This window comes from Leopardus geoffroyi, chromosome D2, assembly GCF_018350155.1.
Source record: "Leopardus geoffroyi isolate Oge1 chromosome D2, O.geoffroyi_Oge1_pat1.0, whole genome shotgun sequence".
Taxonomy (NCBI): Eukaryota; Metazoa; Chordata; class Mammalia; order Carnivora; family Felidae; genus Leopardus; species Leopardus geoffroyi.
In genome coordinates, this window is record NC_059334.1 from 35,679,221 (window position 1) to 36,255,936 (window position 576,716).

A 576,716-nucleotide genomic window follows, 5' to 3' on the forward strand; every position below is an offset into this window, starting at 1 on the left:
CCCCACTCCCACCCAAGGATGCTGCCGCCGTGCCCTGTCCGCGGTCGCTGAATGTCACTGCTCCCTCTTCCTCCTGATCAGGGTAGACACAGCTCCCGAGGCATCTCCCACCCCAAAACTGCCGCGATCACCCGAGGGTGTAAGGCCCGGGCGGAGGACGAAGTTTGGGGCCCACAGCAGCGGGAGGGGGGACGCGTTGGCGAGGACCGCACCTCTCAGTCCCAGCCCTGGCGGGCACACTCCCCGCCCCAAACGGCCCAGGCTTCCCCATCCTCCCGCGGACACCGGCATCCCCGCCCTCCCCCGAGGGCGGCGAGCGGAGCCCCCCAGGGCGGAGGCAGGTACCCCCGGGGCGGGGACTGGGGCGGGCGGGGTCCAGGCTGCGCCCCCGGCCGGGCCGGGCGGGCTAGCTGGCGGCGCGGGGGGAGCGGGGCTGGGCGGCGCTGCCTCGGGCTCTGTGCGCTGCAGCCCGGAGCCGAGGAGGAGGAGGCGGAGGAGGAGAAGGAGGCGGCGGCGGTGGGTCCCGGGCGGGGGGAGCGCGGCGCTGCGGACCCGGGCGGCTGGCAAAGGACGAGGCGGAGGCTGAGGAAGGCAGCGGGGAGACCCGGGCTGCAGCAACAAAGGGCAGCAAGCGATTGGCCGGGCTGCAGGCGAGGTTAGCCGGGGACCGGGGTGGCTGGAGGCAGCGGCGAACGGTGCACGTGCTTGCAGACACGGGCTAGTGTGGAGCCGGGGGGTGCACGCCCGGCGGGTAGGGGCTTGCTCCCCCTCGGCATGGGATGGCGAGTAGGCTGCAGCGACATCGCTCTGCCTGCACCCGGCCTTGGGCTTGCAGGGTAGGGGTGTGTGGGGGGTAAGGATGCGAGCCAGGGGGCGGGCGAGTAGTCGCCCGGGACGGGACGGGAGAGGGTGGAGGAGGGGGCGGGATGGAACGCTCCGGGCGGCGCGCCCGTCCGCGCGCTCCACCGCGGGAGCTGGTGACTGAGAACCTCGAATTTTAACTTCGCGTGCCCGCCCGCGCGCGCCCGCCCGCTCCCACCCCTAAATCCTGCGGCCGCCGCCAGCGATCAGCTCTCACACAAACTTTAGCTGCGGGCTAGGGGATTTGGGGTTGAGTGGGGGAGGGGAGAGGGAAAAGGCCCTCTGATTGGCGTTGTATGCAGCCAATAAGGCCAAGCGCCTCTTCTGCCAGTAGACCCAATCCATTTCTAGAGGTTGAGGGGGTGGGTAGGTGGAAGTAGAGGTGGCGCGGTGTCTGGGAGAGAGAAAAAGGGCTAGACCAATAGGTGCCCAGAAGAGGCGGGCCCAGCAGTCTGTTGATTGGTACTGGCAGTGGACCCACCCCCGGGGTGGTTCCGGAGGGGGGGATGATGGGTCGAGGGGTGTGTCTATGCGGAGGCGAGATGACCGGCAGGAACCTGCCCCAATGGGCTGCAGGGTGGTTAGTGTGTGGGTGACGGACAGACCCGCAGGCCAACGGGTGGCCATAAGTGTCTCTGGTCTCCTCCAATGGAGCAGCGCCGGGGCGGGGCCGCGGCTCGGGTTTAATGAGACTCCATTGGGCTGTAATCAGTGTCATGTCGGATTCATGTCAACGACAACAACAGGGGGACACAAAATGGCGGCGGCTTAGCTCCTACCCCTGGCGGCGGAGGCAACGGTGGCGGAGGCGACGGCACCTCCTCCAGGCGGCAGCCGCGGCTTCTTTCTCAGGCAGCGGCAGCGCCCCCGGCAGGCGCGGTGGCGGTGGCGCGCGGCCAGGTCTGTCACCCACCCCGCGCATTCCCAGGGGGAGGAGACTGGGCGGGAGGGGGGGCGGAAGGTGGGGGAGATCGGGAGCTTGTGACGCCCCTCCCACAGGCCTCTGCGCGAGGGTCACCGCGGGGCCGCTCGGGGTCAGGCTGCCCCTGAGCGTGACGGTAGGGGGCGGGGGGAAAAGGGAGGAGGGACAGGCCCCGCCCCTCAGCGGGGCCTCCAGGGCAGTGGGCGGGGCTCGAGGGTGGAGGGGGCGGGGTCATATCTGGGTGGGGGCGGGGCTCGGGTGGTCGGAAGCGAGGGTTTGGAGGGGTTTTCTGAGTGGGAGTGACCTGGTAGGAATGGTGGGGGGGTGGGGCAGTGAGTGTCTGGGCAAGACTGGTGAGGGGGTGGCGGGTGGGAGGAGAAACTGGAGGTGTGCAAGCAGGTGTAAAGTGAGAGTAGGGAGTGGTGCAACATTGGAGATGTGGAAGGGGGACCGAGGGCTATGTGAGGGCAGGTGAAATGATGCAAAAGGATGGGATTGCAGTTATCTGAGGACAGTAAGAATAGGTTTGGGTGTGGTGGATGTGGAGTGGAGTTGAGAGAGCAGTAAAGAGTAGATATCGGATTGGGGAAGTATTGGGGAAAAGTGAGGAGCAAGTACAGTCGCTGTAGTGAAGCAGGTATCTGGGTATATTGGCATATTGGTATTGTAAAGGAGGTTTGGGGTCTATGAAGCATTAAAAAACATGGAAGAATGGTATGGATATGCTTGTGAGAGTCTTGAACGATAAGACAGCAGAGCAGAACTTGCATAATATATCTGTAGTAGATCTTAGGAAGATGGGGGGATTCAGGGGGTTGAGAAAAGGCGGCAGGTGTGAAAAAAAAATGGGTGGGGCTGGGCAGTGGATCTAGGTGAATGTGATTTGGTGGACTAAACCAGGATTGGGGATAGGGCAAAGAAAGGTGTTAGTTTGGGAGACCAGGTTGTTGACAGGCTGAATTTCTTGGGTGAAACTTGAGCTGGAGTCTTGAGGTAGGGCAGGGTGTCTATTTCAGGGGGACACCTTAGTACTACCTTGGGAAAGACATTGTGTCTTTTGAATGTACAAGTACTAAAGTACTTGGTATGGCAAGAGTATGGGCAGAGTGCAGGAAATTAGTTGTGGGAGACGAGGGGCAAAGGCAGAGGGACTAGATTGCAAGTGGTTTCCTGTGCTCCATGAAGGTGTTTAAGCTCTGCAATTGGGAGAAGGTGTTAGGATGTGATAGAGTATTGCACAGAAGTTGTGAGAGAATAGTGATAAAGAATGAAAGATGTGGAAAATAGGTAATGAGAACCAGTGAACCAAGTATCAAGTATGTTTGGGGTGGAGGTACTAAGAAATTCAAAGTAAAGAGTATAGAAAGACTCTTCGGAATATGGACAGGAGGTGAAAGTAGCAAATGGGAATTAATTATGCTAGGATAATGTTAGTTTTGTGTTGCTCCAAAAAAGTTATCATTATTATTTTGGTATAAATGTGAGTAAAGTACATTCTTCCTGTCTTGTGTACCCTAGATTTTCTGGGATAGCCCTGAAATAACACACTCCCATTTTTACATAAATTCTTCACACATGTATCAAAATGAATTGGGGCAATCTTTTTATGTTTTTAAGAAGGATAGGAAAATATTGCATATTTCAGTAAGTGATAAGATTTTTACCTGACAACTTCTACTTAGGGTTGAAGGTTGGGGAGCTGAAATGATGATTTAAAAAAAAAAAAAAAGGGAAGATAAAGGAAGGTTGTAACGTTAAAGGAGGAACTTAGGGGAATGACTGGTCGGTGCTGATGACATGGTCAGTTGAAGTTTTGCCTACGAGCTACACTCAGGCCTCTGAGTAAAGTGGGTGTTATGTCATTGCCGTTATGCCAGATGTTTATCTCATGTACTTTTTGTGAAGATAAGATGGCAACTGTCAGATGTAAGGCATAATGTGAATGAAAAGTAAAATAGGGTGAGTGTTGGAAGGTAGCTGAGGAATTTTAATAAGTAATTTTAATGGACTTCAAAAAACTTCATGGGTTTTTACATACCAGTTAGAAGAATCCTTAACCAACTGGTCTGGCTTTATTAAATGCCAGGATTCTTAACAGGTGACTTTTCAGTCTCTTAGATCGTTTTCCTCAAAATACCTTCAGTTTTCCACATGCGTATACTTGCTTGTATTTGTATAAAGTGAGCAGGAAGGAAATTGTTTAATGAAAGTGGGGATGTGTGAGCTATAGTGATCAGTCTTTGGTTGCAGAATGGTAATGATGCATGGATGGGAGAAGTGTGATGAAGGGATGTTTTTCTTCTCTTATAATGCTTGAATCTGCATTTCCAAAGCACCTTACAGCACCTTTTTGTAGGACTCACAATCTTGCACAATTTGTTTTTTTTTTTTTTTTTTTAAATCATCCATTCTACTGTTGCTGGATATTTGAGTTTTTTTTTAAAAATGTAGTTTATTGTCAAATTGGTTTCCATATGACACCCAGTGCTCATTCCAACAAGTGCCCTTCTCAAAGCCCATCACCCACTTTCCCCTCTCCCCCGCCTCCCATCAACCCTCAGTTTGTTCTCAGTATTTAAGAGTCTCTTATGGTTTGCCTCCCTCCCTCTCTGTAACTTTTTCCCCCTTCACTTCCCCCATGGTCTTATGTTAAGTTTCTCAAGATCCACGTATGAGTGAAAACAATATGGTATCTGTCTTTCTCTGACTGACTTATTTCACTTAGCATAATACCCTCCAGTTCCATCCACATTGTTGCAAGTGGCAAGATTTCATTCTTTCTCATTGTCAAGTAGTATTCCATTGTATATATAAACCACATTTTCTTTATCTGTTCATCAGTTGATGGACTTTAGGCTCTTTCCATAATTTGGCTATTGTTGAAAGTGCTGCTATAAACATTGGGGTACATGGGCCCCTATGCATTAGCACTCCTGTATCTCTTGGGTAAATTCCTAGCAATGCTATTGCTGGGTCATAGGGTAGTTCTATTTTTAATTTTTTGAGGAACCTCCATACTGTTTTCCAGAGCGGCTGCACCAGTTTGCATTCCCACCAACAGTGCAAGAGGGTTCCCGTTTCTCCACATCCTTGCCAGCATCTATAGTCTCCTGACTTGTTCATTTTAGCCACTCTGACTGGCGTGAGGTGGACTGGCGTCAGAGTGGACTCACAATCTTGCACAATTTTTTTTTAAATCATCTATTCTGTTGCTGGGTATTTGAGTTTTTTCCACTTTGGGGAAATTGTGTACAAAGCTGCTATGAGTGTTCTTGTACTGTCATGTGGGTACACGTGTGCATATGTTTCTCTAAGGTGTACACCTGGGAATGGAATTGCTGGTACATAGACAGGGTGACCATTTATCCTAGCTTATGCCTGTTGTCACAGTGTATAACCCCTTTAATTCACAAAAGTATCTGGATGATGAGTTGTATGATCACTCTAGTCATGAGGTATGCTTGTCTTCAACTTGACTAGGTACCAGACTGTTTTACAAAGTGGTGTACCAGACCACAATCCTTCCTATGGTATGTGAGAATTCCCATTGCTTCTTGTCCTCTCCAGAACTCCGATTCATAGCTTTTCAAATTAGCCAATCTGAATTGCATTTGACTGGTTAGTAATCAGGTTGAGTGGCTTTTCATATGTTTATTGGCCACTTGGATTTCCTTGTTTGTAAAATTCCTGTTCAGTTCTGCCCCGTATTTATTTATTTTTTAAACTGGACCTTGTGTCTTTTACTGGTATTTCAAAGTTCTTTATTTACTCTAGATACCGATCCTTTGCATATGTATGTTGCAAACGTCTACTTCCATATTGTGGTTTGCCTTTTCACTCTCTTTATGGTGTCTTTTAATGAACAGAAGTTCTTCATTTTAATGGAGTCAAATTTATTGGTGTTTTCTTTATGGTTAGTGCTTTTTGTGTCCTGTTTTAAGACTCTTTTCCCACCCTTAGGTCAAGAAGATATTCTTGTATTATTTTCTAAAATTTTGATTGACCTTAAAAGATCTATGATTATGAGTAAAATACACTGTTCTTGACCCCATCCTTGCCATTACAAATCTATTTTTGGTTTGGCCACTTTCTTCTGCTCTGTCTTGAATTTTTACTTGTGCTGACTTCCCCTGTCTCTTTGGAGAAAATGGTCATATAGACAGAAATTCAGCTAGATTAGATTTCACAGGTCTCCAGCTGACTTGTATTGCAAGCTTGCATTTTATTGTGTTCCTGCTATATGTCTGCCACCATCCTTGGTTCTTTCATATTTGTTATCTCAACTATTCCTCTTAACAGTTCTGCAAAACAGAGATGTATAATCTTTTTCATGGAGGAGAAAACGGAGACTTAGATTGATTGACGTGTCCGATATCCCACAGTTTAGGTAGCTGGCAAAGTGGGGACTTGATCCCTGAACTCTCTAGGTATGTCCCATCCCAGCATACCTCCTTGTTGAATAAGATTTCAGATGCCTATTTGATAATATCCAAAATCAAGGAGAGTAACTTTCTTACCTATAATGTAACATGTCCCAATTAAAGCACATGTAGTTACTGTGAAACTCAATAAAATTATTGGCCTCTCTGTGTATATTAAAGTAAGTAAAGTTAGGGGCACCTGGGTGGCTCAGTTGGTTGAATGTCCGACTTCAGCTCAGGTCATGATCTCCTGGTTTGTGGGTTTGAGCCCCATGTTGGGCTTTGCACTAACAGCGCAGAGCCTGTTTTCAATTCTCTCTCTCCCTCTCTCTCTGCCCCTCCCCTGCCCATGCTCGTGCACGCACGCACTCTCTCTCAAAAATAAATAAATGTTAAAACAAATTTTTAGAAAGTAAGTAAAGCTAGAGTAGTCAGTGGACCTTAAGGGGTCCTGGGATAGGTGATAGAGGTCCTGTAAACCCTTGAAATTGTATGCAAATGTCTGTATGTATATGGGTTCATTTTTAAAAATAGATCTTTAATTTTCTTGAGGTTCTCAAGGGGGAACCCTAATTTGTTTTCAGGCTGTACAGGATATCCTGTTTGAAGACATTTGTAATAAAGTTAATGCAGTATTCTCCAATGATGTGTATTTTCAAAATAATCTTTTAAAAATTCGGAGTTTTTTTCCCCAATACATTATTCTCAGTCTTTGTCATTAAAACCTAGTTAAAGCTAATTTACAATTAGGAAGAAATCCAGGATTGAATAGGAATTTTTAAATGCCAAAAAAAGACCTTCTAAATTTAGTTGATTATTTCTTAAATGAGAGTGCTTAGTTATAATATCATCATTACTAATCAGTGTACCCTGGCTCCAAAGGCCTGATGACTTCAAATGACTTTTCATCTTGTCTCTAAAATCCTCTGTTTTACAAGGGATCAAATTTCCTGTGAGGTTCCTAACAGTGTGATTAAAGTTTAGAGACTGAAACTATTGAGCGCTTAAATGTAGGAATAACTATGCAAGCCTAATTCTCGGGCTTCACCAGGAGATTTGGGGCATGTCTCTACTAATTTGTGATGATGATGCTGAAACTAATCTTTGCTAGGGATTATGGAAGCCATAATAGTTTATTGATGGTTCAGTTATTGTTTGTTGAAGCAGATATACACAATTATAGTTTAATGACATAACAAGGATATTGTCAACTAGGAGAGCATGACATGAAAAATTAAACTTCCAATTAATATAATATGTATTAGTTGAAATGATAATTTTCATGGTGATTTAGCCTCTTAGAAATCCTTGGAAAACATTATTAGCTTGTGAATTGGAAACTCTCTCTGTTAATGAGTAGTGAGAAAGAATTTAGTATTATTCCAAAAAAAAGGGGGGAATTTAATATTCATTTCAATTAACAGTTATTGAGTGCCTACTCTGGGCTTGCTGCTGAGTTAGACTCTTAAGTTGAACAAGATTGTTGTTGGGAGAGATGAAATACTGGTTGCTTTTGTTTGTTCAGTCATCCTTCACTCCAGTCTATACTGGATGGATATTATTGCCAGAGTGATTCAAACATTCAACAAATTTGTGCATGTGTGGGTGCACTTCACTATGCCGTACTGTGTCACTACTCCTGCGTTAGCTTCCTATTACTTCATATGTCATGTTCACACACCTCAGCCTGGCTTTTGTTACATCCAGCTTTATTTCTTACTTCTCTTCAACACATACTGGCTCTAGGCATGCATATGGGCTCAGCGTCCCTTTTATTAGGCAGTTCATTCTTAGCTCCTGTGCCTTCTGCTAGATTCCCTTTATTCATTCACTGATGCATTCCTTTAACAAATAGGCACTGAACCCCTCTTATGTTCAAGTTGTGGTCCTGGGAAATCTAGGGGCATACAAAGGTGAAATCAAACATGAATCCTATTTTTTTTTTTTTTTAATGTTTATTTATTTGGGGGAGAGACAGAGACAGAGAGACAGAGACAGAGAGACAGGGAGAGAGAGAGAGGCAGAGAGGGGAGGACAGAGAATCTGATGCGGAACTTGAACTCACAAACCTTGAGATCATTACCTGAGCCAAAGTCAGATGCTTAACTGACTGAGCCACCCAGACGCCCCAAACACGAATCCTGTTCTTAAGAATTTCCCAATTCTGGTAAGGGAGAGGAGGTAAGCACATAAATGAGCACAGTACAAAGTAGAAAATGAATGCTAAAATACTAAGATAGCTAAAAGCTTCCTGTTAGACAAAGACATGTAGGGCTTCTGAGAAGGTGTTCATTTTTACTGGACCATGAAGGATTTGAATTTTTACTTCATTTGAGTGAAGAAACTGGGCGGTTATCCAAGTTCCGCCTGGTCTTTCAAGGTCCAGTTTATGTCCCATCCGTCCAAGGGGTGTTTTACTCACTCAGCAAGGTAAAGTTACAGTTGTTTCCAGACTTTTTCCCTTTTGTAATCAGAGGAACCCTTTCAGTGAAGCAAATCTTATGGAGAGACCCATTATAAATGGGACAGTTAAAGTAGAGCTGCTTAGTTGGGTGCAAGGAGTTATGTGGCCTTAGTGTTTAAGCCACAGGGGTACCTGCAGGTGATATCCAAGACACTTACTCACAAGAGATCCAAGGAGTCTAGTTTGAAAGCCAGTGGAGAGACAGGAAAGAGTTTACGTTTTAACATTTGAATTAAAATCCTTCATGACTTAGTGGTCTGAAGTCTTGACCAAGTCATGTCTCAGTTTTCCTTTTGCAAAATGGGGCAACAATGCTACCTTACAGGGTTGTCTTAATGTTTACTGATAATCTGTGTAAAGTGCCTGTTCCACAGTAGGTGTTAGAAAATGCTTAGCATTATAGTTTAGTGCTTTCTTTTTTTTAAGTGATATATTGAGGTGAAATTTACATAATATAAATGTAACCGTTTAAAGCGAACAATTCATTGGCACCTGGGTGGCTTAGTTGGTTAAGCCTCCTACTCTTGATTTTGACTCAAGTCATGAGATCCAGTCCCATATCCAACTTGGGATTCTCTTTCTCCCGCGCTTTCTCTCTCTTTTAAAAGAAAGAAATTGAACAATTCAGTGACAGTACATTCACAGTGTTGTGTGACCACCACCTTTGTCTCGTTCCAAAATATTTTTATCAATCTAAAATAAAATCCCTTACCCGTTAAGCAATTTCTCCTCATTCCTTCACTCCCCGGGCCCTACCAATCTATGTTCTATGTATGGGTTTACCTATTCTGGATGTTCCATATAAATGGAATTATACTATATGACTTTTTGTGTCTGGCTTCTTTTCTAACAAATATCACCATATGGATGCTGTTCGATGTTGTCAGACAGCAGATATTTGTTAACTGAGGACACTATTTTGAGCAACTGTGCCAATAGTCTGTGCTGGATGGTTATAGAAGAAAAAAATTAAGGTCTCTTCAAGCAGTGTATGTTCTGTTTCAGAAGATACTGTTAAGATTTGTGGGTCCTCACTCAGTTACATAACAGGCTATGAAAAAATCCAGGAGCATATAAAAGTGAGAGAGCTAAAAATAACTTAGCAAGTAAGACCCAGGATGACAAAAGAGTAAACTCTATTGTTAATCTTTACTTTAAGCACTGTTTTTGGCTCATCTGTAATCTCATGACTCAAGTATTATGACATTGATTTTGAAACAACACACAGCTTTATTGAAAGCTGTGAGGAGGTTTCACATAATATTTATGATCCAGGGTATTTTGACTCTTCTTACGCTGACATGAATATTTCTGAATAGTGTTGATATTTATATGATACTAATGAAGCCAAAAGCTCGTGTTGGACTAAGCATTTCTCTATATCTGTTTAGAATAGTTTGTAATGAATGATGTAAATACATCCATACAACCATATAATTTACTGATATTATTTTCTAGTTAAAAATAAAGTGATTGAAGCCCTTAGAAAATAGAATAATTTAATTTGATGTAGCGTGAGTCCTCAGAATTAATTTGGAATAATTCACTCCCTTTTTGGTAGCCTTTTAGTCCAACTTTCATTTTATAGAAAGAAATGAAAAGAGAATAATGATTTTTTAGGGTTGTTCTTGTGATAGAATGTCCTATCTACATGTGAAACAAATCTTGGTCTCTGAAAAAGAGAAGTGGTGTGGATAATTGCAAATTGGGGAAAAAAGCATTTCTGTTTGACTTTTGAATGAATTATGCTTTTTTTTTTTTCTTTTGCTATAGATTTGTCTTTCTAGTTAGATACTGCTTAGACTAAAATTAGTTTTCAATCTATTCTCTTAGTGTATACCAATTTACAGTGTGGCCATTGGGATGTCAGAAACAAACTTGCCTAAGATTAAAAAATTTGCTGTGGATAATATACAAAGTGGATGTGTTTAGTTGACAATTGGCTACAGATAAGAGACTACTGATTCTGTTCCTCTCCTAGCTGTGTGTGTGTGTGTGTATGCTTTAACACAGATTCCGCTTGTAGCATAGAGCTGCTGAGTTACATCTGCTTCTGCCTAATTAACTCTGTTGGTTGGTGTCAGATGAGAGCTAATTTTAAGATTAAATTGAAGAGTGTGGTGTGTGTCTAGTTGGGGGAGGGGAGAAGGAGGATGTAAGGTTGCTTGGTTGTTTTGTGTAAGATAAAAATGAAATTATTCACGGTATTGCTTTAAATTTATTTTTTGCCTTTGAAGTGAACATGATCACTGTTGTCCACTGTTGTCCTAAAGTGTGATCTGTGTTAATACATATTTAGTATTGTGAAAGCTGGTACATCCTTCTCTTAGGTACAATTATTGGCCATATCTTGATTATCCAGTCAGTACATTGATGCCAGGTGATCTCTGGGTGAAATAGTGAAAGTTTCCTGGGAAAGTTAATACTGAGCTTCAAACAATAATTGACTTTTTTTCCCAGACAAAATGTTATACCTGTCTGGCTATTTGAGTAATACCAATTTTTTTTTCCTCATGATGAGATTCTTGCTTAGACTCTATCACAGTCCGGAGGACAGATCTGGTTATCTTAAAGAAAAACAAAATTTCTTTCTTTTTTTTTGAGAGAGAGGGAGAGAGAGAGAGTGTGTGCGCGCATGTAAATGAGCAGGGGAGGGGCAGAGAGAGGAGAGAGAATTTAAGCAGGCTCTGCTGAGCACAGAGCCCTATGCACAACTCTGAGATCATGACCTAAGCAAAAATCAGAGTTGGACGCTTAACTGACTGAGCCACCCAGGCACCCCCCAATTTTTTTTTTTTAAGTTTGTTTATTTTGAGAGAGAGAGAATGTGCACATGCAAGCAGAGGAGAGCAGAGACAGAGAATCCCAAGCAGGCTCTGTGCTGTCAGTGCAGAGCACCGCACAGGGCTTGATCTCACTAACCTGGAGATCACGACCTGAGCCAAAATCAAGAGTTGGACGTTTAACCAACTGAGCCACCCAGGCACCCCCAAAATTTCTTTTTTTTTTTTTTAACGTTTATTTATTATTGAGAGACAGACATAGAGCGTGAGCAGGGGAGGGGTAGAGAGAGGGGGAGACACAGAATCTGAAGTAGCTCCAGGCTCTGAGCTGTCAGCACAGAGCCTGACGTGGGGCTTGAACTCACAAACTGCAAGATCATGACCTGAGTCGAGGTCGGTTGCCTGACCAACTGAGCCACCTAGGCACCCCCAAAATTTATTTCTTTAAGCACTGCTTTGGGGCTTCCATTTCCTGTTCTGAATTCCATGTTCTTAAAAACCCTTTAGTGGTAGGAAAGAGTTAATACAACACCAAAAGTAAAGTGCTAATAAACTCATAGTAGTTGTTTGTATTGGATAGTTGTGAAGATCCATAGATGGTTCCTGAATTTGAGGGATGTCCTTATGCCCAAATTAACATTTACTTTTTTTTCCTTTGGCAGATTTGCTTGAAGATCTGGACAATCTTCTTTTTTGTCATGGACTGTTAAAACATTTGGAGTTCCAATTCTGGTATTTTCCCTTATTTTATTATATTTTTAAGATATAAAATGTCAGTCTTATTGAAATGTGTTGATAATGGATATGAACAATTCTTTTGATTGTATGTAAAGATTGTGGTATTAGCTTGTCATGAAGGTATATTATGCATGTTTATTAGTTTTTGTTTAATGTGTGTTCATTTACCTGTGTAACCAGAGTGCCTGAGAGCACTGTTGGATACTTTTCTGTGACCTCTTCTTCTGCTTCCTGCAGTTGTATTTTGTGCAATCAAATTAAATTAGTTGATTTATCCTAAATAATTACTTGGACATAGTGAAATGTCTTCTAATGAAATTTTGCCCCAAATCATTTTACTTTGGAAAGACGTGTCCTGTTCTAAACTTACTAACACAGAATGATTCCATGTTCCATCTTGAAAGTAGTTGCACAATGAAAGCCAGTGATTTCATTCCTAAACACACCATATTCCAAGTCTAACATTTTTTCAATGATTTATATAATGACACAAGGGGAGTGTTTATTAGATTTGCAGATGACATAGATGACAGAACCAGGATCCAAAATGATCTAACAAGTTGGAAGATAGACCCAAACCAACAAAATGAACTTGAACTGTAATAAATTTTAAATCCAGGCATTTATATTTGCACAAGGAAGGGAATGGAAGGAGTCAGCTTGACAGCATTTTTGAAAGAAGATCTGGGATTTTTTGTTGGACTGCATGCTTAGCATGAGTCAATTGTGTGGCAAGGCTGTTAAGAAAGTTCATGTAACCTTGAGTTCCATTTATACTTGGATAATGCCCGGACTGCCAGATTTTAGGATGGACGTTAGCCAAACTAGTGAGCCAACCAAAAGAAGGAGGTGCTTGGAAACCATGTGGTAGGAAGTGTTCAGGGTGGATATGAGTGGTCTAAATAAAGTAGGTAGAAGAGTTGACTTTTAGTGATTTTTTTTAAACAGTTCTTATTTTCAAATATTTGAAGGCTTGTCATATTTAGAATTAATAAGAGTTTCTTGAGATTGTTCTATGGAAGCCAGGACTAGAGGGTAGAAGTTAGGGGAGGACAGATTTTGGCTTTTGTGAACAAGAAATATATTATTACAGTTAGAGCTCTCCAACAGTGGAGAGAACTCCCTCAAAAAGCGACAAATTCTCCATCACTGGAAGTATTTTGAGACTTGATGGCCCATCTGTTGAGGTTGTTGAACAAGGGATCTTTTACTGGATAACTAGGGATTAGATGGGATGACCTGTACAGTCCCTTTAGCCACACTTTTCTGAATCTGAAAAAATGGAGTGAACCTACAGTTTACTGATTGCAAAGAGGACAATCCTTTTTAAACTGCCTCTTTCAAGCTGACTGAGCAAGTACGGTTCAGTGGCCCAGTTTTTCAGCAGCAGGGGAAATGTTATGTTTTTCATTATATCTGGCTAAAGTTTTGTGTTTTTTTTTTAATTTTTTTAAAGTTTATTTTTGAGAGTGAGAGAGACATTGCAAGCGGGGGACGGGCAGAGAGAGAGAAACATAGAATCTGAAGCCAGCTCCAGGCTCTGAGCTGTCAGCACAGAGCCCGACGTGGGCTCAAACCCACAAGCCATGAGAATCATGACCTGAGCTGAAGTTGGACGCTTAACTGACTGAGCCACCCAGGCACCCTGTATCTGGCTAAAGTTTTGAGGAAAGACACTTATTTTCCCTTTTAGATACATTAAATAAATAACCAGAGATAAATTTAATTTTGTATTTTATGAGACATGTTTCAAAGCATGTAGATATTCTATTAATGGAAGTGATGATAGCTACTGTATATTGTATATTAGATATCATATTCACTTAATTCTCTTAATACTCCTATGAAGGACATATTATTACCCTACAGGTAAGGTGACTGACACTCATCCAGGGTTTCTCCACTAGATGTTGGTAGAGCTGGTATTCATACCATTAGTTCGATTGCAGAGGCAGATCTAGCTGGAACAGACAGTTGTGGCTCAGGTGAAGATAGCACTGGACTTCGATTTTAGAATAATGGCATTTGAGCCTTAAGTTTTACTATTGACTGTAACCTTGAGTTCTGTCTTTTCCTGAACCTTAGCTTACCCACAGAATTGACTTGCAGATTAAATGACAAGTTAGGTGTGTGCATACTCTGTAAACTTTAAACTCTAAAAAGAGTTAAGATGTGTATATTACTAGTGGAAGGCAAGATTAGAACCCAGATCTAATCTATCTCCCAGGCGAGGGCACTTTCTTCTGGTGTTCTTTGCAAGTGTACCCAATATATAGATTGGCGATATAAGGTGGTTTTGTTGTATGCCAGAGGCTCTCAGAGAGCAATACCACTGTTTACCTGGAATCAGATTTGCATGAACCTTCCTTGTATTGAGCCAGGTATTAAGATACCTAGAATGGTATATTATTTAAAAGGTGAAGGGTTAAAGGGGTGCCTGCGTGGCTCAGTCGGTTGAGCGTCTGACTTCGGCTCAGGTCATGATCTCGCAGTTGACAAGCTCGAGCCCTGCGTCGGGCTCTGTGCTGACAGCCCAGAGCCTGGAGCCTGCTTCAGATTCTGTGTCTCCTTCTCTCTCTGCCCCTTCCCTGCTCATGGTCTGTCTCTCTCTGTCTCAAAAATAAATAAACATTAAAAACAAAAAATTTAAAAAAAAAAGGTGAAGGGTTATGTTACCATATTAGTTTCAGTTTTCCAACCTGTGGGTTAGAGAGTGTCACAGACCCTTTGCAAAGGGATGGGAGGATATGATTCCATAGAAGTGGCTAGATGAGAAATTTTCTTATGTGTGACTTGGGAAATATCTAGCTGAAATAGAAGAATCAGGATTATTGGATTATTGCCTTTTTTAAGTTGAAGATTTTTTTTTTTTTAAGTATTTATTTTGAACAAGCATGCATGCCAACAGGGGAGGAGCAGAGAGAGAGGGAATCCCAAGTAGGTTCAATGCTGTCAGCACAGAGCCTGACATGGGGCTCAATCCCACAAACTGTGAGATCATGACCTGAGCTGAAATCAAGAGTCAGACACTTAACTGACTGAGCCACCCAAGCACCCCTCTCATCCTTACGATTTTCTTAATAACATTTTCTTTTCTCTAGCTAACTTTATTTTAAAAATACAGTATGTAATAAATATAACTTACAAAATGTGTTAATCAACCGTTTATGTTATTGGAAAGGCTTCCAGTTAACAGTAGGCTATTAGTAGTTAAGTTTTTGGGGAGTCAAAAGTCATAGGTAGATTTTTGACTATGTGGGGGTTGATGCCCCAATCCCTCATATTGTTCGAGTCAGCTATGCTTTCATCAGATTTTTTGTGTCGTAGACTTACTCTTTGAGGTTGGTTTTATGTTTAGAATAGACATATATCTTGAGCTACTCATGTAATGTTATTAATTTCAATAAAGGTTAATCCATTAAATAAGTACGTAGGTGTTATCTTTTCAGTGCCCCATAATGACTTCATAATAAATAACAAGTGAGAGTCCTAAAAAAAATTTCCTTCTCAGACCATGACCCAATTTCTGGTTAGGAAATATAGTCACTGTGGCTTTGTTACATAACACTTGCCTGTCATTACTTCTGTGGGCCTTTTGCATCTGAAAAGTAATACTAAAGAGTCTTTTATTTTTCAAAGTTCCATTATTAAGGACCTTCTCCCCCTTTTTATCCTTTAAGGTCTTGATTTCCTTGTTAAAGATGTTCTTCACCCGAATGCAGTCTTTCCCGTTGGTCAAATAAGACAACTATCAACATTGCCTGTGTGTCCTGTTTTTAATCTCTTAAGGATGGATGTTTGTGAGGTTTTGTTTAATACGGTCTGGAATATTTTGCCCATTTGTTGAATTGTAAATGACTTTTAAATGTTCAAGTTCTGTTAAATACAAGGAGAACCTCTATGGGTAACTTTGGTATTGAAGAAGTCATTTGTCAACCATGGTAAAACTTGCAAACCCACTTTATACAGAGTGGATTCTTGAAGCTATACAGAAAATAAAAAAGCAAAAGCAAAGGCCCTCTGAAGAGAGAATCTGCCATGCAGTCAGCACTTCCCATGGGTTGGATAAGAAGACAGTCTCTGAACAGCTGGAACTCAGTGTTCAGGATGGCTCAGTTCTTAAAGTCACCAACAAAGGCCTTGCCTCCTATAAGGACCCAGACAACCCTGGGCGCTTTTCATCAGTTAAACCAGGCACTTTTCCTAAGTCAACCAAGGGGTCTAGGGGATCGTGTAATGATCTCCGCAATGTGGATTGGAATAAACTTTTAAGGAGAGCAATTGAAGGACTCGAGGAGCCAAATGGCTCCTCCCTGAAGAACATCGAGAAGTATCTCAGAAGTCAAAGTGATCTCATAAGCACCACCAACAACCCAGCCTTTCAGCAGCGGCTGCGACTAGGGGCCAAACGTGCAGTGAACAATGGGAGGTTACTGAAAGATGGACCGCAGTACAGGGTCAATTATGGAAGCTTAGACTGCAAAGGGGCTCCCAAGTATCCCAGTGCTTTCCCGTCCTCGCTACCACCTGTCAGCCTTCTACCCCATGAGAAAGATCAGGTAAGTAAAGACAATATATTCTAAGTATTGCCCATCTGTCTTGTACAGTTTCAGTTAAATTCTATATGTACAAAAGTTCTGAGTGAAGTTGAATAAAATCATATCTTTTGCTTTAGAGCAGGCTTTTATATTTTAAAATGTATATATTGTTTTTTAATATAAATTGTTCTATACTGTTTTACTATGTATTAGGGGTTTCCTTATTAGGAAGAATTTAATGTGATGATTATGCAATTTGTTTTTTAAACACTAGTTGCTAATTGGTGAGTGCTTGAAGGGACCTGGATAGTAACTTTAATCCTCCTTCATCAAGGCAGGACCATATATATTTCAAAAGTCTAAGAAAGGCCATTGTATATTTTTCTCTTTAAAAAATATTATTTGTAATTGATCTTTTCAGCTTTATTGAGGTATAATTGATACATTTTTCTCTTTATTATTTTCAGAGAAGACAGCTCTATAGACTAGTTAATTATATTAATACCGATAACCTGTGCATTCCTGGAATTGTTTTAATGTGTGACCTAAATCCTGCGTATTTCAATTTGAAGTAATTTATTATTATCTGATTCTCAGTGGGTGAAAGTGAATGTTTATTTTGTGTCATGCCATATCTTTTACTGTTTAGTTTCTCTGGGTCTTATGTTATTTCTGGAGTATTTATACATATATGACAGTTTTCTCACTTACACATATAAATGACTTCTGTAATTTAAATCTTTGATCGAGTAGGATTTTTGTTTTGTTTCAAAGCTACTGAAGGTGTCTCCCAAACTAAAACCTAAGTAGAGCAATAGCAAATTGTTTATAATAATTTAGGCCTTTCATTGTTGGCAGAAAGAGTAGTTGTAGGCATTGACTACATTTCTAGGAGTGATGGAAACACAAGTGTTAAGGAAAGTTGTGCACCTGATAGCTTGTTTTTCTTCTTTGGGTACTGCCAGCTCTTGAGATGGACTCTACTTCCCTCAGTGGTTTAAGCTGATAGAGACCCAGCTCTAGAAACTGGGTAGGACCAGGTGATTTGCCTTTCTAGCATTCCTTCCTTCCTTCCTTCCTTCCTTCCTTCCTTCCTTCCTTCCCTCCCTCCCTCCCTCCCTCCCTCCCTCCGTCTTTCTTTTTCTCTTTTCTTTCTTCCTTTTTCTTCTTTCTTTCTTTCTTGAATTTATTTATTTATTTATTTATTTAGAGAAAGCATGAGTTGGGAAGGGGGCAAGAGGGTGAGAGAGAGAATCTTAAGCAGGCTCCATGCTCAGAGCCGAGCCCAATGCAGGGCTTGATCCCACAACTCTGGGATCGTGACCTGTACTGAAATCAAGAGTGCTCACCGACTGAACCAACAAAGAGCCTAAATCATGATGATCAACAGACTGAACCACCTAGGTTTAATTTTTTTTAAGTACTCTCCATACCCAAAGTGGGGCTTGAACCTACAAACTCTAGGTTGAGGGTCGCATGCTGTACTGACTGAGCCAGCCAGGTACCCCCTAGTATTTCTTTCTTTCTTTTTTTTTAACATTTGTTTATTTTAGAGAGGGAGAGAGAGAGAGAGGGAAAGCACACATGAGTGCAAACAGAGGAGAAGCAGAGAGAGAGAGAGGGGACAAAGTATCTGAAGTGGGCTCTGTGCTGACAGCATTGAGCCCCACCCAGGGCTCGAACGCATGAACTGTGAGATCATGACCTGAGCTGAAGTCGGATGTTCAGCCAACTGAGCCACCCAGGCACCCCTGCATTTATTTCTTAATTTTATTTTTATTAGTTTTCCTCACATTTATTTTATCTTTCGGTGGTATTTATGTTAACAACCCTCAATTCTTTGTGAGAAAATGTGTTCTTAAAGGAGTAAGTTACCTATAAAAAATTTTATTTTAATAATATTTGTTTCAAAAAAGTGTACTGAGTGACTCAAATCCTAATTCTTATGTCTGAGAAAGCCACGTTAAGCACTTAGGTTTCTCATTAAATATTTTTTTATAAAAGCTTATATATACCATGAGGAAATTCCTTAAAGGAATTTAGATCCATTTCTTGGTGGATTTGGATATCTTTGTTTTCAAAACCTGTACATTACCCTAAGGTATATTAAGATTTTATGGGGCGCCTGGGTGGCGCAGTCGGTTAAGCGTCCGACTTCAGCCAGGTCACGATCTCGCGGTCCGTGAGTTCGAGCCCCGCGTCGGGCTCTGGGCTGATGGCTCAGAGCCTGGAGCCTGTTTCCGATTCTGTGTCTCCCTCTCTCTCTGCCCCTCCCCCGTTCATGCTCTGTCTCTCTCTGTCCCAAAAATAAATAAATGTTGAAAAAAAAAAAAAAAAAATTTAAAAAAAAAAAAAAAAAAAAAAAAAAAAAGATTTTATAATTACCAGGTACCTGGACTAATTCAGGCAGCTTTAGGTAATTTAATAGTATTTTTCAATAAATTTGTCATCCAGGTAGAAGTCACTACAAATTCTCCAGTCCCTTTTTTATCCTTTCTTTAACCTTGCCCATCATTTCTTGCTAACCTTACCATTTTTTTTTTCATGCGGCATCTCTTTAGAAGTATTTTTAGTCTAAAGGAAAATTCATGTCTGGAAGTGTCTAGGATTGAGAACAGAGTAATTTATTGCTTAGCATGCAATTGTTACTGCTCCTTCTATGATGCTGATCTTTTCATATTGTCCAATTAGCATCATCATAGAACAAGGAAAACAGAGGAAATGAGTCCTAGAATTTTTACTTTATGATTTTACTTGATCTAATTCTTAAAAAAGAACAAATAAAAATAAAAATCTTATCAAGTCAGTTTGGCCACAAGGTATTGGATTGTTTGTGTGGTATATTTGCAATAGTATTTTACCTTGGTGAAAATATAATATTGCCCTTTGAGATTACAAGTGGTAAATAGTTTAAAACCATGTAAAATTGGCAAGTGATTGTAATAGAAATTCTTAACCTGGGTCTATGAATGAACTTGGGAAAGATAGGTCACAAATCCCCAGAAATCTAATATAAAGTTATCAGTATCCATGCGTTTTTCTAGGGTTAGGGCCTATTGCTTTTTGTTGTTGTTTTTGTTTTAATCAGATTCTCAAAGGGATCCAAAATGTCAAATAGCCAATGTAAGTATGTTAGTACTGTAGAAAATATTTGTTGTTTCTTATACTAAAACCATAATGTATTGCTGGTTTTTGATTTTTCTTACTTTAGCTTCTGTACTTGGATCTGAATGTAGACTGGTTGTACTATGGTTTCGTGTATATAGGACTTTCTCTAATATATTCGAAGGGCAGATTATCGTTGTTCTTGATGTGCTAGAAATTTATAGATTTTGCATTGTGGGAAGACATTTATGATATAAAAGACAACTGTACAGAGATGGAGTTATCTCACAATTTAGTCAACTAATGTCTCAGAGAAGTGTTTTTGCTGTGCAGTTCCATTTAATTGTGAAAATGAAACAAAAATAGTAAAAATAATAACTAACATTTCTTAAGTGTTAAATGCTGGCAGTATTCCAAGTGCTTTTACATTTATTATCTTCTTGACTTGTCACAATAACTGTGAGGGCCATAAGATTATTATCCTTGTTTTGCACATGAAAAAGTGGGACTCAAAGCCTAAGTAATTTGTCATATCACTTATAGAGCTAGTGAGTGGTAAAGCCAACATTCTAAGAAGATAGTGTGACTCCAGACCTCTTTACTGCTGGGCTGTATACTGGTTAACATTGCTGGCTTTTCATTAACAGTAAAAGTATTTCTTACATTTCCTCAACTGTTTAGAAGCTGTTTTCCCCCAACAAATAGATTTCTGGTATTTTAAATTTGATAGTTGCAGTGAGCTTATTACAGTTTTTAAAGCAGGTGCTATTTATAATATTAGCAATATGGAAAAATAGTAGGGAAAGTAGTAAATCTGTGTCTAATTAGATTTAACATCATCATCATTCCTATGCATGGCTGCTAGGAAGAATACAATGCAAGTTAAAATAGAAGGGCTTCTTCCTTTCTGAAATGTAATTGCACATCTTCTGATAGTCTAGAATTCAAATTGGATATTACCACACTGGCTCCTTAGCATAACTTCTTTGTATTTATTTAAGAAAGCTCTCTTTGGTGAGGTGATATGGAAATGAATTAAACCACTGAAGATAAAACTTTATCTTTGACTTGGTGAGGGAACTCCTAAAGGATAGTATTAGTGTTTCTCATTAAAAGTGGTAAAGCTCAATTAGGTCAGATTATGAGGACTTTGGAAAGTCAAATATTCTAAGAGAGACTTCAGTTATCACCACACACTTTGTAGCATTAAGATTCCATTTGAATATTTGAGCTTTAGCATTTTTATGAAATCAGTTCAATTTTAAACAGAGTCCTTGGTATTTCACTTTATTGGGAGTATTTTGCTATAATTTATTAAGTATCAAATATTGGTATGTTTCCAGTACAGTACAAAATATGGGAATTCTCATTTTAGGCTGCTATAGTTGGAAAGGGAGATGCTTCTAATATCAGGTAGGTCTTTTGATGTTTTTTGTTGGAGAAATGAAATCTTACAGAAGCCTTCAAACAGAATTACAAAAACAATGATACTGTCCCTAAGAAAAAAAGATGAGTTTATGGTCCAAAATGGGGCTGAGAGACAAAATTGTGTTAAAAATCACTTGTGGTCTTGGCTCATTCAGTTTGTTATTCTGTTTGTCCCCCACTCCCTTCTAGGGAGATATTTTATTAGGGCTTTGGCAATGTTATTAGTATGAAATATTTCCATAAATATAATATTAACATACATCCTACATCACTTTTGTGTAAATGTCATAAATAAAAGAACTTTATTTTTAGATTCCTTTCTTTGGTTTTCACCACTTTGTCTTCGCCTCTCCAGTCCCATTATCCCTGCCCTAGAGAGACCCTCCTTGTCTTTTTCTGGGACTTTTCCAATTGCCTGTACTTTGTGAAGGACCATTCACTAGTCCATATTGTTCTTTGATGTGGCAGGCTTCCAGAAGTCTCTCGGCCCTAGGGGAATCGTTCATAGTCTCAGACTCTGGATCTTTTTGGCAGAAATGTGTGTATTTTTTTTATCTGCTAATTATAGAGAGTCCAAGTGTCCTCCTGTCTGTTGACCTTCTTAGTTTTCCTTTGAATTGGTGTCCTTTGTATTGCAGATGTCACATTTCTCAAAGAGTGCTTAGCTATGTGTATTCAGCTGAAAGTTGGATAAAGCCCTAAACATTGCAAAATATACTCTTTGTATAACCTGAATTTTGGAATTGGTATGGATGAAAGTCAGTTTTAGAATGACTAAAGTCAGACAGAAACCTATTACAATGTGGAAGACTAGATAGATCAAATACCTGCTGTTTCAGGGTCAGGAAAGAAAAAAATATTGTAGTTTATGTTGTTCCTATAATTAAGCTTCAGTAGTTCTTCCAAATAGCAGACTATCTAAGCACTGCTTTTGTGAGCAGATAATACCAGTTGTTGAGACATTATTGAGAGAGCACTTGGATTGTCTCAAACTAGTTAGTTGGGTCAAGGGAAAGATAAAATGAAGAGTGAATGAGTCTTTCTGTTGTACTCAGAGGCATGACAGCTTGTTCCACTTTTGAGCTTTTATCAAGATAGGACTTGTCTAGACTTCTAATGAAATAGGCTTCAGGTAAAGTAGCAACATTAGGTCAGGATTTTTGACTGTGAAAATGAGTCTTAAACATTCTTTTTAACTCTTTGGATCTTAGACAGTTTTGATACTTGCAGCTGCCTTTTCGGCAACACATCATCTTGTCCTGAATCTCACACACACACACACACACACAGATACATACACACAGACACACACATACATACACACATACATACGTATACATACACACATATGTATACACACACACACACACACACATATGTAGTCTATTTTCTTATTTCCTAATGGTATTTTCCAAGCATTAGGGATGCTAAGGGTGTGGTGTTTTGACTAATTCTGGATACTTTCAGCAGCTTTCAGGGACTTACTCTTGTATTCCATATACCTGTTTGGCTTACATAACAGCTACATTTGTTATACTCACAGTGCCAAGAAAATCAATGTTTTATCGCTTTGAAGTTACTTAACAGGTGATGTTTGCTAATTTATTATGATGGTATCTGGGATGGCAAAGGTTTTTATTCATTCTTTCTCTTCAAACCTTATGTAGTAAGTAGTACATTCTAATGTTTCTCAGAATGAAGGTCTATATTTTATGTATTTTCTTTGTACCTTAATGTACAAAGGGTACATGAGAAAATGCCATTGTTTTATCTTTGCAATGGCAAATTTTGATTGTCAATCCATGACTTCTTGTTTTGTTTACAAACAGTTTTCTTGGCTGGTACATTAAACCACAGTAGATTTGATGAAACTGTTCATCTCTAGTTATGCCAACATTCAAATGTGAATCTGCATCTTCTCAGGTACTTTGATCTTTCTGATCTATTAATATTTCTTAGTACATAAACATCAATTAGCTTACTAAATTAAAGTTAGCAAATGAGTCAGCCATGTAATTTGTTTGTGACATTTTGAGTTAGCAGGGCCATGAGAAAAAAATATTTTTATTTGTGTGGAGGTGCTCTTGTCTCCCTGTCTTCAGGTGGTGATGGGAGTTTATACATGTAAGAAATGGAGGGGCGCCTGGGTGGCGCAGTCGGTTAGGCGTCCGACTTCAGCCAGGTCACGATCTCGCGGTCCGTGAGTTCGAGCCCCGCGTCAGGCTCTGGGCTGATGGCTCAGAGCCTGGAGCCTGTTTCCAATTCTGTGTCTCCCTCTCTCTCTGCCCCTCCCCCGTTCATGCTCTGTCTCTCTCTGTCCCAAAAATAAATAAACGTTGGAAAAAAAAAAAAAAAATTAAAAAAAAAAAAAAAAGAAAAGAAATGGAGGTATGGTGGTGCACGTTGTGAAATGCTAATCCCTATTATTGGGCTTCTGCTTGGGGCTGGACTGCTTTCCCTGAGATGTCTTCAGGAGTTGCAAACTGCATACTGTTGTTTTCCTTTTATAAATGAGCCTTTTAATTACCAGAATATTAATGTGGAGTCTAACTTTTTTGTTTTATGAAAGGTAGTATTTTGAAAAATCTGCAAAATGAACTATATGGGCAAAAGTTCTAGAGTGAATGGTATTAGATTTAAACTGTGAATCTGGCCTTTACAAAGCTACAAAATAAATACTAATCAGTGGTGTAAGTAAAATCCAGGAAGGATTTGTGTTAATTTGACAAGTAGGTTTAGAGTTCTTTAGCCATTATTTTTTAGAAACCAGCTTTGTTCATACATCCTTTCTCTAATTTGCTTCACTTTTGATCTTTGATAAAACCAGCTGCAATTTTGTTTCATTAACAAACTTAACTGTTTAACAGATGTTTGTTTTGGCTTGATTGTGTCCTTTCTATTAGAAACAGCATAACATACATAGAAACCATGCTGAGCCTTTTCCTGTCTGTAGCTAGACAGGCGTTTCAGAAGAACAACTTAATTTTATTTACAAGTTCAATTTTTGTTCTTCTGTACTATTATTGTAGGTATACAAACATTTTAGCTCTTGTTCCCCCTGTCAGGGAGGTCTTTTGTTCTTAATCCTCCATCTGTTAGTCCGGTACCCTCCCCCTCCCCCTTTTTTTAGCTTTACAAAATCTTAGCATGCAGGGAAAAAGGTATTGCAGAAGAGGTAATTGAGATATCAATGACTCTTCTACAGTTCAAGGGAGGGAATGGGACTAGCCTGGTGAATTTAGATAATTTCTTCCATCTTCTTTGATGTCAGTAAGCTGCCATATGGACAGCAATGAGGCCTACAGGAAGGAGGTGAGCTTTGGTCTGGGCTGCCTGTGATACTCAAAGAGATGTGGGCTGGGAGCCAGAGGCAGGCAGTCCTTGAATGTTTCTGTAGTTGTTTCTGATGCGGCCAGTCCCGATTTTTGTACGTGGTTTATTGCCATGCTTGTGACTCTCTTAGATCATACATGGGAATGATAAAATTCAAGAGAGGTAAAGTTTATATGCAGTAAGAGAAATAATAATAAGAGAAGCAAGGAATACTCAAACTAAAATAAAGTATTAAAGGACATCAAATGATGATTCCTATTTGATATTTGATCTTGTTTCCAAAACTGGTATTTTAATAATCATATAGGAGCTTCTACCTTATATCAAAACCCAACCTTAGGAGCACCTGGGTGACTGGCTTAGTCAGTTGAGTGTCCCACTCTTGATTTCTGCTCAGGTCATGATCTCGGGGTTGTGAGATTGAGCCCCCCCCCACCCCCCACCGCATCCCCCTTGGGCTCTGCACTGGGTGGGGGGGCCTTCTTGAGATTCTCTTTCTCTCTCTCTCTCTCTCTCTCCCTCTCCCTCCCTCCCTCTTGCTCTCCCTCTCCTCCTCTCTTCCTCCCTCTGCCCCTCCCCAGTTTATGTGCACACAAGCTTGCCAGCCTCTCTCACAAACAACCCAACCCAGAGCCTTGAGATGTGAGTAATGCTGCAGAAAACAGGATCTGCTAGTGGAAGAATGTGGGATCTTTGAAGAACATTAGCTATTCCAGTTAGATTGCTGGCAGGTTGTAAGGAAACTAGAAAAGAGAGGCAGTGGAGGGAACCAGAAAGGTATTTCCCCCTTAACTTTGTAATTTGTGAAATTGCAATATTTCAGAAAAGTTGAAAGAGTAATACAGTAAGTGCTGTATTTCTTTTACTTGGATTTACCGATTGTTAAGCATTTTGTTACATTTGTTCTTTGTCCCTCTTTTAAGTGTATGTATACACAAATATGTACACTTACTCATAATTTTTGGTTGAACTGTTCGAAAATAAGTGGTAGACACTATGATACTAAGATGTTATGACATTAAGTCATAATAATTATATACTGAGGAACATTTTCCTATTACTATTTTATGTAAGAAATTTAGTAGTGAAACAAGAGTGTTATCCAATAGACAGTCCATATTTTCCCAAATGGCTTCTTTTGTTTTTAATGTTTATTTATTTTTGAGAGAGAGAGTGAGCGAGCTTGAGAGGAGGAGGTGCAGAGAGAGATGGAGACACAGAATCCAAAGCAGGCTCCAGGTTCTGAGCTGTCATCACAGAGCCTCATGTGGGGCTCAAACTCATGGACCATGAGATTGTGACCTGAGCTGAAGTTGGGCACTTAACCACTGAGCCACCCAGGTGCCTCATAACTTTTGTTTTTAATCTGGGATCCAGTTAAGGATTGTGCATTGCATTTGGTTGTTAAATCTTTTTTTTGTTTTATTTTAACTTTATTTATTTATTTTGAGAGCGATAAACTGTGCAGAGAGGGAGAAAAGAATTCTAAGCAGGCTCCACAGTGTCAGCACAGAGCCTGATGCGGGCTTGAACTCACGATCTGCGAGATCGTGACCTGAGCAGAAACCAAGAGTCAGATGCTTAACCAACTGAACTACCCAGGCGCCCTTCTTTTTTTTTTTTTTTTTTTAAAAAGACAGTGAGAGAGTAAGCACGAGTGGGGAAGAGAAGGGGGGGTGGAGAGAGAGAGAACGAGAGAGAACGAGAGAGAGAACATGAATCCCAAGCAGGCTCCATGCTTAGCATGGAGCTTGACATGACACTTGGGCTTGATCTCATATGACTCTGAGATCATGACCTAGGCTGAAATCAAGAGTCAGCTAAGCCACCCAGGCACCCTGATTATTGTATCTTTAGTAGAGAACAGTTTTCCCTCTTTTTTTGCTTTTCACATCAGTGACTTTTTTTGTTGTTTATTTTTAAATTATTTTTTAAAATTATTTAAAAAAATATATTTTTGAGTATAGTTGACAATAATACATCAGTGACATTTTTGACAAGTCTAGGCCATTGTCTTATAGGATGTCCCACAGTTAGTGTTTATCTGATTGTGTTCTCATGATCAAAATCAAGTAAACATTTTTGGCAAGAATATTGTGGGAGTGATGTGTATTTCCTCTTGTCCTGTCAGGAGGTAATATCCTTTTAGATTGTGTCATTACTGGTGGTGCTTATTTGGCCATTTGGTTAAGGTGCTTATCTGTTAGATCTATCTTTATAATGGCATGTTTTCTTTTTTGTAGTTAGTAAGTAAGTAATTTGTAGAGTGATACTTAGACCATGTGAATAACTTTTCATTTGTGTCTATTATTTCCTATTAGTGCTACAACAAATTACCACGGACTTAGTGTCTTAAAACAATGCAGATTTATTGTCTTACGGTTCTATAGGTCAGAAATCCAACATGGGTCCCATTGGGTTAAAATCAAAGTGTGGGCAGAGGAGTCTCTAGGGGAAGAACGTGTTTTATCACCTTTTCCAGCTTCTGTGTGCTGCCTAAATTCCTTGGCTCTGGCTCCCTCCCTCATCTTTAAAACCAGCGGTACTGCATCTCTCAGACCATTTTTCCGTAATCACATCTGACTCTGACCACAGCCTAAACAGCTTTTAAAGGATTCATGTGATTAGGTTGGAGCCACTTAGATAATCCTGGATAATCTCCCCATCTCAAAGTCCTTAACTTAATCACACCTATAGGGTCACTTTGCCATATAAGGTGACAGATTCACAGGTTCTTAGCATTAGGAAGTGGACACTGGTGGTGTTGGTGGGGATGCATTATTCTGCCTGTCACACAGTGGTTTCAGTATCCTCACCTAAATTAGTTTTTACAGTGGAGGTTGCAAATCTTGGAAGGTTTGGGGACTATGATATAACACGGTCTAAGTCTGCTTAGCAAAGAATGAATCACAGTTTATGGGGGTAATGCTAGCTGAAGGCTGGGAGTCAAGAGGCCTGAGCTCTAGGTCTGACAGTACATCCTAAATCATTTCCATGAGAGCAGGAACAGGGACTTGCCTCCTGCTTCCACTTAGCGTTTCTTTACTCACAAGTTGAATTGAAGGATGGATTTGGCACTAATAGCTTGAGAGTTTTTAACAATAGGAGTTTGGATATCCAAATGTTCCCTGAGAAGTGCATTTAAAGTTGTAGAGAGAAAGGTCTGTCTTTAAATGCCCACAGAATGCATAGGACAACTTAGTAAGATAGGCTCTTTTGTGACATTTTAAATACTAAGTAACAACTGAAGAATTTTATGTCTATTATTTAAATTTGAATCCTCAATTAGAAAAATCTAAATAGGCTGAAAAAGAAACTGACTTATTTTAAAATGAATGATTATCATGCTTACAATGTTATGTCAATTATATCTCAATAAAGGTGGAAAAAAAGAAAAATATGCAGGTAGATGGATGTTGTATTTTCAGTTCTTAGTAAAAACTCAGAAAAGATAAATATCAAATCAAGATTCACAAAGGCAGTTAACCCCAAGGATTCTTTTCCTTTCATTTCATAGTGTTTTAGTAGAATCTTCTGCAGTAGCTGTACTTAGTTGGAATGTTTTGGAAATACTGACTGTTCCAACTGTTAAAGAATAACAGTTTAGTTATCAGCCTATAAATGTGCTTTCTAGAGCTGAAAAAAAAGATGATCTTCTCATCTAATGAGCTCTGACCCTCTGTAAACCTTCCAACTTATCTCATTTTCCACCAGCTATTGAAATATAACAAGATGCCAACAATTACATCCTCACAAAGCATTTATACCAACTTATAAAATTACCTCTTTATTGGAAAATTGTGTAATATCTTGATTTCAATTTAGCATGGCATGTTGGTTAGCAATAAATCTTACTGGGGTATGAACACAATCCTGCAGGCAGTTTGCAGAGCATTGATCAGGTACAAATTGTGTGTATTTTTCTAGCTTCTGAAAATTTCAGAGCAAAATGAAATAAATAGGTATCACTGAGACCAATGCTTTTTAGGTCGTATTTTAATCTGACATAGAAGAACATCGCCATGTATCTTGCAAGAAATGCCTTGACTCTCCTGAAATTCATTATTTGTGTTTTTGACTCTTGCATTTCCCCATTTTGTCTGTGATGTACAACAGAAACAAAAGAATATGGTTAAAACATGTACCTTGTAAAGTGTGCATAATAAACAGTTCATACTAGATTTGAAGGCTCTATATAGAGTACATAAGAAGATGTTAATATTAAACTCTTACTGCTTACTATGGACCAGGCAAAGTTCTAAATATTTATTATATACAAAATACTATTCTATGGACTCTGAGAAATAAGTACTGTTATTAACGGAATTTTACAGATGAAGAAACAGACCAGAGAAATCAGTGATGAGGGTGGGAGCTAGACATTAGAAGTTCTTGAAAAGCTGGGTAACGTCAGTGTGCAGCAGAAGTTTGGGAATCACTGCCTGAGGCTAACTTTCTTTTATAGATGTGCAATAGAGTCTACTCAGGTGGTTGAGGAAATAGTCTAGATGTGTTAATTGGACAAGGCCCTTGTTCCTCCTGAAAGGGATCTTAGAGATGATTCTAAAGAAGGAGGCTCTGGAGCCAGAATGCTTAGTTCAAATCCTGACTTTTTCCATTGCCCAAGTCGAGTCTGTCTCAGTTTCCTCAGCTGACAAATGGAGATAATAATAGCCCAGACTGAATAGGGATAGTTTGCTCCAACTGCCTAGCCCTCAGATAGCGAGGTAGTGAGCTTTTCCTGGGCCGTGCTAGAAAGGGCACCTGAGCAGGGTCCAGGGTGTGGAAGGGGCAGTGGCCCTTCTGCTCTTGAGGGAAAAGTGTAAATTGATGTCCTTATCATCTTCTAAAGAAGATCTCCTTTCCTACTGGACACTTGCTCTAGTCACACAGGCCATGAGTGGCTAAAATCCACATTTCTGTGTTGTTGTTTCCCTACTTCTTGTTATTTAAAAATCAGAAAAAGCATATGTTTTTAGAGGAATACATGCTCATTGTACAAAACTTTGAAAAATACAGAAAGGTTCAAGGGATGATGCACCATGACTGCAAATTTATTCCAAAGGTAATTACTGATAAAAACTTTTTTCTTCCACTCTTTTTTTCCCTACATGTATATATTTGTTATATTTAAATAAAAAGAGGAATATATTAACTATATATATTTATATGTTCCTTTCTACATTTAAAATCTATTGTGAGCCTTTCCCCATATTCCTTATTCTTTGCAGTGTGACTTTTTTTTTTTAAGTTTATTTATTTATTTTGAGAGAAGAGAGTGCGAGCAGGGGACAGAGAAAGAGAGAATCCCAAGGAGGCCCCCCATAGCACAGAGCCCCATAGTAACAGTGGAACCCAGAGCCTGCTGAATCTCACAAAGTATACCTGAGCTGAAATCAAGAGTTGGTTGCTTAACTGACTGAGCCAAGCAAGTGCCTCACAGTGTGACTTTAGATGGCTGGTAGTGTTTCCTATGTCTTTGTGTTTTAACATTTTTTAAAATGTTTTTTATTTTATTTTTGACAGAGAGAGAGATACAGAGCGCGAGCAGGGAGGGGCAGAGAGAGAGGGGGAGACACAGGATCCGAAGCAGGCTCCAGGCTCTGAGCTGTCAACACAGAGCCTGACGAGGGGCTCGAACTCATGAACTCTGAGATTATGACCTGGGCCAAAGTCAGCGCTGAACTGACTGAGCCACCCAGGTGCCCCTGTGTTTCAACATTTAGGATGTTCCTAACTGTTTTGCTATTACAGATAATACTGCTACTAAAAATTTGCATATACATAGGTAATTATTTCCCATAGGATAGATTATTGAAGGACATATACTGGGGCATAAACATGAATTCTTTTTCTAAGGCTTTTGGAACATATTGTGAAAAAGTAAGCTGAGCATGAGAGGCCTTAGGCATCTACTTGCTTCCTAGCCCTTTTTATCTTGCTAATGTGGTAGAGGGAAGAGTGGATTCCTGTTACTTTCCTTTGCAGTTCTTTGATTATGAATAACTTGAACATGTTTTATGTTTAATGGTCATTGTTCAATAACTGTAGTGTGATTTCTCTCCTCATCCTTCATCCTGTACCCCAGAGGCAACTGTCTTCAACACTTCCCCCCCCCCCCCCCCATCTTCAACTCTTTATGCCACATTTAGTCATTTCTTCTGGAAGTTAGAGTTCTGTGTTTTTAAATAACATTCTTATAATGCTATTTGTTGAATTTCAACGTTAGCCATTTTCTATTGACCTCTTGCCGAGGGAAAATAAGGATAAAGTTCTCTTAATGCATATTCCCTTCCCATTGCCTTTCATCTCAGTGTTAAGCCTTCATTTTTGCCTAGGTCATTATTTGTATTCCGTGTTTATATTTTTATGAGATTTTTATGAGTATGCAAATAGTATTCTATTGGAGCCGTGGAATATACTATATACTATTATCAATTTTTGTGATTTTTATTGGTTATTTTTAGAATACTCTTCCCCATCCTGAATTCAGAGAAGTCATTTACTAATATTTCCTTCTAGTTTTTTGTTGTTTTTAGTGGTGTCATACTTAAGTCATTAAAATCATCTATAATTTTTATTTTGGTAAATGGTGTAAGGATCTGCTTTTTGTTTGCTTGCTTTAATAGCAAACTGATTGTTTCAGTAGAATCTATTACAATTCTTACTTTCCCCACTAATTTATGATGCCTTTAGGAAATTATATAGCAACTTTATATCAATCAGAAATCTAGATCTCTCTTAAACAGTTTCACTTTTTGCCTTTGAAAATTTTAATTAAATTAACTTTCCAACTTTTATTTCACTTAACCTCATTTAACCTGTGGTGCTGTCTGTCTCCAGTTTTACTTTGGAATGTAGGGGAGGAGGTGGGGGGAGCAAAATGCAACTGGCCTCCTTGGTGCAGTATTCCCATTTCCAAGGATTGCTGGAATACATAGATTCCTTGAAATCACTTGCCCCTTAAATTGTGCAGGACTCCAGAGGGTCTTAGCTGTGTCAGCCAGCCTGTGTTTCACTAACTTCCTGTCATCATTTTGTGAAACTGAGTGTTCCAATTTATTTTAGCTGATTAGCTGTTGGCTTTAATGATGTAAATGCGTTTGTCAGAGATCCTTGCTGTATTAAATCTGACACAGTTGGAAGAGAGTGGGTTTCTTTTTGGGCACGCCTTGAGCTGTTGCTTATCAGACTCTGGCCCCTACCCTGCCGCCTGACTTTTCCAGCCACCTCATCCTCATTTACCATTGTTCAAAGGTTTACACTGGGCTGTAAATTTCCTAAACTTACCTTTTTTTTTTTTTTTTTTTTTTTTTAAACTGGTTTCTAATTCCATTCCATTGTGGTCAGAGAACGTAGTTTGTGTGATTTCAACCCTTTTTCATTTATTGAGGCTTGCTTTATGGCTTAACCTATGTTGTATCCTGAAAAATGTTCCATGTGCACTTAAGAAGGTGTACTCTGCTGTTGCTGGTTGGAGACATCTATAGATGTCTATTAGATCTAGTTGATTTGTAGTGCTGTTCAAGACTTCTGTTTCTTTGTTGATCTTATGTTTGATTATTCTGTTATTTAAAGTATAATATTCAAGAGTCAATAATTGTTAGATTGTGTTTTCAATACTGTCATTTTTTCTTAACCTATTTTGAGGCCTGTTGTCAGGTGCATATATATTTGTTATTGCTATATTTTTGATTTATTGACCCTTTCATCATTATACAATGTCCTTTTTTTCTTCTAGTAAGGACTTTTATCTTCTCCTTTTTCTGTTATTAATGTAGCCAATTCACTTTTCTTTGGTTACTGTTTGCATGGTATGACTTTTTCCATGATGTTACTGAATACTAGTGATAGTGAATATGTTTTGGGGGTAATACTTCAGTATGTCCCCTGAAACTTGATTCTGGTTTATGTACTTATTATGTTAATGAGGTTTTATCAGGTGTGGATTTTAAATTTTATTAAATGTCTTTTCAGGATTTGTGGAGATGATTTTTCTCCTTTAATCTTTTTTTAAAATTATTATTATTTTTTGATGTTTATTTATTATTGAGAGACAGAGAGACACAGAGTGTGAGTAGGGGAGAGGCAGAGACGGGGGAGACACAGAATCTGAAGCAGGCTTCAGGCTCTGAGCTGTCAGCACAGGGCCCGGCACAGGGCTTGAACCCAGAAACTGCAAGATCATGACCTGAGCTGAAGTCGGATGCTTAACCAACTGAGCCACCCAGGCCCCCCTTCTCTTTTAATCTTTAATATCATTAATTATACTAACCAGTTTCTTAATATTTAACATCCCACATGTTCACGGTATATTCTTAGTTTAATGAGTGACAGGTGCTTTGAATAGTACATTTTCCTGGCATATTTTAAAATTTCAGTCTTGGGATGCCTGGGTGGCTCAGTCGGTTGAGTGTCCAACTTTGGCTTAGGTCATGATCTCACAGTTTGTAAGTTTGAGCCCCACATCGTGCTCTGTGCTGACAGCTTCGGATTCTGTGTCTCCCTCTCTCTCTGCCCTTCCCCTGCTTACACTCTTTCTCTCTCTCAAAAATAAATAAACATTAAAAACATTTTTTAAATTTCAGTCTTAGTGAATATACCCCCAACATTTTATAAACATGTCTGTTTAGTAAAGAAATGTTCTTATTAGTAAGCTTATTCCCTATTGCCAATCCTTTTGTTATGCTTATATTAGGGGACCAGATTGTGTGTGTGTGTGTGTGTGTGTGTGTGTGTGTGTGTGTGTGCGTGCGCGCGCGCGCGCGCGCGCGCGCGCACACGAGAGGGGCAGAGAAGGACGGGGAGAGAGCCCTGCATGTTCTTCCCCTAAAACAGCTTTCCAAAGACAGCCACAATTAGTGATTTGTATGTATTCTTCCAAGCCTCCTTTTGTGAATTAAAAAAAATTTTTTTAATTGCTTTGGAGATAGTTCTCTTAAAAAAATTTTTTTAGTGGTCATTTATTTTTGAGTTAGAGAGAGAGAGAGAGAGAGAGAGAGAGAGAGACAGAGCATGAGTGGGGGAGGGGGCAGAGAGCAACAGAGGCAGAATTCAAAGTAGGCTCCAGACTCTGAGGTGTCAGCACAGAGCCTGATGCTGGGCTTGAACTCATGTACTGCAAGATCATGACCTGAGCCAAAGCCAGACACTTAACCTACTGAGCCACCCAGGTGCACCCCCACTTTTTAAAAATTTTTTCCGAAGCCCTTTTAAAGCAGTTGTAAATAAATATTTTGTGTGTGTGTATAACAAAAAATAGATCCATACTTTGGTGTTTTTTTGTTATTTTGAAATTTTTTTTTAAGATACATAAGAAATGTATGAGGGGCACCTGGCTGGCAATAGAGCATGTGACTCTTGATCTTGGGGTTGTGAGTTGGGTGTAGAGATTACTTATAAATAAAATCTTAAAAAGGTTTTTTTTTTTTTTTTTAAATTAAAATAGTATGAGTGCATTCTTCTTGGGAAAGTTCTAATGCTAGAAAGAAAACAGTGGCCCATACAAACTCCCTGAATTTCAGTCATCTTATCTGTAACATAGGAATAAAAAAATATTCTTCATGGGACCTTCAATTAGGATTTGATGAGATAATGTGTTTAAGCACGTAGCACAGTGTTCAATAGAAGAGACGAGTTATTTTGAACACGTATCAGCTCTGGAGTTTCTAATGAAACGCATTTTGGCACGTAACTGTATGACCTGACAGTGATCTTTTGACTTTTGTCTTTGTTCAAGATCCTCTAAAAAAGAGAAGGTCTTAAATATTTTCCTTTATAGCTTTGTGTGCTATAAATATAAGTTTAGTTTAATAGCAGAGGTCTTTTTTTTCTTCTGTATTAATTATTTACATTATTTTCCCCCTCATTCCCCTCCAGCCATTACTCAATTCATTGTTTTTGAAGTAAAATGTGCCTCCTTCACAATTTTTGCCAGTTTTATATATTGTCTGTATTAATGATTTTCTTAGTGTTTTCTTTTAGATTACCCCACTAAGAGAGCTATAACAAACCAAATGCCATAAGTAACTTTGGTTTCTGGACCAGATATTGGGGGATAATTAGATAATTTGAATTTGAATCAGATATTAGAGGAAATTAAAGCATTAATGGGGCTCCTGGCTGGCTCAGTCAGTAGGGCATGTGACTCTTGATCTCGAGTTTGTAAGTTTGAGCCCCACATTAGGTGTAGAGATTACTTAAAAATAAAATCCTAAAAAAAAAAAGACATTAATGCTAATGGCATTTGGTTCTCTATGATCATGTCCTTGTAAGTTAGGATGCGCTTTCTGAAATATTAATGGTGAAGTGTTATGCTGCTGCAACTTGCTTTTAAATGGTTCAACAACAATTATAACAAAAGTGTGTGTGTGTAAATACGTGTGTATAAGTATAGATACAGGTGTAGATAAAAATATGAGGCAAAAATGTTAATTGGTGACTCTTGGTGAAGGGAATATAAGCGTTGAGTGTACTACTTTAGTTTTTCTGTAGGCTTGAAATTTTTTAAAAATGTAAACTTGGAAAAAGAAATGTAATTAGAATACTAATTAAAAATTAAATCACCTCACTTTCTTTAATAGATCTGCTGAAAAAGGAAATTTTATTAATACCATAAGTGGAAAACAAGCATCCGTTGTCATAAATAGAAGGTAACCATAAAAGTTACTTTCAAAGTTTTATTAAAATGTGGCTGGATCTTTTTATCTTCCAGGACTCTGAGCCTGAGGCTTGCTCTCTCAAAGGAACACTAGCAAACATTACAGAGGTGTTAAAGACATATTAGCACCAAACTGAAACTTTCTCCTTGACTTAATGAGAGAATATGAAAGAAAATTAAAAAAGGAATAGCTTTATGATTTTGTGTGATTCAGGTCACCTCAAAGCGTCACCATACTTGGGAAACACTGACTCCATTGATGTAAGTGTTAGAAAGAAAATAAACTTCTGTACTGAATTCTGCTTATAATGCTCTTCTATGTTGAATTGCCATCTTTATTATTTGGTAGTTTTGATCACTACAGATGCATGTAGAGCTGAATGGTATCCTGGCCTAAGGCAGATGTCAGATTTCGCAGTCTAAATTGTCGCTGGTTTTTTGCTCTGGTGTTGCTCTTGTGGTTGAGGTTTTGCTGAGGTTTTGGGTTTTTTTTTCTTTCTTTTCTTTCCTGCTATATTGTTCCTGCTGTTATTTGGAAGCCACTAGGTTGCTTTGCCTCTTGAACAATGAAAGGATCCAGATCGAGTCTGCCTCACATTTTGTTATCCCAGTACAAGACTCAATTGAATAAAACATATTACCCATCTGGCCTGGAAATCTCAGTGGCACTCAAAATAACTTACTAACAAGTTGTTGGATCATGATATCTTGATTTTCTGAAAGTTCAGCTTCTTTTTAGCTGTTGCTAAGAGAGAAATTTCATTGACATGAGGGACACGAGGACATGTCTGCACGCTGCCAGTTGTTTTATAGGCATTTGGCTCTGCCGCCTTGCAGATGGTTAGACTCTGGGTGGTGGGTAAATGAAATGTGTGCTGATTATCTTATTGAATTAAGGTAACCTTTTGTCGTTCATTGAATTCTGTAGACCAGTTGGTCAGTGAGCAGCTGCTCTGTGTGGCTTGGTTTGAGTTTTGAAGCACACAAAGACTATCTTAAAGGGTGGTCAGTCTAATCCAGGTATTCAACAAAGCAATAGTGAAAGCCTTCTTCTCTTTTGACACTGTTTTCTGTTCTGATGGAAATGATTGAACAAAAACGTTTTTGCTTTTTGCTCAATTAACTAAGTGATTAAAGCAATGGTTTTTTGAGTGGCTGAATGCTTCAGAATTTTTTTGACCTAATGTTTTAAGTGGAAGAAAATATCTTATCCCAACATTTGATGTTAGAAGCATTCTAATTTAATGGCAGAGTCTATGTTTGAAGATGCGTGATAGACTAATGGAATTGTTTTTTAAGATTATCTTCACAAATATTCTGGAAATTAAAGCATGCTTCAGTGGTGCCGTTTCTTGGCAAATTCTAGCTGTGAAAATCTACCATATTTAAAAATTTTTTCTAAATGTTTATTTATTTTTGACAGAGAGAGAGACAGAGCATGAGTGGGGGAGGGGCAGAGAGAGAGGGAGACACAGAATCCAAAGCAGGCTCCAGGCTCTGAGCTGTCAGCACAGAGCCCGACGCGGGGCTCGAACTCACAGACTGTGAGATCATGACCTGAGGCAAAGTTGGACGCTCAACCGACTGAGCCACACAGGCGCCCCTAAAATCTACCATATTTTTATATGGATTCTATCTCAATGTCTGCAAACTGTTTCAGGTGGCTTCTTCTTCTTCTTCTTTTTTTTTTTTTTTTTTTTTTTTTTTTTTGAGTAAACTCTACCTCCGTTGGGGGGCTTGAGCTCACAACCCCAAGATCAAGAGTCACCTGCTCTACCAGTTGATCTAGCTGGGCGCCCCAGGAGTGCGAGTGGGGGCAGAGGGGGAGAGGGGGAGAGAGAGAGAGAGAGAGAGAGAGAGAGAAAGAGAAAGAGAAAGAATCTTAAGCAGACTGTACACTTAGCCCATGACCCTGGGATCATGATCCAAACTGAAATCAAGAGTTGGATACTCAACCAGTTGAGCCACCCAGGTGCCCCAAATATTTTCCATTCTAAAAGTAATTCTTTAAAAAGGCTTTTCCAGAACTCTTTGAACTTCCCATCTAAATGAAGTCCATTTAGTAATTCCAATGAAATGCTCTATACTTTTTCTTATTAGCCCTTCTTATAGTCTATATATTTATTGGTCTGGTTACTTTTTAACTTCAGTTGTCCCCTCCAGTTGGGAAAGCTTCACAAACACAGAGACCTTACTTCTTTGCTCACCTCTGTTGAATGAGTGAATGTGAATCATGTTTTCTGATCCTGTGTTAAAGGTAACATAAAGACATTTTATTTTATTTTATTTTATTTTGTTTTGTTTTGTTTTGTTTTTTAAATGTTTTATTTATTTTTGAGAGAGAGAGAGAGAGCAGAAGTGGGGGAGGGACAGAGAGAGAGGGGAACAGAAGATCTGAAGCAGGCTTTGTGCTGACAGTAGGGAGCCTGATGCTGGGCTCCAACTCACAAACCTTGAGATCATGACCTGAGCTGAAGTCGGACGCTTAACCAACTGAGCCACCCAGGCACCCCAACATATAGACATTTTAAATGTGAGATTGAAATGGAAAGTCCTAAGGGCAGGTTAGTTAATTGGAATTTCAGACTTTGGTTTGCATTTTACACTTGAAAGCTGCTCACTTGGGCTACTCTGTATCTTGATCTAGGATGAGGGAAGTCAAGAATCTATTTAATGATGACCAGTGAGTCTTCCAATCAGATACCTGCTAATTTCAAATAGATCCATTTTATCTCTTCATTTTCATTTTACTTGTTTGAACTTTAAATTGTCTATTGAAAGAGATTATTTTAGTTGCTTCTTTTATCCTGTGAAACACTTTTATGAGCTAATGAAGCAAATTAAACAATATGAATGTTTGTAGTATAAAAGACATTAGGATTTATAACTATTTGAGACTTGAATTTGGTTGAAAGAAGAGATTGTATTATACCTAACCCTGTGGGATATACAGTGATTATTAGGAAGGTCTAAAATAAATCAGATACTTCAGGTGTGTAAGAAAGCCAACTGCCTGATACTATAACAATCTTACTAGGATAATCTGTAGATATCTGCAGATGGAAGAAAAAAATAGAGTCAAATAGAAACAAAAGTCTTTTTTTTTTTTTTTAAGTTTATTTATTTTGAGATGGAGATAGCATGAGTGGGGGAGGGACAGAGAGAGGGAGAATCCGAAGGAGGCTTCACGCTGTCAGCGCAGAGCCCAAACCCATGAAATGTTAGATCATGACCTGAGCCGATACCAGAAGTCAGAGGCTTAACTGACTGAGCCACCCAGGCGCCCCCAAAAGTCATTTTTAATGTCTGACATTCTAAAAACTGGTTTTGAACTTAGGGGTGAAGATCAGCCTTTGAGTCATTGGAAAGCAAATGGAAACAAGAGTTCATCTCAAACACCCTTCTCTTTAATTCTTCAGGCTTTGTCCATGTATCCTCTGCTGCCAGAGCCTGCTTGTTTCTTCTGTAAGCTCATCCTTCTCATGTTCCTGTGGATTCTTCCACAGCCCTTCCTCTCTCCTTTGTACTGTCCTATGTCATGATCCATGTAGCAGACTGTTTGCTAAGTAACCACATACTCCAGAACATGTGCTGCACATTCAACTAGAAGTTAGATGTGCCTCCTGTACTGGCAGTGTCGGTGCATGGACGTGCACGTCAGGCCGAGACTAGAACCAGCAGCACTAGAAGAAAACTACCACTAGTATTAATTAGCAGAGATACACCCCTCATGTGGCCACATGTTACACGGCCATAACATTCTAGCAGCCTTTTTGCTTCTTCTGCTGCTTTTTTTCTTTTAACAGAGGTGTAATTGACATACAACATGATATTAGTTTCAAGAGTACAACATAATGGTGCGATATTTGTGTATATTGTGAAATGGTCACCCCAGCAAGTCTGGTTAACATTTGTTACCGTATGTAGTTACGGAATTTTTTTTTCCTGTTGTGAGAACTTCTTCTTTGACAGCCTCCTCACCTCTAGTAATTTCTCCTCTGAACTATTGTAGCGTTACTGTTTGTCTGTCTCATTGGTACTACCTATAACTCCTCAGTTCTGTGGGCCTTGACATTATGGGCAATAGAGATGGAGACTATGTTGTTTTTAAAATTTAAATTAAAATTTTTTTAAGTTTTATTTTAATTACCTGGTGCTCATCGTGACAAGTGGCACTCCTTAATCCCTATCACTTATTTCACCACCCCCTCCTCTGGTAACCAGCAATTGTTTTCTGTAGTTAAGAGTCTGTTTCTTGGTTTCTTCATCTCTCTCTTTTTTCCTCCTTTGCTCATTTGTTTTGTTTCTGAAATTCCACATATGAGTGAAATTATGTGGTATGTGTCCTGCTCTGACTTATTTCACTTAGAATTATATTCTCCAGCTCCATCCATGTTGTTGCAAATGGCAAGATATCATTCTTTTTACAGATAAATAATATTCTATTTGTGTGTGTGTGTGTGTGTGTGTGTGTTGTGTGTGTGTGTGTGTGTATACACACCACTTCTTTATTTATCAGTCCCTGGACACTTGGGCTGCTTCCATATCTTGCCTATTGTAATAATGCTGCTGTGAACATAAGGGTGCATACATTCCTTTGAAATAGTGTTTTTGTATTCTTCGGATAAATACCCAGTAGTGTGATTGCTGGGTGATAGGGTAGTTCTATTTTTAACTTTTTGAGGAACCTCCATACTGTTTTCCATAGTGGCTATACCAATTTGCATTCCTACCAACAGTGCAAGAAGGTTCCTTTTTCTCCACATCCTTGCCAACACTTTTTGTTTCTTGAGTTTTTTATTTTAGCTGTTCTGACAGGTGTGAGGTGATAATCTCACTGTAGCTTTGATTTGCATTCCTTGATAAGTGATGATGAGCATCTTTTCATGTGTCTGCTGGCCATTCATGTGTCTTTTTTGGAGAAATGTCTGTTCATGTCTTCTGCCCATTTTTTTTTTTTTTAATTGGATTATTTGGTTTTTGGGTGTTGAGGTGTATCAGTTCTTCATATGTTTTGGATACTCTTTATCAAATATGTCATTTGTAAATATCTTCTCCCATTTAGCAAGCTGCCTTTTAGTTTTGTTGATTGTTTCCTTCAATGTGCAGAACCTTTTTATTTTGATGTAGTTCCAGTGTAATTTTGTGTTTATTTCCCTTGTCTCAGGGGACCTATCTAGAAAAAAGTTGCTATGGCCAGTGTCAGAGCAGGTACTGCCTATACTCTCTTCTAGGATTTTTATGGTTTTAGGTCTCACATTTAGATCTTTAATCATTTGGCTTTGGCTATTTGGGGTCGTTTGTAGTTCCATACAAATTTTAGGATTTTTTTTTGTTCTAGTTTTGTGAAAAAATACTGTTGGTATTTTGATAGGGATTGCAATAAATTTACATTTTGCTTTGGTTAGTATGGAAATTTTAACCATATTTGTTCTTCCAGTCCATGAGCATGGGATGTGTTTCCATTTGTGTTGTCTTCAATTTCTTTCATTAGTGTTTTATAGTTTTCAGAGTATAAGTCTTATACCCATTTGGTTAGATTTATTCCTAGGTATCTTATTATTTTTGTGCAGTTGTAAATGGGATTGTTTTGTTAATTTTTCTTTCCATTGCTTCATTATTGGTAGAGAGAAATGCAGCAGATTTCTGTAGATTGATTTTGTGTCCTGTGACTTTACTGAATTTGTTTATCAGCTCTAGCAGTTTTTTGGTGGAGTCTTTTGGGTTTTCTGTATCATGGTATCTGTAAATAGAGGAAGTTTTACTTCTTCCTTACTGGTTTGGGTGCCTTGTATTTCTTTTCATCGTCTGATTGCTGGGGCTAGAATTTCCAGTGCTCTGTTGAATAAATGTGTTGAGAGTAGACATTCTTGTCTTATTCTTGACCTTAAAGGAAAAGGTCTCAGTTTTTCCCCAGTAAGGATGATGTTAGCTGTGAGTTTTTCATATATGGCCTTTATTATGTTGAAGTATGTTCCTTCTAAACCTACTTTGTTGAGGGTTTTTATCATGAATGGATGTTTTACTTGTCAAATGGTTTTTCTGAGGATAGAGAATATGTCTTAACCTTATTTTTATCATCCGCTCTGTGGTCTCTCTCTGCCTCTCCCCCCTTTTCTCCTCCCCCCCCCCCCCCATAAACAAACAAATTTTAATAAAGGATAATTTACTGTTGCCCAGTTGTGTGCCATAATTTACATCCTCCTCATTTCTGTTCAGGAGCCTATTTTCCTTTTAGGTTTAAATTTTTTTTTTTTCTTTTTTCAACGTTTATTTATTTTTGGGACAGAGAGAGACACAGCATGAACGGGGGAGGGGCAGAGAGAGAGGGAGACACAGAATCGGAAACAGGCTCCAGGCTCTGAGCCATCAGCCCAGAGCCCGACGCGGGGCTCGAACTCACGGACCGCGAGATCGTGACCTGGCTGAAGTCGGACGCTTAACCAACTGCGCCACCCAGGCGCCCCTAGGTTTAAAGGGCCTGCACTCACTCTCTTGCTTCCCTGTTTTCTCAGATGGGCTAAGGAATAGACATTATCCTCACTAAACATAATGAAATTGAGGCCCAGAGAGGTAGGGTCACACATACAGGAGTCAGACCCCATCTTCTGACTCCAAAACCAGTCCTTTTTTTTTTTTTTTTTTAATTATTATTATAATTTTTTTATACCACTGCAGGCTTCCCTTTCAGGCTGAGGATGTGTATCTTTCCAGCACTATAAACCACCTGGTTCTGGTGTGTGTTGTTGGGCTTTTTTTTTTTTTTTTTAATGTTTGTTTATTTTTGAGACAGAGGATGTGCGAGTGTGAGCGGGTCAGAGAGAGACGGGGACAGAGGATCCAAAGTGGGCTCTGTGCTGTGACAGCAGCAAGCCTGATGCAGGCAGGGCTCGAACTCATGAACCGTGGGGTCATGTCCTGAGCCGAAGTCAGATGCTTAACCAACTGAGCCACCCAGGTGCCCCTAATCCATCTTGGTCTTATTCACCTTGGTAACCTTCACAGTGCTCACCTTAGGGCGACTGTTAATGTTGAATCCCTCCCAGTTGTGACTATATACTATCTACTGTCCTTCCTGTGGAAGAGAAGGGGTCTTATTGACTTGTATCTATCAGTGTGCAGTCTTACCCAGGGATGTCATTGAAATGACCACTTTGGTTTTTTAGCAGTTTATTTATTAATTCTTTCATTTAGTCATTCAAAAATATTTATTGAGTGCATACTCTGAGCCAAGCATTGTTCTCAGAGTTCTCACCCTGCTTTCATGGAATTTAGATTTTCCTTGGACAGTTGATGATAAACAAATAAACCAACAAGGTAATTATAGACTGTAAGTGACATGAAAGAAATCAAGAGCAAAGTGAGAGAGAAATACCAAGGAGTGAGGCTGTAGACATCATGCTCTGGAAAGTTCCTGAGGAGAGATGAAAGGATGAGAAGGGGTCACCTGTGGGGAGAGCTTAAGGAGGGAAGGCTTCAGTGCTTTTGTTTGAGGAAGAAAAAGGCATCTCATGTGGCTATAGCAGAGAGACCCAGAGAAGGGCAGCAGAGTTTAAAGCTGGGGAACAATATAGTCTGATTTGTGTTTTTAACATCACTGAGAGACATGATAATTAAATGAAATGTGTGTCCCTGGACTGGATTTTTTTTTTTTTTTTTGGCTTCCAAGGATGTTATTAAGACAAATGGCAGAATTTGACTATACATCAAATATTAGATAACAGTATTATATCAATGTTAAGTGTCCTGAATTTGATAATCCAATGTCTTTATGAGGAGAATGTCCTTGTTCTTAAGAGGGGTGAAGGGTTGTGATCTTTACAGCTTATTCTCAAATTGTTCAATAAAAAAAGAGGGATCAGAGATGGCAAATTGTTAAGAGGATATGTGTGTTTATTGTAATATTCTTGTAACTTTACTGTAGAGTTGAAAAATTTTCAAAATAAAACTTTAAAGGTCACTGAGGCTGAGGTATGGAAGAAGTTATGGAGGGGAAGGAGGCAGGCGGGCTCGCAGGAGGCTGTTGGGATGATGGCTGCACACGCTGGGGTGTAACTGGAGAGGGAGAGAGGGGGACAGATCAGGAAATATGTTTTGGAGATGGGACAGACAGCTTGTTAATGGATTGGATGTGGTGGCCAAGGGGACAAGCAGGAGGTAGAAGTTGTTCCCTGGGGCTCCTTGATAGTTATGGACTGAATTCCAGTAGAATCTTACCCTTCCTAAAGTGTGTTGACTCCCAGTCTGCCTTACTCAAGTCAGCCCCTCTATGGGTAGTTACCACAGGAATTGATTTCACAGGTGAGGGGAGGCCCAGGGAGGTGAAGTGACTAATTCAAAGTTAGCACATATAGGCAGAAAATTTATTTTCTTTCTCCCTTTCTTCCTCCCTTCTTCCCTCCCTCCCTCCCTCTTCTTGCTTTCTCTTTCTTTTCTTTCTTTCCTTTTCTTTTCTTTTCTTTTCTTTTCTTTTCTTTTCTTTTCTTTTCTTTTCTTTCTTTCAGAAAATTTATTTTCTTTACCCAGAAAACCAAAATGCAGGCATGGGATTAGTGCTCTTCAAACTGAATTCTCTCCCATTAGATTGTTGTGTAATCAATGAAATAAAGGGCTACTATCATCAAACAAACAAACAAACTGAATAAATAGCATGTACTTACCCATGTAGAAAGGGTAAATAATGTCTCATGGAACTTCTGTTTCAGTTAAATAGGTATATACTAGGTCATGATATAAAACATATTTTTTACTTTGAATTACAATCAAAAGTTGGAAAGCCATGCAGAGGATTGTTGTAAACAGAAATCTTGCAGTTCCCATGGGAGTAAGAAAGCAAAAGACAAACTCACTTGGGTGGCTACTGTTGGCTGTCTTGTGTTGTTTATTTCTTTAATGATTGATGGGCTATAAGTCAGTGTTTTCTTAGTTGACTTCATAGTCATCCCCTACTTTCAGTCTTAAAGTGCTTGCTTTGTGCCAGGCATTGTTCTAGGCAGTAGGAGTGAGGAGGACAGACATGACTCTCAAGCAGCTTACATTAAATGTGTTACCAAGTACAAACATAAGATTCCTTCAGTATTAAGTGATAGGTGCTCCAAAGACCCAGTAGGACTGGTCTGGGAAGGTGATGTTTGAGTTCAGACCTGGGTGAAACTGAAGATGCAGCTTTGCCTCAGGGAAGAGTGTCGCAAGCAGAAGCAGTAGCTGTGGCAAAAGGCATGAGTTGAAGACAAGCTAAGGGTGTCAGAGGGACAGAAAGATGGCCCTTGAAACTGTAGTGTGGGGATCCAGGCAGAGTGGAAGGAGAGGAGATCAGATTTAATATACTTTTTGAAGATAAAACCAACAGGACTTAATAATGAATTGGATGTAGGATGTAGAGGGAGGATGCATCTGGGTGGATAATGATGCTGTTTACTGGTAGGGAAGGCTGGAAGCTGATGCAGAAATGTGACTTGGGAGCCAAAGAAATCTATAGTTCTGTATCTGGCCGTGAAGTTGAGAGGCCTGTTGGACATCCAGATAGAGACCCACGGTGGTCAGTTTGATAGTCAGGATCTTGGGTAGGAGGTCTGAACTAGAGATACAAGTTTGAGACCCATGAGTGTATAGCTGGAATGGGGCTGATAAGCTTATCTGGGCAAGGATGTAGATCGGAAGAGCAGAGGTCTAAGGCCAGATTCCCAGGACAGGTAAGAGAAAGGAGCATCAGTGACAAAGGAGGAAAGCCATGTAGGAGCTTAGAGGAGAGGGGAGGACTTACTACCAATTTATGTAGCATTGACTCCTCACTTTTGAGCCCTGGACTTATTAGCAGTAAGGGAAGTTACTTATCTTGAGAACTTAATCCTCTGTGTGAGATATATATGCTTTAAACTTCTAAAATGTTTTATTTAATACATTGGTGATAATAGTACTCATTTCACAGAGCTGTTTGGTAAATTAAATTAGTTAATACACACAGAGTGCTTCAAACAGTCTCTGGCACATAGTAAGAACTTAATAACTGTGAGTTGTTTGTGGCAGTGGTGCTTATTATAAGAAATCAATTTGGGCTTAAGGTCTAGATTCCAGATTAGTAAAGAAGAAAGAGAATAGTAGTGTTGGCTTTTCATCTGAATGTGTTATGTGATAATCAATTTTGTTTAGCTGGTTCCCTGAGTTGCACATTAAAGCAGTTTTGAACAATGAGGAGCCTTGTTACTAGAGTGCCATTAAATGGTGATATCAAGTGACCCTAAAAATCAAAGTAATGGAAAATTGTCTTTTTTTTTCTAAAATATTTAATTTGCTTTTTTTCATAACATCTCAACCTTCCTTTCAAGGTCAGGAGGAGATACTAATTTTTACTATACTGCTACATCTTCACACAAATTATCATCTGAAGGAGCTTCTTAGAATTGACAAATGAACTTTGTTTTCCTTCCCAGGAGGAACTTGTTAAACCAATAAAGTTCAAAATTCTAATTCCCATTCCTTACTAGTGTGTACCATTTTATTCATCTCGAATAAACATACAACCTCAAGCACCCTACTAGGCAAATAGATTCCTTTTTAATTAGTGGTTCTATATACAGAATTTTATCATAGTGAAATTTATAAACCAAAAGGGAACAAATATTTACACTTGCAACTTCATGTCAACATTGCCCTGAAAATGTAAATGTATCTCCCATGTTTCTACTACAGCAGTAGAAAAATAAGCTTCAACCTCTTAGGAGCATGTCTCCTCTGTTATGTAGGGAATGTGGAAGATACATAGAAGTGTTCTTTCTTCGTGACTGGCATTAGTTTTTTTCACACAAAGACTTGTTTTATTAAAAGCTAATCTTTATTTATTTATTTGTTTATTTATTTATTTTTGTCGTACTATTTCTTAGGCATCTTTAAGTACCAAGGCAGAGTTTTATTTTGAGGAGTTATTGCATTTGTAGTTACCATAAAGAATTATTTCTCAATTTAAGTAGACCTTTTTTATTCCAAGGCAAAATTAAGCCAACCACAAGGGTTTCTGGGAACAGAATAATGCTGAGGTTTCGTGTGTCAATATGAGCAGCCTAATACTTTACAAAGGAAGATTTTATTTATTTACTTAGTTATTTATGTTTTTTATTTTGAGAGAGAGAGCGCGCATGCATGAACTGGGGAGGGGTGGAGAGAGAGAATCCCAAGCAGGCTCCGCACTGTCAGCACGGGGCTTCATCTCATGAACCACAAGATTATGACCTGAGCTAAAATCAGGAGTTGGATGCTTTACCGACTGAATTACCCAGGCACCCCTACAAAGGAACATTTTAAGTGATGCTTAAATAATAATGGTTTAAAGATCTCAACTGAAATGAAAAAGCTTATTAAAATGTATTGAAATAATTTAGAAAAGGGGGGATGATTTTGCCAAGATTTCGGAGAGGACTAATTTTTTTCCAAGGTTTTACTACAGTTTTGATTGAGCTGCATTAAATGATTCAGTCTAATTTCATCTATTACATGTAGTTATACTATTCCTGCATCCCAAAATGATTTTAGGTCACTTAGGTCATTAAAATATTTTTTATATAATAATCTGTTTTTCAGAGCATCAAAAATAATTAAGATGAAAGAACAAGATCAACCCTGTGTCTAGAATGAATAATTTAGTTCTAAATATCCTAGAAGCTAAGGAGAAAGTTGGGGTTTTGAAGATTTTCATTGTCAGATAGGGAAGCATAGAAGTTTGAGAAGAAAGAATTTTTTCCCTGCTTTTTCTGAATTTAAGGACAATTTATTTTGGATTCTAATCCTATATAGTCAACAATGAGTAATACCGTTGACAGTCTTTCTTCCCACTCCTCTCTCCTCTTCCCCCAAAGGGAAACACCTGATTGTAAAAATAATGCATGCATACTGTTTATATTAAAAGAAAAATTTCAGACAAGTCAGAAATACATGTATTGAAATTTTCTTGAATTATACTATTTCTCAATTCACAGAAAGGGGTGGCATTACATCATAACTAAATGCAGATGCTTTTTGTGTGTGTGTGTGTGTGTGTGTGTGTGTTTTTAAGACTTTTTAATATTTATTTTTTGAGAGAGAGAGCATGAAGCGAGCATGAGCGGGGGAGGGTCAGAGAGAAAGCGAGAGAGAGGGAGATATAGGATCTGAAGCAGGCTCCAGGCTCTGAGCTGTCAGTAGAGAGCCTGACAGCTCATAGAGGCCACGTAGAGGCCACGAGATCATAACCTGAGCCAAAGTTGGACACTAAACTAAGTGAACCACTCAGGTGCCCGTGTTTTTTGTTTTTAATTTTAACTAGGCCCCACACCCAACATGGAGCTCAACTCATACCCTTAAATGAAGAGTCCCATGCTCTACTGACTAAGCCAGCCAGGTGCCCTGGTGGAAACATTTTTGTGAGGCACTTTGATGATAATAAGTTTAGCATTTATTGGGCATCTCAGATTTGCCTGTACTAGGAATATAGAAATGAGTAAGACACCACTCTTTACCTTAAGAAACTCCAGGATTAGTGGGGTTCACTTAACTCATCAGATAAGTGACTCATCAGATATTTCATATTCGCTGAGTACCTAATATGGATATAGTACATAGTGGTCAACAGGGTCTAGTAAGGTGTATCAGTAACTAACCATACAACTCATGCTAATGTTGTGTCTTGAGTCCCTGGGCTTGTAGGGAACAAATTACCTTGAGAGCAGAAAAAGAATTTTGTTTTGTTGGGGAAGACTTTTCCCAGAGGGAGGAACTTTTAGGTTGCAAGTTAGTATCACAGTGTACCAGATAGCCCAGAAATGGGGAGGGCGTTCTAGGCAGAGGGAATAGCAAGCCGAGTTTTGGAGTTTTGGAGGTGTGATCAGACCCGTATCTATGACCAATGCTAAGTAGCAGATGGCCAAACACAGTGTATGGCTCAGGGAAGTGTGTTGGAAAATGAAGCTGTGAAAAGATGGTAGAGTTGTGTCCAGCAAAAAGAAAAAAAAAAATTGGACCTTAATTTGTAAATAGACTTAAAAAAAATTTTTTTTGTTTATTTATTTTTGAGAGAGAGACACACACAGAGTATGAGCAGGGGAAGGGCAGAGAGAGAGAGGGAGACACAGTGTCTAAAGCGGGCTCCAGGCTCTGTCAGCACCGGATTCCTATGTGGGTCTGGAATTCACTAACCATGAGATCATGACCTGAACCCAAGTTGGACGGAGACTTAACCGACTGAGCCACCCAGGCACCCCTGTAAATAGGCTTTTAAGGCAGAGGAGGAAGGATTTATATTTTAGGTACAACACAGGTGGAAGAGCGGAACATTGATTGTGGGGTGGAAAGATTAGAGGCATGAATTGAGATGCTAAGTGAGGTAAGAACAGCATCTGTGTGGGTTGAGAGGATGAATCAAAATGCAGAGACATTTCTAATCTAAGTTGTGTGCTCTGAGAGCCAGGAGTCTGTGAAGGATGATGGTTGCAGAGGAGAGAACAGGGAATACAGACCTTCAAGGATTAGCCTAGGAAGTGGGCCTGTTCATTATTACTGTATATTCTGAGCAGTTTTACTTTTCATTTTGTTTCCTTTAAGTAATAATTGTATGAGTAAATATCTTTTTTTTTTTTTTAATACAAAAACTGCTCCCTCTTGGCTTATTCTGGGGATCGAGCCCACGATGTTGGTGTTCCTGCCACATCCTACCTAACTGAGCTAACTAGCCACCAAGCAGCTAGCCCTCTATATTAGTATCTTTTTTTTTTTAATTTTTAAATGTTTATTTATTTTTGAGAGAGAGAGTGGAGAGAGAGGAAGACACAGAATCTGAAGCAGGCTCCAGGCTCTGATCTGTCTCCACAGACCCCGACATGGGGCTCAAACCCACAAACTGAGATTATGACCTGAGCCAAAGTTGGACACCCAACCGACTGAGCCACCCAGGCGCCCCTATATTAGTAAATATATTAACAGAAAGGTTACCTTTTGGGGGCACGTAGGTGGCTCTGTCGGTTAAGTGTCTGTCTCTTGGTTTCAGCTCAGGTCATGATCTCACAACTCGAGTTTGAGTCCTGCGTGGGGCTGTGTGCTATCAGCATAGAGCCTGCCTGGGATTCTCTGTCTCCCTTTCTCTCTGCCCCTCCCCTGTTCACATTCTCTCTCTAAATAAAATAAATAAATAAATATTTTAAAAATAAAATAATTAACATTAAGAAATTTCACTTTTATCCACAGGATACCTGATTATCTAATACATATAAATTTTTAAGTCTTTAAGAGTAAAGCCTCTTTGTAATAAAATCAAACTTGTTTGAAAAATATTTTTTTAAAAGAAACCATGATAAAGATGCATGTGCCACTGTGTAGCCTCGAATTACCCTCTCCTCATTTAGGCAGATGTTGCACGTTTTAGGACATCCTAGTCCATTCCCCATAGCCCTGGGGCAGAGGCAGGGGCAGTCTTCCGGCTGATACTGGATTTGGATACTGGCTCCTCCACCTTCAAACTACGTGACTTTGGGTCTTTCACTTTATCTTGGAGCCATAGTCTTATCTGCCAAGTGGAAAGATTAGTATCTTTTGAAGCTTTAAAAGAAAAAGCATTTGTTGGTTCAAATTGGAACATATCTAAGAAAACTGGCTGACACTTTGAAGAGGCCAGTTTGAGGTTGTAGACTTGACATTCACACCTATTTCATGACCATGGAAAACAAACTATTCACATTTCAGCTTTTTAAAAATGACCCAGCTGTATACCCAGCAAACACCCCTAACCCATGTCTGGCCCAAGCCCTATTCATCCCTGAGCTCTTTTTTTTTTAAACCTCCTTGGTAAAATATACATAACTGCTATAAAAAAAATAAAAAAAAAAAAGAGAGAGAGAGAGAACAGTTTGCTCTTTTAAGTTCTTTTCCATGACTATCTTTAGGTCTGGAATAGCCAGACCTCTTAAGAGGTAGCTGCCTCTTAAGAAGTCTCACAGATAATGTAAGTTAGGGATATGCCCACCTCAAATAATGGAGAGCTTCAGTGGAGATTGAACATGTGGGAGTTCTTTGTCTCTTGCAGCAGTCGTGGGGAGTAACTCCGAGGCTGGCACAGCCAGCTGCCTGTACTGCCACAGTGTCATCCAGACCCAGGGCCCGTGCATGTCTCCCCTTCACCATCTTTAGCATAGAGGTTTTCCTCATGTTCTTAGAAGTAATTTCGTGTCTAGGCATCACTTCTCTATTCTAGCAGGAAACAGAGGGAATGGGCCAAGGGTAACAGCAAAAGATTTCTCTTGGTGAGGCTTTTCCTTCTTATCAGGAAATGAGGGAACCCCTTTCCCACCAGGGGCTTCTGCTTATATTCCATTAACCTGAGCTGAGTCACATGGCTATCCGTAGTGCAGGTAGTCACGGAGGTCAAGAAGTTAGCTTTCCAGTCTTCTTGGTTAGAAATGCAAAGGAGAAGGTGGTGGGAATGGGTTTGTTTGTATCAGTCTACACAGTAGCTGCTCTTCTTAGGGCAACATTATCTTACAGTTACCCATGTCTGGGTCTTATCTAGGATGACCAGTGTCCTGGTTTGCCTGGGACTGAGATTTCCTGGAATGCAGGACTTTGTGTGCTATAACCTGGACAGTCCTAGGAAAACCAGGATGATTGTTACCCTAGTCCTTTCATATTCTCTTTGGCAAATGTATCATCTCTTGAGGATGGAGCCACCTTGACTAGGCTTACAAAGACTGAAAAGCAGCTTAATAATTTAATTAAAAAAATTTAATAACATAAGATAGTAACTTAATTATAAATTATACAAAATAATGACTAAACTATTAAATAATAATTCACAATGAGAAATAAGTGATATTGAATCAGTGGAGCATATTGGAAGAAGAACTTCGTGGAGCTGCCTAATGCATGTGAGATTTTGACCAGGTATCTTAGAGCTGCAATGTTGCCCAACTCTAGCGGGGCTCTGATCACAGCAGCCTGGGATTAATTCTGTAATATTTTTTAGTAATTGACAGATTATACCAAAAAGAATTGTATGTTATCTCAGGCAGGGTGTATGTGTGAAACTCTGTTACAGGCATGCACTAGCTAGCACACATGTAGGGGTGGAGTATTAGACATCAGAGGGTCTCCTGACACTGAGTTTTCTGCTGAGGTTGACCTTGAAAGCAGTCTTAATGGGGCACATGGGTGGCTCACTCAGTTAAGCATCTGACTTCGGCTCAGGTCATGATCTCATGGTTCGTGGGTTCGAGTCCCACATCAGGCTCTATCCTGACAGCTCAGAGCCTGGAGCCTGCTTCGGATTCTGTTCTCCCTCTCTCTCTGCCCCTCTCCTGCTTGCACTCTGCCTCTCGCTCTCAAAAATAAATATTAAAAAAAAAAAAGAAAGAAAAAAGCAGTCTTAATGTAGACGCTTGGTGGGTGACATGGTTGGGAGAATAGGATCAGAAAGAACCTTTTTTCCCCCTCCTCTACCCCTCTGCCTGAAGCTGAGATCTGGTCTGGATGGATGTATCTGCCGGCTGCAGGAATCCGGATCCTCCTCCTCTTCACTTCATTTAGAACTGGAGCCCTGCCCCTTCTTCAAGATTTCCTGGGGCGCCTGGGTGGCGCAGTCGGTTAAGCATCCGACTTCAGCCAGGTCACGATCTCGCGGTCCGTGAGTTCGATCCCCGCGTCGGGCTCTGGGCTGATGGCTCAGAGCCTGGAGCCTGTTTCCGATTCTGTGTCTCCCTCTCTCTCTGCCCCTCCCCCGTTCATGCTCTGTCTCTCTCTGTCCCCCCAAAAATAAATAAACGTTGAAGATTTCCTCTGCTCTCCTCCCTTCCCTGTTTGAACAGATTCCTCTTATTTCTCCTCTTACTAGGAGAAATAGGAATCTGGCTCACTGCCTCTTTTCCTTCACTTCATTATAAAACTGTGTGATGCATATTTTATATTTTCTTGCATGTTTGACTTTCAGTTAATATTTAATGATAATTTCATTCTGTAGACATCCTCTTATCTGATATCTTGGAACTCGTTCCTGTACCTCTTAATTCTAGCCTCTGATGATAAAGTTTTGTGGGGGTTCAGGGGGGGGAAGTGTGCTATTTAGACATATTCTCTTATTAGTGAGGTATTACTTAGTATGTGACTAATGCTATGCATCTGTAACCAGTTGTTGTTCCACCCCGTGAGTCCTGACGTAATTTAGAAAGAATTCTTTCTTTGTTAAAGACCTTTTCTACGTGGGCCACATGTTTACAGACCTATTTCATAGTAATTTGTGGTTTTTTAGGTATGTCAATAGAGATGCTGTAGCAGTATGCCTGGATTCTGTTAGATAAACATTTTGTAAGATTGCTTACTTTAAAAACCTGTCTTTGTTTAAAAAGTTAATTTCTTCTCTAATGTCTTAGTAAAGAAATTTTTTAGTAAATCTGATAAATTCTAGTTAAAACATTTTGTTTTTAGTATTTTAAGCCTTTTAACATTTTGTTTTTTAATATTGTAAACCTTGAAACCTCTTGAAGGTTGATATATTAGTACTTTTTTTTGTCTGCATACTTTCTTTTGAATTTTAAGAAATCTGTACTAGAATCTGTAACATGCTTAAAATATACTTTTGATGATCATATGGGTTTTTATTACAAACAGCTAAATAAAATTTTCAATGAATGATAGTGTGCATATGGTAATATATTTCTCATAATTTATGTGCTATTGGGAGAGTGACTCACGAACTGTTTTCTCTTGAGTTCCTGAGAGTTTATAAAAAGATTACAAACAATTGGCGACAGAATTGAAATAGTGAATGTGTAAAGTGGAAGGGAAAAATATTTCTCATTTGTTCCTCTCTTACCTTGGTGAAATTTTTACCACTTACAATTTTCCAGTAAATTCAAGGTCAGTACATGAGTCTAATATGGTTGTACCCATCATGGTCTAAGGATTTCCTGTCTTGTCACATGACATGTGTGTTCCCAGAGGAGAAAATACAGTTTGATTCCATGATGATAAATAGCAGTTCAAGGACACTGGAGTCAGGTAGAAAAGGATGATCACTGTTTGAGGACTATGAGGTAGTATGAAGGGGAAAGGAAGGGATGAAAGGGATGACATCACTAAGCTCCCAATTGTTGGTCACCGCTAATAACTCTAGCTGCCCTTCTGGCAGTATTTGAGGCATATATTTCCTTTGACCTTTACATTAGTAGGATGTCATAGGCCTTAGGATCCAGCATAAACCTGAGCTGAAAACAAATTGGAGTTGTTTGTGACTTGCTAGAGTTGTCCTTAAGGTAGAGCACATCTCTGTGAGAACTAGCGAATGACCCTGGCCAATTAAAGCTCAGTTTATTAGACAGTGTCATGGACAACCCAATGAGAACACACAAATACTTAGAAACATGTGTAAAATTCAGACTCCTAATGCACTGTTTTATACGTTGACACTCCTGGATAAGTTATCTTGGTTTTTACCCCCAGGCTTCCCCTTCTGTACATCGTTATCCACCTGGGTTTTGATTTATTTTTCATTGTGCACTTATTATCCCTCTCATTGCCTCACTCTGGGGGAGAAACTTTTTCATTGCAGTGTGGTGTAACTTTGCTGCCTGGGACTTTTTAACTTGAAAGTCTTAATGTCCTAGAAGTCTACAAAAGAAATAGATCCTTTTTCTTTTACTCCCTATATGTGTGTTTTATCTTTTAAGGAATGTTGGCATTTACTGAGGAGTGGGATGGGGGATGCCCCAGGTAGAGGCTTTGTTTTCATTCACAGTTTCTTAACATACTCATGGCAACCTTGCTCCTAGCTTCAGATTTTGAGTTCTTAGAGGACTTGGATGTTTTGGGTTTGTATGCATACATTTTGAAATCCCTGGGCTGAAAATTTCCTAGATGTTTGCACCCTCTACTCAACCTAGGACATTAAGGGTTATATACAAATTAGCCCCCTAAATGACCATTAACTAGAAATGTTATCTGTCCAAAGAAAGGATTCATGTGACTCCAAGTATGCGTTACCCTCTACATAGCATATTAATTTTGGCAACAGAGATAGATGAGAATTTTGCTGCGTTTAAATTTTTCATTGTGATGAGACAAATCTATTATTATAAAAGCTCTACTCATCAGTGAGAGTGTTTCCTTCTGTTGTTTTAATTAAAGGAGCAGTGTATTTTTAAATTTAATTATGTCACTTTGATGATCTGATACTGGCTTCAAGCTAAGAGTTCTTTAGGTTTCCAAGATTTATGACGCATCTAGAGCAGAGCTGATCAAAAGAATGACGGAAATCTTCAATGTCTACACTGTTCAACAAGATAGCCACATGTGGCTGTTGGGCACTTAAAATGTGGCTAGTGAGACTGAGGAATTAAATTTCAAATTTTCTTTAAAATTAGAATTTAAGGGGTGCCTGGGTGGCTCAGTCAGTTAAGTTTCTGGCTCTTGATTTCCACTCAGGTCATGATCTCACAGTTGTGAGATCGAGCCCTGTGTTGGGCTCTGTGCTGACAGGGCAGAGCCTGCTTCAGAGTCTTTCTCTGCCCCTTTTCCTGCTATCTCTCTCTCTCTCTCTCAAAATAAATAAACACTAAAAAATAAAATTAGAATTTAGTCACACATGGTTAGTGGTTACCATATTAGATAGCACAGATCTAGAGCATGTAGAAAATGTCCATTTAGTATAATGGCATCCTGGGCTTTCAAGTTTCCTTATTTTTGGTTGGGAAGTTGAGGCAGGTTAAATTTGAAATTGATAATGGATAGTATTGCTCTTAGCCATAGGGAAAGACTTCTTTAATGAAGATGTGAGTTTATCAGACTTAAATATATTAGAAGTGAACTTTTTTAAGAAGGTAAATACTCATTCCAAAAATAATTCCAGTATAATTAATTGAACAAATATTTAGAAAATATTTCCTGTGTATAAAGAATCATACTAACTGTGGAGGTCAGAGGTGAGTGGAACTTAGGTGGTCCCCTCAAGGAGCTTTCTATTTGAGTTTCCGAGAGGCTTTGATAGGCCAAAGGGTGAGCTCTATCCTTGAGCACAGAATGCCTCGTGGGGCATTATCATCAGGATTTGTCCTCAGTGCTTTGCAGGAGGACTGGATCCATAACAGTACAAAGAGGAACTGTTTATATCTGGGAAAATAGAGTTTGATATCAACTCTGACATACAAGATTAATTTTGGTTGAGAGAGGGTTGAGGTAGGATTGGGATTTCTTCAGGTGTGCAAGAAGTCCTGCTGAGTTCCAGATGTGTTTGAGCAGGCCCTTCGGGTCTTCCCCACTTCTGGGAGATGGACTTTCCCAGGACTCTGGAATGCTGGAGGAAGGGACATTGGACATGGACCCTTCCCCACCCATGCGCCCCCTTACCTAGGTGAGGAGGAATTCTTGATAATGCTGAGTTTGGCTCAACAACCAAGAGTGTCTAATGGAGGTAAATATTCCCTTAAACAGAAATACAGAGATTGTTAGACAAGCCAGATTTTTAAAAGTCACAGTAAGAATCCAGTTTTTTTCCCCCTCCCAACTGGCAAGACCCTACCTGAGTTCACTTTGCTGTGCTCTTAGTTGGAAACCCAAGGGCGAAGGAAAAGCCACAGAAAAATAGGTTGCATCTACTGCTACTGAATAGCCACCTTACATGCTCTGTGTTTTTAGCTAAATAAATCATGAACTTATAGCAGAGAAGTGTATGTTCCCACCAGTCTATGACCCATCTACAACCCTGTGCTTCCTACTGAGCCACTAACCAGAGCTCACTGAACACTGCTTGGAGTCAGGGAACTCGGAACCCAACTGTCCTGGGCCCTCTTTCTGGCAGTTGGGTGAGTTGTGAGGGCCTGAAGGGTGAAGCTCAGACAGGCTGGAGCAGTAGGTTATAGATTAAGAAAGGGAGACTGTGTAAACAGTGGTGAGCTGGACACAGAGGAATTATTGATCTGATCTTATTGTGCAGATGTAGAAGGAGAAGAGCCCTCCTTTTCCCCTCTGCTCCCTGGGACAGGGGATTTGTGTCACGTGGACTGTGTCTTGGCGGCTGGGCCTGTCAGGATCGAGTCAGCAGAGTTACCCAATGCTCTGGGGTTTGTTTTTGCCAGGTCAGGGATACAGTAGTTCTGCAGGCAGTCTCTTATATCTGAGACTGAGAGAAAATGGGGAGATGGGTTAACAGTCTTCACACGAGTGACCAGACACTATTGGCTCAGGATCTCAGCCATGAATAGTGGGATGCTTGCCTCTCTGTGCTTGGTCCTTGGTGTCTGGCCTTGGGCCATGATGTCAGCCTGGCTAGGCTGACACATGTAGCCTGGAATGGGTTGGCGCACATTGCCTGGAATGGGTTAGGCTTCTGCTTCAGACAGTAAGGAAGGGAACTGGCTAGTCCTTCCTGAAATAGTACCCACAGGCTGGCAGAGCACTGACTGGCACCTGCCCCTTTCAGAGGCGGGCTGGGGATAACTGTAGAAATTTTCCAGTGTATGGGTTGTGAGAGTACCCCAAGCACTGTCAGGCCAGAACATCAGTGGAGTTTGCAAAGAATGGGTTAACTATTAGAAGAAAATATTTCCAAAAGTAAGGTAATCCCGAGTACAGATGAGAAAAGATGGGTAAATTTGACTTTTTAAAGATTTGGAATGTCTGTATCACTAAAGACAAAAGTGCAAATATAATTAAAAGATAAATGGGAGACTGGGAGAAAATAGGCCATGTGTAATAGACAAAAGATAAATACAGAGAATATAAGGAGCCTTCTGCAAAACAATGCGATATTATTTTCTCCCATTAGATTGGCAGAAATTAAAAAGATTAATAATCTGTTTTGATAACTGAGGAAAATGGGTATCATTTATATATGGTGAATGTATTTGTTCAGACCTTTTTGGGAGGGCAGCTTGGCACTATTTATGTAAATAAGGCCAGGTATCTTTGATTCAGTAATTCTGTGTCTAGCAATATACACATGTGTACACTCTCATCCCATCATTGTTAGTAATAGTTAAAATATGGAATAATTAAATACATGGTGGTATAGCCAGCATATGGAATATTATGCAACACCTAAAAAAATGTAGATTGGTAGGCAGCTGATGTGGGAAACTCCCCCTGATATATTTTTACTGAGAAAAATAAATTATAGAAATACCACATTCATGTAAAAAAAAAAACCTGCAAAACTAGATATATTTCTATATGTATTGTATTTTATAGATTCTGTATGTGTTGTGCGTGTGAAATCTCTGTATAAAATCATTTCAATTCAATCCATGCTTTTCATGGATTCTAAAGCATGTTTTTCACATGTCAACATTTCTAAAATCAGTATATCTAACAAATGTGGCATGGTTTAATAGTTAAACTTTTTTTCTTTCTTGGTGAAGCATAATGTATATTCTAAGTGATAAGATTAAATGGCCAATGATACATAAATGCATTGATAAAGGACTCTTGGGAAGGACTGAGATGGGATTGAGGAGATGTCAATAGACACTTGACTTCACCTGTATTATATGTATTATTTGAAAAAAAATTTTTAACAGTGAAAATGAATTCCCTTCTCTGAACCATATCTCTCTACCTCTGACCTTATACTTGATACTGAGCTTCATCTGAGAACTTTAAGGCCCAGACAGCTAAGAGATTGTTCAGCTCCATTAAAAAGCTAAGTAGCTTTAAGATTCAATGAGAGAGAATTGTGTGCTGAGGTCCAAGGGGGAACAAGACTCTAGAGCCCAGGGCCAGTGCTCCATCTTAACCTCCACTGTCTATGTGAAGAGGCTGAAGGTTTCAATCTATAAGGTGGTGCCTGGTTAGCCAGGGGTAATTACTGCAGGGTTCCCCATCTACCTATTGGGGCTTCCCTCTGGCAAACCCAGTCGGTGGTATCCCATCCACTGTTTGGATGAGGAAATTGTATGGTGAGGCAGAAGATAGGCCAAACGAAGGAACGTTACCAACGACATCGAAAGGAGAATGGATTGTCTTGGTAGAGAACTGAACCTTAGTGGGGAAGAGCCAAAGTAGTTAAATGGGTTTTTATATCTGCGAGGTGTAACAAAGCAGGCAGAAGATGACCTGCCATAGGTGAGGGATTTGATGTGTTGTGCCCTGAAGGCTGGACCCTGGGACCCTTCTATGTAAACAGGGTATTGTATGGGTGTCTCCCCGTAAGTGAGAGCTGTGTTGTGAAGATACACACTGAAAGTTTAGTAGTGATGTTATAAACAAAGATGCCTATTAAAAAGGTACAGAGTGTAGTCTATTATAAGAGAACAGCCAGAGCTGTGGGAGCCAGAGGAAGGAAAGAGCAGTCGCTGGAAAATCCAGGAAGACTTCTTGGCCAAGGTGTCATTTGGGGTAGTAGAATTTGGATTTTTAAGGAGGGATGCAAAGGAAAGGAAGGAGGGCTCACCACTGTGAACGGAGGCACAAAGGAGAATATGAGCAACTGTGTGAGCAGTACAGTTTCCTTGGTACAGGCACACAAACGGGCATATAGAACAGGTATATAAAAGGGAAGCAGTAGGAAGTAAGATTTAAACAGGTAGCTTATGACCAGATCACAGAGAGCTGAGAATGTCAGGTTTAGGAGTTTGACCTTGACTCAGTAGGCTCATGTTTTACATTTAATCTTTGGGTTACCAGGTATTTTTGTAACATCACTGGTTTAGCTTTTATTTAATTCAGTCACTTCAAGTTCATTTTCTAAGGGTTTATGATATAGGTTTAAATTTTATGTTAAAAGTATGTGGAACATAGGAGTTTCTTGCACGTACTACAAACTTTGTTTTTTCTCTCTGCCTGCCTGCATTTGCAAATAACCACTTCACTTTCAAAGGAGATGCTAGTATTTACCCCTGCCTAATGAAAGTAAAGAACGGACTCCTGCATGAAGAGGAGAAATTGATCATGAAAGATGTACAGAGTAAAGTTAGTGAGAGATAAAAATGGGTGAACATTGTTTAAGCAAAGCTGTGATCCATATTCCCTTTGCTCTACCATGATCTGGAAAATCTTTTGTCCTGGCAATTCCTTACAGCCTTCTTTTAAACCTGGCTACCTTTCCATTGCCAGCTCAACCTCCATGTTAGCTGATGCTACTACTTCAAGCGCTGCTTTGGGTAGGGAGCCTCCTTTCTGGATTCTGGCTTGGGCTCCCCAGGTGCCTTGCTGAGCTGAGCTGACCTTAGGAATCTGAAATGTAGAGGGTCAGTTTGCAGTAGGGAAATGTGGTAGCAACTTGCTTTTTTTTGCCATGATGTAACTTAATCAGATCCTCTTGTCTTTCCCTGAATGGTATGAGCAGTTGCACTGAAATGCTTACTCATCTGTGCCTGTGATGCTTTAAAAAATAGTAATTTTACTAATATGTTACAACATGCATTATTTATTATTTTAACAAATGGATTTTAAACAAGCAACAATTTACAAATTTAAACATGACAATTAACATGATATGACATAAAAAATTAAATAATCTCCTGGCGTCTTTGTTATCAGGATTGCATTAATGATCTTAGCCCTTCTGGGAGCTTTCATTTTTTGTTAACTCTGACTGATGATGGCAGACTGTGGTGGTAATATGCTTTTTATAAATTATTTTTTAGACAAAATGATACTGGCATGTAATGTGGACTGCCAGAAATAACATTGTTTATCATTGCCAGTGTTGTTTTGTTTTGACTTATATTCTGAGTTCTTTAAAGATGTCCACTATAGGTTGCATACTGGTGGGCTGTGGTAGGGTTTACCTTCTGCTTGGAAGTCGGTGTAGGTCAAATTGATGGGGCTTTGGGGGTGATGGTGGGGTTCGGATCTGACAGCCAAGAAAGAATTCTTGAAGACATCTTTGGTGCAAAAGTGATTTTATTAAAGCATGGGGACAGGACCCACGGGCAGAAAGACCTGCACTGGGGTTGTGAAGAGGGGCTGCTTATATACCTTAAGGTTACGGGGGCGGGGGGGGGGGTTGGTTAAGGGCAGCATAAGTCTCTGAGGAATTTTGGAAGCAAGGTTTCCAGGACCTTGAGGGACTAGCTGTTGTTAGAAAAACACCATTTATTACTGTTTAGTAAAACCTCAGTCATGAGACCCTTCAGATGTATTACCAGGCCATATGCTTGGAGTATAATTACCAACATATAATTGGGGGTTAAAGATAAAGGAGGCTTGCAAAGGAATTTTTATATGTTTAAGGAGACTCACAGGATCCTGGGGGGTCAGGATAATGTTAAGCGAAGATCCCCTTTTGCCCCTAGCAAAGTGTCATCATTGAGGCAGCTGAGCTCCTAGAGGAAGGTCACTGCCTGTTTCAAGGACTTGTCGATGAGCTGTAGGCAGTAAGGGAATTTAATTTTTCATTTGCCTGTGTTTCCCACATAAGCACTTAAACCCCCTTACATCTTGATGAGGGTGATATTAGGGCTCCAGGAAACAGAGTCTATAGGTTTCTGGAGATTAGGCTATGGATAAGATTGCCTTTTTCTTGCCGTTTACTAAGTTATGTTTACTAAGTTATCAGTAAACTGAAGGAGACTCCTGTCTTGCATGACTGTGATTTCTATCAGTCAACCATCTGCTTTCTTCCCTTTCCCCTACTCTTGGGCAGCCAGCCAGGAGTGTCCGAGGAATATCACACATATCCCACCTGGGCAGGGGGAGGTGCTGTTACCCTGTACTTCGCCCTCAGCTTGTCCCGCACTACCTCATTAAAATGAGGGTTTCCTGTTCTCGCCTCCTAGGAGTTATGGCATGGGTTCACTACTTAGGCCCAGCCCTCTGACTGCTCTTACCCTGGAGTTTGAATCGGGAGAGAAAGTTCTAAAATGCAGAGACAGTTAGTGGCAGAGTTATTAGTAAAATTACCAGGATTTCCTTCCTGCATAGTCTTACTTGAACATGGGCCTAGCCTTTACTTTTGTATATTTTGCACTGATACCTCTAACCACCTTTGTGCACATAATCAGAACTTTTCAGCATTGGGTGGCAGACAGTCCAAGCTTTTGCATGGTGACACAGCCTGCCAATCAACGGTTTGTGTTTAGTGTTGATATCTTCTTCTGTGCTTGTTTGTGCTGTTATTTGACTTTAGTAGAGTTGAATTTCACATTGTCCTCTGAGGAATTTTAGGCCTCATGGAGGTACCTTGGGCACCTGATAACAAAGTACCTCAGTTTGATGGAGTCCTTATGGTTTTTCTCTCCTATTATTATACAGATATATTACAGCAGGTTAAATCGGAGTTTTCCTGTTGTCTAAAATTTTGATCCAGGTCCCAAAGCTGTTGCCAGTAGGTGTTAAGTACACACATTGTCTGAAGAGAGACTCTAGAATCATCCATTGCAGGGTTTGTCAAGCGATGGCCAAATGGGTTTAACAACTATTATGCCCTCCACCCTATAACCCAGGCTGTGTCAGGGAGACTAGAAATGGATTCCATGCAAGGAACTCCTAGGAGTAGAGAGTGTTCTTCCCTGGGGGAAGTGAGAGTCCCCTCTCTCTATCCTCCTCCCAGTCATTTGAGAGAGGTCTGAGCTGGTATGTATGGGATTAAAATGGAATCCTATGGAAGAGTTGTTGAGACTGTAGTGTGTCTCTCCTGGAGTTTGGAGATGTTTGTGAGCACAGATACTGAAAGCAACGTTGTGGCTGGAGCTACCCTGGGGGGTGGGAGGTTAGTGTGTGGAGAGGGGACAGCAAATGCTTGACGTTTCCTGCTGGCCAGGAGGTCTGCCTGGAGGGCAGCTGTGAATCATCTTGAAAGACTTTCCCTGGTACAAAGACAGCCTGCCGGGCCAGCTGTGTAGGACCCCAGCAGAAAGAAGTTGTGGGTGAACTACAGGGGCAGGAGCTGAGAGGAGGTGGTGAGAGATGAGCCAAGGGCCCCCATTGCCTGCATTTGAACTCCTGCAACTGGCAGCTGTTTTACAGGCCAGGGGACCACAGACGATTGGATAGACTTCTCTGTTTCCTTTTCTTCACGCTTGCCTCCTGCCACTCTCTGACCCCTGCCCTGTCCTTACACTGGTATCAGGGGAAAAGCTTCACATTGGATGAAATTGGTTTTGATTTAGACTAGATTGGACCTGAAAGTTTGGCTATATTCATTTAAGGTCATGATTTCTTTTCTAAACTCTAGCTAACCCTCAGTAGTTCTAGGTTACTGAACCCTGAAAACTCCATCCATGATGGAACAATCAACAGTCTCAGCACCAGTAGACTAGAGCTGTATTTTATAATTCTGTGCAGTTTCATTTATTTTGTGCCCTGCAGATTTCAGGCATTCAGCTTACCAGTAATTACTGTGTCATCAGAAAAAGTTGAAACTTCACTCTAAACAGAACACTGTAAATTTGATAACTCACTGTACAGCTAATACGTGTTGTTTTCCCATATTGACATTAGGAACTCTTTATGAATTAGCCTGGAACTTTGCAACCTTTAATTGTAATTTTTTGTTTTTGTTATTGGTTTGTTTGTTTTATTGTGAAAAAGATAACATAAAATTTACCATTCTAACCATTTTTAAAGTGTAAAACATAGTACAGTATGTTAAAAAAAGTATAGGATAGTAGTGTTATGTGTGTATTATTGTGTAACAGTTCTCTACAACTTTTTTATCTTGTAAAACTGAAACTCATTACCCATTAAACACTAATCCCTTCTCCCCCAACCCTCCTCCACACCCTTAACTACCATTCTACTTTAAAAAAAAATTTTTTTTAGTTTATTTTTTTATTTTGGGAGAGAGCACAAGTGGGGGAGGGGCAGAGAGAGAGAGAGAGAGAGAGAGAGAGAGAGAGAGAGATTGGCCAAGAAAGAGAGAGTCCCAAGCAGGCTCTGCACTGACAGTGGGGGCTGGAACTCATGAGCTGTGAGATCATGACTTGAGCTGAAGTCAGATGCTTAATCAACTGAGCCACCTGGGCACCTCTAAATATTTTTAATATTTTATTTAAGTAAAGGGATTTAAGTGTAAAGACACCGAATGTGGAGCTTGAATTTATAATCCTGAGATTAAGATTATGCTCTGCCAACTGAGCCAGCCAGGCGCCCCTAACTATTCTACTTTTATGGGTTTGATTACCATAGATACAGTAAAGCCTTGGTTTGTGAGCATAATTCATTCCAGAAATATGCTTGTAATCCAAAGCACTTGTATATCAAAGCAAATTTCCCCATAAGAAATAATGGAAACTCAGATGATTCGTTCCACAACCCAAAAATATTCATATAAAAATGATTACAATACTGTAATGTAATACAAAATAATAAAGAAAATACAATAGATAAAAAAATAAATTAACCAACCCTTACCTTTGAAAGCCTTCGTGGCTGGTGTGAGGGAGAAAAGAGAGAGGAGGGTTATTCTGTAGGACGACTTTCACTATCACTAACCAAATCACTGCTATCTCTTGGCTCAATGGAATCTTCTTCTGCATGGGGGCCATTGTATACTCTCACATGGATGTTGACTACAGTACAGTATTAAACTCTTGTCAGATATTGTATTTAATGTAACTGGCAATAAGGCAGCAGTGGAAAGGGTCTATATCTGTAGGCACCCTGGTCTAGAATGAAGCAAAGCATTTCTCAGCTTACTCTTGTAGGGAAAAGCAAAGGACTGTCCATAGGTGCTTTGAAGTGACAAAACATACACTAATCCAGTTGTGGGCACCTCCCAACATTCTGAAAAATCACTGATTTCTGCCAAACACCACCACCTGAGACTGAGCATCTGTGCATGGGAGACGATCACCCACAGTTCACAGCAAGTGAGCGAGCGAGTGAGAGGGAGAAGAACCTTTGGCTCAGTTGTGATCATGTGACATTTGGCGTCATATACTACTCATATTGCAATTCATTGCTCGTTTGTCAAGTTAAAATTTATTAGAAATGTATGCTCATCTTGGGCAATAGTCACAGAACAAGTTACCTACAATCCAAGGTTTTACTGTATTTCACATAAGTGGAATCATGCAATATTTGTTTTTTTGTGACTGGCTTATTTAAGTTAGCATAATATCCCCAAAGTTTATCCATATTGTAGCATATGACAGGATTTCCTTCTTCTTTTAAGGCTGAGTAATATTCCAGTGTGTGTATATATGACAGTTTCTTTACTCATTCATCTGTTGATGGACATTTGGGTTGCTTCCACCTCTTGGCTATTGTGAATAATGCTGCAATGAACATGTTGCAAATACCTCTTTAGGATACTGTTTTCATTTCTTTTGGATATATTCCCAGAAGTAGGATTGCTAGATCATATGGTGATTCTATTTTTAATTGTTTGAGAAGCCTCTATATTGTTTTCCATAATGGCCACAGGAAATTACATTCCCACCAATAGCGCGCAAGGGTTCAAACTTCTCCACATCCTCACTAACACTTGTAATTTTCTGTTCTTTTGATAGAGGCCATCCTGATGAATGTGAGGGCTTCTCTCATTGTGGTTTTGGTTTGCATTATTATTATGATTAGTGATGTCAAATTACTTTTCATGTACATGCTGGCCATTTTCAAGTCTTTTGCCCATTTTAAAAATCGTATTTTTGGTTGTTGAGTTGTAGCAGTTCTTTTTATATTCTGGATATTAACTCTTATCAGATACATGGTTTGAAAATATTTTCTTCCATTTCTTAAGTTGCCTTTTCATTTTGTCTTTTAATCATATGTGTGTGTGTGTGTGTGTGTGTGTGTGTATTGCAGTTAAAACAGTATAATTGTTAAATACTTTGGAATACTGAAAAGTTTAGGAGATAATAGGACAGATTTGATCAGGTCTTAAGTATCTTCCCAGCAAGCTCCGTTGAGTAAGGCATAAAGCTTGAACTAATTCCATAGTTTGACTGAAAGAAATACTCTTCCATAATCCTGTTCCCATCAATTTCTCCAGCTTTGTGCATCCCATCTTCATGCCTCCTTATTATCCCCCACTCCTCCTCTGCCCAAAGATTCCCTAAAATACTCTGTTTCATCCTTGGTACCCTTTCCTGTACTGTTGTTTCTTTTACTTGGACTATGGAATGCCTTCCTTCCCCTCTTGTTTCTTCCTTCCCCTCTTGTTTTACCTTGTTTTTCAGACTCCTTCTCCTGTAAGACATGGCTCAAAGGCATCCTGGGTAGCTCAGTTGGTTGAGCATCTGACTCTTGGTTTTGGCTCAGGATGAGATCATCATCTCACAGTTTGTGAATTCAAGCTCCCCATCGGGCTCTGCAGCTGGCAGCATGGAACCTGCTTGGGATTCTCTCTCTCTCTCTCTCTCTCTCTCTCTCTGTTCCTCCCCCACTCGAGCTATCTCTATCTCTCTCAAAATAAATGAGTGTAAACAAAACAAAACAAAACATGGCTCAAATGTGGAGATTCTCCACTCAACCAGTCAGTCACAGCTTCCTTCTCTCCATAACTTCTTAGATGTTGCTTGTGTTAGAACACTTGTCTGGAGGTAATATGAAGATCTTTATAACCCTCTTCCCTTCTACCCCAGCACTATAAGCTTCTGGAGCATCCAGCTTGGTGTTCTCTTATTTTTCCTTCATTCCTGAGGATCTACCATAATATCTGGCACATGATGTATCTCTACTTTTAATGATTATGGGTGGAAAGAAAGGGCAAGTGCTTTTTTTTAAAGAAACAACAGAACTTTTACCAATTGTGCTTCTAAATATCCTTTCTCTTTTAATTTTATCTGGTAAGATTTTGGCAGCTAATTGTGGATTTTATGAACTTACACTGGGTTGCTTTTGTCTTCTGTTATAAAAGCAATAATTAGAGGAAATGATCCTTTTGAGAGGTTGCTTAATGAATTCTGCTTCATTTAAATGTGCTGCTTTAAATCTTATTTCAAATAAACTGTACTAATGCCCAAATTATTTCACTGTAGCTCAGTATTGAACTAAAGTATTATGATGATTAATTTCCTTCTGTTAAATTCCTCGTAGTCTTCTCTGGTGGTTGTGGTGGGGCTGAACAATCAAAAAAGAATTTATTGACTTTACATTTAGTATGGTTTACTCTGCTTGATTATATCGTTCCAAGTATGAATTTGTGTGTGGTATAAGATTTTGCTGTATTGGAGTTCTGTTAAACAAATTACTTTGTATTTTATTAACTTGGTGTTTAATGGTTTAAGATTTCAAAAAGCCTTTTCCTAAGTATTTGAATGCTTTTGTTACGATACCATGGCCTAAACCTGGTCTCACTGCATCCTTCTCCACCCTTGAAACAAACCCAGGCACAGACAACACACTCAGGCACACATCCTAGGGAGCCCTTCCTGCTCCCCTCCTCCTCACCTTAGCATGACATGAAATGTCTGTCCCAGAAATAATCTGATTGTATACCTAGAGCAGTGCACATAGAGTGGTGGCCCATGTCTAGTAGCCATTGTTTTGCAGCTCCTCTCCCCGGTGTGGCAGCCCGCGGGCATGTGTAGCTTCCCGTTGGTCCATTAGGTTGATTAGTTCCTTTAACTTCCATTAAGCCTTGTGGGCAGGGGACGTCCAGTAAGGCACAACTACCTGGAGACTTTCTTTTTTTCTGTTACCTCATAACAAGGCATGCTGCTTGCATCCTGCAGAATATAAAAGATGTACTGAGCATCTATTTTATGTGGTAGCAGTGAGCTTCATCTGAGATGGACTTGATTTTTAAATGATTTCAACTTGCGTCATGATTTAAATCACTAGTCAGGAAATGTCAGCTTTTCTATAAAAAATACATCTTATTAAAAATTTAAATGTATTCATCACAGTTCACTTTCAGTAAATGAACACTATGAACCTAAAAGTAGGAATCTATGTTGCTTTTTTGACTCCAAAAATTGAAAATTTATGAACTATTCTGTTTCTTAGTACTTGAAAATTTCATAGGAAGTTAGCTAGAATTCAGTTGCAGATATTTTTGCTGTGTTAAATTAGCTTTTTAACCATACCAAGCCTAGCATAGACATTTAAAATTTTTTTATTCTACAAAACACAATAGGCCCTTATATATATTTGCTGGACATTTTCGTTGTCAATAATAAACTGTATGTTTAATAAAAACAGACAATAATAATACCTACTATACAACTTTTTTCAGTACATGTGAAATGTATTTGTAAACCAGGCAGAGTGACCTAGAATTTGGAGCCTCATGAGTTGAGGTGTGTAGCTTTCTTGTTTTGTATTCACTGGAGGCAGGGCTTTGATGGGGAACTCTGTAGGCCATAAAAGGACCTGTCTCTTGTACCGGCCCTGTGACTTTGTACAAGTTGGGATTAATCTCTTTGAGCTTCGTTTTCTCATAAAATTGGAAGAGGATTAGGATCATAGCACATGATATTAACTACTTTATTTTTTCTAGATTCTAGATTTTTCTACTTCTATTTGTATATTGTTTTTATTTTTGAAACGATGTTTTATTTATTTTGAGAGAGAGAGAGCAAGAGCACGTGTACAAGTTGGGGAGGGACAGAGAAAGAGGGAGAGAGAATCCCAAGCAGGCTCTGTGCTGTCAGCACAGAGTCTGACGTGGGGCTTGATCTCACTTGAAATGTGAGATCACGACCTGAGCAGAAATCAAGTTTGGGATGCTTAACCAACTGAGCCACCCAGGCATCCCTGTGTGTTGCTTTTAGATGTTGAAATGTCAGTGGATTTCATCTCAATGAGCCTTCTGCCCACTTATATAGTGGGTAAGGTGGGTATTACTCTTGTGAAGCTAAGAAAACAGGGTCAAGAGAAATTTTGTGTATTGTCTGTTTTATCTTCACATGGTCAGTCAGTGGCAGAGCAAGAACTCCTGCTTGGGTCTCCTGGCTTCATATCCCGTGGTCTTTCCATTGAAATGCTATTTAATATGCTGTGGCAGAAAAAAAGAAGCAATTCTCTACTAATAGTCACCTTCATTTTCCAATGTAATTATACCTTCGGGGAGAAAAATGAACCTTTGATTTTTCATCTCCCAAATTATTCCTTAAATTAGACAATATATCACCATTCTAAGTGGATTTTAAAAATTCCACAATCCAACAAATGGCTCTTGAATAATTTTTCCTTAGCTTCAAGTTGGATTGTAGAGGTTTTTAATGCTAGGAATCTGTACACTATAACCACTTCTTTGGGGATGAAGTTGATCTCTACTCCTGAAGAGTGATCGTCTGTTTTCTTGTAAAGAAACCTGAACACATGATGTTTGGCAATATTGTAGTGAAACAGAGTCCACAAGTAACACATCAATACCAGTTTCTTTATTTTTGGTCAGTTCTTACATAGCTGGAATGTATAATCCTTGTTCTAGTCTATATTGAACTAACTACATTATTTAAAATACCTTAGGTTTAGGAAGCCTTCATGTTTCTTATTTTCTTTCTTTCTTTTTTTTTTTTTTTTTTTTTGATGTTTATTTATTTTTGAAAGATAGAGACAGAGTACAAGTGGGGGAAGGGCAGAGAGAGAGGGAGACATAGAATCTGAAGCAGGCTCCAGGCTTGGAACTGTCAGCACAGAGCCTGACAAGGAGCTCGAACCCACAAATCGTGAGATCATGACCTGAGCAAAAGCTGGATGCTTAACTGACTGAGCCACCTAAGGCACCGCCTTTATATTCTTTTTAATATACAGCAATAAGAAATTTAAAACTTTAAATCAATTACACATATGAAACAGTAAGAAAGCAGTGCAAAATAAAAATCTCTGGGTAATGTAGAAGCTGAAGTTCTATAGAACTTAAGAGAGAGATCAGTAGGATTTCGTACAGCAAGCATGTGATTTAACTGTGCCTTGGGTCAGAATAGCAATGTTAATAGTTACCTAGAGACATCTAATATTCAAAACAGAAAGTGGAGGTGGACTAGGCTCAATTGGCCCCTGTTGTCCAGAGGATGTGGTCAGGGCTGTTTCTCTGCATCTTGACGTCTGCTCCCTCCCTACACACATTTTGCATTTGGGCTCTCTTCTTGGGATGGGAAAATGGCTGCCCATGTGTCCTGCCAGGTGAGCAATTCCAGCCCCCAAAGACTTTTCTATCCTGGCATGCATATAGAAACACCCTGCCTGAGGCATGTGCCCAACCATTAGACCAGCCACCGTCCCCAGAAGCCTGAGGACTATGGTTTGAGGGTGTGTCTATCCAAGGGAGTGGGGGGGGGGGGCACCGTGAGTGACACCTCTCCAGGACCAGTAATGGAAGTGGCGCTCCCCAGAAGAAAGGGGGTTGTGTATCAATAGAAGGGAAGATAGGAAATGTGCATAGCAGCCACAAATTATAGCAGTTACAGTCTATGGCATATGCAGTTTTTAAATTGTTCACTGGGTTCAGTTATAGGGGACACATACCTGTCACCTGTCAGGTATGGGAGACACCAAAAATACTCTTAAGTAATTCTAGACTGTTTGTCTGGTGTCATTCCCTGTTATAGGAGTGTTTAAAGTAGCAAGTCTTCAACTACTATTTTAACTAATGCACCATGAAAGTTTATACTCTTAGTGTCCCAAATGTTTGTGCTTTAAAATATTTATATGTGCCTTTTATATTCATGCTTTTGTAAGTTAAAAAAATGTAGTCACCATGGTCATCTATTTGGATGTGGCAACCCTCCATTTTATAAAATAATTACTGTTGAATCAAAATTTTTGCTCAACGTGTGCTATCAAGTTACCTATCAAAGCCTACTGAATGAATGATTAAAAGGTTCAGATCAAAAGCAACTGGCTTAACTTCGTGGAGGTTTTCATCCTTTAATTTAAAATGTGTCTGTGTCTAACTGATTATCTCTCACATTTTGTAAAGAAATATTGACGTCCTGTAAAGTGTGCGGTGACCTCACTTCTGGCTGTGTGGGCAGGTTTCACTGCAGGCCTCCGAAGCATTGATATTCCTGTAACCTTTGAGGCAAGATGTGTGTATAGTGTATTAATGAGCTGGTTGAAGTGATGTACAGTAATTTCATCCTTGGGTAAAAACAGATGTGAAAGATTCTGTTTTAATATTTAATCAGGCTCCAAGCCTCTGTTGGCTTGTTTAAGTTGACCTGACAGCATTATACCTGGAAACACTTTGAATTAAACTCTGAGTGCTTGACCTTGTTCAAACAGTTGTAATTTAATAAGGCTGCTGTCTTGGTGGAGATAGCGTGGCTAATAGGCAAATCCTTTTCGGCTGGGATTGCTCTGTTTGTGAGTGCTGGGGGTGGGGAGATTCAGAGATTCCCATGTTCCCATCAGCTTTTGGGAGGAACTAGACAAGAAGTAAAAAAAAGAAAAAAAAAAGAAGGAAGAAAGAGAATAAAAGCAAAATTAAGAAATTGTCTTTTAGAACACCATTAAAAACTTGTCTTTTATTTTAATTTTTAGCCTTATAGAAATAATATTTTTAATGTCATTTTACTTGGACTCATTTTGGTCAAAAGGAATGAAAAATCGTTTATTAGAAAGTGGGGGCTGGAAAATTCTCAGAAATCAAAGGAAGAGCCTTAAGATGCTAACTCTGGCCGAAGGTCCACCTGTCCATCCATCCCTCTGTCTGCCCATCTGTCTGCCATCCACCCATCCATTCTCCTCTAGTCCCGTCTGCTTTCTGTCTTTGCCTTCCTTTGCACAGGGCTTGCTCTGTTCCCTGCTCTCCTGTGTTGCTTCCTCCTTCACTCTGTAGCTTTTCTTCTACCTCATAGCATCTGTTTATTCATCATTTCTGTTCCCCATGCTGTCAGTTTGTTGTGGCCCTTATTAGTTTCATCTCTCTTATATCCTTTCAGCTCTAGTTTCTGCTATTAACAAGTTTTTCTTGTTCAGATTTCAGATAATGGGGTCTCTACTAATGTGTTGTGTTATATAAAAACTGCCTGTGTTTTCTAGATCAGGGGGCTGTGGCTATGCACAGGACAGGTTTTGGCTTAAAGGAAACGTTGGTTGGACTAAATGCCATGACTTCCCCAATATAAATGTGTGTGTGTGTGTGTGTGTGTGTGTATACTATATGTCTATATGTATTTTTTTTCCCCTGGTTATAAAAGTGCTACATGCTTATTGAAAAAAATGAGAACATTTAAAAAATTAATAAAAATGTAATTTTATTAAAACCTGCTATAATCCCACTATTGAGCTAGCTAACAACTTTGGTATATTTCCTCTTGTATTTTTTCTTGTTTACACATGAAAATTTGTGTATGCATTAAATACTCCCCAAATTAAGATCATATTGGTAATTTTTTCATATTGGTAATATTTTAAAGGTCTACATATATATTAGTCACCAGTGACATTTGTAGGAATACTTCTGGCTATGAGCATTGTGTTAAAAGCCCTGTAGTTTGGTGTGAATATTAATTCTTGTACTTCTGACTAATAAGTGTGGCATCGTTAGTCATTTTATATTATTTTCTCTTCAAGTTGCATTACTTATCAGTCCCTTTGAGAGGGCTTAACTTGTGTATATTTTCATTTTGTATGTATTTCCATGCTTAACGTAGCGCCTCATAGTAAGTGGTCGTTCAGTGTTTGGTCTGTGCTTTTTGCTTAGTTCTTTTTAAATGTAATTTCTGTGTGTGCTCAAAGTATGTTGATAAAGGAAATACCCTAACTGCTTTAAGATGAATTCGATTTTTGACAGTCCATGTGGTATATGAGATATCTTCTGTAGGGAGCTGACTGGTTCTTCTCTTTCAGGAATGCTCCCAGGGCTAAGCTTCATCATCTCACTAGATTTGCCGTGGTCTGGGGTCCCTGGGTGTCTCTGTTGGTTGAGCATCTGACTCTTGATTTCGGCTCAGGTCATGATCCTAGGGTCGTGGGATTGAGCCCTGCGTTGCGTTACACACTGAGTGGGGAGCCTGCTTAAGATTCCCACCCTCTTCTCCCCCTTTCTCCCTCAGCACCTCTCCACATCTCCCAATCTCTCTCTCTCTCTCTCTCTCTCTCTCTCTCTCTGTCTCTAAAAAGATTTTCCATGGTCTGGTGTGGTAGGCGGAATTCTAAGAATGACCTCTTTAATGACCCTTGCCTTTTGTGTAACCCTTTGAGTTTGAGTGGAACCTGTGAATGTGTTGAGGTAGCACTCCCATGATTACATCACTTCATATGGCAAAAGTATCCAGGTTGGCTAAACTAATCACACAAAGCCCATTGAAAACAGTTTGTTCTGGTTACCGGGAAGAAAGAGGTTAGAAGCATGAGTAGGATTCAATTAAGTGTGTTGTTGCTGGCTTTGAACATGGCGGGGACATGTACCAAAGAATGTGGTTAGCTTCTAGAAGCTGAATGTGACTCCCCCAGCTGACAACCAGGAAAGAAACAGGGACCTCAGTTCTATAATCACTGGAAACTGAATTCTGTCAAAAACCTAAATTATCTTGGAAGTGGATTCTTCCCAAGAGGCTCCAGATAAGAGCCCATCCTAGCCAGAACCTTTATTTTGGCCCTTTGAGACCTTAAGCAGAGAACCTAGTCAAGGCTGCCTGGACTTGTTTTAAGCCACTGTGCCAATAGAAAACAAATATATTTCTGGGTCTGACTGATTCTAAGCTTTGTGAGATTATTCCTGACTTTCTCAGGATATCAAGGGTAGAGCTTTCTTGTAGGGACAGATTTGCATTAGCCTAGCCAAAGAAATAGATATATGAAGTCAGGGGACCAGTAAATTTATTTGTTTGCCTGAGGAGTAATTGTTCCAAGGACCAAGATAGTCAGTTTGTATGGTCAATATATTATCTCCCTGAGGGGAGACCTGTGTAGGAAGCCAAGCTTCTATTAGTGAGCATGGCATTTAACCAGAACAGTTAGATGATTGGAGTTTTTCTGTCTCACGACAGGGATGCCTTCCCTCTGTCCTGGACAATTTTTAGATGGTCACTGCCAACTTATCTGGAGACTTGCTGTATTAGTTTTCAGTTGCTGTGTTAACAAGTCACCACAGTTGGCAGCTAAAACCAACATATTTAACATCTGACTCCTCATAGGTCAGGAGTCCAGGCATGGATTAGTTGGGTCCTCTGCTCTGGGTCTCACCAAGCTGAGATCAAAATGTCAGCTCAGGGCCATGATCTCATCTGAGGGTTAGGGTCTTTTTCCAAGCTCACTGACTGTGGGCAGAGATCAGTTCCTTGTGGTTGTAGGACTGAGGCCCTGTGCTCCTAGAGGGTGTCTTGCTACATGGCCCACTCTACTGCATAGCTTTTTGTTTCTTCAAGGTCATTTTGACAATCTCTTATATGCTTCCCATCTTTCTATTCTGTGGTCCTCTAAAAAACCTCAGTTGGATTAAGGCAAGCCCATCCTGGATGATCTCCCTCCTGATGGGCTCAAAATAAGTGGATGTGGGATCTTAATTACATCAGCACCTCCCCCCCACCCCTCGCCTTGGTCATATAACATAACCTAATCATGGGAGTGAAATCCATCATACTCCTGGTCCTGCTCACACTCACAGGAAGTTGTATATTCTAGAAGGCCATCTTAGATTCCTGCCTACCACTCCATTAGTCTCTGCATCCACTGCTGACTGACCACCTTGCTGTCTGACACTTTCTTTCTACAGCTGCGTTAATATATCCAGCGCTTAGCGGTCCAGGCTTGGAAACTATTTCGTGTCCCCAAAGTTACTACATAGTTCTACTCTTCTTCAGAATGTGTTGATCTTAAAGTTTATATTTGTGAAGGCAATTTTATTTCTCTTCTCCCTTACTAATTGAGGGATGGGATGACGCATAATGTCTACTGTAATTTCCAAGGTCTTGACAGCAGTGGCCTCTCTTTGTAATTTTATGGTCTAAGGATTTTAGATTATTAAACAGATTCTGCCCTCACTGAACTTCTGAGGATTATAACTTAACTTTCTACTTACTAGATAGAGAAATTGAGAAGAAATGAGTTGCTTGCACAGTTAAATTTTTAACCGTTGAAGAAATGCAAATACATTTTTACTTATTTATTTTCTGCATTCTCTCAATGTGATGACTTCCAGTAAAAGGCATAGTCTAAAATTGAAGCAATTAAGAAAAAAATTTTCTATTATGGGGATTTTGACAGTACATAAACATAGATGTCTTTGCTCATTAAAATGAATGCTAAGGAGTCTAGAATGTTTTCATGAGGTAGATTTTTGCCCATCTGTTGTGAGAGATCATTGCCTCAGGCCACAGTGGCCAGGAACATGGCAGAATTAAACCTGCCTCACTCTCTAGGGAAACTGTCAAGAAATGGGCAATGAATTAATAAGTAAAAAGTGTTCTGTGAGCTATAGGCAGTTAGTTGTTGATTGATAGAAAAGGTAGGAGGAAGGCTAATGGAAGATGACATTCAAACTCAGCTGTTGACTCTCAAGTTGAGTAGAACTTGGGGTATCTGCTGTCTTTTGCTCATTTTTCCTGAATGGTAGTAGCTTGTAGGTTAAACCTGCAGACCTGGAAATCGGGCTGCACAGAGTAAATCCTCATTCTCCCATTTACCCCAGTCTCCTGAGCCTCTCTTTCCCTATCTGTGAAATGAAGGTTAAAAGAGACATGCTGTAAGACACTTTTACTGGATGCTGAGTGCTGGTACTAATGGTGGACCAAGGAGAGGTGGCTATGTGGGAGCCATCAGCCCCAGCAGGGAGAAGTTAGAATTGTTTAGCATTGCCAGTGCAAAGTGACAATAAAAAGCAGACTGACTTTTAGTCAGTTTATTACTGTTTTTAAATTTTCTACAGACAAGGTACCCCCTTATTCCCTGCACCATGGGTAGACTACTCCTTCTGTCTACCTTTTGAAATGCCATTCACTGCCTTGCATGTAAGTGTCCAAAATGTATGCTGTTACTGCTCTTCTCGCATTTGAACTCAGCTCAAATGTTTTCATTAATATCTTTTCATTATGTTTTCATTAGAGAGGAAATGCTTGGTAAACGTGGTCTAATAGAAGTATGTACAAAAATTGATGGAATAAAAATAATGAGGCATTTTTAGTACAGTTTGTAAACGATTAAGGTTAAAATTCAGCAAATCTGACCTGAAAAATAGAAAAATCAAATAACTGATTAATCAAAACATATTTTTGCTTTTTCTCTGTCTGAATCCTAAATTTTGTGATATTTATATTTCAGACATGTACACGAATACATGAAATGTATCTTTTGGTCTTCCATTTTTGTCTATAAACCATGCTTAAAAGACTTTAGTGAACAAACTTACAGTGTAAACCTGTGCTTGGCAATCAAGATGATTTCCAGTCTTGGCCTCAGCCCACTTTCCCTGACTCATTACCCCAGACTCTCTGTTCAGCTAAATTTATTGTCTCTCTGCCCTGCCACTTCTGGAGCTTCAGCCCCTGGAACACTTGCTCTCCACTCCACCTGTCCCAAACTACCCATCCACACCCAGCTACACAAACCTGCCCAGTCCCAGTTCTGCATTTTTTTTTTTAAGTTTATTTATTTTTGAGAGAGAGAAAGAGAGAGAGAGCATGCAGGAAGAGCAGAGAGACAGGGAGAATCTCAAGCAGGTTCCCCACAGTCAGCATGGAGCCAAATGCAGGGCTTGAACTCATGAACCATGAGATTTCATGACCTAAGCCGAAATCAAAAGTTGGACACTTAGTCAAATGAATCACCCAGGCGCCCCCAAAGTTCTGCAATTTTAAGTCCCTTTAGCTCAGGGAAACCTCTCATTCCAGACCCCTTTACTGCACTTTAGTGGTGCTAAATCCTTACTGTACTTACAGGGCTCATTCTTCCTGCCTACAGATGCTATTTGAATTTTCTCATGACATTCAAGACTGGGTGGTCTTTAGGTACTGCAGAGGGTGGGCTAAAGCTGGTGGAAATGGTCACTCCTTTACTTGCCTTCCTCAATTTCTCTTGTCCCATTCTCTTTTCAGGACACATTCTTCTCACATCTACCTCTCCTCTCCACTCTCACTACAGACAGCCAAACCCACCAGAATTTGCTTAGACTAAGTAGGCGAGAACCTTCAGAATAATTCAGAAGGGATCTTAGAGATCACTCACTGCAGAAGTCTCTTGAGAAGGGTTATCCTGTTCTGTTTGCACACCTCCAGTTTCCAGTTTGGCTGCCCTGTTTGTCAGGTACAACCTTCATATGGAGCCTAAAACTTCTCTTCCCTCTGGTGCTCTCCAGTGCAGTTGTATCAGATAAGCCCTTCACAGTGTGAAATATGTTAAAATATTAAGTTATTCATTTGAATCTTGTGAAATTGGTGATTTGGACTGTTTTTGACCTATAAAAATGGAAACTTTATATGGGTCAACCTAATATATTCTTCTTGATTTTCTGCTTTTCCAGTTTTATATTCTTCTAGTTAAATAACGTTCTATCAAGTCTTTAATATAAGTTCTTGGTTCCTTTTTACTTTCTATATATATTTTTTTATTATTTTGTATTTATCCTTACCCCTGTAGACCCCAAGGATTTGGCCCACTGCAGCTCAGATTCCACCTTGGCTCCTCTTCCCCAGATGAACTAGAGGAACTGTGAATTGTTCCCCAGATTCTCAGAATTTTAGACTCTGAACCAAGGTTTCGTTTCTTTTCTTTTCTTTTCTTTTCTTTTCTTTTCTTTTCTTTTCTTTTCTTTTCTTTTCTTTTCTTTTCTTTTCCTTTCCTTTCCTTTCCTTTCCTTTCCTTTCCTTTCCTTTCCTTTCCTTCTTTCTTTTCTTTTCTTTTCTTTTCTTTTCTTTTCTTTTCTTTTCTTTTCTTTTCTTTTCTTTTCTTTTCTTTTCTTTTTAAATTAGGCTCCACACTCAGCATGGAGCCCAACACAGAGCTTGAACTCACCACCCTGAGATCAAGACCTGAGCTGAGATCAAGAGTCAGACACTTGGGGCGCCTGGGTGGCTCAGTCAGTTAAGTGTCTGACTCTTGATCTCAGCTCAGGTCATGATCTCAGGGTCGTGAGTTCAAGCCCCACGTTAGGCTCTTCGCTGGCAGCTTGGTGCCTGCTTGGGATTCTGTCTCTCCCTTTTGCCCCTCCCCCACTGGTGCTCCCTCTCTTTTTGTCTCTTCCCTGCTCGCTGTCTCTCGCTTTCTCTCTCAAAATAAATAAATAAACTTAAAAAAAAAAAAAAAAGAGTTGGACACTTAACTGACTGAGCCACCCAGGTGTCCCTGAACCCAGGTTTCTTAATCATAATATCCACAAATATAAAAAATATGATGAGGTTAAGGGTGGTGGGAAGTAAATAATGAGGACATGAAAAACCCGAAAAGTAATGGTAAAACATGGTTATCTCAGCCTTACTGAAGTGTAAATGGGGCCGGGCCTGTTCCCTAAAATCAATTGCAAAATTTATCCTCTTGATTGTGTAGAAGGATGGTTTCTTGTCCAGTTCTTTATTGGCTAGATATTAGTTCTTTACGTTTTCTCTTTTCAGATGAACTTTTGTGGAGCAGTTGTAGTATTTATGTGATGAGCAGAATGCCTAGCTTCCAAGCCGCACCCCCAACAACTTAGATCCCAAACCATTTTCAGGGAGGAAGTTAATATACTTTTGTATTCAGCTGTCTCTTTCCCCTAATGTTCTCACTGGTTTACTCTCCTGCTTTATTGAAGTCGTGGACCTACTGAGTAGGATGGGACATAGGAAAGACCTTCCATTGCCCTTGCTCTATTAATCAGTCTTTGGTTTTCCAATAAATTTGTGAATTCGCCTGTCTTTAAGCTCATTTTTGTCTTTAAACCATTTTTCTCATTTCTCTATAATTATAGCATGAAAAGAACGTATTATTTGGTTTTCTGGGTGGCATTTTCTGTCACTAAGTTCCAACAACCTTAATCAAAGTTGCAGTTTAGTGCTTAGTGACTCTCATGTTGGCTTCATTCATTCACTCATTCATTCATTCATTTACAGTTTTTGCAGAGAGTAAGTGCAGTGTTTTCCTGTCATTTTCTGAATTTTTGTCTTATGTGTGCGCGTGTGCGTGCAGGCATACATGTGCCATTTGCTCACGTTCAGATTTCTGGCATCTCAGCCACTCCCCTCGACTTTTCAGACTTACTGGACTACAAGTCTGCAACCTCCTTGTATATAAGAGGAAGTTTGTCTAGGCCTGGAAACTTGAACTTCTATGAGCAGATAGCATCACTCATCTTTTATGGACGAAGGCAAGGAGTATAAATGTATATATATACATATATATATGTTTATATATACATACATACATACATACATACACATACATGCACAGAAGCCATGTCCTCTCTTACCATTTCTTCTCCCATCTTGGGCTTGAGTTGTTTATCTTGTCTAGCCTACTCCTTGCCATTTTCAAGATCCTTTCCTTTGACTCTTGAGAGAGGATTTTGTGTATTTTTCTTCATTCTTGAAAGAACATATTTTTAAATATATTTTGAGATTGGGTACTTTATTTTGTAAAAGATCTTTCTTCTGAAATCTTCAAAGTAATATTTTTCTTTGATTTCTGTGAGTAGCCTAGCAAAATGTGGTATGTGTGAGAATATTTGGTAAACACTATTTGGATTCCTCTGAGATTCATGCTCTTATATATATGTGGCTCTATGTGGGAACATTTTTTTTTTAATCAGTTGAACATAATTTTTAACTGTCTTCACTCACTTTAGGTCTTGGTCTACCTGCTATTCATGCCATGCTTATAGAGCAATGTCATTGGTTTCTCTTGATGCCTTTTCTTCTCATTATGATTTATTATTATTCTTTTGTACTATTTGAGATTCTTGCATCCATTTCAAATTATCTTTCTTTTAAAATTTTTTGATACATTTTCTAGAATGACTGTGTTATGTCCATAATCTGGAGGAAGAACATAGTGTTTGTGATTACTTTATATATATATTTTTATTTTTAAGTAATCTCTACACCCAACGTGGGGCTCAAACTCAGCCTTGAGATCAAGAGTTGCATGCTCCACCAACTGAGCCAGCCAGGTGCCACTGTGATTACTTTTTAAAAAGCAAATTGTTTTCCAGAATTATATTTCCTTTTATATTACAAAGGATTTCTAGACTGGTTTCCTTCTAAGCCTATCTTTAGTAACTATTGAGTTCAGCATACAAATAATCCTAATTTCTAGGCTGCCTGGGCATGTTCCTCGAATGTCTTGTATATATATGTGTGATAGTTAAAGGTTGAAGGGGAGAGGGTTGGAAGAAGAATTCCAACTTTTAATAGATTTTCTCAGCTATATAACTTCCTATATTGTGAATCTGTTTATGCAGAAGTTCAGGCATGTGTCTTGGATTTAGCTCTCTGTATGTATTGTAGAAAGGTTATTTATTTATTTATTTATTTATTTATTTATTTATTTATTTTCAACGTTTATTTATTTTTGTGCGATTTTTAGTTTAGAGTGCGAGCAGGGGAGGGGCAGAGAGAGAAGGAGACAGAATCTGATGCAGGCTTCAGGCCCTGAGCTGTCAGCACAGAGCCAGATGCAGGGCTCAAACTCATAAGCTGTGAGATCATAAGCTGTGACCTGAGCCAAAGTTGGATGCTTAACTGACTGAGCCACCCAGGAGCCCCTATGTGTTTTTTATTTAGTTATTTTTCTTTAAAACATTTTTTAAAAATGTTTATTTATTTATTTTATTTTATTTTTTTTTTCAACGTTTATTTATTTTTGGGACACAGAGAGACAGAGCATGAACGGGGGAGGGGCAGAGAGAGAGGGAGACACAGAATCGGAAACAGGCTCCAGGCTCTGAGCCATCAGCCCAGAGCCTGACGCGGGGCTCGAACTCACGGACCGCGAGATCGTGACCTGGCTGAAGTCGGACGCCCAACCGACTGCGCCACCCAGGCGCCCCGAAAGGTTATTTATTTTGTGGGCACTTTGCTTTCCCCTTTTTCTCCATTTCTCCCTTTTTTTTTTTTTTAATTTTTTTTAACGTTTTATTTATTTTTGAGACAGAGAGAGACAGAGCATGAACGGGGGAGGGGCAGAGAGAGAAGGAGACACAGAATCAGAAGCAGGCTCCAGGCTCTGAGCCATCAGCCCAGAGCCCGACGCGGGGCTCGAACTCATGGACCGCGAGATCGTGACCTGAGCCGAAGTCGGACGCCCAACTGACTGAGCCACCCAGGCGCCCTGATTTCTCCCTTTTTAACATCAGTTATAACACTTGTGAATGCAGTTTGCAATATGGGCAGCCATATTCAATTTTTAGGCTTTCAAAATTGCAAGTGCAAAGGAAGCTATGATGTACTATCCTGTATTTTTTAAAAATTATTTTTAGAGAGAGAGTGTACTAGCGGGGGAGAGAGGTAGAGAGAGAGAAAGAATCTTAAGCAGGCCCCACACTTAGCAGGGAGCTTGACACGTGGCTCGATACTGTGACCCTGGGATCATGATCTGAGCTGAAATCAGGAGTTGGACACTCAATCAATCAAGCCACTCAGGTGTCCCTGTCCTGTATTTTTACACATTTTGGGGGACTTTCCCTCATTTCTTGCTATGTGGTATTGCCTAGTTATGGCCAAGTTCATTATTGACTCATGTAATTTAGTGCTCTCCCTGATGTCCACGTCTCTGTGATGGAATAAGCAGAGTGATCGTGTCGCAGTGTGCCTGCTTGGCAGGGGCTCTTTAACATGGCTCCCCAACATCGACCCCAGGGGAGTCTGCACCTGGAGCAGCTGTCTGCCCCTGACAGTAGAGTGTCCTTGTTGCTATTGATTGGGTTGTTCAGTCAAGTACAAAAAAGGATCTAACCATAAATGGTAGTTATATGGTGATCCTGAAGATAAATAAGTGTCATGTGAAGTATTACTTGAATTTGGGATATAAAGAGAGGGAAAAGAGTGGGTAGAGTAGTTAGAGGGTTGGTGTAACAAGCTATTCAGTGTAGTTATTTTGTATGTTGGGAAAGTCTGCAGATATCTTTTATTAGGGAAATCTGTAGTTAAGCACCCGCCTGGTAAAACTTTCAAATAGATTTGTAAATACTGTCATAATGTTAATTGCTTCTAGAATTCACAAAGATTGAATTAGACTTGGGTCATTGTAAAGAAGTGCATTCCCTGACATTGGTGGAGCAAAAACTTGTATTTTAGTAATTTGCCCTTTTGAGAGAGTGCACAATGGTGAAAGAAAACTTGTATGCCCAAGGCCCGCTAATAGATCTGCTTCTGGAGACATGAAAAACCTGACCTGTGGGCATCACCTAGGGCTTCCCTAGCAGACAGCTGTGCCTAGCACCTGTGCCTCCTGCTTCTCCAGCTCTCGCAGGCCTGTACAACAGACCCGGCCTCTAGCCTAGCATGAGCTCTGTTATTTATTTAGCAAGACTGGTAGCATTTTCTTCTGACAGTGTATCACTGTGCTTTCTCAAAGTATAATTAGTTAATCCAGAAATTAAAAATCCTAGGACAGAAAACAGATGCTGTTCTCACACACACATACAAAAAAATGAGAAATAAAATTCAATCAAATTTATTATTTAAATGAATTCTTTTTAAATTGAATTGTTATGTGGGTAGCTTTCAGCATAATTTTCCTGATATTAGATGCTTAAAACTAATTTGGATTTAGTTAATTCAGTATTTATCATGTTTAATTCTTATTTACTGCAAAGATTAAAGCAATTTATTTCTTCTGGAAAATTTTAGGATCTTATGAGTAAGGGACTTCAGCCAAAATTGGTAACTTTTTCAAGCAGCTGGCTCAAGAAATTAGGAATTTCTTTAATTATAAGCCATCTTTTTTAGAATTCAGCAATTTAAAAGTCCTTCATAGCTATGTTATGATTCCAATGTGCACTCATTACAAATTGATTTGTTTTTCTGTTGACACATTCTACTTTGTATTCAAAGCCCAATTTTATACAGTTTCTTTAGCAAAGAAAACATCTTTGAAAATACAGCTTTTCATTAAAACATTCTCACTTTGGCAAAAGTAGTGGTAAACATAATGATAAATTATTGCTATGTGTAGCTTAAGAGATCCAGCTGTTTAAAGCATCAGTGCAAGTCTGTATGTATTTTTGAGAGTCATGCTACAGGCTGATAAATACATACCTCATCCATACATTCCATTGTAAGCATTCTGATTTTTCCTCGCTTCCTGGAATAGACTATGCTCCATGTACTTCCACTTCTCTTCATATAAGGTGCCTCATCTGCCAAGAACCCTACCTCACACCTCTACTCCCTTTGTCTAGCTAACTTGTGCTCACCCGTTAGATCCCCAGTGTAAATATGCCTGAATTCTGGGAGGCCTTCCCTGCCTAGATCCTGAGCTTCCATTGCCTCCTGTTTTTCACTAACATGACACAATCACATTTATTAGTATTGTCTCATTGTAAACCCCAGTAAAGCCAGGGCTTTATCTTTCTGTATCCTCCACTCTACCACAATGCCTGACGCATAATAAATTTCAGGGAATATCTGTAGAATGAAAGAGTGTTTCCTTTCTTCATCCTAGGTCTTTCAGACAAAGAATTATCTAGTTACCTTTGTCTGAAATTGAAACGGTTTCAAAAGATTACATGTGCTGGTGGATCAGTTCAAATCCACCACTCCAACATTGCCCATTGCCACTGTTACCGGTGTTCCAAAGATGATTTAAAATTCCGTTATATTCCTTGTGATTGGAGCACTTATAATTTTTTTTATACCTATGTTGCCATTGTCGTGACTCTGTGAGACATCATAATGCCTTAATGGTATTGTAGATCACTTTTGCATGTTCACTTCATCTATAGTTCTAAATGTTTTATTGAATTGGTGCTTTCCTTGATAATTGATATTTTTCCATAAGTTAAACTGACCTCACATTTATATTTTTACAATCTAAACAATTTTATCAGTGACATAGTTTTCTATTCTATTTTGTAGCATAGTGCAGTGCTTTTTCTATAGATCTTAGTTTTATGTCAAGTGATGTGTCAGAATGAAATACCTACCCAGTAGTGCTTCATTTCATGTATTATGATCTACATATTCTTCTGTGTATTACCGAATTTCATATTATCCACAGAGTGCTTATGGTGATGGCTCAGAGTCATGTATCTTTATTGACTATATTGGCGGTAGGCATATTTGCAGCTGTATTAAATTTGCTTTGTACTTCTTACATAATTTATTTGCTTGGCCTTGTTTTTTAATTATACTTAATGCATGTGTTCATGAATTTATTCTTGGTGAAAATTCAGATTGTATACATATGGCAGTGGTTTCTTTGACCTGACCCATTATTTATTTACATTGTGCATCTGATTACTTTGTATGAAACTGAACATTTCTTTGTGACATTTCTATAATTTTGATGAAATAATCCAATTCTTCAAGCATTTTTAAAAAAATTATTTTGAAAATAATACAGAAAAGTTACAAAAATAGTAGATTGGTATATACCCTTTTCCCAGCTTCCCCCAAAGTTAACTACTTACATAACCATAATACTGTTATTAACCAGAAATTCACCCATATAATGCTATTACAACTATTTTTTAAAGTTTATTTATTTATTTATTTTGAGAGAGAGCACATATGAGCACATGATGTGAATGAGGGAGGGGCAGAGAGAGGGAGAGAGAGAATCCCAAGCAGGTTCATCATTGGTATAATGCTATTAAGTAAACTACAGTCCTTAGTTGAATTTCACCAGTTTTTCACCCACTCTATTTTTTCTGTCCCAGGATCCAGTTCAGGATCCCACATTGCCTTTAGTTGTTGTTTCTTCTTTATCTCTTCCAGCCTGCCATGCTTCCTTGTTCTTTTCATTTTCTTTCATCCCCTTAGCCAATAGTGTGGAATGCTTACTATGGCCTCATCACTAAGATTGGTCTTGGAAGCAGGGAGATAAAAGAATGGAAAAGACATGACCCTCACCTTCTAGCTCCAATGACATAGACAGCATATATACAATGGCAACACAATAACTTAGTACCTTCTATAGAAGGCATTTGTACCATATGAATAGAGAGAAGAGAGTTATAGAGGTAGGTTTTCCAGGAGAAATGACATCTGGTAGAGGTCTTACAGAATGAGAGAACTTTTGTTTTTGGAGAACTGGCATGAAAGAGGAAGACATTGTGAGCAGGCAACAATATTTGGCATGGGTGCATGAATGACTGTGGTGACTTTGCAAACTGGCAAATACTGAAAAGGAATGGAGCATAGGATATATGGCAAGCATAGTGAGAGATGAAACTAGAAATATAGTTAGGAACCACACATTTCATTGTTTTTAAATGATAGATAAATATATTTATTCTCATACTTCTGAGTCAAGTTTTGGCTTTCTTTTTCTTTTTCTTTTTCTTTTTTTAAGAGAGAAAGAGAAAGGGTGGGGTGGGGCAGAGAGGAAGACTGGGGATCTCTCTCATGTGAGGAGACGATGACATTAGCCGAAGTCTCAGCGATGACCTGATGCCCAATCACTCAATCTGTTGAGCTGCTCGGGTGCCCTTTGGCTTTTTTTCTTTTCTTTTCTTTTTTTTTTTTTTAATTTCAAGTTAGCCATACTTGAACTTTTAATTTGTGATTCGTGTTTCTAATTCTAGAAGGCACATAAAGATTTTATTGTCTTTTTGGAGAAACAGAAAACAATTATTTTTAAGTCTTTCAGTAGCACCTAATATTTTAAAAGTTCTCATAATAATGATAATATGAATTCATTGTATAATATCTATCGAGCAGCTATTATGTGATAGACACTGTCTTAGGTGAGGGACATAGCAGCAAAGAAAACTGAAAAATTCCTGCACATTCCAGTGGTTCTGGTTGTAATATAATTTTACCTTTATTTCACATTCTTGGATTATTTTTGCCAGATATAGATTCTGGGTGGTCAATTTCTTTGGACATATTGAAGATGTTCCATTGTCTTATGACTTTGTCAGTCTAAGGCAGGTGCCTTTTCTCTGGTTTTTAAGCTATTTTCTTTGGTTTTTATCTTTAAGGTTTAGCTATGATATGCCTAGATACGTATAAATTTCACTTTGCTGTGGCTCTGAAGATTGGTGTCTTTCATTAGTTCAGGAAAATACTCAGCCATTATTTATTTACATATTGTTTCTGCTTCATCCTCTTTCTTCTCTTTCTGGGTTTTCAATTAAACATGTTATAATTTCTCACTATATGCCTTGTGCCTTTTACCCCCTCTTCTGTATTTTTCATTTTTTATCTCTCTGAGCTATCGTCAGAATAATTTCTTCTCAATTGCAATTTACTAATTCTCCCTACAGTCTAATCTGCCATTAAACTCATTCATTGATTTCCTAACTTCAATTATTACATATTTGTATATTTTAGTAACATTTTTAATTTTTTTAAAATGTTTATTTATTTTTGAAGGAGAGAGAGAGAGAGAGAGTGCGAGCAGGGGAGGGGCAGAGAGAGAAGGAGACAGAATCTGATGCAGGCTTCAGGCCCTGAGCTGTCAGCACAGAGCCAGATGCAGGGCTCAAACTCATAAGCTGTGAGATCATAAGCTGTGACCTGAGCCAAAGTTGGATGCTTAACTGACTGAGCCACCCAGGAGCCCCTATGTGTTTTTTATTTAGTTATTTTTCTTTAAAACATTTTTTAAAAATGTTTATTTATTTATTTTATTTTTTTTTTTTTTTCAACGTTTATTTATTTTTGGGACAGAGAGAGACAGAGCATGAACGGGGGAGGGGCAGAGAGAGAGGGAGACACAGAATTAGAAACAGGCTCCAGGCTCTGAGCCATCAGCCCAGAGCCTGACGCGGGGCTCGAACTCACGGACCGCGAGATCGTGACCTGGCTGAAGTCGGACGTTTAACCGACTGCGCCACCCAGGCGCCCCATATTTATTTTTTGAGAGAGACAGAGGACAAGCTGGGGAGGGGCAGGGAGAGAAGGGGACAGGATCCTAAGCAGGCTCTGCGCTGACAGCAGAGAGCCCCATGTGGGGCTCAAACCCATGAACCGTGAAATCATGACCTGAGCCAAAGACAGGTGCTTAACCAGCTGAGCCACCTGGGCACCCCAGTTATTTTTCAAACTTGTCACATTTTATAGTTGACAGTTGCCGAATTTTTGAGCTTGGTTTTTACCTCTTTGAATATAGTAAGGGTAATTGTATTTTAATCTTTGCTTGTATTTTCAATATCTGATATTTCTGTGGGTCTGATGCTGTTTATTGTTTCTGCTAGTTCTGACTCATGGCATCTTTTCTTTTCATATACTTGATTAGATGTTGGATTTTTTTTTTTTGAAAAAAATACTTATAATTTGAGGTCTAGAATTTCCATGTGCTTCTGCCTTATGCCTATGTTGAGCAATTCAAGGCCTCAGTCCAGGTTCACAATTCAGGTATTGTGATTTAGGCTGCAAATCCATGTGTAGGCTCATTATGTATAGTTCATGCCCCTGCTCCCCGCCCCCCCCCCCAATCTTATGTGTGGCTCAGTTCACATTAGGGGTTAGCCTGCTGGAGACCCCCAACATTTTAGCCATAGAGGCCGCCACAATTTCATCTCAGGTTCTCTTCTAGATTGGTAGATAACCTCAGGACCAAAGTGTCTCCGAGGGTTGGGATTATTGCCCCAGCTTCCTTTCCTCACCAATCTTGGACAGATAATTTAACCCTATCTCAGCTCTTTTGGTGCTTATGTGAAGTTATATTTATTTTCTTCAGCTTTTTACATGTGTTTTTAGCAGGAGGATTGGTGTGAATTGCCTATTCTGCCATCACCAGAACAATGTCTCCAGCATTTACTGCCTAAACTCTATCAATGTTTTAGTTGGATTTTTTTTTTTAACATTTGTTAATCTTAGCTTTTCAACCAGATCATAAGCTTTGTGGGTGAGGGCTTTGTTTTATATTTCTTATCTGTATCACATAGCATTTATTATAATGGTAACTGGAAATTGGTTTTTTATAACTATCTCTTGGTTGATTGATTAGATTAAAGCAGCAATTTTCCAACCTCCGGTGTTTTCCCCTCTTTGTTCTTAAAGCTGCTTTTGTCCCTCAAAAAGAGATTTGTTATAACTTAAAAATAGCATGTCTGGGGCGCCTGGGTGGCGCAGTCGGTTAAGCGTCCGACTTCAGCCAGGTCACGATCTCGCGGTCCGTGAGTTCGAGCCCCGCGTCAGGCTCTGGGCTGATGGCTCAGAGCCTGGAGCCTGTTTCCGATTCCGTGTCTCCCTCTCTCTCTGCCCCTCCCCCATTCATGCTCTGTCTCTCTCTGTCCCAAAAATAAATGTTGAAAAAAAAATAAAAAATAAAAATAGCATGTCCATTTTTTTCCTTTCCTTTAACTGTTTCACCCCAAGGTGAGAAAACCCAAATTAAACTAACCACTAAAAGCCTTACATAAAGTGGTGTGGTACCCAGGGAGCTTTTCTGAATGTTAGTGTGTGTTCTAAAAGGAAAGATTATTTAGATGTTTGGGAATCTAAGATTTTGGTAATGAAAAATTTATATAATGATTTCTTTTGAGCTTGATTTGCTGTTGATTTATTTTTGTTTCTTCCATTTCGCCTTAAATGGTTTCCTAATGTAAATGGATTATTATAATCTAAGTATTTTTAAAGTTTTACTGAGTACAAAGTTTCTTCTTTTTTGTGTGTCTACCCAAGTATGTTCTAACCATAGAGTAAGAAGCTGTAGATGTGCTTCTCTTATTATCTTACATTAACATGCACCGAATACTTGGTATATTAAAATTGAACTTGCCTATTATATTCTTGATCCCCTTCCAAATTTATCCTTGCTTTGGTGGGCAGCGGGGAGATCCCAAAACCAGGACTGCAAGACCCTTATAATTCTTCCTCACCATTGGTTCTTCAGTACTTTTGGCAATTCTCTAATGGCTGCTTGAACTATTGGTTGTCAGACTAACCTGATTTGTTTCACTTGTAGACGAAATGGCTTAAGCCACTGTTGATTTTTGTGGCAGCTCAGTTGCTTGGAGCAAGGTGCTAATGAGACATGGGTCATAGGTCCAGGCTCTGAGTGGGTTGGTAAGCTTTGCTCTGGCCCATGGCCACAGACCCTGACTCCCCCTTGCCAGCTGTCTTGCACATGTATGCCATGGCTCATTATGGGGACAGAGCAGGGGGTGTAGATAAGACAAGGCAAATCTATCATCTCTGCCAGAAAAGACAACTCCTACTGATAGGTCAGTAACCTTTTCGTTGGAAGAACAGCACATTAGTGTTAGCTTCCATAGACATGTCCATCTGAGGCTTTTTCTTAAAATAACTTTTGTGATTGTATGGGCTGTCTGAAGCAAATCTAGAATACTGCTCAATTAAAAAAAAACAAACCTGAGTATAAGGATGCCACTTTAGTTTGTAAAAGATCTTTGTTCTCAAATTAGAGATTTTTTTTTTTAGTGTCTCACCCATTATATTATATACCACAGGGAGAGCTTTTAATTTTTTTTTTTTTACGTTTATTTATTTTTGATAGAGACAGAGCACAAGTGGGGGAGGGGCAGAGAGAGAAGGAGACACAGAATCCAGAGCAGGCTGCAGGCTCCAGGCTCCAGGCTCCGAGCTGTCAGCACAGAGCCCGATGTGGGGCTCGAACCCACAAACCGCGAGATCATGACCTGAGCCAAGGTCGGACGTCCAACCAACTGAGCCATCCAGGCGCCCTGCAAATCAGAGATTCTTAAGTCAAATTTGATAACGCACTAGAAATGAACTACAAAATTGCTATTATGAAGAAACCTATCAAATTTAGGAACCATCTTCCAGGCAACTTTACCTCCACCCTAAACCAAAAAAAGGCCCTTTTGATCCTCCAAAGAGAAATAAAGGAAGTAGGGAGGAAGGAAAGAAGATAGATAAATATATAGATAGATGGAATGGTGCTCAAAGATGGAACTTTTCTAGAAAAGCATCAGAGTTTGGTCTTTTAGAGCATTTTAGCAGGTAATGTCTTGAAGGACCCAACAGATAGTTGAACAGATTTTCCCTTTGGGGACTTAGTTTTTGTGGTCTAAATTAATCTATCTAGGGGCACCTGGGTGGCTCAGTTGGTTAAGTGGCCGACTTCGGCTCAGGTCATGATCTCGCGGTCCGTGAGTTTGAGCCCCACGTCGGGCTCTGTGCTGACAGCTCAGAGCCTAGAGCCTGTTTCAGATTCTGTGTCTCCCTCTCTCTGACCCTCCCCTGTTCATGCTCTGTCTCTCTCTGTCTCAAAAATAAATAAAGTTAAAAAAAATTTTTTTTAAATAAATTAATTAATCTGTCTAGGGATTTAGACATTTCTCCATGATATGTTTCAAGTTCATAGATGATCTGATTCTGTTGTGACTTGAATTCTTACTTGGTATAAAACAAAGGAAGAGGGGAGAGTGTGTGCACACGTGTTTGTGTGTATGACTTCCTAAAGGTATTGCAGGCTCCATGGTAAACTTTTTGCCTTACGTTAGTGATTCCTAGAGTTATGGTGTTTTACCACTGGTGGTGAAACACCTCCTTTCTATAGTCCTACATTTTTTTTTTTTAATGTTTATTTATTTTTGAGACAGAGAGAGACAGAGCGTGAATAGGGGAGGAGCAGAGAGAGAGGGAGACACAGAATCTGAAACAGGCTCCAGGCTCCGAGCTGTCAGCACAGAGCCCGATGCAGGGCTCGAACTCACGGACCGCAAGATCATGACCTGAGCCGACGTCGGACGCTTAACCGACTGAGCCACCCAGGCGCCCCTATAGTCCTACTTTTAATACATATTAGAGGTGGGGTGGGGGAATGCTTGCTTCAAACCTGTCATTTCATGGATATTATTGCTTAAGATGAGTTTCTTTTTATATACATTTTTTAAAAGAGCAAAAGTGAGTCAAGTTAAAAAGTTAGAAAATAGTAGCACAGGTGATGATATGTGGATGAAGCAAAATCACTGAGGGTAGTCTAGGAATGACAGAATTGGGAAACATTGAATTGTACCTTGTGGCAGAAGAAACCACAGGCCTTCAGAAGCAGGCAGAGGTTATTGGAAAGATTCAAGTCCTGGTATTAACTAGCAGGTAACTAAGTTGGTTTCTTAAGTTCCTGTTTACTGCATGCAGGCTCAAGATCTTAAGAGTTATATTTAATACAGATCTTTGAGAAACAAACTCAAGACAATTTTGCTGAAGAATTATGGGCAAACAATCCTATTGTTAGAAGTAATGTGGAGTGCGAGAAGTCTCACATTCATTCATTCACTTATTCATTAATTCAACCAATATTTCCTGAGCACTTACTGTATGTCAGGCACTCTTGTAGGCACTGAGTATATAGTAAGGAACAAAACATGCCTCTGACCTCATGGAATTCATTTACATTCTAATGGGAGAGACAGATAATAAACCAGTAAATGTATAGTATGTCACCTGGTGATAATTACTATGGAGATAAGTAAAGAAGGGTTAGTGAGTGACAGGGTTGGGGAGACAAGATTGCTATTTTAATTAGTTTGATTAGAAAGGCCTCCCTGAGAAAATGATATTTGATTCTGAAAGAAGTGAAGGAGCATGCCATGCTTGGGGAAGGAGTATTCTAGAAGGAGGGAAAAGCCACCCCAAAGTACCATGATAATGAAAGTGTGTTCTGACATGTTTGAGAAATAGGAAGGAGGCCAGTGTAGCTGGATTAAGTGAGAAGGGCCAGTAGTAAGGGATGAGGGTAGAGACAGGAAGGAAGGGCCCCAGCCAAGCCTTGGGATCCAGCATAAGGCCTCTGGCTTGGTTTGGGAGTAAGTTGGGAAGCCTTTGCAAGGTTTTGAGCAGATGAGGAAGATAATCTGACTGACTTGTTTTAACAAGGCTGCTGTGTTGAGAATGAATTAACTGTAGGGTAGCACCGAGGAGGCCAGCTTAGGAGGGTATTGCTGTAAATCAAGCAAGAGATATGATGGCTTAGACTAGTGTTGATGGTGGAGATGGAGGTCAGATTCTGTATATATTTTGAAGTAGAGCCAACAGAATTTATAGATAGACTTCAGTGTACAGTATTATAAAAAGAGAAGACTTCAAGGTTATTGGCCTGAGTAGTTGGAAGGATGAAATTATCATTTACTGAGATGAACAGAGGTAGTAGTGAGAGTAAAGGGGAAAGACTGCATGTGGTAGATGGTGGGCTGTACCTTTAAATTTTTTTAAACTTATCTTTATTTAAAATAGTCCCACTGCTTGCTCCACACAAAGGACCTGTACTTGCTTTTATTCTGAATTTGTTACTGTAGATTTCCTGGAATACGTCTTTAAAAACTATAAATAACATTGTCATAATCTAGTTCATTTTGCTCAGAATTTTTTTTACTTCCTTCATAAGCTCTTGGCTTCCAAATAGCAATGTATTCTGCCAATTTGGTGACTAATTGGGTTAGAGGTTAAGAGCAAGACATTCTTATAAACATCAATGGGAGTGGTGTATCCAAATGAAAGCTTTTATTAGGCAAAGATTCAAAGAATGGGAATGACTAAAAAATATGTTCCAAGTGAAGTGAATATTAAGAGTTTTAACTTTGAAAGGAAGGGACATTACCCTTGGAAATACCTTAGGTTGGATGTTTCTGACTTAATTCTTCTGGTCAGGTTTCAAAAATGAAGAGGTATTCATTACCAATGAACATCACTTTTTAATCATGAAATTGACATTTAAAACTTGGAAATTCTACTACTTGCTTCTCACTGTGCTGATTGGACATTCCACTCCTTTTGCCAAAAAAATAGAATGTTGGGTTGCGTGTCTTGCAGCCAAGAGAGCCACTCTTCTGTCTCTCCATAGGCCAGTTAAATGTTTCCTACTGCTCTGTGATGAAATCAGATGATGGAATCTGTCAGTTTATTCTATCGAATTATTTTTTTTCAACTTTGTTTTAATTGAGCCTTTGGGACATAAACTATTTCTTAACATCTGAAAGCTGAAGGTCTAATACTGGAATTTATGGGATGTTAGAAGAGATCTTTTAGCCTCTATATCCAAACCAAAATGTAAAATCTCTGTTTTTCATTGTGGGATAATCATTCTATACTTCCCTCCCCCTAGGCCTCACCCCTACTCCCCCCCCCCCCAACCCACAAAATTTTCAATGAAGAGGATTTCCTAAGTAGGTCTAGGGTTAGTCTGTTCCAGTCTTTCTTTATAATAGCATTTCTTTTTGATAATCCTCACAAAGGCACTGGTAATCACAGTGGTTGGCAGAGAATAAAGCATTCTGTGAAACCTATACCTGGAAATTGAGTCACTTTTATTGCTAAATTCTTTCACAGAATAACATAGGTTCTGCTGGACAAGTATTTGTTATAAAAGCAAATTATTAAGGGGCAGAAACTGTCTGTATAGGGTTATGTGTAGGAGGATAGCTGAACTGGATTATTTGTTCCTTTATCTGTGTTTTCAAAGCTCTTTAACAGTAACTTTTATAACACTCATTACATAGTGTTATCATTAGTTTTTAGGTGTCATTCTATTTTGTAGAGTGGGAATTCTTTTATAACACAGTGCCTGATAGACCTTTATTCATTCACTGAAAGAATGTATTGAGTGCTCGTTATGTGCTAGACATGGATATGCCATGTGTGCAGGAGATAGAGCAGTAAGCAGAACAGATGCAGTTTGTACCACAATGGAGCTTACAACCCACGGCGGGGCGGAGGGCAGGGCAGCCAGGACACAAATCATCACACAGATAGATAGCCATGCAGTTGCGATGGCAGTAGGTGCAAGGCACAGTGGCTGTGTAACTGGGTATCCAATATGGATACTAATAGGTACATTGTGAACGCAATAAATAATTGTTGAATTTGATCTTGGAATTGGATGGACACTTGAAGTTTTAGACTACTCAGAAATGAAATGTGTTTTTAAAAACAAGACCCCACTGTATGTATATTGCTTAGGAGAGAAGATATGAATGATTTATTTTATGTAGTTTTAAAAATAACCTGACCCAGGTCCTTTCTTGGGCTCATCCTCTGAACATGTTGTACATGCTCTGGTCTTCTTCACCTACCCATGTACACAGCCTACACCTTTCAAGACCCAGCCTACACGTCACCTTCTTCCTTCCATGTCATCTCACAACCACTTTAGGACAAGGACGACTTTATATTTACCTGGGAAATCCTAGAGGTTGGTCCTCTACTTCACATGGAGGCAGACAGAAGTTCAATGAATCAGTGAATCTGTTTCCATACCTTCCTTGGTATATATTGGAGACCTCTGCTTGGCTCTCCCAGGAAGGAGTGACCTCTAGTCAAGTCCCCTGTGTGTCTCATTTGGGGATATCCATCCTTCCTCTTCTTATACAGGGTTGTGAGGATTAAATGTAATAGTGAAGTGAGAGTTTAGCGTATTCAGTAAATGTAACAAGGCGGTGGAGTCATCATCATCAACATTAATTATTACTACACTACTGGTCTTCAGAATGCACATTCCAGAAATATAATTGAAAATCTTACTGAGGGCACCAGTGTTCTAGGTTTGACCTGGATGTAGACGTAATGAACAGTTCTCTACCAATTAGTGTGTTGGCCCAGCATAGGTGCTTGACAAGGCCCCTTTCAGACTTCTGTACATCACTTCAACCCTCCACCCCGATAGTACAGACTGCTAATGAATTAGGAGTCCTATCTGTCAACTGGCAAGGGACTGCCTAGAGCAGATTCCTGTGGAGTGAGACCTCACTGTTTCTGTGAATATAAAGAAACCTCTCAGGAAAGCCTGAATGATTCAGGAAATCTGAACTGAGGAGCCAGCGGCTCGGCAGGGGGCACCTCTCTTTGGCTGACTAGAGCCTGCTGTAAGAAACATTTTTTTTGACCCTGACAGACTTGTTGAGGAAATTGAAAATCTCCTTTTAAAAAAAAAAGTTCATTTAAAATCCTTTCTGGCTTGGAATATCAGGAAGTCATGATGGGCTAGATTGTTCCCTGGGCGGCCAGGGGATAAGGAAGCCTCAGGGAGCCCTGGGTTCTCTCAGGCACCCATTTCCGCAGCCCCTCACCCCTCACCCTTCCTCAGGTGTCTTTCTCAGGCAGGCTTGCAGCGGAGAACGCTGTTTTTCCTATCCACTTGCCTTTGTGGATACCCCCTGGCCATTTGCAAGCATCCAGTACCACTGCAGTGCATCTGGAGACTGGCAGCTTTACAGTGATCTTTGCCCTTGGACCCCGTGCTCTCAGCCTAGGGACTATGCAGATCACAGTGGTCATAGTGCTGCTTTCCAGTGCTTGTAGTTAGAGAAGAGGAGGCTTATGCCAGCTGACCCAGGTCATGAGTCAGATGTCTGAACTCATCAGCAAAGAGTGCTCCAGGGGAAAGAAATGGTATACCAGGCATTTGATTATTTAGAAATTTCTTTTAACTGGAACTCCTGTATTTCATCAAGGGTAATAATGGATGGGTGTACAATGCAAAACTCGAGGAGAATAAATTGTGTTTTGTATACCTGGTAATATCCTATTCTTTACTCTGCTCAAAACGGGTGAGATTGTTAATCCTACCCTATAAACCAGGATATTTGAATCAAGCAAGTATCCCTTGCCTGTGCCAGATGCAAGAGTTGGTTTTCTCTTTGCCTGGTTAAATTATCACTTAATAGGTAAGCAATATTTTGAAAGTCTGTTATATCCTGATGGTGCATTAGGCCCTGAAGAGGATGTAAAACGTTTAAGACCCTCTTCCAAGAAACTAGTGGTGTGATTGAGGGAATAAGACTACGCATGTGAAACAGAGAATGCTAGATGGTTTCAGTAGGAATCATTGTGTAATAGTGTATGATTTCAGTTTTAAGTACTATGCATGCGGGAAGGAAAAAAAGATGAAAAGTAAATATTATTTAGTAAAATCTTCCAGTACAGGAGAAATAAATGTTTGCAATATTTTCTATTCTCTCAGTAAGAAAAACTTGAATTACTGATTTAATCACCATGGAGATCCTGGATTTTATTCTGTACCTTAAAATCCTTAGCTTAACCTTTTTGGAGAAAGACATCTTTAATTTTCTTACATAATTCTTCAAAAGATTTCATAGTCCTTTTCTTGAAAAATTAAGACATCAAGTCGGCAAGTATTTACTGAGCACTGACCTTGGGCCAATGCATGTACATTTTTTAGTTGTTAGACCACAGTAGAGTAACCCTAGAATAATGCCTTGTAAGATGACTTTGATAAGTGCAAGATGGTGAGTTGAGCTTTAAGCCAAGAACCTTGGTTTTCTCTTACTGAATGTTTTTCTCTTTTGTTGTATGGTAGGACTTAGAAAATGTTTGGACTGTTTTTGTCGAAGGTGTGTTCTCACCCTTGTCAGGGTTTGTTTAGTGATTTATAATTAGATAAAAATTTGCAAAGTTTTTGAGCTCTATGATGGGAAATGCTATGTAATATGAGGTAGTGGTGATTTGGGCCTCGTCACAGATCTGCTATGATTCTATGCCTATCTCTACCAGAGATTCTTTCCTCTTAATGGAATTTGAAAGTAATCATTTATCTTGAATGAAATTGGTTTCTTCTACCTAATGCTGGGGAATTTAGTTTTCTAACTGGAATGTCTGATCTATTTTATGTGCCTGCCAAAAAAAATCCCCAAATACTGGCCGCCTGAGCTCTGGCTAATGTTTCCAGGCTCTCTGTTTTGAAAACATTCCGTTTCCACCCTGTGTTACAGATGCTCTTGCATACAGTGAAATCCTGTGATAAATATTTTTCAGTGAACATAAAGTATTTGAAAAATAAACGAATGGCAGTGTTATCATTAGTCATACATTGACTGAGTGCCACCAGTGTATTCATCGTCATGTGTCGGACATAGTCCAAGACACAGTCCTTGCATTTAGTGGTTTTAGAGTCTAATTATCTGTGAAATGGTCATGTTGAAAAAAACCAAGGAACCATCGGTTGAACAATTTGTTTGCAATTATGATTAATAACCTGCTCTGGGTAATTAATGGGAAAATATATGTGGCTCTTAATGGGCTGCTAGTTTCAGATATATAAGCAGTAAGTGTGTACTCAGAGTAATTCATAGTAAATAAAATAACTTTTTTATACATCCTAGATCTCTTTCTTAACTGTGTTTTAACCCACTCAAGAAAAAAGTGAGCGCAAACAGGTGGTTCTGCCATTCTTTATGGTAATGTTGTTTAGGTCTCAAAAATCCATCAATAACAAATTATATTATTTGAAAAATGATTGCTTTTCACAGACTCATTATCCTTACAATATTTCTCCTTTCGAGATTATTTCATGATACTGTGAAAATACTTAATATCTATTTAGGCTTCTTTTGTCCTGCATATACATTTTGCATTAGATAAAATGAAAACATATGAAGGATAGGTCTACAGAATGTAAATATCTATTTGCTTTCAGTATTCAGATGGGAGTTTTGTGGGCAAAGTATTTAACAATGTTTGTGTAAATTTACCTGTAAATTTGACTCACATAGACTTAGCTGAAATGAGATGGTGAGTATAGGTATAAAAAATTATGGGGGCACCTAGGTGGCTCAGTTGGTTAAGCATCAGACTCTTGATTTGAGCTCAGGTCGTGATCTCATGGTTCATGAGATCAAGCCCCATATTGGGCTTGATCTATGAGATCAAGCCCCATATTGGGCTTGATCTCATGGTTCATGAGATCAAGCCCCATATTGGGCTCTGTGGTGACAGTGCAGAGCCTGCTTGGGAGTCTCTCTCCCCCTCTCTCTCTGCCCCTCCTGTGTGCGCGCGCACACACACACACACACACACACACACACACACACACAGTCTCTCTCTCTCTTTCTTTCTCTAAGTATATAAATAAACATTAAAAAATTTGTATGTATTTGAGTAGGATTTCCCCCCACTTGTATATAGGTGAAGTTTTTGGTAATTTTTTCCCAAGAATGATTATATATGGTCCACTTGATTCCATTATAGAAACTTTTTTTATTGGATGTGATAAGAATTGGTTGGTTAATTTAAAAAATTGGTTAAAAGTAAGGAATAGAAAGGAGCGCCTGGGTGGCTCAGTTGGTTTGGCGTCCAACTTCAGTTCAGGTCATGATCTCACGGTTCATGAGTTCAAGCCCCACCTCGGGCTCTGTGCTAACAGCTCAGAGCCTGGAGCCTACTTCAGATTCTGTGTCTCCCTCTCTCTCTGTTCCTCTCCTGCTTGCACTCTGTTTCTCTTTCTCAAAAATAAATAAAGATTTAAAAAATTTTTTTTTAAAGTAAGGAATAGAAAATGATATATAAAAACATTTAGTTAATATTTTAACTTAATAAGATACATATATTTGCCAGTTATATAATGGAGGCTCCAGGCTTTTCTTTGAGCATGGGTTGGATTTCCCCATCTTTTTTGTCAAGAATTTTCAATCTCAGTTTCCTTAGAGGTACTTGTGAAGCAGTCTGAATACAGAGTTCTTCTAGATTATGATTTTCTCCAAATCTTATAATTTTTTTCACTGTTATTCACACTGATCTAAAAACATTCAAGTAAATGTCTGTAGAGACTATAACTCTTTTTGTATGCATAGGTTATTGGATGTTGGAGAACAGTGTTTGATGAAGGTATTTAATTACAGTAACAGGCATAGCTCACATAAACAGATTTGAAAACACACAATTAAGGACAGAACTCAACAGGTGGAAGCAGAAGTGCACAGGTGTCCTGGACAATAGTTTATTAGCCACTAGTGTTGAGCATTTTGTGGGGAAATAAAGAACTCTGTATTGCTGAGGCTGTCACATGGTGGACAGAGAGCTTTGGGCTTTTTGTTTGTTTTTTTATTTTGAGAGAGTGAGAGCAAGCAGGGGAGGGGCAGAGAGAGAAGGAAGGAGAGAATCTCAAGCAGGCTCCTTGCTGAGCATGGAGCCGGAAGCGGGACTTGATCTCATGACTATGAGATCCTGACTTGGGCCAAAATCAAGAGTAAGACGTTTAACCGACTGAACCACCCAGGCTCCCCTGCTTGTTTGTTTTTTAATATGAGGCTTTTGCCAGTTTGGTTCTCCATCTGAAGGATCTCCCTTTTTTCCCTGTTCCTGCCTGGATCCTTGCTCAAGTCCAAGTCCATATATTTTAATTGCAATAGCCACCACCCCTCCCTTTGTATCCATGTCCTTAACCTCTGCTGTTTGTTTCCAACTAAAATCTTTCCCACCTTCCATTTAAAAATTTGCATCGAAATTCACCTCTTTATAGAAGCCCTATGTATCGACTCAACTCAACTTTATACTTCTATTGATAATTTATGTTCTATCTGTACAACTTTAATGAGACAAAACTTCAAAAACCTGAATTTTAGTATCAAGTAAGTCCTGTATATAAAAAGTGTGCAAATATTTCTTTGGCCATATGAACTTCTAAAAGAAAATAGGACAAGTTTTCTTCCCTAGTTTTATTGAGATACAATAGAATGTAACAATTTTTGGGATGTTTAATTGTCAAAACTGCTCCCACTACCTTCATTAAAAGAAATTTTTTTTAATGTGTATTTATTTTTTGAGAGAGAGAGAGAGAGAGAGAGCGAGCAGAGGAGAGGCAGAGAGAGAGGTAGACACAGAATCCGAAGCAGGCTCCAGGCTCTCAGCTCTCAGCACAGAGCCTGACATGGGGCTTGAACTCATGAACGGGGCTCAAACTCATGAACGGCGATATCATGACCTGAGCTGAAGTTGGATGCTCACCCCACCCTGCCTTCATTTTAAAAGGGATAGAGGTAGGGAAAAAATTGTGGCCAAGGAACTGGCCTTTGAGAATGTGACTTGCTAACTTTCCACAGTATATACTATTGAAGAATGCAAGAAACATGTGTTTGTGGGATTTTGTTTTCTGACAGCATGTCCTTGAATTGCATATGTATATTCATTCCCCATGTAATTTGTAAGCTCTTAAAGGCACGGGTCATATGTTCTCAGTCTTTGAGTTTTCTATGGCATAATGGGTAGAGAGTCGGTGCTCTTGTAGCATGTGAAATAAGTAGCAGGTACTGAAAAAAATGTTGGCCAAAAAAAAAAAAAATCTACATTAAATACAAAACAGCTCATAGCTGCTAACATTTTTTAAATTTAATTAACACATGCTATACACTGTCTAAAGTACTTTATATATGTGATCTCGTGTAATTTACACAACTGTTGTTACTCCCATTTTACAGATACAGAAACTAAAGGAAGAGTCAAATACTTGGCTGAGGTCATACTAGAAAATAGTAAAGCTAGGAATCAAACCTTAATAAGTCTGATTTCAGATTCTGTGCCCTTAATTCCTTTCCTACACAACCTTTCAGAAACTTTCTTTAAGAAGTTCTGAAAACTTAGATGAAATATAAATTTTCTCTTAACCAGACTAAATGAAAAGCTAAAAAGTAATCCTTAGTAGAAGTAGATTTATGCTAAATAGGAAGCCTTGGAAAGACCTCATTAGCAAATGAGAGACTGGGAGACCAATCATGGTATTGTCTGCTACCCAATGAGAACAATATCTGCTTATGCTGTGAACCCTTTCATTTATACATACAACACCTGAATGAGGGATGTATATTTATCAGCTCTCACATCTCATTGCTGGGCGACATCAGGGAGCTCTTTTTTTAGGATAGCTGTCCATCTGTTCTCCTCTAGGAACTCCTGGATCTGTGCCACTGCCACTTGGCTGCTGGCTTCAAGAGAGCCTAAATCAGTGAGTTGCTCACACCAGGGAGAACAAACAGGCTCTTCTCCTTAAAGTGTCTGTAATTATATGACCATAATTAGAAATAAAACCTTCTTTATATAATTTGCAGCTCATGAGGAAAGACTTTCTGCTTACACACCATTTTCCCCTCTATTGTCTCACATGCAGATCAGGAAATAGGTTACTTGGCCTAACAATAGACCATTGAATCTAGTGGAGAGATCCAGATTCCCTACACCCCCTCATTTTGCCTTGTGGCCTTGGGGTTATCCCTGGCCCTTCCTCAGCCTTTGGTGTGTAGTGTTACAGGATTTGCTAATATAGCAATATAGGAGGTAATGCATGTGGCAACCTTAATTTCTTGCTCTTAGTTCTTTGGGAAAAAAGAGATAACCCAAAAATAAATAATTCATGAGTAAAGATACTAGTTTTGTTGCTTGTTTTTGCGGGTTGAGTTTGTTGTCATTATTGTAAACATTAACATTGTTGGGGTGATTCTACAGTGTTCAAAGAGATTTAGGTCACTGTTGATTTTTGCCTGATGCTTTGGGATTGAGTAGATGCTGATTAATTCATGAGCCCCAACTGCAAGGTAGATGTTCAGTATCGATTAGATATGCCCCTGGTTGTATGCTGTTAAAAAGGAGGACTCAGTTGTGAAATACTCCTAAAGCTAAATCAATAAGCTACTAAAGTTGTTTCTCCCCATAAATGTTTATATTTTATCCCTTCAATGAAATGAGAAAGACTGGTAGGAATTCTGTGATCTGGACTGTTAAGAAAACTGATCATATCTTAGGAACAGTATGCTTGTATGTTAACCATTCCAGATGAGTATAAATTATTCATATGCACATCTTAGCTGAGGATAACTGACTTAATGGAGGAGACAACATAACAGTTTTCTTTGGAAAATTATCATCTTTATTCTGGTGACATGGGTAGAGAACTTTGCTCAGAGCATGCCCAAATACCACTAAAAATTTCAAGGGATTTGAGATATAGTTCCTCATAGTGTAAGAGTTTTAAAATGTCTATGACTTCTGTTATGATCATGGCCAGTAACTGCTAAGCAATTAGCTGTACCAGCAAAGGCATTAGCAAATTTTCTGCCTTGGCAATATTTTCTGAAGACTATTGAATTTAGAGCAATTTCTTGCTTTTGCCCCTCAACATACAGACTTGTCCAGAATAACAGCAGTCTTTAGAAATCATCATGAAATCCACTAAATTCAGTAGTTTCTAGGCCTGTCCATCTCCTCTCCTTGCCTACTCTTCCGAGTTCCTAGAGTGGGAGATTACTCCTGCTGTGAGGACTTCCTGACCATGCCTACCCCTTCCTTGAATCTTTACAGTGGTTTCTCATTTCCTTTTGGATCTACTATAGCTGTTCACCCCATGCATCAAAGCCAGTCACCAGCAGGCTCTGGATTATCTCATTACTCTCATCTGCTGCTTAGGTCCCCAGCTTTCTCTCTCCCTCTCCTGTCTCTCTCTCTCCCTCCCTCCGTGTCTGTCTGTCTCTCTCTCTCTCTCTCTCTCTCTCTCTCTCTCTCTCTCTCTCTCTCCCTCCCTCCCCCTCCGTCTCTCTATCTCTCTCTCTCTCCCTCTGTGTGTCTCTCTCTCTTTCCCTCCATCTCCCCCCCCCTCCCCCTACACACACTCATTTCAAGTTGCTCTAGAGAGCACCATGCTTGTGGAACTCATTACCTTAGTCTTTTGAGCCATCTCCCAAGCATTGTCATTTTCTTAGACTCTTGTTCTTTTTTCTTCTGGTCTAAATAACTCCTGAAATCCCATCTTCTGTAAAAGTCAGTTTGAATTAAGTGGAGAATTGCTGATGGTCTCCTCTTCATCTCCTTTCACAATAATAGACATCCCATAGCTTCTTCCTCTAATATTTACTCCCATTATAAACTCCCCTCCTCTTCCCACTTCCCAAATGACCCTTGCCCTTGACTTATGTGTAATAACAGTGTATCCCATTCCTGTTCCGGTTACTGTTCTTCATTTAGAGACTTACACGGGGGTGAACTAAGCAGGTTCTAAGGTCAACTGCCTGACTTGGAATCTGAGCTCTACCACTTGCAGCTGTGCTCTTTTGGGCCCATTATGTGAGCTGTCTGTGCCACAGTTTCCTCCTTAATAAGAGTGGGACAATAATAACACCCACCTGAGATTTTGAAATAATTGAAGCACTTCACACAGTACCTGGTGCAAAATAAGTATGCAATAAATATTAGCCGTTATTATTATTATTATTAACAGGGTGGAGATAATGAAGGGCACACCGCCATATTTCATATACACACACACATCTACACATACACATTCATAGTTACATAGTTTGGAAAAACATTCAGAATTGCGATATAACTTTGTTTTTTAAAGAAATGAAAAAATACATATTTGTAAACACAAAACACACAAAGTAAAGTTGGACAAAATCCTGGCTGAGGCAAGGGTTCAGGAAGCACTGTACCATTGTTTCTGCACATATACTAAAGATCTGACATTAGTGCTTTGTTCTTTGCTTAAAAGCACCAGAGCCCCGCGTCCAACTTTTGATTTTGGCTCAGGTCATGATCTCACGGTTCGTGGATTTGAGCCCTGTGTCAGGCTCTGCACTGTGCAGAGCCTGCTTGGAATTCTCTCTCTCTCTCTCTCTCTCTCTCTCTCTCTTTCTCTCTCTTTCTCTCTCTTTCTCTCCCTCCCTCTCTCTCTCTTTCTCTGCCCCTCCCGCATGCACTCTCTCTCAAAATAAATAAATAAATAAATAAATAAATATTAAAAAAAATAAATAAAAACTAAAAGCACCAGAGCCCCCATATGTATGTATGGGCACTTGCGTGCTGTTGTGTGTAATGATTAGGGTGACAGGGTTTCTTTAAGAAAATATCAAAAGCAGACACTAGTCTACCTAATTCAAGTAAACAAAAGAGGAATTACTTAAAATTTAAAAAGGGGATAGTGTAAGGGACAATACCTTCTTTAAAAATGACTTGGGGCAGGAACTGTTCACATAAATCTGGATCTTTTTATGCATACCCCTTTAAAGTCAGATATATCTTCAGTGCAGCTTGTATTTGGCATGAGAATAATGAATTGCTTTTGTTTTCCTGATTTTGTTGCTTGTAAATATTCTGTTAAGGAATTTTATAAACATGGTGAAGGTAATTCCGGGCTGATGTGTATATTTTCTTTCTTTCTTTCTTTCTTTCTTTCTTTCCTTCTTTCTTTCTTTCTTTCTTTCTTTCTTTCTTTCTTTCTTTTTTCTTTCTTTCTTTGGTGTATTTTCTAAGTAGAAAACTTACAAGCTTATATTGATTACTTACATTTTAAAATATTGACTAGATATTAGTGGATTGCTTTTAAATTAATGTGTTATTCCTGATTTACCAGGAGTGTATCAGTGAAACATTTATTTAGAAAACAGAAATAATTTTAAGTAGGAAAATGGAATCTTCTAAAAATAACAATAAATGATTTAATGTACTGATGTTGTTTGTGTGATATTGGTGGACCCAGAAGTATGAAGTGTGCATATGACTAATAAAGCCATAATAAATATATATGTTTTTATTGACATTACTCATATCTGAGAGGTTGCTACTCTTGTTGGTATAAAAATTTCTTGGATTTCCTTATTTTTATTTATTTAGGTCATTTCACAACTTCTATCATTTTAGGTTTTATTAATGCCTGTTTTGTAAAATAAAATTATTAGAGAAATTATGAGGGAGTGTAACATGAAAGAGGTGACCAGAGCTACCCTATTTCATGTTTATAATTTTCGTTTCTTTTCAAATGTAGATTTATTCCTAGTGATACAAATTGCTGTTTTCTTTGGCAGGCACTAGAAGCAAGTCTATGTGAAATTATGTAATGTCTGAAAAGTTATATTCATGATTAATTGGCCTATCCGAGAATGGTATTTGTGTGGAATAAGGCGATCATGCTTTTTATTTGGCATTGAGTTAAAGCGCCCCTGTTCAGATCAGGTTACTCTACAGGGCTTTTTGACTGAGAACTGTATGTTTAGCTTGATCTCTAAAAAGCATAAAATGTAGCTTCGAAGCCAAATATGCTGGAATTCATATTGTAACCAAAGTTAGTCTTCGGATAACTTCAAAAGCAACCTCTTTGACTCTGTCACACTTTAGTTAACAAATAAAGCCAAGAGATTTAAAAGCAACATTATCAACTCTGTGGCCTTTGAACACATAGCCAGTCTTGATTATCCTGGGATGGATTAGTCGTAGTGTCAAATAATAGTTTAAAATTCCTCCTGACCTTGATCCAAACTGATCAGTTGAAACGAACTATTTATTTATCTGAACTGGGCTTTACAGGAACTAGAAAGTAAGGCCTGGAAATAATTGTCTTCTCCTGTGTGTCAACTTGAGAAATGATGACATCCATTACTACAGAGTGATGTTCAACTTGATAACCGGAGACAGGGCTCTGCAGTGGCCTGGAGCCTAATTGTCTTGGGAAAATCAACTTCATTTTTCTCATCTATAATGTGGAAATAATAGTATTTACCTTCTGATACTTTAATGATTAATTAAGTGCTTACACAAATATCTGTTCAGAGTGAGTACTCTTCAAATGTTTGCCGCTACCAATCCCTGTCACTACCACTGCTGCTGCCACTGCTGCTACTAACTACAAGTGCTCCCCTATCAGCTACTACTGTGACTATTATAATAGCTCCTCCTTCAAGGCCTTAATGCCAGGGTTTTGCTCTTTGGTGAACCCTCATCCTGAAATGGGAAATCCTATCCCAAAGTTGAATATTAGTAATTTGGAGGTTACTGTTTAAAAGCATCTTTATTCTTACTACTTAAAGGTATGGACCACAGGGGCGCCTGGGTGGCGCAGTCGGTTAAGCGTCCGACTTCAGCCAGGTCACGATCTCGCGGTCCGTGAGTTCGAGCCCCGCGTCAGGCTCTGGGCTGATGGCTCAGAGCCTGGAGCCTGTTTCCGATTCTGTGTCTCCCTCTCTCTCTGCCCCTCCCCCGTTCATGCTCTGTCTCTCTCTGTCCCAAAAATAAATAAACGTTGAAAAAAAAAAAAAAAAAAGGTATGGACCACAGATCAGCAGCATCAGGATCACCAGGGAGCTTGTTAGAAATGTAGAATCCTTGGCCCCATCCCAGAACTGCTGGATCAGAATCTGCATTTTACCAAGATCTCTAGGTGTTTTGTTTGCATTTTAAGGTTTGAAAAGCACTAATCTACGTAATTTCCTGTCAGCCCCCTCCTCCCAAACTATCCTCAAAATCGTCTGAATAATTGAGAGATCACTACCAGCAGTGGACTACCAACAGTATCACGTGAGCCAGGCCTTCACAGTAGACATATGGCAGGTAATTGGAAAGAGAAGGAGGTAGGGAGAGAGGAATAAAAACCATGCCTGACAATACTAATGTTATAATTCTCTAGATGGGTCTGTGCTTGCTGATTTCAGATTGTTCTTTGTTGGGACACTGATTATGGAGAAGAATACTGAAATTTTATGAGTTGATGTCTGTCAAATTTACTTTGGAGAGTTTCCTTTTAACTCACAGTCTCAGCAATTATTACACACACCCCTTTTTTTTCTCTTATACACGCGCGCGCGCACACACACACACACACACACACACAGCAGTTCTCTTATGATCATACTTTAATTAACTCTTTGGTTTAAACATGATATCCTTTATGTGCTGATCCTGCAAGATCATTGAATAAGAGAGTAGCAGTTCATTTACTGTTCTTCTCTCTGTTGTTTGGCTAGTGTTTTTACCGCTGTGTGGCTTGTTTCCTTCAATGTAAATGTTGTGAGGATATACAAAAACACTGATGAACTGCGAATTATGAATGGTTGTGGAAGCAGAGCTTTATTTGTATTATCATATAATAGGGGAGAAGGAAACGTACTCATTTTTGTTTTAAAATATGAACTTTGAATCCATTGTTTGTAAATTGATTGAAAAATTTAAGTTAAATTGACTAGAAAAAATTGATAAAATGTTAGGAATATACAATAGCACAACTTCATGCAGTTACAAATGTCTGTGTTGTGTGACTTGGCAATCTCACATCTAGGAATTTATCCTACAGGTATATTTGCACATTCAAATGCACACATGTACATTTTTGTAGAAGCAAGAGAGGTAATAACCCCAATATCTATTAGAATGAGAGTGGTTTAGTTGTACCTCACTTTTGTTTTTTCCTTTTTAAAGATGTTACATGTTTGTATATGCTAGGCCTGTCAACAAAACTTTGGAAAGGGGATTTGAGTGCCCAGGGATTAGACATAACAGGGAGACTTCTTTTCTACTCTGTATATCTTTGTACTTTTTTTTGTAACCAGGTATATATGTAATTTTTAAAACAACAAAATAACCCTAGCATTGAAGATATTTAAGCCATGTCTTTTTAAGTAAACTCTCAATGTGGGTCTCAAACTTGTGACCCCAAGATCCAGAGTAGTATGTTCCACTGACTGAGACAGCCAGGTGCCCCTTAAGCCATATCTTTTAACACTTAAGTATTTTTTTGTTGTTGTTACTTTTAAAGCGTGTTCACGTATATAAACTCATGTCTCTGGGGCTCTTAGAACTACAGTTACTAAGAGTAGGCAATGAATCTCAGTAGTCTCATTGCTTTGTACTTAGTGTCCCACTCTTTAGACTCTTCTGAGCATAAACTGCTAGATATCCTAATCACTGGGAGCAGTGATTCTTAACCTGGGGTACCACTGGAATCTTCTTGAAGCTTTTAAAAAATTAAGATGCCTAATCCAACCCTAGATATATAAATATAAATTATAAATATAAATATTAATATGTGTGTGTATGTATATGTATATATGTTAGGGGAGGGACAGGAAGAGAATCTCAAGTAGACCCCACACTCAGTGCAGAACCACACAGAGCCCGACCTGGGGCTCGATCTCAGGACTGCAAGATCATGACCTGAGCCAAAATGAAGAGTCAGATGCTTAACTAACTGAGCCACCCAGGTGCCCCTAGGCACGCATATTTTTAAAAAGCTACATAGGTGATTCTGCTGTTCACACCTGGTTAAGAACCACTGTCTAGAGAACAATTCCTGGTAGGATTACTCTTATACTAAAACACTAGCTGATATCCCCTCCCTCCCAAAGCCTCCAAGGAGTGAATGAGTGAATACTCTACATCCAAGGGAAAGGGAGTCTCACTCTGAATAGCCACATGGCTCTCTCTGTTGTATTAGGATAATTATGCAAATGACAGTGATGATAACAAACCAGGTTTCTGCATTGGAATCAACATTTTCTGCGAATTAAGAACATTGACGGTAAGTACGGTAGATCAAAAGCTGGTTCTTTGAAAATCTCCAGATAGATCCAAAAAAGGAGGAAAACACAAATTAACAGTATCAGAATAGAAGAGGGGACATCACTAAAGATGTAAAAAAGAATAATAAAGCAATATTATGAGCAATTTTATGCCAGTAAATAAACTTGGATGAAATGGGAAAATTCCTTGAATGCTCAAATCACCACAACAAACCCACAAATGTGCCAGTGCACGCACGCGCGCGTGTACACACACACACATGCACACACACAAATCTGAATAGCTCTATATTTATTAAAGAAATTGAGTTCATAATTTAAAACTGGGCTACAAAGAAAACTCCAGGTGCAGACAACAGAAATTGTGAAGTCTATCATACATTCAATAAGGCAAATATTAGAGAATTCTTTCAGAAAGTAGGGGGAAACACATTCCAATTCATTTTATGAGACCAGCATTACTTGGATACCAAAACTAACAAAAGACATTGCAAAAAAGAGAAAATACGGAACAGTATTCCTCATGACATAAACACAAATCTTTCAAAAAAATATATTGGCAAGTTAACCAGAAACATATAAAAACGATAATATATTGAGGTTTATCCAGAAATGCAAGGATGGTTTAATACTTTAAAATGAAGACAACATTTGATTATCTCAATAGACATAGGAAAAGCAATTGACAAAACTAAAAATCTATTTATGATTAAAAAAAAAAAGAAAAACCGGGGCGCCTGGGTGGCACAGTCGGTTAAGCGTCCGACTTCAGCCAGGTCACGATCTCGCGGTCCGTGGGTTCGAGCCCCGCGTCAGGCTCTGGGCTGATGGCTCAGAGCCTGGAGCCTGTTTCCGATTCTGTGTCTCCCTCTCTCTCTGCCCCTCCCCCGTTCATGCTCTGTCTCTCTGTGTCCCAAAAATAAATAAACGTTGAAAAAAAAAATTAAAAAAAAAAAAACAAAACAAAAACAAAAAAAACCCTCTCAGCCAACTAGGAATAGAAGGAACTTCATCAGCCTGATACAAAGCATCTTAAAACAAAGCACATAGCTAACATCATTACTAATGGTAAAAGACCAACCACTTTCTTCCTAAAGTGAGGAATAAGACAAGTATGCCCCCTTTCATCATTCCTATTTTGCAGTGTACTGGGGTTCCTAGCCAATGTAATAAGACACGATAAAGAAATGAGAAGCATACAGATTGGGAGAAAGAACTAAACCTGTCTCTAGATTTAGATCATAATTGTCTATACAGAAGATTTTTTTTTTTTTTAATGTTTACTTTTGAGAGAGAGAAAGAGACAGAGTATGAGCAAGGGAGGGGCAGAAGGAGAGGGAGACACAGAATCCAAAGCAGGCTCCAGGCTCTGAGCTGTCAGCACAACTGACAGTCGGACACTCAACCAAGTGAGCCTCCCAGGTGCCCTATGTCTACATAGAAGATCTTAAGGAATCTTCTATAGTGGAAAGCTACTAAAACCAGGGTGAACTTAAGTAAAGATATAAGATTAATATACGAAACCTGGTTGTATTTCTATATAGTAGCAACAAACATTCAAAAATTGAAATATAATTTACAATAGCATCAAATAATATGAAAGGATATAGGGATAAATTTAGCAAAATATAAACAAAAGGTATACCCTAAAAACTGTAAAGCATTTTTTAAAGAAATTAAAGAAGATGTAAGTAAATGGAGAAATAACCGTGTTCATCAATTGGAAAACTCAGTAAAGTTTCAAAGTCAATACTCCCCAAACTTATCTACATAGTCAACACAATCCCAGTAAAGATCCCAGCAGACTTTTTTCTAGACAAGCCAACTTTAAAAGTTGTGATGCAAAGAACCTAGAATAGCTAAAACAAATTTGTAAACAGAAGAGGAAAGTTGAAGAAGTAATACAGTGGAAAGAAGAAAATTTTCTCAATAAGTAATTCTGGAATAACTGGATATATATATATATATATATATATATATATATATATATACACAGAAAAAAGTGAATTTTGATTCTTATCTGACTCCATATGCAAAAATAAATTAACCAAAAATGGGTCATAGACAATATAAGGACTAAAACCACACAATCAGAAGAAAATACAGGACAAAGCCCTTGTACTTGGGAATAGGCAAAGATTTCTTAGGTGGACATAAAGATTAGAATTGATAAATGGGATCAAAATTAAAAACTGATAGTTTTCAAAAGAAATTGTTAGGGAAATGAAGAGGCAAGCCATAGTATGAGAGAAAATATTCACAATACATGTATTTTATTATATGTATACATATGTGCAAAGGACTTGTATTCAGTAGACATATCTGAGAGACTCTTACAACTCAGTAAGACAACCCAATTTAAAAAATCGGGGGCGCCTGGGTGGCGCAGTCTGTTAAGCGTCCGACTTCAGCCAGGTCACGATCTTGCGGTCCGTGAGTTCGAGCCCCGCGTCGGGCTCTGGGCTGATGGCTCAGAGCCTGGAGCCTGTTTCCGATTCTGTGTCTCCCTCTCTCTCTGCCCCTCCCCCGTTCATGCTCTGTCTCTCTCTGTCCCAAAAATAAATAAAACGTTGAAAAAAAAATTTATAAAAAAAATCGGTGTTGTTGGGGCACCTGGGTGGCTCAATCCAACTCTTGGTTGTTCAACTCTTGGTTTGGGCTCAGCTCATGGTCCTAGGATCGTGGGATTGAGCTCTGTGTCCAGCTCCACCCTGAGCCCACACTCAAGCCTGCTTGAGATATTCATTCTCTCTCTCACTCTCTCTCTCTCTCTCTCTCTCTCTCTGCCCCTCTCCCCCACTTGTGCTCTCTCTCAAATTAAAAATTAAACATTTTTTTTTTTTTAAGAAAAAGTGTTACAGGTTGTGTTCTTCAGCAAGCAGTTTCTGAGAGAAAAGTTTTGTGTGTAGGATATTTATTAAGGGATGCCCTTAGTATTATCACCTGCAGTGAGAGGAAGGGCAACAAAGCTGCATCAGGTAGAGAGAGGAGTTGAGCAGTGATACAGCTTCGTAATAACCTTGGCTGACTTCATATGTAGTTCCGGAGCTAGATTGGTTCTTCAGAGTTGGGACAGAATCTAGACAAGAGTTGGGTCATGTTGAGCATGCCTTTATATTACTTTATCAGTTGGTAATGAGGACTTGTAATACTTGGATGTGGGCCACCCCAGAAAGGGGCACGTCCATGACCTTGGGTGACATGACTCTACAGCTGAAGCAATCCCTGAAGAGAGTGACAACTGAAAATTACCGGTAGCATTCTCACTAGCTGGGGCAACAGATTTTTCACCATAAAAGGGTCTGGCAGTATGTTGCAGTAGACCTTGAAGACAAGCTGAAGAGTCTAACAGAAAATGAACAAAAGAAGGTATATGAATGGCCATTAAGCACATGAAAACATATCCAACATCATTAGCTATCAAGGATATACCAGTTGATAAGCACAATGAGACAGGCCTATGCACTGTCTAGAATGGTTAAATTAAAAAGACTGGCAATGCCAAGTGCAAGTACTGGGAGTATAGAATGGTACTATCACTATGGAGAAAGTGACACTTTCTATAAAATCCAACATGTACTTACCATTATGACCCAGGAATTCCACTCCTGAGTATTTACCAAAGAGAAATGAAAACATACATACAGAAAGGCTTTGACACAAATGTTCATATAAGCTTTATTTCTACAGCACAAAACTATAGGGTGCAGGGTGCTTGGGTGGCTCATTCTGTGGAGCAGCCAGCTCTTGTTTTCAGCTCAGGTCATGATTCCAGGGTTGTGGGATCAAGCCCCACATTGGGCTCCATGTTGAGCATGGAGCCTGTTTAAGATTCTCTCTCTTCCTCTGCCCCTCTTCCATGATCGCTCTCTATCTAAAATAAATTTTGAAAAACACAACACTACAGTGTGCAAATGTCCATCAATAGGTGAATGGATAAACTAATTTAGATATATGGATACATTGAAGAATAAACTATTCACATACAACAATATGGATCGATATAAAAAAACATGCTGTGTATAAGGATATAACAAAATTGAGTACATACTGTATGATTTCATATATAAAATTCTAGAACAGCCAAAGTAACGTAGTGTTAGAAAGCAGATCAATAGTTGCCTGCGTCTACAGAGGAATGGGACTGCAGAAAGGTTTAAGGGAACTTTTTTAATTTTTAATTCCAGTATAGTTAACATACAGTGTTATATTAGTGTCAGGTGTACAATAAAGTGATTCAACAATTCTGTGCATTATCCAGTGCTCATCATAAGTGTACTTTTAATCCCCTTCACCTATTTCACTCCTGAGGCAACTTTCTGAGGTGATAAAAGGGTTTTATTTCTTAATTGTTGTGATAATTATATGACTATATGTATTTGTCCAAACTTTAAAAGGGTGCATTTTGTTATATTTTTTTATACCTTAGTAAAGTTGATTGTTTTTTTTAAGTAAAATTTAAGAAGAAGAACAAATGAGGGTTTATGTTAATGAGGGACATTAGTTGTTCTTTTAACTTTATTTTCTGGTAATGTTTTCATCTGATTTTGTATCAGAATTATGCTGGCCTAGTAAAATTAGTTGAGAAATATTTCCTCTTTCTCTGTTTTTTGAAATAGATCGTGTAAGATTGGTATTGTATTCTTTTTTAAGTTTATTTATTTATTTTGTGAGAGAGAGAGAGAGAGTGTGTGTGTGTGTGTGTGAGAGAGAGAGAGAGAGAGAGAGAACAGGAGGAGGAGGGGCAGAGAGAGAGGGACAGAGAGAATCCCAAGCAGGCTTCACACTGTCAGCATAGAACCTGACGTGGAGCTTGATCCCACAAACCTTGAGATCATGACCTGAGCCAAGATCAAGAGCTTAACCAACTGAGCCATTCAGGTGCACCTGGTATCTCATTCTTAAATCTTTGAAAGATTTAGCCAGCAAAGCTGTCTGGACCTGGAGTTCTTCATAGGGGTTTTTAAGTTATGAATCCTTTTTTTTTAAATGGATTTAGAGTTATTCAGAGGTTCTATTTCCTCTTGTGTTGGTTTTGTTAATTCAGTCTGTCAATAAAGTTATCATTTTATCTCAGTTGTCTAATTTATTGGCATAAAGTTGTTCATAATATTTCCATCATTTTAATATCTTCAAGATCTGTAGTGATATCTCCTTCTTATTTTGGTAATTAACTTTTTTCCTTTTCTTGATTAATCTAGTTACAGGATTTTAATAAAGTTAAGCATCTTCTTACCTTATGACACAGCAGTTCCATTCCTAGGTATTTACTCAAGAGATGAAAACACAGGTCCACAAAAGTACTTATGTAAGAATGTCCATAATAGTTTTATTCATTTTAACTCTAAGCTGAAAACAAATGCTGGGCAACCAAAGAGAGAATACACAAGTTTTTGTGTATTTTATAATAAAATACTAGTCAGTAGTAAATAGAAATGTATTATTGATATGCAGCAGTATGAATGAATATGATAATACAGTGAGTTGAAAGAAATCCCACTAAAAGAATTTGGTCTTTGGCTCCATTTACATGCAGTTCTAGAGCAGACCAAATCACACTGTGGTGGGAGAAATCAGAGCAGTAGCTGCTTGGGAAGGAGAGTAGAAAGGAATTGACTGGGAGGAGTCAGGAGAGAACTTCTGGGGTTATGGAGTGTTCTCTATCTTGACAGAGATGTATGGGTTACGAGTGTATGCGTTTATTCAAAACTCCGATCTGTCCATTTCATTATATGTGAAATACACATTAACTTGGTTGTACAATAATGTGAATGTACTTAGTGCCACTGAACTTTACAGTTAAAAATAGGTAAAGTGGTACATATTATGTATCTTTTACAATTAAAAAAATGTAAGAGGGTCATTGTGAAGGTTGTAAATGGGCAAACAATTAAAAATTCTTTATTGTCCCCCATAACCTTGTGCTGTTATATTCTTATTTCTTTATTTACCATTTATATACTAAAATAAAAATGTAATTTAGAAGATGATGAGAAAGTACCAAGTATGAGATTCAACACATTTCTCAAATATCTACAGTGTATATAATTCTTCATTACGTGTGGTAATTTAGATAAACAAACCAGGATCTCCTTCAAAGAGCTCACTGTGTACTAAATTTTGACTTAAAATATTTTAAAAACAGATTTCACAGAAATAAAGAGCTTTCCTCTACCTAATGAATACCCTTTAGTAGGTTTCTGTAAGACTCGAAATATTCTAGGAAATTGAGCTTAAAAATCTTTGCCCCAAGGGTAAAGCCTATGACATCTGGTGTTTCTCTTCCTGGCCTTGCTGTAACTTGCATTGGTAGGGGCGAGGCTTATGTTTTGTGCAATGATGTGCAGCCTGCTGTGATGCTGGAGCACCAAAGAGCAGAGTGTCACCAATAATGTTCATATAAGTGCTTGGGTGGTGCCTGACCTAAAGCATTAGTAGATCTAGAATCCCCACCACAAAGAGGTTTAGGGCAGACTCCAAAAAAACAAGGTCAGAGCTCTTGACATTCAGATAGTGATTATCCAAACAATCCTCATTTCCTACCGCTTATGACTCCTGTAATTGAAAGGGTCAAAGATAGTCTGAAAGTGAGGAAAAAACAAAAGCAGGAAAGTCAAGGGCATGGAAATTCTGTACACCAGATGGTTTATGTGCCCACAGGGCAATTGAGAATTAAGTATGTTAAAGGAACTACACTACTTCTGTTGGTTCTGTGACAACAAGCACTTGGAGTACCAATTATATTCTGTTTGGCATAGTTGGATGCCGAGTAAACATCAGTAACTTATTGAATAGTACATAGCATCTCAACTGACATATAAAATTCTGTGAATGCAGAACATTGCCAGGGGCGGCGGTGGTGGTGGTGATGGTGATAATATTGACAAAGTGACTAACGTGATTTTTCTAGCTTGTTAATATCCACCTACCTGTGTCTCCTCTCCTCACTCTACTTCCCTATTTGGATCTAATTACAATATATTCAGTAGCCTGTGTGTCCCCTGAGCAGTTAATGTAGCAATTCTTGGTGGAATTGGTAATGAGAATGGCTGTGATTCACATTGTGCCTAGGTGGACTAGTAGGCACTACATCTAGATTAAAATGGATGCCTTGGGGCAACTGAGGAAGCCAGCTATAGGATTCAAACTATAAGACATTCTGGAAAAAGTAAAACAATGGATACAGTAAAGAAAGATAAGAAAGGGAGACAAAGGATCCAAAGTAGCCTCCATTCTTATAGCAGAGAGCCCGATGTGGGGCTCAAACTCACAAGGTCATGACCTGATCTAAAATCCAGAGTTGGATGCTTGGGGTGTCTGGGTGGCTCAGTTGGTTAAGTGTCCGACTCTTGGTTTTGGCTCAGGTCATGATCTCACGGTTCATGAGTTCTAGTCCCACATCAGGCTCTGTGCTGGCAGTGCAGAGCCTGCTTGGGATTCTCAATCTCTCTCTCTCTCTCTCCCTCTCTCTCTCAATAAATAAACTTAAAAAAAAAAAAATGAGTTGGATGCTTAATGTACTAAGCCACCCAGGTGTCCTGAATAGGCAAATTTTTTAGGGCAGTGAAAATACTCTGTATGGTACCATGATGGTAGATACATGTCATCATAAATTTGTCTAAACCCATAGAATGTACAACACCAAGAGAGAACCCTGATGTAGTCTGTGGGCGATAATGATGTGTCAGTGTAGGTTCTTCACTTATAACAAAGGTACCACTCTGTTGGAAAATGTTAATAATAGCAGGGGGGGGGGGGTGGGGCGGCGGGGGGGTCTATGCATGTGTGGGGCAGGGGAATATGGGAAATTTCTGTACCTTCAATTTTGCTGTGAACCTAAAACTGCTCTAAAAAATAATGAAGTTTGAAAAAATACATTACAGATTTGTGACACTTGAATATGAATTGATTTTAAAATTCCATTTCTCAAAACCTAGAATAGAGTTTATATTATATTGCTAATATTGTGACATGCTTGCCAAACAGAATAGTTTGTAAATCCTAAGCAGACTTCCTGTGACCATGTGTTGAATTTCCAGCTGTGTTGAATCAGACTTTGATCCCTCTTAAGAAGATAAATGCAGTATCTGCAGTTTCTAATGGTAAGGGTGGAGGAGAGATGTTCAGATGAAATCTTAAAAGCCAAGTAAGTCCCTGTCCAGATAAGAAATTAAAGATGCTGGGTAAGCCAATATTATTTCATTGGCTTCCCCACCCCCATTCAGATTTGTAGGCTTTATCTCCAAAAGCAAAAACAAACAACAACAACAACAAAATATGAGATGTTATTGTTAAATGCAGTGTACCAGATTAGATTTGATTCCTTCCAATAGAATCACTTTCCTTAATCAGCACTCTTATAAATGGCATACCTGCCTAATTAGAACAAGTTCTAGACTACAGATACAGTGTGAGCATTTCAATTAGCTCCACACAATTGATAACTGTTGGGGCTGAGGTTCTTAGAAAGTCTTCCCCTCCTTCCTTTTCTTATTTCTTTTTGGCCATGCTTTTAATGTTTTATACTTTTGAATTAGCCTTTTGATTGTGCGCATTTCCCAGTATTGGTCATTGATACTGTTTTTGTTTCTAAGTGATTGTTTAAATGAAAAAGGAAGTGACATATTTATGGATATGTATAGTGATGCTTTTAAATATTTTTATTTTATTAGATTTAATTTACTTGTCACTCTTAAAATACAGAGAACCCTCTTCATGGTGACAAGAAGGTAAAATACAGCAGTCACATTTAAGATCTCCATACGTTAGCAATAATAAATCCTTTTGCCCAGAGTAATGCAGAAACTCAATCCAGAGCCAGTGGGGATAATGTAGTGCTCCTTCACAGAACCATTTACCCACAGAGAAGTATAATAAGCAGGGGAGGCGATATAATAAAAATCTATATGGTAAGTGTAAAATTATGGTAAAATTGTTGCCTGTGAAAAGTCTTACACTAAGTATATCTCCAATTATCTTCTGGAAAAAATTATTTAGACATATATTGAGGTCAAAATTCATAATAGAACTGCAAGAACAGCCTTAGAGTAAAACAAAAGGGTCCGTTTGTGTAGAGAAAATGGCAATAGACATGTTACAAACAAGGTTCTGTTGTGACGCTGAAGGATCTGAAGTAGTCCTGATACTGCCATGAAAGTGAGCTGGTCACCAAACCTTCCTGCAGAGGCATGGCTGTACTGACCACAGTGTAGCACATGCCGATGGGAACAAGATAATCCTCTTAAAATTCAAGACATTTTAGATCATCACAGGAAGTCACTACTTTTAGAGTTTTTCCATAGACTACATCTTACAGCAGATTGCCCTAGAGGGAAATCCTGAGTGTGCATGATCTATATCCTAATTAGAAGTGGGCTTGATCAGTTGAATAAGTGGGTTAAGTGGCAGGAAATGAAATCTAGTTCTTTATTTGGTAGGTATCAAGCAGAGTACCTAAGAGTTACCCTAAAAACAATGTAAACATTTTTCAACCTCTCTTGTCCCACTGCTATCAGTTGTGAAGTTTGTGGGAAATTATTCACTACCAATAATAAAGCACCAGAGTTTGTAAAATACTAGGGTGGCTCAGTTGGTTAAGTGGCCACCCATTGATTTTGGCTCAGGTCATGATCTCACAGCTGTGGGATCCAGCCCTGCGTCAGCCTCCATGCTTAGCATGGAGCCTGCTTGGGATTCTCTCTCCCCCGCCTCTCTCTGCCCCTCCCCCAGTTGCTCTCTCTCTTTCTCTCTCTCAAAATAGATAAACGTTAAAAAAATCTAAAAAAAAATTGTAAAATGTTTTTAATAAATTGAACGAATTTAATGCTCTTGTTATAATTTTGTTATTCTCACTGCAATGTATTCATCTTCCTTGACTATTACTACTTTTTTTTGTATTCTTTCTTTTCTTTTTTTTTTAATGTTTATTTTTGAGAGAGAGACAGAGACAGAGCACAAGTTGGGGAGGGGCAGAGAGGCAGGGAGACACAGAATCCAAAGCAGGCTCCAGGTTCCCAGCTGTCAGCGGAGAGCCTGACGCGGGGCTCCAACCCACAAACTGTGAGATCATGACCTAAGCGGAAGAGGGTCGCTTAACCGACTGAGCCAACCAGGCGCCCCTTTTGTATTCTTTCTTAAGAGGGAAGAAAGGCAAGGAGGCTCACAATTAGATACTGGCACGGCCTCAGATCTATTTTATATATAACCTATAGTGAGTGACTTATCGCTGAGCAAGCCCCAACCCATTGTGGTGAGATAATTTCCTTCCAGCTGATATTTAAATTTTGGTTCTGTCTTGTCAGGTTATACCCAGAAAAGTACAATTGTGCCCAAATGGTCATTCATTATAAATGATGAGAGTAGAAAAAAAGCCTTCAGATTAGACAGTGATGGAAGCCATCTTGCCACTGATGACTGCTTTACATGTCATATTATAGTTATTAAGGATATATGTTAAAGGACAATACTCTTTGGAACCTGTTGAACCAGAGGATCCACTTCCTAACCTAAAAGCAGTTTGTTCATCTATTCAACAAATGTACTTTGAAGCTGGAGCTACAGCGGTGAACAAAGTCTCTGCCCGCAGAATGGAGCTTTGATAGTTCAGTAAGTGAAACAAAATAGGCAAATGATAGAATTTGTCAATATGTCTAGCAGTAAGGAATGCTATACAGAAAAATAAAGCAAGGCCTGGGGGACCCAGAGTGGTGCTGGTGGAAAGCAGTTTCAGAGAGAGAATGGGCAGGGATCAGCCTTTCCAATAAGGTGATATCTGAATCAAGCTCCAAAGGAAATGAGGGACCAGCCGCGGGAAAGTGGAAGAGCAAAGGGCTTGCAGTCAGCCGAATGGGTCTTTCTGTCTTGATAGTTATGTGACCTTAGGGAGGCCTTGAATTTACCACAGCCCTGTCTCACAGGCTGTGTTTGTCACTAGTGAGACACTTGAGGAAAGCATTTTGGTAAACAGCAAAGCATTACCTAAACATCAGGTTTCAGTACAAGATGATAAAAGGGTGCAATTTAAAGACATGCATACAGAAGAGCCTTTTTATACAACTCATTCTGAGGTACTGAATTAAGTTGTCTGAGCTAAAGTGTTGAGAATACTCTCCAAAGATGAACTGCTTGACACTTAGGTATAAAGGATTTATGTTCGTCTTTGTTTACTTTTGTGGTAGTATTCATTTACAATTTTGTATTTGTGCCTTACTTCCTTTGGCATCTTTTTCTTTTCTCTTTCTTTGAGCTTTCCTTTTATTAGATCAGGCCTCTTGGCTCTCCGTTGAGACATTTTCTATCCTGTTCTTTTATTCCCTGATTAATTCATTAAAAAAAAACCACACATAACAACCCTCTAAAATTAATATTTATCATGGAGACTCACAGAGTCAAAGTCTATTATATAATAATTCTAAACTCCACAACAATTCATTTGTGCTGATATTTATTAAGGACTTGAAGTTGTTTGTTCTTTTTATTTTTATAAACAAAGTGAATTTTGCAATAATCATAATATTTGTATAGAGCTTTATAGTTTACAAAGTACTTTCACACATTCACATTTGGACTTTAGTGACCCCAGAGCCAGACAATGCAGACACTATTGTGCTGCCCTATTTTACCGATGAGGAAACCTGAGGTTCAAAGATCAATATTTAAATCCAGGTTTTATAATGATGTAAGTATGAATAGATGAATGAAAAATGCTGAGTTGTTTTTAACATTTGGAACTACTTAAACGGTGTGTATTATAAGTAGATTTAAGAAGGTTCTAGAAGACTCGAGATGAATCATTCCATAGGGGATGATGGAAAGAGAGAGCTGTGTCCCTGATCATTGTGATCGGACATCATGGAGACAGAGCCTCTTTTTGTGTCATTGTCAAAGAGGATGTGCACCTGGCTCCAATCTAGCATGAACTTTTATTTTTCTTTACTTACTTAGACTGATGTGATTTACAAACGTGTTGTTTCCTTTAGGGCAGAAACAAAAGTAGCCATAAGCAAATATAAAGCTAAAAATTATCTGAATTAATTAATCCAATTATTTAATTGGAATTAAAGCCTGTTTTCTCAGAAAAGGTTCTTTTATTTTGTGGTCAAGGGTGCTGAGGACTTTTAAAATATCTTTTTAAGTAAAATAGAATCAATAAAAAAAATTAGAGCAGAGCTGGGAAGAGCCTTAGATATTATCCATCCATGGAACCATTAAAATATCTGATCTCGAAGGGACCTTTAAAGAGTCCCAGATCTCCAATTTATGTGAGGTTGCTTTGTCTACTGTGGTACCCTCACTGTCCTGATGGAGCCCATCCAGCCTCTCCATGGTCTCTACCGATTACAGGGGCCATCCCAAAATAATCCATTCCATGAAGACTGTATGATACCACTTGTATGAGGTACCTAGAATAGTCAAACCCATGGAGACAGAAAGTAGAAGGGGGAAATAGGGAGTTAGAATCTAATGGGGACAGTTTTATTTAGTTTGGGAAGATGAAAAACTTCTGGTGATGGGTGTGGTATTGGTTGCATGAATATACTTAATGCCACTGAACAGTATACTTAAAAATGGTTAATGTGCTGGGGCGCCTGGGTGGCTCAGTCGGTTAAGCGGCCAGCTTCAGCTCAGGTCACGATCTCGCCATCTGTGGGTTCGAGCCCCACGTCGGGCTCTGGGCTGACGGCTCAGAGCCTGGAGCCTGCTTCGGATTCTGTGTCTCCCTCTGTCTCTGCCCCTCCCCCGTTCATGCTCTGTCTCTCTCTGTCTCAAAAATAAATAAACGTTAAAAAAAAATTTTTTTTTTAAATGGTTAATGTGCTAAATTTTGTATTGTGTATAATTTACCAAAAATTTTAAAAATAAAATAAAGAAAGCAATTAAAAAAAAATCCATTCGATTTCTGGACATTTCTGTTGGAAAGTTTAACTCCTTCTACCAGAAGCCCTGTTCAAGTTTATATTCTGGAGCCATGGCAAGTTTCCCTGGATGAAGACTTCTACCTTGTCCCTTCTGAGCAATCTGTTCGAGGCTGACTAGCCCCAGTTCCTTCAAAAGGTCATCCTATTTTGTTTTATTTTATAATTTACCTGAATCATTATCAGGATAATCTATTGGTTCTTATTCCATATGTATTGCTCTCTTTTCCTTGCTTGTTCAGTGTGTCTCCCTTTTAATTTATTTGTTGAAGGAAACTGGGTCATTTGTCCTCGAGAGTGCTGGTACTTGCACCAACACTATAATGAGTTGACAGTTCTTCTGTCCTCTATATTGCCTGTGAATCATTAATTGGATTGAGATTCTTTATTTTATAAATGCTTGTAATCCAATTACATAATAATCCATTGTTGATCTTTTTTTAATAGTGGAAGGGGTACTGTTTTAGCCCCACCCCCGTCCCCAGTAATTTGTTTGGAAAATTGTACACATGCAGAAAAATTGAAAGAACAATATGTTGAACACCCATGTACCCTTTACATACACTCACCAACCTTTATCACCTTTAATACATGTACAAATACACAATCCACCCCCCCCTGCATCTTTTGAGCCAAAGTTATCAGGACACTTTACTCCAAAATATTTTAGCACATGATTGCTAAGAATAAGGACATTCTCCCATAGAAACACAATTGTGTTGATGTAGGAAATTTATGTTCTACCTAATTTATATATTGTCTATGCTTTATGTATTTCCCACATTATCCAAATAATGTCCTTAATAGCTGTGGGTATTATTATTATTTTTAATCCAGAATCTATACAAGGATCACAAACTGTATTTAGTTTTCAGGCCACCTTAGTCGCCTAAATTGGTTCTGTGCTTTATTGGGTCTTATGTGACATTGACATTTCCCAAAGATTCCAGGCCAGTTGTTTTACAGAATGTCTCTAAATTTGGATTTGCCTGATAGGTTCCTTATGATTAGATTCAGGGTAAATAATTCCAGCAAAAATACTACGTAGGCTGTGCTGAATCCTTTAGTGCAACACTTGGGAGGCACATGATGTCAGTTTGTCATGTACGGTGATAGTGTTGATCACTTGGTTAAGCAGGTATCTCCATTGTAAAGCTACCTTTTTGCTTTGGTGAACACAGAGTTGTGTTTCAATTCCAATTGAACTCATGCAATTTTAGAAAAGCTACCTAACTTCTCAGATCCTCAATTGCCTCCCTAAAATGGGTGTTGTATAAATATTTCTGGCAGAATTGTTAAGATAATTAAATGAGATAGTGTATAAAGTGACCTCTAACCTATCAGCTACACCAGGACCTTTGCACGGGAGATGAGGAGGAATTGCTTCCTGAGCAGATTGCGGAGTCAGAACCTATCCATGGATGTTAATTCTCCAGATTAGTTTGAAATTTTCAGTAATGTTGATAAGAAAATGTGATCAACACATTAGGTACCTTTAGGAAATTTCAAAGAAAGTGATTAAGAGTTAGGAGATGTTTGGTTTCATTTTCAGACCTCTTAAATATGATTTGTCTGCAGTGGTCTTATGTAGAATCGAATTGCCATTTATTCAGACCTCTTTCTGACTGCAATCCATTTTAATCTATTACCAGGGATTATTTTTTGAAACAGTTTATATGAAGTCTGATTGAGAATAGTGAATCATAATAATTTTGTGACCCATTTACATGCATTACTGTAAAAGTTTCATTTCTTACAAGTGACAATTTTTTAAAGTTAATTAGACTCGGCTACACTGAGGTTAGCAAAAAGTGCTTTGAATTATCAATAATTCAGCAGGGCAGACATTTCTGTATAATGCAGTGGTTTTATAGAGTATTGTGAGATAGTTATCCCTAAAATAAATGGTTGTGAGCATACATCAGCGTGGTGGGGTTCACTTGAATGTAGCGTAAAGTGATAGCATCTATGCTTTCTATTATTGGGCAGAGTGTGGGACATCAGTCTTTCTGGCCATGAACTACTAGCAACCTTTGTCCTTTGTGTTACCTTTAGTTAAAAACGAAAAATGAGCACGAGTGCTGGCTGATGGCCATGTCTTTCTCACAGCTAAAAATTCATCAGGGAAAGAAAAATGGGATTGCAGATTTGGATTTGTTTCATTGCATGAATGATATGTGACATTTTGTAAATTATTTATTACCGCAAGGATGGCAGCAATGGCTTGAGCATTGTTATATCAAATGAAAGCAGGAATCCCATTAGTACAAGGACTGGGTTTTAGCTAGAATCTATCAGGGGAATGTTGTCACTTTAAAACCAGATTGTTCTTTTAATTGCTATTTAAAGGAACAAAAGTGTTCCCAAGGTACTACAGTTGAGCAGTTGCAAGTAATAACTATGGATCCATAATTATGCAGTGCTGATTATCTGGCATTTAAAAAATTGTGGCTGGAGTCAGTGACCAATTTGTTGTTGCTTGTCTTTTTTGGTTTTTCTGGTACAAAGTGTTTTATACTCTGCTTTTTAAATGTGGCTACAAAAATACATTTGCATAGCTACTTCAGAAATTAAAGCCTGTGCATATTAAGAGAACAAATTAAACTGAAAATAAGGGCAAGATAATGAATACTCATATTGTATGATGAAATTAATAATCATATTGAACAATTTTGCACATCCTCAGTCATAAGATGAATTGTGTTTTTTGATGACATGTTTTCACAGTGAACCAAGACATTTGTTGGAATCATTATAACCATTTGAAATTGTATCTTAAAGATGAGGGTTTCTTCTTTTAACTAGCATATGTTCCTTCCGTTTATTCAGCTAACATATATTTTGAGTGCCTACTATGTATCAGGCAATGTATTAATTAGGCATTTGGGATAGAGTAGCTGAACAAATAAGGGTTTATTTTGTGCTGATACATATTTAAAAAGTTAGACCTTGCAAAATCTTATTCTTAATTTACATTAAAAAGATTTATGATTATGCTAACTTTTCTTGCCCTGAATTTTTGATTCTTGAGATTCAAATATAAATACATATAGCTACATTCAGATGGCTAGAGACAACATGTGTGAAGCCTTGGAATATGCAATAAAATTTTAATTTTCATACAGTTTTGGCTGTTCAAAATAAATGTGACCAGATCTGTAGACACAGTCAACTTATTCATATGAATGGGAATATTAGCATCACTGGTAGTCATAAATAACAATGCAGACACTGAGATGTATATGCAGACTTACACATTGTTGAAAGCAGTTTCCTCAGAGGCAAGGGGTACTAGGGGATTAGACAAATGTTTTGTTTTTTATTTTATTAATGTGGGGATGTCAGAGATTGAGACTTTATCTCCTTTGTGTGGCATGGTGTGGTTTACTTTGGAAGACCTTGGTGCCAGAAAGACCTTGTTAGTGATCCTTTGAGCTTCCCAAGTGATCTGACAGCATTTTAAAGTTCTTGTTTATTATGTCACCTAACAACATGCCAATATTGTATATCAAAAATTTAAGAGATGAATAATAGTGGCCTGCACTAGAACATTTGACAAAGTTTAGTTAAACAATCTGAACTAATTAGATGGTATTCATAAATTATAATGCTGAATAGATGAATCAATTTATTATAGGCATATGGATTATGGGAACAATTGATATTTCAAGTGAATCTGTTTGTTTAAAGTAATCTCTGTACCCAATGTGGGACTTGAACTCATGACCCCAAAATCAAGAGTCACATCCTCTACCGACTGAGCCAGCCAGGCACCCCTGAAAAGAGTCTTTAATAATATTCATTTCAGGAAGGTTATATAATATATAAAGGTCTTAGATTTCATTGGCTTACTATAAATTACTTCTGAATCTTACTATTATACTTCAATGCATTATTCAGGTAATACTTTAGCATCAAATGACTGAAGAGATTTTTTTAAATTAGAAAATGTTGTTTTGTATCCCTTACTCAGCAGTTTCTCTTTGTTAAGGAAATACATAAGAAGCTTTGAGTTTAATATTTTGTCATTAATTTTGAAATGGAAAACTGAGTATTTTTTCATTTTAATTTTGTCACAGCCCCGTGCCGATCCCATTCCGATATGTAGCTTCTGTTTGGGGACTAAAGAATCAAATCGTGAAAAGAAACCAGAAGAACTCCTCTCTTGTGCAGATTGTGGCAGTAGTGGTAAGTTGGTATTTTTTTTGTATAGTTGCTCCTCTATAACTTGTATGCTATTTATATCTCTATCAAAACTGCATTTGTTTTTTAAAGCAATTATTTGGTAATAGCATAGGTTTTAAATTTAATAAGTAAGTGCAACTAGAGAGGAAAAATGTGTTTATATTAGCACTGACATAAAGGTACCATGTATGTTTATATAGTAGTAGTAGTATTAATATTTATAATTAAGCTTTGATTTCATACCAGCATTGGTAACTCAATGTGGAGTATTTTGCAGGAAAATTCAGTGTAGAGAATTCTACGTTTTCAGGCTGAATACAACTAGAATCGCTTGTTTTATATAATCTGCAGTCTCAACTTAAGAGATCCTGGAGTTGGAATATATAGTGTTTCAGGTCATGACACCTACTGGTGAAATATAATATTACAACCCAGCTCTGTGTGACTCTGAATGAAAGGGACAGTGTTCTGGAAACTGCAGGACAGAGTCAAGAAATCATCAGGCATGAAAAAATTCAGATTGCCTAGAATCAGATAGGAAAAGAGTGGTCTATAAAGAAGGCGATGTTGAAATCAAGGAATTGCTGGGTAAGGACACTGGACCAATCGTTGGCAAATTGTAGTATTCAGGATGCTGTCAAGTAGCTGTCACCTGTGCTTTTTTCCTCAATCTGAGTTTTTAAGACCACATCTCCAGTTCTAAAATGGAAAATAAAAGTCAAATTGTGCTTACCAAGCTGGTCTTCCTTCTTGCTAATTAGATGATAGTTGCCTACATTCTCTCTTTCTGTCTCTCTCTCTCTCTAGTTGTATGTATGCATATACACACACAGACCCTCCAGCCGACTGAGTGGCAGTTAATTGGATTAAAAAAATAATCTCTTTGTTAATCTTTAAATTTCCTTCTCTCTGTTCTTCTCTCTTCTATCACTTTTCCCCCACAGTGTTATTTTAACATTCATAAGCAAGTATTTCTGTAGTTATAATTATCTTTAAGAACAACAGCAAGCCTGCAAAAAGCCACAGAATACCGTCATTTAGGAAATCAGTATAGTGTAGTGGTTAAGAACAAACTCAAGAGCCAGCCTTGCCCTAGTTCCTGTACCTTGAGTTAGTTACTTAACTATTTTGTGCCTTGATTTCATCACTAGAAAATTAGATAATGGTAGCACCTACCTCTTGGATTTTGTGGGAGTTCAATGAAAGAACACAGGTAAATAGGCTAGCACAGGGTCTACAGTAACTATGGTAAGTGTGCTGTAAATGTCAGCCATTGTCATTATTTGCCATGTTTGCTATTGTCCTTGATTGCTCCAAGTAATTTCAAATCTTATCACCATTTTTGACAGCTGTTTGATGGTTGGATAGAGGAAATGTTTCATGCTGAGGAATGACAGTGTTGTGTAATGATTCTCCCTCCTCCTATAAAGGTTTAACTTGGTAGGCTGTATGTGGTTCTGCAGTTTTCACGACCCTTCTAGGAAGGGAGAGCCTTGGAAATAAGACATTTCAAACTCTGCCTGAGAAATGCATTCTGACAGTCTTTTTGATGGGCTTTACAGATTCATTAAAATTCTTTACCTGCCCATGGTATCATGGATAGTGACAAAAGGGCATGGAAACATTATCTGTATGTTCAGTTTAATAAATTTCAACCCTACAATCTCCCTGTTTTATCCTGGTAAAGTAGTCCCTCACTCATCACTTCTGACTCTGGAGTTATCTTTTGGGTTTTCTCACGAGGCTCATTCTGAATGAATTATTCTTTTGTTTAACTGCCTGATCAGTTTAGTGGTGTTCACTTGTCTAGGGTTTACCCTTTGTTATTTTTAAGGTGGTACTTTAAAAACTACCTTCACTGGTTTTTTTTGTTTTTTTTTTAGTGTATCTATTTGTCTGGATGCCGAGACAGATTAAAAGTGCACTTAAATGTGGGAAGAAAAGTTCCCTTCATATATTTCCTTACCTCTGCTGATACACTTACTTGAGTTGATAAGGAATTTGAGATCATTATCTACCAGATCATAACTTCAAGGCCTCCTTCACAAGGTATAAAGGTGTAATTCTAAACAGGTAGATCTTAGATTTTCTGATGTAATCAATCTCCTTTGTCTTTCCCAGATTGAAGACCTGCCAAAGGAGAGGTTTGATCTCCTTTATACTTTGAGGTCACCGAAATTTTTCCCCCTAAAGTTTCTTATTTTACCAGGGTATGTAGGTGTAATGTTAGGTTTTCTCTTCAAAAACACTTTTGTTTTCTCTTTTAACAAATGGAGAATGGACTAAGGATACTGTCTGGAAGGCTTATATAACTAGGGTCATTTTGTGAGCCGGCCTTTCCTCCTCCTTTCAGGTAGAAAAAGCCAGAGGCTTTGGAGTCAAGGTGTGGGTCATGGCAGAAATTCAAACCCTTGGGGGCATCGTGTCCCTTTGTTTAGGATAGAGGATCTCCAAGAGCTGCTCTGGACTCCACCATGGGGACTGGCTCAGTGTTGAGGTTCACCTAATATTCCCTTCAATGTGCTTTGCCAGTCTGGATTTAGCTACTTTAGTCAAAACAACAACAACAACAACAACAACAACAACAACAACAACAACACTGTTCCTAGCTCAGGACGATGCATTGTAGACATTTACTTCATCTGGTACATCAGAGGAGTAGACTTTGTTATTTGCTACTCTTTAAATAGAAGAATCAAAATAAAATATGGGTCATCTTTGGAGAGCTTGGGGGGATTCTTGTAGTTATAATGTTCTGTTGTGACACTTGATAATTATAGAGGAAAAAACAATAACATAGGCTGGCATGGCTCAACAGTACCCTCTAATAATGGTAGAAACCCCATTGTCACAGTCCAGTCCAGTTTCTCCAATGGGAATTACAGAGAGGTTGGTACCCCTAGTTAGCCTTATGGAAATGGCCACTATCTCACACTCAGAAGAGTCCACTGGTTCTAGGATTGAATTGAAACTGTTTGTAATGATCAAAGGACTCCCTAATGTAAAATGTTCATGTGAAAAAAATACCCAAAGCAGTATAAAACCAGAAAAAGGAAATATAGATGGCAGCCTATAAGGAGGATCATTCTTAAATGTGTTTCCCATATGTGCCTTTTGGTTTGTAGTTGCCTCTGTCTGAAGTACCATTTGTATGATGTCACACTTAAGCTCTGCTTAGATTTCATAGATGAGAGTAATAAATGTTTCCTTCTCCTTACATCATAAAGTAAGCCAATTAGAAATGTCTCTATTTTTAAAGTGGTTTAGTGCTGCAAATGGGCAGTACTTTATTTAACTATGTTTTTCCTGCTGAAAGTTCCTTTGAGAAAATAATTCAGGTTTACAGACAGTAAAAATAAGAGGTGAGGTACCGAGTGCACGGAGCCCCAAATGTGGTTTTCCAGTTTTCTGCTTGCTGGCTGTGTAAGTGCAGTTCTCATATCTGTAAAATGTGGAGGGTGATGTCTGCAACCCTGCACCCATAGCGCTGTTGTGAGCATCCAGTGAGATAATGATATGAAGATTATCGGTAACTATAAAACATTACACAAGCATGAAGGATTATTCTATCCACTAATATGAATGAGGGAATCATCAGATAGTCTTCAGGTCTTTGGAAATGTTGGGACTAGGAAGTGATTTTACTTGACTTTCATGGATCAGCCTACTTTGAAATTAACACTGTTATATTCTCTTTGCCTCATTAAGACCAAATTATCTTTAATTAGCTTCACATAAGTATTAGATATTATACCAAATGAAATTTTGTGTCTGCTGCTCAGATTGCTGGGTGGTTAAATCTTACTTACAGATGAGTTGTGTGCATGTGTGTTTTCAAATTAGCAAATCTAAGATAAGTGTACAGTTCCAAATTACAGCTTTATTCTAAGTGGAAGCTCATGGAAACTGGAGACAGAGGCCGCTGTGATGCAGCTGGGAAGGCAAGAACCATACCTTTGTACAGTAAAGGGAGCACAAGCTGTGGCATCAGATGTCATTCTGCCCTCAGACCTGAAGTCTCTGCTGGGTTTCTTTAATTGTGTGTTAACCCTGAACAAAACTTGCCTGCCTTCTTCTCCCAGACTGAACTGGTAGGTGCAGTATGCAGATAAGTAGGTATATAAAGAAAGATCACTCGTTTCTTTGGGTCACTGTGAGAAAATTCCCAGGGATTGGTTGGTTAGTTATCCAGTTTCACACCAACTCGATCCTGATTGAATGATTAGGTTGGGAAGGAGACCCTTGACTACAGAGAAACCTAAAGATGGACTCCAAAGAGGAATACATAGATTGGAGGAGGAAGGACTGATGAACCCCACCTTCTCCAAGCCCGCAGCTGGATTGATTATCCAAGTGCAGAAACTTTGCTCATGGCCTTTTATTTCACTGAAATTGTGCTTGTTAGGATTAACAGTGACTTCCATGTAGCAAAATCTGAAGGTCACGTTTCAATCTGTATCAGATTCTAGTGCACATCTCTCAGCTCACACCAGGTAGTCCTCAGCCCCGTGTGGCCTGTTGAGAATCTTTTTCCTTAAGTGTTCTTTTCTTGTGGCTTCTGTGATCTCATATTCTCTGTGTTTTCTGTCACCACTTCCTTGTATATATTTTTTGTTGGCTTCTTTGTCTCTATCCATCCCCTAAATGTTTCTTCAGGCTTCTGTCCTTAGCCCTGTGCTTCTTTGCTTCATAGCTTCAGATACTTAGATATAAATGCCTTCAGAATTTCTCCGCTTGGATGCCCTGTAGGCTTTGCAGAGTTAAGTATCCCAAACAGGCTATCGACCTTGCAGTGCCCCTGCCACCCCAAAACAATAAACACTACAATAACAACAGAAATCTCAGCAAACTGACTTCTTTCTTCCCCTCAGGGATTTCCCATTTCAGCGAATGGCTATTCAGTCAGTTCCACAAGCCATCCTGTGTTCTATTCTCACACCAAGGAATCGCTGAAAATACATGGATTCTGTGTCCTAATCTATATTACACATCCTCAGTAAATCCACACACTCCCACCAAACCCGCTCAGATCTGCTATTATAATAACCTAAATATAATCTTGACTCTCTTTCCCCTCCTCATCTATTTTCCATGCTGCAAGGCTAAGTGAAAGTTTTAAACTTTAAATCTATTCACAGATTTAGTGGCTACCAATTACCCTTAGGAAAAATCCAAATTCTTTAATATAGTCCCCAAATCTTCTTCAGATTGGGCTCCTGTTCGACCTATTTTGCATCACTACCCCCACCCCGTATATTGTGCACACTAGTTCTGTTGAACCTTTCTTTTGTGAGTGTGCCGTGTTCCCCTGTCCCTCAGCACATTCTAGCTTCTCCCACCTTGCCCCTCAACTGGTCCCATCTAATCCCATTCATCCTATGGGTCTCTTCTGTAGGAAGGTGTTCTTCTAACCTGCTAGATTCGCCCATATCTCTGAGCTGCCCATTGTCACATATTAGTTCTAATTCTTATTTAATGTGTCTCTTTCCTGCTAGACTATGCCTGTCTTGTCCTTATCCTGTCTCAGATGGACAGATGGTTGATCAGATAGCCAGTCCGAGGGTCCCAGTGTCAGAGTGTTTATTAGTTTTCCATTGGTGCTGTAACAAATTACCACAAAGTTGTTGACGGAATTCATTTCCTTGGGTTTGTTTCTAGGACCAAGACCCCCATTTTCTTTTTCTTCCTTCCTTTCTTTCTTTCTTTTTAAATTTTTTTTAACGTTTATTTATTTTTGAGAGAAAGAGACAGAGTGTGAGGGGGAGAGGGACAGAGAAAGAGGAAGACACACAATTAGAAGCAGGCTCCAGGCTCTGAGCTGTCAGCACAGAGCCCGATGCGGGGCTCAAACCCCTGAACCATGAGATCATGACCTGAAGCTGAAGTCGGATGCTCAACCAACTGAGCCACCCAGGCGCCCCATCTGTCTGTCTGTCTGTTCTTTCTTTCTTTCTTTCTTTCTTTCTTTCTTTCTTTCTTTCTTTCTTTCTTTCTTTCTTCCTTCCTTCCTTCCTTCCTTCCTTCCTTCCTTCCTTCCTTCCTTCCTTCCTTCCTTCCTTCCTTCCTTTCTTCCTCTCTCTCCCTCCCTCCCTTTCTTTTCTTTTCTTTTCTTTTCTTTTCTTTCCTTTCCCTTTCTTTCTTTCTTTCAACAAATACTTGTCTATATGTGTGTATATGTGTGTGTGTGCATATATATAATATATTATTTTAATTCCAGTTTAGTTAATGTACAGTGTTACATTAGTTTCAGGTGTACAATATAGTGATTCAACAACTTTAAATATTACTCAGTGCTCTATCAAGGTAAGTGTACTCTTAATCCCCTTCACCCATCCCCCCACTCACCTCCCTTCTGATAACCTTCTGTTTGTTCTCTAGATAGTTAAGAGTCTGATTCTTGGTTTGTTTTTTCCCTCTTTGTTTTGTTTCTTAAATTCCACATATGAATGAAATCATATAGTATTTGTCTTTCTCCGACTGACTTATTTCACTTAACATTATAATCTCTAGATTCATTCATGTCATTGCAAATGCCAAGATTTAATTCTTTTTTATGGCTGAATAATATTCTCTCATACACACACACACACACACACACACACAAACACACACACACACACACACCACATCTTTATCCATTCATCTATCAATGGTCGCTTGGGCTGCCTCCATAATTTGGCTATTGTAAATAATGCTGCTATAAACATTGGGGTGCATATATCCTTTCAAATTAGTGTTTTTGATTCTTTGAGTAAATACCCAGTATTGCGATGACTGGATCATATGATAATTCTATTTTTAACTTTTTTGGGAACCTCCATAATGTTTTCCACAGTGGCTGCACCAGTTTGCATTCCCACCAACAGTGCACAAGAATTCCTTTTTGTCCACATCTTTGCCAACACTTGTTGTTTCTTGTGTTTTTTATTTTAGCCATTCTGACAGGTGTGAAGTGATAACTCATCATAGTTTAGATTTGCATTTCTCTGATAAGTGATGATGAGCATTTTTTCATGTGTCTGCTGACCATCTCTATGTCTTCTTTAGAGAATTGTCTATCGGTGTCTTCTGCCCATTTTTTATTGGATTATCTGTTGAGTGTTCAGTTGTTATCAGCTCTTTATATATTTTGGACACTAACCCTTAATCGGTTATGTCATTTGCAAATATGTTTTTCCATTCAGTAAGTTGCCTTTTAGTTTTATTGATTATTTCCTTCACTATGCAGAATCTTTTTATTTTGATGTAGTTCCACTAGTTTAATTTTGCAATTATTTTCCTTGCCTCAGGACACATATCTAGAAAAATATTGCTACAGACAGTGTCAGAGAAAGTACTGTCTGTGCTTTATTCTAGGATTTTTATGATTTCAGGTCTCACATTTAGGTCCTTAGTCCATTTTGAGTTTATTTTTGTCAATGATGTAATAGAAAGTGGTTCAGCTACATTCTTTTGCATGTAGCTGTCTAGTTTTCCCAGCACTATTTGTTGAAGAGACTATCTTTTTTCCTATTGCATGTTCTTGCCTTCTTTGTCAAAGATTAATTGACCATATAATCATGAGTTTGTTTCAGGCTTTTTATTCTGTTCCATTGATCTATGTCCATTTTTGTGCCAGTACCATATTGTTTTGATTACTACAGCTTTGTAGTATAATGTGAAATCTGAAATTTTCATACCTCCTGCTTTGTTTTTCTTTTTCAAGATTGCTTTCACTATTCAGAGTCTTTTTTGTTTCCATACAAATTTTAGGGTTGTTTATTCTAGTTCTGTGAAAAATACTACTGGTATTTTGTTAGGGATTAGGATTAGGTTAAATCTGTAGATTACTTTGGGGAGTATGGACATTTTAACAATATTTGTTCATCCAACCTGTGGGCATGAACGTCTTTCCATTTCTCTGCATCATCTTAAATTTCTTTCATCAGTGTTTTATAGTTTGCAGTGTAAAGTCTTTTACTTTTCTTGGTTAAGTTTATTCCTAGGTATTTTATTATTTTTGATGCAATTGTAAATGAGATTGTTTTCTCAGTTTCTCTTTATTCTGCTTCATTATTAGTGGATAGAAATGCAGCAGATTTCGGGGGCACCTGGGTGGCTCAGTTGGTGAAGTGTTCGACTCTTGATTTCCGTTCAGGTCATGATTTCATGGTTTGTGGGCTCAAGCCCCACATCTGTCTCTGCACTGACCGTGTGGAGCCAGCTTGGGATTCTCTCTGTCTGTCTCTCTCAAACTAAGTAAATAAACATTAACAAAAAAAGAAATGCAACGGATTTCTGTACACTGATTTTGTATCCTTCGACCTTACTGAATTCATTTATCAGGACTAGTTGTTTTTTCATAGAATCTTTTGAGGCTTCTATATATAGTACCATGTATGTCATCTACAAATAGTGAAAGTTTTACTGTTTCCTTACCAATTTGGATGCCTTTTATTCCTTTTTCTTATCTGATTGCTATGGCTAGGACTTCCAGGACTCTGTTGAATAAAAGGGGTGAGAGTGGACATTCTTGGCTTCTTCCTGACCTTCGGGGGGAAAGCTCTCAGGGTTTTCTTGTTGTTTTGTTTTGTTTTTTTTAAAGATTTTATTATTTTTTTAAGTAAACTTTCTGTCCAACATGGGGCTTGAACTCACAACCCCATGACCTAGAGTCATATACTCTACCAACTGAGCTAGCCAGGCACACTCAAAACTCTCAGTTTTTCACCATTGTGTACGTTAGCTGTGCCAAGATCCCCATTTTGTTGTTGGCTGTTAGGTGAATGACATTCCCTGCTTCAAAAGGCCACCCATATTTCTTGGCTTCTGGTCTCCCCTTTCTTCCATCTTCAAAGCTAGCAAAACTGGGTGGAGTCTTTCACATCTTCCTTTTATCATCTCATTTTACTAACCTGTCTAGAAAAGATGCTTCTGTTTTTAAGTACTTGTTATTAGATTGGGCCTACACATATAACCCAGAATAATTTTCTCATCTCCAGACCTGTACCCTTAGTCATATCTGCAAAGTCCTGTTTACTGTGTCAGGTAATATAGTTACAGGTTATATAGGGATTACAGCATAGACATCTTTGGGGGGCATTATTCTGTCTACTACAAAGCCCATAGTTTTTTTCTCCCACAGAGAAAAAGTTTTTACTTCCTCCAAAAATTATTTTTACTGGTTTGTGGTTTAATTGGTATTTTTTTTTTTATTTTAAACAGTATTCCTTTGGTTTTGCTAGATAAAACTGTTGTAAGCGACTATGCTTCATATGTATTCATAATAAGAAAGAATGAGTGAATAAATACACATTATTCTTTCAAATCTGGTTGACTGCACATCACAAAACAAACTCCAAAAAGACAAACCACTATGAATTGTGAGCAGAGGGAACTTACATTTTAGAGGGAATTGTTGAGTTTTTGGAATGGGTAAATAGGAGGTAAGGAATTTCATTATCAATAGCATTTTTTGTCCTTTATCTAATTACTATAATTGTGTAGTGGTGTTTCAAGCTCAGTTACAGTCTTTTGTATTAATTTAAAGTGGCCGTGAGAAAATAAAATGGAAATGTTTCTTCATCCCTCAGCATCCTTTACAGAATCATAGAAATTTAGAGCTGGAAGGGATCTATGGCCAATTCTCTTGAGCTAAATAAAGGTAAGATTGCTGCCTAAAGGGAAGATAGGCTGAAGATTTTAGAATTTGACAGGGTAGCTTAAATGGTAGTTTTGAGATATAATAGTGCTTAAAGTGAGAGAAAGCAATAAGAGGAGGAATATTCCTTGCTCTTGATTGACAGTGGCTGAAATCCTTTAATTTTTAAAATGTGTAATTATTAAAAAGTATTTTCCATAGGATCTCGGTGAGAATAAGTAGTAAACTAAAATAAGATGTGAATTACCTTAGTTACTGAATATTAAGCTAAGGTACAAAAGCAGATTTAAATGTAGAGAAAAATTCAGTGCATGAAATTGAGGTCATATGTGCTGGTGATGTATGACTTACAGGAAGTAATAAAAAGGGGGGGGGAAGAAGTAAATGGTATACTTTTAAGCTGATGGGACCCATTTTAAGCGTGGAATTTAAATTGCTGTTCTTTAAAACTTGAGTTCTTACCCCCCATAACTATGGGGGGGGGGAGGGAGAACCCTGATCAAAGTAGATCTCTCCCCTCTCCTTTCAGAGTACACTTCTTAAAGTAGGCAAGCAAGCTGTCTTTGTTTGCTATTCCTGAGCAGAAAGAGGTGATTGATACCATTTTTATATATTTAAACTTCCTCCCCCTGTACTCATTTGAATGAGAGGAACCCTTCTAAAAGAATGGTGTCATAGGTTAAATGCATCTGCCTGGGTGTCTCTGAAGCCTGAGTTTGTAATCCTATGACAACATTTTATTTGCTCAACATCTTAAATACAGATGTTTAGATTTTTTTTTTTTTTTTTTTAGCTCAGGAATAGTGTGCTTTTATTAACGGTATTGATGATTGATTTTGAATGTTTTTACTTCAAAAAGCCAAATCTCCTAGTGGGTGGAATTTTATGAAGCACCTGTTAAGCTTTAGGGAGGAGGACCTTTTTGGCAGCAACCCAAAAAACATATTTAAACAATGAGCCTGCCAAAGTCAGGAAATTATAAAACAGTTTTGAAATTGCAGAATCTGCTTTTTTTATTACCCTCAGGTTTCTTTTGCAGCTTGGTTATAAGTTCTTTCACATGGGATTTACTAATGTTCTTACTATTTTAAGACCAGATTTAGAAAAAATAAAATCAAGTTTAGGGATCTCAGGTTTATGTGATAAAAGACCATCACATTTTAAACTGAACTGCCTTCCAAAGAGACTAGGCTCACACTCCCAAGCCTTTTGGAGGAATCTATTACTCAGTGTAGGTTGGGTGGCTTCCTTGAATGGTGTTGCTGCTTAGGGTCTCGAGTTTTGCTCTGTGAAGTGAGTGCTGCTAGATAAAGTGTGCCCAAAACTGTGTGGAAAAGGTGAGCACTCAGAAAAATGGGGGAAACCTGCTGAGGGTGTTCTTCTTGGCATATTCCATTTGACGTGGATCTTCCAACTTCTTAACTCTCAGATTCACAATTTCTGCTTCTACTTTCAGAATTTAAGTTCAAGGACCAGGGGCAAGATGGCAATAGTATCTTCTTTCCATATCCCAGCAATGGGGTATTCTCTGTATACTGTTGGTTTGTTTGTTTGTTTGTTTATTTATTTATTTATTTATTTATTTATTTATTTATTTATTTATTTTTGGCATTTATAGTTGTATTATTAAGCAGCCCATTTTACTTAGCTGTCATTTTAAGTTTTATGATTCCAGTATACAGAGCAGGAATTATATGAACTTCGGTAACTCCTCTCACCATCCAGCACACCAGCAAACTGTGGGTCATTGGTGGCTGATGAGGAGGGCCAGGGCAAGAGGTTAACAGAAGGCACGGGAATGAGAACATGATTTGAGCATGTTATCTTCAAGTTCTCCAAGACTTTTGATTGGAACCTGGTACAAATTTTCCAAATTTCTCTTAAGGAATCATTTGTATAATCACTCAGTTACATACAGGGGAAAAAAGGCAGAGAGGGAAGTATCATTTGGATTCTCTGATCTTTTTGTATTTTCCAGTTCTTTAGGTCTTTAACTGGCATTATCACTATCTATGAACAATGAGGGAATGGGAGTTTAAAAAAATCTAAAGCACCATTCCCATAAAGCAATTTGCTTTTTATTCTTGTAGGACACCCATCCTGTTTGAAATTTTGTCCTGAATTAACAACAAATGTAAAGGCCTTAAGGTGGCAGTGCATCGAGTGCAAGACATGCAGTGCATGTAGAATCCAAGGCAAAAATGCAGTAAGTATGGCTTTCAGTAGTCCATCTCCAGGTAAATTGCTAGTTCTCAGTGTTAAGGTTTGTCATTCTTGTAGACAGTTGCTATTTTCTATTTGAAGATTTAAATACACGTGATTTCAGGTTTCAGCAGGGATCATGGTACCCCTTCGTTATATTTAATTACTATTAAGCAGATAATAAGAGAATTTGTGGCCTTTTACAGTTAGTTGGTTTCAGTCTCAACGACTCTCTAATATGTTATCTTACAGGATAATATGCTTTTTTGTGACTCCTGTGATAGAGGATTCCATATGGAGTGCTGTGACCCCCCACTTTCCAGAATGCCAAAAGGTGAACTTTTAAAACATAGTAAAAATGTGTTTTATTACATACTCATTAGCCTTGTCCAGCTCAGAGGGATACAGGTTCCTTAAGCACTTTTTCATCCCTTCCACCTCCTTATACTTGTGGGTTTGGCACATGTTGTGAGCAGAGAAGTGTAAAAGCATTTAGTTTATGGGTAATGTAATAAAGACTCTAATTCAAGCACAAGGGTAAGAAAGAGACCATTCCTTTCCCAAAACCATTCCCTTATTAGGATCAATTTAGATTAGGTAGGTCAGAAGTTTTGAACACTCTTCATGTTATTCAGTACCATGCTCAGAGGTGAGAAATCACCTATTTTCCATAATGGTTGTAATGATGTCTCCAAATTCCTACGAAATGAGCTACCCCCATTTTCTTGGCCATTAGTTGATAATTTGAACATGAGCATCGGAACTATTTTATATGAATATATCCATATGGAATATGGACTTTTGTCTCTGTCTCAGTCTCCTTTCATCATTTTATAATATATTAAACATTAAAAATAACTGCCATATTACAAAATTTATTCATTTTTATTGTGAAAGATTTAGTAAATACAGAGTGGCAGAACAGAATAAAAAGAACAGTCCATTAGGAATTCCCTCTCAGCTCGCTACACACCTTTAAAAAGAAACAGAACATTTTATACATGTTTTTGTAATCTTTTGTTTTTTTCATCTTTATAAGATTCTAACATCCTCACATCATTAAATGTTCTCCTAAACACAGTTTTTAATGAGTGCATAGAACTCCATAGTATAGAGCTGGGGTAGCAAACCTGTTGACTATGGGCCACAGTTATACTTTGTTGGTACATATACATATACATATACATATACATATACATATACATATACATATACATATACATATATTTTGAAGACTTCTTTAAAGGCATTACAGGTGAGCTGATACAATATTTTTAAAATTTTGAATTTGCTTCCTTTAGGTGGAGTATGCATGTTGCCCCAATCTCACTACTCCCTCTTGTCTTGAATTCCAGCTTGCTTCAGTTGGGTGGCTCCTGAACATATTTGATTTTGCAACCCCACGTATAAACAAATCATAAGTTACTTAACCCCCAATGGTGGATATTACAAATGTTTTCAATTTTTTCTATCACAATTATTTCCTTAAGATAAATTCCTAGGGGAGGAATTGCTGGATCAAAAGCTGTGTACATGAAAGGTTCTATCAGTTTTCAGACAGACCACCAGTGTGTGAGAATATCTGTTTCCCTGTATTGTAACCAACACTTACCATTACTCTATTTCATTGAATCTGAGACACATTTTATAAAAAATCAGGTGCATTTTATAGTCCATAGTGTCTCATTCTCGATGAAATACAGTGGTATTATTTACAATTTGTACCAATTTGATATAATAGAAAAAAGGTCTGATTCTTTTTTTAAGTAATGACATTGAACATATGTTTGATTATTAGCTATTTGTATATCATTGTAAAATGCTTGTTTTTACCCATTAATCATTTTTCTGTTGGGGTTTTAACCTTTTCTTACTGATTTGTAGAAGTTCTTTATATTTTTATATAGTCCAGTCCATGAATCTTTTTCTTTATGGCTTCAGTCTTAAACGCCAGTCATGCTTAAATTAAATAAATAACCACATATTTTTCCTGGTACTTGGTAACATTTAATTTTGTCATAATATTCATCTGCCTAGAATTTATTTTTATAAAGGATAAGAAATAATTCTTTTCCTTCCATATAGATGGTTATTTGTTCTGTCACCACTTCACTGAGTCATTTCATCCTTTCCCCACTGACTTGAAATATGACCTTTTTGATAGGCTAAACTTCTATAGGTTTCAGTTGTTTTGGTATAAAAATTCTTGTCCAGTGACCTATTTCTCTATACCAGATGTATAGTTTTAATTCTTGTAGCTTCAGAGTCCTTAAAAATTTTGTTTTAATTAAAAGTTATATTTTATACTGATTTTTTTTTTTTTTTTTTTAGCATGGAAGATTTCCAGAAAGAAATAAAATAAATTCCTTTTTCCCAGAGATTCTAAAAACCAATTAACTTAAAAACATCTCCCTCTAATCAAAAGATATCTAATATCCGGCAGGATCGGGTTTTCATGTGTGTTTATGTGGTGGAGGGAGGTTTGGTGACATCTTGCAGAAAGCCTCATAGAAGGGTTCTGAGATAGGGACAGCCCTCTGTTCTCACCACCTTGACCCTGGTTGGGGCAGGGGCGGGGGTGGGGGGAGTGGGGTGGGGGGAGTGACCTTTAATGAAGGCTTCCTGAGGAGAATGACAAAAGGGAATATCTACGTTCTAGAGTAGAGTTCTGCATACAGGCATATATCTTTGGACAGCTTATTTCCACTGCAGTTTATATTTAATATCTCTCCTAAAATGAAACATTAAAATACTTTTCTCATATATATATTAATTCAGGGATGTGGATTTGCCAAGTCTGCAGACCAAAGAAAAAGGGAAGAAAACTACTTCATGAGAAAGCTGCACAAATAAAACGACGATATGCAAAACCCATTGGACGACCGAAAAATAAATTAAAGCAACGATTGTTGTAGGTTGAGATCTTATCAAAAGAAATCTTTTATCTTATGCTTTAAAATATAGGCGATTGTAACCCCCTTAGATTGTATTATCTTTTTCAACGTTTATTTATTTTTGGGACAGAGAGAGACAGAGCATGAACGGGGGAGGGGCAGAGAGAGAGGGAGACACAGAATCGGAAACAGGCTCCAGGCTCCGAGCCATCAGCCCAGAGCCCGACGCGGGGCTCGAACTCACGGACCGCGAGATCGTGACCTGGCTGAAGTCGGACGCTTAACCGACTGCGCCACCCAGGCGCCCCTGTATTATCTTTTTAGCATCGTTTTAGAAACTCAAGGGACAAGGAATAGTGCTCCTTTTGCATAGCTGTGGAAATTTTTTGAAAATAACATTTTTAATTACAATTGGCATTTGGGGATCTTCTGTTGGCAGTATCTGTGATGATAAGTGACATTTTTCAAGCAGCAAGATGGAAACAGAATGTAAGAATTGGAAAGAATCATTCTGCCTACTTTATTACTGGCTGAGCATTAGAAGAGCTTAATTACATAAATATTTTTGTGGGGATTTTAAAACAAGAGAGGGATTTGTTCACATCTATAGTGAATCTCTTGTCACTCCAGATAGCATTTTAGAAACACGACTTCTCTTTTCTGGTGCTAATTTAGTATTACAACATTTAAGATCCCTTGTATGAAATAGGAGTTTCCAAGAAACCTATAAATGACTCTCCTCGTGTTTGCACACAAAGAGTTAGAACCATTCAGTATGTGCACATGTGTTCAGATATACAGATGAAATAATATGTTCGCAGTGGCTTGCACATCTACTATGATAATCTACTAACCTGTTGCCATATAGTTGCCATTAAAGCCCAGTGGAACATTCAACCGGAGTTACTTAGAGAAGTAGAGAAAAGATAAGGGGAGAAGTGGATGTGTTTTTTTAACCTTCGAATATAGAATTGGCTTTCAACATCAAATAAGGTGTTAATAAATGAAATCAGCAGAGTTGCATATCTGAAGTAGTTCTATCAATAAGACCTTCTCCAGTCTCTTTAGGCTTTAGTGAAAGGGTCATTGTGATGTAGAAATGAATAGATGCTCTGCACACCCTGTGAGCAAACACCAGTTATCTTACTTGTTACTCTTCCCCCTCATTTGATCTGAAGCAATTCACTACCTTACCTGCTCTCAGAAAAACAATATTCTCCTGCACCTCTGTCTCCCAGAGGAGAAATAGAACAATGAATAGAGTTTTCTGTGAAAGCCCTTTTAACTGGTGGACATATTTAAATGGAATTTTTGTTAATTTCTAGAGGCACACATGAAACATTTATGAATAAAATCTTTCATATTAGCATCATTTGAAGTAGAATTTATATGTTTTTGCATTCATCCTGTGTAAGCATTGTTCTCAAAATGGGACTGTATCCTTAGGGCCCAATTAAAAAAACCAAATTAGGATATAAACTTTCTAAACAAAGGACACAGCTGAAAATTGCATCTGGCACCAGTCCTAACTTTTTGTTTGTCCAAAATTGTCCTTTGAGCTTAGGAATTTTTAAGACAGTCTAGGGAGTTTTCCTTTTTACATGCTTTATAAGCATATTATCCTTTCTGGGCAATCGATTCCAGATACAGTCCAAATGCGGTATTGTAATGTGAAACATTTTAGCTTGGATGACTGTTTATTGGTAACCCTTCCTGTGACACAAGATCTCCAGTGAGATCTCCAGCGTTAACCCGATTTGGCTCTATCAGTGGTGTCGGGCAAAGCTCCTGGCCGCAGAGCTGCCTCAGATGAGCCCGGTGGCTCACCCTGTCGTTCTGCACCAGAATCCACTTGAGTCGACTGCTGAAATTCATCATTAATGTGCAAGATGACCACTAAAATGTGCTCTTCTGTTTGTAATTAAGATATTTTTATAATTTGATATCATATCATTTTCAGGCTTCCATTTCTTCATTATGAGCCTTCAGCTAAATTGATAATTTTGAAAGTGCATTCTTGGGCCCCAGCACTACCATAATTCACATGCAAATGTTTCTATTGTATAAAATTCTGCTGCAAAATGGGTAGCTTTCCAAGCCCTAGCCTGAGGTGAAGGCAGGCAGCTGCTGTTCCTCTAAGCAGCTGTGGTAGTGGTGTGACCTCTGGTCCATGTTGACCACACAGCTGTATGGCAGAACCAGCATCAAATGAACTGAAATAGCGTACAGAGATTCTGATGCCAAGTATCTGATAATGACCATGGTAAATGTGCTGCTTCTTCACCAGACTTTCCATGCCATGTCTGACCCGCTGTAGCTTTTCTTTAATCATTTCTTCAGTTTTTGCTATTGTTGTCCTTTTCTCAGCAATATTTTATGCTGTAATTAATCGTCTCCTCTACTTAGAGAGTATTATTGGTTATGTTATCATCCTAAGCATAAACTGCCCAGAGGAAGAAGCTTTCTTTAACATTTTCTTAAAAAAAAGAAAAAAAAAGTTACTAATTTATAGACCTACCCAAATTCTATTTGTATATAAATTTTCCAATTGAGTTAAAATTGCTTCTAACTAGAGATTAGATAAGCTTATTCTTTCACTTCTAGATAATACGACTTATTAAAAGACGTAGGAAACCATAATTATTTGTGACTACACAAGGGGTAACTTTTTTATTTAAGTATAATGAAGGCACTTGTGTTATTTTAGTCTCTTCAAAACTTTTCTTACTCCTATTGCCCTTGGGTCCACATGGCTTCTTCCAGTGCCTCTTGGATGGGTCCTGGGAGAATCATGACATGCAAATGTGGCGGCTGCTAATTGTTTCTACAAACATCTCGGTGGAGGCACACACACAAAAATAGTTCTTAGGGTTGCAGTCCAGCTTCTTAAGTTTAAGCACATTGAATGCATCTAGTTGCTATAAATTTGTTTTCGATACCTTTATAATTCTATTATTAAATGCTGATACTATTCTCTAAATTTTTGCCTAGGTCTGTAACCAGTGATGAAGGATCCATGAATGCATTCACAGGAAGGGGGTCACCTGGTAGGGGTCAAAAGACTAAAGTCTGTACCACACCTTCATCTGGTCATGCTGCATCTGGGAAGGACTCAAGCAGCAGATTGGCTGTTACAGACCTCACTCGGCCTGGTGCCACCACCAAAATCACCACCACCTCCACCTACATTTCTGCCTCTACACTTAAAGTTAACAAGAAAACCAAAGGGCTCATTGATGGCCTTACTAAGTTTTTTACACCATCACCTGATGGTCGCAGATCACGAGGTGAAATAATAGACTTTTCAAAGCACTACCGTCCAAGGAAAAAGGTCTCTCAGAAACAGTCATGCACTTCTCATGTGTTGGCTACAGGTACCACACAAAAGCTAAAACCTCCACCTTCTTCACTTCCACCCCCAACCCCCATCTCCGGTCAGAGCCCCAGTTCACAAAAGTCCAGCACTTCCGCCTCTTCTACCTCTCCCCAGAGTTCTTCCAGCCAGTCCAGTGTGCCCTCCTTTAGCAGTCTTACTAATAACAGCCAGCTGAAGGCACTCTTTGATGGACTTTCTCATATCTATACCACTCAGGGACAGTCTCGAAAAAAGGGACACCCAAGTTATGCACCACCCAAACGTATGCGTCGTAAATCTGAATTATCTTCCACGGCAAAATCTAAAGCCCATTTCTTTGGAAAACGAGATATTAGAAGTAGGTTTCTTGCTCACTCCTCCTCCTCTAGCTGGGGGATGGCTAGAGGACGTATTTTTAAAGCAATTGCTCACTTCAAGCGAACAACTTTCCTTAAAAAGCACAGGATGCTAGGCAGATTAAAATATAAAGTGACCCCTCAGATGGGGACCCCCTCACCAGGGAAGGGGAGCTTGACAGACGGAAGGATTAAACCTGATCAGGATGATGGTAAGCAAAAGGTCAAAGCTCCAACCAAACCTGCGTCCCGTCCCTTTCTCCCCAACCCCGAAAACAATAAATCAATCAATTCCTATTTGTCACATAGGTCTTAGCTATTTCTCTTGTTCTCACTTCACTTTCATACAGAAGCAGTGAAACTTTGACCTTTTTCTAATGCTGACTAAACCTCCAAAATCTTGTTTTTTTTCCAACTAATACTCTCCCACCTTTTATTATTTATTTCCATCTGTAGTGACACTAGGACCCCCAGATGCCTTCATAGTGTTGCTTATGGCTTTGTAGTCCCGCATGAGTAGCCACTGTCATGCTTCTGCCACGCACTTTGCTATGCCCGCCTCCTCAGCCCCAACGCTGCCTGCACACGCTGTCAGCGCTTCCCACAGCAGGGGGTGGGGGGGTGGGGTGGGTTCAGCTGCTCATTTCAGCTCCCTCTGCTCCATTGCTTTCTCATGACAAAGTTCATCCTGCTTCCTTCTCAACAACGCCTGATCTGTGATCCTGTGAAGTGTGCTTTTGGGTGAGAGTGTGTCTGTGTGTGTAGTCACAGTAGGGAGAAAACTGATTTCATGATTTCCTTGAACAAATTGGCCCGTTACATTTGCTACCCTTTATAAAACAAAAAACAAAAATGTGTCATTTCGACAACGTGGTTGATTTTTTTTTTTTTTTTTAATCTCAAAAGGGGTAATGGGAATTCTATAATGAGACATTGATGTAATTTCTGATCTCAGTTGAAAAATATGATTTTGCTTTGTGTTACTCTTACTTTCCCTCATTTATTTATTGAAACTATAACAGATGACAGTGGTAATTCAGATAAAAATTTGGGTCCAGCAGGGAAAGGGCACTGCTGGATCTTTGAGCAGTGCTTGGATATGAAAGCTTCTAAAGCTTAAAAACAATCCCTATTTGCCCGCTATGCTAATTTGGTGCCATTTTGGTAATATATGGTGGTTATTCATGATTCAAGTCAGTGAATACGCTTTCTGCTGGTTTTAAATGACAGATACTGAAATCAAAATAAGCATCAAACAAGAAAGTACAGATATAAATGTGCTTGGAAACAAGGATACCGTTACTGAAGAGGACTTGGATGTTTTTAAGCAGGCCCAGGAACTTTCTTGGGAGGTAAGGCCAGGATACCACATTATAGCAACAAGGATAATATGTGAGTTTTACATAGATGACCATTATGAAATTACTGCTTTGATTTGACAGAAAATCCCCCTCAAAATCCTTTGTGGTCCTTTAACTGTTATCATGATGGTTTTTGTGGAAGAAGATATAGGTTCAAAAGCAGTGGCTCTGTAGAGTTTTCTGTACTCTCAAAAGTTGATAAGGGCTCAGCTGGTCTCACAAAAGGTAACAGCAGCTGAAGCAGATTTGGGAAGGTGCTTCTAGGTGTGAAGGACTAGATTTCTGATTATTTTTGCTGAAATTTAGAAAATAGTTTTAAATGGTTAAAAAGAAGACCATCACGTTTAAATTTACCAGTCCATCTTCCAACACAGATGGTCAGCCATATGAAAAATGTCTTGTAATTTTAACACTTTGGCATTGATTAAGGCAATATTTTGTTGCATGATTAGCTATAATCACTTTTAGTTTCATTGTCCAGTAATTTATTTAAATGATCCCACTTAAAAGAGTAACTCTAGTTAGTTTATTGTCACCAAAACATTGAAAGGTAAGGCTTTGGGACTTCCCAAAAACAGATTTATAATGAAGTATGAATTTTTTATGTCAGTAGACCACATTTAGTTTCTTTGGCAAACTATTCACAGACTCCCTATCCTACCTAACCCTTTTTTTCTTTTTTCTGGGGGGAGGGGGATAGCAGTAGTCTCTTAAGCTTTATTTTTCGTAGCAGCCACTTGGGCTAAATACTTCTGAAGGTTTCTTATTTAAGGGGCTATTGGATACTTCCATTCCCCATTCTGCTCCTTCAGTATGCTTTGTAATTGTTTTCATTTGGCTAGGATAAATGTCAAAAATTCTCCGTCTTTGAGATTTGAAGTCCTTAAATATTATAAAATTTCCAGCCTACTTCTGGCATTCATAGGTAGACATGATGAACAACAACAGGCCATTATCTGAAACATGTAAACATTTAAGCCCTTCCTTTCTTTCCAACACAGTAACACTGGCATTTCATTCAAGAACATTTCTTGTCTGTATCAGGCACTGTGCTAGACACTGGGAATAACACAGTGAATCAGGAAGGCAAAATTCTTAACCTCGTGCTTGGAGTGAGGGGAGCAAAGGAGATGGATATTAAAATGCAGACTTTCACAATCTTAGGGTTGTGATTTCACAATTTTGGGATCACTGGTAGTTCATGGAGGAACAGTGCTCATGGAGGAACTGTAAGAGTATGTAACAGCCATGTCATCTTATAATTTATTCAGTTATAATACATTGTACCAGATCATTAAATTCAGTTCAATAGACATTTTTATGTATTTACCTTTGTACTCATTTCCTGTCTTGGTAATACTGTTTCTTAGTGGTATTAGTTTGTTTGTATATGAATCTTACACTGAATTTATTATTTTACAAGGCCCTATGATGTGTTTTCAACAACCTGAAAATTCACAATTAAGATTAGTGTTCTGTTCTTGATAGGTTTTCATATCCACTAGTGAAAGAACCAAAATGTAAGTGAATAAATTCTCTTCTAATACATGTATTTTATTTCCTTCCTTTTCTTTTTCTCTGACAGAAAATAGAGTGTGAAAGTGGGGTGGAAGACTGTGGCCGGTACCCTTCTGTAATAGAATTTGGGAAATATGAAATCCAAACCTGGTACTCCTCGCCTTACCCACAGGAATATGCAAGGTAATGGAATATCCTGGAAGGTCTATAACTTTAATGTCATGTATGTGAGGAATGGAAATACTCAGTTCTACAGCAAGAATTAGATGATTTTTTTAGGACATAAATTTTGATCGTCGAATCCAAGTACTTCCAAGTCCAAGACTATTACTTTGTGCCAGCATCGTTTTATACTAGTATTCGCTGTTCTATGTAAACTCCTTCCACTCCTTTGTTACACAGGCATTGTAAATTTTTCCTTTTAGCTTTTAAGACCATGCTTTCTCTCTGGTTAATTGGACAACTGTTCTTTGTGTTTGAAACCAAATAAGGAGGAAAAAACCTAGCCATTGTAAAATACTTGGTAGTTTCTTCTCAGTTGCCCTTTTCATTTTCCTAATTAGGCTTGTTAGTTTTCTCTCTGATTTCTGACATTTTGTTTTCAAGTTTTTTACAGAAATGTAGCAGAAGAATGAAAAATCAAAGAAAGTAGGTGGTCGTGGGTAGCCTTAAGAGACCTTTCCCCAGATCTTTTAGAACTATTTGTGACTAACTTGTTAAAAATGAAGAGAAAATAGTGATATTAGAGTTTTCTTTTGTCTTGATCTAAGATTAGCTGTGAAATTGTCTTGAACTAATATATCTAAAAGTGGGTATCTTGTGAACAGGTTTCTTCCTTCTGATACATCAGGATACACTTTAATAGTATCAAATGTTTTAGCCTGCAAAGTTTCTGGTAATCTGAAACTTGCTTTTCTTCTAGAGTAGATCTTGTCCTTTTCTCTACCTGATGGGTGGCTAACCTGTCATCTACTAGAGAAAATGAGGAGGGTGTTTTAGAAGTTCAGTGGCAGAGTAAGATTCAGGAGTCTTGGTTTCTCTTTCCAGCTTATATCACTTGCCTGTGTGTTCTTGAACAATTTTTTTAAAAAATACTTAGGAGCTTTAATTTCTATGGGTAATCATAATTCATGTGTTCTGAGAGCTTTGAGTAAAATTTGTATATAACTCCAAGATTTGAAGTTACTATTATCTGAGTCTGTAGCTAATTTTCGCCCAAATCATTCTATCCTTTCTTATGCCCCAAAGACCTGGAAAGTGCTTCTAAACATTTTCTTACAATACTAGCAATGTGTTTAAATGTGATCAGGCACACATTAAGAATGTTACAATTTTAAAGGTGGAGAAAAAGTCATCATGGGTGAGAAATCTGTGTAATGTTATTCAGAGTCAGTGGAATTGGTAGAAACTAAAATCTTTTTGATTTTTCTACATTTATTGTCATATATATTTATGAAAATAACTATATCCATAAATGGAAATTTTAACAATTAAATTCCAGGACTTCTCTGCCTTATAAATCATTTTTTAAAATAATGAATTCACTTTCCTCTGAGTAAAAGACTATTGCAGTTACACCACTGACCATATATACTGTTGAAACTATGACATGAAATCTGAAATTTGAAAAATGTGCATGGTTACCTGACAAGAGGCCATCTTTATTGTCGATTTTCCGAGTAGTGGTTCCAAGTCTAAAAACCTGTCTGTTTGTATGACATTTCTAAGGAAACAAATTATTTGTTCACAAAATAATGGCAGCAAATATTATTTTACTGAAAAATAATGTAAAGTTTGTACATTCTCTTTACTACTGGCTTTCTTTTTTTTTTCTTCTTTTGAAACGATTTCTTTCAAATACTGTTGTAGAGTCTTATTATGATTTGGAGAAAATTGAACGATGTTTAATATTTTTTTCCCTGAACAGTATAATCAATCTGATAGATTCTTTGATTTTAAAATTTTAACAGATTACCAAAGCTTTACCTGTGTGAATTCTGTCTTAAATATATGAAAAGTAAAAATATTTTGTTAAGACACTCAAAGAAATGTGGATGGTTTCATCCTCCAGCAAATGAAATTTACCGAAGGAAAGACCTTTCAGTATTTGAGGTAAGCATGTGTAAATAAAAAACTCAGCTTGTGAAACCTAGTACTTACAGTTGTTGATTATGTACTGATTTGTTTCTAGAAGGTACACAGTATATTCGATTTCAGCATTCAAATTCAGACTGCTCTGTAAAATATCTCCATGTTTTGGAATGTTTAACCATATTGAGCAACCATTTAGATTGATGATGAATTCCTACTTCATCACATTAACTTTTTTGTCTTCTCCCAAATCCCTGTCTGCACCAGATATATTCACCAGTGAATTTATGATCTTCTCAGCTCTTTGTAAATTCTACTTTCTTTGGCAGGAGAAATTAGCTTTGTTCAGCAGCTCCAGCCAATGTCTGGCAGGTGCTCACTCTTCCAGGGAATTGAGCAGCTGTACATATCTCCTCAGTACACAACCACCTGTGTTTCCATCCATTTCTTGGCAGAGTGGATAATCCTTTTGGTGAGACCCCAGCAGATGTTGGGACTGCCCCCCTCATCTGGAGAGATGGCCACCCCTGGAGAAATCTGCTGTTCTCAGGAACCCCTTGTGGCCACGTGTCTGTCATTGTGGGTTCTTAAAGACATTTTGTGTTTTCAGAATTGATTTAGTAGCAAAGGTCTTTGCCTGTATACCGTTTCATTGTTTAATCATGTTCTGTTGTCAGTTTCAAGGATCCAGTTGAGCTGTGTCACTTGTGCCTTGAGGAGACCATGCCTCTCTTTTGTGTTATTACCTATTCTCGGGGATCCTTAATTCTCTCCTTTATTCTCGTTACTCCAGTTGAGCACTTCCATTGCCCTGTCTTATTTTTTTCTGTTACCCATCTTGGTGCATTGTTTCCATGCATGGGTGCTCAGAACAAGCCTTCCTTACATAGACGTGATGTCTTTTTTTTCTCTGAAATACACTTTTTCCTTAGGTTTCTCTACTTTTGAGTTGTTCAGACTGAAATTTATTATCCTGCCCCACATTTCACTTTAGTTCTGGTCTGTAATGTCTTGCATATATTTAATATTGGGAAGAGTCATACATAGGTTTCTCTTATTGTCTAAACTACCTCTCGGCAGACAAGACAGCGCCCACTACTTTTTCAAAGGCTGATCAGAGAACACAGTAACTCCAGCTGCACCTTAGCATTTTTTAAAGACCCTCTTCCTTGTTATATCAGGCTCTTTTGATAAGCCTAAAGGAAGGAAGGGTATTGTTGCTGGGAAGATTTAATAATATAGTAGTTCTTAACAAAGGGTAGGCAGAGGGTTTCTCAGCCTGGGCACAATACACTTTTCAGCCTAAATAATTCTTTGATGTAGGGGCACCCTGTGCATTGTTGGGTGTTTAGTAGCATCCCTGGCCTCTATACTAAATGCCAGTAGCAGCACATTGCTTCCAATTGTAACAAGCAGAATTTCCTCCAGACATAGTCACTGTCCCTTGGGAGTCAAAATCACTCCCATTGAGGACCCCTGGGCTAGAGGGAGATCTGAATGCAAGTTGCGTAGTCTTGGGATGCTACTTAGTCAGCCCCACCTAATTGAGTCAACAGAGCTATGCTCATTTTAAGTAACTGTTAAGTAAATTAGTATGAATCTGCTTGTGGGGTTGAAGCTCTCATAAATCCTAGGAGAGTCTTCCAGTCTTGTTAGGCTGTTAAGAATGGTCTGCTATTTCAGGGCAGGTGCTTTTGAACCATAACCAAGATGAGAGGGGAAAAATGAAAAGCCAATTAGTAAAATTTATACATAAAAATATTTGAAGGAATTGGATTATCTGTGCCAAGATCCCTAGTCTAGAATCCGAGTTAATACTTAGAGAACAGCATGTAGGAAACTTTTCTCTTAGCAGTTTCCTAAGTAACTTATAAAATAAATGAAGAGTAATCATAAATTCCTATTTTCTTGTCTTTATCCCTCTTTAAAGCACGGATATTAGACCTTACACAGCTGATAAGAATTTGCTTCAGCATCATCCTCTCTCTGTTTTTCTGCTTCATGGACACATACATCTCTGTCTTTCCTTTTTGTAATGTCCTATCATTTCCAAAAGGACCATACTCTCAAATACATAAAAACTTCCTTTAATTAAAGAGAGAATTGTATCCTCTGTATCTGTTGCCCATATTTGATTATGTTGCTATGTGTGGGACCTAGGTTTCATCCAAGGGAAATAGTTATATGAAGTCTAAAAATAATTTGTGCAATATGAGAACCTGTATGGTCCACAGGAGACTGGAGAATGGTCAAGTTCATTGTTACAGAGCTCTGGTTAGCAAATATCCATTTCCCCTAAGAATAGTGCTAGGGAAATTCTTGAATCTGCTGTGCTTTTGGTTTTCAACATGTAACTACATTTGATCAAAGAAATTGGCATCTGTGCCTAGCCTCCTGTCTATAACTATCAGTATCACAGCTTGATTCTTTTATTTTGAAGACAAGTAGACTGTAATCATGGTACTTATTGTAGGTTGAAATTCATCTCACTTTCTCAGTAAGTATTCCCAACATAGAAATTTGATCTCTTCCAATTATATTTAAAATGATGCTTGGGATAAAACCAAAATGGAATCCTCTTTTGCTAATCTACACTTCTGAGGAATCAGAATAATACTGTTCATTTATTTCATTTTTACATGAAGTCCTTTTGAAAACAATGTAAAGTTTAACTTCCTTGAGCAGTATTTTGATGTGTTGACATTTCTTTAATTCAGATTTACTTCTTTCAAACAGAGAAGACATGCCTGATCATTTTTTACTTGCAATACATTACAATTAAAAATGAGTCTTCCACTGGTGCTTTTGGCTCTCTTCAGGTAGCTTAAAGAGAAATTTAAGCTAACTTAAATTAAATTAAAGCTAACTTAAATTCACCCTAATTTAAGAGAAAAAATGGAATTTTTATTTGCCAAGTGACAGCTGTTTTCTGGTTGACTTTATATGTGCTTAATGGAGTATTTTAATCTCTCAGTTTGGGATTTGGAAATAAAATTATATACTTTCCCAAATATCATATAAAAATGATTTTATATTGAGCAATATTTTTATGTTAAATAATGTTGTCTGTTTCTTTTTGCTAGGTTGATGGGAATATGAGCAAAATTTATTGCCAAAACCTTTGCTTGTTAGCCAAGCTCTTCCTGGACCACAAAACGTTGTATTATGATGTCGAGCCATTCCTTTTTTATGTCCTTACAAAAAATGATGAAAAGGGCTGTCATCTGGTTGGATACTTCTCTAAGGTAAAACAAGAGCCAGTATGACCTTCATTTTCGTATTCAAAATGTTTTTGGGAGAGCCCAGTTCTTTGAACAGGGCCCTTTTTTATGACTATAATTTGAATAAGTGACACATTCTGCAAAGCTCGGGTTCTTGTTCAGAGCTTATTAAGACAAACAAACAGTAAAAGTTGTGCCTAGAAAGTGTGTAGAGGACCTCAGCACAGTTTGCTGCTGTCTTGACTGTCAGCAACCATGTAATGTTATAATTGCTGCCTTGCAGACCACCTAGCATCTTTGATTTTTTTTTTTTTTTTAATGTTAAGCTTATTTTCCTTTCCCTCCCTAAGTGGTGTCAACCTGAAGGTTTCAGAGTAGTGTAGCATTTAAGAGATGGTTCTCATTTCTCCTCACTGTATTCCCTCTGTGGTCATCAGTATCGCAGTGAGTTGGAACGTTGGCATTTGGACAGTCAAGGTGATATAATGACTGGGTTTACTCATTTGTCTTTTACACTCTATGCTATTGTTTTAAGATCTAAAGCGGCCTCGCCTTTAGAAAGCCTGAGTATCTCCAGCTGTTAATACAGGGAAGCCCTTGACATATTGAGTGGTTACAGTTTGTCTTTTTTACTCACATTCCTCTGTTCAAAGGCTTCTGAAAATAACTCATAGGCAATAAGGAAAAACTGAGTCAGGTTATAAGCTTAACTTTTCTTAGGCACCTACAAGATAGTTTAATGTGCCAGGGTGGTAAATTATAAGATTTCTATGCACACGGTAAATGATCTGAACCCTGTATTTTATTTATTTTATGATACATTTTTGCATGTTGAGTGATAAATGAATTTTAATGAATCTTACATAATGTAAATGGAATGCTTTACGGAAGTGTCATTTTCATGGAATATCAAAAGATAGAATATATATGAAGGTCCTTTACAAACTGCAATTCTTCTAAATTTGAGAATCAATCCAGAAGTCGTAAATGAAACTATGAATGAGTGACAGCATTCATGAGAAATAGCCTCAGTATTTTAATCCACACGTTTGGTAAAGCTCCAAAACAACAAACAAGACAAAGTTAATTCGCACATAACAGATTCAAAAGATGACAGAGCATTAACACAAGATAAAACACTAAATAGGAAATCTGCTTATATAATGTGTAAAATATCTTACCTTTGTATAGGTTTATAAAAATCGTTTTCTCCAATGACTCGAAAAGAATAGTGGTCATGGGGTGCCTGGCTGCCTCAGTCAGTGGAACATGTGACTCTTGGTCTTGGGGTTTACATTCAAGCCCCACATGGGGTGTAGAGATTACTTAAAAATAAAATCTTAAAAAAAAGGAGACAAGAATAGTGGTCATGATTTTCCTTCCTCTTAGAAAATGGCATTTCTTTAAATGTGTCTGTATTTTAATGTAGATGCTTAATGGTGCCTGCTGTTTTTGGTCCTGCCTTGTCTCAAGTTGGCCTCTGGGTCTCGAGTTGATGGTGTCTGTTAAGGTTTTAGTCTCTGCCTCTCTTCTCCCAGGGGACCCACCATCATACTTAGAACAAGCTAAACTTTTCTCATTTTGTCACAGCTTCTTTTACAGCATGGCAGCAACTACTGTTATCTCTTACTGTACATGGAAAACTCATTCTTTGGCAGTGCTGTAAAACAAAAATCTAAAAAATAAGCATTTAAAAAGTCTAGGTGCATGCAAATTAAACCATATTGTAATGTGCCATTTGGAGTGTGAAGGACTATGGCCCTTTGGGGTTTTACTTAAACCAAATTCTAGAGGTTATAGCCAGAGGAATGTCCAAGATGTCCTAGAAGAGTTCAGTGTAAATCATTCCATGCTTTTGACTTCCCAAACAGATAGTAGTAGATGATTTTAAACAGGAGAGAAAGAAGAAACAGTTATTTTATCCATAGATTAGAATTTAGCTGTAGTAACACTTAGTTAAAGGGTGGGGTGGGGTGGGGTGGAGGGGAGGGTTGGACTGTATTACAATGTCTAAAGGAAGGAATGGTTTGGGACCAAAAAAAATGACATAAAGGAGGAATCCTTTCAATCCACAATACTTGTCTTTTTAGATAGAGTGACTCATTTGTCTGACTTTGCAAAGAATACTAATTACTTGAACCCTTGGCACAATGTGCACATCCAGTGATGGACAGTCCAGTTTCTTAGGGAAACTGACACATGATTTCTTCCTCCTCATTTCTTAGAGACTCCCAAGGACAGCTACAAAGGTGCAAGTGTTGGGAGCACATCTTTTTCACAAAGAAGTCTCTAATTCTGCCCTGTAGGGTTTTTTCCACAACAATTTCCTGTGATCTTTCAAATAGGTTCATTAAAGATCTGGGTGTTCTGAAGTTATTCTTTCATGTGGTTAGTGCCATTTGTGGTCAGCCTTATTTGTGGTTTATATTTGGCCAGAGCATTCACAACCTCAAAAGCCTTTTCCAGATCTTCTCGGTGCAGGCTCTGGCTGCTTCTGTGTACTCTCAGTTAAATATTGCTGCTCTGATGCCACATCCTATGAAGATTGCAGATTTTTCCTTAACTATAAGAACTGCTTCCCTCCATATTCTTCTCATTCTTCCTCCTAGTTTTATACTGTTGGTAACATTTTGGCCTCGTTTTTGTGTGGAGGCTTTGGGGTTTCTTGTTGCTCTTGTCTTTTTTGTTTTGATTTGTTCTCCTGGTTTGAAACGCAGATTGATTATTTCTCGAGCTTTTTACTTTGAATGTTTATCCATGAGACAGATGTATTTGTGCTGCTCTACCTGCACATACACTATTTTAGTTTTCACTGGTCAAGGCAGAAGACAGATGTTACAAATTTGTAAGTTATTTAGCAAGGTAGCCAGCTAAATCCTACCTTAACCCCCTGGGTGACTCTCTGGATGGTTTTGTTGTTGTTGTTGTTGTTGTTGTTGTTGTTGTTGTTGTCATTGTTTCCCCACCTCCCAAGTTGTCTGAGCAAAGAAGTCATTTCTTGCATAATGTCTGTGTTCGGTTTCATTTGGCTCATATTTACTTGGATTCTTTATTCATATTTTATGGTACCAACTTTCAGGGATAAAAATGCAAATTGAGAGGCCTGCCTGGAGTTGATGGTTTGTTGTTAGCTGATAGTTTGATTGATCAACACAGTAGGATTATTCTGCTTGATCCTGACCTAACACATTGGCTCACCTTAGTGGTCTATTGTACAAGGACACTGGCAGGTGCAGGGAATTGCCCACTTCAGCAGAGCTCTGACATACTTGATCTGTTTCTCCTTCCCTCAGGAAAAGCTTTGCCAGCAGAAGTATAATGTCTCCTGCATAATGATCATGCCCCAGCACCAAAGGCAAGGATTTGGACGGTTTCTCATTGATTTCAGTAAGTGAAGTGCTTTACTCACTTTCATGATCCAGGGAACTGATGGCTGTTAAAGGAAAGAGTAACACATAAAACTTTATTTAACATACTTTGTTGTTTTTATCAACAGATAACAGGTTTTCTTTTTATATTTGCATAGGCTAGAAAATCTTCCTCAAGTGAAAAATGTACTGCTGCTCACTTATTGTGCTCTAGGAAATTGAGACTAGATTTCTCAGCAGTGTCACTAGCTCACAAAGCCATTACCCTGAATGAACCGGCAGAATTACATTCCATTCCATGGTGCTCATGCTCATTAGCACCAGAAGAGGCAATTATTTGTGATTAAAGCTAAAGGAAGTATTATTTAAAAGGATTTTCAGCTTTCTAAAATTTTACCTATAATCTTATCAGTACAGAGCAAGAAAGGGATATCTGTATTTAGAAAAACAATTCTTTAGGTGGCTTATCCGATGAGCCTTTGTACTAGAAATAGCTATCTTGTTTTGTTAATTTCCCTTTTTTATTATAGAAATTATTACAATGTTTTATCTAGAGGTTGCCCAAGAAATTATTTTTTATACACAATTGTATCTTCAGAGTCTCTTCGATTAAAATTGGAATCCTCTATAAAAATATGCACAGGATAATGTAAAAAATATTGGTAGTTTTTCCTCCTTGTTTATATTATGTAGGGTATGTAAATGTAGTGCTAAGGCGACGTATGAAGAATTGATTCAAAATATCCAAGTAACACAAAGGCCAGGTATCTCATGATAATAGTAATTTCTGACCATGTAAAAATCTGTCACTAGGAACGGTGCGCTCCTTCATTAGCAGATTGTAGTCTATCTGATTTTAAATGGAAAGAAGGAAAATGTAGGAAATGACTTCATCTTCATAAGGTGCCTATCACATGCAAAAACCACAGTGTAAATATGCTCGAGGAAAATCATCAAGAAGTAATGTTGAGTTCAAATCTGTATTATAAGATACTGAAATATTAAAGCTGGGGTATGAAATGACCATATAGTAGTTTTGGACTGATTTGCACTCTTTATTGACATTGAAAGATATTGTTCTTTTTTTTTAAGTATTTTTTATTGACTATTTTTATATATTCAGATAACATTTCTAGTTATTAATTAATTATCTTAGTCTTATTTTTTGTTTCCTGATCTAGTTATCCTACGGAGGGCCATCTTACTAGGAGTTTACCATTTTTATCTTACAGAGTTCTAGGTGCAATCACTTCTATGGGCAAGTCCCTTTTTTTGTGTGGCCGCAATTTAGAAGCTGTTCATCAACATTATAGTTTCTAATGTGCATAGCAACCATCTGAGCCTTAACCTTTTGATACTTTGAGTATCTGCATGCCCACAGAATAAGGCAAGCTCCTTGGCTCATTGTTCAAGGTCTCCCAATACCTAGTTCCAGCCAGTTTTTTGAAGTGTTTTCATGGGCTAATCTCTTTTTCTGTAGATTTTCTGAGCATGTTTCCATATTTCCGTTCTCTGTGCAATCCCTTCCCTGAAATGACCACTTTTTCCTTCTACAGCCTCAGTCTGTTCAAAATCCTACCCACTATTAAGAGCCACCTCAAGAGCCTCTTCTGCTTGATCCCACCTCTTGGAGATTCATCTCATTCCCTTCTTGGCTCCATATCTCTCTGGCATAGCACTTAGACTCAATTCCTGCTTTTGTGGTGATAACTGATGTTGAATGTCATATTTCCAACTCACTGTAAACTCCTTGGGTAACTTCTTCTTTGTTTTCAGTAGGACAGTACAGTCAATAATCTGCATTGGATGTATTTTTTTCTTGTTTTGAATTGAATCTCCAACGTGATACATGGTCACTGCCCACAGTAACTTTCCACCTAAAATTTAAAAGGGACTAGTACTGACTGGATAAAAGTGCAAGTCTCTAAATATGGTAGCATCTTATTTGTACAACACAATCTGGTAATGAGGCGTTTTATTTTACATAAGAGAATAACCCAAGAACAAAGACATTCCCTTCAAGTACTAAATCTTTATGTTAGCCACTTTAGTGAAAACTGTATTTGAATCTGCCCTGTATTTTTAAACAGGAACTATGGAGCCCATTGGAACTTTTCTGGATTGCTCAGGGCCATCATGACAAATGCCATCCATTAGGGTGTGCCCGGGTAGTACAGTGTGGAGGGTATATTTTTAGATTTTCTCTTTCCTGTACCCTTGACATTGCCCCTAACATGAGATTGGGTTAAGGAGTGTGGGTGAATGATTTGAATGAAGTTGGAAAGGAGTTGGTGTTATTCCTTCAGAGGAATGGAAACAAGGGGACGGATTTTATAATACTCAAAAAATGGGAACTGGTGTAAGCCCATAGAAATTAAATTTAAAGCCAAAAAAATTCCTTGGTCACAAAGGTTTTAAAGAAGATAGAGTAGGCTGCTGAAAAAATTGATAGCATCTCCTTCTTTGGAGTTACTTAAAATAATGGTAGATAAATATCTTCCCAGAATGATTTAGATCCAATCTTACAGAGTGAGGAGATAAACCCCATGACCTCTCATAATCCTTGTCAACCTCATAATTAATTCAGAACTCAGGGCAAAACAGATAACCAAGGTTACTGCTTTTCTAAAATGTGCTATGTTTTTAAGGTCCTTTTAATGGTTAGATTTATTTTATTTCTATTTTGTACGTGAGCCTGAGGGACTTTTGGTCAGGGGATATATTTTCAGTAATTCAAATAAAGTTGTAAGGCAGGAAAATGTTTTGTCTATAGTAACTGCTAGTTTTGGAAACCAAAACGAGATAGCAGTAGGAAGAAAGCTGTCGCTGCCCACTTACACAAAGGATTAGAGATACAGGTGCAATGCATTGTGTAGTGTGTATGTAAAGAACTGCAAATCCAGAGCTTTGAACACTATTCTCCGGGATAGTCCAAATAGGAGGAATAGTCATGTATGGGATCAGATGCTGCCCTTGGAATAAGTTGTCTTCTCACTCTTCCCGGGACAGCCTGTCTCCAGTTTGTCAGAGCATGGCTCCCCAGTACGTCATTTGCAGAACTTGGCCAGAGTGATTTAAGGGTACCAGCTCCCAGCCTGCTTATAAACCACCTCATGGGTTTTGTGACTCTTTGCTCAGAACTTAAGTGGGAAGTGAAAGGAGTGACAAGGTTGAAGCTGGTAGCACATCTCTTTCTCCTGGAATCTGAGATTCCTTCTCTTAGTCAGGAAATTTTTAAGTCCTCCCCATCTCTGTCCACACACACATACACACACACCTCAATCATGAGTTCATACTGTAACCTTGCATTCCAGATCAACGCCACCACACGGTTTTATTCTATCTTTCCACATTTCTATATTTGTAAGTCTCTTCTCTGACAGTGAGAAACTGGACTTGCAATTATCCACAACATATTTCCTTATGTGCTCAGCCCTAGACTACACATTAAATAGTTGCAGAATTGCTTACTCATACCATCTAGAAATCCAAACCTCCTAACTAGAGGTCAATATTTGTATATGGGTTTTTCTTTTTTTTTTTTCAACTTTATGTTGAGTGTATTTAGTCAAAATACTGTGTTCAAATGTTACTTGACTTCATTCTTTTTTATTTTTCCACCTTCAGTGTAGTTATTCATTTGAAATATAGTTAGGCTTATTTGTTTGTTATCCACATTTCAGTTTTTTCTCTGTCTTTGTTGCCTTTTGTTTTGAAAACATAAAACATGATTTTCAAAGTTAAAACTGTATTAAAGTGTCCACTCAGAGAAGTGTCACTTCCCTTCTTCATTCCCTCTACCCACCCCCAGCCCTCGGTTCTTTCCTGCAAAACACCAGCCTCATTGGTTTCTCTTTTATCCTTCCCATGTTTCTTTTTGTACAAATGAGAAGATGTGTGTTTTCTAATTTCTCCTCCTTTCTTACACAAAAGTGATCATACTATAGCTAGTCTTTTACAGTTTGCTTTTTTCCAATTAACTGAAAACCCTGGCTCACTCCATTACTACTTCCTAGGGATTTTCTTACTGTCTTCTGTAGCTGCATGGTACTCCAATCTTGTGGATGTCCATAGTTTATGCACCTGCTCCCCTGAGCATGGGCATAGAGGGTGTTTCCAGTATTTCACAGTTTTAAAAGGGTGCAATGAGTAGCCTTGGGCACATTTGGACTGATACATACTAATGTAGCAGTTTTAGTTTGTTATGTGTACTGTTGTTTAGGACTCTGCTTGGCTGGGCAGTAGATAAGCTGATAATGAGTTGTCTTTTACTCAGGCCTGCAGAGCCAGAACCCTGCCTGGGGAACAGGATGCAAAACCCATCCTCCTCAACTGACCCAGTGAAAGCAAACTGATTCAGCAGTAGGTTGCAGAATGTTGTGCCAGGTAGTGGTGAAAGAAGTTGGCATCATTAACTTACTGGTGTGTTTGTTGTAAATGCACTTATCTGATTCTAAACTGGATAATGGAGGAGAACGAAAAGAGTGACTTCATTCATTTTTTACCTCTCCGTGAAACGTTTGGTGACTAGGGGCACCCTCGTCTACACTCTACTAAACACCAGTGACAAAGATGAAGAAGACATAGTTCTTTCTGGGTGGTCAAGTTCACTAACAAGTCAACAGTTGCTGGATAGTATGTTCGTATAGTATATATTGGGAGCTCATAAGAAGTTGAATGAAAACATTCCTGACTAAGGGGATCTAAATCATGACCGTGTGAGGAAACACATCAGATGTTTGGGCAACTACAAAAGAAACTCCAGGTAGATGAAAGACTTAGATAATTAACAAAAAATGAAAACACAAAAACTTTTAAAAAGTGAAAAAAGGATATAAAATTATATGGTCTTTGGATGGTCAAGGACATCCTAAGCAATAAGCATTAAACCAATGAAAGAAATCACAAAAGAACATACACATGGGATTGACTATATAAAATGGTAAAATGTGGGGCGCCTGGGTGGCTCAGTCGGTTAAGCGTCCGACTTCGGCTCAGGTCATGACCTCACGGTCTGTGAGTTCGAGCCCCGCGTCGGGCTCTGTGCTGACAGCTCAGAGCCTGGAGCCTGCTTCAGATTCTGTGTCTCCCTCTCTCTCTGACCCTCCCCTGTTCATGCTCTGTCTCTCTGTCTCAAAAATAAATAAACATTAAAAAAACTAAAAAAAAAAAATGGTAAAATGTATTAATATTTAAAAGCAACCATAATGGGAAAGACGTTGGCAACGCACATGCCAAACAACTCTTTGATGGCTATAGTATTTAAACAAATATTTAAAAGGAAAGGTTTGATAGTGTTAAAGCATAAACCTTAATAGAAAAACGAGCAGACGATATAGAGGACATGAATGCAGAACGCACAGAAAAAGAGCATCCTTGGTGGCAGCCACACTGCTGACATGTACTGAGAGTCTCCTATGTGCCAGCCACTTTCCTAAGATTCCTGACCCATCCAACCCTCACAACGCCAATTGAGACATTTTATTCTTGGTATATGTGTAAGGAAACCAAGGCACAGTTAACACAAACAGTAAATAGTTCACCTGCAATTTAAGTCCGAGCACTTGGACTCTTAGCCTCTTTGCTCCAAAGTCTGTCAAGTACAAATGGCTAATTAAAATGTGGGGGGAAATGGTTGGTGATTTAAAAATATAAATTCAAATAACTGAAAGATTATAATTTTTTGCCTACCAAATTAGCAAAGCCTTTAAAATATACCCATATTTAAGTTGACATAGATGGACACTGTTACATTTACACTGGAAAAAGTATAAATTGTTAGACATTTTCCAGAAGACAGTATATATCAAAAACATCTGAAAGGAATTTATTCTAAGAAAATCAACATACTTTAATCAGTATGCATTAATTTCATATTTAATGTAACAACATGTTTTGTGTTATTTTTTTAAATACTGGACATCCCTCCTCACTTCACCCTCTTCCCCAAATATAGCAATATAAACTCATAGTAGAAAGTTAGAAAAACATAGATAAATTACCAAGAGAAAATTAAACACCTCAGACTTGTGGTACTCAAAGAGTTAATGTTTTAGTATATTGTCTGTCACAGTGTCATTATTTATTAATAGAAACAAAAACTGAAATAGCCTTGATAATTCAAAGATAAGAGAGAACCATTCCCCTGAGAAAATTGTGGTACATCCATATTAATGGAGTATTATTAGCTACTTAGAATTAAGAATTATGTTCTAAAGAATTGTTAATAAAATAACAAGATGCTTATAATAAGCAAATTTCAAAATTGTGTGTGTGCGCACACACACATACACATATATATATGTTCTCAATTGTGTAAAAAGTATACGCAAAGAAAGTAAAGAAACACAGTTCTAGATCATCTCTAGAATTAGAATTACAGGCAATTTTTCTTTTCTTACTCATACTTTTTACTGTAACTAAAAAGAAAACTAAGAAAAATCTGTGAAGGCCTGACCTAGAGGAGTGTGGCAATGAGGCTACATGGAAACAAGGCAGGTATTTTCCTGTTTATTCTGCAGCAGGTAGAACTCTACCTGGCACCTCGTGGTGCTGAGTCAATGCTAGATGAGTGGATGAATGAACTGAACTTGGAAAGGTAGTGAGCGCAGCTTTGATCATGTTGCCTTCACTTTGACTTTGAAGATCCACATGCAGCTTTCCTTGGAGTTTGGAGCTCAGCAGGGGTATGCGTTAAAAAGAGCTACTGGCATACTGGCATAGTGGGCATACTGTGGTAGTTGAAACCATAGTTGTGGGTGAGGACAACCTGGGGAGAGTGTAGGGAAACAGCGCTGAGGGTGGAGTGCTTGAAGTTCCAACATTTTAGGGACTAGGAAGGGTTTTGAGGATGAGGAGGTTATCAAGGAAATTGAGAAGGGTCCAGAAGTAGGAAGAGGATTGAAGAGAATGGTTTCAGGGAAGCCAAGAGGTCAGCCTTGCAACAACAGTAGTCAAAATCATAGCTGATCTTTGTGGACCACTTAAGTGTGTCAGGCACTTGTCACCTATCTGAATTACACAGGTTAATTTGCTCAATCCTTGCAGAGACCTAAGGAGGTTGGTTACTGTTATCATCTCTCTTTTGGAGGCACAGGGACACTAAGAAACTGGTCCAAGATCACTCCCCAGCCAGTGTTTAGTGCCCCAAAGAAGATTAATACACAGTGTAAGAAATATACTTTCGAGGACTATGGTTTGAGTGGAATTTAAAAAGTGAATTCAGAAAGCTTGACCATCAAGGGCTGGGGGCACAGGAGCCTGGCTTTTGTTTTTAAACTCCAGAGATTGGAGCACTGGTGGAAGGAAGACCGGGGAGTAGTGATGGAAAAAAACAAAAAGTGATATCTAGATGGGTTGTTTAATACAGATTCAGAAGATGGGGCGCCTGGGTGGCTCAGTCGGTTAAGTGTCCAACTTTGGCTCAGGTCATGATATCACGGGCCATGAGTTCGAGCCCTGCATCGGGCTCTGTGCTGACAGCTCAGAGCCTGCAGCCTGCTTCGGCTTCTGTGTCTCCCTCTCTCTCTGACCCTCCCCCGTTCATGCTCTGTCTCTCTCTGCCTCAAAAATAAATGAACATTAAAAAAAATTTTTTTTAAATACAGATTCAGAAGAGGCACTTGACGAAATTCAATCTTCTTTCCTAATTTTAGATAATCATACATACTAACTAGAATTATAAGAATTCTACATCTTATTATTAACTCTTTTTCTTGTTTGTTTTAGCCTTGGCATAATCTTGGAGAAGCTATAAAGGGTAGATGATAGTGGGTCCAAAAGTCTACAAACTTACACCTTTGGTTTTTTTGAGACTAGTATATAGGCAACATGTTTATCAGTTACATAAATTATCTGCTAACTGTACATTTAGGCTTTTTTTTTTAATTAGTGTCTGTTTATTTGTAGACTAATCATGTAAGTTTATAAGCAGATTCAATTCTTGGCTTTCTTTATCCAATATTAAAATATCCTGTAATGTCTCAGGGTTTGTCCATCATGGAATAGGACTCAAGAGGAAGTAGGAGTGATTGAATTAGGTACTCATTTCAGAAGTCTCCTTTACTGACCTTTTCTGTGATTTAAATAGAGGGGTTTCACTGTGGGTTTCATGAGGAGTATCTACTATTTAAAAACTAAGTCTGTATTTAGTGAGTGCTGCTGGAAGGTGGGTGCAGATGACCCAGTTTTGTGCCTACAAATTATGACTTCGGTCACATTTTAAGTATAGTTAGCAATGTTCTATGTACTTCTCTTTTCTTAAAAATGGCGCACGCACACATGCGCATAAGAAAAAAATGTAAGAAAAATAAAAAATATAAGAAACCTTGAGTACAGCTTAATATCTAGTTTTTTTTTTCTCACTGAGAATTAGCAGGTTAATCTTCTACACCTTATTCTTTAGCCCTTTTGGTTCTAATGACAGACATCTATCTCTTAGTTAGGTACCTAGAAAGTCCCAGGCTTATCTTTTCTTAGTTTCCTTTTTAAAACTCTTGGCTGGTTTCCTAAGGAAGTGCTCCTTAGAACAAGAAAGCATTTTCTACCTGGTTTCCCGCTTCCTACTTCTCTGCCCTTCTAGGTCCATCAAGGAGAATTAGAAAGAAAGCTACATACCTCATCTCTACCTAGTGATCTTGAGAGGGTAACCATATCCTCTCTCAAAGAGAAAACTTCTTCCTCCACATCTTAGATCCTACTGGCTTAAATGTTGTAATGTACGATACCTAAATTCAGGAATACATGTCATAGTAGTTGAGATTGTCAGCTAGCAACTTCCAGTTTTAACAGTCTGCCTTCTAAATACAATTTGAGTTAAACTTAAGAATACTTTTATTTTTTAAAAAATAGAACTACCCTATGACCCAGCAATTGCACTACTAGGTATTTATCAAAGGGATACAGGTATGCCGTTTCAAAGGGACACATGCACCCCAGTGTTTAGAGCAGCACTATTAACAATAGCCAAAATATGGAAAGAGCCCAAATGACCATTGATGGATGAATGAATAAAGAAGATGTGATACACACACACACACACACACGATGGAGTATTACTTGGCAATCAAAAAGAATGAAATCTTGCCATTTGCAACTACGTGGATGGAACTAGAGGGTATTATGCCAAAGGAAATTAGTCAGAGAAAGACAAATATCATATGACTTCACTCATAAGAGGACTTTAAGACACAGAAGAGATGAACAGGGAAGGGAAGCAAAAATAACTTAAAAACAGGGAGGGGGACAAAATAGAAGAGACTCTTAAATATGGAGAACAAACAGAGGGTTACTAGAGGGATTCTTTGAGGGGGGATACTAAATGGGTAAGGGGCATCAAGGAATCTACCCCTGAAATCATTGTTGCACTATATGCTAACTAACTTGGATGTAAGTGTAAAAAAAAAAAAAAAAAAAAAAGAATACTTTTATTCTTTTATTTTTTATTTTTTAAGAAATTAAGTTGAATACAAACCAAGCTATGACAAACTTTGATTTTGTTTGTTTGTTTTATTTTGAGAGAGAGAGAGCATGAGCATGAGCCAGTAGGAGCAGAGAAGGAGAGAAAGAGAATCCCAAGCAGGCTGTGCACTGTCAGTGCAGAGCCCGGTGCAGGGCTCAAACTCACAAACCATGAGATCATGAACTTAGATCAAGAGATGGATGCTCAACTGACTGAGCCACCTAGGCACCCCTAAGTAGGAGTGTTAATTTAGGAATCCAGTTGGTTGGATTCTAGTAAGCCATGTTTTACCTGACTGTTGGTAAACTCTAAGGAGCTGAGACTGTATATACAGGGGTCACTAACTTCTCTCTGAAGACAAGTCAAGTATAATTTCAGGATAAGTAGATTCTTCCCAGCAACTGGGTCCTAGCCTGACAAGCCCTGGTGACATATCCCATTTCTCTAGCAAGAGTTTTTGGGCGTTGCTGCACTTTCCTTTAGGTGATCCGAGAATGGTTATAGGTAAGCTCAGATCGTAATACCTTCAGCCCCATGGTGGCCAGAACTCAGATGCCTCCCACCTCATCCTTAGCAGCCTTTTCCTTTTACCCCAGCGAGACATGTGAATTTTGTCTCATCCATGATGGGGTAGAGGTCATGAAGCACACAATTGGGGCATCGTTTCTCCCTTTAGGTTGCAATATAAATATTTCACTCTCCCCCATTTCTGAGCCCCATAAGCCAAGCATCAAAGGTGTGTTTGAGGGACTGTAACAATGGCTCTTGGGGACATGTTATATGACTTAAACCCTCTTATTCCCTGTAAACAAATTGAATAAAGGAGCTATAAATTTGACATGTGGTATTTCTTTGCTTATGCAACTTTTGCTTAATCGTTTTCTCTTTTTTCAGTGGCACTGACCATAAAAAGTGCTAAAGGCTGAGCAAGTGCAAAGTCATTTAGAAAGTTGCATGGGTCTTTCATATATTTGTTGTTTATTGCCCATTTCCTTCACCAAAAGTAAGATTCCCAGGGGTAGAGACTGTTCTCTAGTCCCACCTCCTAGAAGAGCCTGACACGTAGTAGGTCCTTACTATTTGTTTAACTAAATGTTAAATGAATTACCATGAGGGGAGCTTTCTTGATGTGCTTTCTCTCCCCATATGTGATTCTTATGAAGAAGAATTTTGTTTTATTAGAACATCATCAGTCAGCTGTTGGCTCACTTCCTTCCAAATGCTGTCCGGTGTGCCCTGCTCCTTTCGAGGTCTGGTGCTTTTGTTTCAGTGCAGCCTCTTCAAAAGAAAGAAGATTGCCATTATCCACTATAAACCTCAAGCAGAGATGAGGGCTGTGACAGAATTCACAGTTACACACGATTGGAGAAAAACTTCTCTTTTCCTGACTTTTATCAGATAATTCATTTCTTTATGCATTTATTTTGGAAGGAAAACTCCAACTTTACTGTTCACGAACTGTCAGGAAAGCTTTTTGCTTTGCGTAACTTTCCCTGGCAGCTCACCTCCCCGGGTGAGCGCAGTCAAAGCAATCACTAATGAATAGTAAGTTAGGCTTTTGAAATGGGGCTCAAGTCTTTTCCAGCCTTTTCTGAGAAAGTAACCCGTCTCCACACCTCCACCACGACACTTGATCAGACCAGCAGCTGTGTCTTCAGAGTTTTGCTGGCTTTTGTTAGACATGTTTTGACTTCTAGAATCAAGTATAATTTTATATTATAATATTTTAATAGGATTCTAGTTTATAATATGATAAGGAAAATGACTACTTTTCCTTATTTTCTCATTATGTTGCGCTAAAAGCCTTTGCCATGACTGTTTATTACACTGGGCTGAAATGCAATATATTTTAATATGTTAAAGATAACATCAAGGTTGAAAATTGAGCTCTCCGTGATTTATTCAGAGGTTGACTGTTACCGAATGCATTGAAATGAGTTGCATGAGGCAGTGTAGCTAACGATTTATTTATGTATCTTTTTTTTTAACAAAGCTTGTCATAAATAAGAGCAAATAAATATAGCTCTTATGCAATAGTTTGTATTCATTGTTTCAATGAAAACATTGTAAATATGAAGCATACAGTCTGTAGCTACCATTTTGCCTTACATAGTTCCGAATATTTTCAAGATTTGGCACGCAGGTGGATTTTTACTAATCTTTTGTCTGTTTGGATTTCTAACATTGACCGGCATTTGTAGTGAGTCATTTCAAAATGCTGCTACCAGGGAAATTCTGTTCACGTAATTAATATCGACAAACCTGTGTTCAACAGTAAATGGAACCTTAACAGCACCATCACGAGAGCCAGGCTGATTCACTGCTGAACTCCAAGCCATGAGCACAGTGGGATGCACATAGTAGGCGTGCCAAAGAAAAATTTGTTGTGGGAGTGAGTGAATAAAGGCATGCCCAGATCCTATCTGTGCTCTTCTCTGTGTCCCCGACAACACCTGCCTCATTCACCTGGCTGCCTTATGGCAATTGGTGCTTAACCTGAGATCTCTACCCAGTCTCTGTGTTTTCCACTTCTTTATACCCTCCTCACTTCCTTCAGGAAATATGCTTTACGTGGGCTGTACCAGGGTTGGTCTAGGTGATAAGGATAAAGGATAAAGGTGAGGATGAAGGATGCCAGCCTTGCCCACAGAGCCATGGGTGGTCAGTGGTCAGACACACAGGATTCATCCCAGGTGTGTGATGCTCCGTGTTTGGGTGGCACACGGGGTTGTGCCAGTACTGAAGGGGAAATGCCTCCAACTCCCTTTTCATTTTCCCAGTTAAGCAAATGCATCATCAAAACAAGATCAAGAAAGATTTTGTTCTGATTGGTTGAGATTAGTACTATACCTGGTTTTAGTTTCGAGGGAACCATTCCCCTTAAACGTATTTTCCAGCTTGTAGAATTATGTTTGAAACACAATATTCTAAGGTAATAGTTGGATGATGTCCTCTCATAATGGTATTTCTGTCCAGCAAATCTATAATTTCAGCTGTCTGTAGGGTAGTATTTTTTTTTTCCACATCAATTTGTTTTGGGTGAAGCAAAAGATTTTCTCTCATTTGTTTAGAATTCTGGTAGGAAAATACGAGTTAGGAATCTGAGTTTTTTCCTCCACCATCAATTTGTGGTTAGTTTGTTTTTACTGTAGTATTAGTCGTACATTTTTACATGTACTAATACAAAAACCTCTGTTTTGTAATTTTTTCTATGGAGTCCTGCTTTGGGTTAACATCGTAGAGGAGCTCCTTTTTTCAACAAAATTGTTTTAAATTAAAATTTTAAATGCTTTCAAATAGCTGAGTGGATTAAGAGCAATTCAGTTATGCATGTAACTATTTGTCCACATTGAAAAATATATATAATGTGATTATATAGCAGGAGGAATTGAGAAAGTGTTGGTGACATCTTGAGAAAATATAGGCAGACCTTACTGTATACGGTATATTTGCATATATCCTTTTTGAGGGGCAAACGGAATCATTTAAAGTGAAGTAGAGTTCTTAATGTAAAAAGGAGAATTTCTTCATTCATACTAGACAACAAGGAAGAAAAAATTACTAGGGTCTTGTCAAAAGGATTCAGGATTTAACTTGAAGAGGTTCCCACTGGACAACGAATATAACAGTAAGGACAACAATTGAGATTAAAACTCATTAAATGTTTAAACTCACACATTTGTAATGACATTTAAAAACAAATTAAGGGGCTCCTTGGGTGGCTTAGTTGGTTAAGTGTCCAACTTCGGCTCAGGTCATGATCTCACGGTTCGTGAGTTCGAGCCCCACATGGGGCTCTCTCCTGTCGATGCAGAGCCCGCTTTGGGCCTCTGTCCCCCTTCTCTCTGACCCTCTCCCATTTGCTGTCTCTCTCTCTTCCTCTCTCTCAGAAATAAATAAACATTAAAAAAAATTTAGAGGATGATAAGAATCAGTTCATTATCTTAACTGGCAAAAAAGCATTGAACTTGCCTTTCCTATATGATACCACTAAGTAACCAAATAGTAAATGAGGGAAGACATCTTTTTTTTTTAATAAAAAAAAAAATGATTACTATTTTTTTTGAGAGAGAAAGAGACAGAGTACAAGTGGGGGAAGGGCAGAGACAAGGAGACACAGAATCCAAAGCAGGCTCCAGGCTCTGAGCTGTCAGCACACAGTGCACAGTCCAATGCAGGGCTCAAACTCACAAACCACGAGATCGTGACCTGAGCCAAAGTCGGACGCTTAACAGATTGAGCCACCCGGGCACCCAAAGGGAAAACATCTTTTTATAAACATATTCCAACTAACAAGTGAAATGACAGAATTAAGATATGACCATTTTACAATTCTGCCAATGAATTAACTGATCTACCTAGACATCGAACTTCAACAGCAGCACACATTGTGAAAAGGGGGACAACCAGAAATTACGTGTCTCCTGATCAAGGGACATACCGTCACCTATAGTTTTGCCAGAGGATCAAGCCTAAAGTCTGATCAAGCCTCTGGCATTTTTCAGAACACAGAGGAAAGAGAAATAAATTGAACCGCATCACGTGAATGCAATCAGCAAAAACCAGACTGTGGAAACTCTGTAGGTCAAATGGCCCTAGTTCATCAATAGATTAATTATAAGGAAAAGAAAGGGGGTGGTGAGGGGAACCCATAGACTAAAAGAGACTTGAAAGATATATTTTTTTTAATGGACAATACTATATTGTAGTACCTGGGGACATTTGAGTGATAAAAGTATAAGGAAACACAAAGGATTGTTATGAAAGTTGGGATAGTGGTTACTTGTGAGGGGAAAAGGAGGGATGATTGGGATGGGACAAATGAAACGTTTTTCAGGACGGCTGGCAAACTTCTATTTCATGGTCCTGGGTGATGATTACAAAGGTAATCAGTAAATGTTATTTGTTTAATGGCATTTTCTAGATCTGTGTTTTATTTTTGCCTTTTTTGTTTTTTAACAAAAGTGAAGGTCTTAAAATGGGCGTCCACACCCAATGGTATCTATTTTGGAGCTTAGATTTTTGTAACTCTTAAAATGAAAACTTTGGTTTATTGGTGGCATTATGTTAATGATGTTTTTAAAAGAGATACAGTTTTTCATCTTTACTGCTTTAAAATCAAAATGCAAGTACATGGGTATTTGGGTATTGGGATCTTCTCCACTTCAGACTTTGCAGAGCCAGGTTTTTTTTTTGAAGGAAATGTACTGAAATTTACCAGAATCATATCCTCTGAAGTGCTGAGTTGAGTCCATTAGAAAACTGCATTCCTGTAAATTGTGCTTCCACTCTTAAACCTGGAGAAGCATAATTCAAGGGTGGTGTGTTAACAGATGGTGATAAAATGGTGTATTTAGACAAAGAATGGCCAGGCAGGTGTGGATGGGGGAGAAAATAGGGAACAGAGAGGCCAGAGAGATGGAGAACAGACACTGTAGCATTGGAACATCTCTTGTTGCCTTTCTCTCCATCCCTCCATCTGTCTCTCCCCTTTTGCCCTCTCCTCTCTCACCCTGTCTCACTTCCTTTCTCTCTTTTTTTTTCTTTTTTGATATAAAATGAGGGAAAGCAACACTGGCAGACACCATAACTATATAAAATTCCTTCCTCCTAGAATGCTGGGTGTTCAGCAGTTCCGATGTTTGGGACAGATCTTTAAGCACCAGGAACCATGCTTTACAAAAGAGAAAAGATGTTAAAATTTAGGTTTTAAGAAAGGGAAGGTAAAAGCCTGGAATGTCTTAAAATATGCTGAGATGAAGTTTTGCTGATTATTTATTGCAAAACAGGCTTCCATCTTCTTAAGATGATGGTTCTCTGTTCATAGATTAGAAGCCCTGCCCTGTGGTTTGCCCAGTGTTGGAGCTATTCCCCATGAATTTCAGGAAGTTAATGAGATTTTTTTCCTACCAAAGCAGAAGATATGTCTGAGGACTCTGACAGCCTTCTACCCCTGCAGCTTTTCCCTTGCATCCTGTTAAAAACTTGGAAACCATAATGTATGTTTTTAGAAAGAAAATAAAATGAATGACGCCTGTGAATTTGTTTTAAATGTTGTTTATTTTAACAAATAATTTAGATAAATCTTTCCTGAAAAGGAAGAGAAATCATCAAGTTTCATCAATAATCTGGAGCTTTTCAGAGGATTACTTTGAAATACCTCCCTGCCAACTTTTCATAAATTGAGTATAACCTTTCTTTGACCTTATCACACATAATTAAATAGCTGTTGAAGGGTTAAAACCAACTAAAAAGCAATTCTGTATCTTGATCTCTATTCTCCTGCAAAATTATACAGGAAGTTTCTTTTGGTTCTCAAGCGGGGTAATTACAAGAGACAGTTACATAATTTACAGTTTCAATCTGCTCGTCCATAATCACACACTTCCACCTAGTTGTATATACCCCCATGAGTATCTGCCTTGTACTTTGATTTGTAAATGATGATTGCAGTGTGATTGATTGCTTGCCTGTAGCATATTGAATTGATTCTTAAAAATGAACTTTAGCTGTTAACATGTCTATTTGAGTTCCTGTTATTTATGTAGTTTGTGGTTCTTGCGTTCAAGCAGATGCATAGTAGTTAAGAAATTAAACTCCCAGAGCTTTTTTCCTTATTAAATTTAGAAAAGGGAGTGTCTGTATACAACCTAACTAGAAGAGTGCCCGGAACACAGTAGGCACTCAACTGTGGAACACACTACGAAACCATTCCAGTCCTTTGAAAGTTGAATGGAGATTCTTTGATTAACAGTGACCCCACAGTAAAGGCTTACAGGGATAATATTGGTGTATCGTGGCCAAAGCTGGGCTAATATTAATACATTGTTACTGAAATCTCAACTCTTAAGTGCTGCTGACATTAGGGAGGCAATCTGGCATTAGGGAGGCAATCTCAACAGTGGACTTGGAGAAAGCTATCGCCTACTAACTGAAGGGGTAGTAACTGACGTCTTTAAATACTGCTGGTGATGATACTTCATATGGTTTTGTGTTTCCCAACAGCTAACGTCTAATTTAGCCAATTTGGACTTTAAGATTCCTGTAGGATCAACGGCTAGATGCCTACATGACACCAAATCTGCTGGAAAACCAGCCAGTCTCTTGGTTGAACACCTCATGCCACACCAGCTTCCACCCTAGCCTGTATGTGCCGCATGTGTGTCAGAATGGGCTCGGTGGTAACCCTGTGGGGACACCACCATTTATTGCCAGAGGCTTTTTACCTCAAATCCTGTTTGAAAGAGAATGGGAGATAAATAAAAAATCAGCTTAAAAGAGAAGTTTTCGATTTCTGTAGACCAGTGGGATAGGACTGTTTGTCTGGATGACCTGAGGAGAACCGAAGATAGTTTCTCTACCTTTACATTTTCAGCATTAATTGATCGATCAGATTGGGTGATGGTCTGTGCTTTGATTTTAGAATGTTATCTCAAAAACTGACAGATTCCCTTTGAAATGTAATTCAAAAACAAAACTTATAGAGAGATTTGTATTCTCCACTTTTCCCTTTCTTCAATCTTGCTGTATATCTGTGTTTGCTGTGTGAAAGCTTATCACTTAGAATTACAACATTCTTCTGTTTTAGAAAATTATAGCTGGTACACACACACACACACACACACACACACACACACACACGATTTGGGGCGGGTTGTGGGAGAACAAATGGAAAGGAGAGTCGCTTAGGGCTTGGTTCTGAAATCACTGGCAGTGTCCACGCTTCCCCCTTAGTCTACGGGTAGGATTAGACCCTACAACGAGATGTGAACTATCACAGCTACACCCACAGAACCTCAGACCTATAATAGTGAGCAAAAGAAACTCTAGTTTTTGCTTTTATTAGCTTACTTAAGGAACATTTCCATTGTAATGTTTTAGCAACAGGAGAATGGTCTTACAGGTGAGGCATTACAAGTTACATGCAATTATTCTCTTGGAGCAGTTGCGTTTTTTGAAGTATGCGTGTTTTTAATGCAGTATTTAAAAACTTACAGTTTCTCAGTGGTAAATTTTTGTTAGCAGGATTTTGTTTCTTAGAAATTGTGAAAATTTTAACAGAGTTTTAACTTGGAAAAATTAAATTAATTTCTGAAACAGTTTTTCAGATTGAATCTCTCACATGGACTTTTACCTATTTATAAGAAAGGAAATAATTTTAAAATGCCAAATAGTTTCATCTTAAGAATTTTGTGTGTGTGTGTAAATTTGTTTTTCCTAAAACGTGCCAGGATTTAAAAGTGATTTGAGCTGTGGAAAATCAAAAGAGGTCAAAGAGGAGGGCATTATTCTGACATGTCTTTCAAATTTGTATTCAAAGGCCATGATAGTGCTTTATCATTACCTAACTAGATGTGCCTCTGGGGGTGAATCAGAGCTTTAGTTAGATTTGTAATAGGCAGTGGGCTTCATGAAGAATGTGGTTATTTCCCAGTTATATTTAAAGAAAGTTATTTTTAAAAATTCCTCCCCAAACAGTTTAGTTTGGGAATAAGTGATATTGACGAGACCTCTTGTTCTATTATCATTTAAACCTTTGTCAGCGGTGCAAGGAAATTGAGAGACTGAATCTATTTCATATATGGTCATTTTCTTGGAACAGAATATTATATTCTCCTAATCCACCAGGCCAGAACCTTGCTGGTGTGGTGACTCAATGCCATATATAAACAAATATTCCTTAAACGTCTAAATAAATAAAACTCCTGTGAAGTCTGTCACAGAGCTTTCTTTCCCCAGTGACCATCTCCTCCCTAGCCTCAACTCTTAGATGTGTCCATTTCCCCCAGGATTCACCATCTTCTTGGATTTGTCGTTAGTCACCACTGCTACTAGCATAGCCCTTTGGGGTGGCAGAGGTGGAGAAGGGGGATTGGTGTTTACCATTCTGGCCATGGTGTCATCCTCGGGACCCTTTGCTTAATATAACCCGTAATGCATCTGTGACCAGACTAGCCTGAAAGAAGCAAGAGTTGAGATTGGGGTAAGGCACAGAACATCTGTAGTTTGTAAAAGCCCCTACGTGATCCTAATGTACAGTCAGGGTTGAGAACCACTGGGCTAGCCTAGAGGATAAAGAAAGGAGAAATAGAGACATTCTTGGTGATTTAGATTATCAGTTACACAATTACCATTAATTCATTTTTGGCCTCTGACTGTGTCATAGAGGTCTGTCTCTGGCCCTGGTCATCCTCAATTCAGAAGCTTGTTCACAGGTGTTTCACCCTCCTCAAAGGGCACCACAGAGGGAGGAGCATCCTCTTTCCTGCTGCCTGATGCCCTATTTGTGAGTTTATATAATAGGTGAGTTCCTATATTCCCTGGGTGACTGACATACAGAATGACCACCTCCTTCAAGGGAATCCACACCCAGTCACAGAATCATGGAACTCATCTGTTAAGTTCCAGCATGATCTGTAGGTTGTGCACAAACACACAGCGGCAGGGGAGTCATGCCCCTACCATACACACCTTCCACTGGGTAGGGTTGAAGAAGCATCATTCCTCTTGCAGTGGACTTGGCCAGGAAGCCGGGGGGGTGGGGGTGGTACTCAATTCAATAAGAAAGTCTAGAGGTACCTCCACATAACTGAGCCAGAGCCCAGTATCCTAAGCAGTCTATGAGGAGCTTGTGAGAAGAGAGATCTTAAAAGGGCACTTAGAGAGACAGTCTAGTTTGTGACCCAGAGTAACCAGCCTTTCTTCCCCAGAGACCCGCTGTCTCCTTCCTCTGGGTTTCACAGGCTCAGACCATTTTCCCAGGGACACACTTGGGTCTTCGAGAACATTTGGGTCTTTGTTTCATCTGTCCTGGGACTGTCTCAGGGTTCTTCTGACGCCCTCAAGCAGTCATTGTTATTGTGGTTTGAAGGGCTTGCTGTTTCCTAAGGATAGTCCTTGAAGTTAAGGACTTAAGGGCCAAAGGGAATTTGGGGGGCACAGAACTATTCTTGCTGTGAACTGCAGTCGCCACTTTCTTAAGATCATTACTGAGGCAGAATATGTGGGTTTTTTTTCATGGCTTCTTTCTTTAATTAAATTTATATTTGGGTGGTTAGCTGGGGGGTAGGGGGAGGAGAACTTTTGTCTGAGGCACTGGAGTAAATGGAATGATTTTCAGATGCCTAAGGGAAAAGTAAGAAAAGCTCTTCTTAATCTGACCCTATAGAGCAGTCAGTCTTCTTCCTTTTGTCCACGTTTCCTTTCCCCTACACGAAGTATATCTGGTCACCCAAACGATCACCTTGAATTTTCATTCATTTACTATGTTGAACAATGATAATAGCTAACACCTATGTTGTGTTTCAGTAACATGCCAAGCATGGTTCTGCATCCTTTGTGCTTATTCGTTTAATTCTTACTACAACCCTAAGAGATAGGTATGATTATTCTCCAAATTTTATTGGTGAGGGACCTGAAACACAGAGAGATTAAATAACTTGCCCAGCCAACGTCACGTAGTTGGTACATAGTAGACCCTGGATTCCATTCCAGGCAGTCTGGCTCTAGCACCCTTGCTCTTAACCAACCTGTAGTGCCTCTTATGACCTGCCATACTTTATTTAGTAAATGCCGTATTGTTTTAAAATACCTGTGGCCTTGGCGCCCAACTTTTAAAAATTCTTGTCAGTTTTTATGTAAAGCGGATAGTCTCAAAGTATGATCCAGGGACTCCTGGGGATCCCTAAGGCCCTTTTAGGGACTCTACAAGGTCATAACTATTTTCAAAGTAATACTAAAGTACTACTTGTCCATTTCACTCTTATGAATGTACATTGGCATTTTCAAGAACTTTCATGACCTGTGATAATCACAACAGATTGGGTACCAAAGCAGATATGAGAATGTAGCTTCTCTCTTAAGCCAGACATTGAAGAGATTTGGAAAAATATGAAACAGTGCCAGTCTCCTCACTATTTTTTTTAATTTTAGACAATATTTTTTCGTAAAAAATATGTTAACCCTTAATGGGTTTATTGGTTCTTAATTAATAAGTATTTGTCAAATTTCTCTAAAAAAGTAATAGATAACGGCTCTTCTAAACAGAAGCTCTTAAATAATTTTTTTTTTTTTTTTTTAATGTCAAGAGGTCTAGAAACCAAAAACTTTGAGAACCACTGATTTAACATATAAACCCTTGGAATGCAAGTGTGGCCCATAGTATAGGAACTTGTTAGAAATGTAGGGTCTCCGGCCTACTGAATCAGAATCGAGTTGTAATGAGAGGTGACTGTATAATGAAGGTTGAGAAGCACAGGCATAGAATTTATGAAAAAAGCCACTCAGCAACTCAGTGATCTCTTGCTAAATATCAGTCTGGTGGGGCTTTGGAGATTCCTGGACCCACTTCTCTACCACCAAGTTGCTGGGTGAGGGAGGTCTCCTCGCCAAGCTGAGATTGTTTAGTCCTCCCATCCAGTGGCTCTCCTATTGCATACGATGGTTTTAACATCCTCATCAAAACCAGCAGCTCCATAGCAGAATTTATAGCAGTGGTCCTCAAATTTGTGTGCATCATAACCACCTGGAGGGCTTATTGAAACTGAAGTGCTGGGGCCTTCCCACAGTGTTTCTGGTTCATAGGTCTAAGAATTTGTGATTTTAACAAGTTACCAGGTGATGCTGATACTGCCAGTCTGGGGGACTTCTATAAGAAGTAGACTGAGAAGTCTGTGGAAAAGTCAAGCAATATTTACTCGAAGTTGTTACGTAATTAATTACTTCAAGCCCATAGAATTGTGAGAGAAATGTCTTAAACATTCACATTTTCAAAACCAACCTCTTAAAGTATAAAATATCTCAAAAATTCAAAATTTCCATTTTTGCTAGGGAGGCATCTATATCTTTTAATAAATGGATGGGGTGCCTGGGTGGCTCAGTCGGTTAAGCAGCCGACTTCGGCTCAGGTCATGATCTCACGGTCCGTGAGTTCAAGCCCCGCGTCGGGCTCTGTGCTGACAGCTTAGAGCCTGGAGCCTGTTTCAGATTCTGTGTCTCCCTCTCTCTGACCCTCCCCCGTTCATGCTCTGTCTCTCTCTGTCTCAAAAATAAATAAATGTTCAAAAAAAATTTTTTTAATAAAAAATTAAAAAATAAATGGAAAGTAGTAAGAAATCAGGCAGGTCACAGGTCATCTGGAGCACTCTAGTTCTCTGAAAACAGTAGGAAGAGTAAGGTTCAGTTTCCTTTTTTACTAATTGCAAAATCATCACAAAATTTCAGCAGGTTCTTTATCACTATTTAAACTGATAACACGCCATTCATCCACTTGGTCACAGGGCTGCTTAACCCTAGAAACCAGTAACAGATGACACAGACCAGTGAATTTCCATCCTTAATCATGAGATACATGGTTAGAGCCATCTGATATCCTCTGCTCAAGACCTGCCATAAATCCCTGGCCTGGTGTCAGTTCCCAGGCTTGCAAACCCAGTGCTGTCTACTGATAATGAACCTTTCAGCAAGGTTTGCTGAGCTAACCAGGTGTCTGATGAAAGGTGTGTAATCCTTGAAGATTATCTTCTCCTAAAAGCAGCCAGTAACCCCAGACTCACACAATCCAGACAGATGGGAATTGGGAGTAGCTTGCCAGAGTTCACACTTTGTATTTGAGGAGGTTCGTATGGTTTGGTTCCAGATGGTAGAAGATGAAGGTGTGCAGGAGTGAAGAGTGGCTGCCTTTGTGGGGGGAAATCCTTATCCATGAAAATTATTCCACTTCTGGTCCAGCCTACAATCTTGAAATATTACTAGTTTAAAAGGAAGGAATGTTTCACATTAAACAAGGGTTAGCCTTGCAGTTAATACGCTGGGAGCTCAATTAATTTGGGAATTTAGGTCTGCAAAAACAAATCTTGACCTTGTCCAGATAGTTCCTTCCTTATCCTAAAAGATCTGTTTACACAAAGGCAACTTTCTACCACTTTAACCATTTCAAACACAAGCAATCATGATTCTCTTCCTACAAGTAGGTCAGCCTTAACAGAGGTGAGGTAAATTTGGGTCCTACGTAATCAGTACAGCTTAGACATGCTTACCTTTTGCAGACACAACATTGGTCTTAACTTTCCCTTTAAGCAAACACCTTGATAATCTTTTGAATTAGTGTGTGGTCCATACACCAAAACTGAGACCTCACCTTCCATTGGGTAAGTAGTTCCAGTGAAGCAAAAGAGAAAGCCACCTTTCTGTAGTATCAAGATAGTTGATGTGGGTGAAGAGTTGATGGGCCATTTTCCAATTACAAGTCTCCTGATCACAGAATAAGTGCTGTTCACCTGCACCTCTAGCTCACAGACAATTTAAAGGTAATAATTTCACCAGCAATTAATTATACTGCAGCTACTGGGATTTGTCCTCCAAACACCACTTTGTTTTTAGTCTGAACAGCCAGGTTTCCCCAGAGGTAGTTCAGGTCTTCTGATTCAGAGTGTCCTCCGTTAAGGAAAGGTGTGAGAGGGGCACCTGGCTGGCTCAGTCATTTGAGCGTCTGACTTCGGCTCAGGTTATGATCTCACGGCTCGTGAGTTCGAGCTGCGTATCGGCCCCAAGAGCCTGGGGCCTGCCTTGGATTCTGTGTCTCCCTCTCTCTGCCCCTCCCCTGCTCGTGCTCTGTCTCTCTCTCAAAATAAATAGACGTTAAAAAGAAAAGGAAAGGTGTGAGAGCACCATGGGAATCTGTTCACCAGGGGTGTAGTATACTTGTTTCAGATCTTCAGGATAATACACCGGCTTCCAAGATAAGTGCTTTTTATTTCCCTTCATCTTACATCAATTATTTGGAATCTTTTTGGTAAGTTAAATTTAAGAGCTGTAACATTAAATCACCACATCACTATAATTACTCAACAACTAAATGAACTAAATGTTCTTACCAAAAATTGTTCTGTCAATTGGCTATATAGTAATTCTGATTTGAGGAGCCTAAAAAAAGTAGAAGGAAACAAAAGATGGCTAGAAATTCATTATTTAAATCATTCCGTGTTAAAAGGTCAGAATAGTGAAGTGCTACCAGCTACAGCTTTTTTTTTTTTTTTTAATGTTTATTTATTTATTTTTGAGGGAGAGGGAGAGAGAAAGAGACAGCATGAGCAAGCAAGGGGCAGAGAGACAGGGAGAGAGAGAATCCCAAGCAGGCTCCACACTATGATTGCAGAGCCTGATGCAGGGCTCAGAGTCACACACTGTGAGAACATGACCTGAGCCAAAATCAAGAGTCGGATGCTTAAACGACTGAGCAACCCAGACGCCTTCCCAGTTACAACTTTTTTGAGAGAAAGTGCTGCAGGTAAAATTTAAATTCTGTATTACAGCAACCTAGTCCACCTATGGAGTAGATGTGGACATTTTTTCTTCTAAGCTATCCATTTTAACACATTACAAGTGATTTCACTTAACTAGTAAGGAATCAGAAATTTACCTTTGGTCATTCTTATTTTGGACATGAATTGCATTTAATCTAAACATTTCTCCTTTCGGAGGAGACTTCGTGGACTCATAAATGGCTCTCAGCTTAATGCAAGTTCTTTCCATTGCTATAAGACCCTCGAGGGTCTCATGAGTCAGAGAAGGAAAAACTAACATCAGACAATGCAGTGATGCCTTTGGACCATGGCATTGTGTGGTCTGAAATGCTGGTGCACATCATCCCTGAAGACCTGCTTGATGTTTTCTAGTTGGAGTTTTGGCTTGCAGTTTTTCTTCCCCAGCACCCAGGAAATTACCACTTGCTGGCAGGTGTTGGTAACCTTCCTGCTTTGTAGCCTTCACTAGTGCCATATGGAGGTGTTTGCTGTGAAAATCCAGTGGGCTTCCCGGGCTCAGTGTACACCTGCTCCCTGCCACCACCTCCCCAACCCCCTTCGAGTCCCAGGACTCTCCCGTGGCAGTGTCAGCCACAGACTGCGGATTGTGTCCGAGAGTGTCCCAAGAGACAGCCACTTAGTGAGGTGGGAATTGCAGGTGCTGAAAAGTTTATGCCTAAAGGCTCTCCACAGACCCCAGGTTGCCTGAGAGTTCCAGTGGCCTGACCAATTTAGGCTGAGGCCATGATAAGCTATATTTGTACTGCCTCGGAGTGTGAAAACATGAGCAGCTGTATAAAATATGTTTTGGGGGGATTTTGGCTGAGCCCAGGGTAGAGACTGAGGGAAGAGAAGACAGAACAAAGAAATCCATGTGCTTCCTGGGTAAGACTGCTCATAGTAGAACCTAAGGTAGGAAGGAAGGGCACATACCGCCTTCTGACCACTTTAGTTGTATAGAAAGCTTTCTGCTGAGCTGAGAGACTGAGGCTTTCTGTCCCTAACTGGGAGGTTCAGATAAGAACCAGTGAGGGACTGCGGATCAAGGGGATAGTTCCACAGCCATGGTACTATGGTCCTCTCCCCTCGCAGTAGTACAGAGCCGGGTCCTCCAGCCAACTGAGTAGATTTCTCAGCATGTGCCAAGCACTTAGGAGGCAGGTGATGGATGTGCCAATTATCTGTGCTCTGGGGTTTGGGCACCCTTTGTACTTGAGCGACAGAGAGCTCTTCTCCATATTGACAGGGCATGATCTGGGCTGGATTCAGCACCGTGGTCATCACTGTTAGCATTCCGGACACACTGCTCTTGAAAGCCTCTGGATGCAGCTGAATGACGTGTTGACAGTGGTTTGACTGTAAAATTTGGTGGTGCTTGTTTACCATTCAATCAAATACATTACTCTTAAGCATGAGTTAAAGAGACAAATAAGTCAAAAGACTGCAGGAAAGCCTAAAGTTAAATGTATGCTTATTCTTTATCATGGCATTCAGATTAAAACCATCAAAATGCAAAATGCTGTGGTTACACCCCTATAGGGTGTAGGTCAGTTTAGGTTTCTTGTTCTATATTTCTGCATTATTTACAGTGATTTTGAGAGGCAGGAAAATGCATCAGAGGCTTGATTTTGTCCTTCTAAGAAAAAATCCAAAATTGAGAAAATTCTTGAGAATGCAGCCATTTTGGAAATGTAGATAAAGAAGAAAAATGCTGAAGATTTGGGTGGTTTACAGAGCAGCATGATTTTGTAATTGCTGCCACCTACTGTATGTGGTTGATGTTTGTTTAAATTTAGGAAGTTCATGAAGGTGAGGCTATTGAAATTGATAATTAGAGCAAGGTAGACATCATTAGTTTACAGCATTCCTTCTCTACTCCATAAGTGGCTCTTAATTACCAAGACAGCCGCCAGCTTTCATTCATTACCTTCAAGTGGATTTAAAGTTTTAAATCATTTAAAAAATCCCTTTGCCAAGAACCTTCACAGTAATGCTGCAGAACGCATATTCAGAAGCTTACCATGCTCGGGGATTTCCTGAGTATACATAAAACAGTTTGTTTTAAGGAGGTTGTTTTGTTTTAATTTGTGGGAGCAACATTCTGGGGTTGGATTATAAATTAATTTACATGAAAGAGGTGAAAATAGAGCTAGTAGAGCTGATGTGAGTTGCAGCAGTCGACTTAAAAGACATTCTTTTATTAGTCCTAAAACAAAGCTTCAGATCAGCCGGCTAGTTAAATGTAACAAGCAATATAGAATCTGAGTCAACAGAGACCCTTCTCTTTTATTAAGATCCAGCTGTCAAAGGGTCATTAGGTCCTTCCTGTGGAAAACAACTTGCCCATTAATGTTTAGGGTGGTCCCTTGACAGGATTTCTAAGTGCCTGACATTTCGATTTTGAGAAAATCTAAAGCTGGTGGGAAACTTGGATGTTGAAATTTATCAGAAGTAACGTCCTCAACCTTAGCTTTGTTAAATATGCCATGACGTATATTTGAAATGCAGCCTCTAGCAATGTGAACTGACTTACAGTGCTACTGTAAAGGATTCATAAGCATAAACTTCATGGAGATCAAATCACTATAACTGGGAAGAGACTGCATACATAAAGTTTGATGTGATGTTTTTACCTTATTGCTACTTATATTATTTTGAGGGGCCCCTATCCCAATGTCTAAAAACACCACAGTGAAGTCATCTTTGGCTTTTTCTGCCCTAGGCTATTTGCTTTCTAGAAGAGAAGGCCAAGCAGGGTCTCCTGAAAAGCCACTCTCCGATCTGGGCCGTCTCTCCTACCTGGCCTATTGGAAGAGTGTCATCTTAGAATATCTCTACCACCACCAGGAGAGGCACATCAGCATCAAGGCGATCAGCAGAGCTACAGGCATGTGCCCACATGACATCGCCACCACTCTGCAGCACCTCCATATGATTGACAAGAGGGATGGCAGGTGAGTACCGATGCCGGAGCATCACTGGCTGCCTCTCAAGCATCTTACACCAGAAAGTGTCCCAGGAGTTAGGTGGCCTCATTCCAGTTTAAGATAAGAGGTTCCCCCAAAGATATTATCAAAACCTTTCTCCTAAACAGAAAACAGGAAATGATACTGTTTTACTGGTCAGATTTCAATTTGCTATATTTTTTCATTGATGAGCTCTCTGATTTTTCCTAACCTAGTAGCATTTGTCAACGTGTGTAGGTGAAACGAAATTTCAGCTTTTGATTGCACTTTGTTCTGCCTCATCACATTACAGATTTGTCATCATTAGAAGGGAAAAGTTGATACTGGGCCACATGGAAAAGCTGAAAACCTGTTCCCGGACCAATGAACTTGATCCAGAGAGTCTAAGATGGACCCCAATTTTAATTTCTAATGCTGCAGTTTCTGAAGAAGAGCGAGAAGCTGAGAAAGAGGTAATGATTGACTTCGTCTGCCTAAGTTGTGTGACTTCACTCCTGCAGCATTCTTAGGCTGAGAAAGTCATTAACATCGTTGTCAAAGGCTTGGTTATGTAGAAAGAGCTTGTGAAATGATATGGCACTAATTTATCCTAACTGAGGTTGCATGGTAAGACATGATAATTTTATTGAATTGAGTATGAAAAATGAAACATTTATCATTGATCACAAAGCAGCATTTTTCACTACTGACAGCATGTAATCAGATCACATTTGGTGCTGAGCTCCAAGGCTGCAATGTCAATCGATTCTTTGTGTTTATGAACTTGCTTAAAGTGCTCCATGCCAGTGAGCATGTAATGTAGTGATAAAGGACTCAAATCAATTCGCTGCATCATTAATACTGCTAAATATCCCATGAAACCCAATCTTCTTTGATTTGTTATCCTAACTGATGCAAAAGAGTCCTGAGATGATGCAGCTGGAATGTTGCTTGGCTGGCTGACTGTTCTGTTCAGAAACAACTTAAGAGATCCTTTGCCTTTGATCCTTAGAGGCTGTGTCTTAACTGCCCTTTCACTGGCCCACCATTTTTACCCTCCCCCCCCTTAGGCCGAGCGGCTAATGGAACAAGCTAGCTGCTGGGAAAAGGAGGAGCAAGAAATCCTGTCCTCTAGAGCGAACAGTAGGCAATCACCTGCAAAAGTACAATCGAAAAATAAATATTTGCATTCCCCGGAGAGCCGGCCAGTGGCAGGGGAGCGAGGGCAGCTTATGGAGCTGTCTAAAGAGAGCAGTGAAGAGGAGGAGGAGGAGGAAGAGGAGGAGGAGGAGGAGGAGGAGGAGGAGGAGGAAGAGGAGGAAGAGGAGGAGGAGGAAGAGGAAGAGGAGGAGGAGGAGGAAGAAGAGGAGGAAGAAGAGGAAGAGGAGGAAGAGGAGGAGGAAGAAGAAAATATTCAGAGTTCTCCTCCAAGATTGACTAAACCACAATCAGTTGCTATAAAGAGAAAGGTATGTGTGTTTAGATTTTCAGTGAGTCAGTTTCAATCAAATCTTATTTGTCATTGCAAACATTCTATTAGTATTTGTTTCACTCTCTATTCTTTAGAAGTAGTCTGTTTGTATTCAGTCCTGCTGATCATATATCATCATCCTTTATCTTACAGTCATGATTGTGTTTACTTTTTGAGGTTAGTGCTGTTTTGTTAAAGTAGGGACAGGCGGGCTTCCTAGTCTAGTAGTTACTGCCACCTGCTGGTTTGTGGGACTAGAGAAGTCAGGCTATGCGAACAGAAAAGGACCCTGGAGAGCACTTCAACCACTCTTCAGTGTGTTTTGATGAAAACACCAAAGCCTAGGAAGGCTAGGAGACTTGTCCAAGGTCATACAGCTCCACAGAGATGGAGCTAGAACCAGATGAGTGCTCAGACTCCAACCCCAGCACTCCTGATAATATTATTTCTTATCATAATATTCTATATTATATAGATTATATTATTTTATATTATATAGATATAAATAAATTTATTCTATATTATGTAGATAGATAACATTATATTATAATATTCTAACAATTCTATGCGAAGAACAAGAAAAATATTATCAGAAAAATATTAATATTTTTCTTGTTCTTCGCATAGAATTGTTAGAAGGTACTTCAGGCTCTCCATACTGATGCTGATGTTTTGCATTGGTGGCCAAGTACACAATTTCTCATAGCCTGGTGGTCACTGTAGATATACCTTGTGCACAAGGTAAAAAATTGATCTTGTGTTTAGGTGATTGTTTAACCCAGATCTGATATTTTTGTCTTCAGTATCTATCTGTGACATAGTAAGGAACCAGATATTATTAGTATAGCTAAGACTTACAGAAATAACACAAGTTGCAGCTCCGCCCCAAGGCCATCCTATGTACTGTGCGTCAAAGAACCTGCTGTTGTAAATCCCAGCTTGGTGCGCTTTCTTCTAAGCCTGATAGTCTTTTAATGGAAGGGCAGCTGTGGGGAAGGGGTAGAAAAGAGCTCTCCATAAAGTAAACTTCAGACTTGTGAGTAATCTTGGATTTCTTACCAGACAAATGTATTCAGGTATTATGTATACTACAAAAGAAATCTGTTTTAAAAACAACAAAACCAGGATTATCCAAGGTACAATATGGACTCCCATCATATAAATTGATTCAATTTAAAGAAAACTAGTTCTTTGGGGTGCCTGGGTGGCTCAGTCAGTTAAGCGTCTGACTTTTCGGCTTGGGTCATGATCTTGCAGTTCATGTGTTCAAGCCCCGCATCAGGCTCTGTGCTGACAGCTCAGAGCCTGGAGCCAGCTTCAGATTCTGTGTCTCCCCGTCTCTCTCTGCCCCTCCCCTGCTCATGCTCTGTGTCTGTCTCAAAAATAAACATTAAAAAAATAAAGAAAACTAGTTCTTTACATTGGTTGTACTCACGTTTGGGAAAATTAGTGAGTTAGGGAGGGCAGGCCAACTGGGAGTGTTAATAACCATAAATGTTAATTACAGAATATGAGTATCAGGTTTATACGTGAACATTCAGAGAGTTAATGTGAGCAACAGTAATTCTTGGATACAGTTTACTTAGACTTTGAGTTGTTGTTGTTGTTGTTGTTGTTGTTGTTGTTCTTTAGAGATAAAGAGAGAGAAAGAATATGTGAGCAAGGGAGGGGCATAGAGAGAAGGAAAGAAACTCAAGTAGGCTCCATGCCCAGTGCATGGGGCTCAATCTCATGAACCGTGCGTGAGATCATGACCTGAGCCAAAATCAAGAGTCGGGACACTTAACTGACTGAGCCACCCAGGCACCGTTAGAGTTTGAGTTTTAACCAAGCATATTGAACCTTCTTTGCAATATATTTTAAATCATTTTTCGGGCCCACTATTGACACATTCCATTTAAGCAGCAAACCTGTTATTCCTATATTTTAATTTTGTTTCATTAAGTGCTTTTTTGCATGGGCAAAAGTATTTCATAATTGCTACCAACCTGTAGTACAATCAGAAAAAAATTTTTCGTATCTTCTATAAATAGGACAGATTTCACATGTCTTTTAATTTTTTAGATGCCTTGTATAATAAAATACTTTATAAAGTTGTCAGTTGCTGACATCCCTGTAGTCACCAATACATGACTGTCTTAACATTTTAAACATTAAATAATCCTTTCTTCTAGTACCCTATCTTCTTCCCTTTTCATTGTTCCTGAAGTCTTATGAAATAGGGAACAATTAGGTTAACCTTGTATGCCATCAAACTTCCTGTAGCATTTTGCATAGAGAAGGTGCTCCTTGAACAGTTATCAAGTATTAAATGAGTGACCCAGTGGCTAGTTGGTTATTGCAACATTTATGGAAACATCTGTGTCCATGAGGACTTAATAGCTATAATGTAGAATATTGAAGTCTGCAAGTACCATAGGAAAATATATTCTAGAAAAGCAAACCTTAGCTTTTTAAAGTCTACAGTTCAGCTGCGGTGATGTTCCCTCTCAAAGCATCTTCTTGAGTAAACAACTGTTTTATTTGGAAAACACTTGCCTGTGTAGTTGGAGCCCGAGAGGGATGTTAAACATCAAATGGAAGGTTAAGTACAAAGGCATTACAGAAGTCTTTACGTGTAAGATTCTGAGACATGCCTTCAGTACATGTTTGCTGCATATCAACTCAACCATTTAATTTCTCATGAGCTCTTATGTATTGTTTGGAATTAATTTCAGCGGCCTTTTGTACTAAAGAAGAAAAGGGGTCGTAAACGCAGGAGGATCAACAGCAGTGTAACAACTGAGACCATTTCTGAGACAACAGAAGTACTGAATGAGCCCTTTGACAACTCAGATGAAGAGAGGCCAATGCCACACCTGGAGCCTACCTGTGAGATTGAAGTGGAGGAAGATGGAGGGAAGCCAGTCCTGAGAAAAGCATTCCAACATCAGCCTGGGAAGAAAAGAAAAACAGAGGAAGAGGAAGAAAAAGACAATCATTGTTTTAAGAATGCTGACCCTTGTAGAAGTAAGTGGAAGAATTATAAAAATCTTATCCTTGTGAATATCTTGTGTGTTACTGCCAAAAGGCAGGCACCTGAAGTTATACCCAAAGGCATCTCTGAGGTTGTGTCGACCCACCAGGAATAAGTGCTCATCTGTCTATTCTCATTCATAAAAGGTTCTATCCCTTCTTCCTGGAATTGAATTTTATTTTAAACAACTTCTAAGGCCAGAACATTCCTCTAGGTGGGTTCATCTTAGAAATTGGCTTGTCCTCAAAAACTTTGAAGTCTCTCAGTAAGAAATACACTGCGTCTCCTTGATTCTACTAAGTGCTTTTTTTCACATTAAATATTTCCAGAATCAGGGTTTATATTACTGTGAGCATTGAATCCAATAATTTCTTTTTTCCTATAAAAAATCGATGGCACATCTTATAATTAGTGGTGTCTTAGGATATATTATTATCAAGAATCATTTCAACTCACCCACACCATCAGTATTAGCTTTGATAATATAGGATAATGTAGAAATCAGGAAATTGTCCTTCCTTTTAAATTACTAATTCAAAATTTGCTGTTGGCAGAGACACCCCACCCCATCCTCTAAAAACAAATACTAACACCAGTGAATCAACTTTGATATCCAGTTTAAAAGCAACCATTTCTTGCCTTTTGGTCTGGGAACTTAAGCTCCCAGCTGAATCATGAGGATTTGTGGGGCAATCTATCCACTCTACAGCTGAAATGACTGTATTTAAAAACTTATTCCAACATCTCTTCCATCTAGGAAGAGGCCATCTCATTTCTTTGGGAACTGCAGGTATCTCTCTTGCTTTTGAAAAGTCACAACTTTAAGGGCATGAGCAAGCATCTTCCTGACTTTTATAATTAATAGGTATACTATTACTACATACAGTAGTGTCCTGAGGGAATAACATCTTGCCCGGGGTATAAAGAATCTCAAGCCTTCCCCCCCCCCCCCACCCCATTTCTTTAAACAAACAAACAACAACAACAACAAACTATAGCAAGACACCATTTTTTGTGTGGACATTGAGCCTTATTTCCAGTTCTTAACTCCCTTCTCAGGAGCCTGTAAATGAATCATCACTACCTTTTATTCTCCACTTTGTGCCATTTGTCTTTAAAATCCTAAGTGACCATATTACTTCTGATTCCTTTCAAGATCTTCTTTCTTAAAAAAATTAATCATCAGAAAACTCATCTTCTGATTGAGAGAGGTGTTCCTACAAAAGCTGTAGGTCCAGTAACATGTGGTCTCCAGGGGCACTGGCATGGTTATTACTGTGAATAGAAATAAAATCATTTGAGCATCTTGCAGTGACTGTTAATTGGGTGTTGTACTTTGAACTTCTGAAGGAATCCCTCTACATCACTTATGTGTTCTCAGCTAGCCAATCTGAATGTAGTACTTGCAGGTAAGTTCATGGGTAATCCTTTTATTACATAAATGAGCTAAGGCTTACCCTGCTCTGCACTGACTGGATTAGAAATCCCTCCATTCTGGCAAAAAAAGATCTCTGTTCCACATTGAATGTAAAAGCTTCCGTTTGTTCTCCACAGTAATGTTTGTAATAAGGCTATTTTTCTTTGTAAAGCTTTTCCTTTACATTGACTCCTCCAGGAGATGAGTTTGAGCTTTAACTTTCTAAAGGTCTCATGAAGACTTAGGTATTTTATATTTGCATTTATTCATATATTTGTTTGCTTGCTTATATTTCTACAAATATACTTACAAATTGGTTTATATTCATATGTGTGTAAAGGTACAGTAAAAATAATATTAGCTGAGTTAAAATGAACATGACAGTTTTGGTTTGTTTCTTACTTACTTTAATATTCAAACCTTACATTTGAGCAACAAATTGATCAAAATACAATGTGGACAGAATTAGTGATAAAAAGAATGCCAGTTGTTTAAATATTCAATTGTTTCATGGTAACTACATCATAGTTTGTATCATGCAAAAATGATGATCCTCTAGTATAGATAACAGATGCATTTGTATTTTGGAGTTATGTCTTCATTTGTTTCGGAGGTACACAGTTTATTCTTATGTCAGAGAGAACTTTCAAATCAAAGTAAATAATGTCATCCGAGATCATTTAAATCTAGTAAATGTCCACAAACAGAAATTTACTTTCTCAGGACAGATATGTGAGTTAGGCTTCTATTCATTTTACATTGTGGAATGAATTCCAGGCTTTTACATCAGAGAATGTCTTATTTGCTAAACTCAAATAAGAGTATTATAGTTGTCTGTATCCGTGTGCTTTCTATAAAAAGCACAACTTTCTGTCGGAGGTCGGGAGGGAAGGGGAGAGAGGGAATATACAAGACATATATTACTTTCCCAGACCTGGACTGTTTACTCGGTTTATAGCACAATATGATTCTGTATTCGTTTTGATTATGTCTTTATCATCGACTCTTGAAATCAAAAGCAGTGTTTACTGATTAATTGAAAAGAATGAATTCAAGTTGTTCAAGGTTATGCTTTCTAAGACTTTGTTTTTCTTCCTCTCGTTTCTCTCTGTCTCCTCGCTAAGACAATATGGATGATGATACAGATAACTTGAAAGAAGGCAGTAGAGACAATCTTGAACCTCTAAAGTGCAAACAAGTGTGGCCAAAAGGAACAAAACGTAGTCTATCTAAGTGGAGGCCAAACAAAGAGAGGAAGACCGGATTTAAACTGAACTTGTACACCCCGCCAGAAACACCCATGGAACCTGATGACCAGATAACAGTAGAAGAACAGAAGGAGACTCCAGAAGGCAAAACCAGCCCCACTCCCACCAGAATTGAGGAGGAAGTCAAGGAAGCCGTGGAACCCCTGCTGCCTCGGGATGAAAACACAAGGGATGAAACATGTGCACCGATAAGTCCAAATAAATCACCAGGTGAAAAACCAGAAGGTGATCTAATCAAACCCGAGGAGGAAGAAGAGGAGGAAGAAGAAGAGGAAGAGGAGGAAGAAGAAGAAAATGTAGAAAAAGACCCAGGTGGTGCTAAAAATCAGGAAAAAGAGGAACCAGAAGTCTTCACGGACAAGGAAGATCCTGTTCCTCTGGATGATCATGAAGAGGAGGAGGAAGAGGATGAAGAGCCATCTCACAATGAGGGTCATGATGCAGATGATGAAGATGACAGTCACATGGAGTGTGGAGAAGCAGAGAAGGAAGAACGCCCAAGAGAATCCTTTAAAGAAGTACTAGAAAACCAGGAGGCTTTTTTAGACCTTAGTGTCCAGCCTAGTCATTCGAACTCAGAGGTCCTAATGGAGTGTGGCGTTGACCTTGCAGCTGCGTGTAACAGTGAACCTAAGGAGCTTTCTGGAGACACTGAAGCTGCACCTGAATCTGATGAGGAATCCCCAGAAGAACAGGCACAGAAGCAGGACCAAAAGAGTGGCGAAGAAGTGGATTCTGAGTTCAAAGAGAGAAACACGACGGCCATGGAAATTGACTCTGAGACCGTTCAGGCAGTTCAATCTTTGACCCAGGAGAATAGTGAACAGGACGACACTTTTCAGGATTGTGCTGAGACTCAAGAGGCCTGCAGAAGCCTACAAAACTACACCCATGCAGACCAAAGCCCACAGATAGCCGCCACTCTAGATGATTGCCAGCAGTCAGACCACAGTAGCCCAGTTTCATCCGTCCATTCCCATCCTGGCCAGTCAGTACGTTCTGTCAACAGCCCAAGTGTCCCTGCCCTGGAAAACAGCTATGCCCAAATCAGCCCGGATCAAAGTGCCATCTCCGTGCCGTCTTTGCAAAACATGGAAACCAGTCCAATGATGGATGTCCCGTCAGTTTCAGATCATTCCCAGCAAGTCGTGGACAGTGGATTTAGTGACCTGGGCAGTATCGAGAGCACAACCGAGAACTACGAGAACCCTAGTAGCTATGATTCTACTATAGGCGGCAGCATTTGCGGAAACGGCTCTTCACAGAACAGCTGCTCCTATAGCAACCTCACCTCTAGCAATCTGACACAGAGCAGCTGTGCTGTCACCCAGCAGATGTCCAACATCAGCGGGAGCTGCAGCATGCTGCAGCAAACCAGCATCAGTTCTCCCCCAACCTGCAGCGTCAAGTCTCCTCAAGGCTGTGTGGTGGAGAGGCCTCCGAGCAGCAGCCAGCAGCTGGCTCAGTGTAGCATGGCCGCTAACTTCACCCCACCGATGCAGCTGGCCGACATCCCTGAGACTGGCAACGCCAACATTGGCTTATATGAACGAATGGGTCAGAGTGATTTTGGGGCTGGGCATTACCCACAGCCATCAGCCACCTTCAGCCTTGCCAAACTACAGCAGTTAACTAATACACTTATTGATCATTCATTGCCTTACAGCCATTCCGCTGCTGTAACTTCCTATGCAAACAGTGCCTCTTTGTCCACACCATTAAGTAACACAGGGCTTGTCCAGCTTTCTCAGTCTCCGCACTCTGTCCCTGGGGGACCCCAAGCACAAGCTACAATGACCCCACCCCCCAACCTGACTCCTCCTCCGATGAATCTGCCACCGCCTCTTTTGCAACGGAACATGGCTGCATCAAACATTGGCATCTCTCACAGCCAAAGACTGCAAACCCAGATTGCCAGCAAGGGCCACGTCTCCATGAGAACCAAATCGGCATCTCTGTCACCAGCCGCTGCCACCCATCAGTCTCAGATCTATGGGCGCTCCCAGACTGTAGCCATGCAGGGTCCTGCACGGACTTTAACGATGCAGAGAGGTATGAACATGAGTGTGAACCTGATGCCAGCCCCAGCCTACAATGTCAACTCTGTGAACATGAACATGAATACTCTCAATGCCATGAATGGGTACAGCATGTCCCAGCCGATGATGAACAGCGGCTACCACAGCAATCATGGCTACATGAATCAAACACCCCAATACCCTATGCAGATGCAGATGGGCATGATGGGAACCCAGCCATATGCCCAGCAGCCAATGCAGACCCCGCCCCATGGTAACATGATGTACACGGCCCCCGGACATCACGGCTACATGAACACGGGCATGTCCAAACAGTCTCTCAATGGGTCCTACATGAGAAGGTAGGCAACATGGGCAGTCACAAGATCCCCCTGGGCATCACTATTGGATTGAATCTGCACAAATACCTTCGAAGAGTACGATTTCAAAACCAGCAATTGGTGTGAATGCAAAAACATTTGTTGGCACCATTTATTTAAAAAAAAAAAAAAAAAAAAAAGCTGTATGCAGCAGAAAGCCTTATACAAGTTGTTTTTCTTTTTTTCCTTTTTCTTTTTTTGGTATCTTTGTTTCTGTTACTTTTATATGAAATTCTCTGCAAAGGAAGGCCTCTCTGGACTACAATTTGAAGGCAGCCACTTGTTGTGCCTGCTTCCATGAAATGATGTGGATATCAAGCCCCGCCCCACCAAATTATCTGTTTTAATACTGAACCTAGAACTTTTTTTTTCTTCCCTGTCCACTCCATGTAAATGCCTTTAGCATTTCAGTTATTGTATATTTTGTTTAAGGTGACACTTCAGCATGCCGCTAATGTCTTTGTTAGTGACAGTGCATTTTGTAGTACTGTACAAGTGTTGTGCTAACAGTAAGCCATTTCTTAAGTTTTTTGCCTTGATTAGGGTGCCCTAATTTGAGGGTTTAAAAAAAATTATATTTTTGTTAATTATAAAACTGTAAAGAGCTATAAAAGCTATTCCCATTTGGTTAGTCAAAAGGGGTTTTATTGCTAAATGTTTGGTGTAAAGTTGAGACCCTTTTCCATTTTGGTGACAGATTTCTTTGGGGAAAAAAGGCAGCTTTCTGTTTTATAAATGCAGACTTCTGTTTATTGAATGAAGCATATCTCAGTGTTTATCTGTCAGGTTTTGAAACATTTCATATATGTCCAAATACTTGGCAGGATTTAAAAAAAAATAGTGAATTTGGTGTAAAGTTGCTATTTTATGGAAATGCCTCTAACTTTACATTTTCATTCCATCTGTAGATTTTTCTATCTTTATAAAATATTGGAGTTATTTTTTAAGGAAAAATAGAGAAGTAGCTTGTGAATAGCTCAAACTAAGCTTACAAATCGCATGTAAAAAAGCAAAAAAAAGTTATTTGTGTCTGTTTATATTGCTTCCTTTTTTGTAGCCTTTGTACCTGTACAGGGTGACTGTAAGGGCCAAGCAGGAGAGGCGTAATCCTTGTATAAAATAGGAGCCAGCGACACTCTTGTATTTATCTGTTCTCTTTTTAGTCAGTCACTTCAAAAAAAAGAAGAAAAAAAACAAACAAAAAAAAAGCTGTACATTTTAACATAAAATAAATTATGATGAGCCATTTTTAGCCTCTTGTGTCCTGTCATATTATGATTGATAGAGAATGACCAATGGAACTGTATCATGTGTCACATCTCAGAACACATACACATTTTGGGAAAATAAATTATTTAGTGTAAATTGGAGTTATGAGATTTTCTGATTTGTTTTGACTTTGGGGGAGGGGGTTGGCAATAAATAAGAGTAATATCTAATAAAACCATCACATATACCAAATACCTATTTAATAAATTAATTTATAATGGATTTTAATGCTTTTCATGAAAGTTTATTTTATGCTGGTGCATACCTTCTGTATGCCAATCATTGTCTTTAAAATAAAGTGAATTTGTTTTTTTCTTTTTGACTTTGATCTTCATTTGCAAAGGGATCCTATACAAATATTCAGTTGCCTCATCTGTACCGTCTGTGTAAACACCCCTCAGGGCCTTAGCACAGTGGTAGCAAACTTCATTTTTATAAAAGTTAATACCAAAACACCCAATTTGGGATTGTACGTTTGAAAAATCATCTCAAAAAAAAAAAAAAAAAGGTGTGAAAGTTTTGCTCTTGTGAATGAATGATTGGATGTTTTCTTTAGAGTCTAAAGTTTAGACCAAAAACAAAAAGTCATTGTTTACAAACACTATTCTATGGCATTCAGAGAAACTTCTGTCTGACTGTTAAAACAGTTTATTATTTGAGCTTCTAGCCTAGAAATAAATGCCTCACTTGGCATCCATGGGAACTGGCCCATTAAGCTCCCAATGTGTCTAAATGTAGGTGCTCACGACTCTCCCGTCACTTCTTTTATATCGCGCAGAGGGAGAACGTTTTTCCATCAGTGGTTCAACACAAATCAAGTGTTGTATAGACATAGACACAAACTTTCAAGTAGACTCAGAATAAAACTGAAAAGGCAGGCTAGTGCACATGCCCCAGGATCACAGGACACTGTAGAGGGAGGAGGCCCAATGGGGTTTTGCTTTGCGCTCTCACCCTTACTAGGTTTCCTTCACAGTTACAAAGCGTTCTGGGTTTAGCGTCTGGCAAGACGTTGTCTTTAGGTCCTTTCTTTCCACAAATGCCCAGTCCGTGAGGGAATTCTCTGTAGTGGCTGAGGGAGAGCTCATGAAACGACACTTCTGCAAGGGCTTTAGTCACAAAGGGAAGAAGAGAAACTAATAGGAAGGAAAACCTAATCCAGCTTCAGAGAGGGAGGTGATGGTGTGCCGCTAGTTCGGGAGTAGCCATGAATCTTAGCAGCCCAGCGGGTGCACCTGTCAGGCAAGAGGCTGCCTGAGCCTAAGAGCTGGGGTGGAGGCCTGCTAACAAGCTGATATGGAAGCTTCCACAGGCCCCATCTTGAAACCTTCACATATGTAGTCTCTTTCCTCTTCTGTTGAGGTCCTTTGGGACTGAGATTCCCTTGTGTTTTCCTTTTGCCATGGCCTGCTAATCACACCCTGTGGTTTGTGTGAAACTGGGGTTCCATCACCCCCACACCCTGCCTTCCTCACAGTCCTCCAGGGAGCTTGTGGGCAAGTTCTGGTCACTGCCCCAGACCTACCAGATCAAATCCAAGAACACTACTGGGGACTCCTTGTGTCATAGGCTCCCAAGGGACTGCAGCATATCCAGGTACAGGACCCTGCTGTACCCTATCTGGCCCCTATCTCCAGCATTCATGGGCAGAACAGAAAGGCTTGGGGGAGAGAAACTGCTGATCTGAGGTGGCCTCAGAACACTGCACACTCTTCCTTACTCACCCACTCTCACTAGAGAAAGCAATTCAGACCAAAATGTGACACCAAGGATCCTGGAAAACAGGAACTTGGATTCATCAGAACTGAAATGGAGTCACCATCAGGTTGAGATTCATTAACAAGCCATGTTTTTTAAGCCCAGTAATCTGTTCTTTCATTTACCTTATAAGAGTCTTGAGTGGTCATCAGCTGTCGACCTTTTCTTTTGAATCGCTGAAGCGGTGCCTACCCAGGTGTGAAGGCATCGGCCTTCCTTGCCGACACTCTGTTTCAGAAATGATGACTCACAATACTGTTACCAAGCTTTCATAAACAGCCTTCCCACGTGATGCACACGCCTACCCTGTGCAGGAAATGGGGCCATTGTCTCCGGTGTCAGATGAGGAGATCGGGCTCAAAGAACCTATCTTAATTGCCCAAACTCACTCAGCTAACATTTGGAAGCTGAAACAAACCCAATTCTCCAAATGGCAGCTCTTCTTCCTACACGTAACTCTGAAAAGACCGTAAGTTGTCATCTCTCTGATTTCAAGGCTCAGCTAACAAATTCACGATGCTACAGGAACTATTAAGTGCCATACAAATAAACTTTACTTTGTTATAAGCAAACATTGTCTCCAGTGTACAGTCAACAGACTACCAGTACTGTTAAATTATGAAACTGTGCCCAGGTGTCCATAATTCCACACTCCTGGTTTTTCTTCTTCCTTCTCTGTCCTCTTTCCTGGTTCTCCCTCTGCCACCCAGGCCCAGCTCTAAACACTGATGTTGAAGCACTCAGGCCTGGGACTTCCTCCCTTTTCTCATTATCTCACCCAGGATGATGAGTTCCAACACCACCTACGCACAGATAACACCCAGAATTACACCTCCAGTTGTGAACATTCCTCTGAGCTCCTAGATTCAAGGTCCAATGACACGGGATACTTTATGTATGTCTTACAGATGTAACTGGTGATCTCCAGCCCTCTCCCCCCATTTCTGCCCTGGTCAACCTCATCTCCATACTCAGGCAAGAAACCGAATCAATAGCTTTCATTTTTCTTTGCCCTCTCATCAGGTTCTGTCGACTCTCCAGGATAATTCCAAAATAATCTTGAGTAGTAGTCCCCTGGGGCTGTCTCAGTCCAGGCCACCATCCTCTCCTGTCTAGGGTTCCAACAGCTTCCTGTCTGGTCTTCTTGCCTCCCTTCTTAATTCCCAACAATCCATTCTCCATACTTCAGCCAGAGTGATCTCCTTAAAACATAGGTCATACCATTCCCCTGCTTAAAACCATTCGGTGGCTTTTCTCTGCACTTGAAATAGAATCTAGCATCTATAACCCACGTCTTCCAATTTCCCCCTACCTATGGGCTCCAGCTTCACTGAGGGGCGTTTCCTCAAAAATATACCTCTTTATCACCCTGGGGCTTCCACCAGGGCTGTTCTGTTCCTCAGCCTAGAATGACTCCCCCTTTGGAGGGTGTGCTCCTTCAAGTCTCAGCTCACCCCATCTCCTCAGGTCTTCACCCCATCCCCAATTGTCCTTCACCTCAGTACCTGTTTGCCTCATTGCACTTTATCACAACATGCCTTTTTGTTTTTACTTTTGGCTTTCTAACCCAATTTTTGGCATGCGGTAGGTTCTCAATGAATACTTATTGGCCAAATAAATAATTTACTTCTGAAGACTTGAAATGCTTTTGCAAAAATTTCTGTTCCTCCTTTCTCCCACCTCTGGCCCCCAGGAGCCATCTTGCAGAGACCAGAACTCCAACTTTAAAGTTCTCTGCTCCTGCTGTCCTCAGTAAGACTCACAGCCCCACAAAGAGATGGGCCCATGTAGGAAAGTATAGAGAAGCTCAAGAGAACACCAGCATTTCATCCTACCATACATCCCACAATGGATTCATTTAAATGTAAGTATGTCATTATGATGTATTAAATGTAATATTTCATTAAAATGGAAATACTAATTTCTTTCTAGACAAGGAATATATTAGACCTAGGAGATAAATGAGTTTTGAGTGGGTTATTGGAATCCTGTGATGGGAAAGTCCAGGTAGGTGCCTCTGGGACCCTAGAGCTCCTTTTGGTCTATATCTCTTTCCCATAAGCCTGTGTATGGCTCCCCTCACACTCAGATCCAAGTCCTTATGAGGACCTGACTACTCTTGGACCACGATGACTCTCTCAGAGCAGTCTCAGGAAGCCAGGCCCAGCCACCAAGGGCCCAGGCCACAAGTCCTCTCCTGTGGCACAAAATCAGGGCAGCCCACCTAAACTCACAGGGAAGTTTTACAAGTCTGCTGGGCCCCCCGACACTATCCTTCCTCCATCAAGAACTTACTCTTTCATTCTGCTGAAAACCATAACCAAATCGAAGGACCAAGCCCCTTTTCATATTTTCTTCCACAGGCATTTATCGCACTCTTTTTGCTTTCTCCGGGCAGTTTTCGTTTCTGGTCCTTGACCTCTGGCATCTCCATCAGCATTTCTCTTTGGGTTCTGTCTAGTTTAGGGTTCCTGGTTCCAGAAGCCATCTCTATCTGCTTGATGTCTCCTGCTGTTTTCTCCTCGAGAATGAAAATCACACAAGCAGGGCACCTGGCTTAGCTCTCAGGGGCAGGGAAATTCCACACCTGAGCTCACCTGGCTGCCTTGTTCTCCCATTCCACAGCAAACACATTTGCAAATGCTTTCTGGTATGACTGAAAACAAGCCTGTGTTGCTTTGACTAGAATCAAAATGAAAGGAGTTTCTCCAAGTGCCAGTTCCCTAAAGAATATCCCCCTTCTTTTTCCCAAAATTGTAAAGTTAAACTTGTCCACAATTCGTTGAATTTTTCTGGGTGGTGGCAGCTCTGGCTAGGATTCTGCGAGCTCTGGCTCCCGAGGAAGGTAGAAGAGCACAAGGCAGGGGCCAGTGTACGGGACTCAGGACAGCACCCACCCCTCCCCCCCCACCCCCACCCCCGCCCTATCCCTAATAAATGAGTTGCTCTCTGCAGGTTGCAGACAGCGGCATCTATGAGTGGTGATCCAAGCCTGGGGATTCCGTGGAAAAGAAGATGCAGGAGATGGTAAGGAAATGCAGATGCCCCAGAGAAGGGGCCTGCTAATAAGCTATGCAGACTCTTGTGTAACACAGCTCTCCCGGGCACTTTTCTGCAGCTAAAAAATAAATTTATATTTTACAATTATTTTTTAAGAATGTGACTTTCGGGGGCACCTGAATGACTCAGTTGGTTAAGCGTCTGACTCTTGATTTTGGCTCAGGTCATGGTCTCACGGTTCATGGGATTGAGCCCTGTGTCAGGTTCTGTGCTGAAAGCCTGAAGGCTGCTTGGGATTCTCTCTCTCCCTCTCTCTCTGCCACTCCCCTGCATGTGTGAACTCTCTCTCTCTCTCTCTCTCTCTCTCAAAATAAATAAACATAAAAAAAAAAGAATGTGACTTTCAGACAAAGCCAAACATTTAATCACAGCACAATGCCTACATATTTTCCAATCCTTTTCTGCTTCCATCTTACCAGAAAATAATAATAATGATGACAATAATAATAATAATAAAATACAGGCACCTTTGTGCAGAACTGTGTGCTCATCTGTAACCAGTTCTGCTGAGAAGGCAGTCTGCCCCATTCTGCTATGAAGCCAAGTCCTCATCCAGGAGGCAGATTTGAATCCCCCCCCCCCCATTCATCAGCATACACCTGAGAAGTTTAAGATTGAAGGAAGTCAAGCTTTGGTTCACTGTCCCAGGTCACAGGGCAGGGCTATTTCAGCCTCCCTCTCTATTCCCGAGTATCTCTGTGGGCCCTGCTAGGGGTGCTATGGCTCCTTCTCACCAGCCTTCTCACTGTTGTCACTGTGCTTGGCCTGTCGCCTCTGCTGCACCAGCTGCTTGTCCAGTTCCCGGAGCTGCTTCAGAAAGCCCCGGTTGGGTAGGACACAGCGGTTCTTGGCCACTTGTTGAATGGCGTCCACCAGGGTCATGTTCTTGTGAATCATCAGGTAGGCCAGGACCAGGGTTGCTGAACGGCTGCGGCCCATGACACAGTGAACCAGGATCTTACCTGAAATGCAGTGGGAAGAAGAGGTACCACACTATACTGGTAATCATTGCATTCTTCACCACCATGCGCTCTCGGGGGGAGGGGGGGAACACCGATTTCCCTTAAGAATATCCTTGATGAAGCAATACAAATTAATTTTTATCAAGTTTCAGCCTTTGGTTACACTTCTGCTTAATATTTTGCGTGATGAAATGGTATGTACACTTAAAGCACTTTGGCTGAGTGCCAAAGTAAGATGGTTATCTCAAGAACAAGCACATAGGAGGTAGAGTTGCAAGCTGAATTAGCCACTGTTTCATAAAACACTGTTTTTACTTAAAAGAGCAAATGACAGAAAAACCATGATAATTCACACTTGGATATTTGGCAGACTTCGTCTCAGAAGTAAACGAAGTAGGGAGCCTGGCTGGCTCAGTTGGAAGAGCATGCAACTCTTGATCTCAGGGTTGTGAGTTTGAGCCCCACGTTGAGTGTACTGATTGCTCAAAAATAAAATCTCAAAAAAAAAAAAAAAGTGAACAAAATAGGCCTTTCGTGTCAAAGGAAATAACCAACGGTGTTTGTTGCCAGTGATAAAATTCAGGCTTTTGAGGAAAATAGAATTTTGGAAAACTTGTATCTATTACTGTGGGGTTGACAGTTTCCCAATACTTTTAGATTTTTCTGTTAAGATTGGTGGTGATATTAACAAATGTGTTCTTTTGATAACATACAATGAAAAGTGTCAACATTTGGAAGATCTACATAACTTAGTGAACCAATATTTTCCAAATGACCAATGTGGGATATTACAAAGTCATGCGTGAGTAAAAAAAAAAATCCATTCAAAGTGCAAGACAGACCAATGGATTTTCATATAACAGAGTACGTATGAAGTTTATGTATATGGTTTCAGATTGCAAGTCATCATAGCTAGCCTTTAAGAAACTGTTACTTGTCAAGTTTTGGTGTAGTATTAAAGAAAAATATCCATAATTACCAGAAAAGGCTATTAAAATATCCTTCCCTTCTCCATCTACATGTCTGAATGAAGCTGGATTTTCTTTATATACTTCAACCAAAACAACACTACCATGGCATCAGCTAGGCCCGGCTTCACAGTGTGAAGCAGCCTCTGCACCCTTCAGGTCTGCATTTGGTAGTGCTCTCGAGCTCACACAGTAGTACATCAATGTGCGTTATCTCATTTTATCCTTAACAGAAACTTCAAGGTTTCATTATCATCATTCCTGCCTCACAGATGGGAAACAGGCTCAGAGTGGTGAAATGACATGCCAGAGGTCACCCAAAAAGCAGGGGCCATGGCTAGAAATAGTTAAAAGCAACTTGTTACTGAGGCCCTTCTGTGTGCTAGCCACTGGCCACTGTGCTCAGGGGACAGAGAAAGTAATGAGATTAGGCTCTCCGGCTGTCCCCACCAATGCCATCCCAGTGGCTGCCCTCTCGTGTGTTTGTGGGATAGGGGCAGCTTGAGCTATGTGACTTGTGACCCCAGTGATGTCTCTTCCTGAGTCTCAGGCCTGTGGCTCAGAAGGATGACCAAAAAGACACTTATGAACATCACTGAGCTTATGGAACATCAGGATATGAGAACAGCTTGTTGAAGAATACTTCTGAACAGACATGGCTCCCCCGTGTCCTTCTCACCGCCACCCCCTCACCTGTGCCAGGGGACCATGCCCAGGACCATGCCCAGGCAGAGTGAGAAACCCAAGAGGGCCTGACCATCAGGCACAGGATTCTCTCTCCCCTCCTCCCAGCTGGCAAGGCCTGCACATCTTGCCCATCAGGAAGAACTCCATGATGGCCTCTCCACACACACAGGGCTGGCGCAGAAAGGTGCTTCATAAGGAACTGTTCATTTTGTCACAATTCATTTTCACGAATCTCCACAAGCTTACCAGGCGGCCCTGCAATCCCACCTGCCATGATGCTGAGCTACAAGAGTGTGACCGCACCACATTTCCCTTGGGCACATTTGCTAAAAGGAAGGCAAGAAGCAGGGCCTGCTTCTTTTTTGCTGGGTCGGGTTTGGGGGAGGCTGGCCCTGGCTCTTGCATGGCATGGTTGTGCTCCTGGACTGGAATGTCTACCTCTGGCATTCTAATCCCCACAGACTGTTCCAGAGGCTGGCTGGCTTCTTGCCAGCTGTGCTGATAACTAAAGTGTTTCTTCCTCTCCTGGCAAAAAGGGTAATTCTTTCTGTCACGACTAAATGCTTGAAACAGACGAAAGCTGTAGTTCATTAAGTCTTTTGGGAGCCTGAAGTCTGTTAAGTGGGAGGAGGGGAGGGGAGAAAAATGGCAAAGGGAGATGGAGGGGGTTGGAAGAGAAAGGGGGAAGGGAGAGAAGGGCGTGCTCAGCTCCAACAGAAGCTCCTGGAGCTGAATTTTGGTTTCACAAAAGCGGCGTGAATGCCCTCAGCCATGTGAGCTTGGTAGGTAGGTCTTCCTCCCTTGGTAAAGGGCCTGTCTCAGCACCCTCCAGGCACTGCTCTCTCTTTGCTCTGTGGCTCTGCTAAGCACCACCCTTTGGGGCCCAGCATTGGGTGGTGAGAAAGCTCTCAGAGGGTTCAGGAGACAAGGGCAAGGAGACCTGCATGGAGCCTGCTCCCAGAATGGCCCATACCGGAGAAACTAGGAGGCTCTCTGTTAGACACCAGCCAGAGTCAGGGCCCTAAGTGAAGGCAGCTTTGTCAGGGCACACATTTCCTAGATCAGTGGCTTTCACTTCTTTGTGTGCCCCCTGAAAACATAACACACTGTTCACAGTTTACATGTGCATAGCCCTACCTCGCCCCCAGATCGTCCAAGTACATTTTTACATAGCTTACCATACTCGATCAGCACGACAGACTGATGATGAAATTATCATCTCCATTTTACAGAAGAGATAATGTGCAAAGAAGTGAGCGGCCCTGTTTGCACAGCTGGGAAGTGACAGAACCATGCATGATTTGAGCCCAGGCTCCCTGACACCAGATTCAGAGCTCTATGTGATATCACAAGTGTGTGTGTATCAGACAAAAGTTCCACAAGGTAATATGAACTTTTACTACGCGCAATGCATGCTGCTATATTCAATTATTTTCTAATCAATTCATTCTTTTTAAGGAAATGCTGGCTGCACTCACTAATCTCATTTTATGACACACCAATAGGTCACAATCTATGTTTGAGAAATGGTGATTTCAATTTAATAATTCCCCTTAGCCTTTACCAAAAGGTGAATTCCCACAGTCTTATAAAGAAAACCCATATCCAGAATCTCTGCTGCTCCCCAATTGCGTATTTTCAACTGGTGACCAAAAGATAGGCCTCTGTCACTCAAATCATATATTCAGGCCAAGCCTGTTACCCACCAACCCCACCAACCCCCACCCTCAACTCAACCCCACCCCTGCCAGCTGTGCCCTCTCATAAACAGCCTCCTTCCTTGGTTTTGGGGGATGCCCTTTGCCTGTCTCTTGCTCACTCACCTCCCTCAGCAGCCTGCAAAGGCAGCATTCATACTTCTCCCAAAACACTTCTGGGGGTGTGGAAGCCATCAGAAGAAGGGTCCACGTTGTGTTTTGAACTGCTGGGGGGCAGGCCTGTGTGTGCTGCAGTAGGGCAGGGGATCCTTAAAATACCGTGAATATCTGGTCTGGTTAAAGCTTGGAGGCACCAGAGGACCACGCTCCTGCTCAAAAGCAGACTCGCTTTGTTTATTCATACCTGCCTTAGCCATAATAGATTTTAAAATGCCTTCAGAAGCAGGCTGTGGACTGTTTAAGAAAAAGAAAGAAAGAACAAACAGAGAGTGGTGATACTAAAATCTGATCTTTAGAGCCTTACAGTATCTGCCCCGGGATTTCTTAGAAGATTTCATTAAATTAAGCCCACACTACTTCACCTCTGAGGATGCCATGGCAGGAGGAGTGTAGGCAGTCCAAATGGGGTTCCCATGGCAGTATTTTGTCAGTACTTCTTTGTCTGCTGAAGAATGACAAGTTCAGTTGTTTCAGATGTCATAACCAGCAGGAGTGCCTCACCTTTCATGATTTTTGGTGACCTCTTATACAGTTAGGTCACCGAATGCACAAAATAAGAGCAAAGGACTCTCCTGAGAGGTCCAAATGACAGAAGGAATTCCCGCTGGCCTCTGATCAGCTCTGTGACCCTGGGCACATCACTTGGCTTCTCCAGGCCTCTGTTTCCCCAGCTCTTGGGGCAAAACACTGGACTAGATTATTTCTGAGATTTTCCAAGAGTGACTGCGGTTGCCTGGGGAGTTCTTTCGGAAGAGATGCGTCAGGGTAGGATAGGGGTGGGAGTGGGCCCCATGGGGCTCACTACAAGCCCTGGGCACAGCTCTATAGCACCATGAGAAAGGTTTTTTCAACAAGAATAAACAAGACTGGATGTGAGGGGCAGCAGTGAGAAACAGTGTACGCTTGGCTGAAACTAGCCAAGGAAGAACAGGAAAGACAAGAGAGGGGAGAGAGAGAGATGCCTTGCCTTTGGGCCAGACTGTCCATCAACACCTCTTACATCAAGAGTATAATAAGAAACATACGAGTGATCCTGGCTCTAAAATGCTACAGTAGTGTCCCCTAGACCTCCAATGAACGACTAGACACACCACATGGCATGAAGGCTGAGCACATGCCATCCCCACTGGATGGAGTCTATGACAATGTCATTGCTGGGCTAATGAGTATTTTTGTTTTGTTACTCTGACTACTTAGCACAGGTTACAAACTGACAGTCACTGGATATCTTTTGTTTGGCCTTTGCAGTATTGTAAGAAGTTTTCAATTTGTTGCCAACACTTAAAAATTGGGCAATTTCACATTAAAATCCAGATTGGAAACTTTTCCTGAAAAATCAGATCCACCACATTTGCACTGATTCTCACAAGATGCTGGCTGAGACTGAATAGCAGCTGCCCCCTTTGGAAAATGTATGGGGCTCTCCACTTAGCTACAAGCACCCTCTACCCACACTCCTCTGCTTTCCACACAGCTAGCTTCATTTTTTTTTTTTTTTTTTTTTTTTTTTTTTACATTCCCTGCCAGGTTCTGCAGAGTTCACATTTGATTTGAGCCCCAGACTTGAGGATATTCAATTGTGAAGGGCACTGAGAAGGGACCCCAGCCTCCCTCCTGGCAATGAGGTCATGTCCTGCTCGCTTCACCAGCCAACTATTCTAGTCCCACACTCCTGCCCACTGATTCTAATCCCTGCATGTTCTCTGATCTGGGCATATACTTTTCTCTCTTGACCCTTTCTTTGCTAGGTGCTTTTGACCATATGGTCCATTAGGACCCACACGGGCCTGACATCGCCACATCAATGCTCTGTGATCTGCCCGGGCCTAAGTATGACTTGAGAGCCCCATTCTTTCCTAATTTAGCAGGGGTGGGGGGTGGGGGGTGAAAGACTCTAAAATGTTGTGCCAGGAACTGAAAACAAGCTGTCATACGAGTCTATTGTACTAGTTCAAAGTTGGAATGTCTTTTTTCCTTTTGGGATTGGAAACTTTATTATTATGATGCACACATGCTAGTGTGGTTATGTGCTTCATGGTGCACAACCTCTCTTTATCAAACACATCTGAGAACCTGCTGTGCACCAGGTTCTCTGCTAAGTGCTCTATGTGGGTTACTCCTGATCCTCATTATAACCTTTCAGGGTAAATATTTTCATCACCAGATTGAGAAACCAAGGCTTAGAGAAATCACATTGTTAGTAAGTTGTGAATTTGATCCCCGCCCTGTCTTCTCTAAAGGCTGCCAGACCCCTTCCATTAAGAGAAAGTTTGAAGATACAGTAATGGCAAAAGAGTACATTAAACAGAAACTGAAGGATTGGGTTGTTGTAGCTTTTTGTTTTTTCTTGTCAAATATGTTTTCAGTTAACTTCAAATAATCTGAGGCAAATTTTACCTCATGTTGATGAGTCAGAGTCCAGTTGCTTTTTGATACTGCTTGGAAACCCAGAATGTGCATAATACAAAAGATGGTCCATAAATAGACTCATAAAAGCACGACTTTGAAATGAAGCATCCCTTAATATAAGCACTTAGGCTCTGTAGGTTTTTCTTCTTTTCATTGTGACATTGCTTTCTGAACCAAAATAATGGCAAATCCTTGGTGCCTATGGCTACCTGTGGGGCCAGGACCACTTTGGGATGGCCATCAAGGTCTGGGACTTGGCCTGCACCCAACCTGCAGATTGCAAATTCCTGAAGCAGGCCAGCTGGTCAGGCAGTGAGCCTCATAATCCCAGACTCTTGTGGCAAGAAAGGGTTTCAGTAGCTGGATATCCTGAATTATGTGATGGTCCTATAAAGGAGTATGACGCGTGTGTCTGAAATCAGAGCACAGAGGAGGGAGTTGAAGTCCCTCTGGCCTCTATAAAATGCCCTGAGTTACACCCTGCAGCAATCACTGCATATTGTTTTACCCCCAATGCATACCTAAGCCATGCCTTTCTCTCTAAAATAGCCTTGTAGACTTAACCTGGATTAGACCAGCTAAAACTGTATTTTGAGTGCAAGGACTAGCACTGTGATTTTAAAAAATGGATAATTGGGGCACCTGAGTGGCTCAGTCAGTTGAGCAACCGAGTTTTGGTTTCGGCTCAGGTCATGATCTCCCAGTTCATGGAATCTGAGCTGAAATCAAGAGTCGGACACCTAACGGACTGAGCCACCCAGGCACCTCCACATGGTTTGTGGGATTGAGCCCCTGCACTGGAGTCTATGCTGACAGCTTAGAGACTCCTCGGGATTCTCTCTCCCCCTCACTCTTTGTCCTTTCCCTGCTCTCTCTCTCTCTCTCTCTCTCAAAATAAATAAATAAACTTAAAAATTTTTTTTAAAAAGAATGGATAATTAACCTTGGGAAACTTGGACACCATGAGTGCAAAACTCAGATTCTCAAATATATTTTGCCATATATAAAGGCTAGATTGTCAGCTTTCTATAGGAGGCCTAACTAGACGGAGTATGTGGGAAGGAGGGGATTGGGGGAGGCTGCCAGCTTGGTTGGTTGGCAGGAAAATCTGAAGTCTCTCCATAGATTCCCAGTCAAGGCAGCTTCCTGAAGGTTTTCTGGCATTGAAGCCCCTAGCTATTAGTCAGGTTTGGGTGCAGGCACAATTAGTGTCTGGGCTGTAGTCCCAGGTTTGAGGGCATCCAGACGTCCCTGCTGCTCCAAGGATTGCTGATGAGCCTTAGGGGGTTGGGATTCAGGCCAAAGGCCTTTCCTCTGAACCCTCCCGATCCCGATTCCCCACAGAGGCGATCAAGGCCCGAACCCCACCAGCCGCATGCTTAGTGTGGTTCTTGTGTTCCTGGGCCTCGGACACTCCCAGCTTAATCACACACAACCCCCGCAGAACAGGCTTCAACAGTGCGCAGATCCCACCTCCAGCCAAGGTGAGGGGCGGGGCTTCGGTTTGGGGCGGGGCTTCGTGGGGCGGGGCTTCGTGGGGGCGGGGCGGGGCCTCGGGCGGGTTTGTTGGGGTTGGACCACCAAGGGTCACAGGTCTCTTACTGTGGTCGTGGCTGAGCGCTGCGTCGATGAAAGCGGCCGCCGGGTAGAAGAAGACGCTGAGGTCGAAGGTGGGCAGGTCGTCCGCCTCAACACCGTGGTATTCGATGGCCATGTCGCTGTAGTAGTCGGGCCCAGTGTCCACGTTCCAGCGGCCGTGGGCTGCATTAAGCACGTGCGTGAAGCCCGCCTTCTGCAGCCCGTAGCGGTCCAGTGCCGTAGCTCTGGGCACGAGGGGAGAGGCTGGTTGGCTAAGTGGTGTCGTAGCCTGGATCTAGGGTGAAACTCGGGGCCCGCCAATGGGTTTATGCCATCAGTTCCAAAATAAAACCTAGTCACTGCAGTGAAGGACTTCCCTGGTCCAAAACCCTGATTACTGACCCCTTCACCGCTTGTTTCTGGATAGGCTGGTTCGAGAAGGGAGAGAGTGGAGGGTGGGGTAGGTGAGCTAATCGATCGTCCATTCATTCTTTCATCATTCACCATAAACAGAAGAGCTTAGTGCTAGACACTATGGTGGTTGCAGGAGTGCACTTGTTACCTGCCAACTCCCCTAGAAGACCGCCAGAATAATCTGTTCATCCAGCAAAGCTGGATGTAAGGGAGGGGGTCACCTTCACAGAGCCTCAGGAAACCCTTTAAAGCAGGTCGCTCCTCTGAACCTTCCAGACGTTTATAGGGTTTGGTGGGCTGGGGCTGGAATGACTGATTTAAGATGGTGTTACAGTGCAAAGATTTTATTGAGATTGGGCAAAATTCTTGACATTGATGTTCACAGGGTTGGTGAACACGGTGCAGAACCCTTGCTTTGATAAGTGAATCATTGCCTAGTTTGGCAAAGCGTTTTTCTAAGGAGAGGTATTTGAGCTGTCTATTGTTTGAGTTGATTTCAGGAGCCAACAGTGAAGTTATTTTCTGATTTATAACCTTATCTTTCTAGACAGGAATTTCCAGGAAGAAAGAATAAAGTCATGTTGAAGTAGGTGGCCTTGGAATATGCGGCAGAGGTAGGTTGTCAGAGGAACCAGGAGTTATTTCTGTCTAGAAGGGCCAAGGGAGGCTTTATGGGAGAGGGCTGTTTGAGTTTGTCTTACTACAAATGTTAACACGGTGATGGAGGGGAAGAGGGAAGCAAGGGCAGGGAATTAGCACTACTTACAGTGTGGAGGCTGGAGATAATGAAGCCCTTTTAGGAAATGCTTATTATTTCCTGCAGTCAGTCATTTATCACAAATAATGATTTAAAATCTATTGTGTGCCTGTCACTGTCCTGGGTGCCGATGGTGCAACAGTGAACAGGTTAGTCAAGGTCTCTCAGGACCTCACTCTCAGACACTGCACTCCCTTCTACCTCAAACCCACTATGACCGAAGGATGAAATAGCAAAAAAGTGGGGCAACTGGGTGGCTCAGTCTGTTGAGCGTCCGATTTCGGCTCAGGTCATGATCTCACGATTTGTGGGTTCAAGCCCTGCATCAGGCTCTGTGCTGCCAGCTCAGAGTCTGGAGCCTGCTTCAGATTCTGTGTCTCCCTCTCTGCCCCTCCCCTGCTCATGCCCTGTCTCTCTCTGTCTCTCAAAAATAAATAAATGTTTAAAAAAATTTTTTTTAAGTTCAGATGGCAGTAAAAGCTGTGCTGATGCCTGTGGTCCTGCTTTATGTAAGGTGGTCAGGCAAGGCCTTGCCAGGAGGTAGTATTTGAGCTAAGACTGAGGGATGAGAAGGAGTTAGGCAAGGGTAGCGTTGGAGGAAGTGTTTCATCCAGGCCTAGGGAACAGCAAGTGCCAAGAACAGAATGGAAACAAGCATGGCTGTAGTAGCAAGGGGGATAGTGGTACAAGAGGAAGTTGGAGAGATAGGCAGGGGCTGGGTCATGGTAGACCCTGTAGACCAAGGAAAGAGTTTGCATTTTACTCTTAAGTGTGGTGGAACATCACATGCTACAGAGGGTTTAAGGAAGAGGTGAACATTGTTTACTTTTTTAAAGACCAGTCTGGGGATGTGTGGAGATGGATTGGAGAGGGGGGAAAATAGAAGCAGGGAGCTCTGTTGGAGACTGTTGCAGTTGTACAGCCAGGAGAGGAAGGTGGTTGGACCAGGGTGGGATCACAGCAGGGCTTGCTGAGGGACTGGGAGAGGGGCAGGGAGGAGGAGGCTGGTATGGCCAGAGCATAGGATGTGAGAGGAGAGGAGAGGAAAGTCTGGAGGAGTGTGAGGTTGGAACACGGAAGTGCTTGGATCTGTATTTGGGGCGGGGGGGCGGGTAGGGGCGGGGGTCAAGGAGAGTGGTTGAGGAGGGGTGATCCCAACTAGATTTTAACAGCACAAAGAGCAGTCTACAGCTCAGGAAAGATGACAAGGGCCTGGAACCATAATAATAAGAGGCCAGAAGTGACATTTTGCTCCAGCTGAGGACTCATCTCAAGGTCACTGGTAAAAGGTAGACAGAAGGGACCATATTGGGTACCAACAGTGATCAATACCCTGGGCCAAGAGGAGCCTTGCAGCAGGAAACATGCCATGGCCCCTTGGCCAAGGGCCCCCCATCTGTTGCTGGTTTCCTGGAGCTTTTTCTTGGTCGTGAGAGAAACCATGATGGAGTCCAGTGTTTGGGAAAGAGAGATCCAAACACAGGCATTGAGCTTTTAGAAACATTTGCAAACAGCCCGTTGGAATTGAGCTGTGGAATGGTGGAGAGTTCCACCAACTCCCTCAGCTAGACTTTGGTGCTGCCATCCTGACTATGGACTACATTCTGCTTTCAGTTTTTCCTCAGAAAGACCTGTTTTTCATTTTTCTTCTTGTCCCAAAGTATGTATACAACAAACGTTATGCTTTTGGGACATAGATCTGTACTCAATTAATGCCTCCACTAATGCAGTCCACCTTGCTGAGTAGCAATCCACCTCACTTTGAGGTTGAGCTCAGTGGAAAAATTAAAATGAACTGTCCTTGACAGGAAGTTCCTACCCACCATAAAGACTGTTATCTCTGGGTTCAGCAGCTGGGTTTCAACATAATCATATAGTAGTTTGAATAAATAGCAATTTGCACTTTGTTGCTTTTGGGGTCAAGGATCGGGGTAAATATGTGACAAGACTCGTTGCATGACACCTCCACAGTCAGACCACAGAGCTGGTTTTAGCTGTCTGAGGGAGAGAAAAGGGCTCCTGGAGAGGATCAGACCTGGTGGGTGTCTGAGGCCCACTGCAGGTTTTGGGGCGTCCTATGGCTACCTGAGCCAGGAAGGGAGGCAGTGTCCTTACGCACCACTCTGGGATTTCCCCCAGTTTCCTCATTCAGAGTCCTCCTCTCCTTTCCTCCTTATTTACTCAGAGTCCAGTTGAGAGCTCAGAAGAGTATCCATGGCAAAATGAGGATCTGCAAAGAGCAAGTCTTAGTAGTCTTGGTATATAGTGGCTGTGATGGAGGCAGATCCCCAATTGGTCCAAATGCCTGGCTCAGCAATTATTGGGAGTAGGATAGGTCAGAGGGTTCTCCCTAGCACTGTATTGTTGTTTTCTTAAATTTTAGGGCCATCTGCTTACGTATGTTATGTGGGGAAGAGACTAAGAAATATGCTTCTGCTTTGGAGAAAAGCTCAGGAGAAAAACTGACTTGCCAACTTACCTCTAGAATCTAGATGATGCAGGAGCCTTAGTTTCTGGTTTAGTTAAAAATCCTTATGTAAGCAATTTGTTTATTTAAGAAATTATGTCATAAAAATGTGTCATCTGATTACAAAAATAACACTTGCCCAGTGCAGATTATGAAAAACAGGGGAGCCCGGGTGGCTCAGTCAGTTAAGCATCCAACTTTGGCTCAGGTCATGATCTCACAGTTTGTGGGTTCGAGCCCTGTGTCGGGCTCTGCTCTGACAGCGTGGAGCCTGGAGCCTGCTTCCTATTCTGTGTCTCCCTCTTTCTCTCTCTCTCTGCCCCTCCCTGCTCATGGTCTCTCTCTCTCTCTCTCAAAAATAAGTAAACGTTAGAAAATTTTTTTAAAAATATGAAAAACATATTCCTTCCCACATGCAAAAAAATCACCTGTATTTCTACCACCTAGAGATAAAGTCTCTTTGCTTTTTGATATAAGATTCCTCAGTTGCTTTTCTATGCATAGATTTAGATATTTTATATAGAGATTTGTTTTGGGGGTACAATACTACATGTAAGTTTCAAAACCTTTGACATGGTGATAAATTGTAAACATCTGCCTCTGTCGACATACAGCCTTCAATAGCTGCCTGCTGTTCCATTCTGTAGGGAAATCTCAATTTTACCTCACCAAGCCCCTACTTCTGGATATTTGTCTCCTCTCTGCCCGCCTTGTTCTTGCTCTCTATCTTTATCTCTTTCATGAAGAGGGAGTGGCAGGTATTATAAGAAACACTATAAATGAACAGCTTTGCTTTATTTCTTTGGGCACATCTCTGATTACGTCCTTAGAAGAAATTTTAAGTAGAATTTTGGGGTCAATGGGTATGAGCATTTTTAACACATGTGCTGTGTTGCTAAATTATCCTCCTTAAAGCTTGCTCATTTTGCATTCTTTGCTAATTTCACTGGCAAAAAAAAAAAAAGGAAGGAGAAGAGGAAAAGATATCTCATTTTCATTCATTGTAGCAATAAGGCTGGACATTTTATCACACATTTGTTGGACTCATGCAGTTTACTTTTGAAGAACATTGCCATATCTCTGTTTCTGACCCAATTCCCTTTATCTCCTCTCACTGTGAACCTCTGGCCTGGCCCTGGATTCTTACTGCAGATTGGAGGGCCAGAGAAGTGACTCCCCTCTTGCATGGCCCAGTTTCCTCATTCGGAGTCCTCCCCTCCTTCCTCCTTATCTGGCCTGACCCAGCCTCCTTTCAGCTCCTCTGAAGTTCCTTCAGGAAGCTTGTTTCAACCCACCACCCTTGAGGAATGGCGAATAAGAGCACTCTTGGTGAAGCAGTCTCCTTGGGCAGCACTCCTGACATTCCACTTTTCCAGGCCTCTTGCTGCCCTGCTGATCCCCAGCCGAAATACCTCAGCATCCACCCCAAAGCCCATTCCGCCCCACTCCCCAGGTGTATGCTCTGGCACAGAGGGGAGGAGGGACATGCATGTATACATCTATTCAAGCCCTCCCTCAGCTCCCTTGTGGTGGGAAACCAGCTGCTCCCACATTGTCAGGATTCTACATTGGGCACTGAAGAAAGTCCACTAGTGACTGGGCGTTCTCCATACCCTTGTGTCTGTGAAGACCCACCTATTTCCTGCACCTGACTGTAGACTCTTGTTTGCCAATAGCCTGTATCCTGTACTCTGGCACTCTGTTCATTCTGGTGCATATGACACTTTGGTGTTCGCGTGTTATTTCATGGGCATGACCCTGATGGAGACCTTCTCCTTTGGAGTCTCGACCACACCTACTGCTTACAGGTGGATTTTAAAAGCAGGCATATTTCTAGCTTTTGATCTCCATCAATTCTCCATCAATTTCATCAATGAAAGTGAAATTCCCTGGCTTTCTAGTTTCTTGGGTGTTCTTGTTACTTGCTGACGATGAAACTGTTTGGTTTTGAGGCCCTTCAGAACACACAGGGCTGGCAGGTGCAGTTTATACACTTACACTGCTGCACGAGCTAAAACAACTGAACCTCTGGGACCTTCAGCTTTCTTTCTTTGTCAAACTGAACCAATTACACTGGCAGTACTTTTCCTTACAGGATTCTTGTAAATTGAATGATGCCATACTCGAGTTTCTTTGAAAGGTTAAAAGATAAATTTAAGAGAAGAAAGCAGTAGAAAGATGTACAGCAAAATGTTATCAGTGGCTATCTCTGGGTAAAGGGATTATAGAGAATTTTAATTTTCTTCTTTTTGTCTGTGTTTTGTAAATATCCGTGATGAGTAGGTCATATATTCACTTAACATGCAAGTGTTTACCATGACTTTTTTTTTTTTTTTTTTTTTCAACGTTTATTCATTTTTGGGACAGAGAGAGACAGAGCATGAACGGGGGAGGGGCAGAGAGAGAGGGAGACACAGAATCGGAAACAGGCTCCAGGCTCTGAGCCATCAGCCCAGAGCGTGACGCGGGGCTCGAACTCACGGACCGCGAGATCGTGACCTGGCTGAAGTCGGACGCTTAACCGACTGCGCCACCCAGGCGCCCCTACCATGACTTTTATTGATGTTTTCTTAGTTCTTGGGAGACACTGGCCATTCAGAGATATAAGGTGACCCCAGCATTTTTAATTCTTGTTAGATATCCCTTCATCATCTGCCCCAAGAAGGGAGGCTAAGAGGGGAAAGAGAATACTCGGAGGCTTGGATTTGAGAAGTGATATTGTATTAATGATTACACTAGGCATTTTGCTAACCATGAAAGGAAGTGGCTGATGTTGCTTGAGGCCCTCACTGAGAAGCCCACTGGAAAAGCCTAGCCAGGTCTCCCCATTCACTCTGCCCATGACTGGTGCCCAGTTGTATCTAAGTCACCTTTGGTACTTGGAGGTTCAGAATCCAGGCTTTCCAACTCTTTCCACTAACATTCAGCACGTTAAATTGGCAACCGTGGCTGTGTTTTCACTGCATCCTAAACCACGGTCCACCCTGGAGAAGCAGGTCAAGTTTGAGCTCTGCTTGGTGCCTGAAGGCTGAGTTAATTCCTTCTTTTTGTGGGGAAAGGTTGCAGCTGTCCAGGTGTCCGGGAAGCCCTCTCATAGGCTGAGGGCCAGCTAAGCTGACTGACTTGCTTTCTCCTCACTTTCCAGCCTCCTCAACTACAGACCAGGCCTGGAGATGCCTCTGCTTTCAAGGCTGTTGGTCTGGTTGGGAGGAGAAAAGCAGAAAGGGCAAGATAGCAAGACCACTTGAAAGTGAGCTCAGGCTGAGTAGGGCTGACCACAGGGAGGAATCAGGCTTTAAGGGGAAGGGCAGCTGTCTGTTGATGACCTCGAAAGCCAGACCTTGGAGGCAACTATAGTTTTAATGAAAATGGAGAGCTGCTCAGCACCCCCGCCATTCATGCGGCAGAGCAAGTTAGCGCCGTGGCGTTGTCTCACGGGATGCTGACATCAGGAGGGAGAAGAGAGATTTCTTAATTTTCGTGTTCCAGCCAAGCCTATGGGAGGCTGTCCTGCCTGGGAATTTGCAATCACTTTGACAGTAACCAGGATATTTCCCCTCCTGCTGACTACAAGGGAAAAAAAGAAAAATGAAAAAAGATTTCTCTAAGCAAATGAAAAATGTGAATGAGATTAAAGAGAGAATATTTAAATTACAGAAACTCAGTGCTTTCAAGCATACTCAAGCACTTTTGAAGCACCCATTTAGGGACTGCTGATTGATAAGAGGCGATGAATTATTCTTATCTCATCATTGACGCAAGTCCCTGGCTCTCTGGAGGGCAACACTTGGTTAACCTAATTTGAATCTAATTTGAATGACTTAAAAGTAATAAAACAAGTATGTGCTTGAACCTAATGAAGCCTAATTTATTTAATAGCACATTTCTTAAGGAATTTTATTTTAGAGCTGGAAGAGACCTTTGAAATCATCCTTGTATTTTACAAATAAAGAAACTGAGTCCCAGAACAGTAAAATGTTTTGCTAAAGGCCGCACATAATGACCACCAGCACGGGGGCTTGAACTCTGTGCCCTGAATCCCATTTGAGGCCTTTTGCCCTACTCCATCCATGCTGACCCTACAATTCCCACTTGTAGCAGATTCAGACCCCCTACCAAGCTGTGGGAAATGGGTGGGAAGAGGGTGGCTGTGCCTGGAGCCAGGATGACATTCTGGTGAAAATCTCTGATCGTCGGCCCGTTTTCTTGTCCCAGTGCCTCCACTGATCCAGCACACTCAACACCACCCAGATCCTCACAGGGCTGCAGTGGTGGTGTCAACTCTGCCCTCCCCGGGCTGGTAAGCAATAGGGACTTGGAGTCATCAGGCACTCCACATGGTGAATCCTCTCGGGATAATCTTGGATTGAGAAAATGCTGTAGAAGTTCTGAAATCCACAGGCCCATTGGGTTTTGGTGTGGCACTGCCTCCTTAGGCCTCAGGCCACCTGGGTTCCTGGAAGGCCAGGACAGTATCTGTGGGGGCAATTGATGCACGAGCCTGAAAAAGCCCATTAGGAGGTAACTTCCTTGCAGACTGAACTTGAGTTCATGATAGCATCTCATGGGAGAAATTTGACCAGGAGTGTTTCCCGTCTCAAGGCTGCCCTTAACACAGAAGGACCTTAATGGCAAAGCACAATGACAGTTCTTTATCTTTTACACTGTGAGCTGAGTTTCCAGAAACTGCCTGATCTGTAATAGTTCACACTTATTGGGTGTGCCACACACGGTGCTAAGTGGCATATGTATTAACTCATTGAATCCACATCTTATAGGTAAAGAAATTGAATCTCAGAAAGCATGAGGGACTTGCCCAAGGCCACATGGGGACCAGTGTTTGACTAGGCACTGTGGCTTCCAAGCAGATGCTCAGCCCTTCTGCCTCTCTCCATGAAGAAGCCCTTGAGGGGAGAGGAGGGAGAAAAAGTGACCTGCTTCTTTGGGCTAAGTCTGGTCCCCAGAGGGTCCCAGGCATCACCAGCTACCCCAGAACATCCATCCTCACTCCTGGATCCTAACCACCCTCACTTCCAGAGCCTTGATACTTACCTTTCAAAAATTGTAGGTGCTTTTAAGGAAAGGAAGAAAAAATCAAGCTAAATGCAACTTTCAAATTAAAACTGAGACTTTATGCATGAGGAGCCAGCCGTGAGCTTTTTGCTGCTTTGGGCAACACCTACAGAGAGACCAAGAAACAAAGGCAACCTTGCCTGCTCTCAGCAGGGTTTTAACCTCCATGTGGCCGCATTGGCAGTGGAATTAATTGCTCTCTCAATAAGCATTTGTGAGTCTCATTAGCCTTGTAAGCTGGTGTCTAGGAGGGACCCTGAGCAGAGATGAGGACAAGCACCATGAAGCATCATGCCATGCTGACTTGTGCCCCCCGCCCCCACTGTGCGCGCAGGTCACACACACTGACCGTGGAGCCTGCCTAGACTGTATATGTGTGTGTTTGTTTTGGGGCTCTACCAGGCAGAGCTGGAATGAATCGAAAGGGCGGTAACATTTTCTTGGTTGAAGGAACAAGGTTGCGGTCAGATGTCAAGGAGGCAAGCATATCTTACTGTATCACACCCTGTTGTCTGGCACTCTGTTAACTAGAACTTGACTGTTCTGCTCAGACACTCAGTGGCTTCCTGAAGAGAGTCGCTCAGTGGGCATTCAGTCTTCCACAAGCTGGCCCTGACCTACCTTCCCGTGTTTCTTTCTCACTAGGTAACAATAACAATAACATTTGTATTTATCTTACAAAACGTTCTCATATTCCATATTTCTTTGAATCTTCGTACTGATCATTTTTGGAGATGAGGGCATAGGCCCAGAAAGGTAAAAGGACCTGCCCAAAGCCACTACACCTGCAGTAGATTGTGGCTGTGGTCGATTATGCATTACCACTTGGAATATTTGACAGGTTACACTTTCCTGTCCTATTAACATGAGGGTTTGGCTTGAACTTGCTTTAGCCACTAAAACGTGGGCAGAAGTGGCATGTGTCACTTCTGAGTCAGCTCGTGACTTTCCATGGCCCTTCTCTCCAAGAAACTGGCAATATCCCAGATAGGGGCTGCTCTGTCAGCCTGGGTCCTGAGGCCTAGAGTGACGTGGATGTGGAGCAGTAAGAATTGGCTCCCCATGGACGTGGCATGTGCATGAGAAATAACCCTCTGCTGTGGTAAGCCACCAAGACGTTGGGGTCATCTGTTACTGCAGCACAGCTAAGTCTGAGCTGACCACAGGGCGGTCAAACATAGCTCAGTTCTAGACACCCTGAAAGTGTACATCTACCACATCTATCCCTGGTATTCTAGACACACCATCCTGCTTATTCTCACCTCCGTGCATTTCTTCATCTTGCTCCCTCTGCCCAGAACTCTGTTGAAATCCTACCCATCTTCCAGAGTCATGCTTGGAATTCACCTCTTCTGTGACACTTTCTCAGAATCATAATAGTACCAAGCACTTAGTGGCATTTACTTACTACGTGCCAATCACTTTGTTTTAATTCATTTCATATTCACCCCACGGAATGAGCCCTATCTCTGTTGCCACATAAAGTGAAGAGAGGTAAAATAAGTTGTCCAAGATCACATAAGTGGTGGCTGGCAGAGCCAAGACTCGAACCCCACACTCCTTCTATTCCACTACCCCTTCTCCTTCTGTTCCCTGTTACATTTCTACACATCTCTTCTCCGTAGCTATAAAACAGCTTCTTTATCTGATTGACCACATTTCTTTTCTTTTTTTTTTAATGTTTTATTTATATTTGAGAGAGAGAGAGAGAGAGAGAGAGAGACAGAGTTCGAGCAGGGGAGAGGCAGAGAGGGAGGGAGACAGAATCCGAAGCAGGCTCCAGGCTCCCGAGCTGTCAGCACAGAGCCTGACGTGGGGCTTGAACCCGTGAACTGTGAGATCATGACCTGAGCCAGTCAGACGCTTAACTGACTGAGCCACCCAGGCACCCCTTTTCTTTTCTTTTTTTTAAAGGTTTTAAGTAATCTATCACTTCTCGGCCTTTTGGCAAAGATCAAGTGACGATTTTAAATAATCTCTACACCCACATGTAGGGCTTGAACTCAGAACCCCGAGATCAAGAGTCACATGCCCCACCGTCTGAGCAAGCCAGGTGCCCCTTGACCACATTTTCTTGATCTGAGTTTAGGTATAAGTTATACCACTTACTGGTGGTATGACCTTGGGCTGGTCACTTAATTTCTCTGAGCCTCAGTTTCCTCTTTGTATTCCCCACAGCTCCTAGCAAGGTTCCCAGTAAATACTAACTGAGCAAATGGATAAACTTTCTGAGCCCTGGTTTGCCCATTTGTAAAATAAGAGTAATAATGGTACTTCCTTGGTTGTTGAGTTTAAATGATGCCTAGCAACAGGGCACAACACACAGTAAGATATATACAATACAACAAGCTATTGTTATTAATTATTATAAGCTGTAGGAAATGTAAATATAGTGTATAAAATACAGAGAAAAAACTTACTTCTCACTATGCAGATTGAGGAAAGCTAGCTTTATGGCAGAAGTGACTTGAGTGGTTTTTGCAGAATGTATAGAATCTGGACACAGAAAGGAGGTGGGGGGCAGGGCATTTTAGGCAAAGAGAACGGCATAGATAAAGAGCCAGAGACAGTGTAGATCTTAAAATCTTAATCTCTCTTCCCTCACGTATACCACTATTAGGGTCATATCTAAGGAAATAATCCTAAATATGAAAAGATTTTATGCATAAAGATGTCCATTGCAGCATTATTTATAAAAGTGAGAACATAGAAATAGTGATATGTCCAACAATAGGGAAGTGGTTAAATAAATGACCTTACATCCACCTGATATATTATTATCTGATAGATAATATTATATTATAATTAAAAGTATGAGAAATATGTCATAAGGGAAAAGTTTATGAATGATGCTATGTGGGGAAAAAAGATAAAATGAATAATCAATACGATTACAACTACATAAAAATAAGTTTTAAAACCAAAATAATACACAGAAATTCCAGGTGGAAATCCTGTCCCTTGATTTCTTATCCTTAAGAGTAAGGAGTAGCTTCAGAGTAATGGGGTTTGGTGATTGCTCTGAGAGATTTAAGTTTTCTTCCTTACGTTAATCACTACTTTATTATTAGAGCTAACTTTTATTGAGTGCTCACTACGTACTAGGCACTGCACGGATACTTTACATAATTATCTCACTTAATCCATACAACCCAATGAGGAAGATTCTCTTGTTAACCTACTACAAATAGAGAAATTAAGACATATATTTATACAATAAACATATATTACTTTTATAATAGGAAAACCATATATTTACTGAATTTAATATTTTATAATTAAAAGATAAGAGATTCAGATCCTTCCCCCCCCCCATTTTGCTACTTCAATGATAAAATACACATTGTTGTGCATATTTCCTTACGTATTGATACTATTATTTCTATAAATCACATTTCTTAAAGTGATATTTGGTGTCAAAATGTATGTGTACCTTTTTAAATTTTGAACTAATTTTGGAGTTAATCTTAGGGAAGTTGCAAAACCAGTACAGAGATTGTTTGGTGATAAAAAAGAATAAAATACTCGTGCATGCTACAACTTGGATGAACCTTGAAAACATTATGCTAAGTGAAAGAAGCCAGACACAAAAGTCGTATATTATGATTCCATTTATATAGGAAATGCCCAGAATAGGTAAATCTATAGAAATAGAAAGCAGATGGGTGGTTGCCTAAGACTGTGAAAAGATGGAGAATGGACAGTTTTCAGGTGGTTTCCTTTGGAGGAGATGAAAATGCTTTGAAATGAGTGGTGCTGGTTGTACAACTTTTTAACTATAATTAAAAAAAATCACTGAACTCTGCACTTTAAAAGGGTGATTTTATGAAATGTGAGCTATATCTGAATTAAGCTGTTATTTAAAAAAAAGAACAGGGGTGCCTGGCTGGCTCAGTTGATTAAGCGTCCAACTTTGGCTCAGGTCATTATCTCATGGCTTTGTTAGTTCGAGCCCCGCATCAGGCTCTATGCTGACAGTGTGGAGTCTGCTTAGGATTCTCTGTCTCCTTCTGTCTGTGACCCTCCCCTACTCCCCCTCTCTCTCTATCTCTCTCAAAAATAAACTTTTAAAAAATTAAAAAAAAAAAAAAAACAGTACAGAGAGTCCCATAAACCCCTCACTGATGTTCCCCTAATGTTCACAACTGGGAAACGATTAGATAAATCAGAGTACAGCTCTCCTACGAGATAGTAAAAGTACCCATAGCATGATTCCTTTTTTTCTCCTAAAAATTATTTACAAGAAGCAAAAACCCTTTATATGTGTGTGTGTGTTACCTTACATTTGCAGCAGCACACATAAAGTAGTGGGAGTATGAAAGTGAGCTTAATACTGGTTACTTGGTGGCAGAATTAAGGTGGACAGAGGGAGATTAGCAGTTTGTTTTTATAACCCTCTATTTAGTTTAATTTAGTATAAAAATACATGTAATTTTTCTAACTTTTTCAATTTAGAAATATTAAGGAGGGGCACCTGAGTGGCTCAGTGGGTTAAGCATCTGACTTCAGCTCAGGTCATGACCTCGTGGTTCCTGAGCTCAAGGCCCACCTGGGCTCTCTGCTGTCAGCATGGAGCCAGCTTTGGATCCTCTGTCTCCCTCTCACTGCCCCTCCCCCGCTCTCTTAAAAATAAACAATCCCTCTCTCTGCATGCAATCCCTCTCTCTTAAAAATAAACAAACATTGAAAACACTTTTAAATATTAAGGGGGAAAAAAGGCAAGGGATGCTGCCCCTGGATTTCCCATGACTAGGCAGTCATCTCCAGGTTTTATGCAGCATGGTGTTTATTAACATCACACACGCAGGGGTCCTACACCATTAGCTCCTGGGAGAGATGGAACCTGAGCAGGAACCCTGGGGAATAGATGGAGGAGTAGGAGTACTGGTTAAGATAAAAGCTTCTGGGTTAGGCAGAACTGCGTTTGAATCCCAGATTCTGCCACCTACTGAGCTGTGGACCTTGGACCAGTTGCTTAACTGCCCTGTCCCTTGATTTCTTATCCTTAAAATGGGAGTAATTGGATGACTTTCATTGGGCTATAATGAAAACAAAATGAGCTCATTCATGCAAGATGCTTAACACTGTGACTAGAACATGGTATTCAGTAAGTGAAAGGAATTATTATTATTAATATTATTTATAGTAGACATTTTCCAGTTGTTGGAGGAATGGGAAATGGTGGCTATAAAAATCTAGAGGAGGGGACGGTGACCTCAACTTTGCTAGACCTACCATGTTCCCAACACATAAGTTGATGTGCTCCTGTGTCATCAATCTGAGAACTGACTTTGTTCTTGCCACTCTTATACCCAGCTAAAACAAAAGGCTCCGGTTCCCAGCCTCCCTTGCAGCTAGAGGCAGGGGAGGTCTTGGGAGACACTTTCTTCTGGAAAGATGCACTTACTTTCTCTTTATGTTTCTGTGGCCTGGATCCCACAGATGGTGGCTGGAGCTCTATCAGCACTATTGGCTCATGCAACAACTTTGAGGAGGGAAACCATACCCTTGGGATGGTGGAGCAGAGCACAGGAGCCTGAGATGCTGATGACCCTGGAGTCACCATGCCAGCCCCAGCTTACCTTCCTCTGCACCTCTTTTATATAAAAGAGAAATAAACCTCTATGTTGCATAAGCCCTTTCTCTGGGTTTTCTATAATGTGAAGATAAACCCAGCCCTAATTGAGTTCTCACAATACAACTAACCCAAAAAGCAAAAGCTCATGTCTAGGAGGGAGTGAGGGGTGTGAGCTGGGGAGGGGCTGGCTGCCTTCTCCTGGGTGAGGCCAGAGGTGAGGCTTGGCCTGGACACTTACTCATCGCCAATGTAGAGCTGGGGCCAGACCTCGTTGACATGGGTGTACTGGGGACTGCCCTTCCAGAAGAGACGCTCCAGCTCAAAGGCTCCGGGGGTACAGTAGTCCTCTGCTTCTACCTCCCCCTCCACCTTCGGCAGCAGCCTCTTGGCAGATGGGTAGGCATTTTTGAGACTTGTCTTTGGTTCTCTGGATGTCATTTTGAAGCCAAGAGATTTTCTTTCGTTTCTGCAATTGGTCATGAGAGAGGGTCAGGATTTGAGTTAGCAGGAGGCAGAGGTAGGGAAAGGCCTTTACAAAAAGAGGTGGGAATAAGCTGATCTTAAGATTCAACAGGCATTTTCCCTGCCTGCTGTGCTTCTGCTTCCTTTTCTCAGGCCACAGAGGTAACCAAGGAGGGCCATGATGGCAGTTAAACACTTCACCAACATTCCATTCTCCTTCAGCGCAGTAGTGCTGGGGGCCCTCTGACATGGGCCGAGGAGGATTTGCAGCAGAGTCAAGACAGGCTTCAAGCCTCAGAAATCCCTGTGGGCAGCCAGTCCCTTGCCTCCTTTCTTTTAGCTTTTACCCCTTCTTTGGTCCTAGTTTTTCCTTTATCTGACTAAAATCTGCTGGTTCTGACCATTTTGAATCCTAATAGGAAGGGCCAGAAGATTCCTACCATTCCAGGCCTGGGATACTCAACACCTGCAGGGAGCCATTAGCCACGGGATAGGGCACACCTGTAAATCCAGAGCCCATTTGAGCCAAGCAGCCATGCACATTCTGGAATCTCCAGGAACCCTTGGGTAGAAGGAGGCTTGGCTGCATGAGGGTTCCTCAATGCATTAGGACAGTTGAAGGCAATGTTGTTGGCTGCTCTCACGCTAGGGGCGGGCAGTTGTGCTAACTTACCAGGGGTCAGAAGAGATGTTCCAAGCTGTAAAGCTGTGTTTGCAGATTGAAATGCATATTTGGAGACCTTGTCAGGCTCTGCAAATGGAATGTGGGAGAAGAGTTTCCACTGTCCCCAAAGAAAGGAATTTGCTGTGGAATTGGGCAGTGTTTGTTCCCTGAGCTGAGGGACTGATGCATCTACACTCAGACAGCCTGAGGGGAGGTTATGCTCTGAGACTAGAGGCAAGGAGAAAAAAGGCAGAGTGACTGAGAAACGTGCAGGTGAGTGATGGGGAGGGAGTGTTATTCATTTAACAAATACTTAGCTGGCACTTACTTTGCACCAGGCACTGTTCCAGTGCTTTACAATTACTAACTCATTTAATCTTCTTAACAACCCTATGAGGTAGGCATTATTGTTATCTCTATTTTACAGATGAGGAACATTGTAAATTGAGGCTGTTTATAACACATGGTCTTAGTCTTCTGAGAAGCAAATAACTGCTGAGAGGGTGGGGTAAGGGTAGGGATGCATTGTGAGGGGGGCAGACTAGGGATTTGAAGAATGTAAAAAAAAGTTTGCTAGCTTCAAAGACCACTAGGATCATGCCAGGGACTGAGAACACAACACAGAGAGGCTCCCGCTTGTCAAAAATGGGACAATTTGAGCATGATTAATAAAAATAACTGCAATGGGTTAAAACAAATCAGACATTTAAATCGTAATGACACTTAAAACAATTACTCACTGTTGGAAGATGTAAGGGACTAGCTCATTATTTTGAAGACAGACAAGTAAAGGGAAAGAATCTAGCATTTACTGTTCCTTTCTGATACAAACTGTACTACTGGGTAGATGAGGAAGATTTGCTCTTTTATATAAGTATCCCAGATAATAAAGATGGAAGAAAGCCCCTTTTTATAACACTTGATGAACTAATGGATATAGGCATTCAACTCTGACCGCTACAGAAGAGACAATCAGACATTATGGGTCTTCTGTTGGGAGGACATGCCTCACCCAGAAGAGTCTTCTCTTCTGGAAAGAAAAACCTGTCTTAGCAGAGTCCTTAGAGTCTGAACCTAACAATTAATTTGCAGGAGATTCAAAGAACAGCTAAATTATACCATAGGTTTTTACCTTTTATTTTTTATTTTTTTTAATTAATTTATTTTTTTGTTTTGTTAAGGTAACTTTTTTCATTTCTAAATTTTTTAAATTATTTTTTAATTGTGTACACACTGTGTACAGTGTGCTAGGTTTTTACCTTTTAGAAATACGTATTGAAATATTCACAGATGAAATGATATGATATCTGGGATCTGCTTCAAAAATAATATACTTGGGGGGTGCCTGGGTGACTCAGTCGGTTAAGCATCCAACTTAGGCTCAAGTCGTGATCTTGCGGTTCATGAGTTTGAGCCCTGCATTGGGCTCAGTGCTGCCAGCTCAGAGCCTGGAGCCTACTTCCGATTCTGTGTCTCCCTCTCTCTCTGCCCCTCTCCCATTCGTGGTCTGTCTCTCTCAAAAATAAGTAAAAAACATTAAAAAATGATAATATACCTGGAAAATTCTAACAATATATTGTGTATGGGGTGGGGGGTAAAATGGAGGTATGTATGATAGGCAGGTTTGGCCATGGATGGTGGTGGTTGGGGTTGGATGATGGTTGCAAGGTAGAGTTACTGTTTTTCTCTTTGTGTGTCTTTGAAATTTTTCATTAAAAAATGTTAAGAAGAGGGGCACCTGGGTGCCTCAGTCAGTTGAGTGTCTGACTTTGGCTCAGGTCTTGATCTCGTGGTTTGTGAGTTGGAGCCCTACATCGGGCTCTGTGCTGACAGCTCAGAGCCTGGAGCCTGCTTTGGATTCTGTGTCTCCCTCTGTCTCTTTATCCCTCCCCTGCTCACACTCTGTCTCTCTCTCTCTCAAAAATAAATAAACATTAAAAGAATGGTTTTTTAAATGTTAGGAAGAAAAGGAGAGGGCTGAAACTGCTCTGGGGAACTGGATTCTCCCAAGTTTACAGCGGATGAATTAAAGGATCACTAGCCAGCAGTGTGTCTTTGGGGATCCTGGGAAGCCAGGATCCATGACTTTCTCCTGCAGTGTCCTGAGTTGGGGGTTGGGGCAACAGAGGTGGTCCTTCTGTGGATTCTCTCAAAGTGTGATCTAAAGACCACCTCTGTCTGAATAATCTGGCACTTGCTAGAAATACAGATTCCTGGGTGGCACCCTCGACCAGAGCCAAGGACCTAGGAGTCTGTAGTTTTTTTTTTTTCAAAAATTTTTTACATTCATTTATTTTTGAGAGGCAGAGAGACAGAGCACAAGTGGGAAGGGGCAGAGAGAGAAGGAGACAGAATCCAAAGCAGCCTCCAGGCCCTGAGCTGTCAGCATAGAACCTGATGCAGGGTTCGAACTCACAACCCATGAGATCATGACCTGAGCCAAAGTCGGACGCTTAACCAACTGAGCCGCCCAGGTGCCCCTAGGAGTCTGTATTTTAACAAGCTCCCAAGTAAGTCTGATGCTCATTGAGGACTGATAATGATTGCCCAAGCATGTGGCTAGAGAGTCAAGGAGTTGGTGAGTCAAGAGAAGGATAGCAAGGGTGTTCAAAATATGTTCTATCTTCTCATTGAAGTAGAGGCCATATCTTTAGCCCAGAATAAGGTGCAGGGCTGGGAGGAGGGAAGAGCTGGATGACCTTACCTGGAGATTCCCTGCCCTGGGTTGATTTCTCTAGGCCCAGTGTCTGACATGTAGTGAATGAATGGGGGGAGTGAATGAATGACTGAAGGGTGGATGAATGAGGGATTGCGAGGCCTGTGCTAGGGACTCAGCCAGAGCTGATGAGGCAGGACTGAGCCTTTTAGCCAATGGAGGAGGGACAAAGGTGAGCAAAGTGCACAATGCAGGATGGATAGTCTCCTGTGGTTGCTTAGGCCCAAACTCTGCTCTAGGGCCTGACTGCTGGTGTTTCCAGTCACAAAGGGAGGAGTTGTTTTCAGGGATGGCCGGAAACTTCTGCTGCAGGAAACAGCCCACAAAACCCTGTCTGCCGCTAAGGAGGCCTCAGAAGAGGTGATTTTAGGGTGATGCTGGAGTAAACTGCATTCTGAAACCTCTGCCTGCCTCCTTTGATCACTGAAGCTGACCTCACTCTTGCTGAAGCTGTTGCTCCTTCATTACACTGTGGAAGGAGCCATCCCCAACCCCATCTCCGTGCTGAAAGCCTCGGCTGGATTTCCAGACAGAAGAGGAAGTGGTGCGGTCTACCCAGAGCGGCTTGGCACGCAGAGGGAGCTCTGGGATCCATTATCCTCCAGTGTGCAGATTTGATGGGGGAAGAGAACAAAGCGCAGAACAGTCCAGAAACCACAGACCTGTAATCTTTCCAAATCCTGAAGGCGGCTTGTGTGCATCCCTCTCTGCATGGCTCCCAAATTTCTGAATCTCAGAGAAGCCGAGAGCGTCTGTTTCCCAGACCACAGCCAAAATGGAAGGGGAAGACAAATCTGTTCTGTTTGGTTTCCATAGATTCGACCCAGAGATTAACTGCCAAGGTCTTGATGACACACACAATATCAATCACGGGCTAAATGTCATAATGAGAACTGGGCAGGTTGTCAAGAGAGGCCTCCAGGTTTCTGTTACAGCTTCATATTTAAAGGTTCGGTCCCAGGAAACCAAATGCCAACTTGAAGGCTACTCGGCATATGTATGGCATCAGCCTGTCTCCTCCTCAAAGGATAGCAGACTCAGGCTCCTTCCTGGAGGGGCCAGGAAGGTAACATAGAGGGGAGGTAGGGTGCATGTTAAAGAATAAAACAAACAAAAAAACCCTAACAGTTGGCCTCAGGTAGGAGACAACAGGGAGTGGTAGGGACTGTGGTAGTATAGAAAACAAATGCTCCCCTGAAGGGTGCGGCTGCTTGCCCTTCCCTGTGGGAATGTAAGCCAGATTGTCTGATATTTTTATAAGAAGTCAGAAAGCCAGAATTTTGTGAGAAATCCACTGGTTTTTAAATGTAGGCAGCTGAAGGAGATGCTGTCCTTGCCCTGTTCCATTCCTCAGCTCAGATTGCTGGGGTAGAAGTGGGCAGTTCCCTCCTACACAAAAGGCATCCTCCCTCAAGCCCCTGTATTTCCCTGCTCGAGGGTATTTTCTGGTCTTTGTGCTGGTCGGGCCTAAAATAAGGGGAGTTACCCTCAGAAAGTTATTTGCAAATGAGGGGCAGGAGTTGGTGGAGGAGTACCCCAGCTTCACCACCCCCCCCCCGCCCCCCTTGCTCAGTGGGATCTCAGTGGGAAGTCAGTTCTCCACGGTCTCCTGGAGGCTCCGCTCTGTGCTCCAGCCCCAGTTGCCCTGATTGGTGACCTCACGCAAGTCCCGTGCTGGCTCTCTTCCCTCAGACTTGCTTCACTCTGCGCCACACTCCTGGAGCACCTTGCAAATAAACAACTTGAACCCAAACCCTCGTCTCAGGGTCAGCTGTTGAGGGAAACTAACCTAAGATACTTACTGCTAATTTTAAAACATTTGAAGATACTTTGATGACAGAGAATTCAGGGGCCAAGTGACACTTGACCACTAAGGCCTAGAGTGGCATTTCTCTCTGTGAAATGGTGGCCCTGACTTTCAGGTACTATTTCCAGGAATAATTAACACAGGGACCCCTTTTTAATTCTGACTCCGTTTCAGAATTTTCAATGGTACAGCTTAATGTTTGATTAAAGATTTCCCCTGCCCAATGAGGGAAGGCTTTGAATGAATTCAAAACTATAATTGCAACACCATGATTTGACTTTACGTAAAAACAAAACAAAACACCTTATATAGTTTTGTTTTGTTTTTTAAACTAGAAGAAAAACATCAAAATGTCAATGCTGTGAGCAAGTGGCAGGACTCAGGGAGATTTTTTTTTCTGTTTTCTATTTTGGGAGTCTTTGAATAAATAATCATATTTTATAATAAATAACCATGTCTATATTTTTAAACTGTGCTGACCAAACAGAACAGCTGGGCAGGAAGCTGCCTGTGACTTCTAATTTGTGATTTCCACTCTATCTTATTTGCTCCCAGGACCTGGCTCTTTCCTGGGGCCCCTCTCCCTCCCTGTCCCTCTCTCCCTGTATTCACTGGCTTGAGGCCCTTCTCTGTTCTCACAGCTCCAACAATTACTCAAGACTCTCAGATCTACATAATTCATGTTCCCTAAGCTTCACTTTCTTCTTTGATAACATGGAGTTATAGGGGCGCCTGAGTGGCTCAGTCCATTAAGTGACTGACTCTTGGTTTCAGCTGAGCTCATGATCTCATGGTTTGTGAGATTGAGCCCCGTGTCAGGCTCTGTGCTGACAGCATGTAGCCTGCTTGGGATTCTCTCCCACCCTGTCTCTCTCTGCCGCTCTCCCTGCTCCTCAGAGCATGCTCTCGCTCTCAAAATTAAATACACATTTTGGGGCGCTCTCAAAATTAAATACACATTTTGGGTGGCTCAGTCGGTTAAACGTCCGACTTCAGCTCAGGTCACGATCTCGCGGTCGTGAGTTCGAGACCCGCGTCGGGCTCTGGGCTGATGGCTCAGAGCCTGGAGCCTGCTTCCCATTCCGTGTCTCCCTCTCTCTCTGCCCCTCCCCCATTCATGCTCTGTCTCTCTCTGTCTCAAAAATAAATAAACTTAAAAAAAATAATAATAAATAAATAAATACACATTTTAAAAAACGGAGCTGTAACAAGAAGGGAAAGATGGTTTTAAAAACAAACAAAAGGGGCACCTGGGTGGCTCAGTCTGTTGAGCATCTGACTTCGGCTCAGGTCATGATCTCACGGTTCATGAGTTCGAGCCCCACATTGGGCTCTGTGCTGACAGCTCAGAGCCTGGAACCTGCTTCATATTCTGGGTATCCCTCTCTCTCTCTCTCTGCCCCTCCCCTGCTCATGCTGTTTCTGTCTCTCAAAAATAAATAAACATTTAAAAAAACAAGCAAACAAACAAAAAACCTAACCTAAACTCTTTCTAAGGTGGAGGATGGGAGAAGCCAGGTAGAGAGATTCATTACTTATTTCAGTGGGAAAATGAAATCTCTATGTAGACCCCTATGCCTACAAAGACTGGCCAGGTAACCATGGAATGTGAGTCACAGAACAGGCCTCCTGCTCAACAAAAATTACCATTTGAGGACCCTTTGGATGAGAAAAAGTTAAGTCCCGAAGCATGATTGGGAAGATGGTGATGCTCTCAAAGAGAGCTAAATTGTTCTATACAGGGGGGGAGGGGGGGTTCTGAGCCTCCTAGAACATTCCAGAAGAGGTGAGGGGCCCTGCTGGTGGGAAGGGTGGGAGGGTCGCAGACAGCCATGTGTGTAGTGTCCAGGGCGTACGGTTCTGGGGAGAGCAAGGATTTCCAGGGCTTCACTGGGCAGTGCCCTAAAGCCATGTCAGCCCTCTTTTTTGTCACCCTAAACCTTGAAACTGTTAGATGCAACAGGCAGCTGTGTTGGTGGTGGTTTTGAGAAATCAAAGGGAAAGAGGCTTGAGCAGGTAGAGAGAAGAGACCAGAAGTATGTTCAGTGTTCACCAAAATAATTAACACTGGTTATATACTTATTTTAGGATGATGAAATTATATGTGATTTTTCTTCTTCTTCTTTTTTCTTTTAAGAAACAATCTATCCTAAAATTTCTGTGTTGAACATGTATTACTTGAGTATATGAAGGGATGGGGGAAGTCTGTGCAAGTTCTATTTTAGGATTGTTCTGGACAAAGGAGATGCTCACCCTAACCTGTGGATTAGGCACAGGAAGGTGACCTTCAGGACAAGGCCTAGCCAGGTGTTCCTTACATCTTGCATGGCACCGAGTGCCCTCCCCAGGAGTCAGTGTGAGCTCCCCAAAGGCAGAGCCGTGTCCTGCTTGAGGCCTCTGGTAGCAGAGTTGGTCATGTCAGAAAATCATTCTAATCCCTCAGTGCTTCCTGAGAAACCAGGGGAGAATTAAGTTTTGTGTGTCCTGAAGCTTATACAATTTGTATAAGAAAAGGAAAACCGGGGTGCCTGGGTGGCTCAGTTGGTTGAGTGTCCAACTTCAGCTCAGGTCATGATCTTGCAGTTTGTGAGTTCAAGCCTGCGTCGGGCTCTGTGCTGACAGCTCAGAGCCTGGAGCCTGCTTCAGATTTTGTTGCCCTGTCTCTCTGTCCCTCCCTGACTTGCTCTCTGTCTTTTGCTCTCTAAAAACAAATAAACATTTAAAAAAGAAAAGAAAAGAGAAAAGAAAAAGGAAAACCAAAGGGCATGTGGGTGGCTCAGTGGGTTAAGCATCTGACTTCAGCTCAGGTCATGATTTCACAGTTCATGAGTTCAGACCCCGCATCAGGTGGGCACAAAGCCACACTTCTGGTAAAACACAAGTCCCGCTTCAGGTGAGCCCCACTTCTCTCTCTCTTTCCCTCTCTGCTCACTTATGCCCTCTCCCCCCACCAAAAAATAGAAAAGGAAAACCAAATAGGTGCAGGGCTTGGAAGAGGGCTATGTAAGTGTGGGGTTCTGAAGCTTTGGGGTAAATCTACCTCTGAAACTTCCTTCCCCTCTGACTGCGGACAGACCTCAGGTGAAGAGGGCAGCACCCTTTCCTTGTCCCATGGCGTCAGAGCCAGCATCCTTGACTTGCCTTACCTAGTCTCGGTTTAGTCTGAATCAGCCAACATTAGCTCTGGTGGGTCAAAAATGAGCATGAGTGGCTTTGTTTTCTTTTTGACTTCACCTCATCCGTTAGACCTGGCCCTGCCCTCCACCTCCAGGCTTTCCTCACACATCCCTCTGTTATGCACCAGGTATGGGCTGGCCCAGAGAGGTCTCTGCCTTCTAGAGGCTTTGGGCCTAATGGAGCAATTTATAAACTAATCTTGAGACAGTCTCCTCTCCCTTTGAAGTCATTCTGTATCTGTGCCTGTGTGTACATTGCGTATTTACTTTCCTGATGCACTGGGATCATGGGGGAAAGTTAGTCTGTATTTAAATACATGCACACCACACTTCTTCCATGACACCACCCAAGTGGGGCTTGGAATGTGCCTTGAAAGAAGAGGGAGAGTAAAAATGTTACTGTGGTTGGATAAATTTCTCTATTAGGAGAGTGATACCTTCTGCTGAGGTATGTGAAGGGATGGAATTTGGCAGCGGTGTATGTATATAAATAAACATTTTTAATTTACTGCAAGTCAGTGCTTGTCTTTATGCATCTTAAATCTATAAAAATGATCCCAACTAGAAAATAAAAGTTGTGGATTCTAAAAAAATTAAAACCTGGACGTGAAAACCCAGGAATTTTTTGTTGCCTATAATTTAATTCTTAACATATCTGACACAATCCAAGTTTAACAGATTTTTTTTTTCTTTTGGATTCTGGCAAGTATGTTAACAGGAGGCAATTATGTGAATTAATATAAAGTCCTTTTATTAAAAAAACAGAAATGCTTTCATTTAAAGAGGTAATTTAATATTCCTTCTGTGATGGTGTTGATGTCATAACTTGTTTGATTAACTCTTCAAATGGTTTCAAAGCGCTTCAGGGTGGTAATTTATGAACTCCTAATTGATTTCCCCAATCTTGGTTTGGCAGAGTTGAGCCTCCCGGAAACCATGAGGAGGCTGGACGCCCATAGTCTACTTCCTTTTCAGACATGGGAGCAGGCTGGGATGGACTACCTCTGCAGCCGGGCCCCGGGTGAGGAAGACGAGGCTCTAGTACAGGCACAAGAGACCATGGCATTGTTGTTCCTGACTCCTAAGCGGCTCAGCTTTTTGCCTCCTCTGAAGATGTGTGGAAATACTGTAGGCAGTTTCACGGCTCGTGAATTCAGGAATAGATGGCCTTTTAGACCACAACTTACAAAAACTATCTCCCACTGTGCATCACCTCAGAACATGAGGCTTCCTTGAGGCCAGAAAAGACGAGGTGGGGCGGACTACGGAAGTGTGGCCCTCACCATGGGCCCACCACCTTTTCATTTCCCCATCTAGGCCACTATTACTCGCTAGGCCTGTCTCTGAGTACTGTACGAGGAGGCTCTGGGCCTTGGGAAGGTTTTTGGCCAAGTACTCACATTTGAAGCTGCCATGAAAGTTCACTGAGAAATCAAGGCCTGGCAGGACCCAGGGAAATGATCATACAGTTATTACTTTTATTCGTTTTTATATGTTTTAATGTTTATTTCTTTATTTTGAGAGAGTGAGAGGAAGCGAGCACAAGAGGGGAAGGGGCAGAGAGAGGGAGAGAGAGAATCCCAAGCAGGGTCTGCGCTGATCAGTAAAGACTGTGAGATCATGACCTGAGCTGAAATCAAGAGTTGGACACTTAACAACTGAGCCACCTAGGTGCCCCCATTGTTACTTTTATTGTGTGCCCAGTGATAATCTGCTCTCAAAACCTCCTAGACAGAGAATGACTGTCCTTACTTTACAGATGAGCAAAATGAGGGTCAGAAATTAGTAACATGACACCAGGTGGTAAGACTTGGGCTCCACCCAGGCAGCCACGTATCCCAACCCATGTCAGTAGACAGTCATTATATTCTTGGCCACAAAGTTTACGCTCCTGAGGGTGGGCTTGGGCCTTTCAGTTTTATGCTGCCATCCCCAGTGTGTGTCCCAGAGTGTGTGCAGTTGTGGAGAGAGCTCTCTCTGGCCTTGGAGTCTCAAAACCTGGGCTTCAGCTTCCTCATCTGAGGATAGGGATAGTATCCACCTAACTGGTTCCTGGATTAAATGAGATGATATAACTCTTTGGTACATTGACACGGGCCCAGAAAATGTTCCACAAAAGGGGACAAGGAAGCAGTGGGGAGGCTGGATAGAGAATTCCCAACTGTGTTGGAAGCTAAGTTCTGAGCCAAAAGTAGGGACTATAGGTAGAACAGTTTGGCCAAGGCCAAGCATCTTTGTGGTGTTGTTATGGCAGATGGGATGGGGCATAAATAAGCCTGAACATTTTCCTATGGGTGATGGGGCTCATTTGCTCGTGTGCAAAGTATAAGAAGGCTTTGGGGAGGAGGAGAAAGGACTCTCTCCATCTTGTTGATGTCTGGTGGCCGTGCCAGACTGCTATGAGACTTGACCTCCTATTTACTGTGGACTTGGTGGACCCACTTCCAGTGATCAAGGGTCACTGGAAGCAAAAAATCAAACACCGTCTGCTCTGGAGGCAGACTGCAAAGGACAAATGGAGCTGTGACCCCTGGCCCCACTATCTGGAATGGCTGTTCCCTGGGGACCAGACCCAGGTTGGAGTTCAGGCATCAAGGGAAACAGGAGAGTGAGATGTCACCCCTGCTCCCACCCCACCAAGGGGCCCCAGAGCACAGTGCCTGGGCCATCAGACTCTAAGATACACTGGATTCTGGCCTTGACTACTGTCTGGGATGTATGATGTGGGCAAACCACTTCACTTCTTTGTGTCTCAGCTTCCTCGTCTGAAAATGGAGATGATGAGGTACCTCCCTCATAGGGCTGTTGCAGTTCTGTGGAGTAAGTGAGTTAATACTTATAAGAAAAGCTTTTAGAACCATGCCTGACACATCAGCACCAGGAAACATTCAGATTCACAAGGGTTGTGCAGAGCCAACCTCTGGCTCTATGGAGGGCAGGCTGCCCCCTCCCCAAGTGGACTCAGCCTGGCCTCAGCAGGGTTACAGGAAATGCTAACAGCCAAGCCTCCAGCCTCAGTGCCCCTGCTCTGCTCCTCACCCCTTGTGGGATAGACAGTAGCCACAGGAACCCCACCCTCAGAGAGGACTCAGAGTCCCCTCCAACACAATCCATCCTAGGACAGAAATGTTCCCAGTGAGGGCTTCCAGCTTATCACATGGTGGAGAACCGTTGCCTCCCTTGTCACCCTCCACACACATTTGCCCCCTAAAGAGGCCCCTAAGTCTTCAGACCCACTCCCACGTCCCAATCCCCAACCCCAGGCCCAAGGCTCATTTCCCTGTACAAGACTCAGCTCAGAAGCCCTTCAACTGTTGTTTATAAATGTCCCTTAGTGGGACCAAAGTGATTTTCTCATAAATAGAACAAGGAGGGGCTACAAGCCATAGGTCAGGGCAACTGAACAAATACCAAGTACCAGGGACACTCTGGTGCTGGGGCCATGAGTGAGGAGGCCTCTCTAAACATGCACCTCATGCCCCCTCCCTTCTGACTTGGTAGCTTTTTCCCTTGAACATTTTCAGGCTTTCCTGAATAGTCAGAGCTCGCAATCCCCACAGCTCTCAGGTTCCAGGTTCACAAGAAACCTGGCCACAGGAAAAGGGCACCAGAGTCTACGAGGTGAACCCTGCTCTGAGACACAGTATGACTTCCCACCTTCTTATCTACACACGCTGCCGTCTTGGTCAAGTGACTATGTCCCTCCGTGACCCAATCTCCCCACCTTTACCAGGGCGGTCATCCCCATCCTTATCCTCCCACCAGGACTGGGAAAAGCGTTGAAAATGGCCACTCACTCTTTCCAAATGATGCTTAGCATTATCCAGAACACAGAAAGAATTCTCACCCCTGGGATTTTGAGTGCCGTGTTTGTAATTTGTGCTGCCCTGCACATGATGTGAGTCACTACAGTGTTTCTATCACCCCTCCTGCTGAGATTTTTTTCCCCTCCACTAGCTAAGTGGACAAATGTAGAACTTTGCTGGAAACGATACGTGATACAATCCATCCAGTGCCTCACAAGGGCCCAATGAGCTTTAACCCACCCCATTATCCTTTAGAAATGGTCACTGAACTAGAAGCTCAGATTTAGAGGGAGGGAAGTGGAGAAAATTCCATGGAGTCCCTAGAGAAAGATGGGGCAACGAGAAGCCTATCATACTAAAAGAATGTCAGCTCTTCTCTGCCACTCTAGAAACAGAGTAGAAAGGGGTCTTCTAAGCCCCACCCCCAGACCCCCAAAGAACACTTGACTGGACCCAAGAGGAGTCAGCCTCCCCACCAAAGGTCCTTACCTGTGTGCGCTGGGGCCTGGCCGGGTCAGGAGGTGCTGGTCTGTGGGGTGTGTGGCAGCTGCACACCCGGCCACCTCGACTGGCATCCAAGAGCCTATTTTTAGGGTCAGATCTGCTGACGCTGACCTTGCGTGCTGCCCAGTCTGAGAAGAGACCCGTGGCATCTGTTTGCAAAATGATGTGCCAGTGTGACCTGAAACCCTTGACTTTGGGAGACCTGTACCTGGAGCCCACACGCTTGTCCCTGGCCCAGCCACAGAGGCAGGACACATGGCTGTCCAGGGCGGGGACAGACAGGGGGATTTCCCAGCTTTGTGTTCTTGGGATGGACGAGGCCAGGTGTCTGTGGGGCCCTGCCCTGGACTCTGTTCCAGAACAACTGGAACAGGGGAGGTTTGCCAGCTAATGTGGAGCCTGTGGGAAGGTTGGGAGCACCCAGACTGGAGACGGACTCTCTACTGCCATTTTTTCCGGGAGTTTGGGCAACCATCTCTGGGGGGTCGATGGAATAGATGCTGCAGTATGAGTGGGTTGTGATCAGTGAAACACAGCAGATAGAGACTCTGTAAGCTTGGGTTCATTTTCATTGTGTCATTTCATGTGAGACCTCCAACGAGTGTCCAACCCTTCTGGGCTTCAGTGGGGAAAATAATCATAATGCTGTCCTCTTGTGGTTATGAGGATTGAGATGAAGTATGGAAAATACTTAGCACAGTGCCTGGTACATGGTAAATACTTTTAAAATGCTAGATGATAGGGGGCGCCTGCATGGCTTAGTCAGTTAAGCATCTAATTCTTGGTTTTGGCTCAGGTCACGATCTCACGGTTCATGGGTTTAAGCCCCACATCAGGCTCTGCGCTGATGGCGGGGAACCTGCTTGGGATTCTCTCTCTCCCTCTCTCTCTCTGCCCCACTCCCACTCTCTCTCACACATGCACTCTCTCAAAAATAAATAAATGTTTTTTTTATTAATGCTTGATGATATTAGGATGCCCAAAATATTTCCAATCCAACAGTTACTCCCAGGTCTTTCTTCCTGGTGGTGCCTTCTGTCAACCCCGCCTCCTTGGCTCTAGGTTTCTTTGCTCCAGGAGCCCCCTACCATGCCCTACTACTATGACTCTCCTTTTAAGTGCTGAGGGCCATAGTCCTGTCAAGGCTTCTCTAATATTCTATTAAAATCTTACCAGGGCTGCAGCACCTGGGTGGCTCAGTCGGTTGAGTGCCTGACTTCAGCTCAGATCACGATCTCAGGGTTCATGAGTTTGAGCCCCACATCAGGCTCACTGCTATCAGTGCACAGCCTGCTTGGGATTCTCTGTCTTCCTCTCTCCCTGCCCCTCCTCCACTGGCATTCTCTATCTCAAAAATAAATAAGCATAAGAAAAAAATCTTTCCAGGGCTTCCTACAGTTCCTTATAATGAATGAGGTGTTTTTCCATCCTTCCCCATCCTTGTCACCACCCCCCACCCCGACTTTGAGCATACTTTAATGTGTGAAAGATTGGGGGGAGGGGTCACCAGTCTCCCCATATACTTCACTTAACAGAGTCTTCTTGTGTTGGGGTCATTATATTGTCCTCTGCAACTCGGTATTCTGCAAACCAAAAATCCTCCCCACAATTTGCACGTTTAGCTACTGCCAGTGTTATTTAGGGGGATTATTTCTACTAGTATGGTTCATTGTGAAAGACTGCTTTTACTGATTTCTTGGTGCAAAGAATATTCACAAGTCAGAGACTCAGGACCTGGATGTATAAAAGGTCAAAATGTCAGGGCCCAAATGTCCTTGCTGTCAAGTGCTGGAGTCAGAGCAGCAGGGTCAAAAGGCCCTTCTGCAATCATCCCAGGAACTAAAGGAGTCAGAGATTCTGGAACTGACAACGGGTGAAGAACGATTTCTGTCTAGCTAGGAGCCCAGGGGGTGGTCCCATCCCCGCCCTAACCCCAGCCCAAGTCAAGGTTAAGGAAACAAAAGGGACCTCTGAAGATGTAGGTTCAGCAGGGGGCAAAAATCAAATATCTAAAGACATCTGAGATAGATGATTAATAAGTGTGGGAGATAATATTTCACACTGTCTAGAGGGATATTGAAATAAAGCCAAGAAAAAAATGGGGTGAGTTGCTGGATTATCATCTGCATTAGAGCAGACCCTACATGTAGTTGAGAAGACTGGTGCCCCTCTCCCCACACCCCTCATGCTCCCAATCCTTCACACATTAACATATGCCCAGGGGTGCCTGGGTGGCTCAGTCGGTTCAGTATCCGACTCTTGATTTTGGGTCAGGTCATGATCTCACAGTTCGTGAGATCAAGCCTGGCAATGGGCTCTGTGCTGGCAGCTTGGAGCCTGCTCGGGATTCTCTCTCCCCTCTCTCTGCTCCTCCCCCACTCACACTCTTTCTCTTTCTCTCAAAATAAACACTTAAAAAAATAATAAAGTGTACCTCAAAAAGTGTGACAAGAATAGGGAAGGGTGGAAAGCCACATCATTAATTATGAGGAATTATAGGAAATCCTGGGAAGATTTTATTAGGAAAGAGTGGTGGTGGTGTCAGGAGACATCCAGCCTGTCTTCTAGCAGCTGGAGGGCTGATCTGTGATGGAAACAATAGCATTCTCTGCACAACTCTCAGGGCAGAACTCAGGCAATGGGTAGTTCCCCCAGGTGCTGTCTTATGTGGACTCAGCAGACACACCATTATGCCAGGATGGGAGTGAGCCAGGTAACCGGCCGGACTTCGAGATGTGTCTGTTCCAAACTCCAAGGATAGTCTGCCAGGGTTCTGTGCAACAGCAAACTGCACTAGCGCAGGTAAAGTATGATCTGTAGAAACAGCTGTTATTTTCATTGTAGCTTCTTGGGAATTTACCTATGGCAGCATTTGACAAGGGTTTCTCCCTATGCCACTTCTCTGACCCACGTTATTTTCATTAGCAAACTTCTTTTCCCCAGAATTTTCCTGTGCTTTTCTCCACCACTCTTTGCCCCAACTTCTGTGGCTCAGAATCCCACTTAGGCCCAGTGGTAAGTGTGGTAGGCAGAATGAACTCCCCAGCCAAAGATGTCCACATCCTAATCCGTGGGATGTATGTATATGTCATGTTACAAGGCAAAGGGGAATTAAAGTCGCAGATGAAATTAAGGTTGCTAATCATTTGACCTTAATATGGGGAGAGTGTCCTGGATCATTCAGGTGGGTCCAGTGTAATTACAAAGGTTCTTAAATGGGGAAGAGAAATGGGCACCTGGCAGGCTCAGTACGAAGAACATGTGACCCTTGATCTTGGGGTCGTGAGTTCGAGCCCCATGCAGAGTGTAGCGGTTAAATAAATAAAACTTTAAAAAGTGGAAGAGAGAAGCAGCAGAGGAAGTTGGCGTGATGCAGTGTGAGATAGACTCAACTCCTCTTATTGGTTTGGAAGATGGAAGGAGGGGCCACAGCCAGGTTGGGAAAGGCAAGGAAACAGATTCTCCCCTAGAACCTGCAGAAAGAATGCTGTCCTGCCAATACCTTGATTTTAGCCCAGTGAGACTCATGTCAGAATTCTACCCTACAGAACTGTAAGATCATAAATGTGTTATTTTAAGCCACTAAGTTTGAGATAATTTGTTACAGCAGCAGTAGGAAACTAATATGTGATATTTGATTAATACATGACTTTTCTGAGTCCAAAACATCCAGAGGGATCGTAGTGCTCTGTGGGCACCTGAGTTTATGTGGATGCTGAATCCAGCTAGAGTCCAGGGGTGAGGACCCCCCCCAGAGGGCAGAGGGCATGTTTCCATAGCAGATGTGTGTATTCTGATGACCATAAGTCCTCTGCTCTCCCAGAGGTTTCTCTCTTCTTTCATATTAAAAAAAAACAAAACAGGGATGCTTGGGTGGCTCAGTTGGTTAAGCGTCTGACTTCTGCTCAGGTCATGATCTTACAGCTCATGAGTTCAAGCCCTGCGTCGGGCTCTTTGCTGACAGCTCAGAGCCTAGAGCCTGCTTTGGATTCTGTGTCTTCATCTCTCTCTCTGCCCCTCCCCCGCTTGTGCTCTTTCTCTCTGTCTCAAAAACAAATAAACATTAAAAAAAATTAAAAAAAAAAAAAAAAAAAAGCAGGGGCTCCTGGCTGGCTCAGTCAGTAGAGCATGCAACTTGATCTTGGGATTGTGAGTTCGAGCCCCACATTGGATGTAGAAATTACACAAAAATAAAAGCTTAAAAACAAAAACAAAAACAACAAAACAAAGCAAACAACCCACCCAATGCCATTCTGTGTGGCAGAAGGGACCGTGGCACAGAACAGGAGACAACTCCAAATTCAATGTCTGGCCTCCTATTATTAAAAGGTTGTTGGCTGGGCCCCTCCCCCAGGGATTTCTCCCTGAGGACTTCTGTCCACAAACTTCTGTCCCTGTCCCTGACCTGTTCGTAAGGCTCCTCTCTATGTGCTACCACAGGTTTCCTTTTTTTCCATTCTTGGTCTCTCACCTTCCTCTCTAGAACTGACTCTTTTAGGGGAGCTCCAGATCCCTCTTCCCTTATGATCACACAGAGCAGATGCTCCCTCTCAGTCTCAGTTTCCCAAGCAGGCTAAGCCTGGGGCCTCCCGCTGTCATCAAAAAGCCCCCTATAAGGCATTTTCCTAGATATGTCGTCAGTCCAAAAGGGGAATTTTTTGACTCCTCTAGATAATAACATCCATAGACCCCAGAAACAGGAGGCCCTGCCCTAAGCTTGGTTCTTAGAGGTCCCTGCATATCGCAAACCTACAGTGGTTGGGACACTGCTACATACCTGTTAGAATGGCTAAAAACAAATAAACAAAAACCCAACAATACCAAACTCTGGTAAGAATGTTGGGGGGTGCTGGAACTGTTCTGTATCTTGGTCATGGTGATGGTTACACACGTCCGTAAAAGCAAGAGGAGTGAATTTTGCTATATATAAATTTAGAAACAAAAAGGATACACGGGTACCTCTTTCACTTGGGATCTGGCTTTTGACACTGGAAGAACGTGACCCGAAGCTGTGTCCACTTTTGTGACAAACACCATTCTTGCTCTGTGTCCTCAAAACAAAAGGTGACTGAGTCTGAATTCCATGCAGGTTGGTGGGTTGTGTTGCTGCTAACCTTGGAGTACAGGGAGGATTCAAGGTGTGGAAGTGCTGAGGTGAGACAGAAGGTGTCTTATTCAGCGTACCCAGTTGTCCACTCTGTACAAAAAGCTGAGTGTTCTCTTTTTGGTGTCTCTGTGTTCTGCTTCAGGGTTTTGGGCAGGATCCAGAATTCGTGTGATATTCACAACTGTTCCACAACAGCTGAAGAATAAGTATGTTGTTGTATTGATTCATAATATTCTTTCACGTATACATAGGTAGGTCCAGATATAATGAGTGTGAAGCATAATGCCAATTCTTTACATTGGCTAATAGAATTGTCAATGATTTTATTTTTATAACAATAGTCTTCAAGAACCTTCAAAGAAGTCAGTGAATATTTTCAGGTTCATATAGATAATTTTGATTTAAAGCCTTGATATTCAATAATTACATATCCCCTTTTATTTTTTTAAGTTTATTTATTTTGAGAGAGAGAGAGAGAGAGCACACATGGGGGAAGAGCAGAGAGAGAGAGAATGAGAATCCCAAGCAGGATCCACACTGTCAGCATCAAGCCTGACGTGGGGTTCAAACCCAAGAATTGTGAGAACATGACCTGAGCTAAAGTTGGACACTTAACCAACTGAGCCCCCCAGGCACCCCACCCCCCACTACCTTTTATTTTTAATAGAAACTTTGAATGCTTTAGAAATATAACTCTTCTGAAAATATGCATGGAAATCATTTTAGTTTTTTTATTGTTTTTATTTAATTTACATTTTGATTAAAATAATATTTACCTGTGTTCACTTTGAATTCGAGTACATTTTATTTCCTTCAGATCAGCACTGTCCAACAGAAAGATAATGCAAGCCATGTATGCAATTCAACATTTTCTAGTAGCCACATTAAAGAGTAAAAAGAAACAGGTGAAATTAATTTTAATAAAATAATTTATTTAACTGACTCTACCCCAAATATTATCATTTCAGCACGTAATCGATATGAAAAATTATTGAGATATTTGACATTCTTTCTTCCAGATGAAGTCTTTGAAATCTGTGAGTACTTTACACTTAACAGCACACCTCAACTTGGACTAGCCACATTTAAAGTGGTCAATAGCCCCACGGTGCTGATAGCTTGCATACTGGACAGCCCGGGTCTAGGTCACTGAGGATGAGACAAGTGAGTGTGGGGATGGGTATATAGAATGGGGACTTGCATTTGTCCTTCTGCCCAGGCCTGGCCTGCCTCATGACCATAGACCATCCCTCCTCCCAGCCTGAGTTGTCCCCAGTCCCTGAAGCCTGTTGTGTAGGTGCCTTAGGAGTTTCTGTGCCCCCACCCCACCCCCCAGGAATTTGCTGGCAGCTGGCTGTGCCATGTCTGTTGTGAAGCTGTCACTCTTGACTCTGATAGCCAAGCAACGTGAGGACATTGTGTTTGGAGAGAAGGTCTAAGGGCCAAGGATGTTTCTCTGAAATTGATACCTCTGTTTATCTCTCTGGCTATCAAAATACTGGGAGTGCCTGCTGCCAGCCTCCTGCTGGGGGGCTCTGGAGCCCTTAGGACTGAGGGCATGGGCAGTGGGGCAGTGGCCCCCTGAATTCCTCCCTTTCCCAGGAGGTTAAATGCCACTTGAGCCCTGTTCAAGTCTGTCAGTGATCTTGGCAAATGGATAAATTGTGTCTCTATTAGCACCTCTGTCTTCATGCCAGAACTAGTTTATTTTACAGATAGATGGCTGTTTCCTCTTCACGGCCTGTTAGTGCATCAAAGTGACATTGATGAGCCTTGACAGTGTGTGATTATTCATGTGTGGGAGGCAGGAAAGCAGAGGAGTGAAGGGCATGTGCTTTTGAAACATAAGGACTTGGGTTCAAATCCTGTCCCTGCCACTTGGCTCTGAGCTAGTGCAAGTCCCTTAACTTCTCTGAGCCTGTCCATTGGAAATAATAACAGGATCTTACCTATAGGGTTATTTTGCAGATTAAATAAGATAATGCATGTGAAGCTCTTGGCTTGCAAGAAGCAACCAATACATGCTAGTCATTGCTATTCTTTTTCTCATTCTCCTTTGACTCTAGTTAATTGTGTTAGTGCTCACTGGACGGATTAAGAAGTCCCTATAAAGATTTAAATTAACAAACTATTTGTTAGGAGCCAAAATCTCCCTGTGGATTTAACAGACATTTACTGAGGTAACACCCTACTCTGTGTCCAGGTTTTGTTCTGGAAGCAGGTGGCAGAACAGGGAGGCTGGAAATCAGGCCCTGTCTTGGGTGAACTCACTCTCCAGTAGGGAAGCAGAGCTCCCAGTGAACACTAGCAGCTCAGTGAGTGAGGGCTGTGATGGGGTGCACAAGGGCCAAGGGTTGCCCAGAGGAGCCGAGAGACTCAGTAAAAATGCTCAGAGAAGGCCAACTTTAGCACTGGGAGAAGAAGGCTGGATGGAAGTGTCATATGATAATATGTTGGTCATCCATGAACCCAGTAGGCACTCAGTCAATACTTGTTGCCATGAGAGTGATATTACCTCAAACTGTCATGGACATTTTTGTTCAATGATAGGCATTAGCCAACCTATAATAGTTTAGTCATGACAGGTACCTTGAGCTAATCCTACCAGCCAGAGTGAGTTCAACTTTTTAAAAAAAATGTTTTAATTTAAATCCAAATTAGTTAACATATAGTGTAGTAATGGTTTCAGGAGTAGAACCCAGTGATTCATCACTTATATACACAAGCCAGTGCTCATCCCAACAAGTGCCCTCCTTAATGCCCATCACCCATTTATCCCATCCCCCCATCCAACTCTTCCAGCAACCCTCAGTTTGTTCTCTGTATTTAAGAATCTCTTATACTTTGCTTCTCTCTCCATTTTTATCTTATTTTTCCTTCCCTTCCCCTATGTTCGTCTGTTTTGTTTCTTAAATTCCACATACAAGTGAAATCATGATATCTCTCTTTCTCTGACTGACTTATTTCACTTAGCATAATACACTCTAGTTCCATCCATGTTGTTGCAAATGGCAAGAGTTTATTCTTTTTGATCACTGAGTAATATTCCATTTTGTGTGTGTGTGTGTGTGTGTGTGTGTGTGTGTGTGTGTGTATATATATATATATATATATATATATATATATATATACCACATCTTCTTTATCCATTCATCAGTCAATGGACATTTGGGCTCTTTCCATAATTTGACTATTGTCTATAGTGCTGCTATAAACATTGGGGTGCATTGCCTCTTCAAATAATCATTTTTGTATCCTTTGGATAAATACCTAGTAGTGCAATACTGGGTCATAGGGTAGTTCTATTTTTAATTTTTTGAGGAACCGCCATACTGTTTTCCAGAGTGGCTGCACCAGTTTGCATTCCTACCAACAGTGCAAAAGGATTCCCCTTTCTCTGCATCCTCACCAACATCTGTTGTTGCCTGAGTTGTTAATTTTAGCCATTCTGACAGGTGTGAGGTGATATCTCATTGTGGTTTTGATTTGTATTTCCCTGATGATGAGTGATGTTGAGCATCTTTTCATGAATCTGTTAGCCATCTGGATGTCTTCTATGGAAAAGTGTCTGTTCATGTTTTTTTGCCCACTTCTTCACTGGATTATTTGATTTTGAGGTATTGAGTTTGATAAGTTCTTTATAGATTTTGGATACTAACCCTTTATCTGATAATGTCGTTTGCAAATATCTTCTCCCATTTTGTAGGCTGCCCTTTCATTTTCTTGATTGTTTCCTTCACTGTGCATAAGGTTTTTATCTTGATGAGGTCCCAATAGTTCATTTTTGCTTTTGTTTCCCTTGCCTCCGGAGACATATCAAGTAAGAAGTTGCTGCAGCTGAGGTCAAAGAGGTTGTTTCCTGTTTTCCCTTATAGGATTTTAATGGTTTCCTGTCTTACATTTAGGTCTCTCATCCATTTTGAATTTTTGTGTATGGTATAAGAAAGTGATTCAGGTTCATTCTTCTGCATGTCATTGTCCAATTTTTGGAATGTGCTCAATATTAGGAAGGGATTGACTTTGACACATTGCACCTGATCAGTCAGGGTCAAGCAAAGGACAGAATTCACCAGAGATGGTTTACATGAAAAGATGTTGGGGGCATCTCAGTGGCTCATTCAGTTAAGTGTCTGGCTTTGGCCCACGTCATGATCTCACGATCTGTTGGTTCAAACCACACACTGGGCTCTCTGCTGTCAGCTTTGGATTCTCTATCCTCTTCCCTGTCTGCCCCTTCCCCACTTATGTGCACACACACTCTCTCTCTCAAAAATAATAAAAAATAAGTTAAAAAAAGAAAACATGTTAATGAAGGGATTACATACAGAGTATGAGCAGAGTTAAGGGAACAAATAAGTAATGTTGAAGCACCTAGGAGGTAGCAACAGTGGAAAGCCATAGAATACAAATGTGTTCAACCCAGCAGATGAGGACAACACTCTCAGGGGTGGCAGAACAATGAGGTGGAAGAAACGTGGGTTCCTACATGACCTCTTGAAGCCAAGTCCCCTTGCCTATCTGGACTGCCCATCTATCTCTGTACAGCAATGTGAGAGAGAAATAAACATTTGTCCATTTAAGCCATTGTATTTTTAAGTGTCTGTTATAATAACCTAATCTAATGCATTCAAAGGCCAGTGTGGTTGCAATACAGAGAGTGAGGGAGAGAACATTAGCAGATGAGAACCTGTAACCACAGGGCCTTGTAGCCTTGGGAAGGAGTTTGGATTTTATTCTATGGAGGATGCTTACATGATCTAATTTGCATTTTTAACATTTTTAAGTTTATTTATTTGAGAGAGAGAGAGAGCACACACACATACACGAGAAGGGGAGGAGCAGAGAGGAAGAGATAGAATCCCAAGCAGGCTTAATACTGTTAGTGAAGAACCCAATGCAGGGCTTGATCCCACGAACTGTGTGAGACCATGATCTGAGCCAAAGTCAAGAGTCAGATGCTTAACTGACTGAACCACCCAGCACCCCCTTCGCATTTGTAAGAACATTTCCACTGGTATGTGGAGAATGGAATGTGGTAAACAAAAGGTGAGTCAGTGAGGGGATTATTCTGGTTGTTCAGGAAAGAGATGCTAGTGGCTTCGTCAAGGATAGTAGTGGCAGTTTGTGAGAAGTGGCTTCAATTCTGAGTATGTTTTGGTGGTAGATGATAAAGAATCACCTGATAACTTTGACTTTGAGGGGTTTGCATGTTCAGGAATAAATGAACAACATAACAATAGAACTATTATTGTTATTGTTTTAATAAAGTCTTTCTGACCCTGATGATATAACTTTTCCCTGCACAGGGTGCTGGTGGATTGAGTTAGGAAAGAAATTCATGTTTTATTAAGCAACTTACTACTTTGGTGTCTGTGCTCACGGTCTCAGATTGCCCCTGAGGCCAGTCTTGGGGAGAGAGTACAGCCCAGACCCAAAGAGGCCCTCATCACTGCGATCAGTTTGGCTTGCAGTGGGTTGAAAATTCACTCAGTCTGTATATCCCCATATAACACCTACTATGTATGAGGCAGTATTCTAGAAACTGAGGGAAAAGTCACAGCAAGACATATTATGTCACTCCCCTTATGTTGTTGCTCTTCTTTTTACTGAGATGTATAAAGAAAGTGAGGCATCTTTGTTTTCCTTTAGCTCATCTATCTTCCCCACAATCCTGCTGGGAATTCAGGACACTTAATTTGCTAAATAATAATACCACTATCTCTTCCCAGTTAAAAGCTCAAGCTCTCAGAATTCTGCCTTCCTGAGATGGATTATGGATGTACCTCCTGGTTTACTGCAAGAGGCAAGGTGGGGAGGAGGTATTGATGTTATGGGGTCCCTTGAGCCTGGCTGCTGCTGCTCTTGGACAAAATGATTTCCCTCCAGATGCCTAAGTGGGGAAAGAGTAAAGTGCCCCACTTTTCACTTTGTCTTCGGGACACTGTCCTAGACAATGGAGGTCACCATCTGTAGACCTCTCTGCCAGCTCTCCTTCCTCCTTCTTCAACCATCCATTTGCTTTTCCTTTCTTACCAGAACATCCTCTGGGCCTCCTCCTTTTCCATTTGGCCTTCCTTTCCCATTTCTCTGGGGCCATAAGGGAAGAATGACTTCCAGGTAGGTGTGACTGATGTACAAGTAAATTTTTAGTGTAAGTATGTTCTCTGCAATATTTAGGACATGTTTATACTAAAAAATCATTTGTTGCTTACCTGAAATTCAAATCTAATTTCTCCAGTAAATCTACTTCTAGGGAACTAAGTTATGGCAAAGAGCAATTAAAAACACCGCTGTACAATATTTTCAAAGTACTCTATTATGCCCCAAATGAGGCTTACCCCCTGCTGGCCTCTTGGCTGGACAGACTTAGAGGAGCTTCAGAAAGGTTTTCCTCTACCTCCTCCCTAGCAAAGGCTGTTCCAGTTCCTTAGAGGAACTCATCATGTGTGTGTATGGCATGTGTGTATGAGATGGAGGGTGGAGGGATGGTGAAGGAAACCACCTTTGGCTTCCTGCCCTTCACCCCTCAATCTCACCAGGCAGCCCTCCTTGGGATGTGGGTAGCCCTATTCTGCTAGCAAAGTGATTGCTTACCTAGAATTTTTATGAGGACATTTTTATTGAGCTATAATTGAAAAGAAAAAAATTCCAAGACATTCCAGATTTTTCTCATAAGCCTCCTTCAGAAATGTGTGTGTGTGCATGCATGTGTGTGCATGTGTGTGTGTGGTGTGTGAGTGTGTATGTGTGTGTGTGTGTGTGACATTTAATTTTTCTCTCTTCTCTAAATTATGGACCAGAATGAAGATGAGCTGGGAGTCTGGAGAGCCTGTAAAACTCTTTTCATTAAGCAAATATTCTACTGTTTGGAGAATTGGGGTTTTGTGTAAGAGAGCTGCATTTGTCATTACAGCCTAGTATCCTAATGTAAGTTTACAACCCTACTTAAGAAACCTGTAATAGAATACAGAGCCTGTTATGTATGTAAAACTGCTTGGTAAAAGTTTATAAATCATACAGATTTATTTTAAAGAATGCGAAACTAAATCCAGATGATGGCCTTTTAGAAACAGACTGGTTTTGAATACCACATTGTGCCCCACTGCTGTCCTGAGAAGCTGCAGGAAAAGACTACATCTGTCCTGGGGTCTCTGTGACCAGCCCTCTCACCCTCCCCATTCAGGAAAGATAGAGATCCAGATCTTCTTTCCCAACACCCTGGTTGTTTCAGCAGGAAGGAAAGAAACTCAAGCTTTTGTTGAGCACCTACTATGTGCTAAGTGCTGGGCTCCTTCTCTGTCTTCATCCTCACAACAGACCTATGCAACGCTATTATCCTCTCCATTTTTACTCTTGGGGAATGTAAGGTTCAGAGAGGTCAGCTATCTGTTCAGGCTCACACAGGTTGTTAAAGGATGGAGTCTGAGTGAAAACCTAAGTCCACGTATATCCAAGGCTCCTGTTCTTCCCATCTGTTCTTCCCATTATTCCACTCCTACCCCAGGCAGTTCCACATGGTGGTGGTCATGGTGTATGTTATAGTCTCCTTGGCTAGACACATATTGCCACTTCTCAGGAGGGACAAAGCTGGATTGGGGGTGAGAGAGGGCAGGCCGAGCACCTCTGTACAGTGGCCATTTCTGGAACAGTCCTGAATTCACTGACCCACTGTCCTGCCAGATGGACTCATTCTTGTCACACCATGGCTGTGGTCTTATTGAAGTTCATGAAATGAATAGATGAGGTTCTTTGGGGCCAAAAGGTAGACTCAGAATCAAGTGACCTCAGAGATTCATTGGAAGAACACACACTTGAAAACAAGGATCTCCTGGAGAATGGGAATGTCTCCCAGGATATACCGTGACTCTGGTGCCCAGGTTAACATGGGGTCTCCTCAAGTTCAGGCTTGCTCCTCACCCCGTGGCTCTGGCTTTCTTTAGACTCGGCTCTTCTCTGCTTGGCTTCTGCCTTCTGACTCCGTCTGCTCCTCTACCATCTGACTTCCTCTCTTCCTCTGCCATCTGACTCCCTCTGTTTCTCTGCTTCGAGACTTCCGCTGCCTTACAGCTCCTGCTTCCTGACTTCTCTCGGGGTACCTCTCCACTCATCCTGCTACCGTCTCCCACTCAAATTCTCCAAAAGAGAGGACCTTATTGGGTCAGCAGTCTTGTCTGGGAAAGAGCATCCATCAGTGGCAGCCTCTCATATCAGACCACCCCACAGGCATCTCACTACCTGTGGGTCAGGAGACTTAACAGTTAAGGCCTGATTTGGCTGCAAGTAACAGAGACTTGAAAAATAGTGGCCTAAACAGGATAAGCCTTTCTTTCTTTAGTAAAGGAAGTGTGGAGGCAGAGGCAGTCAGGACGAGCAGGGAACCCAGCCAGTGCTATTCACATTTAAGGCAGCACTGTGGAGAGGAGAAATCCAAGGACACTCTCCTTCACCCGTTAAAGAGACATATCAGAAGTTCCACACAATAATTCCACTTATATCTTATTGGCCAGAATGTAGTCATTTGGCCACACTTACCAGCAAGGGAAGTTGGGAGAGGTTCTATGTTAGCTGGGTACATTTCCAGCCAGCTAATAACTGAGGTTCTTTACTAAAAGGGGAGGATATTAGAAGCAAGTAGAAGTCTGTGCCCAGGTGCCCATCCTGATGTAACTACCTATAGCTAGGACAGCAGAGCCTTATTGTAGAGAGTATGTGATGCCAGGAATACCTGAGAAAGGACTACGTGCCAGTATTGGCATGATGGGGCCCTTGCATGGCTGGTACAGGGTGCATATCTTTATTTGTGTGGTGTGGTCTAAACGGAACTAGAAGCATCCCCTCATATCTTCTCCCAAGTTTCCCCTTAGTTATCCTATCTGCAAGTTCACCATTCAAGTAAAACAATGGCTTCCCCCAACATCCCTTTTAAAGCCTGCACATGATCCTGGGAAAATCAACCTGTACTCAATTATTTATGTATTTTTTTCATGTCTGCCTAAGCAGCAACCCTCATCCCCAGTCACTGCCAAAGTCAGGATAGCCCTAGGAGGCAACAGCACTAAGCCAGAATCCTGGAAAGCTTGATAGCTAGTCTTTTGGGGTCCCACTTGTAGGTCCCAAGAGTCCCATTTTAGGCCCAGAGGATATAGGAAGCAAAGCCCAAATACCTGTAAAGGGATGTGAAAAGGGAAGGACACACATATGGGCTTATGAAAGGTTCTGAAGTGGCAGCTGAGGTGCAGGAAATCTCAGAGTAGGGGAAATTCTAACAGCCCTCAAGGAGAGAGGACCAAGCGGACCAGATATCAAATGGCTCAGGAAGCATGGATAAGGAAGTTAATGCAGAAGTCTGGGGGAATGAGCTGGGAAGAACAGAGTGATCTGAGGAAAGTGAGAATACTGATAGCTGGTTCCTCTTGCCTGCCAGAGAGGGCAGTACCTGTGGAGGTGGGGGTGGGGTATTATTTTCCTTTGAGTTTTCCTCAAACCAGGTTTCCCCAAGACCCCAATGGCTGCAGAGTCCATACTGTGGCTGCCCCCCTCACCCTCCGTGGGGTTGGAAATGGAGGAGGCAGCTGTCTAGATGAGGCTGAGAGGTAGAGGCCAGTAGATCCACAGGGACCCCTGTTAGCCTGGAAATCCTGGGCTCCTCAGCAGGAGTCTGTTGGCCTGGTAGGTAGGGTGAGTGGAGCTTAGGACAGAGCTTGGGAGAGAGGTGCCCACCCTGCCCATCTCAAGGCCTTTGCCACCAGTATTCCCCTTGAGCCCCTAACTATCTTCCAATCTTGAGCGGGGCTCTGAGCAGATGTAAGACAGAACTCTCTTGTCCTCTGTCTTCCCCTGTAGATATGGGAGCTCATCTTCATGAACTCTGCAGCAGTGGAATGGAATAATGTGGCTGTTCTGTCCCTCCCTCATTCACCCCATTCCTCCAGAGGCTAATTTGGTGTTCAAAAGCCAGGGCTTTTGGTCATAGGTTCTGCTGCTGTGCCGGTTATGTGTTCATGCATAATCAACTATCCCAAAACTTAGTGACTTAAAACAAGAGCATTTTCTTATATCTCATGATTTTATGGGTCCTTAATTCGGGCAGGCTTGGATAGACTATTCTTCTGTTCCATGTGACATTGATGGAGGCCACTCAGTGGTATATAATAGCTGACAGACATGCTAGTCTGGAGAGTCCAAGATGGATTCATTTAAATATCTAGTGCCTTGAAAGGGAGGCTGGAAGGCTAGACTCAACTGAGACTGTTGACCTGTTTGACTACACATGGACTCTCTAGCATGGTGGTCTTAGAGCAGTATGACTTCTTGTATAGTGATTCAGGGCTCCTAGGGTGTTCTCAGGGACCCAGGCAGAGATTATAAGGCATCTTATGACCCAGCTTCAGAAGTCCCAGAATGCTACTTCTCAAAATTCTATTGGCAGGCAAGTCACTAAGGCCAACCCAGAATAAAAGTTCAGGAAGTATAGTATGACCACTGTCAGCTGAGTGACCTTGAGAAAGGTTACTTAAACCCTTTGAGCCTCAGTTTTCACATCTATAAGATAGGAATACTGTAATAGTATCTACCTCTTATGGCCTATGAGAATTAAATAATTATATGTCTAATCAACAACTGCTGTCTAAAAGCCTGCTTATGATCACCAGCATCTGCAGTTTCCTCTTCTTGGGTACCGTGCTAGACTACATTTCTCAGCCTCCCTTGTAGTTGGATGTGACCATGTGACTGAGTTCTGCTCATGGAACTAGAGGGGACAAGATATATCTGGCCTCTACATCCTCCATGCTTGCTCCCCCTACCCTCCATGCCCCCATCAGCCTGTGTTGCAAGGAAGAAATAAAGTTTGCTTGTCAGAGCCATTAGCCTACCCTGACTAGTGCAATGATACATACTAAGCTCTCAATTAAAATTAGGGGTCCTCCTGGGGCACCTGGTGACTCAGTAGGTTAAGCATCCTACTCTTGATTTCAGCTCAGGTCATGATCTCATGGTTCATGAGATAGAGCCCCACGTCCAGCTCTGCGCTGATAGCCCAGAGCCTACTGGAGATTCTCTCTCTCCTTATCTCTCTGCCCCTTGCCCACTCACTCGTGTGTGCTTGTGCATGCACTCTCTCTCTCTCAAAATAAATAAATAAACATTGAAAAAAAAATAAAGTTAGGGACTCACCGGCCTAACCTCTATACACCTGTGTTCTCATCTGTACAATGGGGGTGATGTTAGGAACCTACCCCATAGGGTGGTGAGGATTGGATGAAATAATATATAGTTTGACTTAATGGCTTAGCTCCTCTTTGATCACAATGAAACGTCATCATTACCTTTCTCTTGAAACAAAATTATGTGAGTTTGCAGTATTTTAGGTCAGAAGCTAATAAAAATGATACCATTTTAATTCAGAATACGTCCTAAAATCCATTTGATACGGGTTTCAGAACCTAAATATATAGAATAGGATGTTTCTAAGTTTAAAAGTTAATTTATTTTTGATGTTTTAAATTAGGAAATATTTTAAGAATACAAAAGAAAAGATGTAATAAGCACCTACATTCCCACAACTTAATATGGTCAAATCTTAACATTTTGTTATATTTGATATGTGTTTTTTTTTCATAAAGAAATAAAACCCTATGGATGAAACTGGAAAAATAAATGATGTCTCATTTATTTAGCATAGTGCTTGACATATGCAAAGCAGTCCGTAACAGTCAGAAAGTTTTTTTAACTTTTTATTTTGAAATAATTTTACATGTATAGAGTTATAAAGATAATGGAGACATTTCTTGTATACCCACCACCCAGCTTCCTCTGTTAACCTCTTACATAACCATGACACATTTATCAAAAAGATTAAAATTGTCGTAACACTATTAACTGCAAACTTTTCCCAGATTCTACCAGTTTTCTTACTTATGTCCTTTTGTTCCAAAATACTATGTGGCATTTAGGTCAGCTAATTTTTATTTTTCATTTAAGTTTATTTATTTATTTTGAGAGAGTATATGTGTACACGAGTGGGAGAGGGGCAGAGAGAGAAGGAGAGAGAGAGAATCCCAAGCAAGCTTTGCACTGTCAGTGCAGAGCCCAACGCGGGGCTTGATCCCACAATCTGTGAGATCACGACCTGAGCCAAGATCAAGAGCTTAACCAGCTAAGCCACCCAGGCGTCCTGTTAGCTAATTTTTAATCGTTCATTCAACACTCAGAGCACTGCTAACTTTTAGTCCAACATGCTGTTCTGTGTAGCAGATGATGCCAGGGGCTCATGTACTATGTACTGTGGCTCTCATTTTGGGGAGCTATCATTTTGGGGAGCATTCCACCTGTTGCACAAAGCACTTTCTATGTTCCCCATGTGATCCTTACAATAATCCTATATGTTGGCTATTATTACTCTTACATCACAGGTGAGGAAAATGAGGTATGGAGAGATTAACTGAGGTCAGACACCTCAGGTAAAGGGCAAAGTAGGATTTGAACCCAGCTCCAAAGTCATGCTCTTAACAAGACCCCCACTGCCCTAGAGAAGAAGAGGAGCAGATGCATCATCATAGACTTCCCAGGGCAAGTGTGGCAGGCAGGAAGTCTTCCTGATGGAGGTGCCAGTCTGGAGCTCCGCCTCTATTTCCTCAGATGCTCTGGGGAATGTTTGGCCTTCCTACCACATGCCTCGTCAGGGCTTCCCTCCCTCTTTTCCCTGCAGCCCCATTTTCTGAGCCCAAGCCTCAGAGCTCCAAGATGACCTGCTGTAACTCAAGCCCCAGGGTGTGGTTCTGTCCTAGATTCTGGGCACCCCAGCCTAGTTAGCAGGGACAGGCTGCCCACACTCATAGACCCGGATGTTGATTTAGAGACTGACTTCTGGAACCACTATTTTGGGTCCCGCTGACAGTGCATTAGCAAGAAATAGCAACAAGGGCTGAGTTGTCAGGCAGAGGGGAGATCCACGGGAATTGGGGGTGGGCAGGCTGGTCTACTGAGCAGGGACTAGCTTTGTCTACTCTGGAGAATTATAGGCCCCACCAACCCGAGAATGAATCGAGAACAGTTTTCCATCCCCAGATTGGAGAGGTGCCCTGCCTGGTTGGGCACAGCAGCAGCAGCCCTTCTGCAATCCTCCAGCTGGGATGTATGTTTACCCTTTGGAAAAGGCTCAGAGAGCACCTGAGGTAGCCAACCACCAGCCATTAATGGGACCAAGTGCTGTAGGGAGGAGAGCAGGGAGCTGGCAGGGCAGTTCCTGCCCTTTGAGGCCAGAGCCCAGAGGTCCCACATCCCTGCGGCAACATTCCAACCGCGTTTCATCTTCTCTGAGCCTTGGGTTGTTCAATTTTAAAATGGGGGTGTTAATCCCTATGTCTCAGACAAGGCAGCATAGGTTTGCTCAGTATTATGATTTGCAGGAGGAGGAGCAGGGGCTAAAACACAGCCTGTGCTCAGCTCACTCAGACGGGCACCCTGACCTGTAGCTACGTCTGCTTGGGAGAAAGGGACACCTTCTCCTCAACCAAGCCCAGGAGCAATTATGCCTGAAAGGTTGGTTTGCTCCCAAGGGGGGACCTTGTCTGATTTGTACAGAGGAAAAGCACTTGCCATCTGGAAATAGGCAAGATGGCAGAGAAGGGCAAGTACCCCTCTGCCCAGAAGGCAGAGCTGGCCCCAGACAGTGTTGGTAGGGAGTGAGGAGGCAGGGTCAAGGTGACCAAAGAAGAACAAGATGTGCTGGGAAGAAGATGTCAGGGTGCCCAAGTGGTGAGCATGCGGGCAGAGCTGGGGGAAGCAAAGGTACCCTCTGGAGGCAGGCCTGCTCCTGGGGCTGGCTGGGACCCACTCCCCCTGGTGACCCCCATAGAGGAGACCTGGTGCCAGCAGTGCCAACCTGTAGTTGTGGTCCACACAAGCACAGAGTTATGCCTGAGGGCAGGGTCATAACCAGGGTGTGGGAGCCATGGGAGCTTTGAGACCATGGGAAGAAGCCTGGTCAGAAACAGACCGTTGGAAGAGAATGATAAGGCACCAGTAAATTATGATTCAGAGTGACAGGTGATGTCACAGAAGGTGGGTGGACATTTTGGTGGTTCGAAGAGGAGCACTTCTCTCAGGTTTGGAGGGTCCAGGAGGGCTTCCCAAAAGTAACTGCTAAACTGAGACCTCATAGAGACCCCAGTGAAAGTGGGGGAGGGTGGTACACTCAGGTGGTACAACCTGAAGCATGTTTCAAAGTGCCAGAGGTAAGAGAATGTGGTGCATTCTGGAAACTGCAAGTGGATCTAGCATTTCTTAATTACACAGTGTGTATAGAAACAGAATTACAAGAGATAAGGCTAGAGATACAAGAAGTTTCTCAGATAATGAAGCATCTTTATACTTTGTCAAGGTGTTTGTACTTAGGGGGTTGTAAGCAGAGTGGCGATGTGATCAGATTTCCATTTTAGTAAGATTGTGTATGGAGATTGGAGGGGCAGGGCTTGAGGCAGAGAGACCAATAGTAGGCTGCTGCAAGGATCCAGTGAGAGGTGAGGGTGGCTTGAACTTGGATCCTCACAACAAAGATGAAGCTAAGTGAGCGGGTCCCAAAGGTATTGAGGAAGTAGAATCAATAGGCTAATTGTAGGAGGGGACATGATACCCATCACTGACTTGAGCAATGGTGGCTGTCAGAACTCTTCACGAAAATGAAGAACTAGGAAGAGTTCAGCTGGTGGGGTGAGGCTGCGGAAAAGCTCAGCTGAGTTTGAAATTCAAGTGCAGTATTCACATAGATGTGGGCAGTGGGATACAGAGGTTTGAAGCTCAGGAGAGCAAACCGGGCTGCCTCAGAGGAGTCACAGCCTAGAGATGTGAACTGAGGCTGGGGTGGGGGCAAAGGGACCCCCCAGCAGAGTGAGAACTGTGAGAAAGAGAAGAGGCAGTGGCCAGAACCATGAGAAACCTTGAAGCTTAAGGGTCAGCTGGAAGAGACAAGGGCTAAAATAGGAGCAGCCTGAGAGGTGGGAGGAGAGCAGCCCGTGACACTTTGCTCCAGTTGAGGAACCTGGGGCTTTTCATATTGTGCTATTAGGGCACAAAACGAAGAAACTTGGAACTAAATGTTTTGCTGCTTCATAAAACCATCCTTCACCCAGGACTCTTGGGCTGTCTCTTCCCTAGACCCTCTTCTCTCAGTTGGTGCTTGTTTTAGTCTGTCCTTTTGAAAGTACGCATAAGTGAAAAGATTCAAGAGATGTTATTTGTACAGCAAGTTTTGATGATCGCTTTTTGATGGGGTGGGCATGGAGGAGGATGGTGACGGACTGAACCTTGGTCTTGATTCAGACAACCTTGCTCTTGGGTGATGATATGAGGAGGACAAGATGAGGAAAAGGCCAGCTAATTCTCAGCGCTGGTACTCCCACTCCTCCCTTTTGTACCCAAGGCAGATACTACTAATTGATCCTCACGTGCCCTCTTTCTTCACGAAGACTCAACATGGACTCAGACTCTCTCTGTAGGCTGCCAACATGCTGACTCAGAGCTGGCAAGCCTTCTGGACTCTCATGGCCATCCTGAAAGTAAGCCACCACCCCCACAAACCACCAGAAGATCTCCTGTCTTTATTATGATGAACATTTTATTATAGAGACAGACTGAACTCTCTTTTGTATAAAGAATCTTTGGATTGGGTCAGGGAAATCCACCTGCTAAAGGTCACCACTCAATTCTCCCTGCTTCTGCCTCAGCTAAGCCCCCACTTGCTATTTATACCTCAAGGTCACTGGAAACAGCAGAGGCTGCTGTCCCCAGGGCCAGGCTGGTTGGGTTGGGCCATGCTGGCCAGAAGGTCAGGGCTTCTGGCTGCTCACCAAGTCAGAGCCGCCCCGTCTCCCGCCCCAGTCGGTTGTCCAGAACCTGGAGCTGCTGGAGGAAGCCCGAGTTGGGGCAGATATCACGGTGGGCCTGCACCGTCTGGATGGCCTCCACCAGCGTCATGTTCTCGCAGATCATGAGGAAGGCCAGGACAACTGTAGCAGAGCGGCTCACCCCCATAGCACAGTGTACCAGCACACGGCCTGTTGGAAAGACCCAACCTAGCGTCAGCTACCTGCCCTCACACTGACCACCCACCCCAGCGGGAATTGGAGATGCTTCTGGCCATCCTTCAGCCCACCTATCACAGCACCCTGGAATACTGACAATGTTCTTACAGTCAGATGGGGCAGCTGAGGCCCAGAGAGGGAAAGGGACTGGCTTAAGGTCACGGAGCAATTTAGTGGCCCAGCTAAGGTTAACAGCTGGAATTCCCTTCTCCAGGTCCAAGGTGCTTCTTCTGGCATCCTTTCCAACTCTGCCATCCTGTTGTAAAGGGTGGGAGAGGGGACAGTATTCCTGGAGTCCCCTGGATTTGTGGTTGATTAGAGGGAGTGTCCCTTAACCCCTTAGTTCTGCCCTCTCCTCTATCCCTGCAGCCCTATGCCAAGGCCTCATCTTAGAGGGGTCTGTTTAGCCTTTGCTAGGTTGTGTACCTTCTGCCCAACGCCCTACCTCTTACTGAGGGATGGTTACCTTGAACCACATCAGACCTTAGCTATGTCTGTGATTGTTGGTCCCCTGAAGGGGACACTCACTAAATGGTAGTAGGTATTTGCTCCATGGGGTGGGAAGGTTGTTGAAGATGTTTGTAACTCTGGACACCCCACCCACCAGTGCTACTGGGAAAAGTGCCCCAGATCCCACCCCCTCACCACCATCCCTACCCGCACCTCCACCCCAGTGTCTTCCCCAGCAGTTCACCTTTAGGAACACTGAGGGCAGTCCGGATGTATCGAGCAACAGGCAGAAAGTAGACACTGAGGTCGAAGAAGGGGTTGTCATCAGCCTCAATGCCATAGTACTCCAAGGGCATTCCGCGGTAAAACTTGGCACCTGTGTCCACTTGAAACTTGCCCGCAGCAACATTCACGACATGGGTGATGCCCAGCTGGGTCAGCTTGTTCTTGTCCCGGGCTGCGTACCTGCAGGGAGGGCATGGGGACGTTGAGAGGTGGGGCAGGTCTCATTGGGTCACCTCTGGCTGGGCTGGAACTTGTCCCCTTCCCTCCTCTGCCACCCCTCCTCCAAGTGTGAGACTGGAAACAGTGAACAGGCCCAGATGATCCAGACTCCATTTCATGCAGCCCAACTTTTCTAGAGGGCAGTTTGGCCACATGCATCAGAAGCCTTAAAAATATGCATAATATATTGGGGCACCTGGGTGCCTCAGTCGGTTGGGTGGCCGACTGCAGCTCAGGTCATGATTTCACGGTCTGTGAGTTCGAGCCCTGCATCGGGCTCAGTCCTGAGTGCTCAGAGTCTGGAGCCTGCTTCCGATTCTGTGTCTCCCTCTCTCTCTGCCCCTTCCCTGCTTGCTGCTCTCAGTCTCTCTCTCTCTCTCTCTCTCAAAAATAATAAACAAAAAAAAATTTAAAAATATATGCATAATATATACATCCTTTGCCTCAGCAAGTCCCCTTCTAGGAACTTGAAAAAAACCCAAAATGTGCCCACAGACATATATAAATTGGACCTAATGATATTCGAGATAGTGAAAAATTGGAAAAAATCACTATCTTGTAATAGGAGACTGAGTATGGTATATCTAAATGAAATACTATGCAACCACTAAAATGTTGTAGATTGTTGCAGGTAAACAAGGAAAGGTGTTTGTGCTATATTGAGCACCTGTGAAAAATGCAGGCTACATTGGGGCGCTTGGATGGCTCAGTCAGTTAAGCGTCTGACTCTTGGTTTCAGCTCAGGTCATGATCTCACAGTTTTGTGAGTTCTGGCCCCACATTGGGCTCTTCCCTGGCAGCTCAGAGCTTGCTTAGGATTCTCTCTCTCTCCCTGTCTCTCTGCTCTTCCCTCACTAGCACTGTCTCTGTCTTTCTCAAATAAATAAATAAACTTAAAAAGAATGCAGGATACAGAACCTTGTTTAAAAATGTTTTCAGGGGCGCCTGGGTGGCGCAGTCGGTTAAGCGTCCGACTTCAGCCAGGTCACGATCTCGCGGTCCGTGAGTTCGAGCCCCGAGTCAGGCTCTGGGCTGATGGCTCAGAGCCTGGAGCCTGTTTCCAATTCTGTGTCTCCCTCTCTCTCTGCCCCTCCCCCGTTCATGCTCTGTCTCTCTCTGTCCCAAAAATAAATAAACGTTGAAAAAAAAAAATTTTTAAAATGTTTTCAAAGGATGTGTGGTTCCATTCAAAAAGCTTTAAAAAAAATCTTTCTACATAAAGTAGATTACAAAATGGGACTAGAAAGAGGTATCATTTCTGTAAAAAAAAAAAAAATGTAACAAAGCATTTATGTCTGTATATTTTTATTTTTAATGTTTATTTATTTTTGAGAGACAGAAAGAGACAGAGCACAAGCGGAGGAGGGGCAGAGAGAGAGGGAGACACAGAATCTGAAGCAGGCTCCAGGCTCTGAGCGCTCAGCACAGAGCCCGATGCGGGGCTTGAAATCACAGACTGCGAGATCATGACCTGAGCAAGTAGGATGCTTAACCGACTGAGCCACCTACATGCCCCGTGTGTGTGTATTTTTTAAAAAGTCAACAAGGATTTTATAACTGGTTATCTGGTGCGGGGAAAGCATATTTGCCATATTATTTATAAGATATTGAACCATATTCTCTAAATATTAAGGAAAATGTCTGAAATCCACATATATTCATCCATATATTCCAAATTTTAGGAAAACTTTTGGGGAAATGACTCACAATTCTACTTTCTTTATACATATACACCCTATAGAAACTTGGTGTGTGTATTCCCAGGAACCATGTACTAGACTGTTCCTAGGATCACTGTTCATAATAGCCAAAAAGTGAAAACAACTCAAATGCCCACATACAATAGAATGGATAAACTATGGGATAGTCATACAAACAAATAGTATGCAGCAATGCAAAATGACTGAGCTTCAGCTGCATATAATGCAAGTGAATTTTACAACACTGAGCAAAGGATGCCAGGCACAAAGGATCCACAATAGGATTCCATTCATATGACTTTAAAAGACAAACAAAACTAACTACATTGTCAGGTATATAGGTGTTAAAACCATAAAGAAAAGCAAGGAAATAATTATTTCAATACTTAGTAGTTATCTACAAGGAAAGGGATTATGATGAGTGGGACTTCTAGGGCATAAGTAATGTCCTATTTCTTGTCCTGGATGGCGAAACGGTTCATACGTGCTCTATACACTTTTCTTTTTTTCTTTTTCTTTTCTTTCTCTCTCTCTTTTTTTTTTTTTTTTTAATTTTAGAGGGGGAGAGAGAGAGTGCATGTGTGTGAGTGGGGGAGGGGGCAGAAGGAGAGAGAGAGCAGAGCCAGATATAGGGCTCAATCCCAAGACTCTGGGATCGTGATCTGAGCTGAAATCAAGAGTCGGACACTCAACTGAATGAGCCCCTCTATGCACTTTTCTTATGTGTATTCTGTTTCCACAGCTAAAATTAATAGTAATACAGAAGGAAAGGAACATGTGGAAAGAAATGGTGGGAGGCAAAGAGGGTGCCACCTCTGCCCCTGGAGGACTCTGGGAGAGGCTCTCCTTCTGTCCCCTCTACCTTCCACCGTGGGTAGTACTTACGCATCTCCTAGGAAGAGGTTGGGCCAGATCTCATTGATGTGGCTCAGCATGGCAGCCCGACGGACCCACAGCAGGCGCTGTAGGGAGGCCAGTGTGGGTGGCTGGTAGGGGGACACCCGGACTGCCCCATGGATCTTGGGCCTCCGGAGGTCCTGCTTCTGCAGCGAGTTCATTCTGAAACACAGTGGACACTGTGGTGGTTGGGGGCAGGATCCCTACCTGTGGGTCAAGCTGATGGAAAGGCCCAGGCATGGTGCAGTTCCCAGGTGCCACTGGGATGCTGCAAAAAGGGCCTCAGTTATTTTGGATGAGGTTATTAACCAGTTCAGGTGGGGCTGAGGCCTAGACACTTTCCCCAGGGAACAAGGGAATCAATCCCTTGTCACCCCTGTGAAGCTGAGAAGCTCTCTCCTGCACTTTCCAGAGGTCCCTGATGGTGGAAGCTTTGGCCAAGGGGCCCTCGGAGTTCCCTGCTTGTAACGACTAGTCAGTGAAGAGCCTGTCCCTTAAGTCACAGGTACTTGGGACTTTATAGGGATGAGGACTTCAGATGACTGTGGCTCTCAGAGGGCACCTACGAAGGCCCCCACAACCTGGCAGCTCATCTCAAGCTCCCTCCTCTGCTACTTCCCCAGGTCCCCATTCCCTCCCAGTTTCAGGTGCTTGAAGGGCAGAGCCCATCTCAGGAATAAGAGGGCCTGGGCCATGAACTGACATTTGTTGGTATTTCTGTGCTAAGTAAACTGATGCTCTTATAGGCCTGAGGCCTCACTTGGGGTAGGTAGTTCCCTATTTTACGTAGGAGGAAGCTGAAGGTCAGAGAGAATTTTTAAGTGATGCCCAAAGCCATATGGGTGATAAGTAGCAAGGCTGGGTTTTCCATCCAGTTGTGTTCCTTCAGTTCTGTCTCTAAGCCTTCCACTTGCCATCGTTGGGGACTCCAGAGAATGGTCACTACTAATCCGTCTGTCTCTACATGAGAGCCTAGTGTTGGGGTCACACATCTGCCTATAGGCCCTGGGATTTTCCTCCTTACCCCCATGACTCAGGCCAGTGCTGAAGATCAGGCCTCACCCAGGGAGGGTGAGTTGTGTCAGGAGTCATCTGGCTGAGGGTGTCCGGGACCCTGCAGAGCTGGGTTATCTGTGGCACCAGAACCTGGGTCTGGTGCTGTGCTGGGAAGGAGTGCCTATCTTGGCTAATTGTCCCTGGCCCCCTCAACCAGTAACTAGGGAAGGTACAAACTGGGAAGAACATCTTTTCTCTTTGGTAGGCAGTTCCAGGACCAGGAAGAGAAATGGGCACCCAGGAGGCCACTGGCTTGGCCAAGCTCACCCAGCGGGTAGCTGGTGGGCAGGGTGGAAGTGAAGACCCAGCTTTCCCCTTCATCCCCCACTGTGACCTCTCAGGGCAGGCTGAATGGCCTGCCACCTACCTAGGGCATGGTCTGGGGCCAGGAATGGGGGAGTGGGTACAGGGACAGGACTCAGCACATGAGCGGAACTGGGCTGGGGCAGGTTCCGCCCAGAACACAAACGCTGTGAAGCGGCTAGAATTCCAGGTCCTTCCCTTGGAGCCTGTGGGGGTGGGGTCTGAGAGCAGACCTAGGCTGCTGTAGACTGAAGCACAGTCCTTTCAAACCCTCTCTGCTTGGCATCTCTTTGGGATGAAAGGCTTTTGGCCCTGAGCTTCCCATGTCCAATGGAAGCTACCTGAAGTGGTGGAAAGAGAACTTTGGAGGGAGGGAGGACAGCATGGCCATAACTCATTTGGTGGCCTCCAGCAAGTCTTTGCTCCTGTCTGGCCGATGGTCTGTCTAATGTTTAAGATCCTGGCCTTGCCTGACTTTAGGATTCCCTGGGGGTGTGACCTGAGAATGAGAGCAGTGGCTGGGTTTGCGGTAGCTACAGGGTAGGGAGTGGCATAGTGTGCTGGGGTGGAGAAAGCCCTGGGCCCCAGGGTTGTCCAACAGCCACACTGGTCTGCCGCCAGCAGCTGGAGCTGCAGGAGATGGAGCTCTGGGAAGCCTGGCAGACCCACACTGGCCTCTGAGCTTGGCGTGGGGTACTTCCGCCACCCTGTGGCCATTGGGTGCATCGCAGTCCAGCTGTGCCAGGGAGCAGGCAGCCAGGCTCTGGTTGACACAGAGCTGGTCCCAAGGGGTCTCCTGGGAAGAGGCGGAACCAGCAGAGGGATCAGGAATTGGGGCTGTTAGGCCACAGCCCATGTTTCAATCTCCGAGGGGCCTTAGACCCAAGTCTGAAGAATGGGGGCCTTTTCCTTGGACTTTGGGGTACTCCTTGTCTGGTCCCACCTAGGTTCTCATTCCTGATGCTCACAGATGTACCCCACATTTGTCCACTCTATCCTACTGGGGGTCCAGCCCCCTGCACAAGAACTCATCCTTCAAGCTTCAGGCACATCCAAGGAAGGGAAGTCAGTGGCTACAGCAGCTCCTCTGGTTTCTGCTGCCCCCGGACCTGGACTGACTCCTCCTCCCACATCTCCTTGGCCACCACAGAGTGAAGCATGCGCCCAACATTTAGTAGGGACAGGTCAGGCCTGGCTCTTCTCCTCATTCACTCTGGCCCTCATTCTGCCTCCTTCTTGTGTCTTCTCCCTAAGCTGAATACCTGCCTCTGTGGGCAGTGGTTTCTCTGCTCTTGTGCTGCCGCTGTTGACAAGTTTAGGTATTTGTTTTCTGTCTTTATGTGTGTCCCTCCTCCTGTCTATGCTGCTCTCCCCAGCCTCTCGTAGGAGCTCATGCTCCTCCACAGCCCCTGACACACCACTCTGCCTGCTGGCAGGCCAAGGCACAGGCCTCCTTGGGGCGGAGGGCAGTTCTTGCCATCCACCTCCTCAGCTGAAGCTCCAGACGTCCCCCTGGCCTTCCCTCCTCCCCAGGCTCTCTGCTTCCCCCTCCTCCTCCCCAAGCAGACCAGATGGGACTGTGGCCACAGGAGAGTTGAGGCCAGAGATCTCAGGGCAAGACGAGTGAGGAGTCTGGTAAAGGAAGCCTCGGGGAGGGTGGCAGGCGGGCAGCCAACATGAGCTGCCAGTGGGGCTCTGCACTCAGCACACAGGCCCTGGAGGAGGACAGATCTGGGCAGTTCTCAGGTCAGGTGTTTGTATGGTCTTCTTCGAGCCAGTTTTTTCACGGGGCTGCTGTGAGAATTTCATGAAATACTAAATGTAAGGCACCTCCCACAGGGTCTGCCTTATGGTAGATACCTCCAGAATGGTGCATCTTACTATTATTATCATTACTACTATTATTACTCTTACCCTTTCAAGCCTCAGCCATATCCTGGGTAGAGGGTAACCTCCCCCAGGACAGTGAGGCTTAGTCTCTGTTTCTTTGTGTCTCTTAAGGTTTTTTTTCTGTCCAGCAATAATTGTTATTATATTCACCACCTACTAAGGATGGACTGTGTACCAGACAGAGTTAAATGCTTACATTTTCTCATTGGATCATCACGGTACCCTTATAAAGCAGATAACGTTATCATCCCCATTTTACAGATGAGGAAACTGAGGCTCAGAGAGATTAAGCAACGTGTTCAAGGTCACGCGGCCAGTAAGCATGGGATATAGGATTCGAGCCCACATCTTTCTGACTATTCTGCTCTTGTCTGTGCCTGTATCTCTAGCCCACTCTGTCCTCCAATCTAACCCAGTCCCTCCACAACACACATAGACACAGGTGCCCTGACCCTCATGACTCAGCATGCTCTGCGGCCCCCCTGAAATAGGGGCACTCACCCACCTGTGGGGATATCTGGCCCAGGCTGTGGTCTTCTCTGACGGCCACTTTGTGCTGCCGGCTTCCAGCTGCCTGTCTCCGCACACTTGATGCTGTTTCTATTTTTTGATTTGAGTTTAATTATAAAGCATGATGTGCTGCTCCCCTCTTCTGGCCTCCCCCTGACACTCCCAACTCACCCACTGGGTCCCTGGCATGGTCAGTGCCAAGCCCAGCCAGGCATCTGGCCTTGCTGGGAGTGGAGGCAGCTCGCAGGGGTCTGCTATGGTGTGTATGCATATGTGGAGCAGGGAGAAAGAAGATCCAATAAGCCATTTTAAAAGCTCGCTTGGCCTTCGAGGGTGGTATGAAGGATGGGAAGAAGGTTAGAGCTAGAAGGATCTTCCATGGAGGAGGACAGAAAAGAGACTAGCCAAAACCAGACACAAACTGTCAGTGATGTCAACATCAGAACCCAGGTCCAGGGGTGCTTAGTTGGGAGCTGAGGATTACAGGACTGGCCCAGGATTAAGATCTAGAAGACCCAGGCTGAGGGAAGTGTGGGTACACTTAAAGCTGTAAGTGGGGTTCAGAGCAGGCCTTTAGACCTGCGCTGGCCTGCCATCAGAGGCTGTGTGTCCAGAAGCCACTCTGCCCTCTGCCAGGCTCCTCTTTCCTCCAGAAAGTATTCCTAACCCAGGTCTCCCTGTCCCTTGAGGTCAGCAAGATGGTGTTTTAGGTCCTTCCAAGGCCACAGTTAAGGACCTTGGATTTAGGCCTGTTAAGAATCCTTCCTGCTCTCCAGATACCCTTCTCATATATACTTCAGGACTCCTCCACACACACTCCCAGATGACAGACACACACAGAGACATATGCACACCTGCGGCCACACCTACAGGGTGACTCTGAAGTCTGAACTCCAGGGAGCTAGGGCTCAGCCCCTGCTGGGGTCCCCTGAGCCCTGGGGAGAGCTGGTGGAGGCAGCTATGGCTAAGGGCAATCATGAACACTTAGAATCCCCTCCCGCTCTCCTCCCATCCTCCCACCCCAGGAAACTTGGAGCCCCTGCCTAAGGAGCCTCAGGATTGGCTGAGAAGGCAGACCATTCCCACCTGCAGGGACTGAAGACAGTGGCTGGCAGGGAGTGCAGGCAGCGGGAGGAAGCAGATGGAGTAGCAGGCTCTAGGGCGGACTCCACACTGGGTTCTTACCATCTTCTTGGAATCCACCTGGGCCAGAGCCTCCAGCAGCACCAACAGGACCAGTGCCAGGGCAGCAAAGTGGCACAGCCCTGCGGCAGGGAGTAATGACCAGCTCTGGGGAAGAGATGAGCTCCATGTTATAGGCAGGCAACCCAAGTCCCAGAATGGCTGGGACTTGTCAGGGCAGAGGCAAGAACTGCCATCTAAACCTGCCTCTGCCTTGAGTCCTCTATGTAAGGTCAAGTGGGTACAGGTGCTGGGAGAAATAAGGCAGGTCTGGGGCCTAGGGCTCATGGAGAGAAAGGCCCCCTCATCTTTTGGAGTCCCTAGGTCTGCTGTGTATGGCCATATAGGCTGCACACTGCACAACTCCTGGGGACTCCAGTAGCACAGGCTGTCTGGTGGGTGGCACCTCAAGGAAGTGTGCAGTGCTGCAGCCCAACTGATTTCCCCCAAGCCGCCTGATGGAGAGATACTGAAGTTGGAGGTCAGGGCATTTAAGGGTTCCAAGCCAAGGAAGTGGGGCAGTTGGGCATAATCAGAGATCTGCTTTCCACCAGTTTCCTGAAACCTGTTTAGAGGAGAGAGCAGGATGGCAACATGCCATTCTTGTCTCCCTCTTGGCTCCGCATACCCACAGAGCTCCGCACAGTGGTTTCCCACCCAGCTCAGCCCTAGGCCTAATCCCAACCACGGCTATAACCCTAATTTTCTTCCATTACACTCACCCCCAAACTCTAAACCTATCTCTCCGTCCTGCTCTGATCCCCATCCCCAAGATGCTCATCCTTCTGAAAGTATCAGGAAGGGGTCAGTGTTGCTACATGGCTCCCTGGCAGTGGTGCCAGTTACCAGTTCAGAAACAAGAACAACTTTTAGTGGGGGGCAGGGCAGAGGGAAATTCAGTCCACATCTTGGGAAGCTCTTGGTAGGAGAAAGCTACCACTTTTCCAACTCCCAAGAGAGCCCAGGCCCATCACCCACCCCTAGCTGGCAAGCCCTCTGAGCCAGTGGGCACTGAGGCACAGAGCCCAAGTCAGGGTTGAGGAGAGATGAGGGAAGGCACAGCATGGGTAGGAGGCTTAGCTCCCTGGCTGATGGCCCTCAAGGGGGATGTGAATGTGAGGCAGGTGGGCTACTGGGGACAGACAAAACAGACCCAGCCTCAGCATGGTGAGAGAAGAAGGGCAGGTGACACCGCAGCTCCCTCACAATGCTGGTGCCAGCACAGCCACTCCACCACAGGAAGAGACGTCCCTGTGGCCTCCCAGCTGAGCTGGAGGAAAACAGGGCTGATGCCAAAGAAATTGAAGTAGCACCTCGGTGACCGTTTGTGGGCCGGGAGCCTGAGAAGCAGTGTTGCTGTTGGGAGCAGCCAACTCCTTCTACTAGGCAGCTGGGGATACAGGAGGCCCCCATCAGGAGTGCGGGGACCTGGGGGAGGAAGTGTTGAGGATCTGTTCCTCTTCTGTAACTTAAGGACCATCTGTTAATGCTCTGAATGCACTGCACATGGGGCCGCAGGACGGAGGGTAAACGGAAGTAGAAAGGAGCTGGATAGACCTTTAATGTCCTACAGGGGTCCTCAGAACCTGAGAGGGAATGAAGTTAGGGAGGCTGCTTCTGTGGATCTCTGAGATCAGATTGATTGGGGGAGGACAGGTAGGGAGTGGGGTACTGGGTCTGAGGCAAGGAATGGAATGGCATGATGGCAGGAGAACTTTATATCAAGCTGGGCTCAGGTAAGGAGGCCATGGCTGGTGGCAGGAGTACCTGTACTCCTTCTCCATTGTGAGAAGGGTGAGGCAGGGCTGATGTGAAAATTAGCTAAGCCTGGAGTGACAGCTGTAGCCCCATTTTCCCCCCAGAGCTGGAGCTGGGGTCTGGACCTGGGAAGGAGGTATGCAGAGGTGTGGGAATGTCCAGACAGCCCACAGGTGTCAGGACTGGCTGTGTTGCTGCCTTAGTGGGGTTCAGGTGAGCCCCCACTGGCTTTTGGCCAAGGAAGCAGGGCAGGCCACATCAGAACCAGGTAAGAAGGCCTCACCTCTTCCATTATATGCTTTCCACCTCTTTCCTTCCTAACATTTCCATCCTCTCAGGGGTCTGAAGAACACGAGTAGGCTGCAGGAGAAAGGCTCCTTCTGGAAGGTTGCCTTAGCCAGGCCCCTTCAACCCTCTCTCTGGCTACACATAGCCCTGACAACCCACTTCTGAACTGGTCCCATTCCATGTCCCCTGCCAGCCCTCATGGGCCTTCCCTTTCCTGGTTCCCCATCCAGCCCTGACCTGATCTCTCACTTCTTAACTACACCCAGTCTTGCCCCTCACCCCCTCATTCCCTGCCCAGCCCTCACCTGGCCCCTCAGCTCCGGCCTGCACCCCGCAGCTGTTGGTCCAGCTGGCAGAGCTGGTGGAGGAAGCCTCGGTTGGGGAAGACCCATCGGTGTTGCCTCACGGTGATCACTGCCTCGCGCAGGGATAGCTGCTGGTGTAGCATGAGGTAGGCCAGCACCAGTGTGGCAGAGCGGCTCACCCCTACCACACAGTGCACCAGGACCTTGGCTGAGGAAGACATCCTGGTGAAAGACCCTTTCCCACCAGCTGGCCCACCCAAGGGCAGGGGTAGGGACCCAAGTTCCTTTCCCCGCTCTGCCTTGGGTGTACTATGTAACCCTGGGCAAACCATTCAGCCTTTAGGGTTCCCAGTTTCCTGATCAGTCAAATGGGTATATCAACACCCTTTGCCTCCCCTTGGGATAGGGTCCAAACTCCTAAACACACGGCTTACAAGACCCTCCATGAGCTGGCCCCTGCTAACCTTACAGCTTCATCTCAGGCTGTCTCACCCCAACCTTCAGATCTAAGAACACTGGGTAACTTTCAGTTCCTTAAAGCTCTTATGGTCTTTGGCCTCCAGCCCTAGAACATGCTATTCCAACTACCTATAGCTTCTCTAGCTCATGGTCTGACTAATGTTTAGTACTCATCTGTCAGGTTTCAGCTAAGACATGATTTCCTTGTACAGGCTTTCCTGACCACTCATGGTATCACTTGAATCACAGAGCAGCTCATTCTTTTTGCATGTGGCCCAGTGAATACTGCTGTAGAGGGAAGTCTCCTCACTTCCTGGTCCTCTGGACTGAGCACCCTTGCCCTGTCCCTGGTCTCCCACGTCTCTTCACATTTACCCATTCAAAGGAATAGTACCCACAATACTCCACATTTTGACCATCTTTCCACAAAACATATAATGGCAAGTTCCATTAGAGCAGGGATCCTGTCTTCTCTAAGTGTGGATTTAGTACCTAGCTCAGTGCCTGGCACAGAAAAAATAATAAATAGCTGGTAAATGAATGCTTGTAAAATGAATGTCAAAGTGCTCTGGATGTTAAAGAGTGCTGTGAGTCATAGTCTTGTCTTTCCTGTCACATAGATGAGAAACTGAAGTCCAGAGAGGGACACTGGCTTGCCCAGGGTCAGGTAAGAAGGGGCATGGCCCTTACCCAGGATGAACACAGAGTGCGGGCTCCAGCTTCCCCAGCCTCCTTTGTTCTACCCTGGGTATTAGAAGATTGTTGGTTTTTTAGGGGCATATGGGTGGCTTAGTCAGTTAAGTGTCCGACTTCAGCTCAGGTCATGATCTCACAGTTTGTGGATTTGAACCCCGCATTGGGCTCTGTGCTGACACCTCAGAGCCTGGAGCCTGCCTTGGGTTCTGTGTCTCCCTCTCTCTATGCCCCTCCCCCACTCATGGTCTGTCTCTGGCTCTCATAAATGAATAAACATTAAAAAAAATTTTTTTTTAAAGTTTGCTTTCTTTTCCATTTGAAAATACTTTAGAAACCAGACATCTAGTTACTAAATGGCAATTTCTCAAAGCTGAATGATGCAGAGAAAGAACTGTTCTGCTATTTGTGAAACTTGGCTTTCAGTCCCAGGACTGCTCCTAACTCGTGACATGACCTTGTATTCTAGGCCTCAGTTTCCCTGTCTATGAAGCAATGAAGTTGGATAAATTGTAGTAGCACTGAGCAGAGGATTTTTAAAAACCTGAAGGCTTTTGAAAAACTAGAAATGGGAGGGCACCGATATTTGAGGGGAAACTTGATATCTTGCCCCCCAGTGACTGAGCAGGTTGGAATATGAGTTCAGACCCCACTCCTACCCCCGGGTGTGCTGAGGGCACGGTGGATGAAGTCAGCTGCTGAGGAGAAGTAGGCACTGATGTCGAAATTGGGGAGGTCGTGGGCTGGCACGCCCAGGTAGCTCACACTGCTGCCGTAGAAGTCAGGGCTGCCCTGACAGTAGAGTCCGCCGTGGGCTGCATTCAGCACATGGGTGATGCCCAGCTTCCATAGCTCAAAGCGGTTATTTGCCGTGGCCCTAGGAAGGGGAGGAATGGGGCTGGTTGCTGGCTAAGCCATGGGGTCCAGAAGAGAGGTTTTGTCTGGCCCCCTGCTTCAGAGAGACAGAGCCATCAATATCCAAAGGGAGCCAAGAAGGAACCCAGTAAACTTGAGCCCCGCCCTCAGAGCTTTCTGGTGGAAGGGTTGGTGGTATAGGGAGTTATCTTCAGACCCTCTTTGCTACCTGAGGTGATCTGCTCCTGCCTTAGCCAAGACAGGAAGGAAAGAATTGCTTCAGCTCTGGAATCCAGCTGCCCCTCCTTTCCTGCCCCATGCCCTCCCACGGACATCTGGCCTCTTGTGGCCACCACCTCTTACCTGTTTCTAATTTGCAAATGTTTAATGACACCTTCCCTGATTCACCTTCCTCACCCACTCTGTGTCCAGAGGAGGCTGGACTCAGGAAGGGGAGCTCTCTGTCCATCCCATGTCATACCAGAAAGCACCATTCCCCAGGCCTCTGTCCCTGAGACTCGCCAATTGTCCAGGATATATCAGAAGATTTCAGAATCCTCTGGGAGCTCCAAACATCCAGGCAGGCAAAAGCTTTCCTCCCCCTGGTGGTCACATCTGATCACTGCACTCACCCCAGTACACAGGAGTCCTAGAGTCAGTCCCTGGCCTGAGATGTGCAGAGCAGAACTATTTCTCCTTGTGCCACCCAACCCCTCATCTCTGGTAAAGAGCCCAAGAACTGTCTCTCCTTGTCCCCTATCCCCACACCCTTTCCGACGAGCTATCACTCACGCATCTCCTATGTAAAGGTTGGGCCAAACTTCATCCACGTGGCTGCAAGAAACTTTCCCTGCCCTCAGGAGCTCCTCCAGTTCCAGAACGCTGGGGCAAGGCGTGGCTTCGGCATCTCCCCTCAGCACTGGGACTGAGGCTTCAGCCATGGGCCAGCCCACCCAGCCCTCTGTTTCCGCGGTCACTCCTCTTCTGCCTCTCCAGTGTCATTTCTCCTTCCTGGAGATTGGCAGGGACAGGTGGGACAGAAGCAAGTGACTCAGCAAGTCGTGGGGCCTCCAGAGAGAACAGGACATTTTTCCCCCCAAGTTACTCCCCTAACCCCAAACTCCATGACAACATAGAATCCATCATATCTCTGCAAGTTATTTTACTTCTCCACCTGGGTTTCTTCATCTGTAAAGTAAGGATAATTGCAATTACTTCAAAGAATTGTGAGGATTAAATGACATTCAACATTTGTTGAACTAAGAGGATTTGGGCCCTGAGGAAGGCTATTTAGTTCTGAGGACTGAGTTAAATAGAGATCCAGGGTGGAGAGGGGTGATTGATTCCAAGGATGAGTGATAAAAAAAAGCTCCTCAGGTCTGGGTGGGCTACCAATTGGGTGGGAACCATATGGCTACTGAGTGAGCCTCTGGATTATGCAGCCCAGGGAAAGTTTCGAGGGTTGTGGAGTCAGAGAAATGTGGAGAGGAGGCAAGGAGGACTTCATCTCAAGGATGCCATGGGGTTTGTGGGGGAAGGTTTGAACAATGGTTCTGTACTGAAGATGGCTGATTTCTCAAAAGAGAAAGCTGAAATGGACTGTGTATATCAAAGGGGGGAGAAGGGAAGTGAATGTTGCCCTAGACTTCTGAAGAGCCAAAAGGACTGTCATCAGAAACATTTTGGGGGCGTCTGGGTGGCTCAGCCGGTTGAGTGTCCGACTCTGGCTCAGGGCGTGATCTCGCGGTCTGTGAGTTCGAGCCCTGTGTCAGGCTCTGTGCTGACATCTCAGAGCCTGGAGCCTGCTTCAGATTCCGTGTCTCCCTCTCTCTCTGCCCTCCCCCGCTCATACTCTGTCTCTCTGTCAAAAATAAATAAACATTTAAAAAAAAATAGAAACATTTTGGGGATGGGAGGGAGATTCCCCTGCTTACAAGGGCTTTTGTCCCCACAACAGAAACTAAGAAAGCTCTATATCTGCCCTCCTGTCAGAGGCAGTTATGGGCAAAAGAGGTAAGATGCCTTGCCCGCTCTCAGGTGAGTTCGTGAAGGCCCTGATGGGTTGGGAGGAATATGATTTGCTGTGGTGATGGGGTTTTGAGGTGGTGGGAGTTTGGAGCTGACGGCCAAGAAAGAATCCTTGAAGACATCTTTGGTGCAAAAAGGTGATTTTATTAAAGCCTGGGGACAGGACCCTGGGCAGAAAGAGCTATGAAGAGTCACTGGTTATATACTATGGAGTTGAGGGAGGTAAAGTCCAGAGGAAGTTTCTTAAAGAGATTTCCATACGCTAAGACTCACAGATTACTGAAGGCCTAGCTATTGTCAAACTAAAGTTGTTTTTCCCTCTAGCAAAGCATTATCTTTAAGACAGTAGGGAGTTCCTGGAGATAAAACTATTGATAAGATTGCCTTTTTCTTATAATTTGTAAAATGATGGAGAGTCTCAGTTTAACCATTTGTTTTCTTTTTTTTTAATGTTTATTTATTTTTGAGAGAGAGAAACAGAGAGTAAGTGGGGGAGGGGCAGAAAGAGGGGGAGACACACAATCCGAAGCAGGCTCCAGGCTCTGAGCTGTCAGCAGAGAGCCCGTGGTGGGGCTCAAACCTACGAACCATGAGATCATGACCTGAGTGGAAGTCAGAAACTCAAGTGACTGAGCCATCTAGGTGCCCCTTGACCATTTGTTTACTGTCCTTTATTTTGTTCTCAGACAGCCTGAAAGTGCCTGAGGAATGTCACATATATCCCACGGGGGTGGGGGTGGGGGGTGTTGTTAGCTTGTGCTTTGCCCTCAGCGTGCCTTATGCTTCCTCATCAGTGGGAAGGCTCCCAACTGCCTCTGGCCTTGAGTCCAGCCTGAGGGTAAAGGCTACAGCAGGGCATCCCACGGGAGCAGTAGGCACTCTTGTCCCCTCCCCCCCAACCTGTCTCCATCCCATCAGAGCCTCCGAAGTCTGCCCTGCACTTGATGGGGAAGCAAGATCAAGGAGGGTTTGGAGCTCAGGTCACAGGTGGCTTTGGAGTTGGTTTCTGCCAATTCTAGGCCAGGTTAGGTACTTTCTGGTAATGGAATGAGAAGAGTACAGAATCTTGTTAGATTTAAGAATACTGGCTTCGGCATGTATTAACTGCGGTACCTCAGGTAGGTTTCTTGGCAGTTCTGTGTTATAACACCCTGAGAGTTGGCACAAGGATTAAGTGAGATATTTATATAACATTTGGCATAAGCGCTGTCAGAAAGTAAAGGCAATAAATGGTAACAATGATCCCTGGATATTGGCTCTTGCAGAGGAGCTGGCTCCCTCCAAAGGAATTAGGTAATTTCTTGTTCCCAAACCCCATTTACTAATCCCATAGGCCCCACCCCAACTTCACCAGCCCTTTATTTTCTCCCCCTTTGGCGTTGGGCCTGACGCATGCGCTCTCAGACTTCCTTGCTGCGGTTTTCCTTCCCCCAGCCCAGCTTGAGTCCCGCGAACCTTCCGGTTTGGGCCCCACCCCCGCCCGTAGGCTCCGCCTCCCTCCGGTACGGCCCCTCCTCCCGAAGCAGTTCCGGTTCGGATTCAAGTGGCTCCCGGCGCGGCAGAGACAGGCCGAAGCGATGCCTGCGCGCAGTCGCCACCGCCCCCGTCTCCACTCGGGCTCTCCTCCCCGGGCTCCGCCCCCGCCGCTCGGAGAGCTTCACTCCGGCGAGGCCCGGAGGGCCCGGGATTCCGACAGCGGCTCGGACGCCGACTCGGAGTTGGGTCGGGGGAGCCCGACCCGGACCGCAGAGGTGAGCGGCAGCTGAGCCTGACGAGAGCGGGGTTTGGGGTCGCCTGCAGCCGAGGATGAGTTGGGAGTCAGGGGCGGAGCCCGGGCTCCCAAGGACTGGGGTCTGGAGGGGCCACAGGAGACGGTTGAGGGAGCCTGGAGAGTCGGCTCTAGAATGGAATCTGTGGGAAATGGAGGCTGTTGAGCCGAGAGCCTGAGGTGAAGTGGGAGAGTGGGAGACTGAGGGAGAGATGGCTTTGAAGAGACAAGGGCTTGGAAGGTTTTGAGAGCCGAATAGTGAGGGAAGCAGATCGAAGGGGTCCCGCGTGAATGCGGGACTGGAGAAAGAGATGCTCCAGGATTTGGCAGTGGGGGCGAGGCACCGTAGGAGCCAGGAACACGGTCAGTGTTGCTGCCTGGCGAGCGACGGAACCCGGGTGTGAATGATGAGGTAGCTGACCAGAGTCGGGGGGTGGGGGGTGATAATTAGGGGAAGGATTTAGGTTTGATTGGAAAAGGGAGGAGCTGTCCGCTAGGAAGTCGTCTGACCTGAAGGGCCTTAAAAAGAGAAACGGGGTCAAGAAAGAAAAAGAGCCCTGGGGGATCTAATTTAGGGCTTTGGCATTTTCACAGGTGTCTTTGAAAACGTCGAAGATCCCTAGGGTAATGTGCTCGGATAATGGGGCTTTCTCATTTGTGAATAGGGGATCGTTTTAATAATCTGGGGCGGTGTTGAACATTGATTTGCCGTAAAGACTGGGGGGAAGTAGTAAAAAGGAAGTGATGTTTGGAAAAGATAGTGAAGGGGGTGATTCTGAACATAAAGGTATCATTTTGGGTTTTTTACTAACAGTAATAGCGTGTTTTTGTCTTTGTATTTTTTCTTCAAGTTTACTTTAAATACCAGACGAATTTGGACGCTTAGGTTTTACAGAGACTCAGTATTGACTGGTTCCGCTTTGACAATTTGAGTTGACACATTATTTTGACCACAGGGTAAAAATATGATCAATGCAGGTTAAAAGGGTTATAAAACTGCAGTTCACCCTTGAACACCAGGAGGTTGGAAGCATGCAGTCATAATCCCCTATAACTCTTGACTCTACAAAAACTTAGCTAATAGCCTGTTGACCAGGAGCCTTACTGATAACATAAACGATTAACACATTTTGTATGTTATGTGTGTTATATACTGTATCCTTATAGTAAAGTAAGCTAGAGAAAAGAAAATGTTAAAATCATAAGGAGGAGAAAATAAATACATTTACAGTACCATATTTATCGGGAAACAAGTCTGCATATAAGTGGACCTGTGCAGTTCAAACCCATGTTGTTCAAGGGCCAGCTGTCTACGTGAAATCACTGCAGCCCAGGAGTACCAGCTCTTTCTCTCACCCGTAACTCCAGGATTGGAGTCACCTCTTGAAAATTGAAGAAGTTCTTTTGATACATTTGCAGGACCAGTATTAATGCAATTTTGTATATATTGTATAAATAATATTTTTAGGAGAGTAATCTAGAAGAATAAGAAATAGAGGATGCTTGTAGTTGTCAGTAAACAGAACTGGGATAGGTGGGTACACAAATGCTTTTTATAGAAGACAGTACCAAAACAATAATTGTGCCAGAAAAATAATGATTGCAGTACTTATGTTCACTTTAGTATAAGTAAGTTAATTTCCTTTTGTAATTGTTAAATTATAACGTGGCTTCAAGAAGTCTTTGGCTTTAGCTATGTTTCATATGTTGTTTTACTTTTGCAACTTTTTATTTGACTGTATGTTTTGCACATTTGTTGGCCATTTCAAAACAAACTTTTGATCAAGTGTTTCTTCTCTAAACAGGTATCTACTATTTAATCGTCATGCAGTGAAAATGTACTTTATTGCAAAAACTTTTCAATTAGCTTATGTATATAGACTGTCATCTTCAAATGCTTAGCGGACTAGTAATTATTTCTTCAAAGGAGAGATGAATTCTTTGCTTTAACTGTTGTCAAAAGATTAACTCCCTTTTAACTTAATACAAATGATATTTAGTTGGAAGTTACGTAGTATTACTATTGCTTATATCTCTGTTTACCCTCACCAGACAGATTTCTCTAAAGACCTTGCCTTTATACTTAGCTCTAAATAATAGTCTTGGCATTTAAAAATTTACTGAATGGAACTGAAATAGAACTCTCTCTAAGGTTACATCTTAATATTACTATAACATTAAAGAAACTATTAAATGGAATTGTATAATTTTTAATGTTTACTTATCTTTGGGGGGGGAGGGGAGAGAGAGGGGAAACAAAGAATCCAAAGTAGGCTCCAGGCTCTGAACTGTCAGCACAGAGCCTGATGTAGGGCTCCAACTCAGAAACTGCGAGATCAGGACCCCTGCCAAAGTCAGACTAACTGACTGAGCCACCCAGGCACCCCTGGAGTTGTATAATTAACATATTAAATGCCTAATGGTTACTATTGTTTCCCTTTGACAGTTCTCACTGTCCCTTAGTTGTAAAGAAAATCAGTTTTGTGGTAGAGCATTTTCCCTAAAACAAGAAGAAGCCGTCATGACCACAGTGGCAGAACTTGCAGATATACTTAGATAAATCCATTTTTGTTTATTTTTTAAAACTTATTTTATTTTTACTATTTATTTGTTTATCACAGATAAATCAGTTTTGATTTCAGTAGTACTCTGCATTCTGTAAAAACTCTCACATTGCACAACTACTTGTAAAAGTGTATTTTGCTAACCACTAAATCCTCAATGCGTTTTCAAAACTTTGCCATAGTTGATTTGGAAACATTTTCATGGCTTTTCTGAGAATTGAAATTTAAACACTGTTTTTGAGAAATTGTTGAATCACAGATGTTCTAATGAATATTATTATTTTGTCTTATAAGAATGACCATATTAAGTGGACATTCTTTGAAAATTCTTACCTTCTGGCCTGATGTAATATATGGTGTTACATAGTGTGAATCTAACACAGCCATTAATCATGACAGTAATTCTTACTTTAGGTTTTACTGTCCTCTTACCTTTGAGAAATCCAGAAGTTAACAAAAATTGGAGAGCATGGACCAGGCACGCTTGGAGAACAATTCAGTGTTTACATGCTGCCTCTGTCACTGGTTGGTAATTTGTCACATGAGTATTGGATATGAATTTGTGACAGACTTGTGTGAATATTCCTAGGCTCTCCACCCGCCCCCCCCCCCCCCCCCCCCCATACACAGCACTGTCATCACTGGATCTTAAGCTTAACCTTCTAGTTGAGTCTAGATTTCATGTCTCCATATTGAAGTGTTCTGTTACTTCCCTACACATTGGGTCTTCCTGGTAATAAAATCACTTCAGTACAGAATGTAACATAATATGAGTTTATCTTTGCTCTTGCTTAGGATAGTAGAAACTAGGAAAACTTGGTTACAATAGTTTCATCACAGTCTTTCACCATAAAATAGTTTTTATCATGTGTACCTCAAAAGAGTGTTGTGGAGTCAGTGACCTATATTTATATTTGTCTTAAATTTTTATTGTGGGCTTAGGTGAGTAATTGTCGCAGTGGACAAGAGAGGTAGTATCTAATATCTTGATCCTTTGTTCTCTTAAAATTCTTGACAGGTAAGACATTCTATCTAGTAGGAGGTGAGAACCACGAATTCTGCTAATTTCAAATCTTGTAAGTTACGCCGTATCACTGAGTTATTGAAAATGTCTGCAAATTGGTTTTACTTTGGAACTTCGAGACTAAATTAAATCAATGTCAGTTTTATCAGTGTAATATTGTCATGAAAGTCAAAGATTGCCAAAACTATACATTAAATTTTGAGTCCAAATTCAGTATATTTTCACAATATTGTGATGGGTTTTGAAATCTTGAGCCAGTTTCTCATTTTCCATCATGTTGATTTGATTTGGAGGTGTAGCTTATTTAGAAATAAAGATTTTACCAATCAATATATCAAACTACTAGTCTTTCCAAATATCATTTTAGTGATTAGAATAAGAATTAGAATTTATATACTTCTTTGCTGGTATATTTCTTTGTACTGGCATGCAGCCAGATCAAGAACCCCTCATCAAATTTACTACTAAATTATCATCATTGTGTAAAACATTTTACTGCAACTGAGGGTTTAAACTGAGCAATATTGTCTAATTAGATTCTTACTCATTGAGCTGTGATGGTTCTGGATGTGGTATAGAATTAGATGCATCCTGCCAGTGGGAGTCTTAGTTTAAAGGCAAGTTGGAGCCAGAAAAAGTGTGGGTTCTTTGGTATACATGACAATTTTTTTTTTTAATAGCATATGAGATTGCATGATCTGGACAGCAAAAAACGTCCCTGAACTGAAGTGCAGCCAAAAGAATGATGATGTAACTAAGAAGGCAATTTAATTTCTTCAAATGTGCTGCATCAAACTCTACTGCTCAGAAGTAGGACATAACAAAATAGTAAAGAATCACTGCTGGAGTTTCAAAAATGGTTGGTAGAAATTGGTTCAGGGTCTTTGTAACTTTTGAAATTATACCAGATTTCATAGACGTTTTGGAAACAATGCTCTGTGCTTAAGAAGGTAAACGGGGCATCTGGTGGCTCAGGCGGTTAAGTATCCGATTCTTGATCTCAAGCATGATCTCACTGTGAGTTTGAGCCCCACATGGGGCTCTCTGCTGTCAGCACAAAGCTTGCTTCAGATCCTTTGTCCCCCTCTCTCTCTGCCCCTCCTCCACTCATGCTCTCTCTAAACAATAAATAAACAAACGTTTAGAAAAAGAAAGAGAAAATTTGATGAAAAGATTTAAAAATAGGATTAAAAAATAAAAATGGGATTAGAAAAAAAGCTGCATAGTTCTAAATACTACAAACTGCAGAGCTAAATGCCCAAAGTAAACTTCATTCTTCTACATTATAGTTTAGTCTTCTTACTTTCATAAAAGTTAATTTTATGCTCTGGCTTATGGATCTGCAAACTGATAGAATTTGTCTGTATTAAATGTATAATAAGTAAGCTTTATTAGGTAAAATTGGATTTAATGTTATTTTAGCTTGAGTTCAACTATAATGTTTAATTGTTTTAAGGAGAATATATTTACTATATAATTTTTAAAAATCTCTTCCCCTCTTTTGTAAAAAAAAGTTTTAATGATTTGTTTATTTTTGAGAGAGAGCATGCACAAGCTGGGGAGGAGGGTGGGCAGAGAGAAGGAGACACAAAAACCAAAGCAAGCTTCAGATTCCATGCTGTCAGCACAGAGCCTGACACGGGGCTCAAACGCACGAACTGGGAGATTGATGACCTGAGCTGATGAAGTCCAATGTTTAACCAACTCAGCCACCCAGTCACCCTTCTTCCCCCTCTTTTTTGTCTTGGGATATGGTCACTTGGAAATTATAATTTAAAAAAATTTTACTGTATGCCAAATCAGTAATAACTTTCAAAAAGAGCACATTTTGTGTTCATGAATCAAGTTTAATCAGTTCTAAATTCCTTTAGAGGCATTCGAATGTATGGTTTTTGAAGACAGTATATGGTTTTTAAATAAGACAATTACTTCAGGTTATACTCTAGTATTTTAGATTACACATGATCGAGTGAAACTACAAGAAAAATCCAGCATATTTAAATTACTATAATCATATGAACCTCAACATTGGTTCTGAAAACACACAGAAAGTAAAGTTTTTGGGGCACCTGGGTAGCTCAGTCAGTTAAGCATCAGACTCTTGGTCTCAGCTTAGGTCTTGACATTAGGGTCGTGAGTTTGAGCCCTGCATTGGGTTCTGTGCTGGGCACAAAGCCCACTTAAAAAAAAAAAAAGTAAAGTTTTCATTTTGTTCATATATCCTTTGTATTCTAAAGATTGCATAATGATAACTTGAAAGTCATTTTGGTCTCTTACGCGTTTGTATAATTAAGACCACCAGGATGGTTTGTCTATTTTCAGTTATTGGTACCTCTCACTTTTTTTTTTTTTTTTAAGTTTATTTATTTTTTTAGAGAGAGAAAAGGAGAGAGAGAATCCCAAGTAGGAGATTCTCAGGGATTCTCCATGCCGACAGCAGAGAGCCTGACTTGGGGCTCAATCTCACAAACTGTAAGATCATGACCTGAGCCGACATCAAGTGTCAGAAGCTTATCCAACTGAGCCACCCAGGCGCCCTGTGCCTGTCACTTTAGGAAAATTTCCCAAGTTAATTGTTAAGGTATAGAAGTACTTTTTTTTTTTTTTTTTTTTTTTTTTTTAAGATTTTATTTTTAAGTAACCTCTACAGCCAGCGTGGGACTTGAACCTACATTCCTGGGATGAAGATTCTCATGCTCCACCAACCAACCAGGCACCCCTAGAAGTACTTTTAGATGTCAACAATAATTATCATCAACCTATAACATATTTTTTAAAATATTCATATGCTCCTGTTGAAATATTTTTATTTAGTTAAACTTGATATTAAGGAAGTCTTTATATGAGAAACTCAGGTTGAGTTGAAGTCTACACCGATTAATTGGAATCACTATTGTTATTTTACTTTTCAGTTTGTTCTTTGATTACATTGTTGTTTCCCTGAAAGGTAATTCCATCTTGAGCAAAACCTTAATAAGATTTTACAGCTGTTTTCAAATATTCATAATTATTTCATATTAACCCAAAGGTTGAGTTAAGAGTGGGTTTGGGGGTACCTGGGTGGCTCAGTCGGTTAAGTGTCTGATTCTTGATTTCAGCTCAGGTCACCATCTCACAGTTTGTGAGATCCAGTCTCATGTCAAGCTGAGCTCTGCGCTGAGCATGGAGTCTGGTTTGGATACTCTCTCTCCCTGCCTTTCCCCTGCTCGCTTGCTCTCTCTCTCTCAAAATAAATAAATATACATTAAAAAAAAAAAAAAGAGTGGGTTTAACTATTAGTTGATAGGTGACTATCCTAATGATTTAAGTTCAGGCCTAGCGCAATACTGGCAGAAAGGAGTTAGTGAGGATGGCAGTATTAGCTTATATTTACTGAGCAGTTTGTATTTGCCAAGCATTATTACAAAAGCATTACATGTTTTAGTCCATGTAATCTTAATAAGCCTGTGGAGTAAGAGCTAGTATTCTCTGCATTTTGCAGATAAAAATAATGAGGCCCAAGGAGGTTAAGTAACTAATACAGGGTCACATAGCTGTGAGTTGTAAATCCCTGATTTGAATCTAGGCAGTTTGATTCCAGAGCCAGCATTCTTAACTGCTATGCATTCTGGGTTATTTGTTGAATTCTGTTGCAGAATAGCTTTCTGAAATTTATTTAACTCTCAAACCTTTGTTTCTTAAGCTGTCAGTTGAGGAATTGTACTAAATCTTCCATTCAAGTCATTTCCAATTCTACCATTTTAAGAATTCTGTCATCCTGATTTACAAAACATTGTATGTTTAATATTTCTGATTAGGGTCTGTTCGTAATCTCTTGATCTCTTAAAGTACAAAGGTTAAGTCATTTTCCAAAGTCACACTGGTAATGGGTGATGGTGCTGGATCTGCAATTAGATATTTTTTTGGACCTCTTAGGCTTGTTAGTTGCCTCACTGTTTCTTTTATTTAGTGTATATATGCATACATAGATTAATAATTGAGTTTAATTGATTTTCTTTCTTAATTTTCTATTCATATCTTATTTGTGTGATATGCTTCAAACAGGGAGAGATAATATTGTTTTCATTTTCTTTAAAGAGTCTTTTCTCTTTGGTTATCAACTATTATATGCTTATTGTATAAAATTTAGAAATTTTAGAAATGTTTAATGTAGATAGTGAAGGAGTCCACTGGAGGAGAACTCTTAATAGTTTGACATTTTACTTATTTAAAGATACATACATATGATGCATCTGCTATTTTTTAGGACATTTTGCTCCTTTAAATTTTTTTTTAACTTTTATTTTGAAATAATTAAAGATTCACAGTATGTTGTGTAGATAGTACAGAGAGATCCCACATACCTTTCACTGGTTATATCTTACATATTTATAGTACAATATCAAGGCCTGGAAATTGACATTGGTTCAAAAGGTGTGTGTAGTTGTATGTTACTTTAGCATGAGTAGATTTGTTTAACCATTGCACTGATTAAGATATAGAGGGGCACCTGGCTGGCTCAGAAGAGTATGCAACTCTTAATATCTGGGTCGTGAGTTCAAGCCCCACATTGGGTGTAGTAGCGATTACTTAAATAAATAAATTTTAAAAGTTAAAAAAAAAATTTTTTTTTTAAATATAGAATTATTCCATCACTGTAAGTATCTCCCTTGGGTTACCCTCCACCCTCAATACGTACTCTTTCCTGTGTTCCACCTGTATAATTTTGATATTTTGAGGATATTACAGAGGGAATCATACTGTATATGACCATTTGAGATTGGATTTTTTCCAAATAGCACAATGCCCTTGAGATCCATCTACTTATTGTATGTATCCATAGTTTATTAATTTTTATTGCTAAATAGTATTCCATGATATAGATGTACCACAGTTAAACTGTTCACATATTATGGGATATTTTGTTTTTATACACCTTTCAGCTATTAAAAGTAATAAAGCTGGGGATATTTGTATACAGGTTTTTGTGTGAACCTTAGTTTTCATTTTTCTTGGATAAATGCCCAGAAGTACAGTTGCTCGGTTGTATGGTAAGCGTATGCTCAGATTTTAAAGAAATTGGCCAAACTATCATCCAGCATGGCTGTACAATTTTACTTTCCCCCAGCAGTGTGTGAGAGGTCCAGTTTCTCTGCATCCTTGACAGCATTCCATATTGTAACAATTTATACCTCATCATGGTCTTAATTTGCATTTTCCTAGCAGCTGGTGATGTTGAACATCTTTTCATGTGCTTTTTTGCCATTCATACATCTTTTTTGATGACGTGCCTGTTCATGTCTTTCACCGATTTTAATTAGATTTTTAGTTTCTTATTGTTGAATTTTAGGAATTCTTTGTATGTTCTAGATTTGAGTTCATCCAGGGAGTAATAGTGAAAAGTATGTCTACTCCATCTTCCCACAAGCAGAAGTCCACATAGGCTCTTTTTAAAAATGTACTTGTCAGGGGCGCCTGGGTGGCTCAGTCGGTTAAGCGTCCGACTTCGGCTCGGGTCACGATCTCGCAGTCCGCAAGTTCGAGCCCCGCGTCAGGCTCTGGGCTGATGGCTCAGAGCCTGGAGCCTGCTTCCGATTCTGTGTCTCCCTCTCTCTCTGCCCCTCCCCCGTTCATGCTCTCTCTGTCTCAAAAATAAATAAACGTTAAAAAAAATTAAAAAAGTAAATAAAAATGTACTTGTCAGAGGGGCGCCTGGGTGGCTCAGTTAGTTAAGCGTCCGACTTTGGCTCAGGTTGTGGATTCGAGCCCTGTGTCTGACTCTGCACTGCTGGTGTAGAGCCTGCTTGGAATTCTTTCTCTCTCTCTCTCTTTCTCTCTCTCTCTCTCTCTTTGTCTTTGCCCTTTCCCTGCTTGCACTCTGTCTCTTTCAAAATAAACTTTAAAAAAAAGTTTTTATCAGAAAGAATGCTGTTACCGCCATTTTTCCATCTGCTGTCGTATTTCCTTCATCTCTTGCCTCTATTTTTTAAATTTTCTTTCAATTTTTTTAATGTTTATTTATTTCTGAGAGAGACACAGTGTGAGTGGAGGAGGGGCAGAGTGAGAGTGAGACACAGAATCTGAAGCAGGCTCCAGGCTCAGAGCTGTCAGCACAGATCCCGACACAGGGCTCAAACCCACGAACTGTGAAGCCTCTATTTTTAGAAGCTATTTCCTTCATTTAGTCTGTTAAATACTTTTATGCTAGCTTCATCCCTCACAGTCTGTTTTACACTTTCTGACAGCTATTCTCCTTAAAGCACACTTATTATGTCATCCTCTTACTCAAAAATCTCTAGTGGTTCCCCATTGTCTATAGAATAACCTTAACTTGATGGGGCACCTAGGTGGCTCAGTCAGTTAAAGCCTCTGACTTTCGCTCAGGTCATGATCTCACGGTTTGTTGAGTTCAAGCCCCACACTCTCTGCTGTCCGTGGAGCCCGCTTCAGATTCTCTGTCCCCCTTTCTTTCTGCCTCTCTCTTTCTTTTTCTTTCTCTCTCTCTCAAAAGTAAATAAACATTAAAAAAATTTTTTAAAGAATATCATTAACTTGACAAAGGTTTCCATGATCTAGCCCCAATTTATATTTTCAGCTTAATATCCCAGTAGTCCTTTGTGCCCTGTGAACACTAATAGTTCTCCATTGTTTTCTGTCTTCATACCTTTGCTCATACAATTTTCCTCTATTAGTGTACTTTTTTTTTTTTTTTAACGTTTATTTTTGAGAGACTGAGAGAGACAGAGCACAAGCAAGGGAAGGGCAGAGAGAAAGGGAGACACAGAATCTGAAGCAGGCTCCAGGCTCTGAGCTGTCAGCACAGAGCCCGACGCGGGGCTTGAACCCACGAACCATGAGATCATGACCTCAGCTGAAGTCAGACGCTTAACCGACTGAGCCACTCAGCTGCCCCTTTGTTAGTGTACTTTTATTTTTCCGTCTCTGTTCACAGCTTCACCCTTCCTTAAAGGCTCAGCTCAGATGTCACTTCCAAGAACTCTTCTGATCTCACCAACTGGAAATAACCTCTCTTTCCCTTAACTTCCTAATTTTTTAAACAAGTTTCATAAGTAACCACTTTATTAGTGTTGTTTTAAGGATTAAGTGAGCTAATGTATATGAATAGCAGCTGTAATTTGTTTTACCTTTTTTTCATAATGACTTTCTTTAATATCCCTTTCTAGACTAAAAATCATTGAGGCCAGGATCTGTTTCATATTTATCTAGGTAAGTGCTACATTGCCTAGTGAGATACTCTTCTCGTAGTGTGTGCACAGTAAATATTTAGTAGGTGAACAAACATAACATGAGGGCATTTTAATACTGTCTATATCCCCAGTGCCTTATTACCTGACATCTGGATATAGCAGACAGTAAATGTTTGAGCCTGTACGGTGCAAATTTGTAATTCAAAAAGCTTCCATCATTAAGCAGTCTCATTGATGTAATCTTTATGTAATGTAACTGAAAACCTTTGATACATTCCTCTGCTGATAACTAGAAAATATTTAATGTTTATGAGATTCAATCCCTACAGAAGTACAAGAACCCTCAGCTTATGTGAGGTGGTGTGGTGTAGTGAGAAAGAACATGGACTTTGAAATGAGATTGCCTGGGTTGGAAACCTGTCTGTACTAGTTACTAGTACAAGTTTATCTTGGGCAAGTTATTTAACCCATCTGTTTCAGTTATCTCATCTGTAAACTGAGGAAGATGATAATGCCTACTTTATGTGGTTGTGAGAATTATATGAACATACAAGTTAAACACTTAGAGCACTTTCTGGCCCTTCATAAATGTCTTAAGGTGGTAGCTAATCTAATTATTGCCTGTTGTTACTTCCTAAAAATGTACTGAACTCAGTTCAGAAATCAAAGAGTGTGTGAGTTAGGACATACATTCTTTTAAAGAACAACACTCTGCAGAGATGGAATATCTTGTACCTGCACATCCTGCCCACTGTATTCCTCTTCCAGTAGGTGTTGATTGGGTAACTGATAATCCTGTTCACCTCATTGTACTAATCATACAAAAGTCAAAGAAACAAGTCTTCCAGGGACTTTTTACTGAAAAAGGATTATGAGTTCATATCAAGGAATAGTACATACTTTTGTCTTCTTCCTTTGAAGAATATGATAACTGAGTTTTTTTGGTTCTTGTTGAATATGCTTCCCTATTTTGTGCAGTTAATTCTTCTGAGGTGATATACCATTAATTTTGTCTTCATGGACAAATTAAAATGGCTATTTAACATTTCCTATATTACTTTGAATCTTGAGTCTGTTTTTATCAATTTAGCAGTCCTCTAAACTTTTTCCAAAATTACTGTCATTCAAATTTTTTTAAAACAAGTGAATGCTACGATCTACTTTTGTGTAATACTTGAAGAATGCATACAGTGTGATTCGATTCATATAAAAGAGAAAAACAAGCAAAACTAAACTGTATTGTTTATGAATATATGCATAGGTACTGAAACTATAAAGAAAAACAAGGGATTATCACAAAGATAGGTTTGTAGTTCCCCTGGGGGAAAGAACAGAGTTATTCATTGGGATACTGGGCTGGTGACATGGTGGTTATAAAATAAGGGAAATTAATAGTTGCCTGAAATGAAAAGATTTTTTGAAATCCAGCTATTTGTTTGTATTATTAATACGTGTATGTACCTGATTTTGGTACCTAAATAGCCTAGATTTCCCAACAAATAATGAGGAAAATGTATTATTTCTATCTGTAAAAGTGTCTCTTAACAAAAGTTGAAAGTTTTATAATGAAGAAGCTGTATTACAAATCACCTCCAAATCATCTGGATCTTATTTCTAGTATGTATTTTTTTATTCTGAAGATATTTTGGTGTTGAGAGTGATTAGCTAGTCTCATTTGACATCTTCAGTTTTTGGGGGTTTTATTAAGTTTTATTTTGAGAGAGAGAATCCCAAGCAGGCTCCACATTATCAGCACAGCTTGATGCGGGGCTTGACCCCACCAACTGCCAGATCATGATGTGATCTGAATGAATTTGGACACTTAACCAGTTGAGCCACCTAGGCGCCCCTTGGGATTTTAAATTCAGGCCCTACGTTGGGTGTAGAGATTACTTAAAAATAAAATCCTAGGGGCTCCTGGGTGGCCAGTCAGTTGAATGACTGACCTCAGCTCAAGTCATAATCTCACAGTCCGTGGGTTCAAGCCCTACGTCAGGCTCTGTGCTGACAGCTCGGAGCCTGGAGCCTGCTTTGGATTCTGTGTCTCCCTCTCTCTTTCTGCCCCTTCCCTGATATCACTCTGTCTCTCTCTCTCTCTCTCTCTCTCTCTCTCAAAAATAAATAAACATAAAAAAGGAGGAGAAATAATATATATTCTTAAAAATAAATAAATATAAAAATTAAAATAAAATCTTAAAAAAATAATGAATAAAATAAAACATAAAACAGGTCCAGTCAGACAGAGTCCCCAAAGCAACTAGGCAAAGATGAAGCAGGAATTATTATTACAATTATTGCTGTTAATATTATTATTATTAAATCACATGTGAAATCATCCTGGACAGTGTCTGATCTATAATAGATGTTCATAAATATTAGTTTCCTTCTATTAGCTCTTTCTTTGCCTCCTCATTTTATAGATAAGGCATTGAGATGCCAAGAAGTTTAGATTGTTTTAAATCACCTAAAAGGTTAATTAATGTTGTTGAAATTGAGCTCCAAGAATTTTGACAACCAATTCACTGCTCTTCACCATATCATGCTAATTTTCTTTTAAGTTAAAGGACAGGTTGAAAATAAAGCTCTTAAATCCTACCAGGGATTTATAGACTTAATATTTATTATAGATTTTTTTTTTTTTTTTTTAGCTTTCTTACTATGTTTTGAAGACTTTTTTTCCTTATAATTCTCAGAAATATATAAATTGTGGGGGCACCTGGGTAGCGCATTCAGTTAAGTGTCCGACTTCAACTCAGGTCATGATCTCATGGTCTGGGAGTTTGAGTCCTGTGTCAGGCCCTGTGCTGACAGCTCAGAGCCTAGAGCCTGCTTCAGATTCTGTGTCTCCCTCTCTCTCTGCCCCTCCCCCACTCATGCTCTATCAAAAACATGAATAAACATTAAAAAAAATTTTTTTAGGGGCGCCTGGGTGGCGCAGTCAGTTAAGCGTCCGACTTTAGCCGGGTCACGATCTCGCAGTCCGTGAGTTCGAGCCCCGCGTCGGGCTCTGGGCTGATGGCTCAGAGCCTGGAGCCTGTTTCCGATTCTGTGTCTCCCTCTCTCTCTGCCCCTCCCCCGTTCATGCTCTGTCTCTCTCTGTCCCAAAAATAAATAAACGTTGAAAAAAAAAAAATTTTTTTTTAAATTTTTTTTTTAATATATAGATTGTGGGTAAATTTATTTATTTATTTTTGAGAGAGAGAGAAAGTGTGCACATGTGTGAGCACATGTGGAGGAGGGGCATAGAGAATTCCAAGCAGTCTCCACACTGTCAAGCAGATTGCAACACAGCTCTGAACCCACGGAACATAAGATCATGCCTGAGCCAAAATCAAGAGTCAGATGCTCAACCGACTGAGCCACCCAGGCACCCCAAATTGTGGGTACATTTGATCAGTTGTTTTTTTTTTTTTTTTTTTTTAATATATGAAATTTATTGTCAAATTGGTTTCCATACAACACCCAGTGCTCATCCCAAAAGGTGCCCTCCTCGATACCCATCACCCACGCTCCCTTCCCTCCCACCCCCCATCAACCCTCAGTTTGTTCTCAGTTTTTAACAGTCTCTTGTGCTTTGGCTCTCTCCCACTCTAACCTCTTTTTTTTTTTTTTCTTCCCCTCCCCCATGGGTTTCTGTTAAGTTTCTCAGGATCCACATAAGAGTGAAAACATATGGTATCTGTCTTTCTCTGTATGGCTTATTTCACTTAGCATCACACTCTCCAGTTCCATCCACGTTGCTACAAAAGGCCATATTTCATTTTTTCTCATTGCCACGTAGTATTCCATTGTGTATATAAACCACAATTTCTTTATCCATTCATCAGTTGATGGACATTTAGGCTCTTTCCATAATTTGGCTATTGTTGAGAGTGCTGCTATAAACATTGGGGTACAAGTGCCCCTATGCATCAGTACTCCTGTATCCCTTGGATAAATTCCTAGCAATGCTATTGCTGGGTCATAGGGTAGGTCTATTTTTAATTTTCTGAGGAACCTCCACACTGCTTTCCAGAGCGGCTGCACCAATTTGCATTCCCACCAGCAGTGCAAGAGGGTTCCCGTTTCTCCACATCCTCTCCAGCATCTATAGTCTCCTGATGATCAGTTATTTAAAATAATAAAAAGTTTCTGTTTCCTGGATGCTAGGGTATTATAAACAGACTCTGAAGGATTATTTTTAGTATAAACTAAATGCAGTTTTTCTTAATATATATCAGTAGTCAACCCTAGAGTGTGATATGTCTTTACCTGCAGTTCTGTGTATAGGTATAGTTTATTCAGTTGTATCATGTAGATTTTTATATAGGAGAAACAGCTGCTCAACACAGAATCAACATATAATGGATGAAATAAGATATGTGTGAAGGAACTTGAAAGATTGAATGTTAGCCAAGCCAGAAGTAGAAGAACAAGCAGAGTTAGATTGGATGGTCTGGTGTAGTGCTTCAGAATCACTTGGGGAGCTTTTAAAAAATGCAGATGTCAAGCTTCTCAGATTCTGATCCAGTAAGAAAGTTAAAAAAAAAAAAAAAAAAAAAAAAGCATGGGAAGTAGAACAGGCATGTTTTTTTTTTTTTTAAATTTCAGATTATTCTAATGTGTAGCCAGGTTGAAAACCATTGTTTATATTGATTCCATGGAGCATAGGCAAAGGAGGAGTCAAAGGTTTTTTATATCTACTCTGTGTGGAAAAGAGAGATAAACTGAGAGATGTAAACAACTTTTTCTAGACAGATACTCTGTGAGGCACAGACATTATGCATTAAGTCTCATAAAAATGTTGCTTAAAATCATCTGCTTTTCTGTGCTCTGATTACTTACTCTATAAGTAACATTCTGCTTATTAAGTCAGCCTTCTAGATACTTCAGAGTTGTGAACAAATCTGCCTGGGACAAGATTCTTGAGTATTCTTTCTAGACACTTATGTGCCTAGTATTGGCATTCTAGTTTATCTATCAGTACCTTATATAAGTTCGCTTGTAGTCTCACTCAATTTGATCAACTCTGGGGTAATGACAAAAGATCAAGTTTTGAATCATTGAGGCTGATTACCAGATCCTGATTCCTATGGGTTTATCAAATTAGTGACCAGGGGTTGTCTCTTGGCAGTTAGACATTCTAAATTTGTTGATGTAAAACTGAAGCCCTGAAGAATTTGTAATAAAATTTTATTATTAAAAATGTGCATAAAGGGAAAATGTAAAATCTTTTTAAGACTATACTCTTAAGAATGAAATAGCCAGTGTAAAACAAGGCGTTTTGTTTTTAATAATCCTGTTTGGAAGGGCATTGGGGCAGTTATTTTTTTTTTTTTTTCAACGTTTATTTTATTTTTGGGACAGAGAGAGACAGAGCATGAACGGGGGAGGGGCAGAGAGAGAGGGAGACACAGAATCGGAAACAGGCTCCAGGCTCTGAGCCATCAGCCCAGAGCCCGACGCGGGGCTCGAACTCATGGACCGCGAGATCGTGACCTGGCTGAAATCGGACGCTTAACCGACTGCGCCACCCAGGCGCCCCGGAGCAGTTATTTTGATTGCTACTTTGTTTTTGCACATTTATTTAATAATGCTTGTTGAGAACCTATTATGTGCTCATCATACAGGTCTTTGTAATATTCTTAGTAATCCCTACTATAGTCTCTAAAAATAAAAATAATCTAACGTAAAAAATCTCTTAAGCTCTCCTGCTGCCCTAGGTGCTAGATAACTTTTTTTGCTAGATATATTCATGTTTTACTTTTTTTCCCCCTTTCTTTAATTTGTCGTGCTATTTGCCTCCTTTATTTTCTCCCCTGTGGGCTTCACAGTAGGCAGTCTGGTGCACCCAAGCCCACAGCCTCCTCACTTTTCCTGTACTCCCAGGAGACCTACGGCTGGCTAGAAGCCGTGGGGCACCTGTCTACTTTCTTATTCTTAATAGATAGAGTTGAACCTATTTAATAGATGAAATGACCAGATCAGAGCCTTTGTCGTGTTTAAATTATCAATGGGACATTTTACTGCTTCATCTTTTTCCATTGGCACAGTGTGCTTGGTTGAGAAAAAAATATGTTGTACAGCTTATTGAAATAAAACAAGTCATTCATTCCAAAGATAATGCAAGAGTATGTGCATTTAATGGGGGGGGGGGGACAGATGAAACCCTATCCTGCTTAATTAATTTCCCAGGAAGTTGAAATAGCATAAATTTATTTGCCTTACCTAGAATTGAACTAGAATGTGGACCTTGTGAGCAAGCTTGAAGCCTTTAACCTTAGGTACTTCACTTGCTTTGAAAGATGACAGTTTGGAGTACCTGGGTGGCTCAGTTGGTTGAGTGTCCCAACTCTTGATTTCAGCTCAGGTCATGATCTCATGGTTGGTGGGATCAGGTCCCATGTCAGGCCTCTGTGCTAAGAGTGCAGAGCCTGCTTGGGATTCTCTCTTTCTTTCTGTCTCTGCCCCTCCCCTGCTCCCACATGCCTGCCCTTTCTCAAAATAAATAAGTAAACATTTAAAGAAGAAAAGAAAAGAAAGTTAACAACTGGGAAGATTGAATGGCCTGGCCTGTACTGACATATTCAGGCGAGTTCAATTACAAGAGATAGAAACTACTCTAGGCTCTGGGCTGGGCTGCTAGGAATGACTTCTATAACAAGATTTGAACTTGTGTGCCAAAGAAGTGCTACCTTTGCCACAGTCATCAAAGGTATTAGAAGGCCAGCATGGAACAATTTTAAGAATGTACCATTTCAGAGCACCTGGGTGGCTCAGTCGGTTAAGCATCCGACTTCAGCTCAGGTCATGGTCTTGTGGTCCGTGAGTTCAAGTTCCACATCGGGCTCCGTACTGACAGCTCAGAGCCTGGAGCCCGCTTCAGACTCTGTGTCTCCCTCTGTCTCTTGCCCCTCCCCGCTCATGCTCTGTCTCTCTCTCACAAAGAAATAAAAACATTAAAAAAATTAAAAAGAATATACCATTTCAACAACAAAACCAACTTGATTCAAAAATAGGCAAAGGACTTGAACAAACATTTCCCTAAAGAAAATATACAAATGTCCAGTAAGCACATGAAAAGATTCTCAACATCACTAATCATTATGGAAATCAAATAAAAACTACTTTATACTTTACATCCACTAGGATGACTATTGTTAAAAAAAAAAAAATAAAATAAAATAACAAGTGTTGGCAAGAGTATGGAAAAATTGGAACACTTGTACATTGCTGGTGGAAATGTAAAATAGTATAGCTACTTTGAAAAATGGTATGGTGGGCTCCTGGGTGGCTCAGTTGGTTAAGCAGCTTGCTTTGACTCGGTCATGATCTCACAGTTTGTGAGTTTGAGTCCTGCTTTGGGTGAGCCCTGCTTCTCTCTCCCCCCACAGTACTCTCTCAGTCCCTCATGAGATTTTCTCTTTTTCTCTCTTTCTTTCTCTGCCCCTTCTCACTTGCGCCATCTCTCTCTCTCTCTCTCTCTCTCTCTCTCTAAAAAAAAAAAAAAGAAAGAAAAGAAAAAGAAAAATGGTGTGGTGATTCCTGAAAATAAAAAAAATTACCAAAGACTCAGCAATTCTACTTCTGAGTTTATACACCAAAGAAGCGAAAATAGGACTTGAACAGTTATTGTACAGCTGTGTTTATAGGAGCATTATTCACAATAGCCAAAAGTTGAAAGCAACTCATGTCTGTTGATGGATGAATGGGTAAACAAAATGTGATATATGTATATAATGAAATATTTTTTAAATGTTTGTTTATTTTTGATATAGGCAGAGAGAGAGAATTCCAAGCAGGCTCTATGCTGTCAGCAGAGAGCCCGATGTGGGGCTCAAACTCATGAACCATGATGTGATCTGAAATCAAGGTTCAGGTTCAACCCACTGAGCCACCCAGGCGCCCCCATGCAACAAAATATTATTCAGCCTTAAAAAGGAAGGAAATTCTGATAACATGCTACAACATGGACTAACTTTGAAGACATTATGCTAAGGAAAATAAGCCAGACACAGAAAGACAAATATTGTCTTACTTATATGAGGTACCTAGTGTCCAATTTATAGAGACAGAAAGTAGAATGTTGGTTGTGGGTGAGGAAGTAGGGGATAATGGTGGGGGGGGGGGTATTGTTTAATGGATACAAAGTTTTCAATTGGGATGAAGAAAAAGTTCTGAAAGTGGATGGTGGTGATGGTTGCACATCCATGTGAATGTACTTAATACTACTGTTCTGTACTTAAAAAATTGTTAAAATAGTAAGCTTTATGTATGGTTTAACAAACATAAACAAAACAAAGAACGTATCATCGTGTCTGATGCATGCATTAGAAAGGCAGCATTGCTGCTCTGCAATTGCAACTTCTTCCTTATACTCAACACTTAGTGACTGAAAACTGGAGAATTGTGCGCACATGCACACACACACACATACAACACACACCCAACATTTACATAGTCTGTCTTGTGGACAGCCAGAACTTCAGGAAAATGGCCCCTACTTCACTTACTGTTTTCCGTATCTCTTGTCAGAGAATCCACTTGACCGAACCTAATTCACATTTAGAACTCTAGTTGCAAGGGATCCTGGGGAATAATTTTTTAGCTTTCAACCTCTGTAGTAGCAGAAAACAACTAGAGGGAGATTGGAAAAGATGCCAATTCATCAGTGCCAAATTCATCGTATCTGTCACAGATACTGAGTCAGTGTGATTCACGAAGGTAATGCTCCTTTCAGTTCAGTCATTTTCAGTGGGGGCCAGATTGTTCTGCAACTGGTCATACAGAGGTAGGGTGGAGCACACAAATAGTTTCAACAAGGAGGAGTAGGGAAAGAGTTCATTGATAATCATTATCTGCTTTTGCAGTTCTGGACTGGTTGTACTTTGTCAAGCCTAACATACAGTACTTGCAGTTTTAATAGAGAAGAACACAACTGAGTTATTTATATTATTGTGAAGAGATTTGGGTCATTCTAATGGGATGCATTAAAGGCTTGTTGATTGAGGAATAGCTATGCTACTGTTAAGAAATACCAAACTAAAGTTCTTATGATAAGGTTTTTTCATTTTATTAAGTATGGAGATAAAGTCATCTTTACAGTATATAGGCAATATACTGTAAGCTCTTTTGCTCTCAGGCTGGTGAAATCTCTAATTAGTATGAACTAAATTTGGAAAGAAAAGAAATATGCTTGTAAATAAAAGAGTTGATGTGCCGAAAATTGCATTTTTTATAGTTTTCAAAAATTTCTAACTGGAGTCCATCCATAAGATACTTTTGGTCCCCTTTGTACAGAACAGTCAGCTCCTTTTGTTTATCTGTTATCTAGGACTTGGAACTCTGACTAATGCCTGTTGATAATGAGATTCTGCAGGAGTTGAATATTCTCTCAGTGCCTTTGATAATTAAATTCTTAATTGTTCATGATTTCAGAGTAAACCTCTTTAGAATTTTATCTCAAATGGGGATGTTTCCTTTATACATACCAATTGATGTTTTAGACAAGTACAAGCTTTTCATGCAGTGTTTTTTAATTGTGAATTAAGCTTTAATGACGTTAGTGGGGAAACACTTGAGATTTTTTTTGATAGTTACTTGACTCCTAGAAATCTTAAGTAAGGCACTACAGTACTATTTGTAATAGTAATAATATTGTGAACAATTGCCAACAATGGAGAGATGGACAAACTATTGTATAACCATTAATGGACTGTCCTTTTCAAAGGATAATTTAATAATATTAGACAGGATTCATGTAATAATGTTAAGGAAAAATGAGACAGAATTATCTGTGGTATGATTTCTTTTCGTAGAAAATTCTGTGAGAGTTACAACAAATTACAAGCAGTAGTCTCAAAGGTAATTTTAAAATTTTATTTCTTCAATGAATATATATTACTTTTATGTATTTTCTGTCTTTTTAGTATAGAAATACATTGCTGTAAAAGATTCAAACAATGCAGAAATTTACAGACTAAAATCTATAAAGGTCCTTCAGTCTCCTACCTAGACAAATGAAATCCAGTTTATCAGTTTATTCTTTTATGGATTTTGCTTTTGGTGTCATATCTAAGAAATCTTGACCTAACCTAAGGTAAGAAAGATTTTCTCTTGTGTTTTCTTCTAGATGATTTATAGTTTTAGACTTCACATTTGGTCTGTGATGCATTTGGGGTTAATTTTTATATGTGGTGAGAGATATCGATTGATTTTTTTGCATATGGATATCCATTTGTTCCAATACTATTTGATGAAGACTATCCTTTCTTCATTAAATTGCCTTTACATGTTTGTAGAAAAACAGGTATCTATCGATCTGTCTATCTATCTAGGTCTATTTCCAGATTCCCTGTTCTGTTCCATTGCTTTATTTATCATCATGCCACTACCACTTTGTCTTGATTTGGGGTAGATGATAGAATTCTAAAATGGTCTCCAGTGACTGTTGTATAATAATAGAAAGGACCTGTAAATATGATGGGCGATCACTCCTGTGATTATGTTGTGTTAATGTGGCACAGTTGACTAAGAAACTAAGATTATTCTTAGTGGACCTGACTTAATCAGGCAAGTCCTTGAGAAGGAATGTGCTTTTCCAGGAGAGATTCCAGGTACAAGGGGAGTTCAACACAGGTGAAGCTGCTGCTTTTCAGAATAAGAAGAGGCAAGAACTGAGGGTGGTCACTAAGTTTATAGTAATTAGCTACATAGCGGTAGAAAATAATTGCTGTATATTAAGTCTTGAAATCAGCTAATTTGTTCTTTTTCAGAGTTCTTTTTGGTTATTTTGGGTCTTCTACATTTCCATATGAGCTTTTGTGAGTTAAGTTTATCAACATCTACAAAAAAGCCTGCCAGGATTTTGATTAGAATTGCACTGAATCTGTAGTTCAAATTTGGGGGAGAATTGACATCTTAACAATATTGAATCTTCTGACCTACCCATCTCTCATTGTTTATTTAGATCTTTAATTTCTCTTACAGTGTTTTATAGGTTTTAGTGTACAGGTCTTTTCCGGGTTTGGTCAGATTTATCCTTGAGTATTTGATATTTTTTGATGCTATTGTAAATGGTAGTGTTTTATAAATTTCAATTTTTTTAAGTTTAATTATTTTGAGAGAGAGAGCATGAACAAGGGAGGGTCAGAGAGAGTGAGAGAGGGGATCCAAAGCAGGCTCCACACTGTCAGCACAGAGCCAATGTTCTGGAACTCAGGAACCACGAGGTCATGACCTGAGCTGAAACCAAGAGTCAGATGCTTAACCAATTGAGCCTCCCCGGTGCCCCTATAAATTTCAGTTTTTGAATTTTTATTACTAGTATATAGAAATACAGGGGCGCCTGGGTGGCACAGTCGGTTAAGCGTCCGACTTCAGCTCAGGTCACAATCTCGCGGTCCGTGAGTTCGAGACCCGCGTCGGGCTCTGGGCTGGTGGCTCAGAGCCTGGAGCCTGCTTCCGATTCTGTGTCTCCATCTCTCTCTGCCCCTCCCCCGTTCATGCTTTGTCTCTCTCTGTCTCAAAAATAAATAAAACGTTAAAAAAAAAAAAAGAAATACAATTGATTTTTGTATATTGATCTTATATCTAGCAATCTTGCTAAACTAACTTACTAGTTGTGGTAGGTTTTTGTGTGTACGTATAGATTCCACTGAATTTCCTAAATAAACAATTATATTGCTTGCAAATTCTGCAGATTGTAAGTTTTATTTCTTACTATCTAATCTGTATGGCTTTATTCCCTTTTCTCGCCTTATTCTACTGGCCAGAATGTCCAACGTATAGAATTGGTGAGAATGGATAGTTCTGGCTTGTTCCTGATATTATAAGAAAGTGTATAGACTTCTGTCATTAAGTATGATATTAGCTACAGGTTTTTCAAAGATGCCCTTTATAAAGTTGATGACGCTTCTGTTTTTGGTTTGCCGAGAGGTTTTATCAGGAATAAATATTGGATTTTTTCAAATGCTTTTTTTTGAGTGTCTTTTTAAAAAACTTTTTTCTTAACATTTATTTATTTTTAAGAGACAGAGACAGAGCATGAGTGGGGGAGGGGCAGAGAGAGAGAGAGACACAGAATCCAAAGCAGGCTCTAGGCTCTGAGCTGTCAGCACAGAGCCCGACGCGGGGCTCCCACTCAGGAACCATGAGATCATGACCTGAGCCGAAGTCGGACACTTAACAGGCTGAGCCACCCTGGTGCCCCTACAAGGTTACTTTCAAAGGAAAAAAAAACTTATCTTTTCTTGTGTTTCATTTTGAGTAATTCCTATTGTTGTGTCTTCAAGTTTATTATTCTTATCTTTTGTAATGTCTAATCAGCTGTTAATCCAATCCAGTGTATTTTTCATTCTGTGTATTGTAATTTCATCTTTAGAAGTTTCCATTGGAGCTTGTTTATGGCCCATGTCTATAACTTCTTGAATATGTAAGAGTTATCATAACTTCATTGATTTTCTTGTCTGCTAATTCTATTTAATTTGTATTAGTTCTGGGTCAATTTTGATTGATTTGTTTTCTATTAATTATAGGTAATTTTTCCTACTCTGGATAGAGAGTAGGCATCTTTGATTGGATGCCAGACATAATGGATTTTATCTGTTGAGTGCTAAATACTCCTAGTAATCTTGAACTTTGTTGTAGGATGTAGTTAAGTTACTGGAAAATAATTTGATTCTTTTGGATCTTGATTTTAACATTTGTTTGGCTGGGGGTGCCTGTGTGGCTCAGTCGGCTAAGTGTCCAATTCTTGATTGCGGCCCAAGTCATGATCTCACAATTCATGAGATCGAGCCCCACGTTGGACTCTGTGATGACAGTATGGAGCCTGGGGATAATCTCTCTCTTTCTCTGTCTCTTTCTCTCTCTCTTTATCTCGCTTGCTCTCTCTCTCAAAAATATATAAACTTCAAGAAAAAAAAGATTTATTTGACTGGACCAGAGGCCTGTTCATTGTAGGGCAGGGTTTTTCAATATCAGCACTCAATATCAACATCTTGAATCAGTTGTTTCTTTGTTGTGAAGGGCTATGCTGTGCTTTGTAGAATGTTTAACAGCATCTGTAGCCTCTGCCCTTTAAGTGACTCCCTACTTGTAACAACCAAAAATGTCTCCAGAAATTGCCAAATGTTGGGGAGGGGGTAGCAAATTGCCCCCAGTCAAACAACTACTGCTTTAGGATTAATTTTGTCTTCCTACTATGCAAGATCTTCCTATGTGCTTTGCCTAATGCCCCATGAATTGTGAGATTCTTTTGGTTTTTTTCAGTCTGTTTGGGGTAGGCATTTGTATTGGTCTTGTGTGTGTACTGAGTGTTGTTCCCTCTAATCTTTCTGGGTGGTGCTTTTTTCAGTCCTGTTTTGTTTCCTCGTGTGTATGTGATGATCAGCATTTTAGCTGCATATTCAAAGGACAGTCTCTGCAGATCTCTGGGGTTCTGTCTTAGTCTTTTCAGGCTACTATAACAAAAATACTGTAGACTGGGTGGCTTAAACAAAGCACACTTATTTCTCACAGTTCTGGAGACTGAGGAGTCCAAGATCAAAGCCCAGCAGATTTGATATCTGGTGAGAGCCTGACTCTTGCTTCATAGTCAGTCATCTTCTAGTTATGTCTTTAGGTGGTGGAAGAGGTGATAAAATTCTCTGGAGTATCTCTTAAAAGGCAACTAATCCCATTTATGAGGGTTCTGCCCTCATGACTAGTCACCTCCTAATTAGGGGGTTGGGATTTCAATATATGAATTTTGGAGAGACAAAGCATTCAGTCTATAACAAGTTCTCTGTCCGTGCATCTTTCTCTTCTCCAGTAATCTATTTCATGAACACTAGCCACCTGGATCTCCCCAGACCTTCAGCTCTATCTCCTCAACTCAGCAAGTCTGCCAGCCCTCACCCATTTTGTGTCCTGTGTCACACATGACTTGGAACCTCTCAGGGCAGTAAGCTGGGGCAGTAGGGTTCACTTTGTATTCTGTCTGGCAGCGATCTTTTTTGTCTGATACCCAGTGTCTTGATGCTGGTTTTTCTCTCCCATGTATTTTGTCTATCATTTGGTTATTTGTGGTGGGAGGGTAAATTTGGTCCCTCTCATTAAATCTTGGTCAAAAATGGAGTCCCTTTAAACCTTAATTGATTCATATTAATTATTGATTAAAGCTGAAAGTGTTCTTAAACACTAACTTAATTTCATTTTTTTGGATTTATATGAAACTCATAGCCGTCATATCTTTGTTCAAAATTTCCTGTTCCATGTAGTTTCTGTGGCACAACATAAATACTAAATTGGCCCTAAAGCCTTTTATCATCTTTTTAATATACCTCTTTAGTGCAGGTTTTCACGGTGTTACATAAATATGGGCCTCTAACTATATGTAGTAGCATACAATTAAAGGACATGTCCTGACCTGATGAAGCACATTAGTGGAGTGTGTCATGTTTTTAGGACATTGCCACAGCAGGCTCAAAGGCTTCCTTGTGTTACTCGTTTTGTAGCAGCTAAAATACCAGCATCAAACTCTGATTGTTGGCCCAATTGAGAGTATAGAGAACTGGTGATCTAAGACAGGGGGAAAAAAAGAAAAAAACAAAGAGAAGATCGTTTTGAACAGTGTATGAGACAAAACCGTACTGAAGGATAATGCTATAAGGATGGGAGTGACTTGGAACCCATTGGTGGTAAGCTGTTTGAGAAAGGAGAAAGGTAGCAGAATAGAAAATAAAATGAAGAATCTAGCCTTGTTTTGTGGGAGATGAACTTCGCAAATTTGCTACATCGTAACTGCTGCAGAGTTTGTATGTAACAGGTGTGGTTGGATATTCAAAGATGAAGAAATTTATTCAGAGCATATCTTTGGGGAAGAGATATGTATGTAGTGGGTGGGGTGAAACCGTCTGGATATATATATGAACTAAAACATACCAAAGTCATTTTAATGGAATTTTGTATATATGTGATAACTTACATAAAATGATATACATCAGTGTGTATAAATTCAATGTGGTAAACTGCATAAAACATGTTTGGGATGGCGACGATATAATGTAGCTAAAAAGAGCTGAGTAAGAGTTTATGTAGCTCTTTGGTACATAAGAATTAGGCAGCTTTTTAAAGCATACAGATCCTTATAGGCAGATGTGCTGTTAATGTTCTAAGACTGAAAAGCTATTGTGGATTGATGATATGAAAAACTCTGTTTGGAAACAAAATCTGATTAAAGGCTTCCAAAAATTAGGATTGCTTTTTAGTAATTAAGAAATACATATTTAATAAACATTTCTTGTTGCCTGAATATTTTCGATGGTGTAAGTGGTGGTGCTCATGTAGTTAAGTATCTGCCTTTTTCAAGTATTTATAAGTCTTCATGGCAAGAGTTTGTGTGGGTAGGGGAAGAATGTAGAACAGTAGCAGTTTTTTTACTTTTCTCAACATAAGTAAGCATAGAAGATTTATCATAGCCAAAAGTGCATATTATAAGAAAATGATAAACACCAAAATCAAGAATTATTTCATCTGGGAAGGGGAGGAAGGGGACAGTATCAGGGAGGGACATTCAATTGTATTGATGTTTTGTTTTTGGCCTTTTAAAGCAAACTTTTAAAATATAGTTTAACATACGTAAAGTGTAGATCATAAGCATATAGCTTCTTGAATTTTTATAAGATGAACATAACCTGTATGACTAATACCCAGATTAAGAAACCGAACATATATTGGAATTATTTGGTATTCTTTCAAACTGGGTAGTGGACATTTGGGTACTTCTTATGTCATTCTTTATTTTTTTGTTGTTGTTATGCTTTAAAGTTTGCCTACTGTGTTTTTTAAAAAAAAATCGTCTCCCCCCCCCCCCCTTTACCCCTCGTGGGATTCTCTCTTTCTCTGCTCCCTCGCTCACTTGCACCTTCTCTCTCAAAAAAATTAATTAAAAAATCATCTCAGAAGGAAATAGGATCTTTAAAAATATGGAAGATGTCAGAAAACCCACATGCTTTAGTAACTGAGGAAAATACTTCAGGGAAAAATAAGTTTTTTCCACGTAGGCCTTTGTCTCCTGTGTTATCTTATAAACCTGATAGAGGCCCAAGTTACTGAAAGTTTTAGAATGGAAAAGAACATAAACAGAACTATGTGGATCAAAGTAGTAAAAATAATTAGTACATTTTCATATAGTACATTATTGGCCTTTTACAATCACAATATAAAGTTTGGGTCCTCAAATATGAGTACATTGAAATGACAGTTTTCTTTTAAAAATTTTATCACTGAAATCTCAGTGATAGTTTAAGAAGGAAATTTCTTATTTAGTTCTATAATGGTATATTCAAAGTATGGAAAGAAATGAGCTAATAAGATACTTATATATAGTTTATAGGCTTTATATCTGTTTAGAAATCATTTGTGTAGTGGGTAGAAATATTCTTAATCTAAGGGGTTTCCTAAAACTAGTTCTCTACCTTGGTGGTGTTTCTTGTTTTTGTTTTCTCATTTTAGAGAAGTGGGAGATACTTATTCCATCAAACATGAAGATTTCTAAAATTTGATTAATTTTTATGTATTAGGTATCTTTCTGTATCTCATTTTAAGAAAAGCATTAAAATGAGATTTTTCTCAATTCTCAGCAGTAGGCTTTTTCTAATGAAGTTACACTTGCTATGGTGTGGAAAGGCCATTTGTAGAGTAATTTTTTGTAAAAATGTTTAGTCATTAGCCTTCCTTCTTCTGTGGGGGCCATATCATAAAATTATTAGAATGTTAATCTACTGAAAACCAATCATTTGGTTTTTTTTTTTCCTTTTTACTCTCTTCTAGAAGCCAATAGATCAGAATAGAAAAATTATTGTTTCTGGTATGTTTACGTGTATTTGGTCTTTAAAGGAGTAGTTAGGACACACTGAAGTTTTTGTTTTGTTTTCCTGATTTCCCTGGACAGGCAGTGGAAAAGGAAATGGCTGTTCCTAATCACCTCTGCATTCGTCGCTGGACTACCAAGCATGTAGCTGTTTGGCTGAAGGATGAAGGCTTTTTTGAATATGTGGACATTTTATGTAATAAGCACCGACTTGATGGAATCACATTGCTAACATTGACTGAATATGATCTCCGGTCTCCTCCTCTGGAAATCAAAATCTTAGGGGACATTAAAAGGTTAATGCTCTCAGTCCGAAAATTGCAGAAAATACATATTGATGTTTTAGAAGAAATGGGATACAACAGTGACAGTCCCATGGGTTCCATGACACCTTTCATCAGTGCTCTTCACAGCGCAGAGTGGCTCTGTAATGGAGAGCCTTCACATGACTGTGATGGACCGATCACTGATTTGAATTCTGATCAGTACCAGTACATGAATGGTAAAAACAAACATTCTATTCGAAGATTGGACCCAGAGTATTGGAAGACCATATTGAGTTGTATATATGTTTTTATAGTATTTGGGTTTACATCTTTCATTATGGTTATAGTCCACGAGCGAGTGCCTGATATGCAGACCTATCCACCACTCCCAGATATATTCTTAGACAGGTAAGTTTTGTTTCTAGTTGCCAAGTTTGCAGAAGGTTGCAATAACAGCAATGATAATATAGTTATGATAATTATGTTGTTTGTTATTATTTTGGTTGATACATACTTTCTATTTATCTGGTAGCATATGAAGATATGCTTTGAAGTCGCTTTTTTTTTTTTTTTAAGTTTATTTATTTTTGACAGAGATAGAGTATGAGCATGAGCTGGAGGAGGGGGAAAGAGAGAAAGAGGGAGACTCAGAATCTAAAGCAGGCTTCAGGCTCCAAGCTGTCAGCACAGAGCCTGATGCAGGGCTCAAACTCATAAACTGTGAGATGATGACCTGGGCCAAAGTCAGATGCTTAACTGACTGAGCCACCCAGGTTCCCCTGTCTTAAAGTAAATTAGACCTTAAGCCTGTGTGAGTGGGAAAAGCCACTGCTTAATTTATTTTTTTTATAGCTATATTATAGCTCCTTGGGCAGTTCACATTTTAAAAGGGTTTCCTGGAATGGTGTCTATAATAAATGGAATTTGGTTACCTTTTCTTGATGAATGGGGTTTAAAAGCTTTTCCAAAAATATGGGGAAGGCTCCTGTATCACCAAATAAATTGGAATTATCACAAATAATACAAATTGATTCGTTGATAGTATCCTCTTGTTTTTATGAAGTGTTGCATGCATAAAAAAGAATATAGTATATGCATATGAAAAATAAGAATAGAACAAAACTCAAAACTATTAGGTTTTATATTTGTGATTTTAAAAATCTGTTTTAAGTTTGTAGAACTTTCCTGATTGTTTTTATAAAACGTTTACCCTTCTGAAAGTGCCTTGTAGAATGTTTTTTTGTTTAGAATGTGTTTTTTTTTTAATGAAGTGAATTAAAGTATTCGTGTTGAGATGGCAAAATGATGTACATATCACATTTTTGTCCTCACAAACCCCGATTTAAAGTGTAGTAAAGAGGTTTTTGTTTAAGTTGTAAGCCTACAAGTATGCAGCAGATAAGAGAGGAGAGAGTAGCCATACATTTTTGGAAGTTTGAAAGTAGGTGGATGAGTGGCAACAAACAGACCTAAAATAATCAAATTCTAAAACAGCAATTAGGAAAAATGAGAACCAACCCAATCTATATTGCAGATTTCTCAAAACTCTGGATATTGCAGGTGAAAGGGTGGTGCTAAAAGAAGAATCTAATGAAAGCTGTTGAAGAAACTGTTAGATCCCTATATCTCCTCCCCTATTCTATACAGTTTTCCCAATTATAAACAGAAGACCCTAAGGAAGTAAGGAAGAAAGCATATGGATATCTAAGGAAAGAGGATTGGAGGCAGAGGAAACAAGTTGTTCCTTGCTCCTTGTTCTTTGTTCCAAGTTGTTTCCTTATTCCAAGTTGCAACACAAGTTGCAGAAATCCTGAATTGGTAGGGTACTTAGCAGGTTTAAAGAACAGCAAATGAGAGATGAAGTTTGAGAGGAAACAGGAATCCAGATTGTATAGTGACTCGTAGATTATTGTGTGGATTTTAGCTTTCATTCTGAATGAAAAGGGAAACCATTGGAAAGTATTTTAGAGAAGGAGTGATCTGCCATTTTAAAAAGTAACTCTAGTTGTACTGAGAATAGCCTGAGTGTGGACGTGAGTATGGCCAAATAGGGATTAAATTATTGAATTCACCTTGACAAAAATGAGGTGCATTGGATGAGGATAGTAGTGGTAAGATGGTGTGAAAGAGTCAAGTTCTATTTATATATTTAGAAAGCGCAGCCAACAAGATTTGCTGATGGATTTGCATGTAAGGCATAAGAAAAAGAAAGGTCAAGGATTACTCCAAGATTTTTGACCTGACCCTTTGCAAGGATGGAGTTGCCCTTTACAGAGATGGGAAGACAGCTGACTTGGAAAGAAATGTAAGGATTTGGTTTTGGACATGTCAGATTGAGATATCTTTTACACCAAATCATTATGTCAAGTAAGAGATGGAAGGATGAGTTGGAGTTCAGAAAGGTGTAGGCTGAAATTTGGAAGTTACCAGCACAGGTAAAGCTGTGATGTTAGATAAGGTCTTCTAGCGAGTGAGTTAAAAAGTGGAAAGATTAAAGACTGAACCCAAGAACATTCTTTTGTTTTTTTTTTTTCTTTTTTTTAAATGAGTGGCCTGTTTTATATTTCCTTATTATTATTTTTTTTTTATCTTTTAAATGTTTATTTTTGAGAGAGAGAGAGGGAGACGGAGCATGAGCACGGGAGGACCAGAGAGAAGGAGAAACAGAATCCGAAGCTGTCAGCACAGAGCCCGATGTGGGGCTCCAACTCACAAACCATGAGATTATGACCTGACCTGAGCCAAAGTCAGACAGTTAACCAACTGAGCCACCCAGATGCCCCCAAGCCCAAGAACATTCTAACAGAAATCAGAGAAGTAAGGCAAAACCAGTAAAGAAGACTGAGAATGTCAGGGCAGAGAGAGAAAGTAGTATCCTGGAAGCCAAGTTAAAAAAAAGTATTGTAAGAGGGCAGGAATAATTAATAATTAGCTGTTTTTAAGTGCTACTCAGGGATCAAGTAAAATGTGGATAATTGACCATCAGATATAGCAACATTGACCTTCACAAGAGTTAGTAAAAGGAGAAGCTGATTGTAATGGGTTCAAAAGAGAATATGAGACTTACTGAAATTTACCTAATGGGATATAATCCACAAATAGGAAACATATGCTCATTGTGACAGTTGCTCATTGTGACATTATTTGTAGTAATTGCAAATATTGGAAATAATATAAATGCCTATCCTTGGAAAACTGGTTGAATATAATACTCTGCATAGCAGAGTACTACTAAATCACAAAGAAGAGTGAGGAAGATTTTTAAGAACTGATATGAACTAGTTTTAAGTGTGAAGCAAGGAAAATGTAAAATGAGCGAAACAGCTCTTGTTCCATAAATCAAGGAAGTGCATAAAACCAATGAAAGCATGTCAGAAGAACATATGAGCTGGTTTGAAGGGACTTGCACTGATCAAACTAGGGCAATTAAAACATCCAAAAGCATAGTGATGGTAATGGATTCTAATATATTGAGTAAAAGAAAGAATTTGTGAATCCATAGTGATAAAACAAACAAAAAAATGGTCTGGCAAGAGGGGAAATTCTTCAAGAATGATACCAGCAAATTAACATGGATGGCCTATTTTGCAACATCCAGCATAGTAATTGATTCAGGCAAGTCATCAGTGGATGCTAAAATCATTAGGTGAAAGATCAAGGATGTTCACATGATTTGAAAATAATCATCTCACATACTACTTAATTATAGGAAGAATAAGGTAGCTTTCCAGTGTCATGATCTGACATGCATTGTTTTAACCAAATGATCAAATGTAGCATTTCAAACTGACATGTGCATTGGATGTGATGTTCACAGTATCACTATATAATAATCTTGCCCCTCCAAATGTAACCTAAGTCTAATCATGAGGAAATTATCAGACAAATCCAGAACAAGGAACAGTCTAATAAGACAGCTGATCTGGACTCTCCAAAAATGTAGATATTATAGCAAACGGAAGTCAGGCAGAGAGAATTGTAGGGATATTGAAGAGCTGTAACCAAGAGCAATATATGAACTTTAATTGGAACCTATATCAAGAAAAAATATATACTGTTGACATTTTGGGGACATTTAGGAAATTTTGGGTATGGACTTCATATTAAACAATGTTGTCTAACAATCAATGTTAGAGTTTCCTGGGTATAATAGCGTATTGTGTTATGAAAAGGATATCCTTTTTCCTAGGGGAATCATGTTGTAGTATTTAGGAGGGAAGTGTCATAATGTCTGCAACTTACTTTGCAGGGGGTGGGTTCAGGTTCTTCCAAAACAGAATGTGTGTGTGTGTGTGTATGTAGGTATGCATAGAAAGAGTGAAAAAAAATAAATGTGGAAAAAATGGTAATTGTACGGTGGATTTAAGTGAAGACCTTAAAGTATTTATTCGTTCAACTTTTCATAGCCAAGAAAAGTTAAAAAAAAAAATTGGTTAGAGTTGATAAGAGAGAAAAAGAGAATAGGAAGAGAGAAATTGGAAACAATCAAATCTTAAAAGGTTTCCTGTAAAGGTGGTAGAGAAATGGAGCTGTATCTTGGACAGAGAAGGAAAGGATAGAGAGTCACCAGGATTTTAGTTTGGGATGGGCTATATTATAGTATGTTTGTTGTATTGATGATAGGAATGACCCAATTTAGGCGGAGGGGAATGATGTTAGGAGGAAAGAGAGGGACATGATCAGAGTCATGTCCTTGAGTAAATGAAAAGTGATGGGATCTAATGGGTAGGAGAGGTTGGTTTAGGCACATGGACTGTTCATACATAACAGAGAAGATAGAAAATACAGAAGCACATTGTTAGATGTGACGGTAGAGCATGAGGAAGTGCTCTCCTGATTGTTTTTATTTTCTCTGCAAATAGAGAGTTACAATGGAGAGAAAGATGGCAGCTTGAGGAAAATGAATGGGGTGTAAAATAGTCATCTAGGAGAGTGAGTAGACTTGTGTGATGTAGTAGCAGCACTGATCGCCTCCTTGAAGTTAGTAGTCATGTTGGCATGATGTATTTTTACTACCTCACTCAAATAGGTGGATGGAATAGGTGGGTAACTGGATTTAATAAGCAGGGTTGAAGGTTTGCTAGGCAGCATGATGAAGGAAGACCAGGCAAGGGAGTGATTATAATGACTGACCATGGACTCAGGTGGATAAGAAGGGACATGAGGAAATGAGATAGGTGAAGGACAGTGAAAATGTTGTAAGATCAATGGATTTTAGGTCTCAAAATTATTGAGGTTGGGAGTACTAGAAGGAATAAGCTGGAAAGCAAAGAGGTGTTGGTTAATATAGGATTCTTGAAGTTAAGATTATGAAAAATAATCTTAATAATGACAAGATCCAGGTTATAACCATGGGTGCAGGTCACTGAAGTAGAGTAAAAGACAAGGCCAAAGGAGAAGTAAAAAGATAAGTGAGAAGAACCCAAGTTACAATAGAAGTTTTAGAGAAAGTGACAGTGAACCAGAAGCTGAAGTCTTCAAGAAATGAGAGAATGGATGCTGAGGTTCGATAGATGCCTATGACCAAGGTGTAGTGGGAGAAAGGTGGAAAAATGACCTGAGAGAGAAATGAGGATTTTATTTTAAAGTGTACAATTCAATTGGTTTTATTATATTTACAAAATTGTGCAACTATCACCACTAATTCCAGAATATTTTCATTACCCCAGAAAGAAACTCCTATCCATTATCAGTCTCATTCCATTCCCTGGAAACCACTAATTTACTTTCTACACCTGTGAATTTGTCTGTTCTGGACATATCATATAAATGGAATCATATGATATGTGGCCTTTTTTGCGTGTGATTGGCTTCTTTCATTTAGCATAATTTTTCAAGATTCATCCATATAGTAATATGTATCAGTGCTTCATTCCTTTTTATTACACAATAATATTCCATTGTATGGATATATACTACATTTTGTTTATCATTAATCAGTTAATGAATGTTTGGGTGTGTCCCCTTTTTGGCTGCCATTAATGCTGCTTATGAACATTTGTGTACAAAATTTTGTGTAAACATATATGTAATTTTCAGTTTGTAATGGGGATATGAAGCCAAATTTTGCCTAACTCCCTATAGTGCCACCGACTACAAATCTTCATGCTGTTAAGCATTGAAGCTTTATTCATAGGAGAATGGTAACAGGTGCTATCAGTGTTTTTCCTGTGTACTCTCAGATCTCTTTTTCATTTTCTTGCATGTGGACGCCCCCAACATCCAGTAAATGTATCTGTGTTGGAGAGCTGCATCTGGGCTGCTGAATACATTTTGCCTGCTTGGAAAGAGAGGCAAACATGCTTAGGAATTTACATCCCTCCAGCAACGGCCTTTAACTAATGACTGATGAGATAGGGTATAAATATTTTATTTCTCTTCACCCTAATTGGGACAACTTTTAGGTCGGACCTACACTGTCTCCCAAAGTCCCCATAGGATTGAGCCATAATTACCCTTGCCATAGTTAACCCCACAAGCCTTTATTTGATGTCTCACTTTTACCCTGCTTCCTTGCCTTCCTATTCTCATTTTCTTACTACCCTAAGGTTTTCCCTTGGGAACACTCCTAATCACTTTCACACTGATCTTTGTTTCAAAGTCTGTTTCTGAAGCTTATGTTACACAATTTCAAGACCTTCAGTACACCTTAAACAGAAAATTAGGAGATAGGGATGCCTCTATAGGCAGGCCCACTTAAAACAGTGAGAAAGGATAGCTGATAGCCATACTAGTAACAGAAGAACCAGAAGCACTATAAATAGCAAACAAATAATGGAAAAACTACTCTAGCCTGGAGCTTAACCTTCATTTCTCAGTAATCCTGAGGTCATTATCATATTCAGTGTAATAATCAGTGTTCATAATCATGATTATTACCAAATAATGGTAATAATTACCAAAGTTAAATTTTTATCTAGAAAAAAAGAGGCATGTACATGTATAATGCATTTTAGATAACTGTGTATCAAAATAAATAATGAGATCTTGAAAAAACATTTCCTCACAACATTCCACTAAAATAACAGTAAAAAGGAGATGAAGGGGAACCCTATAATCCTATGAAGGCAAAAGTAGTGATAATGATGAATATTTGGAAAGTAGGAAGTTGAGGGCCTATTATAAGATTAGGAACCGGAGCTAGCAATGTCCAAAAGGGGAGTTTGTGTTGCAGAGCTCCAGAAAAACTCTCTAAACAGATGGCACCAGGTATCTGTCACAACCAGGTACAAATAGGAGCCAAATATGGGAGAATTGGTTGAAAAGCTTTTAGACTTGCTCAATTCCAACAGAAGATAGATGGTATAGTCTCCAGAGTAGTTAAATGTGAGGGATTCTGGACTCGTGAGAACAAAGGTACCTAGATGTGTTCAAGGTGATTACTATAAATTTACATACTGATCACTGAAACTTCTAGCTCCCTTCCTTAAGTAGCCAGACTTCTTATCCCCATTCCCTCCCAGCACCAGCCATCTAAGCAGGAGAACAGATCCCTCTCCTTGGAAAACCTACACAGGAGAAAAGGACTATAGATACAATGGTAGGGGAGATACCCCTATCTCATCAACCAGACCCCTTTATCACTCTACCATGAAACCCACAACGTGAGAAGCTCAATCTATGTGCACAGAGCTTCAAATTATTTTTTTAGTGCTTCACTGTCAAATATGAATGGTCAAGAATGATCAGACATTTAAGGACAAAAGACCAATGCAAACAGAAAAAAGCAACATGGGAAACACAAAATAGCATAAGAACACTTCAAAAAATAAACCATATTCTCACAGATGAGATGTTATGTTGCATTTTATGAGACAGTAACAGTAGGCTATAAAAAAGGAAAATTCAGAAAAAAAGCTTTTGGAAAATTAAAAATGAAAGTAGAAATTTAAAATCCAGCAGAATAATTGGGATATAGATTTGATAAATTGCCCTGTATGTAGAACAAAAATGAAAAGTAGAGGAGAAAAAGTAAGATCAATCCATTTGGCCCAACAGTGAACAAATAAGGGTATTAGAAAGAATACATAGAGAAAATGAAGGGGAAGATATTATTTAGAATGTAATAAAGGAAATTTCCTGAATTCAAAGGATGTGACTTTCCAGATTGAAAGGGCCCACTGAATAAGAAATGGAAAATTTTAGAACACTGGATTTTAGGCTGAAGATCCTAAAATTTAGCTTCTTTTTTTTAATTTATTTTTTTTAATCTTTATTTTTGAGAGAGAGAGACAGACAGAGTGCAAGTAGGAGAGGGACACAGAGAGAGGGAGGCACAGAATCTGAAGCAGGCTCCAGGCTCCGAGCTGTCAGCACAGAGCCCGATGCAGGGCTTGAACTCACAAGCTGTGAGATCATGACCTGAGCTGAAGTCAGAAGCCCAACCTACTGAGCAACCCAGGTGCCCCCTAAAATTTAGCTTCTTAAGAGACAGAACAAGTAACATAGAAAAGATTGGAAATGTAAATAGCATCAAATTCTTTGCAACAGTGGAAGCTAGAGGACAAGACCTTTAACTTTCTGAGACAAAATAACATCTAACTTAGAATTCTCAGTCCAAGCAAACTACCAGTTAGTTATAAGGTTAGACTGAAGGATAGTTTTTAAATTTTTTTTTTAATTTAAATTCAAGTTAGTTAACATATAGTGTAGTATTGGTTTCAGAGTAGAATTTAGTGATTCATCACTTACATGTAACATCCAGTGCTGATCCCAACAAGTGCCCTCCTAATTAATGAGCATCACCCATTTAGCCCACCCCCCCCACCTACTCCCCTCCAGCAACCCTCACTTTGTTCTCTGTAAAGAGTCTCTTATGCTTTGCCTCCTTGTTTTTATCTTATTTTCCCTTTCTTCCCCAATGTTCATCTGTTTTGTTTCTTAAATTCCACATGAGTGAAATCATGCTATTTGTCTTTCTCTGACCTATTTGGTTTAGTATAATATACTCTAGTTCCATCCACATTGTTGCAAATGGCAAGATTTCATTCTTTTTGGTCACCGAGTAATATTCCATCTCTCTCACACACACACACACCACATCATCCATTCATCAGTCAGTGGACATTTGGGCTCTTTCCATAATTTGATTATTGATAGCACTGCTGTAAACATTGGGGTGCATATGCCCCTTTGAATTAGCATTTTTGTATCCTTTGGAAATACCTAGTAGTGCAATTGCTGATAGACCCAAGGATATTTTTAAGTTTTCAAGTCTCAAAATATTTACTTTCCAATCCCACAGCTACTAGAATTGCTAAAATGAAAAAAATTGATGATAACGCCTGATGAGGATTCAGAGGAACTGATAATCTCATACATTGCTGGTAGAGATGCAAAATGACAAAACTGCTTTGAAAACAGCTTGATAGTTGTGGTGTTTTTTTAATAATTTGTTATTTTATTTTATTGAATGCAAACAGGGGAGAGGAGTGAGCAAGAGAGAGAGAGAGAGAGAGAGAGAATATCCTAAGCAGGCTCCATGCTCAGCATGGAACCTGACACAGGGCTTGATCCCATGACCTTGGGATCATGACCTGAGCTGAAATCAAGAGTCAGACACTAAACCGACTGAGCCACCTAGGCGCCCCGTTTGATAGTTTCTTAAAAAGTTAAACATATCCTTAACATATAACCCTTAACAGTTTCACTTCTAAGTATTTGCCTAAGAGAAATGAAAACATATCCATGCAAAGACTTGTATGTGGTCTTTATTCAAAACCACCCAAAACTGAATATATCCAAATATCCATTACATATCCGAAATACCCATCAACCAGTGAATGGAAAGGAAATTGTAGATAAAGAAAGGGTAAAGAATTATACATGCAGTATATATGGGTAGATCTGAAATATAATATACTAAGTGAAAATAGGCAGATACAAAAGGTATCTAGATAAATACTGTGTGATTCCATTTATATGCCATTCTGAGAAAGGCAAACCTATATAGGACAGAAATCAGTTGACTTGTTGCCCCAGAGCTAGAAGTGAGAGAGGGGGTTGACTACAGAGGGGCACAAGGGAACTTTTTGGAGTAATGAAAATATTCTATATCTTTATAGTGGCGGTGGTTAACATGACTAACAAATATGTTTGTCAACCTCATTGAACTACACAGCTAAGAGGGATGAATTTTTTGGGTTGTAAATTAAACCTCAATAAATCTAACATTAAAAACAAGTTTGTCCTTCAGCCTGTCTTTCTCAGAAAACGAATGGAGGAAACAATCAAAACTAAAGAGTAAACTGAAAAAGACGAGTACTTGGATTCAGGAAACAAAGAATCTAATATAGAAAAGAGTTTACGAGGTGAAAGTCGAGTTTTACTTCAAAAAAAGAGCCATACAGGCAGACTAGAAAATGCAACCGTACTGTGTGATTCCATTTATATGCCATTCTGGGAAAGGCAAACCTTGGGATCATGACCAAACCTACTAAATTCGAAAAAAAAAAAGAAGAAGAAGAAGAAGAGCTCTAAGAGAGATTTCCCCAAAAGGAAAAATTGAATTGGTAGAATAGTTTGAAGCTGAATTGATGATAGGCACATAAGAAACAGAGCAAACTAAAAAAAAAAAAAAAAGAGAAAAGAAAAGAAAGAAAGATTTTTTAGCTCTAGAGAATTATAACAATTTCTACAAGAAAGGGATTTAATTATTGTTCTCTACTGACTCAGCTGCAAATGGTATTTAGAAACTTAAGTAAAAGCCAAAAATTATTTTTTAAAAAATTGTGAAACTGTAGAGAATAGGGGAGAGAAAATGGACTGTGGGAGCTAAGAGATATAATGCTAAATAAAACACAAGAGTGAAAGTGATTGCCTCTGGGAAGCAAGAATTAGGTAGGGGGTGGGGCAGAAATGTATTTTCATCCTAAACATTGTAAAATTGTTATATACACACACACACACACATATATATATACATACACATACATATATATATGTATTATTTTTAAATATTCATTTAAAAATTTATATAGTTAAAAGTCTTTTAAAGGAATTTCTCTTTTATTTAAAAATTTCTGATATGTGATAACCTTTTCCCCTAGTAATGCGAGATAAATAAGGCAGCAATAGATTAAAAATACATAAGAGGAATCTTTTGAGGTAATAAATGACAAGTCCCTGACTAAAGATGATGTATTCTCTTCACTTACTCTGAATAAGGTTGGTTGGATAAAACTATTAATACCTTTCTTTCAGATTTCATGTTTTATTTTTAAAAGATACGTTTATTTCCTTAGTTATAAAATTAATATATTGTACAAAAAATTTTAGTGGAAATGTACAAAGAATAAAAATAAGACAATCAGGGGTGCCTGGGTGGCTTAGTTGGTTAAGCGCCTGACTCTTGATTTCAGTTCAGGTCATGATCTCACAATTTGTGAGTTCAAGCCCTGCATCAGGCTCCATGCTGGCAGTGTTGAGTCTGCTTGGGATTTTATGTCTCTCTCCCTCTCCCTCTCTCCCCACCCTACCCCCTACCCCGCCATAGCTCACGCTCTCTGAATCTCTCAAAGTAAATAAATGGAAAAAAAAAAAAAAAAAAAGACGATCACCTGGAGATGATATATTTGCACTAATTCATTTCCACCTTTACCTCCTTTCCCCCTCTGTCTTCTCTTTCTCCTCCTTCACTCTTTTTATTTATTTATTTTTTAAGATTGTAAGTAATCTCTATACCCAACATGGGGATCAAACTTAAACCTCAAGATCAAGAGTCACATGCTCTACTAACTGAGCCAGCCAGGTGCCCCTTTCTCTTTCTTTTTAAATTAGGAAATGTGACATGTATTTTACTAGTGAATAACCACAGGAGCTGTGGCTTTGGTGAGGAAAGAGGGGTCAATGGAAACAATAGAAGAAAACAAGGATATAAAACAAAGGAGGGCAGAAAAAGGAGTAAAAACAATTTACTACCTCTAAAACAAAACCAAGTTAAAAAAAAAATTACTATAGGGAGAAAAGAGTCAAGTTCAAGCCCCAATTGTCTGGATTCTGCAGTTAGCACATCATGCAAGAGGTGAACCCTTTCCCATTGATTTTTGTGGGCAGTTTCCTATCCAGGTCTACCATTCTATGGGGGGGGGGGGGGGGGGAAGGATTGTCACCTCTTCACAGAGAACCATTAACTGGGAATCAAAAACAGCAAAGAAGTTTTGATAAATGAGATATTTGATGAAACAGATCTTTCCCCCAGGTTCTTTAAATATCCTCTCCTAAAAGAGGTAAAAGTTATAGAAATAAATTTTGAAGAGTATCGTGTTGCAAAAGGTGTCACATACATGCACTTCTTGTCAGTATGAAATGTAATTTTTTTCTATTTCAGTGTTCCTAGAATCCCATGGGCCTTTGCCATGACAGAAGTATGTGGCATGATTTTGTGCTATATCTGGCTCCTGGTTCTTCTTCTCCACAAACACAGGTACCTCTGTTATTCCATTAAAAGACAAAATGTTTTTACTGTCTTGGATAAAGTTCATCAAACCTTGTTTCTCCCTTTGTAGTTTCCTTGTTAATTTCCTTTAGCCATTATGGAAAATGTTTTGGGTTTGGTCAACAAGAAAGTCACCGTGAGGTAATACCTCCATATTTAGTTACATTCTGAATGTATTCTGAACACAAAGATCAGAGTTGGCAATGTTCGGCCATTAGCCAATGGCTAACAGTCTAGCTTTAACTTTCTTTGGAAACAAACCGGAAATATCACTTTTTGTGGAAGGATAGAAACAACTCCAAAGACGGTCTTTGGACAAGGATAGTGCTTGAATGGAAGACATTGTTCTCTGCTTGCAGGAGGCTCATTAGAAAAGGGATTATTTTGCACACCATGCACATCTGTCTAGCCAGTGTGGTTTGCTTAAGATGGTGTAGGAAATTGATGAATAGGGAAAGTGCTTCTTTGGCACTTCCACTAAGAAATATAAAGGAAAAAAAATTTTTTATTAAAAAAAAAAAGTATAAGGGAGGCTTCTTTCCTACTTTAGTGAGAGGAAATTATTTGATTTAAGTAAAAAGGCATAGTGAAGAAAAATTTTAAAGAACTCTAAAGTTTGTGGATCTGCTATCTCTTGTCTTTGGACACTGATGAGAAATAGGGACAGTTTCTTGAATTTTTGATCGGTTCTCACCAGGAAGTGCTTGAGGTAAACCGCTGATGGGCTTCAGTTCCTAAGCAGCAGTTATTGCATCGCTTTGAAGGTGAAAAGAAAGGTTGATGATTGCTATTGTTGTCACACTCTCAGGCTGTATTGTGCTTCATTCTGTCCCATTTTCCAGCAATATTTTTAACTCTGAATTGCTTAAAACCAGAGGTGATTTAAGAACATGTATATCACTGGTGCTCTCTGATTTAACTTTGACTCACAAGACCCAGTGAATTTGAATTTATCCACTCTTCAAAACAGGAAACTGTGGTAGGTTTAGCAAAGCATAGTAGTGGCCAGTTAAATGCAAGTTTTGATGTTTAATTTGTCAAAGAAAGTGTTTCTCAAAATGTGGTCTTTGTACTACTTTCATTAGACTCACCAGGCTTCTTGTTAAGATGTAGATGCCTAAGCTCCATCCCAGGTGTACACACTAAAATTTGAGATGTCTTAACCTGTGTTCAATGCTTTTTTGAGGGTGGGAAGAGCATTTCAAAAACGTGTAAAGCATAATTCCTGTTTTTAAGAATCTTATAGTCTGTTTTGGTTTAAGGCATTTAAAAAAATAATATGACAGTACAAGTGATGTTACAGTGCAGTTCAAAATTTTAAGTTTACTTAATATAAAACTTGGTATTAAAAAAACAGTATTTAAAAAAATTTTTTATGTTTATTTTTGAGAGAGAGAGACAGAGCACAAGTGGGGGACAGGCAGAGAGAGAGGGAGCCACAGATCTGAAGGAGGCTTTAGGCTCTGAGCTGTCAGCACAGAGCCAGAGGCGGGGCTTGAACTCATGAACTATGAGATCATGACCTGAGCCAAAATCAGACACTTAACCAGCTGCGCCACCCAGGCACCCCAAAAGACTTATTATTTTATACCTTACGTTTAACTTAGGAGAAGTTAGAGAATGTTTCTTAGATAGCTACTATCGGTAACCAATTTACGTGTTCTTAATCAGCAAAAAATTCCCCAGAATCATGTGTTTAGTTTTACCTCTCATAAAATAAATAATTTATCAGCGATAGATGAATAACAGGGCTAACATTAAGCTAAGAATCAGTGTAAGTACTAGTCTTACTTCTTTCTCACTAGCTCCTTTACCTTCTCTTAGCCGTATTTTCTTATCAATGAAATGATGTTCTTAGGTCTGCACTGTCTAACATGGCAGGTACTAGCCACATCTGGCTATTTAAATTAATGAAAATGAAATAAAATTAAAATTCAGTTCCTTGGTTGTACTAGTCACATTTCAAGTACTCAGGAGCTACATGTAGATACCTTATTAGTGCGGTTATAGAGCATTTCCATCATTGCGGAAAGTTCTATTAGACAACGATGCTTTAGATTGAAGAATTCTCTAAAATTTCTGTCCTCTTCAAAGAGTCTAGTTCTAGTGGTTTTCCTGTCTGTTCTTCCTTTAAGTAAACACTTGATGCCTGGAGTTTTTTGGTTTGCTTTCTTCTGATCTTTCTCTCTTTTTTGGTCACTCTGTTCACAGGTCAATACTTCTTCGAAGGCTCTGTAGTCTGATGGGTACTGTGTTCTTGCTTCGCTGCTTTACCATGTTTGTGACCTCCCTCTCCGTGCCAGGACAGCACCTGCAGTGTACTGGAAAGGTAGCCAGCTACCTCTTCATCATTCTTTCCTTTTGTTCTTGGTGGGTTGATGGCACCATATATGTAATAGGGCTAAGATTTTGCTTTTAATAGTAAAATGTGCTTTTAAGTATTTTCAATATCTGTAAGAAATCTCTATAGATTTCTAGATCTATAGATCTCTATAGATTTCTAGAAATAATTTGGTAGTAATCTTAAGCCAAAATCTACCTCCCTGTTACATCAGTCCATTGAAACTGGTTCTGTGCCGTGAAGCTGTAGAAAGCAAGTTCCTTTTGGGGCGCCTGGGTGGCTCAGTCGGTTGAGTGTGCGACTTTGGCTCAGGTCATGATCTCACTGCTCGTGGGTTCAAGCCCCACATTGAGCTCTGTGCTGACAGCTCAGAGCCTGGGGCCTGCTTCGGATTCTGTGTCTCCCTCTCTCTTTGCCCCTCCTCCCCTGCTCGTACTCTCTCTCTCTCTTTCCCTCAAAAATAAACAAACACAGAAAGAAAAGAAAACAAGTTTCTTTCAATTGTCATTTTCCCTTTCCCACTATCCTGAACATCGTTAGTTCCTCATACGACATGACTCTGGTCCCTTCAGTGTCCTCATCACTCCTTTTTTAAAAGTTTTGCAGTTTGAGGGGCGCCTGGGTGGCGCAGTCGGTTAAGCGTCCGACTTCAGCCAGGTCACGATCTCGCGGTCCGTGAGTTCGAGCCCCGCGTCAGGCTCTGGGCTGAGGGCTCAGAGCCTGGAGCCTGTTTCCGATTCTGTGTCTCCCTCTCTCTCTGCCCCTCCCCCATTCATGCTCTGTCTCTCTCTGTCCCAAAAATAAATAAACGTTGAAAAAAAAAAAAAGTTTTGCAGTTTGACCATATTCCATTTAAAGCATTCTAAACTCTATTGTAAACTTTACTCTTTCCTGGGGTATAGTAAATAATGGCTGATTTATTGTTTTTGTTTTAAACTTTGTAGCTTGTTTTGCTATATTGTAGACATATCTTCTCTTTTGATTAAATTGAGAGAGGAGAGATTATGCAGATGGGAACAATAACAAAACCCAGATAACAAAAAATTTTAAAAACCTGAAAACCACCTATACTGTACAAAATTGTCCTTTGAGACTCATTAAATTTGGAGAAAAGAATTTATTATCCTACTATTATAAACTTCCATGCTTTAGTTATGTATTCCCTAATATTCAAATGTATGTGTTAACAGCTTTGTTGTTATTTTAATATTCTTTGTAAAGTGTAAAACATAATTGTCAGGTCTTCTATTGCAATGTAAATAGCTGAAATGCCAGCAAGGGAAGATTAAGCAGCCAAAGGAGATCAAGAACTAAAAATACAGCCCTGAGCTGAAGGGTAACAAAACTTTCTCTAGGTATTAGGACACTGACCAGTAAGCAAGGGGGAAAGGTTAATATGACCCTTAGGATTTCGTGTAAAGGAAATGTTTTATTTTTGAAAATATATAAATTGAAAAGTGAAAGCTCACATGGGGCTCAATTGGTTAAAAAGACTTCAGCTCAGGTTATGATCTCACGATTCATGAGTTAAAGCCCTGCATCGGGCTCGCTCTCTCTCAAAAATAAACATTAAAAAAAAAAGTAAAAGCTCACATAATTTCCTCTTTCACCCATCCCATAAATAATACTATTAACAGTTGGGTATATAGCCACATAGACTATTTTTAAGCATGCTTACACATTCACATAAGTTTATATAATAGATACTTTTTAAATAAAAGATGAGATAATATTGCAGATATTGTTCTTTTAACTTATGTTTTATTTAATGTTAATTACTTTTTTCTAAAGAAATGCATATGGTTATACCTCATTTTTTTAATAGCTGCAGTGTCCCATTATATGATTTACCAGTTTCCAAATGATACACATTTATGTTGTTTCCAAATCTTACTCTTTATAAACAGTGCCTTTGTAAACATCCTGGTGCATTTATGTATTTTCACTTATTTAAACATCTACTTAAGATAAATTCCTGGAAGTGGAATTATGACCTCAAAGAACATGAACATTAAAAATAGTGATGATATTGCTCAAATGTTTACCAGAAAAGACAAATTTTTCACTACTACCTACACTGTATGCATATCAGTTTTCCTACTCTCATGCCAGCACTACTTATTATCAATTTTTAGAGTCATTGTCATTCTGATTAATGAAAGATAATGATATGAGACTTCTACGGTCTTATGTTTTCTATTTAAATCTTTACTCTTCTGAATTTGTTTCTGTACATGGTGTGAAATAGGGATAGAACAATTTCCCCCAAATAGTATGGTAATTGATTAGAAGAGATTTTTAAAAAGAAATATATAAGCTTATTACACTGAAAAGAGAATTTCCTGTAGCTGAGGGATTTAATTGTTGGGTCAGCCACTAAAGAGAATAATATATGTACATAGCGCTACAACATGTACTACAAAAATAAATTAGGTACCATTCCTCTATAGTATGGATAACCCTTTTTCTGTCTCTAATGACTGTTTTTCATTATCAGTTAGTTATATGTGGACATTTCTATTCAAATTTGCCCTAAATACTGTTAATTGCTTTAAACTATAATATAACCTACTTATTGACCTGTATTATTTGTTGCAGTTGTTAAAAATAGAAGGTTAAGGTGATAGTAACTAGCAATCAAATCCCTTACAGTGAACTCCATAGGGCATTTTCATTGAAATAAAGTAATTGCTTGAAATCTCATTCCCAGAAGTAGGAGGTTTAGGGACAGAACCAAGAACCTGTTTTTGAAATGTAGCAATGGACCCACTCTAAGGAAAGAACTACTTAAAGCAGATTTTTGTACCTTGTCTCATCAAGGCATCTTAGTCTGTTATGTTTTAATTTTTATTTTTCTGGAAGAATATTTGGGACATTTAAAATTGGAAGGGATAGGGAGACTTGAGTAACTGAGAAATGATTGCTTTCTTTTGACTGGCATCATTTTTTTCCTGTCCTTGGCTGAGATACATTTTCCTAGCAGTCTCTGTGCTTCACTGCCTAATTTCTTACTCTTACAAGAGTACTATCTCCAACGCTGTTCTTCTTAGAGGGCTTAGAGGAACCAAACCATGTGTATTTTAGTAACTTCTCTTTCCTTTTGTCTAATAATAAATTCCTCTTCTTGTCCTGCCCTGCTTTTTTTTTTTTTTTTTTTTTTTTTAAATCTAACTGGCTTTGGGTCGGCTTTAGCTCAAGCGGTTACTTCGCATGTGGTTACTAAATCTAACTGGCTTTATTAAATGATTGATGAATTGGGCAGCACCCCATCTAGCAAGTAGAGTGGCATTCTAAGACTTAGGACTTTAGAATTGGTCTTCCTGGATTCACATGTGAACAAAGATTCACATCCTCGTTGTGTTACTTACTGTGTGACCTCTCTAAGCCAGTTTCCTCATCTGCACAATTGAATCATTTCATAGGATTGTTGTGGAAATTAAATACAGTAACACATAAGGCACTTAGCAGTATACCTTACACATAGTAAATGCACACTAAATTCTAGCAGTTTTTTGTACTGTTATTATGTGTTAAATGCCTTTAAAAAAAAGTGACCTTTACTCAAACTCTTCCTCAAAATGGATTGCTTTTTTAAGCTTATGTGTGGGAGTTGGGATTAGATTTGGCTTTAAATAACAGGAAATTCAAGGTGGCATCGTTTAATAAACAAATGGTTTATTCTCTCTCATAAGAGAAATCTGAAAGTAGGTCATGTGTAATTGTATGGACTTAATTAACCACAACTCATGATTCTTCTGTCTTTCTGCTCTCCTGTATAGTTGTTGTCTCCTTCCTTTATAATTAGCCTTCCCAGAAATCTTTTACAATTCCACTTACATCTTATTTGTATAAAACTTAGTCACATAACCACACCAAGCCTGTAAGGGAGGATAGGAAATGCAGTGTTTGAAATTCTGTTACCAGTTAAGAAGGGGAAAATGAATAGACATTGAATAGTAGCCATTGTCACTGTCATAGCCTATTTCTTGTTGACAAGAACAGCCAGCAAGTACTACTGTATTACTGGATTAAAACTTGGAAACATTTTGTGTAATAGTGACCTTTTCACTGTAAAGGAACTTCTAGTAGAGAAATTTGAATTACATTGATTTCATGTAATTACCAGAATATTTCTGACCACTCTTTCTTGATGTCTGGAATTAGACTGGGAGTCTGGTGCTTTCGTTTAGATCTTATTTCTAAGTCACTCAGCATTTGAATTTCAGTGGGAGTGGGTGTTCAGAAGCCCCTACCTCTCTAATCTGTAGCTTTCTTTATAGGTATATGGCAGTGTATGGGAGAAACTGCGCCGGGCCTTTGCCATTTGGAGTGGCTTTGGTATGACCCTAACTGGTGTTCACACTTGCGGAGATTACATGTTCAGTGGTCACACAGTTGTCCTAACTATGCTGAATTTCTTTGTCACTGAATGTAAGTATCTCTTTAATGCTTCCATGCATATTAGATAACTGGCTGCAGAGGAGGCTGTGGGAAGGGTGTCAAGTTCTGTGAAGAATGAAAGGAACAGACTGATCTAAGAAACACATGACTTAGGAGCACTGGAAGGAATGTGGTTTTGAAACGATGTTTCTGTCCTTTTCTCAGATACACCAAGAAGCTGGAATTTCTTGCACACTTTATCCTGGGTTCTCAACCTCTTTGGAATCTTCTTCATTTTGGCTGCCCATGAACATTACTCCATTGATGTGTTTATTGCCTTTTATATCACGACAAGACTCTTTTTGTACTACCATACTCTAGCCAATACCAGAGCATATCAGCAGAGTAGGAGAGCAAGAATTTGGTTTCCCATGTTTTCTTTTTTTGAATGCAATGTTAATGGTACAGTACCTAATGAATATTGTTGGCCATTTTCAAAACCAGCAATAATGAAAAGATTAATTGGATAAAGACTACCTTTGTAATGGGTTCTTGATTAAATATATAGTAGTTGTCGAAAGTGAGTAACTTTGCTTTCTCCCCCTAGGTTGTTCCTGGATGCCTTGCTTTTGGGCTTATATGTTGACAAAGTAAAGTTCATATTCTGAGCAAGGCTATGATTATAGAAATCAAGAAAGAACAATCAAGAGTCCTTACATATCTGTTTGAATAGGAAGCTTAAGTTGAAGTAGATGTTTCCTGACCCTTCTTTTTCAACAAACTTAATGTTGTGATTGAAGTCAGATTGTTACCTTTACCTGTTGAGTACTGGCTTGTTGAACTTAAGCAGTTTGCTGGTTGAAAGTGGTTTTGTTTGTTTGTTTGTTTGTAATTTCATTAGGACTCTAGTCAAGATATAATTTTTTTTAAGCTCCTTAATATCTTCAAGGGAAAAACCCCTACCAAGTGAGCAGTATTTGTTCTTTGAACTGATCTCTGTATTCTTGAAAATTGCAACTCTAGAAAGTAATCTGTATTACTAACAAATAATTTTTGCCTCCTGAACCATCTTTAAGAAAAGTATACTGAACATACCAGGATGCCTGAAACAAGAAGAAAATGAAAGGGGCTATCCACGAGGTAACTGAGTACAAATATGGTACTGGCATTTTTCACCAAAGATAAAACACAAGATGCAGTTCCTATTTTGTTCTGAGGGCTCAGTATGACCATCAGTCAGTATTTTTGAGGGAAAAGTGGCTGCATCCATAAAAATCAAATTGGCTTAATTTTAGTGAGGTAGGTACCTGGAACAACTTTGTGCCATAGTTGTTAGTTAGACTTATGACAACCCAATTTTATGCTATTTAATGATGTTATTTAATGAGTAAAATAGTGGAGTGTTTTACCAAATGTTAGATAAAGTTCTGATGTCTTTAAGTAGGGAGGTTTGCATGCAAAGAATATTTTTTCTATTTCTGAAAAGAAATGATAACAGGTTGCAGGCATTATACAATTATTTGGTTTAATATTTGTCATTCTTGGCCATCAGAAGTAAACAGTCTCAAATATATTTGGATATAAAAAGGTTTTGTTGTTTTTCATTTTTAAATACAATTGTGTACATACATTCTTTCTATTTTGTCTTAATTTGGCAGTCAGGAAGTGATATAACTTAGTTACTGTTTACACTAGAAATTTAGTATCGTAAGTAATCTGACCCCTGTGATAACATTTGTCACTTTGCTTTTAATGATTTTAATAGTTATGACAGTAGAATGGTTATGGAATTGGAATTTGAGCCCCAACTGATTGAGCTTAGCCACTTGGAAAATTAAGTGTGTAGTTTTTACATTCCATTTTAAAACAAGGAGTTAGAAAAAGTGCTGACATATTGAGGTCTAAAATTAGGCCACTTAGCTGAAATCTGCTTGTCATGTGGGTGAAATACTTTATTTTTGCATTTTGAGTCCTATTCCCACCCCTGTATAAGGTACAGAGGAGCTTGAAGGGAGTGAGCAGGAAAGGAATATTACACAAACAAGTTTCAGCCAGTGCTGAATTACCCCAATTTGAGTCTACTCTGAACATTATATCTTATTTCTCACCTGAGAAATGACACAAGGCAATTCAAATTTTATTATGATTTTAAAACTCACACTTTAGAATCTTATATCTTAAATTGTTGATTGTTTTACATGCTAGGGACAAAAATGCCAACATTTCATGTAAGGAAACTGCATAATCATGAAAGGTGAAGGATGTTTCCTATGACTCTTGAGGTCAAATTATGTGTAACTAGCATTCTTTCCAAGTGACAGAGCAAGACTGTATTTTAGCTAGGGAGGGACTTAATGTTAGCTTTTGGAAAAATGTTTGAAGAAAATCTGTGGCAACATTAATTCAAGAATGTTAGATAGCTACTTAATGATAAATTTCCTAACATCAGTCTTCTTTCCTTTATATGGATTCTATTCTAGAACAAAATAGAAAAAAAAAAAAATTGTAACTAACTTTGCAGAGTGCCTAACAGCAGACTGCAATGAGGATTGTAAAATAAGTTTTCAGCCTTGCATTTATCATATCTGATTTAAGGAAAAGGTAAGCTAGATTTATAATTTATAACCAATACAAGGCAGTGTTTACATAAATTCATCATCTCCAAGTCTCTTTCTTGGAAAACTTGGACACAAAATTCTTTTCCATTTCTTTTTTTAATATGAAACCTATATTACAGTTGTGTTTTGTTTTGTTTTGTCCAGAAACTCTCCAGATTTTGTCTTTGTATTTTTTTTTTTCTTGTTAAAATCTAAACCATTGGAAAGGTGGTATTTATATTCACATTTTGGGTATGAATGTGGCTAGGTGGAGAAGCTACATGCCTTAGATCTATATATTTTTTTGCCCTGTCTTCAGTTGCAGGCTTGTGAAAGCTTATAAAATACTGAAAGTTCAGTATAGAAGGAACCAAGAAGGTTTTGGTTTGGGGAATGCAAACTGGAGGTTATATTGAAAGTCCTCAATGCATTTCTCTATGTTCCTGAGGACAGTGTAACCTTTTTTGTCTTTTTTTCTTTTTTTAAGTCCATGCAGGACATTGTTAACTGAAGGGTAATTGAAGTTAGTAGAGAGTAGGAGATTTTGAAGAAGGCACATTTATTGTTATTACTGAATAATTTGGGAGAAACCTTTTTTGGCTTTGCTGCAAAATTCTCAAATGCCTATCCTTTCCATATCTCTCTGTGGTCAGAATTGCTGGGGTAAAAATACAACTTCCATATCTGATTAAGTATTTTTTTCGTAATCAGAAAGCAATGAAGGTAATCTTAGAACCAGTCAGCTGAAGAAATGTGGACTGTTCACAACAAAACATTTGTTGACTAAAAGACCTGCTGATTGTGTAATGATTTACACACACCACAAGTGGCTCTTTCTTACCCTGTACCTGCCTGAGTGTTGTTACTTAGAATTTCAAAAATCTTACAATTTGTAAATGGAGAACTGAGGAGCCAAATCCTTTTATAGCTTATATGAAAGTCTGTTTTAGAGACATCTGTTTGGAAAGTGTTATTTATATTTCAAAGTCATATTCATAACACTAACCTGCTTTCAGTGTATTCAGCAAAAGGCAATTTCATCATTAGTTTTATAGTAAACATTTTTTAAGGATTCTTGTTCTAAAATGCTTGAGAACGTTAACCATATTCTTGTTTTAAACTCTGTGATCTAATAAATTTACTTCTTTGATAGTCTTTGTAGACCTAAGTTATCCCTTAAAAAAAGTAATTATAGTAATAGTCATGTGTCAGTTCTTTAAGGTATTCAGGCATTTGAGACAAGAAAGTTCTCTTTTAGAATAGTCCAATAGCTTTCTTAAGCAGGATTGGTTTCATTTAGATAGTTTCAAAGCCAACAAAGCATGTCAGTTTTAATGCCATCTTTACTTGGTGGTTAAGATGGTGTGCACTTGTAAAAGTGTAGCCTGAATTACCCCCTTACCTCTGTAGAGGTGACTTGTTAGTAACATCAAAAGTCAGACTGCTTCACATGACAAGTGAGAAAGGAAAGAGGTTGAGGATTTTTCCCTCTCTGTGTTTGAGAAGCTCTGAATGACTGAAATTACTATGAAAGTAGGTTTTGGTCTCCCCTCTCACCTACCCCTCACACCCAGTGAATGCCACCAATTTCAAGTAACTTAAATGTGGCCTATTATTTTGCATCAAGTTCAATAAAAATATCTATGAAATCTATAAGCCATAATTCAGCTACTGGTAAGGTTGGTTTTTAGAATATGTTCTACCCTAAATTAGCCAATGGACTTTTTATTCAGTGTACTCCATGTTTAAGCATAAGGATGTTTTGTGCCTGATGTGGAGGGAGAAGGAATACTATGATAATTTTGTTGTTATTTCAGGTCTGTTTCAGTATAAACTACTGGCTTATTAGTTAGTCATCTTAAAAATGCTTAATTTTAATAATTTTTTTTGAGAGAATCTATGGATTATTAGGACAATTGAAGTATTCCTGATATGGAACAAAGGAAGTGGAAACTGGTACTGAGCGGGGGAAGCAAAATTAGTTTGCTAAACTAAAGTGGGCTAAAGTGGGCATGTTTTGTTTTAAGAACACTACCTAAATGTCACTCTATCCACAGAGAAACTAGTATTACTTGAAGATGTGAACGTTCCTGTGGTAGCCATACCTTGAAGCACAGTATTGTATATAAGTAAATATCTTGATTCTAAATTAAATCCAGATTTAACTAATATATATTATTTTATATCTTTGTTGTATTAAAATGTTTAAAAACACTAAAAATAAAACATTTGAAAGTTGGATTGCAGTCATTTCTTTGAGTGTCTTGCATTCCTAATGCAGCTGGTCTACTTTTTATACAGTAAGTTTTTATTTTTGTGAATGATTCGGCCCAGCAACTTTAAATCTTAATATGGTATCTAGTCCCGGGCATTTACTGATTCCTAATTGTCTTTTAGATAAGCCATTTGCTCTTTCCCCTTTCTTTTGTGTAAACTAGAGAAGAAAAGTGATCTTCCTGAAGGTATAGAATAATTGTAGGTTAAGTTGAGAGGGAGAAAAGAGAAGCAAATTGCTAATTATTCTTGGACAGATTAAAGCTTTTGTCTGGTTGGTTTTGGTTTAATTGTAGATTATGTTAGGAAGATGCCATCATCTTGGCAGGTCAGCTTTGGAAATAATGATGAACAGGAAAAGAAGGGAAAACAGCTGTTGGGGGTAGCTCAGTAGCTTAGAACCATGGTGTCATTGGAACACTAAGCATTGTCATAGACCATATGAACTTGATCCATGACTGAACTTGTCTTCATGGTCACTACTAATTGTAGCCTCTCTAGTGGTGGCCCCAGCTGGTCTCTCTTGAGAACTCTGGGAAGGAATAGTCCAGGACAGACCCTAAAGGCTGCTTGATGGAATAGAAAAGGTACTGGATTTAGACCCTGAGGGCCTGGGCATGAGTTGCATCTCTGCTGCTGTTTAAATTAGGTCTTTTCTGGGGCGCCTGGGTGGCGCAGTCGGTTAAGCGTCCGACTTCAGCCAGGTCACGATCTCCCGGTCCGGGAGTTCGAGCCCCGCGTCAGGCTCTGGGCTGATGGCTCAGAGCCTGGAGCCTGTTTCCGATTCTGTGTCTCCCTCTCTCTCTGCCCCTCCCCCGTTCATGCTCTGTCTCTCTCTGTCCCAAAAATAAATAAACGTTGAAAAAAAAAAAAAAATTAAAAAAAAATAAAATAAAATAAATTAGGTCTTTTCTAACAGCTCCTCTTAACTTTATGTGTAAAATGGAGACCAAAAAAATGCCTATCTCCTAGGTTGTATCAAAGGCCAGATATGAAAGTATTCTACCCTTGCTGGTTCAGTACCTGGTACATAATGCTGAAATACTAGTTGAATTTAGGTCAATAAAACAGGATCTGTGCCCATAGGAAATTAATAATCTATCTGGGAAGTTGACATGAAAAGGTAGCCAACAACATTTGTTGGTGGAATAAACCTGTAGTTTTGAAACTGGCAGGTTGAACTTCTTCAGGGGTAGGGGAAAGGGAATTGGAGTTTGTACCATTCTTTTCCTTTTTTTTTCTTTTAAAGAAAAAACCCAGCACATTCTATTGGGACGCCTGGGTGTCTCAGTCGGTTAAGCAGCAACTCTTGATTTTGGCTCAAGTCATGATCTCTCGGTTCATGAGTTCCAGCCCCACGTGAAGCTCTGCACTGATGGTGTGGAGCCTGTGTGGGATTCTGTCTTCCTCTCTTTCTGCCCCTCCCCTGCTCTCTCTCTCTCTCTCTCTCATATATATATAAACCTAAAAAAAAAAAAATTATTTATTAAAGAGAGAGCACAAGTGGGGGAGAGGGGCAGAGAGGGAAAGAGAATCCGAAACAGGCTCCATGCTGAGCATGGAGCCCGTCTCAGCGCTCAATCCCATGACCCTGGGATCATGACCTGAGCTGAAATCAAGACTCGGGTGCTCAACCAACTGAGCGACCCAGGCGCCCCAGTTATTTTTAAGTTTATTTATTTATTTTGAGAGACAGAGAGTGGGGGACAGAGGGAGAGAGAATCCCAAGCAGGCTCCATGCTCACCTTATTGTGGAGCCTGATGTGAGGATGCATCCTATGACCATGAGCTCATGACCTGAGCCGAAATCATCAGTCAGTCACTTAACTGACTGAGCCGCCCAGGCACCCTGAGTTTGTGCTGTTGTCATCCAGAGCTGGTATTTCACAGATTTGGCTTTCCCTTTGAAAAAAGAGTTGAGGATAGGGGAAGGAAATGTTTAGAAACCCCTGAGTCAACAGACAAATTTACTGTCTTCATTTGGTAACTTGAGAGAGGAAGGGCTCACTGGGGTCTGAGGGTCCACGCAGAATTTACTAAGCATGTGAAACTTGAACTGACCCCTCCCTGAAGGAAAAATTCATAAAGATATGATGAAAGGTTTACAGGACTCTAATTCTCATGCAAAAAAAAAAAAAAAAGGATTTATTTGTGTATGTATTAGAGAGCTGTTGACAGAGTATGTGTTTTTAATGGAAGCACTGGGATGCCTATTGCCAGGGTCTATATTGTTGGGACAGATATAAGTAGCTTTATAAAACAGGAGTTAATCGAGGGCAAAGAGAGAGAGGGTAGGATGGTGGAAAGTACACAACAGGTCAAACTAGAGATGAAGGAAATGCTACAGACCCCAAGATAGTAGGTCAAGGAACCAGGCCTGGGCACAGCTATAGGAAGCTTTTGCCCCCAGCCAAGGAAGATCAAGACACCCCAAAAATGAGCTGTCAACTGCTACTGGCTTGTAAAATATGACTGTAGAATATTATATACCCTGGTTCATTCTTGTGCATGTCGCTGTCCAGTTTTCCCAGCACCCTTGCTGAAGAGACTGTCTTTATTCCATTGGGTATTCTTTCCTGCTTTGTCAAAGATTAGTTGGCCATGTTTTTGGGTCCATTTCTGAGTTCTCTATTCTGTTCCATCGATCTGAGTGTCTGTTCTTGTGCCGGTACCATACTGTCTTGGTGATTACAGCTTTGTAATACAGCTTGAAGTCCGTCAGGACAACCATTTTTAACTAGTATGTTTTCCCAGAGGCATTCCATGCATATTCAAACAAATACATATTTTTTCATTTATTTTTATATTATTTTAAACAAACTGTAGCATATACATGTATATGCACATGCATACATGGTTTCATACCTTATTTATTTCACTTAACATATGCCAATGCCTTCCCCTCCAAGGACACACCTTAGTTGAATAAGGTTTATTGCTCATTACAATGAGGGAGAACATATAACATGGGAAATTATAGGGCATCTCAGCTGGAGGGTGTTGGAAAGGACTTATTTTAGGATTTGGGTGGTTATTTAGGTGGTTTAGGGGGAAAGTTTTAAGGAAGCATGGATTTGCTCTGGATTGGATGCTTTCGGGATGTTGGGGCAATCCAATGATTGAGTATCTTAATAAATCTGAAGACAGGAAGAATGGATTGAAGCCAATGTTACAATTGGTAAGGAAGCAACAGTCGCATATTAGGATAGAAGGATACTTGGTCATTTTTGTGGTTTCAGTAATGTTTATGTTTTTATCTGTGTTCAGACATAATTATTGACTAGTCTTGTTTTTATCCTTTTTTTTTTTTTTTTTTTTGAGAGAGAGAGAGAGACAGAGTGCAAGCAGAGGAGGGGCAGAGAGAGAGGGAGATACAGAATCTGAAGCAGGCTCCAAGCTCCTAACTGTCAGCACAGAGCCCAGCGTGGGGCTCGAACTCGTGAACCACGAGATCATGACCTGAACTGAAGTCAGCCACTTAACCAACTGAGCCACCCAGGCGCCCCTGTTTTTTTTTTGTTTTTTTTTTTTTTTTATTTTTTTTTTTTTCAACGTTTTTTTATTTATTTTTGGGACAGAGAGAGACAGAGCATGAACGGGGGAGGGGCAGAGAGAGAGGGAGACACAGAATCGGAAACAGGCTCCAGGCTCTGAGCCATCAGCCCAGAGCCCGACGCGGGGCTCGAACTCACGGATCGTGAGATCGTGACCTGGCTGAAGTCGGACGCTTAACCGACTGCGCCACCCAGGCGCCCCCAGGCGCCCCTGTTTTTATCTTGATCTGTCATGGTCACTGGTCTCCTTGTCATACGTTGGTGTTTGGTGAAATTTTTTTTTATGTTCAACAGGAAAACAATAAGGCCTAGCTGTGGGTCCTGGGCCAGCTTCTGGCAACACCCAAGTTCTAGCTGATGGTACCTGGCCAGCTCCCCAGTGTCAAGAGCTGCTTTTCTCTTTCCCACATGATATATTGGTGTTCTTTCCATATAAGTACATAAAGAATGCAATTGGCTTCATTCTTTTTTTTTTTTTCTAATGCTTATTTATTTTGAGAGAGAGAGAGAGAGAGAGAGAAAGAACAAGAGTAAGGGGAGGAGGAGCAGAGAGAGAGGCAGAGAGAGAATCTGAAACAGGCTCCACACTGTCAGCGCAGAGCCCAATGTGGGGCTCAATTCCACAACCATGAGATCATGACCTGAGCTGAAATCAAGAGTCAGAAGCTTAACCAACTGAGCCACCCAGGCTGCCCTGTTTCATTCTTGTTAATGGCCACATGATACTCCATTGAGTATAGATGTCATTTATTACTCATTCCCTGAAAGATGGACATTTAGATTATTTACTATTCAAACAATGCTATAGTAAATAATATATTACTTTGCATGTGTGCAAGTTCATCTGTAGAATAAATTGCTAAAACTGATGGTATTGGGTCAAAGGGTTTGTGCATTTTAAATTTCGTTAGATATTGTCACATGATTGACCTTAATAGAAGTTGTACAGTTTTTTCTTCCACTAGCAGTGTATGAGTTTGCCAGTTAATCCATACCATTGTCAAAATAATGTATTACTGAACTTTATCATTTTTGGCAATCTGATAGGTTTAAAAATGATATCTTAATTCCCTTTCACTTAAGTAAGTGCAGAAGTATTTTTTAAATTATTTTTAACGTTTATTTATTATTGAGAGACAGAGAGACACAGAGTGTGAGCAGGGGAGGGGTAGACACAGAATCCAAAGTAGGATCCAGGCTCTGAGCTGTCAGCACAGAGCCCGATGCGGGGCTCAAACTCACAAACCGCAAGATCATGAATGACCCGAGCCAAAGTCGGTCGCCCAACCAACTGAGCCACCCAGGCACCCCTGCAGAATTATTTTTTTAAATAAAAATTTTTAATGTTTATTTTTGAGAGAGAGACAGAGTGAGCGGGGGAGGGGCAGAGAGAGAAGGAGACAGAATCTGTGCTATCAGCACAGAGCCCAATGTGGGGCTCAACTCATGAACCATGACCTCATGACTGAGTCAAAGTTGGATGCTTAACCAACTGAGCCACCCAGGCACCCCAAAAGTATTTTTAAATAGTACTATAGTAAGGGAAGGTGACAGCTTTATTGGAATACAAATCTTTATGGAAGACTAACTGCATTGCAGACTATGTCATATATTTTGTTAAAAATCCATATGACTATAAAATATTGAATGGGGAGGGACACCTGGGTGGCTCCCTTGGTTAGGCTTCCGACTTGATTTCGGCTCAGGTCATGATCTCAAGGTCAGGAGATGGAGCCCTGCATCGAGCCTTGCGCTGTCAGCACAGAGCCTGCTTGTGATTCTCTCTCTCTCTCTCTCTCTCTCTCTCTCTCAAAATAGACATTTAAAAAAAACAACTCCACTCCATTTAAAATATATAAAACAGGGAAACGAAGATGATTTAACAGATTGAGGTGTGTTTCTCCCATTTTATTTATAGCATAGTCTTTAACTTGGCCATGTCTTGCCAATGCAGAGTAGTGGGGGTTTTGGATAATTGTCTTCCTAAGCACCTGAAGGAAGCTAAGTGCTCCCTGGTCTAAGGGAGAGTCTGGAAGACTCCGTTGCTTTCCATTTTAAAGTTCTATAAAGGGTAAACAGGGTGCCTGTGTTACATAGTTGAGCATCTGATTCTTGACCTCAGCTCAGGTCATGATCTCGTGGTTAGTGAGATTGAGCCCCGCATCGGGTTCTGCCTTGATGGTGCAGAGCCTGCTTGGGATTGTCTCTCCTTGTCTCTGCTGCTCCCCTGCTTGTGCTCTCTCTCTCTCTCAAACTAAGCTTTAAAAAAATGTAAAAATTAAAAAAAATTAATAAAGGGTAAACATTAATACCTGTTTGCCCAGCAGCAACTACTGCTGACTCTGCCTCTACCTATGAGACATTCTAAGGATCTGAATTTACCTTGTCCCAGATATAGGGCTCCATTGTAGATGTATAGGACTTGAGTAATGGAAGATATTTTGAAAGAATATTTATCAAGCATTTATTGAGCACATACTATATGCCAGTTACTATTTAAGCTCCGGTGCTTCACTGGTAAATAAAACAACTTCCTTGCCCTCAGGAAGCTTACTTTATAGACAATAAACTAATATATGAGAAAGAAAAAGGCATCCCTAATAGTTGTCAACTAGTAACTGACAGTGGTGTTTCCTTACTGAACGTGAACAATGTTATAGAATATCAACATCAACATGCATGACCGATAGACCATCTTCACTTGTAATCAGGCTAGGACAGACACCATGCAACATAAAAATAACCATACACCCCTCTCCCGATTAATACGTACAACTAGGATCCTGAATTGCCCCAGGTTTCTGAAAACTATTCAGAATAGCATCCCACCTCCTTGTTTTCATGAACCCTCTGTAATATCACCAAACACAAGCCCAAATCCTATACAAGCCCCTCCTAACACCCTCCTACTGAGCTTGCCCATTCCTTTCAATAGTGTTTAGTTTCTCTTGCTACATGAAGTTTAATTTTAAAAACTTTGACTCATGCATGGCCCCAGCGATCTTTGGTTGGTGGGAATTGACCCTTTTGGTAGTCAAAAGTGGCCACACACACACACACACACAGTAGAAAACAGATAAAAGGATAGTGAGTGCTAGGGAGCACTTTCTGTCTGACTGCAGAGGCCTTCTGCAGAGGTGACATTTGAGCAGAGGCCTGAATGAAATGAGGGAGGAACCACATGGATATCTAGAGGTTGAGGGAATAGTGAGTACACTGACCTCTAGAATAGGCTTGGCATGTTGTACAAATAAGAGGCCAAATTAGCTTAAGAGTAAGCAAGAGAGGGGCACCTGGGTGGATCAGTTGGTTGAGTGCCCAACTTCAGCTCAGGTTGTGATCTCATGGTTTGTGAGTTCAAGCCCTGAATCAGGCTCTGTGCTGACAGCTCAGAGCCTGGAACCTGCTTCAGATTCTCTTTTTCCCTCTCTGTCTGCCCCTCCCCCACTCACACTGTGTGTGTGTGTGTGTGTGTGTGTGTGTGTGTGTGTTTGTGTGTGTCTCAAAAATAAACAATTTTTTTTTTCTTTTAAAAAGTGAACAAGGGAAAGAATGATTGGAAGTGAACTTATAAAAAATAGCCAGCCTCCCAATTATGCAGGCCTCAGAGTTCCTGGTGAAGACTAGATTTTGCTTCAAGTTTCTGGAAGCCATTGAGAGACTTGGTGTTTGTGTAGGGGAGTGACTCACATCTCCATTATAGCTAGAGTGACACAGACCTGAGGGTAAGGCAGAGAAGGCCTCATCCACCCACCTCCTGTGTGGCCTTGGAGGCCTCCAGGCCTTGCCTGGCCTTGGAGACCATTGTCTCTGAAAATTTCACCAAGTGCTTCTGGGTCCTTTATTAGGAGCCTGGAAAAGGGAAGGATGCACAAGGAAATGAAAGCGGCAGCAGAACTAGAGGAGAATACGCCATGATCTCAGAAATTCTGTGATAAAATGAGGAGGCATCAGTGTATGTAATAGGAAACAGGATTTTTCTTAACAATCCTTCAGTTGAGTAAAAAATTCACAGGCCAGCAAATTAATTTTGAGAGCTTTGTTTTGGTTCAGAGGTCGGGCTTTGCAAGTGGTCACCAGCAGAGGGTGCTATAAACCTCCAGCAACCTGGATGCCTTGGTCTTAGGCACAGAATGAAGTAGGAAGTTGCTGTTTGGAACAAAGCATGTGCCTCAAGATCACCTGGCTTCCTCCCCTCCCTCTCCCCTCCCCCCACCGGCCATTTCTAACAGGTTCCTAGGTTAGATGCAAGTGTTAAATGCTGATGTTCCCGGTCAAACTGTTTCTCTTTCTGGAGGTGATGAGAATCCCTTGAAGAGCCTTTCAACCAACTATCTGAGGCGCCCTCCCCTAAGGGCATTTCAGAATGGGGTGGAGTGAGAATGCAGGTGTTTGCCAAGCTCCCTAGTTCCCTCCTCCATCCTCTTTGGTGGTTGTAAAAGTACTCTGTCCACTGAAGCTCTATACAAATAGCTACTCTAAGCTACACTTAGCTTTTTTATTCACTCATTCCATCTTTTTTTTTTTTTTAATTTTTAATGTTTATTTTTGAGAGAGAGAGACAGAGTGCCAGCAGGGGAGGGACAGAGAAAGAGGGTGACACAGAATCTGAAGCAGGCTCCAGGCTCTGAGCTGTCCGCTACAGAGCCTGACGAGGGGTTTGAACCCATGAACCAGAAGATCATGACCTGAGCCGAAGTCAGACACTCAATTGACTGAGCCACCCAGGTGCCCCACTCATTCCCTCTTTTAATTTTGGTTTCCAATTATACATTACTAGTATACAGAAATACAGCTGACTTTTGGATGTTTACCTTTTCCCCTGTGATATTGCCAAACTCATGTACTATATTCTAGAAGTTCTTTTCTAGATTTCTTAGGATTTTGCACATAGTTGTAGTCCATCTGTGAATAGGGACCATTTTATCCTTCCCTCATTCCAGCTTAAATTCTTGTTTCTCTGGTGGCCAGAACTAGAGAATCTGCTGACCCCATTCTGTCATGATATTCAGTAGCAGATAACACACACACCAACTCACAAAGCAACTGACAGCGTTCTGAATTCTAAGCAACCACTGAGGACGCTTAGGGGAAAAATGTTTGAAATAACGATAATGGCGTTGGCCCTGAGATGAGAGAGGCCTAGCCTTGAAATAGTTCTCATTGGCCAGAGCTAAAGAGTAGAATCCCACCTGTATAGAGTGGAGAGGTTAGGCTCCTGCCAGGAGTGGAAAGAGTGGCCTTCAATCCTGCCACTCTGAGCCGGGGGTCCTGAGTAGGTCAGGTATCTGAGTTGTAGGACACAAGGGGACTCTTGGTTAAGCCTTGGGATGGACCAGGGCTTGGCAGAGGTGAAGGGTATATATTCACCGATTTGATTCATCATGGGAATTGATAGCTGCATTCTCATGGAGGACTCCAAAAGGAAAGCAACAGATTGGGCTTCTAATCTAGGCAGCAGGCTAGAGGAAGTTTGTCCTTTCTTGGGTAGTAGTTGAGTGGGGATAAATATCATCTGAGAGCAATGTAATTTTGTATTCTCTCTCCCTGCACACTGCCTGGTGCCTTCATACATTGGCACTGAGAGCATGACCTTCCTTGACCCTCCTTCCCTTTGTCAAGCTCCTTTTCCTAGGGACTAGCTTCTAGGGTCAGTTCACTGAGCAGCTCCCATTTTCACAATTTCATCCTTCCTCTGCTTCTGAACTTAAAGGTAGCCATTGTCTTCTCAAGGAAAATAGCATGTCTAAAATGCATTATGTTTTCATTTCTCTAGCCTTGGGTAGCATGTTTAGGAATAGATTCAAAATTGGTGTGATATTCAAATTTGGCCTCCCACTCTGGACTCCACCTCCCAACCCTTATAATCCTTCCTATTAGGAAAACCACTGAAATAGAAATGGCTGATAACCTCAACTGTTACCTGTAAGAGGGCTTGGCTTACAGGGGGAAAGCCTGGCTTCTGTGTCCTACATGTGATGTAATGGCACTGTGCCTAAGTTTGGTCAGGTCACCAAATCACTGCCTCAGTTTCCTTATTTGATATGATGGGATGATAGTATTTGGAAGGCAGTATAGTATGGCAGTTTAAGGGCATGAACTCTGAAGCCAGGTGCCTAGACTTAAATCTTGGCTCCTTTACATACTAGCTCTGTAACTTTGTAAAGTTATGGAGACTTTTTGTCTCTCAGTTTGAGTTGCTAATAGTACTTAAGTTCATAGAGTTACTGTGAGGGTTAATGAATTAATACATGCAAAGGATGTAAAATAGTACCTGGAACATCATAAGTGTAAGATATCATCATCATCATCATCATCATCATCACATTATAAGGATCTGCTGAGTTCATAGTGTGAAAGTACTTTGAAACTAAAAAGTGATATCCACCCTTTGATCATTACCTTACCGCAGCTCTTTAAAAAATTTTTTTAAAATGTTTATTTATTTTTGAGACAGAGACAGAGCATGAACGGGGGAGGGTCAGAGAGAGAGGGAGACACAGAATCCGAAACAGGCTCCAGGCTCTGAGCTGTCAGCACAGAGCCCGATGCAGGGCTCGAACTCACAAACCACAAGATCATGACCTGAGCCAAAGTCGACCGCTTAACCGACTGAGCCACCCAGGCGCCCCACTGCAGCTCTTTAATTAGTTGCATTTAGCCTGCGGGCTGAGGAGGACTGTTATTTGTTTTGTTTGTTTGTTTTATTGAAATATAGTTGACACATAATGTTACATAATGACTCCTACGTTTCAGGTGTACAACATAGTGATTCCACAACTCTATATGTTATGCTATACTCCCCACCAGTGTAGCTACCATCTGTCACCATACATCGCTATTATAATACCATTGGCTATATTCCCTATGCTGTACCTTTCATCTCTGTACCATTCATCTCCTAACTGGAAGCCTGTACCTCCCACTCCCCTTCACCCATTTTTCCCATCCTCCCACCCACCCTCTTCTGGCCACCATCAATTTGTTTTCTGTATTTATGGGTCTGCTTCTGATTCTTGTTTATTCCTTTGTCTTGTTTTTTAGATTTCACGTGTAAGTGAAGTCATATGGTATTTGCCTGTCTTTGTCTATCTTATTTCACTTAGCATAATACCCTTTAGAACCAACCATGCTGTCACAAATGGTAAGATCTCATCCTTTTTTATGGCCGATTGATATTCAGTTGTGTGTGTGTTTATTTATTCCCCTATCGATGGACACTTGAGTTGCCTCCATATCTTGGCTATTGTAAATAATGCTACAATAAACATAGAAGTGCATACTTCTTGGGGTGCCTGGGTGGCTCAGTCAATTGAGTGTCCGACTTCAGCTCAGGTCATGATCTCACAGTTCATGGGTTCGAGCCCTGTGTTGGGCTCTGTGCTGACAGCTCAGAGCCTGGAGTCTGCTTTGGATTCTGTGTCTCCCTCTCTCTCTGCCCCTCCCCTGCTCACATTCTCTCTCTCTCTCAAAAATAAATAAAATGGGTTTTTTTAAATTTTTTAAAAAGAAGTGCATTATATCGTTTTGAATTAGAGTTTTTGTTTTCTTTGCATAAATGTGGGCTGTTTTTGCACATCACTTTCCAAAAGCCCCAGTAAGCTGACCTTGTCTGGGCAGTTCTGCCCGCAAAGTGGCAATGGAGGATTTGGGTCCTAATTATTTATACGGAGCCTTAGATGCTAGTGAATTAAAAACTGAAGAGGGGCGCCTGGGTGGCTCAGTCGGTTAAGCGGCCGACTTCAGCACAGGTCACGATCTCACCGTCCGTGAGTTTGAGCCCCGCGTCGGGCTCTGGGCTGATGGCTCAGAGCCTGGAGCCTGCTTCCGATTCTGTGTCTCCCTCTCTCTCTGCCCCTCCCCCGTTCATGCTCTCTCTCTGTCTCAAAAATAAATAAACGTTAAAAAATTTAAAAAAAAAAACTGAAGATATTACACCACCAGGGAAGGACTTAGCTACCCCTGCAGGAAGGAATTGAGGACGGACGCCTCGGTAGGCATCGGGACAAGAACAATCCATGCCCTGGCATAAGACAGAGACCCGAGAGGGGGTTTGAGAAGCCTGGCTGTCGTGTCAACCTTCTGAGGGATTGGAGGATGGTCCCTCCTGTTCCTAGTTTCCTTATCTCTAGAAGAAGAAAAGTCCTGTTCTCACTTTACAAGGTGCTTGAAAGAAGACAGGGAGGAAATAGTCCCAGATATAAAAACAAAAGGTATTATTGGAGTAAAAGTATCACTTGGCAAATTACCATACTTGAACCAAACCTCCCTAAAATCTGAGAGTCGAGTGTGAGGGAGAGCAGCATGCCCTCTTTGGATACAGGGCACTCTTGCTAACTTTTATGTTTGCCCTAACTAGGCTTTGCTACCGGGTGGCTCTGGAAATTGTACTGAGTGAAGACTTTGGCTGAAGTTTGGCTACTCTGCCACTCAGCTTTTCCAGCGTTCTGTCCCTGCCATGGTCAACGAACTGGGGGAAGGATTTCTTTGCTTTTCAGCCCTTCTATACTCCCCCACATCATACAGGTGTTTCTGCAGTAGGAATCAAATCCTCTGTGGTAGACTCATACTCTTTTGTAATATGACTTTACCACTCCCTCAATTCAAGAGACGAAGTCTATTTCCCCACCCCTTACAGGAGCTGTCTTTGTGACTAATAAAATGTGATGGAAGTGCTAATACATGACTCATGAGGCTACCACTTTCACCCTCTTGGGACGCTGGCCTGAAACAGCCGTGCCATAAAGGAGCCTGGGATGAAAGATCTTGTAAGGAGAGCGAGGCCCAGCTGACCAAGCTATCCCAGCTGAGCCTAGCCTGTAGCTGACCCACCAGCTGAGACAGCTGCATGAGGAAGCCCAATAGAGACCAAGAGAAGAATTGTCCAGTCAATATGCAGAATCATAGACATAAATTGTTTTAAACCACGAAGTTTTGGTATATTTGTTACTTTGCAAGAGATAACTGATACACCTAACATTTCTTTAAAAAAAAAATTTTTTTTAATCTTTATTATTGAGAGACAGAGAGACACAGAGCGTGAGCAGGGGAGGGGTAGAGAGAGGGGGAGACACAGAATCTGAAGTAGGCTCCAGGCTCTGAGCTGTCAGCACAGAGCCCGACGCGGCGCTCAAACTCACAAACTGCAATATCATGACCTGAGCCGAAGTCGGTCACTTAACCAACTGAGCCACCCAGGCGCCCCTCTAACATTTTATTTCTAAAACCCCTTCCCACCGTTCTGTATTTTGAAAGGCCTGGCTTTCTTTAAGAGGTCAGAGTGTGTTTTTCCAGTCTTCTTGGCCAATATCCAGTTCCATATTGTCCTGAAGTCTGTTTTCACAAGGCTGGTCTTGGCTCTGAGGCTGTATATCTTAAAAGCAATCTCATTGTAGGACACATTCTTACTTGGCTTTGCCTCGAATTAAATGGGCAAACACATATACTTACAAAATTTTTCTGTTAAGAAATCACAAATTTAGACTTTTGCCTGGAGCCAAGATGGAGTATAGAGACCAGATTCACCCTCTCACTTCATTATTGCCCTCCAGTGTGTCACCATTGTCCTAAATAAGATACTCCAGATGTGATGTTGGCCCAGTACTGAGGAGAGCCAGTGCATGCTCCCCTTGATCTGGCCCCCAGTGACCTCTCCAGCCTGCCCTTGTTAAGTAACCCCTCTTTCTTCTGTTTCCTCTGCTAACATCCCATCTGTTGTCCCTTTCCTGCCATATTATTTACAGTTTGTCAAACATGCCATGCTCTATCATGCCTAGGCATCTTTCTTTTGGGGCTCCCCTTTCCCTCCTAGCCGGTCACATGAACATGTCCTCCATTTCCAAGAATCCATTTAAATCTAAGGCCTCCCTGATACTCTCAAGGTGAACTGACTACTTCATAATCCCTGGTCCTCTGTTCATGTAGCAGTCCTTGCGGCTATAACACCTTACAATACTTATTCATGTTTGTCTCCCTTTCTAGTCTGTGAGATTGCTGATTTTTAATTAGTATCTGACACACACTAGTTGCTTAACAAACATTTATAGAAGGAAGTGTGAGAGGAAGAAATGTGTGTCACAAAATTTGAAAGACTAGGGTGTCCCCGGGGCAGGAAGAATAAAAGCTGACTGATACATACAGTAGCTTGATTTCATGCTTATAGAGCCATTGCAGCATTAATTGTTTCGAAGGAATAGAAAATTGGGTGGTTTATTTTATACTATTTATCAAGGAGGTTATTCAACTAAAATACTGTGATATAAACAAGAGCGAGCATTTCAGGTAACCCTTTCCATATAAACAATTGATGGACATAATTAGAAAATATTCTCATCTGTTCATTAACGCAAATTTCCCTTAAGATCTATACTGAAGAGCAATTTATTAGCTAGTTCCACTAGATTCCTGAAGGCAATAAAACTGAATTTCTTTTAATACGCTTTATGATTCAGTCAAACCAACGCTTGTCAGAGGGACCTAGTTCATCTGAATTAACTATATTTGTAGTCTTGGCATTGCAGACTGAGCAGAGTGATTCATTCAAATGTTGTGTCATTGTAGCTCATCTCATAAAACTGCAGGAAACACAGAGAAAACTGATACTTTTTGGAGAAGATGAAGGAGATGCCCCAGGTACAATTTGGCTTCTAGATTTGAACTTCATGAGCTTGGTAGCTTTCTACTTGTAGGGGAGATGTGGCAGTAGCCTTGACTCTTAAGAGGCAATCCCTCCCAACTTTCCCTCCTCCTCTTTCAAACACTTCTTGTATACACATATATACATGTATCCATAGAGCTTTTCTGTGGCATAAGGGATTTAAATGAAGAGAATGTAGGCCCGTCATGGAAGGTCATTCTGTTAGAACAGAAGGGTGTTACCTGGGGAGGGAATCTTGCTACACATGAACACCTGTTGATTGGGAGGGCAAACAGGCCATTAATGCTGGGCTGTGCTCCACAAACAGGGCCTTAAGCATTTCTTCCAGTATGATATTTGTACTCTACTAAAAATGTCCTGGAGCTGGGGTTTCAAGGAATTAATGAGGCTTTGGGAAAAGCTGAGGTGAGTGTGAATTCCTTCCTCCCATCAGAGAGCAATGGCTCCCAAAACAGATGATGTCCTTTCCTGAACTTCCCCAGAGGTGGAGCCACAGCTGGGCATACAGGCAGAAGATCTATGAATTCCAGTAGCTTCCTCCTACAAAGGCCCAGGACAGGTTATTCTGGGGGCCACCACTGCTGTGGTTTCCCTCTCCAAGACAGGCTAAAATCATGGCGACCGGATACCCTGAACGGAACAAAAAAGCAGTACGGAACAAAAAAGCAGTACTCTGAACTTCCTGGTTCTGTATATTCTAATTGTGTCCCTTCATTGACACATTGTTTCCCATCCATCTTTGCAATTTCCTTCCTTTGGTTTCCTGCCACTTTTTTCTTAGTTGCATTGAGCTTAGGAAATAAGGATTTCACTGGTAAAATTGCCCTTCCAGGTTGTGCTTACAGGGCTTAGAGTACAAACCTCTGCAAAGGGACCAGGGAGCACAACTTTGGTCTCCTGGCCCTCTTCTCAGCAGTTATTTCTGAAACCATGGTTCTCTTATATATTTAAATATAAATATACATATAACATGTATATATGTATGCACATATATAACATAAATACTTTCTATTTTATACATGTGTTATATATTTTGAATATTTATATTTCTTATGTCATTGGCTAACACTCCTGATTGGCTCTTCTGCCCCTCTTCTCTGAGATGCCTCTTTCCTTCTGCATTTTTCCCCCACTTAATTTAACAGCTATTTGTTGACCCACTATGAATAACACCTGTATCTCAGGCCCTTCAGGAGAGTTAGATGAAAATCAAACTATCCACCCTCAAGTCTTTATAATCTGATGGGGAAAGGAGAAAAAATACAAATGACTATAAATGACCATTATTCTATTTTTTGAGTACCTGCTTTATGTCTGGTGCTTTTTTTTTTTTTTTAAGAGATAAAGGCTATTTATTTATTGATTGATTTTTGAGACAGAGGGGGAGAGAGAGAGAGAGAGAGAGAGAGAGAGGAGCAGGGGAGGGGCAGAGAGAGAGACACACACAGAATCTGAAGCAGGCTCCAGGCTCCGAGCTGTGAGCACAGAGCCTGATGTGGGGTTCAAAATCGTGAACCACAAGATCATAACCTGAGCTGAAGTCAGATGCTTAACCAACTGAGCCACCCAGGTGCCCCTATGTTTGGTGCTTTAAATAGAACATTTCATTTAATCCTTGGAAGCCTTGCAAAATAGTGGTGTCACCCCCACTTGCTGCTTGCTGAGGAATTTCCTTAAGGTTTTACTGCTGGTAAGTGCAGAGTTGGGCTTCAGACCTGGGTCACTGTCTCCAAGAGTGTCTTCCATGTGCTGCTCTACTGTATCAGGAGGCCCCTCAGTGCAGACCACAAAGGCAAATGCCATAAAAGTGACGTGTAGTTGCAAGGAGGAGCTAAATCTGGAAAGGCTTTAGAAAACATTTGAGATGGGAGTGCTAGTTTACATCTTCTGAGCAGGAGATGCTGAGGTAGAATTAAACATGCAAGAGGGGTGCATGGGTGGCTCATTTGGTTAAGCGTCTGACTCTTGGTTTTGGCTCAGGTCATGATCTCATGGTTGGTGGGATCAAGCCCCATGTCAGGCTCTGTGTAGGCACAGAGCCTGCTTGGGATTCTCTCTCTCTCCCTCTCTCTCTGCCCCTCCCCTGCTTGCTCTTGCTCTCAAAATAAATAAATAAACTTTAAAAAAAAATGTGCAAGAGATTTGCTGAGGGATATACCTGTGACAAAGGAGAAAATGCAGGAGAAGCTTCAGATTTCAGCACAGGAAGAAAGATTGAGTAGGAAGAGTTTCAGATGGCAACGCAGTTCTAAGAAAGCTCCGGCCAGGCCAAAGGGACATCCTTAAGCCAAAGCCATTTGTGAGAGGAGTCCCACATTGTGCGGCAATGGACCTGCACGAGGACCCCTGTTCATCATTATGCTTGGTTCCAGGCTAGAAATACCTTGTGTGACTTCACTGGATCTAGAAGGGCAGCAACTGGACCAGTGAGTCGGCTGTGCTCTGCATAGCAGCAGATCTGAACAGTGCATTTTCATGGCTGCCATGATAGGCTTAGAAGAACTGGTTACATTTCAGGGATAGCTATGTTGAGAATGATATTTGAAATACCACATTTTTTTTTTTCAAAGTTTATTTTTGACAGAGAAAGAGAAAGAGAGAGAGAGAGCATGAATGGGAGGAGCAGGGAGAGAAGGGGACAGAGGATATGAAGCAGGCCCTGCACTGACAGCAAAGAGCCCCATGCAGGGCTTGAACTCATGAACGATGAGATCATGACTTGAGCCAAAGTCAGATGCTTAAGCACCTGAGCCACCCAGGCGCCCCAGAGATAGCACACTTTCTATGGAACACTAGTCTCTTGAGATCCTTCTTGAAAAAACTGGGAACATATTGCATTCTCCTTGCAGAGACTCATCATGCACATCAATTCAAGGCTCTCAGAAGTTCCACTTAAAGAATGGGTTAACTAATCCAACAGTTCCTGAATCTATTTGATCACAGAGCTCTTTCTATATATATAAATTCTATTAATGCCCTGTGTAAATAGTGGCTAACAAAACTCTATGCTTGCTTAGAAGCTTAGGTTAGACCATATTTCAGAGGGCTGTAGCCTATGTTTAACCTGGTGCATTCATGGCTTTATGGAGGGGTCTGAAGAGGGGAGTCATGCACTCCGTTGTATTACCTGGAGGTGGTGTGTAGTGGGGATTGTAGCAAGAGGGAGGTCTTCAAAGTGAATGCCTGATTACTTACAGCCATAATGAGCTTTGGTATTTCCCCCAATCTCCAGACATAGCCTGTGAATTACTTGAAATATAATTGCTTTACTTCCAACCAAAGGTCTAAGGGAACTCAAACTGGTAGGAGGGATGTTGGGTCACCCAGTAGCAAACCGACCAAACTCCTGCAGCCAGAAATAATGGCCTATTGTGCCTCTGGCTTCCTCATCAGCTTCCCTCTGTACTGAGTGTCCAGGCGGCTGCCAGCCAAGCTGTCCTTGTGACTCTCCCAGGCCTCAGAACTCTCCCTCACCCTCCTTCCATTGCCTCCCACACTAGGCCCAGAAATACAGGGCAGCCATACAGTAGATGCAGGCAGCCGTGGGATGTGAGTCATGAGACTCACAGCAATGACCCAGTGACAAGTCTGTGGAGAAGCCAGCTTTCCTCTCCCTCAGGTTATGGATTCATGCCCCTACTACAGATTTAACGGGGAAATTTTGAAGCCAACTATCTCTGTTAATGTGTCATGACAAGGATGGTCCAGAGCAGTGGACTCTTTGAATGTTCCATAAATAAAATTACTCTCCCTCATGGGTAAGGCTTTGACAATGGGGAAGCAATGCGAATGGTGGTTAAGAACCTATGCCCTGGACTCAGAGCTGGGTTTAAATTTTGTCTCCACCCACTGGAAGAACTATGCAACCTGGGCCAGTTACCTAACCTCTCTTTATCTACAACAGATATCTTTATACTACCTGTTTCATGGGGTTGTTTTAAGAATTTTAAAAAAACATATGAAGTGTTTAGAACAGTGCCTGGCACAAAGTGCTCAGTATGTGTTAGCCGTGATTATTTTGATTATGTTTATCATTACTAGTGTCATCATTATTAGATATTGGGTGTGTGGGGATAGAATTGAGTAATAAATGATTCTCACCATTAAAAAGTTTCATAAGGAAGGTAGGGGTGCCTGGGTGGCTCATTAGGTTAAGCTTCTGACTTTGGCTTAGGCCATGATCTCATGGTTCGTGAGTTTGAGCCCCACATCAGGCTCTGTGCTGACAGCTCAGAGTCTGGAACCTGCTTCAGATTCTGTCTCCCTCTCTCTCTGCCCCTTCCTACTCTCTCTCTCTCTCTCTGTCTCTCAAATAAATAAACATTGAAAATTAAAAAAAGAGAGTCATAGGGAAGGCAGAGTATTTTTTTTAATGTTTGTTTATTTTTGAGAGAGAGAGAGAGAGAGAGAGAGAGAGGCAGAGAGAGAGAGAGCAGGGGAGGGGCAGAGAGAGAGGGAGACACATAATCCAAAGCAAGCTCCAGGCTCTGAGCTGTCAGCACAGAGCCTGACGCAGGGCTTGAACTCACGAACCATGAGATCATGACCTGAGCCGAAGCCAGATGCTTAACTGAGTGAGCCACCCAGGTGCCCCAGAGTATTTAAAAACAAAGCAAAGCAAACAAACAAACAGAAAAACTCCATGATATATGTGAGTAAATTTCACTTTAAAAAGCACAAATAAATACTGAACTCTAGTTAATGGTATGCATGCTGAAGTATTTACAGGTGAAGTGTACTGATGTCTGCAACTAACCCTGAAATGCATCAAAAAGGTAAGATGGATTGATGAATGGATACGTGGATAGATATGGGATAAAAATAAATGTAACAAAATGGCAATTGTAGAATCTAGATAGTAGCATATGGCATCCATTATCCAATTCTTTCAACTTTTCTGTCTGTTTGGAAATTTTCATAATAAAATACTAGAAACTATGTAATAAATGCCATAAGGTCACAAATGCCCTAGAAATTCAGAGAAAGTAAATGAATGCATTGTTGGTAAGTCAGCCAACACTGTGGTGGGAGTACATGGGAGTCGGGCTGTAAAAGGATTCAGAGGGGGCAACTGGGTGGCTCAGTTGGTTAAGCGTCTGATACTGATTTCGACTCAGGTCATGATCTCATGGTTTGTGAGATCCAGCCCTGCATCCAGCTCCATGCTGATGGTGTGAAGTCTCTCTCTCTCTTTCTCTCTCTCTCTCTCTCTTTCCCTCTCTCTCTCTCTCTCTCTTTCTCTGCCCCTCCCCTGCTTGTGACTCTCTCTCTCTCTCTCTCTCTCTCTCTCTCAAGATAAATAAATAAACTTAAAAGAAAATAAAAGGATTCTTAATTCAAAACAGTGGGGATGGGGAAGCCTTCCAGGTGGGATAACCAGCATACAGCAAAGGCAGTGAGACTGAATGAAAACACCGTGATCTGGGAATAGTCCATGACCTGAATTAGCACAGGTGGTAGGTGGGAAACATGTCTGTGAAGGAAGGCAGAGTGGAATCATGATCCATCTTCCTTATACCAGGGACCTTATGCTCTGGGCAAACGGGAGCCACTGAAGTTTCTTGGTCAGGAGCCTCTCTTCATTTTCCCGGTTGCTTTGGGCTAAGCTTTCCCATAAGGAAGGTGTGAGTTTTTCAAGGAAAAAAAACAATGTTTCACCAGTGTTCTAATTGGAACTCCGAGCAAGACCCCAGGTTGCTGACTGCATGATAAGTAGCAAAGTCCTTTTATATCAGTCTCTGCATCAACCCAGAATCATTCCACCAGAATATCAACGGGGAGGAACTGCATGAAACTTACACTTATTTTGTGTTCTACCTATTAAGCTGTAACTCCACTATCTTCTTTAATCATCACATCTTATATTAAATAGTAAATTGAAATACAGTCCCCCCTGCCTGTGATCTGCAGAGCTGTAGAATGCTTCTCCTTTCCCCTGGTCACTGCTGGGCTTTGACAGGCATTCTAGATCAGTGATGAAAATGATATCTGAGTATCTGAGAATGATAGCCCAAAGTTATGTGCACAAAACCAGGCACACTGTTCTTTATGCACAATTTCAGGGATTTTTCATAGGTACTGGCTTGGCTTTTGAGCCCTGTTAATCCTAGGAATGACATCACCTCAAGCCATGGGTCCTAATTTCCCCAAATATTTTAAGTCCCCCTATTTCCTTGCGCTCTCCTTAGTTTTCACCACAGTTCTGTCTGTGCTTCCTTCTTTCTGGTTTGTCCTCTCACTGCTGCCCCCTCCCTTGATCCCCTCCAGAGCCTTGTTCTATTATAAATAAACTACCCTAAGTCTTCAGTTGCACCAATGAATGCTCTTTCATTCTCCTCACCTTGGCAAAAAAAGGACCTTTTCCCACAGATGTTCCTTCTTCCCAGAGAGAAGCCTGATCATTCCCCCACACCCTTCCATACTCAAGGGCTCGACCTGGGGATGGGAAGGGTGGCCATTTTTTTTTTTTTTCTCCTCCACCCTCCTATAAAATCACCTCCACCATCAGTTCTATCATCCTCTACTCGTTATCCTTTATGACTAACTTCCTGGCTACTCCCCTGTGTTCCCTGAGGACTTTGGCACTTGACTCCCCAGTTTTCCTCTCTACCTTTTATCCTAGCAACATCCTGGTGGCTTCAGTATCCCTGACACAACCTGTGCCTATCTCACCATTGCATGTTTAGTGTGTGTGGGGTGGTTAGTTTCAAAAACCTAGCCTCACCTGTCATCTTTGACCTCAACTCCAGTGAACTTCACTTCCACTCCACCTTCTTCCCTGGTTCCTCACCACCCAGAATGCTCTACTGCTAAACCTTACATCTCAACGTCCCACATTCTAACCATAACCACAGCTTACCATCCTGGCTCTCCTTCTCTCTCATCACAATAAATGTCTGTTTCAGTCATATGAAGATTCCCAGTCCTTAGCCCCAGTGCTGTCCTTAGACCTGGGCAAAAGGGCCCTCCCACCCTGGGCCTCATACTTTAGAAAGCCCCCCTCAAACCCTCCTCAGATTGTACCTATTTCTATGGGGTGAGGAGTCTGCAGGGCCAAGGAAACATGCCTACCATGCTCACCTTCTCCATAGCTGGACCAAACTCTGGATACAGAAGATCTGTCTTCCCCATTGAAACAGTTCTCAGCCTGCTTCTGGGGACTGTAAGGATTTCTTCCCCAGAGTCCTTTCTCTTGAGCATGGATTGAACTGCCAGTGACATACCCCTGAGCCCACAGAAGTGGTCAAGGAGTGTGTGTATGTGAAGGGGGATGGAGTAGAAGTGTGAGCTGGGGTGTACCCTTCACATAATGGGATAGAGCTTGGGACAGGAAAAGAAGACATGTGAATCTAGGGCTGTCTCTCCCTATGTGACCTCATCTGGCACAGGCAACAATAGGACTGAGTCCTAATAGAGAAACAGTCAAAATTTGCCTGGCTGGATTTCAGAACTGCTATGGACTCCTGTATATGTCCTATTTCTCCCTTTTTGACCAGGGGTGTCTTTAGCAGTTAGATATCCTGTGCCTATCCTACCCCATGTGTACTGAAAGTGTGTATGTGTTGGGGGGTAGACAGCTTGTCTCTTTGGTTCATAAGTCTTCAGATCAAGAGGAACTGTACTGGAGTTGCTGTACTTAAGGAAATATACTTCGGAAGATTTCTGCTAATGCTATAAAGGCTGGAGGTTTGGGGGAGATCTTCAGAGGGAGTTAATATATTTTCCATGTAGGAGAAATGTAAATAATGTGACAAGAGCATTGATTGTAGTAATTTAAAATATATCCACAAATTCTTTGACACTCATTTCAAAACATGGAGTCTAATTTCTTTCCCCTTGAGCATGGACTGGTCTTAATAACTCACTTCTAATAAACAGAATAAGGCAGAAATGACAGCATGATTTCGAAATCCATTTTTTTTTTTTTTAAGTAGGCTCTGTGCCCAATGTGGGGCTTGAACTTACAACCCTGAGATCAAGAGTCACATGCTCTATCTACTGAGCCGGCCAGGTGCCCCAACAGTGTGATTTTTGAGGCTGGATCATCTAAGACATTGTGACTTTGGCCTCTCTCTCTTAGATCACCTGCTCTGGGAGAAGCCAGCTGCCATGTCATGAGGACACTCAAGCAACCCTATGGAGAGATGCACATAGTGAAGAACTGAGGCCTCTTGCCAAGAGCCATATGAGGCAGCCATCTTGGAAGCAGATCCTATAGCAGTCAACCCTTCAGATGACTGTAGCCCTAGCAAGTATCTTGACTGCAGCCTCAGTGGGAGGCCTTGGGCCAGAACTACCTGGCTAAGCCAATTTTTGACCCACAGAAACTTTCAGGTAATAAAATGTTTGTTGTTTTAAAATATTAAGTTTTGAGGTAATTTGTAGCTAAGAGAAGCTAATACTCTTTGCCTCACTTGACCACTCCTCAGGATGTGACACTGTCCAGCACTCTCCCTGTCAGTCACTGCTCTTGCAGAGCACCGTCCAGTCACTGCTCTTGCCCTTTGGCTTCCAGGAAGTATTCCCTCCTAGGTTTTCTTTTAGCCTCCTGGCCAGTCTGTTCACCCCTGGAATACCAATACTGCTAAGGCTTCTACTATCTTTATTGCTATCCCATCACTTATTGACTTTAATCACACCCAAGGATAGTCCTAATTAAAACCAAAATTTTCATTCCAGTATCTCCTACCTATACCTTTCTCCTAGGCTTCATAATTGCCTACTGGATAACTCTATTCAGATGTGGCCCCTGGTTCCTCATACTTATCTGAAACAGAATCATCTTTCCTCTCTCTTCCTCATCCTCCATCCTCACACCTGACCCTCCTCCTGTAGCCCTCACAACACTGAGTGGAACCTTTGTTCTCCCAGTTGCTCAGGTCAGAAATGTTGCTCCCAGACATCCTAGATTCCTCTTCACTTGCTGCTTTCAGGACCTTCAGCATTTGACTCCACCCAACATCTTCAACTTTTCCTGTAGGTTTTTCCAGGTTTACTTAATTACTTGTGGTTTCCAAGTGATTCTTGCCACTTGAAGTACCTATATGGCTTTGCACATGTCTCTTTCTAGAATTTAGCTTTCCACCCTTGACCTATTGGCTTTTTAATTTTGATAAGTTCTCCTTTCAGACTTTAGGGCAAGTGTCTTTTCAGTGTGACTATGCCCACAAATCTCTGTACTTGCATTTAGCACTGTACTTGCAATTCCTGAATTCCCTATCCTTTTTGTGGGACAGTTCTCCATGGAGGTTCTCCAGGTCTTATGACTTCTTTTATCCCAAACTATCTTTTCAAGGATGTCTGCATAGCGAACAGCCTTGGAAGATAGAGATAGTGTCTCTGTCTGGGGCAGAGTGAAGAGGTTGGGCAGGTTTGCAGCAGCGGCTTGTGAAACAGGAGGTTTGTTTTTTCTTTCTTTCTTTTTCTTTTTTTGTAAAACAGGTTTCTTAAATTCAGGTCCTCAGCTGTGACACCAACACTTACTGTGCACAGCTTCCACATGGGCTGTTCTGCATCACCCCTGGGGACAGAGAGGGCAAGGGGAACTAATTCAAACATGAACCTATGTTGCTTGCCATGCCACAAGTAATAAAGTCTTTTGTCTCTGAGTCTCATGTCTTCTGCCAGCATTTATGAACCTATAAAACTATGGTAGACTAACTTGCTAGCTTGCGAGTGGAGTAAAATCTTGGACGTTTCACAGTTCTGGATACCTCTACACACACTTGACCATAAGTGCCCTGAGAGCAGGAAGTGCAGCTGAGTGTACTTTGCTTCCCCTGTGGGCGACACAAGGTAGTTGCTTATAGTGGTGGCTGCTACTATTGCTGCTTCTAAGAGGCTTTGAATGAAAGCACTGGAATATATTTACTGAATACAAGTTTGAAATAAATTGCCATGACTCTTCTCCTGGTCATTAGGTATTCTGTACATTCCTTGGGTTCCTGGAGGTTAAACTAAAGCCTAAGGTCTGTGTCCTGTGGCACAGTGAAATTCTCTGGGGGTTAAAAATACTACAGATAGTTCACATTGTGAATAAGCCCTATTGCAGGTAATGGAGGTGGCTGAGCACAGACTAGGTTTTTCAGGAAGGCGGTGTGTCAGGCTGCATTTGGGATGAGGCATCAGTCTTTGCTATTAGTTTCACAAAAGCATCAAGCATGGCCAAAGCAAACAAGTTCCCAGTAGAACCAGGCTGATTTCAGCGCAACCTGTCTGAGCTTGAATGAAGGCATTAATTAATGTTTCTGGTGCCTGAGCAAAGACTCTTGCTTTCTTCTAACCTGTTACAGGAGTAGTTCCAACCATAACCAGGCAAGTTTTATGGCTGAGCTTACACATGGGAGGGAGTCCATCAGGATGCACCTTCAATCTGGGTTTGCCTTGTGGAAATCTCTATCTGGTTACCGTCTGGTTTAGGAGGAGGGTGGAACTTCCAGCAGCATTTGAATTGAGTAGAGGTGGCTTTCAGAGCCAGAGGGGATGGGGGTTGGGAGGCTTTCCTCATTGTGTGCGGCTGAATGGCTACTAAAAACCACTTCGTCTCCTTTAAACTTGCCATTTTAGTGATGAGGAAACTCAGATACAGTAAGGATAAAATGCTGAGATTGCTGATGGATTCTGGGGCTTCAATTGACCCTATTTCTATCTCATTAAACGGCTCATTTTTTCTTGTTCTCTTAGCTCCCTCACTCTTCCAGCACACTCAAGGAACTTGAGCGCAACATTCTACTGCCTTGTCAGCAAGATTCCTAAATTTTTTTTTTTTTTTCAACGTTTATTTATTTTTGGGACAGAGAGAGACAGAGCATGAACGGGGGAGGGGCAGAGAGAGAGGGAGACACAGAATCGGAAACAGGCTCCAGGCTCTGAGCCATCAGCCCAGAGCCCGACGCGGGGCTCGAACTCACGGACCGCGAGATCGTGACCTGGCTGAAGTCGGACGCTTAACCGACTGCGCCACCCAGGCGCCCCTTCTTTTTTCTTTTTTTTTTTTTAATTTTTTTTTTTTTTTTTTTTTTTTAGGATTCCTAAATTTTCTAGCAGGCTTGACTCATCAAGACAGCTCCGGTTCGGTGCGTGTGCAAAGCAGTCCTATCCCTAAGCCAGGAGGCGGCGACAAAAGAGGAACCCTAAGGGCTAGAAGCGAGGAAAAGGGGCGGGGCACCCTGAGGCCGGCTCCACTTAGTTCTGGGCTGGCCCTCCCACCGCGGCCTCTGCGATGGGAGGTGGGCGAAGGCAGTGAGTGCGGGTGGCGTTGGAAGTGGCGCCCCAGTGTCCCATTCGTTCTTCCTGGGCCTGGAGAGAGTCTTTCAGAAGCGCACGCTGCACTTGCTCAGGTTAGGCCGGGGTAACGCTAGCTAACTCCTTCCAGACGCCCTGCACGGAGACGGTCTCTGCAGGGTATGGGAAACACACCCCTGGAAGGAAGTTGGAGAATCGTACGTGACCCCCGTGCTGCGCAGCCGCGCCCAGTGGCGCCGGGTCCCGCGCGGGTGCGCGCCTGACGCCCCACCCCATCCATGAGGAGCGCGCGCCGGGCCTCGGCCCCATTCCCCGCACGCGCAGTCCCTACAGCGCTGCCTCCGCCGTTCCCCGCCCCCTCTCCTCTGGGGTTGCCCTCGTCGCTGCCTGACCCGAGGTCCAGCAGCCTCTGCCTTTCCGGCCCCCGCCGACGGACAGAAGCAGCCCACCCCGGGGCCGGGTGTGTCTTCGGTCCTCGTGGCTGTTCTGAAGCAGGTTGGAGTGGACAGCGGGCGGCGTTGCGGGGGCCGGCGCGGCGGACAGCCTCGGGGGCATCGGCGGGGTCCTGGCGGGGGGAGGACAGGGTTGCGGCGGGCGGAACGGTGTCTCCTTCACTTCGCCCTCCAGCCGCGGTAGCTGCAGCCCAAGCCTGAGCGAGCCAAGCGGCCTCAGCTGCGAGCAGAGCGGCGGCAGCAGCCCCTCCCGGGAGAGCACCAGGTACGCCGCTGTCGCGTCACTTGGCCGCCTAGGGCCCGACGGCCAAGCAGGACGCCTTAGCCACACTCGGGGTCGGCCCTGGCTCCCTAAGATGGCCGCGCAGCCCCGCGGCTCTTCGCCTCCCTGTCTGAGACCCCCTTCTGGCCTCTTGACTTGTCCCTAACCCCCGCTGACCGCACCTCTTGTCCCTCCAGCAGATCACCTCTTTCTGTGGCTTCGCCATGGCGACCTATGGACAGAGCTGCGCGCGGCGTAAGTAGAGCAGAGATGTCTGCGGGATGGGGCGGGGTTGGCTGGGAGTCGAAGCCTGTCCACCGGAAAACCGCACCTTCTTTCCCCTAATCTTTCCAAGGGCTTGGAAACTCGCCCCTTTCGGTAGCCGCTCCACCGTCTGACTGCCTCAGCTCTGCGGAGGAGGGGCTGGGCTGTGGGATTTCAGATAGAGGGACTAGGTCAGGGGAGTTGGTCTGTGGACGCATCACCTCCACCTCTTGAACGTGCCTTTGACGAATTCGAAAGCAAAAAGTTACTGTTGGATTCAGCCTTTGGAAGATTGGGTCAGTCACTTTTTTAGAGGAAGTAGTAACCCCCTTGGTGAGAGCACAAGGTCATTACACGTGCTCCTAAGGGCGTGGACGTGCTCTGTAGAATGAATGAGCTGGTATAACCACCACAGATTGCTTGTCCTTAAGCCGCATAGCATTGGCCAAGGGCTTGAGTGCCATATTAATATGCCTAAAGTGCTTTTTGATAGTTAGTTGATGTAGATACTTGAGTGAATCCCAGTTTATTGTGTTTTTGTCAAAATTCTAGTATTTAAATTAACGTGTTAATTACCTATCTCTTCCCACTCCAGAATATTGGTTTCGAACTCATGGAGGATACTAAGAGGTCTATTATGGGAGAGGGCCTTGTTTCAGGTTTTGGTTTTAGGTCACTTGGTTAAATCAGCCTATCCCAGTGAATTTTGGCAGAGATTTCTGTGTGTATAGATATGTTTATGTGTATGTGTTTGGTTCTTTGTACTACTAGTTGGGTCCTAAGAGGTGAGGCTGTAGATACTGTGTAAATTTCAGAATAGAAAGTCTGTTTTTTCTGTTTTGGAAGGAATTGCCCAAGTTTATATAGCCACTTACTGTGGTTATTCATTTTAGAAATAAACCTTTATTGGTGATCTCTTTCACGGATCATTAGAAAACATACAGTTAGCGTAGCTCCTGGTAGTATCAAAAGAAAACATCTTCAACAAGTTGGACTGCTTCAATTTAAAGATAGCAGTGGGTGATAATCTAGTTCCTGGACAGAAAGTGGGAGAACAGGAACCTTAACACTGGAATGTTTCTTCCCACCAGCAATGTGTATTCCTCCATCATATGCTGACCTTGGCAAAGCTGCCAGAGATATTTTCAACAAGGGATTTGGTAAGATTCTTTTTTTCTTTCCTTTTTTTTTTTTTCCCCTTACCCGCCCCGATCAGAAGTGAAAATGTGTTTGGATTGCTTGAGGAAGTTAATAATTTTTTCAAATTGTAAATATCTTGCTGTGTTGGTTTGTTTACTAGATACATTTTAGATAAAACTTCTGTTAAAATAGTAACAATCCACATCTTTCTCCACCCCAGTTTCCTCTAATTTTTTTCAAACTGTAGTTCATGGATTTTATTTGTAAGAAAAAAACAGCTGTGCTTTCATTTCCTTCAGATACAGCTTAGGTCTTGAGTGACTAGAATTATGATGTTTAAAGTGTTTTTGCTTTGGCAGTGGTTATTCCTAGTGGTTTATGGATTTTTTTCAAATGAGTTTGGGTTTTCTTCTTGAAGATTTTGTTCCACATACACCTCCTCTACTTTGGATTATTTTTCCAGTTACTTAGTTGATTAATCCTAAAGGAAGATCTCTTTGGGATAATTGTTCTAAATGTCTCTGTTACAATAAACTATTGGTTATTCCAAGACTTAATTTTCTGATCTGATATTTAGGTTTTAAAATGGTTTGAAAACCATTTTTTGTGCCATATATACACCAGAACACTAGGCAAAGCTGCATGAGATGTTCTGTGCTGTACATGTTAGTTTACATAGAGTAATTAAAAATCTTTTCATTTAAATGTTGTATCAACCCACATTTTTATGCTCCTCTGAATATATGAAGTTTTTCTGTTTTTTATGTGATTTCAGCTATTGGTATGCATTTTTTATACAGAATAATCATTTTGTTATCTTTTACTCTCTACTTGAAGGTTTTGGGTTGGTGAAACTGGATGTGAAAACAAAGTCATGCAGTGGTGTGGTGAGTGTTAGATATCTAATAAATCCCGATGAACTGTTAAATAATTTTCCTTTTTCTTTTTAAAAAATTTAAAAAAAAAAAATTTTTTTTTTTTTCAACGTTTATTTATTTTTGGGACAGAGAGAGACAGAGCATGAACGGGGGAGGGGCAGAGAGAGAGGGAGACACAGAATCGGAAACAGGCTCCAGGCTCTGAGCCATCAGCCCAGAGCCTGACGCGGGGCTCGAACTCCCGGATCGCGAGATCGTGACCTGGCCGAAGTCGGACGCTTAACCGACTGCGCCACCCAGGCGCCCCTAAAAAACATTTTTAATGTTAATCCATTTGAGAGCAAGAGCGTGTGTATGAGTGGGGGAGGGTCAGAGAGAGAGGGAGACACAGAATCTGAAGCAGGCTCCAGTCTCTGAGCTGTCAGCACAGCCCTGCGCCGGGCTCCAACTCACAAACTGCGAGATCATGACTTCGGGATCATGACCTGAGCCAAAGTTGGCCACCCAACCCACTGAGCCACCCAGGTGCCCCCTGCCTTTTTTGTTTTTCAGTGTTCATTCATTTGTTAGAAGAGAGAGTGGGAGTGTGTGCATGCCCTTGCATGAGCAACGGAGGGGTAGAGAGAGAGAATCCCAAGCAAGTTCCACACTGCTCTGATGCAGGGCTTGAGCTCTGTGAGACCCTAACCTGAACTGAAACCGAGAGTCAGATGCTTAATTGACTAAACCACCCAGGAGCTGCCCTGTTTTGAGATTGCTTTGGGGATGGTTATGTGTGTGAATACTGACTATTAACTGGTTATTTTGATAAATTCTTGCTGTAATTGTTAGCTCCCTTAGTGCATATAACTGATATTTATTAAAATTGATCATATTGTAGTTTCTTAATGCACAGACTTGGATTTCAGGGGTATTATATTGGTCACATCTGTCATTTGGCTTCTTTGGTCTGTAAGGAAGCCCAAGTGTTCACTGGTTGTGCAGCTTACCTGCTCAGAGTAATAGTACAGAGCAGTGACTTAGTGTTTGTTTTTGTGTTCCCACTCTTTAACCTCTTGAAGTCCTATATAAGCACTTGCTGTGCACTTTTGGCATCACAAAAGCCTTCTGAGAAAAATGAAGACTCAATCCTTGTTTAAAGAGCTTGTTTATTGCTGGTTGGAGAGACAAAATAAACTTTAATCTGGAGAACAATCAGGGAAGTGTATCTAGTACTAGATTGATTAATCAAAGTCTTTGTTGGAGAGAAAAGGCTTTTTGTGGACAGTGGTTAAGGAACGCTTTACAGAATTAGGTTTAAGATCAAGAAGGATGTATACGGGTTGGATTCCATACAGTATGTTTTGTTTCCATTTAATGCGTAACTCAATGTGGTACTGCTCTTGGTAGTATGTACCTGGCCCCAGATAAGTCCCTTTAACAGCTCGTTCTGTTTTCTCACCTAAACTGCAGAGGTGTCCAGTTTGCTCCAGAATGTAGAAGCCTTAAGTGTTTGGTGATGGAGTGAAAGGTGTAAGCTGTTCCAGTGATGTCATCTGGTCCAATTCTGGTCCCACATGATGATCTTGATTTTGTGTCTTGAGGATTCCTTGGAGATATAGATATAGATATAGATATAGATATAGATATAGATATAGATATAGATATAGATACATATATACACACACACACATATATATAGGCTGGCTCATAAGCTATAGGCTGATGGATGGCAGTGGGTGGAGCCTCAAGAGTCATTGGTCTTTGTCACTCAGGATTAAAAATAGCTACTTCCACATTCAGCATTTCAAGGATTTGCTAGAAGAACATGCTCCATATATATTGTTTTAGTAATGCTTTCCTTTTGTGTAGAGCACAGGAAAATGTGCAGAGCTTTCACAGTGCCAGTCCAATTTAATCCTCCAAAGGTAGATCTTGTTAATACAATACAGGAAATTGAGACCCAGAAAAGTGTCTTCTTCAGTGTTACTCATTTACTAAATGACAGCCAGAACTGGATGCCAGGACTCTTAAATTTTACATCCAGTGTTTTTTCCTGACAGTCCAGTGCTTTTTAGTATGGGCACTGAGTGCCAAGCCTTGACTTGAAATTCCTGTTAAAGCATTTAAATCAGGAGATTGAGTCCATCTCACTGCAGAACAATAGTTATACAAATGTTCTGTTTTCTAAGTGAGGGATGATTGGCCTTTTCTTCCACTGATATATTTTTGATATTTCCTCACTCTTGCAGGCATCACAATTTCAGGTTGAGTTCGTTAGTTAGATTAGCTGTCTTCTTTAGACTTGGCTTTCCATTGGCCAAAGTGTGTAGCCATCATTAGCAGACAAATTGTGAATCAGAACACTCAGTAGGTATTTTAATATTTTAACTTGGAAGTTTGCCTGTCTGTATAATAAACTTTGAAAGATTATTAGGTTTTTGGATTTTCTATAGCAGATTGTAAATTTCGGTAAGCCCTCCATATTATGCCTTCCTTTCCAGTTGGTGTGCAATTAGGGATTGGCAAGTTACTTATATTTGCTGCAAACATAAGATTATGTGATGTACTTCAAATTAATACCTGTATTAGATTGTTTTCTCTACTGATATTATCTATCATACATAGTATAGTTTACATCATGCATGATAAAACCAGTTGTAGAGCAAATCTTTTCCTACTTTGTTTCGTTTTTAATGAGAATGTGAAAGATGTTTGGGAAGGTATGAAATCTTAGGAAAACTTCATCTCAGAAAAATAGAATATTGGGGTTACCAAAGATTTTAAATTTTTTCTCATGGCATGAATTCTTCCTACACTGGAATGCTTTCTTTTGTAGGAATTTTCAGGAAACATTTCCTAATAGTGTGTCAGTTATTACAAATGCTCATTTTAGTGATGGGGGGCATCTATGATTAACCATACTAACCTTCGTGGTGTTTTATTTAATATCAGGCAGAAAGGAAACAGTGCCAAAACATTCATTCCTCCCCGCCACCTTCCCTGATTTTTAAATTCCAAATAAAATCACCTTAGTGGAAGTTTCCTTAAAAGGTCTACAGTTTGTTGGTCATTTGAGAATTAGATACAGGTTAACTTGTGATTGACTGGTTGGAAATGTCCAGTGTATGTAAGGTGGCAGTTAGTAACTGACAGGCTAATTTGTTCTTGTATGTACTCACAGCAGAGGATAGGAATATTTGGGAAACTAGAAAAAAGGATTAGTGAAATTCCTGTATTTTAGTGGGTTTTTATGTAAGTTAGGCAGTGATTCTTCTAGGCTTACAAGAAAGTTCATGAAGTCATTTATTGTCTTACTAGGAATTCTCAACATCTGGTTCATCTAACACAGACACTGGTAAAGTTACTGGAACCTTGGAGACCAAATATAAATGGTGTGAGTATGGTCTGACTTTCACAGAAAAATGGAACACTGATAACACCCTGGGAACAGAAATAGCAATTGAAGACCAGGTAACATTTTGAACATGTGTTTTAGTATTAATTTATTTTTGTAATTCAAAAAGGAAATAATGATGAAAACAAATTCTTTTTCTCTCAAAATAGATTTGTCAAGGTTTGAAACTGACATTTGATACTACCTTTTCACCAAACACGGGGTAAGCACGTACAGACATTTTTATCTGCTTTAAATTTCGTTTTTATTTTTAAGTAATCTCTATATCCAGTGTGGAGCTTTAGCTCAACCCTGAGATCAAGAGTCGTATGCTCTAGCAACTGAGCCAGCCAGGCACCCCTTTATCTGCTTTAAATTTAAAAACATTTCTGTATATTTAGGAAAGGTGCACGTTTACTGTTTGATAGCTTCCTTAACTTCCTTGTGGTGGTGAATTTGTTTTTGCCTTTGGAAGATGATGAGTACTACAGTCGCTATTGGCTTCCCTTCAAATATATGCCTCTTCCCATTGTGGCACTAACTTGGGTAATTAACATGTTTCTAATAGGCTTTTGTGACTGATTGCCAGTCGTGCAAAAAGCACGATGGTGGTAGAAGTCCAGTAACTCCATGTTCCCTTGTTTTTTAGCTCACTGAGCTGTGTCTTCTTTACCTCTTAGGGTTATCCTGCTACTGCTTTTACTCCCCATTTATGCTGCAGTTCATAAATCCCTCTTGTGCTGTCTGTGCAGAGGTTGAGTGTGTAAGGCTTTCCCACTGGCATCAGTTTTAAGTCAGCTTGTTCTTTTTCCAGAAAGAAAAGTGGTAAAATCAAGTCTTCTTACAAGAGGGAGTGTATAAACCTCGGTTGTGATGTTGACTTTGATTTTGCTGGACCTGCAATCCATGGTTCAGCTGTCTTTGGTTATGAGGGCTGGCTTGCTGGGTACCAGATGACCTTTGACAGTGCCAAATCAAAGCTGACAAGAAACAACTTTGCAGTGGGCTACAGGACTGGGGATTTCCAGCTACACACTAATGTGTGAGTATTTCCTTTGTGGGTTATGGGGACATAGGACCTGGGAGTGGTATTGATGTCACCTGTCATTTATGAACCCAGGTACAATCTAAAGGATTTCTCTTAAAAAAAAAAAAAAAAGAATTTCTGCCTTTTTAAAAGAAAATTTCTTTATTTATTTTGAGAGTGTGTGTGCATGCATGTGTGGGAGGGGCAGAGAGAGAGAGAGAGAGAGAGAGGGAATATTCCAGGCAGGCTCCACGCTGTCAGCGCAGAGCCCGACTAGGGGCTCAAACTCACAAACTGTCAGATCATGACCTGAGCTAAAATCAAGAGTTGGATGCTTAACCAACTTAGCCACCCAGTACCCCTAAAGGATCTCTCTTAACACAAAAAGATCATCATCCTTAGGCATTTCCAGGTGCCCTTAGAAGTGTATAGTAAAAAACGTTAGTCTGACTTTTGGTGCTGAGAGAGTAAATGTTTAATTTATATGAGGCTTGATGTGCTCTGGAGTTTTAGAAAAGGCTAAGATTTGCCAAATTACCAGTATGTTTGACTTGTGTGTGATATCTGAGGTGCTGAGTTGGTAGGATTGCCTAAAATGTATGGTGTTTTTACCTAACCCAAATTAGGTATGTATGTTGAAAGGATTTAAGAATTTTTGTCCCTTATAAAAACAACGGATTATTAAATAGCAGAAGTACAGGGGCGCCTGGGTGGCGCAGTCGGTTAAGCGTCCGACTTCAGCCAGGTCACGATCTCGCGGTCCGTGAGTTCGAGCCCCGCGTCAGGCTCTGGGCTGATGGCTCAGAGCCTGGAGCCTGTTTCCGATTCTGTGTCTCCCTCTCTCTCTGCCCCTCCCCCGTTCATGCTCTGTCTCTCTCTGTCCCAAAAATAAATAAACGTTGAAAAAAAAAAAATTACTATAAATAGCAGAAGTACAAAGAAGAAGACCAAAATTTCTCATAATCCTAATCCTACCATCTAGATGTATAATCTTTGTTACCTGATAATGTTTGGGAGTTTTCTCTTCTTATATGTAAATATAGAAAATACGTATTACAAAGCCTGGTTTATAATCCCTCCCGTACTACCTTAATTTTGATAATTTTATTGTAGCATTCTACAGCATGATTATTAATGGCTGGGTGGTAATTCTACAGAATGATTTATCATGATTTGTATGACCTTACTTTGGGGCATACATTGGAATAAAGACCTTTTAAAACACGTTTTCAGTGGAATACTAGAGACCCACGTGAGCAATATAACTATAGCATTGTTTAACTATAATTTTACAATATCAGCTTAGTGCTGTAGACATTACAGTGTCTGTTTTAGATTTACTAATTTAAAGTATCTTACAGCAATGATGGGACAGAATTTGGAGGATCAATTTATCAGAAAGTATGTGAAGATCTTGACACTTCAGTAAACCTTGCTTGGACATCAGGTACCAACTGCACTCGCTTTGGCATTGCAGCCAAATATCAGTTGGACCCCACTGCTTCCATTTCTGTGAGTACTGCTGTGGGCTTGGAGTGGGCTCTTTGCTTGTGGGAATTCATCTTTGGGTAGATTGAATTGTATTGAAAGTTTGAACCGTGGTTCACAGGATCCCTAGTTTACTCCTAGATTGGAATTAGAATTTGTAATGCTGCATTTTCTGTGGAGACAGTGTTAGAAGTTTGTTACCAGGTCATAGGAGTTTGTTTAACCTCAAAAGCTGCTCAGTTAGTGTGGATAATAACCCTGAGCTCCAAGCCTGTCTAAGCTCAGGTAAGCCAGTGTTTTGGCCCCAGGCCAGGAGTAATAACATTTTAATTGTTACTTTGTCTTTCTATAGGAAATAGTAGTACTATGTTAGTTGGACTCTGTCTTTATGGTTAACAAAATATCTTTAGATTTGATCTTCAGGGTCTGTAGTACAAATGCTGTTTTGCAGGTGGAGATCCCAAAGCTTAGAGAGAGAAAGGACTTTCCTTACTGCTAGGCCCAGAGCAGAAGGGGTAGAACCAGGATAGGACTTGTACATCTTTTGATTTCCCTCCTGGCTAGGGTGACCACTAGCTCATCCTGCTTTGCCTGGGACTATTCCAGCTTTAGCATTAAGAGTCCTGCATCCCAGGGGCACACGGGTGGCTCAGTCGGCAAAGTGTTCCACTTTGGCTCAGGTCATAATTTCACGGTTTGTGAGTTTGAGCCCAGTGTCAGGCTCTGTGCTGACAACTCAGAACCTAGAGCCTGCTTCGGATTCTGTGTCTCCCTCTCTCTCTGCCTCTCCCCGCCTGCGCTTTCTCTCAAAATAATAAACATTAAAAAAAAAAAAGTCTTGCATCCCAAGGACTCCCTTCCACCTGTTCTTGGTTAGTTGGGGCGGATAGCCACCCTAGTCCTTTTCTTAGGCTTTTTTTTTTTTTTTTTTTAATGTTTGTTTTTGAGAGAGAGAGAGAGAGACAGACAGCTTGAGCAGGAGGAGGGGCAGAGAGAGAGAGGGAGACACAGAATCAAAAGCAGACTCCAGGCTCTGCACTGTCCGCACGGAGCCCGATTGGGGGCTCGAACCCGTGAACCATGAGATCATGACCTGAGCCAAAGTTGGACACTCAACTGACTGAGCTACCCAGTCGCTTTGCTTCTTTGCTATTTCATCCTTCAGTCATAGTGGGTTTAGGGTAGAAGGGCGTGCGGTGTCTGAGAGTGTAGAGGCAAGGCACTGGCTCTATTTGAGGCACATTAGCAGCTGTTCCTGTGTGTCAGTTGCTTACAGGTCAGGCATTGCCTATACTGTATGTACTGGGAATGAAAGGAAGTTAAACCTTCCCCGAGAGTTATTTCTGTTACGTAAAGTGATCTTCATTCCTGAGAACAATGTTTTGATAATTTGGGCAGTTAAGCTTTAGCCTCACTCTTATTTTATGATAGCAGTTGTAAGCAGAAAGAATGAGAAGCACCCAGAATGCTTTTCCCATTGGCAAGGCGGTGATTCATTTATTTTCCCCTTCTGTTTCCATTTACACTGTAGCAGTAAAAACCTTAGGATTCACACAACACTATCCTCTGGTAGCTACGCTACTGTTCTTTTCAAATGTATGTCCATGGCACCATCACAGATTTAATGCTAGCTGTCTCATAGTCCTAAATGGGAAGGCAACTTTGGCCTGTGTGCCATTGAGTGACTCCTGGGGATTAGTTTGGAAATACATCTAACATTTCTAGTGCCCCTGTGCCCCCAATCAAGCATCACCCTGAAGTATTGCCCATCACAGTTTGATGGTTTACTTCTATTCTGAAATAGTAGAAACTTGTATCCAGTTTTATCTGAGGCTCTTAGCTTGTTGGGCACAAGATGGCCACTAGTGGGGCATTTCTTTCTTAAGACCAATAGCTCACTTGGCCATTGGTGGCTAGTGAAGCCTTGGCTGTGTGCCGAGTGAATGTAAGTGCCGTTTATGTGACTTTTGCTTGTAGGTACATCATTTCTGTCTCTGGAATGGACTGTTTTGATGTTACACATTACAGGAGTGTAGACATCAAATAATTTCCAAATCTGTTTTGATCCTAGAGGTTGTCATCTTTTTACAACGAAGAAAGTTGGGTCCTACTGATAATCTGACTTTGAGTTTAATGGATAAGAATTAAGTGGCACCTGGCTGTTGTTTGGCTTAATAACAATATTGAATTTTAGTATTTCACATGTGAATAAAAAAGCAGAACACTTCATAATTGCATGATAGGGAAACCTGGAGGGCCTTTGTCTCTCTGGAGATTCAAAAACTTTACAGCTGTTTTTGTATTTTATTTTAGGCAAAAGTCAACAACTCTAGTTTAATTGGAGTGGGCTATACTCAGACTCTGAGGCCTGGTAAGTGTTCTTGATACGTAGGATTTTTTTGATGGTGTTTCAAAAATTATTTTTTATTTCTCAGCTTCTTTGTAAACCTTTCAAAAAAAGTACAATGAACATGTTTATCTTTTGCCACAATTTTTTTTTATTCCTTTTTTTTTTCTTTTTCTTTCGCTGGGCTGTTTGGAAGTTGGAGCTGTCATGACACTTCCCTAAATGCTTCAGCATGCATCTACTCAGAACAGGAGTGTTGTGCTCTCCGACATAACTCATTGCTTTCATTGTTTGGTCTCTGTAGTCTCGTTTACTTTATGTACTATTTTGAGCCTTGCTATGTTTTCTAGAGCAGTACTTACCAAATTTTAGTGTGCATGAATCACCCGGGGACTCATCAAAATGCAGATTCTGAGCCCATAGATCTGGATGAAGGGTTCTGTCTTTCTAACAAGCTCTTGTGTGGTGCCAGTGTTACTGGTTCTTGGACCACATTTGAATAGCAGGTTCTAAAGCACTTGGAACTCCCACCCCCCCTTTCAAATAGGGATTTTCCCCCAGACTTTATTTTGGCCTTTTGGAAACCTAAAGGAAAGAATGGTATGAAGAACACCCATATGCCCTTAGCCACATTTACCAGTTAACATTTACCACATGTGTTTTCTCTGTCCATGTCTGCATACATAATCCTTTTTTTCTCTATATGCCTTTAAGAATTATTTGTTTTGTAGACATGTGGATACACCAGCCCTAACATGCATGTCCTGAGATTAAGACATTTTTCTTCCTAACTACAATACCACTGTCACAGCTAAGGAAATTAACATTAATTTAGCAATACATAATAGTCTATACATGTAGTCTATATTCTGTTTCCCCCACTTCTCTATTGTAGTTTTCCTTTCCTGAGTCCAATTATGATTTTCCTTTGTAGCATATTGAATATTACTATATTACCCCTATTTTCTAGAGCACTTTGAACTTTATTAACATTTTTATGCTCTGTGACTTTATCTCTTAACTTTCTGAATTCTCTTGTATCTCTGATACTCCTAAGTGCCCTCTGGTGGCTGGCACTAGTAGGTCATCTGACAGGCTGAGGAGGGACAGGCAGGCTATTAAAGATTGCAGACTTTCGAGGTGTTCAGACAAATCATAGTTGCCTGCTTTTGTTTACAGGTGTCAAGCTTACACTGTCTGCTCTGGTAGATGGGAAGAGCATTAATGCTGGAGGCCACAAACTTGGGCTTGCCCTGGAGTTGGAGGCTTAATCTAGCTGAAAGAAACCTCTGGGAATGGATATCAGAAGATTTGGCCTTAATATATTTCCAGTGTGACCGACCAGCAGGCTTTTTCCCCCCAAGAAGGTGATCAAAACAAAGGATGATCTAAACAAGAGCTGTATTTTAAATATTTAGACAGTTACTTGTTAGCTGGTTTCTAGTTGAATCGGTTATCTATCTAGTTACCAATGCTGCAGTCGTGCAGTCACCTATACATTATTTAAATGTATTTAACTGTTAAATGCGCTACCCACCAATAATGAAATAGACCTTTATGAAAACTGTGCAATTGTGTGCATGTTTGTTTTTATGTTCTTATTAACATTGAAAATTGCCATTGAATGAGATGGATCAGTGGAAGTTTTAAGATGAGGTTAAAAAATTTTGTTAAATTCAACTATTAGAGTTACTTTTGGTATCCCAAAACATTACAGATTATGAATAAAACAAGTATACATAACTAATGACTCCAAGTATTTGCAAAGTTAAACATTTGCCAGCTAGGGTCAAATCTCCCTTGTATCTAGTTAGTACTTTATTTTTCTGGTGAGCATTTTGCTTTTTACCTAAATCTGTGCCATTAAGTCCTCTGTGTCCCTAAAGTAACTCCATGAGCTTTTTGGACTACAATAAAATAAGAGGATATATGCCTTTATATCTTCAGTTTGTAAGTTTGTCCAAAATTCCATTGGATCACTGTTGACCCCAGGAGGGAGTGGAGAGTAAGTGATGAAGAAAGGAAGAAGGGATGGTGAAGGTTAGCCACATACACCACACCCCTGCAAGCTATTGCTGTGGAAGATGAGCTAGGCCATAGGTGGGATGGGACAAGGTGTAGGCAAGTGGAGTGGGGTGTCTGTAACCAGAGGAACTGAGAAGGGAATATGTGGGCCTCGGTCAGATGTCAGTCATTTCATTCTAGGCAGACACTGACTGAAAGGGTCGGGCTTAAGCATGTGAGACCAGAAGCCGTGCCTTCAGGTTTTGTGGCCACTGGCCCTTAACCTGCACTTGGACTGAATGATAGAAATTAATAGGTGATTCTGGTTGGAATAGTAGGAAAGAGCAAGTGTTTTGATGGGAGGAGATAGTTTGAAGAATGTGATCAGAGTTTAAGAGAAGGGAGAGATTTGTTCACATTGAAACTACTAGACCCAGTGTACCATTTGAAGTCTGAGAGAGAACAGATAAGGAAATGTAAGTACTTTCAGACTCCCTACCCAAAAAATGATACATGCTGAATATTTCTAGGTCAGAAAGAATCTGATGAGAGATTAGAAACCCAAGCAAACTTTCCACACTGGGGTGATAAAAAGGCTCCTTCTGGGGCGCCTGGGTAGCTCAGTCAGGCATCTGACTCGATTTCAGCTCCGATCATGATCTCACGGTTATAGATTGAGCCCTGGCCTTGGGCTCTGTGCTCAGTGTGGAGCCTAGTTAGGATTCTCAATCTCTGCCCCTTCCCCCCATTCGTGCTGTCCTCTAAAAACAACAAAAAAGGGGTCTTTCTGATCTTACTGTGTTCATCTTGACGGACTGGCAGAAATGGCCTGTATGAATAAGACAGGACTTAATGGCAGAAAGTTGGAATTTGAGCCATTTGAGAGACACTGTTGCTAGGTTAAAAAAGATGTCTGCAAGTTAGGTGTGAAAACACCTCATGCTTTTGGGATACACAGGAGAGGTGTGAAGTAGCTCAGCAGACCACTGAGAAACTGCTGACAGTGCTTGGTGGGAAGGAACTGGTCACAGGCCTGGCGACCCCTGAAGCCTCCTGGATGACCTGCTGCCCCTTAGTTAACCAGTGGCCTTCCCTCATGTTGTGTTTACCTGGTCCAGTACTCAGGACTGGGTGTGGCACAAGTGAGCCACCAGTTTGTCAAAGATCTATTTCAGAGTAAATTGGGCCTGTTCACCCATGTGCATCCTTTTTTTTTTTTTTTTAAACATTTATTTTTGAGACAAAGCATGAACGGGGGAGGGTCAGAGAGAGAGGGAGACACAGAACCTGAAACAGGCTCCAGACTGAGCTGTCAGCACAGAGCCCGACGCGGGGCTCGAACCCACAGACTGTGAGATCATGACCTGGGCTGAAGTCAGACGCTTAACCGACTGAGCCACCCAGGCGCCCCTTCCCCATGTGCAACCTTAATAGGCTTTAATGTGTGGAGAGACAAGGGTTGGTTCACACCCAGAGCCCTGTGGGTTAAATGTAAGGTACATACCAAGAGGTTTAGGATTATGAAAGTTGCCTGTTATGGTCTCCTGTGGCCTTGTTTCTAGTAGCCTCCAGCCTCAGCAGCACCCAGGCCTAACCAGGTGGTGGCAAAATCTGATTGTCTTCTAGGCTGATGCCATTTCTGCCTGAGGCAGTGTTAGCGGGAAGAACACTTCATCTGTGGCCTGGAGATATCTTCCTAGGGGATTAGGATTAGGGAGGTTTAGATGAGAGAAGTGAAGCACCTGGCTTCCCTCCACCTCAGCTCGTAGATGTTGGTGCTGGACAGCCTAACCATATCTTCATCTTCCTCTGGGGAACTTATTTAAAACCGCAGTACTGATGGTCTCCTACCTGTTGGCCTGTCTGCTTCACACCTTTCTGGTCAGTGATCCCACTCAGTCCCTCACCTTTCTCCAGGACTTCAGGGGGAGGACAGGATATATACTCCAACCTTGTGGTCCTCAGGTCTAAGTCAAGTGGCCTGGTTTTCAGAAGTGATGTCCACTGACCAGAGCCTCCACTGTAGAGGTGAGATCGAGCTGACAGTGCTGTGAAAACATGGGCAGATAGCAGAACCAGCATAACCTGTGAAAGTACCCAGCCACAAACCTGGTCAGCTGTAGGGTCTGTTTCCTGTTGTTAGACTCCAGCTACGGTCTCCCAACCAGTCCCAGCTGCACCAAACAAGAGCTTCATTCACTTGACCCTCCTAGGAAGCTAAGTAGGAGGGAGACCAAGGCGGGGCTCTAGCCAGCATCCTGTGGAGTGGAGGCAAATCCGAAGAGCTGGGATCTCTGAGCAACTATGTGGCCAGGTCAATCAAAACTTTATATCTTGCCTCCCGTCAGCTGGAGGCTCCTGCTCAGGCTTTAGCCCTGGTGCCACGTGGTCCTCAGGACAGTGCCATGGAGGCGATGACGCCTATGACCTCAAGGCTCCCTTTTGCTGAAGAACCTGCCAGTGCTGGGCCCTCCCTCCCTACCCCACTTTAGAGCCACGTACGGAGGCTGAGAAGATCTTGTCCCAGGCCCCACTTTATTGTCGAATTTAGAACTCAGGGTTGATGTCTGGGGTTCCCAGGTCCCCTCACTTGAGGCCACTCTCGGGGGGCCAGCCCTAGATCTTGAAGGCTAAGGTGAGGCCGTCGCCCAGAGGCAGAAGGCTGATGTGGACCCTGGCGTCCCGCAGGATGCGCTCGTTCAGGTTCCGCACGCACTGGGCCTCGGTGTCCCGCGGTTGAGGCTGTAACACCTCTCCGCGCCACAGGACCTGCGGAGGGGCGGGGCATCATGGAGGGACAGGGCCGAGGAGGAGGTGCCTAAGCAGGAGGCGGGGTGAGAGCTGGAGACAGGACCCCAGGGGGAGAAAGCACTGGGCGGGGCTTTGTGGCATGGGGGCGGGGCACAGGGAGGAGCCAAGGGAAAAGACGGAGACCCAGCCCAGGAGGGCTCTCCCCCTAGTCTATCCCTTACACTGAGGACGGCGAGGACTCCTCCAGGGCGCAGCAGCTGCAGGCACCGCTCATAGTAGGCGGCGCAGTTCTCCTTGTCCGCATCCACCACGGCCACGTCGAAGGTGCCAGCTTCGCCCGCGGCCAGGAGCTCGTCTTGAGGGGGGGCGGGGGCGGGGGGGTAAGATAGGTCTTGAGTCCGCAGCCCAGGTGGTTAGAAGCCCCTGCCCAGGCGTGCCCAGGTGCTGTGACCATTCAGGGACTCTGGTCTGGAGGGGCGCCCTGCCACCCAGCATGTGGCCGCATAGGTGAGGCCAGGAAGCAGAGGACTGTCACTGCCTCAAGCCCGCCCAGCAGACCTGGTCACTAGCTCACGCCCAGTCGTCCCACATAGAAAATGGTGCCAAGGCCCCTTCTACTCCGTTGCTCACCCAGGGTCTCCAGGGCGGGCTTCAACCGAAGGTCGATCTTGTGTTCCTCCTCAGCCTGCGGAAGGAGTGGGGTCACAGCCAGCAGGTCCCTTCTCCTAGGGCTGGGAGTGGTCAGGCTCCAAGGGCCTGATGAGGGCCTCAAATGTGCGGGACACTCACCTGCCTCCACAGGGGCCGCCCCAGCTCCGGAGGCTCTGGGTTCACCTCGCAGGTTATTACGCGCCCGGCCGGGGGCAGCGCCAAGGCCAACGCTAGGGCTGAGTAGCCTGTGAAAGTGCCTGTGGGCAGGGACATGGACAGGCTCAGGCCAGAATGGGGGACATCCTGGTGACTTAGGCTCCCAGTGGTCCCAGCCGTGCGCCCTACCCAGGTCCAGCGCCTTCTTCGCCTTGATGAGTCGTGCCAGGTTGGCCAGAAGCTGGGCCTGCTCACAGGTCATCATGGAATCTCCCTGCGGCTGCTCCAGGGTCAGCTGTGTCGCGGTGGTGGAGGGGAGAGGGTCGCACCACCACTGCCAGTCACCCAGCTCCGCCCCGTGTTCACACCCCCTCCAGGTGCGCGGCTGTGGGCGTGGCCTAGGGGGACTGGCCCTCAGGGAACGCCCACCGCGCCCCGCCTGCGGTGTCCCGGAAGCCCGGGGAGCTCCAAGGCCCAGCCCAAGGTCACACAAGCACGTGGGGCCCGCTGGGTCCGAAGTGGGCGCCTGTTCCCGCCCCTGGCCCTGCTGACCAGCCGTAGGCTCCGCAGCACCGGATGCTCCCGCATGGAGCGGCTCAGCAGATACTGCCAGAGGGGGCTGTCTTCAGGGGGCAGCAGGCGCTTCTCTCGCCGGGATCGCTCTGGATGGCACCGTCTCCCTGCCGGGGAGGGGTCCTGGGTCAGGGTCTGGGGCCCCGGGGCGCCAGGGCTGAGCTTCAGCCTCAGCCAGCCTCGCGGAGTCACGGGCTCCACTCCCGCACCTGCCCCGCCTGCGGGGGCTCTGCGGGAGGTGCCGCAGGCCCCGCCTTACTCACCCAGGAAGAGGCCGGTGGCGAAGGCGGCGCCCAGCGCGGCCGAGCCCAGGACCAACGCGGCGGGCACAGAGAGCCGGGGTGCGGGCTGGATCATGGTGCGGCCAGGAGGGAGCGACGTCCAGGTCACTTGGCTTGGGCTTCTGCGCCCGCACTGGGACCCGCCTGCCTTCTAGTCTCCGCCTTGTCCCGGTACTGCCCGCAGAACTGCGGTCTCGAACGCCATCTGGCGGCCGCACAGCTTTACTGCAAGCCCCGCTAGAGCGAGCCGGGCGCCATCTGGTGGCTGCGCTTGGAACTGCGCCCGGGAAGGGGAGCAAGCCTGCATCTGGGGTCTGGGCTTTCGGTGCGGGTCCTCGAGGTCTACGGTCCTGGGTCAGGGAGGTAGAAATTTGATGCCCCTCCTGGGTGCTTCTTATTATCGCTGCTGCTTCTGCTGGGATCCTGGGGCATATGTGGGTGGGTGGCTGGGCCGCTGGCGTAACAGGATAGTAATTTGCACGAAGTGATAGAAATTACAGGAGTTCCGAGAGGGACTGAGAGAATTAGGGGAGGCTTCCTGTGGGAGGTGAGTGAGGGTATCCGGTTGAAGGACCCGGTTTGGGGACAAAAACCACAGGAGGGGAGGCTTGAGAGTCCAGAGGCAGGTCTTGTTGATGGGGCTCTGAGACAAGGTTCTTAGACACCCGCCGTTGGGTGCCAGACAGACGTATGAGCTCTTGGGTCCCTCTTTCTCAGCCTGTTTATTTTGTGTGAAGTAGGAACCACGGTCTTACCGTAAATAGCACCAGATCCCACAACCTGGCACACAGTAGGTGTCCAGTAAATGGCAGCTGTTGGGAGTGGAGACATTTGGGGGAGGGGGAGTGATTGGAGGGCAGGTGAGGTCCCCTTGCAGGGCTGTTCTGCAGGGTCACTCTCCAGTGAGCACTGATGGAACACGTACTGTAACACAAAGTGGGGAAGGCGAAAGAAGCCAGTGGCTTGTATTCCTAGTGACGCTGCATTCAGAGACCACAGCACACACTAGAATGGGGAGCAGCTCTGCTTTCACAATTTCCTCTTCTGCAAAATGGGGTTATTCACAGTCGCGACCTCCCAGGGGATGAAACGGGAAAATCCACGTGAAGGATTTACACAGGGCGGGCACTTGGTGGGCTGTAACTTACATTTAAAAGGAGTCCAGGGCCAAAGAGCAGCGGGTCATCCGGCCGCTCAAGGTCACCTCCCCCCGGGCTGGGTGCTCCAACAGCCCATTTAGTACCCATTCTGGCCAGTCAGGAACTCCACCGGGGGGCTTCCCAGAGGAGGCTCAGCGGGTGCGAAGCCCCCGGACCCCGAGGCCCGGAGGCAGGTTTGTTGAGGTTTAGGGGGTGGTCCGTGAGATCGGCTAAGCCGAGGAAGATCGGAGCGAGCTGGAGAGACTTGGAGCACAGCCCTGACCCCAGCTGGGAGGCGGTGCAGGAGGAGGGCTCAGTTCCGGGTCAAGTCTCCAGGAGCCGCTGACGTGACCTCCAGTCAGACGCAGAGGGCGGGACTGACCCCGGGCGCGGGGTGGGGCCTGCTGTCTGTGCCTGGGCTGGGCGGGGGTGCGGCTGGCTGGGAAGCACCTGCCCCCTTGCCTTCGAATCCTCTGCATCCTGGTTGGCCCCCAGTAAATGTTTCTCTGACCAGACTCTGAGCCTCATCCCCAGGGTAAGGGCTGCTGGTCTCTCCTCTCCCAGGGCTGAGCACACAGCAAATGATACATAAGTGCGGCCTGAGCAGTGTGCTGGAGCGGCACCCCGCTCCTTGCTGCTGCAGCTGCGGGTCTAGACAGTCAACACAGTAACCGTAGGGGCCTTCCACTGAGTACCAGGCCTTCTAAATGCAGCCTACCTATGAGGCTGGCATACTATTCCGATTTTCCCGAGGAGGAAACCAAAGCTCAGAGAGGTGCCCTCCTCACTGACTCCATGCGCTGAGACCCAGCAAGATCTAGACACCCAAGAAGTGCTTTCCTGGCAGCCGTGCTGGGCTCTCTCCACCAGGCCACCGGCCTGGGGGCCCTGAGCTCAGCTCTACCTTGTCTGGGAGTCCGGATTTGGGCAGGCCCCCAGCTCACACCCGAGCCTCCCTCCCCAAGCCTGGCTTCCGGCGGGAGCCCCGGAGAGGGGGGGGGGGCGGGGAGCCGGCAGGGAGGGGAGGCATGTCACCATATATCCCCGTCAGATTAAAAAACTAATTTGAAAAGATTAATGTATTCCATTCTTGTTACGCTGGCTCTGATACCTCTGGGCCCGCGGCCGCTCTGCCTCCTGATTATTGAATTTTTATGGCCTGGTAATTAATTGCAGATTCCCTGTTTTGTTCTATTTCTTTTTCTCTGACATTTTAATTTCAACAAAAAGCAGTGGTCTCCATGCAGGCTCTCTCTGGAGATCCTAATGGTCTATAAAACAGAATGACTTATAGACGTGGCACCCACTTCAGTTGGCGAGCGATTGTTTGAAACCTTGCTGATCACGCAAAATTTAATTTTTCCACCTCCCTCCCCCGTTTGCTACTCATTTCTTGTCTCTTGCATTGCAGCACCGGGGCGTCTCAGCTCACAATGAAGGGAGCAAAGTGTCGCCTTGGAATCCTACAGAGCCTTTTCCAGGAGGCTGAAAACAAAGTCAGTGTTGCTTCTTTGCCTCAGAGGTGCCCCTGCGGTGGGGAGGAGGGAGCTGGGCCTCCCCAAAGGGCCATCTGGATGTGGGCAGCTGCTCCCAGGGCCATGAGGGGCTGGGCAGGGGGAACACCATTTCTACCTCTCTGGGTTGCCCTTTTGGTCCCATGCAGGTCAAATGCCCCACTAGGCACCCAGGAACTCTCAGGCTGGTAAGGGCAGAGAAAGTGGGTGCCTCTTCATGCCTTTAGGTCCATACCAGGAAGTGAGAATTGACCCCTGACAAATTCTTAGCCAAATCAGGGCCCTGGAAACAGCTTTCCACAACAATGGGTCTGGAAGAGGCCCCTGAATTTCTATCATGACACCCCCAGCTGCTACTTCTGAACTGCTGACATCACATGGGTTGGATCCTCTCTCCCAGGGGCTCCCCAGGACTGTGCAGGGCAGGGTAGGGGCAGAAAAGTAGGGTTGTGGAGTCAGGTCAGGCCTAAGCAATTGGAAGATGGAAGTGTTCAGGGGCTGCACAGGTAGGTGCGGGGAAGCAGTAGGGGGCAGTGCGGACTGGGGCACTGCAGAGCGCGTGTCCCGTCCAAAGGCCTGGCAGCCACTTGGCCGCCTATGCCGCCATGTGGGAAGATGGATGCAGTGTGGCCAGAGCTTGTGAGTTCTCAAGAAGGGTTGAAATCTGGCTGGTAATGTGAAACCTCACCATTTTAAGCATTTGGATTAGACTTTTGTTTTTTTTTAAGCATTGCTTCAGCCGAACTGAATACATCTTTGATGTCTGGGTTTGATCTGGCTCCGGGGACCACCGTTTCCTCTGATTGGGAGCATGTATCAGAGGAGCTGAGACGTGGAGGTGGAGTCTGGTGGGGCCAGCTGACGCCTCTGCCCTGCCCCCACCTCAGGAATCCTTCTCCTACCTTCGGGCTCTCCATCCCCTTCCCACGCTCAGTGGGCTCTTCCCCAGCAGCTGTGGGCTGCCAGGGGCACCTTGGAGCCTCTGTCCAGGTCTTGCCTTCTGTAGGCCTCTCCATACAGAAATTTGCAGCCTGAAGTCTGACCGCATCTGGGTGAGGTTTGCCAAGCTCCCCAGGGAGGACGGCACCTGTTCACCTAAGACTTCGGGGGTGTGGGCGGGGGCAATGCCCTGACTCCAAGGCTCTAGGGGTGTTTCAGGCCGAGCGGATGGAATCAGAGAGACCATGAGTTAGGGGCTTCTGGGGCTTCTCAGATGAGGTGGGGATGATGGAGCCCCACTGCTCCTGCCTCCTCTGTGCTGAGATGCTACAGACCTGGCAATGCCCCGGCCTCCTGTGCCCCGGCTTCTTTATCTGGACAGGCCCAGTGGGAAAGCGACAGCACGGGCTCTAGAATCAGATGGACTTGGGGTCTGTCATTGGTCCCATAGCTCCGTGGCTGTGAGTTCAGAGTTTCTCAGCTAGAAAATGAGGGTGATACTTCTCTACCTCTCTCGCTGTGTACTGAGCACCCACAAACGTGCGGGCTTTAAACAGCCCCCATTTATCATTTCACAGTCCTGTAGGGCAGAAGCTGTCAAGGTATGGCTGCATTCTCTGCTTGGGGTCTCGCCAGGCTGACGTCACAGTGTTGCTGGGACTGCGGTTCTGCCGGGCCCCCCGGCTCTTTTCTCAGCCCACTGGTTGTTGGTGGATTTCAGTTCCTTCTCGTGAAGCTCCTATGTCAAGGCCAGCAAAGACATCTTGGATCTTTTTGGTGCTTCAAATCACTTTGCCTTTCTCTTCTGCCTTTAAGTCCTCCTGTGCTTACGTTGGGCCCACCCAGACAATCTCAGGTAATGTCCTTATTTTAACGTGACCTGGTTAGTAACCTTAGTTACATCTGCAAAGTCCCCTTGCCATTTAAGATAAGAACCATAGGATTTGCACTGATGGTGGATGTCATAGAGATCATGGGCGCAAAATTCTGTCTGCCACAACCCCTGATGACCTTGGTGTGTGTCTCATGATGTCATCTGTTTCTTTCCTCTTGTTTTTTTAAATGTTAAAAAAAAAATTTTTTTTTTTAATGTTTGTTTTTGAGAGAGAGAGACAGACACGAAAGGGGGAGGGGCAGAGAGAATCTGAAACAGGCTCCAGGCTCCAAGCTGTCAGCACAGAGGCTGACGTGGGACCCCAACTCAGGAACGGGGAGATCATGACCTGAGCCACACTCAGACGCTTAACTGACTGAGCCACCCAGGTGCCCCACTTTCCTCCTTTTTTGACGGGATGGCCAGGGCTGCCATGGTGACTCCTGGGCATCACTGCTTCTGTGGGGCATCTTGGCTGATCCTCAGGAGGCTTCAAATGGCCAAGACTTCATGGGGCCCTTCCGAGAACGGGTGGAGAGCGTCTCCTTGCAGCTCTTACCTCTCCACGTTGAGACACTGGCCTATGTTGTGGGTCCTTCCTTCCCAAAAAGAAGACAAGCATACAGACTTCTCAGATGCCCTTGCAAGCATGTGACCTTGCTTCCACCTATCAGAGGTGCTGCACGGGTCCCGAATGCCAGTGTGGGCAGCGTGCATTGGCTGTGTGGAGATTGATGCCCTGGCAAGCAAGTGTGACAGATGTGGATGTACCCGCTCTGCTGGGTGGTTTGGCGGAGCCCCTTCCCACAGGTGGGCTGTGGCGGGAGCTGTGTTCTAACTAGAAGAGTCCCAGGAAGTGAGTGAGTGGAGCTTCCAGAGGTGGAGTTCCTGGCTGTGTAGCACCCAAGCCCGGTTCTCTGGTCCCGCCAGTCTGCTGTTTGCAACACAATGGAGTTTATCTGCAGCCAAGTGGATTCTGTTGTTTGCAACAAAGTGAAATCTGCTGTTTGTCACAGAGCAGCTTGTGAGATTTGCAGTTAAGAGTCCTGCCTGGTACACTCTCTTCTGTGGGGAAGATTCTTCCACCTCCAACAGACACTGTTAATGTCAACCTAGTCTACTGTCTGCTTCTTTCTTTGTTGCTTGCAGGAGCTCATGTTGTTCAGGCAACATGCCCAACTCTGGGGGATGAACCGTGATGGGTCTCAGACTGGCATGACCATCCCAGTCCTTTTTTGAAGATAACCTGCTGTCTCATCCTGTAGCTCTTTTCCAGCCAGAGATAAAGGGGTGCTTCTCAGGACTTTTTCCTCCTTTTTTTTTTTTTTTTGTTTTTTTTGTTTTTTTGTTTTTGTTTAGCTTCTTCTTACTTTGAATGGGGTTGTGTAAAAATGAAATGCTTGGAACCATAGCAGCCCTCTTGTGGTTGTGAGGCAATAATGTTCGGGATTAAAAAACCCAAACAGACAGTAAAGATGGCAAGAGGAATGATGGTTGGTCCTTGAAGACCTTATCTAGCCATTGAACCAACACCAGCAACTGTTTTCCTTCAGACTCCTTGTTACATAAGAAAGTGGAACCCTTTGTATTTAAGCAATGATTAGGGGGCGCCTGGGTGGCTCAGTCGGTTGAGAGTCCGACTTCGGCTCAGGTCATGATCTCGCAGTTCGTGAGTTCGAGCCCCACATCGGGCTCTGTGCTGACAGCTCAGAGCCTGGAGCCTGTTTCAGATTCTGTGTCTCCTTCTCTCTCTGCCCCTTCCCCACTCATGCTCTGTTTCTCTCTGTCTCTCAAAAATAAATAAATGTTAAAAAAAATTTTTTAAAAAGCAACGATTAGTTGCATATTCTTTTACTGGAAGCTCGAAAGCATTCCTGATACAAACAATGTGGCCTGTTCCCACAGGAGTGGTTTGGAGTGGGTCCTGAGATAACCCTGTTTGCTTTTTCTTCAGGCTAGAGTGTCAGATTCCCCACTATACGCAAAATCACACCCTGCAAAAGTGAGGCCCCATTTACCTCAGGGGTGAGCTTTTTCACAGGAGACGCCCCATCCCTTGAGGCAGGCCAAGTTCCTCCCCTTCCCGACAAGTCCAAATAGCAGCCCTGGGTACTTCCTCCCACCCCTGTGCCCCTCAGACCTGAGGCATCCCATGGACACCTCCCAATCCCTGGTGAGCTAGGCATGTCACCCACACCCTACAGGTGACTCTTAGGGGAAGTAGCTCATCCAAGGTCTCACAGCCCATAACTTGGGGGACTCCCCCCTCCAGAGGGAGTCTCTGTATTTGCCTCGGAGGCAGGGGCACAGGGACTTCTGTGACGATGACCAGATAGGGCGAGAGATTTTGTGCAGTGAGCTGGGGATGGGTGGGGGAAGCCCCTGTCTTCCCAACATAATAGTCAGGCTTCTGCTGCAAAAGTGCTGTGTAACAGTCCCAAGTGTCAGTGGCTTCCAAAATAACCATGCACTTTTCTCTCCTGGGTCGGCAGGTCAGCTGGGGTGCTTCATTCAGGTGGTGGGTTCAGATCATTCTGAGACCAGCGCACAGGAGCAAGAGGCCAAGCACCCAAGGGGTTCTAAAGCCTCTGCCTCAGTCAGGGCTGCTGATGTTGCAGTGTCCACGGCAAGTCACGTGGCCAGGCTGCGTACAGGCGCATGCGTAGTCTACCCCCTCAGTGGAGAAGTCACGTGGAGAAGGGTGTGGGCGTGCAACCCCATTACAGATGGCAGACTGAAGCGGCAGGATCAGCAGTCCAATCTAACACAGGCCCTGAGGGGGGTCCCCAAAGTTGTGGGTGCAGAGGCTGTGGATTGGGCAGGGCCTTAGCAGGGCAGGTGGGCCAGGGTTGCGCCAGGGGCCGAAACTGGACTCCCTAATCTGTTTCTTAGAGGAAGGACGTGAAGCTCTGGGGGCCAGAGTGTTACCTGAGGTAGTAGGCGTGAGCCTCTGCCCGCGCTCCCTGCCATCCTGAACCCCGGTCCAGCCCAGGGCACCTGCTTCCCTGGAAGGGAAAACCCAGCATCTGTCTTTCCTCCATGCTGCCCGCTCAGGCTCAGCACAAGCTGATCCCTCACATACGCCGTGAAATATATCCTGGGACTCCAGAATTCAGATTGTGTCGCATAGCACACCTCTCAGCAGTTGTTTTACATCTGGTGGCCTGAAGCTGGCCCGGGGACATACTTTGTTTGCCTTTATCAGTGTTTTGTTTGTTTGAATGGAGCTAACAGTAAAGGATCAGAAAATTTCACAAAGAATTCAGATTTGATTTCCATTCCTTTTGAAAAGGAAGATTTTGGTGTCTGGGTGGCACAATCAGTTAAGTGTCCGACTCTTACTTTCAGCTCAGGTCATGATCTCAGAGTTCATGGGTTCGAGTGAGCCCTGCATTGGGCTCCGTGCTGATGGTGCAGAGCCTGCTTGGGATTCTCTCTCTCCCTCTCTCTCTGCCCCTCCCCTGCTTGCTCTCTCTCTCTCTCTCTCTCTCTCTCTCTCTCAAAATAAACTTAAAAAAAAAAAAAAAGGAAGATTTGACAGCAGCAGGCCCATTGTGCAGCCTGGCAGGTTAGCTGGCTCTGTGTGATGCCTGCCCCCCTGGGTCATGTGCTCTTGTCCTGGTCTCCACTGCTCCCTGCTGCCTCAGACCTGACACATTTCACTCATATTTCATATTGGTCTTCTGTCCTGCTGGCACATGAGCTGTGACCTCTGATTAAAACACTCCCCGGAGGCCCAGAAGGAAGGGACATCTGTGCAGGATACATAGCCAGTAAGGGGTCTTTATTTCTGGACACTGAAGTGTCCTAGAGGAAATGCCTACTGAGGTGGCTGCTTTTCCTGTAACGTCTCATTTCACCCTCAGACTTGCCCAACAAGGTAGGGTTGGGTTTGGCTGGGAGTGACAAAAAAATCCAAAAGAATAGCAACTTAAGCAAGAGAGGGTTTGATCTCTATTTTATAGAGATGGAGGTGATAAGGAGGCTCCAGGGCCAACATGGACTCAGGCTTGTACTATGTTGTGCTGCTATCCTCATCATGTGGCTTCTCCTCTCTGAGCAAGATGGCTGCATGAGCTCCAGCCATCACACCTTCATCCTAGTTTTCAGCAAAACGAAAGAGACAAAACAGGACTCTCCCCTTTCCTTTGAGGACACCTCCTGAAAGTTTCACTGGATCCTTCTACTTGCATTCCTTTGATCAGCACTTAGTCATATGGCCACACTTCATTCTAGAAATAGCCTTTATTCTAGAGCATTATATGCTCAGAGAAAAATCAGTTCTATGGTTAAACTTAAGTGGGAGAATGGATACTGGGAACATTTAGGTGCATTTTACAGATAAAGAAACTGAGACTCAGAGAGGCAAACAGCCTCCTGGAGGTCACACAGCCAGGAAAAGGTGAAGTCTGGATCTTCTGTCCCTGGGCCCTGTGGAGCAGATGGGGCTCCAAAAACACACTCTGCCAATTTCCTGGGGGATGAGGGGCGTGGTGGATGTGTGCATTATCCACTTCTTAGGCCCCAGAAACGCCCAGGGCCCAGGGCCTGCTAGTCAGACACTCCCTTGTGTCCGGCAGCTTCTCTGGGCCCAGATCCGTCATCCTGGCACCAACCATGCCCCGGGCCTGACTCCATCCATCCCACTAATGCTGGCATCGACTGCGCTCGGGCACGTTCCTGAGGCGGCCTCAAGAGCGCTGAATAATTCAGGTCTGCGTAATGGGATAATGAATTTACTGACAACCCAGTGTGGTCTCGGTACTTACATTTCAAGAAATACTGACTCCCCAGGCCTGCTCAGCAGGCTGGAGACGTACACATGCCAAGAAACTGTTGCCTCTGCCAGCCTCGTGGGGGTTTCAAGACTGATTGAGTGGAGACCCTGCTTTGCTCTCACTGATCCTTCCACTGCTCGGGCAAGTGGCCAGTCTGGGAGCTGGGGTTGCCCGGTTGGAACTTTGGGGTGAGGAGGAAGTAGAATCAAAGAAGCTGGGAAGGAAGAGCTGGAAAGGAGTCTGGCAGTCCCTTGGTCCTGCATGCCCATTTTATGAACAGGGAAACTGACGTTGCAGAGGGGACAGGCCTGTTCTCTGGTACACCGTGCTCTGTGGCTGGGATTGCCAGGAATGGCTTAGGGCTCTGGGAGGACACTTGCTTGTTTAGCTTCTAACCTGCTGGTGTATGCATTCCCCCAGCTGCCAGAGAGTTGCTGCTAGTGGCTCACAGCTGCCCCTTCACCGGAGGGAGGAGAGCTGCCCCACCCCGAAGGCCGCACCAGCTGGGCAGGCTGCGGCCAGTGGCTGGCGGATGTGGTGGTACAACAGGCGCCCCCAGACCTCAAGGTAGGACTAACTCTGTGATGCTGATCATGCTCCAGGACCCTCAGTGGGAATAGGCTGCGGCTAGACTTAGCTTTTACCTTCCCCTGTTATGCGTGCCCTCACTCCCTTTCTCAGAGCCTCTCCCAGTGAACCATCTGAATAGGGATCCCCGATTCAGGCTCTGCTTCTGGGGAGCCCACCTAAGACACCTGTGTTTCCTGGTCTAAGCCCTCCTTTCTGAGGACTTGCCCCAGAATGCTAAGAGGGGATCAGAGCCAGGAATCCTTATTCCTGATCCTGGCTCTGCTGTGTGACCATGAGGAAATCACTTCTCTGCCCTGGGCCTCAGTTTCCCCATTTGTATGGTTGGGGTTGGGGGAGACTATCTCTGGTCCCTTCCAGCTCTGAAGGTCTATGATATGACCTGAGACGCCAAGAAGCCTTCTCCTGCCCTACCTAGCCTCACATGTGGGTGGAGCCCTACCATTGGGGTGTCACCATTTTTCTCTGAACCTTTAAGATGCAAAAGTATCTTGAGACCGAGTTTCTCATTGGGAGATCATGCTGTAGGGCAGAATCTTTTAAGGTGGGATCCTTGATCATCTGCGCTAGGATCCATTGACTGAAGGGGTGTTGTATTATTAATATCCTCCCTCCCGCCCCACTTTTTAAATGTGGTGCATGATGTCTGGAGTGGCAGCAGCTAACGTTCAACTATGAGGAGCAGTATGAAATGCCAACAACAAGGTAAGGACAGTGAACAGAAATGTAGAAAGAAACTTGTTTTTGATGGAATTTCTGAATCATTGCACAAAACCTGAAAACACCTACCTCTCAGATCTCAGTGTTTGAAAGAATTAACTATCTTTATTGCTCAAGGAAGTCTTTTTTTTTTTTTAAATATTTAATGTTTATTTATTTTTGAGAGGGGGTTGAGGAGGGGCAGAGAGAGAGGGAGACACAGAATCTGAAGCAGGCTCCAGCCTCTGAGCTGTCAGCACAGAGCCCAATGAGGGGCTCGAACTTATGAGCCATGAGATCAGGACCTGAGTCGAAGTCAGACGCTCAACTGACTGAGCCACCCAGGCGCCCCACTCAAGGAAGTCTTGGTTGACTTTTCTGTTATTTGTAGCCCAAAGCATTCTAAAGAAATCAACACTAAATCATTATAACAGTCCTTTAAATTAGGGGTTACTATTAGCTCAGAGAGGTTAAGTGACATAACAGAGGTCACATAGGTTTCAAGTGGTAGCACTCTTTTTTTTTTTTTTTTTTTTTTTTTAATTTTTTTTTTCAACGTTTATTTATTTTTGGGACAGAGAGAGACAGAGCATGAACGGGGGAGGGGCAGAGAGAGAGGGAGACACAGAATCGGAAACAGGCTCCAGGCTCTGAGCCATCAACCCAGAGCCCGACGCGGGGCTCGAACTCACGGACGGCGAGATCGTGACCTGGCTGAAGTCGGACGCTTAACCGACTGCGCCACCCAGGCGCCCCTCAAGTGGTAGCACTCTTTTGGGCTGGAGCTTTCAGGTTGGGAGGAACTTTGATTATTGATAAACACTTAATTCCTGTCTCCTCGGCTGTATGTGTCCTACTGTAGCCTGACCACTGGGAACGATCTATCTCCCTTACCATTCTGGTCTTTAGTCGTTCCTTCCCCCACCCAACCCACCTTGGGTCTCAGCTTAAAGACCTGAGAAAGGTCCCTTGGCGGGTGGGGAGAAGGAGGCAGCAGATAGTCCACTGTTCATTCCTCCCTGCAGTTTTCCTAACAAGTGTGGCCGGATTCTGGTACGAAAGACTGAATAGAAGGTCAAATCCATCTTGGAGATAATTCTAGCTTCTAAACAGCCCTAGACCCTTGTGGGGGATTACAGCAAAGGAGAGAGAGAAGGAGCCTAGAGACAGATAGACAGATGGACAGAGGTAGGGAAGAAGAGGAAGAGAGAGGGAGAGGTAAAGAGGAGGAGGGTAGGAGGAAGCGAGAAGTGAAGGCTCTAGTTTTAGAGAACGATGTTCAGACAAACATGACAATGAATCTCAGCTCAGGCACAGACCCAGCTTCGGCTTCTTCATCGTGTGATTGAGTAGACTAGTAAGGGGGTTGGCAGGGACAGAGGGCGCAGGGCTGAACTGTAGCAGATACTCAACAAATGGGCACTCCTGCCCTGCACACACTGGTCTGATGGTCTTGGTTGCTGCTCTGAGGGTGGAGGCAGGATCGGAGAGGAGGAGGATGTGACCTTGGACAAACCTTTGTTCAGCCTCCTCCGGAGATCTGAGGCCTGGTGGGAAAAAGGGAGTGCGCGCACGTGTGTGTGTGTGTGTGTGTGTGTGTGTGTGTGTGTGTGTGTCTGTGTGTGTGTACACCCCCCGCCCCCTCACTGTCCCAGATTAGGCGCTTCCAGGTGATGAGACACTTGGATGTTGCCCTTCACGGAAAAGTGGCCTTGGCAGACTAACAACATAGCCAGAGATGCTTTCATCTCCTTATCAGCGGAATGGGCTGGGGGAGGGGTAGGGAGCAGATTTGTAAAGACTCAGTACAAAGGAGAGAATTGGGGAGCCACAGGAGGGGTTTCATGGGGGGAGTAGCTGCACCAGACCCTAAGGCTGAGATGCCAAACCTTGGGGCTTATAGTATGTGTGGGAGTCTCTCTGAGGGGCCTGCTGTCTGCCCCAGAGCAGTGGGGAAGGAGGGACAGAAATGAACAGAAAAGGAAGGGTCTCTGTCAGGCACGTAAGGACCTAAGTTTGCCCTCCACCTCTTTGGTTGGTGGGAGAGAGGAGCCCGGACTGACCTTTGGCTTGGGTGGTTATCTGGGCAGAGTCTGGATGTGCAGGGCCTGGCTCAATTGAGTGAGTGAGTTGAGTGAGTGAGCCTAGGGTTTCATTGGGCTTGGGGGCTGTAGTGAGAATGGAAGGGGGACAGGATTCCCGCATCAGCTGGGAGGCTCAGGGCAGGGGGAGGAGGGGAGTGGCTCCTCTCCTTGCTCCCTGGCTAACTCCTCATGCCTAGGAATTCAGGCAGGTAGACGTTACTGTCTCTAGGGAGCCTTCCCCCATCCCTCAGGTCAGATGTCCCCTGACCGAGCCGGTGTGCAGATTTGAAAATGTGTCCGTGAATACTTACACGCTCCTCTCATCAGGATGTAGAGTTCATGCCCCTTGCTTGGACATAGGGGGGCCTCTATGAATAGAACATAGCAGAAGTGATGCTCTATGACTTCCAAGGCTGGTTAGAAAAGGCCTGCTAGCTTCTCCCAGATTCTCTCTTGGAAACTTGCTCTGGGAACTGTCAGCTGCCCTGTAAGAAGTCCATCTCCCCGAGGCTGCCAGGTGAGAGAAATGGAGAGAGAGAAATGCCCGGGGGCCCCAATGCATCCAGCCCCAGCTGTTCAAGTCTTCCCAGCCCAGGTGTCAGACATGTGCCTGAGGAGCCTTTGAGATGAGCGAGCACAGCCCCAGTCACCAATGCAGGACAGACCCAGAGTGGGAGCGGCCTGGGGTCCAGGCAGCCTTTAGATTCATGCTCAGAATAAAGGATCATGTATGAATTTCCTAGGGCTGCCTAGGTTACAAATGACCACAAACTAGGTACAAAGCCAGAAATTTACTCTCTCAGAGTTTTGGAGGCTAGAGTCCCAAATCAAGGTGTTGGCAGCATTGGTTCCCAGTGCTCTGAGGGAGAATCTGTTCCATGCCTCTCTCCTAGCTCTGGTGATTGTAAGCAAAGCTTGGCATTCCTTGGCTTATAGATACATCACTCCAATCTCTGCCTCCATCTTTGTGTTGGGTTCCTCCTGTGTCTCTGTGTCCAGATTTCCCACTTTCTATAAGGACACCAGTTATATTGGATTAGTGACCCACCTTATCTCAGTACGATGTCATCTTAACTAGTTACATGTGCAATGATGCTATTTCTCAAAGAAGATCACATGCTGAAATATTGAGGGTTAGGACTTCAACATATCTTTGTTAGGGACATAATTCAACCCATAGCATGTAGTTGTTTTAAGCCACTGTTTTGGAGTGATATGTTATACAGCAGTAGTTACTCAGAACACCAGAATTAAGGGATGACTAGGGAAGCAATTGAAACATCAGTAGAAATGCAAGGAGATGGAAAAACTTACCAGACCATCCCTCCAAGAGGTATATGGTTAGAGTAATTGATTTTCTAAGTAGACTGGGGTTGGGGTGGGGCTAGATCCTCTCCCCAAAAGATGCATGTCCCAGTAACAATATGGGCTTGAATAATAATAGCTTCCTTCATGCCTTCTAATGCAGGAAAAGAGCTTTTTTTAAAAAAAAAAAAGTTTATTTACTTTTGAAAGAAAAAGACAGAGAGAGACAGAGAGACAGAGAGAGAGGGAGAGAGAGAGAGCACCCAAGTGGGGGAGGGACAGAGAGAGAGGGAGACAGAGGATCTGGAAAAGGGCTTTGTGCTGACAGTAGAGAGCCCATTGTGGGCGTCAAACTCATGAACCATGAGATCATGACTTGAGCCAAAGTAGAACACTTAACCAACTTAGCCATCCAGGAGCCCCAAAGAGCTTGAGTTTTTATTTAAGCTAGCCCGTTAAATAAGTATTGAATATTTACATAAAGAGATCAACTTGATTATTAGAGTATTTCTGCACTTTATGTATCTCATCATGGTCTTGTTTACGAATGCCTCCCCCATCAGAGCACACTGATTAATGGGGGGTGGGGTGGGTGCAGATGTCTGGTTAAGTGTTTGGTTCTCAACAGACCATAAGAAACTCTGAGGGCAGGGACAATCTCTGTCTCATTCTCCCAGTCCCCAGCACAGTTCTAGGCACATAATAGGTGCTCAATAGCTATGTTCTGAAAACATGGGTGTTGGAAAAGGAACAAAGGTATTTAAAAATCTATAAGATGATGATGATTAAAGGCATACAAATATGTCAGCTACAAAATATCTAATGATGGGGCTCCTGGGTGGCTCAGTCGATTAGGTGTCTGACTCCTGATTTTGGCTCAGGTCATGATCTCACGGTTCATGAGATTGAGCCCCAAGTTGGGCTCTGTGTGGATGGGGCAGAGCCTGCTTGATTTTCCCTCTTTCTCTGCCCCTCCCCCACTCACACTCCCTCTGTCTCTCTCAGAAATAAGTAAATAAGCTTAAAAAAATTTTAATGACACTAGAAATATGTTTTTGAAATTTTCTTCAGTTAACAAAAGAGCCTCTAAGAAAATAATGGAATTTTGGGGCTCCTGGGTGGCTCAGTTGGGTAAGTGTCAGACTTCAGCTCAGGTCATTTTCTCACGGCTGATGGGTTCAAACCCTACATCAGGCTCTGTGCTGACAGCTCAGATCCTGGAGCCTCCTTTGGATTCTGTATCTCCCTCTCTCTCTTTGCCCCTTCCCCACTCACACTCTGTCTCTCCATCTCTTAAAAAATAAATAAACATTTAAAAAATTAAAAAAAAATAAAATAAGGGAATTTTGAGAGGCCAGGAACAAATTGGGAACATGAGCCCAGGGAAGAGAGTGAGTGCTGAAATTTCTATGTCCCCAGGGATACCTACCTTGCTGGGCAGCTGACAACTCCACACCCTGAGCTTCTGTGGCACAAAAAAGAAGCAAGGGATTATGAAAATGACCAGAAATGTTTGCAAAACAGAGGTTCTAGAAATGTAAGTGTATCACATTTGAAATGAGAAACTCAGTGGATCAGATAAATGGAATAGACACAGCTGGAGAGAGGATTAGAACACTGGAAGACAGGTCTGAAAGCACTACACATAGTTCAGCACAGAAAGAAAAATGAAAAATTTGGAGAAGAGACACGGAAGACAAAATAAGAAGCTCTAATATATGTCTAATCAGACTTTTGGAAAGCAATTATAGGAATAATGGGAGAGAGGCACTGTTCAAAGAGATAGTAGCTGAGAATTTTCCATGATATTAAAAAAACAGGAACTTTCAAATTCAAGAATTCCAGTGAATCCAAAACATGATAAATAAAAATAAGTCCATACATAGATACATGATAGTCAAACTGAGGAATGCCAAGGAGAAGATCTTTAAAATAACAGAAAAGTTTTTATTGTTCACAACTTCTACAATTAGAAGAAATTAGACTGTAATGGCTGATCAGTTTACAATAGTATCAATAGTAACAGTGAAAGAAGACTAGTAGCTTTAAAGAGGTTTAAAGAAGTCATACTGGGGCACCTGGGTGGCTCAGTTAGTTAATCATCCAACTTCAGCTCAGGTCATGATCTCATGGTTGGTGAGTTTGAGCCCCACATGGGTGACTTTGAGCCCTACCTTGGGTGAGCACAAGACCCGCTTTGGGTGAGCTGGAACCACACTTGGGGTGAGCCACACTTCTCTCTCTCACCCTCTCTCTCTGCCCCTCATGGGATTCCCCCTCTCTTCTTTTCTTTGCCCTTCACTCACTTGCACCCTCTTTCTCTCACAAATAAAATATATATATATATATATATATATATATATAAAATAAAAAAGTCATACCATCCCAAGACTCATCCTCAATAAGACTGAAATAATTTTTTTTATTTTTAATTTTATTTGAGAGAGAGAGAGAGAGAGAGAGAGAGAGAGAGAGAGAGAGAGAGAACATGAGTGGGGGAGTGGGAGAGGGAGAGAGAATCCTAAGCAGGCTCCATGCACAGCATGAGCCCAACACAGGGCTTGATCCCATGACCCTGGGATCATGACCTGAGCTGAAATCAAGAGTCAGATGCTCAACTGACCAAGCCACCCAGGCATCCCCTGAAATAATTTTTTGAGAGATAACTTATGTTGAATGCCTGAGTGGCTCAGTTGCTCCAACTCTTGATTTCAGCTCAGGTCATGATCTCAAGTTTCATCAGCCCAGTATTGGGCTCTGCACTGACAGCATGGAGCCTGCTTGGCATTCTCTCTCTCTGCCCCTTCCCCCGCTTGCATTTTCTTTCTCTCTCTCAAAAATAAATTAACATTTGTATTTATTAAACATTTAAAAATGTTTATTTATTTTGAGAGAGAGAGAGAGAGAGACAGAGAGACAGAGTGTGAGCGAGAGAGGGGCAGAGAGAGAGAGGGAGACACAGAATCTGAAGCAGGCTCCAGGCTCTGAGCTGTCAGCAAAGAGCCTGATGCAGGGCTCAAACTCACAAACTGTGAGATCATGACCTGAGCCGAAGTCTGACACCCAGCTGAGCCACCCAGGCACCCCATATAAATAAATAAACATTTTTTAAAAAAAGGTATCATATCTTTTAAGAATAAGTGTATATCCTAAGTATATACTCATACACTAAAGGGAATTGAAAAAATACTGTTTTGGGTGATGAAATGTTCAGGAATTAGATTGTATGATGTTTGTAAGACTGTATAAGTATAGTAAAACTGTTGAATTGTATACTTTCAAAGGGCCAATTTTATAGTATGTGAATCATCTCAATAAGAATGTAAAAAATAGGAATAAGGGTGGAAGACATTTTCATTTATACTAAAACTGAGAGAATTTGTAAATAACAGATCCCTCCCCTCCATTAGAGGGATTTCTGAAGGAGGAACTTGAGAAGAAAAATGATCTCAGGAAGAAGGTCTGAGGTACAAGAAGAAACAATGAATTAAGAAAATAATAAAAATATGGGTAAATTTAAACAAACACACTGATTGTCCAAAACAATGTCTATTCTATGGGGTTAAACAAGAGAAGGAGTTAAAGCCCAGGACTCAATAAATGGAATTAAAACTTTTAAAGTATTTTTCGTTGTTTGGGAGAAGGGTAAATATTGATTCATTTTAGATTATGTTAAGTTAGGTAATCATTTCAAAATGCCAAATCACCAGTAAAGAAATAAGCCAGCAGCTGGCTGGCTCAGTCAGTGGAGAATGTGACTCTTGATCTTGGGGTTGTAAGTTCAAGTCCCACACTGGGTGGAGAGATTACTTAAAACTAAAATCTTGAAAAAAAAAGAAAGAAGAAGTAGAATGCCTATCTTCCACACTCCTAGGTGGAGAAAAACTGGGATGAGTAAAAAAACCTCAGTCAATTCAAAGCATTGCAACAAAGAAGAAAAGAAATCCTTAGGAAGCAGGACAAATTAAAACACACACACACACACACACACACACACACGCACACAAAAAGATCATAGAAATAAAGTCAAATATATTTGTAATCTTTATAAATATATATAAATCTTTATAAATAAATATAATTGTAATATTACATAAATCTTTATATATATAAATAGACTGAACTCTTCAGTTAATATGCATGGACTATCAGATTGGATTTTATTTTTATTTTTCTTATTTTTTTCTTATTTTTTATTTTTAAAGATAATTTTATTTTATTAAAAATTTTTTTAATGTTTATTTATTTTTGAGAGAGAGACAGAGTGTGAGCAGAGGAGGGGCAGAGAGAGAGAGGGAGACACAGAATCCTAAGCAGGCTCCAGGCTCTGAACTGTCAGCACAGCACCCAATGTGGGGCTTGAACTCATGAACTGTGAGATCATGACCTGAGCTAAAGTCGGATGCTCAACTGACTGAGCCACCCAGGTGCCCCCTGTTATTTTATTTTATTTTTTTGAGAGAGAGACAGAGTGTGTGCACAAGTGGCAGAAGGAGAGGGAGAGACAGAATCTCAAGCAAGCTCCATGTTCAGCATGGAGCCTGATGCAGGACTCGGTCTCACGACTGTGAGATCATGACCTGAGCCAAAATCAAGAGTCAGATGCTTGCCCAACTGAGCCACCCAGGTGTCCCTCAGACTGGATTTTAAAAAGAATAGCCAAGGGGCGCCTGGGTGGCTCAGTCGGTTAAGCATCTGACTTCAGCTCAGGTCATGATCTCACGGTTTGTGAGTTCGGCCCTGTGTTGGGCTCTGTACTGACAGCTCGGAGCCTGTAGCCTGCTTTGAATTCTGTGTGTCCCTCTCTCTCTGCCCCTCCCCTGCTCATACTCTGTCTCTATCTTTCAAAAATAAATAAATGTTAAAAAAATTTAAAAAGAAAAAATAGCCAAATTCTGCTTCTATGAGACACAGCTAAAACATGAGGACAGATTTTTAAAAAAATTGTAAGTAAAACAGGGAAAGAAAACCAGAAAAATACTAACCAAAAGAAAATTAGCATAATTGTATTACTATCAGACAAAATAGATTTAAGGAAAAAAGGCTATGGAAGATATAGTGGTATTAAAGGTCAATATGTAAGGTTTAAATTCATCAGGAGAAAATAGTAGTTCCAAATTCATAGATACCTAATAATATAAGTCCCTTTTCAGATACTAATTTGCAAACATTTTCTCCCATTCTGTGTTGTCTTTTCACTTTATTGATGGTGTTCTTAGAAGCACAAATATTGCAGTTTTGATGAAGTCCAGTTTAACTACTTTTTCTTTTACTATTCATGCTTTTGGGGTAATATCTAAAAATACTTTCCCAAATGCAAGATAATGAAGATTTACCCCTATATTTTCTTCTAGGGGTTTTACAGTTTTAGCTCTTAAATTTAAATCTTTGATCCATCTTGAGTTAATATTTGTATATGGTGTGAGGTAAGGATTCAATTTAATTCTTTTTTTAAAGTGATTTATTTATTTGTTTGTTTATTTATTTATTTATTTTGAATCAGAGACAGAGACAGAGAGTGAGAATGCAAGCAGGGAAGGGGCAGAGAAAGAGAGGGAGAGAGAGGGAGAGAGAGAGAGAGAGAGAGACAGAGACAGAGACAGAGAGAATACCAAGCAGGCTCTATACTGCCAGCATGGAGCCCAATATAGGGCTTGAACTCATGAACTGTTGAGATCATGACCTGAGCCAAAATCAAGAGTTGGATGCTTAACTGACTGAGCCACCAAGACGCCCCTCAGTTTCATTCTTTTGCATGTGGATATCCAGTTGTCCTGGTATCACTTGTTGAAAAGACTATCCACTGAATGATCTTGACACTCTTATTGAAAGTCAGTTGGCCACAGATATATGGGTATTTATGTACTCTCAATTCTAGTTTATTGATCTATATATCTATCTTTGTCTCAGTACTGTACTATCTTGATTACTGTTGCTTTGTGGCAAGTTTTGAAATCAGGAAGTACGAGTCCTCCTACTCTGTTCTTTTTTTTCAATATTGTTTTGGCTATTCCTGGTCACTTGTAATTCCATATGAATTTTAGAATTGGCTCATCCATTTCTATAAAGAAATCAGCTGAGGTTCTGGTAGGGATTGCATTGAATCAGCACTCAAGTCTTCTGTCACTTTTCAGGGTGAGCACAGTTCCAATCAGCTGGTCCACTAGAGTAGGACCAAAGAACCTCCTAGCCAGGCTGGCTGGTGTGCCCTCACATATGTGTGTCCTTAATCACCCACATCAGTTTGGGTGTCACTGGACTTCATGTGTATGGTAAGAGTGTAGATGACTGAAACAGGAACCCAAACCTTTGAGAATCTTCCAAGGTTGTTGTTATGACTGTAGTAATGGATAATCTTAGGTTGGGTCCCCTAAGAAGCAGACCTTGACATGAAGATTTCAGTAAAAGTAGTTATGTGAGAGGTGGTCCTAGGAGGTGCTGAAAGGAGAGTGGGGAAGTGAGCCAGGGAGGGGAAAGAAGTCAGGAGAATGTGCCTAAATGAGCAGGTTATTGATTTGGGCATCTGAGGCTCAATCTCTTTGGGAACCTCTGGGAGAGGATATAGAATAGGGTTTCCCAGCCTCCACACTAATGACATTTTAGACTGGATTACTATTGGTTGGGGAGTGGGGCGGGGGGGGGGGTGCTGTCCTGTGCATTGTAGGATGTTTGGTGGCCTCCTGGCCTCTACCAACTAGATGCAGATAGCAACCATTCAACCAAGATATCTGCAGACATTGCCAAATGTTTCCTGGGGCAAGATCATGTCTGGTTGAGAACCATGGCTTTAGAACATGTCTCAGAATTGTTTTCCTCCCATCCAGGAGGGGAGGGAGCTGGGATATTTGCACACCAACTCCCATTCATCATTGTTTTAGGCTTGCTCTTGGGGCCATCAAGTCCCTGGCACCTCTGGCCTGTCCTGAGGTTCTACTGAACATGATCCCAGGCCAGAGAAAGCTCTTGGGCAGTATTTCAGGTGCCCATAGTAAGAAGCCACTAGCATGCATGGATTTAATGAGAGTTGAGGGGATGTGGGCACCCAGAGAGCAACAATATAGTTCCTACAATGTGTGTCTTTGGAGACCCTGATTCCTCCCCAGATCTGCTGCTTGGCCTGGAAGTCCATGTTCCCGGGCTTTGCAGTTCCCAGTGGTATGTACACAGTGTTGAAACTAACCCACCATGGAGCAAAGGCTTTAGCCCCTCACCCCACTTCCTGCAGGCCTGGCCCAACTCCTCCAGGATGAGGAAAGATATAGAAGAGTTTTAGACTGAAAAGCCCCTCAGTGATCTTGTTTTCCCAGGTAGAAGGCACTTGGTGTGTGTGGGGGGGGGGGGGTAGGGGAAGGTGTGCTCACAGAATGCTCTCCCCTCTGTATCTCAGCTCCACAAAAGGAGTCTCACCTCACTTGTAAGGTCTTCCTAACATTGGGGTCTGCAGCCTAAAAGGATGTTGTCCTTTTTCAGGATGCTGTGTGGCTTTGGGCAAGGCTTATTTCTTCTCTGGGCCGCAGTGTCCCTTATGTAAAAAACAGGGGTGTGGAGGGGTAGACCAGGTGACCTTGAGATGTCCTTCTATCTTGAGTGGCTGCTAAGAGTCCAGGGGAGGCAGTGAGGAGTCTCCTGACAGCCAGAGCCTGGGGGCAGCCAGAAAATGTGACTTCATGACAGCTCTGGCCCCCAGTGATATTTCTGGCCTCTGATCTCTGAGCATTTCCACTGTGTGCCCGACACTCTGGGCCTGGTCACAGCCCAGTGCGGCCCCTTGCTCACTCAGGAACATCTGCTACAGCATTTACCACGTTAATAGATTAGCTTTGAGAATCGGGCAGGTGTTTTCCACCCAAGCCAAAAAACATCAAAATCAGATTGCTCTCCAAACCTTTCCACACAGGCAATGGAGTTAGAATGACTCATACAGTCTAACAGATAATAAAACACACATAACATTTGCTTTAAGGTACAGGCGGGGGTATTTTGTCCCGCGCTTAGGAGAAACAAAAACTCACTCTATTTGGGAATAGGGTAATTGAATACAGATGGGAGGAGGTAAATGAAAGAATTTAGCAAATATCTCAGTGGAATAGCTAATGGGAATGAGACAGAATAGGAAATTAAAAATTATTCGAAGCAGATGGACCATTCTTTGAGTTTTTAAAAATTTATTAGGGCCGCAAAAAAATGTGTCTGTTTATTTTCTACGGCCATGAAATTAATGACTTGGTGAGTTTTGCTTGTGCAATTTTATGACTGCCATGTCATCTGTCATAATTTGGGGACTGTTTGATATGGATTTATGAATGTCCCCACCCCCCCTACCCCTCCCTGATTTATTGGTGTGGGTCATGCGTGAATTAGGCTGTCCCCTAATAGAAGGCGCAACACCAACGGCAGCATAACCCTGCAGGCCCTGGGCAGGGGACCTTGGGAGATTGTCAGCCCAGAGGTGAGTGGAAAAGCTGTGGAGGGTCACTCTGGGGCTGTGGGAAAGGGGCAGGTCTGACCTAGCTGAACTTCCTCTGCGGGGGTGAGCCCAGCCTGATCCCAGCTGGGGAGGTGTTGGGGAAGGAGCTTCCTGCAACCCTCTGGAAGCTTGAAGCCAGCCCAGGCTGCTAGTGCGTGGCCGGGGGTGGGGTGGGGGCTGTTACTGCAGCCTCAACTCAGTGGATAAGGGCCACCTGGCTCCCTGTACCTTCAGCCCCTGTAGCGGGGCTCACCTGCCCCCCAGACCTGAAGCTCAGGAAAGAAAATTCACCTTGACTGGGAATCTATTAGTGCCTGGCCAGGTACTGGGGGCTTAAGTGCATCCTGTAGATGGTAGTTAATACAGGGCTTTACTATCAGCAGACTTGTGTCCAGTTTTGCTCTGATTCTTCCTAGCTGTGTGGTTTTGGGCTGGTCACTAAGCTCTCTGAACCTCAGTTTCTTCCTCTGTAAAGTAGGGATAGAAATTCCTAACATGAGGGATGTTTTAAGGATCAAAGGAGATAACGTAACACCCCCAGCATATAGCAATGTGCTAGTAAATGCTGACTATTATTATTCTTAATAATCATCCTGTCAACATCTTGAAGTGGTTATTATTATTTCTACCTGACATATGGGGAAACTGAGGCTCAGAGAGATTAAGTGATTTGCCTGAGATCACACAAAGTGACGGAGCTGGGCTTTCTGTGCAGATTTGCTCTTTCCTCTGTAACTCTGGGGCCCAGCTTCTTCCGAATTGGGAAGCCCCAGATTTCTGGAGGTACATCTCAGGGTGATAGACTCATGATCCTGTTCTCTGGTTCCTCTGGCTGGGCCTGGCCTAATGCCCTACCTGGCCTGGGGCGGGGGGGTCAGTCACAAATTTGGTCCTAGTGACCAGTCCCTTCTGATGCTTGGCTTCCCTGTGGGGACAAAGAGCCTCTTATTAACCCTATTGCTGGGGCTAGCTGAGCACCCATCCAGGTGTGGGTGGGAGGTGTCCAGCCTTAGGTCATTGCAGTCCCCTACCTACCCAGGACCAAGCTCCCAGAGCACAGGGGGAAGGGCTTGCTGTGGGTGGAGCTTGAGGTCCCTCTCAGGCCAGGGAATTTTCTGAGTTCTTCTCTTTAGTCCCTACCCATTTTGAGAAATCCATCCCCTGCTTGGGACATTCTTAGCATCTCCAAATTAGTAGCAATAATAATTCTTATTTACTGAGCACCTGTGATGGTCACCGTACTGTGTAATATGTTCATGCAATCCACCATTTATTCTTCCATTGGTTAAGTATTTGTTGAGTGCTTTCTGTGTGCCTGGCATTGTCCCAGCACTGGGGATAAAACAGAGAACAAAATATGCATGGTTTCTGTCTTCACTGAACTTCCATTCCAGTGAGGAAGACAGGCAGTCAATAAACACCTTATTCTCTAATGACTTAGGTAGTATTAAGGGCTTTGAAGAAAATTAAAGTGGGGTAAAGGACAGAGAGGGGTGGAGGTGGTGGGGTGGGAGCAGTGTCTATTTTAGATAGTCCAGTCAAGGAAGGCCTCCCTGACAAGATAACATTTTGAGCAAAGACCTACAGGCAGCGGGCCATGCGTATGGCTATCCAGAGAAAGAGCTTTCAAGTATAGGGAACAAATGCAAAGGCCCTGAGTTGGGAAGATGGTTGGCACAATTCAAGGGATGGCAGGCAGGCTCGAGCAGAATAAATGAAGAGAAGAATAATTCTCAAGTACATTATCTATTTGATTTTTACCATAATTTTACTGATGAGGAGGACACTGAGGCTCAGAGGTCACACAGCAGAGAAAAGTTCCAGTCCTGGGTCTATGTGAATTCTTCTCTATCACACTATTTCTCTGAATATTATAATTGGGTGACACAGCAGAGCAGGACCAAGGGTCTAGCAATAGGGCAAGGGCTGGAGAAGACTGCAAGGCAGTTTGCAGACCTGAGATGTCTGGAAGGTGAGGCTCCCTGAGCGCAGGAGGCCCATGGTGGCCCCAGCTGTAAGGATTCTTTAAGGCCAAAATACTGGGCTCTGACAGGGCAAGATGGATGAGAGCTCTAAGCTTAGTACCCAGCCGAGTTTCCTGAATGGTTTTCATCCAGATGGTCTCTGGGAGGATAAAATTTAAGAAGACTGATTCCTTGAGAAGAAAGGACGGGGAGGAGAAGGGGCTCTTGCCCACATTGGAAATGTCTCTTGTCCTCTCATAAAGGTAACCACTGCTTTGAAAGGTGTGGCTGCGCAGGCTTAGTGGCCTGCGTGATTCGTGGGCCTCAGGAGTGGGGTGGGAGGGCAGGAAAGGGGCAGTGAGGACACAGAGCTTTCCTATCTGGGAGGAGGGCAGAGGAGAGCAGTTCCCACCCTTCTGGGAAGGGGCACCTGCAGCCACTAACGGCTAGGGCCCCACCAGAGTCTCCTCCACCCAGCCAGGATTTCTCCATCTGCTTCTTTCACCTCTGAATGACCTAAGGGCTCCTGTCAACCCCTGTGCTCACAGCTTCATGCCTCCTGGCCTCTGTTGGAGCTGAGCCTGGCCTTGGAAGACCATCATTCTGTGGTGTGGTGGCCAGGCAGGTGACACTGTGTGTGTGTGCGTGTGTGTGTATGTAACATAAATGATACGTGGGACTTGTATCAGTGCAGGAAGACTGGCATAAATGCAGCAGACTTCTGGGAGAGAAAGGACCAAGACTCCAACTCTTTTTGTGTAAGATGTGCAGGTATTAAGAACTTTTGGAATGTATATATGATAAAGACTCAGTGGCAATGTTGTGAAATTGACTGTGGTGATGGTTGCACATTTCTGTGGCTATAGCAAAAACCACTGAATTGTACATTTTAAGTGGGTGAATTGTGCAATATGTGAACTATATTTCAGTAAAGCTGTTATTAGAATCATAATAAAAGAGACCTGGTAGGAGGGAAGGTTATTGAGGTCCCTGAGATAAAATCACCATGAGACAGTCTTGGGACCAGTAGGTTGGCTGATAGAGAGGGAGGTGGCTGTGGGTGGAGTGGGGAAGGCAGCAGAAACCAAATTCTACCTTGGTCCAGTCGTCTTAATTTATGCCTTGAGATTTAGTGTGTGGAGAATTATTTAAGAATATATATATATATATATATATATATATATATATATATTTAGAAAATTTCAAACAGATAAAGATACCAAAGGGTTCTTTAAGAAAATGTCAAACAGAAATTTTCATATCCAAGTAGAAAGAGAAGAATATAATGAACCCCTTGTACCCATCACCCAATTTCCACAATTATCAACTCATGGCCATTTTCCCCCATCCACATCCCCATTTACTTCTGTCCTTTTCAGATTATATTGAAGGAAATCCTTCATATCACATCACTTCAACTGATAACACCATTATTACACCTAGAAGAATTAACAGTAATTCCTTAAGATCATCGAATATCTCTTCATATTCAATTTCCAAGTGTCTCACTAATGCCACATTTTGAAAAAAATTTAGTTTGTCAGAGTCAGGACCTAAATGAGGTCTGTGCATTGTGATTAGTTGATGTATCTCAAAAGTCTTTTTCAATCCATAAGTGCCTCCTCTATTTTTTTCCCCCTAAAGTTGTGTTGAAGAAACTAGAATGTTGTTCAGAGGAGTTTCCCATAGCCTGAATTTTCTTTTTTTAAGAAATTTTCTTTCTTTTTTTAAGAATTTTTTTTTAAATTAATTTATTTTGAGAGAGAGGGAGGGAGGGGAAGAGAGAGAGGGAGAGGGAGAATTCCAAGCAAGCTCCAAATTGTCAGTGCAGAGCCCAACACAGGGCTCGAACTCATGAACAATGAGATCATAATCTGAGCTGAAATCAAGAGTTGGATACTTAACTGACTGAGCCACCCGGATGCCCCATAGCCTGAATTTTCTAATTATATGTTTAGTAAGCCTCCTCTGGACTCTGAATTTCCCAAAATTGGAAGTTGGATCTAAAGGTTTGATTAGATTTAGATTTTTTGTTGTTTTGTGGGTGTTTTTTTCTGTTTTTGGTAAGGCTACTCTGTGGTAGTGTATTATTCCATCAGGAGACATATAATGTCTGGTTGTCTCTCTTTTTGTGATATTAGGGACCACTGATACTCAATACCTAGATCCATAAATTCATAAGAGACTGCAAAAACTATCGTTCCTTCTTCACTTGCTAGCAGAGAGAAATTTCTCTTCCATCTACTACTTGGTTACTGAGTACAATTGATATAGGAAAGGCAGGCTAAGGCTGGATTTGTTCTATTATTTACTAGTCTTCAAAAGAACAAGTTAATTCCCTATCATCTTCTTGCATTTGTTTGCTTTTAGTATCATTATGAATGTATAGATTTAAACATATTGATGCGTTTCAATCCACTGCAGTTAGTTTTATTATCAATGCCCAACTTGTCCCATCTTTGTCCAATGGAAGGACTTCAGTTGTCTCCTGAGTCGTTTTGACAGTACCCTAGAGGTCTTTGGAGAGTCCTTGTTAACTGACTGGTATAGCATGGCTCATCTTGTACATTTTCTGCCTCAGAACTGGGATCTTCTGTTTAAATCTAGGTCCCTCTGCGGGGAGGGACATCCTCTCTCACATTGTGTGTCTCACTTTGGCCTGGGCACTATAGGACCCAAAGAGCTAAACCCAGTTTCATTGCTGTGGACAGGGCAAATGGCAAAGGTCTTGGCATAAACAGCATTTCCCCAAGAAAGTCCTCACTGCTCCCTCAGGCCACACCAGCAACCCCCCTTTTTCCTTTTTTGTTTTACATGTAGTAGTTGCAGGCAACAGAAATTGCCTCTGGTAACTTAAATGATTTTTTAAAGTATTTATTAGGATATAAATCTGGCTGAATTAACAGATACATAAAGACAAGTTTTTTTCTCTCTTGTAAAAATATAATGTTATGGGCAGTCAGGGGAGGGGAGTCTGTAGGGTGACTCTGCTCCTTAAAGTGGTCCAAGGACCCAGGCTCCTTCTGTCTTGTTGCTCCACATCCTCCAGGACAGTGCTGTCCAGTAGAGCTTTTGGTGATGATGGAGGTATTCTCAATGTGTGCAAGTAGAGTAGCCACTAGCCTCATGTGTCTGCTGAGCACTGGAAAGGTGGCTAGAGTGACTGGGGACCTGGGTTTTAAATTTTATTTAATTTTAATGAATTTAGGTAGGCATATGTGGCTAATGGCTGCAGTGTTGAACAGCATACCTCTAGACTCTTGCCCTTCCTGCCTGGCTGAAAAGGACTCTACCAATCCCACTTGTGGATTTCAGGAAGTGTGGGAGCTGGGGGAGGAATGGGAAGGCAGGCAACTTCCTTCTCAGGACACACGTCACTTCCTCTCACACCCCATTGGTTGGAACTTAGGGGACCACGCTGGCTGCAAGGGAGTCTGGGAAATGAAGTCTCTACCTGGAAAGCGCGTGTTCAGCTGATACTCAGCAGGTGCTGCTACTAAAAGGAAGAAGGGGGAGAATAGCTAATGGGAGACAATTAGTGATAAGGAAACTGCAGAGCTCTAGACTGTTTCTGGGAGTCAGGAGGTGAGGAAGGCAGAGAATCAGGCTGTGAGGCGTCCAAAGCAGACATAAAACTCAAAATTCTCATTGCAGTACAGATCCCTTATCTTGTTCACCATGTATCCCCATCAGTAAGTGCTCTGGGACACACCTGAGGGGTTAATATTGCCAGCCCAAATCTTAAAGCAGGATCCCTGAGTTCTACAACTAACTGTATGTTCATTTCATTTTTTAATCCTCAAAAAAAGTCCACCCATCTTGGTCTCTGTCTTCACATCACTTTCTCCTCTGTGTGTCTGCGTCTTCTCTCTTATCTGTCTCAAATCTCCCTCTGCCTCTCTAGATTTAGGATTTAGGGTCCATCTAGATAATACAGGATAAGCTCCTCCTCCCAAGATCCTTTGCTTATTCACATCTTTTACCATATAAGGTAACACTCACAGGTCCTGGGATAGGACATAGACATATCCTTTTGGGGTCACCCTTCATCTCACTTCAGCCCAATTCATGTACCTGGAAAATGGGCCCCCACGTGGCACCATTCCAGGGATGTGGTGTTTAATATTGTGGTCCTGCTGGTGACAGCAGAGCTGGAACTTGAATCCAGGCCAGCTTGATTCCGAAGCCCCCTATTTGCACCTAGAATTTAACCTCTGAAGGCTTGAGAGTTAGAGCACTTCAAGAACAGAAGTGGTGGTTAACCTGCATGAACACTGAAGGATGGACCTGAGGTTCACACCCGGATGAACCTCTCAGTTCCAAACCACAGATTTCTCCTTGGTCTTCTTTTCCTCTCTTCCTAGGCCCGCCCTAGTGGGCTGCACTGTGCTCTCAAAGAGAAGACTTCCTCACATCTGTAAAGTGCTTTATCCTTTATAAAGCAATTTCACATAATATGAAATTGAGGACTTTTTTTTAGAATTGGCGCCACTTACTGTTCTTGATTTAAAAAGCAGAGGAGTTGAGTTCCTTTGTTATTTTTCAAGAAAAACAGTTCCCAGATTAAGTTGATTTTTGTACATGACCCTTGCTTGATTTCTTTTTGGGGTCAGTGGCCTTTGGTAGAAAAAAATACCCAGGATCCTCCAGCCTGAGGAAATGGAAAGACAACAAGGGGCATGAATAGCCCAAGGCAGGAAGAAGCCAGCGTTGTGTAAGGCCTGCTCCCCAGGGTTCAGGGCTGTGGAGAAGGAAGCTGCCCAAAGGCCTTCCTTGCCTCCACAGGGAGGCTGGGCCTGGGTTGTCAAGGGCTGGATGCCAGGGAAAGCACCGTGGGGGCTGGCACCTGGCTGGTTACGGCTCCCTTCCCCGAATCCTGGCACATGAGCCCTCCAGAGCATTCATGCTCTTTCACTGCAAAGCTGCTCACATTTCCACGCTCAGGACCCATGCAGACACACACTCGTGTGCACACACATGCACATGGGCACACTTATGAATAATAACTGCTGGGCACTTACTATGTGCTGGCCCCTTTCCATCAAGTGCTTTTTATTCATGGATTCATTTCAGTCCTTTCCACAACCCTGTGAATATAGGTACTGTTATTTTTCCCATTTAGCAGGTATAAAGACTGAGGCACAGAGAGGTTAAGTAACTTGCCTGAGTTTGGACTCAAACCCAGTCCATCTGGGGCTAGAGTCTACGTTGCCTCACCCAGGCTTCCACCTACTCCGTCTGGGGTGACACACATGCATGCGTGCGCGCACACACACACACACACACACTGACATGTATCAGCCTTCACATGTACACACAGACCCACTCATGCACGTGGGCAAACACACTCATACACACATCTTTTGTCACAATGCTGCCAGACCTGCTTGTGTGCAAATGCATTCTGACACAAACACTCACCCACCAACCCTGTGTGCCGCCCCGCCTGCCTGCCTTCTCTTCCCGGGGACCCGTTTTTTTTCTGAAGCCAATGACTGAGGCCAGGCCGGGCCAGGTGTCAGGGTCAGAATAGGGGCAGGGTGGCTGCTGACAGGGTGATGGAAAGCAGGAAAGTCACAAATAAGCAAACAGCCCCGCCTGGACACAGCCTTGCTGAGCGTTTCCTGAGTGTCCAGGGACGTGTTTATTTTTCCACAACTGTCCAGAGCTGATCCCAAGTCTTTCCCTTCCCGAATGGCTGTCTTGATGGAGCCATGGTGCTGTGAGTCTGGCTCTCTCAGGGCTGATGTTTACAAATGTCTCTTCTTTAACAGAGGCTGAGAGGCCCTTGTGGGTTTGGGTCCAGTCTACTTCTCAGCCTTGTTCCCCCCAGCCCTAGGTGCCCCGCTGCCAGCTCTCTGACCTCACGCCCTGCAACCCATTCCAGCCTTCCTGCCTTTGCTCAAGCTGTCCCCTGCCTGTGATGCCCAATTCCTGTTCTCTAGGTAAATCCTGCTCTCCTTCTTGGATCTCACTCAATTGACACCTCCTCCAGGAAGGTGTCTAGGATACTTTCAAGGAATCTCTTTCCCTGGCATTAAAAAGAAAGTTAAAAAATTTTTAATTGTGATAAAATACACATGCCATAAACTCAACCATCTTAACTATTTTTAAGTGCACACGGTTCAGTCGCGTTAAGTACATTCACAATAATGTGTGCTGTCACCACCATCCATCCACAGAACTCTTTGCATCTTGCAAACCTAAAATTTTGTACCCGCTAAACAATAACTCCTTATCCTCCACTCCCCAACCCCCAGCAGCCACCCTTCTACTATCTGTCTCTATGAATGTGACAACTTTAGATGCATCATAAGAAGAGGAATTATACTCTATTTGTCTTCTGATGTCTGGCTTATTTCACTGAGCACAATGTCCTCAAGATTCATCCATGTTGTAGCAAATGTCAGAATTTCCTTCCTTTTAAAGGCTGAATAATATTCCAGCACACCTATAGACCACGTAAACATATCCATTCATCCATCAGTGGACACTTGGATTGCTTCCACCTTCTGGCTATTGTGAGAGGTACTGCTGTGGAGATGGGTGTACAAGTATCTCCTTAGCACTTTGTCCTTTTCATACAGCACTTGTTTGTCCGTTCCTTTGTGGATGGATATTTGGGTTGTTTCCAGTTTTGGGCTATTACAAATAGAGCTGCTAAAAGATTTGTCTACATGTCTTCATGTGGGTCTATGCTTTCATTTCTTCTGGGCACCTATCTGGGAACAGGCTGGCTCATCATATGCTAGGTGTATGTTTAACTTTCTTTTTCTTTTTTTATAATTTAAATTTTAGTTAGTTAACATGTTTAAGTTTCTGAAGAGACTGTCAAACTGTTTTCCAAAGTGATTGAACCATGTTACATTCCTAGCAACAGTGTATGCAAGTTCCCATTCTTCCACATCCTTACCAACACGTGGAAGTTCCCATTCTTCCACATCCTTACCAACACGTGGTATGGTTAGTCTTTTAAATTTGAACTATTTATTCTAGTAGGTGTGTAGAGGGATCCTAATGTGGCTTTAATTTGTATTTCCCTATTGACCGTTATTGCCATATGTATATCTTCCTTGGAAAAGTGTTCAAATATTTTGCTGATTATTTTTATATTGAATTCTTTTTTTTTTTTGTTATTGAATTTTGAGAGTTCTTCATGCATTCTAGTCCTCTCTCAGATGTGTGATTTGCACATATTTTCCAAATGTATGACTTGTCTTTTCATACTCTTAACAGCTTTTTGAAGAGTAGAAAACTTTAATTTTGATCAAGTCCAATTTATCATTTTTCCCTTTATGCATCATGCTTTTGATGTCATATCTAAGAAATTTTTGCTTAACAGGTACAAAGATTTCTAGAAATTTTAGAGTTTTAGGTTTTACATGGTAAGTCTACGATCCATCTTGAGCTAATGTTTTGCATATGGTATGAGGTCTAGCTTGAACTACATTTTTTTTTTTTTTTTTTTACATATACATGTCCTATTGTTTCAGCGCTCTTTCTTGAAAAGACTAGCCCTTCTTCACTGAATTGACTTTGCATCTCTGTTGAAAATGTATTGTCCACATATGTGTGGGTCTCTTTCTGTTCCCTTGATCTGTCTGTCTCTTTCGATGCCAGGACTACACCATCTTGCTAGCTGCAGCTTTCTAACAGGTTCTGAAATCAGGTAGTGCTAGACCTCCACTTTTGTTCTTTTTCAAAGTTGTTTTGGTTATTTTTAAGTTTTTTTTTAAATTTCCATATGAATTTTAGAATTTTTCAGTTTCTGCCAAAAGCCTGCTATGATTCCGATTAGGATTGCTTTGATGCTGTACATCAGTTTGGGAAGAAGTCACCTCATAACCATCTCCTGACCTGTGAACTGGGTATATGTCTCCATTTATTTAGATCTGCTTAATTTTCTCTCGGGAATGGTTTGTAGTTTTCAGTGTACAAGTCTTACACATCTTTTGTCAGATTTATCCCTAAATAGTTCATATTATGAACTAATTCATATTATATGAATATTATAGTATATTATATGGTATTATATGATTTTTAAAAGAACATTTTAAAGCTTTATTGAGGTATAATTGACAAATAGAATCGTAAGATATTTAAAGTGGACATCACAGTGATTAGATATATGTATACGCTGTGAAAGGAGTGCCTTCCCATCTAGTTAACTGACATCCATCCCTTCATGCTCCTCCCTTCCTCCCTCCCTCCCTCGCTTCCTCTCTCCCTTCCTCCCTTCCTCCCTCCCTCCTTCCTTCCTTCCTTTCTTTCTTTCTTTCTTTCTTTCTTTCTTTTGAAAATATTTAACCTCTTAGCAAATTTCAATTATGCAATACAGTATTATCAATCATAGTCTCCATGTTTTATATTAGATCCTCAGACCTTATCATCTTATGGCTGAAAATTTGTACCCTTCTACCAACCTCTCCCTATGTTTCCAACCCTTACTCTGACAATCACTTTACTATTTCTATGAGTTTGACTTTTTTAGTTTCCACATGTAAGTGATGCCATGCAGTATTTTTCTTTGTCTGCCTGGCTTATTTCACTTAGCAAAATGCCTTCAAGTTCCATCCATGTTGTTGCAAATGGCAAGATCTCCTCCTTTCTCATGGCTGAGTAATATTCCATTACTTATATATATCCCACATCTTTATTCATTCATCCATTGATGGACACTTAAGTTGTTTCCAGATTTTGGCTATTGTGAACAATGCTGCAGTAAACATGGGAATACAGATATCTCCTGTTTTCATTTACTTTGGTGATATACCCAGAAGCCGGGTTCTATTTTTAATGTTTTGAGGGTCCTCCATACTGTTTTCCATAGTGGCTATACCAAATTATGTTCCTACCAACAGTCATTTTCTCTACATTTTTGCCAACACTTGTTTTCTCTTATCTTTTTGATATTAGTCATTCTAATTTCTACTATAATGGAATTTGAATTTCTTTTTTTTTTTAGATTTTTTTTTCAACGTTTATTTATTTTTGGGACAGAGAGAGACAGAGCATGAACGGGAGAGGGGCAGAGAGAGAGGGAGACACAGAATCGGAAACAGGCTCCAGGCTCCGAGCCATCAGCCCAGAGCTTGACGCGGGGCTCGAACTCACAGACCGCGAGATCGTGACCTGGCTGAAGTCGGACGCTCAACCGACTGCGCCACCCAGGCGCCCCTGGAATTTGAATTTCTATTTAAATTTCCATTTGTTCAGTGCTAGTTTATAGAAATACAATAGATTTTTGGACATTGATCTTGTATTCTGAAATCTTGCTATACTCATTTATTAGTTTTAATAGGTTTTTGTAGATACCAATGGATTTTCTACGTAGATGATCATTTCATATGCAAATAAAGACAATTTGTTTCTTCTTTTCCAAACTGGATGACTTCTTAAAAATCTTTTCTTGGGGTACCTGGGTGGCTCAGTTGGTTAAGTGTCCCACTTCAGCTCAGATCATGATCTCACAGCTCATGAGTTTGAGCCCTGCATCCGGTTCTGTGCTGACAGCTCAGAGCCTGGAGGCTGCTTTGGATTCTGTGTCTCCCTCTCTCTCTGCCCCTCCCCTGAAAATTAAAAAATTAAAAACAAATCTTTTCTTGCCTTATTGGATTGTCTAGAACTTCTACTACAGTGTTGAATGGGAGTGACAAGAGTGATATTATTATCTTGTTCCTGATCTTAAGGAAAATGCATTAGGTCTATCATCATTAAGAATTGTACTAGCTGTGAACTTTCCATGGTGCTCTTTATCAGGTCAAGGATGTTTCCTTCTATTTCTTTCTTTCTTTCCTTTTTTTTTTTTTTTTTAACATTTATTCATGTTTGAGAGACAGAGAGAGAGAGACAGAACGTGAGCAGAGAGGGGGCAGAGAGAGAGACACACACACAGAATCTGAAGCAGGCTCCAGGCTCTGAGCTGTCAGCACAGAGCCCACTGAGGGTCTCAAACCCAAAAACTGTGAGATCATGACCTAAGCTGAAGTCGGCCACTTAACTGACTGAACTGCCCAGGCACCCCCTTCTATTTCTAATTTCTTAGCATTCTCATCATGAATGGGTGCTGGATTTTGTCAAGTTCTTTTTTTTTTTTTTTTTTTGCATTTATCGAGATAATCAATTGGCTTTTATCCCCTTCACTCTATTAATAAGGTGTATCATATTAATTGATTTTTGGATGTTAAATCAATCTTACAGTCTTGGGATAAACCCTACCTAGTCATAATGTATTACTCTTTTTATATATTGTTGGATTCAGTTTGCTAAAATTTTGTTAAGAATTTTTATATCAAGGGATATTGGCCAGTAGTTTTCTTTTTTAGTAGTATCTTTGTCTAGTTTTGATAAAGTGATATTAGCCTCACAGAATGGTTCAGAACTATTCTGTCCTCTTCAACTTCCTGAAAGAGTGTGTAGAATTGGTGTTATTTCTTACTTAAATATTTGATAGAATTTACCAGTAAAGTCATCTGGGACTGGGAAGGTTTATGACTATAAATTTGATTTCCATAATAGATACAGTGGTATTCAGGATATCTATTTATTCTTTAAAAATTTTTTTTAAACATTTTTATTCATTTTTTGATAGAGACAGAACGTGAGTGGGGAGTGGCAGAGAGAGAGGGAGACATAGAATCTGAAGCAAGCTCCAGGCTCTGAGCTGTCAGCACAGAGCCTGATGTGGGGCTTGAACTCACAGACTGTGAGATCATGACCTGAGCTGAAGTCGGGCGCTCAACCAACCGAGCCACCCAGGCACCCAGGATATCTATTTATTCTTGCGTGAGCTTTAGTAGGATTGGCTGAAAAATTGTGAGGGGTGCTTGGGTAGCTTAGTTGGTTAAGTGTCTGACTTCGGCTCAGATCATGATCTCATGGTTTGTGAGTTCAAGCCCCACATCAGGCTCTCTGCTATCAGCGCAGAGCCTGCTTTGGATCCTCTGTCCCACCCTCCCCCTCTGCCCCTCCCCTGCTTCTTCTCTCTCTCTTTCTCTCAAAATAAATAAATTAACTTAAAAAAATTGTGGCCATTATTTCTTCTTGACCTCCTCTCCTTTCTTTTGGGGATTCACGTTGTGTGTGTGTGTGTGTGTGTGTGTGTGTGTGTATTATATAAAATATATATTTACATAATATTGTGTAATTATATAATTATATATTAGGCTGCTTGAGTTGTTCTACAGTTTGCTGATGATGTGTTCAGTTTTATTTCTCTGGAAGTTGATATGGATCTGTTTTTATGTCTTCCATATCTCTACTTAACATGTTTGCTTTCTCCTCCAGCTTTTGGAAATATGGATACAGTTACATTAATGGTTTTACTGTTCTTTGCTAATTCTAATGTCTGTGCCAGTTCTAGGTTTTTATTGACTGATTCTTCTCCTCTTTATGAGTTGCATTTTCTACTTCTTTGAATGGGTGGTATTTTTTTTTTAATTTTTTTTCTTTTTTTTTAAATTTTTTTTTCAACGTTTATTTATTTTTGGGACAGAGAGAGACAGAGCATGAACGGGGGAGGGGCAGAGAGAGAGAGGGAGACACAGAATCGGAAACAGGCTCCAGGCTCTGAGCCATCAGCCCAGAGCCCGACGCGGTGCTTGAACTCACGGACCGCAAGATCGTGACCTGGCTGAAGTCGGACGCTTAACCGACTGCGCCACCCAGGCGCCCCGAATGGGTGGTAATTTTTGATGAATGTCAGACATTTTGAATTTTACTTTGTTGAGTACTTTGTATTTTTATTTATTTTTTAAAATATTTATTTATTCTTGAGAGAGAGACAGAGCATGAGCAGGGGAGGGGCAGAGAGAGAGAGGGAGATACAGAAATGGAAGCAGGCTCCAGGCTCTGAGCTGTTAGCACAGAGCCTGACACTGGCTTGAACCCACAAACCGTGAGGTCATGACCTGAGCTGAAGTCTGGCACTTAACCCACTGAGCCACCCAGCTGCTCTAGTACTTTGTATTTTTATAAATCTCTTAAAGCTTTCCTCTGGATGCCATTGGAACAGTTTGATCCTTTTGGGTCTTGCTTTTAAAATTTGCTAGGTGGAGGGGCACCTGGGTGGCGCAGTCGGTTAAGCGTCCGACTTCAGCCAGGTCATGATCTCGCGGTCCGGGAGTTCGAGCCCCGCGTTGGGCTCTGGGCTGATGGCTCAGAGCCTGGAGCCTGCTTCCGATTCTGTGTCTCCCTCTCTCTCTGCCCCTCCCCCATTCATGCTCTGTCTCTCTCTGTCCCAAAAATAAATAAAAGTTGAAAAAAAAATTTTTTTTAATTTGCTAGGTAGAAACAGAGTAGTGTTTGTCTAGGGCTAATTTTGCCCCACTACTGATGCAAGACCCTTCCAAGTACTCTACCCAATATCCAGTAAAAAAAATGAGCATTTCCAGTCTGACTGGTGGAAACAGCCAGATATTCTTGGCCCTTTAATCTTTTCTGATAGTTCTTTCAGTGGCCTCAGGTAGCATCCTCATACACCATGCACTGGCCAGTACTTGAGCATTTAAGGAAGAACTGCACATCTCTGAGGTTGCCTGTCTGTGCAGCTCTCTCCTCTCCAGGAATCTATCCTGCAAATGCCACCAGATAACTTGATTTACTCAGAGATCATCTTAGCTCCATCTCCTTAACTCATCTCCTTAACTAAGCTCTGCCTGGGATTCTTCCTCTCTTTGCTGCATCCTCTCAAAGCAGTAAGTTAGGAAAAGTATGTGACTCACCTTGTTGATTTCCTATCTCTGTTGCTTCATTTTCAGTGTCTCAAAAATTGTCTCATGTATTTTGTGCTATGTTTTAATTGTTTCAGGTGGGAGAATAAATCCCGTCCCTGTTACTCCATCTTGGCTGGAAGTGGAAAGTGCTCAGTGCTCTATTGCTTTCAAAACAGTGCCATTAAAGTGGGAGGCCAGCAGTTCTGGAGGAGACTGAGGGGGTTATGGGATTGGCTGGAAGGAGAGGAGTGAGTTTAAATGAGAGGGTGTCCATCTCTGTGCCCATAGCTGTATATCTGTCATCCCTGATTGCACATCTGTCTGAATGTCTGTCTGCATGCCTGAATGCGTTCTACCAGAGTTCGGGAAGCTGTCTGTGGCTGCCCCCCAGGACAGGGTTCTTCCTTCTGTCTGCTCAGGTGAAATTCCAGGCTGCTCATACAGTCATCCTGCCAAATTTCTGGATGTCCTATGCCAGAGTTCATCAGGCCTGGGCCGGCCTGTGGACAGGCTGCAGATGAGCCAAGCAGACATTTGCCTTATGTAATTCTGATTGGGAAGACAGGGTGGGAGCAGAATGGCCTTTCTGTTTTGAGTCTGCTGGGGCTAGTCTGAGGGCTCTGCCTCTCCTTTCCCTTCCCACAGGCCCCAGACTGACCCTTCTGTGGTTTGTAGCTTGCATGCTGGTCTCTCTGGGCATAGGAGGGCTCTGGGTGTTGCCATTGGCCCAGCCCAGGTCTTGGAGGAACACAACCTAGTGTGTGCCAGCCTTTAGCAGAGATTTCTCTTCTTCTCCACTTGCTTCCCTCACCCATGCTAGGGGCTGGGCAAGGGTTCATGTTGCCCAGGCCACCCCCATAGCAACCAGCTCATTCTGATGCCTTTTCTCCTAAGAGTGGGCAATAGGACATAAAGCTGTGTCTATAGCAAGAAGCAAATTTCCCATGATAATTGGAATAGATGAACAGTGTATATTTACTTATCAAATTTGATATTTAATTATCAAATTAAATTTGGTTCAAGGCCCCACTTGTCAAGATGGATAATCGGCCCAAGAATTCTAGAACTTATGCAGACTAAAAAAAAAAAAAAAAAAAAGTGAGGATTTAATCCAATTAAATATCTAAAGTGTGTATATCTCTAGTAGTCTATTGATTTAGCTCCCTGGGAAATCTAGATTTGGGGGAGATGTTCTCACAGGTCCATAAGGGGACATGTATATGTTCACTATGGCATTGTATATGGTGATGTGGATTTGGAGGCAAATTGGCTGATGTCCTGCCTGGAGTAAGATGAGAACCAGGTGCAGGAAAGGCCTGACGGTACAATGTCTCTCATTCCATAATGCCTTTGTTGAACTCCTGTGATGGGCTGCTCAGAGTGATGTGTTACGTTGCTGGGAAGCTCAGACTGTGCTAGAATCACATCTCCTTGCAGATGATTATAGTGACTTTGCTAATTTGGGAGTGGGTGTATGCATTTGGGAGTAACATCATGTATTCATGTATTCATTCGTTCAGTCATTCATTCATCCTTTCATTCACAAAACAGTTATAGGGCAACAGCCTCTGCTAGGTTTTGGAGATACAGGGGTCTCTGCTGACAAGCCAGTGGGGGAGGCAGATATTAAACAAATAAACATGTCATCATATTGATGATTCTGGCAATAAAGGAAAATAACATCATTTGTATGACAGAACTAAGGTTCATAGGGGATAGATAAAGGAAGACCTCTCTGAAAAAGGAACTTTGAAATGAGACCTGAGAGCTGAATAGAGCTAAGTGTATTCTAGGTGGGATAATGCAGACACGAGGGTCCTGAGGCCTTAAAACATGGCTCTTCCTGGCTCTAGTGAGGCATGTGAGCTGGAGTGAGCAGAGGAGAGGAGCCTGGGGGCAGAGGCAGGGCTAGGAACATGCAGAGCCTACTGCTTGATAAGATGGCCACATAATTTATCATCCAGACTAGGGCATATTTGAGACTGAGAGGCGTGATACTAATAATAATGTCGGGATAACAGGTCACCCTACTTGTAGGTCAAGGTAAAGAGTTTCATTCTCAAGGATGTGAGAAGCCACTGGGGTCTTGAGGAAAGAGAGATGTGACCTGGTTTGCACCTGGAGCCTGAAATGGAGCCGTAGCACTGAGAAACCTTCCATCATGTTTCCTATATGCATGTAGGAGCCTCTTGAAAAAGGTTTGGGCAATATCAGAAATCTGGGCGTGAGAGTGGCAGATAAGAGCACCTGTTGAGTCTTGCAGGCTGGGCGGAGAGCTGGCGTGTAGCAGCACCTCCCCCCAAGCCCCCCACCCAATGGCCCTGTTTGAGTGTGCCACCTGTCTCTAGCCTGCTTCTAGGCAGATGCTTCTCCCAGCAAGTGAATCTGTCCCCATTTGGAGACAGTGATGAGAACTTTCCCCATGGGTGCTATAGACTTGGTGGGGAGGGAATGCTCAGTTCTGCCCCATCAGCAGGTAGAGGTAGGAAGAGAACAACCCTCTTATAACAACCTAATGCAACTTGACTCTCAATGACTTTACAAAGCAAGAGTGTGACATTTATCACTAAAGTGACAGGGTCTCTGGCATCCTGATCTTTACCTTCCTGTGGGAATTATCCACACCCCCCCCTCCCCCCCGCCACTTCACTCACTCATTCCATTGTCTGCCCAAGCAGAGTCCACAGCTCGCTCTGGGGCTCACACATGGGAGAGTGATCATGGTGTCACCCCTCCCCATGCACAAACAGATCCACAGACCCATGTCCAGAGGACAAAACACAAACTCCTACCATCAGGGAGCTTGGGGGTAGACAGAACGCAGAAGAGATGGTAGCTTTGGAGGGAACCAAATTTCCCAAACTCCCCAAAGTTGTCTGTGCACATAGCCAGCAAATCAGTCTTTCTCCAGCTGGGCCCCAGGTCTCTTCCATGAGAGTAAGAGACAGCCAAGGGTAAGAACTACATGTGGCAGGCACTGTCCATTGCACACCCAGCAGCCATCCTCTCTCCTTCCCTGTTGATAGTGTGATTTGTACATCTAGCAACTGGAGGGTCTTGGTCTTTGGGAAGCTGGGACCCTGGGCCCGCTCCCAGCCCCAGGGGATGAGTTGTGATTGGTTTAAATGAACTACGGCAACTCTTTCTCCTGGCTTCTGATTGGTCTCGATGGGGGAAGGTGGCGGATAGGGATCCAGTTCTGGCAAATGACATACAAGAGGAAGTCTCCTCTTCCCAAATAAAAAGACAAAGGGTTGGCTGGAGAATTCTTTCTCACCCTTGTCTCTAACCTCTTTTCCCTCTCTGGACTGTGACATAATGCTTGGTGGTACAGCAGCCACTTGGTCACCGGAATGCAAGAAGCTGGAATGTAAGGGGGATAGAGTGGAAAGATAGAGATTGTTTGCAGTCCTCATTGAGCTGCACCAGTCCTGGATGACGTGTCTCTGGCCTTCTTGTTACGTGAGACAAATAACGTCTACTTGTTTAAGGGGCTGTACCCAGGCGTCCACAATCCACAGCCTAAGTGTGGCCCTTATTCTCACCCCTGTAAAGCAGCTGGGGCTTCCGGTTTGGGGACCCCTACTCCCATCGTTAAAGGAAGAATTGAATGACACAGAGAAGTAAGAGGCTCCTAAGATCATGAACACCAGCTTGTCTTCTTTCCTAGCAGGATGACCTTGGGTGAATCAACCTCACTGGGTCTTAGTCTCCTCATCTGCACAGTGGAAGCAATAACGAACACTTGCCGCAGGATTGTTGGGAAGGAAGTGAGAAAATAAATGGGATAATGAGAAAGAAAGCAGGAAATCCCTGGATGTAAAGTAAAGTAGCTGTTCAATAAAAGTCAGCTCGCTTCCCTCTTTGGGAGTTACATGGAGCCACCCCTCCAACTCTGGCTGTCAAGTCACACACACACACACACACACACACACACACACACTGTGCATGTCACCCTTATTACCAGGAGAGGGTTTTGCATTATGGAACCTTGAGTTTTAAATTAAGTGTCAAATATAATTTGGCCACACTAAGAATTAATTATATGACTGCCCTTAGAAAAGCCAGGAAGCTCTGCTCTGAGTGTGAAATTGGTGTCTGCCCACAAGGGAGGGAACCTCCTTCCCAACCAGTAAGAGTGAATGGAAGGGGACAAGGATGGTGTTTGCATGGTCGGGGCGTTTCCCACCTTGGACCCTCTGGAGCAGGGCTCCTTGAGGAGTGGCCAAGGGGTAGGGCTGAGGGGGCAGAGATGAAAACATTGCTGGGAGGTGTCCTCCCTGTCACAGCCACAGCTAGCTCCGCCCCCCACGGCTTGTGCCCATCTGTCAGCTGCAGACACACATGTGGCTGGTGTCAGTCCTTCTCCTTTAAGGGAAGGGAAACATTTCCTGAAGGGGGGTGGGGGAAGAGGGAGACATGTGGCCAGAAGGGAGGCCACATTTGTCTCGATGACAAACCAAGGACAAAAGCTCAGTCTGGAGCATTCCAGGAGGGGCCTGCCTCCTCCTGAGGGTGGAGAGAGCCTTCCTCCCCCGGCCTCAGGGCCCAGGGCATGTTTTGAGTGGGGGAGACATGTGCAGGGCATGAGCAACTGGGCATGGGCATCCAGAACCCAACCCCAGTCGACAGCTGCCACCCCCCAGCCAGCCTCCCTGCTCTGAGGAGTCTGGGTTTAATTTTCTGGTCAGTGCTAAAAGGAGGAGGAAGAGGACGACGAGGAGGAGAAGAAAGGAGCGAGCTGAGGCTCTAATGCAGTCGGCTGGGATCTGTCACTCAGCGCACAGCCCGCTGACGACTCAGGGCAGCCCCAGCTGTAAGCAGCCCATGATTTATGGACACCGAGTGAACTCCTGCGGCAGAAACCAGCCTTGAGATCAGAGCGGCAATAGGGCCCTTTTTTTTGGCAGGAGACAGGGCCTGCATTTTTCTCATTCATGCCAAACTGCTTTGCACGGCAATTAGCTCTGTCCTCATTTAGTCTCTGGTCCCAAAGGGTAATGAAAGTCATATATCATCTTCAAGACTGCTAATTATTGAGCTCGCTTACAGGTAGGCTTTGTAACTGTGAGAAGGGCCTGTCGGCCCAATATTTATTACTCTTCCAATAAGTAAGCAAAGTGGGGTGGGGGCACTGGAGGGAGAGGGGAAAGGAGGAGGGGGGAAAATAGGGGGGACAAACAACTTTCTTGAGAGACCGCCCAACCCCAGCCCTGGGATCTCTGACATACCTTCTGCAAATGTGCTCATCAGAGGGGAAACATCTTTATTCCGCGGAGCCATTTTTCATGCCCTAACAGACCAGTCTAGGAGAGCAGAGTGGTGAGGAGAAGCCAGTGGAGGGATGGACTGAGGTCTGCAGGGAAGGGGATGGAGGGGCAATGGGGAGGAGAGCACAGAAAGAGAGCAGGGTGGAAACAGAAGACAGAATCCCCCCAGCCCCAGGTTCAGAACATTCCCCTGTTGTTCTTGGGGCTGCTGCGTGGATGGTGGGGTAAGTGTCAGGATTAACTCTGTCATGTCAGGGCATGGAGTATGTAAGGCTAATGCTGGAAAGGTTTTTTGTCTGAGCCCTTTGCCTTTATTTGGTTGTCTTGCTACCACACAGATGTACTATCTGGATTATAATTTACAGATTTCCATGGGTGTGGTTAACTCAGGGGAAGGTAGACTCTTATTCCATGCAAACGGACTTTAAAAATATAATGACTTTGGGGCGCCTGGGTGGCTCAGTCGATTGGGCCTCTGACTTCGGCTCAGGTCATGATCTCGTGGTTTATGGGTTCGAGCCCCGTGTCAGGCTCTGTGCTGACAGCTCAGAGCCTGGAGCCTGCTTCGGATTCTGTGTCTCCCTCTCTCTCTGCCCCTCCCCACTCCCTCTCTGTCTCTCTCTCTCCTTCAAAAATAAATAAACATTAAAAAATATATATAATGACTTTTTAGAAAAACTACGTGTAAATATTAGCCAGGTTACTGATTTTTAAACAGGGGATGCAATTAAAGCCAGAGCTAAAGAAATATAACTAAGTACTGTTAGATCCCATATTCAACATGAAACCAATACTTACCAAGTGATTATTGTGTGCCAGGAACTGTGCTGACAGCTTTGGGTTCACATTTCTTATCTGAGTCCTCATAACCCCCATGGCCCTGATGCCATCCCATTTTACAGGTAGGTTAAGTTACATGTCCAAGGTCACACAGTTAGTTAGGATTGGACCCAATATCATCTGGCTCCAGAGTCCGTTCTCTAAACCACAACACTATATTTTCCTCAATTTATCCTGAACCATTTACATTTCTAGTTAATGACATTGGTTGATACTGGTCTCTTTTGGCTTCAAGAGCCATCATAGACAGATTTTCTTCTGCCATTGGCAATCCTCCCACTCTGAGCCTCTGTGGATGGTGGACTCATTGATAAACTGGAAGAGGACTATTAGATTGACTTGCAAGTCCTTGCACTTAGCATCATTTGCTCTGGAATCTTCCCTTGTCTGTGGGGGGAACAGTGGTGTGCTGGAGTGCCCCCCAACTCCATTGAGGGACATTATGTTGGAGGCTTGAAATTGACCACGGTAGGAATACTAGGAAAATGGCAAATGCTACAAGTTAGGGTTTTTTTTTGTTGTTGTTGGTTTGTTGGTTGGTTTCCTGAAGAGCTGGCTATTAAATATTCACCAGCACACGGCTAGGAAGGACCCATGCTGTAGCTCATGGTAATTTCTCTCCATCAGAGGGAAGTGCAGAGAGCACTGGTGAGTGAGTCTAGAGACCTGAGTTCTAGATCTGGCTTTGCCAGTAAGGGATCCTGACCTGAGCTCTTTGTCCTCATTTGTACCAGGTGGTCTCTTAGGTGCCACCATAGCCACAGGATTAGGTATAAAAGTATTTTCATAAAGAGCTTGAAGCCACAAAATGAAGCTTAATTGAATTTACATTTTTGTTCACAAATGTAAAATGTCTCCCCCATACCCACGTAGAATAGGGCTAAGGCTGTGGGTATTTGTGCAAAGCCCATGTTGCTATATGAACTGTATAGGTGTAGAAGACATTCTGCTTGCTCATTCTTCACCATTTTTGGAGCAAGACAGACTAGGGTAGAAAGCCATCACTTCCTTCCTCTGTGACCTTAGGTTGGTTAGCTTCTCTGTGTTTCTATTTGCTCCACTGGGAAATGAGCATACTCAATAGTGTCTATTCACAAGGTGCTGTGAAGAGTGAATGAGATCATGCCCATTGAATGTTGGGCGCTGACTTGGTGCATGGCAAGTGCTAAGTACCTCCTTGGTGTTGCTGCATTTCTTCCCTGCAGTGTTTCTTTCCCTGGGTAGGGGGGAAGGTGCCCCACACCCACCTCCCAGCTGCCAGAGCCCCTGTATGGGCAGCCAGGGATGAGAAAGAGGGACTGCTGTCACCTGCCTCCTCCGCTGGAACCTCCCAGCCCCCCAGCAGTTATGCAAACTTTTTTGTGTTTGTTAAGCTCCTACTGCTGGGAAGAAGGTGTGATCCCAGGGTCTCATGTTCTCAGGTGTGGAGGCACTGGCCCTAGGGGCACGACCCTGGATTCTACAGGCAGGTCAGCTAGAAGGACACCAAATAGGCTGTGGAACTCTGAGTCCACTCACCCTGAGCCAGTGTGCCCTCTGCCTACGTGGTTCAGAAATGCCCTTCCACACGAGTCGCTTCTGGTCCTTGCAGGGGGTTGGGGGGTGGAGGGCGTGGTCCTCTCCTTGTCCTCTGGTGGTGAGCATCTGTGGCATGGCCTCCACCTGCCTGCTGTTTGCTGGCCTTGGCTCTGGGAGACTCTGGTTGTCTAATGTCACGTCTCTGCATGCTCCAGGTGACTCCCCCACAGTGTCTGAACATGGGCACAGGGTGTTCTCTGTTTTCATCTTTCTGCAGTCCCTGTCTCCCAGTCCTGGGGGACAGATGGATCTACTGGCTTGGATGCATGCCCTACCTCCCTCATCCTCTCTCCCAATGCTCTGTCTACAGCTCATCTTGCAATGCACCTTCCACTCCTCCCTGTCCTGGGTTTGTTTCCGTTTACTTTCTTGGCCCCCATCCCAGTTACCTACCGTCCTTTGTACCTTGTAATACTACCTACCTACCTTGCAATACTTTCTGGACCTTTGATTTAAGATTTTCTGAGGCTTGAGCAGGGTAGTGATGAGTGGACCCAGGACCTCCAACAAAGTCAGGACCCAAGGCTCCAACCCTAGGTTCTGCTCCTCCTGGTAATGTCATCTTCTTCCCACTGCTTCTCCTCACAGCAGAGTCATGGCTGCTGAAGCTGTGGCCTCACATCAGTGCCCATAGAGGATGAAGATACCTATCCCTGGTCTAGTTATAAAACCCTGGGAAGGACTCAATTATCCAAGCTTGGGACATGTGCTCAACTCTGGATGCATCACTGTGCAGGCAGTCAGCAGATGGGGTACTAGGATGGGCCAGTCATGGGCCACCTGCTGGCTCTTGTGCATGGTCAGATGAAGTGTTGTCCAGAAGAAGGGGGATGCTATGCTGAGCAGGGAAGCATGACTCCACTGCAGGTGGAGATGGTCGGCCCCAATATTCCAGCATTAGCAACAACATGCCTAAGCCAAGTTGTGTGGGGGCACTAGGTTCAGACACAGACGATGCTGCTCCATCAAGGATTTGTCTCAGAAGAGCCACATTCATGTTTGGAGCTAGAGGACAATATTTTACTTTTATTTTTATTTTTTATGAACCAGAAGTGGTTATTGCAGAAATTTGGCCAAGGTTGCAGTTGGGTGACTCCAGCTGAGGTTGGGCCAGGGCTCCCTTCCAGGACTGGGCAGGTGGGATGAAGAGAAAGCAGACAGAGTGTGTCTGGGCCTGGGGTCTCAGAGCTGTAGGTGATGTTGGGAGATGGGCTGCAGGAGAGGCCTGTGCTATTGGGCTCCACGTTCAGGGCCTTTACACACCATCCTCCATCACCATGAAGAACCTTTTGAATTGTTAATTCCCAAGCAGTGACACTGACAATTCATCTAGTAACAAATGTGTTCCCTTCCCAAAGGCCCCAGTGGGGTCAGTCAGGAGCTGAACCTTGCCTTCTGCATTGTGGGCTCTCCCCGCCTCACCAGTCACAGACATCATGGACATTCAGACATGCCACCACCTGGCTCCCCTTGGCCTGCAGAGCCCTGGCCTGCTTTGTAACCCTGGCAGGTGAGCCTTAGGACAGCCCAGGAAAAAGGAGGGATTCAAGACCTGTGATAAGGTAGAATGCTGCCCAGAGAAAGTGGGGTCAGGATAAAGAGGGGGTATTCACTCAAAGTTTGAATTCATTGGTGGAGGTCTAACTGGGAGTCAGAAGAGAAAGCACTTTGCCCTAAACTTTGCTGCCCCAGGGCTGTGAAAGGACAGCACAGGTACAGGGCCTATGGGGGTGGGTCTTCTCTGGGCAAAACTCCCACACTCTTTTTTTAAGTTTATTTATTTATTTTGAGAGAGAGAGAGAGAGAGAGAGAGAGAGAGAGAGAGAATGAGTGGGGGAAGGGGCAGAGAAAGAGAGACAGAAAATCCCAAGGGGGGATCTGACATGGGGCTCAATCCCACGAACCATTTGACCATGACCTGAGCCGAAACCAAGAGTGAGACTCTTAACTGACTGAGCCACCCAGACACCCCCAAATCCCACACTTTTAATACTTCTTGCTACCTGGTGGGCCAGAGTGGCCGGGATGGGTGGAAACAAGGACTGTTTCTGTTAGGGGCAAGGCCTAGGTTTTGAACTGGGATAAAACCTGGCTGGAGAGAGGGCTTGTTTGGGGAGGCAGTCAAGGTACAATAGACGATAATAGCTGAGTCGGCACTGGGTCCCCGCCCGAGATTTGTCTCCTGCCCACAGGCCTCCTGGCCATCTTACCCCTACTGTTTGGGTACAATCGCTACATAATAAAGCACCCAAACTGTTTTATTATATCACAGATTCTGTGGGCCAGGGATTTGGATAGGGCACAGTGAGAATGGTTTGTCTCTGAGGACCTCGGCTGGGCTGACTCAAAGGCTGAGGGAATCATCTGGAAAAGTCTGGAGTTTCCATATGAACGTTCTGCAGAGGCTACTTTGGGCTTCCTCACAGCATGGCAGCTGGATTCCAGGAACAGTCACCCTCAGAGAGCCGACAGAAGTTGCGTGGCCTTTTCTAGTATAGCCATAGAAGTCATGCAGTGCCACTTCTGCCACATTCTATTCATGGCAGCAGTAACAAGCCAGCACAGATTGAACGGGAAAGGAATTACTTCTTCTTCCTGGGGAGAGGCAAGGTGATACTGTAAGAAGGGTTTATGGGACAGGAGATGTCATTGAGGCCATTATACAACCAGCCCCACTTTTGCAAAATCCAACTGCCACACCCATAAATTTGGAAAGATGAGGAAGTCCAGTGGTGAACAGAGGCTCATCCTTACTTCACAGAGGGAACAGATGAGGCTATAGAAGTCATCAAATTGAGAAAGGGCCCTAAAAGCCCAACTCATACTCAATTTAGGGATTCTTTCTGTGGCATCCCATGGAGGTAACCATCTAGGCGCTTCTTGAATACTTGTAGGGATGGGGAGATCATTACCTTACAAAGGGGCCCATTCCAATTGTTGCACAACTGGAATTGTCAGAATGTTCTCAGACTGTGACAAAGTCTGCTTCCCTGTAAGGTCCACTCATTGGCTCTGGTTCTGACCCTGGTGGATGAGGACTGGACAAGAAAGGAGGAAGCTAACAGTCCTGAGTGCCACCTGTGCACCTGGCCTGTGCCTGGGGCTTTCACAGCCATTTGCTGAAGAAGCAGCATGTGCCAACTCACACTCACTGCTGATGGAGATGTCACTTTTCCATCCTGAGGTCCTTCCCCTGTTCCTCAATGACCAGGTTTCCTGATTGCTCATTACCTTTGCCTGTGTTACAGTTTTTCCTGGCTCATCTTTTTTTTTTTTTTTTTTTTTTTTAAGTAGTCACATCACATAAGATTGTCCTATCTTAAGCTTGCCGTCAAGTAAACGCCTCCCGTCATTTTTCACTTTAACTGCTGCTGCACCCGGTCTCTCCCATGCCACTTTTCATCCAGGAATCTTCCCATCAGACCAGGATTAGAATGAGGATGAATATCCAGAGGCCCATTGTTGGCCCCAAAGGACCTCGGAGATCAAAGCATGTCTGGAGAGTGGGATCTGGGACCTGTCTCAGGTGGACCAGGGGTCAGGTTGAGCTCTGGCTTCCTGCTGGGCTGGCAGGGAGGACAGGCCAAACAGGTTTATTCAGAGGCTGGGAGGACCACCACTCACTGAATGCCTGTCCCCTTCTTGCTTGGAGGTGGGGACAAACCATAGGCTCAGCATGCAAGTCTCCTGGGCCTGGAACACTACATACTACGTGGCATGAGGGTGAGGTCACAGGGAAGACTGTCAGGAAAGGACCAAAGAAGGCTCACTGCAGCCCTCCTTCATATGGGCCTTAGCAGATTCTTAGTCATGTACATATATGTAAACAAAGAATAGGAGCATTTATTGATTTTAGGTGAATCCTCCTAAATCGCGATGTCCCCTGAACACCAGTATGACATGTCCCCTGAACACCCCTGAGGACTCTCTGGATTGCAAGTGGCAAAAACAAAATGAAAACAAGTTGCAGCAAGACAGGGAATGTATTGGCTCACCTGTTGTGAAGGCTGAAGGTAACAAGGCTTCAGGCTTGACTGGATCCAGGGACCTGAAGATGCCATCAGACTTGTCATTAGCGGGCTGCACTGCCCTGTTTGGCATCATTTGCTCCTCCAGTAAGTTGTTTTTTCAGGTAGCAGCCACCAAGTCACTAGGAGCTCTGGGGTCCTAGCCTTATAATTCTCAATCTGAAAGGAATGGGCACTATCTCTCTTTCAGAATAAATATATAAAATCCCGGGGAAGGACTCTGATTGCCTAGGTCACATGCCTGTCCTGAGCCAATCTTTATAGGCAGAAAGACCAGGTAGAATGATTGGCCAGGCCTGGGTCAGGTTCTAGTGGCCACCTACCTCCCAGGCATCCATGGGCAGAAAGCAGTATAACAAGGCCTTAAAGGATGGGAATGAGCAAGTCAGGAATTGAAGGCATGCTGTCTTCTGGGTCTGTCTGGTGTTTTGTATCTGCTTCTTTTTGCCCACTTCCTCATTCCTCTGCTTTTCTTTGAGGATCAGCTTCCCCACCCCCCGCCTTCAGCATCTACAATGGTGCAAAATGGCTGCCTCAACCCCAAATATTAGTAACTTTTAGAAGTCTGATACCACCTGTGGCTGAGTTCAAATTTTCAAGGAAGAGAGAATCTGATTTGTTGCAGGGATAGGTGTTCACTACTGGACCATTCAGCTGGTCCATACACACATGGCCTCTGCGGTCTTCCCCTTGAGCAGGCCTGGTAGGAGCAGTAACTCAGAGAAGAGAGCTGTGGGTGTAGCAGGCGTTTCAGAACAAGGTGTTGTGCTCATCCCAGGTGATCCAAAGAAGGGCAGAGCATGGCACCATCCCTGCCCTCAAGTAGCTTTAAGGATAGCTGGGCAGGCAAGATGTTCACTTGGGCCAGGGGTCCTAGGACCTTGGAGAAGGGCAAGGGCATTGTGGGCCAGGACAATCAGAACAAACTTGTCCTAGAGGTGGCGGGAACAGAGCTGGCCTCTCCAGGTGGGCAGAAAGGAAAGGACAAGATACTCCAGGGCATGGAGCAGATGTTCTCTTCCTCACACCTGAGCTGGCTCACATAAACCAATATGCAAATGCGCTTCAAGTGTCATGTTCACGATTGAGCCTTTCCTCAAAGCGTGGGCTCTACAGAGTAGGTTTCTATGTGCCTCTCCACCTCCTCCCCCCAGGTTCCAGCCGGGGTCCTTATAACACCCTTGGTCCCTGGATGCCCAGGAAGTGACCCTCCCTCTCTGCCACTCACCATCTCTGGACCTGTGTGTGGAAGTTGCAGGGAGTTAGTTTTTCATGACTTTTTGGAAAGTCAAGGAAATTGTCTCGCCCCAAAAGACAAGAAAGAGAGAAAGAGAGGAAGGGGGTGGGAAGGGAGGAAAGAAAGGAAGAAAGGAAGCAAGCAAGCAAGCTGCAAGAATAAAAGGAAAATAACGGTTTGCATCTGGAGAAGGTAAAGAGACCTGCAAGAGGCCTGAGGTAGGGACTTCTACTCTTTTGTTGTGGATGAAGAAATAGAAGTACAGGGAAATTCTGGCCTTGCTCAGGTTCTCGTGGTAGGACTGGAACCCTGCCTTCTCACTGCCCCTGGCCCAGGGCTCTTTCCATGAGCCCTTGGTGGCCAGTGGCGGTGGGGTGGGGTGGGGGCCCTGACAGGGGTAATCTGGTGGGGGAGGGGGGACATGCAGAACTGCCTCACCTTTACAAGGTGGGAGTAGAGGCTCAGCCCAGGAAAGTGCAGCCAAAACCAAGTTGCCTTGGGAGCCCCGCGGGATCCAAAAAGTGGCTAAGAGGTCACAGGTTGCTCCTCAGGGAACTGGGCCAAGGTCCATCCAATAGGCGTTATCTGGGCAGATGCCATTTCCTGTTGGAGGAAAAGGAAGAGATCTTTGTGTTTTTCTGTTTTCCCCTTTCAGGCAGATCAGAAACCAGATCGAGTCAGATAAACCCAGTAGAGAAGAAAGAGGCAGTGGCTGGCACGTAGAGAAAGGTCCCTTGCCAAAGTGACACAGGAAGACACCCAGAGAAACCCTCCCCTGGCGGAGGAGGGAGAAGGGCTTCATGTGGGTCTCACTGTAGACTTTTAATACTATTTCCAAATGAAGTTTTACATGCAGTGACTGTGTTACTGTTTTGCATCTGGTTGAGAGCGACAGATTGTTAACCGTGAACTTAAAGACTTCACACTTCTTCATTGTTTCAGCAGGGGCGGCCTCACCAAATGGAAGTGGCCCCAACCTCACTTGACCTCTGCGAGGCCCCAAAGGCAGTCTCGGAGGGCCTGGGACGGAGAGGAGGCGGCAGAGGAGGGGGAGGGGAGCTGGGGAAGGCAGCTAGGGGAGAGAAGCTGGGAGAAGCGGGGAGGAGGGGTGCGGGGAGTCCGGAGGGAGGACGCCGAGGGAGACCGGCGGGAGCGCGCGAGGGGAGAGGGCAAGGTGACCGCGGGTATCAGTGAGGGGCCAGTTGTCAGGGTTCTATCTGCGCCGTGATTGATGGGAGCCTGGGTTTTTCTGTCAGCCTGTCACGGCGCAGGAATGTTTAATGTTCTCATTATTGGTTACGCTGTTGTGTATATTTCTCTGTCAGCACCGCGGACCCAGCTGAACTGGCAGAGCACTTCAAAGGCCTGCGGGTCATTCATCATCCCCATGACGCTCCGGCAAATGCTCAGCTTCAGCTCCGCGCCAGGGATTTGTTATGACTTGCGAGCAGGCTGACAGACAGGACGGTGGCGGCCGCGGGAGGGGGACGCGCGGGAGGGAGGCTCGCAGCCCTTTTGTCACTCTGGGCGAGCGGCAGCGCCCAGCGCCCGGACTCGGGCTGGGGCGGAGGGTGGGGTGGGGGAGGCCGGGCTGCCCCGCGGGGGTGGGGACGGGGGTGCGCCCGGGCTGGGGTCCTGGGACCCTCCCCCCCCCCCCCCCCCCAGACTCTCCCCAGCGGGCCCAGCGGGCCCAGCCGGCCCAGCCGGCGCCCTCGCCCTCCTGTCCCACCCTCCTCCTCTCGGCTGGCGGTGGCGTCTCCGAAAGTTGTGCTGAAAACCCAGAGGTTGGGGAAAAAAGCGAAACTTGCAACCGTCCAGGGCCCGAGGAGGGGCGGGCCGGGGGGGAGGGGAGAGCCGCAGAATATCGGAGCTTTGTTTCCTTTCCCAGGCCGTGACATGATTAATCGTTTTCTTCTGATCTAATTTTGGAACATGAAAAACAGCACATTTGTCTTGAAGAAAAATGATGTGCCGAACTGCGCAGATGGAAATTTCGAGCAATGAGAAAGATTAAAGTGAAACCCCACTCCTTAGACCTAATCATGAGTTGTAGATTATTCTGTCGGCCCAGCCAGATGGTAGCTCTGATTCCACAGCCCCTTCTTATATTAATGAATACTAGACTGTTATATTTGACTTAGGTAAGTGAAATGTCTATCAGAGCTAATGGACTGCCAGCCAGCATAACACATGTTGTACCGCTAAGGGTCCTTGCTGCATTTTTCATGTTTTATACTAATGTAGAACATTTTGTTTCCTACTGTTTTTCATCATTGTCACTGTTTGCTAAATATTTTCACATGGAAGGGGGGGGGGAGGGAGACAAAGTCATGAGGAAAAAGAACCCCCCTCCAAACTTGTGTCCAAAGCTAATTTCCTCCCGTTGGGCTTGGCTATAACTCTACAAGTAAAACAGTCACCCCAAGCAATGCGTACAGGAACTCAATAGTAACGTGATTAAGTTCCTAGTCAACAAGACTACACTGGACTGTATGTTAACAAACCTAATTATAGCCCTGTGGTGATAAATTGGGCCCGGGCCCTTGCTGCACATCTCTGAGGTCATGTCTAGAAGAGCAGCTTGACCCTTGTCTCAGGGGAGAGAACTGTCCTGGAGAGGAGTCCCACGCTCAGCTTGGAGGAGGGGCTGTACTGACGCAGTAGTCTAGTGACTCAGGAGGGTGGGCACATGCCGGGACACATTGCAGAGCAGAAGGTCAGAGGTATAAGCAACCAGGCATTAGGCTGTCCTGGATGAGGCTGGAAGGGTGGTGGCTTCAGAGCCATTGGTGCCATCTGTGTTGTGAGCAGTATCAGGATGCCTGAGAGGAGAGTGTGCTGTTCCCAGTTCACTGGTTCCATGTAGGCCTCAGGAACTGGTGGCTCACTTTCTCTGTGCCCCGTAGAGGGTGGCTCAGACCCTCTTCCTTTTTCCAGATAGCTGGTCTGTGCACTGGTGAGGTCCCAAACAGCTTGTTGTTCAAGAGGAAATCCTGAGCTACTTGTTTGTGAAGGACCCAAGCCTGGGTGGGAGTCGTGTCCTGGAGAAAATGAGTCCTGGAGATGGAATCTGAAAGCTGTTTGGGACAGATAAGATGGAGGCGGTTGAGAGATATCTTCAAAGGGTAGTGTTTTGGGGAAAAAAAAAAAAAGGAAAGAAATAGAGAAGAGAGAGCTATACAAGAAAACACATGAGAGAGAGGCGGGGGAAGAGAAAGGGGGAGGGAGGAAGGGAGAGAGGGAAAGAAGGAAGAGAGGAATGCAGAGAAAGCGAGAGACATTGAGGCAAGGAAGTGTAAATACCAACAGAGAAGAGAGCCCACGAATTCAGATTCTTCTTGCTCTAGCCAAAATGAACCCCCTAAAAAGCAAATTTACCCCCTGCTTAAAATTCTGTTGGCTGTGATTCTTGCAGGAGTCAGTTCAAATGTCTTGGCTGGGAATGGGTGACCCTTTTCCATCGACTCCAAGCTTACCTCTGTGGCCTCATCTCTCACCTGTCCCTAACTATGAGCCCTGCACTTCTGCCACATGAGCCTTCTCAGGCTTCCAAAGAATGCTAGGCTCTTTCACAACAATGTACTTTGTCCCACTTCCTTCCATTCCTTCTCTGGCAAACTTCTACTCATCCTTCAAGACCCAGCTCCCAGTTGTCCTCCTCTGCCATACTTTCTTCACATTCCCCAGAGAATCGTTTCGTAGTAGGGCCCCCATCGCTTTTTATCCAGATCCCTATGAAAATGTGGGCTGAGCTGCGTTGAAAAATGTCTGTGTTTGCAAACCTTTCCCTCTGCACCTTCTTTCCTCTACAACTATTTCTCTGTTCGTTCATTTGTTCACACATTCAAGCAATACATATTGAGGACCTACTCTATTACCACGTATTGTTCCAGGCACTGGGGATTCAGCCATATACAAAATTCCCAGCCTTTTTGGAGCTGCTATTTTGGTACTATGTGTGTGGGTGTATTAGTGAGTCTTCTTCATAGTAAGAAACACATTTGTTTAGGCCAGCTCTAATAGTGGAGGTTATTATAAAACAGAGGCAATAAAGGGGCAGAAATCTCATGGGGACCCAAGAATAACTGTACAACTTCTGAACAACCTCTCAGCTTCTGTAACTCATAATTGGGTCATGTGTGGCCCTTCCCAGGTGCTAATGTCTTTTTTTAAACTTTTTATTGTGATATAATATACAAGCAGAAACCTGCACGTCATAATATAGCTCAATGAATTTTCACAAACTGTAACCCACAGTGAGATCAAGAAACAGAACATTTAGCCCTCTGGTGCCCCTCTGGTCATCCTTCTTTATTTCATTTTTAAGTTAACTTCCCACCCCAACTTTCCCCCAGTATTCACTATGACATTTTGGTTTCTGTTTTCAGTGGGTTTGTTTTTCTGAACAGCTTTACCAAAGTCAAGTTTACATACCATAAAATCATCCATTGAATGGAATATTACTCAGCCATAAAAAGGTTGAAATCTTGCCATCTGCAATAACATGGATGGACCTTGAGGTAGTGTACTATGTGAAAGAAGGTAGACTGAGAAAGACAAATGCCATATGATTTCACCTGTATGTGGAATCTAACAAACAAAACAAAGAAACAGATTCATAAATACAGAGAACAAACTGGTGGTTGCCAAAGGGGAGGGGAGGAAATGGTGAAATAGGTGAAGGGGATTAAGAGGTACAAACTCCCAGTAACAAAATAAGTCACGGAGAGAAAAGTACAGCATAGGGAAAACAGTCAATAATACTATAATAACGTTGTATAGTGACAGATGGTGACTACACTTTTTGTGGTATCGAGTAATGTACAGAATTGTCAAACCAATATGCTGTACACCTGAAACTAATATAACATTGTATGTCAACTATACTTTAATAAAATATCACCCATTATAAGTGAACAAGCCAATAATTTTTAGTAAACTTACAGCGTTGTGCAATCATTACCGCAATCCAGTTTTAGAACATTTCCTGCATCCCCCCAAATTCTCTTGGGCCCATTTTCAGTCAAAACTAAGTTCCAGCCCCAACCCTCAGTAACCAGCTTTTACATTTAGGTTCTATGATCTATTTGAAAAATATATATATATAATAACTTTTTTGAGATATAATTCACATGCCATAAATTCCCCATCCTTTACAAAAGTCAAATTCAGTGGCTTTAACATATTAGAAACTTGTGTAAACATCGCCACTGTCTAATTCCAGAATATTTCATCACCCAAAAAAGAAACCCACACCTATAAACAATCACTGCCCATTCCTCTCTCCCCCAATGCCTAGCAATCATGAATCTACTCTCTCTCTCTACAGATTTGCCTATGCTAAACATTCCATAGGAATGGAATCATACAATATGAGGCCCTTTGTACCTGACTCGTTTCACAGATTTAGTGTTTTCGAGAATAATCCATGTTGTAGCACATGTGAGAACCTCATTTCTTTTTTATGGCCTAATAATATTCCTATATTACTCCATGGGTTTATAGCATCTTGTTTATCCATTCCCCGCTGATAGAGATTTGGGTTGTTTCCGGTATGAATATTTATGTACAAGGTCTTGTGTGCATGTATGTTCTCAATGCTCTTGGATATATATCTAGGAGTAAGTAGCATTGCTAAGTTATATGCTAACTCTACATTTAACTTTTTGACTGTGATCCATTTGAAGTTAATTTTTGTTTATGGTATGAGGTAAGAGTCTAAGTTCATATGGATATCCAATTGTCCCAGGATACATTTTTTTAACTTTACTTTTTTTTAAGTTTATTTATTTATTTTTTAAGTTTGTTTGTTTGTTTGTTTATTATTTACTGTTAGCGTGGAGCCCAATGCAGGGCGTGAACTCACGAACCATGAGATCATGACCTGAGCCGAAGTTGGCTGCTTAACCAACTGAGCCACCCAGGTGCCCCTCAGCATTAACTTTTTTTAAAAATATAAATTAGCACTGGATGGGTCAAAAGCTTTTCCTGCAACTACTGAGGTATTAAAATCTCTATTATTGTTGGGTACCTTGGTGGCTTAGTTGGTTAAGTGTCTGACTTTGGCTCAGGTCATGATCTCATGGTTTGTGTGTTCAAGCCCCACGTCAGGCTCTGTGCTGACAGCTCAGAGCCTGGAGCCCACTTTGTTTTTGTTTGTTTGTTTGTTTTTTGTTTTTTCCAACAAGAAGCCATAACTTTATTAATGATAGAAACAGTACAAATTTCAAACCAAGCTGCAGTTATTCTTTTGAAACACCAAAAAAGGGTCCTCCTTTTCAGACAGTTACATTGTTAATTCCATAATAGCATCTACAATATCATTACTGTTGTTCTTCAGGGCTTGGAACTGCCTTTGCTCTTGATACATTTGCTTGTGACGACCAGTTCTATGTCCTTAACCTCTACACCTGTTTCATCAACCTCTTCCTCTTCACTCTCTTCTTGTACAGTTGGAGTCTGTGTCTTTTCTTGAATGTTTGAGACAGCTTCACCTTGAACTTTGAATTTCTCGGCAGCTGCTAGTCGCGCCTGCTGAGATGAATCCTCCATCTTGGCTTCCCCAAAAACTATGTAGGTATCTGAAGCTGGGCTCTTGTAGACATCTGGTTTTGTGATGACAAAGAGGATAGTGACTCTTATAACCCCTGTAACCTGTCGAAGACCTAGTTTGGACATAGCCTTCCGTGCCTTCCTTTCACTCTGGGTCTGTTTTGCTTTACTGACTGGTTTTTCATCGATTTCAGCTGCTGCTGCCAGCTGGGCTTGTTGGGTGGTTGCCTGTGTGGAATCCTGTTCCTCAAGCTCTGGTACTGATTCATCACTGTCGGATTCTGTTCCAGACCCTGTCTCAGCCTGGGGCTGTGGCAACTCCTGCTCTGTAGCAGGAACGGTTTCTGTGGCTTCACCAGGCATTTTGTGGGGGGAACGCGGAACCAAAATGGCGGCAGAAAGAGAGCGAGCGAGAGCGTGACCCACGCCTGTTGCAGAAGGAAGCCTGGTGGAGGGGCGCCTGGAGCCCACTTTGGATTCTGTGTCTCCCTCTCTCTCTGCCCCTCCCATGCTTGCTCTCTGTCTCTCAAAAATAAATAAACATTAAAAAAATTTTTTAAATCTCTATTACTGTTTGTCTATTTCTCTTTGAAATTATCATGTGAGTTGTCCTTTATTCTTTTAGTATGGTGGACTATATTAATTTTTCTTCAAATACTAAACCAACCTTACATTTTTAGGATAAATACACTTAGTCATAGTGTGTAATCCTTTTTATATGTTGCCGAATTTGGGTTGCTAATATTTTGTTAAGGATTCTTGCATCTATTTTCATGAGGGATATTGGTTTTCTTTGTGTGTGTGTGTGTGTGTGTGTGTGTGTGTGTGTGTGGCGTCTTTGTTTGGCTTTGATTTCTGGCTAAATCTGTCATCATAGAATGATTTGCAAGTATTCCCTCTTTCCACTATTTCTTGAGTTTGTGAAGGATTGGTTTTATTTCTTCTTTAAATATTTAATATTTGATTCACCAGTAAATCCATCTGGGCTTAGGCTTTTCTTTGTGGGAAAAAATTTAATTACTCATTCAACTTCATTTTTTGTCAGTTTATTCAGATTTTCAATTCTTTTTGAGTCAATTTTGGTAATGTGTGTACTTCCAGGAATTTCTTCCACTTTATCTTAGTTGTCTAATTTGATGGCATAAAGTTGTTCATATATTCTCTTATAATCCTCTAAATTTCTGTAGTGTCAGTAATGATATACTTTCTTTATTCTTAATTTTGGTTATTTGTATTTTCTTTTTCACTTTCTAGATGGTAAGGCTAAGAGTTTTCCAATTTAGTTGACTTTTTCAAATAACCAACTTTTGGCTCTATTGATTTTCTATACTTTCTATTATATTGATTAATGTCCTAAGAATGTTATTTAATTTGCAAAATTTTGGCATTCTTCCTATTTCTTTGTCATGGATCTCTAATTTTGTCTTTTTGTGGTCAGGGAACATACTTTGTATTATTTCAACCTTTTAAAAGTTATAGACACCTGTTTTGTGCTCCAGGATATGATTTATCCTGGAGAATGCTCCATGTGCTTGAAAATAATGTTTATTCTGCAGTCTTTGGGTAGAGTGTTGTGTAAATGTCAGTTAAGTCAAGTTGGTTGATAGCGTTATTCACACCTTATGTGTCCTTTCTGACTTTCTAACTGGTTATTTGATCAATTATTAAGAGTGGAATGTTGAAATCTCCAATTATTACTGGGATTGTCTGTTTTTCCTTTCAATTACATCAGTTTTTTCTTTATGTATTCTGGGGTCTCTCTTGTTAAGGGCACAGACAAAAAATGTTACTTCCTGAGATATTAATATATTCCTGATATAGATATATAGATATAGATATAGATATAGATAGATACCTTTGTCATTATAAAAAATTTCCTCTTTATTTCTAGTACTTTTTCTTGTCTTAAAGTCTATTTTGTCTGATATTAATAATGTAGGCTCCCATTTAGTAAATTTGGTTATTAGTGAAAATTATCATGATATTTAAATATATAGAAGCTCTGCTAATTGACCTCCATTTAAAAATATTTTATATTCTCTCTGTAAAGCATATGAACTGATGCCCTCAGTACAATAAACACTTGTAACTGGTATGCTACTTTCCAATACCAATTGTATTGTCTGCTTACTACAGATCAGTTGTGTATGTTCCTAAGTCTCTGTATGTTAGTTTTACTTTTATTTTTAATTACCTACTTTATTTAAATATAACATAAACTAATAAGATCTGACTATAACAAGAAATAAATTGGTTTTTCTATATTAAATAACTTGAATGTTTTGGACAAAAGTACCAAAAAAACTGTGTTGAGTGAGTGTGCATATGACAACTTAAAAATTTAAGGAAAAAATCACAAATATTCAGAAGGAATTTCCATATGTAAAGATGTAAAGAGTTCTGCTTAAATTCTCACTGTGTTCACAGTGTAGAATAGGCAGAGATGCTAAAACTTATCTGAAAACTTTTAAAGTAACCATGGCAAAAATGCTTCAACAGGTTACTACAAACATATTTGAAACAAAGAAAGGTAGAAAGACTTAGCAAAGACATAGATGTAAAGAAGAACCAAATGGAAATATCAGAAGTAAAGAATACAATAACCAAAATAAAAAGGTCAGGGAGTGGGATCATCAGTGGAATGGAAGACAAAGCAAAGAATTAGTGGACAGACAGAGATGAGAACTTTAGATATCTTCAGATATGTAGGACTATAACAAAAGAGCTAACATTTGGGACATCAGAGTTCAGAAAGGAGAGGAGAAAGAGGGTTGGACTGAAAAAGTATGAAAAGGAGTAATGGTGAAAACCTTTCCAAATTTATCAAAAAACATAAACCTATAATTCAAGAAACTGGATGATTCTCAAACAGGATAAACCCAGAGACATCTATACTAAGGTGCATCATAACTGAACTACTGAAAACTAAATGTAAGGAAAACTCTTGAAAGCAGGCAGATAAAAATGACACCTTACCTGAAGGGAAAAACAATCTGAATTATGGTGTATTCCTCATCAGAAAACATAAAGGCCCAGAAAAGCAAGTGGCACAACATTTTCAACTGCTGAAAGTAAATAACTGCAGTTAGTATCCTATAGCCAGCAAAAATACCCTTCAGAAATAAAGAAAAAATGAAAACATTCTCCGATGAAGGAAAAATATGAGAATTTGTCACCAGAACTATCCTAAAGGAATGACAAAAGGAAATTCTCTAAACAGAAAGTAAGTAATAAAGTGAGGACCTTTAGAACAGGAAGAAGTAACAGTATGAAAAAATATGAGTAAGTATAATAGGTTTCTCTTCTTAATTTTTGTAAAATAATGTTTTAATGATTCAAGCAATATTATAACACTGTCTTTTTTTTAAAGTCCCAACTTTTATTTTATTTATTTTTTTAATGTTTACTTTTGAGAGAGAGACTGCATGCACACACATGTGGAAGGGGCACAGAGAAAGGGAGACAGAGGATCTGAAGTGGGCTCTGCTGAGAGCAGAAAGCCTAATACAGGGCTCGAACTCACAAACCATGAGATCATGACCTGAGCTAAAGTTGGACACTTAAAACTGACTGAGCCACCCAGGTGCCCCTGTAATACTATCTTAGTGGTTCTGAATGAATATAAGGGGAATATTTAAAACAATTATATTATAAATGGGAGAGAATAAAGGAACATAAAGGGACATAAAGCCTCTATTCTTCACTTGACCTAGCTTGTGACATAGCTTGTGACAAGTTAAGGTGACATAACTTGTGACAAGTTAAGTTTATATAATGTAATACCTACAGCAACCACAAAAAAAAAAAAAAAAAAAAAAAAAAAAAAAAAAAAAAAAAAAAAAAAAAAAAAAAAGCTGTGCAAAGAGATATACTGAAAAATGCTATAGGTAAATCAAAATGGAATTTTTAAAAAGTCAGGTAACCCACAGGAAGGCATAAGAGAGAAAAGAGAAATGAAAAACAGAATGAAAAAACAGAAAAAAAATGGTAGCCGTAAGCCCTAGCATATCAACAATTACACTAAATGCAAACAATCTAAATACAATAATTAAAAAACAGAGATTTGCAACATGGATTAAAAATCATCACTCTAGTATATGCTGCCTACACACACACTCACACACACACACACACACACACGTCCCTTTAAATGTAATGATATAGCCAGATTGAAAATAATAGGCTGGAAAAAGTATTATATTAATATTAATCAAGAGAAAGCAGGAGTGACTAACATGAAATAGACCAACACCAATTACAACACCAATTACCACAATTTACTCAATATGAAACAGATATTTTGAATAGTCCTATAACTATTAAGGACATTGAATTAGTAATTTTAAAACTCCCAAGTAAGAAATCTCCAGGTTCAGATGGTTTTACTGGAGAATTTTACAAAATGTTTAAAGAAGAATTAACACTAATTTTATATAATATTTCCTAGAAAATACATGAAGAGGGCACACTTCCCAACTCATTTTGTGAAGCTAATTTTACCCTATTACTCAAACTCTACTAGGAACACTACAGATCAATGTCCCTCATGAATATAGATTTTAAAAATTCTTGAAAAAATTAGCATATAGAATCCAGCAATATGTTACAAGAATTATACACTACAACTACGTGGGGTTAATTGCAGGGATGCAAACCTGATTCAATATTTAAAAATCTGTCAATGTAATCTATCATATTAACAGAGTAAAGAAAAAAATCACATGATCCTATCAGTTGCTACAGCAAAAGCTTTGACAAAATTCAACACCCATTCATGATTTAAAAAAAAGCTCTCAGAAAATAGGAATATATAACTTCCTCAACTTGATAAAGAGCAGCTACAAAACAAAAATCTACAACTGACATTATCATTAAGACTTCATTTTTTCCCTCGTAAATTAACAAGGCAAAGACGTTTGATTTATTTATTCAACATAGTCCTGGAAGTTCCATCCAGTGCAATAAGACAAGTAAAGGAAACAAAAGGCTTACAGATTGGAAAATATTTTGGTACTACTGAGAAATAAAAACTTATATTCACACAAAAACCTTTATGTGAAACTTTATTCATAATAGCCAAACAAGGGGAAACAACCTAGATGTACTTCACTGGGAGAATAGTTAAACAACAATATCCTGTTATGGTATTGTGGTATAGTTTTGCAAGCTGTTACTAGTCAGAGAAACTGAGTAAAGGGTATGTAGGATCATGATGTATTATCTAAAGCAGAGTTTAATCTTTTTCTTAATGTTTATTATTTATTTTTGAGAGAGAGAGAGAGAGAGAGAGAGAGCGAGAGCATGAGTTGGGGAGGGGCAGAGAGAAAATAGAATCCCAAGCAAGCTCCGCACTGTCAGAGCCTGACACAGGAGTCAAACTCAGGAACTGAACCATGAGATCATGACCTGAGCCAAAATCAAGAGTTGGACCCTTAATCGACTGAGCCACCTACCAGAGTTTAATCTTAAAAAACTGGATTCTCTTAATCATCTCTATAAGTGTCAAATGTGATACTTAAGAAATTAATAAAACATTTATTCTCCACTTAAAAATCTATATCGTTACTTATATATTCTACCAATTACTAAGGGAGATGTGTTAGAAATAATTCATTATGATTGGGAAGTGTGTGTTTTTCCTTTTAGGTCTGTCAATTTTTGATTTCTGTATTTTGAGTCTATATTGTTGCATGCAATAGAATTATTCAACCCTCTTGGTTGATTGAGCCTTTAATCACCATGGAGTGTCACTGTTTATATCTTATGATGCTTTTTGCCTTAAAGTCTACTTTGTCTGATTTTAGCATAGTGATGCTTTCTCTCTTTTGCTTGGTATTTGCATAGGATTTCCCTCTTATTCTTTTGCTTTAACATTTTCTGTATCCTAATTTTTAAAGGATATCTTATAAACACATATATGTTTCTATTTAATATAATATGAAAAATTTAATATTTTTATTGGAGTATCTTATTCACTTACATTTAATGTAACCACAAATATATTTGAGTTTATACCTGCCGTTTTATTTGTTCTATTTTCACACACTCTGTTTTCTTTTTTCTCTTTTTTCTTGCCATCTTTTAGATTAAACAAATATTTTCATTATTCAATTTTCTCTCTATCTTGTTAATTATAAATTTATTTTGTTATTATTTTTAGTAGTTGTCTTAGACCATTCAACATACATCTTTGATTTATCAAAGTATAATATTAAACAGTACTTTTACCATTTTCCATACCATGCAAGGACTTTAGAATACTTTAACTCCATTTACCACATCCAATTTTTATGCTATTATTTTCACATGTTTTAATTCTACATATATTTTACACCTCACATGATATTATAATTTTTCTCTTGGATAAATACATAGGAGTAGGATTGGTGGGTCATGTGGTATGTGTATGTTTACTTCTTTAAGAAACTGCCAAATTGTTTTCCAAAGTGATTCTACCATTTTGTGTCTCCACCAGCAATATTTGAAGGTTCCAATTATGCCACATCTTCATCAGCACTTGGTATTGACAGTCTTTTAAATTTTAGCCTTTCCGGGGGCGCCTGGGTGGCGCAGTCGGTTAAGCGTCCGACTTCAGCCAGGTCACGATCTCGCGGTCCGTGAGTTCCAGCCCCGCGTTGGGCTCTGGGCTGATGGCTCAGAGCCTGGAGCCTGTTTCCGATTCTGTGTCTCCCTCTCTCTCTGCCCCTCTCCCGTTCATGCTCTGTCTCTCTCTGTCCCAAAAATAAATAAACATTGAAAAAAAATTAAAAAAAAATAAATTTTAGCCTTTCCAATAGGTATAGAGTAGTATGGTGGGGTTTTAATTGGCTTATCCTTACTGACCAATTATCTGTTCATGCACTTCTTAGCTATTCTTCCATCTTCTCTGGTGAAGTGTGTGTTCAGAATTTTTGGTACTTTAGAAATTGGTTGCTTGCTTTTTTTTGTTGTTGAATTCTAAGAGTTATGTATATATTCTGTAATAGGACTTTGTCAGGAATATGATTTGCAATTTTTTTCCAGTCCATGGCTCACTTTCGGATTCTCTTAACAATGTCTTTTGCAAAGCAAGATTTTTAAATTTTAATAAAGTTCAAATAAACATTATTTTCTTTGTGGATCATGCTTTTGTGGATTGTCCTTTTAGTATCTAGAATCTCTTTGCCTAATGAAGGGTCGTGAAGATTTTCTCCTGTATTTCTACTAGAAGTTTAGTAGTTTCACATGATACATTTAGGTTTATGATCCATTTTGAGTTAATTTAGAAAAAAACATTTTGTTTTATTGAGATATAAGTCACATACCATAAAATTAACTTTTTAAAAGGTATAATTAATTGGATTTTAGAATATTCACAAGGTTATGCAACGATCTCCACTAGCTAATTCCACTAGCTAATTCCAGAGCACGTCATCATCTGAAAAGGAAACACTGGAGCCTGTTAGCAGTCTTGGACCATCACCCCTCATCCAGCCTTAGGCAACTACTAATCTACTTTTTGTCCATATAGATTCCTTGACTTAGTGTAATATTTTCCAGGTTCATCCATTTTGTAGCAGGTATTAGTACTGCATTCCTTTTTATGGATTAATAATGTTTAATTATATGGATATATATACATTTTATTTATCCATTCATCATTCTATGGATATTTGGATTGTTTTCACTTGTTGGCTCTCATGAGTAATACTACTGTGAACACTGAACATTCATGTACAAGTGTTTGTGTGAACATATACATTCAGTTATCTTGGGTATGTAGCTAGGAGTAGTTGAATTAATTTTTATATAAGGTGGGAGGCATGGGTTGGGATTTTTGTTTTGTTTTGTTCTGTTTTTGTGTACGGACGTCTAATTAATCCAGCACCATTTACTGAAATAGCTATCCTTTCTCCATTGGATTGTTTTTGACTTTTGTCAAAAATCCGTTGATTTTTAGATTCTGTTTTGTTCCATTTGTCTGTGTCTTTTTGCTAATACCACATTGTCTTTTTTTTTTACTATTTATTCTTTTTTGAGAGAGAGAGAGAGAGAGCACGAGTGGGGGAGTGGCAGAGAGAGAGGGAGACACAGAATCTGAAGCAGGCTCCAGGCTCTGAGCTGTCAGCACAGAGCCCAATGCGGGACTCCAACTCACTGACCATGAGATCATGACCTGAGCCAAAGTTGGACGCTTAACTGACTGAACCCCCAGGCACCCCCAGTCTGTATTTTTTTTACTGACCTATCAGTAGATAGGTTTCTAGTCCTCTCTTTAGCTGTGTCGTTTTTGCTGTCAAACTCATCTATCCAGTTCTTAATTTCAATTATTATATTTTTGTTTTAAAATTTCTACTTCAGGGGCACCTGAGTGGCTCAGCTGGTTAAGTATCCAACTGTTCATTTCAGCTCAGGTCATGATCTCATGGTCGTGAGATAGAGCTCTGCATAAGGCTCTGTGCTGAGGGTGGAGGCTGCTTGGGATTCTCTCTCTCCCTGCCCCTTCCCCATCTTTCTCTTATAGTAAATAAACATTAAAAAGAAATAAAATTTCTACTTGATTTTTTTCTACTTGATTTTTTTTTTGGATAGATTCCAGTTTTTCACCAAAATTCTCTACTTGTAATTTGCTTTCTTAAATGTATTGGTGACATTGTATCTGATAATTCCCGTATGAATCACCTGTAAATCTTTTTTATTGTTTGGTTTTTCTCTGGATTTTGTTCACTTGGGCTTGTCTCCTGGTAAGTCTGTAACTTTTGATTGAATGATTAACACTGTGGATAAAAAATTAAAGTGGAAGTTTGAGCTTGAATGTTACTTCCTCCAGAGAAGGCTTTCTTTTGTCTCAAGTCAGAGTCAGATCATCTTAATCTGATCTCAGATTGAGTTCAGGTTTCTGCTTCTGTGATAGTTCTATTTTCGTATCCTAGAAGTAAGGTTAGCCCTCACTTTTAGGCTATAACTTATCAGGCATCCCAACTGAGAGCTGGGGGTGTTTGCTAAGGTTCTTGATTTATGACAACCCAGAATTCTTTTTTTTTTTTTTTTTTAATCTTCAGTCCCAGGAGACTCCTGAATGTCTACTCAGCTTCTGGGTCCCTCAGATATTTGCTTACAAATCTACAAATGCCTGCAAAAGAAAAATGTGGCCAGCTGTTAGGTTCACAGGAGTATACTTCTTTTCTCTTGATATTCTTGGCCTCTCAAGTCTTCATTGTCCTGGAAACTTTTCTTGCTGTTGAAACTTGCTTTCCTAGCTGGGTGAAGATGTTGATATGATACAAGCTAATCCACCATATCCAGAAGCAAAATGGAGAGCATGGACCTTGGAACCCAAACTGTAGTATTTAAATCTCACTTCCATCATTTATGTGCCTGGTGATCTTGAACAAGGTATTAACTTTTTTGAGCCTTACTTTTCTTATCTCTAAAGTAGTAATGATAACAGTAGCTACCTTATAGGGGTATTGTAATGATTCACAAATGCACATAATATATTTTAAAAATATATAATCTAATAAAATAAATATCTTAGAAAAGTGTCTGGAATCCAAAAAATGCTGTAATTGCTATTTGCTATTATTATTTTTACTTGGTCTCCTTTACAATTACTATTATTTTCCCTTGTATTATGTCATTCACACATCCTTAATAGTTGGCACTGGCTAGTAGATGAAGTCCAAATTCTATATATGCAGTTCTCAGCCTCGGAGAAGTATTAGAATAACCTGTGGTACTTTTTAAACTCTTAAGCCCCAAGTTGAACCAGGCCAATTACATTAAAATTTTTGAGGTGGGATACAGATATCAATCAGTATTTTTAGAAGAGCCCCAGGTTATTCTAATGTTCAGTGAAGACTGAAAACCTCTATTTTACTTCCTAGCTTTCAAGGTCCCTTAGAGTAGGGCCCCAACCTATCTTTTTTAAGAATTGTATGTATGTATTTATTTTTATAAATTTTTAAATGTTTATTTATTTTTGAGAGAGAGAGAGAGAGACAGAGTGCGAGTGGGAGAGGGGCAAAGAGAGATGGAGACACAGAATCTGATGCAGGCTCCAGGCCTCTGAGCTGTTAGCACAGAGCCTGACACAGGGCTCGAACCCATGACTGCGAGATCAGGACCTGCGCTAAGTTGGACACTTAACTGACCACTTATTTATTTATTTTTTTTTGAGAGAGAGAGAGTGTGTGTGTGTGCATGAGCAGGGATGAGAAGCAGAGGGAGAGAGAGAAAACCTTACGCAAGTTCCATACTTAGAGTGGAGCCTGACCTGGGGGCCCTTCCCTGCTTCCCAATATGGGCAATCTCTTGTAGCGTGCCAATCTATTCAAGGTACGGACTTTCACCTGCATAATCTCTTATATCAAGCATGAGGCTCAAAGGCTGATGTTTTTTCTCCTCCGCCTCCCTTCGTAGTGGAAGTGGACACCCAAGAATGTGCTTATGTCCTTGTGTCCTCCCTCTTGGCTTTTATCTCTTTACTGTAACTTAGATCTGTTTCATGGCAAGTTTTGATTTTTTTTTTTTTTTTTTGTTCTTTCCGCTTCTCCTTCCCAGACCTTCCTTTCACCTTTCCTTGTCCAAGGCTAAGCCAGCCTCCACTTCTGCTTAGAAACACACTATTTATTTAACTGGCCTTGTCAACTGGTAGCATGGCACAGTAGCTAATTTCCAGTGATAGGGCTTGAGAAACCTTTCTGCCCTCAGGAGCCAACATTGATCAACATCGTGCTCATTCTTACCTCCACTCCTTTGTTTGTGCTTTGCTCTCTACCCAGAGTATCTCTTACCCTTCCCCTTTCACTGCCAATTTTAAATCTCTCCAGTATTCATGTTTTACTTAGTCCATGAAGCCCACTCAACATCTCCAATGCACACTATTCTGCCATCTATGTCACACTCCTCCTGCTCACCTTGTCTATTCTACACTATTGTACCTCAAAATTATATACTTCCCTCCAATAGAGAACCTGGGGACACAGCAGGAATGTAATACTTAATATTTGCTTGTTAGACTCACGTGAAATTGATGGAAAGAAGCCTTAGCTCAAAATTCCCTAAATCGATTTCTCCTTTCCCCAAAATAATAACTACGACAACATCAAGAGTTGGTAGGAATAAGGTAGAGAATCCCATTCATTCTCTGTTCCTGCATAACAAATTCTCACAGTTGTAGCAGCTTAAAACCACACCGTTTATTGTCTCACAGTTCCAGAGGTCATTAGGTCCAGGTGGCTTGGCTGGGTTCTCTGCTCAGGATCTCACAAGGTCAAAATCAAGATACTGGCCAGGCTGAGATCTTACTGGAGGCTCTGGGGAAGAATCAAGCTCATTCAGGTTGTTGGCTATTTCAGGTCCTGGGAGCTTTAGGACTGAGGTCCCCTTCTTCTTGGGGGCTGGGATGGGATGGGGTGTCTCTCTCAGGTCCTTCCATGTGGCCCCCTCTATCTTAGCAGCAGAAAAATTCCTCTAGGTTCAATTCCCCTCACTTTGAATCTGATTTCTTTTTCTGCTACCAGTGGGAAAAAACTCATTGCTTTCATGTTTTTAAATTTAAGTTTATTTATTTATTTTGAGAGAGAGAGCAAGAAAGTATAAGCAGAGGAGGGGCAGAGAGGGGGGAATGAAGAGAGAATCCCAAGCAGGCTCCACACTGCTGGTGCAGAGCCAGACTTGGGGCTCGAACTCACGAACTGTGAGATCATGACCTGAGCCAAAATCAAGAGTCAGAACTGACCAAGCCACCCAGGTGCCCCTGAAAACTCATTGCTTTAAGAAAATCTCATCTGACTGGGTTAAGCCTACAAGATTATCTCTGTATCTTAAGGTCAGCTGATTTGGTCTTTAATTATATCTGTAAAAGCCCTTCATAGCAGCAGCACCTGGATTGGTGTTTGAATAACCAGGGGATGGAAATCTTGGAGAGCTATCTTCAGAGTTCTGCAGCAGTGATGGAGCAGGAAGCCAGACAACCAGTAAGAAAGCAACCGCTGAAATCCAATGGACCAATGCTTTGCAGAGTGAAAAGCACCTTAAGGATCAGCTAGTCCAGCCCTGTTTTTTGCCTGATGGGCAAATAACTAAGACCCAGAGAGGGGAAAGGAATTCATAATTCATCTTCCACAAATCCACCCAAGGCCAGACACTGTATTAAATGTTTATGGAGAATATAGAGATAAATAAGATTCAGCATCTGCCTTTAGGATTTTACTACCCACATGCCCACGGCCCGTGGAATCTAGTTTTCCTTTAGAAAATAGCCTGTTTTTAGGGGCACCTGAGGGGCTTAGTCGGTTAAGCGCTGACATCAGCTCAGGTCATGATCTCGCAGTTCCTGGGTTTGAGCCCCATGTTGGGCTCTGTGCTGACAGCTCAGAGCCTGGAGCCTTCTTTGGATTCTGTGTCTCCCTATCTCTCTTTCCCTCCCCTACTTACATTCTGTCTCTGTCTCTCACTCAAAAATAAATAAACATTAAAAAAATTTTTTTAATAAAAAAGAAAATAGCCTATTTAAAACCCTTGGAGACTCTAGAACTATGTACTAGAAAGGGACCTCAGAGATAAAATATTCCAATGTTTTCCCAAGTAGAACTGATAACTTTAGGTGACATGTAGACCAACATTTTAATTGTGTTTCTGGCAAATGACACTGTTTCCCCTGCATTACAGCGATGTAAAGGTTTTTCTTCCTCCCTCTTTTCCTCTCTTTTTTCCTATCTTTACCTTGTGTGAAGACACTTACTGTGTGGAGACAATAGAATATGATGCTTAAAACATTTGGGCTGTGGAAATTAGAGAAAGCTGGATGTTGAGCCTGGGTTCTCCTACTTGGCAATGCTTGACTTAAACTCTGAGTCTCCTATTCTCATTAGTTAAGTAAAGATAAATATGTCCTTACGGGGCGCCTGGGTGGCTCAGTCGGTTAAGCGGCCTACTTCGGCTCAGGTCATGATCTCGTGGTCCGTGGGTTCAAGCCCCGTGTCGGGCTCTGTGCTGACAGCTCAGAGCCTGGAGCCTGTTTCAGATTCTGTGTCTCCCTCTTTCTCTGACCCTCCCCTGTTCATGCTCTCTCTCTCTCTCTCTGTCTCAAAAATAAATAAATGTTAAAAAAAAATTAAAAAAGAAAAAAAAAGATAAATATGTCATTTAAGTGATATCACGTGTGTAAAGTGCTTAACAGAGTGCTATCACTGTATGAGGATTCAATAGGTTAGCTATTATTAAAATGAGCTCTATTCTGGTTTACAGGGAAGGGGGGGGGGCGGTTTCTGCTAAGGGCAGCCAGGCCTGGTTTTCCTTGATCTCTCTGGGAAGTGGGGAGCAGTGTTGGAGGGGGTTCTTGCAACTCTTCCTCTCCTCTCTTGAGGGCATGGAGAGGTGCCTGAGATGTGACACTTTTTAGGGGGAGAGAGGAAATGGATACAGAGAATAAAGGAGAATAATGCAGGGTGCCTGTGGGAATTATTCATTCTTTGGAGAAACAACAAACATGGATTGAGCACCAGCTCTTCCCTTCTAGGAAGGAGCAACTTCTGTAACCACCCCCCCCCCACCCCTACCCCTTGTGTCTCCACACCAAGCCTTCTCTCAAGTCATTCTTGACTCTCTCCCCCAGGAATTTGTCTCCCTCTCTTTATTCAGAGACTTGTTGAATCCTCTCCTCTAGGAAGGTTTTTTTGGTTTTTGGTACTAAAAATTTTTCAAGGTGGCTCTGTCAGAGGAGGGGAATGGAGCTAAGGATGGAGACTTTGGATGGTCAAAGGCGCCAGGTGACTTGGCAGTGGGTGAGGGAGGAGCATCAGAAAGAAGATGGGAGAGACTCAGAAAAACTTACTAGATCATGCCACCCAGGCTAGCCTCTGAATGTGCCGAAACTGCTTAGTGTATGCCACCAGTGGAAGAAGTTTTAGGCATTGCAACATCCTGGTGGCGGAGGTATTTTGTCAAGAGCTAAAGAGAGAACCTACAGATAGGTGCCTATTCTGCCAGTACATGGGGCGGGCATCTGCCAGCAGTGAGACAAGCCCCCTGAAGGGATACAGAGTTGGAAAGGAGACTGGGTGGGGGTGGGGTAAGGAAGGGGATTGGCGTGGTAGGGAACAGTTTTAAACATTTGGTGCTACTTAAGTTATGAGGACACAGAATGTAGGTCTTTCATTTTTTTTTGGATTTATTTATTTTGGGAGAGACAGAGATAGAGTGAGTGAGGGAGGGGTGAGAGAGAGAATCCCAAGCAGGCTCTGTGCTGTCAGCACAGAGCCTCACGCGGGGCTTGAACTCACAAAACTGTGAGATCCTGATCTGAGCGGAAAGCAACAGTCAGAGGCTTAACCAACTGAGCCCCCCAGGAGCCCCAGTCTTTATGAGCCAACTGACCATGTTTCTCCTGAGCCAATGCAGAAGCGGTTTGTGAGACTCTGTGATTCGGAATGCCTCTGAGCCACTTCCTCGCTTAGACAGGGAGCAAGAACAAATGACATGAGATTTAAAATAATAATAATTTTACACAACGTAGGAAAATAGGTCTTTCAACTCTACTGGTGGGAGTACAAATTTGCCCAGTCTTTTTTAAGGTATTTGGATAGTATGAATCAAAAGTCTTAAAAATGTTTATGCACTTTGACACAGAAATTCTACTTCTAGGAACATATTCTAAAGAAATAGTTGGACAGTTGTACAAAGCTCTGTGAATAACGGCATTCATTATAGTTTTGTTCACAACAGTGGACAACTGAAAACAACCCAAATTTTCAGCAATCATGGAGTAGATGTTAAAGGGGGTTACCTTCGTGGAATACTATGCAGCTATGAAAAAGACACTGCTGCTCCTCCATATTTATTCATATAGGAAGATGTTTATAACATTTCAAGTGTGAAAAGCAGGTCCCCAGAACTGTATTCACTATGATCTTATTTTTATAGATAAAAGTATAGCCATTTATTTCAGTAATTTTTTTTCTCCCAGACCATTATTTTATTGAAGATGACTTTATGCTGAGACTGCACCATGAGGAGGCCCAGTTTTACACAAGGTCACTGCCACAGAGCAGTTCATTACTAAGGTGTTGAGATAGAGGCAGAGTACATAAATTACTTTGCATAGTGTCTGACACATAGTAGGTGCTTAGAGGTAGAAAGTCTCTTAAACTGTTCAAGAGAATCTTTGTCTAGCATCTGACTTTGGTTCAGGTCATGATCTCTTGGTCCATGGGTTAGAGCACCGCCATCAGGCTCTGTGCTGACAGCTCAGGGCCTGGAGCCTGCTTTGGATTCTGTGTCTCCCTCTCTCTCTGCCCCTCCCCTGCTCACACTCTGTCTCCCTCTCTTTCTCAAAAATAAATAAACCTGAAAAAATTTTTTAAAAAACTGGCAGAGTTCTGTGGCCAGAAAGTATATAGTTGTTATGATCTCAATTTTGAAAAAAAAAAAAACAAAAAACATCCACCCATACAAAAACTCTCAAGATATAAACAAACAAACAAATAAAAACCCCAAAATGGTAACAGTGTTTAAGTAATGTTGGATTAAGGGGGTGATTTTTATGTCTGTTTTTGCTTTAATACACCCAACCCCGCGTGATAGAACAGACTGTCTTTATTACTGTCTTTCTCTTCACTCAAAGTTAAAAAAAAAAAGACTTTAATTACTGATATAAAGTAAAACAATTACTTGTTGGTTGGCTGAGAATTGTTAGAAATTAATAAATAGTTTGGAAATTATTTAGTAAATTCTAATTACTTAGCAAAAGTAATTAAAATATTTATAAGTGAACACCCATAAAACACCACCAAGAAAATACATTACTCAATAAATGGTTTAATTAGTATTTCATTACTAGAAATTAATCTCAGTAACCAAATATTACTACAAATTACATGTAGGATGGACAACTTATTTTACTGCTATTAATGATTTCAATTACGAAGTTTGTGCTAGTCTAATTCCCTCCTGCTTCTCCCGCCCCCCTTCTGCACCCACCCAGGAGAGTTCTCACTTCCCACACACTGGGCCTGAATTAGGGTGTTCGGGGCTGGTCTGACACCTTCCACATTGTTGGGAATCCCTAGATTAACAATTTCTCTCAGCTTATTTCCCAGTTGTCTTGCTGAAATACTGGCCCTGGGTGCTTCTTAATCAGCTAGAATCAGACTCCAGGGGCTGGTGGGCTTCTTCTCACAGATATACATTCCTCTAGGGTCTTCTAAATCACTCGGCTACAAGGCTCGACTCCCTCCCCATGCCTGTGCCAAGGCCACTCTGGTGCTGGCTTGTGTTCTCCATTAGGTGCTCAAGTTGGTGGTGGGCTGGGGTGGGGGGGGGATGGGGTGGACCCGGCTACTGCTAAGTCATAAAAGGACAACTACGTGCAGATTAGAAAAAGGAGCCTTTCTTCCAGACAGATGCAGTCACACACTGGGGTGGATTTCAGGTTCCCCAGGAGCAAACTATGAGACTCAAGATTTGTGTATACTAGTCTTATTGGGGAGTGTTCTCAGGAACAACTGCTTAAGTGGGGGGAGGTAGGACTGGGCAGACATCACTCAGCAGCCCCATGGGAAGCTCTGAAGCTGGGATGATTCTTCAAAAATGTCCTGCATTGAGGCAAGGATGGGGGTGCAGGCCTTTGTCATTTCAAATGACCAGACATCAGGTCAGACATCACTCTGGGTAATGACGTGCCTCTCTTTGGCTGAGGTCTAGTGCTGGAGAGGGACTCCAGCTCTTAACAGCCAATGCTCACAGCAGCTGGAGGAAGGAGTGCCTCCATTCGGAAGGAGGAGTTTAGGCAGCTTGGGTCCTGCACACCCACACCGGGAGGCCCTTCTGGGGTGGCTTGAGGCCAGGAGTTGAATGGGCCTGAGCTGTCCCATTGTTCTTCTGGGGCTGCGAGGAGTCTTACCTCTGGAGTTGGGGTGGACCCCTACTTAGCTATCAGCTGATGTTTATGCTTAACCTATAAGTTTCATGAGGGCTCGTCCATGTCTCACGGTATTCTCTGAATTTAACAGTTTGTGGCAAAATTTTTATGGCAAAAATTAGTATTTGCTGATTGAATCTACAGTAGTAAAGACAAACTGTCACCCAAATGCGTTAATATATAAGCTGTGATGCACTTGACAAAGGGAAATACAGAGAATCTGATATAGGAGGGGTCAGGGAAGCTTCCCCAAAGAAATGACACTTGAGCTGAGAACCAAGGAATGGGTAAGAGTGACCCAGGCAAAGTTAGGTGGGGTGGGCTGCTTCCCAAGCCCTCCCCTGGAAAGGCATTCACTCTGCCTGCTGCTAAGCCTGTCTCTTGGGTGTAGACAAAGAGGACCTGAGAGGTCACACTCACTGAATTTCTCCTGTTATCTGCTGCGGAAATGTATCCTTTGTCTTTATCACAGCCTTATCTTGTGTAACATTCTTGTGTCAGAGAGCTTTTTTGCCTGACCACAGCTCAGCCACAGCGGGATGAATTTGCCTGTACCTGGCAGGTGCTCTCTGGAGTGCGAGATACAGAAGAGATGTCCCAGCTGGAGGTGGTGATCACCCTGTACTGCCCACAGGGCGTCACACACGTGGATGCCACGTGTTGTATTGGACCCAAGACTGGTAGCAACTGTGCTACACCACATCTAAACCCCTGTTTCCTATTTGTCCTTCTCCCCATCCTGCCCGCGCCTTCGCCCCTGTCTCGGGTAGTCTCCAGATTGCTCACTGCGCAGGATTGTACGCGGCTTGCTTCTCCTCCGCGCATGCGCACGTGTCCTCCTTTCTCTCCTGAGGACCACTCCACCCACAAAATCCAGCGGAGGCCCCTCCCTGGAACTCTGTCTGACAACTCCAGATCATACTGGGCTTACCCCTGTGTGGATTTCTACAGCCCTCAGCTGTAGATTCTTTAGGGCAGAGACTGTTTTAGAAACCCTGGGCATGATAGCATGCCTCCGTGCTAGCGAGCCAGGAGGTTGGGGAAAGGCTGGAGAAGTCAAACCCTGAAAGAAGATCCGGTATGTGCGTCCCTGCCACAGTGGTCTGGTTGGTGGCCGGCAGTGTCGACGGTGGGCTGGATGATATCTGGTGGTGTCTCGGCTAGGCACACTGTGAGGGTTGCCATAGGCCTGGCTTCTGCTGGTGGTGGCAGGACATGGAGGGAGGGAGGGAAGGGGGGAGGAAGATGGAAAGTTCATGTTTATCACGCCTGGAACTTTGCCTGCCTTGTCCTTAATCAGTCCACAGCTAATTAGCCACCTCCTTCCAGCTCACCAGAGCACCATTAATCACCTCGTACAAAGCAGAGTCAGCTGGGCTTTCTGCTCGGGGGAATCCCGGGTGGGCCCTTCTTGCTTGGGGTACTGAGAGGGCCGAAGGAAGGCAGGGGCTCCTCTGGGAGGGTTCCTGGGGTTGTCGGGCAGGGGCCCTGGGGCCCAGTACCTCCTGGGAAGATTGTAGGAGGAAGCTTCAACATTCCAATTTTGTTCGAGGAGATAATGCCTGAGCTGCAGACCAGAGGCTCACTTCCCCAGACTCCCTTGCAGGGAGGGAAGGCATATGACACAGTTCAGACTAACAGGGCATAAGCTGAAACCTTCTAGGGCTCTAGGAAGGCTTTTGCTTTCCTGATAAAAGCCATTGGATGCTGCTTATGCTGTCCTTTCTTGCTCTTTCTCCTTTCTGCTTTGAATGCAGACTTGAAAGCCTGGAGCCGCAGCAGCCATCAGCCTCCACAAGGGAAAGACCAAGAGAACTGTAATAATATCAGCTATGAGCTGGCAAACCAAGGCCAGTAACCATCCAACGTCTGGAGTCCTGTCAGGTGAGAATGATGAAGCTCTAGCCCACTGTTGGTTGGTATTGTTACTTGCAGACTTGCAGCTGAACACTATTCTAACCAGGGGAACTCAGAGGGTGGAGGCCTGATTGCAGAGATGCCCATGGTACCGGGAGTAATCCAGACATTTCTGGGCCTCACTAGCCAGTGGGCATGAGTGAGGTTATAGTACCTAATGTCACTAGCTCCGTCCCACCTCCAGTCCTTCATCCTTGAAAGCCTCATTCTCTAACCCCTTTTAGTCACCTGTGTTATTAAGAAAGTATCTGGGTGTGACATTGATATATCAGTCATGTTAACTTTGTGTAATGGAGTTCCTAGTAAGGCAAAATTAGATTTTCCAGCAAATAAGTAATGCCTTTTTTCCTAGTTAAGGAACTCTGAGGTAAATAGGCAAACATATTGCTTTGGACGGGTGCCTGACTGGCTCAGTCAGAAGAGCATGTGGCTCTTGATCTTGGGGTCACGAGTTTGAGCCCCATGTTGGGTGTAGTGATTACTTAAATCAATACATGTAAAAAAATTGCTTTGGAAAAAGGGCGCAACAAGGAATACTGTGATTCTAAGAAGGTTTTGGTGTACAAAGGTGGGAGTATTTGTAGATGGGCCAAATAGCCTCTTGGGAGGACTGGAGTAAAGACTCTGACCCTTCCCTTTTGGGTTTCAGATTACTAAATTAGTTTCTGATGACCTGAGTTGGGCTCTTCTGAGATCCTTTAGCAGGAAAAGATAGAAAGGACCCCCGGGGGAAACTCACCATCAGGAAATGGGGTATGTGAAGAGGTGAATCAAGCTAACATCAGAGCCTAGATGTTTTTTAGGGGGCGTGCTGGTGTCCACCTAGTAGGTGGCCAGGCAGAAACCCTTCTGACCCAGACACGCCTGCAGTGGTCATGCTGTGGGAACACAATGGCTGCAAATATGAGTGTGAAGTAAAAGAATTGCACCTTGGAGCCCAAGTGGGGGGCCCATGTGTGCTGTGCGTGTCCAGGGGTTGGAGGAGCAAGGGCAGCACTGAGTTGTGGGTATGGTGTCAAAAACTGTACAGGACCTGTTTTCAACAGTGACCCCTTGTGGCCGCAGACTGCTATGACTCTTCAGTTCTGTCTGCCTGGCTTTTAGAGACAGGTGCTGATGTACTAAGGATCTCCAGTTCTTGGACAGTTACCAAAAGGTGAGAGGAGGAACACTCCGAGCTAGAGAGGTAGGGTAGCATAGTGGTTAGGAGGATGGACTCTGGCATCAGACAGCTGGGGGTCAAGTTTCTACTCTGCTTCTTGCTGGTTTATCTTGTGCACAAATCTGGTTTCAAGTGCTGCTGACCTGTGCAGTCTCACAGGAGCCTTAAATAAGCCCCACACTTGACTTAATGCTTAGTGCCTTGAGAGTCTTAATAATTTTGAATAAGCCTCCCCACCCCCTGCCACCGTGTTTTCATTTTGCACTGGGCCCTGCAAATATGTAGCCAGACCTGCTTGGGAAAATTACTTTACTTCCCTATGCCTCAGTTCCCCCATCTGTAAAATGGCTAAAAAAATTACCTGCCTCAGCTTTGTAAGCATTGAGTTATATACATAAAGTACTTAGAAAAGGATCTGGCATTGTAGTAAGCTCTACGTGTTAGCCATTTTTTATTCCTATTAATTCAGGCAGATGAAGACTTGAGCAATTAATCTGCAAAATGCAGAGATGTGAGTATGTGTGGGCATCCAGGTAGTGAAGCATATCAGATCGAGCACATGGGGGAACAATGCAAAGAGAGGAAGATGTGACCCCTGGACTTACTTCTTTCACAAGATGAGATGCCTCATCAAGCCCACATCCATCTGGGTCCACAGGGCTGACAGGGGAGGAGGATACCGAGGTCTGAGAAGGGTGGAGTCAAGGCTAAGCTCCCACTGCAAGGATGGCAGCAGAAGTTGGGCATGGCTCAGAGGGGCAGGCTGGGACACCTTCTGGATGGTGCCTGCTATCTCCCCACAGGGTCAGGCTGCGAGGCAGGCTGTCATCAATGCAGGCCCCATTTCCTGTCCTCTCAGATGTGACACACCATTAGGGAAGGGTGACCCGGTTCCAGCCTTCCCTCCAGCCTGGGGCCCATCATTGCATTTACAGGACCAGGTCAGAGGATATGAGGTTGTGGAGTGCTTTATTATGATTATTCTAAAGAAACTTACCTATTGACAAGTAACATATACACAAAAAGAAGAGCAATCATAAGTGCCCAGCTCAATGGATCCTCTCAAAGTGAACATACCCAGTTCAAGAAATAGGGCATCCCAGAAGTCCAGAAACCAGTCAGTCACCCCCTCCTTCCCCAGTCAGCTAGGTAGCTACCCTGCATCGCAGTTTTTAAAACCATTAAGTTGCACTTTTCAGGGCACCTGGGTGGCTCAGTTGGTTAAAAGTCTGACTGTTGCTTTTGGCTGAGGTCATGATCTCCCAGTTGGTGAGTTCAAGCCCCATATTAGGTTCTGTGCTGACAGCATGAAGCCTGCTTGGGATTCTCTCTCTGCTTGTCTCTCTGCCCCTCCCCTGTGTGCATTCTCTCTCTCTCTCTCTCTCTCTCTCTCTCTCAAAAATAAATAAACTTTAAAAGAGGACATTAAAAAAAGATTTCACTTTTCAAATTTTTTTTTATTTTGAGAAATTTCCAATCTACAAAATAAATTGGAAAAATAGAATAGGAACACATGTATACTTACCTAGATATACTGATTGTTAACATTTTGCCTCATATTCTCTTGTCTTTCTGTCTTTTGTCCTCAGAATCTACATGCGTGATTTTCAGAACTATTTGAGAGTTATTTTCAAACATCTTGACACTTTATCCCTAAATATTTAAGCACATGTCTCTTAAGAACTAGGACATTTATGGGGCGCCTGGGTGGCGCAGTCGGTTAAGCGTCCAACTTCAGCCAGGTCACGATCTCGCGGTCCGGGAGTTCGAGCCCCGCGTCGGGCTCTGGGCTGATGGCTCAGAGCCTGGAGCCTGTTTCCGATTCTGTGTCTCCCTCTCTCTCTGCCCCTCCCCCGTTCATGCTCTGTCTCTCTCTGTCCCAAAAATAAATAAACGTTGAAAAAAAATTAAAAAAAAAAAAAAAAAAAAAAAAGAACTAGGACATTTATACAGTGTAATTTTCACACCCAAGAAATTTAAATTACTATACTACTATTATATAGTATATAGCTGATATCCATATCTCCCTAATTGTCCTAATAATGGTCCTTATAGATATATGTTTTTAAATCTATAATCTAAACCTGGAACACATTTTGCATTTAGCTATATGTCTCTTTAGTTTTATTTAATCTAGAACAGTTCCTTTATCTATCTATCTATCTATCTATCTATATCTATCTATCTTTTGGTCTTTTGTGACTGACATTTTTGAAGAGTACAGGCAAGTTTTCTAGAATGTCTCTGAATTTGGATTTGTCTGATTGTTTCCTCATGACTGAATATTGTTTGAACATTCTTGGCAAGAATGCTACATGAGTTTTATTATTGTGTATTTATTCTTTACAATTAATTTATTATTAATAATAGTGGCTGTAATTTATTGGGTGCCCATCATGTGATGTGGGGATTACTATGTCCATTTTATAGGCCAGGTCACTGAGGCAGAGAGTGGCCAAGTACTTTTCCCAAGGTCACATAGTGAGGGGAAGTGCCAGGATTTGGTCTGTCTCTACTGCCCATGCTCAAAATCATTTTTTTTTTTAAAAAACAACAACTGATAATCAGTTTAATAAAAAGGTTGACTTAAGCATCTGCAATGGTGACTTCAATCTTGACTTCTAGCTCAATACTGATAGAAGTAAGTAATCTGCTTAACAATCTCAGAAGGACTGTGTAAATTAATGAGTCACTTGTGGATCCTCATCTGAAAACGATTTGAAGTCTTTACCATGAGTTTTTCTTGTGGTGATTCTCAGAGTCTTGGTGGACATTTGAACTTGTCCTTTCCCTTTAGATTCTTTCCTTTTGCACCTCTGATCAAGTCAGTACATACCTTCTCTAAAGATTTTATGTTGTGGCTGGTTAGAGTAATTTTCACTGGTGAATCCCCACCTCTGGTTCCATGATGTCTTCTGGATGTCTTTAAAAGCCATGGCTGCAGCGGGGCTTCCTGACTGACTTGTTCCTGGGAGAGAACAAACAGTGAACAGTCAGGAGCAGAAGTGGGGCGCCCAGAGCTCCGCTTTAGCTGTGACTATGTCTTCCTCAAAAAGAGCACTCAGAATTGGTTTTGGCCACTGACTTGAGGCTGTGCCCTGGCTGTGCCAGAGGAGCCTGTCTGTGGCATCTCAGAGGAGCACGCACAGGGCCTCTCCCTTCATGGGAGCTGGTGCTGAGGTGGGCACCTCTGTCTGTGCAGGAGAGGTGAAAACATGTCAGACCCAGAGCTGATGGGCAAGTCAAAACTGCTAGTTAAATGGCTTTAAAGTAGTGGCCATTTATAAGTTAATGAAAGAGAAAATAGGCACATTATACATACAGATTTGTCCTTAATGAGGGGAAAAGGCATTGTTTACTGATGTTCAGTTCTAATTATCCATGCACAAGGCTAGCTTTTTTCCAGCAGTGCAGCGTGCCCCCGCTCTCCTATCTTCTACCATGTTCCTTTAACCCCTTCAGTGCCCAGCTGGGTAGTGACTCATCCCTCAAAGCACCAGTTTCCAGTGCTGGCTGAGTAGCCAATTTCTGACTCAGTCTGCTGGGACCTTTGACCCTGAGACAGGCCCGGCAGCTGTTTATGTCCTCTGCTGTCCTCAGCTGGGTGCCAGATGGGGGACAAGGCTGCCAGGGCCCTCAGGGCAACCACCCTTGGAAGAGGCAGAGCTCAGGGATGGCTGCTTTTCTGGGGTGGAGGCTTCTGGGTAGCAGGAAGGACGCTACAGATGAGGGAGATGTAAGGAAGGAGTTGCAAGCTGGGGACTCCCCAGGAGGTAAGGGCTTAGGAGCATCAGCCACCGATGCCATCCTATATAGTTTCTCTGAAACTGTCAAGAAGGAAGGGGCTCCCTTGGGAAAGGTGAACAGTGGGGTATACCCCAAACACACCTCTCACCCTCGCTGAGGTCATGCCTGTTCATTTCTCACTTAGCATAAACACACCTGAGGTCACCTGGATAAACAGATAACGCCTCATCACCCTATAAGCTTCCCCCTGCGTCTCCATGTCCCAGCTGCTAGATGTTGCTTGTCCCCCATGGGGACATAAACTAGCAACACGGATGAGTGGGACACGCCTGACTATTGTCAAAGTGAGGTCACACAGCCTGTTCAGCTTGGGAAATCAGTGAGGAGAGAAGAAGGTGCAGGGGCTATACACTGGAGGCAGGGTGGAGGAGATGGCTAGATGGACCCCAACCACAATCCTCCAGGGGCACATTTGAGCTGTCTTTAGGAGCCTAGGCTGGGAAGGAATTTAGCTTTCCCCTGAACTTTCTGGGTGAGTTAAAGGTAGCAGTTCTAATTTGCTAACGCTCAGAGTACCTTCACCACTCTGCACTGGGCGGGGGGGTGTCCAGGAAAATGTGCCTGGGGACTCCCCACAGGTTGTTGTATGGGTGGTGGCAAAAACATTACCTCCATGGGGCGCGTGGGTACCTCAGTTGGTTAAGAGTCCACCTTCGGCTCAGGTCATGATCTTGCGGTCTGTGGGTTCAAGCCTCACGTTGGGCTCTGTGTGGACAGCTCAGAGCCTGGAGCCTGCTTCGGATTCTATGTCTCCTTCTCTCTTTGTCTCCTCCTCTCACACTTGAACTCTGTCTCTGTCTCTCAATAATAAATAAACATTAAAAAAAAAAACAAAACAAAAACCATTACCTCCATGACCACTAGACAAGAGTCCATGGAGTGACCCCACAACCTAATTTTGAGGGTTTGAGAAAAGGAGGTCCTTCATGATTGATTAAAAAGGAAGCTGAACAAAGCCAATAAATTTGAAAATTTAGATAAAATGGACAAAGTCCTAGAAAAAAACACAAGGTATCAAAATTGACAAAAGAATAGAAAGCCTAAGTAATCTTATAACTATTAAAGAATATGAATGCTTCATTAAAGATCTCCTTACAGAGAAAATGCCAGGCTACAACTGCACTTCTTCCTTTGGCAGTTATTGGGCATTTGCTGCTATTAAAGCCACACATTTGATCTGTGTTCACCTTCTTATGCCTATTTCCAGCACTCTGCTGAGATAAGGAGTTATGCTGGAATCCTCTTTCCCATCCTTAACCCAGAGGAGATGTCATGCAGCATCCTTTCCATAAATACCTCCTATTTATTTGATGCTTTGAGTGGGAAGCCAGAAGAAATTTTATGAGAACATTAAGGGTCTCTGTGCTAAGCAAGTCACCTGTATTGATCTTATTTAATGTGCGTAAACATAATGCAAGAGAAACATTATTATTCCCATCTGAGGTTCAGAGAAGTGGCCTGACTTTTCCAAGTCACAGAGTTAGTGAGAAGGGAGAAAGGAAAGCTGGAGCCTAGGGTCATCTGACTCCAAAGTCTATTCCTCTCCTGCTGTGCCACACTGCTGCCCAGAACAAGCCTGCTCCTTCGTCAAGGAAAAGAAGATCATGACTGAACCCTCTCCCTACCCAGACTCCATCTCCAGCTGTCAACATTAAGGTCAGAATTCCATGTCCCTCCCATCCTGATTATATAATGCTCAGGAATTTCTTCAGTTGGTGAATGACCCTCTTACATAGCAGACCCCAAAACTGAACCTGGCATTGAAAGGCATGGTTGGCTATTCTGTTTGTCTATTGCTAAGTTAAAAATTATCCCAAACTTAGTGGTATAAAACAGCCACATATTATGCTTATAGACTCTTGGGGTCAGCAATTTGAATAGGGTACAGCATGGATGCCTTGTCTCTGTTCCCGATGTATGGTCTCATCTGGACGATCTGAAGGCTGCTGGTGACTCAGTAGCTGGGGGCTCCTTTGCTCATATGTCTGGTCGCTGGTGCTGGCTGTTAGCTTTTGGCTGTGACCTTAGCTGGGACTCTTGGCCAGAATATCTATATGTGACTTCTCTTCATAGCTTTGGCTTCCTCACAATATAGTAGCTAGATTCCTGTGTGAGAGAGCCAGGTGAAAGCCACATTGCCTTTTATGACTTAGTTTTGCTATTTGTACAGTATCACATTGGTGACATATCATTTGTTGAGGTAGCCACAAAGTCCTACCAACTTCGAGAGAGGAAAAGTAGACTCACCTTCTGGATGGGTGAGTGTTAAGGTTCTAGAAGAACAGGTGGGACTGGAAATATTACTGTGGCCATTTTTGGAAAATACAGCATGCCTCATGGGCCTAGCTCAGAGGAAGCTTTCCACACAAGAGGACTTGAGAGTAACACAACACCCTTCATTCAGTCAACACACAGTGGTTAAAGTATCTTCCACATGCCACACACTGCCTCCCTGATGGGGTAGCTGCACACATTTTTAGCTCCATCCTCACTTAGGTCCTCCCCCTGAGGCCCTGAGACATTTGGTCAAGATGAGGGAGCTTTGGGCTTAAACTCTCTCCAACCTTCTGGGAAACATTGCTCTGAGTCACTTCGTCTAGTGTTCAGAGAATAATTTCTTTCTCTGGGGGCAGCTATTAAATTGAAGTTTTATATTCCCACTCCTGAAAGAGCAGGTATATTGAACAACTGAACAGTTTCTGTTTAAAAAAATTGTTTTAATGTTTATATTTGAGAGAGAGCATGTGCAGGGGAGGGGCAGAGAGAGAGGGAGACACAGAATTCGAAGCAGGCTCCAGGTTTTGGGCTGTCAGCACAGAGCTCTACAGGGGGCTCGAACATGAGACCATGACCTGAACTGAAGTTGGATGCTTAACCAACTGAGCCACCCAGATGCCCCAGTTTCTGTTTTTTGAAGAAAAAAAAAAAAAACACCCAATTTGCTTTTTTACTTATCTGTCAGCAGGAAAGAGGTTCCTGCCCTTTGATGAGACTAAGAAGTAGGGTAATCTATTTGTGGATTGGCTCTCTGTGGTGTAGAGGAGGAAGCTGGGAGGGCTCCTCTGTCCCTTTAGCACAGGAGCGTGGCTAGTGTAACTGACTCACTTGCTGTCACCCTGGCTAATGTAATGAGCTGGTCATGACAAGTTGAAGGATAGCTTGCATAATAATCATGATAATAACCAGTATGCATCATACTGTACAGTATGTATCAGCTGTGGGCTGAGCATTTTACACACCGTCCCATTTAATCCTCTTTTTTAAAAACTGTATTTATTTATTTTGAGAGAGAATGGGAGGGGAAGAGAGAGAGAGGGGGAGAGAGAGAGAGAGAGAGAGAGAGAGAGAGAGAGAGAGAGAATCCCAAGCAGGCTTCACACTGTCAGTGCAGAGCCCAGTGCAGGGCTTGAACTTACAAATCGTGAGATCATGACCTGGGCTGAAATCAAGAGTCAGATGCTCAACCAACTGAGCCATCCAGTTGCCCCTCCCCCCATTTAATCCTCAATGCTGTGAGGAAGGTACTAAAATTGTTTTCAAGGATGAGGAGACTACTTACTAAGGTTCAGAGAAGTTAAATAATTTGTCCAAAGGCACACAGCTAGGAAGTGATTGAATCCAGGGATTCAAATGGACTCCAGGGACTGTTAACATTGGGCTATGTTGTGCAGATACAGGCCTGGTAGCTTAAAGGGAGGGGCAAGAATCACAATATAACAGGCTCTGGATTTTGGGTCTCTCTTGGTTGGGTAACATAGACTCATTCTGCTTAGTCTTCTCATCTGTAAATGGGGATAATACCTACCAGAACAGTTTAAGTAAGGTGCCAGCATAGTATTCCAGACTCATTGGGAACTCAGTGTATGGTTAGGGAGTCCCTTTCCCTTTCTCCTTCCTCCATAATTTGCCTTGGCCTCCCTTCCCAGAAGTAGGGGGATGGACAAGATGATTTTCTTAACTATAGCTGCTCTAAAATCCCTGGTTCTCTAAGCTCTTGCTGGATTTCAGGATTCCAGTCCCTCTCCACTGTGTTTTTCATTGGGAGAACTTTAAATGATTTTATAAAAACTGCAAATGTACAAGGTAATTGAGTCTTCTGTTTTATTACCCTGAGCTGCCTGGACCTTGCCTGGCCTCCTCCTCACTCACTGAGCCGCCAGAATAAAGTTGGAAGTGTTTGTGCTGGTAATATATAGGACTTAATTAACCTGGCCTTTTATAGCATTTCCAATGGAGGGTTGGAACAAACTTGAGGCAGCTTGAGAAAAGGGAAGGGGGGTGCCTGGGGTGGGAGTGTGTATGTAGGTACAACATTCGATGTTGTGTTTTTTTCCCCCTCCTGTTCTTTTCCCTAGTACTTTAATCAGCACTTAATGACCCAGTCGAAAATCCATCATTCAGTCCCAGACACTGGTGGGAAGGTCTAGAGGGGAGGTGTGCCTTCTTTCCTTGTCTCCAGTAGGCCATGGAGTGGTCAGTGAGTCCAACCATACCAACTCCATTCCCAGAGACTCCCAGCAGAGGCTAATCCTGGTAGGAGACAGTGAATGGAATTAACTCTGGGTTGGCTAATACCATTCCCTACTCTCCCTCTCTCTCTGCCCCTCCCCCGTTCATGCTCTGTCTCTCTCTGTCCCAAAAATAAATAAAAATGTTAAAAAAAAAAAAAACTATTAAAAAAAACCATTCCCTACTCAAATGCAAACAAACCTCAGAAGACTCCAGTGGGGTCAGGTCCGCATTCCTGGGAGCCAGTCTGAGTTCATCTCTTATTCTGTCTACCCGTTCCTCCCTCTACTCCTGAATATTCCCACTCCCTTCCCTTTCCTGCATGAAGCCATGCCTGAACCGGACACCCTTCTAAACCAGCCCAGGAAAAAGTGACTCAACTCAGATCCACTCTGGCTACAGGGGGAGGGGTTTATAAGTGCCAAAGTACCTTGCAGCCATTATTTTAGGGAGACTTCCAAGTGAGGGCAGTCGGGGTAAATGCCTCTCACCAGCTGCCTATTCAAACCATTGCTCCACATGCCATGGCTCATAAATCCTACCCCGACACTGCCGAGTGGTTACATCATCTCTAAACCTCATGCAACAATTCGATTTGGAAATAAAAAGGCAGGTGTTAATTGACTCACTCCCTCTGCCCCTTTGTGGTGCCCCTGACCCTCGATAGCTTTTAACCTCACAGTTAATAAAAGTTTGGGGCCCAGCCCTAGCACGGTTCCTCATTCATTCTTTCATAACGTCAGCAAATTCTTACTGAGAAACTGTAATGTAAGTCACTGGCCAGTCCCTTAGGGGAGAGTGTTAGGTGGCCAAAGGTGAGTAAGAAGCATTTCGTCCCTGAGGAAAGCTTCCAGAGGAGGATCACACATTATGCACATTTGGGCAGCAGGTGCCTTGTGTCCCCAGAGAAGGCCTGGTGCAGCCACCATTTTAGTGGGTGCCGCCACTCAACTCTTGAGTTTGCCTGCCCAGCATCCATTCCTCCTCTCAGAGCACCCAGATTCTCCAGAGAATTCATATCTCTTTCCCTAAGTATACATAGTTTCAAATGGGGTTGAATGTCTAGGGTCCCCAGGGATCAGCCCAAGACTAGATCTAGCCAGTCAGAGCAGGTCAGCCCCCTGGCCACGGGGATTAGGTCAGTGATGGGCATGGAACTGAAGCTGGGCTAATGAACACTGTTGCTTCAACTACGGTGGAGGGGAAGCTCTTTTTTCCATTGGGGTTTGCCGGAAATAGGCCTGGGGCTGTTTGCGGCTCTCTTGCCCTAACTCCAGAGCTGCTTCCTGAGCTGTAGAGTGAAGCCATCACTTCATTCCTTCCTGTAGGAGAGCCTTTGGCTTCAGGTCATGCTGTCTCCTGCACCACTACGAACAGCTCTTGCTTTTTCTGTGTGTGTATTATCCCAGGTCCAAGTGATCCCCTGTCTACCTTCAATTAGTCTGTGTCCAGGAAGAATTTCAAGGAGAGCAGAGCTGTGAGGTGGAAAGAAAAAGATTGCTGAGGGTATTGGATAACTAGATCCAGCCCTGCTTAAGTCTTGAACCCCTGAATTTTCACTTAAGTGGGCTAATGAACAGCTTGAGGTTCCCTCTGTTTACATTTGCAAGAGTCGGTTTCCTTAGAATTTCTGTTGCTGATCCAGTCCCCGAGTCCCAAGCTATCTAGGTACAGCGACCACTTGGAAGTCACCATTACCTTCCCCCAACTCAACAGTGGGCCAAAGAGACATGGGCTCCTTTCCTCTTTCTCATTTTGATAGAGTTAGGCCCTGGCAAGAGAGGTGCCTAGAGCATGTAATTTCAGTGGCAGTTGTTTTTAAGGTCTGTGCTAGTGTGATTCTGGGAGTGAGTGCCTCCTTAAATTTGTGCCCTAGGCTCCTCTTGTCACACCCTAGTCTGGCCCCGTTCAGGTTGTTGGGCATCCATGCCCATGTGTCTCTAGGCCCAGCCTGAAGAATTCAGAGTAGATTACTACTGTCTTTCTTCCCCCAGAGAGGGCTTGACTCATTCTCTGGGCCTTGGAGGATAATGGTCTATAAAGGGCTGCTCTGGGGATTTAAGCAGATCAAACCAGAGCTGAACTAAGCACAACTCATTCCAGCTCAAGTATCCTTCAAAAGGGCAATCAACCTATAGCATCCATGTTTGGCACAGGTAAATCAATGGGGAATCTTCAAATTAGGGTGAGTTCAGAATTATTTGGAATGCCAGATTTGCTTTTATTTTATTTGTGTTCATCCATGATTTGACTTATCTTAGGATGAGATAATAGTTTCTCTTGGCACAGACTCATTGAATGTAGACAGAGCATCAGCCACTTGGACCTAGGGAGACTGTGCCTGAGATAATACACACATGAAAACCGAGAGCTGCTCACTGTGGTGCAGGAGTTAGCAAGGCCTGCAGCCAGAGGCCTTCCCGTGATCACACCAACTGGGTATGTATCCTTCAACACAGTTCTTTACTCCTCTGACCTCTGTTACCTTGGATTTAGAGGGGCAGACCATATAGGATGAGCTCTGGAGGCAAAGAGATCTACTTATAGTCCCAGCTCTTGCTCACTTGGACAAGCCTCGCTCTGAGACATGTTTCCTCATTATTATTCCTCAGGGGGAATCATAAAGGTACTTCTCTCTTAGGATCGTTTTAAGATTCAATGAGATAATGAAGTTCTCAGCACAGGGCCTGATATAATTTCTCAATTAATTATTATTGGTGTTAATATTATTCTATAAAACAAGAAGGCATATTAGAAGATCAAAAGTATTGTCAAGCATCAAAGTGCTAATACTAGATCTAGTCCCAGCCCTCGGAGGATAACCACTGTTTTCAGGGCATTCCAGAGCCAGTATGAACTGACCACCTACTGTGAGCTCTCTGGGGAAAGAGCCAAGTCTCACCTTTCCAATTTTAAGAGGTCTTTACCACCTCCAGCCACAGCAACATCACCACCAGGATTCCTCTTAGTCAGTGGTGGACACTCTCCTCTTTTTCTCAATGGATGCCTTTTCTATTTCTTAGAAATCTTATAAGGAAACATGGACTCCTCAGATATGCCACTGAGGTGACCCTTAAACCTCATACCTCTATATGCGTATCCTTTTCCTTAGTTAGACCATCAGTACCTTGAAGGCAGGGACAGGCCCTGAACTTCTTTGTGTCCCCATAAATCTAGGTACAGAACAGGTCCTTAGATGTCAGTATTTGGCTCATGAGGCCCTGCCCAGCTGGGTCCTGTGTGCCTGGGCCTGGGCTGGACAAGAGAGGACACTAAGGAGATTCTTGGGAATGAAGAGGGCCTCTGATTGTCGAAGGCATCACATGCTCTTTTTGGGACCACTGGAATAATCAGAGAGTTCTTTCTGAAGCAGCAGCAATCAGCAAGACCTGGGGGGGCTCAATTACCCGAAGCCCTTCCCAAAGCCACAGCCACCCCGGGTAGCCTGCCTGGTTTCTCCACCAGCCGCAGGGCTGCAACTGAACAGTGTTGGCCTCTTAATAAAAACAGCACCAATGCCAAGTCCTAACTCCACGGGAGAAATAGCCCTGTGCCCCCTCAATCCCATTAACATTTCACACCTTAATGTGGCCATATTTTTGGAAAGCCAATATGAGCTGAATAGCTTATTGGTATGCAGCTCCAGGTGGGGGTGGGGGCTCCAGGGAGGGGGAGAACTCTGCAAAGGGGATGTAATTAAGCCTCAGAATGTTCGATATATGCCCCAAAAGGAGGGCATTTGGGGGTAGGAGAGCAAGAGCAATGGCCTTGTCCAGGAGGTTTGTGTGCATGAAAGCTTGACCGTTGCTGGGAAGTCCCAATGCGTCTCCCACCCTTGCTCACCCCAAGCCCCCACCCTAGCAGGGCCACCCACTCACCCTTTGGGTCCCTAACTTTGCATTTCCCAAGCAGACCCTATCGGCAGCTCTTCTGAGATAAAATACATCATCATTTGCTCCATTAGAAAATAAATGTATGGCTATATTATGGGATTTGCATTCCATTACCTTGGTTTGCATGCCATAAAACATTTATTACACCCTTGGGCTAAAGTCTTAATAATGACTGGGTGCGAGGCACTAATGTGGTGCTGGTCTTGCTCGGGAACCAGAGATTAATGCCTTTTGATGTCACCCAGCTAATAGTCGTGCTCACCAATTTGTCCCATCAGAAGACATTAGAGTCAGGCCCTGTGTGGGGGTGGGGGACTACTGCTCAGCTTCAGCTGGGAGGTGGGGCTCCCTGCCCCTCCACCTGGTCTTGTTCAAAATGACCAGAATGAAATCTCAAAGTCCTCCCTCTTCCATCCCCACCCCTACCCCCACCTCTAGCCTTGGGCAGGTCCCCACCCCTGGGTGTGATGAAGCTACAACAGGGGTTGAACAGGCTGCTTTCCTGCCAGAGGGCAGCAGCAGCAGCAGCAGCAGCAATAAGAGTGTGTGAAAATGCATGTACATACACACACACACACACACACACACACACACACACACACTCCTCCCTTCTTCGTCAAGGAATTTGCCAGGCCTGCCCCATTCAGCCTCTCATGGCAGCCTAGCAGCCCACTGGAGGCTCAGGTCCACCTTCTTTCCACAGTGAGGCCCAATCACAGCCTCTGGCAGGGAGAACAGGCCCTTTGGGGATGGTATTGTGGGTCCTTTATCTCCTCCGCTACCTTAGTTGGAGCAGAGCTAGGGCCAGGCCTTGGGTGATATACTGGTTTGTGGGTTTTTGACTCTCTGTGGGGCATCCCTCCTCTCAAGAGACCAAGCCATAAGGCCAGAGATGCCCCTCACCTCTTTTGCCCAAAGCCTTGCCTGGGACGTGACATTCTTGTCTGCAGAAGGCAAGGCTCTCTCTTGATTCTGTGTAGAGTCCCCTCAGAGATTAAAAAAGAAACAAACAAGTAAAAAAACTCCACCCATGTTTACAAATCAAAATTTCTAGATTGGGGCCTGGGCATCTGTATTAAAAATCTGATTTTTGGGTGACTCTGATATGTATTCAGCCTCAGGTTGGAACTTGTCAGGGCACCAGAGAAAGTTAAACCTTGGGATCTGTATCCTGGCAGCTTCTTCTGTACCACAAGGAAGGCCGGACAAAGGTCAAAGATCACTGGTTACAGAGAAGCTCAAGCAGTGAGGAAGCTGCAAGAAAGCCCAGGGTGTGATAACAAAATCCCCCTCTGTCTTCCCTAGGAAGCCCACCACGCCCTGGCTCCCTCGAGGGTCCCAGACTACAAAACCCATCAGTGTGAACTCCACAGGGGAGCTCTTATTCCTATTTGAGATCACCAATGTGCCTGTTCATTCTTTTCTGGGTCAAGCTGCTCTAGAAGCAGGCTTGCTCAGGTCACATCCTTGCTCATGGCCCACCGGAAACTCTGGGGTTGTAGGAGAGTTGGGGGTCCCTAGAATGACTAGGGACCTGAGGACCCAGTGCAAGGTGAATAGGGGGGCACCTTCTCTATCCTATAATAATGAATCTTTCTCTAATAACAAAATGCAGGGCGAGCTGTATTGTGAAGCCTTATTTAAATTCGAAGGGAGTGCAGATGATGTTTAATGAGATTGATGACTTAAAAATGAGGCCAAATAGTAATCATGTGGATTTAATTTTTTTATATTATATTAAGTTTTTTATTTTACTTCCAGTATAGGTAACATACAATGTTACACTAGTTTCATGTGTACAATATAGTGATTCAACAACTCTGTCCATTACTCAGTTGCTCCTCATAAGTGTACTCTTAATCCCCTTCACCTATTTCACCCATCCCCCACCCCTATCCCCTCTGGTAGCTATTGGTTTATTCTCTATAGTTAAGAGTCTTTTTCTTGGTTTGTTTCTCTCTCTCTTTTCCCTCATGTTCATCTGTTTCATTTCTTAAATTTCACATATGAGTAAAATCATATGGAGTTTGTCTTTCTCCGATTTATTTTGCTTAGCATTATATTCTCTAGCTCCATCCACATCATTGCAAATGACAAGATTTCATTCTTTTTAAAGGGTGAATAATATTCTGTTGTGTATATATATACCACATCTTCTTTATCCATTCATCTGTCAATGGACACTTGGGCTACTTCCATAATTTGGCTATTGTAAGTGATGCTGCAATAAACATGTTGATTTACTTTAACGAAGGATAAGTTAGTGAGATTCTTTCTCACTTGAACCTCCTGGTATGGTGGGCCACTGGGCACCATGTTACTGTAAGTGTGGAAGCAAGGCTAGGTGACTCGAATCCAGGCCTTTAGACTTCTAGGCCAATGCTCTCTGCACAACTCGTGACCACTCTCCTACCTCCTACCTCACCCTAGATAGAATGTATTCAGGCCTTCTTCTTTTTTTTTTTTTTTTCAACGTTTTTTTTTTTTTTTTTTTTGGGACAGAGAGAGAGACAGAGCATGAACGGGGGAGGGGCAGAGAGAGAGGGAGACACAGAATCGGAAACAGGCTCCAGGCTCCAAGCCATCAGCCCAGAGCCCGACGCGGGGCTCGAACTCACGGACCGCGAGATCGTGACCTGGCTGAAGTCGGACGCTTAACCGACTGCGCCACCCAGGCGCCCCAATTCAGGCCTTCTTCTGATTTCCTCTTCCACCTGAGAGACCAAACCATCATCCTTCCTTGCTGTAGGAAGGCAGAAGCCTTCACTCTTTGCCACAATACTATGTGCCCCACCTCACTAGAGCAATCTGTTGAAGCCACCACTTTCAGTCAGTCCCTACTCAGGAAGCCACATGGCTCCCAGCAGCCCATTGATTAGATCCATGCTCTTCTGGGGCTAGCCCTACCTTATACACAATCTCAAGTGCTGGGACCGATGCTGGAGATCTCCAGTGCTGGAGCCCTGAGAGCAATAAGTCCTGGTCCTTGCTCTGAAGGATATTCTAATTCATATATAGAGAAGAACACTCTACAAAGGTGTTATGGGTATACAGGAAGTACAGATGAAACACCATGGGAGCATGTTGCTTCTGACCCTGGACATGCAGGGCAGCTGGTGAATGAGGTAGCACCTAAGGTCAGAGATGGAGGAGGAAGTAGGATGGGTGACAGGGTTGGCCAAGAAAGGGAAGGGTGGGAGCAAATGTACGGAGGCAGGAATGCTTTGAGAATGGGAGAGACTGGGAAGAAAGATTACTATGAAAAGATAGGGTCAGAGCAAGAAGCACTGTCAATGTGGGGCTCAATCCTAAATGTAGGGGAGAAAAAGGTCTTTGTACCACAGTGCTGGGCAGGTTCTCTGCCTGAATTGGAGGTGCTGAGGCCAGAACAGGGAGCCCAGGTGGATGCCTCTGCTGGCCCAAGAATGAGCCCATTAGGGCTGGACTGGGAGCCCATTATGGCTGGAGCCTACAAGGGCAGGAGTGGGAAGGAAAAGATGGATGAAGGAGGCAATAGAGAGGAATTGAGTAGAAGCTGAGGACCACCTGTTGTGGAAGAGGCTGGAGCCACACGTGGCTCTGAGAGAGTGGTTCTCAATGGGGCGGTGCTGCCCCGGGGCTAATTTGGACATTGACGGGAGTATTTTGTTGTGACAATGCTGGCATCAAGTGTGTGTGTGTGGGGGGGGGGGGCAGGAGTGCTCTCCGCATACTGCAGTGTGCAGGATAGTCCCATGCAATGACGAGTTCTCCCACATCCTGTGCAACTAAAGCAAATTGCAAGTACTTTGCTGTATACTCCACAACCCAAGGGAGCACCACTCACTTATGTGATGAAGTAAATGGCTGTGCAGTGCCCAATCTGCACAACCATAACAGAGGTCCAAGGCTTGACCATAATTCTGGTAGAAAAATCTATTTACAATGACCCAAGTCTAAACCTTGCTCAGTTTTACATATAGGCACAGAGCACTTTTGCATGGTTTTGATGTATACTGAATTTTCTGGGAATGCAGCTCTTGTGATATTGAGGGAGAAATTATCCTCTGTTCTGTACAGAACTTTATCAAGAGTTGTTCACCATTTCAGAAACCACCCTTCATGTGGGCACATCAGTCAGGGACCTTAATTCACCAGCACACCCCCTAAAGCAGGAGGTACTGACAAGCTGTCCCATCATGTGGTTTTTTGTTTAGGTGCAGGTATTTGACTTCTTCATTGTTGCTGAGCGTTTACATATTGAAATACATATTATTTTATTATAACTTACTTTCCTTTGATTTTTCCTTTATGTAACAGTTGGGTCAATATATTGATTTTTGTGTGTGTGTGTGTGAAATTATGTGGATAGGTTGGTTATACTATTATCTCTGCTCTCCATCCTGGGATAGTAAATGGGGCATGACAAACCTGGTAATAAAGGAGGCTGTGGGGTCTGATGGGCCAAGAACTATGGTTTTGAGAATTCCAGCCTCAACAGCTTCTCCTGGAAGCCTCGTCTGGCCACTTTAACTTCACAAAAAAAGAGTTCTTTTTTTTTTTTAATGTTTTTTATTTAATTGTTTTTGAGAGTAAGAGAGAGAGAGAGAATGAAAGTGCACACAGTGGGGGAGGACAGAGAAAATCCCAAGCAGCCTCCATATATCAGCACAGAGCCAGATGTGGGGCTTGAACTCACCAACCGAACTGTGAGATCGTGATCTGAGCCCAAATCAAGAGTTAGTTGCTTAACTGAATGAGCCACTCAGGCGGCCCATCACCCGAAGACTTCTTTTGTTCCTCCCTAAATGAAGCCCTTTGTGATACCTCTTTTCCACTTTTTTTTTTTCATGATCATCTCACAGACAGTTTTGTCAGTTGTGTCCCAATAAACACATAAGCTCCCAAAGACAGCCTTGAGGTGATGGCCTTTTATGGCCCTGAGCAGGCCCTGCAGAAAAGGGTGGGAACTTGGCTCACTGACCTGAAATGCATAAGTCAGGTGGTGACAAGGCTCCTGTGGGTAAACAAGAGAGAAGCGCAGGCCCAGCAAAGTAATGCAAAATCCAGAAAATCCCATCCCTCAGCTTGACAGAGCTGGGGCAAAATGGAGACACTCCAGACTCTAGAAAAGAAATTTTAAAATAAGTCTTATTCAAAGAAAATTAGTGGGAAATTGCTGAAAAATCAAATCAGCCACACAAATTCTGGTACTGTTGAGAAACAACTTATTGGAAGTCCAAAGTCAAGACGTGTTGAGGACTGAAAAAAAACAAAAACAAAAACCTCCGATGTGAAGAGATGGTGCTTTCAAAGGGACTTCTGTGGGTAAAGAGGTATCCTTCATAAATGGGAAGACTGGCCAAGCCCGGAGACAGAGTTTAGATAAATTAATGGATGAGAGTGCCATAAAGGGTGATGAAGGGGATCTTGGCTCCTCCCGAGGTAAGTGCCATTCTAGAAATATATGGAGGACAACCACACATTCCTGTTGTGGGGCCTTGTGTCCTTACCTGAGGCAGACAACGAGCTTGGACCCCAGAAGGCAGGAGGCAATGCTGGGGTCTCCAGTTATCTCTGGAGATTCCCCAAATGGATGCAATAATCCACTTCTTTAAAAAATTAAAGAGAGAGGGGCGCCTGGGTGGTGCAGTCGGTTAAGCGTCCGACTTCAGCCAGGTCACGATCTCGCGGTCTGGGAGTTCGAGCCCCGCGTCGGGCTCTGGGCTGATGGCTCAGAGCCTGGAGCCTGTTTCCGATTCTGTGTCTCCCTCTCTCTCTGCCCCTCCCCCGTTCATGCTCTGTCTCTCTCTGTCCCAAAAATAAATAAACGTTGAAAAAAAAAAAATTAAAGAGAGAAAAAAGAGGTTAGGTCAGACATACTCAGTGTTTTTGGAAAGGTTTTTTAGTATTGTGTATCTCAGTTCAGGGGAAGCATAAAACAAAAGTCAGTGAGGGTACAGTGGGTGTCACAATTCCTCAGGTAGTTGACCTCATCACTGGGGTTCCAGGCCTCAGATGCCCGAGTTCATATCCTAGTTCCATCACGGAGAAGCTGAGTGACCTTAGGTAAGTTACTTAGCTTCTCTGTTCTTTAGTATTCTCCCCTCTAAAATGGGCATAATATTTCACTGGACTGTGAAATTTTAAGAAGTTAATGTGGTATAGGAAGGTTCTTAGCACAGGGTGTGGCATATGTAAGTGTTCAATATGTGTGTGTAACAGTTGTTGTTCTTACTCTTGAGAAAAGGCCCAAGTTTTGTTAGCTTCCACCCCCTCCCTACTGATTAACCAATGAAGGAAGCCTTTGGGAACATAAAGGAGGAGCTGGAAGGGGTGTGTATATGCCACTTCACCTTTCCAGAGAATCCAGGGCGTGGAGGTCAAGTGCCTTGGTCCTGGTTCTAAATCTGCTGTTAGAGTAGTCAAGTGCATGTGGAGTGCAGACTAGCCCCTTGGCCCAAAAGATTTAGCTAGGTAGGGGACAAGGGTGACTGTCACTATGAGATCTGTGCCCCCCAAAACCTTTTGATTGGTGAACATGGTGCCTGGGAGGGGTACTTTCTCAGTTTTATGATTTACACATGTACCATTGCTCAGTAGCAATTCTCCCGAGAAGGACTCTGAACCCTGGATGTAGGGGAAGGGTGCCAAGATGCTTGGAGGAAATGAAACCCAGCCAGTCACAAAGCCTGGCCTGAGAGAGCCTGGGTTCCCCAGGAGTGTTACCCCGCTCACCCTCTCTGTCGGCTTCTCCCATATAAATGCCTTGGAAGGATATCCAAGGGGTACTGGTTGGGGGTGGGGGGCATTGTAGGGCTTTAGAACTGGAGGTTACAGCAGATGCTGTCAGTATCCATCCTATCCCATTGCCCTTACCATGTCTATGCTCCAAGCCTGACTTTCAGCTGCCAGCATCTGCCATGCTTTGCCTGACAGCTTTCTCCAGGCACTAGTGTGCCTTTACATAACAACTGGGAAGCAGTCTTCCACTAATGACCAACAGGACCACTGTGTGTAAGTGTCCAAGGTCCCTTTGGATGGGATAGCTCTGGGATGTATGTTCTAGGTTGTCTTCCAGAGTTCCCCAATGGGAGTGAGCTCCAGGTACACACAGGGCTAATTTGCTTAACAACACACCCCTTATTGGTTTCCTTCCCTTTGCTGATTCACTTCCCCACTCCTGGGTTCACTCCCAAATAAACTACCTGCCCAAAGCCTCATCTCAGGGTTGCTTCCACTACACTAAGACGGAAGTTATTTGGCTGAACCACTTGGTGTTACCGAAGCAAGATAATTGTCAGAACACACATGCCCACGTGTACAGGGTGTAGTAAGTGCCCACCTTGCAGGGCCTACACACGACTCAGAAAGATTCAGAACATTTGCATCATTAGGAAGGAGCTCCCTCCACCAGCTCAGGAAATGATCGGTCCTCCATCCCCCACACTGGGAATCTTGTTGGAGGTGAAAGCCCTGTAAAGAGACCCCCCTCTGGCTTTTCTCTCACCAGCCGTCTGTTCCTAATAACCCCACCCACGCACCCGAGCCTCCCTGACTTGATATTGCAGGACGCTGTCACTTGAAATTAATTGCAACTAATTAAAAATGATCCGGTTAGGACAATTGCACAATGGCGCTCCAGAGACCGCTTCATTCCCAAAGGTTTGGTGGCGTTTGTGGCTGCCGCAGCCCCAGTCGGCCGGACGGGGCCATACATCATCATGTCATTTTACATTGTTATTTCTCTGAAAGCAGCAATTTAAAAGAGTCTCAGATGAACCTTGAGCAACTTTGCACTAAAAAGAAAAATGTTACTGTCCAAGATCTGTAAAATATAACATATAGGCTCAAAGAAGCCACTTGACATGAAAAGAGGCCTTAAGTTTGTGCTGCTATTTGCATATAATATATAACGTTGTAGTGGAAGGACCCACAAAGCAGGTAGTGGCTGTGGAGCATCGATCCTCAGCTTCTTTGTTCAAACTGGGTCACCTACTGTTCCCAGTTATTATTTTATCACAGCCATTCCTCATGTAAGGTGACAGGACAGCATCTAACCGCTGGGTTCTAGGAACAGCCACCCCCTCCGCCTCACTTAGTGGAAGACCTAGGGTCCTTCCTGACTCTGACTCTGGGGGCATTGCAAATCCCAGTTTGGCCCTGCCAGTTTCCAAGTGGATCCCAGGCGTGGCAGTCCTGTTAGGACAAGAGGCACTCCTTGGGCTTGGGAAAGGCCTGGTAAACTGGGAGTTGAGGTAATGAGCCCTGCCAAGCAGCCTAGCAGCCTCCATACCTCATTTCAAAGGAGCCCAGGCAGCTCGAATGAAATTTTGAATGAATTTTGGTCCTACGTCCTTGAGCTACAAGTCTCTTATCAGGTCACCTGCTGTCCCACCTCACTTCTGTGGTCTCCATCTCAGCCTCCAAATCTCTGCACATCAGCAGGGCAGGGGAGAAGCAGGCATTTTGAACAGAAAGGGATATGTCAGAAAAGCATCTTCCAAAATTATTTTTCTAATGCTCTGGCTTTTTCTGCAAGTGAAAAAAAAAAAAAAAAAAAAGGGAGATGACTTTAAAGGTACCAACGGGGCGCCCGGGTGGCTCAGTCGGTTAAGCATCCGACTTCGGCTCAGGTCATGATCTCATATTCTGTGGGTTCGAGCCCCGCGTTGGGCTCTGTGCTGACAGCTTGGAGCCTGGAGCCTGCTTTGGATTCTGTGTCTCCTTCTGTCTCTATCCCTACCCCATTCATGCTCTGTCTCTGTCTCTCAAAATTAAGTAAAATTTAAAAAAATAAATAAAAATTAAAAAAAAAAATAAAGGTACCAACAAAAACAAGAAACCTCTGCAAAAATTGAAAGTTCAAAATTTAAAAGCCAAGATCTTTAAAGGCCTAGGGGAAATAGAAAAGACTACGCAGATAAGATGAAAGGAGAAAAAACAGCAAGAAGGTATGCACAAAAAATGTATGTGATTACTAAAATTTGGTTCTGTGCTTCCCAGAGGCCAAAGCAAGGAAGGAAAATAAGAAAAATGATTAATTACAAATATTATGTGGTCCTTAAAGAAAAAGCAGACCAACTCCTTAGAAGAAATAATGCTCCCCACCCCCCCATGGAGTTCATGTGGGTCATGCAGTGGTGTACATCCTCCACAGCATCCTTACTGTTAAGGCAGGGGTGAGGCTTGTGAAGGCACCTGCATTGGAAATCAGGGCCTAGACCTGGTGAAGGCACCTTTCTGGGAGATCCAGGAGATGTGGATCAAATGTGCAATCCACCAGGGAATGGCTTAATTCAGGAGTGACACCCAGATACTGGCTGTACTCAGGGACGAACTCCAGTCTCTTCTCTAGATCAGTCTCTGTCGCATCGTGTTTCTTTCAGCTCTACTTTTGTTAGAGACTGAGCAGCACACAGCTTGAGGTTCTTGTTCCCAACAAAGATGTGGAATGCGGGTGTTGCACGTGTCTGAGAAATAGATCTTGATGTATAAATCACAGCACATCTGTATAGTGGGACACTGTGCAGCCACCAACAGGAATAAGGAGATGATATGTGCTGTTAGGAAGAGTTGCATAAGATACATTATTAGGTGAGAAAGGCAAGCTGCACCATAGTAGGTAGTGTGGTATTGTATGATTCCGTTCCTATTAAAAATTAAATAATCAGGGGCTCCTGGGTGGCTCAGTTGGTTAAGTGTCCAACTTCGGCTCAGGTCATGATCTCACGGTTCATGGGTTCAAGCCCCGCGGCGGGCTCTGTGCTGACAGCTCGGAGCCTGGAGCCTGCTTGGGATTCTGTGTCTCCCTCTCTCTCTGCTCCTCCTCAGCTCTCTCTCTCTCTCTCAAAAATAAATAAATATTAAAAAAATTAAATAATCACATAATATATGGACATAGAAAATTTCTGGAAGGATACATAAGAAATTGGTGACAGTATGTCACCTGGGGGGAGAGGGAATTTTATAGTTTAGCTAAACCCTGCTTACTACAGTTATGTATTACTTTTGGATGTAAAAAATAATTTAAAAAAAAGCGAATCAAGAAACAATGCAGTTTTGTTAGGAGGAATGAAGCAGATCAGTTTTACGGAAAAAGTAAGATAGGAAGGAAAAGTCTGGATAAATATAGATCAAATGTCTAAGAGGGGCTGCCTTTGGAAGGTAAGATTACAGCAGACTTTCACTTTCAGGTTAATCATTTTTGCAACATTTTTGTAATAAGTAGGTATTTCTTTTATAATGATAATTAAAAAAACCCAACATTTTAAGTCAATCTAGGGGACTGTCTGGTTGACTGCCTTTTATGAAAATTAAGAGGCCTAATCAAGACTTATCCAAATGAATGGCCACCCTACCTCTGTTGGGCAGTGGGCCAGAAAAGAATCTGCAAGCAAGACAAGCATTTTTCTTGAGGAAGCAGTTGGCTGTCTATTCTGGCACACAAATGAATGAATGATCTTGACATTAACATTCCGGCCTCACAGAGCACTCACTGATGCTTGCCTGGGAAGGTGGTTATAGCACAGTCCAGGGGCCGCTCTGCGTCTGAAAAAAGCACATTTAAAAATTGCTGTTGTTTCATGGTATGATAATATGTTTGAACTATTAATTTTTAACAGTTCTGGCTATGTCCTTCTCTTTGTCTCTCCCCACCCCACCTCTCCCTTTGAGCTATTCTGTTCTATGCTGGGGGCCTCAGGGAAGAGATGGGACAGCTGAAAGAAACAAAGGCTCATCCTGGCTTTTGGCTTTCAAAAGCTTAGGGAAAAGGACCCAGGGAAAGAAAAGATAACCATCAGAGAGAATATCTCACTCCCAGGATTAGAAAATGGGCAAGTGGGAGGGTCAGAGGTGGGTATGGCAAGAGGATTGGGGCCAGCTTGGAGGAGCAGAGGTGGTATCCACAGAACTCTAAGCTTCCTCTTGGGGAAGCTGAATCAGCAACCCTGGTCCACAGTCTCCATCTAAGGGCTGGGATGTGGATCAACAAAGGCCTGGAGCTCTGCAGGGCTTCAGGAAGGGGCTACCTCCGTCTACTGTCTCTGCACCTGCCTAGGTCTTTTATCTCATCGCCAAACATCTTTTCCAGCTCCTCAGTCTGGATGGCTGGACACCACTGCTTCTGGATTAGTTGGCCTTGATTTGACACCCAGAGCCAGACTGACTTCTTTCTCAGTACTCTGCCCCTTGTTTCTGGGGCCAACTGCAGTTGGCCCCACTTGGATCACGTGTCCATCCCTGTGTCTCCAGGAGCCTCTGCACCAATCTGCTGTTCTTGGGGGCTGAGGTCTCTACTGCAACCACATTTGAGGCCAATTTTCCACTGGTTTTCCTGGTTTCCTTACAGGTGTATCTCCTGAGAGCACTCCCCAGTAAACCTTCCACATGCAACTGTCCATGACCTCAGTATCTATTTCCAATCTAAGACACTCACCTTGCAGACTCTGGGTACCTACAGGATATCTGGAGTGAGCATCAAGGGCTGTGGTTGCTCACCTGTTAGGAAAGTGCTGCCTTTGAGAGCGATGGAGCTCCAGACACCATTCCCAACACTAGCCACTGTGAGGCTGAGGAAAGAGCACTGGAAAGAAGCTTGGGAAGCCCTGGGTTCTGCCACTGGTGAGCTGTGTGGCTGGGCAAGCCTGTTAACTCCTCTGGCTCAGAGTTTTCAAATGCAGATCAAGGAATTTCCTGCCCAACAAGGTTAGTTAAAAGTTCACAAAGATGGGGCACTTGGGTGGCTCAGTTGGTTAAGTGAAGGACTCTTGGTTTCAGCTCAGGTCACGATCTCACAGTTTGGTGAGTTCAAACCCCATGTCAGGCTCTGCATTGCAGGTGTGGAACCTGCTTGAGATTTTCTCTCTCCTCTCTCTGCCCCTCCTCTGCTTGTGCTGTCCCTGTTTCTCTCAAAATAAATAAACTAAAAAAAAAAAAAAAGTTCACAAAGAGGATCTAAGTAAATGGGCCTCCAGCAGTGTTTGGCACAACATAGAAATGTTATACATATGTAAAACAGTTTGGGTTTCAGAGCTTCCTGCCCCTCACCATCTATCCCACACCCTTTCTACCCTTTCATATCAGGCTTGGTGAGGCCATCAGCAGAAGGGCGACACGACCTGCCCACCTCCGCCAACCAGGAAAGTAGCTTTGTGAACTCATATTGCCTTCTTTGGCTCTCCACAGGGACTTTGTATATGCTGAATTCTAAGTCATATTAAGTCCTATTAAAAGATAAATCATATTATATCTTGTTTTCTGCTCAAAAGATTTCCCATCCCACTCAGTGCCTAACACTATGACCCCTATTATCTTTTCGACCCTTTTCTACTACTCATCTTCTCTCATTTTCTCCAGCCATATTGGTCTCCTAGCACTAGGCATACCCCTACCCCAGGGCCTTTGCACTTGCTGCTCTCTCTTTAGATATTCTTCCATCTGACTCATTCTCTCACATTTTCAGGTTATTACACAAAGGTGAATGAAACATCCCCATCCTCATTTAAAATAGCAGAAGTCCCTCATCACTGCCTATCCCTCTCCGCTTTAGCACTTGTTACCATCTGACATGCCATGTATTTCATTAATTCACTGCCTATCTTACTCTTTTGAAATATAGACTCCACAAGGACAGGGATTTTTGCCTGTTTTGTTCTCAGCTATATCCCACAATGGTACCTAGCATGAAATAGATTCTTGATATAGTTTTGTTAAATGAATGAGTGAACATGTTTGTATGCTTTACAGGCAGGTGAGACTAAACAGAGCAAGCCCACTACTGAAACCAATGACAGATTGATGTCAGTCATGGAAAAGGAGGGGCAAAAGGTCCCTAGCATGGCTAGAATCTCTGAAGTTCCCTGCCAGGCCAAAGAAGTACCTAGGCTCTCCCCTGCTATCCCAGCCAGGCAGCTCCTTGAGGGCAGGAGCTGTCCCTTAGCTAAGTGTCCAGCTCAGTCCCTGGCATGTGGCAGGTACTCAACTGATGTTTGCTGAATGTAGCAAGGCACCAAGGTGCCGGGAGCCAAGGGGAAGTGGCCTGCACCTTCGGGCACCTTCAGGGAAAAGACATCTTCAGATGCTGACATATTTATTTGCCTCTCACCTCAGCCCTTGGCATTGGCCAATGTTTCTCAGAGTGTGTTCTCTAGTGCTAATAGGCGTTAGGGGTGCTAATGGGTGTTAAGTGGAAAATGGGTTCTGTTGTTAAATAAATTTGGGACATGCTGGATTAAACAAAGTTAAATAGGTTTCCTGACTTTCTGAAGAGCCTTTAATATGCAGGTATAAATTATAAATCCAAGAGGGGCTTATGTTTTGAAAAGTTTTTCAAACTGACCTGATCATGGAACTCATTTTTCAAGGAGAGCAAGGATTGAACAGACGACTGTTTGGGAAACACTGGCATAACCTCACACCTATCAGAAATTGTGAAGATTTGGGAGGAAATCTAGTGCAATACTTTCTCTTCACAGAGGTGGCAAGAGAGGGGAAGACCAGAGAGGGAAAGGGATGGACTGTGGGCAACAGAATATGTCAGAGTTGGGGCTTGGGCTACAATCAAGCCATCTCTCCCCTCTAGGACACTTGCTACTTTCAGTTTTGACCTCTGGCCTTCTGAACTCTGACCTGTCAGAGTTGACCTGTCTGCTTTGCTCATTTGTACTCTCAGGTTCACAGAAACGTAGAACAGGAAAGCCCTCAGAGATGTGAAAGTCCCATTTCTGACCTCACCTCCTGTTTCTGGCCCCAGCTGCCTGCCATGACCCAACTCTGCGCTTCTAACCCACCCCTGGGAGCCTAAAGCTCCCCACCTCCACCTCCACCCCTGCCCCCTCTGCCCCTCCTAGCATAGGTGTTCCTGCCCCAAAGCTCTGTTTTTCAAACTGTGGTCCCAGGACCAGCAACATCAGTACCCCATGAGAAATGGCTAGATATGCAAATTCTCTGGCCCTACCTCAGACCTACTGAATAAGAAACTCGGCAGGGGGGTGGGGGCAGCAATCTGTGTTTTAACAAGCCCCCAGGTACTTGTGACTCATGCTAAAGTTTATGAACCACTGCTCTAAACCATGCTCACTCAGACCAGACCGCTGTAGGGAAAGGCCTGTCGTTGGCCTGCCTGGCCCCCAGAAAGCAGAGCACAACATCCAGAGCCCTCAGCAGGGATCCTGGAAAACTCTGGACACAAAATCTTTAGAGATTCTTATAGCTCAGCGGGTTCCAATCACTTGAACTTGGTGCCACCTAAACCCTGAAGTTAATTTACACTGCATCATTTCATTAGTGGTCTAATCGATACATACAATTTTATAAAACAGACCTGGGCTGGGCAGTTTTTCAGGCTTCTATTGTATCTATCAAATACCACCTCCCCCTCTGAAATAAACCACAGTAGGAGGAGATCTATGTGATACATGCTTTGGGGGATCTGGAAATGTCTGAGTCTTTCCTCAGTGCACTTAAGTTGAGGTGGGGTCTTTTCAGTGCATCAAAAGAAGTGCTCTAATTGAGTTGAATAGCTTGATTCTAGTACATTGTCTTCCAAAATCCTTCTATTTTTTGGATTTCTTATCCAGGGTGATGTGGGCAGGCTCATGGTGGCCTTATCATAGTTGCTGCACTGAATAATTCCCAAGAATTCCCTTGTGCAATGCATGGCTAAAAGTGATGGTCCTAGGACCCCCCTCCCCTCAGGAGAATAACACCCTCTTTCCCACCTGCCACCTACAGGTGGACAAGAAGGCCCTCAAATGTGCCCCTTGGAAGGTTGGCTGGGATAAGGTGGGTTGCTATCTGCCTGCCACTGAGAAATGCAGGCCTGCAAGGTCTCCCTGTTGCATTTCCTGTCACAGTCCTGGCTGCCACTGCTTCTGTGCTCCTCGGCAAGGGTGTAGATAATTCGGGCACCCACTCACTCACTCACTCACCCACTCAGCCCGGGCGGCGGTGTCAGCTGCTCTGGCAGCACTCCATCCATCCTCGTCATTCAGAGACCTCTGAAAGTATGCCTGTCAATATAATGCACGGCCTGTTGAGGGGAAGTGACATTTTGAATAGTGGACACTTTTCCAGGAGCATTCATCCTAGGTCAGCCTCATGATAAATAAATACATTTGGTGTCTGAAGTCAGCAGGCAGGATACAATGACCGAAACGCAGGCACAGATGCAGGTACCATGAGGCTGAGTTGACGGGGTGGAGGTAGGATGTGAGAGATGGGGGGAGAGGGAAGGCTCTGTGAGCAGATCTGGGGGAGAATTTATTCCCCCTCTTCCTGACACCTCTAGGGAAAATGGGAAGCAAATAATGCTGCGATTTCCATTTGTCCCTGAACCACAAGAGGGTCCTTTCTTTCTCTCACCCTTCTGCTCCTCACCTGTCCCTCCTCCCCGCAAAAAAAAAAAAAAAAAAAAAAAAAAAAACCCAGTCCCCATCTTAATTACCCCTAACAGTGCCCTAAACAAAGTATTTATAAGGCTTACTGCGTTTGTCTTCCCGTTCCTATTAATAAAGTCTGGGAATGTAGGGAAGAAATATGGGTGGGTGACAGGGTTTTTAATGGTGCCTCACCTTAAATGCATTTTAAAATATGTAAATCAATAAAAAAATTATTTGTAATAGCAGCCTAAGAGTGCTGGTTAGCCTGGCACGGAGTGAAATGCATGCTACAAGCCCTATTACCATACATCCTGGGAGCTGTAGTTAGGATTAATCTGTCAAAGGGGATGGTTTAGTGTTGATGAATATGACATGTGACCATTAACGATGTTGATTTTATCTCCCGAGATTAGCATGATTTACTTCGGATGGATAATAATGTCATTTGCTTGATGCAGTAGATCTGTTTACGAGCTGATTAAATTGTAAGGCCTTGCCTCATTTCATGCTATTTGGTTTACAGCTTCATTACCACAATCACAAAAGCTGGGGAAATGTCCCACATTCCATGTCACAATAAATCACTGCTTCACGTTGCTGGGATGGATTTTAGCAGTTCTGCCCAGCAAGGACCATTCTTGGGTCCCCACTAATCTGTGATCCAGAATACATTAGGGGGATCTTCAGGAACACTGGAATGAGAGGGGGCAGGAATCCTCTCGGATCTTTTAATTGAGATTAAGGAAGTCCTTGAGTAATTAGCTGTAACAAATTGCCTTATTATTTAGACAGTGAAGTCACTGTTTTTGTTGCAGGGATGATTACCATAAATACGCAGAAAAGTGACACTCTAGTAACCAGAGGGAAGCTTGGAAGCAAATTTCATTTTCACCCCTTTATCCTTTGCTCTGGGAGAGGGGCGATCTGAATGCAAGGTGTGTAGGAGGTCCTCAACCCCACCATGCTTCTTCGAAGTGGAGTTGGGAGGAGGTGGGCACCACACACCCACAACACAGCACTGGCCACCTTGGCACCTCTGGGTGGGTTGCGGCCAAAGCAGAAGGAAGAAAGGAGAATGCCGGCCCCTGGGTCAGAAAAGTGTGTAAACCACAGACCTGTTCTCTCCATACCAACTCCATGCCAGACTGAACTGGCCGTAGGATCCTCTGTGCCTAGGAAAGAGAGAGGAGGCACATGAGATGGAAAAGACAGGGTTGTTTCCTGCTAAAAAGCTGGGGAGGCAGCACACATGGGCCTGAAATGATTGTCTACATTTCTAATAACCCAAGAGATTCTGAGTTCTTAACTACTGCCGGGTCCTGTTCTCACCACCAACACAATTCTGTGGTTGAGGTTGGCATTATTATTCTTATCCTATGTTATAGATGAGGAAACCAAGGCTTGGGGAGGTTTAGTGATGTGCCCAAGGTCACACAGCCAGCTGGTGACAGGGCTAGAATTTGAACCCAGGCAAGGGAGCCCAGACCTTGGCACAGTACCTATACACTGAGCTTGCCATTTGGCTCAGGGTGAGGGCATTTCGGCAAAGAGGTAAGAAAGGAGAATTTTTAGGCCTTTGGTCTCTTAGTCCTGAATTGAAGCCTGTGACTGTGAATAGGTGTTTCCTGCAAATAATTTAGGATGAATAGTAATCAGGAGCACTGAGGCCAGGTCTCAAATGGGTACTTTAGTAAGATTTTGTGATGAGCACAATCAAAGAACATATAAGACGGTATACACTTCCTCAAGAGCAGGGTTTGAAAACAGAAAGCAGTAATTTCAAAGAGCAAAGGTAACCTCTCTCTGCTTCTCAGCTCAGCACCTCCCTAGGACAGTAAAGAATACAGGGGAGAAATTGTGGCCCTCTGAAAGTTCTGTACAAGAGGTAACTCCAGAATTCCAAAGCTCCATGCAATTTCACTTCTGAACTGGATACGTGGCCCTCAAGTATCTGCATCCCTTAACCAGACTCATTAATGTGTCCTCATAGCAGAGGTCACTAGTGGCCCTCCAGTCTCCATTCCTGTTTTTCCTGTACTGGAACCCTGATTTGTAACTGATTTTAATAAAATAAAGACTACATTTCCCAGCATCACTTGATGCTTGTGAGCCATATGACTAATATAGCAGCCATTTATTGAGCCTCTACTCTGAGCCAGGCCTTGTGCTAAGTGTTGGTTGGGATAAAGATATGTAGGAGGCAAACCCTGTCCTTAGCCAGCCGAGCTGCTATTCTGTCCTTCAATCGCTGATAAAGCAACCTGTCAGGTGTTAATTGATGTATCAGTCAATCAGCATGCTGGCTATTTGATCAATGGCCAGACCCTTGCCTTGCAGGCATAGGTCCTAGTACTGAACTCTCAGGGTGCACAGATGACGATACTTTGGCCACAGTCTCAGGATGTATAGAATTTAATGTCAGGCATAGGGATAAACCCCCAAGAAATAGACATACCCTTATCTTACACTATACACAAAAATTAAAGACTTAAGCATAAAGTCTGACACCGTAAAACTCCTAGGAGAAAAGGTAAGGAAAAATCTCCTTGACATTAGTATTGGCAATGATTTTTGGGGATTTGACACCAAAAGCAATAAAAGGGAAGAAATGCAAAAATAGACAAGTAAGATTACATAAACTAGAAATTTCTGTACAGCAAAGGAAACAATCAGTAAAATGAAAAGGCAACTTAAAGAATGGGAGAAAATATTTGTAAACCATATGTCTGATAAGAGGTTAGTATGCAAAATATGTAAGGAAATCATACCACTAAGTAGCAGAAAAACAAATAACCCATTTAAAAATGGGAAGGGGACCTGAATAGACATTTTTCCAGAGAAGACTTTACAGATGGCCAACAGGTACATGAAAAGTGCTCCACATCACTCATGATGAGGGAAATGCAAATCAAAACCACAGTGAAATATCACCTCCCACCTGTTAGAATGGCTAGTATCAAAAAGAGAAGAGAACAAGTATTGGTGAGGCCGTGGAGAAAAAAAGAACCCTTGTGCACTCTTGCTGGCAATGGAAATTGGTAGTCATTAGGGAAGACAACGTGGAGTTTCCTCAAAAAATTACAAATAGAACCACCATATGATCCAGCAATCTTACGTCTGGGTTGAAGGAAATGAAATCAGTATCTCTAAAAGATGTCTATACACCCAGCTGCATTGCAGCATTACTCACAGTAGCCAAGATGTGGAATCAATTTACATGGATCCATGTGTCCATGGATGGATGAAGGGATAAAGAAACACACACACACACATACACACACACACACACACACACACACACACACACACAGAGGAATAACATTCAGCCATAAAAAAGAAGGAAATCCTGTCATCTCACCATTTGCAACAATATGGACAAACCTGGAGGCCATTATGGTAAGTGAAATAAGTCAGAGAGAGGAACAAATATTACATTATATGACATATATAATGCACTTAAAATAGTCACACTCATAGAAGCAAAGAGTAGAATGATGGTTATGGTGGTTGCCTGGGGCTGGGGTTGTGGGGCAATGGGGGAGATGTTGGTGTCAAAAGGTATAAGGTTATAAAATGAGTAAGGTCTGGGAATCTAATGTACAGCATGGTGATTGTGGTTAATAATACTGTATTGTATACTTGCAGTTTGCCATAAGAGTATATCTTTGATGTTTTCAACACACACACACACACACACACACACACACACACACACACATACACACACACGATAACCATGTGAGGTGAAGGATGTGTTAATTAGCCTGATTATGGTAACCATTTCACAATGTATCCCAATAATGCTCTGGCTGTGCAGCCATATCCACCCCCTACCAAAGACCACTCCCTACTGCTTTTTTGGGGGCTCCTGGCACTGGAGCCATGCCCCCTCTGAGGTATCTTGTCTTCCAGGATATTGTGTGTCTGACCATCTCCCCATCCCTGGTCTCCTGTGTCTGCCTCTTGGTCACAGAGGCTTCCTCTGTGATCCTCATCTCTCTGTCTCTCCAAGTTCGACACTTGTTCCCTGTGCAGGGAAGTCATATGGCATCACTTCTGCTCTAATTCAGGGGAAGTGAATATATAAATGAGCCTGAGCCTGGGTGGCTCAGTTGGTTCAGTGTCTGACCTTGGCTCAGGTCATGATTTCGCAGTTCGTGGGTTCAAGCCCCACCTCTGGCTCCATGCTGACAGCATAGAGCCTGCTTTGGATTCTCTGACTCCCTCTCTCTCTGCCCCTTCCCTGCTCTCTCGAAAGTAAATAAAAACATTTAAAGAATAAAAATAAATAAAAGGGAACACAGAAACTTTTCTGTCCCCTATGTTTGGAGACTCCATCTTTGTTTCAGCTTCTCTGCCACACTGACCTCGTGGCCCTCTGGGGATGGAGACAGAGAAGGGATGCTGCCTGGAAATGTCCTTTGTGGGGTGGACTGTGAGTCCAAGCCCAGGGCTCAGCCTGAGAGGGTCAGAGAGGCAACCATCCTGAGGGGCCCAAAGCCTGGTCAAAGCTTTGAGCTAGGGGCTAGGAACCCAGATAGAGGATTGTATTCTGTATGGTTTGGGGCATTCTCCAGGGAAGGTAAAAGGGATTCTGGCCTGTATCGGTTACCTATTGTTATAAAGAAAAGGACTCCAAAATTTAGTGGCTTAAAACAATAATGATATTTATTTTGTTCATGTATCGGCAATTTGGGCAAGGCTGCGTGGGGAGGGCTTGCCTCTACTCCACTCATGGTCGGCTGGGACAGCCCAAAAGCTGGCGGCCTGAATCTTTGGAGTCTTGTCACTCCATGCTGCAGTTGGTGCTACCTTTGGCTGTGACTTCAGCTGGGGCTGTCACTGGAACACCTGAGCATGCCTGTCTGTGTGACTGCGTGGCTTCCTCAGAGCATGGGGTTTCAAGGGTGAGCATTCCTAGGGGAGGCAGTGTTGCCCATCCCGATAGCCTTGGAAGTCATATGGCATCACTTCTGCTCTGATCACAGGCCTGCCCAGATTCAAGGGGAAGGCACGTGAACCCCACCTGCTGATGGAAAAGTGCCAACTTCATAATATAAGAGGAGTCCATGGGATGGGATATATTGATGCAACTAACTTTGGAAAATATTAGAGACAAAATGACTGTTCCTCATAAGCCTTCCTCAAGAGTTTCCACCCTTAGTCCAATTTTGTTCTTTGATTTTCTCTCCATGGGTACATATCCCTCACCCCCCAAGTTTTGACTCTCTTTTCTGTGCTTCCAACTCACAGATTTACATCTCCAGCCCTGATCTGCTGCAAGCATCGGAAACTCAACCTGTACAAAATCCACACTGTGTATTTCTCTGCAAAAGCCTACTGTCCCTCAGAATTCCTCCCAGGTGCCCAGATGTGGCAGACTCTTGGTTATCCTTCTGTGGCCACTGGAGCAGAAACTACATGTTACAGCCTCCCTTGGAGCTGCATGTGGCCAGGTCACTATGAGTGACTTCTTCCTTACTTATTCAGAAGGACATCACTTGCCCTGGACTTCGTCCCTTTCCCCTTTTCCATGGATGGGAGTAGTGCCCATATTTGATCACCCTGATGAGCACAATACCCTAGGGGATGAAGGAACACCAAGATGGAAGGAACTCGGGTCCCTAAATGACATCACACAGCAGAGCAGTCTCAGCAGCATAGACAACAGAGACCTGAGAGAAACTTCTGTCGGATTGAAGTCACTGTATTTGGGGGTTTCTTGGCTCCAGCAGTGTAGCTAAGGACCATAGGCTGAGGACCTCAGGGCTATATCTGCCTTCCCTCTCTCCTTCCTAGTCCCTGCCCATCACTGAGTCCAGTCCATTCTACTTCCTCACTATCCCCTGAAACTGCTCTTGCTTTGCCTGTCTTGTAGCCTCTCCTCTGCTTCCAGCTGTCACCTTCTCCTGTCTCAACCATCTGACCTCTGAATGGTCCCTTCATCTCCAGTCGCTCACTGTTCCATGCCATAATGGTGTACCTCTGCTCTAAGACCTTTGATGGCTCCCCACTGTTTATCAAAGAGCAAGATACCATCTATTCCCACCATATTCTCACCCACACTCATGGGCTGTCCCCCCCGCCCCTCGCCGTGCCTTTGATCCTGCTGGTCCCTCCTCCTTATTTCCAAATTCCTCATTTTTTTCACCTACCGAATGCCTATGTATTACCCACGTCCAGATGAAGTGTTCCCTCCTCCCAGTGATTTCCACATCCTCTTATGGGAATTAATCCAGTGCCTCCACTATGATAGGCTTTCTCAGAGCCCACCTTAATGCAACAGTTGTTTCCATGACCTGCTAGACTAGATAGTATGTGGTTTAAAGGCAGACACCATTTCCTGGTCATCTTTCCACTGCCTTCATGCCAAAGAGAATGCCCTGTATACAGCAAGAGCTCATTATATGCTTGCCAGTGAAAACACTCACTTTCCCTGTCTGGAGCATCACAACTCTGACTGGGCAGTGGTCTTGCCATAAGTGAGCAAGGTTGTCTTCCCTCTTGCCTGGGGGACCTCTCCAGGGAACACTAAGGAGAGGGGCATGAGGGGCTGCCCTTCTCACATTTCCCTGGGAACTGGGGAAGGAGCAGCTCTGAGAGTGGTACCTGGGAATTGAAGTACATAGGTTTTATAGGCATGGGCTCTGGAGTGAAACAGCTTTGGCCTTGAATTTCAGCCCACCACTTATTAGCTGTGTGACTTCAGGTATGATACCAACTTCTCTGAATCTCAGTTTTTCTTTTATAACATAAGATTAATATAGTACTTATCTCCTAGAGACCTTGTGGGGATTAAGAAAGATTTATATAAAGATATATAAAGCTCTTGGCATAAGGAAAGTGCTTACTAAAGGATAATCATCATCATCGTCGCCATCATCATCATCATTCAGTATCTTTCCTATGGCCTGAGACTCTGCCTGGTGAGAGAGCACCAAGGCACCTGCCGCTCTAGGCCTGGCCCACTGGAATCCTTGCTGTCAGAATGGGTTTCCCTATGGACAAAAGTTAGAGAATATGCATTGTCAGGACTAGCTGGGCCCCAGCTGGGCAGTTTGCTGGGTGCTCCAAGAAGGTGGAGGAGAGGGAGCAGTGCAGAAGTCTGGTGGGGCTGGAGGGAGGGCCCAGCTCCCTGGTGGCTCACCCCTAAGAGACAGGGTCAAATGAGATTTGGCCGGCTGGCATCAATAGCCAGGGATGCAAAGTTGGGAGTTTAGAACTAAGCAGGCTGTAGAGGCTGCCAGGGGACCCAAGGCTCCCCATATCAGGTGGGCTGGCAGCATCATCCCACAGTGGTCATTCTACTTTGGTGTAGAAAAGGACCCACGCTCCCAGATAACCAGGCTTTGGTGCTAGCAGATAGAAGGTACCAAGGGCCATTGAAAGATGGCCTGCATACAGTGGGGTCAGAAAGGGAGGCTATCCTCTCCCTAACTACCACACACACTATCCACATCCTCCTCACTGGCAGGGAGGAAGCTCCCTGCTTCCCACTGATTCAGGGCCTGAGCGGCTGGATCTATCAGTTGCAGCCATCTAAGTGAGACGGGCATAGGTGGATCCAGTGGTGTGCTGGTGAATGTTTGACCAACAGCTCTCTGGGAGAAGAAGTCTTCATTTGTAGTGTTTGCCAGTTACTTTTGTGTAAATAGTCCCACCATGGCTGATTTCAAGCAATCAACACAACACCCCAGAATGAGGAGCTGGGAAGAGATGTGCACAGTTGGTTCTTGTGAGCCAGTATGAACTGATTCCAGCACACCACTCGGTGGGGCCTGACACTGTATTGGGGGAGAAAGCAGATGTGCATGGCTTCGGTAAAGGTAAAGAGAGGGTAAAGGTCACCATGCAGTGGTAAAAAGCACAAAAATAACGGCTCTGGAGTCTAACAGCCTATAACAGAATCCCAGTTCTGCCACTTGCTGGCTGTGTGATCTTGGTCAAGTCACTTTACCACTCTGTGCCTCAGTTTCCTCATCTATAAGGTGGGGGCTAATTATAATGCCAACTTCATAGAATTCTTCTGAAGGTTGCACCCTGGCCTGTGGTAGATTGACATAAATGTTATTTATTACAGTTAATCACGCAGGGTAGTTGGAATGTTGCCTCGGTCAGAATAGTTTAGAACAGAAAACCCAGAATTCCTCAGGGCATTTCCCAAAGGCATGGTCTTTTTATATTTAATCTTGAATTTCCTTCAAGACTGAGGATTTTAAATCCACAGGTCCACGAACAACCTGAAATTATTTTTTCCAATGTTGAGTATGTGTACTTATTTCTATAAAGAGGGACTGTAGCTTTTATCGGATTCTCAAAAAAAGGCTGTGGTTTCTGCATCCTTCCCTCAACCCACAAAAGGCTTAAGAAGTAGTAATGTGGAGGGTGTAGAATTCCCACACCACAGGAACTGCCTCTGGAGGATGTTGGGGAGAGGGGATGTCTGCAGAGTGTGTGGAGGAAAAATGGCAGAGTCACAGAAAGACCCATAAAGACGTTAGCAAGGACTCTGAAGTATCTTTCCTTTATTGAGACCTAGGGCTGAGGAAGCTTCCAGAAACAGGGCAATGGAAAAGCTCACACTTACGCATCCCGTTCCTGATTTCCCCTTACCCCTGCAGTTCCAAGAGTGTCCTCTTCCCTTCTCCAGTCTACCCTCCCTGCCCAAGCCCTGCTGGACCCAACATAGCTTCTTGCCCTGAGAGTCACCGCTTTGCAGGAGGTATGATTCAAACTCCCTTGAGTGTTGCTATGATTCCTTGATACCATTTGTGTTCCTCTTGGTTGTGTTTTGGTTCTTTTAGGTTTCTGGAGTTACACTATAATTATTTAAGGTAAGGCTAGCTAGCGCAAAGTTGATTTAGCATTGGTCTGCTTCTGTTTTGAGTTGGAGGCTGTATTCAGTTTTTTATTAACAACATGGAAGGGAGTGGCGGGTAAGTTTACAATGCTTCTCACTTTCCAGACATTTGTTTTTTGTTTTAGTTCATTTTTTAAAAAAATTTATTTAATTTAAAAGACCATCCCTATCACTTCCTGGCTTGTTGTGTGTGGAGTTCAGGACCAAAGTTAGAGAGGACTCTAACCTAAGTTTTTTAGAGGGAGAAAATTACTCTTGACAAATTTTACCCTAAATCACTGTAGTATACTACTCTAGGCACCTAAAATGAACAAAACCCACCAAACTTACACTGCAACTTTTGAGGGCTTATGACATACCACCCCTGCCCATTGTATCAACAAGAATCTGTGGTTTAGAGGTAGAAGTTTCCACCCAGTGACTTCCTGAAAAGCCACCAACAACAGAGCTCTCTTCTGACCCTGGTTCTAGGTGAGCCCATCTGTGGATTGCAGGGGGGTCTGCTAATGTTCTATCCCAGCTCCCACCCCTCCAGCTCCCCTAAGTAACAGAACCCAGAATTTATTTGAGGCAGCAGTATGCTCAGCTAAACATTACATTTCCCAGCCTCCCCTGCAACTAAGCCTGCCATGTGACTAAGTTCTACTCAATGAGGTATAAGCTCAAGAGTTGTGTGTGGATTCCAGAAAGACTCATTAAAATGGAGGGACCCTTTTACCTTTCTTTTCACTCCTCCTTTGTGTTGCTTGGAATAAGATAATGGGGGCTGTGCTCAAGCAGCCATCTTGGACTCTGAGATGCTGTGAGGATGAAAGCTTCCGGATTGGGGGAAGCCGAAGACAGAAGGATCTGGGTCCCTGATGACCGAGGGCCATTTTTAGCCTGGACTGCCCACCTCCAGGCTGAGAGAAGAGAACATTTATCTTCTTCGTGCCACTATTTAAGGGTCTTTGTTATTGTGAGCAAGTACAATGTCTAGCTGATGCATAGAAGCTTGCTCAGCCCTGAGTTTTGTGCCATGGACAAAGACAGTCACAGTTTCTCTAAGGCCACTGCTATTCCTCCTCCTACTCTTTTTGAAAGAATCACCTTGTCCAAGATGGCCCAATTCTTTTGCATCTTGCCTCCCTTCTGTCTTTCATTTTTTGGCTTCCTCTGTCTTCCCCTCTCTCCCTACCACTCTTCTTTCCTTCCCTTTCCCTCCTTCTATCTAACATTTATTGAACATTTACTATGTTCTACATAGCATGCTACTTGCCAAAAGTAGAAATAGGTATAGGAGACAGTCCATCCTCCCCAGTGCCTCAGAGTCCAGGTTGTCAGGAAAATGTAAAGGGATATGATGATGGGATGGATAGGTGCTACAGAAGCAAAGAGAAGGACACTGAGTCCAATGGGAAGGGCCTGTGGGCTTCTGTTTAAAAGCAGGAGTTAAAGAATTTAAAGCAGGAGTTCTGAGTTACTGGTAATTAGGAAAAGAATGCAGAGGACAAAGATTCCAGGCACAGGGACCAGGACAGTATAGTGCAGTGATTAAGGACTTGAGTTCTGGAGAACAGACGTGTTACTTGTCTCTAGCCCTCAGCTCCTCTACCTTAAACTGAGGCTAGCAACGGTAATAGGATTAGATGAGTACCTGGAAAGTAAGTGCACACACAACATGCTATTTATGAACATTATTATGTTGGTAAATGTGCTGCTCACCTGAAGTGTGCGTAGCCTGTTATCAGTTTTGGAGGCAGGTGTCACAGAGGCCATAAGTGACTTGTCCATGGTCACACAACTGTGAAGAGTCAACGCTCAAACCCAAGTATCCTCACCCCTTGTCCCATGGCTTTTACACTTTCACCTTCTGCCTTTGCAGCAAGTGTGGAGGGAAAGCAACTCGAGGGAAAGATCAGTGTGTGGTGGTGGGGGAAAACCTGGAGGGCTTCCAGGAAGAGATGAGTCTTGAGGAAAGGGGAGTTTGGAGGGCATTTCAGGGAAGGAGTGTATGATGAGCACAATGGACCAAGGTGTTGGGGACTAACTGGCTGGCAGAGGGTCTGAAATGTGAGGACTGGAGAGACACAAATTGGGACAGGCAAAGAGGGGCCAGATTAGAAGATGAACCCTGATTACAGGCACTCTGATGGCCAGGTGATGGAGTTGAGAATTTGAGCTGGTGGACCACAGAGAGCCACAGTTAATTCTTGAGCAGGAGGGCTGGTTGTAATAAAAGGAAACTTTGGGAAGGAAAGAAGGAAAGCAATCTGTCGTTACTAAGAGTCAGTATGGGCCAGAGAGTAGGTTAGGCATTTTCACATTATTTTATTTGCACCTCACAACAATCCCATTGGGTTAGTATTAATGTCCCCATTTTATGGATGAGAAAACTGAGGCTCAGAGAAACCGAGTCATAGAGTTGAGCCAGTGATAGAGCTAAAAGTTCGATTTCTATCAACCTGACCCCAAACTTGTGTTCTTTCCACTGCACCATGTGGTTCTAAGTTGTTCTCACTCTCAGAATGCCCCTTGTGCTGTGGGGGAGGTGTGGCTGCCTCACCAGGGGTTTAAGAGTCTTTTTTCAGGCCAGATACCTCCAGGACAAACCTGGGGTCACACTGGGCAAGAAGAGCTCAGTATCTCTGACACTTTGAGGAATTCCCAGCACAGGGTAGGGTGAAGTACTTGGGCTCCAGGTTTCATAGAAATGAGTTTAAATCCTAGCTCTGCTTCATACTAACTGAACTTGAGCAGTGTCCTTAAATCGCATTGAGCCTCAGCTGAGGCAGGGCAGGAGGATGAGCCCTAGATTAGGAATCAGTCTTGGCATAGGTTCAAACCCCAGTTGAAGTGACAAATACCTGAGGAGGTGAAATGACGTGTGCATTCACTTCAGAATAATGGGGATGGTGGGGGGAGGTGAGTTGGAGGAGGTAGAGGGGAAACAAGATTGGCCATGAGTTGATAACTGTTGAAGCTGGGTGATGGGTTTACGGGGTCTATTATACCATTCTCTACCTCTGTGTATGTTTGCAAATCTATAATAAAAAGTAAAATAATAATATATTAATATATATATAATAATAATAATAATAATAATAGTAATAAAACACAAACAACAGTTATGTCCACCACACTGTCTCCCACTGAATCAGAATCTCTGGTTCCCAGCGAATGTTATGCTTTAACATCTCAAATGAGAACAGCCAGGGTGAGAATCTCTGCATAGACTGTATGACTCACTAGCTATGTGACTTCAAGCTAATATCCTTCACCTGTCGAGCCTCAGTTTCCTCATCTCTAAAAGGGGGGCAAAAATTTTAACCTCATGGAGTTGTTATAAAGTTTAAATGAGATAATATAGGATAACATGGGCTGGACATAGTCTATAACAGAGTGGGCAGATCAGCCTGAGCTTTGTAGTCACGCGGAACACAGCCAGGCCTCTAGCCTTAGTGGGTGAGGAACCCTAAGCCAATACGTGCAGAAGATGATGCCAGATGGTCTCCTAGAGATGAGCCTCACCTTCTGGGCAGCTTTCACAGTTTCCAAAGCACAGAGAGTTCATCAACTAGCGGGGTTTTTTCATCTGCCTTTCCTTACTGCTTACAGACCACCCTGCACAAAGACACCGGGATCACTGTGACACCAGCAGAAGTACAGATGGGGTCAGTGTTTGGATGGAGGGAGTCTTGGGCTTTCTCTGCAGGTCTTGCCACTGACTTCCAGGACTTAACCCTCAGTTTCTCCATCTCTGTCAGGGCAGAGTAAAGAGGTGGACAGCCTGTGGCAAGGGGTAGGCCTTAGGGGACCACTTTGGTTTGACAGACAAGGTGACCTGTTGGAGCGTGGAGGGTGGTAATGGGAGCTTGTGGTTGGGGAGGGGCCCATGACATCTGCGTCAACTCCTCTGGGATAGAGAAAGAGAGCAAGACGAACACAGTAGAAGCTAGAGCAGGTGGAGAGGCGCAGAGGACATGGTTCACAGCAGGAGAGGAGCGAGGAGCTACAGAGAGGGGACTCCCGGACACCGCTCCGCCCTGCGATGGTGGAGGCTCAGGGTGGCAGGATGACCACCCAGCCCGCGGTCTGCGCACCGGCCTGGGTTCCTTTTCTCCTTCCCGCTCTGGTGGGCTCCGCAGCGCCGCCTGGCGGACACGCCGCTCTTTGCTCAGGCTTCAGCAGCAGCCGGCCGTAGCTCTGGGGATCCCGCGGCAGATCCGGAGAAAGCTGGAGAGACGTGGAGCGCGCTGTAGGGATGGGCAATTTGTTCCCCGAGGGGGACTCGCACCCGGGCCTGGACCCGTAGCACAGAATGGCACCCTCTCTTCACGAACTCTGCGCCCGACTGACTCAGTTCCATACAACACGTCGGGGAACCGTTTCTCCCTCCAACCCCCAGTCCCCCAGCCTTTTGCTGTCTCTGAGCAGCTTCTTCGGGAAGGAGGTCTCATTAAATTTTCAAGGCGTTTTTGGTTTTGATTTTTGTTAATAAAATACCAGGAGTGGGCGTGAAGGCACGAACTTGTCCAATTCGTCTCCCTGTAGGTCCCAGACCTGAAATTCCAGGGCGGGGTAATTTCTAGGTCCTTCCCCGCCCAAGCGGGTCCTGGCGGGCGAGGGTGGCGCAAGGACCTCTGCCCGAAGCCGCGAGGCTAAGGAGGGAGAAGCGAGGAGCTCGGAGTGGTCAGGGCCGTGTGGCTGGCGCTGGTGAGAGGGTGAGCAGGGGCCTGGCTTTCACGTCCCAAGCCGCCGGCCCTGGAGCCGTCCCGACTCGGACCTCACCACCTCCTGGAACGTCCGCCCCTCCCACTTGCGGGGGTGGCAAGTGGCCGGGGTCTCTCCCAGAGCCTGGGGATGACAAGCCCCCGCATTGGCCGGGGTTCTCGAGGAGCCAGGCCCAGCCAGGCCCAGCCCAGCCTCTCTAAGCCGCCACAGAGGGGGAGCGGTGCTGCGGCGACCCAGGACACAGCCCGCTGGGGTCTTCCGCCGGCGCCAGCTCCGGTCCCCGGAGTCTGGGAGTGCGGGCATGAGGGTTGGAGGCGACGGAGCCTGAGTCCCCACAAAGTTCTCTCCCGGCGGAGGCCTGCGAGCTCACGCGGCGTCTCGTAGGTCGCCGGGGCTGCTTTGCGCGCTACCCGGGAAAAGGCCCCGAAGCCGTGAAGCTGACGCTGGGAGGAGGGTGGAAAATCTCAAAGTCACCAGCCCCCGAGTTAATGGCGGCGGGGACGGCGCGGTTGACCGACCGAGGCCCGAGGCCGAGGGCGGCCTCTGCTCGGCGGTGACCCTCGGGAGGCAGCAGGGGGAGCTTGACGCCGAGGGAGGCCGGCGGCTCGGAGAACCCAGGACTGCCTGACCCCAGGGAGAGGGGAGTTCCGGGTGCGTGCTCAGCGCCGCGACTCCGTAGTCCCGGGATCCCAGGAAAGTCGCGCACTGAGTCCAGAGCTCCCGCCGACCCGGGAGGGCGAGCACCCAAACAGCCAGAAGACCACAGAGCTCACGCCCGGGGCAGGGGCACGAGTGTCTGTGTTGGGGGGGAAGGTAGGGGGGGTGACTGAGTCTTCCCCCCCCCCCCCCCCCGCCGCCTCCCTCCCAAAAAAGATTAGGGCTCTTCTCTGCGTGGTTCTATCAGAGCTTCGTGCAGCTCAGTCCCACCACTCAAGTTGGGGACAAGGGAGCGGTGCGCACTGCGGGGATGCCCGCGCGGACGGAGAGTCCCGCCGCGCCTTTTCCGATCGGACCTCGAAGCCGAGGACAGCGCTCAGCGCCCACCTGGTCTCCCTGGCGAGACAGGGAACAGGCTCCGTGACCCTCGTGGGGCCGAATTTGAAGGGGCTTCCGGGTCGTATGCCCCGGCGCGCTCTCCTGCGGCACAGATCGGGGTAGAGCTCGGGCTGCAGAGAAATCTGGACGCGGAAAAGCAGCCGCGGCGGCGGCCGGCCGCGGGCCCGGACCCTGGGCGTGGGGTGTTGAGGGCTGGGCTCCGGCAGCCAGAAGGAGAAAAGGAGAGCGAACTCACTTTCAACCGAGGGGCTAGAAGGTTCCGGCGCGCTCCCCCCAGGCCTGGGAAACAGATTCCCAGGCGCTCACCGTCCCCGGATCTATCCCGGCTGCCCGCCTGGGACAGGGATGCTTGGAAAGCAAAGACAGGGACAGCGGGCAGTGGCACCTCCCCGGGGCTAAGGCCTTGGGGAGAGTCCTGGACTGCGCCGCTCTCTGTACAAAACAAAAGCCAAATTCTCAAAAATCTCGAGAGAAATCATGATTTTTAAAAAATCATTTTTTTTTCCTTTCACTTTTAACAAACCGTGTGCTGGGAGGAAAATTAAAAACTAAATGAGCGATTGCTCAGGACACGATCTTTACAAATTGTGAAATCCCCTGTTTAAAAATATTTTCACCAAGGCAAACCCCACGACTGGCCAGCCCTTTGCATCTTCCTAAAAATCACAACAAAAACAATAGGAAATGCAGCCACGGTCCTGGGAAGTAGGAGCAGCCGTGAGGCCCAGGGAACCCACTGCGGCCGAAACTGCCATGCTTTTCCTTTCTCTTTCACCAAAAAAATAAATAAATAAAAAATAAAAAAAAAGATAAGAAGAAGTAAAACCTTTTAATACATCAAATATACGGAATTTTAATCTTTAAAGCGATACATTGTCTATTATTTTAGTACATGACGTAAACCTTATTTGTCCCCTTCTCAGCGGGTGGACTTAAAAATTAAAAATAGTTGTGTTCCTTTTAAAGAACAAAATAAGGCAAATGAGGTTTTGGAATAGAATTGTTTTTCCTTTTTTTTTTTTTGTTTTCTTCCAGAATACATACAAAAAAATACCCATTCTCTTTCGATGGTATACACCTTAAAAATAATTGCAATTTGAAATCAGAGCTGACAAATTGTGACTCGTTTTGTTTTGTTTTTTTCATTTTTTGTAACAAACATGCATGTAAATTTGTGTTTCAATCAGACATTAAATAAGAACGTACAATACAATAATAGCAATTTTAAAGTAACATTAAAGAGAAGACCTCTAGTTCTGTGGCGGTTTTGTATTTATTTATACTCTACAAGGGATGGGAGGGTTTGTTTTTCACATTTTTACCCTCAAGATTTAATTTTTTTTTTTTTTTTTTTACCCCTCCTCCTTTTTACCTACGGAGATCAAACTAAATAATGCACTTTTGAACCACGGGTCCGCTTGGAGCTAACATAAATAAATACCAGTGTCCACCGATGCAGTCCTCGGATGAACACCTTCTCAATTAATTTTTCCTTCTTTTTCTATAAAAAGTCAAATGATATTTTTTCAACTTTTATAAAGTTTGCGTGGGTGGGGAAATGAGAGGTGGAGGAAAGGGGAGTTTCCCACCGGGTCTCGGTCGCTGTTTTGGGTAGATAGATACGGTATATATATATTTTCCTTTCCTGGCCCGGGTCATCCCCACGCGCGGGTGACAGTAGCCTCTGCCCTGTTCCCGCCCCTCCCTCGGCTCCTCCCTCCCCCCCCCCAGCTCCTTTCTCTCCCTTGCTAACCCTCCCCACCGCCCTCACTGATACCCCAGTGCCGAGGCGGTGGTCAGTCTCTGTCCGTAGAGGGCATAGGGGGAGTAGTACGGTCCCGTGGCGGCGGGCACCGGCACAGGAGCGCCGGGTGTGGGTAGCGGGCTCTTGGAGTAAGGGTGGTAGCGGCTGCTGAGTCCCAGCGCGTGGTGGGGGCTGCGCAGCGCCAGCGTCCCGGGACTGCCCGGAGCGCCCGACGTGGGGATGTGCATGTGGCAAGCCATGGCGGCCGCTGCGGCGCTGGCCAAAGACGATGAACTGGGGTAGCCCGACAGCAGTTTGTCTGTCCCGGGGAAGGCCGTATGGGTCCGCAAGTGGCTCAGCAGCTCTTCGGACGTGGCGAAGCGCTTGTCGCAGGGCCCGTTGGCCGACACCCAGTTGCAGATGTGGGGGAGCGGGTCGTTAGGGAGCATGAAGCCGTAGGGGTAGAGGGGGTGGCCTGCCAGGGAGGGCGGTGTGGCGCCGGCAGCGGCGGCAGCTGTTAGCGAAGAGTGCACGCCGTGCAGCGGGTGCGTGGGGTACACCAGCGGGTATCCGGACTTGAGCGCCGCGGCCGCCGCGGCCGGATCGTGAGCGCACGAAGCGCTGGCTGCCGCCGCCCCTGCTAGGTGGCTGGCGCAATGGTAGCTGAGGCAGTATGGGTCCCGGCACAAACTGGCTGTCATCACGGATGGCGGCGACGCCCCGGCCAAGGGGCTGGAGCCCGCCGGCTTACTGCAGCCCAGAGAGCCCGCCGCAGCCGCCGCCAGCTGCGCCCCCACCAGGCTGCCCGGCTTGGTGGGGTCAAGAGCCACGCCATGTGGCAGGAATTGGGGCGGGTAGCCAGCGTAGGCCCCAGCCAGGCTGCCTGGATAGGTCATGCCCGCGGGAGGCAGAGGGAACACTGTCTGGCCCGGCTTGTAGGGTGATACCGGAGCCACCAGCCCAGAGCCCAGCACTGAGGAGGAGGTGGGCGCGCTGGGGCCCGAGCCGGAGCTGGAGCCCGATGAACCGCCGCAGTCTGAGCCTAGCGCCTTGCCCCCGGGGCCCCCATCTGGGTGCTGGTTTACGTCCACATTAATCCCTCCGCCGCAGCTAATCCGGCCGTGCGCCAACCCAGTGGGTCCCCCTTCGGCCGAGGCGCCCCCGGAACCCTTGCTGGCGCCGCCGCCGCCGCCCGCGTCGGGGTCCTTCTTGTCGTCCTTGCCCTCCGGGCCGCCCCCGGCCGAAGGCAGCATGCCTCCTGGCGAGCAGGCCGAGGCGCTGGAGCTTGGGCTGCCTGTCCTGGGTGTGAATGGCTGGCAGGTGGCGCTCGGTACCCGGAATCCAGACTTTTCTGCTGAAACCCCCCCGCCGCCGCCCCCGCCACCACCGCCTCCGCCGCCGCCGCCTCCCGGCTCCTTCTTATCCGAGCCAGGTTTGGAGTACGGCTTGAAACTCGACTTGTCCTCCACGCCGATGTCGCTCAGCTTGAGGGGGCCCGACTTTGCGTCCTTGTCGCCCCCGGTGCCGTTGCCGGCACCGCCCGCGCCGCCCCCGTTGGAAGCGACAGAGGAGAGTTTGGAAGAGGGCGAGGGGTCGGGCTTCCCGATCTGCGAGCATGTTTGCGCCAACAGCGCCAGCGGGCTCTTCTTGGCATCAAGCTGCGGGGTCAGACGTGAGGTTGGGGAGTGGCACAAAGAGAAAGAAGGGGAAACCCTTTAGAATCCTGGCTTCTTGGGTTCAAACGCCCTTCTGCAAACCGCCAGTTACGATCCTCCCAGCTCCAGGCGCAATCCTAGGCAGCACCCCCCACACCCCCCAAGAGACAGACACACACACACACACACACACACACACACACACACACACACACAAACTCGCCCTTGAGAATGGCAGCAGCTCCCTCCTCCCCGCCAAATCAGGATATATTCTTCCCTCTATAAGCGCCAACTGTATTTTTTAAAATACTCAGAAATGTTTTGGTTTCTGACTCCTAGACCCAAAACTATACCTCCTCCCCCATACACACACACACACACACATACACACACACACACACACACACACACACACACACACACACCTATTTCTTCAGAGTAAGGGCTCAGGCCGTTGGTGCCTTAGAGGCTGTATACAAATATCAGTTTCTGGGGACCCTTAAGACTGCGACTTTGGAACCGCATTTCGGACTTCCGCCCGTCTTCCGGGCCGAAAGTGAAGGGGCCGGAGTCAGGGTGGAAGCTTTAATGCCAAAAGGAGAAATAAGTTTTAGCTGCTTTGTCCCCTAGCATTCACATCCCATTCTACCTCTTGCCCCCTTTCCGCCCTAGTTTTAAGGTGCGGGAGCACTATGGGCTCTCCCCCATCCCGTAACTGAATCATTCTGACCCCCCCCCCCATTCCCACCCCCAGATCCCGAGAGAAAGAAATCCTGTGAAGCGGCAGCCAGGGTGGTGGTCCCAGCGCGATCCGGGGAGAGGGTCCTTACCTCGATGGGGCTGACGGGAGTGGAAGGCAGGGGCTGCAGGTACTCGGGGTGCAAAATGTGGCCAGTCCGTGCCGTCAGCATCTTCAGCACCTTGATGGGCAGGCGGTTAGCCTGGCGGAGAGGGTCAGAGGGGGGCACAGCGTGCACAAAAGGCTTGGTGCTGCCGGCCAGGGACGAGCCTTGGCCGGGGCCAGAGCTATTTCCAGAGAGCGCGCTGGTCCAGGCAGGGTCCGCACTGCTGCCGCTGCCGCCGCCGCCGCCGCCGCCGCCGCCGCCGCCGCCGCTGCCGCTGTGCTTACTGCTTCTTAGGGCAGAAAGCGAGGGCGCTGTGCTCATGACCCACCCGCACGCATGGGAGCAGCGGGGGGAGGGCTCCGGGAGGCGCGGGGCGGGCTCCGGGCTGCGCGCTCGCCCGGGGAGCAGAAGCAGTAGGAGGAGGAGCTGGCGCGGCGGCCACGGGCACCCAGCGCGCCTTCTCGGCGCCTGGAGCCAGAAGCGAATAATCCTGGGTGGCCCGCAGCAGTGCCGTGGCCGAGCGGGAGGAGCCGGCCGGACTGTGGGAGTGCCGGGTGGCTCGCCGTGTCCGCCTCGGGCTGTGCCCCTGCGCTGCGCACTCGCGACCCAGCGCTGACGCTGCGCTTGGCGATGTGAGCCGTTGCCTGTCCAGCCGGGGCTCTGGCGAGGAAACTCACTTCAAAAGCAGCTGCACCGAGGGGGAGATTAAAGCCTTTGCCGCCTTCCAATCAAATGGGAGCCCGAGGTGATTGGAGGGTCAAGGGGATGTGACGCGTCCCGCGCCGCCGCCGCCGCCGCCGCCAGGACTCTCAGCGCTGGTTTTAATGGGCAGCTCCTTCTTCACCGCCCCCCTCCCGCGTGTCCCCTCCCTCGGTTTCGCTCCGAGGACGACCTGGACATTTATTCTGCGTTTGCTATCTGCCGCCTCCCTCTTTTTTCTACCTCGTCGTCCTTCCTTTTCCTGGCTCGAAAATAAACTGAAACCTTTTTTTGCAGGAGGGTGCGTAAGAGGAAAAGATTGAGGGGGGTGTCCAGAAGGAGCAACGGCGGGAGTCCGGACAACAGCTGGACTGTCAACTCCAGGGGCGCACAGGGGCCCCACATACCAAATATTCTGTCTCGTTCAGTAACTGAAATGTCTCGCGACGCGGCCACCGGGGTAAGGAAAGGTGGAGAGCGGGTGACGGAGGAAGTCCGCCCGCCCGCTTTGATTTCCCAAGATTCGGCAGCAGAGAAACCAGAAGCTAGGTGGGCAGCGGAGGCGGCGGCGGCTCGTCTCCGGGCTGTGCGCTGGGCTCCCAGCCCTTCCCGGCCACGTGACGCCCGGGGACGCGCAGATTGGGGCAGGAGCGGGGGTCACATGTTTCCTCTGTTTCACACTCCGTGCCCCCCTCCCCATTCTTACTCTCCCCTGCTACCCTCTCTTCTCTCTCCCCCTCTCCTCAGTTCTTTGGGCATCTCCACCCCTCCATCAATTGTCAATGTTCCTCGACCGCAATCAATCAGTTATTTGTCAGCTCTTGTCAATCCGCCTGTGATTTATGTCAGCTTTTGTTGCTGATTACAAGGCGGGTGCGACTTGAAGGGGAAAAAGGGAGAGGGAGAGAGAGATGGAAAGAGAGTAAGGAAGAGACCAAGGGGGAACCAGCGGAGGGGGAAAGAGGAGCAGCCTCCTGGGATGGGGTGGGGGTGGCTCTAAGAAAAAGAATGAAGGAGAGGAAAAGAGGCTCTCTGTGTCAGGAAAATGAATAGTGAGGGTAAAGTGCGCAGGTGCGCCCAGGGCGCTGAGAGGGTTGCACAGGCCTGGGGTGTGCGCTTTGCCCCCCTCGGCGTGGAAGAAAGATACACCTTTCTACCTCTGGGACTTCAGTCTGTTGGGGCCGCGGAGGGAGGAGCTGCCCCGGGTACCCGAGACGGGCGGCGGCGACGTCTAAGATGGGAGATATTTTTGTCCCCCGGATAGTCCCTCGGGAGCGTGAGGATGTCAGGCTGCCAGCCTGCCGCGGAGTCCACCCTTCGTAGTGCCCCGACCCGAAACTCAGACTTATTTCTAAGAGCCACACCACCAATGTAACTTTGAGTCCTGGAGGTCAATGGTGGGCTACCTCCTCCCGGTCTTAATTCTTTGACTTCCCTTCGATCGTAGCTGGGGCTGAGAGGCTTCGAGGAGGCCTGGCCTTGGGTGTCCGGTGGAGATACGTCTCAAACTGACTCAGGCCCTCTCCCCAGTCCTCTCCCACCCTGCGGTATCCCCGCAGGTTTGGTAGCCGGGATTTCTCTGGGCTGGCTACTCGCTCGAATTTACAGGAACGCCGAGCTGGGACTGACCTGCGTTGGGAAAGCAGAGGGAAAGAACGGAGAGAGGGAGGGGTCGGTTGCTTGTAGGAACTTGGGTCTTCCAGGGAAGCGGAGCGGGACTGCCGCGTTCCCCTCGATTTGCACCGTCACTCGGGCGGTTTGGAAGGAAGAGGGGAGGCGCTGTGCGTGCCTCTGTGTACCTGGAGCTGGGTGCACAAGTGTGTACGTACGTCTGTGCCGCCGTGTGAGTTGTCAGGACTTTGGTAGCGTCCGGAGCGAGTTCGGGGGTCGCTTCCAGAAACTCGCAGAAACTGGAAGGAGGCGAGAGGAGGACACATCCCCTTCCTCGGATGGACTTGGACGACTTTGAATCTCCCCTCCCCCACTTTTCCGCCCCGGCTCTTCTTTTGTTGTCAAGTCCTTTGATAAATGGTGGGCAGGGAGCGCGGGGAGCCAGGAGCCAGTCTGTACCCGCGCGGGGGGCAGGGGCCGGGTGTAGCGACCCGGTTTCCACCGGCACGGAGCCCCAAACGGCGGGGGTCGGTTCTGGGACCTGCCCTCCGCAGGCTCGCCCTCTCCTCTCTAACCGCCCCATTCCCCTCTCTCCCTTTTTTTGTTTCTCTCCCACTCCACACAGGTACCGAGAACTTTCTGGGGTGAGTTTTAGAATTCTCTCATAGGCATTCTTTTTCTGCGTTTTAATCTTATCCCTCGATTCTTTAGGTTGGTAAACTTCATGGGATTGTCACTTGACTAAAGATAATTTGGAGAAGAGCGAAGTGAGGCGATGTGTTTTTGGGGCTGCTGTTTGTCGGTGTGTGTGTGTGTGTGTGTGTGTGTGTGTGTGTGTGTGCGTGTGTGGGTAGGTGTAAGAACACACCTGCGTTCAAGGAGATTTGGAGTGTCTGCCTGTGCGACAAGTGAGGAAGGTGAGTCCGTAAGATGGTGGCGAGGCCACACGAGAGGCTGTGAAGGTTGTCTGAGTCCTCTTTGGGGAACGAGTCCCAGGTGCCCATTTCTGAGGGCGGGACAGTCCTAAGCTGTCTCTACAGGGCAGCGCGTGGGGGAGGCCGCTTGTATCCAGCGGGTGTGTTAGTGTCGGCATCAGGGTGTGCTCTGCTGTCGAGGTGTCGGCCCGGATCAACTGTAGAGCTCCCAGCTCCGCTAGCCCCGCCGTGGGCCGCGCGTTGCTGCAGGCTCCTCGTGAGGCCCAGAGACTGAATGCTGGGGGTGGCGGCCAGAACTGGAGGTGACCGCGGGCGTCCTCTCTGCCCCCTCCCACCCCGCCCGCAGCCTTCTAGACTCAGTTCTGTCCCTCTCCTGGAATTCCAGCAGCTTTTTCTTTGCCCTGGGCGATTCAGGGGCGGTAACCCCAGCACCTAAAGCCTGGGGGAACCAGAGAGTGGGCCCCGCGTGCCCCAGAATGGGCGTGCCGCGGTGTGACCGCACACACGATCGCAGGCCTGCGCCGAGCCGCGCGCGCGCGCGCGGGTCGTGGTCCGCGTGCGTTCGCTCTTCGCAAACCCAACTCTGAAGGTCCGAGCGCACGGGGGCGCCTGGGGGCCTGCGCGCCCGGGGCTTTTGGGAGGCGCCAGCATCAGAGCCTGCGCATCTCACCCGGGAGGCCAAATCCCTGAAGGTCTTGCAGGCCTTGGGGGTGGGGGAGTTATTAATTACACCGCGCTAGGCCTAAAGCCTCCAACCCCAGCGGCGGTTGGCGTGGATGTCCTGTGGATTTTATTTGCACACAGTGTAAATGATTTGTTTTCTCTAAAAAAGGAATGGGCATGGCAGATATTTGAGGAGGGGGTGGGAGGAGAAGGAAGGCGAGAGAGCTGAGGAAAAAAAGTTTGAAAATGCCTTGAACTATTCACTGTCGAGATGGCTAATCAGTATTGAGGCCGGAGGGCAGGCGGGCCGCCTTTCACCGCCGCTTCCCTTTCATCTCGGGCTCGGCGGAGGCGCTCAATTAAAAGCCTATCAGTTTGTAAGTAAATCAACGCCTATCAGAGTTGTCACATCAAACAAAACGATTATTATTGCAGCCCGCCTCCCCTATTAATCTCCCTCGAAGATAATCCGCCTGACAGGTCAGGCCCGGCGAGCTGGAAAGCCTGGCCCAGAGCGCCCAAACAGTCCGGGACTGGCGCGCGCCCCTGGGGGCCTCCCCACCCTTGTCCTGCCCCGCCTTGTGGTCCCCAGGAGGGGGGAAAAGATGGAGCGGGCGGAGGCCGCTGGACCCCGGCCCGTCCCTCCGGACTGGAAGCGGGGCCCATATTCGCAGGGTTGGTGGGGGACCGTCTCGCGAGGCCCTCATCTCTTCTCGGGCCTGCGGTGGCACCGGGCCTGCGGGAGCCATGGTCTGGCCTGGTCCCGGGGCCTGGCCAAGGCCTGTACTCTTTTCGGCTCGCCTGTCCTGGCTTTTTCTCCTCTATTCTTCTCTTTTTTTGTTTCCTCACACGCTTCTTTCTAGACTCCCTACCTTTTCATTCTTTTCTCCCTTCTTCCTTTCCTCCTTTTCCTACTTGACAGGGAATATTTCTTATCCTCTCTCCCTCCTCTCCGTATACCGTATATACCACTTCGGCGCAGTCACACTCTCTAAAGCAGGGCATTCTCAGCGCCCGGGTTATTTCTCTGCGGCAGGGCTGCCTGAGGAGTGTGTGCAATTCCCAGGAACTCCTGGCAGAGTCCTGCCTAATTTCTCCCCAAGCAGGGGCTCTCAGCTCTGCTCTTGTGCCAGGGTTGGGTGCGTTTGAAGGGGTGAGAAAAAAAGACTAGGGTAGTGTGATGGTTGGACGGTTGCAAGCGCCCAATTCTGGAATTAGTATTTCCTTGGAATTTCACAGCTGCGACGTCGCCGACCTCGCTCCTGGCGTTCCTGGGCTTTGCAAATATACGGAGGAGACCCTCGGGGCGTCTGGGCCTCAGCACTGAGTTTGTGAGGGGATCCCTAACACTTAATAAGTAAATGCAGCCAGACAATCACTTCTAGGCTTCAAACTGGTTCTCTCCAGGCCGGGTGGGGCCGGATTCCGCACGGATGCGAAATCGTGGCCTTCTCCGGTGTCCTCCAGCTTTGAGCTTTGGGACGACTCGGAACCAAGCGCGACCCGCCCTTTTACGCACTCTTGCTCCAAATCGATAGGCCCAAATGGTCACTGCCTAAGCACGGTGGAGCCAGGATTGAGGGGTCGTTGAAGTGGCTAAGGGGGAAATGTCTGCCTGCTGGACCCCAGGTCCTCCTATCTTAAATGCCAGGTTCAGCGCCTGGTGATGCCTCTGTCTCCCAGCGTGTATCCGGGAGAACCCCGCAGGCAAGACAATGTTGGCAGTTCGGGCCGAGCCTCTTCCAGCAATCACGCCAGGGTCCGAGGTTGAGGGTATCGCATGGGGCCCACCTCAGCGTGCTTGGTGCCCAGCATTTCAGGACCTGTGGCTCCCACCTCGGGTTCCCGAAAGCCCCCCCTCCCCCAAGTTGTGCACACCTTCCACAGCCAACCTGGAGTAATAATTATTTCCATATCCGGAAATATTGTAGCGATGCAGTTATTCAACTATCTATGTGCCCGCTCTTCTTAAATGCATTTATTTCACCTCTGCCACGACGCAGATATTTAAAGAGGTACACATACTGCACCCCTCAACGTAGCGGAACTCACTCTGGCTATAGGAAACATTCACTGGGTGGTTATTTGGACATAAGGCTATCTTGAGTCCAAATTACACTCAAGCAGGAGCTGTAAAAAAAACACTTGCTCTAGAATTTTTTCAACTTGACTGTGTGTGTACACACCAAGAATTTAACAATATTTTATATCCCTCTATAGGTCTAAATATTCAAATGTTAGGTTACGTGCCTTGAAACCGGAAGCGATCTTCCGTTCACACTGGACCTGGTGCTGTTTGTATAATATTCATCTCCCTGCACTTACACGTGAATCTTGATCTAATAAATTCAACCTTGTCATTTTTAGAATCGACGGGATTTCTCTGCGGTTTGCGCTGCCTGCATCCGAATAAATTCAGCTCTCAGGCATCCGGCAGGAAACGGCTCCCGGTTCGAGTGTACGCAGATGCATCGGCCCAGCATGGGACTCGGGGTGGCTTCTGGTGATCACGCGGCCGCGCTGGACTATCAACGCGCTCAGCCCGGGAGCTGCCCCTCACTTCCCGGCAGTGCCAGGCAGCCCCCACCCCTGGTGGTGCTTCGGCCCTCGCCGGGCCGTGTCCGCCCGCGGCGAAAACTGAAAGCAAATTCCTCGGCAAATGATGCCCGAACTTTCTTCGACGCAAGTTTGCCACTATGATTCGGTGGTCACTTAGGGAGGACCGCGCGCTGGTATGTGCGGGCGCAAGGTGTGGGCGATGGGCTAAGAAGGCTTGGGGCAGCCGAGCCTGGCCCGAGGCGAACGGCTAGGGAAGGCACCTCCCCTTCCTATTTCTCGCCAACTCCTCGCCTCGGTCCGTAAGAATAGTTTCCAAGGTGTCGGAGACGCCCAGGATGTGTTTGTGGGGATCGCACCAGGGAGAAGGAAGCTTTGTAAAAGTTGCAGAAACAGCTTTGCCCCGAAGCATCCGCCCAGTAAGGCTCAAGGAAGCTTGAAAGCAGCTCACCTTCCCCGGGGCGGAATGCTCAGAGATCGGCTTGGGAAGCCCCCAGCCCAGTCCTCTCCCCTCACCTCGTACCCGCACGTAAATAACCTCCTGCAGCCTGCGCTGGAAACTTAAAGCGCCGCGCCGCGGTTGGCGGGCGAGGCCCGGGTGCTGAGCTAGCCCGCAAGGCCGCTCCTCTGCCCGCTCAGCCCCAGCCCCTAAAAGAGGCTTGCACTGAGGGGAGAGGACGAGTTTGGATTCAGCTCTCGGTCGGCTGCCTAGACCTTCACTGCCTATTTCCCAACTCCCTGGAGCAGGCTCTTCCCCCTGGGAGGGGAGGTCTTGGGGTGCTGGCGAGGGCGCAAAGTGCGCGCGCGGGCCGGCGCGGGGGTGGGGGGCGGCTGCAGTTCTCTCCGCTGGGCCTGTCGCCGGGCCGGCCGCGGAGGGTGAGTGATGAGGGCAGAGAAGGGCGCCCATAAATCGCGGGTGTCAGGGCGAAAAACTCTCTTTATTGTCTGCGTGATGGATGGGCCCGGGGACGAGACACCAAATACTTCGTATCGCCTTTAAATGGGAACACATTTTCCGCGGCCATAATTCATGTTTTTTAAATAGAAAGTTTGAAATGTTGCCTATATTTCACCGGCCCTGACATATTTATGAATCGCTCCCTGCATGCAAATATCATTATTTAAAGCGCCGGGGAGAGCTGGGGGGGGGGGGGGAGGGGAGGAGGCACGGCCCCCTTGGCGTGGGGGTGGTGAACCGGGAAAATGCTATGGAGGGGTGGGGGCTCTCCCTAAAGTGCGGACAATGAGGCGCGGGGGGCGGGGGAAGCCGTATCCGGAAGCCGAACGCACCGGGGGCTCCCCTCCCGCAGCTGGACCCAGCACTGCCTCTACGGGAAGTTTGCGCGGCCCGGGACGGAGGACAGGCCCCCCCGCCCCCCTGCGGAGAGACCCAGGGCATTTTGCTTCCCTTTCCGAGGCCCGGATCCGAGCCAAAGACACTTTTTCCACAAAGAAAATTTTAAAAAATTAATAAAAGAATTTAACAAACGCAAATAGTAACAACCAAACACGTTTCGTGTTCTTTGCATTTGCATTGATTTTATTGATTTTCATTCTGCAAACCTCACATTGTGTGCGCCCGGGAGGAGCAACTGTCAGACCCCAGTCGCCGCAGGGAGTGGGTGGGGGGGATAACCCTCCGGAGCTGCAGCCCGGACCCAACCAGCTCACCACCTTCCAGGCACAACAGAGCCTGCGCAAGACGCGGGGACACAAACGAGCCGGCTCTCAAGGTCTGGGGGCTTCAGTCCCGCCCCCTCTGCTTCCCCAGTGCAATGTAGCGCTCCTGGGGTCCGCGTCTGCCCACCCGGAGCCCCATTGTCAATACAATCGCTTTGGAAAAAAGCTGGGCACGTGCCATCAGCCTCTCCCTGGCCCGTCCATTCAGGGAGGCACCCACACCTGCGTCCTCAGTAGCCGAGTCTTTACCTGTGCGGTTCCCCGCGGCGCCTGCGGCCGCGCTGGTAACAGAGGAATGGAAAGGAGGACGGGGGACTGGGAGGGACAGAGAGCACTGCCCGAGACAGCCAGATACGCAGACCCGGGTCCTCTTCTTCGGACCTGGCGTGGGGACTCTGGCCGAACTCCCTCTAGGAGCCGAATTGCACCGGGGAGAGCGGGCCGGGTGACCAGCCAGGGGAACCGGCCTCTGGAGGGAGGGGCGGGCCCGGCGGCACTTCCGCTGGGGGCGGGGCCGAGGGCTGCGGCGCCAGCCCCGCCCCTCCCCTGCGCCGACCCGCCCCCAGGCCGTCAGGCTCCGCCCCCGCCGGCTGGGCTGCTGAATCTCAGGCCCCCGCCCAGGGCCTAGCGCACAACCCGGGACTCGTGGGACGGCGGTGGCGGCTCCTCTTCCTCACCTGGATGTTCTGTGTTAGGATTTTTTAAATCACGTGAACACAAGCACACTAACAACCTCGGCCCAAACTCGCATGTAAGATTTTGTCAAACTTTGGTCTCTTGGTAGTCCTGAGACTTTCCTGGCCCAGCGACTCTCAAGCATTTTCTGGAATCCGACCAGCCCTACCCTGGAAGACAGTAGTGTCCTTCAGGAAGAACAAGAACAAAAGTTAGCACTTACTGAGTGTTCGCTTTGTGCCAGATACTAAGAACTGTGTATGAATAGTGTCCTCACAGCAAGTCTCTGAGGTAAGTACCACGAATACCCCATTTCACAGATAAAGTAATTGAGGTAGGGAGAGAAGAAATCGGTCTTGCCTCGCTGCCATTTCATCTATACTCTTTTCCCTTCTTTTCTTCAGATCCTCAGTATCCCAATCCATCACTCCGGGGAAATCTTGCTGGGCTTTTACTTACCTGTGGAGGGAATGTCCATGGGTGGGTTAACCACATCTACCTGCAGCTGAGGCCTTGCTGAGACAGTCCTGCACAGAGATGGGGGAAAAGTACAAATGAGATGGGCTCAACTCAGCCCCCAGCAGCTCCCAGCCTGATGGGGAAACCAAACCAGTGAGCATCCTTCCTTTTTTCCCTGTAGTGCCTGCCAAAGCCAGAGTGATCTTTTTAAAAAGTGTATCACTCCATGTTTGTCTTCTGCTCAAAAGCCCCAGGTTCTCATCGTTCTTAGGATCAAGTTGAGCCCATGGCCCCCGGGTCTCTGAGGCTTGACTTGCCTCAGCTTGCCTTTCTGCCTTTCTGTGTCTCCTTCTCGCTCTCAGCCTGAGTTCCTGCTATCAAGGATTGCCTGCTGGTTACTCAAATGTGCCATGCTACACCCTCCCTCGGGACTTTGCTAATGCTTTCCCTTCTATCTGGAATGACCTCTGTCCTTCTCTTCACCTGGCTCACTATTCTTTTTCATGTCTCAGCTTTCACACCACTTCCCTGCACCCTCCCACTTGGTACTGAGTTAGGGCTCCTGTAACCCTCTCTCAGAGCACTTACCACACTGGGGATTTCCTGTTGAGATGCTGTCTCCTTCACTGGATGGTAACTCCAAGGGGGCAAGGATGGGCCTATTCCTTCAAGGAATGAATGAAGAAAAAAGCATTTGTATGTACCATCAACTGTGCTGAATGGATGAACAATCACTTTTGGGGCTCACTGCACCTTGGGGGGGAAACCAATAAGTATTCTCCATAGTCTCAGATGTTTTCAGTTTAATAAGGAGGATAAAAACTCATGAAAAAATTATTTTGAACCTATATGTGGTAAATATCAGATAAGTCAATGCTCGAGGAGATTGGAAAAGAGAAATACCTATGTTTTTCCAGCCATTTATTCAGATTTTCAGAGTGCAAGATGTGTTAGTTGATACATGTAAATAGAAAACACCGCCTGCCCACCCATGACCACTCCTCCCATCATTCAGACATATGTGTCTCAAGGCTGTAGTCAGGGCTCCCTTTTCTCTTTCTCACTTCACATATTATTGCTATCACAGTTCAGTACTTTATTAGGTCCTGACTGAACTACTGCTACCAGAGCCTTCTAACTGTTCATCTCAGCCTCTCTTGCCTCTAATCCATTATACATACTCTTGCTAGGTTAATTTTCTTGATCGCATCATTCCCTTGCCCCCAAATCTTCAATGGCTCCCCATTGTCTACATGAAACACTTGACTCTTGATGATGTAGTTCTAAACTCCTTTCAAAAGGCTTTAAGTTACGTCCCAAAATTATAAAAAAACATGTTCACCAACCAGCAAAGCACTCAGAGATATTTAAAGACAAACTTTATGATCTCTCCATCTCCTCTCTATTTCCCACCCAGTCTCCTGAGATATCCAGTGTTAACAGCTGAAATGTAATTTCTGTCCCTTTCTCCACACCCACCATGCTCATATCAACTATGCTCATATATATGGGACTATTATGGGTTTAAAAAAATTTTTTTTAACGTTTATTCAATCTTGAGAGACAGAGTGTGAGCAGGGCAGGGGCAGAATCCAAAGCAGGCTCCAGGCTCTGAGCTGTCAGCACAGAGCCCAATGTGGGGCTCGAATTCATGAACTGTGAGATCAAGACCTGAGCCAAAGTTAGACACTCAACCAGGTGAGCTACCCAGGTATGAGGTTATTATGTTATTGCTTGTTTATACAAACAGTGAATATATGAGAGTTATCTGTTGCTCGTTCTTTCTTGCTAACAAATGGGTCTATAGATATAAAGGTAATTTATTTATTTTTAGCTCCATAGCATTCTGTAGAATGAAGATATCCGCTTATTCAGCCATTCCCCTGTTGATGGTCATAAAGGTTATCAGTTTTATTTTCCACTAACAAAATTTCTTGAGTCTATATCCTTGCAGTCAGTGATTTTATTTCCATGGGATAAATTACAAAAGTGCAGCTGCCTATACCCCAGTCAAATCTAATTTCTTTGTTCTTGCCACATGCCCTGTGTTTTCCCACTCCTTGTGTTACCTTTCCATGGAATCCCTTGTCCCCTATGCTGTGCATCCAACTTCCAATCCTGCAATGCCCAAATCTGATACTGGAATTTAGATATGCAGTTCAATATCCACCTTCCTCCTTTTTTTCCTAAGCTTACCGTTGTAACAGTGTTCCAGGCCCAAGCAGTGTTTTGTGATTGGTGTAGACCAGTCATGACAATCCTAGTTTCATCTCTTCCAATTCTTGTAGCTGGGGAAGGCCATATGACCCAGTTTTGCAAATGAGACATGAGTAGAAGTATGGAGGTGGCAAACCAGGAGGGAAAACCTTGGGAAACACTTTTGTTTTCCTGATCAAAGGAGACGATGCAGATATTTTTACACTTCCCCTTCCCCTCTTTCTCTTTTTGAAACATTTTTTAAATGTTTATTTTATTTATTTTTGAGAGAGAGAGAGAGAGAGCAAGCATCATGAGCAGGGAAGGGGCAGAGAGAGGGGGAGACACAGAATCTGAAGCAGGCTCCAGGCTCTGAGCTGTCGGCACAGAACCCAATGTGGGGCTCAAACCCACGAACTGTGAGATCATGACCTGAGCTGAAGTTGGATGCTTAACTGACTGAGCCACCCAGGTGCCCGGAAGGATTGTATTTTAGAATAGCCAAGAGTCACTTGGAGTTAAATCTGGTCATATCTTTAACCCTCAGTGTCCCTATAAACTATTGCATAGTGGATATGTTATGTTTGTTTGTTTGTTTGTTTGCTTGTTTACCTTTTTTTGCCTGTCTGTCATCTGAATCCCCTTCCTGTTTGTTGTAATGCTGGGCCTGCTTCCAACTACAAAAGCTGAAGGGACCACATTCTCCCTCTTCTACCATTCAGCTCAGGGCTCAGCTGAGCCCAGGGCTTACCTTCACTTGAGCAGATCATAGCACTTTAGCACATGGTGGGCTCTGGGATCCAAGTGCTTGGTTTCAAAGAACAGTACTGCTGCATTTCCTAGATGTGCGGCTTGGGGCAAGGTTTGAGTTTCCTCCTGTGCAAAGTGGATACAATAATGGTACCTACCTCTTAGGTCAGTGGGTAAATTAAATGAGACAATGCATGTGCCTGGCACATAGAAAGTGCTCAAAGAGATGATGATGATTATCCCCCTGTGTTCTTTCTTACCTCTGAATCCTTGCAGTGCTCTTGGTGCCATTCATCTGACACTTAATTATCTACTAATTGATGATATCTTTCATTAGCTATTTAAATTTATATTGTTGAACTTTGTGTGTGTGTGTGTGTGTGTGTGTGTGTGTGTGTGTTCAAGTTCTCAAGTAGATTTTAAGATCCTTTAGGCCTAACCAGATGCCTTCTTTATATGCCTAACTCAGACTAGCAGAGGGCTAAGTTAAAGTAGGCATGAATGAACACTTATTAAAATGAGTAATAAAACATCCAATGCCAAAGAAATCCATGATTTCTTTTAATCCTGACAACAATCCCATAAGGCATGTAGTGTTATTCCCATATTGCATATAAGGAAACTGAGGCTAATCGAGAGGAAGTCACTTGCCCAAATTCCAAAGGTTAGTGCTCTTTCCTGCCTCACAATAGCCTCCTTCAGCTTTCAGAAATTCTGGCAATGCCTCCCTCGTACGCTCGAATTCCCAAACTCACCTTCTCTTCTAGCCCCTTTCAGCATCCCTGCCAGCTCTAGCATTCTTTCCATGTGTCCATGGGGAGAGATGTTGGAGATACATCATTAATGAAAAAATCTGGTTATGAAAGAGTAAGGACATGCACACACCCACAGTTAATGCACATCACCTAGAATGCAGGCTGCCAGCATGTCTGTGTAATCGACCACTATCTTAAGGAATGGGATGTTGGGTGATGGTAGCTTTCTTCTTGTTCACCTGTAGTTTCTACTGCAAACATTTGTTGCCTTTATAAACAGGGAAAAGACAATACAACTTTTGTTTGCTTGCTTGTTTAATGGAGACAATGATGTAGTGCCTCCAGAACTCTCCTTGTTTTCATGCTCCTCCCAGTTCCCTTTTACTGAAACATGCTCCCAATCAAAGCAACTACTTTTCTCTCCCTCCTCTGAGCCAGGTGGGCAGAGGCCCATTCCTGGCACTTATTAGTCACAGGTTTGAAATGCAGGGGAGGGTTGGGGTGGGAGAAATGATTGGTGTGGGGTGGGAATTTGGGGATTCTTTTATCCTCTGCATCTCAAAGGCTGACAGGCTCTTGAGGGGTGGAAATGACTGGTAATTAGTGAACCTTCTCTGCTGCACACACTAAAGACACACTTCACAGTCTCTGTGACCTCTGCAGCCCGGTGAGGCTTTGTTATGTAGATGCTCTTAATTGGGTGAGTCACTTACTGCAAACAGCTTCAGGAGAGAGCACTGTGGGCTGTTTCAGGGAGGCTTCTTACCAGGGGTTCTAAACTCAGAAATTGGGGGGCTTGACAGCAGGGGCCTCTAAGTAACTCCACTCCAACCCATTAGAAGTGAGAAGTGATCCCATGGCTTGGAGTCAGCATGGTGAGCTTGGGGGAGTGTTAAACTATGGCCTTCATCTTCTTCCACCCTTTCTCCCTCTCTTCTTCAGTTTCTAGATCACTTATTCTGGGCAAAGCTGAGAATATTTTGAGATATAAACTGGGTTCTCTATATTCAAGGAGTTGAACTCATAGTTAGGACAGATAAAAATGTACATAACAACACCATATAGCAGGAGTCAATGCCAGGCACCTGCAAGAGGCTTTACTATGATCTTTCAGACTCTGGAGCAGGCACTGAGGGCTGGTGCATTGGAGAAAGTTTGTCAACAAGGGTGAGCAGGATTTGGAAGGAGCTATGGGGAGAGGGATTCCCAGGATGAGGAGACTTTATGAACGAAGGTGTCGCCAGGTCACTGTCACACCCAAAGTCATGGCTTCTAGCACACTGAATTTGGCTCAGATGTCAGATGCACTGAGTGCAGTGAGAGAATGACTCAGCAGGTCTTCAACGGTGCCGCACTTACATTGTCACATGCTGCTGTTGGTCCTAGAGTATCTTATCAGCTGCTTCCTCTATAGGAGCACACAGTGCATATGGACTTTTTAATTGCATCAAGCCCCCCACCCCCACAATGTGATATTTTGGTGAATGGTAGCTCTTTGCAGTCTCTCCTTTCAGGCCCTTTCCACCCTTCATGGGCGGGGGAAGGGTTGGGTGTACTTTCACAGCCTGTGAGGACATTTTCCTGACCCTACTCTCTTCTCCAAATCTGTTTTCCTACAACTGTCCTGCTGACTGCCCTACAAAACAAATGTAACCACTTTATTCCCATTGTGCTCAAAGCCAGGCCTATATAGGTCTTTAGGTCCCTTCTGCCCTCCACCCTGTCTGTTTTGCTCTCTTCCTGTCTTCAGTGTTGCCAATGACTTCCCTGCTGTTAAATCCAGTGGTTAATGCTTTGTCCTTTATTTACTTGATCTTAAGTAGTACTGGACACATTGATCACTCTTTATTCCTTTTATTCCCTAACACTTTATTTATAACATTTTTCAAACTTAAGAAAAAAAATTTAAAGAACAAGATAATGCCCATTTCCTTTCATCTGGATTCATCAGCTGATAACAGGTTACCACATTGGCATGCTCTCTGTCTCTCTGTCTCTCCCTTACACACACACATTTTTTTCTGAACCATTTGTAGGCTGTAGGCAACTTGTTTACCCCTAATTTCTTCAGCTTGCATCTTCTAAAGAAAAGAACATTCTCTTATGAAACCACAGAACAATTAGCACACCTAAGAAAAGTAATGTAATATCATCAGTAATATCATCAAATGGTTCAAATGTAAACATTCCTGACTCTCCCTAGAATGTCTTTATAGCTGTTTTTCTTTTTCCTAGTTTCAATATCCAATGAAAGATCATGTATTGCTCTTGGTTGTAATGTTTCTTTAGTCCATTTTTATCTAGAACACTCCTCCCTGTTCCCCACCCCCACCCCCCATGACATTGACATTTTGGTCAATCTAGCTCAGTTGTGTTGAAGAATGTTTCACTTTCTGGATTTGTCTGTTTCCTCCTGAGTAGATTCTGGTTAAACATTTTGGCAAGAATAGCATGTAAGTAGTGTATACTTCAGAGGCCCATACACCTCAGAGGCCCATATTGTCAGATTGTCTCACTCTTGGAGATACTAAGTTTGGGCTCCTGGGTAGAGTTGTGACCACCAGATCTCTCTACTGCAAAGGTACAGTTTCCCCTTTGTAATTTATAGGTAATCTGTGAATTCCTCTTTACCCAATGCTTTCAACGTTCCCTGATGGTCCTTGGCTCAATTGTCATTATTATGTTGGAACCCCATCTTTATCAATTTTTTTCTTGGCTTCCAGAGTCTGACTTGCTTTTGGTTCTTCCTTACCTTTGCAGCCGCTCATTCTCAGTCTCTGTAGTTCCTCCCCTTCTCCTTGACCTCTCACTGTCAGTGCTCTAGGACCCAGTCTTCACATCTTTTTCATCCTGTCTTATGGCTTTAAATGCCATCTAAAAACTGAGGAGTTCCAAATTTCTAACTCTATCTATATCTGCTTCCTTAACTCTACATTCATATACTGACTGCCTCCTTGACCTCTCCACATGTATGGTCTCAAAGTCATCTCAAACTTCTTAGGTCCAAAAGTGATCCCTTGATCCCCACATCCCCTAACTTGCTCATCCATTTCAGTGTGACAGCTTCATCCTTCCAGTGGCTCAGGTCAAAACCTTGGAGTTACTCTTGTCTCCTGTGTTTCTCATGCTCTCCATGTCCAATCTATCAGAAAATTCTGTTGATATCATCTTCAAAATGTATCTAGGCACTGTTCACCATCTCCAGGAGTCCTATAGTAGTCTGTCGTCTGCTCTCCCTGCTTCTGCCGTTCCTTCTCCACGGTCCATTCTTAGCAGCCAGAGCAGTTTTTACAAAATGTGGGTCCCTTGTTCAAGGCTCCCCAAGTCACTTGGAGTACAGGCCCCAGTCTTAGTCTCAGTCTCTCATGCCCTAGATCATGTGCTTCCCCTCCCCTTGCCCCTGCCTCCTGATTCCACTTGCATTGCTCTTCTTCTTATTCACTCCTCTCTCCACTTTAGCCACACTGATATCCTTGCTTTTTCCCAAGCCTGCCAGGCACTTTCTTTCCTCAGGGCCTTTGCACTTGCTGTTCTGGCTGCCTGGAACATTTCCCCCCTAGATGTGCACCTGGCTTTTCCTTGCTTCCTGCAGGTCTTGGCTGAAATATCACTTACTTAGTGGGGCTTTCCCTGATCACCCTGTCTGCCCCCTGGGACTCCTTTTCCCCTTTCTATGCTCCATTGTTTTCCACAGCACTGATCACCTGCTGGCATAATTGGTATTTACTTGCTTATTATCTCTCCCCCTACTGAAAGTAAGCTTCACAAGGGTAGAACTTTGTTTTCTTTATGGCTCTGTCCCCAGAGTTTAGGTTAGTGTCAAGTATACAGTAGGCACTCACTATATATTTAAGAAATTAAAAAAAATTTTTTTAATGTTTACTTTTGACACACACACACACACACACACACATACACACAGAGTATGAGTGGGGGAAGGGCAGAGAGAGAGGGAGACACAGAATCCGAAGCAGGCTCCAGGCTCTGTGCTGACAGCCCAGAGCCCGACTCAGGGCTCGAACCCATGATCCGAGTGATCATGGCCTGAGCCGAAGTTGGACGCCCAACCGACTGAGCCACCCATGTGCCCCTCAATACATATTTTTTTTAAAAGAGAAGAAGCATCTTATTTTATTTCAAAAATATTACTTATTTATTTATTCTTTCATTCATTTATTTATAGAGAGAGTGTGGGAGGGGCAGAGAGAGAGAGAGAGAGAGAATCCCAATCAGGCTTTGCATTGTCAGCGTATAGCCCAATGCGGTGCTCAGACTCTCAAACTGTGAGATCATAACCTGAGCTGAAATCAAGAGTCAGATGCTTAACCAACTGAGTCACCCAGGTTCCCCCCTCCCCAATATATATTTTTTGAATAAATGAATTGAATGAATGAATTTCTAGTATCTTAGCATAAGCTATAAACCTTCTGTGTTCTAAGTAGGTACTGACGGTCTAAAATTTCTGCATTCTCTACTGGCCACTGGTAGCTATTGCAGTAGATGGGAGACCTGGGTGTGTCCCAGATTGGGGTTCAGAGGTCCGACTATAGCAATGAGATGGGATCCATGAATCCAGCATTGCTGTGTCTTGTGTGTATGCAGTTACACATATACTTATGTGTTTTTGTGTTTGTGAGAGTCTGTGCCAGTGAGGTCATGTATAAAGGTCAGTGATCCTTCTGTGTTTTCTTCCCCAAGAAAACCCACAGACACTTGATAGGGCTGAAGAACTTCTGTGTGCCCATGAATGCCTCTGCTTTTAGCTGCAGTATCTCAAGGCTTCAGCCCACCTGTGCTTTGGAGGAATTAAAAGTCTGGTGCAGGTACACCTGGGATACCCATCTTTCTGGCTGGGGTGACACTGGGAAGCTTGAGCTCAAGTTCACCATTCAAGCACAAGCAAGGTGACAACACAGCAATGTGAGATTAACAGAACACTCTATAGCTTTTGCATTTGCTTCTCCATCTGCCTGCAAGATCTTTCTCCTGAGTCTTCTCATGGTTGGCTCCACTTCAGCCCAAATGTTGCTCCTTAGAGAAGACTTCCCAGAACACTCCATAGCTGTCTGGGGCTGTGCAGTTTGGGACCACAAAACTATTATGAGAGGGGCTAAAGTCAGGCTTGTGCTCTGCTCATCAAGAATTTCACAGGAGAAACGCTCCGAAAAGCCCGCAGAGACCTTGGATATTGTATCCAAGTTAGTACCCCCTCCCCCACCTCACATTGTCTGCTTTTATCTTCATAGCATGTGTCACTGCTATCGGAAATTATGCATTTCTCATACTTGAAATTATATTATCTGTTTACTTATTACCTGTGTCCTCCCACCAGAATATAAGCCTCAGAGGAATAAGGATCGTATCTGTCTTGTTCCTTATTGTCTGTGCCTGACACCTAGTAGGTGTCAAGAAATATTTAGTAATGAACACATACTCTTTATTTTGGGGAGGTGTCCATACTTACTTGTGTATCTTTTATTTTAGTAGTAAATTTCTCGTTAGATCAGTTAGTTCACATGTAGGGAAACTGGGGACCTCAGGAGTGAAAGGCTTCAGCCATGGGCACCCAGCTAATGGTAGCAGAGCTAGGTCTCTCGAATCCAGGGCACTGGCCATTACAAGACTTGCCCAGCACTTCATCTGACCCTCAGCCTCCTGGTACTGGTGGTTTCAGGTGCAGCTGACACTTGCTTTACCCCTGGCTCAGAGCTGCAGACAGACCTGGGGCTCCTTTTGGAGAAGTAGGAAGAGACTCTGAATTAATACTGGTAAATCATGCCAGAACCCTCTTGTGTGCATTATTATTATTACCCCCCATATATTCTAAAATAATCCCTGTAAATAATTATAAAAATAAATCTCAGTGACAAATTTTGTATTTTATTTTATTTCCAGGAACACATTTATTCATCATAATCTCTTCAGGGGTAGGACAAATTGGAGCACTGGGTAGTGAATACAATTTGCAAATAGGCAATATAAGTAGAGAGAAAATTAATATGTATTCCTCAGCACTCTAAAAGGAGAGGAAGAACATTAATAGCCATTTCCTTGAAGATATAACTTTGAAAATGTTATTTCTGATCCATCAGTGTGGGTCTCCATATGAGGAAAACGGTTACGACGTGACAAGAAGTGATTAGATGTGAAATGGCATCTTTCTGGCTCTCTTCCCCATTCTCTTCACCATCTTCTTACTGGAATGTAGGAGGAGTCCTGTTTTATTTTCTTCAGAAGACCAGAGTTCTGGCCCAGGGTCAGCTGCTCATTTGCTGGGTGACCTTGGGCAAGTCCCTTCCATGCTTCAGGCCTCAGTTTCCTCAATCAGTAGTTGGAGTAAATGATTTCTAAAGCAGCCAAGTCTGGATGGATGATCACAATACAAATTACCTGGGGGTACTTGAGGAAATATGCATGCTAGGGTAGCATCTATGGGATTAGAATCTCATTTGCTGAGTCCTATACTTTTTAATTGAGGTGGGGGCAGGGGGTGTTCCTCAACCTCCAAATGGCAGAACCTCTCCAAGCCAAGTTGGGATTCTGGAAAAGTACCTGGGGCTTAGACACTGCTTTCCTCTCCCCCACTGGACAGTACAAAGTTGAGCAGGTTCTTCTGGTCAATGTTCCTTTTCCTTCTCAAAAGTCCACTATGAGCTCCTGTCCCCAAGTCAGAGATAACTTCCCTCTGGGCCCAGCCAAGGACTTGGAGCATCCAGTAAATTCCAGGCAAATGGGGAAATAAGATTTGTTTTTCATTGCTTTTTTCAGATTTGTGAAAATAATGCAAAAAGATTAGCTGGTAGCAGTTCCAGTTATAAATTCTCTTTTCCTGACCCTTCCATCCAATGTCCTTTCTTGTTTTTAATTACAAAGGCAGGGTATGCATGTTGCAAAAATCACAGAAGATATACAGTGAAAAGCAGAAGCCCCTTTCCTATTCACCTTCCTCAAACCTACTCCCTTCCCCACCCCCTGCTAATGTTTGCATTTTAGTTTTGTTTTTTTTTTTTATTTTGAGAGAGACAGAGACAGTGTGAGCAGGGGAGGGGCACAGAGAGAGAGAGAGAGAGAGAGAGAGAGAGAATCTCAAGTAGGCCCTGCTCTCAGCACAGAGCCCAAGGCAAGCCTTGAACCCACGAACCATGAGATCATGACCTGAGCCGAAGTCAGCAGCTTAACCACTGAGCCACCCAGGCTCCCCTAATGTTTGCATTTTAATAGAGACAACCACCAAATCTTTTAAGATCCTAAGAGAAGGGATCTCAGAGGCACTGAGAATTAATGGTAATGATAATTGTAATAGTATACGGTAATAATAAACTAACATTTATGCAATGAATAATCATGCCAAACATTATGATTGCATTTAATATATATATTTTAAAATGTAATTTGTTCTAGTTGGGAGATCAGGGAGGTGTTTTGGAACCTAGATCATCCTTAATCTCTCACATACCTGCAAATACTGCAGATAAGGCCCTGAAACCTTTCTTCTTTCTTAAACTCCCTCCTTCAGACCACAAGGAGGCTGCTTCAGCAACAAAGAGCATTCTGTGTGCAGACATCCAGATTTTTGTTTTAATTGAAATCTGAATGTGGTAAGTCTGAACTAGGGGATGGGGCATGATTAATTACAGCAATCATCTTAACCTGCCCAGGTGTTGGGGCTGAAAGAAATGAGGCCAGGCTGAATAGAAATTTGACTAAGGATAGGTAGGAATGCTAATAAAACTTTGTTAACTGTCCTCTCAGCTGATGATGCACAGAGTTGGAGGATTTAAGGAAACCTCCAGGATTCCTTTAAGGAAGTTTCTGTTTCACTGGTTGTGGTCGACCTCAGAATCAACTCCCTTGATTGCAAATAAACAGGATTTTCCTTTTTGTCTGCAGGAATGCAATGGAGGAAGAACTCTAGGGGAAAGGGCCTTTTCTGCCAGAGAATAATAATAACAAAGATGACAGTAGGAATAAAATATTGCCCTCTTCATCAAGGGTGATAAGGAAATGTCTAGTGGTAAGTAAGTGTTGAACCTTCTCACTCCCCATATGCAAGTGTTAAGAGCTCCAGAATTCACAGGCTCGCCATTAGCAGCCCAGGTCTGATTTGAAGTTTCTGTTCTGTAGTCCTCATGAGTACAGATACAAATTGGGCTACATGTCTGAATTTTGGGTTCAGAAAATAGGATCACAATTTCAGGGCTTCTTGTTGAAATAGTACTGCAAATGTCACAGCACAAATCTTTCCTGAAGTGTATTGTATGTCTTAGCCATGTATACACCCAGTGCCTTGCACAGTGCCTGGTCCTTGGAAGCTGGGGCAGAGGAGTTGTGGGATAAAATGGGGTGAGGCAGGGGACCCCTGCAACTTACTCTCAATTGGCTATTTGGAATGGGGGCAGGGAATTGGAGAAGAATCTGGATGACTGCATAAGCCTTCCCTCCCCCTCAGTACTTCTGGGGCTGAGGCAGAAAGAGTTGTGCTCAAGAAGAAGCCCCAACAAGATTTGTCTCTTCCGTTCACTTTGGTAAACTCCTTGTCTTCTGAAGGAATCATTTGTCTACCTCCTGGGCCAGCCTTATCTCAGTGTTCTTTTGTTTTCCCCATATTACCTGAAGAACTTTACCTTTGCTATTTCTTTCTCTCTCTCTTTTTTAAATGTTCATTTATTTTGAGAGAGAGTATGAGCCGGGGAAGGGCAGAGAGAGAGAGAAAATCCCAAGCAGGGTCCATGACATCAGTGCAGAGCCCATCTCAGGGCTCAAACTCATGAACTGTGAGATCGTGACCTGAGCTGAAACCAAGAGTTGGATACTCAACCCACTGAGCCACCCAGGCACCCCTACCTTTGCTATTTCTATTTAATTTTCCTTTTTGTTCAAGAAGGTGATGAGGAGGTATAAGGATGTGCTCCATCCTCCCCTTCCAATCTTCTTTGGTCCAAAGATCCAAATTCTTTTTCTCCTGCTCCTTTTCCCTCCTGTCCTTTTCTCTTCTCCCTTCCTCTTGTTCTTCTGTTCTGAAGATAACTTCCAAAGCTGAAGGGAATAAGGAGAGGTGAATCCAGTTACTTTTTAGAGGAGCCCTCCCCCACTGCATTTAGCAAATTTCTACTCTGCTCAAGAACTTTCAGTAGCTCCGTATTGCCATCAGCTTAGATTTCAGACGTGAAGCCCACCTCAATCTGAGCTACCCTTATTTTTTGTGATTTCCCTAGTTATGTGGCCCCCTGGATGTATTCACCTGGTGGACACACACCAGGTGTTCACAAGAGTGTGCGGGGAGGCATTCTAGACAGAACAATTAAAAGCCAGGCAGAGGATGGGAGAAGTGGAGGAGGAGGCAGAAGAGATAATGCATGATGGAATTATAAAAGATCTTGGGGTGGCTCAGTTGGTTAAGTGTCCGACTCTTGATTTCGGCTCAGATCATGATCTCACAGTTTGTGAATTTGAGCCCTGCATTGGGCTGTGTGCTGACAGTGCGGAGCCTGCTTGGAATTATCTCTCTCCCCCTCTTTCTCTGCCTCTCCCCTGCTAGCACTCTGTCTCTCTCTTTCTTTCAAAAAAACAAAACAAAACAAAAAACAACCAAAAAACCAAAACAAAAAACAGTAAAATACAAACTTTAAAATATCTTGAGGGATATATTGGAGATTTGGGGCTGTATTATTATTAGTTGATGGGGAGCACTGAAAAATTTCAGGTAGGGTCAACTTGGGCTTTTAGAATGATCACCCTAGGGCTATGTAGAGGAAGGAAAAATAGGGAGGTCTGGAAAAGTAGAAAAGATCCCTGCCTACTTTGGCATCATTGGCAGGTAGTGTTTGCAGAGCAATCTATGTTCAGAAGACAAAGCTGTGTATGAGTGCAGGGGCATGGATGAGATGACCTCAAGCACCCTCCTTGTGGGTGGTATGTGTATGCATTCCAATTTCATCTTTGAGTAGGTTTAAGCCTGTTTCCACATGTCCTCTCCTGCCAGTCAGAGCCTTTCTAGGGAAGGTCAAGGTGAAAGGTGGGGAGGGCAGTAGGCCTGTCAGGGCCTGGGCCCACTTCCTCCTTTTTGGGCAGGGAAAGCAGACAAAAGTGGACAATAGACCAGAGAGGGTGTGTCCAGCAGAGAAGGAGAGAGGAGCATGAGGAGCTGGTCTGGGGGGCAGTAGATCTTGGAAGATTCCTTTGATCCCCCTTATCTCTGGAGGGCAAGCTTTCTTTTTTGGCCTGAAGGACCTTTTGTTGCAGCATTTCCTGGAACCCCCCAAAGTAAACACAGCCAAGTCTCTGTTCTTACAGCTCCACTGTGCTATGTCGGCTTTTCCCAGCAGAGAGAGGGGCAGGCGGGTCAACACTCAGAGGTCAACACCATTCATTAGAATGCTGACAAGAAGGAAGGGCCCACATTACAATGTGTCGGCACCCAGCCCGAGAGACAATGATGATAGCCACAATATGCTTAACCATGATCATAATTATCATCAGCTGCACAAACGGGTTTCTAAGTGCTGTTTAGACGCATGGAACAATGAAAACAAAAACCCTGTGAATGCTCCCTCCACAGAGGTAGAAGCTACAATTATCAGTAGGTCTACTGAGTTGAGACCTGGAGCCTGGCATGCAGGACTTAGGCACCATTCACCAGGGAGAAGGGAAAACTATACTCACTGGTATGGAGGGAGCAGGGGAGAGAGGTTGGTTAAGGCTGGGCTGGCTCTTAGCTGCAGTGGAAGGCTGGTGATAATGTGACATGAAGTATCTGGTAATAGCTTTGTGCATCCTGGGGATGGAGGCAGCAAGGCAAAAACTCACACGGAGAAAATCTGGTTCCTTTCAATTGAGGACAGGCATGAGCTGCCCACCCAGCTTGATGGAAGAGGCCTGTTGAAGGAGGCAGTAATGACCACCTCTCATTTCCAGCTGAGGGGAAGGAGTGTGTGTGTGTGTGTGGGGGGGGGGGGGGGGGTGGGGAGCGGCGGTGGAGGAATTTGACCGCAAGGGTGACTTGTAGCATCACAAATACTTTTTCCTGTGAGGAGGGAGAGAATAAGAGAAACTTGAAATTAGGGGACATCATTGATTCGTCTCCCCTAGGGTTTATTACTGTAAGCTGGGGTGCTTTTAGCTGAGCCAGCACTTTATTTATAGGGAAATTCAATTCTCCCTTCCTCCCACTACAAATGGAAACTCCGCCCATTAGGTGTCCTTCCAACCTCTCAACTTCCCCCTTCCCCTCGAAGTTGGGGAGGGGAGTTCGGGCCAAGAGGCCCCTTCTTCCCACAGTTGAGGACCGTTATGTAATCTGGATTGTGAAATACAGGAAAGGCCCGTTCTCCATGCCCCGGGGCTAACTGCTCCGTGGGGGCCCCCCTCATGGGAAGCCCTCCCCCCAACAGCCGCCCCCCCCCCCCCCGACTAATGCAGTAGAGCTCTGGGCGTGGAGTTTTTGGGGATGCTATTCTTGTTTCCCTGGCCTCCCAGGGAGCTATGGGGTCCTAGGGCACCCGGGGGCCGCGGGGAAGTCAAGGGGTCATGCCATTTCGTCTGAGTGCGCAGCGCTGGGCACCACCTGTTGCGGAGCGTGGCGGGGCGGGGTTGGGGGAACAAGGCTCACCTGTGCAAGGGCCAGGCCAAGGGCTAGTGCTCCTCGAGAAGCTGAACCCAGGTCCGGACACCCGCCCGCGCCTGGGGCTTCCGCCGGGTCAGCTGACTATTTATTGCGGAACTGCGCGCCGGGCTGTGCCGCTCGCTGCTGCCGCGCTCCGTGTTCTGTGCCTGCGCTCAGCGCCGCGCGTTTGCCCGGTCGCCATGGCCGGGCTCGTGGTCAGTGGAACTCAAGTAAGTTCGCCAGGGACGAACCCTGCCCTCGCTTGGGGCAACGGGTTTGGAGAGGGAGTGCTGGGGCATGGGGCCACCCGAGGTTAGAATAAGGGCTCCTGGTCCAACCACAGGGGGCTGCGTCTGCAGTTGGGGACTCTTTCACGTGTCTAGGCCTGCCCTAGTTTGATGAGGACAGGTCCCATTTGGGGCTTGGCACACCTCCTGGTTGTGGGGGAAGCAAGGGAAGGTAGCCCAGGTCTCCTCCACCTCCTTCTGTCTCTAGTGCTCATTGCTGGGGCCAGCAGGGATGATTTCTCCATCAGTCAGAGAAGCTGGCAGTGCCCACAGCTGATGGCACTTTTTGGGGCTGATAAAAAGTGTTCATTTCTTTCATAATGAGAAGAAAATTACTTTAGCCAAAGAACACTTTAATGTAATCGTCTTCATACTAATGAAATTGTAAACTCTAAATTTCAGGTGTTTTTTGTTTTGTTTTTTGAATGCACCGGGGATGGTGAAAGTACCCAGGGACCACCAAAGAGGTGGAAATCATAATGTATTCGTGCAGGCGCCAGGTTTGGGGGCTCCCTTCCAAACTGCCTCCGGATCCTAAACATAGACCCCTTATTCAAGGCAGGTAGAAGGCTAAAGTTCTCCAGTTTTATTTCAGCACCTGATTTCTTTTTTTAGTTCTGTATTATATAGTTGGCATACCATGTTACATTAGTTTCAGGTGTACAACATAGTGATTCTACAATTCTGTACATTATACTTTGCTCACCACTAGTGTGGTTACCATCTGTCCCCATATGACCTTGTTCCAGTATTATTAGCTATATTCCCTGTGCTGTACTTTTCATCCCTGTGACTTATTTTATAGTTGGCAGTTTGTATTTCTTAATCCCCTTCGCTTGTTTTTGCCTCTCCTCCTCCCCCTCTGGCAACAACCAGTTTTCTGTATTTGAGTCCAGTTTTGTTTTTTGTTTGTTTTTTAGATTCCACATGTAAGCGAAATCATTGTATTTGTCTTGCTCGGACTGACTTCGCTTAGCATAATACCCTGTAGGTCCATCCATGTTGTCACAAATGGCAAGATCTCATTCAGCACCTGACTTCCTGTACAGGTGTCTGTGAGGAATGACAACATTCTTTTCAACTCTGGGTGACAGACACCTAGCCTCACTTGCTTTCAGCTCTGTAGTGAAGCCTCAGGTGTTCTTAGTCATTGCTGGAGGGATGCTGGGCCCAGGTGCCTTTTACCTTCTGGAAAAGCCAGGTCTGTCTTTTTTAACCTCTGATTAAGCCAGCCCTCTTCCCACCTTTCCTTGCACACCCTAGAGAAATAGTTCTGAGGTTTTGAAGCTCTCCCCTTGGATTGCCTAAGGCAGGTAGTGTCAGGCACAGTTAGATTTTGAGATTACTTTGGGCAGATGTTTTCCTCTTCTCAGAGTTTGGAAGTGAGAAGGCCAGTGAGGTACCAGCCTGTGGGAAAGGTTGAAAGTGGCGGGTCTTATTTATCAGGGAAAAGGGGCTTTTGGGAGTTAACATGCCTGCCTAGAGGGAGGAGCTGGAGGAGAAGGCCTCTGTCCAAGAATATCTCCCCCCACTTCCTCCCCCACTGCCCCACTGCAGGTCTCTGCATTTCAGAGTTCTTTGGGTATAGCTTCTTCCAGCTTCATGGAGGACTTGACAGTAGGGCTAAGAACTTTCCTGTGCCTCCTTCTCTCTTCCCTCGTTTCCCTGACTTGATTTCTTTTCCCCCGTGCACCCCTTGCTTTTAGCCTACTCCAAACTGCTCAAAGGTAATCACTGGCCTGTGTGAGGCATTTTGGGCCCTAGGGGACTGTTCTAAACAGATGGAGCTGCCTGGTAAGGACCAGAGAAGGCAGGCTGGAAACAATACTCCTGGGGTGTTAGTCCCCCTTGTCCTAAAACACGTAGGCCAGTGGATTTGAGTGGCAACCCTGGGGTTTAGGGTCTTAGCATTCTGCCCCTTCTAGTTGCTAATGACGGCCATAGCAAGATGTAGTTCCTGAAATGTATGTCACATGGTACTTTTCAAAATTTGGTAGAGCCACCTTAAGGGGGGGTGGGGAACCTTCCCATGAACTCACTGTTGATAGTTTCTATTGCAGTGTTGGTTAAATACACAAACCTAAAACCAGATAGAACTTTTTCTAAGTTGATAGCGACCTATCCCCCAAATAGATGGTTTAAGTGCAAAGACATAAGAACACCATGACACCACTAAAACAATTAAATGAGATGGATGATGCTGTTTTGCTAAAATGAGGTCTCCTCTGCTTTCAGCCCACTGTGGGCTCACTGCTGTTGCCCTGGGTTTTGGGAGTTGCACGGGCCTATAAATAGCCCTCCCTCCACTCCTCTCTGTGAAGTCTTTTGATTCAACACAAATCTGACCTCATTTAGCCTTCTCTTGGTTTGAATGCCTCATTTATGTCAACATTAAGTCTTCAATTGTCTTTTTCCACTAGTTTAAGATGAAGTAGGGGCATCGATAAAATTGTATATACAAATGCAAACTTGGAATTTGGGCACACGATTTCAGTGCCCAAGAGACCAGGGAATAACCAATCCCTTTCTTAGGGATATTGGTCCGATTCAACTATTTATCAAGTGGCCACTAGGTGCTGAGGACAGTGCTGTGTACTTTAAATGTGTTATCTTCTCTCATTGCTATAAGTAAGTTGAGGATAATATGTGACTGTTTCATGAGAATTGACTAGGTAACAGGTGATAGGCATCTAATAAATGTAAGCTCCATTATTTACACTTCTGGATGCAGTTAGTGTTAGACTAGTTTACAGAGGAGGAAACAAACTCCCTGGGATTGTGACCCATCCAGGATAACACAGCTAGTAAGTAGCGGCACAGGGTCTGTTTCCACTCTGACAGTTGTCAGTACTGCAGATTTAAAATTGAGGATCTCCTGGGGCGCCTGGGTGGCGCAGTCGGTTAAGCGTCCGACTTCAGCCAGGTCACGATCTCGTGGTCCGTGATTTCGAGCCCCGCGTCGGGCTCTGGGCTGATGGCTCAGAGCCTGGAGCCTGTTTCCGATTCTGTGTCTCCCTCTCTCTCTGCCCCTCCCCCGTTCATGCTCTGTCTCTCTCTGTCCCCAAAAAAATAAATGTTGAAAAAAAAAATTAAAAAAAAAAAAAAAATTGAGGATCTCCCACCCCTGACTGGGGTCAGGCATCATAAAATAAGTGTCTCAATCTACTAAGAAACCTAATGGCCAGACTGTCCTAACTGCAAGGAGAAACCTAGTCTCCTACAGTCTGGTAACTCCCGGTGGCTTCTGGTTGGAGGGCATGAGTATGTGTATGTGTGGGGGATTTTGCACAGACCTCTTCCTTTGCCTCTCAGGTATTCCTCCTTGTAGGGTTCTTGATATGTTTTCATGTCCCTGGTAATAGTGTCCCTTCTCCCTCTCTCTGTGACCTTCCCCCGTTCATGCTCTGTCTCTCTCTGTCTCAAAAATAAATAAACGTTAAAAAAAAAAATAAAAAAAAAATAGTGTCCCTTTATTACCATTTCATGTAGGGTGGAAGTCTTGGGATACAGGTGCTATAAGATAGGCAGATGAAAAGTACAAAACTTTGTTCTTCAGTTGAGTCTAAATCAAAGTAATTGACTGAAATGGCCCTTGGTCTGGATGTGCTCTTGCTTCCGTGGCATTGGGGTCTATTAATCTCCATTTCCCTTCTCTTCTTCAAGAAACAAACTATATTTGGTCTGGCTCTTCTGGCCTTGTTTCTTCCATTAGGTGGTCCGATGCTCCAAGAAGCTTCTTGACATCCTGAGACCTAAGGTCTTCAACTCGGGAGCACTTCTTAAACATGTTTGTCTTCTCATTGGGAGTGTGGGTTGCAGTGCCTGGCAGTGGCTGCTTGCTGCCTTAAGCCTTTTCCGGATGATTCGGACCCTTAAATGTGGTCAGCTTAACTCCCATCTCTAAATGCTCCAGTTTACTGTGTAGGGGTGGGGGGCAGTGGTGGTGGTGCTGGGTCCAAGCATGCAGATGGCTTATCAAGTTGGTTTTCATACTACATTTTGGAGACTTGATCACTGTGGAACAAGTTGTGCTTTAGTTTTCCTGGGATGTCATGTGAGAAAACAAGCTGATGAAAGTCTTGTTAGGCATGTAAGTGGTGTGCATGCTTCATGGTGATAGCTCTCCTTGGTGTTTGTGTTGCCTCTGAAAGGGAATCCTATAGAAGAAAAAGGGGGAGCAAATATCCCCCTGTCTATGTTCTGACTCTGTTCTGGGGCTTTAGCCATGCTATCCTGAGGTAGTTTGCAACCTTTCAGCTAGGAAGTTGCGTTTTTGAAGCCCAAACCTGCTGATAGATGCACCACTAGCATTTGTTGATGAAGAAAATCCATACCCACACGTGGAGTTGGAAGAACTCCATGGCACCCAAATTGGAAGTACCTATTCCTGGTGCAGGACTTCCTCCAGGCTTTATCATTAAGAAGCTATATAACACTGGGCATGGTGCTGAAGTCTCCCTTTTCTTGTAAAAAACATGGGTTTTGAGAAACTGGGTCTCTACCATATTTAGTCCTTGGTGAGTCTATAAGGACAAAGCTCAGTTTCTACATCTAAATCTCCACTTCTATGCCACTTATACAAATTACTCAAGATCTTTGTGATATAAGATGGTAGTACATGATGGGGTGAAAGGGATGGGTTTTCTGGTGAGTACCTCAGGCCTGCAGGGTCACTGCGGTGTTCTGATACAGAAACTGCTGCTGATCAAGTGGGTATCCTGAGGGAAATTGAAGTCCATAGGCTTACTGAGGCCTTATATCCCCAGTCTCTTCTTGCTGTATGATTTCCATCTCTGCTTGGAAGCAGAACTTTGTTCCACAAGAAGTTCTGAGGAAAGACTGGTCCCCTGTAGAAAGGGGAGGTTGCTAGATTGAACCTAGAGCCTTTAGCCTTTATCTTCTTGAGTCCAAATTATCTTATTGGAGCTGTTTTTCTGTCCTTTCTCCCCCACTTTCTCTTCTCCAGATATGAAGTCCCTAGGGGAGTGAACACAAGATACTGTATTGCCAGCAGTTTGCCCCCATTGGATAGGGTTGAGGGAGGACTTGAAAAATTGGGGGTGTTAGGGTGCAGTGTGATTTTTTTTTTTTTTAATTAGGTCAAGTCCTAATGAAAGTGGTGTTTCTGTAGTTCTAGGATGGAATGCTAGTAATCCTCAATGTTCATCCTAATATCTAGAATTCGATATGGCCACCATATTCCTATTCCCCATTAGGAAGCATAATCCCCTGGGGGAATCTTACTCATTCCAAGACATTCTTACCTGTATGTATAGGAGGATATGCATTTGTAGGGAGAAAGGGTCAAGACTGTAGTCCGTGTGATAGGGTTGAATTTCTACCTTGTCATTGGAGGTAGGGAGCCCTTTAGGGAAGTCTCTTATATTTTGATCCATTGGCCACCTCTCACCCATGGGTTTGTTTTATGGGTTTTGGGATTAGTACACTGTGGTTGGATTGGCATCTACCTCTAAAAAGTGGGTTTCAAAAACCTAGTGGTTGGAGCAGTGAGCAAGCCCTCCAACCTTGCCACAATCAGAAGTTCTGGCATCAAATTGCAGTTCAGCTTCTTAATATTTGGGTACACACTAGGTGGTTGATGGTGATGATATAAGAGGAGGCCTAAGGGGAATTGCTCTGCAGCCCTATTGGGGTTGGTTGCAGAAGAATCCCTGGAGGAGAGAGGCTTGGAAGCTGTGGCCACTGTTGACCTGTCACCTTCAAGTCAACTTTGTTCAGAGTGTGGGGGATATTTTATACACCGTGGTGTAAGATGGATTGGTGATCTGGGGAGGTTTTCTTGTCCAACCCTGTTTGTTCCAGCGCCCTGCAGATTGAATGCCGGTGAGTGCATCTGCTCTGTCTTTTATGAGGTAATGTGCATAACAGAGTATTTGAGGGAGGGGGGATGGGGAGGAGAGCCAGAGGGGCAGCTGTTGGAAAGGCCTCTGAGCAAGAAGCTGATTGCTGTGATTATATCAATGTGTTCTGATGTGGGAGCCTTTTTGGACACCTGAATCCAGCCAGTTTTAGTTCAGTTTCTGTTGTGCTGGGATTAGTCTCCATCATGCTAGGTGTACCAGGAAAGGCGAGCTATTGGCAGAGTCCCTGAAGCCCCCAAAGCCGATTTGATCAGGAAAAGGACACAAATGTGGCCTTCTTGTGTGTGAGGGGCGTGTGTTTAAAGTTGCGGAAGCAATCTTGGGATCAATGACTCAGGGTTGGGAGCAGCTGGGCGATTTCCGTTTGCCACATTGTTTCTGTTCCATTTAATTTCCAGGTGTCCTACATAGGCCAGGACTGCAGAGAAATTCCAGAGCACCTCGGCAGGGACTGTGGACATTTTGCAAAAAGGCTTGATCTGAGTTTTAACCTTCTGAGGTATGTACACTTCACAAGATACAGACCAGGCCGGGAGGCCCAGTCCCCTTGGTAACAGCCTGCAGGTAAAAGTTCCCATCCAGCTCTGCATAGGGTGTGGGGCTCTGAGATGTGTGGAATCCGACCCCAAAAGTGTGACTATGCTTCAGATGATTCTTTGGTTAGCCTCTTTGTGCCACTGAAAAAGCTGTGTGTGGACATCCTCCACCTCACCTGAGGTCCTACAAGAGGACCGTCATTGTGTCCCTTTGTTCTTTTCCTTTCTCACTGATACCATGTAGACGAGTTAGAATACTCTTGGGGAAGGAATGGGATGGAACCAGTAAGAGCATTTTGGGGTGCCCCATCTCCCGAAGATTTGCCAAATCACAGGGTGTATATATGCGTGCTTCTTTTTTTCTTTTTAAATGAATTGGAACCTCAAATATTTGTGATTTCTCCCCGATGACATACAATCCCAGATGGAATTACTACTCCCAGAGTAATTCAAACACTGATGGCATGGGACGGGGGGGGAGGGGAACTCTAACAACTGCTTCAGTCTTGGCAAAAGCTAAGTGTGATCTTCTATATTATTCCATTGGAAAATGCAGATGGTTCCTTGATTTCTTCATAGAAGGTTACCACTTGGGACTGGTTTGGGGGCTTGGAAGAGGGACGCAAGAGGAACTTGGAAAGCAGATATCAGGGAAATGAATAAATGAGCAGGGTTCAGGATGGTGGCTTTTCCTAATGAGCTGGTTCCATGCCGGATTTTTCTCATAAGCGTCCCCTTGAGAACTGTGCTGTCCTCTGAATGGAACAGACTGTTGTGGGGTGGAAGGTGAGAGGGGACTCGGGCACGTTCATGCTTCCGTGCTCTGGAGTCTTTCTCTCCCAGACTTTGAGTCCAGACACTTGGAATTGAGAATTTGAGAGAAGATGGACAAAACTTAGGTGATTAAGGCACCAGCGGGTTGAGGGGACTTTGAGCCAACAGAGCCTTTTGGGCTGGTACTCCCAGAGATGCACTGTCTTCAGGGAAGGGGCATCCAGGGTGTTAAGAAAAACATGGACACTGTGTATATGCTCTCCCTGACTCCCAAAGGGTTTGTGTGCTTCTGGGAAGATGGGGAAACTGAAAAGTCACAAACTAACATGTAGTGATGAGAGGGTGCCAAAGAAAAAACTGATTCTAAAGATATTTAAGGATGAGTTTTGGTCCCAGTACCCAAGGAGAAGACCAAGTACACAGCCTGGACATGTGTGTACCTTAAAAAGTTCCCCATTGCAGACTCTGGGAAAGCATTTCTTTGGGCATTGGAGGGACTTCTTTCTGTATGACTGGCTTCTAGAGGCTTGGGGTGTTGTTGCTCTGGCCACTGCCACCTTGCTGGTGGGAGCCTGGATGTGGGTTGGAGGAGGCTGTGCCCCACGAGGGAGCATGTCAGCAGGGACAGGTCATGGGACTGGGCTGTCAGGTCTAAGGAAACAGAGCTGTCTTTGTCAAACTCGGAGGCCCTGCCTTGCCTCCCTTTGGCAGAGAAGAGGCTGGACCCTGGGAGTGATGTGTGTGTGTGTGTGTGTGTGTGTGTGTGTGTGTTGAGCAGGGTCAGCAGTGAGAAGGGGCTCTGAGGGTCTGGATCTATAAGGGTTTGTAGGAAATGACCAGTCATAGAGGCAGGGTAATCCAGTGAGAGGAAGTTTGGTAAAAACGATTTGGAAGGAGGGGAGTTGTGAATTTGATTCTCCTTTGTTGAGAAAGTTTCTGTTGAGTTGAGGTGCTATCCCATTTGCTCAGTAGCCTATACTTGGCAGATGGTCAGTGCCATACTGGGTTATAACTGGATTGGGGCAGGGATGAGCAATGGAGGGGTGAGGTCTAAGTTTCAGGAAGAGTTTATGTGAGGACTTGGTTAAGCTGGAGGGACTTAGAGACCAGAATAGAGAAAAGCAGTCCTGATTTAATGTGGATGTGTTGGGGCTGGATCCTCTTTGTCTTGTTTACACAAGGGCGGGTGGGTTAGGGGATGTGACACTACCTTCTCTTGGGTGTTGGAGGAAGATGTGAGCTTATTCAAGCACTGGTCTGTATCTCTGTCTTCATCTGGATCAAAATAAAATATTTTAGGGGCGCCTGGGTGGCGCAGTCGGTTAAGCGTCCGACTTCAGCCAGGTCACGATCTCGCGGTCCGTGAGTTCGAGCCCCGCGTCGGGCTCTGGGCTGATGGCTCAGAGCCTGGAGCCTGTTTCCGATTCTGTGTCTCCCTCTCTCTCTGCCCCTCCCCCGTTCATGCTGTCTCTCTCTGTCCCAAAAATAAATAAACGTTAAAAAAAAAAATTAAAAAAAAATATTTTAGATTCTTAATTCTTAAGTGTATTTATTGAGAGAGACAGTCTAAGCCGGGGAGGGGCAGAAAGAGAACAAATGAACCCCAAGCAGACTCTGTGCTATTAGCATAGAGCCTGATGTGGGGCTTGAGCTCAGGAAACCAGGAGATCATGACCTGATGTGAAACCACAAGTCAAAGGCTTAACCGACTGAGCCACCCAGGTACTCCAGATTCTTGGCTAATTCTTAAAGTGGAGGAGGGGAGAGAAAAGGGGAAGGGAAAAAGAAAGATGATGATAAACTTCTAAATAGGTATATAACAGAGGACCCAAAGCCCACCAGGCTGTAGGGCTCATCCTATCCAAATGAAATAACGTGAGTCCCCATCACATTCTGTAGAAAGTTTCTCCCTAGCCCTGCCTTGCTGTTTGCGTGGGATCTGGGGAGCGTACTACCTGGTCAGTTTGCCCGCACCTGGATTCACAATCACTCTCTGCTCTGTTGTCTGCTGTTTTACCTCTTGGCAGTCGATTCAAGATACTGCCCCCTCTCAAGACATTCCCTTCGTTTCTCCCAAGCCCAACACAGCATTACTATGTGTAATATAGTAGTACTTTTACTACCAGTTCAAGGTATACTGGGGGAAGGTAGGTAGTATTGTAGCACATGGCAGGAGACAAGCTTGGGCTAGCATTGTTCCTGGAAAGCTTTTAGGTGCTCTGTTGCCAGAGTTTTTCCCTGGTTGCAGCTCTCCTTCAGGTCAGGCTTCTTGCAGGTGACCAGGTGCCTATCCCAGCCTGTTTCTCACTTTTCCATGTCACTTACCCTCTTCCTAGAGCTGCCCTCAAAAACCCAAAGTTCTTTTTGCTTTGTCATATACAGAAAAATTATTGTCCTGTTCTTTAAAGAACACCTCTGCAGGCTTCACTCCCACCCCCCATCCAGATAATCCTATTACAGTATTGCCTTAAACAGAGCAATAACCCTAATACAAATTTTGCTACACCGTAGGTCCCCAAATCAGCTGTAGTCCATTTGTATTTTAGGCTATAGTTTGTTTTTAGGCAAGGAATTCTATTCATTTTCTTAATGTAGGCATGTGGCATAGGGTTTAGAAGGAGCAAACATGTAAACGGGGGCGGGGGGGTGGGGGTGGTGGTGGTGGAATTCTTCACATGTAGTTACTTTAGCCTCCCAGTTCTCCTCTGCCCTGCTGTTTTTGATTTGGTCCCAGGGTTGTGGAATCTAGCCCTGTGCTGGGTGTGGAGCCTGCTTGAGATTCTCTGCTTCTTCCTCTGCCCCTCTCCCCCTGGCTTGTGTTCTTTCTCTAAAACAGAATAAAATAAAAACATGGTCAGTATAGGCATGTTAAACTCAGGTATGAGGAAACGCTCTTTCTTTCAAATCCCTGATAATCTTAGCACTGGAAATCACCATTGCTGATGTTTTATTGTCTTCCAATCTTATTTATTTATTTATTTTTAGAGAGACTTTTGAACTTTTTCTTTTTTTTCTTTTTTTTTTTTTTCAATATATGAAGTTTATTGTCCAATTGGTTTCCATACAACACCCAGTGCTCACCCCGAAAGGTGCCCTCCTCAATACCCATCACCCACCATCCCCTCCCTCCCACCCCCATCAACCCTCCGTTTGTTCTCAGTTTTTTTTTTTTTTTAATTTTTTTTTTAAATTTTTTCAACGTTTATTTATTTTTGGGACAGAGAGAGACAGAGCATGAACGGGGGAGGGGCAGAGAGAGAGGGAGACACAGAATCGGAAACAGGCTCCAGGCTCTGAGCCATCAGCCCAGAGCCTGATGCGGGGCTCGAACTCACGGACCGTGAGATCGTGACCTGGCTGAAGTCGGACGCTTAACCGACTGCGCCACCCAGGCGCCCCTGTTCTCAGTTTTTAAGAGTCTCTTATGCTTTTGTCTTCCAATCTTATAATGCCAAATGTCTAAAAATGTTGGTGGTGTTTACCTTGTGTTGGAAGCATTTTCCTATCAATACTGCATTACAGTTTTTAAAGGCTTATTTCTTAGTGTTGGACATTTAGATTGTTTCCAGATTCTTACTATTAAAAATATCTCTATTCTTGTAGCACTCATGAATAGGTCTCTAATTTCTTGGGACAAACTCCTAGAGACAGAATTGTCAGAGGGCTTTGACAAAGATGTCAGATTGCCCTTGAGAGGTTATACCAATTTCTGCTACGAAGACTATTTGAATACCTATTATCCCAAACTCTTCCTTGAGCTTGTTGAGGTTTTCAGATTGTATTTTTAGATCAATAAGGAGATCCTATGCTTTAGTCAGTGCTGGTTCCTTGATCTGCTCAAGGCAAAGATCTCTTGTTAATGAGTTGTTTCAGGTTTAGTTTCCCCTTTTCCCTGATGGGGAAAGGCTTGAGTTATCTCTGGTACTCATCCCACTCCCTGCAAGGGCCCTGAGTAGTTTGAGTGGGTTGCTCTCTGAGCTTGTTGAACACAGTGGGCAGAGCAGGGCTCGCATGGCAAATGGTGATAAATACACCTATGTCATTCTGGTAATAAAATTGAGAGGGTTTAATTGATGTATGGCAACAGAAATCTTAGGTTTTAAAAATTGTTTGTACTTGTGTCTTATTTAGCATCACTCTGATAAATGCACTCAGTGGGAGAATTGCTTAGGAGAAAATGTCTCAGGTGGGAGATTGCTTGTTGCTTCCCTGACTTTGACCAGGATAAAAGTGAAAGACTGGGGAGTTGGGGAAGCTCCAGTACCGAAATGGTGGCTCTGTGCTCCCCATCTCCACCAAGGCAGTGAGGTGGACTCTCCACGGCACACTGTAAGGGATTCGAGGACAGGCACACAACCGTTTCTGTGTCTGTTATGAACTGCTAGATTAAACTAGATCTGGTAACTTGATGCTAAATTGGGAAAATGGGCAGTGGAAATTAAAAAGAACCAACACTTTGTGGTTCCACCACCCTGGCTTGAAATCCTCCTCTCGAATTCCTCACCAGTTGTTTAACTGCCCTTAGGCTAATTGCAAAAATCCTGAGTGTGTAACTGTGTAAAGTGCCTAACAAATTACCTGGCACATAGTAGGTCTTCAATAAGCATAGCTACAGTTAAAACTAAAACGTGTTGGTGGGGAGGCTGAAAGCCTAGGCTTAACCCTCCACAGGGCCATCTCACTCTGTTGTAGTCATTGGGATTATTATTTAAAAAAAAAAATTTTTTTTTAACATTTATTCATTTTTGAAAGGCAGTGCGAATGGCGGGGGGGCGGAAAGAGGGAGACACAGAAACAGCTCAGAGCCTGGAGCCTGCTTCTATCAGCACAGAGCTCGATGCGGGGCTCGAACTCACGGACTGCGAGATCATGACCTGAGCCGAAGTCGGCCACTTAACCGACTGAGCCACCCAGGAGCCTCGTAATTGGGATTCTTAATGGACATTCAGGATTTCTTCTCCTTTAGTACATGGTATGTTTACACATCTCTGCATCCTTTGGTGTGACCAATGGGCAGAAATGCGAAAAGCTAGTGTGCAATTTGTCAATTATTCTCCTACCTGCTGTAATCAGTCTTAGGTTCTGACTGTAAATGAGCAAAACCCTTTGCCGATCCATGTTGGACACAAACTTTAAATGAGAACTAAATCTGTTTGAGTTTAGGGTATTTCTGGGGTGCCAGGGTGGCTCAGTTGGTTAATCCTCTGACTTTGGCTCCGCTCGTGATCTCCTAGTTTTGTGAGTTCAAGCTCTGCATTGGGCTCTGTGCTAACAGCTTGGAACCTGCTTCAGATTCTGTCTCCCTCTCTGCCCTTCCCCTGCTTGTGTTCTCTTTCTCTTAAAAAATAAACATTAAAAAAAGTTCAGGGTTTTTCTTGTTTCTTCAGAGAGAGAAGAGAGAGAGAGAGAGAGAGAGACTGCGCATGTGCGCATGTGAACGGGGGAGGGGCAGAGAGAGGGAGGGGCAGAATCCAAAGCAGTCTCCAGGCTCTGAGCTGTCAGCACAGAGCCGACATGGGGCTTGAACTCATGAGCCGTGAGATCATGACCTGAACTGAAGCTGGACACTTAACTGACTGAGCCACCCAGGTGCCCCTAGGGTGTTTGTTGATGCAGTGTAACCTAGCCTATCCTAACCAGTATACTTAAGTTCTCCAGCTGTCCTGAACATCTCCTAGCTTCAACCCAGTCCTCTCCTACGTATTTTTCATCTTTGCCAGCCAGGAGCATCCCTTTGTTCATATCAGGTGGGAATGGGTAAAAGCTAATTCCCCACTCAGGCTCTCAGGAGAACAGTTCAAAGGGTATGCTCTGTTGGCATGGATCTTTATCAAATCCTTTCTTTGCAGTCAGGGACCTTGTTCATACTTGTTTTTTATTTTTTATTTTTATTTTTTTTTTTAATTTTTTTTTCAACGTTTATTTATTTTTGGGACAGAGAGAGACAGAGCATGAACGGGGGAGGGGCAGAGAGAGAGGGAGACACAGAATCGGAAACAGGCTCCAGGCTCTGAGCCATCAGCCCAGAGCCCGACGCTGGGCTCGAACTCACGGACCGCGAGATCGTGACCTGGCTGAAGTCGGACGCTTAACCAACTGCGCCACCCAGGCGCCCCCATACTTGTTTTTTAAAACCCAAATGTAGTGGTCTTGCTTGGAGAGCATGCCGATAGTGAAGTGAAGGTAGCAACAGCGTTGTCAGGAAACCTTGAGGGGAAGAGATGATGGTAGAAAAGATAGACTTTAGAAAGCTACGCTGTTACTGAATTTTCCAAATAGTTGTAGGTCAGTGATGAATTTCAATGAGGCATGGGTCTTTGCATGTTGGAATAAGTGTTGTTTCTAAGCTGGGCAATGTGGTGAAAAGCATCTTTTTTTCTACCAAGAGAATCAGTGGCCATTTTCATGTCTCCAGCTACCAATAGAACATAAAACCAAAAGGTAAAGTGCAGAATGACTTGGCAGGTAATGATTAACGTCCCGGTAGCAAGACTTTAATTTCCTGTATTTACACTTTCTCAAGTGACCTCCATGACAGTAGCACCACCAAAAACAGCTTAAAGGGAGGTGGGAAGATCCCTGAGAGAGCAAGTTTCAGGCCACTGTGAGTGAGGTTTAAATGACACCACCCTCTTCCTCCTCCAAGAATGTCCTGACTTGCTTGATTTTTAGCCTTTGGCCAGAGAAAATGGGTTTTGAGCCACTGTGGGTAAGACTGGGCTGGGAAAGTGGTGGGAGGTTGGAGAGAGTGGTCTAAGGGGCCATAATGAGGTTCAGCTTTTTCATAGATGATGGCCTCTCTAACCTACAGTATGATTATGAAAGCACTTCCTAAAAGAGTGTCTCCATATTTCCTACTGTGTTTGCCTCTTGGATAAGAAGTTCCTAGATTTTCTAGTACTGCCTTCTTATTTCTCTTGTCATCCATTTTACTCCATCAGAATCTTGGGTTTAATTCTCCTTTCTTCATAAAGTTTCTCTCCCTGAGCTCTTTTTTTTTTTTTTTTTTTTTAATTAAAAAATTTTTTTTCTTTTTGACAAAGCATGAGCAGGGGAGGGTCAGAGAGGGAGACACAGAATCTGAAGCAGGCTCAAGGCTCCAAGCTGTCAGCACAGAGCCCAATGCAGGGCTCGAACTCATGAAACTGAGATCAAGACCTGAGCCGAAGTCCGATGCTCAACCGACTGAGCCACCCAGGTGCCCCTCTCCCTGAGCTTTTTGAACTTGGGCCTCACTGCTCTACCTTCTCCCTTGGCCCTTCTCTCTATCCTGAGGACATCACTGTGCATGTGGACAAGGCTGCCTTCCATGTTGTCAGGGTGGCAGTTGGAAGCAGTGGTGATTTGGGGGAAGAGGGGGGAGATTGGTAAGTTTAACCCTTTCAGACTCTGTGGTTGAGAACTTGAAGAGCCAGTAAGTACAAAGTTCTGTCACAATGATGGAAGTAGGGGCTCTACAAGCATTTAGCCAGTGAAGCCAGAGATGTTTTGTAGGGCCTAGGACTGCTTTGGACGAAGAGTACTTCTTCCCTTATGCCAACTATGCTTTGTTGAGAAAGACCTCAGTCCTGTCCCAGATGGGCTGCAGAGTGGCCCTCTTGAGCCTCACAATACAGTAGCCTTGCAAATAAGTACTGAGAGGTAGCTGGCTTCATTCTCCAAAGGAGTCCAGGGACAAGTGTCAAACAAGTGACAGGAGTTGTGTTTATTAACTTATTAATAACCTGTATTACTACATGCCACAGCTGAGCAGGACACTTAAAGTGTTATCTATCTCATTCAGTCTTTGCAAAGTGTTTTACAGTGTGACTGTTAATACCCACATTTTACAGATGAAGCAACTGAGACCCAGATGGGGAAGAAATGGGCCCCAGACTACCCCTGTGATTAAATGGGAGAACAGGGATTAAATGGCCTCCAGGGGGTTGACTTTAGTTTTACAGTTACTCCAAACTGCTTCTTAAGGTAGAACTTGTTGCTTTTTTGGGTGTGAGAAGATGGGTGGCTGTTTCCAAGCCTATATTTCCTTGCAGAGGGAGAAGGTTTATTTTTCCTCTTAAAAATCCTGAGTAGCCTGTGGAAGCCACCATCATGGGGTCACAGTGGATCCTCCAGTTTGGAGACCCTTGTAGGCTTCGAGTTCTGTCTGTTGTATTTTCTCTGTTTCCCAAAACCCTGATTTGGAAACTTTTGGGTTTGTAAGACCTGGGCTGGCTTAAAGGTGGGGACTTCCCAGGGAACTCACTTTCTTACTGCCCTCTGAGCTGTGAGATCTGGCTCAGATGCAGGTCACGGTCATGGGGAAAAGTGGCTTAGCAATTGCTGTGTCTCAGATTGTTCTATGTCCCAGGCTTGGTGTGGGGACCCTGGGACCTATTACTGCATGTGTGAGTTTTGAGTCTGGAGAGAGAAAAAGGGTGTGTGTGTGTGTGTGTGTGTGTGTGTGTGTGTGTGTGTGTACACTTGCACATGTATTGACTTGCATACACACACCCACCATCTGAAAACCCTCTTTCTTCCGGTCTCCTCAGGGACTGCAGTGGTGGGGATTTCAGCTGTGCTGTGCTCCTTGATGATGAAAGTGGAGTGATAATGCTTTTTGCTTGGTGTCTGTGTTTAATTGCAGGGCTATAATAACTACAAATTCTCCCTGGCCAAGACTTTTCTAATAAAAGGTCTCTTCTCTCCCAGCTGCTTTCCCTTTCCTTTCACACCCCCACCCCCATCACTGCCACAGCACAAGGTCACTTAGGGCTTTAAATGAGGGAGAGAGACATGTTTGGGTTTCGTGTGTGTGTGTGTGTGTGTGTGTGTGTGTGTGTGTGTGTGTGTGTAGAGACACCTCCTCCTCCAGACCCATCATTATGGAGATCAGCTATGTGCCCCGCACCTTTGCACCACCTCCCCTAAGCTCCTCTGAGTTTATACAGAACCCAATTTTCAGTCTCCTGGGTGTCTGCTTTTTCTCTGGTTCTGAAGAAATAAGACGGGTAGAGCAGGGAAGACCAACAAAAGAGGTTTAAAAAAAAAAAAAAACACCCAAACCATTCGTGAGATAAAGGAAGACTTATTAAAAACAATTGGAGGGGAAAGAGAGGGGGTGTTAACCCCCACATGCCCCATTTTCTGCAGCTGGAGAAGTGTTTTAAGAAAATGCACCATTGTTGAAACTTTTTTTTTTCTTGATGGATTTATTTATAAGGTAGAGAAATATTTTCCCCGTAATTGGGTAACTCTTAATAGTAGCAATTGCATATTTATCAGTGTGAGGGGCTGTTATTAATGTAACTGTCAGGCCCAAACACATTTCTGCATTAAATCCATTTAGTATGTGCATTATTCGGGCTCGAATGTCACCGGGACATCAAAGCCCCGTAGGCATGGAGAGCTCAGTGCCCTGCTGTGGCTGCCGAACAGGCCCTTGATCAATAAATGTAACATGTTAATGCAGAGCAAATAGAATAAAAGATTTCTTTGACAAGACATGAAAAATCACCTTGTGGCAGCTGGCATGTGATGCCGTTTCTGGGGAGACACTAGCAAAGTTGATCTGACAAGTAAAGAGGAGAGATGATGGTTGTAAGGTGCTTTTGTTTCAAACTTCTTTCTTGACCTGTCAGGTTTTGAAGGCGCCTCAATGGCTCTTTTTTGTCATGTGAAAATTGTAGTCTTAGGTAGTTATGAAGCAGTTATCTCTTCTCAAATTGTGAATGCTGCTGTTTAATTGATTCACTTAGCATTTGAAACTGTCACGCATTAATAATTGCGAAATCCTGTAGATACTGCTCTAGTGTGTCATGCTTAAATGTGTAGTTATCAGAAAATTAATATCCTTAATGAACCGGTGCTTTCAAACTAACATTGCATGAAATCTCTTTTGCCCTTTGATTTGCTGAAGCCACATCCGCCAGTTTGCAGAGAATCACCTCTCGACAGTTTGCTTTCTTGATGCCCGACAAATGCCAGCTTTGCTGTGGGTACATCGCATGCTCAATGACAATAAATATAGTAATTATACTGGAGTTAGTAATTAACATAATTGTAGTCAATTACGACAAATACAGTGCAGAGCTAAGTAAATGAGAGGGGAGAAATTAGCAAGCTAATTGATTTATCTTTACTTGGCTTTCTATTACAACTGGCAGGGCTGTTTTTCTTGGGGGGGGGCGGGGAGAGCAGGGGAGAAAATACCCACAAGGATTGTTTACAAGTAACTGATTTTGTTTTGAAGTTGCTTTGTCTTTTGACTTATGCGTCACCCCCCACTCTGCTAAGAGGAGGAAAAAGGGAAGAAAAAGAATTTAAATGCCAAGGGAACATTTTTGTTAATTTCACAACATCAAGCTGAATGCAACATCAAGCTGAATGCAACAGCTAACCCGAGACAGGATTTAGCTTTCACTAAGGCTTGTTAGTTTTTTCTTCCCAGCTTTTGCTCTGGTAAAAGAAAGTTTCAGTGTGTGTGTGTATGTGTGTGTGCGCGTGTGTGTTCACTGCTTCGTTCTAAGCCTCTATTAGTAAGGTGGTGCTTTGCCGAATAGTACATTTGGGGGTTATATATGCGTGTTAATTTGCTCAAGTTTGTGCTGCTGGCTTGGCACAAGACTCGGGCATATTTTACTTGGTTCAGCCCCACTTGGTCTTGTTATGCCTCCTCCCCTTAGTACCCAGGGAAGAAATGGAGGAAAGGAGTGGCCAGTGTTGGAGATGGAGGGGGAGGAGCTCCAGTGAGGACCCCTTGCCCCCTTTCCCTTCTTTGCCACACTGCAGGGTTCCCTAGGGCCCTGGGCTATCACACTCCTGAGGCTGCCTGGAGAGTTTTTGTTGGAGCCTCCGTGTGCGTTGGTTTTGAGCTGGTCTCTGTGCTGCTTGGAGCCTTGGTTAATGATGTTTATGGTGTCCCTGTTCTTTGTTCACCCCTTTAGTGTGACTGCTGTTCAAGCCACTCAGAGAGAGAGAGAGAGAGAGAGTGTGTGTGTGTGTGTGTGTGTGTGTGTGTGTGTGTGTGTGTGTGTTTGGACGTTCAGGGTCCACACGTCAGGGACGTTCAGGGCATCACAGCCCGTTTTTTTCTCACAACTTTGAGAGACAGGATTTCTTTTCCCTTGTCTCTTGACACACGTTGGAGGCAAGTGACCAGAGCCTTTTTTATGGTTGGAGTGCTTAAAATCTTCCCCTGGTGTTACCCAAGGTTAAAATTTAGTGCTTTGAGGACATGACCGTTCACGTATCTGGCATCATTTCTCAAACTTCCCAATCCTCCCAGGGTATTCCCCTGAAAATTTAGCAGCTTAGCAAGGAACAATTAGTTTAAAAGACTTTTATTTGGCTCTTAAGCCTCGACTGGCTACATTTCTAGTCTGACATGAAGGGAGATCGAGGCAGCAGTTCTACTTCCACATAGATGGTGCACAGAATCCTGCAGGACCTCAGATAGAATGCGGTTCCTCAGAAATATTAGAATGTCTGTATTTTGGAACAACAGGACATACTTGGACACTGCTTAGTGTGGTCATTCTTCATGTGTACCTCATTTGGAAACAAAATTGGCATGAAATATTTATATACAAGGAATCATTTAAAGTTTGCAGGCATAATGGCCTTTCTGATGAAGTCTCAAATTATTGTGCTAAAAATGTGTGGATCTGAGGGGAAAAGACTCTCCTCGTAGGAGAGGGGAAGATGGTACCTGGAACTCTAGCTTGAGTTTGATACGGGTCACGGAGATACCAAATGATTCACAGGTGTAGCTTTGTTTCCCAAAAAAAGATGGATTTTCTGTATTGTATACCTTCGGTGAGGGTGTTCTGCTGTGAGTGCCTGGAAGAGGCCGTGAGAGGGGAGAGACAGAGAATGTGTGAAGAAAAGCACTTTTGCTGTTGACCACTGTCAGAATGTGGCATCTGTAGTAGTTTTGTCACTGTAATGTCCAGTCAGCTGATGGTTTTTATGCTGTTTCTTTTCCTGAGTAGTGCTCAGATGTGGAGCAGATGTGAGTGGGGAAGAACTTCAGATGATGGCAGAGGAAGCCTCTCTTCACTTTTAATACTGTACAGTAAAAGTTAACCTAATTGGAGCTAGTTTTGTTTCTGTACTACCAAAGAAATGATAGGACAGGGAATAATTTAGATGCATTCTTTTCAAATACGATGCTGTTTGCAAAGGCACCATTTCCCCAAGACTCTGTTCTTTTTCACTGAGACTGAGACCCTTCTAGATGTTTAAATATGTGCATTTTGAGCTGCTTTGTTTCTTAGAAATTCTAGTGACTTCTCTTGTTTGGCAGCAGCTTTGTGGATTGAACCCACTAAAATGCACTGTGGGCTTGGTGGAGCAGAAAGTAAGAAGGGATGCAGTTAAGAGCTTTTGCTGTGTGTCCACTTTGAGAACCTGGAGTAGTGGGCATTTGCTCACTTGTGTGTCAGTCTTTGAAGGGGGTACACTAGAATTGCCTGGTGGGATGTTGATTTCAGGGACTTTTCAGAATGGATTCCCTGTCCTCTGAGTCCATCAGGGTTCACACCTCATAGGAGCAGTGGGTGCTGAGGACCCTGAGGATGAACCTGGGTGGGTGGATGGTCTCTTTCTGTGCTGACAGTTGAGTTGTGGGTCTATCTTGGTAGGCTCCTAGGAATTCTTTCCAAATGCCTAAGTCAGACTAACCTCACAGATAGCCAAGCATCCTTCCAGGTGGAATTAGATAAAACAAACAAATATCTTGAATTCTGTTCTTGGAGGCAGGGCTCTGGTAGGACTACTCAGCCTGATAATGACTCCCAAGGTCCTTTTGTAGATGTCTTGCCTCTGAGGAGTACTGCATTTATTTCCCCCTGTGACATGAAGCCCTAGAAGAATGACTGTAGGGGTAAATTTAACCATATAGTCAAAGGTTTTTCTTCTTCTTTAGCTGATGAGTGGAAGTCAGACCTGGAGTGACTTATGTTTTAGAGGATGCCAGCGGGGTTACAATGTTCTTTCATGTATAACTGGTCCCTCCAGGGATGCATCACTCGGGAAAGTGGTCTTCAAGGTCTTTTAATGGCCTTGACCATTAACAGCCATGACCGTAGATTATCATTCAGCTAAGTGGAGGTGGGGACTGCTCAGAAAAGCATGGTTCCCCCAGAGATGTTCAGAGTTGTCCTCAAGGGCTAGAGGGCTTGGATCATTGTAGGTCTCTGTTTGTTATAGATAGGTAAGTATTCAGTGCATGCTGAATTTCCCAGCACCTAGAACTTACAGATGTGATGTTTCCCCTAAAAACCTCACTCACATGCTCAATCAGGAGATAAGGCTAATACAGATTAAATTATTAGAACTATGCAAGACCACTGTTAAATCTAACCAGAGGACTCTGAGAACTTACTAGTTCTATTGGGGAGTGTACTCTGTTTACTGTCTGGAAAACTTGTTCTCTTTGAGTTAGCTGCTGTGGGGAGCCACATGTGGAGAGAAAGGGTCCAACGGTGATTTGACCCAGGTGAGCCCTGAGGTGGCTCTCAGGTCTCCCTAGATAGCCACAGGACAACTCCAATTTAGTGTCAAAAATGTACTATTGACTCTCATGCTCAAGGAAGTTTTAGGAGGGAGGACTTAGTCAAAGGAAACTGGAGGTGGGACTTGGGCCACACCTGGAAGAAAGAGCAGAGTTTGCCACACTGGGTCGATTTCTGGGCAGGGTAAATAGCTCACACAATGTCAGCAGCACGTTGGAATCAGGCTTGTCCTGAGTAGAGATGGTGAGACTCTGGTCTCTCTGCCCTCAGAAGTTGGTGAGAGTCGAGAAGGAGGGAAATGGGAGAGGATGGTAAGCTCTCTCCCATGCATGCAGACATAATCCTTGCACGGAATGGGGGTGGTTCTGAGACCTGGGAGCTCAATGGGGAGGGAAACTGACCAGGCCAGAAGTTTGGGGGGAGGCCCATCAAGTAAGGACTTGGGGGAGGTATGGGTTCTCCCCCTTGGACCTTCCTACTGGAGTGATAGGCATGTGGCAAAGACAAGCCAGCTCCAGCTGGTGGAGGGCAGCCAATTCCCAGGCTAAGCAGGGCCTGAGTGCTGGCCCTGACACACATACGTGGCAATTACGCTGTTAGAAGGGTCACAGTTAATGCAGTTCTTCGATGACTCCTGCTACGAACATGCTGTGCCGCTTAGCACCCAGCAAGGCCCTGTAGGCTGGCCCTGGGCTTATTCAGAAGAGGAGGAACCAAAAACTTAATCTCCTCTTTGAGAATTTACACTTTTTATCCTTGTCTCATGCCACGGTGTTTCTGCAGGGCTGGCACCTAGGGGTGCATCCCCTCCCCAACTTGTACTTCACTGGTTTCTGTGAATGCCTTGGGGCCTTTGCAGCAGCTCTGCCTCCCATTGGAATAGAAACTTCTCCAGGATGGGATATGGGATAACAGCTTTTTTTTTTTTTTTTTTTTTTTTTTCCAGGAGGGCCCAAGGCAGAGTTAGGCACATGATAGGTGCCCCCTCTACTGGAAGATCTTATCTAATTTGGCAATTTCTTACTTGCCAAAATGGATGTTTAAAGCATGTTAACATTTCTTTAAAAGAGGTACCAGTAATGGGAACTACAATTGGTCCACCCATTTACCCTGGATATTTTAAGTCCTTATAGCAAGCTAGGTGTTCATCAGGGTTTGAAGACTGGAATGAAAGTGGATGGAGGGGGAAGGGACTCTGCCAAGGGCAGCTACCTGGTCAGTGGGGAGCCAAGACCCCATCCTCAAAACTTACTTGCTTAACTCCTTCCTATACCTTATTGTATTCCATGTGTTTTCCCAATCCTAATTCATTGTTGTCCTCTTTATCTGGTAAACTGGTGTAGGTTGGTAACTAAATGGTGGAGAAGAGGAAACTGTCTTTCAGGCCCATGAAAAGGGAACAGTCACTGTCCCCCTCCCCATCGCTGTTGCTGTTTGGTGTTCTTCGGAAACTTCTATCTGCCCTCCTCATCTTTAAGGGGAGATGATAAACAAACAAACATAAACCGTGAATGTTTACATCAAATATTAGTGTTCTGGAAGTCTGTAGAAAATTAGGCTGCATTAACTTCTATTGTCCTGTTCCTTTAGGAAGATGAACAAAAATTCAAGAAACTCCCTCTTGGTCAAATAAGAGGCCTCTTGGGTGGGGTGGGGCCTCACTAGAGTTTTTTTGCATCCACCTCAGGTAGTGTGTGAGTCCTACTGCTGCTGTTGTGTGTCAGGACAGCCATTTAGGAGGTATGAGTCTGTTCACTGGCCGGTTATAGGAATAGTGTCTACTTTAGAGGTCTCTGGATTGCACAAGAAGTAGATTATTTGAACGCAAATGACTTGTCAATTGCTAAGTACCATGTAACTAGAAGTATTTTTTTTCTCCAGTTTTACTGAGATGTAATTGACAGAACACTAGTCCAAGGTATACTACAGAATAACTTAATACACGTACAGGTTGCACAATGATTATCCCAGTAGGTGTAGTTAACATAAAATGAATTATTGTCATTATATGTATTTGATCTTGTAAATGAGCAACCAAACTCTTGTTAGTTTGAAGCTCAGTCATTGTTGGAGACCACAAAGTCAGGAGTTCTGGCTGATGTCTGATCTGGTGCAAAACCAATGAGCATGAGACAGAATACTTGACTTTAGTCTTCACCCCATCACAAATTGGCTCTGAGATATTGAGCCAAGTCATCTAATCTGTGTTATTTTCCAAATGGGGATAAGGGACTCCTCTATCGAGGTTATGCAGATCAAATGAAATACTAAATATGAGAGTTTGGTTCCAAAAGAAAACACCTATTAGCGTTTACTTTTTGATTCTTGTTGACAATTAGCTTCAGGATTACTTGGCTTGGGGTCATGTGGCATTCGTTGCCTGTGACTTGTATTGAAATCAAGAGGGAGATCATAGTCCTACAGTGTTTCCTTGCAAGAAGCATGTGACTGTTTTCTACAGCTATAAGTTTCTCCCCCCCCTTTTTTTTTTTTTTTGCCTTTACCACAAGTAGGATTTTCTATAATTTCTTTTTTTTTTTTTAATATTTTTTTTTCAACGTTTATTTATTTTTGGGACAGAGAGAGACAGAGCATGAACAGGGGAGGGGCAGAGAGAGAGGGAGACACAGAATCGGAAACAGGCTCCAGGCTCTGAGCCATCAGCCCAGAGCCTGACGCGGGGCTCGAACTCACGGACCGCGAGATCGTGACCTGGCTGAAGTCGGACGCTTAACCGACTGTGCCACCCAGGCGCCCCTATAATTTCTGATAGACACTGAATTGAATGGTTCTGTTTTAACTAACAGGGTCTGTTAGCTTTTTAAAAAAAGGTCTTGTTAGAGCCTCTTCCCAGAAGATAACTATAAACATCACATTTAAGCAGTGTGTAGGGAAGTAGAATATGGCTATTTGAAATTGACTTACTATTAAAGGAAAAATGTACTTGTGGGGTACAAACGGGTCAGATGACAGAAAAGGTGAGGAAATAAACATGGGCCAGAAAATCTAGGGTGACACTGCTCTGGATTTTAATAGTGAAGAAATTTCTGTGGATTGTATGAAAGCTTTCATCCGTTGGCTCTGTGAACTGTTGTATTGGTGCCATGCTGAGGCCTCCCCTCCTCCTGCGTATACCAAGGAGTGATGATCATGTAACACGGACTAACAGTTCTGTAGGTCTCTCTCATCAAACCCTTCCAAACCATTTTTACAGATGAAGAAACTGAGACCTAGATTGAGAGGTACTATGCCCAGTATCACATAGTACATGGTGAAATCTGGGACTCCACTCCTCATCATGATACCCTAACCCTGTTCTTCATAGAATCACATGCTGTTAGAAGAACCTTAAAGGTAGGTTGGTTTAATCTAGTGGTTATTTTAAGTATTGTCTATACGCAGCGTGGGGCTCGAACTCAGGACCCCAAGATCAAAAGTCTCTTGCTCTTCTGACAGCCATCCAGGCACCCCAGTGTAGTGGTTTTCGAAGTGATTTTTCTAGTGGCAGAATCCTTGTCAAACAATTTTATATAGAAAGACCATTATGGGATAAGTGTGGTCATATTTTTTGAAGTGAGTCAGCAAAAGCAATGAAGCTGTTGAGATGAATGCTGGGTTCTTGATAGCAAGGTTGGAGACTCGTGCAGTTTGCTCCAGGTCCTGGTGTTCAGATGATGGTAGGTTTGGCTTTATGCAATACCTAAATGCTATCTCAGTTAAATAGTTGCAAATGGTGAGGTTCCCCTCCCCCTCTTAAAGTTCATCTTGCAAATATCAGCATATTTTTTAGACAATTTTAAGAAGAAACTTTGAGATCTGCACAAAAGGAGTTAATCTGGCAGCATAAGATAATAGGCCGTTGCTCTCTAGTGTGTTGAAATTGGGTATCTAACATGTTTGAGAGTGCATACTGCGCTTAAATTATAGTTTTAAAAAATGGCTAAAGTAATTTAAATGTTAAATTCAAATTAGTCACTTGAAGAATCTCAGATGCCCCTTGGAATACTCCGGGGTTCTGTGCAACAGTTTGAAAAACACTGGCTTAATACTTTATTTTAACAAAGGAAATTGAAGCCTAGAAAGTACACATGGTTGAGGTGGTGCTAGGGAACAGGAAATTGGGCCAAAGAAATGTTGACTTTTTAAAATTAGTTTTTCAAGCTTTGCTGTTTCTTTTTTCGAGTTAGAAAGTAATACCTACTCATTTCAAACGTTTTTAAAAACACATGAAAAATAGACAAAACCATGATCTTCGTGCTAAACAATAGACCACTATTCTACTTAGAATATGTGTAACTTCTTACAAAATTGTGTTCAGGCTGTGTATACGGTCTTGTACCCATCTTTTTTTTTTCTTAATGTTCTATCTTGTCCAGTTTTCTTGGATAATGTGGTCTTTGATCGCATGATTTTTTTTTTTTTTTTTCCATGGATGCAGGGTAATTGAGTCATTCTCTTATTGACATGTTTAAGAACTGTTTTCCACTTTTAGGTGTTAATACTGTGGTGAATGTCTTTGCTTATAAATCGTGGTTTCACTGTTTTTACTGTTAAGACTCTTTGGTAAATTATGAAATTACTGAATTAAAAGTCATGAAAGCAAGGTCTTCCCCTGAAATCCCCATCTAACTGTTTTTCTGTCTCCTACAGGAAGGTCTCGAGTGTGGAGTTTTCTCCTTCTCTGTAGGCGGTGGGGGAGATGTTGGATGGGCTCCGGGGTGGGGGCTTGATGAGAAGAATCCTTTTGAGCATCTTGACCTAAGCCTGTCTGTGCTGCTTCTCCACAGGCTGAATGCTGGTTCTAATACTGATAAACTTCACATCAGCTCAACATCTGTGGGGAGGGAAAGGTGCACTTCACTCAGGCCTGGCTCCCCTAAGTTGGCAGGTCGTCCCTTGCCTGTCCTGGGACAGAGCTCAAGTCTTCCTCAGGACAGGCCTTGTGCCACTGCCCGCCCCCCCTCCCCCCCCCCCCCCACCGTTGCCTTCTTGTGGAGGGGTAAGGAGAGGAACCCAAACCACTTTGAGCTTCTCCTTTGCAGATCCAACCTTTTAAGCATACCTACATTTACCTGCAATAGCAATCGTTTTGCATTTTAATGACAAATCAAGTACGCTAACTTGCATTTGAAACGAAAGTGCCTTAAATGTCTCTGGCTGTCAGAATGAGATGTTAGGAGCTTGATGAAAAGCGAACAAAGAAGACAAAGTATGAAGCCTGGATACGGTGCAAAATGAAATAAAACCTTGTATGGCCTGTCAGGGGTGTCAGTTGATATTCATATCTAAAGCACATTATAGCATTACTTTGCAGCTCATAGCTTACTCATCTGTCTTTTTTAATTCATCACATTCGAGCCCACATCTTTTAAGTCTCGTGTGTCAACAATGGAAGAAATCTGTTAATTGACAAATGAGTGTCACAAATGTGAATTGGTGCCTTTACATCAGCGGCAGGTGTAGTCTCTTTTGTTTTTTGTTGGATCTATTATTGGCATAAGCCAGTGTAAGACATCTGTCTTTGTCGGAATGAGAAATGACAGGCCTTCTTGGCTGTCATTGTCTTAGTGCGTGCTCATTCTGTGAGATACTGTATAAAGATAAAATGTCAGTTAAAAGAATATGAAAAACTATCTGGAGGAAGTCCTTAAATTACTCAGAGAGGGGATCCGGGAATTGGGGCTGGAATTGAAATCGAGTGTTTCAGTTTGTATCTATCACACCTATTTAAAAATAATATTTCCTGAGTAACAGGATGAGGTTATCAGGCATTTAGGAAAATGTTATGTTGTGCTGGTATAATTAGCTTTATAAGGTGGGGAGAAAGTCTGCCTTTGCAAGATATGAATTTATTTATTATAAGGTCATCTCTCAGACAAGCACAGAATTGTCTCAATAAAAACACTCCAGGTAGGATTCTGGGTGTTGATTTGCATGTGTTTTGAAATATTGAAATTGTTCCCCTCCAATTTCTTTTTCTGTTATATTCCTATCTGAGACTGATGAGAAGCATAATGAAATAAAAAGCAGCAGTTGTGGAGTGATGAGACAATTAGTGGGGAGAAAACTGTTAGTATCACTGAGCTCCTGGTGGGTTTAGAGATGCAGGCAAGTCTGGACACCTGAGGCTGTGCTGTTAACTCAAGTTACTGCTGGTAAGAGAAGGGGAGTCTTGGGTGAGGAGGCAGAAGGTCTGATGGTGGAAGAATGCCCTGCTCCCTCTTCTACTTGGGCATGAGCTGGAGAGCCTGACCTGGATATAGGAGGGTGGACTGTGTGTGCACAAATCATCTGGGGGTCTTGTCAAAACGGAGTCTCTGATTTTTTTTTTTTTTTTTTTTTTTTTAGTAGGTCTGGGGTTGGGCCTTAGCCTCTGCATTTCTAATGAATTCGCAGGTGATGCTGACCTATGCAGACCCAACTTGAGTATCAAGGAGTTCAAGTCCTCTTCCCACAGAGCATCTGGTGGCTCCTGTAAGACCGTGTTTGTGGTTAAGAAAGAGAGGAGTCTTTGGGGGCTGGGGTGGATGGATTTCTACATCAAAAAGTTAATTTTTTTCTGTGCAAATGTTTCTAGCCCCTTCAAAAGATTGGATGCACCGACTTTTTTTTTTGTTCAGCTTTAAGTGGCCAGGGGACAGGTTTGTCTCCTAGTCCAAGGTACCCTGCCTTCTCTGAAGGGGTTGCCATTGTGTGATGTATGTGCGTGCACTGTGCACATGCACTGATTGTGTGGTTGAGGAAGAGCATGTACTGAATCTTGTGTGTGTTGGCAGAACTTGTTTTTGTGTAACTCAGTGGCCTATTTGGGAATAGGCACACAGCAAGTGTACAAGTGTGTATGTGATACATGGACACACATGTTAGCTGTATCTTTAGGAACAGGCAGGCATGTACCAAACCACGGGAAAGAGTGTATGGGTGTGTGTGTGTGTGTGAGTGTGAGAAAGACACACGGGGGAGGGGTGATACAGGTGGGCAGAGAGTGCTAAGTGGAACACTAGGGCTCCTTAGTTGATACTCATTTGATTAATCAGATCAATGGGACATATGTAGGATGTGAGGGGGGCGGGTGGATCTGCATGAGGATCTGCTGGGGCCAAAACCTAGTCCTTTGGTGTCATTCGTCTTTGGTAAACATATTTGCCTCCAAGGTTCCTCCTGGGCCACTGCTGTGGAAGCTGACTGTAGTGTTTGTTTTCCATTGGACTAGACCCCCAGCAAAGTTACAGTACTTCTGGCATCTAGGCAAGTCCTCAGATTATCATCAGAGCATCAAGGACGGGTGAAATGTGTGGAGCCTCAGGGCTAGACACTCACCTTTTTTCCTTATTTTGGCTAGAATCATGACTCTGGACACAAAGCCACCTCTTTCCACATAAACTAATGAACTAATGACTAATTAGAACAATGAAAGTGGTATCTTTCTGAGACCTCATGAAAGCTGATGGTTCTTCCCAGACTTTTCTCTCCTTCCCCTAGGCCCCTTCCTCCTTCCTTTCAAATTCTATGTATTGCAGACCTTTTCCTGGCTGACCCTTAAATGCTCTGTTCTGGAGGAAATTTTAATTTCGTTTTTTTAAATTGAAACAAGGTTTACCTGAAGGGAATGAGGCAAGCCAGAGAAGAAGGAAGGGAAACAGCCCTCTAAAAGAGGCCCGTAAGTTGCACCATAAACCCCTTTCACTATAAACGACAGTGTTTCTGTCACATTGAGAGAGGCCCATTTTGCTCTCTGTGGAGGTGCATTAGGAAAAAAAGGAAGCTGCCGGAGTACGGAGTATATGTGTGTCTTTGCACATGTCTGCCCTGTTTGCCTTCTAAAAATGGGCAAGGCATGCGCATCTATCTTGTGTTTATCCATACACATGTCTGTGTGTGCAGACATAGGCCAGATCCACACGCAGACCTCCTTTTGTGAGTATGCTTGAGGACTGCATACATAAGAAGACCGTTTTTACGTGCCTGCTCATGGGTTTTCACTGCCGGCTGTCACAGAGAATCTGAAACAGACAAAAATTTACTGGGTAGTATTTAGAAACATGTCGGTGGTAACGACTGCAGCTCTGATTCCAATTAACACCCACTAAATTGAGGCTAACGCGGTGAGTTTGTAGACCTGTTGAATGCGCTCGGCATCACATCGCAAAAATCCAAAGTGGCCGTGGCTTAAAAAAAAAAAAAAAAACAAAAAAAAAACATTTTATGCTGACCGCTGCTCTCGTGTCTCCTCTCCTCCCCTGTCAGTCTGGTACATGGTGGTGTGCTCCCCTGTGAAGTGTAGAGTCTTCAAAATTCCTAAGTTAGAAATTTTGTTTTAGTTTTTTTTTTTTTTTTTTTTTTTTTTTGAAATAAAATGACCTTTCAATTGCTAAGAGCACAGTTAAAGTTTTAGCGTCCAATCTTGCTTAATGAAATACTACTTGGGAGTTCATAATTCATTTATTCACACCCGGCTCAACCCCATTTCTGGCTATTTGGGTGAAAACAGCTGGGGAAGTGCTGCATTTTATGATTAAGGCACTAAAAGATTAGCCGTAGGCACTGCCCATCCATGGGGCTACAGAATTCAGGCTGTTGACAGCAGATCTGTTTCGAATCGGAGTCAGATTAAAGTGAGTGAAAATCATTTGGGGGCTGAGGGCTCGAAAGGTCACACGTGTAATGAATTGTGGGTGCTTGCCTGGCTTCCCAGGCGAGAACCGTAAGCAATTATTAAATGCCATTGTGCATTGGAAAGGGTTGGTTGGTGGTGACTTTGAAACTTTCCAGAAGGGAGGCTGCGAGATTGCAAAAGGTAGTAATAAGGCGTTGGACAGGAGAGGATTTGGAGGGCTGTTGCTTTGTGTATTTGGCTTTATTTGGGGAGAGATTTTTAATCCCCTCCCATGTTCAGTTTGCTCTGAGTCTGCAGTGAAGGCACCAGCAATTCCAGGGGGGTGGAGTCTTGTTTGGGTCTGTGGGCAAAGCTGCGATGGGAGCTTTTTTCTTTGATGTGATAAGTTCAATTGCTCTGTGCAGTTGAGGGGTCATTTTATAAAAATCAAAACTTAAAAAATGTTGAAGACTCTGCATTTCACAAGGGACCATACCACCATGTGCCAGATTGACAGAGGAGGGTAGGGGGAGACAGGAAAGCTACATGCTTTTTTCTGGGTGCTGTGGGAGATGGTGGTTTTGCTTCAATCCTCAGCTGTTGTGCAATCACTAACATGTCTTCATTGACCATCTCCTTTTCATCCATTGAAGCCACCCCAAACTACTCTGGCCAGCTTTGTAGGCATAAGGGACTGGTAAAGTCTGAAGTTCCTTCCCTCCTGAAGATTAGGGGGCTTGGATTACCCTAAGTGAGGCTATGCCCTACCCCTTCCTCAGTATTTTCCATCTTGGGTGGTGTAGCCTAGCTTTATAGATTCCAGGAAGTTCATTCAGCACAGATAAGGGAACACTCCAGAATTAATAACCCTTTTCATATTTGACATGGATCTCTCCCATTCTGAACTGTCTCCTCTCTCCCTGGATTCTCTCTGCTCTTATGTTAGCATTGGGGAAACTTTGTATAGATCTGTCAGAAAAACCTGCTCTGAAATGGAAAGCAAAGGGGAAAAACAAAAACCACACACAAACCCCGAAGTGAAATAATTTAGGTTTAATTTTCTTTCAGTGGCTGAGTTGATTTGTTACTGAAAGCTTGCTATGTGCCAGTGGAAGCGTAGGCATTAAAGATGCCAAGAGGACTGGGGCACCTGGCTAGCTTAGTTGGTTGAGTGTCCAACTTTGACTCAAGTCATGAGCTCGTGGTTCATGAGCTCGAGTCCCATGTTGGGCTCTCTGCTATTAGCACGGAGCCTGCTTCGGATCCTCTGTCTCCCTCTGTCTCTGTACCTCTTCCTGTTCATGATCTTTTTCTCTCAAAAAACTGAACAGGCTAACATCCCCACGGAGGAGACAGATGTAGAGATTGAGGACTACAATCCAATGAAATAATGAAATCCTGAGGAAGGCAGAGAGTACTGGTGATGTGGAGTGGCAGTTGGCCGATCCTGGGGGTGGTGAGGAAGGTTTCCTGGGGTGGTAGCAAGTGTGAGCTGAATCTAAAACAGGAATAGGATGAGCCTTTTGGGAGGATGAGGAAAGACACTCGGGGCTAATGCCGTGAGCAATGGCAGGGAAGGGTGAAACAGGTGGAGCTGTAACTCCACTCACCCTGCTAGGTGACTCCTCTGCTTGCCATTTCTCAGCCAGGGCAGCACTTGACATGCTAGTAGTCTCTGGTTTACTCAGCTAACATATTAAGTGTTCATGTCGGGACCTTCCTTAGGTGCTTGAGCTAAATGAGGGGGAAAAGGCAAAGACCTCGGCACTCTGTATCTTATTTTTTCCTTCTCCCCTTTCCCTCCTAAATTTCCCCTACCTTTTGCCTTTATTGATAAGGAACTGGGATCAGAGAGGAGAGGAAGAACAAAGGGTGTGGCCAGTCCATCACGTATATAATGGGTTCCTGGAAGACCTTACACCTGTGTAGGGATAAATTGTGGGGGCCAGTGGCCATAAGATACTTATCAAGGTTGCAAGTTCTACATCTGCTTTGATTCCTTGTTGCTGTACTGTGCCTCCGTTCTTTTTTTTTTCTTTTCCCCCTCCCTCCTTACTAAGGCACCAACAGTTACACTTAGGTGCAAATAACTGATAGCAGTAAAAATCCCCAAGGAATATCTGTGTATTTCCAGTGACTAATTGTAATGAATCCAGCACTAATGGTGGAATATCAGGCATTTTAGACCAGGCATGAGGATTTGCTTTTAGGGAGGTGCTTAAGGACATTGACAATAGCCCCAAAGGACTTCAGGTAGGTGTTTCTTCCCCCCCCCCCCCCCCCCCCCAACGAGTTCCTTTGCTCCAGTTGTCTTCAGTTGTTTGGATTCTAGTGTGGGTAGGGGGGTAAGACAGACTGTTGGCTATGGCCCAAGGATGTAAAAGGACCATTTGAAATCCAGCACCATCTTCATTATCATGTGACCGTTGAATGTAGGTGCAGCCATAGCAGAGATCTTTCTGGAAGAAGTCTTCCAGAAAGTAGGTTTGCTTCGAGAAACACCCAATGTGATAAGATCCATGCCTCAGCAACCAACAGACTCCCCTCTGCCATGGCCCTATGAGTTCTGTGGCTCAGAGTTGGGTTAGGTGTTCTTTTTGCTTTTGAGGTTCTGCAGTTAAAGTAATGATGATGACTTCTTTTTGGTCCAATGAACTTGGAATGAAAGGAAACTTTTTCTCCCATGGTAGGTTTTTGCAGAAGGTCGTTAGGGTAAAATTGGGCACCGGGCTTGGGAAGGGGGTAGGGCAAGGAAGGATGAATGCCAAGCCCCAACAGGGGGTGGGGTGGGTAGGTAGGGGGCTGGCTGCTTTATTGGTCCATGGCGCCCATCCAGCCTGTGGCCTCTCTCACACAAAGCCTTCGTTCTGATTAATGGCATCCGTGTCTGGGAGGCATGGATTGTATTAGACCTTGTTTAAAAGTGCTCGCTATACATTCACTTCCTCTGGAAGTGCACCAAAATAGGACGAGAGGAAAAAAGGGAGCGAGAGAAAAGGCCTGTATTTGGAAAGGGTAGAAAGGAAGGCTTTTTTTTTTTTTTTTTATAAATGATTTCTGTGACTTTCTGTACTCTGTAAGGCTTTATCTCTGCAGGACTCCTATGGGAGAGCAATGGGAAAAAGTGAAGACAGACGTCTTGGGAAAGAAAATGGGTTTCTCTGCCAAAATTGGGAGATGGTGCTGGCTCTCTTGGCTTTTTAGAAACTCCAAGAAATCTGCTGACATTTTAAAGGAAGAAAAAAAAAAAAAGATGATTTATGATGACATCACATGTTGCCCAAGCAGATCCTGCGAGAGGAAAACGGCTTTTATAGAGAGCATGTTGCAATAAAGAAACAGCGAGTCACTGGGGGAGCACTATCAATTGAAATGCCTTCAGTTATTTGCCTTAACTACTCCCCAACCTAAAGCCAATCAGAGGCCTTGGCAGTTTCTAGGGCCTTGCCATAAAGGGTGCAGAGGGCCTGAGCCCAGAGCATGCTGCCTTGTTTCCCCCATCTCTCTCCCTTTCAGCCTCTTTTGGATGGTTTTGATTGCATCTGGCTTTGCTTTTAGATTCCTGTTGGTTAAGGTGGGTGTGCAGGTATTGAAGTGGTTGCTTGTGTGTGTCTGTGTGTTTCGAGGAGTGTGACATTCCTGTGTATTGAAGTGGTGGGTGATGAAGGAAATGGTTGGATGAGGGGAGGCAGTGAGTTTTTGCTTTTCTTGGACTGGCAAAGCAATGCTGCGCTATTGTAGAGTGATGTGGGTTATCACCAGCCTGGTTAGAGGAAGAACCTGGAGATTGGCATTGGGGCTTACCTTTCACTTACCTCAAAGTGATAACTGCACTTTGAGCCTCAAACAGGGTTCAGAACCTGGTGTTGGTCTCCAGGGAGTTCTCTCCTCTTGGTTGCGTGTTGGGTGCTGTGGCTCATCATCTGCAGGGTACCAACGCTGGATCTCAGCAACATGGTTGAGTCCAATAAGGCTTGTCTTTACTGGCCCTATATTCCTGGTTCTTAGATGTGCTTTTCCCCTTTGATGACATGTTCTCCCTTTTTCTCGAGGCCCCTGTACTTTCCTGCTTTCTCTTTGCCACCATCAAAAACAGGCTGAGATAAGGAACCCTTTCATATTCATGTTGTGTTGATGGAATGGCTTCTAACTATCTTGTGGTGATCTGCATTTCAGGGAAGATCAAAACCTAAAGTAGGGCAGAAATGTTTTTGAAGGAGTTCCCGCCATTAGAAAGCAGGATTTCAGGGTGTCCTTCTGAGATGTCAGTGGGGGTGGGTATGGAGCAGGCAGTCGGTTGGGTCGGCTGTAGTGTGGATGGTATTCCTCCTTTCCTGTGCTGGAATGGCTTTTATGGCTCAGAGGTAGCCTCCCTGTGGGGTGGGTCCTTTCCTGTAGGGCCCTTTGAGCAGCCCTACTGACCATTTGAACAGTTATGTGCTCAGAGTACATGAGGTCGGGACGGTTTCCCTAGGGGAAGTATTAGTCACTGCCTGGTGATGGTTAGGAGGTCTTCAGACCTTAATGCTGGCCAGCTACAGACAGGCCCTGCCTTGTTTTTCCATACTGGAGAAGGATCCAGTCTAGTCCTGGGAGATCTTTAAAGTTTTGGGCCTTCTCTCTGGAATCACCAGCCGTGACCTGACCCATGTCCATTGTGCAAAGATACTGCTGATCTCCTACATAGATTGGTTGTGTTGTGAATCTATAGATGCTTGCTCCAAGGCTCTGTGCCTTGAGCAGTAAAGTTGGCTCCACAGAGAGAAATGGCCTGGTAGTGGTCATGTTCTTTGTATTGGCTAGAGATAGGCATTTCCTAACGGCATTTTTAAACTGTACATAGTGGTAGTAATAAACTGTCATCCCATTACCTTCATCTTGCTTTTATTGAGTTCTGGGGACATAACAAGACCTAGGCCCCGTCTTCAGGAAGCTCACTGTTTTGTTTTAACTTTTTTTTTTTTTTTTCTGTTGAAAAACCTGATTCCATCCAAAGAGCTATAGCTTATTCTGCAAGCACTGTAGAAGTGGGGAAATAGAGCTTTGCATTCTGCCAGGCATTTGGAAATCCTTAGCTATCCTGGAAAGTCATTTTTCTTATCTCCCTTTATCGTGAAGGGAATGGAGGTAAAACCTGCCTATGGTCTCCCAGCTTCTAAGTTGCAGTTAGCATCACAACTGGTTCTTTCTGTGCCTGTGTTCCCTCTACTGCACCATGTTCTTGGCAGTGGTGCACATAATGTTTTGGGTTCTGCTGTTTCTCACTTAACATGTCAGAAGCATTTTTCTGTGTTTCTATAGTATTCATGATAATCTTTTCAAATGACTACATGATTTTTCTCCCCATGCCGATTTACTCTAATGTAAACCAGTCCCTGAAATATTGAATGTTTATTTCTAATTTCTTTGATGTTGAAAATTGAGAGTACTAAGCCTGCCCCTCCCCCCCCCCCCCAATGTTGCTCAAAAGGAGCCATTGGGCCAGCACAGATGGAGCCTTGTGGGAGTCTCCAGGTTGTTTGGGGAACATGTCACGCTCTCTGTCAGCAAAAATTTGTGGAAGGAGAGTTTGTCTTGTCCTTGACCCTCTGGCTTCTAACTGAAGCTGGATTTCTTTGCTGGGTCTTTACAGAGATCCCTGATGTCCCTCTTTCTCAGGGGGGGCCAAACCTTCTTGCCAGGCTGGTCTTTTCTCTCCCTTTAACTTGGCCACCTTATTTCCTAGTCTTAGATCCATTCTCTTTACCCAGAATGCTCTTGGCCGCCTCCTCCCTCAAATCTTCTGTACCCAATTCTGTCTAGCCTTGGGACCTCAGCTTAACATATATAGTCTCCAGGCAGTCCCTCTACCAAAGTTGATTTCTCCTTGCCCTAGACTCCCCCAAACCCTACCCTTTCCAATTTGACTCCAAATTTTATGCCATCACATGGACTCCTGTGTCCTCAAAATTGTATAAGAGGCAAGGGGGTCTCAAGTTCATATTCCCAGCACTCTTCTATTTAATTTGATAACATTTTGAGGTGGGGTTTATTATCCCCACTTCACAGGGAGGAGGGGTTAAAGTCCCAGGCAGGGCAAGAGAAAATGAGTATCATGTAAGTGGCAGAACTCTAAAATGGCAGGGACTGTTTAACTTCCCCCTTAGTGATCAGTGTGCAGTGCAAGACACATGGTAGGTGCTTGTTGAATGCTTGTTGAGTTGTTGGACAGTTTCTTTTGTGGGGGTGAAAATTCCTCCTGTGCGCTGCTGAATCAGGAGGGAAAAATTTAGTCAACTGTGCATGTGGCGTGTGCTTCTAATTTCAAAGTGATCTCTGCAGTTTGGCAAGGGTTGGGAATTGACAAGAGGTGGAAAGGAGGGAAAAACATCTTGAAGCTGCTTTGTGCCTTGAGCTAGAGCAAAGCTCCACATCTGTTCCTTTTCTCTGTCCCAGTGCCCCTCTCTTGATGAGATCCTAACAGTGGGTGGGAGTGTGGGTGTGGCCAGATCTGAGAGCTGAATGGTCTGAGCTTGGGAGTTCAGGGGGCAGGATCCACCTTGTTGGCCACCCTTAGCTTTGTGTGTCAGGTCAGGATTACCCAGCCTGAGGTTTGGGCTGTGCGGCACTTCTTGGAGTACCCTGTCTTCCCCATTGATGGACACAAAGATGTTTTATCATTCCCAACAATCTGTCTAGGGAAGCTTTGGGAGCTATGAAGGTTTGTCTTCTTAGTGCTATTTCATTCTTGGCTAGAGTTAGAAGACCGGATGTAAACAAAAGTGGAGCCCCAATGACAGGTGTATACTATATGGAGGCCTAACTATGTAGAGGTGCACTCCAAAGTGGGAGTGAGCCCAGGGGTGTGTAGTCGGGGAGGGGAGGCAGAAACCGGGGATGTGTACCAAAGTGGAAGCCAGTGCAGGAGTGTGCCCCAAAGTGGGGCTCAACCTGGAGCTTTTCTGCAAGAGCTGGCATAGCATTCTTTGGAGTTAGGGAGGCAGACCGCAGTGGCTATAGGTGCTACAGATGGGAGGAGGAGGTGCTGGAGAGCTGAAGGAGTGATAAAGATGGACATTCCACAAAGAGTTAATTGTTACTCAAACTAAGTGTTTGGAAATGCTGGGTTTCAAAGGTGAATGCTTTCTTGGTGTCAGGATGTTGCAGGGTTTCATGCCAGTCATGTATCGGAATTCCCAGGTAGCAGTTCAGTGGGCTGCATTGGGAGGTGAAGTTGTTATTACCCCTGCAGAGAGATTAGGTTCAAATCTCAGCTCTACTTTTGGCTGCTGGGACCTCAGGTAAGCTGTTTAACATTATGTGGCTCAGATTCCTCATCTGTGGAATGCTGATTGGGAGGATTAAATGAGATGATGCTTGTAAGTGGTCGGGTGCAGTTTCTGGCTTCTGGTAACTGCTTTGTCTGTGTTAGCAGCTGCTCTGGTGGTCGTGTCCTCACCATCTTCCCACCAGTGACCAAGGAAATTGTTTCCCAGAGCAGTGGTTCTCAAACTGTGTCCCAGGACCATCAGCATCACTTTGGAGTTGGTTAGAAATAAAAATTATTGGACTCGACCCCTGAATTTCGGACTAAGTAGGTCTGGGGGCAATGTTCAGATTAAGTGGGTTGGAAAACATCTTTTTGCACTTGGGTTCTATGCAATAGAATTTAGAATGTGTGGTTGCGTATGTGGTTCCTCTCATTGCCCTGCCATCTCTCCTGAATAGTTAGATTTGTTACCCAGAATTCTTTTGAAATCAAGGACTCTCATGATCAAAGCAAGAAAACCTGGGGGCAGGATGAAGCCTCCTAAAGAGGGAGTTAAGGCAGTGAATGTTTTTTAAGCCAGCCTTGATTGGGTAGAGGACAGACCTGGTACTATGGCCAAGGGCATCAGGTGACTGAAGCACAAGGGCAGTTTGCCTTAGAACTTTCTAGAGGGCCCCTCATAATGATACCATTTCATTTTGAATTATATTCTATCTCGTGGGGACGGTCTGATCAATTGGATTGTAAGACTTATGCATATATGGCTATGCATGGTGCAGTACTCAGTTCATTTGGTAAACATGACTTGAGGTGGAACCCTCAAGATGAGTGCCAGTGTCCCCTCCTAAAGGAAATTGCTCCCGATCTTCTGTCCTGCCTTAACACTTGGCGGTGTGTATCACACTGCAGGACAACTATTCTTTCATGGAGCTGTCTGCCCACCAGACTTGTGCTCATTCAGGGTGGAAACTAGTTCTTTGATCCTCTAGCTCCTGGCACATAGTCCTGTTCAAAAATGTCTCTTGTTTGAGGGACATCAGTAAGAGTCCCATGTTGTCAGTGGGGTCTTTGAGAGACTGAGACCTCATGGGAGGGTAATGTGGGCAGCTCTTGATTGGTTATCTGAGAGTATCTGAAGGTCCTGGGGACAATAGATTGTAGGTTTTTCTCCCTGTGGCCCTAGTTGCTTCCTTCTTGTGTTTCCTGGGGAGGTGATCCTACTGTGAGCTTCCAGACCTCTTGGGAATCTCTCCCTGGAGATTAACATGGGTGTTGCATAATAATCAGTTTTGGCTGTGGGAGCCAACGCCTTAGGGAAGGGGAGGACCCCAGACCCCAGGTGAGATGTCCTGGTGGTGGAAGCGAGGCCGGGAATCAGAGGTAAGCCAGGTCTCCACCCTTCTCCGGTTTTCCTAACCAGTATTAATTTTGAGAGCCTGGGACTGTTTCTGAGAGATAATTGGATCACTGAGTCCTGGTCTTCAGGCAAGTAGTCTTTTTCCTAAAGAAATGGGGACGTGCAGATCATTGAAGCCCATTGTTTCAGGTAATTCATGGTTTGGTATCTGGGCTCCTTTGAAGGAAAAAGACTCCAAAATATAAACCTTTCTTCTCATAATAGAATCCGCTTGTGTTATTTAAATCCCAGGGTTTTACATTACAATAGTCGCCCATCAGGCTTGGAGAGAAATGGAACTCTCTCTGACAATAGGGTATGTGGTGTGCTTGCTGGCTTAAAATTAAACCTAATCAGGAGGTGTCACCGAAGCCTGTGCTGAGGAAATGATGGAGCATGAAATAAAATGATTTATACAACTTTCTTTTCCAATAGGCAGTGCTTTTTAATGTTTTTCTGAAAGAAGGCGTGGGTGCTGAAGGTGATTTTTGACTGTTTTTCTTAAGTGGTCCAAGACCACAACATTTTGTGAGAGCCACCCTCCATACCCAATCCCATCCCCGTCTTTTCCACGTGGCTGATTCTTGCTTAAACTTTGACAATTTGCAAACATTAGAATGTTCTGACAGCTTCACCCCGAGATTCTTGAATCTGGCCCCTCAGAACTGTGAAGTAGGATGCTGAGCCTTTTGGGAGTTAACCAGGGATCTGAATTTAAAGTGGAGTCATTCAAGTCTTGTTCCTACTTACTGGGCCTCTGTTTTAAGACCATCCCGTTAGGGTTGAGTTCGTTGGTTGTGGTGTCACGTGTTAGGATAATTTAAAAAGAAATCTCTGTGAACATGGGGCCCCAAATGGGAATAGATCTGTTTGCACATGTGTGGCCCCAGGCTCTGCTAGGAATCAGCTCATGGTGAGGTGGGGCGGGTGGGTGGGTAAATTTTAACCTATTTTCCTACCTTAAATCTGTGCAAACTCAGCCCATCCAAAGTGGATTTCATCGCTTCTTCCCCACATGTGTTCTTCTTTATCTCGGTTACTGGTATTGCCATCCTCCTGATAACCCAGGTTCAAGTGAAAGTTCATGTTTTCCGACCCTTTGAATTGCTAAAGTACCTTAATTGCTCTGCCTGCCCACATCTTTTCTTTCCTCCAAACCCTGCCAACATAGCGGGAATTGTCAAGAGGCACCATCTGATTCAAGTTCTGCTTGAAATTCTTCTAATTTAGTTCCTCTTTCCTAAGCTTTGGCCAAATGACCTTGCAGCTTCCCAGTTCTTGGTCTTTATTTTTGTTGTATCCTTGTATTAGTTTGCTAGGGATACTCTAATAAAACACCATATATGAAGTAGCTTAAACAAAAATTTTCTCATCCTTCTGGGGGCTAGAAGTCCAAGATCAAGGTGTTGTCAGAGTTGGTTTCTCCTGAGGCCTCTCTCCTTGGCTGGTAGAAGATCGTCATCTCTTTGGGTCTTCACATGGTCTTCCCTCTGTGCATATCTAATCCCTTCTGAGGACACCGATCATGGAGGATCAGGGCCCACTTTGATGACCTCCTCTTAACTTCCCTGTTGGAAGACCCCGTCTCCAAATACTATCCAATTCTGAGATACTGGTGGTTAGGATTTCAACATCTGGTTTTTGAGGGATGCAACTAAGAACATAATACCCCACAATACCCTCTGATGGGTAAGTAAGGAGAGTACTTACCCATCAAGCATCTATAAGTTCCAGGCTCAAAATCTGAATGTCCTGTTTCCATGAAGTTCTCCCTAACTCTCTGTGTAATTGCCCAGCTGCCTTAAGTTCCTGGGGGGCCTTCCACTTCAAGTCCCCACATGTAGTTGCTGGCATGAAGGCTGGATTTCTGCTTCTACCTCTTAGGGACACAAGGTCTGCATAACTCCTGGGGACTTGCTGTCCCTACCATGAATGGTCCCTTCTGGTTAAGCAGTGCCCCAAACGTACTGTGCGGGGCCACCTATATAATTCATGAGGGAAGACTCTTATCACACAGGGTCTGCTGCTCATTTGCAAGAATTACTGGCTTTGACAGAACTCCCTGTTGTGCAGCCCTCTTAGTCATATCTGTGGTAATTATTCCTTTTCTAATTGCTTATCCATGATGGCCCCTTGAAGCTGCTGCAGAGGAGACGTCCCTATCCTCTTGGGCAGAGGCAAGCTGGGTCAATGCCACTACCACTCTGGCCTGTGCGGCATGGCCTACCCTGGTGCTTCCATTCCCCTTTTCTCTGTCTTTCCATGTTTTACCATACTCTGGTTTCTGAGCCATGCCCCACGTCAGAAATGGATTGAATGGATTGTCAATCATTAGATCATTTCTCTGAAGGGCTGAAGGACCCAGTAGGCCTGGAAGTCTCCTTGCAGCCTGTCACCCCTTCAGTGCTGCCTGCCTTTACCCTGGGAGAAGGCAGCTTCTTCCCAGGATTACAACCTGCTCTGAGTCAGGTGGAGAAAAATAGCAAAGGGAACATCATATTTAAGAATCTGAATGAGCTGTGAGTGGATGGTTTAGAAACCTAACCTCAGGCAAAAGGTCCTTGGTTCAGGCTTGGTGACTGATGTGGTGCTGTCTGCTGTTAATAACCAAGAGATTGCAGACCCAGCGAAGCCACGTTCTTGCCTGTCAAGAGGATCTCTAATCCTTCAATTTCTTCAGTTTTAATATTTGATTTTGCTTGGGTTTACCTTTAGAGTTGATTTGCTTTGTCCCTTAGCGTGTTACCATATTTAATTGACTGAACTAAGGAAGGTTTCTGTTTTAAGTACTTCGTCTTTTGCATTTAAAAGGCTGTTTTTTAAATAACTTTGGAAGGAGTTGACTGATTTTGATGAAATCCTATCCATTATAAAAGGCATTAACCATACCCTCAGGTTTTTATTTGAATGTAGTCTGGCCCCTTGAAACAAAGTGACAATGAGTAAAAATGTCGAAAAGACAGTTTCTTAATGTGCAAGGGATTTCAGTGGAAATTAGTATAATATTACAAACTATGGAGATACTGTCCCACCTGTGTGAATTTCTGCATGAAAGGAGGGTATCATTATGTAATGGGTCATGGGTGAGTTACTTGTGGAGCTGTGTGGCCTCAATGACTGACTTTATTCTTTAAGTATTCCCACTACCTCACTACCCCCACATCTCCCCATATATATCCTCAGTGTACCCCTGAATTTTGTATATGGTTCACTTTATCTGGGCCTTCAGTCTCTGCTTCCTGCCTGGCTTCATTTGCCTTCAGGGACCTCTTTTAAGGCAATATTATTTCTGGTTCACTGTAGCTCACAATTCTTCCTGCAACAGAAAGAATTCTTACCTTCATGAAGCTAACTTTTTTTCTTTTTAATTTAAAGTTTATGTTGAGAGAGAACGAATAAGGGAGGGGCAGAAAGAGGGGGTAGAGACTCCCAAGCAGGCTCCACGCTGACAGCAGAGAGCCCGTTGTAGGGCTCAAACCCACGAACTGTGAGATCATGATCTGAGCCGAAATCTGAGTCGGATGCTTCACTGAGCCCTGCCCCGGGCACCCCCTCCATGAAGTTAACATTTTAATTAGGGCAAGAGTTAGAGGGTATGGTGAGTGTAGGACGATGGGTGAGGGAATAGTAAGGTGATGCTACCATGGGGAAAGCATAGGCCACTCTGAGAACACCTAAAAGGTACACCCAACCTTTAGGAGAAGGGAGAGGTATCAGGAAAGGCAGCTTGAAGGAAGGGTTATCTAGGTGAACCTGAAGGATTTCCTCATTCATTGACCTTACAGGACCAGTACGTGTTAAGGGGGTAGGCCCTGTACCGATTGCTGGCAAACAACAGCAAAAGGCAGGGTCTGTGCCCTCATGAAATTATATTTTAGTTGGGAAAAGCCAAGTCAGGTGCTGTTGGGTGACAAGTATTTTAGGTAGGAGAACAGAATGGACAATGTCCAGATTCCAGGTAGCATGAACATACGCAAGGCATATTAAGGTAGGGGCCACCTTGTCAAGGAGTTGACAACTTCATTCTGAGAGTAAGGGGTTGGCAATGAATGGTTTCAGGCAGGAAGGTGGCAAGGTCATATTTGTATTTTAGATCATTTCTGTCATGATGGAGAGAGTGGGCTAGGGTACAGTTGAGGGAGCAAGTTAAGAGGCTGTGGAGTTCTCCAGATGAGGCATGGGGACCTGCAGTGGAGCAGTGGTAGAAGTGAGTAGATAAATCTGAGAAATCTCTTAGGCGGTTGTGCCAATATTTGTGCTGAGTGGAATATGGAGTGGTGAGGCAGGGAGGAATTGGAGCTGGCTCTTGGGTTTATTGTTGGAACAACATTCTTTTAAGTTTATTTTGAGAGAGAGAGAGTGCGTGCGTGCGCTCAAGTGGGGGAGGGGCAGAGACAGGGAGAGAGAACATCTCAAGCAGGCTCCACACTGTCAGTGTGGAGTCCAACATGGGGCTCAAACTCACACAACTGAGGTGAAACCAAGAGTCAGACATTTAACTGACTGAGCCACCCAGGTGCCCCTATTGGAATAACTGGATGGATGGTGGTGGGTATGTCTGAGATGGGGAAGTTGGGGAGGAGGATTTTCAGGGTGGAAGTGATGAGGAATGAATTTAGGACACGTTGAATATGAGACCCCTATGGGAACATCCCCCTGAAAGTGTCCAGGAGGCAGTGGGTATATGGATTTAGGTTTGAGAGCAGAGTCTGCTCTGAAAGTCCATGACAGGAAGCATCAACATAATGAGATACTTAGAACATGGGAGTGGATGAATTTGCTTGCAGTTGGGGGAGGAAGGTTGAGAGTAATGAGGGATGGTGGGACAGATTTCAGGACTTAGAGAATGAACTAAGGATGAGGAAAGACAGTGGAAGAAAATCAGATAGTGAGTTTGTCAGAAAAAGAAGGAAAATAGTTGAAAGAGGAGGGAGAGGGGTCAGTGGGGTAAAATGCAGAGATAAAAAAGAGGATGAGGTCTTTGAATATCCATGGGATTTAGCATAGGGAGGTAGTGACTTGGGCAGGAATGATTACATAGAATGGTGGGCTTTTCTGTCTACATGATGTCCCTTGAATACTTTCTCTCCATCAAAAATGATTCTAGTTCAAGGCATGATCTTCTCTCACTCGGACTTTTGCTATAGCCTCCTGATTGGCCCCCCAACACATTGTGTCTTCTGCACAGTGATCTTGCAAAGGGGCAAATCTAATTGTGCCACTTCCTTGCTTAGCATTATTCAGTGGCTTTATGCTGTTCAGATAAAGCCCTGTTCCTTCACATGGAGCAGGAGTCTCCTGACTCCTTCTCTGTTCTCAGAACATGTTTGTTCTCTCTCTTTCTCTCTGCCCAGCCATAGGTCTTCCTTAAATGCTTTGAGCTGGTCGTGTCTCCTGTGGCCATCAGGACTTCATACCTGCTGTTCTTTGCTTTCACTGACTGTTTCTATGTGTCTTGCAGATTTTAGTTGGAGCTTCATTCTTTTTTTTTTTTTTTAATTTTTTAATGTTTATTTGAGAGAGACAGTGTGAGTGGGGGAAGGGCAGAGAGAGAGAGAGCTTCAGGCTCTGAGCTGTCAGCACAGAGCCTGATGTAGGGCTTGAACCCATGAACTGGGAAATCATGACCTAGGCTGAAGTCAGATGCTTAACTGATGGAGCCACCCAGGTGCCCTGGAGCTTCCCTCTATTAGGGAAGTCTTCCCAGACCTCCCTCACAGGATCAGCTCTGTCTGTTGGGTGTTGTCACAGCATCACTTGTCTTTCTCTCATAGCTGTGGCAGATTGTGTTACGTTCCCAGTTCTCCCCCCACCCCCCCATATCCATGCCCTTTGCCATGTGGTTTTGCAGTTCGTTCCTTGGAGTGTAGTCCCCTGACCCACTGATGTTGGGTACAGCCACATGACTTGCTGAGGCCAGATACATCGGTGGAAGTGAAAGTGTGCCAGTTCTAAGCCTACACCTTAGGAAGCATTGTGCATTCTAGAGCCTGCTTCTCTAGAGCCTCTGCTCTTGTCTGTTGTCTATTCTGAGACTGGTCTTATGATGAACTCAAGTGGACGTGAGCCCTGTGTGCAGTATGCAACCTGGAGTCCGGCCAAGTTGTAGCTGATTTGCAGATGTAGGAGAAAAAATGAATTTTAGTTTGGACAGAATCATGTTGGTGAGAGATGGCTGATAAAGTAGCAATTACAGTTGTGATTGTGGGTATTGTTATTTATGTTTGTGTTCTCAACTAAATACTAAGTTCTATGAGGGCAAGTTTCGGGTGTCACTGTACATGTATTTCACCACACCCTGTAGTGTCTGACACATTGTGGGTGTGTGACACACTTAAGTTAAAAAGATACCACCTAGTTGAGTTGAAACACATTCTTTATCTTCCATGATAACCTTAGGAATTTACTGGTTGTGGCCAAATTGGCCCAGTGCCAAAGGTATTAGGATACATTTTACATTTAATTATACTTGGCCAACTTAAAATGACAGTTTGTAGAAATGTGTTTCCTGTAATAGAAATTTTGATAAACCACTGGTTTGTGTTAAGAGGTTATAGTGTGAATTGTGGGGAAAAATGCAATAATCTTGAAGTGAAAATGAGTATGTTGGTCATATAGTCCAACTAGTTAAGAATTATCAAGGTTGCTGTGTATAACATGAATCACTACCCCAGTAACAAATAGGTTCATTTTCATAGATAATTTCTACTTTAAAAAGAGATCTAGGCTTTTAGGATCTGCTGTTGATTTAAGAGTTAATTTCGGTGGAGGTGAGAAAAACACTCAAGTAATTTGATAAGTCTGTCTTATGGTGGGGGGAGGGGATGGTGGGTGGTGGTGAGGAAGGGAAGCATCTTCTTACAGGGAATGAATACAGGGCTTGGAGCCAGGACAGATACTGGTATTTGCTAGCTCTGTGACCATGAAAAGTGATTTAACCTTCTTGAGCTTTATTTTCTGCACCTGTAAAACACGGTTGATTAATACCTACTTCACAGGATTGTGAGAAACGCTTTGCAAAAATAAAAGGGCTTGTAACTTGTAGTTAAGTGAATGAAATGGAATGAAAAATGAAAGAGTAAAGAGTGAAGCTATTGGTTTTTAAATGTTGACTTCATAATAAGCCACCATATTAATATCTCCTTTCTAAAAGTTATTCGGTTAATTCTATTGGGTTTTGGCATATGGTTGTATTGTGGGAAAAAATTTTGCTGCTTTCTTAATGCTGCTTTTCCTTCTCTAATTGCATTGGTTAGTACTGAGAGGGTTTTTTAAAAGAATATTTTTTTTTCTTTTTTTTTTTTTCAACGTTTATTTATTTTTGGGACAGAGAGAGACAGAGCATGAACGGGGGAGGGGAAGAGAGAGAGGGAGACACAGAATCGGAAACAGGCTCCAGGCTCTGAGCCATCAGCCCAGAGCCTGACGCGGGGCTCGAACTCACGGACCGTGAGATCGTGACCTGGCTGAAGTCGGACGCTTAACCGACTGCGCCACCCAGGCGCCCCTAAAAGAATATTTTTTAAAACCGTGCACTTCTGGGGCGCCTGGGTGGCGCAGTTGGTTGTGCATCTGACTTCAGCTCAGGTCACGATCTCATGATTCATGAGTTCAAGCCCCATGTCGGGATCTCTGCTGGCAGCTCAGAGTCTGGAGCCTGCTTTGGATTCTGTGTCTCCCTTTCTCTCTTCCCTTCCCCTTGTTCAAGTTCTCTCAAAAATGTTAAATAAAAATAAAAATCAGTGCACTTTGCTTTCTAAACTATTAAAGTATGAATGAACATACAAAAACCTGTACATATTTAATGCATACAAATTGATGAGTTTGGAGCTAAGTTTGAATGCATGGAACTATCACCACAATCTATGCCATAAACATAGTTATCACTGGGGTGCCTGGGTGGCTCAGTCAGTTAAGTGTCCAACTCTTGATTTTGGCTCAGGTCATGATCTCCTGGTTCATGAGCTGACAGCATGGAGTGTGCTTGGGATTCTCTCTCTCCTCCTCTCTCTGCCTGTCCCCTACTTGCATGTTTTCTCTGTCTCAAAATAAATTAAAAAACATAGTTGTCACTTCCAAAAGTTTCCTCCCACCCTCTTTATTATTTGTATATGTTAGGTTGTATGATAAGAACACTTAACATAAAGTTTTGCTAAGAGGGTAAATCTTAAGTATATGGTACAGTGTTATTAACTGTAAGCACTTTGCTGTACCTGAGATATGTAAAAATAGCCATTATCAATAAAAGAGAAAATAGCAAGTGTTGGTGAGGATGTGGAGAAAAGAGCACTCTTACACACTTGTGGCAATGTAAATTGGTGCAGCCACTATGGAAAACAGCTTGGAGCTTCCTCAAAAGATTGAAAATAGAACTACCATATGACCTGGGAGCCTGGTCTCAGTTGTTAAGCATCCAACTCTTGACTGGCTCAGATCATGATATCATGGTTCTTGAGTTCAAGCCCCATGTCCGGCAGTGCAGAGCTTGCTTGGGATATTCTCTATCTCTCTCTCTGCCCCTCCCCCACTCTTGTGCCTTCTCACACTCTCAAAATAAATTAAAAAAAAAAAAAAAAAACCAACTACCATTTAATTCAACAATGCAACTCATGGATATATATCCAAAGGAATGGAAATCGGCATCTTGGAGACACCTTGGTATTTTTTAATTATTTTTAAATGAGTAACTGATGCTTGCTTTTTAACATTAGTGCTTTTTCAAGATCTGAGGAGATGGGCGTGTTTCCCCTCTTTTTATTGACTAGTATGACAGACCATTGTAGATCTTGTAATACTTGAGGCACTTATCAATCTATTGGCTATGGACTGAATTGTGTACCCCCAAAACTTAGGTATGGAAGCCCTAAATTCCAGTGTGATTGTATTCGGCATAGGTCTTGAGAGAGGTAATAAAGGTTGAGTGCCTCAATCCAAACGGACTAGTGTCCTTGAGGAAACAGGGAGAGGTTTGCACAGAGAAGAGACAACATGAGTACATGGCAAAAAGGCAGCTCTCTGTAAGCTGTGCAGAGTGCTTTCAACAGAAATACTGATAATATCTTGGTCATGGACTTCGAGCCTCCAGAACTCTGAGAAAAGAAATTTGTATAAGGCACCCCGTCTGTGGTAGTCTGTTATAGTTGCCTGAGCAGACTGACAGACTGTTACACTTACTTATAAAAATAGTTCAGAATATGTTATGTTGTGGAAGAAACAGTTAAGCTAGCATTGTAGTTACCTATTTCTTAAAGGAATAAATTAAAAATTTAACATTTATTTATTTATTTATTTATTTATTTATTTATTTATTTATTTTTTCAACGTTTATTTTATTTTTGGCACAGAGAGAGACAGAGCATGAACGGGGGAGGGGCAGAGAGAGAGGGAGACACAGAATCAGAAACAGGCTCCAGGCTCTGAGCCATCAGCCCAGAGCCCGACGCGGGGCTCGAACTCACGGACCGCGAGATCGTGACCTGGCTGAAGTCGGACGCTTAACCGACTGCGCCACCCAGGCGCCCCTAACATTTATTTTTTAATTTACATCCAAGTTAGCATATACTGCAACAATGATTTCAGGAGTAGATTCCTTAATGCCCCTTACCCGTTTAGCCCATCCCCCCTCCCACAACTCCTCCAGCAACCCTCAGTTCTCTGTATTTAAGAGTCTCTTCTGTTCCTCTCCCTGTTTCTATGATTTTTGTTTCCCTTCCCTTATGTTCATCTGTTTTGTCTCTTAAAGCCCTCATATGAGCGAAGTCATATGATTTGTGTCTTTCTCTGAGTGTCTTTCTCTGAGTGACTAATTTCACTTAGCATAATACCCTCCAGTTCCATCCATGTAGTTGCAAATGGCAAGATTTCATTCTTTTTTTTTAATTTTTTTTTTCAACGTTTATTTATTTTTGGGACAGAGAGAGACAGAGCATGAATGGGGGAGGGGCAGAGAGAGAGGGAGACACAGAATCGGAAACAGGCTCCAGGCTCTGAGCCATCAGCCCAGAGTCTGACGCGGGGCTCGAACTCCCGGACCGCGAGATCGTGACCTGGCTGAAGTCGGACGCTTAACCGACTGCGCCACCCAGGTGCCCCAAGATTTCATTCTTTTTGATTGCTGAGTAATACTCCATTTTGTGTATATAGCACATCTTTTTTATCCATTCATCTATCGATGGACATTTGGGCTCTTTCCATACTTTGGCTGTTGTTGATAGTGCTGCTATAAACATGGGGGTGCATGTGTCCCTTCGAAACAGCACACCTGTATCCCTTGGATAAATACCTAGTAGTGCAATTGCTGGGTCGTAGGGTAGTTGTATTTTTAGTTTTTTGAGGAACCTCCATATTGTTTTCCAGAGTGGCTGCACCAGCTTGCATTGCCACCAACAATGCAAAAGAGATCCTCTTTCTCCACATCCTCACCAACATCTGTTGTTGCCTGAGTTAATGTTAGCCATTCTGACAGGTGTAAGGTGGTATCTCATGGTGGTTTTGATTTGTATTTCCCTGATGAGTGCTGTTGAGCATCTTTTCATGTGTTGGTTGGCCATCTGGATGTCGTCTTTGGAGAAGTGTCTATTCATGTCTTCTGTCCATTTCTTCATTGAATTATTTTTTGGGTGTTGAGTTAGATAAGTTTTTATAGATTTTGGATACTACCCCTTTATCTGATATGTCATTTGCAAGTATCTTCTCCCATTCTGTCATTTGCCTTTTAGTTTTACTGATTGTTTCCTTTGCTGTGCAGAAGATTTTTATTTTGATGAGGTCCCAATAGTTCATTTTTGCTTTTGTTTTCCTTGCCTCCTGAGATGTGTTGAGTAAGAAGTTGCTGTGGCCAAGATGAAAGAGGTTTTTGCCTGCTTTCTCCTTGGGGATTTTGATGGTTTCCTGTCTTAAGATTAGGTCTTTCATCCAATGTGAGTTTATTTTTGTGTATGGTGTAAGAAAGTGGTCCAGGTTCATTTTTCTGCATGTTGCTGTCCAGTTTTCCCAGCAGCATTTGCTGAAGAGACTGTCTTTATTCCATTGGATATTCTTTCCTGCTTTGTCAAAGATTAGTTGGCCATACGTTTCTGGGTTCTCTATTCTGTTCCATTGATCTAAGTGTCTGTTTTTGTGCCAAGGAATAGATAAAATTTATCTGTGAAACATTTGGGGCCTGGACTCTGTTAGTTTTATCTGTGGTAACTTTATATAGTACTTGACCTATCTAGATTTTCAATATTTTCTGAATTTAGTTTTGATGATTTATATTACCCTAGAAAATACTCAGTTTATCCAGGATTTCAAATGTGTTAAAGTTGAGCAAAATTACTGCTTTTATGTGTCTTTATTTGGTATCTGGTTATATATATATTGACTTTCTTTGTATTTGTTACTCAGGTATACTTGACATGTTTTTTAACTGGTTTTCCACATACAAAATAAGGTTTTGATGTTTGTATTCACTGTGAAATGATGACCTACCCCAATAACTTTAATTTCCCCCTAACACCATATAAAGTTACATAATATGCAATACAATGTTACTGACTGTGGTCATGTTGTATGTTACATTCCCATGACTTATTTTATGACTAGAAATTTTTACCTCTTGACTCCTTATTCCCAGTTTTGACCACTCTCCAGCTCCCCTCTCCTTTGGCAACCCCAATTTGTTCCCTGCCTCTGAGTTTGGTTTTAGTTTGCTTTTTAGATTCTACATATTTGTGAAATATTTGCCTTTTTCTGTCTGATTTATTTCACTTAGCAAATTATCCTTAGGGTTCACCCGTGTTGTTGCAAATGGCAAGATTTTATTCTTTTATATGGTTGACTAGTATTCCATTATATTTACCATATCCTCTTTATCCATTCATCCATGATGGATACTGTGGTTATTTGCATATGCTGGCTATTGTAAATAATGCTGTAATGAGCATACAGGTATAGATACCTTTTTGATTTAGTACTTGTTTTCTTTTGATACATACCAAGAAGTGGAATTACTAGATCATATGGTAGTTGCGTCTTTGGTTTTTTGAGGAATCTCCATACTCTTTTCCATAATAGCTATATCAATTTACATTTCCACCAACAGTGTATGAAGGTTTTTTTTCCCCCTTTTACATCCTTGCCAACACTGGTGATTTCTTGTCTTTTTGATAATAGCCATTCTGACAGGTGTGAGGTGATATCTCATTGTGGTTTTGATTTGCATTTTCCTGATAAGTGATGTTGAATACTACTCATGTATCTGGTGGCCATCTGTATGACTTTGGAAAGACTGTTCAGATTCCATGCCCATTATTTTAATCTTTTTTTTGGCTAGTGAGTTGTAGGAGTTATATATACAGTCTAGATATTAACACCTTATTGAACATATCATTCTCCCGTTTATTAGGTTGCCTTTTTATTTTGTTAGTGGTCTCATTCACTTTGCAGAAGCATTTTAGGTCAATGTACTCCCATTTGTTTATTTTTGCTTTGGTTGCCATTCTCGTTGGCATCAAATCCAAAAAAGTTGGCAAAAGCAATGTCCGGGAGCTTACCACCTATGTTTTCTTCGAGGAATTTTAGAGTTTCTGGTCTTATATTCAAATCTTTAATCAATTTTGAGTTAATTTTTGTGTATGGCATAAGGTAGTGGTTGAGTTTCATTATTATGTGGCTGCCCAGGTTTCCTGGCACCATTTATTGAAGAGATGGTCTTTTTCTCGTGGTGTGTTGTTGGCTCTTTGGTCATAAATTTGTTGCCAATATGTGCATGGGTTTACTTCTGGCTTCTCAGTTCTGTTTGATTAATGTGTCTGTATTTATGCCATAGCCATATTGTTAAGACTACTATAGCTTTGTAGTATAGTTACAAATCACGGGTCATGATGCCTACAGCTTTGTTCTTTCTCAATACTGTTTTGGCTATTTGGGGTTTTTTATGGTTCCATACAAGTTTTGGAAGTATTTGTATTTGTGTGAAAAATGCTATTGGAATTTTGGTAGGGATTGCATTGATTCTGATTATTCTGGATAGTATGGACATCTTAACAATATTGTCCCAATCCATATCTTTCCACTTATTCTTGAGTTTTATTCATCAGTGCCACGTAGTGAGGTACTGTTTTTTGCTTTTTTTGTTTTTCTTTTTGTTTTTGGATGCAATTAAGTGGCATTGTTAGTTTCTCATAATTTGTTAGTGTAAAATAATTGGTTAGTGTTAAATCAATTTTGTATCCAACTTTAGGGAATGTTTATTCTAAGATATTTTGTGTGTGTGTGTGTGTGTGTGTGTGTGTGTGTGTGTGTGTGTGTGTGGACTCCTTTGAGTAAAATTGCTTACAAATAGTGACACATAGTGACAATGCCTAATTTCTCTGGCTAGGGCTTGGAATCCTGTGTTGAATAAAAGTAGTGGGAGTTGGCTTCATTGTCTAATTCCTGATCTTCAAGGAAAAGCTTTCAGCTTTTCACTGTTGAGTATAATGTTGACTGTGGTTTTGTCCTATATGGTCTTGATAATTTGAGGTACATTCTGTCTGTACCTGCTTTGTTGAGAGTTTATATCATAAATGGATGTTAATTTGGTCAAATACTTTGCTGCATCTATTGGGATGATTATGATTTTTATCCTTTTGCTGATGGGGTATATCCCGTTGATTTGCAAATCAACAATCTTTGCATATCTGGAATAAACACCACTTGATCATGGTATATGATCTTTTTAATGTATTAGTGAATTCAGTGTGCTAAAATTTTGCTGAAGACTTAAGTTTATGTTTATCAGGGATATTGGCCTGTAATTTTTGTGTGTGTGTGTGTGGTATTCTTGACTGGTTTTGGTATCAGGGTAATGCTAGCCTCATAAAATGAATTTGAAAACATTCCATCCTCCTCAGTTTTTTGGAAGAGCTTGAGAAGGATAGGTATTAAATCTTCTTTGAATATTTGGTAGAATTCACCAGAGAAGCTGTCTTGTCCTGTACTTTGTTTTTTTTTTTTTTTTTTTGGCAGGTTTTGGATTACCAATTCAATCTTCTTGCTATTGAGATTTTCTATTTCTTCTTGATTGTCTTAGAACATTGTGTGTTTCTAGGAATTTATCCATTTCTTCTAGGCTGTCAATTTGTTGGTTTATTCATAGTAGTCACTTAGGCTTCCTAGTGTTTTCTTTGGTAACAGTTGTACTGTTCCTTCTCTTGTTGTGATTGCTTATTTGAACCCTCTTTTTCTTCATCTAGGCAAAGGTATATCAATTTTGTTTATCTTTTCGAAGAACCAACTCTTAGGTCATTGATTTAGTTTGGTTTCTATTTTTAGTCGTATTTGCTCTATTTCCTTCCTTCTAACTTTGGGCTTTGGGCCTCTTTCTAGTTGGTTGAGGTGTAAAGCACATGTTTGAGATGTTTGCTTGTTCATTGAGGTAGGTCTGTGTTGTGTGAAACTCCCTTTTAGAACTGCTTTTGTTACATCCTGTAGATTTTGGTATGTGATGTTTTCATTGTCTCAAGGTATTTTTGATTGTTCCTTTGATTTCATCATGGGCTTTGAGTAGCATTTTGTTTAATCTCCACACACTTGTGATTTTTCTCAGGTTTGTATTTGTGTGAGGGTATGGTGGTATTTGTTTTGTGATTGACAGTTTCCTACCATTATAGTCTGAAAAGATCCTTGATATAATATCTATGAATCTTAAATTTATGGGTTTGTTTTGTGATCTAACATATGCTGTATCCTGGAGAATATTCTCTGTGCACTAGAAGAATGTATACTCTTTGGATGGAATGTTGTGTCATATGTCTGATAAAATTCATCTGATCTAATGTATTAAGGTTGATAGTTCATTATTGTCTGTATGATTTCTTTTATCTAAGTAGTATATTCTATTGTATTACTGATGATTTCCCCTTTTAGGTCTATTAATATTTGCTTTATTTGGGTGCTCCAATTTTGGGTGAATAAATATATACAAATGCTCTAGCTCCTTGTTGGATTGACTCCATTATCATTATGTAATGCCTATCTTTGAGTTTTATTCCTCTTTGTTTTAAATTCCATCTTGCTGATCTAGGTACTCTAGCTTTCTCTTAGTTTCCATTTGCAATAAAACTCTTTCTTCATCCCTTTACTTTAATTCTGGGTGTATCCTTACATTTGAGGTCAGTCTCTTGCAGGCAGCATATAGATGGGTCTTACTTATTTTTCTTAAATCCATTCAGCCATTCTATGTCTTTTGATGGGAGAATTTAGTCCATTTACACTTAAAATAATCATAGGTATGTGTTTACTGCCCTTCGGAAAATTGTTTTTTGGCTGTTTTATAGTTATTCGCTGTTTCTTTGTTTTCTTGTTCTCTTCCCTTGTAGTTTGATGCTTTTCTCTAGTGTCATGTTTAGAATCCATTCTTGCCTTTTCTGTGTCTAGGTTTTTGCCTTATAGGCCATATAGTGGCCTATATGTATACCAGTCTGTTTTGAGAGCAACTTAAAATTGAATGCATTCTTATACTTTAACTCCATGTTTGATGTCACATTTTACATCTTTTTATGTTTTGTATTCTTTAATTGTAGCTATTCTTACTAGTTTTTCTTTTTTTTTCTTTTTTTTTGGTCTACTGTTACCATATATGGCCTTACCCAGTGGGATTTTTACTTTCATATGTTCTGTTAGAAATCAGCACCCTTGATTTTCAGCTTAGAGAAGTTGCTAACATTTTTTGGAAGGCCAGTTTAGTGGTGGGTAACTTCTTTATTTTTTGCTTGGCTGGAAAATCCTCTAAATCTGAATGATATCCTTGCTGGCTGGAGTATTCTTGGTTGGAAGTTTTTGCTTTCAGCCACTCTGTTCTGGCCTGCAAAGTTGCTTTTGAAAAATCTGATGGTCTAACGGAGGTTCCCTTGTACATAACTTGAAAGCAGCAAGAGAAAACCAAAGTGTTATCTTTATTGACATTTTAATGTAATATGTCTTGGTGTGGATATCTTGGGGTTCATCTTACTGAAGATTGGGCTTCCTGAATCTGAATGTCTTTTTATCTCCTCATGTTAGGGAAATTGTTAGCTGTCTATTACGTGAAATAAGTTTTGTATCCATTTCTCTGTCCATCCTCTGCTACTCAAAAATTTTCCCCTTGATGTCACATAGATCTTTTAAGCTATTTTCACTTTTTAAAATTACTTTTTTCTTTGCTGCTCTGTTTGGGTGAGCTCCACTGCCTTTTCTTCTAGGTCACTGATTGTTCTATGTAGTCTACTGTTGAACTCCGTTAGTTCAGTACTTGTGTTATTCAGCTCTGTGACTTCTGTTTGATACTTAGAGTCAATCTTTGCTGATGTCTGTGTTTATCCATGCTTCTCTTGAGATTGGTGAGCATCTTTATGGTCATTACTTTGAATTCTTCAGGTAAATTGCTCTTCATCAAGTAAATTACTTTATCACCATTGGGTTATGTGGCACTTGCTCCCCTGCCCCTCTGTTTGGTGGTTTCTTCATTGTGCTTGACTCTGTGTTTGTGTCTGTGTATTAGGTGAAACACCTACTTCTCCAAGTCTTGAAGGAGTGGTCATAGGAAATGCTGGGGATGTGTATCCGTCTCCTGTCAATGCAGTGCTTTGGGGGTGGTAACCTGCCAGGAACTGTTATGGATAGTTTGATCCTGTGGGGCACAGAATCCTAAGCCCTATACACTTGATCTTTTCTTCCCCTTAATTATCAGTTGAATAGCTTATTTAATAGTCTTGTATTTATTTGTTAGTGCCATTATTTTTGTTACTACTGTTTTTATACCTACCAATATTTCTGCTTTCCTTATTTTATTCTTCCTATTTGAACTGCAGTTAAGCATTATATTTCTAGAGCTGCACTGCCTAAAGCTAGGATTTTTTTCTGAGCACTTACTGTGGATGCTCATACATAATGTTCTATATTTTTGTTTTCTAGATATTTGGGGACCTTGATTTTTCTCTGGTCATAAAAATCACAGGTTTAAAAATTTTTGTGATGTATAATCAGAATGTGGTCATGTGGTCTGCACTATACCTGTTTCTTGGAATTCTAGGTCCTTTTTATAACCTACCATATGATCAGGTTTTGTAAATAGGCACTTCAAAGTTCTCTGTTTTCAAGTTACATAATTAGAAATCTATCAATTGGATTTCCTTAAGAAATGGCAGTAGGCTTCTCCTATTGTTTTTTTTTTTGTTTGTTTGTTTTTGTTTTTTTTTTTTTTTTTTTTTACCTGTTTGACTTGCCATGTCCTAAAACTTAGGGTTGCTTTTATTTATTGTATTAAGCACTTGAGAGACTATCCAAAAGATGTAGATTCTCCCTTGAATTTATTGAGACAATTTGATTTAAAAAAAAGAAAAAAAAAAAAACAAACCACTGATGCTAGTAGTAGGAATTGAAACACTGGAGAGAGCATTTTGGGCTTGATAACAAAGCTCAATGCAGGAGATGGATCTTGAAGAGCAAGCAAGAGGTGGGGAGTGTGTAATGGTGCCTTTTAGGCTTTGCACACCATGAGCAGAGCTGGGCTTGGGATGAGCCTGGCATGTTGGGGAGAAGGCACATATCCTCCTTCTGCGGTCTTGGTCTCTATGATTGACTGTAGCAGTTGAATCGGGCAGTGAGTCATCGGGGACGAGGCTTTGCTGTTGAACTGACTTATGGATAAGCATCTTTGTTGGGGCCGTCCCAGCCATGTTATCAGTCTACCTTGCAACAACGGAGGACAACATAAGATAATTTGCTCTTTAGGCTGCCCTATTGGCATGCTCTCAGCTTTGCATCTTCACTGGAGAGCTGAAATTGGCATACACCTCAGTTTGATAGCATTAGCTTAGTATTCAAACATTAATCAGGGATACACAGACATTTCAACTGAAGAATTACAGTGTCTGATATGTACTTGCTATATGGAGTTGTTTTGTCAGATGACCCCAGTAAATTACCAAGTATTGAACACTGATGATAAATCAAATGATGTATGGTCTGTAGGAAGTGAAGGTATTTAAATAATTAAGCAGTTCTTTCTAGAGCCTCTTTTATATGATGATTTTCTAGACTCCAAATCAGTTTTCTTCATCCAGCCTCCATATAATATATAGTTATTTCAAATCAGCTTTACTTACTGAGCTTTTTCTAGTAATGGAGCTTTGTCAGCAAAAACTGTGCATACCAGCAAATGGTGAATGATGGGCTTGTGTCAGAAAGGAGCTTGAGAGGTGCTTTCTGTTGTTAGATGGATGGGTCTGGAGCATGAGCTTGAAACTCTCCAACTGTAATAGTTTAAGAGAAAAGGTATGTCTGAAGTAGGGGTGAGGGCTCCATCACTCAAAAGCTGGTATTTTGCACACCCAAGCCAAATACTGCATGTGCTATTGAAATCATGCTTTCATGTTGGGATGTGTGGGAGATGTGTGAACTTATTTAATAGAATCTTGGTTGTAGTTTCATCTTCCCAGCCCTTATTGTCTGTTCACTTACCACTGGTCAGGGTAGAATGGCAGGAAGTGTACTAGCTACTGAAATTATAACAGGTGGGTTTAGCTCTGACCACAACTCTCCATAAATCAGTGCTATCCCATGTGAGTGCCCTAAATGCCCAAGTGCTAAGTGTCTGTGAGTGGTCCGAACTCTGCTGATTGGGGCAAGGGCTTGGAGGAGCAGACTTGGTTAAGGTGACAGTCATCACTCAATGGGGAAATTGAGGACCAAGCATCATGAGTGAATTGATCGACTTGGGACATGGGGGCAGTCTGAGGGTTTAGGGCACTTTTGCTTTTTTTGGAATTGTGGTTTTAACAGCAGGTTTGTGCTGAGTTTGGTACAGACTAATATCTCTGTTGGCAGAATGTCATCAGTTGGTTGAACTACTTTGCTGCCACACTAGACCTTAAGTGTTCCAAAGGGCCGTTGGGGCAGAAACCGGACTTCTGCAAAATGGGCTGTCTGAATTTGGGAGGCTGGGGATGCTAAACTGTGGATGCTCTTTCTCTGTTTCATTTCTGTACTGTGTGTTTCAGTGGAGGTTCTTAGGGGCTATTCAACAAAGCCTTTGCTGTCAGCTAAAAGGCTTTTAGGAGTTCATAATCATGGCACAATACCTTTTCCTTTTTCTTTTCTTTTTTTTTTTTTTTCTTTTTCTTTTCTTTTTTTTTTTTAAGAACTCTTTCCTTTCCCCATCTTTTTTCAAATCGTTAGCCTTCATGTGAACTGAAAAGGACTTCAAAACATTGGAAGAAAATAGTCTGAAATCTCAGAGTGTACTTGGCTCCTGGTAGGCACGAAGACTTGATAAAGAGGCATCTTTTGCACTGACAGGTGTTTGTGTGCCAGTGTGGAGAAGGCTTTTGATGACAAAGCCACTTAGTTTTCTATAGCTTACCTTTCCCTTTGTACAGAGGATTTCGGAAAACTCTAATAAAGTAACTAAATAATAGGGATAAAAAGTTAGCATTCGTGTCACCTTCGTTTCTTCTCTTTTGCCCATTGATGTTTTGAGACTCACTTTCCAGGCACTGAAAAAGCAAGTGGTGGGCATGAGATGGCCAGTGTCTTGCCATTGTCCCTGTGGTTCTAGGATCTCCTTCTATTTGAAGATCCAGAGTGAGCAGCAATGCCCTTCCTGAAGCAGCAGAACTGGGGGCTAAGGGGTCTACAGAAAGGAGGGGCTCCCAGGGGAGATGCTGAATTGTCACCTGCCTTGTTCGATGGATGCAGGGTAATTTGTTCTATCATAAAGGCCTGGAGCCCCCTTAACCCATGACATACAGTTTTCTTTACCCTCCTAGAAACCAGCAGAAACTGGCAAACTATGACTGTAGTCATGTGTTAACTCCGTTCTCACATGAATCTCAGAGGAGTCTTCTCAGATCTTGTGCTCTTTTCCCAGGAAGATAAATCACACAAGTTACAGCCAGAGGAATAAATCATGCTTATTTGTTACTTAATGTGGTTCACGAAGAGCAGAGAGGAACCTGCTTATTGAATTGCCGCAAACATGGTTGGGACATCTTAATTTGCAGCAGTCACCCCATTGTGGGTAGAACGTTCTATGCAATCCCTTTGGACTTTTGTGGGGGGAAAAAACCCCAGAAGGAATCTTACTAGTAGAGGACAAATGAGTGTTGCTGACTATAGTTCTAAGTGGAAAATAAAGGCGTAGTAGAGAAACTGTCTGTGAATTGATGTCCAGTAATACCCATCCATTGTTGCATATGAACAAAATTGGGCCAAGCCCAGAAAATGGATTCAACTCTGGTTTTGGTAGTGATCTCCAACAAGTTCTTGCAGCTGTATGTGGAAGCTATTCCTTTGGATTTCAGGTTGGTTATTTGGAGTCATCACTCTTTAAGACTCTCATAAGAGAGGACACTAGGCTGTGGGTGCCGCCCACACCTGGGAATGGTTGACAGGTTTGTGTAAAGCCAGCATTGGATGGATGTGTGAGCTGGTTGGCTATAGCCTTATCAGTTTTCAGAGGAGGAGCATAAGTCACTTAGTCTGTGCTCCTTGGCTCCTCTTACCAAGCCTTGTTACCACCAAGAAGCATTAGTTTGGGGGTTTGTGTTTTGTTTCTGAGGGGGCCTTAGGGCTAGAACTAGACCATGGAAAATGGTCATGGGGGGTGGGAAACCCAGGAGTACTGTGTTAACTAGAAATGCTACAAGCTTATCTGATGACTTAATGATACTATGTAGGCAAGTATAATAGATAAGAATACTGGCAACCTTTATTTTTGTTCTGTGCCAGGGACTGGTGCTTAGTACTTCATATATGCTCTTATTAAACTCTTAGAGCAACCTAATGGGATATTAATAGAAGCAGTAGTGGTAAATAGTTATTATAGCAATTACTGTGTCTGCTTTATGTGGATTGTCTTATTTGAGTCTCACAATAATCCTATGAGCAAGGTATTATTATCTTTCCCATTTTCTAGATGAGGAAACAGGATCAGAGCGGTTACTGTAAGTTTGCCCAAAGAGGTGGAATATGAATCAGTCATCTGATGCTGAAGACTGTGCATATATCAACCATGATTTTCCCACCCTTTCTGATCACATATGGTTAGCTAAACAGAAGCATTTTCTAATGGGTGGTTAATGAATAATAGGTTGTAATGATTAAGTGAGAAGTGTTTTGGCCAAGGAGATGCATGCTTGTGTGTGTGCATGTATGATACATACAGTGAACTTCTGATATTCTATTTTGGGAATTACCCTCTGACTGTGAATGCCAGAATATCCTCTTTTTTTTTTTTTTTTACCCAGAACATTTACACTCTTGCCTAGCTGTTGGGGTTGAGGAATAGAAACTCATTTAAAAGTAATTTTAAGTAGAATTTCTTTAGGGAGATGAAAATAAACCCACAGTTGTAGAACATTACAACTGAAAGAGCATATGGAAACAAGTAAGTCATTTTGTTTTAGAGAGGAGGCTCAGGGCCTCCAGGGAAGTGTTCATTGGCTCAAGGCCTCTGATCTACTAGTGCTAGATTTGGTACTATATGTTGGGATGCCTGTCTCTTGCTTGAGTGTTCTCTCTCCTGTATGACCCTACCACTCCATGGAATAAACTTTGAAGCCCCAAAGACAAAACAAAGGAAAAAAAACTCTGAAACCAAAAAGAAACGGTGTTGTGATGATCTGTTTTTGAAATTATGGGTATTGCTAATTCTCCAATGGTGTGGCTAATTTGTAGTTGAGTGTCATGGTATTTTAGATTCTTCGGGGTTGAGGTCACATTGGCTATATGGAAGCAACCGCTCCCATCTGATTCCTTGCATCAGGAGCACAATAATACATTTCCCTCTAACACAGAGAATATTTTGGTTGGCCTAATGGACCAAGATAGTTGAGGAATTAAATTGACCTCCACTCTCCGCTACCTCATGTCACCAGGAGGGAAAGAGTCAACATTATTCATGGAAATGCATTTTCTTTGAAGTCAGAATTTATTTTTTAAAGGAATGTTCTTTCCTGACTTGGAAGAATTCTTACTTGGGCACAAGCATTTTATTGTGTAGCTTTGTGCATTCTTGCGTTGAGTGTGTTGCTTTTGCTCCCACCAACTGTTTTCTAAGACATTTTGAGGCTGTGCTTGATATTGTAAGGAAAGTATTTGTCACTCGGACTCTCAGAATTGAATTTGCTTGAATTAATTATGATTTCCACTCCGTCCCCCTGGGCAGTATTGTGGGGGAGAGGTAATCCTTTCTGATGTCGTATAGAAAATCAATTCTGGCCCATGGCACTGGCTAGTTGGTTGAGTGGGGGAACTTGTCACCCACTGTATGGTCTTTATTTTCCATTTTCCTTGGCCCTTTATGTGTTTCTATCTCTGGGCTGGTTTAAGAAGCTGCCAGGGCTAGGGTGCTGTGCTTGAAGTGATGAACAAGGATACTCTCCCCATAAAGAAAATCACAAGGGCCCCAAGATGGGTAATAAAAGGCCTTGTCCATTGCCTTTCTTGTGGAGTCTGTGTTGTTTTGAGTGTTTTCCCCTGAGAAACACTCTGTGCCTTTGGTCTAGGTGGTAAGACAAGTTGAAAGGTACTGGGTCATATGTAGGGATTTGGTCTTAGCTGGTTTGAGAGTTTTTTTGTTTTATTATTCCTGGCAGACTCCCCCCTCCCAACCCCTGCGTCCTTAGAATGCTTTTCTCCTTATTTTTAAGATATTAGAGTCCTTCTCCTTGTTTTAAAAATACACCATAAACAAAATTAGGAGGCCCAAACAACTGATGGTAAATATTTGAACAAAATATGACAAGCAGATGATAGATATCCTTACTACATAAATAGCTGCTACAAAAAATAACCACCAAACACCCTGTTGTACATCCATTAGAAAGGAAATAAGTTCTAAATGCCTTGGGAGCATACTCTCAAGATAAAGCTGAGCGAAATAGCAGGACACGGAACTGAACACAGATGTAAATGTTAATCTGCATGCACTCAAAGGGCTGAAACTTCCCTTTTTTTCTTACTCATGTGTCAGGAAAGCCTTACAAGTAGTTTCTACCTTGGCATGTGACCATGGTGCCTTAGCTTTGCTATTCCAGCCAACTGACCCTTTTGCTGAAAGTTTAATAAGGGATAAATTCACATGTGAATTCATAATCCCCTTATCTGTGCTAAGAGCATTCTGTAATGAGCCTGCAACAAAGAGAATCTTACATCTTGCCATTTTGCTCTGAAACCACCTCTTGGCCTCCTTCCTACCTTCCCTATGCTTCCTGGTTGGACATGTTAGGCATCTGCTCCTTGCAGAGTCATCACCTGCTTGCAGTATGTTAAGTGAGGTTATAAATCAGTGGACTCAAATTTCCTACCAGTCACATCGAGGCATTTAAGGAAGTATGGCATGTGTGAGTGGGGAATATATTTGAGCTTATTAGAGAAGCAAACAAGGACTTGTTCTCTTCTAGTATTTATTAATTTTGAGACTTACTCTTTTATGTAGTGTGACTTTGACTGTAAATCCAAAAGCAAAGTCACAGGCTACAGTTTTAAGTTTTGAAGATTTATTGTTAAAATTTGCTCTCTCCCTAATGCTTTTATTATTTTCTCTTCCCTGTCCATGGTGTGGGTTACAGTTAATGTTATCTACATATGTCTATAAATACTGAAAATATTTTTGATACAATGTGCATTTAATCAACTTTTTGTTACTGTTACGCCGTTTGTGTGGAAGAAAATTGTTTCTGTCTTAATGTTCTATTGAAGTGCCTTTGGAGTGATGATATCATAATCACTTTAATACATTTAAAAGCTTCAAGGCTTAGCATTTATTGAACAAAGCTCATTGAAGGAATATAACGGATGTCTTGAGGCTTTCCGCTGCTGTAAAAAGGACAGTATTGTTCATGGCCTCGGTAAAAGAAAATCTGAATTTTTATTTTACTTTGCACCACGTTGCAATTATATCTCAAAAGCTCTTCAAGTGCAACTAACAAAGGGGCTGTTTTTATGAATTGTTGTAATTGCAGATCTCAGGGCTGACTGCTGTGAGTTTAACATTAATAATGGACAGCAGTTTAAAACTTTATCACCAAAATCCAACCTCACATCCTAAAAGATAGCATTCCCTTCCCATTTGGATGTCCTTGGAGAAGGAGTCCTCCACAACTGGGAAGTGAGTAGAAAACTTTATTCTCCAGAATCTCAGAATTCGGGCCCTTGGGGATCTCTCTGAAGAAGCCCTGTGAGTGAAGAGAGGACTGAGGATTGTGGAGTTCTGAGGTTGGGATGTGGGTGTGTGTGTGTTTAGCCCATGAAATCAGAATGGGGATATGGCAGGTGGGATGTCAAGAGAGCCCCTAAGAATCCTTGTGGATTGGAGGGGTGTCCTCTCAGGATTCCTGGACTGACAAGACAGCCAAGGTGGGCATGCTCTGAAGCCACTCCTCTAAAGAGATTGTTGAAGAAGCTCCCACTGCTGGCGATGAAATGGAAAATATTCAGTCCTTTCTCCTGGGTAGAGGTGGTGAAGTCATGTCCTTGGGAACTGGCTTAGACCTTTAGCCTCCACTTGGATGCTATTGGGTAACTTGCTGCTTGACTTGGAATAACATGTGGTAAAACATCCCCATGGGTGCAGGTCTCCTCTCAGAAATTTGAGTGTCATGCAGTCCTAACTTGGGAGAAGAGCACCTGGAAAGACCAGTCACCGTTTCCTATTTCTTATTCCCTGGTGCCTCATTATGTTGCTTCTGGTCTTGAGACTGCCTGCCTGACTTGTTTGAAATTCACATGTTTAAAGCCTACATGTTTCCCTTTAGACTTTTCTTAAGGGAAAGTAAGCATGTTAGAGTTCACTTGCTATGAGGTGGGGCTTCTGAGGCCTAATTAATTATGAACTCACATGTGTCTTACCCTCTCCTATAAGGTACAGTGCCCTGAACAGGTGACTGTGCTTGAAATGATGGATTTGATTTAGTGGTTTGAAGAGGATGGGCTTTGACTTGTGGCCTTTCCCAAGTGAAGAGGTGTGGGAGCTGCTACTTCTAATATTGAACCCTTTCTCATCTGGGTGGTAGGGGCTAGAGACCAGGGCTGTGATTAGGGTGTGGTACTTTGACCCTTCTTGAAGCAAGAAATCACTTCTTACAGATTTATCCAGCCACCTGTATCAGTTAGGAGTAGGTTCAGTTGCATAGGGTAGATAATCATAATTACCTGCATATTACCTAAGGTTCACATTCATTTCTCTCTTGAGGCCTAGAGGTTGACAACCTAGGACTGATATGGTAGCTTCATGGTATTAACAGGGGTCCAGGCTACTTCCATATTTCCACTCTGCTGTCTCCAGCGTTTCTTGGACTGAACCTCATAGTTGAAGATGGACATCATTCAGGGGCAACTGGGTGGCTCAGTTGGTTAAACATTTAACTCTTGATTTTGGCTCGGGTCATAATCTCCCAGGTGGTGAGATTGAGCCCTACGTTGGGCTCTGTGCTGACAGTGTGGCGCCTCCTTGGGATTCTCTCTGCCGGCCCCGCCCCCCCCCCCCCCCCCCACCTCTCACGTGCGGGTGCTCTCTCACACACTCTCTGCCCCTCCCTGTGTATGTGTTCTCCCTCTCTCAAAAAAATTTAAAGACGGACAGAGTCGAGACGTCACATCCACATACCA

At 42.7% G+C, this 576,716-nt stretch overlaps 10 protein-coding genes and 6 long non-coding RNA genes across 43 annotated transcripts in view; 7 read left to right on the top strand and 9 right to left on the bottom strand.

Annotated features, from left to right (window-relative positions):
* Positions 1–223: 223 nt before the first annotated feature.
* KAT6B (lysine acetyltransferase 6B) lies at positions 224–192,062 on the top strand. Of its 6 annotated transcripts, none has more exons than XM_045439679.1 (18): positions 224–341; positions 12,114–12,183; positions 15,870–16,748; positions 124,089–124,197; positions 135,925–136,040; positions 136,289–136,370; positions 138,815–138,947; positions 141,922–142,853; positions 143,872–143,993; positions 145,588–145,703; positions 147,491–147,632; positions 150,695–150,856; positions 154,126–154,219; positions 180,686–180,917; positions 181,222–181,381; positions 181,979–182,377; positions 185,097–185,388; positions 187,937–192,062. In XM_045439679.1, the coding sequence occupies exons 3-18, from the start codon at positions 16,128–16,130 to the stop codon at positions 190,462–190,464; spliced, it is 6,240 nt and encodes a 2,079-aa protein (XP_045295635.1). In that variant the 5' UTR covers positions 224–341; positions 12,114–12,183; positions 15,870–16,127; the 3' UTR covers positions 190,465–192,062. The 6 variants fall into 6 exon arrangements, with proteins under 6 accessions (XP_045295635.1, XP_045295636.1, XP_045295639.1 ...); XM_045439680.1 differs by lacking the exon at positions 224–341 and adding an exon at positions 543–655; XM_045439683.1 differs by lacking the exon at positions 224–341 and adding an exon at positions 543–655 and having other exon boundaries at positions 141,922–141,977.
* Positions 49,409–63,525, bottom strand: LOC123577419. Of its 2 annotated transcripts, XR_006701835.1 has the most exons (4): positions 55,775–63,525; positions 55,603–55,677; positions 50,392–50,394; positions 49,409–49,780 (listed from the first exon to the last, which is right to left on the bottom strand). It is a non-coding gene; the product is annotated as an uncharacterized LOC123577419 (long non-coding RNA). The 2 variants fall into 2 exon arrangements; XR_006701834.1 differs by having other exon boundaries at positions 55,603–63,525.
* A 3,196-nt stretch (positions 192,063–195,258) lies between the features above and the next one.
* On the top strand, positions 195,259–196,652 carry LOC123577420. The gene is made up of 2 exons (XR_006701836.1): positions 195,259–195,369; positions 196,461–196,652. It is a non-coding gene; the product is annotated as an uncharacterized LOC123577420 (long non-coding RNA).
* Positions 196,653–196,906: 254 nt separating this feature from the next.
* On the bottom strand, positions 196,907–232,622 carry DUSP29 (dual specificity phosphatase 29). Of its 3 annotated transcripts, none has more exons than XM_045439686.1 (5): positions 232,456–232,525; positions 220,471–220,548; positions 219,574–219,801; positions 205,071–205,291; positions 196,907–197,527 (listed from the first exon to the last, which is right to left on the bottom strand). In XM_045439686.1, exons 3-5 carry the CDS (start codon positions 219,771–219,773, stop codon positions 197,283–197,285), a joined length of 666 nt encoding a protein of 221 aa, XP_045295642.1. In that variant the 5' UTR covers positions 219,774–219,801; positions 220,471–220,548; positions 232,456–232,525; the 3' UTR covers positions 196,907–197,282. The 3 variants fall into 3 exon arrangements, with proteins under 3 accessions (XP_045295642.1, XP_045295643.1, XP_045295641.1); XM_045439687.1 differs by lacking the exon at positions 220,471–220,548 and adding an exon at positions 223,840–224,226 and having other exon boundaries at positions 232,456–232,514; XM_045439685.1 differs by lacking the exon at positions 220,471–220,548 and having other exon boundaries at positions 232,456–232,622.
* Positions 232,623–253,175: 20,553 nt separating this feature from the next.
* On the bottom strand, positions 253,176–264,704 carry LOC123577423 (dual specificity protein phosphatase 13). 3 transcript variants are annotated; one of them, XM_045439695.1, is made up of 6 exons: positions 264,503–264,704; positions 262,155–262,259; positions 260,965–261,059; positions 257,199–257,372; positions 254,354–254,574; positions 253,176–253,632 (listed from the first exon to the last, which is right to left on the bottom strand). In XM_045439695.1, the coding sequence occupies exons 1-6, from the start codon at positions 264,587–264,589 to the stop codon at positions 253,430–253,432; spliced, it is 885 nt and encodes a 294-aa protein (XP_045295651.1). In that variant the 5' UTR covers positions 264,590–264,704; the 3' UTR covers positions 253,176–253,429. The 3 variants fall into 3 exon arrangements, with proteins under 3 accessions (XP_045295651.1, XP_045295650.1, XP_045295652.1); XM_045439694.1 differs by having other exon boundaries at positions 262,056–262,259; XM_045439696.1 differs by lacking the exons at positions 260,965–261,059; positions 262,155–262,259; positions 264,503–264,704 and adding an exon at positions 258,634–258,733.
* Positions 264,705–266,296: 1,592 nt separating this feature from the next.
* LOC123577295 (dual specificity protein phosphatase 13-like) lies at positions 266,297–267,450 on the bottom strand. The gene is made up of 2 exons (XM_045439389.1): positions 267,302–267,450; positions 266,297–266,531 (listed from the first exon to the last, which is right to left on the bottom strand). Exons 1-2 carry the CDS (start codon positions 267,448–267,450, stop codon positions 266,297–266,299), a joined length of 384 nt encoding a protein of 127 aa, XP_045295345.1.
* A 2,592-nt stretch (positions 267,451–270,042) lies between these two features.
* SAMD8 (sterile alpha motif domain containing 8) lies at positions 270,043–322,173 on the top strand. Of its 5 annotated transcripts, XM_045439689.1 has the most exons (9): positions 270,219–270,288; positions 273,888–273,945; positions 274,574–274,752; positions 281,057–281,099; positions 297,996–298,588; positions 310,509–310,604; positions 312,828–312,945; positions 317,238–317,388; positions 317,563–322,173. In XM_045439689.1, the coding sequence occupies exons 5-9, from the start codon at positions 298,011–298,013 to the stop codon at positions 317,865–317,867; spliced, it is 1,248 nt and encodes a 415-aa protein (XP_045295645.1). In that variant the 5' UTR covers positions 270,219–270,288; positions 273,888–273,945; positions 274,574–274,752; positions 281,057–281,099; positions 297,996–298,010; the 3' UTR covers positions 317,868–322,173. The 5 variants fall into 5 exon arrangements, with proteins under 5 accessions (XP_045295649.1, XP_045295644.1, XP_045295646.1 ...); XM_045439690.1 differs by lacking the exons at positions 273,888–273,945; positions 274,574–274,752 and having other exon boundaries at positions 270,176–270,288; XM_045439693.1 differs by lacking the exons at positions 273,888–273,945; positions 274,574–274,752; positions 281,057–281,099; positions 317,563–322,173 and adding an exon at positions 270,900–270,929 and having other exon boundaries at positions 270,043–270,288; positions 317,238–317,441.
* Positions 322,174–347,603: 25,430 nt separating this feature from the next.
* VDAC2 (voltage dependent anion channel 2) lies at positions 347,604–360,464 on the top strand. Of its 5 annotated transcripts, none has more exons than XM_045439700.1 (11): positions 347,604–348,158; positions 348,291–348,380; positions 348,578–348,632; positions 349,733–349,801; positions 350,619–350,668; positions 353,960–354,112; positions 354,206–354,258; positions 354,850–355,077; positions 356,424–356,574; positions 358,864–358,921; positions 360,077–360,464. In XM_045439700.1, exons 3-11 carry the CDS (start codon positions 348,602–348,604, stop codon positions 360,166–360,168), a joined length of 885 nt encoding a protein of 294 aa, XP_045295656.1. In that variant the 5' UTR covers positions 347,604–348,158; positions 348,291–348,380; positions 348,578–348,601; the 3' UTR covers positions 360,169–360,464. The 5 variants fall into 5 exon arrangements, with proteins under 5 accessions (XP_045295656.1, XP_045295654.1, XP_045295658.1 ...); XM_045439698.1 differs by having other exon boundaries at positions 347,607–348,158; positions 348,575–348,632; XM_045439702.1 differs by having other exon boundaries at positions 347,607–347,758.
* A 2,953-nt stretch (positions 360,465–363,417) lies between these two features.
* On the bottom strand, positions 363,418–366,702 carry COMTD1 (catechol-O-methyltransferase domain containing 1). 6 transcript variants are annotated; one of them, XM_045439706.1, is made up of 9 exons: positions 366,462–366,702; positions 366,239–366,357; positions 365,296–366,125; positions 365,012–365,139; positions 364,649–364,754; positions 364,442–364,560; positions 364,283–364,337; positions 363,874–364,007; positions 363,418–363,670 (listed from the first exon to the last, which is right to left on the bottom strand). In XM_045439706.1, the coding sequence occupies exons 3-9, from the start codon at positions 365,387–365,389 to the stop codon at positions 363,518–363,520; spliced, it is 789 nt and encodes a 262-aa protein (XP_045295662.1). In that variant the 5' UTR covers positions 365,390–366,125; positions 366,239–366,357; positions 366,462–366,702; the 3' UTR covers positions 363,418–363,517. The 6 variants fall into 6 exon arrangements, with proteins under 6 accessions (XP_045295662.1, XP_045295664.1, XP_045295661.1 ...); XM_045439708.1 differs by having other exon boundaries at positions 365,296–365,663; positions 366,069–366,125; positions 366,239–366,702; XM_045439705.1 differs by having other exon boundaries at positions 365,296–365,851; positions 366,069–366,125; positions 366,239–366,702.
* Positions 366,703–366,712: 10 nt separating this feature from the next.
* Positions 366,713–474,794, top strand: LOC123577428. The gene is made up of 5 exons (XR_006701837.1): positions 366,713–366,987; positions 367,864–367,948; positions 374,978–375,124; positions 440,543–440,669; positions 474,689–474,794. It is a non-coding gene; the product is annotated as an uncharacterized LOC123577428 (long non-coding RNA).
* On the bottom strand, positions 421,510–422,326 carry LOC123577427 (nascent polypeptide-associated complex subunit alpha-like). Its single transcript, XM_045439710.1, has one exon. The coding sequence runs from the start codon at positions 422,243–422,245 to the stop codon at positions 421,667–421,669; it is 579 nt and encodes a 192-aa protein (XP_045295666.1). The 5' UTR covers positions 422,246–422,326; the 3' UTR covers positions 421,510–421,666.
* LOC123577429 lies at positions 438,895–446,327 on the bottom strand. The gene is made up of 3 exons (XR_006701838.1): positions 446,281–446,327; positions 444,596–444,832; positions 438,895–439,981 (listed from the first exon to the last, which is right to left on the bottom strand). It is a non-coding gene; the product is annotated as an uncharacterized LOC123577429 (long non-coding RNA).
* A 10,080-nt stretch (positions 474,795–484,874) lies between the features above and the next one.
* On the bottom strand, positions 484,875–489,569 carry ZNF503 (zinc finger protein 503). Its single transcript, XM_045439697.1, has 2 exons — positions 488,294–489,569; positions 484,875–487,466 (listed from the first exon to the last, which is right to left on the bottom strand). Exons 1-2 carry the CDS (start codon positions 488,627–488,629, stop codon positions 485,832–485,834), a joined length of 1,971 nt encoding a protein of 656 aa, XP_045295653.1. The 5' UTR covers positions 488,630–489,569; the 3' UTR covers positions 484,875–485,831.
* Positions 489,570–489,825: 256 nt separating this feature from the next.
* Positions 489,826–491,380, top strand: LOC123577430. Its single transcript, XR_006701839.1, has 2 exons — positions 489,826–490,828; positions 491,330–491,380. It is a non-coding gene; the product is annotated as an uncharacterized LOC123577430 (long non-coding RNA).
* A 5,723-nt stretch (positions 491,381–497,103) lies between these two features.
* The window catches only part of LRMDA (leucine rich melanocyte differentiation associated), a 1,047,682-nt gene continuing 968,069 nt past the window's right edge, over positions 497,104–576,716 (top strand). Inside the window, exons 1-2 of one of the 4 annotated variants that reach the window (XM_045437740.1) lie at positions 497,104–497,418; positions 519,457–519,557. Coding sequence is in view for 3 of the 4 variants with exons in the window: in XM_045437736.1 (XP_045293692.1) it covers positions 512,814–513,119; positions 519,457–519,557 (407 nt within the window). In the remaining variant the exon portion in view is untranslated. Of the gene's footprint in view, positions 497,419–512,623; positions 513,120–519,456; positions 519,558–576,716 lie in introns of those variants that run through there. The other 3 variants (XM_045437736.1, XM_045437737.1, XM_045437735.1) reach the window with 3 other exon arrangements.
* Positions 507,148–512,988, bottom strand: LOC123576646. 2 transcript variants are annotated; one of them, XR_006701519.1, is made up of 3 exons: positions 512,896–512,988; positions 511,950–512,162; positions 507,148–507,649 (listed from the first exon to the last, which is right to left on the bottom strand). It is a non-coding gene; the product is annotated as an uncharacterized LOC123576646 (long non-coding RNA). The 2 variants fall into 2 exon arrangements; XR_006701520.1 differs by lacking the exon at positions 511,950–512,162.

Bases quoted from the DNA above. Each gene is read 5' to 3' on its own strand.
- LOC123577427 (XM_045439710.1), bottom strand. From the start codon at position 422,245: ATGCCTGGTGAAGCCACAGAAACCGTTCCTGCTACAGAGCAGGAGTTG.
- KAT6B (XM_045439679.1), top strand. From the start codon at position 16,128: ATGGTAAAACTTGCAAACCCACTTTATACAGAGTGGATTCTTGAAGCT. The intron at 136,371-138,814 runs GTGAACTTTTAA...ATATTAATTCAG, and splicing joins ACTTTCCAGAATGCCAAAAG to GGATGTGGATTTGCCAAGTC. The intron at 142,854-143,871 runs GTAAGCAAAAGG...TTTAAATGACAG, and splicing joins TAAACCTGATCAGGATGATG to ATACTGAAATCAAAATAAGC.
- LOC123577295 (XM_045439389.1), bottom strand. From the start codon at position 267,450: ATGGCTGAAGCCTCAGTCCCAGTGCTGAGGGGAGATGCCGAAGCCACG. The intron at 266,532-267,301 runs GTGAGTGATAGC...TCCCCTTCCTAG, and splicing joins AACCTTTACATAGGAGATGC to GGCCACGGCAAATAACCGCT.
- ZNF503 (XM_045439697.1), bottom strand. From the start codon at position 488,629: ATGAGCACAGCGCCCTCGCTTTCTGCCCTAAGAAGCAGTAAGCACAGC. The intron at 487,467-488,293 runs GTAAGGACCCTC...CTGACCCCGCAG, and splicing joins CTCCCGTCAGCCCCATCGAG to CTTGATGCCAAGAAGAGCCC.
- COMTD1 (XM_045439706.1), bottom strand. From the start codon at position 365,389: ATGATCCAGCCCGCACCCCGGCTCTCTGTGCCCGCCGCGTTGGTCCTG. The intron at 364,755-365,011 runs GTCAGCAGGGCC...ACCGCGACACAG, and splicing joins TGCTGCGGAGCCTACGGCTG to CTGACCCTGGAGCAGCCGCA. The intron at 363,671-363,873 runs GTAAGGGATAGA...GCCCCTCCGCAG, and splicing joins GAGTCCTCGCCGTCCTCAGT to GTCCTGTGGCGCGGAGAGGT.
- SAMD8 (XM_045439688.1), top strand. From the start codon at position 270,115: ATGCCTGCGCGCAGTCGCCACCGCCCCCGTCTCCACTCGGGCTCTCCT. The intron at 310,605-312,827 runs GTACCTCTGTTA...CTCTGTTCACAG, and splicing joins CTTCTTCTCCACAAACACAG to GTCAATACTTCTTCGAAGGC. The intron at 317,389-317,562 runs GTAAGTATCTCT...TCCTTTTCTCAG, and splicing joins GAATTTCTTTGTCACTGAAT to ATACACCAAGAAGCTGGAAT.
- LOC123577423 (XM_045439694.1), bottom strand. From the start codon at position 264,589: ATGGGTCTTCCCCAACCGAGGCTTCCTCCACCAGCTCTGCCAGCTGGA. The intron at 262,260-264,502 runs GTGAGGGCTGGG...TCTCTTCCCCAG, and splicing joins GGCCGGAGCTGAGGGGCCAG to AGCTGGTCATTACTCCCTGC. The intron at 261,060-262,055 runs GTGGGAATGGTC...ATCAAAAAATAG, and splicing joins ACTGTCTTCAGTCCCTGCAG to AAACAGCATCAAGTGTGCGG.
- DUSP29 (XM_045439685.1), bottom strand. From the start codon at position 232,619: ATGCCACGGGTCTCTTCTCAGACTGGGCAGCACGCAAGGTCAGCGTCA. The intron at 219,802-232,455 runs GTAAGGACCTTT...GACCAATTGCAG, and splicing joins CCAGGCCCCAGCGCACACAG to AAACGAAAGAAAATCTCTTG. The intron at 197,528-205,070 runs GTAAGAGACCTG...ACTGCATTTCAG, and splicing joins AGCGCTCAGCCACGACCACA to GTAAGATCCTGGTTCACTGT.
- VDAC2 (XM_045439700.1), top strand. From the start codon at position 348,602: ATGGCGACCTATGGACAGAGCTGCGCGCGGC. The intron at 348,633-349,732 runs GTAAGTAGAGCA...TCTTCCCACCAG, and splicing joins TGGACAGAGCTGCGCGCGGC to CAATGTGTATTCCTCCATCA. The intron at 354,113-354,205 runs GTAACATTTTGA...CTCTCAAAATAG, and splicing joins AAATAGCAATTGAAGACCAG to ATTTGTCAAGGTTTGAAACT.